Source organism: Myotis yumanensis, unplaced genomic scaffold (assembly GCF_028538775.1).
Source record: "Myotis yumanensis isolate MYYU_CA2020_CCGP unplaced genomic scaffold, mMyoYum1.0.hap1 SCAF_13, whole genome shotgun sequence".
NCBI lineage: Eukaryota > Metazoa > Chordata > Mammalia > Chiroptera > Vespertilionidae > Myotis > Myotis yumanensis.
In genome coordinates, this window is record NW_027223764.1 from 22,087,957 (window position 1) to 22,647,377 (window position 559,421).

The following is a 559,421-nucleotide window of genomic DNA, read 5'->3' on the forward strand; positions in this document are numbered from 1 at the left end:
TTCATAAATCTTATTTATCCTTTCAAAGAACCAGCTCTTGGTTTTATTGATCTTTTGTATTTTTTTCCCTCTGTGTCATTTATTTCCGCTCTGATCTTTATTATTTCATTCCTTCTACTTATTCTGGGTTTTTCTTGTTGTTCTCTTTAAGTTGTAGTGTTAGATAACTTATTACCAGTCTTTCTTGTTTTTTGAGGTATGCCTTTTAGTACTATGAACTTCCATCTCAGGACTGCTTTCACTGTGTCCCATAGATTTTGGATTGTTGTGTTTTCATTATCATTTGTTTCCAGGATGTTTTTTTATTTCTTCTTTGTTCTCTTTGGTAACCCATTCATTGTTTAATAGCATGCTATTAGCCTCCATATATTTGTTTTTGAGCATTTTTATTGTAGCTGATTTCTAATTTCATGCCATCATGGTCTGAGAATATGCTTGATATGATTTCAATCTTCTTAAATTTGTAAAGACTTAGCGTGCATCCTAACATGTGGTCTCTCTTTGAAAATGTCCCATGTGCCCTTGAGAAGAATGTATATTCTGTAGCTTTGGGGTGGAATGTTCTGAAGATGTCAATTAGTTCCAGAAAAGAGAATTTTGAATTTACTTTCCATTCTTCAAGGACTTCTAAACGGAACTTAAAATCAATAGCTGGCTTACTGATGCCTATATCTTCAAATTTTATCTGCTAATCGACAAAAAACATTAGCAGTGATAATCTTATAGAGAGTTAAATTATAATAAATTATAAAATGATAACCTTATTATAGAAGAAATTATTAATCAAATATTTTTACATACCTGAAAATGTTTCTGACCTGGTTCATTTGTCATTCCATAAATGATAAAGGGTAAATTATTATAAACAAAATATTGGATAAAATTGAAGATGTAGATGAAAACTTCATTTGCTCTATTGAAAACGTCATGTGGAAGAAAGGAAAAATTTTAACTCACACTTTTACCTTCTTACAGCAATTCAACTTTCTCTGTTAGAAAACTTGCTCCAACAGGTAAACCCAATCTTCTCTTAAAGGATACTGCTAATTTACAATTCTTGCAGTGAAAGCTTTTTCTAAAAGATAAGGTAATTGAGACTTGCTATTTTTGTTTCAGAGGACCTGAAGGTCCATAGTGAAAGCCTGAGAATTAAACTCAAGTAGTTCATTCAGCCTTTTCTTGCTTAGCATTTAGAAATCTCTGGGTTCTGCAAATTAATCCAACAGTGCGTTTATCATTATGGTGATCCCTCAAATAAAAATTCCTAAAGCCGATTTTACTATCTTATGTTTGTGTAAATTTAGTACTGTATGCAATCACCTTGATTACTTCAGTCACATGCCATTTGGTTTCAGGAATGTTTGTAGAATAAAATTATGGGGAAATCTCTAGAGTACGAAATGGTCACAAAATCCATATTCTGGTATAGAGTAGTATTTCTTTGGTTAATTATGAGCTAACTAGAAAATTGTTTTTCCTTTAGTTTTCCCCCAGCTGCTGTTGTAAGTCTTTCCAAATGTATTAATCCACTTTCCTTCCTCAGAACTGAATTCAGTCCAAAATCCAATTTATCTTAGTTTATCTACTGTCACATAGCATGATGAATCCTTTCTGAACTCCCTAATGTGGAAGGAAAAATTATGACTCACTTTTACCTTCTTAAAGCAATTCAACTTTCTGTGTTAGAAAACTCGCTCCAACAGGTAAACCCAATCTTATCTTCAAGGATACTGCTGATTTACAATTAGCAGTGTCTCTGAAATCATGCTCCTCTGTGACCACCTCGAGCACTTTGAATTCGTAATTTTTGTTCATTACATCCCATTCTGCAAGTTCATCTTCCTGCCTGCCCTAAAGTGAGAGGCTGGGGCGAGCCCTCATCTACCCTCCACCAATCCTAGCAAGGTGCTCAGCACATAGTAGGCACTCAGTAGTAAAACGGTCCAGGATTTGATGCTATTCAAGCACTGCCATCGGATGGACAGGCTCTGGAGACTACAAGTCCCAGAGGCCCGTGCGGGGCTGGCCCTGGTTACCTGGATGCCCCCCGCTGTTTTTCCCGTAGTTCAGGACTCCAACCAGGCAAAATCCTGGAGAGCCCGACCGAGAAGGGTTGAGGGGCTTTGAGCCGCAGTACGACCTTCACCTGGACAGACAGTGGACTTCTACTTCGTCTGGGTGGCGCGGGCAGAACGGGGCGTTTACCGCACACTAGAAGGCACCAACCACCCCGCACCGCTCCAGACGGGCACACCGAACGCCCGCCGCCCGTTTCGCGCTCACGCCCCGCGGCGGCCAAGGAGCATGCGCGCTACGGCGTGCCGGGGTGCGCTGCCCCGAGCGTGCGCCTCAGGAAATCTGTGCGCGACGTCCGTTCCCACGCTGCCTGACTGTGTGGCTCGCATTGGAGCGCCCGCGTCTGTTACTCCGGCCCTCGCCTCCACGGTAACGCGAGCGGAGGGAGCTCTGATCACCCGCCACCTGGATGGGTGCCCCAGTGGCGACAGCTGCCCCGGGGGAAAGGCCTGAGAGCGGTGTGGCCGGGGTCGTGGGAGCCCCGCACCTCTGGCGTCGAGGTGAAGGATAGCTCCGGCGACGGGTGAGTACCGGCCGCTGCGGGCCCGCAGCCTCCAGAGGAGCGGGCATTCCCGGGGGAGGACGCTCCCCAGCCCGCCGTCGAAGAGCGGCCCTTCGCGCCGTGGAGGTGCGCTCGGGAGCCGCGGGCGGGCGGGCGGGGGCGCGGAGGGGCCGGCGGCGCGGTGACGGCGCGGGGCACCCACGCACCTGCCGTCTGTCTCCCGCCGCCTCTGCCTGCCGAGGCGCAGTTCTTTGATTTCAGGTACGTTGCGTGTGGCATCCCCAAGAGCGCCCTAGATATTCGGGGGCCCCTTTTTCTTCCTGGAGTTTGCTGTTAGTGTAGCCAATTTAACACGTTCCAAGTCTTTAAAAGATGGAATGCCAGACCCGCTCACTCGTGTCAGGACATCTTCGCTTTACCAACAAACCACTTACATTTGTTTTTCTTGTCCGTAAGCTTTTCTTATGCTGTATTCTAAGGACAAATGAAACTAGTGTTTTATTAGATGTTTTACAGGTTGAAAGAGTTTATATATATATATATATATATATATTACTGATTTTTTACAGAGAGGAAGGGAGAGGGATAGAGTTAGAAACATCGATGAGAAAGAAACATGGATCAGCTGCTTCCTGCACACCCCAAACTTGGGATGTGCCTGCAACCAAGGTACATGCCCTTGACCGGAATCGAACCCTGGACCCTTGAGTCCGCAGGCTGACGCTCCATCCACTGAGCCAAACCGGTTACGGCAAGAATTCTTTTTAATCAAATAATTTTGGAAATGCAAACTGCTGCCACCATGAACATCAGCTTATTAAAAGCCCTTAGCATTCCTGAAGTAGAAATTTATTCAGTTTTATTTAACCAGCCATTTCCTCACCTTGAGCACAGAATTCTGTTTCCCCCACAGAATGAGCATTAACATGATATAAGATACTATTTGGCAAATTCCAAACTATTTGGCAAATATTGAACTAAGTAATCTCTATGATCCCTTCAAAATCTCAAATACTATGACTCTAATAATTTGTGTTTATTCTGCCAGTATATCTAAAACCAAATCAAGGCTATCGGATGGTACTACAATTTCTTCTATGACTTACACACATGTGCTCACACATATACAAATGTATGTACATTTATGTATAGACATACAAATATACATACACTTATGTATATACTAGAATTTATTCTATAACTCACACACGTATATATATATACATATATATGTATTTTTATAAGCTGATAGAGACAATTTAAAAATTATCTTGAAACCTTTTCTCTCTACACTAAAAATGTTTTGCACTCTCTCTTAGCATTTTTCTCTGTAAACTAATCTCAGAATACAAAAACTGTATTAAATCACAAGGAATAATTAGTTTTCTTCTTCTTAAAAATTCAAATATTATGTAACTATTAGTAGCCCTGTGCACGAATCCCTGCGCCAGTAGCTCGCAGCTACCCTCCTGTAGCTCTCCGCCCGCTGCCCCCGCCCCCTCCTCATAGCTTGCTACCCTGCCCCCTCCTGTAGCTCTCTGCCTCCCGCTTGTAGCTCACTGCCCCACTCTCCTGCTGATCCGTGATCCAGTTGTTACGTGGTCGATAATGACCATTTGCATATTACATCTTTGTTATATAGGACTATCCTATATCATAAAAGCATAGTATGCAAATTGTCCCCTCGACTGGGAGTTGTCCGGGAGTTCAATCAGGTGGCAGGGCTGGCCAGGGGAAGGGAGGCAGGCCTTAGCCAGCAGCCGGCAGCCTTTAGGGACCCTACCAGTGCACGAATTTTGTGCACTGGGCCTCTAGTTTCCTATAAAATGAGATTATCTATTGTGCACTAATTTAATACAAGTTAGACATTAATGGGCTGTTCTTCTACTCTGTTGTTCTTCCAGCCTTAATTCTTACCTCAAAATATGCAGCATTTTGCTACCTGAATAATTCTGATTTTTCTCTTCTCCTGGAGAAGTAATGCCCTCTTCCTTTTCACTTACCCACTACTGACAGGCCTAAGAAGGGACCGTAGCACACAAAAAATAGAGTTGTTTCTAGACACTAGTGAATATTTACATTAAAAACCTGCCAGAATTATCTCACAAATGTTTATTTTAGTAGAGCTTTATTAAAAGAAAGGTTTTAGCCCTGCCGATGTGGCTCAGTGATTAAGTGTCAACCCATGGACCAGATGGTCACAGTACGATTTCCAGTTAAGACACATGCCTGGGTTGTGGGCTCAATCCCTAGTAGGGGGTATACAGGAGGTAGCTGATCAATGATTCTCTCTCATCATTGATGTTTCTCTCCCTCTCTCCTCCCTTCCTCTCTGAGATCAATAAAAAAATATATTTTTAAAAAGCAGCCTTAAAAAAGAGAGGTTTAGGTTTAAACATATAAAAAGCAAAACTTACAATTTAAAATAGGTGATTCATTAGCCTTCTTCAGCTTCTCAGTGTCAAGTATTCTAAGAGATTGTCTACAAGTAACATAACTCATTGATTTACTGCTACACTAAAATTATTCTGCTATTCTCTTTAACTTCATAATCTAAAAGGAATAAGCAAATATAGCTGCTGTGGTCCTAATTCTCCCAGCAGGAGGAAGATGGCCCTGTAAGATATATTCTACCTCCTTTCATACAAGGTGCATCCTTCTGTACAATTAAGTACCTTACACCTGTTTACTTTTACCATGTTGCATAATACAATAATCCTGCCCACCTTCGCCATTTGACAGTTGGTAAAAGAGTACATTTATTTCTTCTTTTGCACAGTGCCCTCCATAAAGTTTAAATCCTTTTCTATCTGTGATTATAATTGTAAACACTGTTTCTGCAAGATTTGCAAAATGATGATAATTGAAATTCTGTAATAGGTGTGTATTCTATTCTACTTTTGTTTACATTTGAAAATTTTAATAATAAAAAAGTTAAAAGTAACTTGTTTCTGTTATATTATTAGACTGGTCTGTCCAGAAAATAGTTGAAGAATACATCCTTCAAATGGATTTAACTGCAGGAGACAGAGCAAATTCTTCACAGGGACTTTAATCTACATGTGTATTCCAACAAGATGATTCAGTTGACTACTATAGAGGTAAAAATTCAAGAACTATGGAACAACACAAAATAGCATATTTTTAAGCTACTGATTCCAATTATGGTATGCCTATAGGTTGCAAAGCTGATGAGAAAGAGAACATTATGAAAAGACTACAATTGGTGCTGAGTAGTTTACTTTAAAAACTGCTCACCATTTATCTATATCTGCCCTTTTTCGTTGTTACTTGTCAAAAATTATCCTATATAATAAAAGGCTAATATGCAAATCGACCGAACAGCAGAACGACCAGTCGCTATGTTGTGCACTGACCACCAGGGGGCAGATGCTCAATCCAGGAGCTGCCCCCTGGTGGTCAGTGCGTTCCCACAGCCAACCTCCTGCAGCCGGCCAACCTCCCGCGGTCCCTCCCCCCGGCCGGCCTGCCCTGATCACTGGCCAGGCCGAGGGACCCCACCTGTACATTAATTCGTGCACTGGGCCTCTAGTTTCGTAATAAAAAAAATAAGTTGTATGTCAAAGGGCAACTTGTGTTACTACAAATCAGTCATTTACATCTTCCATTTTTTTAGTACGAGTATTTATAAGGAAACTGGCAATATGGAGTACATATAATTGTTGCTTTTTAAAACTGGAAATCTATTTGATTTATTGAGACTCTGTTTTTAGTTACATATGCTAATGGTTGCATTTCTAGTTGCAAACTTCGTAAAAAAAATAATTTTCTATAATTCATTTTTATTTTACACATAATTATGTACATAGAAGCAGGAGTTGGAACTTCCACCTGGCTAGTTAAACTATAAAATCATAGTGTCTTGAAACCTATCAGAACTAAATTCCTGAAAGTCACTAGCCCTTTCACCCCTGGTAGAGTAACAGAAGGAGGAAAAAAATCCATCGAAATAATAAGAAACCAGCTGAAGTTTTAAAGAATTTTTAAAGGTTGCACATGAGTTTGCATTATGGATCACCTACCAGCTCTTTCCCATAGGCTTCTACCAAGAACACCAGGGTAGTACATAGAAGGCTAGGGGCTGGGCAGAAAAGCTGGGAGAAATCCCTCTGAGGCACACCAGGTTTCCACTGATTGTGAAGCAGTTGGTTCCCCAAAGGCAGAGGACAGGGGAGACAGAAATCTCAGGAGGTACAGAAAACTGACAAAGCAGCACTGAGGCTTGTGTAAGGGAAGGAGTAAGGTTTGTAAGTAGCATTTGAGCTGGCCCACTGTGGAATGGTCTGCCGAAAGAAGCACAGCAGTCAGGGAGTATATTACCACTTACCTGAGAGCCATGGAATGATAAAATAGTGGAGATCTTTAATACCCGAAGATCCCTGGACAGCAGTACTGGCATTACCTGGCAGTTAGAAATGTAGACCTCAGCCTCACCCTAGACCTACTGAACCATTTTTTAGTTAAAATAAAATGCTTTTTATTTCAACAAGATCCCTGGGTCACACATTAAATTTTGATGTGTGACCCTTTAATGTGCATTCTAATCCTTAAAATTCTACTTTAATATGTATAATCAAATGCTGAGTGGTTAGCTATACAGAAACAAAATGCATGGTCCAAGAAGGAAGATGCAATGTGGGTAATCAAAGAAGGCTTCATTGAGGAATCAGGAGTTGAGCTGGTCTTTAAAAGCTGGAGGAAGAGGATAGACCTATCAAGAGATAACATAAATAAGGATACTGAAGCAGAAATAGTGGTATGGACCAGCCCCCTAGCAGTGGACAGGGAGATTAACCAGGACTGTTACCGGGTTCTTCCTAAAATGCCCCTGAGCCCAACTGTTCGAAATGAAATGGGCCATATATCTTGCCCAAAGAGTATAACCCAGATCCTGAGTAGAAGGGTCTCAGTGTTCTACAGATAAGGATGTGGAAGCAAAGGGAAGCAGCAATTTATTCTAACTTGGAGATTTAGAGAAGGCTTCACTGAGGGAAGGAGCATTTGAACTGAGCTTTGAAGGTAGAGTGGGACAAAGGTATTCCAAGTTGAACAAATAACACCTGAACAGTGTCAGTGTCAGATGAAGAATCAGGCGTGGATCAAAAGACACAAATGTCTATTGGAGCATTTAACCTTATTTTGTAGGCAACGGAAAACCAACAACAGTTTTAGTTGGGGAGCAATGTGATTAGGCCTGCTTTTTATAAAGATTAATCTGGCAGTAATAGATTGGCAACAAGACCACCATTCCTGGTATCAGGTCTTTACTGAGGTGATAATAATAAGATTGGAAAGGCGAGTCAAAATGAAAAATGTTGCCAAGGCAAAGTGGGCAGTTATTACTGATGAAGTTGATTCTGATCTTCGTTACTTGAGATAGTTGTGGTATTAATCGTGATAAAATGCAGGAGGAGGGACAGGTTTAGGAGGAAAAGTAGAGTTCCGTTTAGCTCATCCTAAATACATTCTATTTCCTCCTTAGCTCCCAAGACTTTCCCCCCCTCTCTTCATAAATTATAAGGAGTTATGTTGTTCTTAGGTGACTGTATAGCACTTGTCATGTTCACTGGTGAGCTTTGCTATTCAACATACACACAAAAGGGGCATAAAAACAAAAAGTCAACTCAAGTGCTGATGATGCCATCATCGTATCATCAATTTAAATTTAGAAATTTATTTGAAATAGAGAAATGCAAAAGGTATAGCAATGCTTTTATCACATGTAGTCTTACGTGCCACTTTTCTAAAGAAAAGGCTTGTGAAGAAACCCCTTTCCCCGTTATTTAAAAATCCATTATACCTGTGATACTACTATCATGTGCAAATAAAAACTTGGGTACTTAACTACACTTGATCGTAAACATATAAAATTAGGACAATAAATAGATGCATGGTCTTTCAGAAAATCTACGATTTTAGAATATGAGGCTAATTGGGGAACTTCCAGAGCACCCTGATTAAGGCTGTGAAAGGGAGTTGCAGCTTGATGACGTCTTGGAAATAATGACATGTTTTTAAAAGAATATTCCTTAGAAAGGTAAGTAGATTAATTTACAGAAAACACACTTTATGTTTTAGTTGATGAGACACTTTGGTAGATTGGAAACCTAGGCCCAGTGCTTCACTCCTTTTCTGTGTTTGAATCAATCATATCCTTTGCCATATAACTTGGCCATTCTTCCCAGTGTTTTTCCAACTTGCTAATGTTGTGCTTGGTCATATGACTTATTCAGATCAATAGAATGTGGGTGGAAGTGATGGGCCATCCTGGCCAAGGTTTTAAGAGGTATTGTAGGTTTCCTCTCACTCTCTTGTACCTCTGCCATTCAGCATGAGAACATGGCTCAGGAAGACACCAGGCAAGAAGACTGAGGCACATGCAGCAGGCCTGAAGCAGAGCTACCCAGTTGACTTGCAGACCCGTGAACAAGAAAATCAACATTTACTATGGTAAGCCACTGAAACTTTGAGTTTGTTGTCATTTTAATAGATACATTTTTTAATTGATTTCAGAGATGAAGGGGGAGAGAGAGAGAAACATCAGTGTTAAGAGAGAATCATTGATTTCTGCTTCCTGCATACCCCACACTGGGGGTCAAGCCCACAACCCAGGTATGTGCCCTGGTCGAGAATCGAACTGTGACCTCCTGGCTCATAGGTCGATGCTCAACCACTGAGCACATTGGCTGGGCTGTTATTACTAATTTTAAAACTAAAACTAACAAACTGAAACATATGGTTAATGAGCACAGCTAACTAGGAGCAACTGTCATGTTCTAACAAGATAGCAATGATTAGAATCTGAATCAGACAGGGATCTGACCAGTTTGGATGAAATTCAGCTCATCTTTTAAACTGACAATAAAGGAGAATATATTTTAATAGTGATTTTACTATTTTATGGTAAACTTTGCTCTGTGAGCTATTATCTCTATTTTAATATTCAATGTACACTTGACTATAAAATAGGAGCATCCAAATTACTTATATTATCGTTTTATTGTTGAATCCAGATTGAATTTTCCAAAGGTCAGGCATGTTGATCTGAATAATAGACATCTCTCCCTTCACAAAAAAGGCAACAAAACCTGAGGAATAAAGTGAAATGTGGGGCTAGAATCTTAAAAGCTTGTTTAAGAATAATGTTAATCTTCATATATAATAATAAGAGCAAGAAGGTTATAGCATCTGTAGCTGTCTTTAAAAAAAATCCCCCCTCAAAAAAAATCTCCCCCCTCAAGAGAAAGAAGAAGGATTATTATACGTGTCCTTTTGGCTTTGAATGTATTTTTATACCTGTGCTGTCCAATATGGTAGCCATGAGTCACATGTGCCTGAGCACTTGAAATATAGTTAATCTTAATTAAGATGTAGAGTAAGTACAATTATACACAACAGACTTCAAAAGCTTAATATGAAAAAAATAAACATCTCATTAATTTTATATTAACTACATGTCGAAATGCTAATATTTTGGATATAGTAGTCACTTTATTAAACCATCCATAGTCACTCAGTTTGATTGTACCATATTTTTCTTACAGAGGTCTTGACTGATACAACATTAAAATGAAGTATACCTTATTAAGGTGAAACTTTTATAATTCATTCTCTCTCTCTCTCTCTCTCTCTCTCACACACACACACACACACACGCACACGCACACCTAATTAACTTCAATTCTTTTGTCTACAGAAGTAACCACTTCAGATTTTTCCCCCAGTGGGTTCATAAAAATAAAAAGTTTCCCACCTTCTAAAGGAATGGGGTCACCAGAATCAAGTATGGGTGAAAGTCTAAGAAGGAATGGCAATCATTTATAACCAGTAGGTAATACAATATTAAAATTTTGATATAATCTATTTTTCTTGGCCTTCCTCATTCAGAATGGCTAGAAGCAGATTCCTAGATCTGCCTCAAAATCCTCTGTCTCTACTACAGATGAGGTTGTGTCTGCTAATCATGATTTGATACTTATAATAAGTGGAGTTTGGCTCCCAAATACCTTTAAGATTTTTTTATTTTTTATTTTTTGGATCCAGGCAATAAGACAGAAATGGAATAAGAAAAGATTTAGGTGTTTACAGAAGGAAACTTGTGAGTTCTAATTCCAACTTGCTAAGGGGTAAGGTTTAGAAAAGAAAAAGCAATAAACTTGGGGCAGAGATATGAGTTGGCTCTGCCATATACTAGTTTATATGCCCTTTGTTTGTAAAATAGAAATAATACTTAACACCTCGTGGGGGTTTTTAGGACCAGAATAGGTAATGTGCCTGAAAGTGCTTTGTATATGTAGACATAAGGAAGAAAGGAGCTGCTACTGGCTCTTATTTTTATGACCTTTTATTTTCATTATTATCATCAATTACTATTTATTTGATTCTGAACTGCTGTGCAGTGAGCAAGCAGTATAATTAAGCCAGGAGTATGGGAATCATTGATAAGCATCATACGTCACATATGTTACCATGCAAAGTACGTGAAAAGTACATGAACAGAGTATCAGTGTTGCCATGAGCGCCTTTGTGGGCTTAAAGCAATATTAAATCCCAAATCCATCAGGAAACAGGTCTTCTGTGTACTTCCCTTTCTACCATGCCTATAAGCCCTGTACTCATGCAGAGAGTTAAGCACATGCTTTGAAGTTATGAGAGTGTCTAGTAGTATATACGGGAGAGAAAATAATGATAAAGTGCATGCCAGACTTTGCCTCAATCATTTGAGCAAGTTACGTAGCATCTCTGAGTCTCACTTGCTGTTTCTATGAAGTGGAATGGTAGTACCTACCTTCAAATTTTTGTGAAGATTAAATGAGAAAATTAATGTAATGCGCCTGGACACAGAGCATAGTACATAACAAATGCTCAATAAATACTAGCTATAACAATATAGTTACTACTACTAGAAAGAGGTTAAACATGCCCTAATTTGACTTCTTATTCCTGATCAAGGTACAACACTTATATTCAGCTGGATACTGTAAAAAAATGACTTGATTACTCAAGAGATGTAGGGATATTTGGCTTCTAGTTTGTGGGAGAGCTTTTCCTCCCCCCTCCCTGCGTCCCCCTCTCCTCACCAAACCCACCCCACATCAGCTCAGTAGTCACTCCTGGGGCAAGTTCAGAGTAGCACTTCACCACCCCATCCGGCTCAAAAAGTAACTCTCACCAATCCTTAAAGAAAGGAGGCACAGGGTCTCTTCATATTTCTGTGACAAGGTCCATAGCTGCTGCTTCTCTCACAAAATATAACATGGAATAAGTAAATACAACTCCTACTTGTATGACAGAAGTGGCATCGACACTTACTGGTTCCTGGCACATTTTGATGTGTAAATACTGTGACAGCAAAAAGGCAGGTCACGCTGCACTAATGCAGCTCTCTCGCTAAAGTAAACACTGGGACAACAGATATGGCATGGCTTTAAACTCAATAGCATCTTTGTGGTGCAGTTGACTAGTATATTTGCCTATTAACTGAAAGGTTGGGCTTTGACCTACCCAGGAATGGTCTTGTCTCCAGCCAATTTTTTGGTGATGAAAATATTCTGGAATTAGACAGTGGAGATGATTGCACAACATTGTAAATACAGTGCTGCTGAATTGTACCTGTTAAAATGGTGAATTACGTGTATTTTACTACAGTAAAAACAAAACTCCAGGGTGCATTTCTCAACCCTCCATTGTAACTATATTTTCCTTCCTGACATGTATACATCCACCATGTAGTATATGTCCTGGTATCTGAATGCCTATATGTACATCAGCTTTTTAAAAATCTCTGGTCTGGATGTTTCATTCTGTAGCATTTTGGCATCACCCAAGAATATGTGATTCATCCACATCCCTGTTTTGGATTGGATTGAATATTAACTGCACAAGCACATAAATTCCCTTACAAGACTCTTTGGTCCTAGGATATACTTGCCTAGTCTGGAAAATTCTCCCATGCAAAGGGCAGACTGGGAATGGGATGTGTGTCTGCCCTCTCCAAAGGCATTGTATGGCTTTCTTAATAAATGCAAAATGAGAGTAAAAGGGTCTGTAAGATTGCAGTGAGATTCTTCTTTTAGCCAGCACAAATTCTCAGCACAGGATTCAGGACTCTCTCCTTCTGGATAAAATGAATATTATTCTTTTCTAAAGCAATGATCATGAAAGATGGCAGGTTTTTAGACCTACACGAACACAGGACACATAAAAGAAAAGGGAGAAGGTTTGGGAAAGACTCACAAAAGAGACAATGTCCATCAGGAAGTTCTTGAGGCAGAAGGTGGTGAATACTTTCCAAGGAAAGACTTCAGCAAAGCCAGAGAGGCTTCATACAGGTCAAAACTGGCCTTGGTGAGCAAGGAAGGGTGACCTTGGACACCACTGCAGAGGAAAGTGCTCCCTGGACAAGTTTTTTTTCCCTCATTCCAGCCAGCAGATTTTCAGCTGCTCCTGCTATACCCTGTCTTTCTGGAAATATGAAGGCTTGTGAAAGATGATCAAGCCTATGAAAACCGCTGCGACCAGGATCAGGGAGAAGAGGACCATGAGGGAGACATAAGTGGAATGGGAGAGAGGTGTGGACACCGGCTGCTCAGCTGGGATCATGTTGGTCAGGTTCAGCATGTAGCCCAAAGTCCATCCCACGTCAGTTTGCCGGATCTGCGAACAGTGAGGAAAATCTGTTGTTTCTGGTCTGAGGATTTAATGAGCTTTCACACACATACCTCCCCCCCCCCCCCCCCCCCCACACACACACCCATCCATAACACTGAGCCACCAGAAAGTGGAGAAGCACTACATTCAGCTCTCTACAGGGATTACTTCTACGTTCTACACTGAGAATTTGGTTGTGGGGCAAATGAAGCAGGGGCAAGTGATTAAGAAGGAGAGTTTGGAGCCTCACTACTGTATTCCCAAAATTTAGAGAGGATCTTGGTGACAGACTGCCCACTTCTCCTGCAGAACTTAAATAGAAGAACATAAATAGGTCTTTGGAGATTTGCATTCCTTATTTGTTGTTTGTGTGAATGTCAAGGGTCAAGGGTGACGAAGGGAGGGAGGTAGGAGGTGACAGAAATCAGACAAAGGTAAGAGAATAATGCTGGTCCCTGGCCTTTTACATCTATGTCAGGACCAGGAATCTCATCCATATAAACCAGGACTTCTTTATGATTCAAGTAGGGGAAATTGGGGAATAATCCCAGCAAGACAGTATTGCTTTATGGAAGTTGGAAGACTGCATATACATGAGAAAGGATTCTTATTAAATGATAAAACATGCTCTGATCCTGCCATGTTCCTGGAAATAATTTCCAGTTGCCTCAAAACTTATTGGAATAACCTGGCTGGCAAGACTTAGTGGTTGAGCATCAACCTATGAACCAGGAGGTCACAGTTGATTCCAGGTCAGGGCATATGCCTGGGTTGTGGGCTCGATCCCCAGTGTGGGGCATTCTGTAGGCAGCCGATCAATGATTCTCTATCATTGATATTTCTATCAATCTCTTCCTCTCCCTTCCTCTCTGAAATCAATAAAAATATATTTTTTAAATACTTACTGGAATATAGGTAGTCTATGAATAATAAATAATTTTGGAAATTTTTTAAAAATATATTTTATTGATTTTTTTTATAGAGAATTAGAAACATCTATGAGAGAGAAACATCGATCAGCTGCCTCCTGCACACCCCCTACTGGAATCGAACCTGGGACCCTTCAGTCTGCAGGCTGATGCTCTATCCACTGAGCCAAACCGGTCAGGGCTGGAAATGTTTTTATTACATGAGTTGTGAATGGTCATAGTAGAAAAGTTAGAAAGTATGTATAATCCTAAAAAGAAAAGATAAACCAGTATACTTCACCACTCAGAAATTGCTGCTATTATCATTTTGTGACATAGTCCTCTCTGTGAGGTTTTTTTCTTATCCAAAAAAAATGGAATTAAATTGTATGTAGAATCATTCACTTAACAATACCTTGTAAAATCATCCTATGTCTCAAGGAATTTCTATAACATTATCACTGGCGTGAATTGCCTTATATGTTAATTTTTACTTTATCCATTACTTATAAATCCTAAAAATGGAGTAATTGGATAAATTAAGGTGCATATTTAGGGCTCTTAGTACATCCTGCCAATAGTCTCCCCAAACGTTGTGCCAATTTACATTCCAGCCAGGACCATGTGGAAATGCTTCTGTCTCCTAAGCTCTTATCAGTAATGGGAATTAATAATTTGTAAAAAGCCCACTTCCCTTTATAAGGGACAGGAACCTTATCTGACTGTGTATGTCAAGGAAGGTTCCAGAGTTAGTTATCACCTGGGGTTTAGGAGCATTGGCTTATTCACTGGAGTTCAGAGAATATAAATCACTTGTAAATTTGACATAGACACGTCCCTGTCTGATAGAATGAAAGGAAGACTGGGATATTAAAACAGGGAAAGATTTGTGTTCAAATAAGCAAGGTCAGTCTTGGCAAGAGTGGAGTAGCCTCAAGGCTATGGTCTTCTGATTCAATGTTTTGTTTTACTTGAAATCATCATCCTATATAATAACAGCCTAGGTGGCATCACGTGATGGCCGCCGTGACGTCGTCACAAGATGGCCACTACAAGATGGCAGTTGGGGGTGATCGGGCCAGCAGGGGCGGGCAGCTGGGGGCGACCAGGCCTGCAGGGCAGCGCAGCTGGGGTCAACCAGGCTGGCAGGGGAGGGCAGTTGGGGGCAAGATCAGGCCTGCAGGGGAGGGCAGTTAGGGGCAACCAGGCCAGCAGGGAAGGGCAGTTGGGGGCAAGATCAGGCCAGCAGGGGAGCAGTTAGGCATCAATCAGGCCAATGGGAGAGGTTAGGAGGCTATCAGGCAGGCAGGCAGGCAGGCAGGCAAGCAAGCGGTTAGGAGCCAGCAGTCCCGGATTGTGAGAGGGATGTCCGATTGTTGGTTTAGTCAGACATCCCCCAAGGGGTTCCAGATTGGAGAGGGTGCAGGCTGGGCTGAGGGACAACTCAGCGCCTCTACCTCCTCCCCCCCTCCCCCCCCGTGCACAAACTTCGTGCACCGGGCCTTTAGTATTTAATAAGGGGGTAGATTGTTTTTGCCATTATTGGGTATGGGCATAAAATATAGAGAAATACTGTTCTTGAAATTTTTTCAAGTGAATTGCCCATGAGTCATGCAGCAAATGTAAATGATTCTCTGCCTGGATACCTGCAGGTGGCGCTATGATAAAGCACAGCAGTGAGGTTACTTTTTTTTTTTCTCCCCCCCTTAAAGCTCATGCTGAGTTTGGCTTCTAAGCAAAGACCTCCCATTCACAGCTACTCATCCCCTTATTCACAGTGAGTTTTCAGATTGTTCATCTTTGAAGCTACACTCAACAAAGCCCCGGAGGGTTTGGCACAAAATGCCAGCTTGGGTTAGAAGTGAAGTGGTAGAACAGGACATCAGGCAAAAACTTAAATTAGGTTGACTCCCACCTCTTTCAAGCCCACAGCTGCTTCAGTCACAACCCAATCTCATCACCCAACCCCAACCCACCAAGTACCCAGATTACCTCCTCCATGAAATGAATATCCTTCCAGGAATCAGATGTGAAATGATAGCCTCCAAAAAGGAGAGTGATAACATAGGTTCCGGAAAAGCAGTATTCACTCAGGTACTTCTCCTTCACATCACGAAACTGTGTCTTCAGCTGTAAGTGAAGTGAAAAATATATCATATTTGTACAACAGGCACTTCTCCACTTCGTTTTCAGTTGATCTAGAGAGAGGAGAGCCCCAGCTCATGCAGACCTGCAAGTTGGCCTCTGCAGAGGGTTTGGAAATGGTGCTGCACTCCTTCAGTGGGTGCAGGGGTTTATAGTTCAGAGTCTGTTTAGGGAACTTTTCCTCTAAGATTCTATGCGATAGTAATAAGAAGTCCAGGAAAGAAGTCGTTTCTGTTTAGTAGGCCAGAAATACTTTCATCCCTCGTAAAACTTGCGTTGCACCACTAGATTAGCATGTTAGAGGTGTGAAAATTCTTGCATAAAAGAAATCCATTAATCTTCATTTACTCAGAGTTTTCTATGTGCTCTTAACCAGTCGGATTCAGAGCCTCTATACGCATCTTAAGGAAATAGTGTCACAAAAAGCCACCCAGTTTAATCTCTGGACTAGTAGCATCAGCATCCCCTAGGACAGTGGTTCTCAACCTTCCTAATGCTTTAATACAGTTCCTCATGTTGTGGTGACCCCCGCTTTTGCTCAGATTTCTCTCCCCTCACAAGGAACGTCCTATCTCTAAACACTAACTGGTAGCTGGAGTCTGTCTCTCACTTGGCTAGTGCCAGCCCTCAATCCCTGGAAAACTAATTCCACACCTAATTCCACGCCTGCTTTGTCCTGCTCTGATGGAATTCTTCAAATGACCCAGCTTGGAACCTTCCTTTTTATTACAGTCCTTGAAATTACTCTTTCATCAACTCCTATGCATATGACATTCTCCTGAGACCTTGGTGTGATATCCGTTGACTTCGCCTTTCCAGGTCCCTACCCCTTTCTGTCTGCACTTTGCTTTTTCTTTGTCAAAAGACCTCTTCTCCCATTAGATGTAGTCTTGGCAGGCCTGTCAAACAACCCCTATGGGATACAGAATCCCACAAATCCACTGTTGCAACCTCAGAGGCTCTTAAAGGCTTGCTCGTCCCTTGGGGGAATGCTATTTTGGCCTAATTTCTCTGAATTCTTCAACACTTCTATCTCCTTCTTCCTTCTAGGGCAGCAGTTCTCAACCTGTGGGTCGCGACCCCTTTGGGGGTCGAATGACCCTTTCACAGGGGTCGCCTAAGACCATCGGAAAACACATATATAATTACATATTGTTTTTGTGATTAATCACTATGCTTTAATTATGTTCAATTTGTAACAATGAAATTGGGGGTCACCACAACATGAAGAACTTTATTAAAGTGTCGCAGCATTAGGAAGGTTGAGAAACACTGTTCTAGGGACTATACATTGGCTATGCAGTCTAACTTGCTGAGGACTAATTACGATACAAGCTAACAATATAGAAGCCAAAGTCATCTACCTAGTTCATCAATCCAGAATTGATCATGTTATTGTTTTTTTCAGTTACAGTTGACATAAAATATATTAGTTTCAGGTGTACAACATAGCGATTACACATTTATGTAACTTACAAAGTGATCACCCCAGTAAGTCTAGTTCTCACCTGACACCATACGTAATTATTTTAATATCATTGACTATTTACCTGTGCTGTACTTTACATTAAGACAGTTTGTATTTCTTCATTCCATCACCTTTTACACCCCAGAATTGATAATGTTAACGCTTGTGGATTCAATACTATGTGCTCTCCAAATAGGGCGATGGTTCGCCCTCCTTTACATTTTATTTCCCCTGCCAAAGTAAGGACAGGCAGTACGGTTATAGTATTATAAAGCAGCACCTTTCAGCACATAATATATGCTTAACAATTGTCTGCCGAAGGTGTCTAGAAGGACATTCCCAAACTAAAGTCAGACTGGGGTATCAGTCCTTCCTCATGTTGAAGTTAGCAGGAAAAGAAGAAAAGAGTTACCCCGTAACAGAATATTTCACACACACACACACACACACACACACACACACACACACACACTGCTTTCCACACCAATGGACAATGCGTTTAGAAAAAATACTGGGTCATAACACCCATCTCAACATTCTAGGCTCTGTGTGAGGGTCTGGGTCTCACTCACCTGCAACTCCACCCCCATCCACCCTGTATTCCCACATCCCTCCCCACCAAATGTTTCAGAATTTCTCACAAATGCAGGTTTTCCTGACCTTGCTTCCACGGCCAGCCTCTGAGCAATTCCTCATGTGACTTAATTGAGTAGACCTGCAGGTCTGCTTACTATAAAGTTCTCAACCAAATGTAAATGTAATCTGAGGAAATAAAAAGTGGGTGAGCCTGGCCGGCATGGCTCAGTGGTTGAGCATCAACCTATGAACCAGGAGATTACAGTTTAATTTCCGGTCAGGGCACATGTCCTGGTTGTGGGCTCGATCCCCCAGTGTGTGTGCAGGAGGCAGCCGATCAATAATTCTCTCTCATCATTGATGTTTCTATCTCTCTCTCTCCCTTCCTCTCTGAAATCAGTAACATATTTTTAAAAAATAAAGTGGATGAGAGTAAGGAGAGAAATCTGACAGAGCTTTCCTTTGGAACATGAAGTAATTTTTTTTTCAAAGTGCAGCCTAAATTTACTTTCTTGGCAGCCTGATGTCTAATTTCCACAACTTCAAGGTCTTCCTCCACAGATCATCACCAACTGCAAAATGCCTCCCCTAACTGTTTTGTAAGGTGTTGGGGCATATTTGAGCAGGTCTTTTGAAAAGCCCTGATTACCCTTTCTTTAACTCAGACAAAATACCTAAGGAGAATTCCAAACCTCCAGGCTCTTGCACAACCTTCCTTCCCCCTTTGTCAGTGCAGATGGGAACAGCATCCATTTTTAGTTAATTACATTTTTTCAGAATGAAATCATGCACTTTTGCAACTGTGTTAGCTTAAAACAGCCGCTGTTTTGCACTACTCCTAGATGATGTCTTTTTTAAAATCAGAGTAGACCCCATAGCTCTCTTCTTCCTGGAAACTTTCATCAAATAGTGCCAAATCTTGAATGACTCAGTGCCTCAGACAAGAAAAAGTTTGTGCTTTCAAATTTATGAGTAGGAGATATCAGGGCCTAGGCAGTGGTGTCTGTGGCAGGTTCTGTGAATTGCCCATCTTTCTTGCTAATACAACTCTGATTTGGGTGTTTGGATAGGGGAGTGGGTGACAACATGCCCAGGTCCAGGAAGCAGCTCAGTGATGGATCTAAGACTCTAAACCAGTCATAAAATCCTGCACCCTGCTTTCCCAGCCAGTCTTGGCCAATGAGAGATATTAGAGAAACTGTTAAGGAGCCTCTGGGATAGATTTTGCTTCCTATGAAAAGGAACAGACATATCTGGCTCTACCCTTCTTCTGACCTTGAACATAGCTGCAATCCCTGAAGCTAGATCTTGTGTCCATCAGAAAATAGACATAGCCCTGGCCAGTGTTTTTGGTGGTTAGAGTATCAGCCCGAGCACCAAAGGGTCTCAGATTCGATTGATGATCAAGGGCACATACTAGGGTTGCAGGTTCAAGCCCACCCCCTTCGGGGCATGTGCTGGAGGCGACCATTCGATGTGTCTCTCTCACATTAATGTTTCTCGCTTTCCACCTCCCCCCTCCCTTCGACTCTTTCTCTAAAAATCAATGGAAAAAATATCCTCAGGTAAGGAATAACAGAGAGAGAGAGAGAGAGAGAGAGAGAGAGAGGAAATGAAAAGAGACATAACAACAGAACTGAAGAATGGCTGAGATAGAGTCAAACTGCTGACCCCATGCCAGCAGCTGCCTACCACCAGACCTCACTTTAGGTGAGAAAAATAAGACCTTGTTTTAAGCCACTGAATGCCAAGTTATCAAGAAATGCTGATGAACTCACTTCTGAATGCACCATTTGGACTTCCCTAACATGTTTGCTGTATTGTGGTCAAATTAGCACGACTTAAAGGGCAGACTCACATCCTCCTTGTTGTCAAGGACACAGAACAATGGTAACAAATGCTATTTCTAGTTACTTACATCTTTCCAAGGCCGAGAGCAGAACTCTTCCATCCTGTCAGTTATATCTTCCAGAGAGAGGTGTTCCTCTGATGTGAGATTTAAAAAATTCATCACATAGTAATAAGCTGAAAATGCCTGCAAGAGAAAAATGCAGTTTTGCAATGTCCAGGACAGAGGGACGCTGAGTCCCTTTCCAGAAGGCCATACCCTTAATGAAGGTGCCTAGAAATCTTTGCTGAGTCAATTCACAGGGTTTTTGATATTTTAGACCCTAATAAAGGGGTCACTTTGCTGCTGGCATGCGTTTCTGAGCCAGCTGGTAGCTAATTTTCTCTAATTTTAATGGGAGAGTCAGGGAGAAAGAAATATGGGGGAAAGAGGAGATAAGAAAAAAGAGGGAGAGGTTACAAAAATCCCATCTTCAAAAAACTATTTTATATGATTTTTCAAATAAATAAAAACTGGAAAATTCTATATAAGGGTATTAAGTCTTATCTCTGAATGGCAATTATAAGGTGTTTTTGTATTGCTTCCTTTAAATAGTCAATCTTTAACAAATATTTATTGCAGATTTATCATGAGTTAGGTACCCCTGAAAAGTTTATAAATCTTAATAAAGATTTATAAATCTTAAAAGTTTATAAATCTTTATAAATCATTATCATAAATGAGAACTATAGAAAAAGTTAAAAGTTGAAATTAGTGAAAAAGGAGACATTTGATTAAAATAACCTAAATTTTATCACTTAGAGACAATTAGTATTAAATGTGATATAGGAAAAAATATTTTACCTCCATCCTAATACATACATCTAATTTTTATCATACTTTATACCACCCTATAACTTCTCTTTGTACCCTTTTAATATAGTATGTATTTAAAGAGGAAAAACTAATTGAGCAGAGCTTCTAGATGAGGCATCTGAAACCTTAACTCTGGTATTTTTTCCCTTTCCCTGAAGGATGCCAGTGTTTAGGAGAAATCATTTTGGAGGTCGTAAGAGCATGTCATTTGCTTATGTATGCCAGGCCCTGGGCCGAGTCACAGAGTCCACTGTGCATATTGAAGAGGAGTAAAAAGGTTTCCCATTGCTAGCAGTATTTGGATTAGAGAGTATATTTTGCCTTCTGTAAAATTACTAAAGTAGAAGTGACTATAGAAAAAAAATGTGATTCTCAAACAAGCCAAGTGCATTCCTGTGTAATTTTCATGGGCAGAGATACAGGTGGGCAAAGAACAGGCTGTTGGTGGGTAAAGGACAGGAGTTAGCAGGGACCCCCATGGGGGCTCAGTTCTGACTCAGAGAATAGGAAAATTGTCCTCTATCAGACAGGTTCATGCCAGCTTTTTAACAATGGCATTTTTAAAAAATATTCTATATATAAAACATATCTAATTTTAAAACATGAATGTAAGTGTATTTGTCCTTTTTAATAAATTATTTTCATTGATATTTTTGTTTGATTTGCTCCTCCATTTCTTTTTTTTTTAAATAGATTTATTGGTCCATTACTTTAATTGAGGTAAAGAAACCTTGGAAATTTACAGGCTAACAGTTTATCAAGCAATACAAATTCTTTTGTTTACCTCAAAATGTAATACTAATCCCCATAGTAAACAATGGACAGAATTTTTTATACACAGACATATGAAAAAAAAGTGGACAAAAACCTCGTGCCAACATCAAAAATGCAACAAAAGGTCTTTTTTTCTTTTTACAATCTCTGGATTCCACAACGGGGAAAAAAGGTGACATTCTTTTTAAAATTTGGTGGCTTCATGACACAAAGACTTTGATCTGTAAATCATTTTCTCATCAGCGCACATTCTTGAACACATTTTTTTTTATTCGCAGCTTTTGATTTGCCTTAATGGCAGCATGGAGAGAGAACACATTTACACAGAGGACTTGATCAACACCTCAGAAGGTGGTTTTTTCCTTTAAAAAATTTCAATGTAAAGAATGACTTCTAAACATAAGAAATACGGTCCATAATTTGGACATGATCTAAGCAAAAGGTTGTTTTTGTTTTGTCTTTTTCAAGTTAAAATACAAGTTAGAAAGTCTGCTGGCAGTTTATGTCAGGTGTACATCGTTTCCCCATGCATTCCCAACTCATAGACCTCGAGGGAGCAGGCACACAGAAGTACAGGGGACAGGGCATCTGCTGGCTGGACCCGAACCTCAGGGTGAGCAGGTGAATGGAGTGGACTGTTCAGGGCTGCTGGCTTGTTATTCAGTGAAGGCCCAGCTGACACAGGCACCATTTCAACATACTGAGTCACATTTTTGTTTACAATCTACTTTCATCGCTCCATTTCCACACCGAGGAAAAAGTATCCTCCCTTCTTCTTTCCAGTGTGTGGCTGAAGGGCTGGCCTGGGACGGTGAACCAGCCTGTCAAACAGGGGTGTTGACAGCTGTTGCCTGCTCTCACCTGGCCTGCAGGGAGCCAGATTCCTCCCCAGTGAGAGCAGAGCACGTTCAATACAGTCACTGGTTTTCATCGAAAAAGCCCTGGTAAAATTGACTAAATTATGTGAGTCAACACAATATGTTTTCTGTTTTTGGCATTTCAACCTGTGGAGAATTTCTTCCTGAAATGTGCTGGTCTGGGGTCCCCACAGTATCTTTTAAAAAGCTGCTCTGCCGAATCAGGGTAAACCTTTAATATTGTCATAATCTATACAGTTCTTTGTATCTATGTGATTTGTCGATGCTGATGCTATTTATCCTCTACAATCAAAAGTGTGCCAACAGGCACTAAGTTAATCTCTCACACTCTAAAACAAAAAAGGTCCTGTGGTCCCCGTGTTTCCTTACATTATCAAAAACATCATTTGGCAATAGCAATACTTAGCTTTCTCCTCCCAAAAGGCAGTCCTAATTATGAACCCTACTTTCTTATTTGTTTCTTTAAGAGGACTGAGGACTAGGTTAGACCTCTTGTATTTAAGCTGAACAACTGATTACATTTCTAGAAACTCTTTTTTTAAATCCAGGATCTAAAAAACACCCATTAAAGAATAAGGCATTTTACCAGATGTTGACAAATTCTCAAAAAGTAGAGTCAGGCTTTTCACAGTCTGTGGCATTTTAAAAAGTCTGGATTTGTTTATTTTCAAGTGCTAAGTACACAGAATGTTTATGTATGAGACACAGAATCTTACTGGTTTGTTAAAGTTATTTTTTCAAAGCCCTTATTTACAGGCTATCTATAGTAGTAGAAACTACCTGGATAATGCATTTTTCTGCCACACAGAAGGGATCAGGCAGCCGTACCCAGAAAGCATTTCAAATACATACGATTAAGAAAGAACAGTCAAATCCCCTATAACAGAGTCCCTTCCCACCTTTTCTAGTGCAGCCAGCCCTGCGCATGCTCTTATCTGTGCAGCTATGGGGAGACCAGATATCGCTCAAACAAAAAGCTAACCACCTACTGGGTAGATTGATCAAATACCGAGTTTCTGGTTTAGTCACTGAATTTAAAAAAAAACCATAAGGAAGAGGACAACTCCACACACCCAGCTCAATCTGTCTGGTCCAAATTTACTGATAAATGCCACCTGCCATCCAAAATAGAGAAAACATTCTCCTCCATTTCTAGTTCCAACAGAAGTCCACATTAAATGTATTACTAGGTTTTAATTCTTTTTTATGTTATTGTAAATGGGATTTGCTAATTTACTTTTCAAATAGTTCATTGTTAATGCATAGGAGTGCAACTGATCTTTGTATGTTGATGTTATGTCCTACAATTTCAGTGAATTCATTTAGTAGATTTTTGTGTGTGAAGTCTTTAGGGATTTCTTTATATAAGATCAGGTCATCTGCAAACAGAGACAGTTTTCTCCCTTTCTGATGTAGATGCCTTTTATTTCTTCTTCTTGTCTAATTGCTCTAGGGAGGACTTCCAGAAAATATTAAATAGAAGTGGTAAGAATGAGCATCCTTGCCTTGTTTCTGATCTTAAAGGAAAGTCTTTCCATTTTCACCACTGAGTATAATGTTAGCTGTGCATTTTTCATATATGGCTTTTATTGTGTTGAGGTCATTTCTTTCCATTCCTAGTTTATTGTGAGTTTTTACCATAAAAGAATATTAAATTTCACCAAATGCTTTTTTCCACTTCTATTGAGATGATGTGATGTGGCATATCACATTAATTGATTTTGTATGTTGAACCATTGTTGCATCCCATGGACAAATCCCACTTAGTCAGGTATATTGTCCATTTAATGTGCTGTTGCATTCAGTTTGCTAGTTTTTTGTGGAGAATTTTAGTTATTCAAACATTTCCACATATTTGTGAGTTTTATAATTTCCTTCTGCTGTTGGTTCCAAGTTTCACCCCACTGTGGTAAGAGAAGATACCTGGTATGATTTCTGTCCTCTTAAATTGGTTGACTTGTTTTGATATCTGTCTTAGAGAATGTTCCATGTGCACTTGAGAAAAATGTAGATTCCACTGCTGTTGGGTGGAATGGTCTGTATTTTTGTCTGTTAGATCCATTTGGCCTCCCTGAAGTGTTGTTCAAGTATGCTGTTCCTTTGTGGATTTTCTGGATAGTACTTCAATCCATTATTGAAAGTAAAGTACTAAAGCCTCCTACTATTATTGTATTGTTGTTTATCCCATCAGTTCTGTCAATGTTTTCTTTAAATATTCAAGTGCTTTGATTTGGGATACATATATATTTATAATTGTTGTATCTTCCTGGTGAATTGACCTTTTATCATTATATAAGTCCTTGGTCTCGTGACAATTTTTGACTTAAAGTCTATTTTGTCTGGTAAGTATAGCCACCTTTGCTTTCTTTTGGTTGCCATTTGCATGGAATATTTTTTCCTTTCCCTTCACTTTTGGCCTATGTGTGTCCTTAAATCTAAAGTGAGTTTCTTGTAGGTAGCATATAGTTGGATCTTACAGACAGCGTAGAGTTGAATCTTTAAACTCCCTATATAGTTTTAGTTTCTTTATAATTAGCATTAATCTTTATAATAGATATTTCCTTACATTATTACATTTCAAAAGACTTTCTGAAATTAGTCCTAGAGCTCATCTACCATTAAGAAATTCTCTTGCTTTTGCTAAGATGTGATATTTACTTTTTGAATAAGTAAAAATTATTTTTAAAACATGAACAAACAGAAAATTTTTATAGGTGAATTTAGCAAAATACTGAGCCTTCACTGCAATACATAGTGATCAAATCAGCAGGGCCTCCCAGTCCATACCACTCCCTACCCCCAAAGCTCTGCATGTCATGCATTTCTGTTCAATTTAATTGAGTTAGTTTCAGTACAGCAGTCTATCCTCTCTCAATTCTATTTTTTGTTTTTGTGATATCAATTATCCACCCTCCTCCCTGCTTCCTCAACTTTGGAGAATCTCTCAAGGAGCCCTTTTCCCACTCTGACATGGCTTCTGAAACTCTGCTGATCAACATCACCAGTAACCTCTTAACTGCCAAAAACAATTGTCATTTTTTTTATTCTACCTCTTCCTTGACTTTTGGCTGCATATCATTCATTTATTCATTCATTCTTCTTTCTTTCTTTCACCAAATATTTACCGAGTATCCTGTTCTGAGCAGTGATCAAAACAGGTGAAAATCCTGCCCTCTAGTGGAAAGCAGCAGAACTCCAACAAATAACATAGTATTTGATGGATGGTGGTGACAAGTGCCACAAAAATAAAGCCTTTTGTTACATGCCCCATATATATAGAGCCTCTTTGGGCAGATTAGAGAAGCCCACAGAGTAGGCATAGGTCATTTATAATTTCTTCCAGACCTGATGCAATCTATTTCAGTCATTTTTATCATGAGAACTGTTGCCTGGTAATTCCACCTTTATCAGGTTTCCAGGGAAACACATCCAGAAAGTTAACCTAAAGCCAAATTTGTCCATAAAGGAAAAAAAGGGGTTTCTTAAATCATTTTCCAAAGGTCAAATAAAAAACATATCGGGGAAAAATATTAAATGAAGCATTGTAGATACAGAAAGAACAGGCATTACAGTCTAGTCTCAAGATTCTTCCCCAAACTAACCAATTGACGTATACTCCTACCCCCATTCTAACTTGCTTCTCTAACTTGTATTAACAGATATTAGATTGTATCTGCCTGGCAGGACGCATTTTAGAGGCAGAAGTGGCATCAATTGCAGGGTGTTTTGTCTCTGGCATATGTATCTGTGTTTGCTTTCCATACTTCCAAATAAACTTGACCTCTGACACTTGTGTGGCATTCACTCCCAGACATTGCTCTGCTTGGGCTCATAGTTCTACTTTACTCTCTAGTTTTTATGTACTTTTTGTTTTAGGTTAAAGGCTCTAATGTGGAGTTCATAGGTCCACCTCCAGGGATCATGGTGTCTTTTAAATTGAATGCAAAGATTTCAGCATTTCTACTTAGAAGACCCTTAGCTTTCATCGCATTCTTCAAAGAGTCTTGTGATCCCTTAAAGCAAGCATGTCAAACTTGCAGCCCCAGGCCACATGTGGCCCACAACAAATTTTCATTAACAATTACTCATTTATTTCAGCCCTTTGTATTCAGCATGTCTCTATTGAACTAAACCTACATTTCTATGAAAAGGGCCCTTGGCTGTCCCCAGCATTCCCAGCCACCTTCCTCCCTTTTGTGGTACCCTCCTTTCTCTTCTAGTAGTTGGATCCAAGGCAGGGGCCGTGGCCTAAAAAAAAGCCAACATGAGCAGCCAGTGCCAGCTCAGCTATAGGGCATCCAGGTAAGGTTCTGGTTTGTTTTAAATTTGGGTTTGGACCAGCTTATAACCAAGTTTTACTCTATCAGTCATTGTCCTGTCATGTATTTCCCTCAGGAAACTTGAGGAGAGGGGAAGCTGTGGTCTGGGCCATGGTTAAAGTAAGCGCAGGTTACCTTGCCCATTGTCATTTTCCCAGAGTTCAAATAGTTCACCAGTGGCAAAGCCAGGATTAACCCCGGGTGTGGTTACTATAGGGCCTGTGCTCTTTCTTTCTTTCTTTTTTTATATATATTTTATTGATTTTTATTTTTTTACAGAGAGGAAGGGAAAGGGATAGAGAGTTAGAAACACCGATGAGAGAGAAATATCTATCAGCTGCCTCCTGCACACTCCCTACTGGGGATGTGCTCGCAACCAAGGCACATGCCCTTGACCGGAATCGAACCTGGGACCCTTGAATCCGCAGGCCGACACTCTCTCCACTGAGCTAAACCGGTTAGGGCGGGCCTGTGCTCTTTCCAAGGAGCTCTTTCTGTGACATTGGGCTGGGCCAAGAGACCTTGGGAGAAATTCTCCTACTGGGGGCCTAGAGGAGAATTAAACCTCTCTCCTCGTGTGCTGATCTGTTTTCTGAAAAAGGGAGAAAAGGTGTAAAAGCAGATAAAAGCTCTTCTTTGAGTGTTATCTTAAGTATGTGTGAGATAATGCCTGTATAGTGCTTAGTCAGTAATTGGCACCCCACTGATGGCAGCTAATTCTGCAATATACTGAACTACTATACTGTGATTACAGTAATTCTTGGACTCCAGGAACAAAATATGAGATTGGAGTAATGAGTAGATCAAGAAGCATCTCTTCTGCCTCTGCTCAAATATGTGACCTTATTTTGAAGTGATTAAGAAAAAAAGGAATTTCGAGTTGGGATTCAAATAGTCCCCCAAGTCTTCAAAATGTAATGAAAATGAGTATCTTCAGTATTTCCTTGGGGTTTTCTGAGTTTCTACTTCCTAAATGTCTTTATAGAGCATGGGTTGGGAACCATTTTTCTGCCAAGGGCCATTTGGATATTTATAATATCATTCATGGGACATACAAAATTATCAACTTAAAAATTAGCCTGCTGTGTTTGGTTAAATATTTAATTAACTCACCCCTAATGCCTTGACAGGGCCAGACCAAATGATGTTCCCCACCCTAAACGACCATGGTAACCCATTCCCCTTTATCATAGATGGGTTTAGAGGTGTGAATTTGACTAAATTCTGGCCAGTGACATCCGTAAAGATTTTTGTTGGCATTTCTGCAAAACAAGATGTATGCAAGAGAAACTTCCTTCTTTCCTTCTTTGGCTTTGCTTGTGAAGACAATGCTGAGAGCAGTAGCTGCCATCCTAACTTCACTAGAAGGTCATGGAAAAGCTGATCCTGAGTCATCAAATTATCAAGCCAAAGAACTAATCCTGAGTTTTCTACCTCAAGGCTTATATCATGTGAGAGAAAAATAAATCCTATTATTTAAACTCTTTATAGTCACATATTCTATAACTTGCAGCCAAAATCATCCCAACCAATATACCTTTATCATTTCACAACTTACCCCAAATTGTCCTTGAATTTGTGGCAAGAAAATTTTATCGAAGGCACAGTGGGAGTAAGGGCAGTCACTATTATTGAAGAGTCTAAAGACACTTTCCTGGCATTGCTGATAGTTTCCAGTGCCTTGGATTTTCAACTGAAGGAATGGAAGAGTCGTCTTATATGTCTTGGTGCAGGGGCTGTTGGTAAGGTCACTTATGTTCATTACCCTGCTGTACCCACGGTTGAAACACGGGTCATTGATGGTTCCATTTGAAACCTGAATGGAAAAAATCATTTGAAGGGGTCATGTGCAAAGTTTTGGGTACAAAAGCACCAGTCTGACTTCATTAATGTGTAAGAATTGTACAATATCCCAGCACTCGGCATTGGCTTCAGTATGCCTCTGTCTGGCTTTTTCAGTCTTGGGAATAGTCAGATTTGTATCACAGGCACCAGAAGTAGCATCAAATGTAAATAAACTTTTTCTATTCATAGAAAGCAAATATAATTCAAGCTGGGCCCAGAAATGCCATTGATTTGGAATGTTCCTCAGTTCTAATCACATAGGTCAGAAACAGATTTACTCTCTGGAGGTGCCTGAGTCCACATCAGATCAACAGCAAAAAAAGAGGGGCTTCAAAGACATAGCTCAGACTGCAGCAGTATCGAAGCAGTCCAGTCAGTGTTTAGGAATGAGGGAAAACCACATAGACTCAAAATTCTGAGCCTAGATAGTTCTCCAGGAATTGGCCTATGTCCCCGCCCCCACCTCCAAGCAAAAAAAAATAAATAAGAAGCTCCAAGACCTGGAAGTGCCTCAGATTATTTGTCAGGAGAATCAAAATGGGTCTTTAACCCACAACCCAATATGTTCAAGAGAATAAAGGGGACTGCTGTGGATCAGAGGCTTCTGGAGCCTTGGTGCTCAGTAGTCATCTCTCAGCCCCTGTTCCTGTGGAAGTCATCTTATGGATAGTGCTTCTGAGAGCCAGAGAGCAGGCTTTGGAGGAGAACAGAGAACTGTTGTCCTTTCAGTGGAGACAGGGAACAGCTGGATGTGACATCCTTGTTCTGTGTTTGTTTATCAGGGTGTGCCTGGTACTCGCATAACTGCAAGTATGTTTAACTTTCTTGCCTTCAAAATGCAGAAAGCGTCTGGGGACAAGATATGAAGTGTTGATCCATTAACTTTGTGTTTTCCCTGAAGCATTTTTTTCTCCTCCTCTCCAGGTTGTTTCTAACAACCCTGTTTTCTGCAATTTGTAGGAAATAGAGATTAAAAAATGGGAAAGAGGTTATAAACTGCTCACACCCTCCCCTACTACAATGCCCTAGCATGTAATTTTTATTGTCAACCCCACAGGGCTGAGAAATTATTTCCCAAGAAAGGATCTGAGTCGTGTCCTTGGAGATTGTGCAGTAAACAAATATAGGAGGTGATGTCTGGAGGGAATGATTCTTACGGGTCTACCAGATGTACTTAGAAAAGGTTTGGAAAGTACAGTAACCAACTTCAAATCAATCACTGAAGTAGAAGAGAAAACAACAGGATGTGAGGGCTGGCAGCCCAGATGTGGAAAAGTCAGGTCTGGATTCAGTTATACTTGCCTGAGTGTCCTTGATTAGTTTCTTCAAGAGCGCTTGATCCTTCCCGTAGCACAAGAAGCTGTGTGTGTACACATTGTAGTCCTTGCCATACAGACGAAAGTACAGAGCATTCTCTGGAGACTCAATTGTCTGGTTTCCGGGCACAAAAGTGATTTGTGTAGAGGCTCCCCCAAGGTCCAAAGCTCCATACGTTTCCTGACTATTGCTTTCATTTCCCAACGGGTAGAGCCATCTCAGTTTCTGAAGGAGAGTACAGTTACCAGTGGTAGAAATCTCTGGACCCCTCCCCCCCTTTTACACATTATTTCTCGGACTCAAGAACTTCCTAATGTGAAGGACCAGGGGCATAAGGGTGACACAAAGCCCCCTGGAGGTTCCTGAATCCACATCAGATCAACAGCAAGAAAAGAGGGGTTTCAAAGACATAGCTCAGACTGCAGTAGTATCGGAGCAGTACAGTCAGTATTTAGGAACGAGGGATTTGGGGCTAGAAAGACTCAAATTCAAATCCTCACATATTTGCTCATTAGCCATGTAACCTTGAGCAGAATTATTACCCTTCTCTAGGCCTCTATTTGGGGCTCTAAAATGAGAGAATACCTCATATGGTTGTTCTGAAGATTAAATCATTCAGTACATGAAAGTGATTAGTATAGCATAAGACACATAGCAGTAGGCAAATATTAGCTATTCTTTTTAATGATAGACTTTTATGTCTCTCTCTGAAGTGAAGTTATGGCTTCCTTATTCTCCAATAGTAAAAGTTCTTCTAAGAGAATTATATCTCTAGTGACCCTTGTAAATGTGGGGGTAAATTAGTTTGTCCAGTTCATCCATCATTCACTCTGGCAGGCAATCCAAGTATTGCTTGAGAGAGCGATGGCATTGGCCCCCAGGGAGCCACTCCATGGGTGCTGTAAGATAATCACCTTCGTGAATTTCCCCATCAGGTAGTTGATAGTAATCCAGCCATAGGCACCTTCCTCTTTTCCAGAGATGATTCTGGCACCCTGGAAGTCAAAGGGGAGGCTTCTGAGGCTCTCTGTCACCTCCTCCAGGACATCGTCTGCCAAGTTTTCATTTTCAAGTCTATGCAAAGGAAGAGCTGAGGTTACCTGTTTTGTTTTTAATAACTGCAACTTCCCATCTCAGCCACAGCTTCCAGTCAGTTCTCCCAGGAAGTGAATGATCACTCACTGGAATAAACAGGGAGATGGAAATACCAACACATGGCTGCCTGAGGGGCCTCCTTTGGGGGAAGCAGAACTATCTTTTAGCCCCTCTCTCCAAATCCAAATCCTTCCAATCACTGAATAGGTTCATCTTCCTAAAATACCACTTTTGTTGTTTCCTGGCTCCAAAAAATTATCAAAGTAATTTTAATTATTGTGGTGGTGGTAGCTTGGTATTATTTGATCACCACTCGTAGAACTAAAGTGTGCCACAGTTAGCCATCACTGGTGGCTCCTAGCTGGTCACATACCCAGTTCCTGCTTGAGGTTCTTAATTAGACTGTAGTAAACACCAAGTGGCAAATGTCCTGGGACAGACACCCAACCCCCATTGGTGCCAGACTGGGGCGGGGGGAGGGGGAACCTTCCTCATATTGTGTGTCAGTTCTTGGGTCTGTTTGAGACCTTGAGACCTAAAGGAGGAATCTTCTAAGATTGTCATAATGAAGATGGAATGCAGTTGCTTCCAAGATGTAGATTACTCAACATTGAGAGCCTCTGGGTCAGAGGATGCTGCCTTCCAGCTGGCATTAGACTCCTGTAATCTCTCACCTGTGTGACTTCCGTACCCAACTAACTGGCTCCTTTATCCCTAGTTTTCTTCCCTCCAGCCCACCTTCTATGCCAGTGGCACCAGTTTTGTGACATCACTTAATGACTTCCCATTATCTCTCAAATAAACTCCAAACTCCCTAGCCTGCCTTACAAGGCACTATGTGATCTGGACCCTGCCTTTTCAGAATCCTGACTCTACCATTTACCAGGTATGACTCTCGGTAACTTACTTAACATTTGTAAGTCACAGCTTCCTTATCTGGTTAATAATCGTATATAATAAAACCCTAACATGCAAATCGACCGAACAACAGAATGACCGGTCGCTATGACATGCACATTCAATGCAGGAGCTGCCCCTGGTGGTCAGTGCGCTCCCACAGGGGGAGGGCCGCTCAGCCAGAAGCCAGGCTCGCTGCTCCTTAGCACTGCCTCGGAGGCGGGAGTCTCTCCTGCCTCTGCAGCAGTTGGACATCTCCCGAGGGGTCCCAGACTGCGAGAGGGCGTAGGCTGGGCTGAGGGACCCACCCCCCCAGTGCACGAATGTCGTGCACCAAGCCTCTAATAGTTAATAATACCTCTTCATAGAGATATTATCATTGAAATGCAGTAATAAGAACATGGGCTCAACAAACACAAGCTGCTAATATTGTCACTACTACTACTACTATTATTTTGCTGTCTGCGCCATATCGTCTATCCATTTATAGTCTTCTGAACACGTCCTGGTCTCTCATATATGCCTGCCTTTGCACATCTATTAGGATACAAGCTCCAGGAAGCCGGGGACTCTGTCCTCTTCACTGTATCCCCAGAACTTAGAACAGTGCGTGACACACAATAGGTGCCAAATAAACATAGATTATGCAATACATGATGTCTGCTCTGCCTGTGGTGCCCTTACCCCACCCTCCAACTTGTCCTTCACGATTCAGCTCACATGTCCCCTCCTCTGGTAAATCCTCCTGCCCCACTCCCATTCTGGGCGGGTAAAGTGTGCTTATGTAGTAGCTCTGAGGAGCCTTCTATTAAAAAAAACTGATCTCCCTGTATTGAAACTCTGATCTCCTTGAGGGCTGAAGTTACCTACTTCCATATCCTGGGACATAGTAGGCAGTAATTACATGCTGCATTAATGAATAAATGAACAAATAATGCACACAAATACTAAGTGATGACCATAAAGATGTGCTAGTTGTGATTATTTGTGTCTTGGGACACCTGCAACTCTCCTTGGTCTTCCCCCTCCCAGAGATTGAATGGCTAAATCTGTAGCCCCAAATCCCAGAGTATATAGGCTCAATCTTTTTCTCTCTGGGCCCTTACCCCCTTGAATTTCCTGTGGGGAGAAGGGCAAGAGGGATTTTTTTAAAAAATGTACTTAAACTCTCAAAGTTACACATACTAAGAGTTTGGGAGTTTTGCCCATTCGCTGAGATTCAGGATATTTAGAATTGTGGGTGTTGGGGAAGTATGGCACTCTCCCATAACTTAAAAGGCCCCTTGCACTGCCAAACCTAACTCCCAACTGCTCCTGGTCCCTACGTGTGGCTATACCTGAGCAACCGCATGCCTGCTGTAGCTCCCAGGTAGACAGGTGTCTGTTGGTGCCGGGCCACTGGAATCATTTCCTTGGCTTTTTGCATGCAGTCAAGCAGATAAGTGCTTAACTCACTTACTTTATTAGCAAATTTTGAGATTCCAGGACCTAGGAAAAGATATAGAAGCAGATGACAATATATTTTTTAAGTATAAAACACACCTTGACAGTATTACAGCAAAACACTGGTGTTTCCTGATAATTCAGTCAAACAATTTCTTGATGTGATATATACTAGTATTAGTTTGCTCTACGGGTAACTCTGAACCAACTTAGCCCTGGTAGGGACTTGTTTTCAGACCTCAGGCTGGGCCTGTCTGCTGTTCAATAATTTTGCCACTGGGTGGCGCAACTTTCACATTCAATTGCATAACCTTCCTTACGGGTTCAGATTCTAATGGGAATCTTAGGAGATAGCTACTTTATATAGCCACATTTTCATGTTTCTTCCACAAAATTGTAATTAGCAACACTAATTCTAGGAGATCTAAAAGGATAATGATGACACTTAAAACAGAAATTAAAATAAGCACCAGTCACATTGGCTTTTACTGAGAAGATAGGAACTGCTACTAATTAGCTATGGAATCTAGTTAAAATAAACAGGAATAGCATCTATGTTTCCTTAGTGATTTTTCCACTCTGATTCCAGCCTCCCTAGTAATACTGTTTTCCCCGTTGTAGAGCAAAACTAATTGTTGCTATGGAGAGGATGAGAGCCAAGATCCTGTAAGCTTTTGAAGTGAGCAATTTCAGTTCACTTTAAGATAACATCCACACTGTCATGGATTTGGTTTAAAGATAAGTATCCAGATATGTTATCCATATCTAATTCACAGGTTTATAAAAAGTCTGGTTACTTAGCCATCATCAGAAAATCAGCTCTAAATTATCATCTATTGTTTTAATTCAAAAAGTCTGGTCTTCAAGAATGGGTGGGACCCAGCATCTGTGCTTTAACAAACCCAACAAGGTGGTTCAAATTTGAGAGCCACTGGTTGAGACATGGGTTTGAAGTTGGGAGGATCTCCATTTGAATCCCAGTTCCATCACTTACTAGCTCAAGCAACCTTAAACACATGGCACAACATTGCGCAACCTCAGTGCCCTCGTTTTAAAAATGGGAATAAAAATACATGCCTCACAGGAAGATCATGAAGATGAAATAATATTTTTAGTACTTATGTTGGTGCGTGGCACACAGAAGTGTCTTGTTGATGGGAGGGACTATTGCTCAGGTATTTTTTTGAAATTAAATCTTTTTTGTTGGAAATATTACATATGTCTCCTTTTCTCCCCCCCCCCCCCCCCCCGCCCCCATTGAACCCTTCTAGTCGGTCTCTACCCCCCAGCCCTGCCCCTATTGTCTGTATCTATGGTTTATGCATATATGCATACAAGTTCTTTAGTTGATCTCTTCCCACCCCACCCCCCATCCTCCTCCCCTCCCCCTTCCCTCTGAGATCCGCAGTTCTATGCTTCTATGTCTCTGGATCTATTATGTTTATCAGTTTATTGTTCATTAGATTCCAAATATGAGTGAGATCATGTGGTACTTGTCTTTACTCAGTTATTTGTTAAGTCTGTTTATGCATCAAGGACTCAATCATTAAGGATTGATTTCAGTATTATGTTAATGATAATGAAATAACAGCAGCAGCTCCCCTGTACTCTTCACTGGACTTGCTTTTTTTCGAGTACTCCACTGACACATGCATCTCGTGTCCCACAGTCCCCCCTCCCCTTTTTCTTCATCTTACCTTGCACCATGCACCCTCCTATCTGACTCACCACCCCTGTGTCATTCTCCTTTTCTGCTGGCCACATATAGATGTACACAGTCGTATGAGAAGAGCCTGCATCCAGCACAACCCCATACTGAGGGCAAAACAAACAAACAACTTGTCAGCATTACATTGTGCTTCTCCATATTCAGCTTGCAACAGAAAAAAAGACCAAGACAGGAATTTTCAAAAACATGCGGAGAAAGTATTTTAATTCAAGAGGAACACGGAGTAGGGGGTGTTGCCTGGAATTGTCCTGGTCACAAGATCTACCAGAACTCCAATCACTACAGCACAGTGGCTGTCACGACTGGCCGCACATTAGACTGCCCAGGTCTTACCCAGGGCGGGGCCTGAGCATCAGTGTTGTTTAGAAGCTTCTCGGGCTATTCTCATGAGCAGCCAGGATTCCGAACCATATACTGAAGTGGTGAGACAATATGCAGGGAATAGAAAGCCATTGGTTTAATAGTTCCCAAACTTGTATGCATAGCAAAATTATTAGAATCACCTGGGGAGCTCCAAAGGCTACTGCTGCCTGTGTTCCACTGCCCAATCATGTACTTTAATTGGTCTGGTACGTGATCTGGGCTTTGGAAGAGAGACATGGAAGATACTACATTTGCTTGCTTTTTATTACAAATATATCCAGAAATTGGAATTGGATTGGAATCACAATAAAAAAGTTAAGCTCCTTATTCAGAGAAATATAGGAACAAGGGCTAGACAGTAGTTTTCAGATTGGTACCCCCTTTTAAGCATTTTTATGAAAGAGAACTTTTATAGCAAAGTATGCAAATCTTAGCCGAGCATCCCAATGAATGTTTGTATGTGCACATCTATGTAAATCAGCACCAAGGTGCCCCCTCAGTCAGTTTCCCCCATGGGGAACCACCGTCTTGACTTCTGTCACCATGGATGAGTTTTGCCTGTTTTCTGAGCTGCAGTAAATGGAGGACATAGTATGCCTCTTCTCAGTCTAACTGTTCACACTACATTGTCTCTAAGATGCATTCAAACTGTATCAGTAGTTTGTCCCTTTTCATTACTGTAGAGCAGGGGTCCTCAAACTTTTTAAACAGTTCACTGTTTCTCAGACCGTTGGAGGGCCAGACTATAGTTTAAAAAGAAACTAGTCAGCTGCTAAGCAACAGGCAGCAGTGGCAAAAACACCAGCGGGCCGGATAAATGTTTTTGGTGGGCCGGATAAATGTTTTCGGCGGGCCGCATGTGGCCCACGGGCCGTAGTTTGAGGACCCCTGCTGTAGAGTGTTTAATATACTGTGTTTTCCCGCACTCTGCTGTTCACGGACATTTGGGTTGTTTCCAGGTTGGGACTATTGGGAATAAAGCTGCCAGGAGCGATCTTGTACATTTCATTTTGTGGACATGAGCTCTCATTTCTCTGGAGTGTTTACCCAGGAGTAGACGGAGGAATGCCCGTCTTGATCAATGAATATTCACCTTTGGTTACATCCCTGGGTTTAGTCAGGAAAAAAAATGCCATCATTGAATAATAATGTCTGCCATAGGCTTGTGAGGGGCACATGTACTTTTCACTTATCATCTCTATACTGGAGAGAAAAATGGAGGAAAGTAAATGGGGAAAGAAACAGGATATGCTTCTAAAGTGTGAGCCAACTACTCTCATCACATGCTGCTCCTTTAAGACGTGGACCTCCAAGTGTGGTCTACCATTTGATGATGCTTAATTCAGTGTTCTCCCTCCCAGGAGTACACCCACGCCTTTCTTCCCTCTCAAGGGGAAGAAAGCTTGCATCTCCTAAACTCTAATGGTTTCCACGAAACTTACAACCAGGGGAACAATGGGGCAGCTCATCCGGGGCTAACCCCTAACTATCTACAACAGCGGTTCTCAACCTGTGGGTCGAGACCCCTTTGGAGGTCGAACGACCCTTTCACAGGGATCGCCTAAGACCATTGGAAAACATATATATAATTACATACTGTTTTTGTGATTCATCACTATGCTTTAATTATGTTCAATTTGTAACAATGAAATTGGGGGTCACCACAACAAGAACTGTATTAAAGGGTCGCGGCATTAGGAAGGTTGAGAACCACTGATCTACGAGGCCCCCTTTTCTCTGACTCTCCAGTGAGCTGACAGCAGCCCCGCCTTGGCTCACTTCTTTCCCATAACCTTTCTAGAGAGCCAAAGCAGCCCGCCTAGGCTCTCCTGCTGCTGCTTCTCTCCTAAGCCTTTCCTGGTCTCACTGTCCCCAACTTTAATAAACGTCCTCTAAAATTCACCTGGACTTGTGTTGTGAAATCTTTCCTGCACAAAGTCGAGAACCACACACTACCAGCCGGCCCGAGGCAAAACCCTCTCTGGTCCCTTTTTTTCTGGTAACATTAATTCTGTGGAGTCCTAAGTAAAAGTCATGCTGAGAATGGGATTATGACAGTTGCAAACTACCTTGTAGTATCTCAATTTCCCTTTCTCTTTCAAATTCCGTGTGCTTGATGTCATTCTTTCAAGGTTATAAATATATAAATAAAGGGTTTCATAGGAAGTTCTTTAAATATTAAGGTTGGCCATTTTTGTTCTCTATAAGTGCATATTTCCTTGTGCTTGCCAGTTAGCCCAAAATCTCTGAGGTATCCAGGTGACAAAAAAAAAAAAGCTTAATTCAGTAGTACACATACACACACACACACACACACACACACACCACATGCTAAGAACCTAAGAACTTCCAGGGAGAAAAAAAAGACAATAAAGAGGATTTGAGAGACCTCCATAGACCACTGGGAATAGCTAATAGCAGAGTCTATTGAGGTGTCAAGTTTTATTCTATTTAACCCCAGACCCAGGGGTATCATCTCTATGAGTGTGAGGATCCTGACCACCATGACCTCCATAGTGCCCTCTGCCTTGTTCCACATAGTGGAGGGTTCCCTGTGGTGAGGAGCATTGTGCCCTTATAAAGAGAGGGCTTGTGTCGTACTTGCTCGGGGCATGGCAAGGAAAGCAAGCTGGATAGGCTCCTCTGCAGCTAGGCTTGCAGCATGAGGAAACCAAGAACTGGCCTTTGTGGGCTGAGAGGGCTCTGACCGAGCTGTCTGGGGCCTTCGGATCCGTGAGAAACCTCCTGGGGAGGAGAAAGAGGACCAGGGGTTACCCAGGACAAAATTATGTTGTTCCACGGCAGGGTCCCTGAGTTCTTCCTGCCAGAAAATGTTCCAACCACAACAGCATATGATAAAAGTTAGCGAGGCAGCAGCAGCAAGCAGCCTTTATCTGGAATCAGGACGTTCTGTCTGACTTTGTTGGCATGAAAGTCACTCTTCCAGTAGAACAAAGGAACCAGCCTGCTTCTATCGGGTTGTTTCTCCAAGGCCTTACACAGTGCGTGTGGTTGAGAAATGAAAGCTTTTACCCCATTTCGTTGGGCAAGTGTTTGAGAAGAGGGTAGAGCATACTTTTCAACGCAGGAATTAAGGACATTTTACCTTGTGTCTACAACAGACTGGAATGCTAACCAGTTGAACTGTGCCAAATATTTTTGTTTTCCAAAATGGTTTGCAGAATGAAAAACTGACATTATTTGCTGCTTGTGGGGTCGATAAAGCTTGATTGACAGTTCTCAGTTTAAACATTTCAGAAGTTTGCCTCATTGTTACAAAACTATCAGCATAGCCACTCATTTTTCACACTTGGTCCATTTAAAAGCTATATCTAATCTCATTTTATAGACTAGAAACTGTGTCCAGAGCTATTCAAGGACTTGCCTAACAGATACTGATCATTAATGCCTTAACAGACCCAGTTAGCCACCATATTTTGTCCTTCCACCACTGCAGCATTTTCCAATGCCACCACTGCAGCATTTTGCAATGCCAGACCCTCTCAGATTAGATTCTACCCTCCTAGTCCATGTCTCAGAATACCTGTAGTTTTCCTCTAAAGACAGAACTTACAACAATGTGTATTCACATATTTATGTGGCTATTTGATTCATGTTGTCTTCCCTACCAGACTGAAAGCTACATTAAGGCAGGTCTGTTTTACTTACCATGGTATATACAGCATCTACCATAGTATATTCTATATGTGGGGCACAAAGAAGGAATTCAACAGACAATTGTTGAATCAAATGAATGATTGAGAGGGGTTATAACTATATGGCTCCTAAACTTCTTCAGTCCTAAAAGAACTTAATTCACAGTCTAACAAAAAATAGTGCCATTAAGGTTGAATTCCACTATCACCACCACTCCCCAAAAAACCCACAAGCCAGCCCCTGCCAGGTGGCTCAGTTGGTTGAAGCAATGTCCCGTTCACCAAAAAGGTTTTGGGCTCAATTCTCCGTCAGGGTACATACTTAGGTTGATGCTTCAATTCCCAATTGGGGTGCATAGGAGAAGCAACCAATCCATGTTTCTCTTTCACCTAGATATTCCTCTCTCTTTCTCTCTCTCTCTCTCTCTCTCTCTCTCTCTCTCTCTCTCTCGTCATTTAAAGATATCCTCAGGTGAGGACTAAAAAAAGAAAAGAAAAACATAAGCCAGGTAACACAGACAAGAATGTGATAACTTGTCTTGGTCCCTTCAGACATAATTGGTTCTTCGGAAAAGTTCCTGTAGCTATAACAGTTATTTCAGAAACCTCATCAGTCTGTCTCAGTGAGTCTTTTTGAATAAACAAAGCTTATCCTTTTGAATGTGACTCTAGTACTCTATAAACAAATCAGGTCTCCATTAGCTACAGCAATGTTGGCAGGGCCTATAAACAATTGCAAACCATTTTCTTCCTTTCTTTTTTCTTTAACTAGAGCTACTAGATCTTCTATACAAACTACAATTTTATTGTTTTTATTTTTTTATCTTCACTTGAGAATATGTTTTTATAGATGAGAGAGAGGGAGAGAGAGAGAAACACTGATGTGAGAGAGAAACATGGATCAGTTGCCTCCCGTACGAACCACAACCTAGATAGGTGCTCTGACTGGGAATCCAATCCACAACCTTTTGGAGTACGGAATGATGCTCCAACCAACTGAGCCACCCAGCCAGGGCTTTTTAATTTTTTTATTGTAGTAAAATACACAGACCATAAAATTTACCATTTTAAGTGTACAAATGTGCACTTCTGTGGAATTAAGTACATTCATATTGTTGGGAAACCATCTCCACCACCCATCTCCAGGTGTTGTTTTTCAAATGAGACATTAACATCCAGGGGAGTAAAAGTAATATAGATATTCTCCAAGAGTATTTGAGATTGAAAATTAGAGCAAATCCTTCTAAAGTTTCAAAAAAAAGATAAAATCACAAATGTTCATTAAGAATAGTACTTTAGCCCTAGCTGATTTGTTTCAGTGGATAGAACATTGGCCCTCAGATTGAAGGCTCATGGGTTCAAATCTGGTCAAGGACACTCGGTTGCGATGTCTCTCTCACGTTGATCTTTCTCTCTCTCTTTCTCTCCCCTTCCCTCCCTCCTTCTACTCTCTCTAAAAAAAATACTAAAAAAATCAATGGAAAAATATCCTTGGTTGAGCATTAACAACAACAAAAAGAATAGTACTTTAATTCCTTGTTAAAAAAAAAAAGGCAGATGCGTAGGGTCAGGCCACTACACGTTAGCAGCAGTTGACCATTCTGGGGATGCTGGCTCAGTGACCATAACACACTCGGAGTTAAGGGCCTTGCCTAGCACTCATCTCCCTCCAAGCAGTGTTATAGCTGCTCTCTGCTAAAAGCTTCTGAAGTGCTGGGCACTCTGATAAGTGAGTCACTGGTACCATTTCTCACAGCCATTCTCAAAGTGGGTGCTGTCTCTGTTTTACACACAGGAAACTGAGGTATAGAGAGAGGAATGTACTTGCCCAAAGTCTCATAGCTAGAAAGCAGCAAATCTGGGACTGAGATCAAAGCCATCTGGTCCCTGAGCCGGCATTCCATAGAAGTGAGCAGCTTGTAATGAAGGCATGTGGTTTGGTATTGGGTCAGCCTGGTGCCCTTGAGAGAACCCTGTGGGGCTCTGTGTGTGCCAGAATATGGACTGCTAGTGCTACAAGGAATGTCTGGCACTCGCTAACTGCCAGGGTTCAGTGATGAGCAGGCACTTAAGGAAGTGGTGAGCCAAGCAGACCTCAAAGCTGCCTCCCCCACCCTCTCCCAGGTTCCCCAGGACAAAAGCTCTCCCTCAGGGGACACTTGGTGCAGCTAAGGATTCTTCTTTAAAGCCTGTGTTTTTTTAAAGTGGTCACTGCTAGCTACAGGACAGTGGTTCCCATATTTTAATGGCATGAGAAGGCCCAAGGTGCCTGCTAAAGAATAGTCTTAAGTGTCAATTCCCAGACCCTGCAACCTGGAGGTCGGAACTAAGGAGGCTCTGGGGTGTGAATGGGGAAACAGGATCTTTAGAGGATCTCGAGGCAGAGGCCTGCCTCCCACACTGACAAACCCTGCTACCAGATTGGCCCTTCACAGGTTCTTCACATCCAAGGAGGGAGCTGGTTTACCTGTTCACGCTATTCATAGAGCCAGCAAACTTTTATGAGGCAACCACCCAAGTCAGATGCTGTATTGGTTGCAATTGGACATTTATTTTGTGATTATTTGATTAATGATTATCTCCTCCATTAGACTGTAAGTTCCATGAGGTTAGGGCTTTGCCAGTCTTGCTCACTGCCAAATCCCAGGGCCTAAAATAGAGTAGTCAATGACTATTTGTTGAATGAATAAATGAATGGATGGATGAATGAAATGAATAATAAAATACATGCGAAGACAAATGTTTTGTCTTGTCCTCAGTATACTAACCCTAAGTTGTTGGAAATGTAAATACATCACAACATTAAAGAGTTCTTGTGTTTTGCCAGAAGTAGCCCAGGCATGAGGCCACACCTGCCCAGCAAAGCTGACCAAAACTAGGTTAGGCAAGAGGATATATATAATGAGGATAATCTTTAACCTATTTAGTATTATTGTTTTTCTTTTATTTTTTATTTTTAAAAATACTTTTATTTATTTTTATTGATTTCATATATATAAAATGAAGGTAATCTTTCATTCTTCACAGTGCTTCTGGAAAGAAGAAATTAAACTGAGTTTGGAAATGATTCACAAACTGCAAAGCACTATATCACTGGGGTTTAGGAGGTATTCCTTTACTATTCAACCCTAAATGAGAGAATTCCTCAGGATTAGGTCCTTGCCCTCTTCTTTTTCTCCCTTTTTACCCACTTCCTGTGATCTCATCCATTTCTAAGGCTTCAATACATCAATGATCTCAGAGACATAGCTTTTGTCTAGACCTGTGCTGTCCAATAAGGTAGCCACTTGCCACATGTGATTATTGAGCACCTGAAGTGTGACTAGCCTGAAGTGAGATATGCTCTAAGTGAAAAATCATAGTGGAATTTAAGAGAGTATGGAAAAAAAGAGCGTAAAATATATCATTAATTTTTTACTGTGATGAAATGTTGAAATAATAATACCGGGGTGGGCAAACGTAGGTTTACAGTTGTTTGTATGGAAAAAGACATGCAGGCTATGATTGTTACAATAGTTTTATTAACTCAAAAGAATTTCACAATGGCAGAGTGCACTTAGGTACAATCTCGTTAATGCTCAAAGGGCCAGCCTTCATTATTTATACATTGTTCTATCTACTTGCTATTATTCTCAAGCACACTTCTGCACAGTTCTTACCTACTTTGCCCACGCCTGTATTTTGGATATATTGAGTTACATAAAATACAGTTGAAAGGAATTAGCTTGACACACAGGCAGGGGCAGACACAACCGTTTAAGAAGCCTAATCACAGAAACCAACCAAGCAGAAATAACAAAATGTTTTTGGATTCAAAGCAGGAGACATGTGAAACTAGGTAGGGTTTGCAAGAATAAGGTGAACTGATGGTTAGAAACAGGGGAAGTTCAGGTGCATGCTGGGCAAGAACATTGAGGGAGTCAGGCAGGTGACAACATCTTTATCCAACACATGACCCATTCTTGCTCTCCAACCAACTTCTGGATAAAGAGCAGGCTTGTGGCAAACATATACCCCCTGGACTACAAGGCTTCACAGGCAGCCCATTACTGGGCCCCTTCCCCATTTGGGGAGTCTGAATCTGCCTGTAATAAATTTTCCACACTTTTGCTTAAATCTTCTGGTCCTTGGAGCTCATTCTTTGGCGTCGTGAGACACAACCCTGGGGAAAAAACCTCAGTTCACTGTTCCAGTTATCAAAGTACTAACAATTTCATCTCCTCTACTTTTAAAAAATGTGACTCCTAGGAAAATTAAAATATGGCTTATAATATTTCTGTTGAGCAGGCAGGTCTCTTCTCTGAGATCCAGAGCTGAATATTCAACTGCTTCTTTGACATTTCTGCTTGCATATTCAATACCTCAAAAACAATTCTTCAAAAATGTAACTCAAAACCTTTGCCTTTTCCCAAACTACTATAATAACTTTTTACCTAATCTCCTGCATCTGCTCTTATCCCTCCTCCCCCTAATTCACTACAGTCAGAGTGATCTTTTCAAAACACAAATCTGATCATGTCATTGACTTCCCATTGGTTTAGTATTAAAACTAAAAACCTTAACCTGACTTGCAACGCCCTGCGACCACCACCTCCCTCACCATCTTTATCCAACACATGACCCATTCTTGCTCTCCAACCAACTTCCAGTATGTATCCAGCTATTTCCTGCTGTGGGATTCTTGCACTTGCTTTCCTTCTGCCTAGAATGCTCTTTACCCATTTCTTTCCCAGCTAACTTCTAATCATACTTCAGATATTATTATTAATGTCATTTTTTTTCAAGGAAGACTTCCCTGGTCCCCAAAACTTGCATTTGGTGGCACTCATCACAATAGTAACTAATAATTTGTGTCATCTATTAAATGTGTTTCCTTCCCCAGATGATAAACTCAGTCATAGCTATATTGGCTTCCCAGTTGTGTACCCCAGTGCCTGACATAGATATTTAAATCTATACTAATAAAAGAGTAATATGCTAATTAGACCAGGAGACCTTCCGGACAAAACCATGGTGGCAGGGCCAAGGCAGAGGCAGTTAGGGGCAATCAGGCCGGCAGGGGAGAGCAGTTAGGGGGATCAGGCCAGCAGGGGAGGGCAGTGGGGGCTATCAGCCAGGCAGGCAGAGAAGTTAGGGGCGATCAGGCAGGCAGGCAGAGGGGTTAGGGACAATCAGGCAGGCAGGCAGGCAGGCAGGCAGGCAGAGGCAGTTAGAAGCAATCAGGCAGGCAGGCAAGTGAGCAGTTAGGACCCAGATTTCGAGAGGGATGTCTGACTGCCGGTTTAGGCCCTAAACCAGCAGTTGGACATCCCCCAAGGGGTCCCCAATTGGAAAGGGTGCAGGCTGGCCTGAGGGAACTCCCCCCCCCCACCACCCTACGCAAGAATTTCACGCACCGGGCCACTAGTACTTAAATAATGATTATTGGTATATAAATTTATGAATAAAGAGATGCTAAATGAGGTATGGTCATAAAGAGATGGTGTGTTTTAAAACAAATGTACCAGATACAAATACCTAAATGTGTTATTTTTAATTCATCATTTTTGGAAGGAAATACATTTATTAAAAAAAAACCTACTCAAAACAATTTAGTACCTCATGATATTTGGTTTTAAATTACAAACAACGCAGAAAAAGTCTCATTAATTATTCCTGATTTTAAACATGTTTTATCATTCACCCTCTTCATCAAACTTAACTTTGAATGATTTCAGAGATACTATCAGAGAGTGTGTTCTAAAGCAGCAATGTTCAGTGGAACTTTCTGCAGTGATGGGAATGTTCTGTGTCTGAGTTGTACGTTCATTAGCCACCAGCCACATGAGGCTGTTGAGCACTAGAAATGTGGCTAATGCAAATGAAAAAAATTTTTTATTTGGTTTGATTTTCATTAACTTGGATTGAAAGAGCTGCATGTGGCTTGTGACTATTAAATTCAACAGCATACATAGCTTAAAGCAATCACCAAAGACAAGTTCCTAAAATATTTTTGCCCTCAATATATGCCAGGAACCTTATTAGAATTACTTTATAACCTCAACAAATGGCTAGTTTGCATATATAAAATGATCTTTAACCAGTGATATTGCTATACAGATTCACCTCAGATGCCAGTGTCAGTTTGTCGAATACTTATACCTTTTATTTAAAGAATGCCAAAGATCTTACTCCATTTTGCCAGGCCAACACAACACCATGAATCACAACAGACTTTAAGATGACCACTGAGAAGGAGAGAAGGTCATCCAAGACAAGTATTCATTAGGAACACAGAGCTCAAGTCTGTCATGGACTTTGCCTCCTTGGCGGTCCCCCGCTCCAGTGATGCAATAAAGAATATGTAAAAAGGTCAAACCAAGAAGGCAATCATGTACTTTTGGAACTGGTAAACAACAGAACTGAGATGTCATGAGGCTTCAACTGTGAGTGAAGTTTTGCCAAAAGAACCGACATCACACAACATTAAAAGGCAAGAGATCATTGCCAATGAGATAGTATCAGCTTTCCGTGCTGACAAAGGAGCTGCTGTGCACAGTCCCAGTTGAGTTGAATTTGTATGGCAAACAGATGCCAATGTAACATGCAGGCCTCTGCTGTACAGCAAGTGATTTGGGTGGGTGGCAAAAGTTTCAGCAGCCTGGCATATGCATCCACATGCCAGGCTCACAATGTAATATCTTCAAATACAAGAAAACATACTTCTGCACATGTAGTCCAGGGCCTCTATGATCAAGTTAACTTCTGAATATGTTACCACCCACATGCATATATGTGCTCATCGGGATAGTCTGGGTATATCCTTGTAGATTATTTACGGTAATTTCAATTAAAGATTAAAATGGTGTATTTACAACATAAATTTAAATTTACCACATGCTTTCTAATTAATGGACTAAATAAAATATTAGCCATATTACAAGTTAATTGTGAGATAGTCATGTCTTTGAAATTTTACTTTGATGAGTTTGAAAGGAAGGAGAAATAAATTACAGCAGAGTTAATGACCCTAATTATTTTTAATGATATTAACTAACTCTTCAAATGTAGATACATTTTCACAAGAACTCTATCCAAGAATTCATTTATAATTACTCTAGCTGATACTTGTTTCTCTGGGGTTTTTTAAACTGATTTTGCTGTGTTCTTTGATATTTTGAAGATGAAGACCAAGTGTTCCCGACAATCTTTGACTTCCAAAGTGCTTTATACAGAGCTTTCCAATTATTTTGGTGACAATGATAATAATGGAGTAAGAAGAACAAAGAGTACAGTGTTGTGACATATCCACAATGAAACAATGAGTAAGAAGTAGACATAGCACTAGATAGTAGAATATCAGCACAGTATAACACAGATATGAGTATGGTGATGAAGTCTTTGTTTCTATTATTTATTTAATTTGCTGAACAATCATAAAGACAGTTATCTTCCCATGGTTAATTGCTTTGAGTCATTCCTTCTTCCAGAATAAGCATCATTTCCATTTTACTTCCCTAATCCAAAAGATTGTAACTTACTCCTGGGCTGCCAGAACTTCAACTCCTGTATGTTCTCATTTGCTATGATCTCCTTTTTCACTCTTCCCAGACCCCCTCATAAACACACACACACACACACACACACACAGATTTGAGTTACCTTAACATTTTGTGTCGATGATTGGTTCTGGGTCAGCCCCACAGTGATCAAAGCAATCACAGCCATGAGACAGGAGAAGCCAAGGATGATAACTATATTTCTGGAACAAAATCTCTTCAGACTAGACTCTAAAACCAAAAGCAGAACAGAAAATATCAAAAAGAAATCAACAAACATCAATTTTCTGTATGGTCTAGTGCTAGCTAGCCTGTGACATCAAAGATAGATAAAAGGATCTTTATATATGAGGCACTTGCAAAGTATTTGGATAATAATACTTTGTAATGTGATGAGAGCCAAGACTAAGTCAGTGGCTGTCATAAGGAAAATGGGCAGTTAGGTCTCTAATTAGGTAGGGAATGAGGAGAGGGAAGAATCCCAAGTTGGCAGTTTGTTTAGTAGGTAATGTAAGTCTATCAAGGTACAAGTAACAAATAACAAAAAGCAAGGATAGCCCTCCTCATTTTTAAAATCTACCACCAAATGTTTAAGATGTAAAAAAGTATTCAGAATACATCATCAAAGTCTCACAACTCCATGACATTACCTGGCTTGACACACCCTTTGCATTTCAACCACATTTACATATTAACTGGTAATAGTGTAGAGGCCGTGGGACTTTGATTACTCAACAAGGCAGATGTGGTGGGTTTCAGGTTCAAACAAAATTTTGCTCAGCAGATCTAATGTGACTCACTAGATTGAAATAGTTTCCAATTTCTAACAGGTCACACTCGGACTAAGTTTGGCTTGTTGTACAGAGAAAGAAACAGCAAACATGGACAAGCACTGGCAAATAAACAGTGTGGTGCTATGGTCCTTCCTGTGTTTACACAGCCCAGGGATGGGACAGACACTGAAGCTCAGAGAACTGGTCCTAATTTTGCCTTGCCATTCCCTCAATTCCCAGAGCCCAAGTCTCCACACCATCTCTGCCATCTCCCTTCCTCTCTATCAGAGAGCTCTTCTTGGTGGCATATTTAAATTGTTCTCACACTCAGGCTTTAAGGTCCTGTCTCAGGTGCTTCATTCTAGCTGCCTTAGGCCCACCCTCTTCTAGGTGCTATCTACCTCCCTGTTCCAGTCACCCCACCTCTTCTACAATAGCCCTTTCTGGTATCTCCCACCCTTTCTAATTACCTTGCATTTCAAAATCCATCCTTCCTGTAAATGAAATTGCCAGAGCACTTCCTGCTCAAGAATCTTAGGGTAGCTTCCTACTGCCAGGTGAAAGCCACACTGGTCTACCTAGACCTCTCAGCCCTTCTGAAATTTAAGCTCTTCCCATCTCAGCATTCCAATAAACAGATTTTTGTGCCCAAGATCATAATGCTTAACATTATGACCACTGGAATGTATGTTCTCTGAGTGCAGGGACTTTTTTTTTCTGGCTTATTTATTGCTGCATTTCCAGTTGAATGAATAAATGAATTTTGGATTCTGACTTTTCCTGAGAAATTTCTTGAGATTTCCTTCCCTTGGTATTCAGTTCCCCTCTTTCTCTACCAATTCTTTTTCTTTGTCTCCTTCAAATTCAAGCTCAACAGGAGGCTGTGTTCCCCTCCATATGCTTCAGAGCTCGGTTGTTCTGATAGGCCTCTCTTCATGTGCTTCCTCTAATGGGCTGACCCATTTCAGTTTGGGAGTACTATAGTTGTTGTTGGGGAGGGGCTGTGCTTCATTCATTCTTTAAACTAGTCATTCAACGATTACTTATTGAATGTATAATACTATGCACTAGACCTGCCCTTGGCTATGAGCTACAGCAGTGAACAAAACAGATAAATGACCCCATCCTTATGGTAGTATATTCTAGTTTGGAAGAAAAGACAATGAACAAGATAAAGAAGTATCTATAATAATAATAATAATAATAAAAGGGTAATATGCTAATTAGACCAGATGTCATCTGGATGTCCTTCCTGACAAAGCTGGGGCCCAGCACCCGGGACTGCGGCTGGCCCAGGGGAAGCTGGCCCAGGTCCCGGGTGCCTGCAGGGCACCTGGAGGGAGGAAGCCCGGGTCCCAGGTGCTGGAGGAAAGCCAGTGCCAGCAGCCCAGGGAAAGGAAGGCCTACTCTTGAACGAATTTTCGTGCATCGGGCCTCTAGTGTTACATAATTATAACTGCTAAGGAAGGAAAGAAAAGGAAGAGTAAAGAGGAAGGTTAAGGTGATTAGAAAAGGCCCCTCTGAAATGGTGATATTGAGTATTCTATATAATAAAAGTGTAATATGCAAATCGACTGAACAGCAGAATGACCAGTTGCTATGATGCATACTGACCACCAGGGGGAAGATGCTCAACGCAGGAGCTGCCCCCTGGTGGCCAGTGCGCTCCCATAGGGGGAGCGCCTCTCAGCCACAAGCTGGGCTGACGCCTGGTGAATGCAGTGGCCCACCTCCTCGACAGTGCTAAGGATGTCCGACTGACGGCTTAGGCCCACTCCCTGCGGGGAGTTAGCCTAAGCTGTCAGCTGGACATGCCCCCAAGGGCTCCCAGACTGTGAAAGGGCCTCTCCCAAGTGCACAAATGTTGTGCACTGGGCCTCTAGTTGAGTATAAGGAGAATGTATGCATACCTCTAGGCAACTAAAGGTATTTAAGGCAACCAAAAATGCATGTGCAAAGGCCCTGAGATGGGACAGTGCCTGACCAGGAGGCCAGTATGGCTGAGAGAGTGATGAAGGGGAGAATAAGATATGGTGGAGGGGGAGGGGGCGGGGGCGGGGTAAAAGGTTGCCTTGCTTTGTAGGGCCTTGTAGGTTCCAGTGAGAGCTTTCACTTACCTAATGTGATCTTATTTCTAGTCAATTGTATAATCTACACTCAGCATACCATGGGGGCCTTTCAAGTCCTTGGAGAGGGAGGATGTGGCCTTTAAGACAGCACACCTCTTGTGAGGAAGTACTGAGGCTACCCCAATGAGGTAAGGTCATGGGACAACCACACAGCCAAAAGAGGGCATGGCTCTGTTGGAGTGAAGCTTGTGCCAAGACCAGGTCTGGGAAGACTTATCAAAAAGGAGTAAACACCATCACATGAGAGGTCTTCTCTATTCCTTCTGGTCTTTGTAGCTCAGGACTAAAGAATATTGGCTGAGAGAGCATCATCATGAGGGATTGCCGAGCCAGTAGTCCCCAGCACCCATTAGCAGAAAGCCAAACTCCACAGACTTTTGAGAGGTGGCTCAAGTGAAAGCAAAGTCCAGACCAGCTCACCTTCACTCAGTCTCTCTAAACCTCCATTTTTTCCTGTGAAAAAATGTGCCAGCAGCCCAGGGGAAGGAAGGCCTACTCTTGCACGAGTCAGAAGAGTACCTATAGTAGTACCTGTTGCTAGGTAAGATTCAATGAGCTAACAATACTTAACAGCCTACACTTAGAGCTTTCACTATATTCCAGATTCTGCTCTTAGCACTTGCAATATAGCAACTGATTTAACCCTCACTACAATCCTATGAGGTGAATGTGTTATATCATCCATATCAGTTTCCTAGGACTGTCACAACAAATTACCACAAACTTGGTGACTTAAAACAACAGAAATTTATTCTCTCACTATGTGGAGGCCACAAGTCCAGAATCAGGGTATCAACAGAGCCAAAGGTTCTGGAGAAGATTTCTTTCTTGCCTGTTCCAGCTTCTGCTGGCTCCTGGGGTTCCTTGACTTGTGGCTACAATACTTCAAACTCTGCCTCCATTTGTATATGGCCTTTTCCCTCCCTTTTCACTTAGCAGGATATCAGTCATTCAGTGGATTTAGGGCCCACCTTAAATCCAGAATGATTTCATCTTAAGATCCTTAATTACATTTGCAATCACATTACTTCTAAATAAAGTCATAATTACAGTTACTGTTGTCATCATCATTATTGTCACTTTACAAACGAGGAAATTGAGTTACAGAAAAGTTAAGTAACTTGCCCATCATTACAATGATGTAAATGTTGGGATCAAGAATTAAACACAGGCATCCTGGCCCAGAGGCTAGGCTTTTCACCACTGCCCTACCCTATTCCATATGACTGGAGCTTAGTACAGTGCCTGGTATATAATACTAGTGCTGTATGTGGGAGGCAGTCTTATCATCCAGAAATGAAAAGGGACTGACTTTGATGACTGGAATGGAGGGGCTATATGGACTGTTGTCTCTGATGACACCAGACAATGTTGCACCTTTTAAAATACACCATCTCTAAGCCTCCAAATTAATTAAATAAATAAATAAAATAAAACAAAATAGTCTTTGGTCCCTAATAGTAAGAAGCTTACAGCTAAATGCCAGATGCTGAGATTGTGATTCTCAGGGGGAGGTTGACTTGCTCAAAGTCATAATTCTTGCAAAGGGGAGTATAAGGATTTGATCTTAGTCTCTTCACTCCACTCCACTGCTTCAAAGCCCTGCATTGGAGACATGTAGAAATAACTCGGGTTCATTCCTTCTCAGTTGACCCAATGCAAAAGAACTCACCCAAATGGAAATGGAAAGATCTTAGTCTACTTCACACACACTCTCCCCACCCCATTTTTTCCCAACTAACAAATTGAGAGTCAAGTTTGAAGATAAAACAGTTAAATTTGGTTGGATTTTTTTCTTGCCTTTTTTTAAATCAAGAAAGTCAGTACACTGTCAATAAATACACAGTTGCTAAAAATGAACTTCATTTGATGATGACCAGTTGCTTAAAGGACAAAAGGCAAAGAAGACTGAAGGAAAACAAGATGGACAGGCAGGAAAGACAGAGAATAAGAGCAGAAGAAAGATGTGTATTGAGGAGAATGAAAAGAGAGGTAGAGAGACAGGTAATTGAGTAAATAACTCATGTCCTGTTCCATTGATTTTTTTGAACCACAGACTTCAGAGGAAGTTATTTGTTTATTTATGATCTCTTAGTTCTATTCTTTATAACGTTAATTAGCTAGCTATTCTCAGGTCACAGCTATCTTTCCCAAGAAAGGGGGTGCATTTATCTTAAACAAGCCTGACTGATCCTGGGTGGGTGCCTTAGAGGTTCAGCTTTGGTTGGGAAGAGCCCATGTAGTGACACACAGGCAGTGGAGACCTGAGTTGGGAGGTGGAGGAAAAGCTCTTCCTGCCAATCAGATTCTGCCACCCCATGCTCCCCACGCCACAGTTCTTCTTGCTGTGGGTTGTGCTCTTCTCAGATTAGCAGTAAGTGACTTTGCACTTGGTGTGCCTGACTCCAAAAATGTTAATGACTGCAAAAATCAAATGCCAACATGGGCTCTGTAGGCGGGAAATAAGGAAGCAAAAGGGTCCACTTCCCCCGCTAGCCTCCTCACTTCCTCCCACCAAACTGTCTACCTCCTCACCCACACCCACACCCCTCTGGCCTCTCCTAAATTCTTTTGCCCATAGATTGCATGGAGCACAATAGGTCTTTGTGGACATTGTGGAATCCCATATTCAAATATAGGAGGAGGGCTGTTTCCCTCTAAGTGATATCACTGAGACTGCAGACAGGAATTCCCTGTGTCCCAGCCAACAAGCACAACAATCTCATGTATTGATGGTCTCTGCAGTAAGCACATTGCTTCCACTAAATGATGCCTCTTCCACATCTGAAACTGAAGAATTATGCCCTGGGGACTCTACACTTTCTCAAAGCAGCTGCGTTTCTCAGCAAGCCTTGGTTGTAACCAATGAGAAAGACTGAGGAAATCTGTACTGGCCACACATCACTAGCGTGGGGCTTATGGTGGGGGTGAGGTGAACTAACCCACCCAGGTTGCCTAGACTTACAGCCCCCTGTGTTCTATACCTTACATTCATAAATTCTCTCATTTCTACCTGCTCATTTTTGTACCCATGAGGTACAAAAGTCAGAAGCAACATAAAAATATTTCTGCAACAAAATATGCCATAAACAAAGTAAAATATGACATAATGGGAAAAGGTTTATAACAACCATGAAATAGTTGGTTTTCTTAATGTATATAGTCATTTAAAATCATTAAGAAAATGATCAACCCATATAATAGAAAAATGGGCAAAGACAATTCAAAAAAATAAACATATATTCTCAATATAGTAAATATATTCTAATTACCCTTAATTAAAGAAATGTAAATGGAAAAATAATGAGATACCTTTATTACTTAACAGAATAGCAAATTTTAAAAGTTTGATTAAACTCAACCCAAATGCCCATCAACTAGTAAATGTACAGAAATTGTAATATAGCCATACAATGGAATTATACTCAACAATGAAAAGGACATAAACTGATAAATGCAACAACATGGATGAATCTCAAAAGCACTATGCTAAGTTAAAGAAATCAGACTCAAAATACTATGTACTGTATGATTTCATTTATATGATACTCTGGAAAAGGCAAAACTAAGGACAAAAAGTTAAAACAGTGTGCAAAGGTGCAGAGACAGAGAATCAACTACGAAGGTCCAAGGGAAGTTTTTGAGATGACAGAATACTCTTGATTGCAGTGGTGGTTAAATTTCTATATACATTTATTAAAATTCATATAACTGTATACCTGAAAGGGTGAATTTTACTGAAAATCCAGTAAAGAAATTGTATATATCAACAAGGATGTGGAGAAACAGGCACGTCTTACATGTTGGTGGGACTATTTATAATAGCAAGACTAAAAATTACTAATGGTCCATTAATTGAGGTCTGACTGTATAAATTCTAGCACAGCTATACATAATACTATGCAGGCAAGGAAAAGATTGAGATCCATGAATGTTGATGCAAACTGTTTTCAAACATTTTATTTCTTAAGAACAATATACAGAATAATGTGTGCAGTGTGTTCCCATTGGGTAAAGGCATAGACATGTCTGGACGGTTATAGATTCACTAGGAGGACCCACAGGACTCAGCACGTAGTCATACTTGCGGCTAAGATTCATTATAGTGAAAGAATATTAAGTGAGATCAGCAAAGAGGAAAGAAATGTACAGGACGGAGTCTGGGGGAAACCAGATAGATGCAAGTTTCCAATGGTCTCCCCCCAGGAGAGAATATAGGACACATTTAATCCCCCCAACAATGAATGTGATAACACATGTGAAATGTGGTCTCTCAGGGAGGCACACAGAGACCCAGTTGCCAGGGCTTCCTTTGGGGGCCAGTCACATAGGCACCTCCCATCCAGCATATATCAATATTCCAAACTCCCAAGAGGAAAGCAGGTGCCCAGCACAAATAGTTCAGGCACAGCAAGCCAACCTCTTCAGCTCTCCAGAATGGTCAGAACCCTTCTGATATCCTAGTCCCCAACACTAGCCATGGGCCAACCCTGCAAGCAGGTCCCCCAAGGATAGCAGTCCCAAGCCTGCATGTTCATTCCCTTCTGCACTGAACAATTCTTAAAATATTCTACCAAACGCCCTTTTTTACGTCCTCACTCCTTTCCCCTCCCTCTCTCTTCTTTCTCTGGCCCTCCCCTATCTTCTTTCCTTCCTTAATTCTCTAAGCAATTTGAAATTCTTAAAGAAATTCCTGATACTCCAAAGACTTTGAGTTGAAGAGGTTTCAAGTTAGGAGTAAATGCCAAAGATGGTAGGAGCCTGGAAGATGGGCACTGGGTGAATGGGAAGTTTGTGCACTGGTGGTTTGAAGTTGACTTCGCCGATTTTCTGCCCACTTTATTACCTTACTAGCCACTCAGCAACCTGTTTAGTCTAAGCAGCCGTCTCTGCGTCCCCATTCATTCATTCTTTCCAGATCAATGTCATCTCTTTTGTATACTTTGAGGTAGAATGGTCAGGTCTCACTTGGTCAGGCTTTGAGTAGATTTACAGCTTTATCTTGAGGGAGTTTTGGCACCTCCTCTTAGGCACCTCTGCTGTTACATATTAATACAAGAGGGAACACTCTCTGCATAAGATATGATCAATTTTCTAAAAGTCCATGGTGATTTTGTCACAGATCATTTGGTATCTAGGCAGCTGCTCTCTTCAACCATCAACAGAGTATTAGCACTTTAGATACTAATGTGAAAACTCAATCTTAAATTGATTAATATCTAGTTCTTATCAAGGGTATGACAGATAGAACTGATATTTGGAAGGGGCAATCCAAGAATCCCCTAGTTTTTTTTTTAAAGCATATTTTCTGTACTCATTTAGTAAGGTGGAAGGTAGCGGGGTTAGAGAAAGATCCCTGGACCTTGGAGAAAGGAGTGTTCTCCTTGAGCAAAACTTGTAAGACCAACACATGACAGATGAAAGCAGCTCCTACCAAAACTGCCCACACTTTAAAAAGTATGTTCAATCTTTTGACCCAAGTATTTCCTTAAATCCAGAATACAACTAAGAAAGAAAGTGGTGTCCTTCTCAATTTTGTATCCTGAATGAGGAAACAATGTGTACATATGGTGAATGGGGTCATCTGCATGGAGTGAAAAGGCAACTAAAAGAATTGGTCAATGTGGTGTGTTTCCTGCAAGGTCTGGTGCCCATGACTCAAGTATTTCCTTTCCCAGAAAGTTCTTTCTCCACAGGGATGAAAGATGACCCTCCTAAAATAATCAGACTAACTGCCCCCACTATTACTTACTGTTTGCCAAGCTATTTTGCCATGATTTTTCTACAGAGTAAAACAATGAGCTGATCATTGTTAAACAGCAAGTGGGGACTATGCCTTCTATACCCATCTTTGCATGTTTGGTTTCATAGGATTCTTTCTTTTTATTCCACAAAGTGAAATAGATTCTTTCCCTATAAGACACAGGCTGCTTATAAAATACAGGTGCAATGCAGAGACCACAGGAGCCACATGTACAGCATAGTCTGTGCACTTCTTGTTCACAGGCAGGTGGTCTGCTTTCTCATTGGCTCAGACTCACTAAGGTAGGAGAGGTACAGCGAGACACGAAAGCTGACTTGGAGGACCAAAGCAGACAAGAAAGATTCCATATTTTTCTTCTTTGGAATTACAATAATGTTCTTAATGGAAGGAAAAGTGTATTTATTCACCTCAGCAAAAGCCTAGGATACCCAACAAAAGGAAGCATATATTATGGTACTTGGAAATGATGGCTAAAATATTTAAAATTCTTCCTAGAAATTCCCGCAAACCCAAAGACTCTGGGGAGCACATGATTTGAAGAGGAAATTTTTACTCCATCTTCTGGGAAAGTGTCATTGCCTACAATTGACCTATGAGGATGACACATTGATAGACCCCTCTTTAGGGACATGGCAAGATAACTTGAATTACAAAGATACTATTGGGCCTACCCACCACCTATTCTCTCAGGACTAAGCAGGGGAAAAGGCTACTTCCTCTCTTCTTTGAGCTTTATATGGTGCTGGTATGTTTATGCCACTTTTCTTACTTCTGCTCTCTCCCTCAGCATCCCCAGTGAGCTGCACCAGTTCTTATGATTTGATTTCCTTTAACTTGTTGTTTTTTTGTCCCTTGCACTCTGTGCATCCCTAAACTCCACCTCCCCACAGCCCACTCACTCTTTGGTCCACTATACCTGGCTTCTGCCCCACCATTTCCCTAAGCCACTTACACAAATATCCAATGGACACTTTTCAGTATTTACACTTCCTGTAAAATTTGACACTGTTAACTTACTATAAAAACTCTCTCCTGCCCCTCTCAGTGTTGCTCAGTAGTTAGAGTGCCGGCCTGCACACTGAAGGGTCCCAGGTTCGATTCCGGTCAGGAGCACGTACCTGGTTTGCAGGTTCACTCCCCACCCCAAGTTGGGCGCATGCGGAAGACAACCAGTGGATGTGTCTCCCTCACATTGATGTTTCTCTCTCTCCTTTACTCTCCCTCCCTCCCTTTCTTCCTTCCACTCTCTCTGAAAAGCAATGGACAAAATATTCTCAGGTGAAGATTAACCAAAATAATAAAAAAATAAAAACTCTCCTTCCTTGGCTCCCATGACACTGGGCTCTTCTAGTAGTCCTCCTACTTCTCTGACCTCTACTTTGCTGGCTCCTCTTTCTCCTCATACCCTGTAAATAGGGATGTACCACAGAGCTTCATCTTGGAACTTTGGCTCATCTCACTTCATGTACAACTGAATGGTAATGACTCCCTCATCCTTATGAGGATGATTCCCTAATCCACTATAGCAATGACCCCCTGATGTGTACCTCCAGTCCAAGACTCTCTTGACTAAGTCACCCATTGGACATCTGTTTTGGTTTCTACAGCCAAACTCAGCATGTCTAAAACTTGATGTTCTTTCTCCAATTTTTCTGCATAATCTTCTCAGTGAAGGTCACTACCATGCGTCCATTTCCCTAGACCAGTGGTGGGCAACCTCCAGCACGCATGCCAAACATGGCACGCCAGTAACTTTTGCTGGCACGCGAAACCCTCTCAGAAAAAAAAAGATTATTCAGTGCATTAAAGATTTGTCCGTGAGCAGGAAAACAGTTAAGGATAGGATACTTAAGTTGGTGAGTAATACTGCTGAACAATTAACAAAAGATTTGTCTTCATGTCAATTTTTTTCTATTTGTACTGATGAAAGTACAGACATTACATCGTCATCTAGGCTGGCCATTTTTTCTCGACTTTGTAAAGGTGATGAAATATGTGAAGAGATGGTTGCCCTTCTAACTTTACCTGAGTGTATTACCAGGGCTGAAATACGTAAAGCAGTTATGAACGAATTCTCTTCTCGACAAATTGACATTTGAAAAGTAGTGTCCATCACCACTGATGGTGCTCCTTGCATAACCAGTGAGAAGGCAGGTTTTGTAAATCTGTTTGCGAAAGAAGTTGGTCATACACTGATAGGTTTTCATTGCATCATACATGAGGAGACTTTATGTGCAAAAGCTGGCCTGAAGGAACTGCAGGAAGTGATGCAAACAGTTACCAAAGTTGTTAACTACATTTCTGCTTGGGCTTTAAATAAAAGACAATTTCAAGTTTTACTGAATGAGGTAGAATCTGTGTATAAAGGACTGAAAATGTACAACAATGTTCGATGGCTTAGCCGAGGTTTGGTTCTGAAACGATTTGTTGAATGCTTAAACGAGATAACGCTCTTCTTGAATAACCAACATGTTTCTTACCAAGAATTGTCTGACCCCATGTGGGTTTCTAAACTGATGTTCTTTGCAGACTTTTGTGAACATTTGAATGACTTAAATGTTAAATTACAAGGAACTGGCAAGACACTTGATGTTATGTCTGGTTACATAAAGGCTTTTGAAAAGAAACTGGAAGTCTTTAAGAGGGTGTGGATGGTGAGAGATTTAGATATTTCCCAAACCTCAAGAGGCACATCAAAGACCTCCAAAAAGATGACAGAACAGACTGTCAGAGCCTTCAAAAACTGTTTTTAAACATCATCGAGTCAACTATTGAGCAGTTCTTCTCAAGATTTGCGAAATTCAGAGAACTGGAAGAGACACAAAATTCATGAGGTTTCCAGACAGCATGAAACTGGAGGAACTAAACTTACAAATGTTTTTATGGATAGACATGGCTGACTTTGAAATGCAGTTGATTGAATTTCAGAGTAGCTCAATTTGGAAGCAGAAATTTATTGACCTTAGAGTTGACTTGGAAAACATTGAAAAAAAGCGATTAGAGACAGGAGTACCAGAGAGAAGTGTCGAAAACAAACTATTGAGGACTTGGAATGCCATTCCAGAAAATTTTTTCTGTTTAAAAAACTTTGCAACAGCATTACTCTCCATGTTTTCATCCACATACGCTTGTGAATCTTTGTTCTCAGTGATGAATTTTGTTAAGTCTCATAATAGGAGTAGCCTGACAGATGAAAGTAGTAGCTCATGTATATCTCTCAAGGTCACGAAATATAAACCTGATGTAAAATCTCTGTCATCAGTGATGCAACAGCAAAAGCCCCACTGATAATATCAAACGGAGTCATAAAGTTTTCTGTCGGACTATCAGTGTACATGTATACATTAAAAAATAAATGTATTTTTCATCATCATATACTGTGTTTTTGTTGCTCGAATGAATTTTATTATTTCTTCAAGGTTCTTCACATATGTACACCTTAAATCAAGTAGGCATAACATGTTCTCAAAAAACTAGGGTTGGCACACAGAAGAATTTTGAGTCAGAGATTTTGCTGGTTTTGGCACGCACTCACAAAAAGGTTGCCCACCCCTGCCCTAGACTCCTTCTTCCTCCAAACAAACTCTAAGTTTGTTGATTCTACCCACTAAGTATCTCTCAAATCCATTTTTTCACTCTTTATTTCTTGGCTGGACTCCTACAACAACTTCTGTAGAGGCCTGCCCACAGCTAGGCTCTCCCCCTTCCAATCCATCCTCAATTCTGAAGCTAACATGACCAATATAACAAAAAAGACCTGATTATGCAACCTACCAGTGTCAACTTCTTCAGTGAGTCCATGTGTCTCAAAATTAAAGTCAAACTCTGTAACACCAATTTTAAGGTTATGTCCCCACACAATTCAGGTAAGTTCAAGATATTAGTCTCTAAATTGGTCCTTCTTTTTCACATCATTATGCCTTGTTCAATGTTCCTGTTTCTTCTGCTTAAAACACCCTTCTTTCCTCTATTCTTTATCTAGCTAACTCCAACTTGAGGAAATTGAGGCTGAGAGTCATCAACTTATGTGTCACCACTTCCAGAAGTCTTCCTGAAAGTCTCTTGCTCCTCTTCTAATGATGAATTAAATAATCTATGCATCTGTCTCAGCACCCCTCCCACAATACTACAATAGCCTTTCATCAGTGTCAGTCTCTTAGAGGAGAACACCTTGAGAACAGAGTGTACCTTTTAGATCTCCAGAAACCATCAAAGGGTCTGTCCTATGTCAGTATTCCCTATGTCAGTTGAATAAATGAATGGATAAGATTGATTTGAATTTTTAGTACACAATGGTTTCCATCAGGAAAAGGGGGGTGGATTTATTTGATTGTTATAAATGTGTTTTAACTTCTCAACTCCATGGTTCTATTTTTAGTGAGCTGCCAGGCAACCTCAACTTCAGTTTGCATGTGTTGTAGGAAGCAAGAGGACAGATGTTTGGGCAGTAAATCCCAAACCTGGATCCCAGAGCTTAGTCATAAACTCCATGGAATATTTTCTCACTGAATTACCAAAAATAATAGACTCAAATGATATTTTGCAATAGAAGGAACCACACATTTAGTCCTTTCTAAGCAAGCATGGTTAACTCTGCAATTGTTTCGAAGAATAAGTCACTCTGATTAAATAGAGGCAAAACATTGGGTAATAATGCATCTCCTTATTTATGACTGTAATACCTAATAGGATGGCATCGAAACTCTGCCTTTTACTAGCTGTGTGACTTGGGCAAGTTACTTAACCTTTCTAAATCTTCATTTTCTAGACAAATTATGTCACTTACTTTGGGAAACTGATGTGACGACAGAGTGAGCTCTGTATGAAAGTGATTAGAGTGATCCCAACCAGCCCCATAGCCACAGTTACTACTGTCCTTATGTGGAAAATACTCTAATTTATATTTAATACAGACTTATGTGTTCTTGACCTTTCAGCTGCACCCTCAACCTTTTAGCTTTGATAATTCATAGACACCTCAAACCTATTCTGCCCAAACAGAATTCATGTTTTCCCCCTTCTCCCCACACCTGTTCCTCCTATAGCTTTCCATATCTCAGTATCTAGAGCTCAGTGAACATCTCTATTAGTCATCCAGTTGTTACACCAAAAACAATGTCATCTTCCTCCATTCCCTCCTCACCCTGGCCCTTCATATCCAGGCAGCCCACTCATTCAGCAAATGTTACTGAGACCTTGCATCCAGTCCTGAGAGTCTATTTCCCAAAGATTCTGATGCCCACCCTCAGCACACTGCCCCCTTCTTGGTCCAACCACCACCATCTCCCACAGCACAGCCCTAACTGGTCTCCCTGCATCCACTCTTGCCTCTTTTTAAAGTTTTTACATGATCACATCACCCGCTAGTTTCTTAAAATATTTCATAGCCCCCCATTACTTTAGAATAAGACCAAAGCCCTTCATGTAAATGATAGGCTCTACATGTTCTGTCCCTCCTGGGTTTCTAGCCTCTTATTCACCATTCCCTCACTCTTTTCACATTTCATAACTTTTTTCACTTTTTTGGTATCTGTGATTCTTTACCATATAACTCCAAGAGAATAAAATTGTAGGGGAGCCTCTTTTCAACCCCAATTCACCATTCCTCCCTTGCCACAGGGTCCTAGAACAATTTTTCACTCTGCCTGAAATACTCTTCTCCCACTTCCTTTGCTTAGCTATTTTCTACTCAGCCTTCAGATTTCAGCTAAAAAGTCACTTCCTCAAGGATGCCTCAGAGACCCCGTGCCATGAATCCCATACTAGCTGCACTCCTCATATCACTCTAAACTCATTCTTCATATCACTCATTCTTCATACCACTAAAACCATTGTAATTAATTATCTACATGTTTAAGTGTGCCACCACACCAGTCATTCTCAATTTTGGCTGCACATAGATTCACTGGAGAACTTTGTGGAAAATACCAACTCCAGAGTCCCACCCCAGACTAATTAAATCTGAATCACTGAGGTGGAGCCTCCTCCTTGCTATTTTTTAATGGTTTCCTGATGCATCTAATGTGCAACCAAGGTTGAGAACCACTGGTTCAGCAGGCAAGGACCATGTCTGTTTATCCACATCTTTATTCCTAGTGCCAAGCACACAGCAGTGCGAGCTCTCAGTAGTCACTCAATAAATGGTAACTGTAGTTACGACTATTGTTGTTGTTATTGTTATGGTCAATTTGCTATGTTTAAGATCATAACTTTTTTCACATTTCTGGCAGCTGTTATTCCAAGAAAATAAAATTGTAACAACCAAATCATCTTCTTAAAATTCAGCAAGTTTCTATTTTTCTGTCCACATAGAGCTTCAATTAAGGACTTTGCCAGAATCCACTAGACATAATGTTTCCACAAGCCACATCTCCTAGGTGGAACAAAATACAGCATATTAAGAAATTCAGTTCTTATCATGCAGTTTCTTTTTATGTAGTTATATATCAGTGATCATAGTGCCTTTCTAATTTTATAATGACATGAGTCAATTAGATTGACCACTGTCTGCTCATTTGGATTCTATTTGACTTTACTTTTCTCTATTATAGATTTTTCTCCCCTATAACTGGACCTATTTTATATTTTACTAAGCAAAGGTCAACCCCACTCCCCATTCTGGCTTAGTGGTTAAGACGGAAGTTTCTTTGGCTTGTAGTTTCCTTGTTCAGAGAACCTTCTAAAAATGTAGTTTCTATAATCCAGTTTTCAACCATAAACTTGTTCAGAATCACCTGCAAGGCTTGTTAAAATAAAAACTGCTGGGCCCCAACCTCAGAGTTTCTGATTCAGTCTGTCTGGGGTGAGGCCAGAGAATTTGCATTTCTACCAAGTTGCCAGTTAATGCTGCTGCTGCTGGTGGTCCACAGACCACACTTTGAAAACCACTGTTTTAACTCATAATTTACTAGCTACACCCTAGTTAATGACTGATAATTTTTTTAAAAAATAGAGAAGAGCAGTTGTGAGGCCTTTTAGGGGTACAATGGGTGAAGACTTGCCAGTTTATTCTTTACATTTAAAGCACGACCATCAGCTCTTCTCACAGGATTTCGGAGGGGTTTTCTATGTGTAATTTTTGTAAACAAGTCAACACATCCCACCCATAACTCTCTCTTTTTATGAGAAAGAGATTATGAAGGTATGTGGGGCCAGCACACCTCCCATCAGTTCCTAATGGGCAATTCCCTCAGCCACCTTTGTTCAGGACCCTGTAGTCAGCTAGCTTCTTGAATTCACCTTCAGGATTGTTTAACACAAGGGTGGGAGGAGGACTAAAATAGCAGCCATGGAATTTCTACGAAGTTCTTCAAAGAAATAAGCTTCAAAATCACTTTGGAGGTTTCAGTAAGATTGGGAGGAAGGGGTAGGATAAGGAATTCCAAGTCACCCCAAAGGAAGTTACTGAGCCCAACGCCAGCACCCTGGCAAGTTGCCAGGCAGGCAAGCAAGCCACTATCCCAGAAATAAACAGCCAGTGAACAGAATTTAACCTTTGCAGTTGCTCACATGCCAATGTGATGCATTCAGATGCATACACAACACATCCTCACTCTGCAAGGGGAGCAACTGGAATAACAAAGGTTTCCTGTGCTGCCTCATTTAGGAGCTTGTGAGGCACTCAGGGTGACCAACTGTCCCCATTTGTCCAGGACCATCCTAGTTTTAGCATTTTCTTCAGATCCCCATCTTCTTCAATTGCCCTCTCTCCTGTACCATTCCCACTCAACCTCATTGCTACCTTCTTTGCAACTACCAGGTATACAAGATGCACTTCTCCAAGTTGCACTCTCTCCTGGTGTGGTAGGCAGACAGACATGAGCAGAGCAAGGAGATAGGCCAGAGACAGGTCACCAGGGCAGAAAGCTATGGGTGCCTAGCAACGGGCAAAACTGGGAAAACAAGGACCTCCCCCCAGGGTGACCTTTCCTCCTCTAGCATATCACTGGTCATGCCGTCTAGACTCCTTGACCTTTCCTTCCTAGAGTTAACATCTAGGCCTCAGTTGTATTTCAGCTCCAGGCCCAGAAAAGCAGCAAAACCCGAAGGTGATGCCAGGATTAGATACATTGACTGTATCTAATATGACCCCCATAACATGACCCCCTGCTCTGGTGCCAACCAATCAGTAGAGAAGGACCCTGGAAGGACAAACCTGGAAATCTGATGAATATTCTATTGAGATCCTCCTCTGGGACCTCCCCTAAAATCTCCACTCTTAAAAGCCCTTGGGACAGGACCCTGGGCGCTCTCGCTCCTGCCCCCACCCCCCGCATGGTACCTTTATCTTCCTCTCTCCTAAGCTGCAAGAGCCCTTCTTTTGGCTCTGTAACTTGTTTTCTGAGCTCATTTCTTCTACTGCTCACTTCTACCTCTGTGACTTTCTAAAGTTTTAGTCTTGACTCTTTCCTAGCCAGAACTCAAGTACCACGGTTGCTGAACCAAGATCCAGTCTAGATATAGCTTTTTCAGATGAAAAAAATCTCAAAGTTGAAAGGATTCTTAGAGTTCACACACTCCAAGGTTCCAAGTCCTGATTGCATGGGACAATCACTTGGGGCTTTTTCCAGCCCTGTCCAGGGCTTGCATTAAAACCTCTGGGGACAGGGCCCAGGCACTGGTCATTTTTAAAGCAGTCAGGTGATTCTACTGTATAGCCAAACTTTCGAACCTCTTCCAAGTTGCCAATCCTACAAAATTCTTAGGTATTTAACTTATGCAGGAAACTGTTCTAATGGGGACAAAAGAGCATGTCCATGTAGTCGGGGCCATTGCCAAACATCTGTAATTGCTAAGAACCTCTTATCTTGGCCCAAGATTTTATTTCATTCCAACTTCCACTCATTGATCCAAGCTCTAAGCTATGAAGCAAAACAGAGTATTTTTACTTCTTCAATAAATTTTTTTTTTCAAATTCTCAAAGATAGCCAGTATGTAAATCCCATCCTCAAGTTTCCTTTTTTTGAGGCTAAGTAACCCAACTCCATTACCATTCTTTACATAACAAGATTGCCAGACCTCATGTCTCTCTAATTACCCTCCACTTCATGCCCTGTTTGTTAATATCCCTCTCAAACACACTGCTCTAAACTGAGGATAATACAGATACAGTGCAGATATTACATCTTTGATCTGGAAACTTAACTTTAATTGGCACCACCTAATATGTCTAGTTATTTTAGGTACTCATATTGAGATTTGTGGTCAGGTAGAACCTAGAGATATTTTTCACATGAACTACCTCCAAGTCAGGATTCTCACCCCATGTGTATCATTTAAATGTCAACCTCATGGTCCCAGCCCATCTTTCCAGCTTGATGGTAATTGATTCTTGTATGTAATACATTGTATGCTCACTGAAAAACTATATATGGTTGGCAGATTTGCTAAACATGCTTTCGATGTCTTCATCCAAATCACTGATAAAATGTGCCTTACAAGACTGGGAAAGGGACAGAATCTTATGGTATCTTCCCCTAATAACCTATCTTCAAGGTGAATTTCAAACCATTTGTCAACATGATACAGCCGTGATTTGTGCTAATACCAATGCTCTTGATTGATTCTTATCCAGTCCATATTTCTCCAAGTCATCTTTAAGCATATCATGAAAGACTTTGTGATACATTTTCTCATGTTGAAGTACTTATAAGTAAGATGATAAAATATCTGTGATTTACTTTAAAATATTCCAATACCAACAAAAAAACACTTGGTAGAGGGGAAAGTTATAGAGGAAACAAAAATCTCAGGATATTGCTAATTATTGAAGATGGGAAGTGGGTATATAAAAGTTTATTATATTATTCTCTTGTTTTTGTTTGAAATTTTCTGTAACTAAAATTTTGAGAACCTCTTGCTATAAAATAAAATGCACTTTGAGAAACTGGCAGAATTTATTAACTCTAGCACCCTCCTACACATCTTCTAAATTGGGATAACTTGATATGCCCTGGTTTAGCAAATCCAGGCCAGTTTCAAGTGATGCTAACCATTTTTCATATTTACTTCAAGATTTTGCCGAGAACCAATTTCATGTGGAGTTTCCTGAATCTGTCCTTTCCATATCTTATGATTTAGGTGAATAACTCTGAGAGTTTACAGAACATCATCTTTGTAAAGTTCTTTAAAGTCATTTAGAAAAGTTAGGGGCTCTCAATAACCTCCCACGACTTCTTCATGATGCATATTTTTGAATTGATCGAGCTACATTTTTCTAGATTGAAGCAAATAGAAGTTCAGAGGTTCCAATTTATTTGCATAATCCATTACATTGTGCTTCCCTCTTCCTGGTTCATGTTTTAGCACTGAACCGTGTAACCAAAATAACATTTTTTTGTTATCTTTAGCATTTTTTCCTGCATGCTTCATCTCCAAGTGTCTAAACATTCTTCTCAATTACTTGCCATCTTTTTTCTCTATTGTACACATCCTTAGGGAAAACTTTTTATTTCATAAAAGTCATGGTCATCATAGAAATTTTTACAAAATAAAGAAATATATAAAAGAAAATTAAACTTACCCAGGATTTCTGAGCTTCTTATCAAAGTCCCTCTGATCAAATCAATGTTTTAAATGTCTTTCCCTTTTCTTACCAATTAAGATACTTACAATTACATAATATTTCTCATTTTGTTATTTCATTTTTAGACTTATCTTTTTGAGCCATATTCTTTAGCAAATCTGAGTATGAGATCTCACCTATCATCTTTCTGATTTTTTTTTTTTAATCTGCCTGCTTAAAAAATGAGGCCATGTGCCTGGTTGCCTTACATTTTCCTCCTTCAGGACTATTAATGCCTAAATGAACTACCTTCTTAACCACAACTTTCTTTTGAATCAGAATTAAATCAAGGAAGAAGGGTACTAATCTCTTCATCTAATTTGTGTAAACTATCTGCAAGGGCCTGGTTAGGTGGTTTAGTTGGAGTGTCATCCTATGCACCAAAAGGTTGCAAGTTCCATCCCCAGTTGGGCGTGTACAGGAGGCAGTTGATCAATGTTTCTCTCTCACATTGGTGTTTCTCTCTCTCTCCTCCCCCCCTTCTTCTCTCTCTAATATCAATTTTTTAAAAAAACAAACAAATATATCCTTAGGTGAGGGTTAAAGAAAGAAAAGTATCTTCAAGGAAAATCAGAAATTTTTTACATGCTCTATTTTGGGAAAATTAGGTTTCCATTATATATCTAGATAAAGAACAGTGTTCCAGAATTTCATAATTGAATGGGGCTGGAGTAGGGGATAATGGAGGAAAGTGTTGCCAACATCTATTGAAGCTTTCTTTGCATTTAATATTCTTAAAGGTCCTGTAAGTTACGTACTGTTTTAATCCCTGTTTTACAGATAAGGAAAATGCACATGAGATAGGTTAAGCAAGTTCACCAAGAACAAGGTGGTAGAATGTCTTCAAAATACTAATATAATTTGCATATCCAGTGTGCAAAACCCTCCATTAGTTGCAGCATTCCATTGATAGTCTATTTGGCTCCTGTCCTTGCTTTGTAATTTGTAATAGAAACACTGGAGTAGTTTATCCTATACTCATACAACAATGTCCTTTTCACTCTCCTCTCTTAGTATTATTACCCAAAGCCCTGCATGGAGCTGCCAATCTTATGCTTCTGTATATTTAAACAGACAAACAATATCTTTAACATTCCCTCCCTGTCTTAAAACATCCATGTCTTTGAATAAGAAAGACTTCATTGCCCTTGATCAGTTAGGAGGCCCATCATTCTAAGCCTTTTGTGACATATGGAGCCTTCAGTTTATGTAGAGTAGAAATAGCATATCAATTTCAATACGTTAAACTTTGATTTGAAAAAAAATGAAGATGGTCAAAATAAAGCTTAAAATACTAAACTGATCAAATTTCCCTAAAAGTTGTATCAATGAATCACATATGTACTCTCCTTTTTTCTTTCTCAGTTCTTTTCCTGGAAATTAATAGTTTGTTATGCTTCACATTGGATTATTCACCTAAATGGAAAAACCAAAGCAAAACAAAAGCTAGAGGTTACTAGATCTGGGATCTTGAGTAAGTCACATTCTCAGCCTTTGTTTCCTCAGCTGTAAAATGAGGATTAATGGTAATACCTACTTGACAGGGTTGTTAAGAGGATTAAATTTAATTGAATAATGTATAAGAAGCTGCCATGTGAACTATAAATTCATTTGATTATGATGCTTATGACACTGATGATTATAGTTCATAAGGGCATGACTTCATTTATAACCAATAAATGTGCAATACCCAAGTAACCAGCTTTTTATATCTGTAAATGGTGTTGAAAAGTTTTAAATTTCCCAAATTTCCAGGATTCCTTTTTTCCTCATGATAGGAAAGTCTAGGGTGGCCCAGCCAGTGTGCCTCAGTGGTTAAGTGTTTACCTATGAACCAAGAGGTCACAGTTCAATTCCCAGTCAGGGCACACGCCCAGATTGTGAGCTTAATCCCCAGCAGGCGCCATGCAGGAGGCAGCCGATCAGTGATTCTCTCTCATCATTGATGTTCCTGTCTCTCCCTCTCCCTTCCTCTCTGAAATAAATAAAAATATATTTTTAGAAAAAGAAAAGAAATTCTAGGGTGGATGAGAAGATTCTTGTCACTTCAGCATTTGCCAGCGTTTGCTGCTGATAATGGGTACTGGGGAGCCAGAATCTAGGACTAAGCTTGGCTGGGTGGAGTCTGGTCCTGAGTTGCCCTCTTCCTTGGAGAGCAACATCAGCCTCAAGTTCTAGCGTCAGGGTTCACTTTCTCAGGCAAAAAAGTGGGATGCAGTCAGGAGGCAGGGGAAACGCATACCTTCTCCCTCCCCTGCTGGTCCTGCCCCTTCCTCAGGCTTGCCTTGCAGGATCCTTTTTAAGGCAATATAGAAATCCTTGGGCTCAACGTACCTTCTATCCTCCACTGCTTCTCACTACTAATTCCCAATTTGAGGGAGTTAAAGAAGAAATACCTCTGGTGGCCTTAAAAATGAAAAGGAGTTGTGTGGTCCTTCACACCTTCGAGTGAATTGTTAAGATGGACTGTTTGCCAAAGCCTGGCTGTGACAAAGCTAAACAGAGGAGTGTGGAGGCAGTATAGGAAGGGAAGGGACAACCCACTCCTTGGGATGCTTGGGGAGCAAAGGGCTGTAAGGCAACAGGGCAGGAGGACAGAGTCGGGAGGACAGAGTCACAACACTGAAGACATCATTAATCCATCTGCACTTGAGGAAACAGAAAGTTGAGTAATGTGCTCATGGTCACACAGAAAATGCAGAGTGGGAGTTGAACACAAACCTGTCTGAACGTGGGAATTCTATACTCTTAATTAAATGACACTCATTTAATTCTTCTCTCTTCTATCCCTTCCACCCCCAACCTAGCCCCCTGCCCACTTCCTTCAGCCAAGTGTGGCCAGTTTACATAGCCATCTTCTGAGAAAAGTTGCTGTAGGTGGTTTCTGCCTCATAAGTTGGGTTTGTGGCTGGCCTTCATGTCCTGTGACCTTATGATCTTGGCCACAATAGATTGTTCCAGCAACTGCTAGTTGAACCAAAACCTGGGCTGGACCTGCTTTACCTCATTTAATCCTCACAACAAAGCTGCAAAGTAAGTGCTAATATTAATCCCATTATAGAGATAGGAAAACTGACACTCAGAGAAGTTACCTGTGTGAGGTTGTACAGCTAGTGAGAGGCAGAACCAGATTGGAAGGTTGGTTTATCCAAACACTTGAATACTCTGCTCTACCTCTTTTTGGGGGAAGTCAAGAGGCCCTCTTGAATGCAGTCTGTGATGGCAGAGGGGAATTGTCCTGCCACTGCAGCAGGAGACGCAGAGTACAAAGTCAGAGAAGAGCTGAGTTTTTACAATAGAACAGTGATCAGATAGGTGACTTCCACAGTGGCTGTCCAGGCATTGACTTGACACTATGCCCTCATCAAAGGGGCTCCCTCTCCAGCTGATATGCAGCAGTAGAGCCTGTTACCTGTGTTTCCTGCCTTTTCCACGTGGGCCTGTCAACCCTTATCATCTCAGGTAGCCAAACCCAGTCCTTGTCATCTGTGCCTCACACATATACACTCCCTTAGGCTTAAACTCCCTGCAACACACCCCATCACGATCTTGGCCTCACGGAATGGAGTGGCAAGAACCTTGAAGCCTTACAAATCCTGATGCTTGAATCCCAGCCTCCAGCTTTACTTCCTTCCCCAGCAAGTAACTCTCTCCCCTCCTTCATTGTCTGCCAGCACAGAGAACTAGGGGTGCTTTCCAGCAGGCCCTGAGTGTTCAAGGGTATACACCCAATGTTTCCTGGGGGAACAGCATGTCAGATGCCGTGTGCAACACAGAAGGCCATACAAGTATTGACCTCCAGAACTTCTACTTTCCAGGTCCATTAAGGACTCAGGGTGGCTGGGGAACAAAGCGAGAATCTCCTCCAGGCTTCTAAACCTGGAGTGTGGCCTAATCTTAACTCCTGCAGTTAGCACCAATCTCTGCACCAAACATCAGGGCTCATAGGAGGCCACACTTCTCTGAGGTTGACCAGAGCAAAGAGCTGCTGGTGAGAGTCTGCCTAAATGCTAGCAACAAGCCACAGAGACATTTTTAGTGCTCCCATAAAGTCTGTGTATTCCAAGGAACTTGTATTCGTGAGAGCTGGTGCTTTATCTTTAGATGTCACACAGGATGGGCTATCCCAAGAAAGATCCAGGAATACAAAAAGCTGGATTTCCTGGCTTCAGTGCCTCCGCCCTTTGATACCTCTATCTTATGGCTAATCTGGCAAGTGATCAAATTGCTACCCTGATCTTTACTACAAGAACAACAAAAAGCTGGACAAGAAATTCACATGGTTATAGAAAGCAGCCCACCATATTCCTCCCTCAGGAGGACAGGATACAGAAATAAAAAACAAAAAGAAAACATTTTACTAGGAACTTGTATTTTACATAGATCTTCTACCTCGCTCCACCCTTTGCAGGACTCCTACTGTTCTATTACTGAGTCACCAAATTTTTTCTCTCCAAATTTGCCCTTCCTTACCATAATCAGTAATATCTAGAAGCTGAGTTCCCAAGGCAACCACAAATATTTGTTATTCTTTCTGCCATGTGACTTACCCTAAAAGCAAGCTCAGATATTTTTCCTACCGTCAAAATGCCAAGAAGAATATAAATGGATATTGGTTTTTTATGCATACTTGTGAAATAGAGAAAGTATAATGCTACTTGAACAAAATTTCTAGGAATACTGTGAAAGTCCTAAAATAAAAAATAATATAAAAATGGTGGTGTTAGATTATTACATCTTTAAAATGGAACAAGCAAAGGAAGGCTCTGGGAGAATGGACTGAAACAAGCTGATACATAGGCTCACATGCACTCTAACTATAGAATTTGTTTTCTTTTTTTAGAAAGAGGGTAGCAAAGAGAAGAGTAAAATTTGCTCTGAGGTCTAGTCAAGATTAGACTTTTTTTTTTGAAATGCCTCCTTGATGTGCCAGCCAAGGACCCCGAGAGACCTCCATTTGAAGCTGACAGTACTTGAAACCAATTAACAAACAAGATTTGCTTTCTGTTCTCATGTGACTCTGGGTTGGATGACCTTTCAGAAATCCTGGATAAAGTCTCCATTTAAGGCTCCAACACTGTAATGACCCCACTACACAAATCAATGTGAATTACGGAGCTTCCAAACTAAACAGGGGCTAGCAAATGGCAGTGTTACAATAGCAGTAGTGATGCTTATAAAACTTTACATTTTGATAGTTTCAAAAGTAGTTTGCAAACACATCTATGTCCACTCTCTTTTTTGATTCTTAGAGAAACTCCCTAGGACCATAAGGATACATATATACACGTGTACACATATACACAATCCCATTTTGCAGGTGTGTGAAAGCTGAGGCTAAAGGGAACTTGCCCAATCTGTATGTGGTTGGGTGTACTATTCAACCAAGGCTTCCACTTCCAGCTCCATGTCTTCTTATCTTAGATGTTCTCTGTGTCTTCACCTTACCATCCCCACTATCATCCAAGAATCTTGAAACCAATAGGATTTGTGACACAGAGGACCAGGAGTTTAAAAGGCAGCCTTAGAGCTTTTAGAAAATCAATTCAGAAATAGATAAAATAATGGCAAGACTGCCCGGGTCGGGTAGCTCAGTAGGTTAGAGTATCATCCAATATGCCAAGGTTTCAGGTTCTATCCCTAGTCAGGGCACATACAAGAATCAACGAATGAATGCATAAATAAGTAGAGCAACAAATTGGTGTTTCTCCCCCTACCTACCCCCCTCTCTCTGGAATCAATCAATAAATAAAAAACTTAAAAATATAATGGCAGGGAGTGAGGGCATGAGCAGGGGTGGAGGAGTGGGGGAGACAATGGGGGGATAAGGACACATCTGTAATACCTTAATCAATAAAGAAAAAATATATATATAATAGCAAGACTGGCAAAAAAAAAAAAAAGCCACAGGAAGAACTGAGATGAACTAATACAACAAGATAGAGTCACTAAGGCAACAAAGAAAACAGAATACTCTCTCTCTTCCTCCTTCACATCTTTCCTGCTCATGACTGTACTTCCCCAAATGGCCCTATAATAACCCCTCTTCCAATATTGGACAGTCTTTCAAATTATTTGGCTAAACTTCCTGATTGACTAGGAGCAAGTTTCGAATTTTCTCTTGGAACTATCATATTAGTACCAGTCACATTCGTGTCACTACCTCCTTTGACACATGTTTCTTATTTGACATGTTCTCTGGATCTTTCCCCATTCTGGACATACCCACCCAGTTTGTCAAAATCTCACTTCCAATGTAATGCAGAAGGAAAATGTACCACCCATCAGGTGATTTTCAGTTTTTCATTCAATAAATTAACCAAAAAATAAATATGTACTGAATCATGAAGGACCTTTTTGGGGTAATGAAAATGCTGTATATCTTGATGGGGACGAAGGGTTGTTTTAGGGGTAAATGAAATAGCGAAAGTCTAGCACTTAGCACAGGGCCTTTATGGATCCCTGCAAACCAGTGCCTTCATAGCATTACCTCTACAGTATTATCTTCAGTTCAGAGGAGTGTTTTTTGAGAGAGACAATAACAAACTGGAGGGCGGAAGGTCTAAAGAAGAGAAGGAAGCTCCTACTCACAGAACTTCCATCAGCAAACATGTCCTCCTCTTTTAGCCCCTGTCCAGCTTTGCCCTGCCCTGTCTCACAAGTAACAACTTCACTTAATTTCTGGGGTATATTAGATCTCTTCATCCCCGTAGGAGAGCATCAGAAAACCCAGGATTGCTCCCATGTGGGGGCAAGTGTTCTAGAAGGAATTTTTTTTTAAAGATTTACTTTCATTTTAGAGGGAGAGAGAGGGGAAACATCAATGTGAGAGTGAAACATTGATCAGCTGATTCCTTTACACCCCCTACTGGGGATCTAGCCCGAAACCCAGGCATGTGCCCCGACCAGGAATGGAACCTGTAACCCTTCAGTTCATGGGTGATGTTTAACCAACTGAGCCACTCTGGCTGGGCCTGGAAGGAATTTAACCCACGCTTTGGGAGGATCTGGGCAAACCTCCTTAGCTAAATCCATCCCAGAGTGTGTAACAATCTGTCTGGCTACCCAGGTCCTGGTCCTCTATTCATTTCCACCCTAGCACTAGAGCCTGATGAAAAATGTGGAGCAAATTGGTAGGGGGCTGACTCCCTCTACTGGTTTCAATCTACTCCTTTCACATAGGATCTGGTCTGTTTCCGGTGTCTTCCTGGTGCTCATTCAGACAAATCTCCCTGTCCAATAATTTGGTCAGAGACCAAGAATGTACTCCCCAGATGCCCCTGCAGCTGGACACACACCTTAGATCAAAGCCTTTGAATACAGCCATGGCCTGGATCAAATATGAGTTTATTCCTTTCCTTTGGCTGCGATGATCTACCCTTTTACTCTCTCCCATCTGCAGAGAGCTTCAGGCACATCTCATGTCTACAGATGTTCCATTTAGAACACTGACAGTGGGGAAGGAAAAAATTACAAAGAGCAGACATATGAGCTCAGAAAACAAGGCAGCCTATTGAGGATTTAGTGTAGAAGCTAACAGACAAAAACTTTAATAGTCATTGTTGTCTTATAGTTTCATTCATTCATTATGTATTCATTATGTATTCATTATATATTCATACTTGTACTGATATGGATCACAGATTGCCTGGAGTGTGCTTGGTACTGGATATATAAATATGAATAAGACTTAATCAGAATGTCAGTGTCATCACCTTGACCTAGCAAGTGAAAGTTTTTATGTCTGGTATGCTCTGTTAAAGAAAAGAGGAAGATGCAGCACATATAGTAGATCATATGTATACATTGTTCTATGCCATTTCATATAAGGGACTTGAGCATCCTTGGATTTTCATATCCACAGGGGGGTCCTGGAACCAATCCCTTGCAGATATTGAGGGACAAGTTAAGTTCTGAGGGAGTCAAAAGTTACACGTGGATTTTTTACTTCGTGGGCAATCAGTGCCCCTCCCCCCCGTATTGCTCAAGAGTCAACTGTATAAGATAATTACAATCAACACTATCAGCTATAATTACCACAGAATGTAATGCATGAGCTTCATTTCTATAAGCTTGAGTCTGGCATTTCTAGGTCTGCCCTCCAATTATATGGCCTTGGCCTCACTTCCTCACCTCTAATGGGAATATCAGTGTTTCCCTGCTCATAAGATTGTTGTAAAGGTTAAATGAGGTAATGTATACAAAGTATTTAATATGGTGCCTGGAAAACCCCATTTACATTGTTTTTCTTTTCAAATATTTATATATGGTTTTTTTAATGCACATTACATTAACAAGATTATTCCATTTTTCAATATCACCTCCATGCCTGTTTCTGGGGTTATACAACTGCAATTGGTCTTGAAAAGGAGATTAAAAGTAAAAGTAGCCGACCAGTGTTGCTTAGTGGTTGACCATCAACCTATGAACCAGGAGGTCATGGTTAGATTCCAGGGTCAAGGCACATTCCCAGGTTGCAAGCTCGAGCCTCAGTGGGGGACGTGCAGGAGGCAGTTGATCAATGATTCTCTCTCATCATTGATGTTTTTATCTCTCTCTCCCTTCCTCTCTCTGAAATCAATAAAAATATTTTTTAAGTAAAAGTAGTAACCAACAAAGACAACATACCCGTAACCCTAATTAAAAAGGAAATAAGTAGAAGTAAGTAGCCCCAGTCCTGGAAATTAAAATTTGTGAGAAACTTAGTAAAACTACTACCTATTAGGAAAGATGTTAGAGCTCATGAAACTTCCTGGATTAAAACTAAACTAATCACAGGACACATTAATAAAATGACAGCATCCCATTCAGGCTCAGTCTTCAGAGCACATCTGGTCTCTGTATTAAGTTATAGACACCACACATAAAGTGAAACCTTGACAGCCAGGAGCTGATTCTAAGCATTCCAAAATGTTAAATACTAGTAAGTAGAGCCTGACAAAAGAATAAACTGCAGCAGGAGAACCTAGGCCTCTTCAGGCTGGGGAATGGCAGACATGGAAGAGTCATGACAATATCTTTTTGAGCGTCTGTGGGACTAGTTTATGGCGGGGATTTAGATTTGGTCCATCTCTATGGCCCAGAGGGCAGAACTAGTAGTGCTAATGGCAGAGGGAAGATGTAGGGAAGGAGATATAACTCAATTAAACATTAAAAAGATCCGATCTATCTAATGTAGTAAGACATTGGTCTCTGAGAGTTAGGGGAGGTAAAGTATAGGAGGGTAAGAGACTTTAAGGACTCAACAGAAAATCCAACTTGGTCAAGAAGCTGGACTATGGATTTGGCTGGTACATGATACATTTTCAGGCACTGAAAATGTAAGAAAAATAAAACATGGTATATCCTCTAAAATCCATTAACTCTAAAATTAGGAAAATAATAATACTGACCTGGCAGTATTGTGTGAAGATCATAATATGTGAAAAAGTCTTTCACATGAAAGACAGAGAGGAAAACAACAGCAACAACAACAAAACAGAGGAAACTTCCATTACTATTTTTAGAAAGATGAGAAAATATTGCATCTATGAGACCAAGAGAATCTACAGTTTTGTTTAAAGAGATCATCAGAAAATAAAAACAAGTGTTTAGATATTTAAACTATAATATCTGAAATAAATTTTAACAAATGAGTTGGTTCCTAGAAAGTAGAGAGAAAACAATTTTTAATTAGAATTTTAATGCAAGAGGGACAACATCTGACTAATAGGCCTTCCAGAAAGAGAAGACAGAGAAAACGGGGAGGGGAAATTATCAAAGAAACCATATGAGAAAATTTCTCAGAAATGAAAGATCTAGGTTGCCAGATGGAAGGAACTGAATACTCAACACAACAGATGAAAATAAACACACACCAAAGTACATCAGCATTAATTTTTAGTGCATAATGAATAAAGAAAAAATCCTAAATGCTTCCTAGAAACATTTACAGTGGGAGAAACAAATGACAAAAAAGTAATTAAAGCAAGAATAACATTGGACTTTAAAATTCTAAAAGACATAAAGGCCTCTTCATTTTTACTCTAGTGCACCTTTTCTCAGGAAGTTACTACAGGATGTGTTCCACCCAAATGAGGTAGTGAACCTAGAAAGAGGAAGAGATGTTATACAAACTGAGAATCAACACAGAAGAAAGATAAAGGAAGCTCGGGAAGACAACTATGCAACAAACCAGAAAAGCAGCCAGAACAGGACAACAGATTTAGAAAGGAGGTTTTAAAAAATAAGATAAGCACTGCCCGGTGTTGCTCAATGGTTAGGGTGTTGGCCAGCACACTGAAGGGTTGTGGGTTCGATTCCCAGTCAGGGGTACATACCTGGGTTGCAGGTTCAATCTCCAGCCCTGGCTGGGGTTTGTGTGGGAGGCAGCCAATCAATGTGTCTCTCTCACATCAGTGTTTCTCTCTCTCTCTCTCTCTCTCTCTCTCTCTCTCTCTCCCCCACCCCTCTCTTTTTCCCCCTCTGCCTCTCACCCTTTCCCCTCCTTCCACTCTCTCTAAAAATCAATAGAAAAATATCCATTAACAAACAAACAAAACAAAACAAAAGGATTAACAAACAAACAAAAAGTAATAGAAAAGAAGGATAATAAAGAAAAGATTGCCCTGGCCGGTTTGGCTCAGTGGATAGAGCGTCGGCCTGCGGACTTAAGGGTCCCAGGTTCGATTCCGGTCAAGGGCATGTACCTTGGTTGCGGGCACGCCCCCAGTGGGGAGTGTGCCGGAGGCTGATCGATGTTTCTCTCATAGATGTTTCTAACTCTCTATCCCTCTCCCTTCCTCTCTGTGAAAAATCAATAAAATATATTTAAAAAAAAAAAAAAGAAAAGATTGCTGACTATACAAGAAATTATATTGAAGGATTTATAAAAATAATTACTAATAGAAACATGGAAAACTAAGCAGATGAAGAAATGAGGCCTTATTAATAATGCCAGTAAAAATAAAAAGTCATACAGGAAAGGAAATCTAAGGTACAAACAATACTTACCTAGACATGATAAGGTAAACCCTAGATATTGATTTAACTGAAAATTGTGATATCACTATATAGAGATGGAATGGAGAGGGCAACCCCTGGGGAAATAATGTAAGAAAGCAAAGTACTCAGCACAACAATATGAAAGCAACAAGTAATATCTAAATTAGCAGTGTAAGCACGAATACCAGAAGAAATCCTAAAAAGATGAAAAGTGGCTACTCCAGAGAATAGGACTTAAGGGTAGACACAGGTAGAAAGTAATGGGACAGGTGAAGGCTGTTCTTTATTATGACTTATTCAACTTGACTTTTAATTACAGAGCAAAATTAGGTTTACAGTTGTTTGTATGGAAAATAAAACAATAATTAATAAATATAAGAATAAACTCGCTTACTCACAACTATAAACCGACTTTTGCCCTGACCTGTATATGCATGTATCACTTTGGTAAAAATTAATATTAGTATTTTTTTAAAAAAGATTCTGCCAGTCCATCAATTTAAAAAATCAGGAGCCACTGAACTAAGTCATTATCAAGGTCTGTTCTGCTTTGAGACTGTTGTTTGATTTCATGCCCCCTAATGGAGCTGTTGTCATTGATGGAAAACTTCATTTACAAAGCAGACAGAGGAAAATCGCTGCCAATCTTAATAAGTTGATATCCCAAGAGTTTAATCGTTTTCAGGGTTGTAAACACATTCTTTTTTTAATCCAAGATAATTTCCTCATTCCAGTTTCATTCTTATTTTCACCCACTTTTATTATTTCAAATTCAGGTGTATTTCCTTTTGTGAGGAATTAATTTTTTTCTAGGCTATTCATATCTCATTTTTAGATATTCTGTTACAGGATTGGCTCTCAGAAAGCAAGGAGACATCTTATATTTTTAGATTTGTGAGAATTAACACCCAAATTTTATTTGAAAGTTTAAAATAAAGCTAACAGGTAATTTACTGTGTTTCACATATTTATTCTAAACGTGCTTAATTTTTTACTAGTCAATTAGTATTGTTGAAAGGAGGTGCTTTCCATTTAACATTAAAATATTTCCATGACAGCCCTGGTTGATGAGGTCTTCCCATGTATCCAAAGGTCACTAGTTCGATTCCTGGTCAGAGCATATGGGAGGGAGAGAGCATTCGGGGTACGTACAGGAGGCAACCACTCAATGCTTCTCTCTCACATTGATGTTTCTCTCTCTCCCTCTCGCTTCCTCTTTCTCTCTAAAATTAATAAAAAACATATTTTTAAAAATATTTCCATGACAAAGTTTTCTATATAAAACTAATTTTTTTGTGTGATTACAAAACTATTATATGCTCACTATTAAAAATTTGGAAAAATACATTAAAGCATGAAAGAGGAAAAATAGCCCTTGCTGGTTTGGCTCAATGGGTAGAGCGTTGGTCTGCAGACTGAAGGGTCCCAGGTTCTATTCCAGCCAAAGGCACATGCCTGGGCTGCGGGCTTGATCCCCAGTAAGGGGTGTGCAGGAGGCAGCCGATCAATGATTCTCTCTCATCATTGATGTTTCTCTCTCTCCCTTTCCCTTCCTCTCTAAGATCAATAAAATATATTTTTTTAAAAGAGGAAAAATAAAATGCACTCTCATTTAATTACCCATAAAGTATTTTTAGTATTTCACTGTATATCCTGCTAGTCTTCCTCCTGTGCATATTTAATATCTACATTTATTAACTTTTTTTTTACAAAATGGGTCTTGGTTATTCAACATCATAATTTGTTTTTCTCTTAACAATGCTTATTTTCTTGTTATTGGAAACTCTTTTACATCACTTGATCATTGTTTCATGTATGGACATATATTGCTTTAGGTTATTTCCAGTTGTTCACTATTACAAAAAATGCTCTAATAAATATCCTGTGGGTACATCTATACATGCATCCAGGCTGCTCTACCTAGGTTCTCAAAGATGTGCTGGGTCAGAATGTGGACTTTTTAAATAATAATAATATTCAAATTTCCCTCTAGGAAAGTTCACTCATTGCACTCTCACCAATAATTTGGGAATATTAATTTCCTCCATCTTTTCCACAACAAAGGCCTCCTTAAGATGAGCCAGGATTTTTTGTTTGTTTTTAAATATATTTTTATTGATTTTGGAGAGGAAGAAAGAGGGAGAGAGAGAGATAAAAACATCAATAAGAGAGAATTATCGATCAACTGCCTCCTGCACCCCCTCCAATGGGGATCAAGCTCACAACCTGGGCACATGCCCTGATCAGGAATCGAACTGTGACCTCCTGCTTCACAGGTCGATGCTCAACCACTGAGCAACACCAGCTGGGTAAGGTCTGCTGTTTTGGCATGTGGATTATTTTGAGCTGAAGGCTGTCAAGACCCTATAGGCTCATGGGAAACTTTTACCTCTCCCTTAAAGAATTTAGATTAGGGGCCTTTCCCATAATAAGAGTCATTTACCAGAAATAACTTCTTGTGACCTACCTATAGTGCAAGGCAAACATATAATTACTGAATATCTGCTCTTCTTATCATCCTGAGAATGATCTTCCTCCCCTCTGAAGCCTAACATGCCTTGTCTCATCCTTAGCTCAGAATGCCATATATACCTCATTTTACTTTTCTGTTTCTGCACCTCTCATGTATGTGGGGTCTCTGGTTCTCTCATGTATGTGGGGTTCCCAAATGTTTGTATGTAATTTAATTTAATTATTTTCTCTTGTTAGTCTCTCTCATGTTGATTTAGTTATAAGACCAGCCAGAAGAAACTAGAAGGGTGGAGAAAAGTTCCTTCATTCCCCACCACCTCACACAGCCTGGTTGGATGGGTTGGGGTGAGTCAAAGTGAACTACAGCTAAGGTATGATGGGGAGTCAATCACTGGAGTCCACTGAGAGATGGCCTTCCTATAGAGAAGTACTACTGTGAGGTAGGGTTTTTGGAGCGAAAATACATAACCAGAAAGGTTAAAAAGAAGTTAAGGAAACCTCAGAAATGCTTCAAGTGTATGAGGGAATGTCCAAGGGGTGGTAGCGCTTGGCTAACACTGGCAACATTTATAGCCCAAAAGGGGAAAAGTATCTGAGGAATACCATCTTCTCTCATGAAAAAAAAATGTCTATCTCTAATTGTTCAAATTATGCCCACGGATGAATTACAGAACCAGCCCAGCATGAGTGGGAGCCACAGAGTTTGCAGGAAAAAATTATATGTCATCAAGGTCCAAGGAGTCCTATGAGACATCAATAGCAAGAGAGTTAAATGAAACAGGAAGCACATTATCAAGAAAAAGGGTCTTTTAAAAGGCAGAGGAGTTGTACTCCAAAACTCACTCAGCCACGGACCGGCTGGGCAAGTTGGGCACACTCCTTCCCAACTCGAGACTTCAGTGTTTCTGTCGCTCACATACCTACTGTAATTTAGAGAGCAATTTGGAAATTCTACTTTTAGGAACTTGTCCTAAAGAAATCTTCAAAGACATGCACTGATATCAATCCACAAGCAGTTATTTATAACAGTCAAATATTTGGAAATTTCCCATATGTTCCACAAAAGGAAATAGTTAAATATTGGTATATGTTCAAATGATGCAATACTCTCTGCAGCAATTAAAAATTATGTGGTTAAAGCCATCCGATTGTCATGACAAATTATAAAGTAAAATAGAAGATTACAATCAGTATGCATAACGTAGCCCAAAATTTTTAGAAAATAAATAATAATAAATAATAAAAAGTAGGAGAGAGGAGGATAAGAGAATAACTGGGAAGTTCTATGACAAAGGGTTATGATAATAAACTTACAGAGAAGTTTTATTTTCTTATTTGCTCTTTATATACTCTAAATTTTCTATAATAAAATTGTATTATTTACGTAATTTTAAAAGATAGCAATCATAATTAATTTTATTTTAGTGAAGAGATTTGAGAAGACTCAAGTTTCTTCCAGCATTAACATTCAGTGAGTCTTTTTGAAATGCCCAATGCAGATCTACCTGGACCACCTTTAAATAGTGATTTCCTACTCCTGCTCGACTCTAGATTCCCTTAAGTGTAAAGTCTTCCAAATCATTGGGTTTTGCAAACAGATATACCCTCTGAAACCATAAGGCAAGTTTGGGGCCTGGAGTTTGGGCTGTCTTCAAACATGGAGCTCACTGGGAAAGACACATTTGTGAAAGATGCACTTCCTGGCCCTAGGGCCTCTTGCTTTTCTTTCGCAGAAAATGTTTGCAATGTAGATGGTCTTTCAGCAGCAGGCTACACACCTTCCCATAAAAGTTTCCATTCCTAAAACATTTCACAGATAGCTTATGATAGAGGCTGTAAAAAGGATACACAGGACAGAAATAGGCTATTTCTAGCTGACATGAACATTGCTGTATTGTCTGCCAGGAATCCATTTCCCCTTCTGGTACTACGACTCTGAATTTCCTTTGAGGAACCATGCCTCCCTCACACTAAATCATGTTCTTCAGATGTCACTTATTTCTCCTTGGTTCAGGGAGACAGGAGGGGGACGGAAAGTGGGGAGGGGGGGGGAGCAATAGGATTAACTCCAGTGAGAATTTTGCTCCCAGCATGCCACCAAAAGTGCACTTATCAAGATCACCATCAACCTCCACTGTGCTAAATTCGCTGGTCAGTTTGCAGTTTCACCTGATATGACCCATGAGTAGCATTAGACTCAGTTGACCACTTCCTCTTCATGTAATTCTCTTTAGTTGGTTCCCAGTTTACACCATACTATCCTGGTTTACAACCCCACAGCCCAACTCCCCAACCCCTTCTCTCTGTCGTCTTGGATGGTTGCTCCTCTTGTCCTCAGACTTCAAGGCTCAGTACTTGAAACTTCTTTTCTATGTACACTCATTCCTTTGGTGATCTCATCCAGTTTCATTACATTGAAATCCAGCCTCACTGAGTTTAAGCACCACCTGATGACCAAAATTTAACTCCAGACTTATATATTCATCTGCTCAATTCAAAATTTCCATGTCAAATAGGCATTTCTTATCAAATAGGCATCTCAAACTTAAAACATCCAAACTGAGATCCTAATCTTCCTATTCAAACCTGTTCCTCCTACAGTCTTTCCATCTCAGCTCAATGCAACTCTACTGTTCAGTTTCTTGTAAGGCCCAAACCTTGGAGTCAGTTTCCTTTTCCCTTTGTGTCCCAGCCAGATTCTATCAGAAAATACCATCAGCTCTGTCTTCAGAATAGATCCAAAATCCAATCACTTCTCACTGCTTCTGCTACAATCATCTCTCACCTGCATTACTGAGGTTCTCTCCCAACTGGTCTCTCCCCTTCTGCCCTTGCCCCCTTTCGGTTTATCCTTTATATGCAGCCAGCATGTTCCTATTAAAATGCAAATTGGATCAAATCACTCCTGGGCTCAAAACCCACAGTGGTTTCCTATTCCACCATCTAGAAATGCAAAGGCTAACCAGTGGTCTGCAAGGCACTAGAAGATCTGTTTAGACCAAAACCATCTCTCAGCTCTCACTTCCTTGCTCTCTCCAACCCAGCAACATGGCTTCCCTGCTATTTCTTAAACATCTCATTTCTCTTCAGGACTTTTGACTTGCTTGCCTGGAATGTACTTCCTGGAGACAGTCACATCTTCACCTCTTTAAGGTCTTCCTTCAAAATCACCTTATAGCCCTAGTGGGTTTGGCTCAGTGAATGGAGCGTCGGCCTGCGGACTGAAGGGTCCTAGGTTGATTCCGGTCAAGGGCACTTGCCCGGGTTGTGGGCTTGATATGTAGTACAGGGTGTGCAGGAGGCAGCCAATCAATGATTCTCTCTCATCATTGATGTTTCCATCTCTTTCTCCCTCTCCCTTCTCTCTGAAATCAATAAAAATATTTTTTTTAAATCACCTTCTATTTTACCATCCTTTCTAAAATTGTAATCTCCCAACATTTCTTATTCCCCCTTCCCTGCTTTAATTTTCTCCTTAGTACTTATCATCACATAATATGCCATACATTTTACTTTTATTTTTTGGCTTATTGTCTGTATCCCTTCCACCTAGACCAGGGGTGGGCAAACTTTTTGACTCGAGGGCCACAATGGGTTCTTAAACTGGACTGGAGGGCCAGAACAAAAGCATGGATGGAGTGTTTGTGTGAACTAATATAAATTCAAAGTAAACATCATTACATAAAAGGGTACGGTCTTTTTTTTTTTAGTTTTATTCATTTCAAACAGGCCGGATCCGGCCCGCGGGCCGTAGTTTGCCCACGGCTGACCTAGAATATAAGCCCTATGAGGTTACAGATTTTGTTTTGTTTCCTGCTGTATACTCAGTGCCTAGAAAAGGGCTTGACACATAATCTTTGCTCAACAAATATTTGTTGAATGATGAGTACATCTCCTTTTTGCTGGCTCTTATCTATCAAACATAAGCAAGTTCACTCTAGCCTTAACATTCTTCCCTTGATCTGACTCATCCCACAAGTCAGCTCTCTTCTTCCCTCCACCAACTCACTGCTCCTACTTTCTTAACGTCTGCTCTTTAACCTCTTTATATGGCTAAATAAATCTGTTTTCACCAAGGACACTATAAGCTCCAAATTTTCAAACACAATCACCATACAGTATTTATCCCACTTTAAAATGTACCTTTAGAGTTTTTGGGAGTTCTTTTGTGGGTGGGGGGATAAAGAAACTGTGGGTAAGAAACATTATAAAATGCATCTCAATTCCCAAGCACATTAATTACACTGTGGGGTAGGGGTAGACTGCAGGAGGAAGTATGCTCAAAGAGGAGGAGAAAATTCTCATTTTCTGTCTTGCCTATTCTACAACTCTGGAACTTCTTTTTTTTTTTTTTTTTAATATATTTTATTGATTTTTTACAGAGAGGAAGGGAGAGAGATAGAGAGTTAGAAACATCGATCAGCCGCCTCCTGCACATCCCCCATGGGGATGCGCCCGCAACCCAGGCACATGCCCCCGACCGGAATTGAACCTGGGACCCTTCAGTCCGCAGGCAGACGCTCTATCCACTGAGCCAAACCGGTTTCAGCAACTCTGGAACTTCTTGATACTTTTCTCAAAATACCCTTTCCCTTGGCTACAAGGTTCAGACTCTCTCCTTGGCTTTCTTGAGCAACTACCTTTCTAGCACTCTTTCTGAATCTCTTTTCTGAAGTTCTTTCTCTTCCCATCCTTTTATTAATATTGGTATTTCCGTAGGTCCAATTCTTCATCCTCTTTGTTTTCATTTTCTATACTTCCCAGGTGACTTATCCATGCCCATACTTTTAACCACTGACTCCATGCTCCAACTCCAGCTCCCATTATCTCTCAATTTCCACCAGACCTCTCCAAGCTCTAGACCCAAATTTCTAGCAACCAACAGAGTATCTCTACCTTGATGTCTTCTTATAAATATTCAGGTTGAGCATGTGCTAGGATGAACTTATCTCCCTCCGCCCCTGCCAAATCTACACCCCTCCCCCATTCCCAGCCTTATATATAAACATTTATTGACCCAGTCATCCAAATCTAAACTTGAAAATGTCTTGACATCTTTCTCTCTTTCCCTCCCAACATACCACCTAACCCTCTACCTCGGGAATATTGTCTAAATCCAGTCCCTCCCATCCGTCCCCCATTTAATGCCTTAGGTGCAGGTCTCCATCATCTCTCACCTACTAGACTATTGCAGGAGCCCAATACTTGTCTCCCCGCCCCCCCCCCCCCCCCCCCCATTGCTCATTAACTACTTGGTTCATTCCCTCTAATACCAGATTCATAAAACCAAATCTTAGGACCACTGAGTATAATGATAACATAAAAGAAAATACTTTGCCACACCCTCCCACATTCTTGTGAAAATTTACATCTGTATCTTAAAAGAAATGTTTTTTTTCCCTCCAAATAAAATGCATTAGAATTAAGAAATGGTATTAATGGCCAGTATCGCCTCTTCTGAGACACAGCAGCATGACCAGGACCAAGTAGAGGACTTAGTTGGCCCTTCCAGCACCCATTAGCTTGGGAACAACAAAGGTGCACTATGGGAGAAGAGCAGCAGAGCAGGACGGGAACTCTTTGGGAAACCCTGGGCTTGCTGTTTTGTCTTTCTTTGTTTTGTTTGTTTGGGTGTTGGTTGTTGCATCTGTGTAGAACTGGCAGCCATGTGTCCAGTTGGTGGTTGCCTCTGTGTGGAACTGGCAGCCATGTGTCCACCATGAGTATAAAGAGACTTGACAAGTGATCTCCAACAAAAGGCATTGCTTGGGCAAGGCACTAAATGAAACAGGAGTTCACTTCCCAGTTCAACAGAGTTTGGCTCTCAGTGGGAAAGGGGCAAAAGCAAGAAAATGGGCCCAGAGAAGGTTCCTTCCTGAACATCTTTATGTCTCTGCACAACAAGACTGACAGAATTCTGACAGTCCTAGCCTCTCTGTCCTCCGAAGCATTGAAACATGGCTATATGGTGACAGGACTTTCGTTTTCTTTCTTGGATCTGAATGAGCTTTTTTGGCTAGAAGACTATCTTCTCACACATAGAAGGGGAATCTAGCATTTGGTGATTGCATTCTTCCAGGATGCAAACAGAATCTGAGGGAGCCAAGGTTAGAAGATGCATTCCAACCCTCTCTAATACTGGATAGTAATGAATGTCCCCAAATTCTTCCTTAAGTCTTGTTAGAATAAGATGAAAATTCATATGTTCATTTGCACACACACAAAAGGAATTTCTTTTTTTTTTTTTCAGGATAAGGGGTTAGATTAGATAAATTTTGCAATAGAGTAGGAAGAACAAGAGGAAAAGCTTTCCTCCAAAATAGATATGATGTAGGAAAGAATGGGAAATCTTCCTTTGTTTATTTTTTAGTTAGACACAAGAGGATACTGCTGTGAGAACAGAGCAAACTAAGATTAAAAGATTTCATGGAAACCAAAAACATTGTAACTGAATGAAAGTTTATATTGGAGATAATTAAGGAAAACTGAATCAGTGATGTAGAGTACAATCTTGGGAAAATATTCTCAGAATACAAAGAAAAGTAAATGAAGGAAAAGAAGGAAGGAGGAAGGAAGGAAGGAAGGAAGGAAGGAAGGAAGGAAGGAAGGAAGGAAGAAGAAAGAGAGAGAGGGAAGGAGGGAGGGAGGGAGGGAGGGAGGAAGGAAGAAGAAAGAAAGATAGTTAGTTTTAAAGATAAGAAATCCAAATAATAGGTTCCTAAAAAGGAAAAACAAAGCAGAAACATTGATCAAAGTTATGACAAGAGAAATCTTTCTTGCTCCTAAAAAGTCCCGAATTTAGAAATCAAGCAGGTTTACCATATTCGAGGCAAAATTTATGAAAGGAAGTCCATGCTGAGTTATGCTATTGTGAAGAGTATAAACATCAGGAATAGAGAACAGAAAAAGACATGCAGGTTGAAAGCTAATTGTCCTCGGAAATTATAAAGCTATATTCTCTATTATGAAATAAAATTAATTAAAATTAATGGTTTAAACAAAATAACAATCACTTGGAACTTTAAGAAGTATTATCCTGGATTAAAGAGACAATAAAAATGCACTATTAGCCTGGCCGATGTGGCTCAGTGGTTGAGCGTTGACCTGTGAACCAGGAGGTCCCCAGTGTAGGGCTTGCAAGAGGCAGCTGATCCATGATTCTCTCTTCTCATTGATGTTTTTATCTCTCTCTCCCTCTCCCTTCCTCTCTGAAATCAATAAAAACATATTTTTTAAAAATGCAATATTAAACTACTTTGAAAGCTACAACACCACATATAAAAATGTAATGGCTCTATTCTTAACTATATGTTTCTGTATAAAAACACTCAGAGAAGATTCAGAAAAGCAATTATGGCCAAAAAACGTGAATGTCTTTATTTTATGAAGAGCTCACATAAATTAATTTAAAAACATAAAATCCAAATAAATAATAAACAAGCAAGGGATATAAAGTGACATAAAAGAAGCAGCACATTATGTGGAAAATGTCAAATTTACTGGTAATTAAAGAAATACAAAATAAAACAACATCAAGGTAGATAAGATTGTTTAAAAAACAAGAACAAAAATTCCAAAACTGTCAGAAATTCAGCAAAACAGGTCCTGCTTATGGGAACATGAAGGATCTACTCTTAGGGATAGTAGTAACTTGGCAATAGTAATCAGGAACTTTAAGAAACATTTACAAATTTTAATTCAGTAATTCTACTTTTGGGACTCTGTCCTCAGCATGCAAGCCTGTATATGGAACAACGCCATGCACAAAGATGTTTACTGGAAAAGGCAACAACCTAAACGTTCAACAACAGGGGAATCTTTTCTTTTTATTATTTTTGTTAATCCTCACCAGAGGATATTTTTCCATTGATTTTTTTTTTTCTTAGACAGAATGGTAGGGAGCGGGGAGAGACAGAGAGAAACATCGATGTGAGAGAGACAAATTGATTGGTTGCCTCCAGCACAGCCCCTGGTTGGGGCTGTGATGGAGCCTGCAACCGAGGTACGTGCCTTTCATCAAAATGGAACCCAGGACTCTTCAATCCGCAGGCTGAAGCTCTATCCACTAAGCAACTGGCTAGGGCAACAGGGGGATATTAAATGAATGCTGTAACTATAAAAATTATGCTAACAAAGACTATGCTGTAAGATGGAAAGGACTTGTGCTTCCCTGTTACACTGAAAGCCAGGCTTTTCAATTGTACATATATGCAGCCTAATGATCACAATGCCATCTCATAAATTTTCAAGGTTTTAGTCAAGTAAATGCTGAAAGAGAGAACAACCCAGCATAGTAAAAGGACTTGCAAGGAAATACACCAAAGTATTATCACGAGTGATTTTTTTCTTCTCTCCCCTAATTTATATTTTCTTTAATGGACATGTGCCATATTACTTACATCCTCACAGACATGAAGGAATTGTCTACATTCTTCCTATGAATCAAAAGGAAACAACACCCTCTCAGACATGAAGGAATTGTCCACATTCTTCCTATGAATCAAAAGGAAATACCTCTGTATGTAGGGTGTGTGCTGCCATTGTTCCTGGGTCTCCAACGTCATTTTTATATCCTAACACAAAAACTGCAGGATGAAAACATGCTACGCAAATTCTCCCCTGTCTTCTTTTCTCCAACTTATTTTTTCCTCATAATTCCTTCAATTTTCCAAACCTAAAGAAATTCCCTCAGTCCTCTCTCCCCTCCTTTGTACCTGGGACATTTCCCACTTTACTTCTGCAACGTGGAGACAATGCCCAGCCACGCTGCTCCCAGTCTCGGAGCCCTGGGTCCCTGCTGCCCCAGGTCCCTGGCCCTCCAAGCACCCAGCAAAGGGCTCTGGAGGCAGCACTGCTCCAGTGCTGTTCAAGTCGGAGGAGGGAATGAAAGCAGCTTAGGAAACTCGGAGCCTTGGACAAAGAGGGGAGATGTTTGAGAAAACCAACACAGGGCCTTCTTTGTGTAATAATTTGTGCGAAAAAGATTCAGACTTGTTTCCCGTATGGCAAATTAGGGGCCTCAACTTCCTGTTCTGGGCATATATTGACTGAACAAACAAACAAATGAACAAACGAATGAATTAGGCTTCCCATTATCCTGCAAGGACATAGCTGATCAGAGACTCCAAGTGATGGCTAGGAGAGGGATTGGTCATTTGGTACCAAAATAAGCCCTGAGGTTAAGGCATGCAATGACCCTATAACATAGCTAGTCAAAGTGTGGCCTAAGGAAAGACAGCATGACCATCACTTGAGTTTGTTAGAATGCAGAATCTCCGGCCCCACCCCAGAGCTACTGGATCAGAATCTGCATTTTGACAAGATTCCCAATGATACACGTGTTAAAGTTTGAGAAACACTGCCTCAGAGCATTCACACACATTGACCAAGACCAAGCGAGTGCCTCTACCTTTCGGCACTTCCATCAAACCATCAAGAGGCTAGATCAGTGGTCGGCAAACTGCGGCCCCTTGAGTGTGGCTCTTCCACAAAATACCACATGCGGGTGCGATTGAAACTTCGTGGCCACACTCAAGGGGCCAAAGGCTAGATGATGATTTCTCACCACTAGGGCTGCCCTCAATTTTGCCCTTGCTCCTGAGAAGATACTCTTAAAATGCAGTGTAGCCAAGTAAAAGCAAGACCCACAACTGGCATTTCTAAAAACTGTTTACTGAATGTGTCTAATGACCATGCAAGATAGGATAAGGAAATAATTTAATATGCAGCAGCTAATTGCTCTGTAAAGGGTTAGTGGATTACATGTCTGATAATCCACTAACCCTTTATAGCTGGGACTACACTTTGGACTTCTGCCTTCAAATCTCCAGGCCAGACATGTAAATAGGTTCCCTGCTCAGAACTTGGAAAAGGTGGAAGAGCTTTTTAGTCTTAAATCTGGGCTGTGGTTTCAGTAAAGGAGAGAGAAAAGATCTGTAAGCATTGCTTGGACTAGGAAGGGGCTTGTTGGCGGCACCAGACTCTACTCAGCTTTCTAGAGCAGTGGTTCTCAACCTGTGGGTCGCGACCCCTTTGGGGGTCAAACGACCCTTTCACAGGGGTCACCTAAGACCATCGGAAAACACATATATAATTACATATTGTTTTGTGATTAATCACTATGCTTTAATTATGTTCAATTTGTAACAATGAAAATACATCCTGCATATCAGATATTTACATTATGATTCATAACAGTAGCAAAATTACAGTTATGAAGTAGCAACGAAAATAATTTTATGGTTGGGGGTCACCACAACCTGAGGAACTGTATTAAAGGGTCGCGGCATTAGGAAGGTTGAGAACCACTGCTCTAGAACCACTGAAGTATCCCATCCTTTGAGAAGTTTTCTCAGAAATCATCACTCCCTATTGTGTTTCTGGTGGCATTTTCTTTAGACTTGTATTACAGCTCTTAGGGAGGTAGGAGAACTTAATGCACTAGGAACCCAGGCTTTGCAGCCTAACAATATAGGTCTAAATTCCCCCACTGCCTATTATTAGCTGTGTGACCTAGGCCACATAACTTCCCTTCACAGCTGTGAGATGCAGAAACCTATAATCATAGGTATATTCTGAAGATTACATGAAACAATGCATAAAATAATTACAGTGCCTGGCATATAGTAAATACTAAATCAATGTCCGCTATTATTACTAGCACTTCATAAAGTCTGGATTCAATTAGAGTTGTTTGTATATATGTCTGTCTTTCCCACTAGATTGTAAGCAAACTGTTTATATCCCACACATCTGGCACAGGGACTTACAAATGGTAGACACAATAATATTTGTCAAATTGGTTTGAAGGTATGCCAGGGAGAAGAAAGCGAGGGTGCTAGAAGCAATTGTAATGTACTTCATGATTTTACCCAGTGCCAACCTTTATAGTGTTTGTTTTCTTCTAATACAGTGGTTCTCAACCTTCCTAATGCCGTGACCCTTTAATACAGTTCCTCATGTTGTGGTGACCCCCAACCATAAAATTATTTTCGTTGCTACTTCATAACTGTAATTTTGCTACTGTTATGAATCGTAATGTAAATATCTGATATGCAGGACGTATTTTCACTGTTACAAATTGAACATAATTAAAGCATAGTGATTAATCACAAAAACAATATGTAATTATATATGTGTTTTCCGATGGTCTTAGGCGACCCCTGTGAAAGGGTCGTTTGACCCCCAAAGGGGTCGAGACCCACAGGTTGAGAACTGCTGTTCTAATACCAGAGTCCATTGTCTCAGACTGTGCTATAAAAGACTGAGGCTGGGGAGACATTATTTCTGGAACCATATATTCTGTTCAGAGAGACTGAGGTTGTGCTATGAGGCATCTGAAATCTCCAGTTGTCCCCTGGCTGAGGGGTATTGGGGACTGCAGTTCAGCCAGAGCTAGACTGGCCAAACTGGGCACCCTGGCATGGGGCTGCATCAGCTTGGACTATCACCCACCTGGTAGGGATGCATTTTGTTTTTCAGTGTATTCACTTAGCAGTGGTTCTCAACCTGTGGGTCACGACCCCTTTGGCGGTCGAACGACCCTTTCACAGGGGTCGCCTAAGGCCATCCTGCATATCAGATATTTACATTACAATTCATAACAGTAGCAACATTACAGTTATGAAGTAGCAACGAAAATAATTTTATGGTTGGGTCACAACATGAGGAACTGTATTTAAAGGGCCCGAAGGTTGAGAACCACTGATTAGAGGGACGTCTTTACAGATTGCACAAGAACTGTATGTACCAGCGGGAGCTCTATAGCAAACTCAAAGGTCCCCTTTTAAACCAGCCTCCTGACTCTTGGATGAACATCAACTAAAAGAATACTAAGTTTATAAATATTTATTGAGTGCCCATTGTGTGCTAAACATTGTTCCAGACCCTGAAGATCCAACGGTAAATTAAAAAATTATAGTTGGGGGACAGGGAAGGCAATTCAGAGGGCAGGATTGTAAACAAGTATGACAAACCACCATAGGCATTGAGTGGTAAGGTGTTGTAGAAACATCCAAGAAAAAGCCAAGTCTAACAACCAAGACGAGGCTTGAAGGAGGGATTGCGACAGCTAACATTTATTGAGGATGTACTTATATGCATAAGGCCCTATTCTGAGAACCTTGTGTGAATCCCTCATTTAGTCCTTACAACAACTCTATTACGTAGATACTATATTATCTTCATTTTATAGATGAGGAAACTGAGGCACGCAGTCAGTAAATGATGGAGCTGGGGTTCAAACCCAGGCAGCATGGCTCCACGCTAAACGGGAAGAAGAGAGACAGACAGGCCTTAGAGGCCGAGATAAGCTCCTTGCAACAGTCTGGGAGGGAGGAACCAAGCAAGGTCTTTTGGGGAACTGAAAGCGGCTGGGGGTGGGGAAGAAGGCTTGCTCTGCAGCTTAGAAACCAGAGGCAGGGGATTTCTGGTCTAGTCTAGTTGTATGATTCCTGTCACCTAACCCATCCGGGCCTCGGTCTCTCTTTTCTGTGAAAGGCAATATGACAATAACTGGGCTCTACCACAGAGAAGGGCCATGAGTACCAAATGAGAAAAAAAAATATGTGAACTTGACAGGAAAGCACAAATTCCTCCTCAGCCTTGCAATTTCACAGTAGCATTGCCCCAGTAGCTTCAAGGATTTGCAAACCTGGAATCAAGTGTCCGGGCAGTAGCACAGCGAGAGCGGTGGGAGTAGAGCAACAGCATAGGGAATAGAAAGGCCCACGGATGCTGTGTCCATTGCCTGCATCCACACTCACCATTTACTGTGAGATCCCAAGGCAAGCTCCTCTCCTACTACCTCAACTCCATCAGCCATAAAATGGGGATGGTAACGTACCACTCATTCCATACATTGATGTGAGTCATAAGTAACACATGTAACATGCTTAGCACAGCTCCCAGCACAGACTTAGTAAATGTTAACAGCTATCGTTATTAACCTTATTAAGAAATCTGTTGCTCATTTCATTCCTCCGCATTCTATGAGATAAAAACGCGTGGAGTTATTAGAAACTAGAGATAATGAAGAAGGTTTGCAACCCTACACACTCACATGTCTGCAGAGATTCCTCCTGGCTCCCACGGACTGGCAAGCAGCTAGCTTTCCGTCCTGGCAGAAAATGCCCAAAAGAGGTAAAAGACAAGAGACTGCACACCATTTGTGCAAAGCCGGCTGCTCTTGTAGTTTTTAGACAAAATCTAAATATAGTCAGTCAAATACGCCTTGCTTTTTCAAGATAAAACTGTTCTTCAGCCCTCCATCCCCTCTCTGCACTGCCTCCCCCCATACACACACACACACACACACACACACACACACACACTCCCACACTCCTTCCAAGCTTTCAGTCTTTTGCAAAAAGCTTACTCCGGGGTCCTGTTGTGACAGCTTCTAGCCACATTAACTTCTCTAACTCCCTGCAGAGAAGCCTTTGCTAATTTCACAACAGGAAAGCACGCAGGAAATTAGAGAACAAAACAAATCTGCAACTGAGCCCAGCATCTTCAAGCAAATACGCTGAGGTCCCGACCGAAGCAAGATGCCTCTGGACTATAAATGAGGCAGCTGCCTCTTAAACTGCAAGGGGACGGAAGAAGTCATTTACCTCTAAAAAAAACCACCCAGATCTGAATACAAATGAATAATGAATATTCATGAGCCCCTTCAGCTGCCTCAAGAGCCACCCTTGACTGCAACCACCGGGCTCGCTTCTTAAAGTTTCCCAAAGTTCTTTCTCTGCCTCCTCTCAGAGGAGAGGGTGGGAAAGTTCATTTAGGGCTCTGTGCCTCTTGCTCTTTCAAGTACTTGCTTTTGGTCTGGGCTTTGGGTTTGTTTGTTTTTCTCCTCTTTTTTTTTTTTTGTCCTTAAGGATTCGGATCAAATCAATTTTGCTCTTACCCTTTACATCTTCCATAACTGGCAGCTTTTGTGTTCTTCCTCTTTGCTCTTTTTTTTTTTCCGCCTCTGCTTGCTGTGGTCGGTCACAGTGAGAGAGGTACTCAAGGAACAGAGATATAACAGACCCTCCGGCTCGTGGGAGGGGCTAAACTTGCCGGCCCGTTTAGGAAGGAACCTCTAACTCTGTTTCATTGACTGGAAACAACAGATTGGCCTTGGCGGAGGAGTCCAGCTGCTCATTTCCGTAGTTACCAGAAGGCTTCCCAGGGTTGTAACTTTCTGTGTTCGTATTCAAATATTTCTCTCCCGCTCTTTCCTTCTCTCATTGTTACAGAAACCCATTCTCCCCCTTTGGAAAAAAAAAAAAAATGTACCTTGGCTGCAAGCAAAAATGCTCTTTACTTATTGTAATTTCGAAGCCAGATAACAAGAAACTTGTTACCTTGGTACCCACTGGGAAAACTGGGAGGCAAGGACAGTTCTTCCCGCCCCAGGAGGCTGATCACTCCTGGTCCCGGACGAGCAATCCTTTTACAAGGCTTATTAGACCCGAAGAGCAAAGGATCTTCCAAGCGACGCATCAGCCAGTGGCAGGAGAAGTGTTACTGGGCGGAAGGCCGGTGCGACGGCGCCGGAGGCTGCTCGCTGGGAACAGCTCTCTAGCTGTACTGACGCAAGTTGTACACCTTTTTCCAGACGACTTCCGCCTCTTAACGTCTTCTGAGCAGAAATTGCTACACTTGGGCTTTGTCAAGATGACCCAAATACAGATAAGAGGCTGGCCAAAAGGTTTAAAAACTGTGTATACGAAGTTATTTTGAAATCAGGACAAGAGCTAATCCTCTGAGAGGAAGGGAAGTCCTCAAGCCCCAAGGTTGCCTGGGCAGCTTCTCCCTCCAAGAGGCTGTCAGGAACCTTAGCATTTTAGGTTTGAAAGAAACTTCAGCCATCTAGTCTAACCAAGGTCAGCGATGTGGAAAAGTTAAGCCACATGTGTTCACAAAAATAAAGAGCAGGTAGGTGCTCCCAGCATCTAATACAGTTTCTCCCGAAGAGTAGGCTCTCATTAAATATTTGATGAGTGAGTGAATGAATGAACGAATAGCAGCAAAGCAGGAATGTAGATCTGGTTCCTGATTCCTAGTTCATGCTTTTTCTACATTGCTTCTCCAGCATGAGAACTTTTGTCTGAAGCCAATTATACCATAAGGTGTTTTCTTTACCTAAGCCAGTAAACTTGTGACTATTGAAGATTGTATTTGACTCTATACAGAACATGCATTCTTAGCTGTACAGTCACCCGCCACTTAATGATGGAGATACGTTCTGAGAAATGCAAGGTTAGGCGATTACGTCCTTGTGCAAAAATAGAGTGCAGCTACACACGTCTAGATGAGATAGCCTCTACACACCTAGGCCAGTGGTCGGCAAACTCATTAGTCAACACAGCCAAATATCAACAGTTACAACGATTGAAATTTCTTTTGAGAGCCAAATTTTTTAAACTTAAACTATATAGGTAGGTACATTGTTATTAACTTAATTAGGGTACTCCTAAGCTGGCCTTTGCTAAAAACGTCCTCAATCTGATTGAGGTACATTCACTGAGGTCGACCCCTTCCAGCTCTCCCATCCTCAACTCTTGCATGAATCGGGGGCGCCTCCCCCGCGCTGTGTATCCCACTGCCCACCTGCGCCCCGACACCCCCTCACTTCTTCTAACACAACTTCTTCAAAATAGACTCGCCCAGGCCGAAAACCGACTTCTGCGCATGGGCCACGAAGTTTCAATCACACTGTAGTATGCGCCCGCATGTGGTATTTTGTGGAAGAGCCACACTCAAGGGGCCAAAGAGTCGCATGTGGCTCGCGAGCCGCGGTTTGCCGATCACTGACCTAGGCTATATGGTATAACCTACTGCTCCTAGGCACAAGCCTGTACAGCATGTTACTGTACTAAGCAGCAAAGATTAAATCAAGCACAGGAGAAAATAATGCAATCAAGAGACTGTAAACCAAGATGCATGAGGCTGCCGTTGGTATAACACAACATACTGCTTTACAGCAAACTTTTTATTCAAGTAGAAAGAGTACACTCTGAAATACCAACAAAAAAGTATAGTATAGTGAACACATAAATCAGCATAGTTGTTTACTATCATTATTAAGTATTATGCACTGTACATAATTGCACATGCTATGCTTGTATACTTGGCAGTGCAGTAGGTTTGTTTATACAAGTATCACCACAAACACTTAGTAATGTATTGTGTTATGATGTTTCCATGGTTATGACATCACTAGGCGATAGGAATTTTTTTTACCTTCATATACTAGTATGTGGTCTGTTATTAACCCAAAGCATTGTTATTTGGTACATGGCTGTACTTTCAATCACTTTTATTTTTTAATAAAGGCTGGGCTGATTTTTTAGTTTAGGCATCTCTGTTGTTACCTTGCACCACACCTGTCCTATTGTATATGCTCAATAAATGTTTGATGCCTTTATCTGGGCTTGTACAACAAGACTCTTTGTCTTACTAAAATGGTTCATAATTACAGGATGTTGCATTCATAATAACAACTAATTATAGTAATTGGGGGAAAAAAGGAATGTCTCTTCCAAAGCCAATTAGACTCCATCTCTAATAAAGAACATTTCATATTTGTCCTATTATGGTAAAACTGTTTTTTAGTAATATAATGGGGTATAAGGGAAAACCAGCAATTTTATAATGGGTTTATAACTGTCTTGGCATCATTGTTTTGGAGACAATCTTGAAAAAGAGCATGTCCACATCTTGTGACCAACAGACTGGAGAACAGACCATCAAAGCTAGAAGGAGAAGAGAATGATCAAAGGGAAGATCCAGAGTGAGTGAGAGGTTAGGTGAAAGAAAGGCAGAGCACGTCAAGTCTGAGGCAACCGTTCTCTATGTCAAACAAAATTAAAATTCCAAAGCTGCTCTCATGTTCTACTTGGACACTGCATCATTGATTAAAGGTTACTTTGACAATTGACTCAATGTCTTTCAATTTCATCATAGAGAAACTATCAAGTAAAGTGCTCAACTTCTGGTTAGGCCGGGGAGATAAAATCTCATTATAATAATTAGCACTTCATAAAAAGGAAAAAGTCATCAGAGTTGAATATATAGTAATGAAAGCATAGTTTTAGCCCCCAACTCATCTTATGTGACCCTTTTGACATTTATTGCTTTTATAGTAGCATGCTTTGTGCTACAATTTAATCACAGTGTCTGGTCTTCACACCCTCCTCAGCATCATGAAAACATGATAGTTAAGTAATATGACTTTTCATTTATCCAAGAATAATTACAAGAGAGATAGGGGTTTTGTGCATCTTTTTAAAGGCCCAAGACTTTATCTTAAAAGACAAATTCTAAATTTAAACAAAAAATTATAATCATTTGTAATAGGAAGTAAAATATAAAAACTGCACTCACAGAGATAAAGGGGTGAAGATAGTCATCCTATTTTAATGATGAAATGGTCTTAGATAATTCTTAGAATGTTTAAAGTTTTATTTTTTCTGTACCTTCATTCTTTCTGACTCTGCTGCCTAGATGATCTTTCTAAAGTGCACACCTGATAATGTCATTCCCAGGCTTAAAAAATTCTAGTCTCCTTATCATCCCTAAAATAAAATTCAGATTCCTATCATGTAATATGTAAGGTCTCTCTCTGCCTCTCTAGCCTCATTTCCTGCCTTAGGTCCCTGCAGCCTAAAAACAAATTATAATTCCCAAACCATAGTCCTTTCATGACTCTGCATTTATACAAGTTTTTCTTCTGTTCAGAATGCTCTTTCCCCTCTTGTTCTTTTGGTCCTCCTACATATCCTTCATGAGTCAGGTTATCTAGTCCTCTGTGAAGCTCTGCCTGGCCCCTCTTCAGTCCTTCCTCCCCCTCTCCACAAACATGGCACCAACCCACAGAAGAGATGCCAGTCATGTTACCATGATATGTTACAATTTCATTTATGCCTCAGACCATAAAACATAGTCACATTTGAATTCTCTATCCTCACAATCCAAGTACAATTCTTCTAGCAAATTCTTTGGTTTCTATCTTCAAAATATATGCAGAATCTGACCTGTTCTCATTTCCTCCACTGCTCCCAAGCCACACCATCTCTCACCTGGTTTATTGTGATGCCTTTCTTCCAGACTCTGCTCTTAGCCCTGTTCAGTCCATCTCAACCCAGATCCCATAGTGACTCAACTAAAACAAAACAAAAGATCATATAATTTCTCTGCTCAAAACCCTCCAATGGCTTCCATTTCACTCCAAACAAAACTACAGTCCTTCCAACTGGCCTGTTCCCCTTCACTCTCAGACTTTCTTTCCTACTACTTTCCTCTCCTTGCTTCCTCTGTTCCAGCCTCAGAGTCTTTGTACCAGCTGTTCCTTCTGCCTGGAATGCTGTTCTCCCAAATATCCACACGGCTCATTTTATCATTCCCTCTATAGGTCTTATCTTTACCTTCTACCCCAGCTCAAGATTGTGATCTCTAAATGCTATTTTCCACTAAAACAAACCAAGACTCTTTGGGGGAAATGGCCGATTTCAAGTCGGGCACAGGAAGTGTAAAAGATGAGACTAGAATATGTTGTCATGCCAGAAGCAAGGACACTGTCTAAAACCCCCAGGGTTGTGTCAAAAGGACTCAGAGACAACTAACCAAAATAGCAAAAATTTGAGCAGCAATTAGAAATAACAACTGAAATGGGTTGAAACACATCAGACAGGTTGACACCAACTGTCCATCAAAATGCTATAAATAAACCATTGTTCACCTTTGAAACCAACTTATTATTCTGAAAACAAGTAAATAAAAGGGGGAAGTATCAACACCCAACATGCCTTTGTCACACAAAATGTACCAGAAGACAACTAAATCGTTGATGAAGGTAAGTTTCCTTAAAATATTCCAAATAATGAACGAATAAAACTAGTAGCATTAGGGTATCACCATTGTACAAACACCTAACCAAGTAATGAAGCTAAGTGATAATCAGTGACTGCTAGTCTCTGCTCTGGTCCGTTCTGTGCCAGTCTGCTCTGGGCTGGCACTGCTCTGCTCATGAGAGATATCTTTGGCGGTTCAGCTCCACCTGGGAAAATTTGATTTTCAGTGGAAAGGGAAAGTGCGCTCCCAAAGCCAGAGGGGAGCTGACATATAGACAAAAGTGCCAGCCCCTGATCCCTGATTGGTCCAAATGGAGCGGCTCTGATTGGTCAGTGAAAAAGCTGATGGATATAGCTGTGCAGCTCGAATGGGGAAAGTCTCAGTCCTATTGGTTGAAATAGGATTCCAGGAACTCATTTATAAGGGCTGGATCAGATAATAGAAATGCAGTGCAGGCAGGCAGCTCAGTGCTGACAGGCTGTTCAGTGCAGGCTTCTGCCTACAGTGCAGTTTGCATGAGAGGGCCCTGTGAAGAAAAGGCTGCTAAGCTCTGTTTTGTTTTGTTTTTAAAATTGAGCGCACTTAGCCACCAAGAGTCCTTCTTAATAGGTATCTTCTTTCTCGGGGTCCACACTTTCAACAGACATCCTTGCTCATAGCTGGCACTCAACAGGTGTGAGTTCCTTTCCTCTTCACATGCATATATGCTAGATCTGTGTTCAGATTAAACAATACATTGTCTTCTCTTCTTGTGTCTCTTATTCCCCCCCCCCCCCCGCCCCCAACCCAGATATCTTACATTTATTTTTTCAGAAGTAACCCAGTGCACCTGAGGGAAATGAGCAGAAGTCCCTTCTTGGCCACAGCACAAGACCTCTCCACCCGCTTCCCTAAATTTAAAGTGATCTTACATATTCAACAGCAATTGTGGAACTGGAGCCATATTGAGAGGGGGTGGGGAGTGAAGAATGACCTGGGGTCCCCCATGTCTTTGTCTTTCCAGGATAAGCCAGTGGCCTTGGTAGTCAGAGAGGAATGCCCTGAACTCCAAGGCAGGGGGAGACCTTAAATGTTGCAGAATGGCCCCCTCTTCCACAAGGGGAAATGTGTGACCAAGCAGTGGCAACAGAAGAAAGCAGGCCTAGAGCATATAACATGGCAACATCAAGCAGAGCAGACACTTAATAAGGAGTTTGCAAGATTGAAATGAAGGTCCTAAACAACAGGTAAATGTCTAACCTGATCCCAGTACTTAGTGAAGTCTGTGCTGTGTAGGCATTACTTTAGTTTACATCACTATTTCACAATTTACACATAACCACTCTTACTTGAGCTACAACTACTGCCTCTTTCCCTGCATGAAATCTCTTGCATTTTCTGTTGAAGCATTCTCTTTACCTTCATCCTACTACTCCACCCAAGTGCTCTGATTCCTCTAAAGGCCTCAAAGTCTGCAGAGATAATGAGTGAAATGCCACTTCTTTAAGAATGAGAAAATGTAATTCTACTTCAAGAGGCATGCCCCAAATCCATGAATTGCAGGTATGATAACTAATAACAGCTGTAATTCTTTAAGGTCAAAGATGTTTATTTCCAATAGACTAATCGCTATCTATAGAAGTCCAATCACTTTATAAAAGTTCCTAAACTTAAAAAAAAAATTTTATGTTAATCTTCACCTGAGGATATTTTTTCCATTGATTTTTCAGAAAGAGTGTAAGGGAGGAAGTAGGGGGGAGAGAAACATTGATGTGAGAGACACATCGATTGGTTGCCTCCCACATGTGCCCCAACCGGGGTCAGGGATCAAATCTGCAGCCCAGGTATGGGCCCTCGGCCAAGGATAGAACCTGCAACCCTTTGGTACATGGGCTGATACTCTAACCACTGAGCTGCCGGCCAGGGCTTAAAATATTTTTTAATTTAAATAAAGACAGTAACAGATCAGTGGTTGTCAAAGATTCATTGGGATGGGGGAAGTGTGGACTAGGTGAAGCACAGAGGGTTTTTTAGGGTGGTGACATTATTCAGTATGATACTGTAATGGTGAATGCATAACTGCATTTGTCAAATTTATAGAACTCTAGAAGACAAAGAATGAACTTTAATGTATACAAATTTTTTAAAAAATCATTCAGGGTGTTAAGGGATCCCAAAATGGAATGTAGATTTTGACAAAAGAATCCAACTATATTACAAATGTTATGAAACAACCGCACTGAAGCTGGTAGGGGAAAAGTGATGACCTAAGGCGAGGTTTGTAAGACTAAAGGCAAAAGGAATTGTACAAAACCACATTCCTTTACTTGATAAAGTTGTTTCCCGTGGGAATAAAGGTTCGTAATTCTGAGAGCACAATACATGTATACTGGAATCGAACAATTAAGTAAAGGATGACATAGGAGTTAGGGTTCTCACTGTTGGAGCGAAAGGTTTCAGATAAGTAAGGGGAGGTAGCCAGAAAGATCCAGGTAGTGATGGATTAGAGCTGGAGGCATCATTATGAGCTCTAGTTTAATATGCAGATTGATAAATAGAGCAATATTTATAGTTGTGTGTATACAAGGTTTAGGATATTTGTTTCCTTGCTCTAAGCCTTAAAAACAGTGAATGAGCATACATAGCCCCCAGAACTTTGTGTTCTAAAGTCACTCCCCAATAAAGGGAACCAGATTTCCCTGGAGAAATGGCTGATTCTAGGATTGGGACAGGAAATATACAAGGTGAGCCTGGAGCATCATGTAGTGCCAGAAAATAAGGAAGTAATCAAAAAACACCGCAGCAATGAGGAGTATTAAGTTGACACAGGAGCCAACTGTATGAGCTCCCAATAGCCCAAACTGGAACACTTCGAACGACAAAATAGTATTCACTTATAACCCAACATATAAAAGATATATACATGAATATATGCTGAAATAAATTGTTGAACATATAAATACTAGAGGCCCAGTGCACAAAAATTTGTGCACTCGTAGGGAGTCCCTCAGCCCGGCCTGTGCCCTCTCGCAGTCTGGGACCCCTCGGGGGATGTCCACTTGCCAGCAGGGAGCAGGCCTAAGCTGCAGTCGGACATCCTTAGCGCTGCTGAGGAGGCAGGAGAGGCTCCCACCACCACTGCTGTACTGGCAGCCATCAGCCTGGCTTGTGGCTGAGCAGAGCTCCCCCTGTGGGAGCGCACTGACCACCAGGGGGCAGCTCCTGCATTGAGCATCTGCCCCCTGGTGGTCAGTGTGTGTCATAGTGACCAGTCATTCCCTGTCGTTCTGCTGTTAGGGTCAGTTTGCATATTACCCTTTTATTATATAGGATAGAGGCCTGGTACATGGGTGGGGGCTCGCTGGTTGGCCCTGAAGGGTGTCCCGGATCAAGGTGGGGGTCCTGCTGGGGTGCCTGGCCAGCCTGGGTGAGGGGCTGAGGGCCGTTTTCAGGCTGGCCACACCCCCTTCAGGTTGGGGGGTCCTGCTGGGGTGCCTGGCCAGCCTGGGTGAGGGGCTGATGGCTGTTTGCAGGCTGGCCAAGCCCCCCAACAGGGACCCTCACCCCATAAGGGTGTGGCAAGCCTGGGTGAGGGGCTGATGGCTGTTTGCATGCTGGCCAAAGCTCCTTCAGGGTGGGGGTCCCTACTGGGGTGGCTGGCCAGCCTGGGTGAGGGGCTGAGGGCCGTTTTCAGGCTGGCCACACCCCCTTCAGGGTGGGGGTTCCTGTTGGGGTGCCTGTCCAGTCTAGATGAAGGGCTGATGGCTGTTTGCAGGCTGGCCAAGCCCCCCAGCGGGGCCCTTCACTCCATGAGGGTGTGGCCATCCTGGGTGAGGGGCTGATGGCTGTTTGCAGGCTGGCCACGGCGCCCAGCCACCCAAGCTCCCAGTGGAGGCTGGCTGGAAGCAGGTATCTGGGATTTATTTATCTTCTATAATTGAAACTTTGTTGCCTTGAGCAGAGGCCACAACCGGCCAGGGCAGGCGGGAAGCTTGGCTTCCTCCATCGCCGGGGCAACCAAACCTCCTGCTTGCTCCAGCTCCATGGCTGCCTCTGCCACCTTGGTTGGGTTAATTTGCATATAGTCGCTCTGATTGGCTGGTGGGCGTGGCTTGGGGCGTAGCAGAGGTGCGGTCAATTTGCATGTTTCTCTTTTATTATATTAGAAGTGAGAGAATAAATAAAGCTCCTGTTCAGAAGAATTATAAATATGTTATGTAGATACTTTGCCCTCTAGAAGGTGGAACATAACACTCCTTAAGTGTGGGCTGCATGTATCAGCTACCTTTCAAAGACTGGAGTATGGGAAGGGCGAAAGTAAAAGTGATTTTACAGTGGCAAAACCCGACAAACACTATCTCAGCCAGGTGACCAAGATCAATGTCAACAGTGATAAGTCATGTTGTAATACATATCATCAGTATATGTAATGAAACACTTCACCTCTGTGGTCCTCCTCCAAAAATATCTGTAACCCCAATATAATCATGAGAAAGACATCAGACAAATGCCAACTGAGGGTCATTCTACAAATACCTTACCAGTATTTCTCAAAATTGTCAAAATCATCAAAACCAAGGAAAGTCTGAGAAAATGTCATAGCCAAGAGGACATGAGGATTTTTTTTAAAAAGAAAGAGGATATGAGAATTTAATGTAATGTGGAATCCTGGATGGTATTCTGGAACAGAAAAGCAACATTGGGTAAAAACTAGGGAAATTGGAATAAAGTATGGGCGGGCGTTAATTAATAATAATGTATCAATATTGGTTCATAGATTACAACAAATGTACCACTGTAATTTAAATTGCTAATAATAAGGGTAATTGGGTATGGAGCATATGAGAACTTTCTGTCCTACTTCACAACTTTTCTGTAAATCAAAATCTATTCTAAAATAAAAAGTTTATATTTTTAAATGTTAAGTTACACATTGTATAGGAGTTTAAATGCAGCTGTTGTACCAAAAGCCCTTGCTGAAGCACATCTTTATTAAAGTAACTGCTAAATGGACATGGTTTTGCAAAAGCATTTGTTACACATGATTTCTTGTTTAAACAGAATCCATTGTATTTACATCCAGCAAAGCAAAGTTAACTCGGGCTGTGTGCCAAGACAGGGAAATGGCCTTGTTATATAGACCCAGTGTGATAATGGTGGTATTCAAATCTTTCTGTCCATGACACATAATATTCCCATTGGTCTAAAAGGGGGGAAAAGGCCTCTACGTTGATTCTCCACTGGCTCAAAAAGTTTCCAAATAACTGTCTCTGGGGAGAAGTCAGAAACTCTGGGGCCAGGGTTGGGCAGGAAGGAGTTAGTGACTGCTGGTTCCAGAACTTGAAAAAAAAATAATAAAAGGAAGGAAAGTGCCTACGCTTCTCCAGAAGGCCACCCTAACATGGGAACATTGCCAGAGAACTTGAAGTAGCTCTGAGAAGGAGAAAAGTTGGAGCTGAGAAAAGTTTACCACACTTAACCGACCCTCGGTGTCCGGGACTGTACTTGCTAAGCAGAATACCACCCAAAGGGTGTCCATTCCTGTCTTCTAACTCCAGACATTGCTGGTCCTAGGAAGCAGGGGAAATTTTTTAAAGAACACATGGCCTCCAGAATCTTATGTTCAAGGCCTTAACAGCATGAGGGCACACAGCCAGTTTTTTAAGACAATAATAGCCGACAATACCAGGCCAGTCTATAGCAAAAAGCTCGAGAGTTACTGTTAACGCCTCTGCCTCTGGAGATCAACAGGGGTGCACCACCCTGGAGGCAATGCTAACTGAGGTCAGGCACTCTGCTCCCCCTTACATTAGGCCCTTCATCCACTGAGGCCAGCAGAGTCTGAAGAAACAGGAGAGCAGGAAAAGATAACAGTGATTCTCAGGCTTTTGAGATTATTGCTTAGCCTAGGTGGTTCTCCCAGCTCATCCTTCAAGGTCTAGTTCAAACTTTAAATATTTAGTCTTCCAGCTAACCCTCCCTCCTCCAAGTTCTGAGAGCATAATTCTCGTCTCATAAGTGCCAAGTGAAGTGGCCCTTGCTTAATGCCATTCTTGGCTTGTTTCCTTTCATATATAATGTTTAATATATACAATCTAGAGTCTGACTTCATACTCTAGAGTCTAACTACAAATTCTTTTTCCCCCCTCCCCACCTACATCTTCCCATATTTCAGAGCACTTAATCCAGTCTTTTGCATAAGTTCTTAATAAATAGCTGACCTTGATTCGTTACACTAATTTCTCTCAACTATCCGTAAGAAAAATTAAATGTAAATCAGGTATTTTCCCCATCTTACCCTTCTGGCTAACCATTCAACATAGCCAGGAGGTCGTCATCATTAAGCTCAGCCTACTTATGGTAAGACTTGGTTTGAGGTGGTTATGCATTTCCTTGACCAAATTTGCCTTTCATGAGTCACACAGGACTTTTTGGTTCCCAGTTAGTCAACCACTGCATCCAGTTTGGGTGCAGGGAGATGATGGTACCTAAGCCTCCGGACAGTAGCAAAATCATCTGCCTAGCATCACGGAGAGGGTATCCTATTGCATTTTGCCAGCCTGGGAAAAGATCAAAATTCAAAATTCAAAGTGTAATTTCTTCTAAATGTGTATCGCTTTTGCACCATTGTAAGTCAGGGGCTGTCTGCACACAGTTGGATATTATAGCATTGTTTTTAGTGTCAAAAACAAAACAAAGTCAGGAAGATACCTGGAATGGTTAACAAAATTATATTGATCAGGGGAGTAAGAGAGCTGCAGTTAATAGTTTGCCCTTATCAGTCACTGGCTCAGGGCTGGAGGGTGGGACATAAATGCTTAGGTGCCTCTAGGCCCCCTTGGCACAAGCAAAGCATATTCCAGCATCCTGAGGGCTCACTCAGAGACACAGGGAAGGCTATGGGGCGGGCTGCACCGGAGCTGGTGTTCTCAGAAACACTGAAGAGGTCTCAGGGTGTGTGAGGGCAACACTGACAAGCCTGCTACCAGTGGTCTTGGGATTAGTATAAATCAGAGATGGCGAACCTATGACACTCGTGTCAAAGGTGACACGCAAACTCATTTTTTTGGTTGATTTTTCTTTGTTAAATGGCATTTAAATATATAAAATAAATATCAAAAATATAAGTCTTTGTTTTACTATGGTTGCAAATATCAAAAAATTTCTATGTTTGACACGGCACCAGAGTTAAGTTAGGGTTTTTCAAAATGCTAACATACTGAGCTCAAAAGGTTCGCCATCACTGGTATAAATCATGGCAATTTTTAAACAAAAACTTACGCACCTCACGCATGTGCATGAAAAGGACATGCGCAAGGAATGGAGGGTGGAAATGGATGAGGAGAGGCAAAGGCATTTTTCTTGATTTTTATTTATACATTTTTATATTATTTCCACTAAATATTAAAAATTGTCATAAAAACTGTAGGGGGGGGGGAATTAGCTAGAATCTTTTAATACATGGATCATTCCCAAGTAAAATTCTTTCTCAGAATGTGAATTAGTCACACAAATCTCTCCCAACTCTGAGGTTCTTCTGACCTAGTTCGAAGTACGAGATAAACCCTATTGTTTTTAAAATAATCGCTTGTCATTTAACAGGCGACCTTCATTTTTTAAAAAGTTTAGGTTTGCTGAATTATAATATTTAAATGCTTTAAAAAGCCAACCAGGAGTCTAAAATTAAATTAGAATTCACCTGCATTAAGAACCTTTACAAATAATTCATCTGAGTTGGCAACCAGATAAAAAGATGATCTTCCACGCAACACTAAGCATGCTCGCACCATGACAGACACAGCATCACTGACAGTTCTGCTTGGAAACAGACGGATTTCTTTTGACACTGACTGCAAGGCACATTCTGAATTTCAAAACATTACAAATCTGTTTTTACCAAGTGTTTTAGAATCAAGGATATACAGACTATACATAGAAAAAGTCTCTAAGCCTACCCCCTCGCCTGTTCGCCATAATTTCTTCCAGGAAAAACAGAAATTGCACAGAGGTCTGTGCTCTGAAGCCTCCGGGATGACAGCGAGAGCCGCCGGTGGAGACGTGTCTGTGGGAGGGAGAGCTGGGGAGCAGAGGGATCCGCACCGCGTGCCATCGCGTGCTGTTGTGCCTCGCAGACTGCGTGTGGTTTGCGACCCAGAGGATGAGCAACATGCAACGACAGGATGTGCACAAGCGTGCCATCCGACCAGGGGAAGGTACAGAGAGTTATCTGAAAATACTCCATTAATACTCCACTAATGTAAATATTCACCACATGTACAATTACTTGTTACTGCACTTTGTGTTATGAAATAGGAGCAAGCTAGAAGAGAACCGATGAGGAAATAAGTCCCCCCTTCTCTGTTTAACTGCCCTCTAGTTCCTTCTGCCTAGTAGGAAAGGCTTTGTGAAAAAGAATCTACAGGCTCCCAAACAGCAGGTAATATGCCATGGTTTATCACAGCCTCCCATAGAAGCCTCCCGTAGAGTCATATTTTGCTTTTTATCTCTGTTATTGATGCACAGAGCAGATCCATTCTTAAGCCACCACATTTAGGAGTCCACGATTTGTTATCTTTGTTTTTTTTACATCAGCTTCACTCCATCTCAGCTCCTCTGAGCTGGCAAGAAAGTCCATCACAATCATTCCTGGAGTCCCCGTATCTCCCTGGTTTACACCAGAATCCGGGAGACGTGCGAGGGTCATAAAATAGGGAAAGGACTTCTAAGCTCTCACCTACTTAGATCCCCTCTGATATTTTCACTGCCCAGATTTGAAATGTGACAGGCTTTCTGTTCCAGTGTTACGGAAGGAGGAGCTAAGTACAATGCCAGGAGTGGAGCCTCTCTGGGGCACCATACAGCCATCCTCTCTGAAATATTACCAACCAGGACAGGACCACCGAACAAGAGCGGGTCCCCCACCACCCATGGCTCACCAACGTCCATCCCCTCCTCCGTGCTGCAGATTTCCCACGCCCTCTCCTGGCCCTCAAAAGCACCCCTTTTATTCCTTCCCTGTTTACCCTATTGCTTCAGGGTACATTCCATAATTTCAACAGTAAGCCAGGGTAGGACTGGGAACGCATAATAACTAACATCTTAACAAAAGTATCCAGCCAATTGCTCTGGTATTATTCCTTCCCATCCCAAATTTCCCTTCAATCCTCACCCCACCCTCCATCACTGTGAGACTTGGAGTTCTGGGAAGAAGGGACTGTTTATTACTCATTTCACATCCTCTAAAATACCTAACGTGGGGATTTTCGACCACTGCACTCATGAAATCAAATCGCTCCCAGCAGCCCTTCCAAATTTTTATTGACGTGTAAAAAGAAATTTGATTTTTGCTACAAATTAGTATAAATATTGTGACAGCAATGCCTGAGCTGTAAAATGAAGCACATCAGATACTGGGCGTGGAGCAGCTTTGCTGTAACTAAGGCGTGTGAGGTTAGCATGTCATCAGGTCGGCACGACGGAGAAACTGCAAGAACTCTGCCTCCAAGAAGAGCACAGCCAGGGCAGAACCAGCTCTCCTCGAACAGCAGCCATCCTGAAGAGCAGACCGCAGAGAGCCCTGATGCTTTTATTGACCCAGTGATGGCAATTGCCGTGTCCTTGTCACTGGCCTGATTAGTGTTGCTTTCAGTCATTTGATCATCTCACAATGTGTCTCCAAAACATCCTAGAATCTGAAGTGTGTTTCTGTGGCAGAGACTGCTAGATGTTCACTTCTCTTGTTCTCATTTTCTTCCTCTCCAAGAGATATCCATTGTTTGGCCACCCAGCATAAAGACTACATTGCCCAGCCTGCCTTGCAACTGCGCGTGGAGGGGATGGTGAATCACTAGGGGACTAGCAACCATGGGTATCCAGGACTATGCCTGGTGCCTGGCCCGAAGGGGCAAGGAGAGGAAGGAAGTGGTTCCTGGAAACCACAGAGTAAGCCCTGGCTAAAGGAGACAGCCTCCTGACAAGAACTGTGGCTTCTGTATTGGGTTGGGGTATGTCAGAAATAGACCTTAAAACTAAGATTTCAGCACAAGTAGTTTATTTAGCAAGCAATCCCAGGAGGCACTGTAAGAGGGCAGGTAAATGAGAGGGGGCAGGAAGGAGGCCCAGGCAGGATGCCATTGCTCAACAGACCACCATTGAGTGCTATCGGGCTCAGTCTGGATAGGGACCTCTGGGAGATGGTCACGTTCGGAGTTGTCCCAACCTAGGGGAAAGGAAGTAGGATTATTTATCCACTAGTTTCCAAGTATTACTGGTTCAGGGCTGCACCTTGAAGATATCAACTGTCCAGCATTTCTGGCCTGCCCTGGGCATGGGCTGGGCATACTTTCATGACCAGAAAAAGGCCTCATACAGAGAGTGGCAGGTGTTTATAAGGAGTGGTGAGCACTGATGGTATATGGCGGGGGCCACAGAGTCTGTTACACCTTCAGTTAAGATGTATAGCTACTGCCATCTGGAAAGGAACTGAGAACTAAATACCCAACCTCTCCCTTCACCCACTCTCCAATTCCTGCTGCATCAAACCAGAAGCCCATTGATGCCGTTCACTCTGCACTCCCTCCCAGGACACAGAGCAGGGTGGAGGAGGTAAACAGTGGATCTGTGGACCAGCGTGCCCAGTACATCTGCCTCCCACTGTCTCTAAATTTCTTTGTTTAAAATCTCAGGCAGCACTAGCACTATTTGACTCTAAAAGTATTATAATACATTTTTTATATGTTCATTAAAACCAGAGAAAGTTGTGACTGGAAAAGACCTTGAAAAGCTCTGTGAGTCCAGCAATAGAAAGAACACTACCTAAGCGAGAGGAGACTTAAGTTCTAGTTCTGGCTCTAATAACTAAGAAGGATGCCACTTTGGGTCGGTCACTTAGCAATTCATGCTGTCTCTTCATCCTATGATAGGACAAGATGCTGTTGACCTAACAAAACTTTTGTGAAAAATGCTCTGTAATTACAAAGGTGTTTATAATTACAAATGTGAGGTGTTAGTATCCCTTCCCTGTTTCAGACAGATGAGAAGCAATGCCATGGTTAACCACATTAAGGAAGAAAACGTCACTATTTTGTTTCATTGTGTTTTTTCAATTAGTAAAACATTTTCATAGTTATCTTTCACCACAAATTTTTTTTATTAAATGAGACAGAATATAAATAAATAATATGTGTTTACATACAGGCATTTTCTTACCACTAATCCCCCACCCAAATGATCTACATTCAATTAATTATACATCAGTTTCTAATAAATAGTCATAGTCTTTTTTTTCCTAGTGTCAACTGAGCACAAAGAGTCAGGAGACTTTGACTAGAAATAAATGGCAAAGATTTATTCAGGGGTCTTAGGGTTTGCAAACCAGAAACAACAACTAGGCAATTCCCAGAGTGTTCTGAAGAGGAAAGAAAAGCTAAGAGTTCTTACAGTAAACGTACATTCTTGAGAAGACTCAGTCCTGCATTCTTAGCCTCTAGACTGGTCTGAGATAGTGATCTTCCAGATGTCCCGTGGTCTGGACAATGGCTGTCAGATGGCCTGGGTGATGGATATCAGATAGTCTAGTCATGTGAACAGTCTTCCCTAACTTCTTTAGAAGGTTATCTATAGGATTTATATATCTCCAGGTACTGATGCATAGCTGAAAAGTTCAAAAGTTTAAGTCCTTGAGCTAGTTAAAGTAAAATAAAGTCTATTCCTCATGCTTCAGCCCATTTAGTCTGAACCAGTTTTGTCAGCTTGACTATACAGACTCCCTTTTAAATCAGCTTAGCTGTACTGACTCCATCTTGTTTTCTTCACTCATTCTCACTAGTTATTTTTGACAGTGTGCTTTTACTCTTTAACCACTTCCTCTTTTATCTTCATGTACCTCAACATTTCTGATAGTCTAGTAATTATGCCCAAGATCAAAATTCATTCTCTTTTCACTTCCCTTTAATGTGGAATATGAATGATGGAGGCACTGTTAGTTTATAATAAGAAATACTAGGCAGACATCTTTATGTACATTCACCAAATCCATGGAAATAATATAATTATTGTTGCTTTTTTATAATCCTCACCCAAGGACATATTTTCATTGATTTGAGAGAGAGGGGAAGGGGAGAGAGAGAGAGAGAGAGAGAGAGACAGACAGACAGACAGACAGACATGGATGTGAGAGGGAAACATCAATCAGTTGCCTCCTGTATAAACCCTGACCGAGGATTGAACCTGCAACCTGGGTATGTGCCCTGACCAGGAATCAAACCCGTGACCCTTCGGTGCACAGGATGACATTCCAACCAACTGAGCCACACTGGCCAGGACTATAATTATTGCTTCTAAATGAAAATTTCAGAATTTCTGCCTTGTTACAAATCAGGATATCACTAACCCAGAGAAATTTATGAAACAAAGGCAACATTTCCTTTATGGCTGTCACACTGTTACTGCCTTAAGATCCCAACCAGTGTAATCACGCATTTGGCAATTTTTCAAAAAGAATTTTTGGGGAAGGGAGTTTGTTTGTTTTTCAATGCACCACCACCAGGAAAACAAGCCTGTGTCAGCTCTTACCCACACAACAAGGTAGAGCAAGGTGAAGACAGAGTCATTAAGGAAACAAAATAAGACATTTTTAAGGGAACATAAAGATGTCATTCTTACTGCTGGCTCTATTGTTTCAAGTGTTTGCGGTGGGTGGGAGCAGGATGATTTATAAGTGTAAGGAAGGAAAAGGCTTTGCCCTTTTCCTTAAAGCAAGTCTACTCTATTTTAATTAGCTTTCTGGTTGACATCAGGAAAGCTGTAACACTCCATTATCACACCACCTTGAGGAAACAGATACTGCCCTCCTGAACTTCAGTAAGAAGCATAACAGATATAGCAGCTCAGGACTGACCACTCCAGGAAAGAAAAACCTTAGTGACCTAAGGCAGTCTACAGATTCAATGCAATCCCTATTAAAATACCAGCAGCATATTTCACAGAGCTATACTCAATTTAATTTTTACAGAATGCTTATGTGAATACTCTGATGTTTACACAACGGTCACTACAAATGTGAAAATTCTAGATTGGTTTGGGTTTTTGCATCACACTACTAGGAGTAATCAAATAAATAGGTAATACTATTTTGGTGCTATTTTAGGGCACTAAGAGAGCCCCAGTCAAAATTAAAACACCTCTACCACCTGCTTGTAAATATCTTAGATTTCTTTAACTGTGGACAAATTATTTTACTCCACAATTAGTTGTAAATAGCCACGGGAAAAGTAACAATAATGGGTACAATTTCTAGGTTTAAAAAAGAAGAAAATGCCTACACCTAAATGAATTCTAAATATTGATATGATTATGAATATTGATCTGACCAATAAATAGTGAGAGAGGAGGCGGGGAGAATATTTCCACAAAGAAAGGGTGTTAATTATAATAAAACTTATGATTATGAAGTATGAATTGCATACAAGTTATATGGAGGAAATTCTTAGACAACTTGAAAAGAGGAGGTAGACCAGTGATGGCGAACCTTTTGAGCTCGGCGTGTCAGCATTTTGAAAAACCCTAACTTAACTCTGGTGCCGTGTCACATATAGAAATATTTTGATATTTGCAACCATAGTAAAACAAACTTATATTTTTGATATTTATTTTATATATTTAAATGCCATTTAACAAAGAAAAATCAACCAAAAAAATGAGTTCGCGTGTCACCTCTGACAGGTGTCATAGGTTCGCCATCACTGGGATAGAGACATTGAGGTCACCTCCAGACTGAATCCTGATCACCATTCTCAGGTATGGAGAAGAAATTTCTACAGAATAAATCAAATGAAGGCCTTATGTTTTGGAGGTTGTCTAGGCTTGTTAATAGAAGAGTTTCTCTTGATTAAACGAGTCCTTTTCCCCACTCAAATAAATAAAAGAATTCCGTGTACCTAAACCATGGCTCAAATCAAAAGGTCAGGAACTCTGTGAGTACCAAGTGTGATGTTAGGTTAGAGCACCATGCTTTGCCCAAACAAACCCCATAACTTGACTGGCCTCCTTGGACTAAGCGCTATTTGGGACAAATTGGCAGCCTGTCAACTTCCGAACCTGAGCTAGGGCATAATTGACTATGGAACCCCATTGTTGAAGGAGCTTCATGTTCTTGGATGCCCCTTGGATTATAAATTCTGAATTAGAGCTAAAGTGAGTGTGACCAAAGTCTGAAAGTCCATGCTCCCTGAGAAGTGGCACCGCCTTCAAACCCACTCAATGGGCCCCTGCCCTAGTCCTGCTAGAGGGATCCTTAAACCAGAAAGCCACAAAGGATGAATTTGATAACAACCACAGGGGCACCTCTGCTCCCAGGACCCAATGCTCAGTGATGGCACTGGGCAGCTCACAATCCTACCCGTCTGCTACTGTGATTCACACCAGCAAGTCCCAGAGAAGCGCTCTGCCACTTCTCTTGCCGTGTCCAGGACAGAAAAGCTGACTGTGTCCAAATGAAGAATCGAGGACCGTGGCACTGCTGATATCAGAAATGGACATTACTTCAAAGTATGAGGAGGGTTTGAGCTGGAGAAATAATTGGGCAAGAAAAAATTAGCTCATTATCCCTTCCCTCGCAAACACCATGACTAGAACAGATTTTTGAATAGTAAAATATTTGCCAATAGAGCATAGTGTTCATTTTCTTGAACTCTTTATATCCACTATCCACGATTTAGCACAGCTTTTACCACAGCTGTACATGGCAACTAAGGGAAAATTTGCAATATTAAACAATGCTATCCTAAACGTGCATGTATGTAAGTCTAGATATAATACATATGAAACACAACACCTATTCGTCACATTAGTAACATAGTTATGAAGTTTTTGGTGTTTAGAAATATTTAATAAGGCTGAATTAAATTTCAAAAAACAGAATTAAAAATTTCAATTGTATTTAAACAAATTTAAATTTTTATATTTATTAATTATCACTTATGTTTTGCCTTTGAATTGAGCAGATAATTTTGATTATATTAGAAGAAAAATAATTCCTTGAAGACACTGAATATTTTACACATTTACATTTACTTTAACTGATATATTTTGTATTAAAAGGTATTCATATTTTACATGCTTTTGTGGAAGTTTTAAAAATTGGCCTCAAATTTTTTTTGACATATCTCCCATTGAGAGGTGGGGGGTCCATATACTCTCTGGGTGGGCTTGTAACTGCTTCAACCAATAGAGTACAATGGAGGTGACGCTATATGGCTTTTAAGACTAGATCCAAAAAGGCCGTGCAGCTTCTGCCTGTCCACCAGCACACTTATTCCTTGCTGCCATTTTAAAAGTCCACTGTCCTGGGGCTGCCATACTGTGAGGAAGCCTAAGTCGTAGGAGGCATTCCAGTTAATAGTCCCAACTCAGCCTAACCTTCAAGTATTCCCAGTCCAGGCACCAGACATGTGAGTGAGGAAACCTACAGATGATTTGAGCCAGTGCAGTCTCCTCCAGCTATCCAAGTCTTGCCAGCTGAGACCCCAGGCCTCACGAACCAGAGCTAAGTCCTCTCTGCTGTATCCTGTCCAACTTCCTGACCCAGAGAATCCATAATGATAATAAAATAGTTGTCATTTCATGTCATGAAATTCTGGGGTGGTTTGTTACACACCAGTAGATAACTAGCACGCTTTGAATAAAGTTACATTTTATTTTTTTAACTTAGATCACTGAGAATGATTATTAATTAAACTAGAAAATATAAAAGCGGAGAGAAGAAAAAAAGATTGAGACAAAAGTAGAGAGACTTCTAGTTAAGGCAGCATGCAGGAGTTGACAATTCTACTCAATAATAAAATGAATGTAGAATGTACTTCCACTTTGAGGAAGATGGAGTAGATATGTTTTTCCATATTCCCATCAGTAAGTATAACTAAAAACCTTGGACACTATATATATTAAAAAATAAGAAGAACCTAAAAAGTGGAGAGAGGAAGGAAGACTGGCTAGTGACCTTGGGACCCCAAAATGACACAGAGCAGTGCGTTCCCTGGGTTTTCTTTTTGCCTCATAAATCCCAGACTTGGAGAAAGCTGGCCACCACCTCCGCCAGCAACAAGCAGTGCCACTACCTCTGGTGTCAACAGAGGCCAAGTGAGGAAATGGACTTCTATTGCCCCCTGGAGGTTATGGGGCAGCACCCTCCTTCCACTGCCAGAGTAGGATCTTTATACTCAAGAGTCTCATAACAGAATACCTCAAAGGTATAGGTTTATACCAATAACCAGGAATATCACAAACTGAATTTTTAAAAAGACGATAGATGCCAACACAGAGATTCTAGTTTAATTCCAGCTTAAATTCTAATTTAATTTCTAATAGAAATTCTAGCTTAAATGTGTAAATATATTTAAAGTAATCGTGTGAATTGGTCTTTGGGAGTTCTAATTATTATGTAAGTATGGGTAACCCACTAAAATATGTTATGATTTAAATAGCTAGTGTCTTTTATGAAATAATTTCTTTTGTATCTGAAAGAAGTCCATAGGTAGGAAGTGCTGGGCAAGCATGAGGTTTCCATGGTTGTCACTATCCAGGTTTCTTCCATTGTGCTGCTTACCTTTGATTAGCGTCTCTTTTCATGTTCAAAAATGACTGCTCCAGCTCCAGCCATCTCACTAAAAATGTAAGCAGCAGGATGGAAGGAAAAAAGGGAACAGCCTGAATTTCTCAAGAGATTTCCCCAAAGCCCTATCAATTTTCATTGGTCAAGACTACATGTATAATCCCAACTAGCTGCAAAGGATGCTGGCAAATGTCATCTTTTGGCTACATTGTATTCAGTTAAGAAGTAAGGTTCTGTTTACTTGAGAGAAAAGGGAGAATGGGCCTGTGGTAAGCAACTAGCAGTCTCTGCCACAAAGTGAAATTTACACAGACTCAGACTGGAGAAAAGATGGAACCACAGTTTCCAAAGGATGAAATGAAGAAAAGCAAAACAAAAAGCAACAACAAAAATAGATACCCACTCTTACATTAAGGAAAAAGATAACATTATAAATTCACAAATGAGTTTCAGTTTAGGAATGGTAGGTAGTGTATTGTTAGTACAGTGCTTGCTATTAATACTAATAACTAAAAAACTACAAATAGCCAAAGAAAAAGTTTTAATACAGATTTCAAAGTGAAAACATATTTCCCTCTATAATGTATTCTTTGTTTATTAATCTAATAAGCAAAGACATTCTCTCACAGCTACTAAACTTTCATTTATTTTATTTACTTGGATAATTGCTTGTGAACCACTGTTTAACTTACATAGTTATTTTAATCATGGTTATTACAAAGATTAATGATGGTTTAAAAATGCTTCCTGGAGAGGGAGTAGGAGGAGGGAGGTGGAAATGGTTATGAAAAGATAATAGGAGTGATCTTTGTGGCAATGGAACTGTTCTGTATCTTTACTATGGTGGTGGGTGCATGAAAATGTGCATGTGATAAAATTGCATAGAACTAAATACACACATACACGCATGCACAAGAGTCAAACTGGGAAAATCAGAAGATGGATGAATTGTATCAATGCCAATACTCTGGTTGAGTGTACTGTAGTTTTGCAAAGTGTTATCTTTAAACAGACACAGTGGTACCTCAATCAATAACTCATACAATTGTCCAAGGGCCCTACTGATACAAATAGCTTCTTACTGTGTGCTTAGAACATTCTTAAGATTGTATTAAGCCTCTGTTATGCAACTTTTATTTGTCCACCTTCAATTCAATCCCATCTACCCTCTATATTTCAAGGATTCTCATAATGTCTAGTCCACTGAGAGCACCCCTTCGTGTTTTTCAATATCAAGGTATGTGCATGGATGTCCATGAGTGTGTGTATCCATCTACCCTTTCTGTAATTTTTAGAGATTTAGGAAAGAGGGGAGGAGTGAGGAGAGTATAGAATTTGCTCTCCATCTGCCATGTTGATCCAATCTCTTGGCTAAATTTCTAAGCACACATTGAACTTTTCAGTACCAAACACAGACAGCTGCTAGTGTCATATGATCTAATTTGGAAACCTCTGCTTCTGAGGTGATGTCATATTAAGCTATTTCAATTGAAGGCATGGTCCCCAAGTTAAAACTGGCATCTGCATGACACATGTGAATAGATTTAATTCTCCTTCCTCAAAATTATCTTTCAGATTTAAATATTAGACCCCAAAAGAATGTCCAGTTCTATATTACAAAGATTCCTACAAGCATATAACAGCAACAATAAACCAGTGCCACTACCTCTGGTGTCAACAGAGGCCAACTGACATTTTTTTCCAACTATAACAAAGAGAAAAAAAATAATTATTCCAAAAAATTTGTAAAGTGCTGAAATTCAAGAATAAGAAAAAGCAACACAGATCCTGAAATGTAATTTCCCTACACTCAACCCTGAAATTACTTCAACCAACAGATTCTTTTGCCAATTTTAATAAATTTAGGAATAATCTACCATTGATTGAGAATTACGGTGTAAATTCCAAACTTTGAAATCTAACATACTCTGATTAGACATGTCTATTGGCTGCCTCCTGCACACCCCCTACCTGGGATCAAGCCCTTGATCTGGAATCGAACCAGCAACCTTTGGTGCACAGATGACGCCCAACCAACTGAGCCACACTGGCGAGGGCTTTTACAAAATATTTAATGAACATATGCCTGAGGCACTGCTCTAGGCATGTGACACAACAGTGAACTAAACAGACAAAACTTCCTGTTTTGTGGACCTCATATTCTAGTAATTACATATATTTTTGGATACGCTGAACGTGGCCTCTTCCTACAGAAATTACTATCAAAATAGATAAATGTTTTATACCCAAACTCAAATATAGAAAATCTCCTTAGCATCACCCAATCATATAAAAATATGTTTGATAACATTTATAACACAGAGATACATTTAGCTACTGACTTCAAAACATTAGAATATCAATATCTTGTCAGAGAATATGAACAAGATCAGTTATCCTAAAATTTATCTGCCTAAAGTGGTTCACTTGGAAAAGGAGGCATTATTGCTAGATTTTAGCTAAGTGTACTAGATAACTCTTACCAGGCCTTAATCTATATCAGAAAACCAAGGCACGGAAATGATCCAGATGTAAGAACTGGGCAGACTGAGGAAAACACTGGGTCTAGCTGGAGCAAGATTTTCATCATCGACAGTTGTACTATCCAGCATGGTAGCTACTAGTCACATGCAGTTATTCAACTTAGAATGAAAATTTTTAAATTCAGCTCTGCAGTCACGGTAGCCACATTTCAGGTACGCAGAAGCCACACAGAGCCTGTGGTTGTTGCTATGTTGAAAGTGCAGGTACAGAACATTTCCAACATTGCAGGGAGTTCCATCGGCAGTGCTGCTCTAGAAAAGCAGAAGAGCACACATTTCCCAAAGAGGGCCACAGAAAGTAGCGGTTTGTAATAGCAAAAAAATAAAAATAAGTTTTCTTCTCCATCCCGTGGCTATTTCCATCCCCGAATCTTATTTTCTCTTCACCCCCTAGAAAATGCCTCCTTTCCTTACTCCTCTATCTGCTCACATTTTTCCCCACTCCATTTTTTCAACCCCCTTCTATATTTTCTTGTAGTAACAAACATGCCGTCCACATTTAATGATTTCACACATTTATTGAGGTTGATATGTTTTAGTAATTTCTCAGTGTTAAAATGTAAGAAGCTGAATCTTTCTAATATATTCTCTCCCCCCGCCCCCCAATACAAAATTTAGATGAGACTCTTTTTTTTAAGGTATGTATCTTTGCTGTATTTTCCTTCGTGGAATTATCCTTGCTTAGAATCCGGGTGGAAAAGATACGCAATTCTAGTTCCAGACTCTGGGGTTTCCCTCCATCAAAGGAAGGGCTCAGGCATCTGGGCCGCGAAGCCCGCTCGGCCCCTGCGGCACTGGTCCTTCCGCTGAACCTCTACTGCCACCTAGCGGAGGGCGGGGCGAGGGCGCCTGCGCCAGTTTGGCGGTTGCCAAGCGACGGGGGCGGGGCCCGGCCTAAGGAGGAGGACGCACACTAAACGATGCCCAAAGAGCTGTAACAACGCCGCTTTCTATTGGCTGAAGAGATCTCAGCCACCACCATGAGCCAATGAGCAGAGGCAAACAGATGACGTCAGACGCTCTGCGACTTCCCCTCAGCCCCCTCCGTCCCCTAGCGACGCGTCTGGCGACCGCCGAAACCAAACGCACTGCAAACACTCGGGGATCTCAGCGGCCCCATGTACACCTCGCCGCTCGCGCTCCTGAAGGTGTTCTTCCTGCTGGTCCCCGAGGGCGTCCGTCCTCAGCCCTCTTCCTCCCCGCCAGGGCCGGGGCCCACCTCCTCGGGGCCAGGGTCGCAGGGCGGGACCCTTGAACCCTCTTCGGAGGGGACTGAAACTCCGCGGGCTGGGCCTGGGACCTCCTCGGTGTTCCCTACGCTGGGGACCCCTTCAGCGCCTGGAGATGGGGCCTTGGACCTCTTCCCAGGTGAGGGGAGGGGAAGTGAGGGGAACTACAGGCTTAGATCTAACATTCTGTGAACAAAGTGAATTGCTACCAAGTGAGGTTGGGGGCTGCCAGAAGAGGGGAATTCGAATGCACTTGGAAGAATTCAGGGCTCCTCATCCCTTTCGCTCTACTTTATGTTGCACCTTCGTAGTCTTACCGATCTGTGTCTGCGACTTGACTCCTGGAACCTGCGATATAAATTGCTGCTGCGACAGAGACTGCTCTCTTCTCCATCCGAGGACAGTTTTCTCCTTCTGCCTTCCGGGAAGCGTGAGGTGAGCTGACCCGTGCAGGGTGAGCCCTAGAGGGGATGGGGGCCCTGGAATGGGTAATAGTTGGAAGTAGGGAGAGAGATCCTTGCTGCCTGCCTCCCTCATTTACACCGTGAGTGGGATTGCCCTGGTGTTCCCAGAAGTGACTTTGCTCTTCGGTATCTTTAGAGCCGGGCCGTCCCATAGACTGGGACCTTCGTGTTGTCCGGTGGCTGCCCAAAGAGCCGTTCTTTGGCATCTGACTGACATCTATGGGGCAACCTTGTTTGGAGCTAGCCCTGTGCTTCTAAATGTACCTTCTCCATCCTGTGTCTTCGCAGGTCTTCAAGTTGGGTTTGTGTGGACAACTCCCTTATCTTCAGGAGTAATTCCCCATTTCCGTCAAGAGTTTTCGTGGATGTAAATGGAATTAAGCAGTTTTGTGTCCATGTGAACAGCTGTGAGTAGAAGCGTGTTGGTTCTTATTGCCTTCCATTCGTTGAAAGCTGGTTTTGTCTCTGTCCTTTTCTTTGTTTTGTGTTTAAACTTTTTTTTTCCTTTGAGAATTTCTATCATCCTCTTCTCCACCTGCCCCCTCTCTCTTTCTCTTATTTGGACATTTGCAGGTTTTTAATGCCCTATTGGCTATGGGTCAGAAAACCCATACAGAACTTTAATTTTAATCATCTCTGTTGGCCCAGATAATGCCAGGTAGATTCTGTTCCCCTACTTGATACAATCTCCATGAAGGCTCTCACTGAATCTCCAGCAAGCGATACATAGGAGGCACCAAATAGTACATGAATGACTGTCTTTGAAAAATGACCTATATACCAACCTTGTTTTTATTTTATGAAGCAACAATGTAGGAGAAAGAGCATTAGAGTCGGATCTCAGCTTTGCCATTTACTTACCAGCTGCTCAGACTTGGGCAAATCCCTTGGCATTTCCAGTCTCATTTCTTCAGTTGCGAAATAAGCAATAATAATAATACTAACCCTGGATCTAAAAGTGCTCTGTTAACGTTAGAGTGCAATAGCAATGAGAGGTGGTTGTTGTTATTAAGGTTTTTAAATAGACTTGGACATTTGCTGATGATAGCTATAACACATTAGCTGCGGCCCCATCCTTTCTAAATCTCCCACTGCCTTCTAGTCCCAGCCTTACTGCTCCAGAGCTATTGCAATAGCATCCAACTGGCCTTCCTTGTTTTTGATCTCCCCTCCTGTCTCCTATACCACCCTGCTACTGCTCTGCACCGGTAGTTTTGAACTTTCTTTCCCCAACAACACCTGAGAGTCATTTCCTTGGAAACTATAGGATACTTAGGATTGTTCCGTTTATATAAACATTGTGTCTCCCGAGGTAAATTATCAGCTTCTAGAAAGGATGGATTGTATACCCAGAAGTGGGGTTGCTGGGTCATGTGGTAACTCTATTATTAATTTTTTGAGGAACCTCCATACTGTTTTCCATTGTGTTGGCTATATTCTTATCTCTGATACTAATACTAAAACAATAATTCATTTAACAGATTACAAATAAATTGGAAGGTGATAGAAATCAGAATTGTTAACTCAAGATGGAGTATTGATTGGGAACCTTCTGGGAAAATGTTTTATAACTTAATCTGAGTAGTAGTAATAACATTATGTAGATTTGTAAAAATTCTTTTGTTTTTAAATATATTTTATTGATATTTTACAGAGAGGAAGGGAGAGGGATAGAGAGTTAGAAGCATCGATGAGAGAGAAACATCGATCAGCTGCCTCCTGGACACTCCCCACTGGGGATGTGCCCGCAACCAAGGTACAGACCCTTGGCCGGAATTGAACCTGGGACCTTTTAGTCCTCAGGCCGACGCTCTATCCACTGAGCCAAACCGGTTAGGGCTGTAAAAATTCTTGTGAGTTACACTTAAGATTACTGCGTTTGTATACTTAAGCTTACTGTGTATATATTATGCCTCAATAAAAATATTAGTTACTTGGCATGCAAGCCATTTAAAAATAAATATTTTGCTTTTATCTAAAACCCTTTTATTTCTAAACACATTTTAGCAAAATTAAACTACTTCCAGAAGCCCCAAAAAGTGAATGCATCCAACTTCCAGACCCCGGCTATAGAGTTTGGAGGCAACTCATTCAATTCAACATTCCAGACGCCGTCGCCAGCACCTTTTTACAGGGTGAGCCTGGGGAAGAGGATGGGATTGTTGGGTTTGATGTTTCCCTCATAACCAACAATTGACTGGTATCTTTGAGGTCCCCCGCTGCAGTTAGGTAAACTGCTGTCAGTTCTTTTGGAGAGCGGTGTTGTCCACATGAACAAGCTGAATTAATTTTTGTTTCTGCTTTTTCAGTTTCTGGTGGACTTCTGTCCACTTTCATGGTGAATAAGTTTCTGCTATGCTTTGTTCAGGCTGGGGACCCCATTTTGACTCACTTCTCAGAGTGGTCTGCAGTAAGCTCGCTGAGGCAGCCTGCAGGAGTTGGAGCTGGGGGAGTCTGTATCGAGAGCAATCCTGCAGGTGAGTCAGAGCAGAAGTGCCAACCTTTTTCTTCAAGTTAGAATAGGCTTTCTCATTTACCACCCCCTTAATTCTTTGTGCGTTAAGGTTTCTTGGAGAGTAAAAGTACAACCTGTGTCCGTTTCTTCAAGAATCTGGCAAACAGCTGCACCTTGGATCCAGCCCTCAATGCTGTCTCTTACTACAACTTCACAGTCTTGAAGGTGGGTATCCCTTCTCTCCCACTGTCAGCACTATGGGTTTAAAATCAACATGCTGCCCACGGCTGGGTTGTGGGCAAAGCACTAACTTGAAAATCAGAATGCCCAATAGCTACATAAAAGGCAGAGGGCCTGGAAGTCCTGTTGTCTGAAGAAAGATGAAAGAATTAAGGCTACATAGCCATGATTAGAGATTTTCTTTCTTTTTCTTCTTTTTTTTAAAAATAATATATATTTTATTGATTTTTTACAGAGAGGAAGGGAGAGGGATAGAGAGTTAGAAACATCAATGAGAGAGAAACATTGATCAGCTGCCTCCTGCACACCCCCTACTGGGGACGTGCTTGCAACCAAGGCACATGCCCTTGACCGGAATCGAACCTGGGACCCTTCAGTCCGTAGGCCGATGCTCTATCCACTGAGCCAAACCGGTTAGGGCCATGATTAGAGATTTTCAACCTCCTGGCTAATGGGATTGGCTAGGGAGGGGGAGAAGGGTGACATCTCACTATTTCATCAAAACTTCAGTAGAGCTCAGAGTAGATGGGCATCACAGTCCATCCAACCTCCCTTCTGCTTTCTCCTGGCATTTTAGTGGAAAGAAGAGTCAGGTAGAAGAGAGGAAGCAAATGATTCTAATATGTCTATTTATGCCCCCCACCCCCCAATGTGAAAATGCAAGCTCCTGGAGATTTCCTCTAAGATGTCTGCATACTCATTTTCTTGCTTTTCTCTCATTCTAGGTGCCAAGAGGCATGACTGATCTGCAGAATATGAAGGTAAGATGCTGCTCATCAGGAAAAAGTAAAGTGAATATTTGGTCCCTTTGCATCTGAGGCAAATTTTAGTCTTGATTATAATGGTGAAAGAAAATGCATTTGTGATGTATCAAAATGTTAAGTGTGAGTCTAAAACAATGTTTTCCATGTGTTCTATACGATTAATAAGTATATGAATTAAAAATTCAAAAGGTTGTTAGATAAGTTTGGGAAATATTAACACTATATTTAGGGTGGACTTCTTGGAGTCTTTAATAGGCTTAAGGGCCCTCGTAATCCCTAAGAGGCAGGTATCAAATACATATTTCTAAAACTTAATTGACCATGGAACCTTTATGTTATATCTCAGAATCAGCGTTCTGAGAAATATGTTTTGAGATGTGCTGGCTTAGAATGACAGTGACTTGAACTTAAGTTGTAGTCTGGCAGCGGAAGGAGAAAGAAAGTTGATGGTCAAAATGAAAAATACTCATTTTAGCTGACATATAGCTAGAAGAGAAAATGCTGCTTTCAATTTTAGTTGATTTGCTTCTTTCCCTTGCTAGTTCCAGGTTCCTGTAACACCCGTCTCACAGGCTGGTTCTCCTCTGTTGGCTGGAAACACTTGTCAGAATGCTGTTTCCCAGGTAGGGATGGGGACCTCAGGTTCTGGATTGATGAATGTTGTTCGCTACTACTGAGGTGCCTCATCTTCAGTACCACACCGACCTCACAGGAAGTTTTGTGCACTACCTGGAAATTAACATGTCAAGAATTGAGCCCATCCCCTTCCTCCCTACCATGTTTCAGCCGTTTCCACTGCTACCGTCCTCCAGTATTGCGTGTCGTGAACATTAAGAGTATTTCTAACTCCTCTGTTGATATACAGTCTCTTAGGGTTCTTACTGACCATGTTTTCTTCTGTTAGTGAAGTCAGTATCATCTGAAGATCTGAAATAGACTAATCAACTTTTCCTTTGTTCTCTCTCTTCTAATCAACCTACAGAAGTAAAAATTATCTTAAAGTGTAACTTTAAAGACTATGTTCAGAAATCTAAGGATCAATTGCTTATAATTTCCATCTCCAGCTGCTATTTCTCCTCATCCTCAGACATAGGACAGCCAAGTAAACCAGGTTTCCATCCACCTAACCTGTGCTTCTCTCACCTTCCTCTGCACACAATCAAAACTTATTTTTCTTCCCTTTCAAATCTTAAAACTCCCCTCTCCCATGGACCTTTTAAGAGCTCTATCCAGTCTCTTTTCTCGTGTGTTTTTAAGACTACTTGTTTATTCTCCCTCATTTGGCTATATTTTTAATTGAGATATAATTAACATTTAATATTGAATTCGTTTTAGATGTACAATATGATTTGATATATGTAACGGGGTGGGCAAAAGTAGGTTTACAGTTGTGAGTTAACGACCATCACCACACAGTTACACATTTTTTTCTTGCAATGAGAACTTTCAAGATCTACTCTTTTATCAACTTTCAGATATACAGATTTGTTCATAGTAGTCACCATGCTGTGCCCTCATTCATTTATAATAAAACCCTTTAAGACAGAAAATTTAAATTACACATAATTGGCCCACTAAATAATCTTTATTATAATCAATTCTACTTTTGTATTGCAGGTCATCTATGAGATAGAGACCAATGGGACTTTCGGAATCCAGAAGGTCTCTGTCAGTTTTGGACAAACCAACCTGACTGTTGAGCCAGGCGCTTCCTTACAGCAGCAATTCATCATTCGCTTCAGGGTAAGGGCCCTTCTCCTATAGGGGACAGAGGGGGAAGGAATACAGTTCCTCTGTGTCTGTAACACGTGTGAAGTAGAGTGAGAATATGAAGGCCTACTTCAGTCTGTCAGTTGAGGCATTTCTTTTTGTAGTGTGCGGACTTCCTGAATACATTTCTGTGCATTCAGTAGATACTTTTTTCACTTTTTATATTTCTGTATTATTTGAGCTTACATGCTTATAATGAGTATGAATTTTTGTCTATGTGTATTTATGAACGTTGTCAAAAATGTAAATGGCATTCAGTGTTTTAATCGTTCCCCACTTAACCTAAGTTTCCAATCTTGATCACCACCTTTGGCTTTCTTCTGCTGCTACATTTTCCAACCTTGCCGAGTCCAGTTTTTTTTCTCAGCTCTGCCTCCAAGTGATCAACCAAGTCTCGTTTCTCCGAGTTCATCTCTGGAAAATCTATAGTTAATTAAAATATATTTATGAATTACATTTAAATTCTTCTCCTTTCAGCCAGGCTGAACATAGACCTAAATTGATAGTAATTTTTTAAAAACAGGGTTAATAATCTTTGCTTGTAACCCTTAGTAGCAGTGCCATACAGTGAATTTATATAGTAAATTTCAATATTCAGATCACTCAGGATTTACTTCAGGGGATAAAAATGGAAGTCATTGGAATAGAAATTTTTGCAAAATCCTACAGTGTGGAAGGAGGCCCCCAGTGCAGCTAACTTCCTGCATTGCCTTAAGGAAGGGTGTGAAGAAAGCAGTGGAAGGTGTGCGAGCATGCTTTCCTCCATAAGTGACTTTCTTTTACTCTTTCTGCAGGCCTTTCAGAGCACAGCCACTCCCCTTCCTGGTCCTAGAAGTGGGAATCCTGGCTACATTGCTGGGAAGCCACTCTTGGCTCTAACCGGTGACATCAGTCACTCTGTATCCTTTCTGGGGCTGAGTGCCTGTTGCAGACTAATGAGAAGAGCTGCAGCTGCTGATCTTTTGGATTTCCCAATTCTGCAGTGCCCCATTTTTTAGGTATCCAGGACTTCCTTTACCAAGCCATTAATTCAGTGTATTCTCAAATGGTGATACAACCAAAGGCTTTAAAACATCTTAGACTGGCTGAAGGTGAAGATCGTGACTGATTTTATTTAATGAGGTATTTATATGCTGGTGTGTGCTTAACCATTTTTGGAAAAACACTATCTCTGGGTGCCTTTTAATTCCTAGAAGAAGAAAACAAATTGCAACTTGAACGATACCATGATATTAATAAAATGTAAGTAGTGTTAAGGAAACAATAAGGGCGTACATTTTCCAGTCTGCCTACTTTTCTTCTGTTATGACCTCCTTGACCATCACTTTCTAACTCAGGTGACCCTCTTGCAGAGCCAGGGTGATGGAACTTGCTCTGTCAGGAGACACAAAGTACAATTTGGGGTGAATGCAATGTCTGGATGCAAACTCAGGTAATTCATTGCTCCCCCATCATTTCCCACAATTTTGTCTCTATTTAGGGATTATGTTGATATGGTAACTTCTATATTTTGAACGAGAGTTCAGAGATTGCTAGTTAGGAGTAGTCTTAGAATCTAAATGATATTCATAATGCTAAGAGTTTTCTGACAGTCCTCTATACCTACCGAAGACTTTTTCCCTCCAATTCATTTTATACTATTATCCTATACAATAACAGGCTAATATGCAAATCGACCGAACAGCAGAACAACCGGTCGCTATGACACACACTGACCACCATGGGGCAGACACTCAACACAGGAGGTGCCCCCTGGTGGTCAATGCGTTCCCACAGGGGGAGCGCCCTCAGCCAGAAGCCGGGCTTATTGCTGGTGAGGGCTCCCAGACTGCAAGAGGGCGCAGGCCGGGCTGAGGGACCCCCCCCACCAAGTACATGAATTTCGTGCACCGGACCTCTAGTTTCTAATATTTGGATTAATATGCTAATATGGTTACATTATTAAGTTAGCATTGGACTGCAGCTTCCATGATGTTTAATTTCAGGCTGAAAAAGGTGGACTGCAACCACCTGCAGCAAGAGATGTACCAGACTCTTCACGGGAGGCCCAGACCAGAACATGTTGCCATCTTTGGTAACGCTGACCCAGCTCAGAAGGCAGAGTGGACCCCGATCCTCAGCAGGAACTGCAGTGTTTCAGTAAGGAGAGAAATACCTGTCTGACTGGGACTCGCATCCCCATTTTGTTGAAATTAAAACCAGCCCTATTTCCTTAAATAATGTGGTTATCATCCTATATAATAAAAGGCTAATATGCAAATTGTCCCCTCGACCAGAAGTTCAACCGGGAGTTCGACCAGGAGATGGGGCTGGTTGGACAACCGCCCACAGCCCCTCCCCCTGGCCGGCCCCATCCCCTGATCGCCCCCCCACCCACCCTGATTGGGGATGGGCTGGCCAGCCAACCTCTCACATCTCTTACCCCCAGCCAGCCGGCTTGATTGAGGCGGGCTGGCCAGACCACACAGTGCACGCATTCGTGCACCAAGCCTCTAGTCCTATATAATAAAAGGCTAATATGCAAATTGACCGAATAGTAAAACAACCAGTCTCTATGATGCGCACTGACCACCAGGGGGCAGACGCTCAACGCAGGAGCTGCCCCCTGGTGGTCAGTGAGCTCCCACAGTGGGAGCGCTGCTCAGCCAGAAGCCAGGCTCACAGCTGGTGAGCACAGCAGCGGTAGTGGGAACCTCTCCTGCCTCCACGTCAGCACTAAGGATGTCCGACTGATGGCTTAGGCCCGCTCCCTCCGGGCCTGAGCCATCAGTCAGACATTCCCCGAGCACTTCCAGACTGCGAGAGGGCACACCTGGGCTGAGGGGATACCTCCCCGCCCCCAGTGCATGAATTTCGTGCACCTGGCCTCTAGTCTATATATATAAAAGCCTAAGCGACTGTTACAACCAGTCGCTATGATGTGCACTGACCACCAGGGGGCAGCTGCTCAACGCAGGAGCTGCCCCCTGGTGGTCAGTGCGCTCCCACAGCCAGTCTCCTATGGCCAGCCAACCTCCCACGGTCCCTCCCCTGAGTCGACTGGCCCGATTGGGACTGGGCAAGACAGCCCCAATTGGCCTCAATTGCCGACCAGGCCAAGGGACCCCACCTGTGCATGAATTTGTGCACCGGGCTTCTAGTAAGAATATAAGAAATCATGCCCATTTGATGTCATTGCTTCAGGTTAGGTTTATATTTAACTTACTTCCTGAGAGAAAAATTTGAAGGTAGAAAATCTAGAGATTGCTCTGTGGTTCAAAATCAAACTTACTGCCCTAGCCAGTTTGGTTCAGTGGATAGAGTGTCAGCCTGCGAACTGAAGGGTCCCAGGTTCGATTCTGGTCAAGGGCACATGCCCAGGTTGTGGGCTCGATCCTCAGGGTGGGACGTGCAGGAGGCAGCTGATTATTGATTCTCTCTCATCATTGATGTTTCTATCTCTCTCTCCCTCTCCTTTCCTCTCTGAAATCAATAAAAATATTTGAAAAAATCAACCTTCCTCATTGTAAGAGAAAAATATATTACATATATATTTCAAATATTCTTGCATTCCTGAATATTTGATCAGCACAGATTCTTTCTTTGAGGTTGAAATTATCTTCTTTCTGTTATAAAATTTATATTTTTACATTTAATAACAACACATTACCAAGTCAGAAATTTAATTTATTAAATTAAAAGTAAAAACCTCAACACCTCCTGCCCCTGAATTCACCTCGTCCAGCTGTTGTTTTTACTTTTTCAGGTGGCCCACTAGATGAGTTCTCTTGACTGCAGTCTGACTGAAATAAGGAAATTTGCTGTGTTCTTCTATTTTCTTCCTCTTTTGCCTACCCCTTACCTCCTCACTTTAGGTTGCTGTACCTTTAATTTTCCTTTTATTTAAAAATGTAAATTATTTGTTTTTCTGTATAAGTAATACATACACTGGCTTGAAAATTTCAAAAAGTACAGATGAACCATAATTTATTTTACCAGTTTTATGAATGGACATTCAGGTGTTTTTCGAGTTTTGATATTATATACAATGCGGCATTTTATAACCTCATTCAGGTTACCACATCATACATGTGAGAATAAACCTATATGTTAAATCCTAGAAGTAAGAATTTCTAGATCAAAGGGTATAGGCATTTAAAATTTTAATAACTACTGCCAATTCATTCTCTATACAGGTTATATCAATTTGTAGTCCCTCCATCCATCCATGAGACTGCTTGTTACCCCAAACTTACATCACTACTGTGTTTTTGAATCTTTTAAGCTTCGCTCTTCTAAGTGAAAATAGCATTCCAGTGTAGTTTTATTTTTCTCTATGAATAAGGTTGAGTATTTTGACATATGGTTGGACAATTTATGTTTTCTTCACTGTGATCTATATATATCACTTGCCCATTTTTATTGAATTATTGGTCTTATGACTTACAGGAAATCTTTGCATATTTGAGAAATGGTTTTTTTTTTCTGTGATTTGATTTGCAGAATTTTTTTTTTCTGAGTTTGTCATTTGTCTTTTGACTTTGTTGATGGTGTTTTTTGCCATGCAGAAGTTGACTTTTATGTTGTGAAACTTATCAGTCCTTTTTCTATTTTACCTTGGCGTTTTAGTTCAGACTTTGAAAGACCTTTCCCCTTAGAGATTATTTTTAAATAATGTTTTTCCCTTTCTCAGCACTATTCTGACTTTAATCCTTATATACTTCTTTCCTTTTGCAGAGATTTGGGGGATAAGTAAACACATGTATTGATCCAGCCTTTAGGCAACTGAAGTCAAATTGAGTTCTCTTAAACTTCAAAGCCATGCTGAGGGAGTATGGATTGTGGATGCTACCCGGCTGAATACAGGAAGGGGTTGGATTGAGATTCTAGTGGAACTGAACTACTCTTTGTTATTCTTAAATTTACATGTTAAAATCACATTTCCAAAGAGCATTTGACAACATGGGAAAATGTTCCAAATGTAAAATAAATGAAAAGAAAAATGTTTAAAAGTATTTGGAACAAACTTATGAAAAAATATTCAACATCATTAGCCATTAGAAAATTGCAAAACCATGATGAGATACCGCTTCACACCCACTCGGATATCTATAATTAAAAAGATGGATAACAGGTGTTGGCAAGGATGAGGAGATATTGGAACCCTCAGACATTGTTGGTGGGACTGCAAAATGGTGCAGCCACTTAAAAACCAGTTTGACTGTTACTTAATAAACATAAGCATGGCCTGTCTTCTCCTGCTCCCAGTTTATACACGTTATTGCCTATATCTGAGCCTTACTATAAAGAAGTATGAAGCTAGAAAATCACAAAGCATATTTGAGGATAGTTTGTATCTGCTAAGTTATAGTAATCTACTGATTAAAGTACTCACTTCCATCAATCCTTCCTGCATGTTAGAATTAATCCTCCAAGAGTCAGTCAACTTGTTAGACTTCATAATCACTGAAATGCCTTCTTCCTTAACTTTTCACTGCTCCTGTGTTCAATCCTTTGCTTCAGGCAAGTGTCTGCTCAAGGCCAGTGCCTCGTACATGCCAGGCACATAGGAGACACTCAGTAACTATGATTCACATGAATCAATGATGCCCCTCCATGGCATCACGTGCTGTTCTAGTTGTATACCTCGTTATATGCCATCTCTCTACCTGAATTCTCCTTTAATCGCCATTTCTTGGTCAGATATTACTCATCCCAGTTCCATCCTCAACCAGAAATGGCTGTTTCTTCTTCTGGCATTCCACAATACTGACTGCGCACCACTCACTGATCACTTCTTTTTTATTATTTTTCTAATCCTCACCTGAGGACATGCTTGGCGAGATGGGGAGGGGCATCAATTGGTTGCCTTCCATACGTGTCCTGACCAGGAATTGAACCAGAAACCTTTCAGTGCAGGGGACGATGTTCCAACCAACTGTGTCAGTCCCACTGGGCATACTGAGCACTTCTTATAGCCATTGTAAATGGGCTTTCATTTTATAATCTCTATATTAGTAATTTCCATTTTAGAATTTTAATTTTCCTACGATCAAGGACAGTAAACAGGGTCTATGTGAACTTAGAAGCCACATTGCTTTCTCTGTTAATGTAGACTGTGTAAGAAATAATGGCTACTCAGTGCATGGTGATGGATTATAAGTGGCCATCAGAAATTCAAGCAGATGCTTCTTTACCCTCTGCAGGCTACAGGTTGCACTTCTTGCTGTATCATACCAGTGTCCCTGGAGATCCAGGTATTGTGGGCATATATAGGCCTCCAGTCCAACCCACAAGCTCATGTGTCGGGAGCACGATTCCTGTACCAGTGTCAGTCCATAAAGGTAAGTCATGGCTCATAAAGGACCACTAATCTTCGCAAAGCCTAGACTGTCTTATCAGCCATTTGATGACTATATAATTTTTGATGACTATATAATTTTGACTTCTGAGAAACAGTTTATGCTACCAGCTAATGCTTGGTTACAGTGAGCTGACACAATTTACTTTCAAGTAGATCCCTCCCAGCCTGGTTACTGATTTTTTAATATCCCGAATCTAGACTATAGTGTAGGTTAGTTTCTTTTAAATTATCATACCACTATTACTATATTGGTTGATTCAACCACAGAAAATATTTTCCATAACTATATATTCAATGTGACAGTCACACACTTTAGTCCAGTGGTTCTCAACCTTCCTAATGCCGCGATCCTTTAATACAGCTCCTCATGTTGTGGTGACACCCAACCATAAAATTATTTTCGTTGCTACTTCATAACTGTAATTTTGCTACTGTTATGAATTGTAATGTAAATATCTGATATGCAGGATGTATTTTCATTGTTACAAATTGAACATAATTAAAGCATAGTGATTAATCACAAAAACAATATGTAATTATATATGTGTTTTCCGATGGTCTTAGGTGACCCCTGTGAAAGGGTCGTTCGACCCCCAAAGGGGTCGCGACCCACAGGTTGAGAACCGCTGCTTTAGTCTCTGAGCCTTTTGCTCTGAGAGATGTCTGAGATTTTACTGCCTATGTTTTAGGATTGTTATGGTTTCGCAACTTACAAAGTCTTTTATCTGTATTTATTCTTGTGTATAGTGTAAGTTGGTGGTCTAGTTGCATATACAACTGTCAAAACGCATTACACTGAACATTTGAGATGTGTACATTTTATTGTATATAAATTATACTTCAATAAAAAAGTTAAAATGAAACAAAAAGACAAAAAAAAAGCCACTGACTAGGGGTTAATATTTGCAATACACGTACCTGGCAAAGTCCTTGTATGTAGAATAAAGAACTCTTGCAACTCAATAATGAGTTACAAACCTGAGTCAAAGAGGAATGTGTCCTAGTTCATAGTCTGAAATATGTAGCTACAAAACGTAAAGAGGTGGTATCCACAGCTTTTTCTCTGATAATGAGTTTTTATTTGAAATGATTGGACATGCAGTTTACATATAATGGTTTAAAAATTGAGATTATAAAAATGTAATATAGTAATATATATATATATATATATATATACACACACACACACACACACACAAATGATGTACTTTTTATTATCAAAGCCAAACAAAACCTAATGCAAACTTTTCATGTTGTTAAAAAGTAAATCTTATTTGGGGTAAATGGAATTTGCTGCATATAAACTAAATTGAAGAAAAAAAATCCCCTAAAATCTCACAAAATGTTAAAACAGAATTGTCGGTAGCAATTTCTGAAGTAAATATCATAAAATATTGTAGGTTAAGGTAAAAATAAAATAAGTCAACCATATATGACAACTGAATCCCTACTAAAAGAAATGAGCTGACTTGGCTATGTGCCTTTTGTTGTCTTGATAAAAGAATTTAGGTAACTAGACTTTGAGAGAGGTTGTTTTTTTCTTTGGTTTCATTTTTTGTTTTTATTTTTTCACTGTTCTTGCTGCTCATGCTAAACAGTGAATTTTCAAATTTTGCTTATACATAATTTTTTCAATGTAAATAGAAAAAATTTAGACTTTAAAATTCAAATATAACACACTGACTGAACTTACCTCAGAAATCTTGCTCTTTAGGAGGACTAAGAAAACAGAGATACACTCAAAATAAGTTATTCTCATTGCATTATGTGGAAATACAGGACTAAAACAATTTTGTATTATATTCTCAAGTGTGTTTGAGACCAGCTTGTTTTTATGTATGAATAAACTTGGGTTCTTACACAGATGCTACTGAAAAAGAAAAAGAGTAAGCTATTAAGACCTAAAGCTCTGGGATCATGAGTGAGACGGACTGATGTGTGGCCTTGAGGTAGCGTTGCGCACTAGGCTTGTTTACACCAGCATTACCACAGATGCGAGAGTAATTTGTTGTGCTATGACTTTATAAGTGCCACGTCACTGGACACTAGGAATTTTTCAGCTCCATTATAACCTAAAGGGACCACCATCATATACATGGTTGTCATTGACCAAAACATTGTGGAACTGCCAGATGTACGTATCTTTGTCTTTTTGTGGAACTACTAATTTTCTTCAGAAAAAGGCCCTCCCTACTGAACGGTATAGTTGTAAGACCATCAGTCAACATTTTGGAACTAGATGAGGAAAGGCATTTTATTATACAGAGTAATTTCCTTATTTTTAGTTCTGTGCCTCACTCAGTCCTTCTTTACGCCCAACATCTCTAAACCCAGAATTTCTCTGATTTGAATTGTCCAGTCTCTTCTCGAGGTGGGGAAGGGGTTGTTGCTTGTTTGCATTGAGGGAGTCCCATTCAGTGACCATGTTCTGTCCCTACCGCCCTGTTATCTCCTGTTACTGAGTCTTTCAGGTCTACAAAGACTTGCTTGCTCTAGTCTCTGGAGGCTTTTAGGTTCAGCCTTCTTTCCCTTTGCGAGCCTGATAAGGTGGAGCTGCTAAGCACATCACAGCAGTTTTGCCATCTGGCCTCTCTGATATCAGGCAGTTCCCCAGTTGGGGGAAGCTAGAGTCAGTCTTTAGGTAGGTATAACTGTTCACAGTTCTGGTGTCATGGACTGTTGCTGACAAATTCATTTCCTGTGTCTCATAGAAAATTACATAGGACCAATGTGAGAAAAAGGTATATCTTGCTTAGAGCAATTTGGTTTGGGTCTTTCTGCAGGGAAAGTTATAATAAGTCAAGTAGAGGGCTATTTAAACTGGTACCGAGTGCAGACCTGTCATGCACTTTCTTCCTGCAGGATCCCCAGGTGACGGAAATGTCTTTGACAACTACTGTGACCTTTGTGGACATTACCCAGAAGCCAGAGCCTCCACGGGGCCAACCCAGAACCGACTGGAAATTGCCGTTCGACTTCTTCTTTCCTTTCAAAGTGGCCTTCAGCAAAGGAGCAAACTCTCAGAAAGGCTCAGTCTCTCCCGTCCTTATCCCGTGTCTCTTACTCCTTCAAATTCTCAGCCTAAAGACTAAGTAACAAAAGGAGAGGAATCGGATTTTAATTTTCCCTATGGGAAGTCCTACGGCAGCCTACTTGTGTTGGCTAATGACCAGAGAGCCTTTAGGAGAAGAGTGGACCTAACTGAAGAGTGGACCTAGCCTTTGTACAGGAGAGAAGAGATTTTAGAAAAGCAATAAAAATATCTTGTTCATCCTAGCTCTCTGCTTAGAACTTGAACATGCTTCGGTAATGTCAGTTGCAAAGATCTGCTCCAAAAATTGAGTATATAACCTACAGAATACCAGCTACACATCAAGTTCTGTACTCCTCAAGCAGGAAAGAGTGCAATGAGCCCTTCCTCCAGCCCTTCAGTGTCTGATGCCTGACTAAAGGTTTGCAAACCTTCATCCATCTGCTCACAGGCACAGCTGGGCTCAACATCAAAAGGAGCATGCTCCTGCCACCCCCCACGTGAACTTGGGAATAGCTGCCCTCTGGACTTGAAAGAAGCTGACTTTTCAGAATAGAAAACTACTGGCTATGTATTTTATCTGGCTCCTCCCTACTCCTTTGGGCCAGTCTTCCCAGGCAAGCAATTATTTCTACAGTTTCCAAAATGAATGTAGAATCCCAGCCCCCTTTCCTACTAGCAAATGACCCTACTACATGTGTTTTCTCCTTTCCTTCACTGTGGTGGAGAAGTAAAACTGATTGGGAGCTCAATTGCATGAATCCCAGCGGCACACACAAGTTAACTGACGTGGTCTGCCTCGTGATTATTTTTCTACATATATGAGGGGTAAAAAAACAACAACACAAACTTCGCCTTTTCACACAGTTCCCCAAGACCCTCCCCTCTGGCATCTATCAGTCTGTTCTCGGTATCTATGAGTCTGTTTCTATTCTCTTTGTTCATTTATATTGCTCTTTAGATTCCACGTATAAGTGAAATCATATGGTATTTATCTTCCTCTGACTAACTTATCTCACTTAGCATAGCCCTTCAGGTCCATCTATGCTGTCACTAATGTAAGATTTCATTCTTTTTAAGGCCAAGTAATAATTCCATTGTATAAATGTACCACCACTTTACACACTCCTCTATGGAAAGGCACTTGGGTTGCTTCCATAGCTTGGTTATTGTAAATAACATTGCAATGAACATAGGGATGCATATATTCTTTCAAATGAGTGTTTTGGGTTTCTTTGGGTATACCCAGAAGTGGAATTACTGGGTCATAAGGCAATTCCATTTTTAATTTTTTTTGAGGAACTTCCATACTGTTTTCCATGGTGGCTGCACCAATCTGCATTCCCACCAACAGTGCACAAGGATTCCCTTTTCTCCACATCCTCACCATCAGACATATATAGATCAATGAACAAATAAAGAACGCCCAGAAATAAACTCACACTATATGATCAATTAATATTTGACAAATGAGGCAAGAACATACAAGGGGATAAAGATGGTCTATTCAATAGATGGTGCTGGGAAAATTGAACAGATACATGCAAAAAAAAAAAATGAAACTAGACAATCTTCTTACACCATATACAAAAATGAACTAAAATGGATTTAAAGACCTAAATGTAAGACTCGAAACCATAAAAATCCTAGAAGAAAACATGGTCAGTTAAATCTTGGACATTTCTCTTAGTAATATTTTTTTCTGATATATCTCTTCAGGCAAGGAAAACAAAAAATAAACAAATGGGACTACATCAAAATAAAAAGGTTTCGCACAGCAAAGTAAACCATCAACAAAATGAAAAGACAATACATTAAAGGGAGAGCATATTCACCAATGAGATGTGATAAGGGGTTAATATCCAAAATTTATAAAAAACTCACAACACCAAAAAACCACACAATCCAATTTAAAAATGGGCAAAGGACCTAAGTGGACATTTCTCTACAGAGGACATATAGATGGCCAACAGACATGAAAAGGTGCTTAACATCACCAATCATCAGAGGAATGCAAATTAAAACCACAATGAGATATCACCTTGCACCTGTCAGATGGCTATCATCAATAAATCAACAACATAAAGCAATCACATAATCTTTGGGAATGTTTCATTAAAATGCTGATTCCTGGGCCCTGGCCTTGGAGATTGTAATTCACTGGTGGAAAGTGGGGGCTCTAAGAATCTGTATTTATCCAAAGCTTTCCTGGTGCTTCTGATGTATATAGCCTGGTTTGTGAAACTACAACGTGACGTTGCATAGTGTGTGGAAACTGGTTCATTAAAGGTTTGTCCTATCATCGCCAACTCACATAATACATCTACCAACCTAGCCTACTTCCTTGTCTCTAAGAATTCCCATCATTCAGTGCTCAGCTTAGTGTTCACATAACCTGTGTGCCCCCCGCGCCCCCCCCTCCGCCCCGCCCCGCTCTCCCTGCCACCACTGATTTCACCAGAAATGGAGTTCTGGACCGGTTAGGCCAGTAAGATTTTCTCTCCAGGAATTTGGAACTGGGACCAAGTCCAGAAGTCAGTCAGGAATAGGCACTAAGAATATTTTAGGGTTGAGGAAGCCATTCTCCACCAAATATTCACTAATGAAGAGTCTATCTTCAAAGGAGGAAAAAGAAGCAAATGGCCGAAGCCGGTTTGGCTCAGTGGATAGAGCTGCTGACTGGGGGGTCCCGGGTTCGATTCCAGTCAGGGGCATGTACCTGGGTTGCGGGCACATCCCCAGTGGGAGGTGTGCAGGAGGCAGCTGATAGGTGTTTCTCTCTCATCGATGTTTCTGGCTATCTCTCTCCCTTCCTCCCTGTAAAAAATCAATAAAATATATTAAAAAAAAAAAAAAGAAGCAGATGTGCAGAGAAATGTAAATAAGAGACTGAGAGATGGGGACAGTCTTAGTTCCTAACTTCCAGTTCCTTGTACCCACCTATTATGAAATCCACTTTACCTCCTGCTCGTAGAGACTATAAATCCTCCTTCAGTAAATTGCCTTGTTTGAATAAGATTCTATTATTAACAACTAAAGAAGCTAAGACTTAAATAACTTAAACCTAGTACTTTATAGCATGTAAAGAGGCAGGTCTCAGTCCTGCATTCTTATAGTCCAACTAGAGCAGGGGTGGGCAAACTTTTTGACTCGAGGGCCACAATGGGTTCTTAAACTGGACCGGAGGGCCGGAACAAAAGCATGGATGGAGTGTTTGTGTGAACTAATATAAATTCAAAGTAAACATCATTACATAAAAGGGTACGGTCTTTTTTTTTTTTTTTTAGTTTTATTCATTTCAAATGGGCCGGATCCGGCCCGCGGGCCGTAGTTTGCCCACGGCTGAACTAGAGGCATGATGTACGAAATTCGTGCAAGGGTAGGCCTCCGCAGCCGGCTGCCTCACGGCCCCGCCCCCTGATCCCCACCCTCCACCAGCACCCGCCTTGGCCTGGCATTGCCCCCGTCTGCTGTCCACACTCCTCCTGGGCCTCCCTCTTTGGGGTGATCGTGGAGCCCCCCGATTGATCGCCCCACTGGCTGGTGGCCTGGGCCTCCCTCTGCAGGACAATCATGGGATGATGGCTGGGCCCCTGACCAGTCACGTCCCACCCGCCTTGGCTGGCCTGGTGCCAGTGGGTGTCATAGCATGGTCATCAGGACGGGTTGTTTGGCTGTTCAGTTGATTTGCATACTATGCTTTTATTATTATAGATTCTAAACAGTCCACTTCCTACACGACTCTTTAGTCTTGTCCAGCCCTATTACCATTTGCTGAGACAAAAGTTTAATCCCTCCAATAAAAAAAGAATCACTTTTGTCCTGACTGGTATTGCTCAGTGGTTAGAGTGTCAGCCTGCACACCAAGGGGTCGCAGGTTCGATTCCTGGTCAAGGGCATGTAGTTGAGTTGCAGGTTCAATCCCCGGCCCTAGCTGCGGTGCATGGAGGCAACCAATTGATGTGTCTTTCTCACTCTCCCACTCTCTCTAAAAATCAATGGGGAAAAATCCTCAGGTGAGGATTAACCAAAAACAAAAAACAAATCACTTTTTAATAAAAATCACATGCAGGAAAGATACCATGACTGAACCATTTCCTAGCTAATAATTCTGGTATTTGATTTTTCCCATTCATAGTCACATGGCGCACTCCTCTCTCTACTGGAGTAGAATATTAATAGTAAAATAATAGTGAAAATAAGATAACAGTACTAAATGAAATGGAAAAATGCACAATGCTTAAAGATTTTCATATTTGATCCTCTTAACAACCCGTTAGCCAAGTCTATAGAATAGATAAGGACAGTGTTATTAGCCCGTTTCTTATTTGAGGAAACTAAGCCTAACGAAATTAAATTCATTTATAAAATGTAGATTGAGTGTCTATTATGTGCCAAGAATATACTTTCATGCTCTCAGGAGCTTAAATTCTAGCAGGGAAGGCAGACAAGCAGTCACCATAAGGTGACATGTGGGTTAAGGACACATTAAGGACAGGACTTCCTGAGTGGAGAAGCTTCTGTCCCTAATGGCTTTAGCTATACTCACAGTTGCCTTGTTTGTTCTAAGTTCATGATGAGACTCTTAAAAGAAAAGGGGAGGTACTGAGTGAAACTACTGGAGGGCAGTTTCATTTCTTTTGTATCCCTCACCCTACTTCAAACCCAACATGCTCAAAACAACACCTGTTCTCATCCTTCACCCAAAAGAATGGCTCCTCTCATGTTTCCTAACCCAGTGTACTGCAGCACCACCGAATTTGCAGGGACCCCTCCTCTCCTCTCACCCTCCCATTTTCAGTAGTAAGTGCTATAAGCTCTTCCTTTATGCTCCATGTCCCCTGCCGGAGCCTTATTTGCAGCCATCATTTCTTGGGCCTTTGCAATAGGCTAACATCCAATCTCCCTAGTTACTGATTTCTTACACAAAATCTCATTATGCCATAACAGTACTTTAAAAGTCATGGTCCTCTACCGTTGAAGAGAATAGAATTCAAGCTCTTTAGCATGACTCAGAAATCTTTTCCCAAGGTGGCAAACACCATTCCTGCCTTGTCTCACATGCAGGGTATGTCTCATGCCTCTGCACATTCCATCCTCTTCCTGGTAGGATCCTGCTCCCTCTTCTAGATGAACTGCTTGCTTCTTGTCCCTCAAAGCACACTTCCAAGGTCTACTCTCTTGTTAAAGTGTGGCCTGCGTGCCTGGGAACCCCTTCCTCTAGAGAAGCGGTTCTCAACCTGTGGGTCACAACCCCTTTGGGGGTCGAACGACCCTTTCACAGGGTTCGCCTAAGACCATCGGAAAACACATATATAATTACATATTGTTTTTGTGATTAATCACTATGCTTTAATTATGTTCAATTTGTAACAATGAAAACACATCCTGCATATCAGATATTTACATTACGATTCATAACAGTAGCAAAATTACAGTTATGAAGTAGCAACGAAAATAATTTTATGGTTGGGGGTCACTACAACATGAGGAGCTGTATTGAAGGGTCGCGGCATTAGGAAGGTTGAGAACCACTGCTCTAGAGTGAATCACACTCTTACAGTCATCGCTCAGTGCCTGTCTCTCCCAGAGGCTGTGAACCCACCTGGGAGGGGACAGTGTCGTTCTCCCCTCCCAGGAAACGCCTAACACGGAAAGGAGCCAATGCGCCATGAATGCGGGAATGAACAAGCAGGCTCAGCAATGTCCTCAGGGACAACTACAGAGGGGCAAGAGGGCTTCCCTGTGACCGAGCTCCACGCAAGTGCTGCCTCCCCCCTCCCCTCCGCTGGGCCCAGCGCCCTGTCCGCGCCCTGCGGGAATGCGCCCTCTGAGCCATGCACAGGAAGTAGAGAGGCCCAGAGTCTGAGCTCTCATTTTAAGGGTGGATCCTCATTCGCCTTTGAAATAGCTCCAGTTGCCTAGGATGAAATACAACTATTTAAGGGCAATATCCTCACCAATGCCCTTGCCCAGTGGTCGGCAAACTCATTCGTCAACAGAGCCAAATATCAACAGTACAACGATTGAAATTTCTTTTAAGAGCCAAATTTTTTAAACTTAAACTATATAGGTAGGTACATTGTTATTAACTTAATTAGGGTACTCCTAAGGCTTAGGAAGAACCACAATCAAGGGGCCAAAGAGCCGCATGTGGCTCGCGAGCCGCAGTTTGCCGACCACGGCCCTTGCCGAACAAGAGTTGGGCTGGGACCCTCGGGAAAACCCCCAGACGATTAGGGGGCAAGTCATTGTATCTCGGTGCCCAAATTTCTCCCATTTCAACAGCAAAAGTTTGCCGGGGCTGTGGGCTCTGCATGTGTGCACAGATTCCGCCGACGTTCGAGGTGTGGGCCCCGCGCGCCGGAAACACCCGGAAAGAGTTACCCAGCAGCTGGGGTACCACGGCATCTTCCCGCCTCCCGGGAAGGCCCCCTGGCGGCCCTCCTCCCGGGACCGGGACGTTCGGCCGAGACCGCCAGCCCCGCCCCCCGCCGGCCGCCCCGGGCTCGGTGGGCGGGGCCCGCCACGTGGAGCGCGGCCGATTCTCAGAAGGCGCCTACGCCGCGGGCGCAGCGCAGCCCCGGGCCGGCCCCGCGCCCCACGCCGACAGCGGAGGCCGCGCGGCCTGGCCCTACGCCTACGCCGCTGACGTCACGTCATCTTGCGGGACGTGGACGGAAGAAAAAGGAGAGTCTGCCGGCGCCAGCATCGGCCCCGCGTGGACTGCGGGCGGGGCGGCGGGGCCGGGCGCGCGGCGGCGAGGCAGGTACGCGGCGGGCGGCGGGCGGCGGGGACCGCAGGGATGGCGGGGCGCCTGCGCCGCTGCGGGGCTGATGCGCCGGGGCGGGGAAGGTGTGCGTGCTCGGCCGCGGGCGGCGTGGGGGCTGCGGGCGCGCCGCCCTAGCAGGAGCCCGGTGGCCCGGGCCCACGAGTGGGCGTGGGCTCGCGCTGAGGGTTGGCGGCGGGCCGGGCCGGGCCGGGCCGCCCAGGGGTGCACGCGGCCCCGGCGCGGTCCATATGGCGGGGCGCGGAGGCTCTGGGGTCTGCGGGGACCTAGGGTACCCGGCCCTCCTGGCCCCCCACATGGAGGAACTGGTCCAGGCAGATGCTTGAAGGCTCGGCGGGCCCCTTCCGGTCCAGGGCACCTGCCTCGGCGTCGGGTTACGCTGGGTTGTAACTGGCCACACGCTGACCTCAGGGGCCTGTGGGTGCAGGTCCCCGTGGCCCGCCCGGCCTTCGCGGTCCTCCCTGAAAGCCAGGCCCCCCTCCATCGGCCCACCACCGCCTTTGGCAGGATGCATGCAGGATGGCATGTGGTCTGTGATTGGTCCTGGGCTGTCAGGGAGCACCCAGACCTTCCCACTCCCCTCCCCCGACCCCCCGTTATCCCCGCTCTCTAAGGCGGTGACATTTGTCTTAAGTGAACCATATACCGAGCCTGTATTTCGGGGTGAAGTCTGCTAGGACTAAAGTTCAGTTCTCCGTCCAAGTCAATAAGATGAGGGCTTTCTGTTTAGAACCGATGAAAAGGTACTTGAGAAATGTCCTGGGTCAAAACATGGAAACGCTTCTCAGCTGATGACGTTGAGTCTAGACACACGCAGACACACATACCCTTTGCTCCCAGGAATCAACCATCTGCTTGTTAAGCGCATAATAAACCGGCAGGTGAACCATCCATTGCAGTGAGGAAGGGGTCAGTCAGAGGCTGTGTGGTGCAGGGGAGAGGCCAGGAGGGTGGTTTCCAGGTCAGCCTTCATCCTAATAACTTAGTGACCTTAAACATGCAGAGCTTTCAGTTACTCCTAGATAAGAGAGGGCTAAACAGTCAATAAGTGTAATTGTGACTGTATCCATCAGAGAGTATTTATAGAATGACTTGTGCCTGTGATAGGTCCTGAAAGAAATAAAGAAATGGTTGTAAGATACCATTAGTGCCTAAAAGACAGGAGGAGGAAAGCTGATATTTATTGGCCATCTGTTGTACCCAGGCATTCCATGCATTGTCTCATTTAATTCTCACAATAATTGTATGAGGTCCTTACTGTTACTGTCCCTGATTTTCAGAAGAAACCGAGGCATAGAAGGATCAAGTAATCCTCTAAAAGGCACACAGCCAGCAAGTACAGAGCTTGAACCCAAATCTCTCAGACTTCACAGCCCACGTTCCCATCCTATTTACCATACTGTCAGTTTATAATCTTGCTGGGAAACGCAACAGTAACACAGGAACCAATTAAAAGGTAACCTGTAGGATGATACCCAACTTTGAATGCTAAAGTTGCTGGAGAAGGTTCATGAAGGAGATGGAACTGGAATTTTAATGTCACTACTTGATTATTTTACCTTTTGGCTCATCTATGAGTATTTTGAGAATTCATATGGAAATAATTGTTTAGCAACAATTACTGAAGGAATTTACACAAGAAGCAAACAGACCATAGGCTCATATCATGCTTCATTATTATGCAAATAATCTTCTTTTGGGATCTTCTCTTCCAGATTGTCACAAACACAGAAGGCAATAAAGACAGCACTTAGCACTTTCTGTGCCTATTAGATGCCATATCTTTGACAACAGATGTACCCTGTCAATCTCTTTTCTCCCCTTTATGTGCCTTTGTGCAGTATAAATTGAAGAACAGTACACCCCACTCCTTATTTCTCTTCACCCTGGGCCTAAATGCTAGTCTTTGAGGCACATTTAAGAGGATAGGAATATGTCCACCAATCCATAGAGCAAAAGTTGAAAGAAGACCCAGCTAGCGAAGAAGGGCAGTATTTTTCTTATCTTGTAAAAGCAGCAATGAACCAGCTACAATAATAAATGGTTTATTCTTTGTCTATGTATAGGAAGGAGCTCCCTACCGTTTTGTGAAACAAATTATTCTTTGGCTAAAGCCTCAAGTAGGATCTTGGGTGGGAAAATGCCCACAACCACCATGTTCTTAACTTGAGGTTTCTAGCTAGGTTCTCATCCTCTTTGAGATGTGCCCACAGTCATTTAAAATGCCAGCCACTTGCGGACATTACCACTCCCTCCCATGGAGGTAAGAATGTGCTTTAGTTTCCTGTGGATGGCAGGCAGAAACGTGGCAGCATCCTCTGGCCTTTCCTCCCTCTTCTGGTGTCAGCAGGAATCAAGCTGACATGTCACGTATGTGGTTTTCAGAGGTCTGTTGAGGGTAATAGCAGAAGGTGGAGGTGGCTCTTGGATATTGGATCTGGTTGGTTTTTTTAATTTTATTTTATTGATTGATTTTGGAGAGAGAGAAACATTTGTTGTTCCACTCATTGATGCATTCATTGGTTGCTTTTTATTTGTGTCATTACCAGAGATTGAACCCCCTGCCTTGGCGTATCAGGACAATGCTCTAACCAGCTGAGCTACCCAGCCCGGGCTGTTGGATCTGTTTTTAATCTGTTGGAGACTCCCCAGTGGTATAGGAATTGTAGTGAAGATAAACACTATACCTTAAAGACTTTTTTGTCACTCAAAATATTCATAATCTTTAATTGCCATTTACTTACACAAAAACTAAGGCAGTCTAGGACGGGAAAGGTTGAGTTGGAGTTTGGGATGTAACCATTTGTGTTTTTCTCTCTTTTATACACTCTACAGAGAAGGTAGGAGTTTCCTTAATTCAGAGGAGTTTGAAGCAGGAGGGTCAAGTTTTTATTCTGAGTGTGGGGAAGAAGAGGAAAAGGAAATTAATTGTCTAGTGTTTTTCATTATTCAATTTTTTAAAAATGCATTCTGCAGGCACTTTGATCAGTGACCACATCGCAACATGTTGAGTCAAGTCTGCCGCTCTGGCTTCCAGCCCTTCAACAAGCGTCTCCTGCCCTGGGCTCAATCCACAGCTCTCTCCAGATCTCGTATGTACCATAGGAGACTTAGAAATATGTGGGGAGTTTGGTCGGCCTGTGTTTCAAACAAGTTTTTAAAGGAGGGAAAAAATATGAAATGGTGGAATTGGACAAAGACAGTAAGCAGGGAAGCAGCCTACTGGTGAAGTGTTCTAAGTGTTTGTATCAAGAAAGGGAAACTTTGGGACATAATAGATAGTTTTATGGAATAGAATATGGTGATAGTTTCTTGAATATATACTTACCTCCAAAGTTATCCAGTTGTTTACATTAATTGTGTACAACATTTTGTATGTCAAATAAATAAATAATTCAAAATGAAAATGAAAATGTAGTCCTGGTTCAATTGGTTGAGCATCATCCCATGCACCAAGAGGTCACTGGTTCCATTCCCGATCAAGGCACATGCCCTGGTTGCAGGCTTGATCCCCAGAAAGGGGCAGCCAATTGATGTTTCTCTCTCATTGATGTTTCTCTCTCATCGATGTTTCTCTCTTCCCCTCTCCTTTTCTCTCTCTAAAATCAATAAAAACATATTTTTAAAAATTTGTTTAAATAAAGTGTTACCTATATTCATTCTCCCTAGATTTTTTACAGGCTATTTTTGTTCATTACTTTTTTTGTAATTAAGTATTTTTAATTTTAAGATAATTATAGATTCATTTGCAGTTATAAGAATTAATACTGAGACATTCCTTATGTCCTTTACCCATTTCTCCCAATATCTCAGCCAGGATATTGCCATTGATAGAGTCAAGATACAGGATCCTTCAGGTTTCTCCTTTCAAGCCATCCCCCTCCTCCCTATCTCTAACCCCTGGCAAATCCTACTGTGTTCTCCGTTTTTACAGTTTTGTCATTTCAAAATGTTATACAAATGAAATCATACAGTATGTGACCAGTGGTGGTGGCTTTTTTTTTTTTTAACTCAGCAAAATTCTCTAGAGACTCATTCAATTTGTGTGTGTAAACTGGTTCCTTTTTATTATTGAATCGTATTTCATTCACCCATTGAAGAGCAGCTGGTTGTTTCCATTGTTTGACTATTATGAATAAGGCCACTATGAACATTTAAGTACAGGATTTTGTGTGAACGTAGTTTTCATTTGTCTGAGATAAATGCCCAAGCGTTCAACTGCTGGGTCATATGGTAGTTAGTTTTATGAGAAACTGCCAAACTGTTTTTGTAGAGTGGCTATACCTTTTTATATTCACACCAGCAATGTATGAGTGATCCACTTTCTCTTCATCTGCACCAAACTTTGATGATGTTTTATTTTATCGATTCTGATAGGTGTGTAGTGATATCTCATTGCGGTTTTAATTTGCTTTTCCCTAAATGGCTAATGATGTTGAACATTTTTTCATGTGCTTACTTGCCATTTGTATATTCTCTTCAGTGAAATGTCATTTGCTCATTTTTAATTGAATTGTTTAGTTTTTTACTGATACTAGTCCTTGGTCAGATATGTGGTTGGGAAATATTTGCTCCTAGTTTGTAGTTTGTTATTTCATTCTCTTAACAGGAAAGTTTTTTTGTTTATTTATGCTTTTTTGTGTTTGGGATTTAAAAAAATTTTTTTTGATAGGTCCAATTTGTGAGTTTTTACTTTTATAGATTGTACTTTTGGGGTCACGTCTAAGAGCTCTTTGAATAGCCCTAGATTTTCTTTGCTTTTTTCCTGGAAGTTTTATAGTTTTACATTTAAGTCCATGATCACTTTGAGTTAATTTTTATGTAAGGTGTGGGGGTTAGTTGTTGCAAGGTTCATTTTTTGGCCTATGGATGTGTAGTTGTTGCAGCACCATTTGTTCAAAGGCCGTTTATGATATTTTGAATTGGCTATCCCCTTGATAACACCTAAATCTTATCAACAGTCTGGCTCCAAACCTTACTGCAGAGGACGTGCTTATCAACTAATCAAGCTTATTATCTGGAAAAATCTCTGTTTCCCAGGAATGTGAAGAAGAGGTCAGGGTCTGGACATAGGCTCCCTGGGTTTGAAAACTAATTCTGCTACTTGCTTTGTAAATAACTTACTGACAGCAGCTGTGGGTCACTAATTTTATGGGTTGGCATGTTGGTCTGGGCTCAGCTGCACAGTGGTTCTGAGTCTGTGTTAGTTTTCACATTGGCTCAGGGCTGATTGTTGAGGGTGGGGGTGGGGGTGAGGGTGAGGGCTCTGCTGGGATGATAGATCATCTCTCTTCCATATGGTCTCTCATCCTCCAGCAGGCTATCCATGGCTTCTTCACATCATGGTTGGGGACAGAGCAAGTCATAGGGCCAGCTCAGATTCAAGGGGTGGGAAAGTAGCTTCCACCTGTTGGTGAGAGAAGCTTCAAGTATTGAGGCCATTTTTGCAATCTGGTAATGTTGGTGAGTTACTCAACTTCTCTGGGCCTCGGTTCCCTTAACTAACTCATAATACCTAAGCCATGAGTATTAAATTATGAGAATTCAGTAAGATGACAATGATGATGATGATGACAACGACAACGATAGCTAACACTTTTTTATAATAACAGCTAATACTTGAGTTTTTATTTTGTGCCAGTTCCTTAGTGAATTAACTCTTTCCTTCCCTCACAACTTTATGCCATAGGTAAAGGTTACAGCAAGTAAGGGGAAGGTTGAGATCCCAATCCAGGCAGTCTGGCTCCAGAGTCTACACTTGACCTTTTATATATCCTCTCCCTATAAAGGTGTATGAATAGTTAACACAGCTCTTGGTATATATTAAGTATTCACTTCAGTATTTTTATTGGTGATATTGTTTATTCTCAGTAGCCTCATTCACAGAAGGAGGCACTTTCTGATCTTGTCCCTAGATTTATTTTTCTATTTTTGTATCCAGATTTTTCTGGGGGCCTGGAGCCCTGTGTTCACTGACCATGATAAGCAGAAGAGAACTAAAGAAATTAGAAGGGCAAAGTGAGAAAGCATATACATACAAACACAGAGGGAAGCCAGGGAGGGAGAAAGAAATGATGTCAGAGTTCCTTCTTATTCAGGCCTGGGACACAGCCTCATTGATTGCAGAGCATAAGGGCTCTGATGCTGAAAAGGTCAAGGGCTTATCCTCCCTTGGAGTATGATCCATGGCACTTTTGAGGAATACGGACAACCTTACTCCCCCACCCGCAACCCCCAGCACGTACACCTCAGTAGCCCCTCAGACTTACTTGGAAGCGGTGGCTATTCTCTGGGACTTAAAGCCTAAAGGTTCCTTAGAAGATGGGAAGAGATTACCCATCCAGAAGCCTTAGATTTTTCCAAAGTAATCAAGGCCTTCCCAGTCTTCAGTATGGACCCTAAAGAGTATAATACACTGCAGAACATAAAAGAATGCCACCAAGAAAGGTAGGGTCAACCTGGGAGGTGAGAGTATTGTTAAACAGGAAACCCAAAAGCCCTGGGTTCCATAGAACTATCCTTGGTGATCTAGCCCACTGGATGTGACTGAACTTTTATGTGCTTGAAGCCTTGTGTGGCCTCTTGAACCTTGTCAGCCCTGATCTGCTGTGACCCAGTTGCCAGCAGCCAGAGCGACCCTTGACTGCCTGGCACCGAGCCGAGCCACCCTCTGCTGGGGGTGCATCAGGTGTCTCATTCATGCTAACCTGGCCTGACTGATTCTGATTGGTTTCTGTCATCTGATCACCTGAACTGACATGTATGCTGCTACTTGTGTCTCTGAGGTGCCCTCTCAGGCTGCTTCACCCATGTCAGCACACTTCCAGGACAGGACACGCCCTGTGGTGACAGGAGAGAAAGATAGCCAGCAGGCCTGGTCTGAGAGCTGTCAAAGGGTTCATGATACCTGGGTGTACTAGTAACTTGGAGCTCTGCAGCCACTGATGATCCCAGGTCCAAATCCCAGGGGAGTAAGTCTCTCCCTCTACCACCTCTCTCTCTGTCAGGTCAACTGTTAAGCTTAGACTTAGGTGTATATATTGCTTAGGATAGGTAATATCCTTGAAGACTGAGCCAGGCTACCTATATTGATGAACCTAATGAAGAAAGGGAGCTCTCCAGGGAACTTAGCCCCAACAGCAAACAGTCCTTTGGTCTCTGGGATCTCCCAGCAGGAGGAGACAACCCACCTGTTAGCAAGGGTGCCAAGCACCAGGGGTGTCCCCGATGATGGACTTACTGAGCAGCTTTCTGCCAGCAACTGGACTGCAAGCCCGTTCTGAAAGGAGACCATGTTACCTTTCTGGTATCTCCAGCAGGCTTGAAACATAGTCACTTTAAAAAGTGATTAAGAGAGGGAAGGTTTATGTGTGAAGGAGGCAGAGAGGGAGGAGAACACAACGATCTTCTGGTCCACAAGATCTGCCTGCTGTCCCCACCATTGTTACAGCCCAGAGAAGAGGCTAGAAGCTGGATTACAGTTAGAGTTAGTGGTGCATGGTCAGGAGAGAGAGGCAGTGGGTCTAGGGAAATTCTGAGGAAATCTGTAAATATAAATGGAGGTAATAATGTTTGACTCAAGTGGAAGAAGTTATGCTATAATGGTATAATTATAGAATGATCCAAAAGGTGACTTAAATTGATTACTTTTAGTAACTCATTAATGCCTGTAATGACACAGAGAGAGCTCTTGGTGTGGTGAGGGGATGCCTAAAGTTTAGTCTGCTGAGAGCCTGTGTGGCCTGAAGCCCATATTGTCTTGCTTCTTCCAATCTGGAATCCCACCAAGCGAAAGTCCATTCGTGGTGAGTGAGACCACCTGTCAACAACTAGCGTCCACAGCCAGCTTCTCTTCCCTGTGCAGGCCTCACCTGCCCTCTGCCTGTGCCCTCATTCTCCTCTGTGTTCGGTACAGTTAGGTCAGGGGCGGGTAACAGAAAACCCAAAACAGCAATGGCTCAACCAGGATAGAAATCTATTTCTCTCTCTTTCCCTTGAGAGAAGCCTGGGGTCCTAAAAGAAGGGAGGCAGTCCAGGGCTCCCAGGGAGTACGTGAAATCATCAGGCTTCCACGCTCCTTTTGCTTCGCAGTTCTGCCGTCGTTTCTTACGGTCCGCAGTGGATGTTTGAGCTACAGCTTCCATACCCACGTTCCAAGCAGCAGGATGGACAAAGGGAAGAAGGAAGCACTGTTCCTTTTCCTTTTTTTTTTTTTTCACATTTTTTTATTCACCTTTAATGTAATTCCAGTCAAAAAGGCATCAGTGGGCAACATAACATTGGGTAAGAAGGAGAGGAGACGCTAAGAGGCAGAATGGTTCTGTGTGTAGAGAGTAATTGGAGGGCTCTGAGCGTTGCACCTTGACTTATCTGGGAACAAATAATAGCCATGAATTGGCCCAAGTAGATGTGGCTGTTGGCAGTCTGAAACCAGGCAGCGTTGGTTCAGATCTCACGCAGGAAGCTCTTTTCTTTTTAAGGAAATTCCTTGAAGTCCCACATAACATTTTCATACGTATCGTGTTACCCAGAACTTAGTCACATGCCATGTCGAGGTGAGCAAGAAAGTCTGGGAACTGCAGTCTTTTGACAGGTGGCAGTGCACCCTGCTAGAACAGGAAACCTCCCAATTTGTGAGAGAGGGCAAACGGGTAGTTGGTAAGTAGCTTGTTGTTTTGTTTTGCCTCCTTAGAAATCTTACACAGTTTTCTGTATAAGGAATCAGTAAGGGTTGCTTAGGGGCAAATGTCCCAAGGGATAGAAACAAAATGCCTGACTCCGACATTACTCTTCCTGGATTCATGCTGCCTTGTCAGAGAGAGACTTTGTAGCTAGATTAGTTATAATTTTTTATTATTCCTACTAATTACGTTGTTCTTAATGCCTTTGCTAATCAGACTCACTCTCTTTTTATAGTGGTGTGGCTTTTAAAGCACATATACTGTATTTTTATTTTGAAAGCAATGCATTTTTACTGCATAAATTTGGAAAACATAGGAATAAAGAAGAAAATTAAATCACTCATAATCCATGAGATAAAATATTAATGTTTTGATTTATTTTCTGCGTCTTTTTTTCTGTGCATTTAGAGATGTCTAGGAAACATACCATGAGCATTTTCTTGTGTTACTAAAAATCCTAAAAATGCTCATTAATCCATCTGCCCTTATTTTGGACACTTACCTGCTGATTTTTCCTATTATAAATAACACCTCTCTGAGTAGTTTCTTAGAATAAATTTCTGAATGTGGAATTGCTGGATGAAAAAATGCAAACATTTTATTTTATTTTTTTTAGAGAAGAAGAGTGTGGGGAAAGAGAGAGAGAGAAACATCAATGTGAGAGTGAAACATCAATCAGCTGCCTCTCGCATACCCCCTACTTAGGATTGAGCCTGCCACCTGGGCAGGTGCCCTGACCAGGAGTCAAACCTGCAACCTTTCAGTTCGCAGGACGATACCCAACCAACTGAGCCACACCAGCCAGAGCAAAGATTTGTGAACGTTTTTAAGGTTTTTGATGTATTTTGCCAACACATCTTCAGGAGAGATCGTTTTGTTTGAACTCTTCACCAGTAGTGTTTGAGTGTACCTGTGACCTGTGTAGTGGGTGCACGCTAGATATGACTTCTGATATACTGGTTTTACTTGTTTAAGACTGATAAAACTATTTTTTGATGGCTGAACTGGTTAATGCCGTGCATATATCTTCTTAATGAGACAGTATATTGTGTTTTTCTTTTCCTTTTTTTTTTCTTCTTTTTTTCATTCAACTTTGGGGGCTACAGATCCTGTCCAGCCTTCAACCATCAGAAATGTCCGTTCTTGGAGCAACATCCCATTTATCACTGTACCCCTCAGTCGCGCACATGGCAAGTCTTTTGCCCACCGCAGTGAGCTGAAGCATGCCAAGAGAATCGTGGTGAAACTCGGAAGCGCCGTGGTGACCCGAGGGGATGAATGTGGCCTGGCACTGGGACGCCTGGCATCTATTGTTGAGCAGGTAATTGCCAAGATGGAAGATTCTACTGACCCAAAATAAAATGGGGTTTTTAAGCTGTCAGTTCAGGTTTATCAGCTTGTACAAATAATCTTGATTTGAGTGGAATAGATTTAACCCAATCTAAAAACTCCCTTTCCCACTGAAGGTGCCAGTGGGAGACAGCATCCTAGGGTAAGCAAAGGGGATGTTAAGGAGTAGAGCTGATTCTGCAGTTCATCTCTCAGGCTTCTTAGTGACAAGGAGCATACATGTCAGTGATTCTCAGTCCTGCTGCACATTAAAATTCTCTGAGGACCTGGAGGTGCCTGGGCTGCACACTCAGTCATTTAATACTAAAGGCCTGGTGCGCGGATTTGTGCACCAGTGGGGTCCCTTGGCCTGGCCTGCGGGGATTGGGCCAAAACTGGCTCTCCAACATGCCCCAAGGGATCCCGGAGTGTGAGAGGGCACAGGCCAGGCTGAGGGACCCCACTGGTGCACAATCGGGACCGGGGAGGGAAGTTTCCCAGGTGACTCTAATATATAGTTAGGGTTGAGAACTCAGGGGGATGGATGTGTGTAAATATTGAACTTTTTCCGGTTTTGCTGGGCTTTTTCTTTTTCAGTTAGGCCAATAATCTTGAAATAAATGGGAGCTATCATTGCAAAGGTTTTCCAAGGCCAGATATTTAAAAAGGACTCACCAGACTCCACAGAGAATACCAATGTAAGGCTTTCATTTAAGGCAATACAGGCAGCGAGAGAGAGAGTGCAAGTAAACAGTGGGGGTCTGAGAGACAATCCCTTTTTTCATGCCCCCCAGGGACCTTACATGGATACAGGGACAACATTTAGACTCCAGATTGAATCACAGGATATCTGTGTAAGCAATATTGGCTTTAAAAGGGCTCAAAGCAGAAGTTTCCGGTGGGGATTTAATGCTCCACTGGTCATGCAATCAAGCCAGGCTGACCACAGATTATCAGTAAAGAAACTGACCTTGGGGGTTGACAGTAGGAATTTTGGACTTTAAACGTGTCACAAATCCCACTACCCTTATCTTTGCCAAGAGCAAGGATCAGCAAACTTTTTCTGTAAAGGGCAGATAGTAAATGTTTTATGCTTTGTAGGCCATGTCTGTGTCTTCTCAGTTCTGCTGTTGTAGCACGAAAGCCACCTTAGACGATATGTAAATGAATGAGCATGGCTGGTTCCAGTAAAGATTTGTTTATAAAAACTGGTGCAGGACAGATTTGACCTGTAGGCCCTAGTTTGTCAGTGCCTGACCAAAGTCAAAAGCAGACACCAGGCATCCTGGAGCTGAAGCAAGAGCTTTTCCATTCTGGCTGTAACACACCTCGATCCTATATAACCATGTTTTCAGTTTTTAATAACTTTACTGAGGAGCTGGTATTAGGAAACTGCTAACCTGAAATTTAATGGCATCTTCTTATATTTTCTCTACTGAGCAACGATCAAATCTGCCTCCCAGATTGAGTCCATAAAATCAATTCAGCTTAACAAGTATTTGTGTAAGGGCTACATTTTGAGGGGCTTGGGGAGCCAGGACTGGGACTCCCGAAACAATTAGGTGATTGTTGAAGACAGTAAGTATTCAAATGAGTAGGCCCAAATGACAGTCACTGATGGGTCCAGAGATGGGAAAGTCAAATGACAGTGTGGTTATTCTTGGGGCTTCCTAGGAGAGCTGGGACTCAGCCTGGGCCTTTACAACTGGCTGGATTTGCACCAACAGAGGGGAACTGTTCCATGCTGCTGAGTGCACCATGTGGTGGTGCCCCCGGAGTTGTGCACAGTGTGAGTGGCGCCCCCCAGAGTTGTGCACAGTGTGAGTGGTGGCCCCCGGAGTTGTGCACCGTGTGAGTGGCGCCCCCCGGAGTTGTGCACCGTGTGAGTGGCGCCCCCCGGAGTTGTGCACCGTGTGAGTGGCGCCCCCCGGAGTTGTGCGGAAGAAGAGGCTCTGCAGGTGGATCCCACATCGGGGACAGGGAGCGGGGAGCTTGTGAGCAGTGGCAGTGATCTCTTCAGGAAGAATGGGAAGTGGAGCATTCCGTCAGGCAGAGCTTTGGCAAGGTAGAGGAATTGGGGTCCAATCTCAAGCAGTTTGGAGATTTTGAGCAAAAGAGAAAGTTGTTGAAAACAGTGGGGAGAACTTGGTAATGATTTCTTAGGTCACCAGCTCCCCTTCTAGAAACATGCAGGGACCTAACGGAAGGGCTTTCTGGATCAGGGCAGTGCTAATATGTCTTATCCTAAGCACCTGATCACGTTCGCTGGACGCAGGAGCCAACTTGGCTTCCACTGGCCAAAGATGCAGAGATAATCACTGCAACAAATTTAAACACATGAAGTATGTTTAATCCATGAATTCATAATGATACTTTAAAATGACTCATTGGTCATCTTTGGAGGATACTAGAGGACCTACTCACTACTTTAGAAACTGGTAAATAAAGGAAAAGAGACACACATCTGTCCTGCCTTTCATAAACTGCACCTCAAGGTGACCAAACACTTCATGAAGGAAAACCTCCCTTATGGACGTGTTTAGCCTCTGAATGAAGAAAAAATGAAAAAATTTGAATGTCAGCCATTTGAAGCCCTAATAATGAAGAGAGATCTTAGTGCCGATCATAAGTAGTAGCTAAATCACAAAAAGAAAGATAACCAGGAATTATGTATCCCCTTGATGGACACCATGACCTAGAAATTCTTGACAAAACAAATCAAGCCTCCATACCTAGTAGCAGTTTATAGGAATATAAAATACAGCATTAAACTTACACCACAGGCCCTGGCCAATGTGGGTCAGTGGTTGAGTATTCACCTATGAACCAGGATGTCACAGTTCGATTCCCCATCAGAGCACATCCAGGTTGCAGGCTCAATCCCCAGTAGGGGGCATGCAGGAGTCAGCCAATCAATAATTCTCTTTCATCATTGATGTTTCTATCTCTTTCTCCCTCTCTGAAATAAACAAAAAACATATTTAAAAACAAACTTACACCACAGGGACACAAGCTTTAGGAAAATTTAGGCTGGGAAACCCTGAGAGGACAAGCAACCTCAATTCTTTAACAAAAAGTAGCAAGGGGGGAGGGAATTCTGGAGGATGCACCTGTGGATTAAAAGAGATGTAAGAGACATTTCAGTTCATTGCAGTATATGAGCTTAATTTACATCTCAGTTTGAGCAAGCTGAAAAAAATGAAGAATTGTGAACACTGACTTGATATTAATGAATTATTTACTAGTAAATGTTTTAGATGATGGTGGTTTTATGGAGATTATATATATATATATATATATCTCATGTCCCCAAAAAATGTATACACTAACAGCTGGTAACTCAATTGATGTTTCTTTCTTTCTTTTTTTAAATATATTTTATTGTTTTTTTACAGAGAGGAAGGGAGAGGGATAGAGAGTTAGAAACATTGATCAGCTGCCTCCTGCACGCCTCCTACTGGGGATGTGCCCACAACCAAGGTACATGCCCTTGACCAGAATCGAACCTGGGACCCTTCAGTCCGCAGGCTGATGCTCTATCCACTGAGCCAAACCAGTTAGGTCTCAATTGATGTTTCTTTCTTTTCAGATTTAACCCATTGGAATATATAATTATTCAAAGTGTGTATACATATTTAGGGACACCCTGTATGTTCCCTGTCTTTTAGCAATTACTGCTAGAATATTTACAGATGAAATCGTATGTCTGGGGCCTTGGGATTTGTATTGAAATAATGGTGGAGCTATACAAGGAGTATTGGAAAGTGAGATATTGGCCATGAGAGATAGTTGTTGACGAGGGATGATAATACTGTTCTTACCACTTTGGTTAAGTATGAGACTTTCTGTGGTAAAACATTATTTTTTAAAATAACTTTGTGAGTTCCTGAACCAGGTTAAAGGGTTCAAGCATCAGGAATAATGGACGGGTTAGGAATATTGACTGTATTTGCATCTTGACTCTTTGGTTCTTTCATGTGGATCTGTCCAAGGTAGGGAAAAAAGTGACTGGGTCCTGGGCAGACAGAGCCGAACAGGGTGCACATCTGTCTCTGGTCCAGCCAAAGGTGACTGTATCAGACATACCCCCTTAGGATTTGAATTCATCCGCTAAGTTTATGTTGCAATTTCAGCTCCAAACTTTTCTTCTGGCTTTTTTTGCCTGTAACAACTAGGCCTTCTGCAGACACCAAACTTCAACAGACACCATCAAGCCCCGGAGATGCCAAGCCTGGCTACACACCAGAACCCCTTATTAAAAACTTCTGATTTCTGTCTGCCACCTGCTTGCGAGATTTCAGTTAGCATGTAGGGATCTATATTTTTACCAAACGACTTGGGTGATTCTTCCCAGGGCCAGCCCAGCGCTGGTCCATAAACCAGCATTTGGGATCCACTCAGTTGTCCATCCTACCTGCATTTCTTGTAAAGAGAGGAAAGAGATGTTACAAGTGACTCGTGGTGCCCTTTTCTTCCTCACTGTCAGGTGTCAGTGCTACAGAATCAAGGCCGAGAGATGATGCTGGTAACTAGTGGAGCCGTAGCTTTCGGCAAGCAACGCTTGCGCCATGAGATCCTTCTGTCTCAGAGCGTGCGGCAGGCCCTGCACTCGGGGCAGAACCAGCTGAAGGAGATGGTGAGTGCTGCTTCCCACCCCTTGGAATGGGCCCTCAGTCCTCCTTCCCTCTCTCTCAACTACACCTTGTCTGTTGGTATGTTCCAGGCAATTCCTGTCTTAGAAGCCCGAGCCTGTGCAGCTGCGGGACAGAGTGGACTGATGGCCTTGTATGAAGCCATGTTTACCCAGTACAGCATCTGTGCTGCCCAGGTGAGAGGCTGGCCTTTCCAAGGGGGCATGGGACCCGTGAGGGTGATTCCCTTGGAACAAGAAGATCATGACCAGGGCTGTGGAGCCAGACCACCAGGAGACAGTCTGGGCTTCAGCACTTGCTAGCTGGGAGATCTGGAGAAAGTCTTTCAGTCTAACCTTTTTGTGCCTTGTCTCTTCCTCTGAAAAATGAGGATAATATCAGTGCCTATGCCCGAGGGTTTTTGGATGGGCTTAATGAGAGAATACTACATGAAAAGCATTTAATGCAGTGTTTAATAATTGTTAGCTCTGGTTGTTGTACTAGTACCTCTCAGGGCTGCAGCTGCTAATTCTTCTGAAGATAGATATCTTTATTTCATTGGCTTGCTTCACCTGGTAGTGGTTGCCTTAGATACCTGCTAAGTAAGCATTGAAGGCAAAAGGAATGTTGGTGATTTGTTAGGTTTTTATTCATTCAGCAAATATTTTGGGGGTACCTATGATGTACCAAGGAATCTGTTAAGTCAGCCATGGTTCCAGTCCCCATGGAATTTAGAAATTTTTAGTGATTACCTCTGAATGTTCTAGAACCTTCTTCCTAACTTATTTCTTTTTTACCTAAATTTCCAGAATTTTAAAAAATTGTATTTTTCATCAACTAAACAACTACACACTGAATAGAAAAATCTAAATATCACAAAACAACTGAAGATAACCTAACTCCCAAGGTTATTCTTTTCAGACGCCCTTGCTGCCCCTGATCACTTACACGGGGTATTTTACACAAGTGATGATATATGTGCATCTTTCACTTCCCATTGCTTTGTGTCCCCCTCATTTTCACAGTTGTTATTCTGTGATGTTCTGGAATTATACTAGCGTGTCTTTGAAAAAGTGAGCTGAAACAGAAGGTGTGGACTTGTCCACCTGTTTCCTGTGGCTGGAGACCCTACTCTCTGTCATCTTAGCTTTTGTATTTTTTTTTTCTGTTAGCATAAATACAGTGAAAATCTCAATTTCTGTCACCATTTATTATCAGTTCTTCTCTGCTACAATCTAATGACAGTTTAAGTCTTTAATTTTTTTAAAATGCCTGGAGCCAAATGAGGAAACTTACGTCCAGGAACTATGTTTTTTTGTTTTGTTTTTAAATATATTTTATTGATTTTTCACAGAGAGGGAGAGGAATAGAGAGTTAGAAATATCAATGAGAGAGAAACATCGATCAGCTGCCTCCTGCACACCTCCTACTGGGGATGTGCCTGCAACCAAGGTACATGCCCTTGACTGGAACTGAACCTGGGACCCTTCAGTCCGCAGGCTGACGCTCCATCCACTGAGCCAAACCAGTTAGGGCCAGGAACTATGTTTTTGTTTTGTTTTGCTTTTTTCCAGGTTTGATTTTTTTTTTTAAGTGTTTTGGTTGTTGGTGTTTTGTGGTTTTTTAAATATATTTTTATTGATTGCAGAGAGGAAGAGAGAGAGAGAAACATCAATGACGAGAGAAACATTGATCAGCTTCTCCCTGCATGCCCCCTACTGGGGATCGAGACCGCAACCCAGGCATGTGTCCTGACTGAGAATTGAACTGGAACCTCCTGGTTCATAGGTTGACACTCAACCACTGAGCCACGCTGGCCAGGCAGTTGTTAGTTTTTTAATATGTTTTTATTGCTGTTAGAGAAGAAGGGAGAGGGAGAGGGAGATAGAAGCATCAGTGAGAGAGAAACTTCCATCAGCTGCCTCCTGTATGCCCCCTACTGGGGATCATGCCCGCAACTGGACATTTGCCCTGACCAGGAATCAAACCAGCAACCTCTTGGTGCATGGGTCAACCACCACTGAGCCACACTGGTCAGGCTTTCTTTTTTTTTTTTTTTAATGAAAGTTACATTAAAAGTCAGTGCACAGTAACCATCATTTCCATTAACGATGTGGAAGAAAGAGCTGTGCCCCTTCCACTTTACAGCAAGCATCCGCCCTGGGCCCCTCTCTTTGCCTTCCCCACTGTCTTATCTACCAGTCTTTGCCCTTTGTACCTTATCCTGTGGTTCCTTGTTTTCTTTACTAATCTCGTTTTGAAGACCATTTTCAGGGGCTGTGGAAATCTCCAGTAAGTTATCAGGTTAAAGACTTAAAACAAGTAAAGCAGCTTATTTTTCCTTCATAGACGTGACACTGATTTGCATGGTAACAGGTTGTCCTCCAGGCACATACTTTTCTCCCCTGGGCTCTTGTCTCCTATCTCTTGCTTGTTCAATTGTTTGAGCAATAGGTATTTTCACTGGACCTTTATACCTTCTGCTCACCTCTCCTCCATACATGTGTTTACTTTTATTGTTTGACCTTTCACCACCAGGACTAGAATCCATTGTTTGCTTTTGACTCAGTCCTGTTTTCTATAGGACTAAGCTTTTCTGAAGAGGAGTTCATGATCTATCCTTACAAAAACAGGCCCTATTCCATCTTACCCAAACCCTCACCATTTTTATTCTCCATCCCAGCAGCTGGCACAGGGCCTGGCATTCCAGAGGTACTCAATAAATATTTCATGGAATGAGTGAGTGAATTACTTCCCTTAGACATTACCATTTTGTCTTCTTCACTCACATTTTGTATGTTATTCAGGCTGCTGTTACCTTAGTTACCATTGCCCAATCCCAGTTCAGGGCTCAGCCTTTCCCACTGTTTCAGTCCCTTCCTCCTTGACCACCTGCCTCCAACCTTCCTGCTTCAGCCTGCCTTTCACCACAAGAGCCCCCTTCCTTAACCGTCAGAGGGTTTTTGGTGAAACATTTTTTCATGAGCTTCAGGGTTTGTTGCCATTTAGTTTCTTGACATCATCCCCCTTTACCTCTCTACCCTGCTAAACCCTGCCAAAAACTTGGATTCAGGCCGGGAAGCAGAGCTGACCACCAGCTCTCCACTCTGCCCATCCCCTCCCCTGAGCGAAGTGACATGTAGCCCTTCTTTCAGTGTGTGACTAGAGGGTCACCTCCGTACACCTCTCAGATTAGCCCACATGCTCTCACACAGTCTTCATAAACTCCAGTAGTGGTCGGCCGCAGAGCGAGAACAGTGATGACACAGCCCTATTTCCTTTTATCTCAGACACTTCCCAGCAGGGAAAACCATTCATTCATTCGCTCGCCAAATGTTTCTGTGCCTGAATCAGATGCTAGGATACAAAGGTATTTTAGAAGTTAATGACATTCATTACTTTCCCCCAAAGCCCTCCAAAGTAGATACGTTAATTTTTCTTAATTTTGTAAATGGATGAGATTTGGTAGTGCTCTGAGAATTGAAGTACTTTTACAAGAAGTCCTGAACATCATTAAATCTTCCAAGTCATTCTAACTTTTCCCTCATATCTAGAATAATTGGGTAGGCATCCAAAGATGTGTGTTCCATTCCAATCTGTGTAGGATCGCAGAATCCTAATGTTTAACTTCTCCAGTTTTAGATTTTTGTAAGCGATACCTAGGAATTTCATCATTTTTCTCCCCCGTGTTTTTGATCTATTTAAACCTTTTAGATTTTGGTGACCAATTTGGATTTCCACGATGAACAGAAGCGCCGGAACCTCAATGGGACACTTCATGAGCTCCTCCGAATGAACATCGTCCCCATTGTCAACACGAATGACGCTGTTGTCCCCCCAGCTGAGCCCAATAGTGATCTCCAGGGGGTAAATGTGGGTAAAATGCTCCAAAGGGTCGAGCATGCCAGAGACACTAACGCCACGAGGTGCTGCATGTACTAACACCGCAAGTCTGACCCTAACGAGGTGGAAACTGGGAGCGAGTGGTGTCCTGACCAGTGGGGCCCAAGCTCTCCTGGAGTCAGAGGGTTTCCTTCAACGGGTTAGGTGTGATCGTGATTGAAGATGCTGCCGTGAGCATGGCTTGTGTATGTCAATGGATAGAAAGGTGCATGTTTGGGAAGGGGGGTGGCCAGAGAATGGTGTTTTGCAGACAGAGGGGCTTGCAGAGCCTGGCTGAGTGCTTCTGTGAACTTCCTTTTGAACTGTGTCGTTCACTCACGACTTTTCACCTGCATTCCAGGTTATTAGTGTCAAAGATAATGACAGCTTGGCTGCCCGGCTGGCTGTGGAAATGAAAACTGACCTCTTGATTGTTCTTTCAGATGTGGAAGGTACAAAGTAACGCCTTTTCCTTTTATCCAGCCTTTGTTGTAAATACGACATGTGTGAGCATGAGTTTCCCTCTTTCTTTGAATCCTTCTGATCTTTTTTTCTATGGGACATAATTTTCTGAGCCATGTGGTCTGACGAAGGGTTTTTTATGGCTCAGAAGAAGGTGGGGAATCTGGGAAGTGCAGTTTAAATGCTGAAAGATTGTCATTTTCCAGCACCTCATTTTGTTTTTTATAACAGCTTTATGGAGAATTAATTCACAGACCATACCATTCACCTATTTAAAGTTTACATTCCAGTGATTTTTAGTGTCTTCATACAGTTTTTCAACCCTCACCACAATTTTAGAACATTTTTATCCCCACCACAAGAATCCCATCCCCATCAGCAGTCACTGTTCACTTCCCCATTGACTCTCCAGCCCCATGCAGCCCTCAGTCTACATGGTCTCTATTGATTTGCCTATTCTGGACATTTTATATAAATGGAACCATACACTAATGCTGCTTTGAACCTTCATGTACAAGTGTTAGTGTGGATGTGTTTTTTATTTTACTGAGGAGCAGAATTGTTGGATCATAAGGTGTAACTCTTTGGAAGAAGTGCCAGACTGTTTTTCAAACCATGTATATACCATTTAGCCATGCAAACCATTTCCAGAATGGTACAAAAGGCGCCCTTTTACAGTCCCACTCACAATAGACAGGGCTCTTGTTTCTCCACATCCACAACACTTACCTCTTGTCATCTGCCTTTTTTATTATAGCCGTCCTAGTGGGTGTGGAGTGGTACATCATCTTACTTTTTATCACTTTCAGTTTTTAATGTAATTCATAAGACATATTGTTTTAAATTGGAGCCACTGCAGAAAATCCAGGCTGTGTGGCCACCTTGGCTTATGTATTACTCCCTTTCTCCCTCCTCAGGGAGGGGCCCCTTGTGGCTCCAGTTGACTCTCCATTCACTCTTCCACTTTGCTGAGTTGTACCCATTTACATTTTGACCCATAAAGAACATGATAGCTGTGTCAAAATAGGCCAAATCTACAGAATCCTCAAAGTCTCCCATTGCATTCCTTGGAGGTCTGAAAAGCCTATTGAGTACCCAGCCCACCCCCCAGGCAGGATAACCTGTGCCAAGGACATGGCCCATATCTGACGCTGGCAAACATTCACTTATTAAGCTGGTTATAAAATATGCAAGGTGCATCCTGGAGCTGTTCCTCAGTGGGGTGGACTTCTGGAACCCCCCATTCTCCTTCCTGGGTAGAGCTGATGGAACAGAATCCTTCTGGAGGGGTTAAGTACAGAGTGGTTGGCAGTGCCCGGGAGGCCTCTCTTGGACTTCCATTAAAACAGTATGATTAACCCTTGTCTACTTTTTAGGCCTCTTTGACAGCCCCCCAGGGTCAGATGATGCAAAGCTCATTGACACATTTTATCCGGGAGATCAGCAGTCTGTGACATTTGGCACCAAGTCCAGAGTGGGAATGGGTGGCATGGAAGCCAAGGTAAAAATCTGGTGCCTTTACCGCCTGTAACAGTTGTAGAGCCAAAATACCATTTTTACTTTTGTAATTCTTTATGGGCTAATGGTGCACATGCTAGGCACATACACAATTACGCATGCACATATCTAAATATAGGCTTAATGCATATTGTGTACCTGTATTTAGTCACGTTTGTGTATGCATTCTCTTTTATTAATATTATATAGAGTGAGTGTTCATATTGTAAACTCCTTAAGGACAAGGTCTGTATAGTTTTCATAATTCATAAATCCTCTAATGTTATCAGCTCAAATATTTTTTGTTGACATCTTGCAAAAGTTCTTCTCTCCCATTAATTTTTCTAAGAAGTTATGCCCTTAAGGTACAGCCTCATATGTAGCAATGGTAGAGATGAGGACAAAAGCCCCATTTACAAAAGCTAAAAGTACTCAGCTTCAGACTTGGCCAAACACCTGACGGGACACTGAGTTGAGGTTCAGTACGTCAGATGTGGACATGGGGAGTCCCAGTGTAGAGTCTTGGAGAGAGGACACGTTGAGCACGAAGGGCAGACTGGCTCACTTTTAGGCAGCACATGCTACGCTTGGATTGGAAAGAGTGATGGGCTGGGTGTGTTTTCGGAGCTTCTTAAATTGTATTCTTAAATTGTTCCGTATCACATTGCATTTTAAATCTTTTGCAAATTTAAAGTGCAGGTGACAAGACCCTACAAAGATCTGAGTCTCATCTTTGGGTCTAACCTCTCCTTTAGGTGAAAGCGGCCCTCTGGGCTTTGCAGGGTGGCACTTCGGTGGTTATTGCCAATGGAACCCACCCAAAAGTGTCTGGGCATGTCATCACAGACATCGTAGAGGGAAAGAAAGTTGGCACCTTCTTTTCCGAAGTGAAGCCTGCAGGTAAGTATTCTTCATGGAGTCCTGTGGTCGATGGCAGCTAGTGACACCCTGACTTAGATGGGACCAAAGGCCGAGCTGTCATTCTGGGAACAGAGATCACAAAATTTACGTGCCGATATTAGGAAATGTGGTGTTTTGAACACTATTTGCAAAACAATTTTGCTTTGCTTTTGTAAAATTTATCTAACCTTCCTACTTAGGCCTCCTAATTCTCTCTAAAATCACTAAGTTAAAGAATATAAGAAATCATTTTATCAACAAACATTGTGGTAGGCCTCAGCTGGATGCCAGATGCAAACATGAGAGATGCCTAAGATATAGCTTGTGCTCTCATGTGTTCGCATAGATAGACCTGCATCACAATCTACAGTCAGACATGTAGACTCGTTAGGAAATGTCAGCCGAAGTGGAATTGAACTGTGGAGACATGAGTTACATTGTCTACCCCAGAAGTGCAGACAAGTTTCTTGTGTTTATGCCCGAGTTAATCTGGTCTGTCCTTTTGCCATTTTACTGGTCAGAGTGATCTCTGTATGTGCAACAAGCATAGCAAGATACCAAGTGCAAGATCCGTGCATGTGAGGAACCTATGCATGTGCTGAGATAGTGACAGGGAACTGTGCTGACCGTGATCTGATATTTGCAATTGTGCTTGCAGGCCCTACTGTTGAGCAACAGGGAGAAATGGCTCGATCAGGAGGAAGGATGTTGGCCACTTTGGAACCAGAGCAGGTAATAACCAACCTAGCTGATAGTTCTGTTGTTTTCAGAGTGAATCATGCTGAGGTTTAGTACACAGTCAAGCCTGCTATCTCCTCCTTTGTTTCTCGTGTCCCCCAGAGTTATCTGGGTTTAGTAGCAAGGCCTGGCATGGTCAGAAGAGTAGATTTAAAGGAGCAGGCATGCTTTCTTCTTGGATAATGTTTGCTTGTTTAATTTTCACCTTTTTTCTAGAGAGCAGAGATTATCCATCATCTGGCTGATCTGTTGACGGACCATCGTGATGAGATCCTGTCAGCCAACAAGAAAGACTTGGAGGAGGCAGAGGGTAAATAACCTGGCAATGTGGAGTCAGTTTTAAGGAGGGTTTTGTTTAAGTCTTACATCATACTCTACCTAAAGTCAATATCCTTATAGAAGAAGTTGTATATTCTGTATCCTATTTATTGAGGGTTGATGGTTAATGTTCATTGGGCTCTTTCAAACTATACACACTACCCCCACCCCCTTTCCAAGATATTCCAGCACAACCCCCATAGGAGCTTTTTCCATTCCCTGTATGGCTATTATGGCAATTTCAAGACAAAAAAAAAAGAAAAGATTGAAGACCTGACCATTTTAGACATTCAGCTCACAGTTGCTAACAGTTGCTAACATTTCTTGATAATTTTCTGTGTTGCCAGGCATTGTGCTAAGGGCATAACAGACAGAATCTCATGTACCCTGACCAGGAATTTAACCGCGACCTCCTGGTTCATAGGTCGATGCTCTACCACTGAGCCACACCAGCTGGGCCAACAGGATCTCATTTTACTTTACAATATAGCGCTGTGAGGTAGCTACTATGTATTATCCCGATTTTACAGAGGAGAAAAATGAAGCAGTTTTCACATGCCTGAAACCATGGCCAGTGACAGATCTGGATTTAAACCCAAATGGACTGTGTCTGTAAAATAGTTGTAGAATAGTTTATGCAGCCTGTGATGAAAGACAGCTCATCTCCTAGTGTGCGGTCTGCCCAGGGTTAGCAACAGGCCCCGACAGAAATGCCCTCAAGGTGCTAATGGTAGAGGAGTGAGAGGGCTGACAACTAAATATATAGAGCCAGATAGGCCCTCACTCTGTCTCGGCCCTTTCCTAGTTCTCTGTCTTTGGTACCCCAAAATAATGGGGATTGGTTTTAATGGGGCTTTTTATTTTATTTTCTCTTGAATAAATGTTCCTTAAATTAAACATCCATGTTAGTTTTATGCTCTTCAAAGAAACCTAGCAAGGCTCATCAACATTATTCCCATTCCTTAACACATGTTTGAGTCATTGCTTTGGAACTTCCTGTAGAATTTACATCTGGTTTTTTGAATTTTTGTAGTATTGGCAAGTCATAAAATAAATTCTCAGAAATGGAAATCTTTGATGACATCCTATCCATTAATTTAAAGTAAAAGAATTAAGACCCACAGAGGTTAGAGCTGTTTTTCAAAAATCACATGACTCGTGGTTAGCATCCCAGTTATCTCTGGAAATTCGTGACAACACACAGTAGCTCGAGAACAGTCCTGGGTAGCCATGAGCATGGTAATCCCCTTTCACTCGGAAAGCCCATTGCAGGAAATTTATCCCAAGAAAATACTTCAAGAGGAGAAAACAGCTCTGTATGTCACCATTCTTAGTGCAGGATTATTTGTCACACTGAAAACTGGAAACAACCTGAGTGTCTAATAACGTCAGTGTAGTTAATTGCATTAACCTGTATCAACTCAGTGAAATATTTAGTAGTCATTAAATAATTTTTGCAACATGGAAAATGTACATGCATTGTAAGGTGAAAAACTAGAGTGTAACATTTAACATGCACTATAATTAAAACTTGATTTTTAGTACATGGGAAAATGTGAAGAAAATTAATCCATATATAATTAAATGATATTGATATTATTTGGTAGAATGATGGTTTAATTTTTCTTTCTTAATATAAGGTTGGTTCCTCCCCTCCAAAAAAGAAATTTTTATTATCTAGCTGGCTGCGGCTATTAAAAAGAAAGGGAAATTTTTCATAATCTCATGTCATCATTAACCACAGTGATGATTTGTGATGTGTGATTCCATATGGTTTTTCTGAATATATATTCATGCATATATTTGAACATGTGTATGTATAGAGAATCACTCCATGCATACCATTGTATTTAAATTTAAAGAAAATTTTATATGTGAACTTATAATTCTATTTAAGTTTTTATTTTAAAAGAAATCATCTTCATTGCTTCTAATAATTTCTTATAAAAGATTAAAATAATTCAGAAACATAGACAGCAATCATCACTGTTCTTGATGGCTTCCAGACTTAGAAACATGTCATGTTTGATCAATAGGATCCTACCATACATACTGTTTTGTAGTTTTCCTTTTTCACAAACTGTATTCTTCATATCATATCATATAGCTATTGATGTTAACTGCATGGTAGCCCACTGCCTGATTTTATAGGTAGAACCCAGTTTCCCACTAATATAAAAATGCTGTGATAAGTATCCTCATTACATGCAAGTTCACTCCTGCAGATGACAAGTTTCTGGAGCCGAACTTGCACAAAAGGTGTAGGTTTACATGCCTTTATATGGCAAACTATTACCCCCCAGAAAAGCTGTATAAATGGCATGTCCTTGTTTTCCCTTAATTCCATGTCTGTTCAAAGACAGCGCCACACGTCCAGTAGGACAGTTGCTGCTGCCCAGGTCTCCTCCTTTATCATCATGCATTTTACACCCCCAGGGAGACTTGCACCTCCTCTGCTGAAACGATTGAGCCTCTCCACGTCTAAGTTGAACAGCCTGGCCATCGGTCTGCGGCAGATTGCAGCCTCCTCCCAGGACAGCGTGGGGCGCGTTTTGCGCCGGATCCGAGTTGCCAAAAACTTGGAACTAGAACAAGTGACTGTCCCAATCGGAGTCCTACTGGTCATCTTCGAGTCTCGCCCCGACTGTCTACCCCAGGTATGTGACTAATGCCGAGATAAATCTCCCAAAGATTCTTCTTCTTCTTCTTTTTTTTTTTTTAAGAACGTTTTATCTCCCCCCCACCCCACCCCCAAAAATTAACATTTTAAAAATATATATTTTTACTGATTTCAGAGAGGAAGGGAGAGGAAAAGAGAAGTAGAAACATCAGTGATGAGAGAGAATCATAGATTGGCTGCCTCCTGCACACTCCCCACTGGGGATCGAGCCCACAACCTGGGCATATGCCCTTGGTCAGAATTGAACCTGGGACCCTTCAATCTGCAGGCCAACGCTCTATCCACTGAGTCAAACCGACTAGGGCCAAAAAAATAATTTTTGAGACTTTATGCTTAGGTTGTTCTTGAGGTAATTTATGTTACTGGCTTTACCAATAATTCTAAAGTAAGTATTTATATGTACATTTTACAGTTGAAGAAACTGAAGTTTATAGGAGGTAATACTATTGTGAAACTTATTCATGTGGATCTGGGCCTTAACCCCAGATTAATCTCCCTGACCACAGGAGCCCCTTCCAAGTTTGTTAGCTCACTAGGCACTTTGTTCCCTCACCCCAGAGTCCCTGCTAGCCTCCTGCAGGTCCTTCATCTCATAGTTGGCTTTGCCCATGCGAAAAAGGGCCCTTTATTATCAGTGTCTCAGATGGCTTCCTGAAGGTACATCTTAGAAAAAGAATGTCTAGTAATGATGTAAACTATAATATAATCCTCTTTCAGGAATCTGACATATCACAGGCTCATGTTGAGAAACCATGTATTAAAGAGCTTGCCAAGCAGCCATGTTCTTGTTGCCCTAAACTTTCTCCCAGAAATCTGAGAACATCCCCCACTGGACTGTCTAGTACGGTACCAGCTCTTTCTTTGGACAAGCCGCGAAGTCTCAGCGAGAAAGTCTGTTTAAAAACAAACAAGCAGCACTCTTTACTCCATGGCATCAGTGACCGTGGGAGTCCAGCGTGCTCTGTGGAGGATTCTCCCTGAGGACCTAAAACCAGCCTGTTCACCACCCAGCCCCTTCTGACCTGTCTCCGCAGTGCCCCAGGGAGAACTGCACAGCCCCCTCTGCTGGTGGAAACGAGTCCTAGTCTCTGTGCAGCCGTGTCCATGAAGTCTCCCTGCTCCCTTTTAGCCACACTAGCTGACACTTCACATGGTAAAGGTTTCCTCTTTGGCCCACTAACGTTCCTCGCTTGGATAGCATCACAGAATCCTGAATCCTAAAAGTTATATGCAGAATCCAGTGGGTTTGTGCATTTATCTGGAGAACGTACATAACTTTTTTAAGGGCTTCATGAGCAACAAAAAACAAAGATTAAGAGCCACTGATCTGGAGGTGAACAGTTTCAGGCACACAGAGTTTTTAGGAAAGTGTCTTTCGCTACTTAAAAAATACCCAGGTAGGTTCTCCTTTACCCCAGAGCACTCAGAAAGTTAAGCTCCAGGCCTCGGGTGACCAGGTCAGTGACTGATCCTCCTCCCAGATGGCCCGCTTCTTCCTTCCCAGACAGGCTGTGCTCTGTTCCCAGCATCTCCGCCAGAGCTGGCGGGAGCCTGGTCCTCTCCAGGTTCTCAGCACCAGGCGTTCAGAGCTCTCAGCACCGTGACAGGGCCAGAGTGAGATGTGGCCAGCAGTGCTGCCCACCCTCTGCTCAGCAGGTGGAGCAAGCACCTGGGTCAGGAGGCAGCTGAGCACCTTGTCCTCCACTGTGGCCACCTTAGGGAGAGGCCGTGTGACCCTGGCCTCTTAACTTAGGATACTTTGCTGGTGGTGCTAAGGAAGACTCAGAGCTTAGTTTCTAAGATCTGGGTGGTTTGGTTCCAGTCAGGGTCTCCTATCCCCAAGATTATACAGGATAGGCCTTATGAAGTGATTGACACTGTGCTCGGCACAGAAGAAGTGCTCAGTGCATGCTCACGTTGCTGTCACTGTTACTGCTTTTCCCTTTGGTTCACTGCTCTCCCCTTTGATCTGCAGGTGGCAGCCTTGGCTATTGCAAGTGGTAATGGCTTGTTACTCAAAGGGGGGAAGGAGGCTGCACACAGCAACCGGATTCTTCATGTCCTGACTCAGGAGGCTCTCTCGATCCATGGAGTCAAGGAGGCCGTACAGCTGGTAGGTCCCTGAGAATGAGCCATGTCGGGTTCAAAGGAGCCAGGTCAGGTCTTTGGGTATTTGAAGCAAAACTTAGGCCATGTGAGTCTGAGCCACTTCCATGGGCGGGCTTAATTGAAGTGGCAGCAGGTCCAGGCCTTCGGAAGGCTACTCTCACATAACTGTGTCCCGGCACTATTGACTTCATAAGAATGCCTATTACCCTTCATTGTTTAGGTCACAGGGCAACAGGAATACCAGCATTGGAGTGTGAGCCTGGGTTCTGCACACTGGCAGAGGCATTTAGGCCAAGTCAGATGAGATCAGTTTTTATGAAAGTTTGTCATAAACCATCATGGGAGCATGTAAATATTAGGTCATGCTGTTACATTATTATTGTTGTTGTTGTTGTTTTAACCATTGTCTTATACTCCTCAATTGTCAAGTAGAATTTCTGAACTAGATAGTAAGAGCTGCAATTTATTGAACACCTGCTATGGGCAAGGCACTTTCTTGTCTCTCACTTAATCCTCTCAACGACCCTATGAGAAAAATTTCATCGATTTTAGGCCCATTTTATAGATGGAAAAAAATGGGCACAGAGGTTAAGTAAGTCACACGGTCTGTAGTAGTTTAGATTTGGGCTTAGGCTGGCTCAGACCCTTCGCTGTTCCATCGAGGCTACTCGCTCCCACATTGCAGGGTTCTTTGGGCTGCTGGGTGAGGGCCTTTAAAATGGCTGCATCACATGCTCACTGATGAGAGTCTGGGTTTTTCTCATGGCAACATAGTGGTGGATCCAAATCCCAGCTCTGCCACCTCCTCACTTAATTCAGAGGCGTCTGCCTCCCTCCTTCCTATTGATGTACAACATATATGCAGTAAGTATACAGATCTTATGTGATTTTGTCCCTATGTACATGCACATATATAACCACCAGCCATATCAAAATACAAGACATTTCCAATACCCCAGAGGCTCCCAGGTGCCCTTGCCTGTCAGTATGCCCCTCACCACCAGACTGCTCTTTTACTTCTTTCACGTTCAATTTCTTTTGCCTGTTCTTGAACTTCATATAAATGGAATCACACAATGCACTCTTTTACATTGTATTTCTTTTCTTCATTATGATGCCCATGAGCTTCGTCCACGTTGTTGCACCTAGCAGTAGCTTCTCTGTCACTATCGTGTAGTATTCCATTTACATGCATATACTAGTTTGTCCTTTCTTCTGTTGACAAACATTTGGGTTGTTTCCAGCTTTGGATTATGCAGATTAAAGTTGCTGTGAGCATTTTCGTAAACGTATATTTGTATTTCTCTTATAAGTAACGTGACCATATAGGGGACAATGAAAAACAAGAAGATAAAAAGATACCCACAATGTCAGTGTCCTAACATAAGCACTTTCGTTAGCCCAGCCAGCATCCCAGGGTTGAGGTTGTCAGCAGAAGCCATGAAGAACCATGACTCCCTAGCAAGACCCAACTTGTCACTAAGGCTGTGGTTAGAGAATCACCAGGGCAGCCACTTCGTCTTTTGATCCTCATCACATGGCATAATCTATGCCTCCTCTAATTCCAGAGGTGGCACTTTTACCTCTCCTGGCATTTAAAATGTTATCGGCCCAGTGTATGGCTGGTTGTGTCCTAGCCCCCTCTTCCCTACTAGATTCTGAGCTGCTGGAGGCAGGGACCGGGTCCTGCCTGTGGTCATGCCCAGCAAAGCACTTAGTATGCAGAGTTTGGTGAGCATTTGCTGGATAGCGTTGATTCCCATGATCAGGGACTAGTCTTATTTTGGAACAAGTTTTCACAGTGCCTGATTAGTGCTCAGGAGGTGCAGACATGTGACTGTAATGGGGATATTTCATGGGTTAGAAGATACTCTCTTTATCTTTTTATTCTCTGTCTCTTCAGGTGAATACCAGAGAAGAAGTGGAAGATCTTTGCCGACTAGACAAAATGATAGATCTGATCATTCCACGCGGCTCTTCCCAGCTGGTCAGAGATATCCAGAAAGCCGCCAAGGGGATCCCGGTGATGGGGCACAGTGAAGGGATCTGCCACATGTATGTGGATTCAGAGGCCAGTGTCGACAAAGCCTCCAGACTGGGTGAGCTGGACAGGGTCCCCTGTTCTACAGGCAAAATATTTGTCAGGTCCTCTGTGGTGCTGGATCGTGTTAATAGAAACAACTCTTTATTCTCTTTCTTTAGTCAGAGACTCTAAATGTGAATATCCAGCTGCCTGTAACGCTTTGGAGACTCTGTTGATCCACCGAGACCTGCTGAGAACACCCCTGTTTGACCAGATCATTGATATGCTGCGAGTGGAACAGGTAAGACAAGCTCGCAGGATCGCACCACTTCCTGCCTCCCACGTGGAGACTGAGCCTGTGGGACTGGACCAGGAGCATCCCCACACCTATTTTGACACAGCTATATGTTCTTTATTTTATTAAAGTTATAAAGAACCAATACCAGTAAGTTTCCAACATAGACGTATGCTCCATCTACATTCCTATTCCTAGATGCTCCCCAGACAAAAATGGACAGCCTAGGTTTTTTGTCAGCTGTATCGGATGTCCTGGCAGAGTTCTGTGCAGCAGCCGGGAGAAGGACTGCTGGCCTTGGTCGCTTTGACCTGCAGCACATGTTTCTTCCCTTCCATCCTTTCCTGGAAAAGAGGCTCCAGTCAGCTATCAGTATGGCATGGGCCCAGTGAGAACCTGAGAGCATTGTGGGAAAATGAGAGTGCACCCCTCAAATTAAAAGGGAGTCAGGGCACATGCTCACTGCTGGGCCTCACTCTACACTAGTGGCCTCTGCTGTTGATCCCGGGAGAGGTGTGAGCTTGCTTTCTCTCATGGGTTTCTGTTGTTGCCCTTGGACTTTCTCTTTTCCAGGTGAAAATTCATGCAGGCCCCAAGTTCGCTTCCTATCTGACCTTCAGCCCCTCGGAAGTGAAGTCCCTCCGAACTGAGTACGGGGACCTGGAGCTGTGCATTGAGGTGGTGGACAGCGTCCAGGAGGCCATCGACCACATCCACAAGTACGGCAGCTCCCACACGGACGTCATCGTCACGGAGAACGGTCAGTGCCAGATGCTGCAGCGGAGGCTCTTGCTCTCTCTGCCTTTGTCTCCACAGTGGTTCTCCTCTCGGTGCCTCCTGGCCTGCAGGAAACGGAACTGAGCAAACTGATGATAACGCTGGCTGTCGGTTGCATTGGCTGCTTTGCTGAGTGCTCTCACATCTGCTACCTCATTCTATAGTGACAGTAGTCCCGTGGGAGGAGGCGGGAAAGAGACTATTAGCTCCACTCCTGCATCAGAGGCGCTACCATTTAATCCACACAACAGTCATTCTAAGTTATTGGAATAAACCCATTTTACAGCTGAGGAAACCAAGGTTCAGGAGAGTAAGGGCAGAACCAGTGCCATAGTCATTCATTCACTCTACAGATATGTATTGCAGGACATGCCTAGGTTTCAGGCCCAGTGATTAAGGAAGCCGGTATGGCCCCCTCAGGGAATTTACAGTTCACTTATTGGGGAATCACAACAGCACTAATAGTAACAGCTAACACTTACAGAGCACCTGTGTGCCAGACTGCGGTGAGTGCTTTGTGGAGGTCAGTTCATCTTATTCTCTCCACACACTGTAAGCTAGGTCACTGTCAGTCCCCATTTTACTTCGGCACAGAGAGGTTCAGAAACCTGCCCAAGGTCACCTAGCTCTAGTGGGTGTGAACTTGGACTTCAGACTTAAACACTCTGGGTCCAGAGCCTCTAAATAAATAGTGTAGACAGGCCATGGCAGCAGCGAGGGTATCTCTGCAGTGGGAGCTCCCAAGCAGCTACGCTTTCCACAGCAGTGACTGATGAAGCCGGTCTGCCTTCTTCCTCTTTGGTTTTTCACAAATCCGTGTTTAACACTCGGGGAAGCCCCGTGGTGCCTGGACCCTGCCCGGTCAGTTCCAGGTGAGGGGCTGGAAGCAGGGTGTTCTCTGTGGGTCATCCTAACTCAGTTTCTTCTCTTCCCGCTGCAGAGAAAACTGCAGAGTTCTTCCTGCAGCACGTTGACAGTGCCTGTGTGTTCTGGAATGCCAGCACCCGCTTCTCCGATGGCTACCGCTTCGGGCTGGGTAAGGACTCTGGTCATGGGAGAAAGGACCACTGTTGTCCAAGGAGCTGGTGAGGGTGGAGGAGACAGCTCGCCTCTGTGGTCACATGCTTGGTCAAGAGAAGAGAGAGTTGTGGGAGGGTGGATATGTGAGAGAAAATAGTAGCTGATAAAGTCCTATGCTCTGGGTGTTTCACATATTAAGAAGGTAGGTACTTGGATGTTCTTTTTCATAGATGGGGAAACTGAGGTTCAAGGTGAAGTAACTTGTACAGAGTCATGCAGCTGGCATTCAAACCCAGACTTGTGCAGCCCAAAGCCCCGGTTGCTCCCACCGCAGTGCAGGCAGACCACAGCCTGTCTCCATACACCGGTGGTAGCAGGTGTCTGTGCCAGGCCCGTTGAGAGCACTGTGATGGCAGGCTTCCTTTACGGAGACACAGCCAGGTTGCCTCAGAGCTAGGAGTTCCCCATGAGGACAGGACTGAGAAGGTGTTCGTGCCTATGCTGGGCTTACATGTCAGCATCGAAAACAGACAGGTAAGCCCAGGGGTGTAAGGTTTACTTCTAAAGCAGCCTGAAATAAAAGCTTCTGAAAGACACCCTTATCCCCTTCCATCTTTCACCAAAGCATGGCTCAGTGGTTGAACATTGATCTATGAACCAGGAGGTCATGGTTCGATTCCCGGTCAAGGCACATACCCGAGTTGCAAGCTCGATCCCCAATGGCGGGGGGGAGGGGGGGTCCTGCAGGAGGCAGCCGATCAATGATTCTTTCTCATTGTTGATGGTTCTCTCTCTCACTCTCTGAAAACAATAAAAATATATTAAAAATAATAATAATAATAAAATCTCCATCCCCAGTAGTTAGGGCTTTTTCAGACCATCTCTGGTGTTCGGGGTGCCATTAAACAAAGTTCCAATAAGGCAGGTAAACTAATCTGAGAAATAGTTTCAGCACTTAAAGCATTGCAATCCCGCTGAACTTCTGAATAGATGATCTGCCTAAAGAAATAGTTCTCACTGGATTGTTAAAGGTTATTAAAGGGAATTTTACTCAGTTATTCTTAGTCATTAGACACTTTATTTTTAGTTCCCTGTCTCTATTGTGTTGTGGTTTTGATTTAATATCACATCACTTGCACTGAATTTTGTATTCCATGGTCTTGAAGAAGAAATAGCGCATACGTTTAAGGGCTGAGGAGCCCAGCTTGGAAGCGAAAGTCAAGATGCAGGGAGAGCAAGAGATCCTCCATCGTCTTTCTGTCCCCAGCTCAGAGCAGAAGCTCAGGCTCTGGTTGAGTCAAATGCATTAGTAACACTGGCAGATAATACTTTTTGAGCATTTACTGTATCCCCAGCACTGTGTAAAGTGCATCATATGCAGTGTCTCCCTTAGCTCTCCATAATGGATCTATTATTTTACTCATTTTTTAATGACAAAAATCAAAGCATGAAAGGTGATCAAGGCAACACGCCCAGAGTCACATGGTCTCTACATTATTTAACAGAATTTGAATGTGGTGCTCACAGGCTCCTTGCCAACTACTACCCCAAGCTCATCCCCACTCGGGTCTCCTCGCTCCTCTCTGCAGCACCCTGTACCTGCCCCTCCCCGGCTGGCTCCTCATTGTTCAGGTTTCAGCAGAAACGCAGCTTCTCAGGGAGGCGCTCGCTCCCTGCCCACCCTGCCCAGTGTGGCCCCCACCGGCCCGCACAGTCTGTCACAGCATCCTTCACCCATCACACATGAGTTCTTGGCTGCCTTGTCCACAAGAACGTAAGCTCCACAAAAACAGGACTGTACCAGTTATTCACCACCTTATCCCCAGGGCCAGTACGTGCTCGGTACAGTTGTGATGGACAGGGGATCCTGCCTCCCCCGTGGGAGGTGCAGAACACTGAGCCAGACCCAGGAAGACTGATGCCCATGTCTGAGCCAGGAGCGAGTGGGGTGGGAGATGAGCAACACCCTTCCATGTATTCAGTTTAGTGCTAAGAATTCTGGGGGATCCTGAGAACATACCCTTTTCTAGGATTTGAAGAATATTTAGGGAGATGAAACCTCCATACTGAACATTGTCATATAACTCAGAAAATGCCCCAGTGCCAAATTATGGTGCACAGTCCAGACACTGAACAGGTAGAGAGAGCACTTCTGGTAAAGCACAAGAGAGCCCACACGCCGGGTTTCATGAGAAGAAGGAGGCTCGGCATGATGTACAGCGACCAGAGAACACGTGGGGACAGAAGCTCAAGCCGGCCGGGAGGATGGGCAGGTGTGGGCAGCGGGGCGGGCAAGGGGCTGGTGAGCAGACAGGAAGCCGAGGCGAGAAACGCCACAGCCTCATCCGTGCTTCTTTGCAGGAGCTGAAGTGGGAATCAGTACCTCACGAATCCACGCTCGGGGACCAGTAGGACTTGAGGGACTGCTTACTACTAAGTGGCTGCTGCGAGGGCAGGACCACGTGGTCTCGGATTTCTCCGAGCATGGAACTTTAAAATACCTTCACGAGAACCTCCCTGTTCCTCAGAGCAACACCAGCTGAGAGCCGCAGAGGAGAGCGGGTGTTCCGAGAGGTCCTCGCCACTGAGCTCGCTTCGGGACCTCGGGCTGAGCCGGTCGCAGCTCCCGCTCCTGAAGGCCTTCCTGCTGTGGGCTCATTTTGGCAGCGTTGGTCTTGACTAATGACTTGCAATCCAGCTCACCGTTTTCTTTTCCTCTTTTTGAGTTAGAAAATAATTATTATGGATAGGGACTTTCTTAATTGCTCTAAATAGGGACTTTGCTTTGCATGGTCCAGTTTTCTTCAGTGATAGAAACACAGGTCTGGTCTCCAATGTAAGAAGCAATGGAAAAATTATGGCCGCTTCTCCCCTTTTTATTGCCTCAGTGAGGTAAAGTCTCCCTTGGCGTTTGATTGGTACCAGAGCCAGCCATACCTAATACATGTTTCCACATTTCTTTCACACTCATAGTCATCTTCGAAAAGGAAAGGTCTGGCACTTAGACGAGGGGCACCATTCTCATCAAAAACAATCACCAAAATGGGCCAAATCAGCTCCACTGGGAGGTTGATCTTTTGTATTTATTTGTGGAGTAACCATAAGCATTCCGGACGCTCGCAGCCTCTCCAGGTCCAGGAGATTGGCAGTACTTGTGATGCAGTTGGAACCTGGAGCTCAGACAGGAGGTGTGGGTGTCAGGGTGAAGTATCTGACGATTATGCTTGAAATTTTTATACGAATTTTTGTCATCCTATCTTTTCCCTCCCAAATAAAATTAGAGGATTATTTTAATACTTTGGATTCTTCCCCCTTTTTGAGAAATAAAGTTCTTATGAAAAGCCTGTGTGCCGGGTTAACATTTTCTCCCTCATTGGCGATTCCCCTCTCCCTCCCTTCCCCTGTCTGGCAGCCCTCACAGCCTTGCTTTTACACATTGTCTCCCCTGGAAGCTGGTTGGGAGACAGCGGGCCCCTCTGCCTCAACAGTGCCAGTGCAAGCAGCCAGGCAGGTGCCAGGGAGGACTAGACTAGAGGCGGGAGAGGAAAATGCCAGGACTTTATGGACTAAAAGCACGGCGATGGTCTGAAGTCGGGGGGTGTACGACACGAGCATGCCACCATTGTGCCGGGTCTGCACAGTGTCCACCTGGATGACCAGAGCCCCAGCTGACCCCCTCACCTCAGGGTCACCTGTTACATTGGCAGCTCTCACCCCTCACCTTCCTCCCGGCTCCTGTTCTTGGGGTCCCTGGTGTCAGAGCTGAACGACTTCTGGTCTCATGGAGGCCATCACTTACATGCTGCTGCTGCTTATCCTCGGAGGATGTTTTATGAATTATGGTGTCATGTGGATCATGTTCCCAGGCTGGCTCTAAACTGCCTCTCATCCGGACCCTGACGGGCTGGCAAAGTTACCTTGCCTGCGGTCCTCTGAGTGGGGAATTCTGGCATAGCTTGCCTGAAAAAGCAACCAAATCCTGCCTAGAACTGCATGGCGAATACCACCGTCAGCGCACAGCCAAACAACAAATGTCCCTGGCGTCTAGAATAGCAAGTGACCCAAAGAGGCCCTCGGGGAAGACACCAAGGAGCCAGGCCTGGATCTGGGTCCCAAGCAAGAGGACAGGAATGAGGAAGTGGCGGGCAGGGGACTGTGCAAGCAAGAGTCCGGGTGTGGGGGCAGAACACAAGTGAATACTCCAATTTGGGCCAGAAGTTCACGTGGGTAAACAGGAAGGTATTACTTCCAAATGGCTGACGGTATCATCTTGACTGGAGCTACTCTTCTTAGGGCAAGAAATGGGGTGGGGTTTGGTCCGGCAAACACAGCTGCAGGCTATATTGCAACAGGCGTTGTCTGCTCTGGCCCCCGTATCTTAGGGAACCATCTCTGCATTGGCAGTAATTCGGCTCAGTCTGTGTGATTCAGGGGAGGGATGCTGATGTCCCGGTACCCGACTATTTTTAGTGGTAGTCTTGTGACTTGGGTCTGAGAAGTCTGTTTCCCTGTAACAGCGATTGCTTCAGGGCCGGGCATGTGATTTAAACTTGGACACACAGCGTACTGGTGGAATTGAATTTTTACTGCGGTTATTAGAAAAAACTCTCTGGAGTTATAAACTCTAATTCTCAAGGACTAAAGCCGATAATATCCATCCTTCCACATAGAGAGATTGTGTAAGAAGTATTCACACAGAGGAAAGGGACCCACGGGACGGAGAGAGACTGGGCACCTGGTTCCATCTGTGCCTGAAACCACCCCTGGACTCCATTCAGTAACTTCCCTTTTTTGCTTAAGCTAGTTTGAGTTGGATTTCTATCCCTTTCACCTTCGAATACTTGGGATGATGTACTGAGTTCAAATGTCTGCTCTCTCACTTAAACAAGTGACTTTGGGCAAAGTCGCCTGACTTCTGTGAGCCTGTTTCCTTGTAGGAATATTGACACCTCCTACCACATAGGTAGTAATTTAAATACTTGGCACAGCACGGGTACATAGCAAGCACCCAATAAACCAGAGAAGGTCACTGTGGCTTTCAGGTGCCCAACTGTGTGCTTGACTCTGCACTTCACAAGAAACCAGAAGTTTCTTCTGTTCCTCATGAGGCAGTTTTCAGGAGCCGGATTTTCCCATGCCAGCTCCATCTAGTCACTAGAAGACCAGCCTTGCCCTCCACACAAGCAGGGAGGAACAGAGCGCCGAGTTTCATTAAACATTTAAGACCTGGAGTATGTGGGTGGCTGTTGCTGAGAAGGGCATGAGCAGTAACAACCCTATTTTGGGTCTGAGATAGAGAAAGGGGACTGTTTCTGGAAACATTTATTCAGGCGGCATGGGATAAAAAAATTTTATTGCCCTAGCCGGGTTTGATCCTGGTCCAGGGTACGTACCTCAGTTGCAGGCCCCTATCCCTATCCCTAGTTGGAGCGTATGTAGGAGGCACCTAATCGATGTGTCTCTCTCACATTGATGTTTCTCTCTGTGTGTCTCTCCCCCTCTTACTCTCTAAAAACCAATGGAAAAATATCCTCGGGTGAGGATTAACACCACCAACAACAAATTTATTATCCTCCTACCTTCAGCATGTGATAGTGGTATTCCAACCATCAGGATAGCATCCTAGACAGCAGCAAGGAGAAATAACTGTGAGCAAAATAGTATTGCCAGCTGCCCCTTCTAAGTGACTTTCCAGGAAGGCCCAACCAATGGTTTGGCCAGAATTGGCTGTGGCCACCCCTGCCTATAAGGGATCTGGGCATATTGCAGCTCCAAGAAGTAGGAGTCTATTGGTAGGGGAGGATGGACAGAAGGAAAATTATCCTAATTAATTCATGGAGCTGGAAGTGGGACCGATTAGCTTAAACATGGCTGTTGGGGATGGAACTGTTTGTAGCCACATGGACCATTCTAGTTGCAAGGGGAGCTGGGAAATACACTGAGTGGCCAGATTATTATGACCACCTGACATTTGTAGGCAACTCAGCCGTACACTGCATCGTATGAGATATGGAAGCCGAAGGCCTGTTCGAACACCTTTGCTGTCTGCAGTTACCAAGATAAAACGTCTCCAATTCGCACAGGAACACAAGGATTGGACAATCGAGCATTGGAAAAAAGTCATGTGGTCCCATGAATCATGTTTCCAGTTGTATCATGCAGATGGCAGAGTGAGAATTTGGCGGGAACAGCATGAAAGCATGCACCCCTCATGCATAAGTACAACCCTTCAAGCTGGTGGGGGCAGTGTTATGGTTTGGGGCATGTTTTCCTGGCATGATTTGGGCCCTTTAATTTGTGTGGAATAGCACAACATACCTAAGTATCGTTGCTGATCAAGTTCATCCTATCATGTTGATGGCGTATCACAGTGGTCGGCAAACTCATTAGTCAACAGAGCCAAATATCAACAGTACAACGATTGAAACCTCTTTGGAGAGCCAGATTTTTTAAACTTAAACTATATAGGTAGGTACATTGTTATTAACTTAATTAGGGTACTCCTAAGCTAGCCTTTGCTAAAAACCTCCTCCATCTCCCTCCTCCTCTCCCTCCTCCTCTCCCTCCTCCTCTCCCTCCTCCTCTCCCTCCTCCTCTCCCTCCTCCTTCTCTCCCTCCTCCTCTCCCTCCTCCTCTCCCTCCTCCTCTCCAAAAAGCTCCTCCTCTCACTCCCGCCTGCTCCAGCTCCAAAAGCCTGCTCTGCTGCGGCTCAAAACTCTCTCTCTCATCCTTGGCTGGAATCGAACCGCTGGCTCTTCAATCCACAGGCCAATGCTCTATCCACTGAGCCAAACCAATCTGCGCTCTTCTCTCGCTCTCTCTTTTATTTTTTTTTTTTTTAGGGCATAAGGTAGAGGGTTTTAAAGCCGTATCAAACCGAGGGATAAAGAACTCTACTTCTCTACTTGGACACAGAGCAGTCCAAGGAAGACCCCAGAGGCTTAAAATAGTGTACAACCATAAAATCAAAGAAAGGATGGAAGGAGATGAGGTTGGAGACAGGGGTCCCAGGCTGTCCTCACATGGAAGTCATTACAAAGCCTCTCTTTCCCACACTCCCTCTTCACTCTCTTTCTCCCTTTACCAGGTTCACCTATTTGCTTTAAAATAACCCCTCAATTGAAAATTGAAAACAATTCAGACCTTACTCAGGATCTTCACCTTTATCCTGAGAACAATAGGAAACCATTTGGCAGACTTAATTAAATGAGTGGTCAGAGCAGGTTTTCTTTTTAAGTTTATTCTCGTTGCTGCATTGAGAATGGTCTGAGAAGGAATGGACAAGAAAGATTTGGACAGAGCAGTCAGGTGGTGATAGCTAAGAGAGATCATGGTGAACTGAAGTGGTGGTAGCAATAAGATAGAAGGAGTATTGGACAGGTGTGCAAAGTATTTGTAAGGTAGAATTCATAGGTCTTGCTGATGGGTTGAATGATCTTTTACCCTCTCTGCACCCACCCCCTTGGGCATTTAACTTTGAAGTGTCCTCTGCCTCTGTCTCTGGACTTGACCATGTGCCTGGCTTTGGGTAATAGAATGAAGCAGAAGTGCAAGTACAGTGCTTCTAAGTCTACAACTCGAGAGGCCTTGCTCTTTCTTGTGTTTCTGTCATCTCCATGAGGACATTCCTGAGGTAGCCTACTGGCATGGAACAGATGCGTGGCAGAGACTTGAAGTGCCCAGTCAGCCCAGTTGAGACTTGTCTAGGTCAGTGGTCGGCAAACTCATTAGTCAACAGAGCCAAATATCAACAGTACAGCAATTGAAATTTCTTTTGAGAGCCAAATTTTTTAAACTTAAACTATATAGGTAGGTACATTGTTATTAACTTAATTAGGGTACTCCTAAGGCTTAGGAAGAGCCACACTCAAGGGGCCAAAGAGCCGCATGTGGCTCGCGAGCCGCAGTTTGCCGACCACAGGCGTATCCCAATGGAGATGGCTTCTTCCAACAAGACAATGCACCATGCTACGGTGCTCGTATTGTGCAGGAGTGGTTTCAAGAACATGAGGGAGACTTTACCTTGCTTAGGGGGCCCCCACAATCACCAGATCTCAATCCAATTGAGCATTTGTGGGACAAAGTTAAAAGAGCCATCAGGCAGCTAGTTCCACAACCATCAAATCTCACAGAACTGGACAGTGATATTCATCAGGCATGGTGTCAGATTCCTCGCATCACCTTTCAACATCTCGTGGAGTCAATGCCAAGAAGAATCGCTGCAGTATTGAAGGCAAAAGGTGGCCCAACAAAGTACTGATGGGGTGGTCATAATAATCTTGCCACTCAGTGTATATTTGTAGCTGGGCACATTCCTGTCCTAACAATAACCAGGATCCTCTTTATAAGGAAGAAAAAAGGATAAATATTGGGTAAGCTGCTGGCACTACTTGCCACAATTACCCATAAGGCCTTGTGGATTTTCTTGGAAGGTTCTTTTGTTTTCTTGAGCTCATTGATGGGTTTTGTAATTCAGGTTTTGTGGTAGGATGGGAATGCTAAATTGCTCTGTAAAAGATGAAGGAAAGGCTAAATTCTTGGGCAATTCTGGAGAGCAGAGAGTGGGTTGTAGACCTGCCCTAGACAGAAGGTACATACAGACCAAGCATCAGCAGGAAATTAGGCTCGAGAAAGCTAAATCACCAAAGTATAAGAAAAGCATCTGTTTTTAAACTGATGACTCGATGGGAGTAATTCTCTTGGAAGTACTTGCATTTTAGAAAAGGAAACTTGTTATTCCAAAGAATTTAGTGTGAGTGACATAGTGGGAAGAGCATGCATTTGGGAGTCATACTGACTGCACTGCCAAAGAGAAATTATGTGAACTTAGCAGACATACTTTTACTAAAATAAGTCTCAATTTCCTTACTGGGAAAAAGTAGAGGGCTAACACCTACCTATCAGGAGAGAACCAGGTAACAGAGTAGACACGTAGCCCATGAAAGAAGCTCCACCAATATTAGCACAGTTAGCAGTAGGGACACAGCTGTCATATCTGTTTTTCTATTCCCCACTGAGCACAGCTAGCAGCAATGCATGTAGGTGCTAACTGATCAACAATTTTTTATTGAGGTGTAATTGACACATAACATTATATTAGTGTCAGGTGTGTGACATAACTATTTGATATTTCTATATATTGTAAAATGATCATCATAAGTCTAGTTCATATCTGTCACCATATATAGTTACACATTTTTTTCTTGTGATGAAAACTTTTAAGGTCTACTCTCTTAGCAACTTTCAAATATCCAATACAGGATTATTAACTCTAGTCACCATGCTGTACATTACATCCTCATGACTTACTTATTTTAGAACTGGAAGTTTGAACCATTTCACTCCCTTCATCCATTTGACCTCCCACACCCTTCTCTGGCAACCACCAATCTGTTCTCTGTGTCTGAACTTGGTTTGGTGTGTGTGTGTGTGTGTGTGTGTGTGTGTGTGTGAAGATTCCACATAGAAGAGAGATTCTATTTGTCTGACTTGTGTCCTTTTCCTTACCATAATGTCCTCAATGTTCATTCATGTTGTCTCAACTAGCAGTATTTTCTTTTTTTTTATGGCTGAATAATATTCCAGTATATATGTACTAGAGGCCCGGTGCACCAAATTTGTGCACTTGGGGGAGTCCCTCAGCCCGGCCTGCACCCTCTTGCAGTCCTGGAGCCCTTGAGGGATGTCCAGCTGACCGTTTAGCACTGGCTAACACTGCCGTGAAGGCGGGAGAGGCTCCTGCCACCAACGCTGCGCTCGCCAGCTGTGAGCCCGGCTTCTGGCTGAGCAGTGCTCCCCCTGTGGGAGCGCACTGACCACCAGGGGGCAGCTCCTGCGTTGAGCATCTGGCTCCTGGTCATCAGTGTGCATCATAGTGACTAGTCGTTCTGCTGTTCGGTCGATTTGCATCTTAGCCTTTTTTATATAAGATAGGATATGCCACATTTTTTTTATTCATTCCTCTATTGATAGACACTTAGATTGTTCCCATAGCATGGCTAGTGATTACCTATCGAAATAGATGACTTGGGGCAGAATTAGGGAGGTGGAGGGGGCCTTTCTGAGAGCCCTGAACCATTAGGGACATTGGAGTGAGGGTGGCAAACTAAAATGACATTTGTTAAATTTTGAAACTGTGTGGGGCAAGAGACCAAAGAGCCTAGGCTTCTAAGAATAGAACTGAATCTTCCACAGGCTTTCAGGGTTGAGAAGACTGGCAGGCTGTCAGTCAATACCTTTGCTGACCCCGACTTATTTCTAAAAAACTGAGGAGTGTCACCATTCTCTCCTAGTTGTGCTCGTGAACCTGTCCCTGGAGTGTCCTGGAGTGGGCGGTAGGTTACACGTTACAGTTACAATGTCTTTTCTGCTAGTGCTTCTGGCAAAACTCAGTGAATAACCTTATAATCACTCTTATCTTATAATCCTTTTAGTGAGAATGAGATTTAAAACTTCATTCACTACTCAGTGAGCACTTATGTGCTATGTGCTGGAAATAAGAGACATTTCCCCTACCCAGTGGTTCAAGCTTGTCTGAGAATGCTGCCCTACCCTCAGAGAGTACTTCTTAATTCCAACTGTTTATCCCTCCTTTTACCCCAATTCCTAGGACAAACCCTTTGGACAAAACAGATAGATCTGCTCCAGGCTGGAAGGGAGGAGAGTTCACTACCACCTCGGAAGAAAAGCAACTCTCTTTATTTCATCTTGCCCTAAGATTCCTCCAACACTAGGGGGCAGTCTGGCCCCACAGACCTAAGGAGGTCACCCCTCCCTCAAGTCCTGGTGCCTGCAACCCCGCACCACCACCACCACCACCACCACCATCTGACCACCACCCCGCCATGCTCACTAGAGGAGTGCTGGCCAGTAAAATAACTCAGAGACCCACTCACCTAGAGGCAAGGACACGGGCTTTTGGGGGATGAGAGACAGAGCAGGGGTTGGAACTTGGTTCCGCCCCCTACTTGCTGTTTGACCTGGGGAAAGTCTTAAGTTATCTGAACTTTGATAATGCTTATCTATAAATGGGCTTTGTGAGATTCTAGGTAAAGCACTGGGCACGATATCCGGCATGTGGTAAACCTTCAATAACTGTTTGCTGTTATCATTGATTCTGTTCTAAGGAGTTGCTTTCTCTGAGTTCTGGATATTACTCTTTTATTTAAAGTCCAAACATCCATTTCTAGAAAATCAGGTGGAGACACTGTTAAGAGATATCTACAGCCCTAACCGGTTTGGCTCAGTGGATAGAGCGTCGGCCTGCGGACTGAAGGGTCCCAGGTTCGATTCCAGTCAAGGGCATGTACCTTGGTTGCAAGCACGTCCCCAGTAGGGGGTGTGCAGGAGGCAGCTGATCAATGTTTCTCTCTCGTCGATGTTTCTAACTCTCTGTCACTCTCTGTAAAAAATCAATAAAATATGTATTTTTTAAAAAAGAGAGAGATATCTACAGTGTACCAGGCGCTATGATAAAAGCCTTATGCCACAACAATGCGAGTGAGGGCATTGCTATCCCTCTTTGACCGGTGCAGAAAGTGAGGATCAGAGAGGGTGAGTAAGTTGCCTAAGGCCACACAGTTGGAAGTGGTAGGACTTGGATTAGAACCCAGAAACTGGGTGTCAACTCTCTGAACCACCACAACAGGCTGTAGCAGCAGCGTTTTCCCAGAAGCTTCTTGTATGTTAATCCAAGGCAAGTTGTAAGGAAGGCTGCAGAAGGAGTTGCCATAGCTACTAACTGGACCCCTTTGCGAGTAATCAGATCCTCAGTCTGCTCCAGTTTTGCAAGAGGAGATGCTTGTCTGGAAACTCTCCTCAACACCTGCCCCTGGAGGGAGCCGGCCGCACCTGAATTATTTAGAGAGTCTCTGACACTTGATATAATGAGCAGGTGTGGATGCCTCTCCAACTTTGCCCGACATGCCTTTACTTACCCCCCTCCCCTCCCCCTTGTTGCCTATGAGAAAAGGGAGGCATAGCTGTCTCCACGTTGTGTGTCTACCTCCTCCTCCATCCTCCCTCCTGAAAATTATTTGTTGGAAATGGGCTGTTTTTTCTGCAAATTTCAAATAATGTTGATTTGAGTTTAAATGGGTGGTATAAACAGGACCCTAACTAGTGAGCGGATAGCTTGTCTTTTTCTATTGATACACAGTTCCTTTTCCTCTATCCTAAACGTACACAAATAAAACCCAAAGACTGAATTTTTACAAATGAAAAAAACAACAGGTATAAGAATATTCATAGTTTAGATTTCAACTATGTAAAAGGAAAGAACTGTATTTAGAGAAATGGAAGGGAATATGAATACAGAGGTGTCACATGACCTATAATTGTTAGGCCATCATAGCATATGGAATAGCACGATAGCAGTTATATGCAAATTCTGTGATTAGGGTCATGAGCTTTCTAGGATCCGCTCCCCGCTCATGCACCCTCACCTGATGCTTATATACACCCCTCTCCTTGATGATCCACCCATCCATCTCTCCCTTTCTCTCACTTCCTGTTCAGGGGCCAGTGCTGTGGGCTCGCTGTGCAGGGGGGACTTGTCCTGGGAGAGAAGAATTGCTTCCAGGTCTGTTCCTCATCCTCTCCATCTGGTCTGTGAATGTATTGTTATCAGCATCCTTTGTGGCACCCTGATTAGATTTTAATGTGAAATCAAATTGAATCCTAATTAATAATATTTGAATTATATATCTCTTTATAGTGTACTATTTGAAAACAATGAGCCATTAAAAATCAAAGAGTATTGACATGGGGTAGAAGCTCACCAAAAAATGTTGAATAGAAAAAAGCTAGACTATGAAAGAAGTATGCTTGACATTTCCCAATGATATTCCATATATATTTGGTTAGAAAAAAGATTGGAAGGAAATGTATCAAAGTATCATGAGTGATTCTTACTGAGAAGGGAGACTGTTAGTGAGTTTTGTCATTATATTCCTCTAAGTTTTCCAAACTGTTCTACTACTTGAATTATTTTTAGACTATTTTTCTTATTTTCGAAGCTACTAATCTTTATTCCTCTGGGAAATTCTTGGTACAATGGTGAAAATAAAATGTGTGATAACAATCTTTGAAATCAAAAGAGAGGCTTATTTTTCCATCCCATCCCCCTTTGCAGCCTGCCTTTTGCAGACAAGAAACCAAGGCGCAGGGGCTAAGTCCAGACAGGAGCCCACGCCTCTGCCTGTTTGGGCATTGTGGCCTCAGAGGAGAGACTGGGCTAGCAGCTGCAGGGAGCCCCTAGCCTGAGCCCTGTCTGCTGCTGAGCTGGCTTCACCCACTTTGCAGGAGAACTTCAGAAAACCAGAGGGGCATCTGCTCGGGGTACTTCACCAAACTCTGGTTTCCTTTCTCTTACTCGCAAATAAGGCTACATCGCTGACTGTGTTTCCAGATTCTGTTTCAATGCAGACAATTAGATGGTAAATAATTCAAGAGAACGGAAACTGGCAAAGTGGTGTGTGATGTCCAAATAGCTATCTTGTTTACCCTCTGGTGTAAACTTCAGGCTCGCCTGCAAGTCGGGAGCCCAGGAGTGGGTAAAACGTGCAAACACAGGCATTTCCCTGTTTGCATTCCTTCCCACCTGTGAGCATTGTCCGGCGTGAGGTTGGTTCCCCAGTTTGATTCAAGTGAGACAGCGTGGCTTTGGCAGTCGGATGTGATGACTTCTCAGGCAAGTCTGAAGTTCCTCCCACAGGGCTGAATGTCCAGAATCCAGAAGCATCCACCTCTCTTCGGGGTGAGGACTCGTGATCCAAAGTGGAGGTCTCAGCAGTATCACCGTCCTTCCCCTCCCTCTTCCTTCTGTGCCAGGAGGGAGCTGCCTCTCACCGGGCCCTTCTAAGCTTGCCCATCATTCAGGAAGCAGTCTTATTTAAGGCTCGTTGAGTTACAGGTAACATAAGCCACCTCCACTTTGCTTAAGAAGAAAAGGATAATGTATAATACGGACACAAGGTATCTCAGAAAGCCCAAGGCCAAAAAAAATAAGAGAGAGAGAGAGAGAGAGAGAGAGAGAGAAAGGGAGGGAGGGAAGGAAGGAAGGAAGGAAAGGAAGGAAGGAAGGAAGGAAGGAAGGAAGGAAGGAAGGAAGGGAGGGAGGGAGTCACCCAGCCGCTCAGGAGACAGGAACTAGCTCAGGCAAAAAAGGGTCATTAATTTGTGTGGCTCAGGTAAGCAAACCACAGTGAGTACCAAGGACAGGAAGCAGGCCGACAGCATCTAGCCCCCGGAAGCTCCTCATGTGGGAGGGCTTCATTTCCTGCTGCTGGAGACTGGCTTCTTCCATGAGCATGGGACATCACCAGTGAACCTCCAACCTATTCTCAGAGCTTTGTCCCACCTCCCAAATATTAAAAGGTTCTTGGCTCCAAGTTCTAGTGCAGGAGGACTCTGGTTGGTCCACTTGGGCTGCCTGTCTCCTTGCTGCATATAATGAGATAAAGAGGAGGGCCTTGACGTGATTGGGCTCATTCAGCCATATATCATCCATGTGTCCTGGCATTTCAGGTCCTATCTGCATGACCATACTGTGGTTAAATCTTTTTTAAAAATATGTTTTTTTCTGATCTTTAGAGAGAGAGAAAGTGAGAGGGGTAGAAAGATAGACACATGCCCCCTACTGAGGATCGAGCTCACAACCCGGGCATGTGAATCAAACCAGTGACCTCTTGGTTCATGGATTGATGGTCAACCATGGACCCACACCGGCCGGGCTGTGGTTAAATCTTGAAATAATTTCATAGGACTTCTTCTGGATAGGATGGGGTATGTAGCAACAATCCAGTGTTCCTGCTGAAACAACTAGAAACATTGGGTAAATTATAAAATCATATTTTTAAAGACATTGGATTGATGTGGCAGCAATGAGGACTAATGAACTAGAATTCTGGATAGGAGAGAGTCCTTTATAAGTGAGCTGATAATCTCTGATAATTTTCTTCCCTGGGGGTGTTTGCCCAATCTAGGTGCGGGCCTAGGATAGATAGAGCTTGGTCTGGGCATAAGGTCTTCACTCGAACAAAAAGAGACCAGTAGGGCCTTGATGATCAACGTGATCTACAGGAGTGTAACATTGGAATCTACGGGACTCTAGGCACATGGTCCATTTTCCCCAGGGACGTTTGCTGAATTCTGGGGTAGAGCAGGAGAGGCTGGGCCACAGGTGTCTAATAGCAGAGGGACATTTCCCACAGACTCGTAGTACATAGGAAACAAAATCCTGTTGCAGGGAGGAGGGCTGCATCAAACATAAGATGCATATCCCCTTCAGGACATTTCTAAATTTTGAAACTGTGTGGGGCAAGAGACCAAAGAGCCGAAGCTCCTAAGAACAGAACTGAATCTTCCACAGGCTTTCAGGGCTGAGAAGACCTGGCAGGCTGTCAGTCAAAAGACTGAGTGGGCTCCCCCAAGGAACAAGATGACTCAAAGCTGGACTGGGACTATTAAAACTGCACTCCAGCCCCGACGCAGCTGAATCCCTGGCCAGATTGAGGTGATCGGTCCCTCACCCCATTTGCTAACAGGAGCAAAAGAGAAGCATCACTGGAGAAAAATAACATCATGTACAACCCCTGTGGTTATTTCATACAGCTATAAGATATTGCAAAGAGCAGAAAAATATGACTAATAATTCAGAGAAAAAGCAGACAATGGAAGCAGACCCACGAATGATTCTGATAATTGAGCTACTAGACAAGGACTTTATAATAGGGATTATACATGTTAAAGAAAATATGTTTTCACAATATATGAAAAGATAAAGAATTTCAACAAAGAATTGAAATCTATAAAAAAAAGACTGAACGGTGAAGTCTGCCTCTTCTTACTTCAAACACTGACTTGGGATGTCTGAGCCAGAAGGACCGCACTGCCCTGGCATTTGCCAAAGTGCCAGTATTGCCCCATGTGTCATAAGTCTGAATGCTTAAAGCTATACATGAAGGCACAGTCACCTCTGCCCCATGCTCCCACCCAAGCCTTTCTCTTCCCCTATAGCCTACTTGGAGACCTGGAAGCTAAAGAAACCAGGTTCTCAGGTCATTCCTGCCATCTGGACGCCCAGTCACATGAAGCAGGGATATGCTGGGGCTGGGCAGAGCCGAAGCTGGCCTCAGGCCCGGGACTCCTGGGTGGTGACTGGTAGTGACTTGGTGCACCCAAACCCAGGATAGGGAGTAACCCAGTCAACTCCCCTAGAGGTAGGGTGTCAGGTTACCCTCCCCTATACCTGACTTTTCCGTCCTAGGTGCCTCTCGAAACTGCACCACCCCAGCTGAGGAGCAGGGAGTGGGGATGGGGATGGGCGGGAAGGTAGTTATCGGGAAATCTGTCTGTCTAGACGCCCATTTGGGTTGATATGAGAGGCCAACTTTAAACCGAAGCAGGCACTCTTTTCCGGACTTCCCAGGGCAGAAGTGATTATTGTCGCCCATTCCCCACACACCCACCCCATTCAGTGGCAGTCTCAGGCCTCACCCTCTGGCCTGAGGGGATCAGTTGGTCCCACACACATCCCCTCCCTCCTTGCCTTGGTCAGTCACCCACCTTTCAGAAAGTTTTCCTGTGAGACCCCCAAAGAGGAAAAAGCACGTTGTGTCCCTGTGTTGATAGGGGAAGCCCAGGACAGGGCTCCTGTTTCCCGGGTCTGAGGTTAGTGCTAACAAGGACCTTAGACATTATCTCAGACGCTGAGTCCCCGGAGAGTAAGAGCCTGTCACAAGCTTCCAGGAATAAGGCGAGCATGTGCTGGGCTGTACGGTACAGCATGGTGACTGCAGTTGCTAGTCCTGTCTCATGTGTTTGAAAGTTGCTAAGTGTAAACCTTAAAAGTTCTCAACATAAGAAAACAATTGTAACTATGCAAGGTGATGGGTATTAACTAGACTTACTGTGGTAATTATTTTGCAGTATAGACATGTATCAAATCATTATGTTACACACCTTAAACTAATGCAATTTTATATGTCACTTATATCTTAATAAGACTGGAAAGAAAAAAAGAAAGTAGGAACCTCAAACACCACTGGAGTGGGGCCACAATGTCCCTACAATCCCAGTGGCCAGTGATAGAATAATTAATAAGGATTATTAGTTCACTGAACTCAAATTCCTTGCATACATTGAAACCCAGGAGTCTGTAATAGCACTTTCTAAACCCTCCTTTGTCATCTGTTGAAGGATGCTGGGGAACAGCCTATTATTTTGAAACTGGAAAGAAACAGCATTGAGCTGTGTGTCAGGGCAGGGATGACCAAGTTGCTGAGGGGAGGGGGTTCTTTAGAGAAATGTGTCAGCGAATAAATGAAGAGATGGAGCTAAGAAATGAAGTTAGCATATCAACATTTTTGCAACTTGTAATGAAATCATGGATCTAGGCAATGGTCATCAATGGTTGCTAACATTAAAAAAATAAACATTAAAGGGCACTATATGCCTTCTGATGTAAATACAGAAAAATACCTATGAAGCATTCTTAAAAATTCAAAAAGGACCTAAGCCTGATCAAGCCTCTTGACATAACTACCATTTTGTAGGAAATACAAAGTTCATGTATTTCCTTTGAAATACTGTGGAGAGGCAACCAGCGATATACCAACTGTGGGAAACGCTGGGACAAGAAACCAACTCCCTTCAACAAGCAAATCACAGAGGTGTGTGTGTGGGGTGGGGAGGGGGGGGGGGGTTACAGAAAACAACATACATATCACCCAATTGCAATATGGACACAATTAGGGAAATTTGAACACTGAATTGACATGATATTTTAAAAAGTAATGTTCATTTTTCAGGTGTGATGATATTCTATGTGTAAAATACCCATCTTTCAGGGTGACACATTGGAATATTGGTGGGTGAAATTATATGATGTATGGGAATTGCTTCAAAATAATCTGAGAGGAGGTGTAGTGGTCAGGGGGTGGGACTGGATGATGGGCACATGGAAGCTTAGGCTGTGTTCTCTCGGCATCTGTGTGTGTTTGAACCATAAAGAGAACTTGGGGAGGTGCCATGCTGGGTGCTAAGGTCTCTTGGACGAGGCAGGCACCATCCCTCCTGCAGAGTGTCCTACATACAAACAGGTTCCCAAACTCTTAGCGCGGAGCCCTCTCTTATTATTCTTTTTCCTAGCAAGCTCCATCTTTGAATGATTCTGCTCACTAAATAAATGCATTTATTATGTCATAATTTAAAAGCACTATCCCTTTGAAGTGGTTTGAAACATCTAGACATTTCTTCTTTTGTGAGCCTTAAAGGAGGTCTTGTCTTAGAATCCCAAAGTCATCCAACTGTTTATGTTTACAGGGGTGGAAACTGAGGCAGACAGGGAGACTGCCAGGGTCACCTGTGGGCGGAGGTGGGACTGGAGCATTGTTCTCCTAACCCTAAGGCCCCTGCTTTCGCCCAGTACACCACCATCCGGTGAGCGTGGGAGGTGTTCTGGGACTGCGTGTATAATCTGGTTTACCGTACTAGACACAATCGCTTCGTAAGCCTATCATCTTCTCTTTTTAAGACTGAGCTATGCCAGTTCCTCCAACTTTTCTTCCTAGATTTTGTTTACTTGCCACCTCTGAGACTGTCCCAAAGCCACCTGACACATTACTGTTATGAGTTGGCTCAACGAGATAGACCACCGACTCAGAATTTAAATTTGAAAGCCTTTTATTAACCTGGCCAGCTGACCACAGCCCGTACCTTCCCCCTCTGGGAAGCCTCGCGGCATGTGGCAAAGAGCAAGTGTGCATTATGATTTTTATAGCAAAACAGTGTTACCTTAGAAGCTCACAGAAAGTTCATAAGCACAACGGGGGGTAAACAGAGTCACACCTTGACTGGTCTAAGACAATCTAGCAATTTTTCTTTCATGGTTCCTAACCCTGCAACCCCCCTCCATACATCAGTCCCTCCTCCCAGCACATACACAATCCTCATATCCTGGCAACACAATCCTTCTCCATACGTCAGTCCCCCCTCCCAGCACATTCTGTAACATTCTGTAATCCTTCCATTGCGCAGTTCCTCACCCTAGCACAATTACCAGTTTGTTTAAATTTCCCCCGATGACAGGTTGCTTAGCACTTATTTTCCTCACCCATCTTAAGCATGAAATTAAGTAAAGAAGTGAAGCAAGTCAACTCTTGGTTTTCCAGGGGTATGTTGGCCAATTTCCCATCAATCATGGTAGAAACAAAACCAAAACCCCCAAAGCCACCATGCATAGCAGGGGTAGAATGCCAATAGATAGATGCCACACTGGGTAATCTTGATGTTCCTTCCTTTCACCAGGCCCACAGTATGAGCAAGTTCGTCTATTGAGAAATATCTATGCATGAGTGTTTAGTACTTTATGTTGGATGCTTGTCACAAACACTTTCACAGAGATTTCCCAGTGTGAAAGTGCCCCCCAGCGATGTTTCCATTGCAACTTCTCCTCCATCAAAAAAGAACTTCCTGTCAAAATGGCAGACCGCGTCTCCCCCCAAGCCTTCTGTCTGGCTGAGCAAGGAACCAACCTCGCTGCCAATGTTCTCACATGCAAGATTGGAATCTTTAAAAGCCCTTTTGGATGGTACTGTGGTCAGCTCTTGTCTCTGTTGGGAATTATTCGGTTTCCTTCCTGAATTTCCATCAGGGGGAAAACGAGGCTTGATCTGCCCACAGCAAGAACAAGTGGCTTTCACAGCAGCTGATTGGAATGGGAAACTGGGATCAGATCCACCTCCAAAAAGCTTTCACGTGAAAAGGGATGAGGTTTCAATTATCTGCTCCAATTCAAGAATCTCCAAATGCTTCTTGAAAATCCAGAATTGTTTACTTAAATCAATAAAAGCAGAAAAAGAACTATAACTAGAGCCAAGTTTTGCATTGCTACCCTCAAGGGCCCAGTGGAGTCTTTGACTCACGAGAGCAGAGTCTGAGGAGTAACTGTTAGTGCCATGGCCGTGCCTTGGGACAGGAAGCTCCATCGTCCCCCAGCCTGCATGCTTGGCCTCAATTCTTTCTTCTGATATTCCCAGGCTACCTCCCCAGCCAACCTTCTTATCACCCTGCTTCCCTGATTTTCAGTGCTCTGCTTCCAACCTAGAAACACAAGCCAAATAACCACAACTACATATTATATAAGCTTAGCAAACCAGACATAGAAGAGAATTCCCCGCATTGGATAAAGACTATATAGCACAAAACCTAGGTGGTGGTGGTGGTGGGGGGGGGGGGGGGGGGGGGAATCATAATTAATGGCAAAATATTAGAAGCATTTCCATTAAAGTCAGGAACAAGAGAGACAACTATCCCTGTAGTGTACGAATGCGATGGGCTAGAAAGGGAATGAGAAGCTTCCATATAGGTGAGAGAGAAAGAGAGCTTCCTGTTTCTCCTCTGTCCTTACTGCTAATGGCTCCACTTCCCACCTTGATTTTTACCACTCAGTCTGTGGCAAGGAGCAGATGGGAATGGTCTGAGCTTAAGATGCCTATGTGGCAACTACCAATTTTACTGTTGCCCGGTTGATCATTTCCTTTTAGCTATCTGCAGCCAAGGCAGGAGGCAGAATAGGAGAATAGGAAATGAAAAGAACACACAAAACTTAACTGGTTAGAGTTGCGTGATATAAAGAAAGATGGTGGCAGGAGGAACAGAAAGAAAGAATTAAGTGAGCAAGAAGGACAAGTGAAAGAGAAAGGGTAGACATGTGGCTGAGTAGCCAGGAGTAGGTTGGAGAGCAGAATCCTGACATGGAGAGTGATGATGAGAAAATGCGAAGAAATAATAGCCAGGAGAACATCTGGTACAGAACCTGGAAGCTTATCATGCCTGGAGGAGCGTGGAGGTGTCCGTGATGGAACTGGGTTAGCAGGAAGCTTTGAGTGGGAAGAAGTCGTTGTGGGAGCGTGGAGATCTCAGGTCAGAGGTAGAATTTGGGGAAGCTCCCAGTCCTCAAAGATGTGCCAGGCACTCGGCTAAGTGCTTTACACTCATCGTCTTATTTAATTTAACCCTTACACCAACTCTATCATGTAGGTGCTCTTATCCCCCCCTCTCCCCCCCGCTTCTATAAACAAAGATATTAAGTATTTTGCCTGAGATCAGTCATTTAAGAGTAAGTGGAGCTGGGATTCAACCTGGGTCTGCTGACTCCAGAGCCCTGGCTGGTATCTCTGCAGCTTCACGCCTCCAAATCCTTATCTGGCTTGACCCAGTTTACCTTCCAAGGTTGGGTGTATTCAGGGTGCTGTGGGAGGGATCGCTATGCATTCTTTGTGTGGGTAGGTCAAAAGGATTTTTTTTGGGCTAGTGAAATTATGGATGCCAGTGGCTCTAAAATCCCTGTCAAATGAGGAACTTTTGGAGGAGCTGGGGCTGCGGAGTCTGGAGGAGAGAAGGATGGGACATTGGACATCTGACATGGAAAAGGTGGCCATCTCCTGAGCTGGTCCAGAGGGGAGGGTGGTTGGTGTGACCCAGAAGCTGATTACAGCTCAGCCTGGGGTCAGACTTGCAGGTAAGGCTTTCTGAGAGTGGGATGGCCTGTAGAAGCTCCCCATTGCTGAAGGCGTCCAAACCAAGGTGCCGCCGTCCATTTACCTATTCATACTCACTTTTGTGGCGAACCCACAATGTGCCATCTCTACGCCAGGCATTGGGGTACAAAAGGCAGCAAGACAAACGTGCTCACTCCTTTCCTGGAAATTTCATTTTCGTGGGGAAAACAGACAAACAAATGGAGAGACAATTATATAAACCACTTATAGGTCATGGTGTGTGCTATGAGGGAGCTGAGGTAGGACAGAAGGGAGGAAACTGGCGTGGACCTTGCCGTGCTCCATCAAGGGTCCCTGTTGGGATTTCCGTGTGTCAGTCCCCCAGCTTCTGTGCACTTGCCTTATAAGGACCAACTCCGGCAACTTCGTTCCAAGGACGCACAGCCCTTGGGCCACTGGAGCAGGAGCTCTTTGCCCCAAGCACAGAGGGCGCCTCCTAACCCCCTGAGCCAGGACTTAGCTGGCGGAGTGGGAGTGTGAAAGCCCAGCCCTTCGTCTTTAGGAGGGACAAGTCTGGATGCAGGCTGGGCCTCTAGGCTTCTTCCTTGCTTGGTGACTCCTGATTCCCTGCATGACTCCCCTCATTCACTATGGGTTTCTCTTGGGGGCACTTTTTATTTTATTTTTTAATATATTTTTATTTATTTCAGAGAGCAAGGGAGAGGGATAGAAAGATAGAAACATCAACAGTGAGAGAGAATCATTGATAGGCTGCCTCCTACACGCCTCCTCCTGGGGATTGAGCCCACAAACCAGGCTTGTGCCCTTGACCAGAATCGAACCTGGGACCCTTCAGGCTGATGCTCTATCCACTGAGCCAAACCAGCTAGGGCTCTTGGGGGCACTTTTTAGATAAAACACTTGCTCATGAATCTGCTTGTCTCAGGGTCTGCTTCTGGGGAACTCAACCTAAGATGGGGAGAGAGTCATGCTCTGATTTACCTTTTTAAAAGGTACCCTGGTTCCTGTGAAGAACAGGCTACAGGATGGAAGCATGGAATAAGGAGACCAGTGAGGGGCCAGTAGTCTAGGTAAGGGATGAAGGAGGGGGCAATGGCGATAGCAGGAAGAGCAGAGATTTAAGGTCTGTTTTGAAGATGGAACTGACCAGGTTTGCTTGGACATGACTGAAGGAAAGAAAGGAATCCAGAATGTCTCCTAGATTAGATAAGTACACGTCGGGCTATTATGGATAGAAGTCCCCTCATTGGGTGGGAGGTGACTTCAAAGGCCATGTGCCCATTTGAAAATCCACCTGCAATGGCTGGATTTAGCAACCAAACAAAAGACAGGCGCTAGAGATGGCTACACAGGAGAACAAACATAAAAACACGGGAATGTACATAGTCTGGCAGGTGGCTTGCAGAAATCATTAAAGTAGCCCACGTTCCTTTGGAGTTACTGGGTAGTGTGTTTCTATTTCCTGCTCCTATAGCTCCCCACCCACTTGAATCCAGGCCATGCCTGGTGTTGTGAAACGTGCTGGGCCTTTCTCTAGGAGGAAAGTGGTGGCGTGAGAATCATGCTGACCTTCTTGGCTTGACTATCTCATGTTCTTGCTGACTGTTCACCTTTCTTTTTTTTAAAAAAAACATATGTTCAGCTGTTGTTGTTGTCAACATGTACTGAGTACTAACTAAGTGCTAGGCATACACACACACACATGTCCCCAAAACATGTATCATACTTTAACAGCTGATAGATCAATTGGTGTTTCTTTCTTTTCAACCAGACTTAGGTTTGAACAGAGGAAATTCATCCTAAAATGCTACTGGAAGTTTGAAAATGCAGTTGAAGTACAAACACTGCCTTTATAATTATTCAAAGTGTGTATACATTTTGGGGACAATATATATTTAACCTTCACGACAACTCTTTGAGGTGGTGTTCTTTCATTCCCCTTCGGAACTGAAGCCATCATGGTTTAGCCACTTGTTCAAAGTCAGGTAGCCTGAGAGTGGCTGAGCTGGGATTTGAACCGGAAGTCCCATACCAGACCCCAAGTTCTCCACCGGTATGATTAAACTGACTGGAGATAAGACAATGTTCCCAGGACAGCCTGAGCATTTCCTCTGCCTAGACAAAACTCCAGGCACTCATGGCCTTGAGCCCTGGGGCAGTGGGCAGGTTCTCACGGTCTCTCGACAGACACGCCCACTGCCCTATGTTCCCACCCACTCCCAGCGTCCCAGTTCTTCAGGGCACCCATCTAGCTCTGCTCTACAAAACAGGGCTCCAGGATCTCTTTCTTGGATTCCTAGTGAACAATCCAAGCTCTTGAAGAAGGCAGGCCCCTTTGTGGTTATGGAATTTCCGTAGGACCCCGAGGACACTTGATTAGGGCACATCAGATGCATTGCATCCATGTTCCCCAAAAGGAAAGTAGGTAACTGAACTCCTACATTGACTGTAGGGAACTCACAGTTAATGTCTAGCATGTTGTCCAGGTGACACGTACCTAGAAGCCTGGATGTTCCCAATTCGCTGGAGACGTCAAGGGCCTTTTTAAATTTAAGAGGAGCTCCCCAAGGCCAGAAAAAATGCCCGCCACAGGTGAAAACAGCCTGAATGTCCAATAGTACTTAATTATTAGTTACCTCACTAACACAACATTCCACATCACAAAACATTCTTGAAGGTGTTAAAAGAAAGAAATTTTGAATCACACTGGTTTCATAATATATTGTTTATAAAGTGAAAAAAGGTGGCAATATTTTACACACTATGACACCAGCTATATGAAGAAAAAAGATACAATGTATGCATAGCTAATAATGACTATATCAAAATAGTGAAATTAATTAATAGTGAAAAAATAATTTACTCTGAAGCCTATCTGCAAAGGCTACATACTGTGTGATTCCAACTATATGACATTCGGAAAAAGGCAAAACTCGGGAGCAGTTAAAAGATCCGTGCTTGCCAGGGGCTTGGGTGGAGGGAGGGAGGGAGGGAGGCCGATGTGAGGAACGAGTAGGTGGAGCACAGGTGATTTTTAGGGCAGTAAAACTATGTAATGATGGATGCATGTCATTATACAATGGTCTAAACCTACGGATGTACAGCACAGTGAGTGAACCCTAATGTAAACTATGGACTTTAGTTAATAATAGTGTATCAATATTGGCTCACTTGTAATAAATGTACCACACTATAGCAAGATGTTAATGATAGGCGAAACTGTGTGTGTGTGTGTGTGTGTGTGTGTGTGTGTGTAAGGAGAGGGTGGTGAGAAAATATATGAGAACTCTGTACTTTCCTACTCAACTTTTTGGCAAACCTAAAACTGCTCTAAAAATGAAGTTTATTAATTTAAAAAATGATAATCTATATTTCAAACATGCAGAAAAATGCAGAGAATATGAACACATATTGATTCACCACATAAATTTACCTTAAGAGATTGCCATATTTGTTTTAGATCACTTTTTAAAGAACAATATATAAAAACCAATATCTTTATACCTCCCTAAATTTTGACCTCTTTCCTCCCTCCCCAGAGAAAATTCCTTCTATCCATTTTTCTATCTTTTTACACGTCTGATGACATTAACAGTATGTAATATTGTTTTTGACCTTTTACTTCTTAAAAATTGAATTATATTTCTGACTCTGCACATTACCTTTTTTTTACTCTTATATTAAGAATTAGTATTTCTTGATACATTGCAGCTCTTGTTTATTCATTTCAAATGTGGTATAGTTTTCCATATGCATATACCACAATAGAACATTTTAAAGTAATATTTTAGACTATATCTGTATGACATAAGGAAGTACTCCTAATGTTAAATGAGAAAAACAAGATATAAAATGTTATGTATAGCATGACATTAAAAATATATACATACGCACAAAATACTGTAATGTCAAATACAACAAAGTTAAGGAGTGTCACTTTGGGGGGAGACAGTTCATATTTACTTATTTCTTTGTCAGTTAAAGTTAACATACAGTATTATATTAGTTTCAGGTGTACAACATAGTGATGAAATATTTATATGACTTACAAAATGACCACCCTGATAAGCCTAGTGTGAAACATAGTTATTACAATATAATTGACTACATTCCCTATGCTGTGCTTTATACCCCTGTGACTGTCTTTACTGTTTGTTGTTGTGTTTTTAGAGCGTGAAGTGAGAGCGAGTTTATTAGTGAAGCAGTGAGACAGAAAGTGGCTACTCCACACACAGCAGTGGCTACTCCACGTGACTGTTCTTATAACTGGCAACACCTACTTCTTAATCCCTTCATCTTTTTTTATCCATGCCCCCACCCACCTCCTACCTGGCAATCATCAGTTTGTTCTCTGTATCTAGGAGTTCGTTTCTGTTTTGTTTGTTCATTTATTTTGTTTTTTAGATTCCACATATAAGTGAAATCACATGGTATTTCTCTTTCTCTGTCTGACTTATTTCGCTTAGCATAATACCCTCTAAAAAGGCTATTTTTGGATTGTGGGATTATGAATAATTTTCCATATTTCCTGAACCTTGTACAGTGAATAAGTATTGATTTTCTAATTTTTTAAAAAGTAAGACTAAAAGCATGCAGTGTGACTGAAACAGGAGTTTGAACTGTATATCCCACAAAATTATTAACTCCCTCCCTGCTCTGTTGGCAGAGCCCCTGGCGAAGCTGCCATCAGCCCTGCCTGTGTCACCCAGCCACCCCTCAGGGGCAGCAGCTGGCCCTGCAGCTCGCTGTCCCCACAGCCGTACCTTCCTGGTCTCTGCGGCACATTTGGTTGTTGGTTTTTGATGCCTGATATCCGCAACGCCATTACGGGATTGGCTATAATTATGCCTGCCGTGGTATTATAGGACTGAATATAAATATACTTGCTACATGTGAGGAGAGTTTATTTCTGTTCACAGTTTACCATCTGGCTGCAGTACACCCGTTCCTCACTGAGAGGGTGAAGAGCACTGTCCCCGCTAGAGGTGAAACAGGAGTCAGATCGGAGGCTTTAAATAAGCAACTTCTGCACAGTCCTCTCAGCACCTGTGATGGGGCCACCCGGCCAGGAATCCCAGGAGAGAGGCAGCAGCCTGGAGCAGCTTTGTATCAGGTCTGGATTGTTCTTTCCCTGCCCCGAGCATGGAAGGAAGCTCAGCCAGGCCAGCCCAGACCTTCCTAAGTCATAGTACCCCTGTGAAGCCCCTCTCCTTGCAGAGGTACCTGTGTCACCACCTTTTGCCTCAACTTCCCTCTCCAGCCCAAGTCCTACATGTCCACCCACCTGCTAGGTCATTCCATCGGCCTGTGCTACAGTCACATCAACAATATCCAGAATTATTTCTTAGGTGCCCAGACAAGGTATTTATTCTGACTTCTCTATTTCTCATAATGGTACTATCATGATCCTGTCATCTAGGGGATCATATTTTTTGTTGTGTTTTTTTAATATCTCTTCATTGATTTCAGAGAGAAGGGAGAGGGAGAGGGAGAGAGAGCGAGCGAGAGAGAAACATATGATGAGAGAGAATTATTGATGGGCTGCCTCCTACATGCCCCTTACCGGGAACCAAGCCTGAAACCTGGGCATGCGCCCTGACCAGGAATTGAACTGTGACCTCTTGGTTCATAGGTTGATGCTCAACCACTGAGCCAGACCAGCTGGGCTACATGGTCTTGTTTTATTAAAAAAATCCTGCATGGTGAGAAATTTGGCAAAATGTAAATAGAATTTAATAGAGATGATGAAAAAAAATTTTGCTTATCAATAGTTTCTAATTTTTTCACAATGATTAAATTTTACTATTAGAATATTTAAGAGAAAATAAACTGAGTGGCACAAAAATGATAGGATATTAAAAACATCACTATTTTATGTTATACATGTGAGTTAATGACATAATACTTTTGTGACTTGCCATCTTGAAAGTTCACCATTACGTTCCTTGCTAATTACATCACCTGTTACAGAGGGTGGTTTAGAAACACAGAGGTTAGTGTTTACTTATCAAACGGAAAGGCCTCACTTCTCACAAATGGTGGCTGCCCAGGCCTCTGCGTTACAGCCAACAAATCTTGGCTTTTTTCTTTCTTTTTTTTTTTTAACCAGCCTCTGGACACATGAAACCCTGGGTGAGGGCGTTCTCCTGGCCTGGCCTACGAAGCTTAGACCAGAATTGCCACAGAACCATCGACACAATAGAATGTGATGTCGTGGGCATCCCAGGAGGAAATAACGCTAGATTGAAATGCATTTTTGCATCATTGATTTTCTCTGCTGATTGAGCCCTGTGTATCTCATTTGGCAGATCCGCTGCAAAGTGCATGAACTATTTGTGCCTCAGTAGTTGCCAATAGATGGATTTTGCTAGGATTGCGAATTGGCCATCTTGAACTGCAGCCTGCAGAAGCCACCTCTGGCTCAGCCTCCGGGTCACAACAACAGCCACCCCAGCCGCTGCCACCAGAAACAGAGACTGGAGAGCTGTTCTCAGGCCTCAGAGACAACAGGGCCTTAAATCTTTTCTGCAACCAGGCAGGATAAAATATGGCCTTGCGAGAAAGCAAACAAGGGTCTCTCCTGCTCTTTCCTTTCTCTCTCATGTATCCTCCGTGATATGTTCTTCCTCTTTCCCTCAAATCTCTCCCTCTCTCCCTTTTTCTCTCTTCCTGTCATCTTGGCCCCTTCTTCAAAAGCAAAAAAATAAGGATAACAGTTACAAAAAGAAAACATAAAATAAAGACTAGTTTATAAAACAGTGAATGGTGAACTACTTGCAATAAAATGATCAGAGAGAAAAGCAAAATGTAAAACTAACCATGTAACATGGCGTTGCTTTTTAAAAGTATACAGAGAAGAAAGATGAAAAGGAGGAAAGCAAGCCAAGTGGGAATAGTGGTAGCTTTGGGCAATAGGAATATAGATGATTTTCATTTTTTTTCCTTTTAAATGTTTTTGCATTTCAAAATTATCTAAAATGATTAGTAGCATACTTATCCTCAGGAAGTTTTTATAAAAATAAATACAGTAATAATACACCCATAAACAACTAAAGCAGCCTTTGCTTTTCATTCAGCAAGGTGTATTGGCCTCTGCCATTTAAAATAACAGGAACCTGACACAGACAATAGGGTGGTGGAGGGGTGGGGGCGAGCTGGAGGGGGTGGTGGGGGTCGGGGGGAACGGGGACATATGTAATACTTTCAACAATCAAGATTTTAAAAAAAATAAATAAAAAAGCAGAAACCTAACTCAAGCCAGTCTGGCAGGTCCTCAAAAAGTTAAACTTAGAGTTACACATACCATATGACTTAGCAATTCCACTACTAGGTATATACCCAAGAGAACTGAAAACATATGTCCACATAAAACCTTGTACATGAATGTTTATAGCAGCATTATTCATAATAACCAAAAGTGGAAACACCCCAAATGAATACGAACTGAAGGGATCAACAGATTGTGGTAATACATACAGTGAAATGTTATTTAGTCATAAAAAGAATGCAATAGTGATACATACCACAACAAAGATGAACCTTGAAAACAGTATGCTAAGTAAAAGACCTAAAAGGCTGTATATGGTATGATTCCACTGATATGAGATGCCCAGAATAGGCAAATTTATAAAGACAGAAAGTATATTAGTGGTTGCCAGGCACTGGCAGGAGAGGAAGATAGGGGCTGACTGCCAATAGATATAGGGTTTGTGTGTGTGTGTGTGTGTTTGTTTGTTTTTTATGGTGATGAAAATGTTCTGGAATTAATTTCTAGTGATGGTTGCACAATCTTGTGAATATACTAAAAACCACTGGGTTGGACACTTTAAAAGAGTGACTATTCTGGCATGTGAAATATATCTCAATTTTTTAAAAACAGTGTGTCTATCACACTGTCTTGTCGTTGCCTCTATGTTTATTGGTCTCTCCCCCTAGATTGTGAGCCTCTAAGGTCCCGTCCTTGTTCCCTGGTTCTCCAGCTCTGGGTAGAGGACCTGAACAGAGCAGGTACATGAAGCCGGTTAACTCAGTGACTAGAGAGTCGCCTCCCCAAAGCCGAGGGCCCCCTGGCTGGCTCTGCTCCCACCCTCATGAACCATCTGGCTGCTGGCAGCCCTAGTCCAGGTATAGAACCGCAGAGTGGAGCAGCCTACAGTTTGAATACCAATGGGTGGAATCACATTGTTTTAGACCATCGAGCCCTGTCCAGGTCACAGTGAGTTGAACAAAGGGGCTGCGACGGACCCTTCAGGGGTCCTTACTTTCCTCCTGTTGGAGGGTTCACCATGAATAAGCCTCCTTCTTTGCAGGTGGCAAGCTGGGCTGCAGCAAGTTCCAGAAACCTGGTTCTAACATGCGGTCTGGTTCTGCTCTATTTCTAATCACGGTCAAATGAAAAAGTCCTTGGTTCCCCTGGCCTAAGGGAGGAGATAGGTAACTGTCTACTTCTCTTTTTGTACAAAGTCCAGTTGCCCTCACTCCCTCGGCTGTGGGACACGACTCTCAGTTTATCTCCTTCTTACAGAAGAGCCAGATAAATAGGTAGGCTGTGCAAGCTCTGCTTAGGTCACCAGTTTGAAAAGGGCTCCAACCTCCCCAGAAATAGGACTTTCCCAGACCTCCTGTCACCGAGAGCCACGTGTGCCCGGCTGAGTGGCTTGGTGCAGCCAGTGGGGGAAGCAGGCAGTGAGATCCCTCAGGAGACGGCACAGTGGCCAGGGATGGGCATGAAACTGCCATTCATAGAAATGGGCCAAAGTAAGCGAAGCTTTAGGAGACAGGGCAGGACCGACTTGCTGAAGTAATGGAGAAGGGGCCGTCACTGATAGGCATTCCTGCCGCCTTCCTCCTGCCCTCTCCCCACACTGCGCTGGGCATCTCCTCCGGGTAAATGCTGGCAAACTGTGATGAACTGTCCCAGGGCACCCATGTGACTCCACTTGGCCCTGTGTAATGAGTTTCCTCAGTGAACTCTTCCAGTCACCTCTGACAAGCTTCCAGAATGTCAGTGACTCCCTTAATGCCATTGTTGTTGACTTTTTTTAAACCTTGATAAGGTTACATTCGTTTGGTGAGGCTAAGTTGCCCCATTTCTGAAGTTTTATTTTTTCTTCTTCAGGCCATTTAATGATCTCTCTTCCTCTCTTGCCATCTCCCTGCACCCCTCCCTTTTCTTCACCACCCTCTTTTTCCTCCCCTCTCTCTGCTTATTCCTTCTTCCTGGCTTTTTTCGCTAACCTTAAAAATGTTTTTTTTTTTTTTTTTTCAGGTTAACACTTCATTAACTAAGTTACTTCAGAATAAAGTAAACTCAACATATTCTCACCGATGAATCCTCTGCCCGCAGCTGCCTTCAGACGCTCCCCAAACCCCTGACCTAGGGCAGGCCATTCTATTAATACAGTAGAAGTGGATAGACTGTCCTGTACTTCTGATTTCTCACAGAGGTTTACCCAGGTCAACATTTTAAATGTCTTATTTTGACTACTTCACAGCATAAAACAATCTCAAAGTCAAACCTTACACACGTGGTCAAATACAATGCAATTGTATAGAACTGGGATTCTATTATGTACACATGTTTTTTGTGTTTTTTTTTTGTTTTTTGTTTTTTTTTAATATATTTTATTGATTTTTTACAGAGAGGAAGGGAGAGAGATAGAGAGTTAGAAACATCGATGGGAGAGAAACATCGATCAGCTGCCTCCTGCACACCTCCTACTGGGGATGTGCCCGCAACCCAGGTACATGCCCTTGACCGGAATCGAACCTGGGACCTTTCAGTCCGCAGGCCGACGCTCTATCCACTGAGCCCAACCGGTTTCGGCGATGTACACATGTTTTTATCCAACTAACAACACAAGACACGTCGGAGCAAGTGTTTCTAGACTGATAAACAGAGGCCTGTGACTAGACTTTTGGGGTTATAGATTGATGTTCATTTTGGCCCTGCTTCCCAAGCATAGCGATCCCCACGACCCCTCTCATTTCTGCCTGGCCCTGTACATTTCTCCTGACCAACCTCTACCCATCTCACCAAAGTTCCCCAAAGCAGCACCCCCAGCATTGACCTCCAAAGAATATAGAATTCTTGGATCTGGCATTCCACGATGTTCAAATTAGTTTTTTAAAAATATATATATTTTTATGATTTTAGATAGGAGGGAGAGGGCAAGAAACATCAATGTGAGAGAGAAACATTGATCCAGCTGCCTCCTATACCCATCCTGACCAGAAATTGAACCTGGGCATGAGCCCTGACCAGGAATTGAACTGGTGACCTTTTGGTGCAAAGGATGAGCCACACTGGCCAGGGTTCAAATCAGTTCTGTGCCTTCAGTAACCTACACAGCGAAAGGGATAGATTCGCTTTTTCTCCTGCTCCCTCTTCTAATTCCTCACACTCATGGCCTACTTCCTCCTGCCTGTTTAAGATCCTGGCTTGTGTGCTCCACTCTCTTGCCTGATATTTTTATTTCTCTCCAGCAGCAGAAGGACTGCTGGGAATAATCTGATGCACATGAAGAGAAAATGAGGATTTACTAATAAGATTAAATTAAATTTAAGCAGACTTTTATCAGTGTGTGAAGCACAGTGCTAAGCACTGTTTGAGATGAGCAGACACAAGCCAGGACCTCATGGAATTTACAATCTGGAGAGAGGATGAGGAATAAGACTACCCATATATACCTGAGTTCCTGCCAAATAGGGTAAAGTCCATAAGAAAGGAATAAATGAAAGCAGGGGTGCTCAGGGAGCCAGGACCATGTGATATAAGTGAATGGTTGGGATGGAGAGCGGAAAGTCCTGAGCTTTACTCCAGGCTCAGTCACTGATAAACTGATAAGGCCTTAGTGTTTCTCCTTCCCAGGACAGGCCCTCATAATGTACAGGGCCCAGTGCAAAATGAAAACGCAGGGCCCCTTATTAAAAAATGAAGCATTTCAGGATGGTGAGAGCAGAGCATGGGACCCTTCTCAGCACAGGTTGCACATTCAGGGGCCTGGTCTTCCAGGGGCCTCTGCTAAGTCAGGGGTTACCTTTGGGAGGCAAGGAGCCCAGTGTCACCAGTGCCCAGCACAGGCCTGCTACTCAGAGGAATCAGTGAATGACTGGAAATAAGAATGAATTAACATGATTACCTCTGATGATTTCTTGGGTTGCTTTCACTGTTAAAATGTTATTAGACCATGATTCTGAATAATTTCTGGAGAAGACATTTTAGATGAATCTTAAAGGATAGGATTTTTCTTTCTGTTTTCCCCTCTTCCCTTCCTTCCTGTATTTTTCCATTTAGTTCACACTCTAATGATAATGTTAGGCTTTACAGTGAGAAACGCAACAGTCACACAGACTGGGACCAGCAGAGGAGTTCACAGTTGAGGGATGACTTGAAGACTTTGGCCTCATTTAAGATTCTTGAGGCAATTTCCCACGTACATCAGATGTCCACGGGTAGAGTCTGGTTTTTCATTTTAAAATACAGAGGAGCAAAAGATACTCATAATCCCATTAGAACTATTAGACATAGTTCCAATGGGATTGCAGTATAAAACTAGTTTTCAACCTACTTTTTCATTCTATAATATATTACAAGCATCTTTATGTGTTAATAAGTGTCACTATACTCCTTTGTTATGGCTGTTGGTATTGTGTCATATGGTTGTATCATAATTTTCTTATCCAATCCACTCAATTGGATATTTGAGGAGTTTTTTTTTTTGTTTTGTTTTCCTATTCTAAATGGTGTTGCTCTGGCCCTGGATGGGTAGCTCAGCTGGTTAGAGCGCTGTCCCGATAGGCCAAGGTTTCAGGTTTGATCCCTGGTCAGGGCACATACAAGAATCAACAAATGAATGCATAAGTAAGTGGAACAACAAATCAGTGTTTCTTCTCTCTCTCTCTCTCTCTCTCTCTCTCTCTCATCAGTCAATAAATAAAAAGTTTTAAATGGTGTTGCCCTGCATTTTCTAGGTAGGCAGCTTACTTAGCTTCTCTACCTGTTATTTTCCTCCTGTGTGGATAACCTCAAGATAATTATAGTATTCCTCCTGGGCTTGTTGTGTTGTGTCAGTGAGTTAATGCAGGTAACACTCTTAGGACGAGTACAGAAGAGTGCATAGCAGACTAGACATGCTCAATAAAAGCCTTTTTATTACTTTACAGGCCCAGAAGGAACTGTCTTGCCTGTGTCATGGAGTAAGTTAGTAAGGGAGCCTGGGAAGCCTGATTCCTAGTCTAGTGTTCTTTGCAAAGCAGCCGGATGAGGTGCAAGTGGAGAGAGGCCTGGGCTGGGGTTCCCTAGATGGAGCAGTTTTCTGGGGGTGTCTTGTCTCCTCAGCTGCAGAGTAAGCCCCCCGGTGGCGAGGGCTCTTCTAAAATTCTATTTTTCACACAGAAGAGGACAGCAGGTGCTCAGCGAAGGCTTGACCCTGTTCCTTGACATCTAAGAATGTTAGCAGATGTGTTTCCCATCACCCCGTGCAGTCATCAAGTTCGGTCTATACTTTGCCACATGCAGCCTGTGAACTGGGCATGTGCCCTGGCTGGAGATTGCCAAGGGCAGCTGACCAAAGTCCGTTCTGTTCAGCCCAAGGAGGACTGGGGTGTCCAGGGATGTGGGAAGCTAAGACTGGAGGGAGCAAGTTCCAGGCCAGCTCTTCGTTGGCCCTGTGACCTTGGACAAGCAGGACTGGAGGTCAGGATGGTACGGTACAGTGGTTAGCTCGGAACTCAATCTAGTAAAGTATTCTTTTCTCCTTGCACATTACCCTGTTTTATTTTGTTCACTCTACTTTTCACATTGCAGGTGATCTTGTTTATTTATTCACTTATTTGTCTCCCTCACTAAAAAGTGGGCTTTATGAGGGGAGGGGCCTTGCCCGCTGGTTTTTCTGCAGTGACCCAAGGGCCCAGCACATGCCTGCCATGCAGCCCCTGAATAAATGGGTTGCATGAATGAACACTCAGAGCCGGAGTTCAAATCCTGATTGCACCGCTTTCTGTATGACCTTGAGCAAGCCATTTAAACCACACCTCCGTTTTCCTGCTTGAAAAATAGGGAATAATAACAGTGCCTCTCTTATAAGGCTATGAGGATCAATGAGAAAATATGGAGGAAGCATTAAGTACACTGGCTGGTACAGAGTATAATAATGAGAGTAGCAAACATTTATGCATCTTGACAGCCAGACACTGGCTTAAACGCTTTACATCGGTTAACTATACTCATCTTCACTACATCCTATTATTATACCATTTTACAGGTGAGCAAACTGGGGCACAGATGTTAAGTAACATATGAACTCAGGACATGATAGCTGTTATTTTTATGTCCAAGGTTCCATCCCAGCTTCCCGTGGGCGATCCCTCTGAAGGGCCAGAGGGCGCGCCGCGCTAGCCTCCCGCCTTGCCCGCTGCGGCCCGACTGAAAGGATAACTGGGCCCGCGCGCGCTTTATCTGCCTGAGATCCTCGGGCCCGCGCGCGGGGCTGACAATGCCGCGGGGCGGGGCGGCGGGGCACTTCCTCGCCTCCCATTGGCGCACACGCCCCTTCCTGTCACCACTGAGCCAGGCCCCGCCCCCTGGCCCCGCCCGCTGCCCGAGCGCAGCCGGAGTGGACGGTTCCAGACGCATGCTAATGAGGGGGCGGCCGCCGCAGCCCATTGGCCCGCCGCGGAGTGTCGGTGAAGTCAGCGCCGAGTCCCAGAAAAACAGAGCGGGGCCAACTGCAGCGTGTAGTGCGAGCGGGACAGGACGCGCGCTGCCCGCCCGCCCGCCCGGCGACCCTCAAGGTAAGCCCGCGCCCGCTGCCCGCCCGCCCGCGCTCACCCGGTCCGCTGCGCCGGCGCCGGGGGCGTGCGCCAGCCCGGCCCCCGCGGGCGGCGCCTTTGTTCCGCGCTCGGAGGAGGCGCGTTTAAAGGGCCAGCTGTTGGAAGGACTTGGGGACCCCCTCCCCCAGAGCATCCCCCGTAGTCACAGGAAAACCATGGCCCCCCATGGCCGAACCCTCCTTCCTGCCAGTCTTTCAAGGAAAGTTCCCCAGGGTGCGGGGGTTCTGGGAGATCCCAGGGTTTTTTTTGAGGGTCGGGGGTACGTGCGATCATGGCCTCGGTGGGGAAGAACGCCCGCCAGCTTCAGGCTGGCCGCAGTATGGGCGGCGGAGGAGACATCAAAGCGCGGGTGGGTCCGCGGTGTAAAGTGAAACTGCCGCAGCCGGGGGCCGGACGGAGGAGCGCAGGATGGAGGCATCTCGGGTGTTTCATTCATCAGCATCCCTCTGGAGGAGAGGGCGGCGGGAGGGGCCAAGGACGAGCGGTCTGGCCTAGGACCCGCCTGAGTGAGCGGGTCCATGTGTGTGTCCGCGTCTGGGGACGACGTGCCTCCCATCCGCCCGTGCTCCATCCCCCAGAGTGACTGCCAGCTCGTCACCGAGATGCACAGAAAGCGACTCCTTTCTCCGAATTCCCCGGTCATCCCCGGCTCTCCCCTGGCTGCTTTACGACGTGGCTTCCTTGATCAGCGGTAGCTCCGTTCAAGATAGAGGAGGAAAGAGGCTTGAAGTCATTATGTTCCTTTCATGGGGGAAGGCTCTGTCGAATTCTGCACCCCCCTGCATCCGCTGTCGTAAGATGGCTTTGAAATCCACCAGTGCATGCTTTCTCCAGGCGGACAGAATTTATCGCGCGGTTACACCGCTACATGAAAGCAGGAGGGATCCCACTGAGAGCGGCTCGCTTTATCCAGACCCTGGGTCTTCCCGGCACGTTCTGGCGAGCCTTTGGATTTTTGTTTTAAACTGAGCGCTGGGATGCTCCTGTTGTCATAGGGCAGACTTGCTGAAATTGGCCGCATTGATTTCACCATCAATAGGAGGGAGTTCATTTAGAGGTATCATGGAACTATCTGGCCTGCCAGGCATCTGACATCACACCCCTTTTTCCTCTCATAAGTGAAGGCCAGGGATGGCTTGTCAGTATCCACTCCCCTCCTTGTTTGTTTGTTTGTTTGTTCGTTCCAGCTCCTCTAGATTCAGTTTTGTGTTTTTGACTTGGTGGTGATACAAGAGAAGGGGGTCAATTAAAAGAGGGGTGGGCAGCCAATGTGGACAGGAACCTCAATGACAGAAAACACATACTGGACATTTTCGGACTCCGGATCTACAGCCCTTAAGAGACGTAGGTGAGATAGGTGGCTATCTAAGAGGTGAAGGGTGTGTGTGAGGGAGGGGTGGAGGAAGAGGATGCTGCCAGCAATTTTCTGCCCCACCCTCTTGATGCTCCTTAAATAGCTCCTTGCCAGCCACGCTCTGATGTCTCAGGCTCATTCCCCCACCCCCAGGGAGGAGTTGGTCTGTTAGTTGGGCACTATTAGAGTTGATGGTTGGTTAGTCAAGGGTTAGTTCTCCAGGATTGCTGGGAGCTCATTTCTCAGCTGTAGGGCCCTGAGTTGAACTAGCAGCTCTGGTGACTTCCCGCAGAGTATTAGCAACTGAAAAGAAATGCTTTCTACCCCACAGGGAAGAGAGAAGGGAGGGTATTGTCATTTTCCATTGGACACCCACCCCCTGTTGGCCCTCTCCTCCTCTGACCTGCTTTTCACAATTCTAGTTGGAGAGTTGCTGTGAACTTCTCTGAAGGGGTTGGGGATATTGGGGCGTGAGGAAGGAGTTATGGGAAAGGCCGAGCAGATAGATGCTCCTTACTGGCAAAACAAAGAACTGTTCAGCTCTCTCCTCACTTCCCCTCTCCAAAATAGAGTTCAGTATAGATAGCAGGATCTGGGGTTTTCTTTGCAGAGAATGAATGGGCAGGGTTCAGGAAAGCAAGCTTCAATTAGGCAGCGTTAGTAAATCCTCTGGTCATCGGATTTCGTTCTAGACCCTTCCCTGGACATGGGAGTGGATTTGCTGTAGAGGGTACTCACTGGTAATTTAGGATTTATTCTGTCTCCGTGAAAAGGGAAGTGGATGGTCTCAAAAAGCTTTGGTGGAGGAGTTTTGGAACAGAGGCAGGACATTTAGCTTTGATCCTAGCCACCAGCCTGCTCTGGGCTTTGGGCTAATAGTGGCTTTCGCTCTCTGGGCCTTGGACAAGTGGAGGGCTTTGGAGCAGACTGTTTTCCGGGGTTCCCGACAGAATTACTATTCTTAGATTCAAAAGTACAATTTGTGGTGGCATTTTCAGATTTTTTTTTCTTCTGTTTGCTAAACTGATGTTAAACCCACAGTATTGCTGAATGGCATGAATGAAGCGTTTCAAGACTCAAGCTTCTGTTGGATTCAGACTCACCTTTTTCTTGATTAGTGTGATTCTTGAGGTTTTATTGTATGTAAATAATTGAGAGCTAGAACTGCCCAGAGGACGAGGCACAGACCCTCAGAGTGGGTGGCTGGCTGGGCAGATGAGGGTGGGATGGTAGAATGCTGAGGGAAGGGAGTTGCTATAATTCATTCTCTTTCTCTGTATGCTTAACTCATAGGTTAACTTATGGTTATACAGGTGACTTTTAGATATTTAGAACATGAGAGTTGGAAGAGACCTCTGTGATTGCCAGGTTCAACCTCCCTCACTGAGTAATTTGAAGGATTGGAAGGTTTGGTGATTTGTCTGATGTCATATGGCTATAGACTCTAGGTCTTGCGTTCTAAATGTATCTCTGAAGCCCCCTCCTCTGACAAGTGATGGGATAAAGTGAGGAGGACATAGGGGCTGAAGACTGGAGAAGTTGGAGAAACTGACTGGGGAGGAGGTTGAGGGCAGGTCAGGTGGGGAAGGGGAAACCAGACATCAAGCTTGGAGGAGAAAGGGATGGAGCTGGAAGTGGGGAGAGGGGCTCTATCAGCTGTGAAATAGCAGATTTCTGCAGCCCTGACAGTGAAGTTAAGTACGAGAGTCTTGGCCTAGATAAGGGGTAGGGTGGGTGGCCTCAGAGTCCAGCCTGGGGCTGGGACTAACTTGGAGTCTCCTTGGGAGCGCTCCTGTTGACCCTCCGATTCAGGGCCAGCTGAGGCCTTCGGAGCCTCTGGGCTCACTGAACTGGAACATGTGGAAGTCAGGTGTGCTGATGGTGATGCTGGAGAGTGCTGAGGTCGGACCAGTTCTGCTGAAGTCCCAGGTTTTTTTTGTGTTGTTTTTTTTAATGCTGAAAATGAAAAAAGTTTTCCATCGAACTTCTTTTCAACTCAAGCAGCATTTTCTCCTCTGCCTTTCATTGCACGTTTTTTGAGGTAGTGTTTCATGTACCCCTTTTCAGAGGAGATACTTGGAAATGACTGACTGACTGAATTGTAGCTCATTTGGGGGGAGCTAAGTCTCAGAATGTTTCAGTGATCAATTAAAGAGCTGTGAACAGTTGTTACCCAGATCAGTAACCATTCAAAGGCATAGTAGGTGATAATACTTGGAAGTCCATAGCCCAAACCGACAGCTGACCATGAACAGTATAATTCACTTTGGCTAACTCTGGAGGCCTAGGGAGTGTCTCTGTGGATTTCAGTTCCTTCTTGTTGTGTATGGTTAGGCATGTGTCTGTCCCTCTGTCTCACTATCTTCCCATCCTTTTCCCACATCTTCCTCTTCTGTACATTTCTCTTTCTCTCCTGTTGTATCTTTCTCTTTGCAACTCCTCCCCATCCTTTCTTTACTGTCAATGATGTCGCTTTGTAGTGTATTTTAATGTATTTATTGTGTCATTAAGATTTCATCTTCTCTTTTCTTAATTTGAAATCAGCTGAGTTCACTCATTTTGAATGTGTGTATATGTGCTTTACACACGAAACAAATAAACCAAACCCAGTTGAATTGCTTTTTACTTCTGTGTGGTCTTCCATTGATCCCCCATCCTCCCTCTTCTGTGGTCAGTAGTGGCTCTTTATAGAAAAAAAAAAATTCCCAACTCACTGTCATGTGGCTATTGTTATAACAAAAAACAGCTATAACAATGGAAAAAGTTTCCACCCTAGTATTGTGGACACAAGGGACACCCTTTCCCAAGAGATATGCCCTATTTCTTGACTTCCTGCCCTGGAAGCCTATCTGCAATGTATTCTCTAACAGACGCCTGCACTGTAAGGGGCTGGGGGTGGTGGTGGTGGAGCTGGGCTCTTGGTGGATCTGGTGATGCGTACAGTGGGGGAGGGGAGCAGGCTTATGGCCAAGAGAGTACTCTTCAGTCCTTGGAAGTGTCTCTGGATCCTTTAGTGTCCCTCCGAGAAGTTCAGTGCAGTGTTTTTTCTTTGTTTCCCCAGGCTGAGCTAACCTACCCTGCAGGAGCAGCACCCAGGCCCCTTTGGAAAAGAATAAGTTGCTTCCCAACTTTCTGATTCTTGTTGGTTAGGACCCAAAGGGCATCTTGTGGTGACACAGGGAGGGTAGGCAGCCACCGACCGGTTGCTGGCGTGAAGTCCCAGCTGCTTTGATGGATGCATGCTTTAGCCATTTAAACTTTTCTTCTGACTCTGATTAATTACCCAGAAGATTGAGTCTTGGTGCTCATGGTCAGGAGGAAGTTGAGTGTGTAAAGTGAGCCTCCCAAGCAAGAAATCCCCTTGAAGTCTCCAGTTTTTTATGTTAAAAAGTCACATGAGTTTTGTGTTCTATAATATGTGCTGGTTTTAGTATAAAAGCATTTAAAATGCTTTACTGTTGAGTACAATTGATGGCCCAGGAAAATGTGTTTCTCTTGGGGCTTTACCTGTCCATGTCCCCGCTAAATATTCATAGCAGACTCTACTCCATCCAGAAAAGCCAGCTGTGGGGCAGGTGTCCCATCTGGTGGTGTTGAGAACTGCCCCTCCAGCCTTTTCCATTGGTTCTGGCAGGCCCAGTGAGGCCCCAGTCCTTCAGAACTCTTCCATGTCCCCAGAGACCAGGTCCTCCCCATACCAGGACTTGCCCCCTCACCAGAAGACCTTCTCTTTTATCTGGCTGACTCCTCCTTCCCTTTTTAGACTCCCCTGACATCTGAAAGAAGATTTTCTTCCCAAGTGTGCTTTTTAGCAACAGCTGGTTCCCTGTTGGTCTTCTCCACCAGATTGTGAGATCTGGCAAGAGAGAATCTGCATTTCATCTTTTTAAATTAAAGATGTATATATGCATATACAGTTAAAAGTCAAATAATACCTCAAGGCTTATAAGAAGGCTGTGTCCCCTCATCCTGGTGATCCACTTCCCAGGGTCAGTCACCAAACACGATTTTCTATTACTGAAGTGACAAATTACCACCAACATAGTGGCTTAAAACAACAGAAATTTATATTACAGTTTTGTATGTTAAAAGTCCGAAAAAGGGTCTCACTGGGTTAAGATCCAGGTGGTAGCCTGGCTGCATCCCCTCAGGGGAAGAATCTTGCTTCTTCCAGCTTCTAGAAATCACCTGCATTCCTTGGCTCATGCCCCCTTCCTCCATCTTCCCAGACCCCAATGGCCAGGTGAGTCCTCCTATTGCATCACTCTGTCCTTCTAACAGTCACATCTTCTGATTCCCTCCTTCTTCCTCCCTCTTCCACTTTTAAGGACCCTGTGATTACTTCAGGCTCACCTGGATAATATAGGGTAGTCTCCCTATTTTAAGATCAGTTAATTAGCACCTTTAATTCTATTTGCAATTTTAATTCCCCTTTGCCACGTAACATGTTTATAGGTTCAGGGATTAGGACATAAACATCTTTGAGGGGCAATTATTCAGCCTACCACAGTCATTTCCAACTTTCTTAGTCATTTATCCTTATATTACTATCATTGGTATTATACTATAATACTAGAGGCCCGATGCACGAAATTCGTGCACTCGGCGGGGGGGCGGGGGGGACCCTCAGCCTGGCCTGCGCCCTCTCACAGTCTGGGAGCCCCATGATTGATCGTCCTATAGAGGGAGGTCTCGCTCATCAGCTGCAGCGCCACCGGCCAGGTAGCCTGGGCCTTCCTCTTTGAGGCATCAATTGTGGAGATTGCCCAGCAGAGGGAGGCCCTGCCCACCCACTGCAGTGCTGCCGGCTGGGTAGCCTGGGCCTTCCTCTTTGGGGCAATTGATCGTGGAAGACCCCCCACACCCCCTCCCCCAATTGATTGCCTTGCAGAGGGTGGCCTGGGCCTCCTCTACGGGGGCAATCATGGGGTGATGGTGGGGCCCCCGGACCAATTGCTTTGCACCCACCTTGGCTGGCTTGGCGCCAGTGCGTGTCATAGTGTGGTCTTCTGGACTGACGGTCATCCGGAAGGGTGTTCTGCTGTTCAGTTGTTCGGTCAATTTGCATATTACACTTTTATTATTATAGATATTATTTGTAACTTATCTGCTTATAATACTGGTTCCTGGTTGTTCATTTAAATGTTATTTCTTCATGTCCTACTTTGGACTAAACCAGTGGTTCTCAACCTTGGCTGCACATTAGAATCACCTGGGAAGCTTTTTAAAATCCTGATTTCTGGGCCCCATCCTCCGGAAATTCTGTTTCTTTGTTATGGGGTGGGGCCACAACATTAGTAACAAAGAAAAAGAATTTCCAGAGGATGAGGCCCAGAAATCAGGATTTTAAAAAGCTTCCCAGGTGATTCTAATGTGCAGCCAAGGTTGAGAACCACTGGTCTAGACAGAGGAACCCTTATTGCCCTCTTCTCCCCTCCCTTCCTCCCATACCGGTACTTCCCTCCTCCCTGTCTTCCCATTAAGGTTACATCACAGTTTCTATGCTCTTTTGAACTAAAAATTCACATCCTTCAGTTTTTGGAAATTTTCTTTGACAGTTTCCTTTTCTCCATTTTCTGTGTTTTGTCTCTGGAACTCACATTAGTTGGACTTACTGGGGATTGAGTTAGTAGTTTTAAAATCTTTGATTTTTTGTTTTGTTTTCCATTTAATTTTGTTTCACCTGTTGAGAGTTATCTTCAGCTTTATCCTTAATTAACCCTTTTGAATTTCTTATGCTTTTATGATTTTGCATGAGACATACTTGCATATATTACTTTCTAGAATTCCCTATTTTCTGAATGCTCACTTTTCTTTTTTTCTAAATACATCCATTCTTGTTTCATGGGTGCAATAAGTTCACTTGCAATGGGTTTTTGTTTGTTGGTTGGTTTTGGGCATTTTTCTGCGGTTCCCCACCTTGTCTTTGTTCCCCAAATCCCTTTTTCTGCTTGTTTTGGTTACTGTATTTCCCACTGGAGCCGTCCTTCCTTGTATGCTGATCACTGAGTTGTCCATTTGTACTTTAAGAGTGGACCCCAAAATGCTGGTAGGGCATCTGTGGGACAAGGAAGGGGTTGTTGGGTGATCCCTTTTTTCTGCTGGGGGCACCTAGATGTCAATGCCTATAGATCCTTTCTCTGGGTATGTTGGTGTTTTTTTTTTTTTGGAGAGGAGTTTGCATTCTGGGAGACTTGGTGGGGAAGGAGGCTGGGTGTATGGACTTTCACTCAATGCATCTACTTTCTGAAAGTTTCCCCCCTTTCTGCCTACATCCCCCAGTTGTGTGTCCTTCCCTTAACTGTGTCTGAATTTAGAGCGTCTAGTGCAGCCGTGGGCAAACTATGGCCCTCGGCCGGATCCGGCCTGTTTGAAATGAATAAAACTAAAAAAAAAAAAAAAAAAAAAAGACCGTACCCTTTTATGTAATGATGTTTACTTTGAATTTATATTAGTTCACACAAACACTCCATCCATGCTTTTGTTCCGGCCCTCCGGTCCAGTTTAAGAACCCATTGTGGCCCTCGAGTCAAAAAGTTTGCCCACCCCTGGTCTAGTGTAATTTGCCTAACCAGGAACTCCACCTTCTGCTGGCTAAGGAAGGAGAGTCACCAGATTGAGCAGATTGCAAGGACTCTGGGGTCTGGTTGCTCTTTGCACCAACTTTTAGCAGCTGTCCTCTTTTTTATCAACTCCTGCTTCTCACAGTCCTTGGCGCCTTCTCCTGTTTCTGTGGCATAAGTTGCCACTTGTTTAGAGGTTTCCTCCCGTTTGCACTTAGCAGAGCAGATGAAGCAGAAACCTAAATCAGCTACTGCATGGTGGTCAGCTCTCTGCCTTCCAGAGTTCTGTTGACATTTCTTGCCTGCTGTTGTCTCCTTTTCATTAAACAAAAGAACAGGCCTTGCTTTTAGTGGGGTTTTAGCAGAAATAAATATGGCTGTTCAACCCTCTGATTTGACCAGAAGTTTGTTTCATCTCTTCATTCAAGCCTCTAACTGGTGCCTGACATATAGTATTCCCAAGAAATGTTTGCCGAATAATTGAATGCATGTTTCTAAGATGGTATGCATACGATAGTCATCAAATTTTAAGAGTCCCAAACACACAATCTTACAAAAGTAAATCCATGTTTCATTCTGAGGTAGACATAATAACAGGCAGATCTTGCCACTCTCTGTGCTATCCCATGAGAAGCACGGGGAGACAGTGTATAGATTGTTGAGCTGGTGAGTGACAAGGCCCAGGTACTATCTTCAGCCCCATCACTAACTACTTGGGTCACCTTGAGAAGCCACTTGTCCTGTCTGCATCTTGGTTTCTTCCGCCTTAAAATGAGCTGTTGGTCATGATTTGATTCAGGGCCTTGGCTGGGTAGCTCAGTTGGTTAGAGTGTCCTCCCATACGCCAAGATTGTGGGTTTGATCCCTGGTCAGGGCACATGTAAGAATCAACGAATGAATGCATAAATATATGGAACAACAAATTGATGTTTCTTTCTTTCTCCCTCCCCTCTTTCTCTCAAATCAATCAATCAATAAATATAAAAAGATTTGATTCTGTTTACTGCACTGAGTGCCTACTATGTGCAAGGCATGGTATATACGTGTTACAGCATATGTCGCTGAATTGACTGCTTGGCTTATACGTTTCTCCTGACTGTAGTTCAGTGCCTTGCACAGAGTAAGGGCTCTGTAAATGTGACCTCTCACTCTTTCTGGACTGTGGGCTCCTTGTGAGGACCACATTGTAGTAATCTCTGTATCTCCTGTGTCTGCCACGGTTCTTGGTGCATAGGAGGTGTATGTTAGGTTTCTCCACTTAGAAAGGGTACATCAAGGAAGTATGAAAACATGAGTTGCTCTGTCAGAATCCCCAGACCCTAATCGAAGAATGAGGCCTCGCTCTCTGGGAGTTCAGCTGCGCACTCCCTGGCTCTCCTACAGAGCCCAGGGTCCAATGGTTGATCTCAAAGTCGGCAGAGATAGCAGTTCTGGTCTATAGCCTGGACAGTAGAGGATTATTTCTCCCAAACAGATTGTAGTTACGTATTTAATCGGCCTCACATTGTTATGAGTTAAGATCAGATTCATATTGACTAGGAGAATGAATGACAGATATAATCCTGCATTTATAGTGTTTAAAAATGTTTAAGTGCTTTTTCATAACTTATTTTGGTTTTCTCAAACCTGTTAGCTAATGTGCTCGAACCACTAAGTAGACTACTACGGGGTCTATGCTGGGAATACAGTGAAGACCAAGGAGAAACGGTACCTGCCCTCCTGGGATCTATAGACTAGAGCTGAGTTTTCCAATATGGTACCACTAGCCACATGTGGCCATTTAAGTTTAAATTAATTAAAATGAAACACAACTTAAATTCACCTTCTCAGTCACACTGGCCACATTTCAAGTGCCCGATAGCCACATGAGACTCGCGGCTGCCATATGGCAGCACAGGCCTAGAATGTTCCCATCATCTCAGGAAGTTCTCTGGGGCAGTGCTGGCCTACAGAGCTAAGAAACTGTGTTCCTGGATCAGGCATCAGTGATGAGCTGTGTTTCACAGTTGAGGCAACTGAGGCACAGAAACGCCATTTGTTTTAGGTCATGTGGCTGGCTGGGCCTGACGTGGGAGCAGATCTCTTGTCTTGGAGTTTGGCTGTTCTCTCCCTGAAGTGAGCTAGGGGCGGAGGGTGACTAAGAGTGTGGTCTCTGCACTCGGGCTGCCTGGGCTCGCACCCTGGCTCTGCTGCTTCCTGGGGCAGTTCCTGCTCTGTGCTTCAGTTGCCTCACCTATGAAATGGAGACAATAATAGGACCTGCCTCATAGGATTGTGGAGAGGATCACATAATCCAATAAAGGCAAGTCTTTAGAACGAGCCTCACACATGGAAGTCACTCAGTGGTGCTGGTTGCTATATTGAGAATGAGAAGTTATTGGCAGAGTCTAGGAGGCATTTTCAAACAGGAGACTGTGAAAGGGGAAAAGAACATAGGCAGGTGAGGCTGTGCTTATAGAACAAACTGACCACCTGGAGAGGACGTATAGCTGAATGTTTCTAAGCCAGGGGCTGCTCCGGTCATGTGAGCTGATGTAAAAATGCCAGCATGTTCACCAGACCCTCTGAGTCCCTGTACTGGTCACTGGTACTCTACACAAGGATCCTTTTGATGTCACCTTCCTCCTAGTCTGCCTCTGCCCACAGCCCTTCCTCCTGTCCCCAAACGACCTTCTCCCCTCTCTGTACCTCCACGTTGGAGGGACGTGGTCACAGACATTTACCATCATTCCTGTGAGCAAGGGATTTGCCAAAGGAGTGCGGAAGACGAAAGGGCCAGAAGCCCAGGTGGTTTAGCAGTTGGACCCTGGCCTTTTCTTCGAGGTTTCTGTTGTGTGGTGATTTGCATTTCCATCATCACTCAGTCTTGTAAGCAGGTCCGTTTCATGTATCAAGGTGTCCTAGAGGTGCCCCATTTTGTTGGATGAAGAGAAGGAGAGCTCTAGCCCGAGGGATGGAGGGTGCTCATGTGATAGGTGAATCCCTCACATGTGGTTCTTCAATTTAAGGAGTGCTCAATAGCCACAGTTTCATTTCATTCATTAAGCAAATATCGGTGAACAGCGTAGCCATGGGTACTGCCCTCCTGGAGTTTATTTCTTCATTAGCACCAAGAGGGCTAGACTCTTTCTTATCTTCCCCAGCAGGCATTCAACAGCTTGTTTCAGGTTTTGAAGTAGGAAGGTTTCAGTATGACAAAGTGTGTGTGTGAGGGAGGGGCGGTGAGGGCACGCTAGATACATAACCCATGTGGTACTTGCCTTGCCCAAGTGAGGCACACAGGGCATCTAGTACAGAGAGGCCAGTGACGGGCCAGGAATGACCTGCGAGGAGACTGTTCCTGACAACCTGGATACAAGTACTGCCTGACCACCAACACCAGTGATCAGTACTGAGTGCTTGTACCTGGCTCTGCCACCTCATTCCGGTTTGGGTGAGGTTTGAGCTCATAGCAGCTGTTAGCAGGAATGGGCACTTAGATCCAGAATCACCCTCTGCCTGCTTGTCAATGTGAAAACTCATTACTCGTTTATATAATGCCTTACGCATCGATTATTAACATTAGCTTGCAGGCCGACTGTTAAACTTGGATTCCTAGTATGAAGGGTCACTAGGACATACCTTGTGAAATCCAAACAGTTCCTGTTACTGCCTGGAATTTGTGTGGGACCTGGTGTCTGTGCACACAAGCGGTTTCCTTAACTGACCTGTGAATAGATGATTCGTTGGCAGATTGCTTCTCCACGTAGTGTTTGTCTTTCGTCAGGGCAGAGCTAGTGTTGGGTGACCATTGTCTGTGAGCACAGCATGATGGACAGGGGTTGTATTTGCTTGTAACAAACTGACAGGAAAGTGGGAGCATTTTTGTGGACATTGATGTTAGGGGTTCTTTCCAAGATGGCTGTAACGTACATGCACCGCTGACTCTTCTGTGCTTGGGTTTCTCTTTATAGACAGTGCACACAGGAGGCCGGTGGTAGGCGACTGGGCGGGACCTAGAAGCCAGGGATGAGGTAAGAGAGGCCGGAACTGAGCTGGGAGATCTGAGCCGCTGCCCCAGTGGCCCGGGCAGTGGGCTTGAGATCCGGCCAGGGATCTGGATGGAGAAGCCAAGGCAAAGTAGGAACTGGGCTGCTGTAAGCAGGACAAAATGAGTAAGGCTCTGGAGAAAGCAAAATCCCAACAGGGTCAGAAAATAGAGTCGCTGGAGAAAGCCGGGGCTCAGGAGTGCTGAGGCCTAAGCAGGGTTTGGCGGTGGCTGCCGAAAATCAGGCTGCCCGGCCCACGAGCCTGGGCCAGGCAGACTGAGGCCTTTTAGGACTATTTTGCTTGCTTTGTGGGGCCTTTATGCTGGACATGGTACGTGAGTGAGCCAGCACTGGCAGGTGTGAGGGGGCGAGGCCCCCCAGGAACTGGGAAATGTTAGTCATGCCTGAGCACTGACAGAAGATACAGCTCCTCCTCGAGACAGCTGCCGCGGGAGGAGGCCCCGCCGCCCGCCAGCCTGCATTGCGATCTGTGGTCCTGGTCTTGTCTTTAATTATTCAAGTCGTGGGCTATTTAAATACTCACCTAAAGCATCACTGTAAACACTTTTCCCTTCCGGGGTCAGAGGGGCTCCGGTAGAGGAGAGTTTTGCGGCTGTGGTTCTAGATTGCCCAGGTCACTCCCTTAAGGAACAGGCACCTGGCAACCAGGAAACCCGGAGGATGCCCTTGATGGTGGGTGTGCACCTCCACACTGTCTTTCAGGTTGGCATTTTATTTGTGAAGGTAGGGAAGGAAGAAGCCGTGCTGTTACATGACGTGAAATATTTAACACGCTCTTTAAAAAATTAAACTGCCCAGGAGCCTTTGATTGGTGGTGCCCATGGCAACATGCATGTTTCCAGAGGTGTCTTCCTGGGGCTTTTGGGCTCCTCAGGAGTGGGGGTCCTGTCCCTGGGAGGACTGGGCAGAGGCAGGGCTGAGTGACCCCTTCAGAGGTACGAAGCTGGGGGTGGCCTTGGTAAGGGGAGAGGAGTAAATGGGAAGAGGAGCTTGCGCCATCCTTTGGGGGCTTGTTCACGCATTCATTTTGTTGGCCTCTGTGAGTCCTGGCACCTATGCCTCTCCGTCCGGCCTCAGGACTTATTCCCATTCCTTAGCCTGCAGCGCGCTTTCCTCCCTTCACCTGGTTAGTGCTGCTCATCCTTCAGATTCACCTGAAGCAGCGGAGCGGGGCAGCCTGCCCTGGCCCTTTGGAGCAGGATAAACCCTCCTGCGTGAGGCTCTCATGAGCGTTCCTCACAGCACCCATCTCAGCTGCTCTGTCCCACTTGGTTAGAAAATCATTGTTTTTGCCCAGCTCATCAGTCAGTAGGATGGATCCATGATGACAGTGGCCAGGCTGTTTCTCTTCACCATTCTATCCCCAAAGCGGGCAAGTGCCTGGCCCACAGTAACTATTGTCTGTATTGTCTATCTGCGGTGTAAGTTAGTTCATTTAGTAAGTTTTGGGTTCTGCACCAGAATCTGGGAATACAAAGAGAATAAACCTCCCTTGTTGTCCTCTCGTTGTTTGTAAACCAGAGCAGTGGGTGAGCTCTCAAGATACCCATTGAGGGAAGGAATAAAACTTACCAGTTAAAGTTCCATTTATTCTTTAACTCAGGTATAGAACAATGTTGCTTTCCTACTTATAAAACAGAGTTGTTAACTTATTGAGTATGCTCAATGCTATTTTACTAATAGAAAAGTGAGACCAAAAAGTTTAGTGACCACTGGTCTGAAGGGAGAGGTAGGCACATGAAAAGGTTTTTGTGTCAAAATGTTCTAAAGCTCTAAGTAAGGGCAAGTACAAGGTACAGTGGGGGCCATGCATGCAAAGGCAGGGAAGCTGGAACTGGACCGGAAGAGAGCATTTCTGATAGAGGGCAGAGGGACCACACATGCAAAGGCAGGGAAGGCTTAGTGCATTGGGAGAGGGCATAGATTTCATTTTATTAAAAATAATATATATATATATATATATATATATATTTAATTGATTTCAGAGAGGAAGGGGGAGAGAGATAGAAACATCAATGATGAGAGAGAATCATTGATTGGCTACCTCTTGTACACCTACTGAGGATCAAGCTTGCAACCCAGGCATGTGCCTTGCCCTAGAATTGAACCAGGACCTCCTGGTTCATAGATTGATGCATAACCACTGAGCTACACATGTGGGCTAGGGCATATATTTTAATAAGGCTGGAGTATAAGGCAGAAGGAAGGCCTGCTAGAAGCCCCTCTGGTACTGGGAGGGATTGAGATTTGGAATACCAAGATGGATGAGCCTGGGCCCTTGTCTGCAGGATGGACATGGTGCAAATGTGCCGTAGGAGAGCGAGTACCTGGAATTCAGAAAATGATGGATATTTTTGGTTAGGAGGGATCAGGCCTGGTCATGATTTTAAAAAATCTACCAGGCCTCAGGTCATTCAGCCCCCTCTCCTCATGTAGAAGGGGGAGGGGAGAGGCCTGGTGATTGACTGTAAGCTCTTTCAGGCCCATCTCAGGGTTAGGCTTCTCCATGAAGTTCTCCTTCATCTGTTCGCACCCGGTGAGATTTTTACTGTAATGCCATTTAGACCCCTCCATGGACTATATTTTCTGGATCACAAAACTACATGAACAAGAAAATGGAGTACGGTGTATGTAAATATGCATGTTTGATGTATTTATTTAGCCTGTGTAATCATATATACGCCTTTCTTTTCTTTTTTGTTTTTAAGTCCCAGGGCTTGAAGTAATTATGTAATTAGAATCCACATAGACTATGGCTAGATAAGGTGTAATTAAAGAGGAAAGCCTAATTTTGGAAGATGATAAGAGGTCATTTGACTCAGTCTGGGCCCAAATCCAATCTTGGAAGAACAGTAAGAGGTCATTTGGATGTACAGAGCTTGAGGCCACCCAAGAGCCCAAACTGGTCTGAGAATTGGACAGATTCTGTTTCAGTTCACTGTGAAAGCTATTCATTGAGCAGTTATTGGTATAGGGTGTTGTGGGAGGCCCGGCCATGAGTAAAGAAAAGGTCTGGGTCTCGGAGGACACCGGGGGACATTGGCGTGAGAACAACTAGGAGGTCCCAGGGTGTAGAAGTGAAGACTCCAAGGGCTGGAGGGTGGGGGGTGGGGGAGGGGGGGGTGGGGAAGGATTCACAGAGTGGGTAGCCTTTAATAAATGCCTTGAACGGTAAGGAGCATTTCAAAAGCAAGGATAAGAACTTTCTGGCATATTAGAGGCACTCAGATAATATTTGTGGAAAGAATGCCAGGCTGAGTTTGGAAGTGGAAGGAACATGGCCAAGTTGTTGGTGGCTATTGCCGTTTGGTGAGGGTAGAGCTCATACAGCTCTGGTGGTACGGTGACAGCAGAGGCCAGGAGGGCTTAGGCACCAGGCTGAGGCAGTGGTAACTGAGAGGAGTCAGGGATTGCTGTGGGCCGTAGAGGTCAGGGGAGGTGTCCTTGTGGAGGCGGCCTTGGACAGAGCCTGGTAGGACCCGTTGGATATGGGAGAGGTGAGAAGGTAAGACTTGCCCAAGGAGGGGAGTGATGGGCAAGTCTCCCTCTAGAGAGGGAGCCGAGAGATGATCATCCAGGAGAGAGGGGAGAGGGCACAGAGGGGAGCAGGCCGATGCTCTGTCCACTGAGCCAAACCAGGTAGGACTCTCTGCAGTTTTTATTTTTATCACTGAGGGGTTACTGGTCTTGGTGATACGAAGAGGAGAAAAATAAGGCAAGGGAAGAGGTGGAGGTGACTGCAAGCTTCCTAGCCTGGGAGGATGGTGACACCTGAGACAAGAGGGGGCCAGCTGGTGGGAAAGAGGGTGTGGGCAGAGGCTTGATGTGTCTGGAGCCTGGAGACTACTCTCTATCCCCAGCCCTGCCCCTGACCTAGCGGGGAGACCTTGGGCCAATTTCTTTATCTCCCAAGCTCTGTTTTTTTTAAAAATATATTTTATTGATTTTTTACAGAGAGGAAGGGAGAGAGATAGAGAGTTGGAAACATCGATGAGAGAGAAACATCGATCAGCTGCCTCCTGCACATCTCCTACTGGGGATGTGCCCGAAACCCAGGTACATGCCCTTGACCGGAATGGAACCTGGGACCTTTCAGTCCGCAGGCTGACGCTCTATCCACTGAGCCAAAACGGTTTCGCCAGCTCTGTTTTTTTTTTTTTACCAGGAGGCCCCTCTGCCTTATGGCTCAAGTTCATCTCACACAGAGGAGTCGTTCGTCCTGGGGCTCGGGCAGGGGGAAGGGTCTGGGCTGGAGAATTGTGAGGGCGTTGCATGGAGGTGAGAGAAGAAACCGCCCAGTCCTCTTCCTTGTTTTCCTGGAGTGTGGCCGAGGTCAGTGCTCCATTCTGGGGCGGCACAGGGCTGGGTAGTCAATCTTCCTGAATTCACTGAAGGGAGATTGTCAGGGCAGGGAACTGGTCATTAGTGAACCCCTTACCTTCCTGCTCTCCCCTGCCCCACCCCCACTCTCCAAGCCTGTCTTTGGGAAACTTATGGCTTTGGACTTTTAGAAATAGTGTCTTGCAGAGAAGACTTCCTGGCAGAGGAGGGCTTGGGCAGAGCTTGAGAAAGGACTGGAGGAAGGCTTTCCAGAGGAGATTGACGGGGAGTTAGGTTACAGAATTTAAAATAGTCCAGACAGAAGGCATATGCTTTTTGAATACCTTGTGTGTGTACCAGCTCTGTACCAGCTTTCATGATCTTTGTTTCATAATCTTTCCATCATGTCTGCTCTCTATTATCCCATCTTACAGAAAAGGCAACAGGATTAGAGAGAGGAGCTAATTTGTCCAAGGTCTCAGGGCAGCAAATACCCATTTCTACATTCTGCAAGTACTATATTCTACTGACTTTTGGGGGAACCCAGGGAAAAAATAGAATGATTTGTCTTTATGATCCTCATTCCCAGTTAAGCACTTACTTGAAATGTGGTCCAACTGCCACCCATACAGCAGCGTTCCAGGACAGTGCAGCATCTCAGAGACCGATGGAGCACTTGGAGCTCAGCGGCCCCCTTTTACAGATTAGGAAACTGAGGCTCAGAAAGGAGGAGGGAGGGATATGCCAAGGTGAGGGGCAGAATGGGAATGAGAGCTGGACGAGTCTGGAGACTTTGAGATTTTTGGCTCTTTAAGGCCTCCCTGTGGAAAAGTTTGTTTATAGATGACAATGGAAACCTTTGTCAGGAGAGCTGGTCTGGGGAGGGTTGGATCTGAAAGGTCCTCTGTGTGTGTGTGTGTGTGTGTTTGTGTGTGTGTGCGTGCGCTTTCTCTTTCCTTCACTATAACCTTAGATGCCTTTGAACCAGCAGGAAGGATTCCTTCAGACCAAAGGTTAAGACCAAAGGCATTTAACAGGTGGAAAGGGCATAGGAAGGAGGGGGAAGATCAGAAGCCACAGAAATAGAAGACTTAAACTCTAGGCTTGGCTAAATGGAATGTTCCAGGCCTGCAAATAATCTCTGACATTTATTGAATACTCATTGTGCCAGTCAGTCTTTATGTCATTTTATGTAACTGCCATGACTTCCCCTTGAGGTGTAGGGGCTGTTTTGCTGTTCCCATTTTACAGGTGAAGGAACTGAGGCTCAAAGAGGCTGAGTGACCTACCTAAAGCCACAGAGTTAGTAAGACATAGAGCCAGGACTCCAACCTCACTTCCTAAGCTTTTTGGAGGACTGGGAGCTCCAGGTGTCTTCGGTAGTCGTTCTTGGCCACAGGCAATTTTACCCCTAGGGCACATTTGACAATGTGTGGAGACATCTTTGATTGTCACAGTTTTGGGGATGCTACTGGCATCTGGTGGGTAGAGATGCCAGTAGCATCCCCTAAACGTCTTACAATGCACAGGACAGCCCACAACCAAGAGGTGCCCCATGCCAAAAGTCTATGTGCTGAGGTTGGGAAACCCTGCCCTCTGGGGACCTGGTTATATTTTTACCTCGGCGTGTGCAGGGCTAGTGCAAGGGCATCTGGAAAGCCCATCTCAGGAACTTGAGTTGTTCCTTTAGCTCCAGAGACTTACCGGTATGTTGTATGTTAATGAATGTTTGCAGTGTGGGCTCCCCACAGACTGATTCTGAGCGGCCAGGGTGGTGGTAGTGGTGGTTGGAGGCCGGGAAGGCGTGTCAGGCCAGGGTTGCTCAGGGCTGCAGACAAGCTGGGCAGGTGACAGGTCTGCGGGGTCCTGTCCAGGCTGCTGAGAATTGACTTGATTGTTTCTCTGTGTTTGACTGAGATAAGGACTCAGATCCAGTTAATCGTCTATTTTTTTCTTCTGTAAATGCCTCTATGAAATGATTGCTATGACTAGGCACCATGGAAAGGCCTGAGAAAGGGGTACGCGTGTTACGGATGTACTTGGATTCAGCTATGCTGCTGGCCAAGCGCCTTTGCTGCTGGTTACTGTTTAACTCTAGTCTGCCCCATGCCACTTAGGGCAGAAAGACAAACAAATTTGGGAAAGTCCCAGGACTTGGCCTTCACTTGAGCTTCTGTGAGCAGCTGTATCTGAGCATTGCGGTGGTTGAATAGGTCAGATCGAGTAGCCCCGTGGCCTGCAGGGCGCTGCTGGGGCAGACCTAGGAAGGAATTGCTTTACCACCTCTGCTGTTGCTGCAGGCCCCTCTTCCAGGTCAGACACGGGAAAGGAGTGTCTGCGCCCTTCTCTCGTGTGGAGTACATCACCAGGTAAGATTTTAAGCCTTAGTAGTAGGCTTCCTTTTGTCATCCTGTAGCTTTCCCTTCCAAATTTTCTACCACGGTGCCTTTCGAAACCCTGTTGGCCTCGTGGGAACAATCACCCACTTCCTGTCCATCACCTGGGCCCCACCCCGAGACCTTCTTCTCGAAGCTCTCTAGCCACTCCAACTTCAGGGTCACCTCCCTCCTCCAGACACCTCTGCCCAGTGACTCCTTTGGTCCTTTATCTAGTTGTTAGGTTCTCAGTGTCACCTTCTGACCTCTGCAGTGGCTCAGTCAGTAACCGACTGTGTGCTCTTGGGCGAGTGAGTCACTTAACCTGGGAGAAGCAACACAGTGTTGCATCAGGTGACTTTAGTGCCCGTCCAGCACCAGTGTCGGATGAGAGTCACAGCTGTAGAACCTGGCCAGTGGGAATTCATGCTTCCCTTTGATCCCATACAGATTCATGAGAGCTCAGAACTGGTGTAAGGAAACTATTTTCAGATTAAATAAGTAAACTTTTTCATATTAATTCTTTACTCAATAAATGTTTGTTGAGTGCCTGCTATATCCAAGGGTGTGTGATGGGTTCAGCAGGGCTGGAAGATGGGTGTCTTGGGCTTTGCCTTCAAGGAGCTCAGAGCCTTGTGGGTTGGGGGTGAGGTGTCTGTACAAAACCACCACAGGGTAGACTCTGTAGCCTATCACCCTGTGCCCATCCTTGGTACCAGCTGTCACAATTGTGTACACACACACACACACACGGATTAAAGTTCCTTAGAGGTGGACTTTTTTCAGTCTTCTTCATTATGTGCCTAACATAATGAGCAGTCAGTAAAGATTTGTTAAATGAATGCAATAAAGACTGGTACCATTTGACTTGGGATTTGAAGGCAACATAGGAGTTAGACCTGCATAGATGGAGAAGAGGTACATTACAGACTGGCCAGGGATGGGGAAGGACAGAGGCAGGAGGAGGAAATGGCATGAGCATGCACAGGGGTAGTGAAGCCTGAGGCATGCAGGATAACGGCCAGACAATTGGGGTTGGATCATGTGGTATGGTCAGGATGCAAAAAGTGTGGAAGGTAGGCTGGGCCAGATGGTAGAGTGTCTTGAATTCAAGCTTATACTAAAGGGACTGGATTTGTCCTACTGTAGAATGACCTCACATTCCAGTTTCTCAGGGTGATTATGAATAGCGCTCCTTTCACTCTCAAGTGTCCCTATTTGGGTGATCAGTTATATGATTCTGCACCCCTGAAGGCTGTGTGGAGCCCTGAGGGTTCATAATGGGACATGGTCAGGCTGACCTCTGGGAGGCTGAGATGAGACATTCTCCAGTCCCCGTGTTTCAGGCCTGAGCCCGAGGAGCGGTAGTGTGAAGGGAGGAGATGGTTACAAAGGAGACTAAAGGCCAAAGTGCCAGCAACATCTTTAAGAGGCTCCAGAGCAGCTCTTCCAAAGAAAGACCCGTCCTAAAGCTCGGGCATCCTGGAGACAAGTTTTTCTAACTTGAGTTATGACTGATGAGAAAAAGAATACATGTGTGTATTTTCTGAGCAATTAAAAGTCAGAGGAGCTTCTCCCAGTCTCTGAAACGTCCTGGTGAAACACCCTGGCATTCACTCTCCTAAACCCCAGCATTGTTCCCTGGAATTTAAAATAGGTTATGAATGTGCCTGATGTCAGGAGAGATAAATCTGTGAGGAGGACTGTAGTCAATACATTTCCTTTTTAAGAAGAAACAATATAAAGAGCTTGATTCAGCCCGGAATCAATCTCACTTTGTTGCCATGATTGTGTAAAACCTGAACTGCTTTCTGTCTGTCACACTGTTTATATCCCCGACGTTCCCCATCTCAGCGGCCGCGCGGAGTCCAAGCCTTTTTAGGCCATGCATGCGCTCCTCTCGCGGCTGTTTCCTTGTGCGCTGCAGAAGGGTTGTGCTGTGAGCGGTGACTTCACTGACTATCTAGGGGTGCTCTTCAGGGTGGCTGTTCAGTAGTGCTCCAAAGGAACTTTTTTTTTGGTCCAAGAGAGTTGGAAGGCTAAATTCTTGGGCTTTTTTTCTTCCTATTAAAAAGATAGTTACATTTTCAAATAGTTGATACAGATGGTTCAGAAATCAAAACACTATAAAAATCTATGCATGGAAAATTTTCATTGTCACCCCTGATGTCTACTTCACTCCCTCCCCCAACCTGGAACCCATTAGGTGGGCTGAACATACATTCCAGTGTGCCCATGACAGTCCTAGTTTATGTTCTTTGTGCCCGTGGGTGATCAGTAACACCCTCTCCCATTCTCAAAAGTGTCCCTAATTAGGTGATAAGTGATACATTCCCCTACAGATTGATAATCACTTTTATTAATTTTTTGTATATTCCTCTAATATTTCTATATGCAGACACACACATAAAGTGAGGGGTGACTGACATTGCCTTTGCCATTTCACAGCAGGTCCTGGAAGACCATACCCGTAGAAATGGAATGTCCTCGTCCTGCTAAGCTCTCCGGCTAGCAGTGTTTGTAGACTGTCAGGCAGTGTCTTTTCCTTGGTTTATCAGTTTAATTGCTATTTAGGAGTGGCCTCTGTTTACATAGGGAGAAACAAAAGGCTGTGGGAAATGAAGCCAGTTTCCTTCACTTAGGAAAGCCAGTTCAGTAGTAAACTCATCCAGGAAGAACTTAGTAAGCACCAGCTTTCTGCCTAAGATGGTACTAGGCAGGTTGGATGAAGTGGGCAAGTGCTTCAAGATCCAACTCAGATGCTCAGCCTTCATGAAGACATCCCTGATTCCATGGCCACAATTCTTAGCATCCCTGTCCACCCACTGCCCATTCATCCAACCACTATCCATTTCATCAGCCAGCATTCCTGGTGCTTCCTTCCATTCACTGAGTACAACCGGCGTTCCACAGGGGCTAGGACCTGTGCTAGAGACATGGCGATGGACAAGATGAGCTCCTGCTGTAGGAGACAGAGACGCGAGTGAACGGGCGATGATTTATCTAGGCAACTGTATCCTGCAAAGGCCTCTCTAAATCAGTGCCTGCCCCTCCCTTCAGTGCTAAGTGGTCTCTGTCCCCCCTCCATCCATTACCATGGCCATGGTAAGAAACCTCCTAACTCTGACTGATGTTGAAAAGAAAGAGCTATGTGAAGGGGAGCCCCAAGTCCCACCCTTCGATGTTCTTCGTTTCTCCCTTGGAAGGAGGGGTGTGGGTATTTGACATTTCAAACCCAGTGATTTCAGGAATCAGCCTGGTGGCTCAGCCAGCTCCTTCTTTTATCTTCTAATAAATACAGCTTCCCTTGCAGTTTCCTGGTGCCGCAGAGGGTGATTGGTCCAGGATAAGAAATAGCCAGGCCAGGAAAATGACCTTTTAATAAAGTTGAAAGGGCCACTGGGAGAGCCGGGATGGCCAGATGTATGGCTGTGAGCCACTCCGGCCTGTGCCATGTCACCGAAAGAGGCCCAGGTATGACTCCGGCTGTAGCTGCTGAGGAAGGGAGTAGTCGGGTTGCAATGGAAGAGGGTTCTGGCTGAATGTTAGCAGATGTTTTTCTGCAACTGTGCAGAGCAGCCTTTTGTGGGAAGAGGTGAGATTTGTTTGACAGCCACACTCCCCTCAGTTCCCCTCATCTGTTCTTCCTGCAGTAGCTTTTCGCAGGAAATAGGCAGATGGATGGTGTTTCTCTGGAAAGTCCATTTTGGACCAGTGCTTAGAGTGTCGACTGTGTGCCTGGCCCCACTGGGTATCTCTCCCTTCCATTAAAGCAGTGGTTCTGAAACTGTGGGGAGCCCCACAGTCAGTTAAAAATGCATATTACTCCCTAGTGGGACCCAGTAATCTGTATTTTTAACGTGTTCTGTAGGTTCTATCCAGTTATTTTAACCTACAAGGAACAAACTCCAACTCAGATTGGCTGACAGGGAACATCACTGTCTCTCAGACAACTCCATGACCCTCCATTATGTGGGCTGCAGTGTGAATTGTGTCCCCTGAGGTTGTGCAGTGGGGCGGTTCTGAACCCTGAGATAGGCCAGGCTTCAGGATTGATGGTTTCAGTGGCTTCGTGATGTCAACAAGTCCCCAGGTTCTTCCCACCTCTGCCATCTTGGTGATAGCCTCGTCTGCAGCCTGGGAATAAGATGACTGGCATTTCCAAGCATCTCAGACACACTACCATCCAGAGGAGGAAGGGGGACGGAGATTGATTTCTGGCTGAGGCATATCCATGATGCCTCCTTGGCCGGAGCTGGGTCACATGCCCACCCCTGAGCCAATCACTGAAGGTGCTTTACTTTGGGAGCTGTCTGGGGAAGGGGTGGGCACCCTAGCAAAGTGGAGGCTCTGTTAGGAGGAAGGAAGGAAGGAAAGAAGGAAGGGGACTGGGAGCTGGGAAGGCAACCATGGCCCCAGTGCACAGGTGGTTTGCAGACCACACGCCAAGGTACACTGCGTCACGTCGTCCCGAGCAGTGGTAAGGTTATCTCTGTTGTGCAGATGAGGAAATGACACTCACTGAGCTTCAGGGACTTGTCTTAGATAACACACCCGGAGGTTGTGCGGGTTGGGAGTGAGGGAACGGTGTTTGTGAGGCCTTTTAGCCCTGGGAGAGCAATCCTCCCTTTCTCCCCTTCCTAAGGTCTCCAGGCAGCCCCTTCATTTCTGATTTCTCCTCCACAACTGTGGTTATTCATGACAGCAGGCCTTCCTGAGTGTTTCCTAGGGAAAGGCTTCTCCAGGCATAAGAAAAAAAGATATATTTTGCCAGCCCCACCTCCACATAGGCTGTGCCCAAAAGCAGTTGAAATAATGATATCAGCTCAAATTTTGGGGGGGCTACCCACTTCAGCCCCTGTGCTAGTACAGTGCAGACATTATCTCTAATCCTGGCAACAACCTCTGAAGTTAGGTCTTAGTATTGGTGTGGTGTTTGTGTGTGTGTGTGTGTGTGTGTGTGTGTGTGTTTAACATAGTACTTTAAAAAATATTTTTATTGATTTCAGAGCGGAAAAGGGGAGAGAGATAGAAACATCAGCAATAAGAGAGAATTATTGATTGGCTGCCTCCTGCACGCCCCCCACTGGGGATCGAGCCTGCAACTGGGGCATGTGCCCTGACTCAGAATTGAACCATGACCTCCTGGTTCACAGATCAACGCTCAACTACTGAGGCACGCCGGCTGGGCTTACTGTTCGTATTTTATGGATGGGGAAGTTGGGGCCCAGGAAGGTGAAGCTGGCAGTGGGGGAGCCAGGCTGGCTGACTGCCTGACTCAGATCGTGCCGCTTCCCTACCCCACGTGGGGGCTTATCAGCAGCTGCCAGCCTTCTTACGCCCCCAAGGACGGTTCTCAGGGAAGAGGGTTTTAGTGTCAAAAGAGTTCCAAAGGAGCTGAATGTTTCCTATGGGAATAATTCTCGGGGCACTAGGAAAAAAATATCCTGAGCATAATAAACACAAGAAAGAAACAGGAAATCTGGTTTGTTATATGGCAGTAAAATGTGAATAGGAAGAACTCTCAACAAAGCCTGAAGGTTTGTTGGATTTGAAAGTGGAAGGCCATGGTTGAGAGGGGAGGAAAGGCGCTCTGGGTTCGGGAGACAATCGGTAAATGGTAGACTGTGCGGCTGCAGTGAGGAGTGAGTGCTGGGCGGAGAGTCTGAACACCTCGCTATTCCCCAGTTCTGCCTTTGAGACACATAAAATGCAGCTCCGTGGGCCGAGGGAGCAGAGAGGTAAAGGGTGGAGTAAGCCATGTCAGCTCTACAGGGCTTTGCAAAGGTGACGGCGTGTCAGGGGGAAGCTCCAGAGTTGACACTTTAGTTTTAAACGCAGTGCAGCTCTACCTGGTTGTGAGCTGTTCGTTGCCTCGAGTGCAGGGGCACGTCAGAGCCAGTGGAGGGCAGATGTCTGGCTCCCGCCTCATCTCAAGGAGAAATCAGCTTTGCCTGAAAAGCCCCTTTTTAGCTCTGGACATTTGGAGTTCCTACTTGGCTGATTGCCTGGCCTGTTCCTCGGGGAGTATTGTCCACAGATGCTCAGGGGAGATAACCACATTGCAAAGTACAGAACTTGGCTGCTCTGGGGAGGATCTTGGGGACTCAGGAAGCTCTGGATACCTGGGAGGTGGGAGCTGGAGATGTGTGTTGATGGTGGACCACAGGGGTTTGTGTGTGTGTGTGCACGCGTGCGCGCGCGTGCACGCAGGGGGCATCCACAGGTGAGGCCCTTTCCAGCTGTAGACAACACACCCCTGATCACAGTGACTTTGGAGAGAGACTTTATGAACAGAGGAAATAATAGGGAATTTCCCCCCAGTGAAGTACATCTGCAACTTTAGAGTTTTGAGTCTGTAGAAAGATATTTAAAATAAGTTTCTCCTTTCCATCCTTCCTACACCACCCCCCATCCTCCCATTTATCAAAAATTTCTTGAGCCATTTTTGCATGGCAAGCTGAGCTTGGTACTGAGGTTTCAAAGACCAAAATCATTACCTTCAAGGAGGAGTCTTGTAGGTAAACAGAACCATTATAAAGCTGTGTGATAAGTGCTAACAGGTATGTACAGGGTTCTCTGGGAGAGGGAGGAGGGAACACTTGATTGCGTGTGGTGGGGGAGGGGTAGTTATTTCTCAGAGAGGGTGACACCTGAGCTGGGGCTGGAAGGCTGGGAGAGAAATGGGCCAGGTGGACCAGCCTCTTGGAAGGGATTCCAGGCAGAGGGCGGTAATAGCTTTCATCTGACAATACGAAAAGTTCATGGATGCCTGCTGTGTGCTGGCGGTGATGCAGGGATGGATGGGACTCCTGCCTGCAGGTGCTCACAGTCAGCGGTGAATAGGAAATGACCGTGGAGGTGACAGTATGATTGGAGTGTGGACAGAGTCCTGTGGAAACATAGGGGCCCTGCTTAACTTAGGTATTGGCATTTGCTATTCAGTCTTCCACTCAGGAAGGTTCTTTCTTTTCTTTTTAATTTTTAAAAATATGTTTTATTGATTTTTTACAGAGAGGAAGGGAGAGGGATAGAGAGTTAGAAACATCGATGAGAGAGAGAGACATCGATCAGCTGCCTCCTGCACACTCGCTACTGGGGATGTGCCCGAAACCAAGGTACATGCCCTTGACCGGAATGGAACCTGGGACCCTTGAGTCCACAGGCTGACGCTCTGTCCACTGAGCCAAACCGGTTAGGGCTGGAAGGTTCTTTCTTGCAGATGTTTGCATTGGTGAGAGGCTCTGTTTAAGAAGTTAGCTTGCTGCCTGCTGCCCTTGGCGTTGGCCATGCCCTTCAACAATTTGGATTATACTCTGACATTTGTTTATACTTTGATTTCTTCTTCCTGGGCTTAGGAAGTTGGACTTGGGCAAGGCATTTCACCTCTCTGGATTTTATTTTTCTCACTTATGAAATAAAAGGGCTGTTGGACCAGGTCATTGTTTCTCAAACAGCAGTCTAGGGACCACCTACTTTAGAATGGTATGGTGCTCCGCCAGGGTGGCTCAGTGATTAAGCATCTACCTATGAACCAGGAGGTCATGGTTCGATTTCCAGTCAGGGCACATGCCTGGTTGCAGGGTCAATCCCCAGGAGAGGGTGTGCAGGAAGCAGCCATCAATAATTCTGTCATCATTGATGTTTCTATCTCTCTCTCCTTCTCCCTTCCTCTCTGAAATCAATAAAAAATATATATATAAAAAAAAGAATGCCATGGTGTGCGGAAGTCCTTGTGCGGTAGCTCCGCCTCATTCACACACCAGATGCTTGGGAGTGGGGCCTGGGAGTCTGCATTAACAGGCACTCCAGGTGATTCCTAGACACCTTAGAGTCTTGTCACACCTGGACTACATTATTTCAGCCTAATCCTTTCAGCTCTGAACTCCTCAGCCATAGATAGGTGCACAGGAACTGGAAAAACAAAACGTTAGTTTCCTGATGTTTTCCCCTTGCAATGGCGCCTGCAGCACGCTGCTCCTGGTCGAGGTGTCCCGACTCTGGGCAGCTATGCTTGTGAGCTGTTCACAGGCGGGTTTGAGATCCCTTAAGGAAGAAAAGCCTTGCCGCCAGGCACCTGAATGTGGCTGTCAGAATCTGTTTAGGAGCTGAATCGTTACAACAAACACCCGTCTCAGCTTTGCAGCTCTGGCTCTGCAGTGTTTGACTGGCTTCCCTGGCCCCGGCCCTTCTCACTGACCTCCTGCATTCTGACGAGGTCATTTGCCTTGTCGAACTGAAGCCAAGGTTTCATCTTCTCTTTCACAAACGGCATCTCCACTCCGGTTCCCCTCAGATCATCTTTGTGAGGTTACTAAGGGAGGCTCACACTGTTTCAATAGCTGCTGCATGTGTTCTCATTTTTTGAAGGTCTGAAAACAGTTTTTAATGCTCAAGTTAGTAATTGGCTTTATAGGGCTTTATAGCTGCCTGGGAGTTGCTCCAGTTTATTGTCCTTTCCCCTCAGAAATCTCCTGGTGGCCCCTAAGACTCCACAGAGCCAGTGATGTGGAGAAGCTGTTTCCTAAGAACCTCTCTCAGCTGGACCCCTTCATACCATTCAGGTCCCAGGTGAGGGCATTCTTGCCCGTTATAAAGATGAAACCTTGCACCTAGTATCTAAGATCATAAGAATTGAGAATACTCCTCTGGTTTTGGTTCACTTATGGTTCTGTTAGTCTGTGTTGTGGTTTCCTTGATGGAAATCAATCTGTAAACACAGAATTCTACACTAGTAAACTCTGATGAACCCTTGGATATTACTCAGGTGGGAGAAAGAAGGCAGGGCTGGGCGTGATCCTTGCCTCTGTTTCCCAATCCTCCATCTATAGTGGGTGCCCAACATGTGGCTATTGGGAGCATGGATTAAAAAAAGAGAGATAGGCTGGTAATTAAACTGGTAAAGGCCTGGCATTCAGAAATCTGATCAGTGTGAATTTGACTTTGCCCTTGGTTCTTCCTTAAGTTTAATATTCATGGAAATATCCGTTGGATGCAGGGTTAGTTGCAGTGCAGAATGATAGAGAGGAGAAAGGACAGATGTTGTGTGCATTTCAAGTACTTTGCTACATCTGTTAGTTGGTCATTATGTGCAAGTCCTTTTGTTAGAGAATCCCCAGAGCTTGATTAGCAAACCCCTTCATTTTGTGTCCAGGGAAACTGAGGCATGGGAGTGAAGTAATGAGTCTAAGTTTACATACTGAAGCTATTGGCAGACCAGTTGACTAATCATCCAAGAAGGATTTATGGAGTACTTCCTGTCTGCCGGAATACACGTGAATTAAAATGTATCTTTGTAAATGCTGTTAGAAGGGGTGGAGGTCACCTTGGAGTGCATAGTTGCTTTGTGACATTTCTGTCACTTGGCTGTCACTTGGCTGTTTGGCTTTTGCTGGTGTCTCTCCAAGGACAGGGAGCTCACTATTTACTGAGGCACTTCATGTTATTTTTGAATGTTTCTAATTATTAGAATTCTTTAATATGAGGTACAATCAACCTGTCTTATAATTTTCTTCTTCAGGACCCATGTCTCACTATATTTATACCATGATTCATTCGTTCATTCAAGCATATGTGTTGAGTACCAACTATGTTTTAGGTTCAGGAGGAATAAGAGAAAACAAGATAGACAAGGTTCCTGCCTCCTGGAACTTAGAGCCTGGGGTTTGTGCACTGGAAGGAACATTGAACTGGATGTCAGAAAACCTGAGTGCAAGCCAAAGAAAATTACTAAAATAGAAAGAAATAAAAAAGAAATGAAGGTTTTGTACCACTTGCACACTGTATGAACTTGGCTAAGACACTTGATTATCTGTTTTCACTTCATTTTCTAGAGGACATTATCTCAATTAGACTTTTCAAAGCAGTGAAAGTTCATTGGGAGTGATGTACCTTATAAAATGTTAATTGCTGTATATTACTAAGAGTAGTACTAGCTCTTGTTTCCAGAGCAGAGTTCTCAAAGTGTGGTCCCCAGGTCAGCAGCATCACCTGGGAACGTGCTAGAAATGTGAATTCCCCAGCACCACCCAGAGGTGCTGACTCAGGAACTCATGGGTGAGGCCTGGACACGGTTTGCCCAGGGCTCCAGGTGACTGATGCCTTCCCTGCTTGGAGAACTGTGCCGTGTGTAGACTACAGCAAGAGTTCTCAGTCATGGCTGCACATTGGAGTCACTGGAGAGGGGGGCTTTTAAACCTGTGCCTGCTGTGCCCTGACAAGGCCGATGAGAATCTGAGGTGGGGTCTGTGCAGAAGCCTCCCAGGCCATTCTGTGCAGCCAGGGCTGGAGGGACCCAGGGTTGTGACAGTGAGGAGCTCATATGGTGGAGTTACCCAGTTTGGGTTGAGTCCCGGCTCTGCCCCTTATCAGCTCAGTGGAATTTGGCTGGAGGACTCTGGCTTTAGAGTCCTTATCTGCATAATGAAGATAAAAATGCCCATCCCTCAGGGTTGTCATAACAGTGAAGTGGGATATGTGTGCAAATCTCTGAGGATGTGTCCAGCACGTGGTGAATGAAGTAGGACTGAACATACTGGTGGTAGCTGTAGGTATTTGAAGCTGATGGTGCTCATCTCTTCTCTCAGCCCTCTTTTTTCCCCACCCTAAGCCCCTTTACCTCTTTAAATAATTTCCAGTCCCCTCTTTTGGGAAACTCCATGACTTTCTTTAAAAACCAAGGTCTTGCCCAACTGGTGTGGCTTAGTGGTTGAGCATCGGCCTATGAACCGGGAGGTCAGGGTACATGTCCGGGTTGCAGGATTGATCCCCAGTGGGAGGTGTGTGGGAGGCAGCGAACTGATGATTCTCTCTCATCATTGATGTTTCTATCTCTCTCTCCCTCTCCCTTCTTCTCTGAAATCAATATAAATATATCTAAAAAAACAAACAAAAAGCCAACATCCATCAAAATTACAAATGCATTTGCTTGTAATTCCAGTTCTTGGACTTTGTCCTACAGATATACCTCCACAGGTGAGAAATGATGTATGTTTATTCCTTACAACATTGCTTGTAGGAGCAAAAGACTGGAGTAACCTCAGTGCTCATCAGTCTAGCATCTCCCTGCAGTCGGCCCCTGTGCGGCCACGGGAAAGAACGAGGCTGCTCTTCTAGTACTGTTGTGGGCCTCTAGGATCTATTTCTCATATGAAAAAAGTACAGTGTGGAACTGCATATGTGATGTGCTACCATTTGAGCAAAAAGAGGAGAGGACCACATGTTTATTTGACTGTATATACATATAGAACCTGTGTAAGGGCACAAAAGAAATGGGTCATATTGTTTGCCTTTGAGGAGGAGACTGGGTGGAATAGGAACTTTTCACTATAAACCACTGGGTGCTTTTTAAATAAACCCATTTAAGAAATTTACTTAAAAAAACTGTGGTGTCCTGAGCTGAATCCTCCACTTGTGGCCCGACCGCTGTGAGGTGCAGTGGGAGTATTACCGTTTTTCTGGGATTTGGACACCGTCCTACTTTTGATGCCATTGAAGATTGCATTACTCTTGGCCTGTAGGCTCCGATGAACCTGTGGTCAATGACAGTACCCAGCTCTGTTTCCCGTGAATGGCAGCCAGGGCAGGTCTGATGGACTCGAGGAAGTTTAGAACTGCCCCCAGCCTGGACTTGCACAACCAGCTTTGTGTTTGGCCCAGAATTAGGTTGTCGGGAGCATTTGCATCCTGATTCTGTCATCTATAGTATTAGCTCCTCTTCCCAGTCTGGTGCCGCCTGGGGGTTTGATGAGCCTGACTCCTGTGTCTCTCTTCAGTCAAGTCATTGTTAAGACCATTGGACAGGTTGTGGTGAAGAATTGAACCTTTCTCTACCTTGTCATCAAGCCATCAATGACATCAGTGTGCGCAGATGTTTAATGTGCGCCTGCTATGTGCCAGGCATGTGCTGGTGCTGAGGGTACATGGAGGAATGAGACAACCTTCCTGCCTGAAAAAGGATGATTGTCTGGTATAGGGGTGGGAGAACTTTTCTCTAAAGGGCCAGATAGGAAATAGTTTTAGCTTTGTGGGTTGATCTCTGTTGTAAATACCCAACTCTGCCCTGGTAATGCCAACATAGCCATGGACATGTAAATAAATGGCATGGTTCTTCCAGTGAAATGTAACAAAAACAGTTGGGGGGCTAGATGTGGCCTGTGGGCCATAGGGTGCTGACCCCAGGTCTAGAAGGAAGACAGACTAGGAGCTCAGTCAGGTTTAATACGTGCCGAGAGGGATATGTACAAAGTATAGTTGTGGCCCACAGGAGGCAGTGATGTACATTCTGTGTGGGTAGTCGTTCAACGGGCCAGATAGTTGTACGCTAGTACAGGCTGACTCTGTGTCACTAATTTAACTCAGGGAATCACTGGAGATTTTTTTAGTTGCTTTGCTGAAATCCAGATGCCTTTTCTCTCTCACATGCCACCTGGTCTGCCAACTTGGTAATCACAGCAAGAAACAACTGGTTGCTTTTTGCCATGACTTGGTCATCGTGTACCCACATTGCTTTTTCCCAATGTTCCCATTCTTTTCCAAATGTCCCCCAAACCATTTGTTTTATAATTTTGCCAGGATTTGTTGTTATCAGGGCTTTTTTATTTGGAGATGTCAGGGTTGCCCACTTTCCTACTTTAAAACGGGGACCTGTCTCATGCTGTCAGACCCCCTTCCTCCTTTATGTGATTTTGAAGTTGATCAATCACAGTTCTAAGAAATGTTCATAGTCAGTTAAATATGCGTGAAAGAATTATATGTTGTCTAAAGAAAATTTGGAACCACATCAAAAGTCGAAGGAATGCTAAAACAAACCAGTCATGGTGCGCCACTCCAACTTGGCCACTGTTAACATTTTGGTGTCGTTTCTGCCAACTATGTGAAAAATAATCTAAGTTTACAGTCGGACGGCTTTGGAAGGACTGAGGTCTATAAGGGGAGCGTGATGTTTAGGCGCATCAGTAAAGTTTCAAAGGAGCATGATTCAGAGGATAGTGGACGCAGAGAGGACGAAAGAGTGCGTTTCACCTGGGCAAGGGGATGGCTGGGAAAGGCTGCATAGAGCAGGTGACCCTTGATAAAGCAGAAGTAGTTGTTGGAGGAACAGGAAACGGAGTTGTATGTAAGCTACAGTCACAACCTTGCTAAATGTACATGAAAAAATCTGCAAGGAAATGTCCCCAAATAATACCGTGGTAGAATTATTGGTGAATGTGGTTTTATTTTCTCTGGTTTTTCAAATGGAACTATATTTCCTCTTGTTAGTATTTTTCTTAACATCACACACATGTGCCCCGGTTGGTCTGCAGTAACTCAGGGTTGCAGAGCTTGGCTGCAGGTTTGCTGCAGAGCCGGGAGCTCGGAGCCAGACCGGCAGTGCCCATGCACCCCTGGCATTGCCATCAGTGGTATCTGAGGACAAAGTAGAGAAGCTAATAATCCTCTGATAGCCCCGATCCCTGGGAGTCATCTGGTGTTATCTGTGAAATCTGAAAGTTCTAGACAAATCTTGGATGTAACTTGAATAAACAGTACAGATTGCTTCTTTGCAAGCCAGCCTGATCAGGCCAGACCTTGCTTCTCTGGCCTGCAGTCTTTTACATAGCGCGAGCCACTTGCAAATGTTCAAGTGCAGAACTTGAGATAATGCTTTGGGAGGACAGTGACATTATTGGGTGCATGGAGAAAATATTTACATACAGATTCTTCCCTTCCCTCACTTAAATAATGAAAAACAAACACGTATTTACTGCCACCATTCCCCCTGATATTTCTGGTACACAAATTTCTCACCCCAACATTCATTTTCACCGCCATGCCCGTACACAGGATGGAGGGGCACTAGCATTGGGAAGGGTCTTGCCCCATGTGCTGCAGGCAGTGAGTCCTGTCTGACTCTCCACCACCAGGAGAGAAGAGTTGTTGGGCTGCCCCGAGTTCAGATTTTGTCTTTGCTTCTTACTTGCTGTATAACTGCAGGTAAGGTCTTTGAGCTCAGCTTTCCCCCTCTGTTAAATTGGGATGATAAAATTGACCTCACAATTGTAAGGATTGAACCAGGTGATGTACGGAAGCCCGGACCCATGAGCAGGTGCTCAGTACATCATTGTGGCTGTCCCTCATTGTTACTACTGGACTGACAGTGCCAGCCTGATACATCGGCTCATGTGTGTCTCACATGTGGTTGTGCAGAGAGAACTCTGGCCTTGCATTCATTATTGGTACTTTGCACCCATGATTCTTTTTTTAAAATTGATTTCCGAGAGGGAGAGAGAGAGAGAAACATCAATGGTGAGAGAGAATCATTGATCACCTACCTGCCTCCTGCAAGCCCCTGATGGGGGATCGAGCCAGCAACCTGGGCATATGCCCTGACCTCCTGGGGCATATGGTCGACACTCAACTGCTGGTCATGCCGTTCAGGCACACCCATGATTCTGAAGATTGATGTGAAGTTGGTGGAGTTTGGGTCATTGGGGAAATTTCATTTCAGAGATTGTTTTTCACAGAAGACTTTCTACAAGATCCCCGAAGGGCAGGCTTTATGAAATGTCAGGTCCTGTGTACAGTTGCATTGTGTTGATAAAGGCTATGTTAGGAAACATGCATATGTTAAAGTAAGGGTTCAAGAAATGTGTTGACTAGAAAAGGGGAATACTTAGCAACAGGGAAGAAGAAAAGAGAAAGAAGGAGGTCCCACTGGGTTGGGTTTGAGACTGTGTGAAAGCTTTCTCACCCTTCCTGTCTCTAACCTGTAACCACCCTGGGACCTGGCTCTGAGCTTTATGAGGGCCTGGAAAATTTGTCTTCTTGAAGGTAGTGATGTGATTTCCTCCCGTTTTCAGGACAGCCCCAGTTTTCACTTTCCTATGACTCTGAGGTCCTGCTGAATTCCAGATCAGTCTTACTGGTGACCAGAAACAAGATAACATTAGGGAGGAAGTTCTGTCCTCAATCAGAAGGACCTGAAGGGTTGGAAGATTGGCTCAGCAGCCACCAGAGAAAGGATGATGAAAAAGTTAATCAGTCTACATTTGTCTGCCTCTTAAGATGAAAAAGTCATCTCTAAATTAGGGCTGACATATTCCTGATGTGGAGCACGAAGCTCTCTCTGTATGCTGTTCACCTCTGCCTGCTGTTAACTACCAGCTGAATCTGAAGGCATGGCGTTACCTTCGGTCCTCTTTCTCCGTTCCTAACCTGTCACAGCTGTTTGGGAGCTGGGAGGACAAGGGGTCAGGCAAAAGGGGGACCTGAGCTCTGAGGTCTAGCACATAGTAGGTGCTTAATAAACACTCTTTATCTCAGCATCCAGTGCAGGACCCTCGGTCGTAATTACATCAGATTCAGGGCATAGAAAGAACTGGAACCATCTTTTGTGTTTGTGTCTTTTTAATATCAGAACAGTTGGGTAGGTGGCATTCAAATTAATAATAGACACCACTTTAAATATCTTTTTGTAGAAATGTTCATTTTTAACACATCTTACAGGGTGAAAATCTATTGATCTCCGTTATCTGCCTATTACTCTTTCCCCCAATTTGTAGAACCGTAGCTTTACGTCTATTAGATTAGATCTGTCCTCAGTCTTACTATACTCTCTTAAGCCTTCCAGTATTTATTGCAAAATCCTGATAGTTTTTCATGCCCTTTCACGCAAGCACAATGCATCTGTTATTTTTTAAAAACTTAAAAGTTTCTATTTGATAAATGTATATTTTATCATTTAATTTGAAAGGATTTGTTTGCCTAAGTATATTCTAGAAGTCAGAAATGTCTTCAAACCTTGTATCTGGTATCTGACTTGGTGGTGGGTCCATTCGACTTTTGCCTGTTTGCTTTTCTTATTTTGTAGGAGATTGGGTGCTGACGTAGTACAGTTGGTTTGCTAGGGTTGTTATGTCTTTGATGTTTGATGTTTAGGGTGGAATCGCAGACCTCCCTCTTGAACAGTAGTAGGGCTGGGGGAGCAAGACCAAGGCTACTGAGGCTGGGTCAGGTGGGGCAACTTGACATTGGCTTCCTCTTTAACACCATTCGCTTCTCTGTATTTTTCTTTTTCTTCTTTTCTTTTTGCTCTATTTCCCTTGTTTCTTTCCACTTTCCTACCCCTATTTGTTGCTAGACTTAGTGTATCTGGGCTTGTGGTAAAGAAGGGGATGTTTCCTTCTCTACTCCCTCTTCTCCTCATAGTTTAGGCTTTATTTTACTGAACATTTTGCAAAATATCTTTGGCCACTTCCCCTATGCCTTGCCATGCATGTAAAAGTCAGTATGGGTTTTACAAAGAGGGTGATAGCTCAGGGGTCAGCAACCTTCCCGAAAGTGGAGGTCAACTCTTTGTGACTCCTATTTTGGGGCTGGGGTGACTGTGTTCACTCTTGGCGGGACTGGCAGGAGGCGGTCACTTTCATGGGGGGCGGGGGGTGGCAACGCAGGCCCAAGTGCTGCTGAGGCCTGGCCAGCCGGGCTCCTGGCTACTGCTGTGCCATTGCTGACTCTGTGGTTTGGCCAGTGAGTTTTGGCTTCTGAATTGTCCTTGTATTGGCCATGTAGTCTGTGCTGTTCCATAGCCTTTTCATCATAGGAGTGATAGATACAACGTGAACATTTTTGACCTTGTAAGGCTTTGCAGAAGAGGCTGTAAATTCCAAATTGCTCTGTACAGCAGTGCAGAGACCGACTCTAGGGAGAGACTGTTTCTGGGACAGTGGCCCTGACCTCTGAAGGCCATTCCTGCAGTTGGTCTTGGGTATATGTTTTTTTAGTTTTTTATTATTTTTATATATTTTTAGTGATTTCAGAAAGGAAGGGAGAGAGAGCTAGAAACATCAGTGAAGAGAGAGAACCATTGATTGGCTGCCTCCTGCATGCCCCCTACTGGGGATCGCACCTGCAACCCGGGCATGTGCCCTTGACCGGAATCGAACCAGGGACCCCTCAGTCCACAGACTGACGCTCCATCCACTGAGCCAAAACAGCCAGGACAGTTTTGGGTATATGTTAAACCCTCCCAGAGGGAGCTGGTGCTGCATAGGAGACTGCTGGTGGGCATGAGCCCAAGGGAAACTTGGAGGGAGACAGCTGCTTTTTCACAGCATATGATCTTCTTTCAATTTCCTGCAGCAGGAAGGGAGGTTCACCTTAATTAAATGTATGGTAAACAGCCTCATTTCCCTTGTTGCTTATCCTTGGTTCATTCCAAGCCTTTTTCAGAGGGTTTGGTAGAAAAGTCAGTGGCCTCTGTTCCTTTTTTTTCTATCAGAAAGCTCAGTCTCTGGTAGTCCTCCACTCAAGGTGAGGGAGAGCTGAGCAGCCTATAATGGAGTCCAGGTGAGGACCAGGCTGATGTGATTTTTAAAATATATATATTTTTATTGATTTCAGAGAGGAAGGGAGAGAGAGAGAGAGAAACATCAATAATGAGACAGAATCATTGATTGGCTGCTTCCTGCATACCTCCTCCTGTGCCCACAACCCGGGCATGTGCCCTGACCAGGAATCAAACTGTGACCTCCTGGTTCATAGGTCTATGCTCAACTACTGAGCCACACTGGCCGGCCAGATATGATTTAATGGTAGGTTTGACTGGCAGGTGATTTCATGTGCTGAGCAGCACTGGATCTTCTCTCTTAACGGTCATCTGGTCCACCCTTCTACATTACTGGGGGAGAAGTCTTCCTGGGCCCAGGGAAGTAAACATGACTTACCCTGGGTCCCATAGTAGTGGAAGAACCTGGACTAGAATCCTCTCACCACTGCATTGGCTCATCAAGACCTGTGCATCTTCAGCCTGAAGAAACTTATACCCTATGGGGAGAGGTAGTTTAATATGGCCAAGAGCACACATACTGTGCAATCTGACTAATTTGGATTCCAGTTCTGGCTCTGCTTACAAATGTGATCATCAGTGTGTTCCTGATTTCCTGAGCCTCTGTCTTCTCATCTGTAGAATGGGAAACATACTCACCTCATTGGGTTTTGAGGATTGTCTCAGACTGTTCCTTGATATACATAGACACTCAGTAAAGTGCAGGGTGAGCAGCATTTCCCACACCTTGCTTCAGAGTTCCAGCTGGGGTGGCGCTGGAGTTTTCCCTCCTCTTTAACTGACAGTGAGGCAGGGAGAACTGCCTGGACTCCTGCACCCTCATCACTTCATCCCGCACATGCCCTGTGAGCAGACTGAGGCCTTGGGGATGGGCAACCTTTGGAAGAGGATGCCTGTAGGTTTAATAATCAGCCTTTATTGGCTGAGTGATAAAGCTGAGGCAGATTGATTTTCCTGGGGCAGAAGGAGTTGTAAGCTTGTCTAGGCTATCCTGAGTCATAGACCTCCAACTTATGAGTTATCTACACATACACACAGCCAGCTGCACACAACCTCTTCTTCCCATTACTCATCCCTGCCCAGCTGTCCTGGTATGACTCATTCTCCAAATATTTGCATGCCTACTGTGTTCCAGACACAGGGCAAAGTACCAGGGAAAGATATTGGTGAGCAGAAAGAGACCTGGGTCTTGACTCCATGGAGCTAATGGGGTTGTGAACATAGACTTTAAAGATATAAGAGTTAATTATATAATCATTGTAAGGCTATGAGTAGGAAGTACTTGGGGCCATTGGAGCGTATACTAAAGAGATCTGACCCAGTCTTGGAGGACAAGGAAGATTGCCCCCAAAATTGAGCTGAGAGCTAAAAGGAGGCAAATGGGCAGGGGAACGGGTGACCTGACCTTTTGTGCTGCCCGCGAAGTCTGCCATCCTCCCTCTTTTTCATTGGTCTTTTAGGAGGTAGTTGATCCTTCTACAGTTAATCCTCTTATCATTTCAAATGTTTGCATTTAAAAAATTTTGTTAATGTTTTTTTTAAATTGATTTCAGAGAGAGGAAGGGAGAGGGAGAGAGGGATAGAAACATCAATGATGAGAGAGAATCATTTATCGGCTGCCTCCTCGATACCCCCTAGTGGGGATTGAGCCTGCAACCTGGGCATGTGCCCTGACTGGGAATGGAACTGTGACCCCCTCTGGTGCATGGGTTGATGCTCAACCATTGAGCCACACTGCCAGGCTGTTTGCTTTTTCTAATTGCATTGTTTTCATGGCAAAAATATAGTAGGACGACTGTTTTAGGAGTTAAACAACATAAATTGCAACTATTTGTTGAATGTCTGCTGTGTGGCAGGCACTATACGTACATTGTCATTTAATCCTCTCAAGGTATTATACTTTACAGATGAAAAAACTGAGGGTCTGAAAGAAGTGACTTGTGCTTTCTCTCATGTTGGTTAATGATGGGAAAGCTGGGATTTGAACTTTTGGTCTCACAGTCAAAGCTACCCGTGCCCTTCTGCCTCCCCCTCTTACAGAGGGACTTGAGGTGGCTTGATCTGGGGATCCACCCACCAGCTCCATGTTGTGGCCGTGGGAAAATGCAGCCTGAGTTCCAGCCCTCAGACTTACACATGCACTTTTGGCACATGGCCTTCTTATCAGTTGAGGATGGCTGTCTGTGTCAGTTCAGCATGAAGTCTAAGTGAATCTGTCTTGCAGTGGTTTTAAAATTGCTTTTTCAGTTCAAATCCAGAATTATTGGAGGATGCTCTTAGAAATAGTCATTTGAGGTGAGTAACAATGGGCCAGATAAAAATGTTAGTTTCTGCTGCCAACAGTATCCCCTTGGGCTGCGGGGAAAGAAATTGGTGTGGGCTGATAACTCATTTACTCAAAGTCTCAGTGACTTATCTATGGTTTGTCAATGAGTGGGTTCTGGATGGGGGTAATGTGTCAGTCACTTCATTCCTCTGAGCCTCAATCTCTTTACCTACAGAATCACTCACCATTGCTATGAGATTCCAGTGAGTTATTGGACCTTCGGATTAGAAGAGGGTATCCCTAAGGTAATACATTCAAAGTCTTTTATAAGCCTATGTAAATAGATACCATTTTTTTGTTGTTTTATCATTATGGTTCATATTATTAATAGTGTTAACACACTGGTTCTCAAACTTTCGCTGCATCTGAATGACTTAGAGAGCTCGTTAAGCCACAGATTGCTGGGCCTCTCATGCAGAATTTGATTCAGTAGCTTTAGAGTGGGGCCAGAGAATTTGCATTTCTAATAACCTACATGATACTGATGCTGTTGGGCTGGTGACCACACTTTGAGAACTGGCATACACCACTTAGATCTGGAGCCGCTTAGCCTGCTACTGCCTCAGGCCTAGAGAGTGACAGGTGAACCTACTGACCCTTGGAGGAGTGTAGATGCCAGTTCAGGGCCATGTTGTAGCCAGACAGAGCTAATGGGCATTGGCCACTCTGGGTCAGTGGCTGTGATGTCCGATGTGGGGTGGAGCGGCGTCACCATCTCCTTAGTTCCATTAGGATTTGGGTTGGTCTCTGCTGGTCACCAGGCCTGTGGTGTGTGGGAAGAAGGTACCACTTGCAGGGTGCTTTGGGCCAAACTTGGACAGTCCCATCCACACTGGTGAACTCTTCCATTCTTCAGCCTGGCCCAGATCCACCGAAACTCAAGCCCTCTTTTGTTCCTGGAAAGAAATCACCTTCTTTCTTTTGATCTTCCAAGGTTGCAGTGGAGGCAAGGTTTCCCTGTGCGGCTAAGTGGCTCATCATCATATTTTCTTTCTCACCCTAAGAGATTTCCCACTAATTGCTCCAGCCATGCCCTCCACCACATGTGTGGTTCCCACTTAATTTTCTTTCTTAACTGAGACACCCAGCCTTTTTTTTAATTACCTCCATTTTGGAAGAGGACAGGCTGGAGCAAGCTAGCAGCACTTTTTATACTTTCGGGGTCATATTGAGTGGCTTGTTAAAAACGCAGATTCCCTGGCCACACCCTCAAAAATTTTGACTTCTCAGGTCTGGAAAGATTCCAGGGATGTTGATGCAGGGATCTGAGAACCACACTTAGGGAGAAAATTAAAGAGAACTTGACTTGCTTTTCAGTCTGCCAACATGTGGTGGGTATTTTTACTCCAGAAGCTCCTCTTGGACATCTGTCCTTAGCGTTTACCACCTTCGAGTCTGTAATCCATGCCAGAGACACAAAGCTGTGGGCTGGAAGAGGAGGGGTTTGTTAATGGTTGCTTTCTTGGTCCAACAGATGGCCTGGCCATTGATTTCTCTGAGAAGAAAGCATCAGGCTTTGCATTATGATCACTAAGGAGGTCTTTTATCATATTCTGCTTACACAAACTTTCCTCCTGCCCCAGGGTCCAGTGCAAAGTCTGGGTGACCTTTGTAGCCCTCACTAGATTCAGTCTCACAACTTCTTGTGACTGATGATGGGTTAAAAAAAATTTATTCCCCTTTTGCTTTATATGGCTGTCTGATTAGCTTTCACTGGGCTGATTTTTTTTTGAATCCTCACCTGAGGATATGTTTAGAGGGAGGAAAGGAGAGAGGGAGAGAGGAGGAGAGGAAGAGGGAGAGGGAGAGAGAGAGATGAGAGAAATACAGTGATCAGTTGCTTCCTGTACATGCCCTGACCGGGGACTGAACCTGCAACCTTTTGGTGTATGGGACGACGCTCTAACCAACTGAGCCACCTGGCCAGGGCTCACTGAGGGCTGATTTTTATCGCTGAAATTACGTTGCAAGCATCATGGAAGTTATGATGTCTACATGGTGTGCTGGACATGCAGGCAGGAAATCACTAGTAGGCTAGTTAGATTCACCATGATGCTTTTGGGCTGGCTACAGCTTGATCCCTGCACAGATCTCAAAGCCATGGCAATAAGGGTCTAAATTGGCTTGTTCTTCACAGTGTCATTTTTAGTACAGACCCTGGAGGATGACCATCATCAAACAGTACTTCTGAGGAGGGAGCCCTAGGCATGTCTGAGCCCTATCTGAAGCCCAAGTTTTAACCAAAATAGACCAGCCTCAGGAAGGGAGCTGGTCAAACAACTATTCTGCAGCATCACTGCTTGGCAGAGACTGCTGGCTACGGCAGAGTTAGCTGGGCATCAGCCATGGCAGTGGATTACTCATAAGCCTAGTTGAGTATGTGTATGAGGTTGTGTGTGAGAGAGAAAAGGCCCTTGCTTCAAACAGCATTCTTCCTGTGTCTCCCGAAGATATATTTGTCCCTTTAAATGTTTCTTTTTTTTCTACATAATAGTCAGTATTTGAGATTGTGGGGAAAAAAGAAATCAGGAAACAACTCAAGAATCCAGTTTTTCAAAAGGGCCTGGGCAGACGCTCAGCATTTTGTAAATGGCCCTTTCTAGACTGGGCCCTTTCTGTGGTGACACACCAGATCCCTCCGGTAAGGTGGCCGGTTGTTTTGCCCATTCTTCGCTCTCAGTCTAAAGTAACTTCTTAGTTCATTCTAGTCCTTTTAAATTTTTGTGACATACTGCAATTGGATAGCTAAGTTTAAAGCAAGAACGTGGAATCAGTCAGTACAGCCACAGACCCAGAGACGGTTAGAGCTGCGAGAGTCCTTCCCAGGTGATCCTAGCTGGGCCACGGAGATCATGCAGCTGCTGGGGGCCAGGGTCCTAAGCCCAAGTCCCGTGTGTGAATTTAATATTCCTCTCCCTGCCCTGCCATTGCAGAGAGCCTGGTTCCCTTCTGCTCTTCCACTTGGCCAAACTGAGGTGTGGTCAGTGGAAAAGGGCTTCCAGAACTGAGGTTGATGGAACCATTTCAGTTCAAGGAGGCTGATGAGGAAAGGGGTGTTGTTCAGATTGCATTTTAAAATGGGTTGGGAATAACACTGGCTGTGAAAACATTATCAAAAATCTGCAAAATCAACACTCATTCTTCCTGGTAAACATGAAAGCTCAGCAGCTGCAGCTCCCTCACACGTGTTTGGCCAACTGCTGTTCAGGACATTGTGCCTCCCTTGGTGGCGTCTGGGAGCCGATTGAAGCCAGGATTGGCATTCCAGCTCTTTGCTGGGTGGGACAGGGCATATCAATGATCTTAAAAGCTGCCCCGGTTCAGGTCTTTGTTGAACTTAAACGGGAGCATATGCCCTTCCCTCTGGGGTACGTGGACCCTTTGATGGCTCTGTGTCGCTGGTCAGGCTTTGCAGAGTCAAGACCCAGTGCAGGCAGAAGAGCTGATCTTATTTATCAAAGGTGATTTGTGGGGGATTTCATTTATCAAAGGTGATTTGTGGGGGATTTCTTTTCCATTGGGATCCTCACCCTCTTAATCATCTCATAACCTCTGTTATACAAGAGAATTCTGTTTATTTCAGAGAATGAGCCCACACACAGGTTTGAAGCAAGTCCAAAAGGAACATTTGCCACTGTATAAAAACTTGACTCATCTTCTGCTCTTTGATGAGAACTGGTCCTTCTGTTTGCCCCTCCACCCCACCTCCCCCAGTTGCCGACATCATTTGTAGAAAATGGACTATTTAGGAACGTCATGGTTTATTTCTCAGAACTGGAACTGTTGCCTGATTTTCTTGAGGAGATCCTTGGGAAAAGCAGAACTGCCTCATTTGTGCTTCCATTTCTCTTTCTTTTTTTCTTGCTTTCTTAATTTCATGTGTCCTCACAAGGAGATGACTTGGGAACAGTTATCAAGAAGAATGCAGGGGTAGTTAAGAACGAGTATAAGTTCCTGAAGTACGAGCCTGTCATTGGATCATATTCCTTTTTTGACATGGACTCAGGGATGTGCAGCAGATGCAGTACCATGTGTGCCGACCTCAGGCATCTAACGGGAAGGATCCCTCCAGGAGCCTATGGCTAAAATGGGCAGTGAGGGCTGGGTGATGAGGCGATAGGTAGATTCCCTGCCGGCTGGATTGCTGGATCAGGTGTGCGAGCTCTACGTGGGAGGCCTCCTGTGGCAGACCTAGGATTGTGTCTGGTCAGTACTTTTTATCAGGCACTTGGAGCTGTAGAAGGCAGCCGTGTGAAGTGTGCACATCTCTGAGGGCTGGGAGATAGCACTTACACTTCAAAGAGTAATCAGGACCCAGAAAGCTCTTCTAAGATGTGCCCAGCATCTGGGTTACAGAAAAATTTTGTGTGTGTAGGATGGGGGTGACCTGATTTTAAAAGAAGCTCTTGTGGAAAAAGACTCGGGCATTTTAGATGTTGAGAGAAAGAGGTAGGTCCTTCTTAGAGGAATGGAGAGGAGGTGGTTCTTAAGCTGGGTACCCTGATCGTTTTAGGTTTGCCTTCTGGACCTCCTCACTTCCCCTCTACCCCAAGGGGTGATGCTGGGCTGGGTGCCCCAGGAGCAGAGAAGTGGCTTTGACATTAGTCCTCCTCCTTGGCTTCCCCTCTGGGGAACCACCCCCCTTGCCCATTCAAGGCCTCTTCCATGTCTACATTGGCGTTTCCAGGCAGGAGTCAGAGCTCTTCTTATTCAGAGGGTTTCCTAGTTAGGCCTTGGGCCCTGAGGCTGTAGCTGCCTTTGTGTTTGTGTGTGTGTGCGCGTGCGTTTGTGTGTTTTTAAAAATCAATGGGCTTTAGAAAATGCATAAATAGAATGCTTTGTATTCCTGTTTTAAACTTAAAAATAATTATATTCTGCAAATGCAAAAAGTAATAAATGTATGACTTCGGTTCCATATTGCATCAGGTTGAAGGTGGCAGGGAGAAGGTATAGGCGTGGGAGAGAGGAATGAAACAAGATATTGGGGTGGAGGGGGAAGCAAAGACAGTGACAAGTTGGGGGCGGGGAGAAGAAGCACAGAGGAATTGCCCAGGAAGAACCTAACAAGGCACACAGAGTCAGAAAACAACACACTTTGAGGTGAAACCAATTGGCAGTAAAGCCTTCATCCCATTGCTGTAATTTTATGTCTAGGAATTCTGAGAAAATCACAGAATCACTATGCAAAAAGCGTTTATCTTTTCTTTGTAAATGCACCATGAAGTCAGAATATGACAACCCAATATGCCTCGCCCTATGGAATGAAATCTTGATATCTACTTATGGTATAAGAAGCAAAGGCCCAATTTATTTAATACTCTTCAAAATAAAATAGCCCTTCCCCCTCAAAATAAAACAAAAACCTTACGGTCATTGGATAAGTCCAAAGAGTTAAAGAACATTCTCAGTGTTTTTATCAATATTCATATACATATGCACATATATAAAAAGAAACTACCTCCAGTGATTATCTCTGGATGGTGATTTTTATAGCTATTATCCCCCCCCCTTTTTTTGAGAGGGTGTTATTTTCTAATTTTTAAAAAAACAGTGAATGGTATTACTTTAATCAGAAAAAGTTACTAAAAAATAACACTCTGGTTGAAAAATATGGAGAAACAACTTTGGAATACTATCAGTTGTCTAGAATATTATTTATTTTTTATATCTTAAGTTGGAAAATATATTCATCCAAGGTATCCTGGCCCATTTTCTCTTTTTTCTTCTTGTTTTTAAATTTTGTAGTGTTATTCACAGTTACACATGCATAGTTCTTCAGCACCACAATCTCCTGCCCCCTCATCTCTATCCCAACTCCCCAGTGGCAGTCATTTAAAAATATTAGCTAATTCTCTTGGTATTTACTTCCACATTTTTCAATAACTTGTATGTTTTGCTACTTTTGGGCATTATCTGTTGAATCCTTACCATGTAAGGTGAGAATTTAGTTCTCCTCTTCTCCTCCTCTTCCATGTACTACCTCTCTTTGTTTTTGAAGGAAGAAAAATCCTGTCTTGCTTCTCTAAAAGTCATGACATATATTATCCTAGAGGACAAGGTTTCCTTACATGGAGTAACATGCGCATCCTTTGGCCTTTTGTGAAGCCAACACAATTTTTAAGGTCTGTCCAAAATTCTAAGTTCTAGGTTTGAGTTGGGCCACATGTTATTTTTAGCTTAAAGGTCCAACCAAAACAAGGGTCCATCGGAATCTGGACTGACCCAGGGCATATCCTGGATGATGTTTTTTGGCACGATCAATTTATTTTGTTACCCTTTGCTTTTATCATAAAAGTAGAGTGTAGAGAAAATATGGCATCCTAGTTTATTATGGCCATGGTCTGCTGGACTTGGCTATCCTGGGGGTCCAAGAAGGCATGGGCCTTGAACTCTCAGTTCCAGGGCACTCTCAAGGAGACAGCTTCTGTTTATGTTTGACTGGTCATGTCCAGGGTTTGTGGGGCAGTGGCAGAGATGCCTGTGTCCTGAGGCCCCAGGGGGATTTGTATGAAGTTCTAAAAGTGCCATCTTTCCCAGAAAAGCTGCTGCAGTTCACTCTCAGAGTGGGGCATGTGGACTCTACTCCGAGTCTCGGAGTTTCCCAGAGCCACCCACAAACACCTCTGAATTCTTTGTCCAAATCTAGAGGCCATTCCTCTGGGCTTCTCTGTTTCCTCCAAGCTCATGAGCGACTCCCACTCCTGACTTTTGCCTCTATTTATGGCACTTCTGAGTTCTGAAAAAGTCTTCCCTGGAACTCACACCAGTGATGTTAGCCTCTTTCTCATCAATGAAGAATGAGGGAAGGCAACAGAGCAATGTCTCGTGACTTCTACTGTAGGAAATGAAGACTCTGACTCTTAAAGTTGTAAGCCACGTGGTTTGTACAACTCTGCTTGCATATCTCCAGTAGTGAGGGGCTCGCTCTCTCAAGGAGCCACCCTTTCCACTGTTGGGGAGCTACTCTCAGGAAAGTTCTTTCCTACTGAACTGACATCCTTGTCTGGGATTTCTATCCACTAAACAGATAAGGGCTTTGAAGGTACAATTTGTTGAAACTAGTCAACAAAAATGACCCTTCCTGTTACTCTGGCATAAATGGTATTGAAAATGGTTTTAAGAGGCAACCATAAAAGATGCTGGTAGAAACTCATGTTTTCTAAGCACCAAGTGTATTGCCAGAGAGGTTCAGTTTTGTTTTTCTTTTTCATTTTGATTTTGATTTATTTGAGTCTGATAGAACGGTATCAGTGACATGAAGAATAATTATAGTACCTTTTGAAATTCTATCCTGGAACCCTACCAGGAACTGACCCAGATTTGTGCCAAGGAACACATCATTGGTTTGGGGCTTTTTAAAATGTGTTTTAAAAAATGCTCGTTTGAAATGCTAGGCTTTTTGTTACTTAAAGAGCATTGTTTTAGTGGGTGGAGTTCTTTTTTGATCTTCTAAGTTTAAACTTCTTAGATCCGGGTGACCATAGTGACCATCCTGGATGGTGAGTTGAAGCGGCCTCTTAGAGGCAAGACCTGCATGTGTGTGTGTGTGTGTGTGTGTGTGTGTGTGTGTGTATGTGTGGGTGTGCGCACTTCTCTCCTTTTTGTCAACCAGTTTTAAGCTTTTTTGGATTTTTGCTGCTTTTTCTAATTCTTCTGATCTGGCATCTTGGGAAAATTGTGTGATGTGATTCTTGCCATAAAAATGAATTGCCGCCCTAACCAGTTTGGCTCAGTGGATAGAGCGTCGGCCTGCGGACTCAAGGGTCCCAGGTTCAATTCCGGTCAAGGGCATGTACCTTGGTTGCGGGCATATCCCCAGTGGGGAGTGTGCAGGAGGCAGCTGATTGATGTTTCTCTTTCATCGATGTTTCTGACTCTCTATCCCTCTTCCTTCCTCTCTGTAAAAAATCAATAAAATATATTTTTTTTAAAAATGAATTGCCTTAAAAAAGAAAGAAACTGGCAGCACTAAATGAACATGTTAACGTTGGTGGTTGGATTACTGTGTTTGCTTTGAGACTTCATTTGTTTCCCCAGCTTTCTACGATGAACATATATTACTTTTATATTAGAGAAAATTACTTGGAAAAAAGCATGGTTGCTTTCAAACTCATTCCTGGTCTGCCAAGAAGGTAACCAGGTGACTTCAGGAGGAATAACAGACTGGAACCTGGGGATGTTGGGAGCCAGAGCTGCCCTGGGAGCGGTTGTCCCAGTCTTTTTACCATCAAAGGTGCTTCTCTTTTGTCTTTATACTTATTTCTCTTCTAAATGTCCTTGCTTTGAAAGATTTCATCTAACCCAACATCGTGCTTATTAAGTAGTAATTCTTTCATTGTTGATCAATCAAAGATAGACTAACTGCCTATTGAAGGATTACCCAGATTTCCTTGTGGAGTTGATGCTATTCCAGCTAAGAGGAAAGATGTGTGATGCTCCAGTCGGCCTTTCTGTTAGGCACTTGTCTGTGCTGCCTTCAGTGCTACCACAATGGAACTGTCTGCGCTGAAGACTCAAGGTTGGGTTTCTGCAGTTAGAACTCTTCTGTGTTTTGAGCCCAGGACTTTGTATTCTCTTTAGGACTGATATTTCCCCCCACAAATTCCTTGATTTTGTTTTTAATGTAACAACATCTTAAAACCCCAAACCAATAATACAATAAAGCTTCATGACTGTGCTGACCTTTGCCTCATCCCTCAACATCAGCATAATCCTCATAATGGTTATAGTAGTTGGCATCAGTTGAATGTGCTTTACAGATTTACCACCAGATACTATGTTAAATGTCTACCCAGATCTCAGTTGATCCTCTTAACTCCTTTGTAAAGCAAGTGCTGTTAATGAGCCCCCCTTTTACTGATGGAAAAACTGAGGTTGAGACTTTTATCCAAGGTCAAAGGCCACAGAGCAGCGAAGTTAAGATTTAAATTGTTTTTCATCTCTTGGATCTTTCATACCCTTTCTCTTTCATACCTTTCCTCCTAATCAGCTCTTTCTAGACAGGACCTCAGCTTCAGGTCTTTTTCATATCCCAGCACTTCACCTTTCTGTGTGTCTGGAGTGAATTGACTCTCTTTTCTCAGTTCCTCAGCAGGAGGTCCAGGAAAGGTGGCCAGACACCGGGAATGAAGGCCCCGGGCCAAGAGCTCCTCCTCCTGCACCCTGACAGACAGGATGGGCAGGCTCATTCCCGAGCGTGTGGGAACTGGAGTTGGGATTTGGTCCTCTCTTTTCTAATTTCCCACTTAGATTGGGGCTTTATGGGGTCAAAGGAGACATTTCCCAGCCACAGAAATGACTGCTCAGTGCCTCCAGTTCTTTTTCTTGTGCCCTCTCAAAGTAGGAGGCATAGAAAGCCTCAAATCCCTTTCTTCTGGAAAGGTGAGGAAGCTAGTGGAGGTACCTCTCTTCCCACGGAATGACCTTAGTTCCATTCTGAGCATGTAGAACAGGGGTTCTTAATTTTTATTGGGTCATTGACCCCTTTGAGAATCTGATGAAAGCTTTGGACTCTTTCCCAGAAAAATCATAGTGATTATAACCAACATTTATTTAGTAGGCATTGTGCTAAGCACTTAATGTATTATCTCTTTTAATCCTCACCGTAACCCTTTGAGGTGTATGGACTGTTGTTATCTCTCTTCTACAGACGAGGAAACTGAGGCATTGAGATGTTAAATGGCTTGCCTGTGGATAACACATTTAGAAAGTGGTTGAGGGTCTTTGCATATGACTTCAGTTGAACCTCATGATCTAAAGTATCTCAGTTCTAGAGTACAAGCCACCACCTACACTGCTTAAAGAGGGAAATTTGTATGTGTAATAGGGTAGCAGGTGGATACCAACCCCCACAACTGGTGATCAACTGCTAGTCAAGGTGGTGGAGGAAGGAAAGGCTGCTCTTGGCTCCCCTTTGCAGAATCCTATTGGATCAGTTCTGCGACTCTGCATGGGGTTTCTGAGTGTCCAAGCTTTGCATGGATCCCACGCAGTTATCTAATTGGCATTTAACGGTAGGTAGGGAGTCAGACAATCTGGGCTTCTCTTAGTTCTGCCCCCCTTAGCTGTGTGACTCAGGGAGTCATTCACTCTCTGAGCCTGTCTGCTCATCTGCAAACCTTGGTGGATGACTCTGGGTGCCATTAGGATGGGGTGGGAGGGTCCTCACCACTGTGTGAGGAAGGCACTGCTCTTAATGTGCTTCAGTGCAGCTCATAAGCAAATGGCCTGTTCTTAGTACATTGTACACATTGTTCTGTTATTAAGATCAGTGGGCCCAGAAACTGACCTGTGACCACTCACCATGCTTGTCAACTGCAGCTTTGGAAGATACAGTGAGAATATTCATAGAGCAACAATCAGTGATCATAATACATCAGATTTTGTAATAGCTTGTACCCTCCTCCTGACTCTGCCTTTCTGTTCCCCACCTGTTTGTCCATGACCCTCACAGCAGGTGTCCTTATCATAGAGCCATGGGATATGTCAGTACTGGAAAGGAATGGAAATAGGCTCAGAGAGGTGTAGGAACTTGACCAAGATCACACAGCTAATCCATGGCAGAGCCAGAACTTTGTGGCTGTCCCTTATCGCTCCTCTTAATGCCTTTCACAACCAGATGCAACTCTTCATCAGTTTATACCTTATCCCTTCTATTTGCTGAGTCATTCTCTCCATACCTTCTCCCTCTTCCTCCTCACTGCCTCCCACACTGCCTCAGTGTGTGGTGAACGAAGGAACAAAGCCATTTGTATAAGCAAAGCCATTTCAGAAGTTCTTTCTAGTGCTAGGCCCACAGTTCATACATTCAGATGGTTGTAACTTCTCCAGGTGTCAGGATGAATCTCTGCTGTAGACAGAGACCCTCCTGGGAAATACCCTTCTCCATACACTGCTGTCTTCCCATTACAGTAGTGATAGGTACACCCAGCCAATGTATTACCAGAAGTTTGTGGAAGCCAAGGTGGTATGGTTCATTACTGGCTGTGTGGGGTTCTCTCTCCAGCAGAAGTCAAACTTGGATGTAAAGAGCATCTTTTCTGGGGCTGGGTCCGGTGTTCAGAGTGGTGATATTGAGCACTGCTGGGCACTAGCTTAGCACTCACTACTCCTTGCCACTGTGAATGTCCATGGACCTTCTCTCTGCTGAAGAGAGTCCCATTGTCTATTACTCACTCAGCTTTCCCACTTATCTTACCTTCTAAGGAAAATTTCCCCCTTTTAACTCAGTTCCTGGGCATTTTTTCATATAGAGTCAGGGCAATGAGTAGAGGCTGAGTTGGGGGACCAGGGGTTGGGGATCGTCTGTGTGTGTGTGTGTGTGTGTCAGTGTGTGTGTGTGTGTAAGGAGGGGCTCTATTTACACTGAAAAGGCCCAGTACTTGTGAGAGAAGATGGATTGGTGGCTAAAGGAAGGAGATGGAAAAACCTCGAGCTGGGGTTTGGGACAGTGGGGGAGTGGCGGGGGCGGAGAGTAGAGGAGAGTTTCTAGAACAGCTGCTGTCTATGTATGGGATATCATTTGTAGACAAGGAAGAAGGACTTTAAAGATAATTTCCTATGCATTAAGGACTTAATTCTCTCCCATTGGGTTTCAACAAGATCACTCACATTTTGAATTATTTCTTATATGTGGGCTGGATCGTTTGCTTGAGTGGCTACCTGGAGACCCAGTGATGTTCACGTTACTGGTGTATTCTGTCAGGAGACAGGCTGAGTGTGGGGCGGAAGAATGTGAGAAGCAGACTCTGGAGGTGGTTGATTGGGGAAGATGCACTGTGATGGGGGGCCCAGGGCTGACGTGCCAGAGCCAGCGTGTAGGTTGTGTTACTACACTCTGGACAAACCCCAGATCATTTTCCTGCATTAAAAATGAAGAACGATGTCAGAGTTCTCAGATTAGTGCTTATTCACTTTGTTACCCTATTTCCAAAAATAATCTGAGGCAGTTCTAGCGGGCAGTTCTACCTGTAGCGATTCATTCACATTGTGTTTTTTCCCCAAAAAGAGCAGATTTGTCCTAAGAAGAAGGAAAAGGTTGATTTTCTTGGCCATATTTTACTGAAATATTGCGGAAGGATATTTAATTTTTCCTCCAAGAAATTTTCCTTTCGTACCGTTTTGAGATGGAGTTAGCTTAGCACAGAGAGGGATTAGGAGCAGTGACTGTTCGGTTTAAATAAGGAAAATGCTTTTTTTCTGCCAGTGGGCCCCCTGGGGTTGATTGATCTGTGTGCTCTATCTGTCCAGTAAAACCTTTTCCGCTGGCAGAAGGCCCCAGAACAGAGGCGCCGGAACTTGCAGGTCTGTGCATGGAAGTCCTGGCCCTTTGTGGGCTCCTAGGAGAGAGGAGAGACACTTCTGCAGAAGAGCCCGAAAGGTTCACCTGGCCTCCGAGGAGTTCAGGCCAGAGTTGGTGCTTTTGGATACCAGGCAAGGGCAGAAAGAATACCTGTCCTGGTATTCTTAGTCCAGCTGTGTTCTTAGTCCATTTGCCAAGCTATTGGGCATTTTTTAATTGTCCATCGTTTTTGATCCTCTTAAGGACCTTGTGTGAGGGCAGGAAGTGTCAGCTGCCTTCTGGTGTAGCAGGAAAGCAGCCCTCTGCTGGGGAAGGTCTTGATTAGGTTCTGGCCTCTCCAGGGGCCACACCTGCCTTGTTTCAGTCCAGAGGCAGCCCTGACAGTATGGGTCACAGTTCCTGAGTGTTTCTCAGAGGGACTCCTACGATGGCTCCACGATTCTTATGAGTAGTGTGCATACTGGATCCTTTTACCCTCTGGATGGAAAGCCACTTGTGTCATCTGCAGTCGCTATGCAGACTGGGCGTTGCGGTTAGTAAATGGGATGCCAGGAGATCCTGGATTCAGATTTTGTGACCTTAAGGATGCCAAGGGACATGTGCAGGTGTTGAGTACCAGCTGTAGGAAGATGCCGTGCCCAGTGCTTCTAGTTACTTTTTTATGTCCTCTCACCCTCCGTTATCATGCTCAGATGCAGGGGAGGAAATGGACACCAGGGAGGTCGATAACTTGCTCAGGGTCATGCAGGTGGTAGATGGAGATCAGGCTTGGCCAAGTTCTCATTTTTCCCTTTATGATTATAACCCCCATGCTAGAATGTGTCTCCTCCGTCATGGCTGTGCAATAGATACACGATGTCACCCATGTATGGCATTTACGATTTTCTAGTAGTCACATTAAAAGGTAAAAGGAAACGAGTGAAATGATTTTTAAATATGTATTTTTTTTAACCCAGTGTATCCAAACCATCATTTAAATATGTAATCAGTATTAAGAATTATCGGTGAGATAGTTCACATTCTTTTATTTCCACACCAGAATTTTCAAAACCAGTGCGTGTTACCATCACAGTACGTCGCAGGTCATCCTGGCCACATTTCAAGGGCTCAGTGGCCACGCGTGGCTAGTGGCTATCCAGCAAGATAGTACAGCTCCAGGATCTGACCCAAGAGGCCCATCCTGCAGGTTGCCAAGGATAGCTAGGGGTCACCATTTTTTAGATGAATGGTTTCCAAACGCCATGGGATGAATCAGTCTGTGCTGGGCAGTCTGTGTGAGTGTCACCTGAGGAGGAGGGTATTAAAATTCCTCCATCAGCCTGGAGCCCCAGGTGATTTTTCTGCATAGCCTGATTGGAAACAACTGCACTAAAAACATTCACGGGGCAATTTCCCTGGGTTCTCTGATTCTGCCCGCCCCCTTGTCTGGGCACTTGCATTCCAAGCACGTTCTGTGGGGGTGGAGGTGGGGTGTGATGGGAAAGGTGGGGGAATGCGAGCCCTGGGGGCCTCTTTCCTCTCCTGCACATAGAACTGCAGTTTCTATGCAAACAAGAAATCCTGTGTATTTACCTGGATGTGATCATGCATAAGGGGTGGAACCTGCCCTTTTGGTGGCTTCGAGCAGGATCCCGTGCTCCCAGTAACGGAGAGACCAAAGAACCAACATTTTCACGGGAGAATGGGATACTGTTTTCTTTTCCAGTGGTTTGGTTTTAAAATGTGGTTGGTGACTTAGAGTAAGAATTTGTTCCTAAAGAGTTGTCGTTCTGGGTTCTAAACCTCAAAGTCAGGCAGGTGGTGCAAGATGGAGGGTGGGAGATTGCAAATCAAACTCTTAGGAATGCTCTTCACTTTCATAAAAATGTGGCTGTCTCCCCTTTTTGGGGGAAATACAAATTCTTTGGCTTTTTAAAAAAGAATCAAACATTCTAATTTAGAGCTTTGCAGGCAGAGAGCCTAGCAAATGCAAAGGCCCTTGAGGGAAGGAGCGCAGGGGCTGCTCAGGGAAAGGGAGGGAACCACCAGCTCTGGGAGGAAGAAAGTATGAAGTCACTGTGAATCATTTAAAGTAGGCGTGCTTTTATTTTTTAAAGGGGAGCTAAAAATCATTTTCCTATTTTTTAACTAATTTTATCCTACTTTATGAACTCCCATGTCATTCAGCAAACTTGGAAACATTCATTCTCCCTCCTACTGAATTTGTGGAGTGGGTGGGAGAACTTTAAAAAGCTCCTCCAAACCCACTTTCCGCTGCCAAGGGGTGTGAAGGGTGGACAGCTGGGCAGTGTGACCAGAAGCGAGAGATGCTTGAGCCACCTTGGCATTGAGCACCTTGGAAGCTTCAACATCGTTCAAGTCCTGAGGATGTGGCGCTGGGCATGGCCCCAATGAGATTGCTTCTGGAAAATAGGGAAGTGTTCTTCAAGGTCAAAAAAATAGTTTATTTTGCATATACTAGAAGGTTATCTTTAAAAAATGCAGTGTGATTTAAGAAAAAAACAACAACATTGCACAAAAGAAATAAAAAGATAATTATTCTGATTTGTTTCCTTCCTGAGTTGGTTAGCCTCAGGATCAGTTGGGGATTTTCTCCAATTCTACACTAGCTTTCTAAGCAGAGTCCTTCATAAAGTTCACTAAATTAGTGGACTAATTAATGGCTGCTTAGATTTCAGAGGCTGGTGGCAAGACTAAGGAGTTGAGGAATGGGTTGGCTCGATCATCTTTTGGCTGGGAGACATGAAATTTGAGGTATATTCTTCAAACAACTTGGAAGTTTTGAAGGAAGTGTATTGGGATACAGTGATTAGCCAATCAAACAAAAGACCCCTTAAAACATCAAAAACAACAAAAAGGCAAGCAGGAGTAGGTGCTTTGTGCCATGAAGGAGTGGTGCATGGTCTGTGAGGATATTTAACTAGGGAGGCCCCCATTGGTCCAGAGCTGGTAGGAACAAAGGTGCCTAAGGTGACTTCACTGCCTCTTGTATTGTCCTTTATTCTTGGGATGGGGTAGAGATGAGGATATAGATGAGGTAGGTAGGTAATGGTTCAAGGTAGTTGGTAGGGCCTGGAGCAACTCTTGTGATTTCTTTTGGATGATTGAATGAGAGAGAGAGGTCTTGTTTTAGGCAAGTTTATAATGGTTCTGTAGGGAATAATGGGTCTTCTAAAAGTTGAGGACCACCAGAAGTGGTCAGTTAGTATCCTGAGCTTTTCCTAGACCTCCTGCCCACCCATGCTTTTCCAAATTTGCATTATGACTCAAGTGAAGAACCCTCAAGTTGAAGGGGACTCTCATCCTAGTGAAGGACATTGTGCATTGTTGCTGGGCCTTGCCGTTAGGAAGGCTGACCTTGGTCAGCCACTGGTTTCTCTGGCACTGGGCTGTCTGAAGTTTGCCCGGTAGCATCCGGTGATGTCAGGGAAGGGATCTCTTTAGGCTGGTCCATTCAAGGAACCAGCTTACTCCGATCTGTCATCTTCGTGGTCCACAGCATTTACTTTGCCATTTTTGGCTTGAGATTGCTCAGGTTGTTACTTGACCACAAAGTGGAAATCTGGGAAGAGAAGTGCTCAGCTGGCTTGGCGGGTTTCCAGGCACTGCATTGATCTGCAGTGTCCTACTCTGTGGGCAGGAAGGACCTGCTCTGAGTGCTGTGTGCCTTAGAGCTGTTCCTCGAAGGCCACCTTGATGACTGAGTGCTCCCAGACCCTCTGTTCTGCCAGGGTGAGCCTGCACAGGTGTATGAGGGCTCAGTCTGTGCTGAGTCTGGACAACTCCAGTAGTTTATCTGGAGCATTGGCATTGGGTACAGGAGGCCGCCTTCACTTACCTAGTTTGCATCCTGGCTGCTGGCATTTTATGTATTTTTATTTACTTAAAATAAAAAGGAGTTACTAGTAGGTGATGGTTGTCATAATGTGATGTAGGGAATGGATAAATGTACTAAGAATGTTTAACTCCCTCAAAGCCTGGACCCTTGAATACTGCCTCGGGGATGCTGAATTAATGAGCTTAAGGAGTGAAAGGTACTCTTTTCCAAATGGGTATCAGAGTCTGGGCACCAGAATCACCTGAATAATTCTTGGGTCTTCAAATCAGAGATGCTGATTTGATGGGTTTGGGACCCAGGACATTTTTTTTTAGAGACAAGAGCTTGTCAGTTAGAGATCTAGGGAAGCTCTTCTCACTTTTCAAGTGAATTCTGCCTGCTTGTTTCCTTGTCCTGGCCTTGAACACTGAGCTCTGACCATGGCCATGTAGTTGGTCTTCACTCCTATTTATACCCCTTTCCAAAAGCTTGTCTTTGGGGGATGCTATCCCCCCTCTCAATACCCCTCGCTTTGCCTCAGCCTAGGTCAGGAGTGATGCCTCCTCTCTCTAATCCAGTGATAGCGAACCTATGACACGCGTGTCAGAGGTGACACGTGAACTCATTTTTTTGGTTGATTTTTCTTTGTTAAATGGCATTGAAATATATAAAATAAATATCAAAAATATAAATCTTTGTTTTACTATGGTTGCAAATATAAAAAAATTTCTAAATGTGACATGGCACCAGAGTTAAGTTAGGGTTTTTCAAAATGCTGACACGCCGAGCTCAAAAGGTTGCCAATCACTGCTCTAATCCATGAAGAACAGGACAACTCCTCCTGGGACACATTCTCATAAAACCTCCTGCTTGAGGCTTGACTGCATAGTAGATTCTGGCCCTGGAAACACAGGCCCTGGGCTGGAGACAGGACCATGTTGTGACTGGCACAGGGGACGTCAGTGTTGACTGTCTTCTCAAGGACCTTGTTTCTTCGGCCCTGCAGACCCTGGGATAGCACTGGTTGCATTGCCGTGGAGCGGGTACACTCTTCATAAGGGCCCCTGTCTAGATAAATTTCCAAGAGTGCACATGCAGGGCTGCACATCGAGTCTCAGCAGATGTGGGGCACATGGCATAAGGCAGGGCTTTTTCAAAAGATATATAGATATAGATATAGATATAGATATAGATATAGATATAGATATAGATAGATATTGATATCTATATCTATATATATAGATATATATATATATTATGGATTTCAGAGAGGAAGGGAAAGGGAGAGAGAGAGAGAAACATCAATGATGAGAATCATTGGCTGCTTCTTGCATGGCCCCTACTGGGAATCGAGCCTGAAACCCTGACATGTGCCCTGACCAGGAATTGAACCGTGACCTCCTGGTTCATAGGTCGACGCTCAACCACTGAGCAACATTGGCCAGGCAAGGCAGGGTTTTTTAAGACCTCTGAGGTCATGTGAGATTTGGACTAGGCCTCATTGGAGGGGCTGCTGTCGTCCTTGCTTTTGCCCATGTTGTCCTATGACCTATAATTCTCACCTTTCCCTCAGTTTGCCGCCTGCCTGCTCCACTCCCATCCCTGCTTAGGGCTTCCTCAGGCCTCTGTCCATGCAGGGAAGCGTCTGTTCATCTCAGCTGCACTGGAAGCCCCTGCCCAGTGCTCCCATAACACGGTGCCTGCGCAGGTCTTTACAGTTACCCATTGTTTTCAAATTCTTTCCGAGTGTCTGTGCCCGTCTTTTACCCAGACAGAGCAACTTAAGGGCAAGGACTGGGGCCTGTTCATCTTTGTATCTCAGTCACCTTGCACACTGCCTGGCGTGTAACAGGCTCAGTAAATACCTGCTGAGTGAATGAATCAATACATCCGTTGAGGGATGATATAAATAACTCCCACCAAGGGCTTCTAGTTGTGAACATCATTCACTTATTACAGTGCTAGTACCTTGCACGTAAGCTTATTTATAGCCTTGTAAAGGGGAATTTTTCTAGCATAAAGAATATATTTTAGACAGTTTCGGACATTAACTGAACACTTTTGAAGTAGTAGATGCATTGTATTTGTGATAATTATTTTTGTACTTAAAGCAGCAAAATTATTGAAATTTTCACATTCAGAAACAAACAAACCTTTAGGGAACCTGATAGCATTTACTCTTATTTAATTAATTAATTAATTATTTTTTACAAATGAAGGTATGGAGAGCATTTTAGTACAAAGTGGATACTTCTAATGTATTTCCTTGAATTTAGTATTAGCTTTGAGACACACACACGCATGCACACACACAGATCTCTCTCTCTCTCTCTCTCTCTCTCTCTCTCTCTCTCTCCCTCCCCTCTATCTATCTATCTATTATCTGTCTATATAATATTTATTTTTTTGGCTTCATAATATAAGACTGCTATGCAATGGGGCATAGTGAAAGTTTGTGGATTGGCAGTCAAGAGACCTAGATTCTAGAATTGGCTCTACCCTTAACCGGGGCAGTGGGCAAGTCAGTTTCCTGCTTTCCATTATAAAATGGGAGTGGTGGTACTTGTTCAGGGATTTCGAATGTGTACAGGAGTGAGCTTACTAACTTAAGTTGCTATATGTGCTCTACCATTCATTTTCCTCTTGGAACTCACAGCCCCCTTTTCTTCTGTTTTCCCACTTTTCTTAAAATCATAGGTAGAGAGAATTATTTCTGTACCACAAGAAAAACAGTAATGCAAGGGCAGTGATATTACAATTCCAGCTCTTCTCTGTGTTGAGACACTAGGGAGTGATGGGGACTGTGGCATTGGGATAACCAAGCTTGCCTATGAAGGGCAGCTACTACTTAGCATCAGCTGATCATGTTCAGACACGAATATGAGCCCATTTTGAGATCCTCTGATTATTTTTTTTTTTAAGAGAAGCCAGAGGTCTTGGTTCCAGAAGTCCGGGTTTTATGATGTCTCTGACTTTTTAGCTTGGCTTGCATTTTCTAAACATACCCTGTAATTCAGTGTAATGCCAGTACAGGCTATATGTGACCCACTGGGCTTTCACTTTGTGCTTCCATTGTACATGCTCTCTAGTGCTTCTTTCTGCACAAGATCCAGTGATTGTAAAGGGGACCATTTCAGCTGGTGAACTGAAAGAATGGGAAGGGAGTGGGCTGGGAGAGGAGGGGAGGGGGAGCTTTGAGTCTAACAGGGTGCCCTGGTATTTGGGTGGCCTCTTTGGAGGGAGGCCACAGGTGCCTGATTCATACCAGATGATCTGTATGTTTGTCATTGCAGGACGCAGCATTTGTCGGAAGAGTCTGTGAAACCCTCTCTCTACCCAGAGCTCCAGGACCAATGCATCTTTCCATCGCCCTAAACCACTGGTGAATGTATGTGTGTTTTTCTTCTGCAGTGAAGGGAAATATTTTTAGTGGGCGATAGGATGTGATTTTCAGGGAACAACACTGTCCTTTCTATTATGGAAGGAAAGGAGGGCTGGACCTCAGCATATCTGGGTTCTGGTACCTACTGGGTTCTGCCACTTTTACTGTGGGATGTTAGGTGAATTGTTGGACCTCTCTGGGCTCCAGACAGAAATGAATCCTGCCTTGCTAAAAGAGATTGTCTCAGTGAGAACACTTCCAAGTGAATAAAATGCTTGGCAAATATAAGGTAATCCTATTTGGCAGGGCAATTCTAAGCTAACAAATAAAACATGAATACATGATGAAAATGTGAATTGTAAATACCTATTTTCTGAGACTTACAGACTTTCAAAGATTTGCATTTCTTTTCTTTTTTCTTTCTACCACAGTAGCTGCTGTGTTTTTTTAAAAAAAGACAAATTAATTACATTTCAGTATTACCTTTATTTTTATTTGCAATCAGATAATTTCACAGTTTACAAATGAAAAGGGGGCTGTGAGTTTCCTTTTTGGAAAGAAACTGATTTACTCATTACAACAGTAAACGTTTTGCCTCTGTGCAGTTGAAAGACGTGAAGATATGTGCTTAGCAATAGTGTGTTCCAAAGCTGAGGGGAGGCTGCTTTGAGGCCCGCCGGCTAGCTGATGTGGAAGGTCTTGTGTGAGCTGTGGAGGAGCCAGGAGGCAGGTTGACCTGTGCTATGTGATTCCAGACACTCTCTTTTGGGGAAAGCTGGCTTGTCTGATGCTGACTGCCTGGTCAGCTCCCTCCATGTGGACCAGGTGCTCTTGTGTCCCTGTGAGACAAACCCCAGTGGCACGACCATCTGGGGAGCTTGCAGGGTGCTGGGCGCTGGAGCAGGAAGGAAGGGCAGGCCATTGGGACAGGCGGGCCTGGGGTTAGTGACCCATCTCAGACTTGAAAAGCTGATTGTCCAGATTACTGTGTCTAAAGGGACACGGTGGACATTCTGGGCCCCGTTTAACTGGAGTCCCATCTGGTAGGCAGGAAGGCTCTGGGATGGGAGTCCCCAGGGGAGCAGATGGCCTCGGGTGGGACACTTTACCCATTCAGCAAACATGTGTTAATGCCCTCTCTGTGCCAAGGCACCGCTCTGGGCACTGGAGACAGACTGTGTGCATGTTTCCCTGGGGCTTAAATCTGAGAGAGGGTGACAAACAAGAATGTGAGCTCCACTGGGGCAGAAGTCTGCTCATTTCATTCACCGCTGTATCTCTAGCTCTGAGAAGAGCACCTTGCTCTTGATGGGTGCTCACTAAATATTGTTTTATGAATTAAATAACTCAATAGGTAATATCATGCCGGGTAGTAATAAGTGATGTAAAAAAGAAGACAAAGTGAGTGGCTGGATGGGGCTATTTTTGAAAGACTGGTCTGAAAAGGCTTGTGTGGGGTGGTGGCAGGGAGAAAGAGGAGGAGAGATTTTGTGCAGAAATCTGAATGGAGTGAAGGGATCTGGGGAGGAGTGTTTAGGCAGAGGGAATAGCAAGCTAAAAGAGAGGCTTTTGATGATGGTGGATCTCAGCATGATAGAGGACCAGGAAGGCAGCCAGTTTGGTTGGCCTTGAGCTGCGGGGTAGTTACAGGAAGGGAGAGTGGTATGGAATGAGATCAGTGGTAGGTGGGAGCCAGATCTTGTAGGCTATGATAAGGAGTTTGGATTTTCCTCTAAACGTGATTGGATACCACTGGAGATGTTTGAGTAATCTAGAGATGTGATCCTTTTTGTGCTTCACAATGATTTTTCTGGGTCCTGAGAGAAGAATAGACTTAGGGGGCAAGAGTAGAATCAGTGTAGCCTCCAGGAGGCCCTTCTAGTGGTCCAGGCATGGCTTAGATTGGTGTGGTGGTTCTAGAATGATGTGAAGTGGTGAAGGTCAGGATATATTGAAGGGAGAGCCTGCTGGATTGGGTGTGGGTGTGAGCAAGAGGAGTCAAGGATGAGTTGGTGTTTTAGGGAAGATGGTGTTGCTGTTTATTGAGATGGGGAACAAAGAGGGAGGTTTAAGGGGACCCTAAGAGTTTTGTTTGGGATATATTACATTTAAGATGTTCACCTGATACCCTTGTAAAGATCTAGAATTGCCTGGGGCTGGAAATGGTACCTCTGAGAATCATCCAAATGCAGATGATATTTAAAGTGAAGAGACTGGAGGAGATCACCCAGGGAGAGAACAGAGTGATAGGTAAGATGTGAACAGAAAAGAGGGAAGGCAAAGCGTGCATTTTCCACATAAAATCTCTACTAAGAAGTTAATGAAGGCACATGCTAATGAATATATGATTTTATGTAATGCAAATATAAATAATTTAAATAAGATAACATGATATGAGTAATAACAAAGCCACTTCTTATATAAAAATATTGGAAATACTGTGACTCCCCTAAAGCAAGAAAATTAATTTTAGTTCAGACATACAGAGAATAGGTTGGTGGTTGCCAGAGGTGGGCGGTAGGGGGGTAGGGAATGGGCAAAATGGGTGAGTCAAAATGTATAATCTTCCAGTTCTATATAATAAAAGGCTAATATTGCAAATTATCCCCTCCACCAGGAGTTCAGCCTGGAGTTTGACCAGGGGGCAGGGCCGGCCAGCTAATAGCCTGCAGCCCCTCCCCCTGGCTGACCCCCCCCCCCCCCCCGATCGACCCCCCTCCCCAGTTGGGGGCAAGGCTGGCTGGCCAACCACCCTCCAGTTGGCTGGGCCCAATCAGCCCCAATCTGGGCGGGCCAGCTGGATCCCACCAGTGCATGAATTCGTGCACCTGGCCTCTAGTTATAAAATAAGCAAGTCCTAAGAAAGTAATGTACAGCATAGCCACTATATTTAATAATATTGTATTGCATATTTGAAAGTTCCTAAGAGAATAGTCTTAAAAGTTCTCATCACAAGAAAAAAAAATTTTGGAAAAAAAGAAAGAAGAAAGAAAGAAAGAAAGAAAGGAAATTCTGCAACTATGTATGGTGATGGATGCTATCTAGACTTATTGTGGTGATCACTTCACAGTATATATTAATATCAAATCATTATGGTGAACACCTAAAACTAATACAATGTTGAATGAAAGTCATACCTCAAAAATATATAAAATGAAAGAATATTCGTTTTAGAATTACATAAAATTTAAATCTGGTTAGCTAAGTGAATTAAAAACTGCATTTATGCAGTTGGCACAAGGCTGTGCCTTTGGCTGGCAAGCAGAAAGATCCAGCATCCTTTGCCAGTAGCTTGTAAACTACACTGTTCTCTATGTGTGCACTGGGGCTTTACAAGCTATTTTGATGACTATTAAGTTTAATTCACTGTTAGTGTTTCAGATTTTTTTCATCCTATAATCATATCATCCAAAAGTTCATTAAATGAAGGTGCACTGAAAAATCAGTCACTTTGCAATAAAAGTTAGATGTGATAACATTTCATGAAGGCAGTCAAACAGGCACCATGATTTGCAGTACCTCAGTTTAGGACAGTGATGGCGAACCTTTTGAGCTCGGCGTGTCAGCATTTTGAAAAACCCTAACTTAACTCTGGTGCCGTGTCACATATAGAAATTTTTTGATATTTGCAACCATCGTAAAACAAAGACTTATATTTTTGATATTTATTTAAATGCCATTTAACAAAGAAAAATCAACCAAAGAAATGAGTTTGCGTGTCACCTCTGACACGCGTGTCATAGGTTCGCCATCACTGGTTTAGGAAGTAATTAGGATGTCTTTGAAATGATAAAGAATATATGCTACAAGATGAAGAGCAGCAAAAATATACTCTGATGCTTGTACTAGATCTATATGTTTCCAGTACCACCCAGAGCCCTCTACTGCCATTGACTGAGGAGAAAATCAGTTCTGAATCCCACACATTCTCAACTATTTGTGGGCTTCTGGCATAAAACACAGCTGTTACATACTGGTTTTATCCATTTTCCGGACAAACTGCCCTGCTGAGCTTTCTGCATAGTCTCATTGGGCTCCTTAGTTTTTCCAGTTTGAGGTGCATTTCTTTAGTCTTGTTCTCTCCTGCCCCCATGGACAGTGTGGTCCCCTTCCCACAGTTACCAGCTCAAGGCCTGCCAGCCTCCTCTCTCTTGACTTGAGCTTGGATCCCATCTCTTTCTTGCCTGCCCTGGTGAGCTCCCCAAGTTTAGCTCTCTCTCCAGGCTTTTTGTTTAAAATGTTGGGAAACATTTTCACTTTTTGCCCAGGCCTGGTCTTCTCAGGCCTTTCTCAGGAATGACAGAAGAATAGGACTTAGTGCAGTACTGAGGGCAGAGAGATACTGCAGCATTCTGCCCTGTGCTGTTGCAAATCACTTGGGAAATGGACAGCCCTAACGTGCTTTTACATGCATTTCAAGACCCTCCTATTTCAGTGAAATATTCTCAATGGGACTTCTTTAGCATCTAATCTCTGAAAAGCAGCATTGATTGTACAGTGTTCTGTATCTGTAACCAGCCATTTACGGCAAAATGAAGGTTTCCGTGAAGTGATATTCATGACTATTGTCATCAACCCTGTTGGTTTTCATTTGTCTTCTGATCCCACAGAATGGAACCTAAATAAGATTAAAAAAGAAATGAAACTTACAGACAGTCATGTTGGGGAGATTTCTCCTCCCTGTTTACTTCTTCAGTAAGTGATTTTAGGAATAAAAGGATGGCACTTTCTTGGGCCCCTAGAGACTTAGAGTGGTGGACCATTTAAAAAATGGTGGTGTCTTCCTTAAGTTAAAAGCAGAACAGTGCTGCCCAGCCAGGTAGCTCAGTTGGTCAGAGGGTCATTCAATGCACCAAGGTTGTGGGTTGGATCCCTGGGCCGGGCACATATAAGAAGCAACCAATAAATGTAGAAATAAGCGGAACAACAAATCGATGTTTCTCTCTCTCTCTCTCAAATCAGTCAATAATTTTTTTTTTTTTTAAAGTAGAACGATGCTTCAGTGCTTGTGTGCATGTAGATCAAGCATGTCAAACTCGCGGGCCTCGGCTGTAGCCCATGAGCCGTGAGTTTGACATGCTTGATGTAGACCATCTCAGGATGAGGTGCTGGAGATGAGTAGCCTTGTGGGGACGGCAGTGATGTAAGAAGGAGACTTATTTTTCACTATGTAGCCATTTATACTTCTAAATTTTTTGTGTCACGTTTATGTATTAGCTTTAAAAAGCATAACAGTATCCCTTTTAGGCTTAATCCACGATCTACAAATATTTAGAGTTCCTTCACTGCTTGGTTTTCTGAGTGCTTTTGCTCGACGTGTGTTTTGATTGAGGTGATTGCCTGTTCACTGTCCACTACCTTTGCTTGTTTGAGGCTTTGTGTTCATAAGCAACTTGAGACTAGCATCTTAAAAGTTGAGTTTCAAATTTTTGCATACCAGGCCAGTTTCTTTCCTCTTTCCTTCCCTTCTTTCAAAAAGGATTTAAGCTGTTTCTAGCCAATATTTTTAAAATATGTTTTTTATTGATTTCAGAGAGAGAGGGAGAGGGAGAAGGAGATAGAAACATCAATGGTGAGAGAGAATCATTGATTGGCTGTCTCCTGCACACCCCCTACTGGGGATTAAGCCCACAACCCAGCCTGTGCCCTGACTGGGAATCGAAGCGTGAACTCCTGATTCATAGGTCAATGGTCAACCACTGAGCCGTGTCAGCTGGGCTAGCCAATATGTTATTCAGCTGTTTTAGACAAATATGGATTTGAAATGAGTTAAAATTGCCATGAGCTGAGCCACAAATTCTGGCCTTTTCAACTGGACAGCTCTCTGCCGCCTTCCTGAGCAAAGGCTTAGTGCATTGGAGAACAGGATAGGGCTTTGGGAATCTATTGTTTTTGATAGTTTCTGACTCCAAAGTTCAGTCAAATTTAATTAAGAATGTCCAGTACTGTAGGAAAATGCTCGAAATGGAATTTGCATAAATTGCCACCTTTCTGAAAGGGGAGGCTAGGATTCAGTGTCTCGGACCCATGCTGCTGCTCACCCATTGCTGTTCAGAGGTTGTGCTGTTGGGGCAGCTTCTGCAGGGGTCATTGTCTGGAAGGACTTCTCTGGGCTGCCATATTGGGTTGTTATTGTGTCCTACAAAGACACGAGACCCATTTCGTGTAGCAGTGACATTTTTTAGGTGTCGATGCTTCTCCAGGAGAGTCACACATTTGATTTTGTACTTTTTCAACCAACAGGAAAGTTGTATCACAGTTACTGGCCATGTGTAAAGCCAAGATATTTTCTCCTTTTCCATCTAGTGACCACAAATAGAGTGAAATACTAGTACATCTTTTGTCTTTCCTTTCGCCCCATGGTTTGGGGAGGTAAACATTAGCTTGTACTTGGGGTTGTCACTAAAACAAGGAGACCAACCTCATCTCCAGTGATTACTGAATGTCGTGGGATGAAATCGTTGATTGCTCCACTAATTAGAAAAGGCACCATATGATACCTACTTCACAGCAGTGCCCTCATCCTGCAGTCTCCTTATCAACGCGGAGATGACTTACTGTGTTTTCCTCACTCAGAAAGGATCTTCTCTGGCCTGCTGATTACGGCAGTGATTAAATAAAAAATGGTTCCTGCAGAGGTATGCTTTAAAAATCGACTGCACTATTTGTGCTTGAGCTTGTGCAATTGAACTTCCACTGTTGCAATCAGACCTGAGGTCCAGTGCACGAATTTGTGCACCTTGAAAGGAACTGTGGGCCGAGAGGCTGCAGTGGGCACAGGGGCAGGTCTCAGCCCATCCTCTGCACCCTTGCCCAGCCCCTCCCACTGTGGCCCCTGGTCCCCTCTCTGTTGCCAGTCCCTCTCCCACCGCTGCTGCTCCCATGTGCTGATGTCACTGGCCTCGCTCGCATCTGCTGACGGCATGGAGCGATTGGGGCCAGCATCAGCAGCAGGTGTGAGCAGGGACGGTGCTGTCAGTGGGTGTGAGCAGCAGCTGCTGCCCTGATCACCTTTTAGGAACAGGGGGAGGTGGAGAAGCCCTCAGGGGCGATTGGGGCCAGCAGGTGCCGCTCACACCCGCTGATGGCACCGGCTGTGGGTGCGAGCAGGGCCGGCAGCGGGTGCAAGCGATGACTCTGGTGCTGGCAGTGGGTGTGAGTGCTGGGCAGGACCGCGGCACACGGGAGCAAAGAATTTTCAGTAACCATTAGAGGCTCACTCCGATGACTGGGACCAGCGCCCTGCCTTGGTCTGGCGCCCCCGCTCACCTGCTCCACCATTCCGCCACGGTCGACGCCCACCATGTTCCACGCATGCCCCCTGGTGGTCAGCGCATGCCAGAGCTACTGGTTGTTTAGTTGTTCCTCCGTTCGGTCTATTTTCGTATTAGGGTTTTATATATATAGATAGGTATTGGTTCATTGGTCCTTAAGCTTTTGGAGAAGAGGGGTCAAGAATTTCTCTAAGACACATACACAATTTGCATATATAATAATGTTTCACTTTCAGGAGGTGACACTTCCCAGCTAGTTATCAAGCCTTCTAACTTAGGCACACAAACCATTAGCATACCATAGTAATAGTGATTGTGTTTGGATGGCTCTGAGGGGCAGTTACCTGCTCTAGAATGGCATTTCTTTTCTTTTTTTTTAAATACATTTTTATTGATTTCAGGGAAGAAGGGAGAGGGAGAGAGAGATGGAAATATCAATGATGAGAGAGAATCATTGACTTGCTGCCCCTTGCATGCCCCCAACTGGGGATGGAGCCTGCAACCCAGGCACGTGCCCTTGACCAGAATCAAACCCGGGAGCTTTCAGTCCACAAGCCGACGCTCTAGCCACTGAGCCAAACCAGCTAAGGCTGGCATTTCTTTTTTTTAGATATTATTTTTATTGATTTCAGAGAATAAAGGAGAGGGAGAAAGAGATAGAAACATCAATGATGAGAGAGACTCGTTGATCACTGCCTCCTGCATGCCCTTCACTGGGGATCAAGCCCACTACCTGGGCATGTGCCCTGACTGGGAATTGAACTGTGACCTCCTAGTTCATCAGTCGACACTCAACCACTGAGCCACACTGGCAGGTTAGAATGGCATTTTTATTCAACGGAGAAAATTTAGGGAAGATAGCTATGTTCAAGGCAGCCTAATTTCGATGAAATTTGCAACTTCCAGAATTATCCCAGCATAAACTCAAAACTTGGAAACACTCTTGTATGAATTGCTATTTTTATTTTTTAAAAAAGAAATGGAGATACCTGTAACCTTTTTGCTTTCTAACAGCTAATTTCATTTTTTTTCTCAAGTTCATTCATTCCCCCTTCACCCTTTCCCTGGCCAAGAGAAAGATTGTTATAGGAGAATATAGGTTTTTTTAAAAAGGATATAGAGACCAGCCTTCATTTTCCAACAAAATTTGTATTTCTATATGTGCATTTGTTCTCTGAGTTAATCACATTTGTAGCATTCTGTGCTTTGTGACAGTTTGCAAACTAGATGTCCACAAAACACCAGTGTTTTAAAAGTTTTTGAAGTGGCCAGCATTGTAAAGGTCAGGAAATTCCACATAGTTTGATTTCTAGCTTCACTTGACAGTTAGACAATCTAGCAGTATGGGCCATATTCTTACATGAAACAGTGTGGGCTAGAGTGGAACCAGCAGTTGTCTCTGCATGTGGGGGCATGCGAGCCCCCATTTGCTGCAGTCCCCACACCACCCTTACCTGTTTGACCTTCTCAGACATTTTTTTTATAACCCCTCACTTAGAGTTTCAGTTTAAAATTTTATATTGAAAAATCAAGGGATCTTGAGGTTCAGCAAAACAACATTTTGGTATCCTCCTTTTCAAATAATAGAAACTACATTTTAAATAATAGGGAGAAAAATAGTTGGAGCAATGGAGTTGTGAAACCAATGTTTTCCTCCTTAAAAAAGATTTGTGCATTTTTAAGCAAGAGGGGAAGGAAAGAAAGCAATAATATAATTTTTGTATTCTTTAAAAATACCAAATTATTATATTAGGTTTGAAATGTATCATGTACTCGGTGTAATGTAGTTTACTCATAAAATTACCATGTTGGGAACATTTATACAAATCTACTAATTACATTTCCTTTTAAATATTTCCAGCATTTTTTTTCTTTCAAATAGAACTGAACTACTGAACTTGAAGTAGCTGCCCATTCCTTAGTTTGTTTCCCTTTTTACAGTAAGGAGACAAAAATGTAAAATTAGACAACAGAAGTCACCATTTTAGGGAGAGAAAGTCATTAGTTTTTTGGAACCTGGTGCCTTCCAAAGCACCCAGTAGATCACAGGAAAGGAACTTCACATAAACAAGACAAAATCAACAAACCAGCCCAACACTTCAATAGCATGTGAATTGAAGCCCTTTTTATGAGCTATTGTGATCAGCAGTTTCTGTTTCTCCTGATAATGCCTTTTTCCTCCTAAAATCATTATTGTAAACTTCTGGAAACTAAATGCTAGCCAGGATGGAGACAGCACCTTGATCTTTCTTCATTTTTAGCTTCTTGCTTTTAGGGTGAGAGCTCATGATAGACGCTTGGTATGCTGGGCAGGCCATGAGGAGGCTGGAATTTTCACCCTGGCCACCTGCCCGGCGCTGACTTGCCACCTACCCTAGGACAACCTAGGGTGGTTTGTTTCTTATATAAAAGGAGATTATGTTTGGGTTTCCCGCACACTAACAATCTAGCATTCTCTGTTCTGTCCCATGCTGCACCCCGTGCTGGGCGTGCGCTCTGGGAAGTGGAGTGCTGGCTGCGGAACACGGAGGAACTGCGTATAATGAGTTTTGTGCTCACAGCACTGGGAGAGAACTCCGGTGCTCTGCTTAGTAGATGGCACAGAGGTGGACCAGGCAGACGGGTTTGTATGTTCTTGGCATTCATCCTATAGACTATTTCTGAAGCCTGTGTTTCCAGGTTTATAAGCTGACCCATGTTCACTGGTTGACTACCCTAACACTTGAATTTTATAATTTTATTTTCCTTTATTTTTAAAAAATTCTTATTTTGACTTATTAAGTTATCTCTTTTATTTTCTCATTATAATTGACATTCAATATTAGTTTCAGGTGTACAGCAAGCATAGTGGTTAGACATTTATGTAATTTATGCAGTGATCCCCCCTGTTTTTCCTCTTTTTCTTTTTGGTAGATCTAACACCAGTTGCATACCATCTCTTGACTATTGTGAGTCAAAATTGTTTACCAGAACAGAAAATAAATGGCAGACAGAGTCTTTAGTAAAGTAAACAGACATGTTGTAGAATATGCCCAACACAGGCTGGTGCCATGGGGGCTGCTGAGGGTGTTTCACATGGGGGCTGTGTCAGCAACTGGCTGAGTGCGCGATGTGCTGCTTTTCATTGGCTGAGAGCCTATAACGGCACTTAGAGCACGGAAAAATACACGCGGTATAATATGTATGCAATGTATATTAAACTGAGTATGTACTTTATATTAAGTATATTGTGTTTGTTTTAGGAATTTTATTTCAGAAATAAATGGCACTAAAATGATTCAGTGCTCCTTGGGTTGGCATTAAATGGGCCGCGTGTGTGGGGGCAGAGCAGGGACCAGAGCCCCCAGGCTCGTGAAGACCTTGCCATTGTGTTACAGAAAGGATCTTCTGGGCAGAATGCTAGGCTGCATTCTTGGTTCACGTACCTGAAGACACTGTGTGTTTTGCATCTCTTTAGATTGCCTCTTCAACATCAGATTCCTTTACTCATTTATTCAGCCAACAGTTATTGAATTGCTAATAATATTTGCATGCGTAGCACATCCATATACCTTAGCCCATTTCAGTGCTCGTTGCATAGCCCTGTCAGGTGCATGGGCAGCAGCCTGCATTGGTTGATGACTGTGGTTTCTGATTTTCACTTTATTTTGTACTGTGAGCAGAGGTACCCACAGCTTGGCCTGCCTGGCTATTTAGGAAGGCACTTGGGACAAGTGGGCAGAAGGGTTGCTATGGGAGCTGTGCTTGGACAGTCAAGCCCAGGAACAGAGGTGGGAATCATCTACTGAGCATGAGTGGGGTGTTTGGGATGCGGTTGCAGCTCTGAGAAAGGTGGAAACTATTTGGAGCAGCTGCCAGGGGTTGGGCAGTAGGGGCTGAGCAAGCACTGAAAGCAAGGCCAGCTGAGTGCCTGGGAAGAAGCCACAATGCACAGCAGGTGTGGCCTGCTGCCTGATCAGGGACAAAGGAGAGGCTGGGGGCAGGGGTTGGGTGGTTGGTTGGTGGTTGACCTGGTGTTGGCATATACCAACCCTAAGAATGTTGCTGTACAGGGAGATGTTAAGGTGAGCAGCAGAGAAAGTGGGGGGCCAGTGAGTGCTGGGCAGTAATAGCTCTTCTTAGCATGGCTTATAAGACCCTTTATTTCAGAACTGCTCCCACCATGCATGCGCCATTGGGCCATTCCTGTGTCCTTCGTACGTATTACTCTTTCACCCTTTCCTTTGGCTTGATTACCTCCTACTTCAGGTGCCGGCCTGGGCATCATTCCTGGGAAGCTGTTCTTGATTGATTGCCTTCTTCCTCATTCTCTGCTGGGTCAGCTGACCTTGCACCTTGTCCACGTGTCTTCCCCTCTGTACTCTAGAAGCTTTCTACGGGCTGCGGCTGTATGTAGATCAGAAGGTTCCTTGAGTGCAAGACTGTTCTAGTTAGTACATAGCAGAGCACCTGACATGCAGAAAGTGTTCAGCAAATGCTTGCTGAATGGAGGCATAGCTGCCTTGCTGCAGTATTAGTAGTACAACAGAATGTTAGAACTGGAAGAAAATGACAACATCAGCTCATCCAACTTATTTTAAAGTTCACACAGATCTGAATCTCAGAGAGGCTGAGTGCCTGATCTGATGTCACACAGCTTGCTTGAGGCAGAGCCAGGATTCAAGTTCACCTCTTCCGATCCAAATGCCACGTTCTTTCCACTCGACCACAGCAGTCTCCAAATGTGCCTGTGATGACGTCTAAGTGTGTGAAGATGCAGGCCTCTGCCTCCGCTTAGCTCCTGCTTATAGCCTCTGCCGCTATTCAGAGCCGTCTGTTATCTCATTTTTCTGGCGGAAAGGAAAACAGTGTCCTGACAACCCGAGGAGCTTTTCCTCTCTCGGTGCCAGGTTTACAACAGCCCTTACCTCACTGCTTCCCCTTCCCTTTCCGGGTTTGTCCTAGTTTATCTCTGGTTGGGGTGAGCATCAGCAACTGTTTCTAAGTAAACAGAGGAACCCCTGGTTCCGGTTTGTGGTTTAAACATTTAGTGATTTTTGCCTTAGCCTGTCCCCCTTCTGGCTGCTATCACTGCTTCTCTGGTCTCCAAACGGCCTTGGGGGAGCACGTGTTAAAGGCTGGTAGTTTCCTTGTTGGAGCAAGAGCACTGAAAAAGGGAAGCCTGAGGAGAGAGAAAGCGGACACTAGTCTGAACCATTTTGTATCAGTAAAAAAAAAGGTCAGTCTGTAGGTTTCCAGACCCGTCCGTGGAGAATGGGACACAAGGGAGAATGTCTAGAAATGCTTGCTTGCATATTTTCTGCCATCAAACCTTGCCTGAGCTTTTGGACAATATTTGATGTTCAGAGTGCTCTAGGGTTAAAGTCTCAGCGTGACAGGGCGGGGTGTGGCTCGATCCCTTACTGCCTGTTCATGGATGACGCAGTTTTGTGAGGTTGGTTCCAGCTCACTGCAGATCATCTGTGCTCTCTCCCCATCACCCTTGGTCCAAAGTATCTCACACTCAGTTCCAGGAGGTTCACTCACTGAGCTCTGGGGGTGGGGGAGACTGGTTTAAACCTTTGGGCTCCTCTGTTAACTAACAAAACAGTCCATGGCAAAAATGCCCATTTGGGAAAAAGTACTGTGGAGACCGGGGTCTTTCTTATTTATTGATTTAGAACAGGGTCTTTCAGTCCTTCATTACGTTAGGGAGCTCTGCAATACTGCTGCCCTTTAGTACTTTCATATTCCCCTCCCTTTTTAAAAAAATATATTTTATTGAATTTTTACAGAGAGGAAGGGAAAGGGAGAGAGATAGAGAGTTACAAACATCGATTCAGCTGCCTCCTGCACACTCCCTACTGGAGATGTGCCTGCAACCAAGGTACATGCTCTTGACTGTAATCGAACCTGGAACCCTTCAGTCCGCAGGCCAATGCTCTATCCACTGAGCCAAACCGGTCAGTGCTCCCTCCCATTTTTTATTAAAAAAATTAAGAATTAGAAATTCTAGTTCAGAAATCCTGTCGCTTGGAACAAACCCAGTGTCTTTGGTCTTAGGGGTTTCTGAAGCCACTCTGGACATTTTGGGCTCTCAGCCACATGGAGCCTGTTTCTGAATCTCCCTGGGCTGGTCTTGAGTTCCAGGTATTGAGCTGGAAGGACATCAGCCAAGGGTCTGGACTGCGCCAGGAAGTCTTTTGATTTGCTATATTCTCTGGTTGGCATCGACTCATTTCCTTCAGGGACGTCCCCTTCCTTGGAAAAAAATATCTCCAAAGATGCTCGTCTGACTGATGAGCTAAGAAGGCATTCCAGCCAGGCGTTTCCATTCAGGGATCTTGGCTTGTTACTCACAGGTCACTGGGTGAGAAGGATGTCACCACATTTAAGATGCTCCTGACACCCACTCCTCCCTGCCCCATCCCTGCTGGCAGTGGGGCTTTGCTGGTTAGTTTTGAGAGTGACAGTCTTGAGACAAACAGCTCTGGCTGTAGCAGGTATGGAGCAGAAGGTGTTTCTAAGGTGTCAGCCGTCACTGCTGGCTTGTGACCTAAACATGTATTCTAAGAGGGGGCCTTTCTTCAGCCCCAACCCCAAGCTCTCCTCCAGGTGTGTGTGTAATTTTTCTGCGTGGTGCCATCAACGAGCATTAGAAGAGATTCTACTGGCATCCCAGAGTTGTGTTGGGATCCCCTCCAGAAGTTCTCTCAGGATCATTGCAAGGACCCTAATACAACCAAGACTTAACTACTCTTTTCAGTAACCGCATCTAGCTCTTAGTTCATGTGGAATATGTGGTTTCCCCCAGAAATATGTAGACTTCGCATGTACCCAACTTACATTTAGTCTTGTTAGATTTGATTCATCCTATGTCCTATGAAGAACTTTTAAAATCCAGCTTTTGTCATCAAGCAGATGTATCCCTCATCTGTGTCACCTCTAGACACAAGACCAGAATGTACCAGGACAGGGCTAAATCTACGTGCCTGCGGTCTGATGCTTCAGTCATCTATATATAAATCCATCTAATTGCTCATGTTTCTTTCGTCATATTCACAAGAATATCATGGGACTCTGTTAAAGGCTGGCTCAAGTGAAATTACAGTCATCTGAACTATTGGTCTAATCTAAGTTTAAAAAAGGAATTCGTTACCTTGGCCGATGTGGCTCATTTGGTCTAGTGAACCGAAAGGTTGCTGGTTCAGTTCCCAGCCAAGGCACATGTTTGGGTTATAGGCTCAATCCCTGGTGGGGGGCATGCATGCAGGAAGCAGCTGATTGATATATCTGTCTCTCTCCTTTTCCCTTCCCCTCTCTCTCAATAAAAACAAAATATAAAAATAAAGGAATTGGTTAATTTAGTACTTATTCGTAGTGCACCTGTGTCTGTTCTTGGCGGTCACCACCTTTTCTTTTCTTAGGTATTGAATAGATATTTGATACCCCAGGCTAGAATTTTTCTGGACATTGATGCCAGGCTTTTTGGTGTGTACATCTAGATCAGTGGTTCTCAACCTTCCTAATGCCTGACCCTTTAATACAGTTCCTCATGTTGTGGTGACCCCCAATTTCATTGTTACAAATTGAACATAATTAAAGCATAGTGATTAATCACAAAAACAATATGTAATTATATATGTGTTTTCCGATGGTCTTAGGCGACCCCTGTGAAAGGGTCGTTCGACCCCCAAAGGGGTCTCGACCCACAGGTTGAGAACCGCTGATCTAGAACTTCCCTCCTCATCCTTCAACATAGTTACTTTCTGGAGGATTACCGACACTCGCATCTTGGCTGTCTGTGTATAGATTCATTTAAGCCTGAAAACCTGACTTGACTTAGGAGCTGTGGCTCTGCTTCTGGCTCCACACCTGTCTTCTGCTTCGTCATCTCTTCCAGAGTTGCCTTTTCCAGTATGAAAGTGCTCGCAGATGGAGGAGGTAGAAACAGCACGGCGAGGAGCCATTTCTCTGGTCTCTGCAGCTGTAACATTACACCTCTGCCCCAAGCAGGTCTATTACTTCTTTGCTTCCCTTCTTGCTCTGATTGTAGCTTTAAAAACAACAAAACCCACTCACCCCAATGCTTATTCAAATTGCTGATATTTTCACTCATCCCAGACTTTTTAGCCTTTTGGACTTGCTTCTGACTGATAACTTCCACTGACATCTGTTTAGCTTTGACTGTTTCTCCTCCCGTGGCCCAGACATGCCACTAGGCAGCGGTTCTCAACCTGTGGGTCGCAACCCCTTTGGCGGTCAAACGACCCTTTCACAGGGGTCGCCTAAGACCATCCTGCATATCAGATATTTACATTACGATTCATAACAGTAGCAACATTACAGTTATGAAGTAGCAACGAAAATAATTTTATGGTTGGGTCACAACATGAGGAACTGTATTTAAAGGGCCAGAAGGTTGAGAACCACTGCACTAGAGCATCTCATGCTAGGAGTGCTTTGCTGCTACTTACAGCACTTTCCCGGCTCTCCTGGCTCCAGTCCTCACAACCCTTTTGGGACCACAGGATTTTTCAATGAGCTCGGAAACCTCTACTCTGGTTGCCCGTCCGAGAACTTCACTTCTCACCATCGACTTCTCTAATTTTAAGTTGTGACAGGCTCTCCAGGCTGCCTGGCGTAAGCATGCAGGACCAAGTTAGTGACTCAGGACAAGATTCAGCCCTGCCAACTGCTCATAACTTATTCCCACCCCGACTTCCCGGGAGATCATCAGAGCTCCCACCCAGGGCAGGGCTGGGCTAGGTCCGCCAGTACCTCCGCCAGGGTTGAATTCTCAGCCTGGGCCTCTCCCTGAGCTGAGGCACAAAACCAAGGTCGCCCAGCCCAGGGTCAGAACCAAAAGAAGGAAACAGGGCAGGGATGGGCCAGCGGAGAGAATGGGCTGCCTGAGCTGGAGCTGGACATCTGGGGAACAGAGAAGAGGGCGAGGTTGGAGTCTTGCTTGTGACGGCTGTGAGGACTGCATAAGCCGGGGCCCAGGCAGCGGGGTTCTGCTTTTCTGCAAGAAGAGATGGGTGTGGGCAGAGGGCCTTCTCGAAGAGTTGCCCATACTGTTTGGGGATGAGTAAGTCAGAGAGCAGCTCTGTCCTGGCACCTGGAAGTGCCTTGCATTTCCTCATTTCAGTCTTGCCATTCCTATAAAGAAAAGCTTCTTAACTTCATTATTACAGATTTAGGATCCTTAGGACTCGGGCTGGGTTGAAATTTATCTCTTTGTTGTCTATAGACAAGGATTTACTAAGAAAAATCTCAGTGAGGGATGTTGATTTAGGGAAAGATTTTTAAAGGGCCCACTTTAGGAATGTGCATTTGCATATAAACAATGAAAGTGCTAATTAAAATGATTCTCACATAGTCATTTCAGCAGCGAGGGGACTGCTGCTTGGCAACCCTTGTAGAATGGAAGTGAGTACTTGGAAATAATAAAATATTGCGTCTTCCATTTGTCTAACCAACTAAGACATGCTGAGCACCTATTTGCAAGGCACTGTGTGAGAACCAGGGGGTGGGGGTGAAAGGTCAAGAGTATAAAACCTAATACTCCCGGGACATGAGACTGCCATGAAAGTCCAGGGAGAAGTGGGGTCAGATGGTCATCCTGAGACGTTGAAAGTTACTAGGAATGAACAAAGTACCTAACATATGCTACCTATTCAGATAGACCACACCTGTTCACATTGTTTTAAAAACCATGTTAGCATTCTGTCTGCCCCGTGGGGCTTTTTCAAACCCTTCAAACCAAGCAGCCTAATTCCCCTTTGGAACTATATCCTGACATTTAAAATATTTCAGTCCTTGAGATCCACATCAGATCCACATCAGATCCTCATCAGATCCTAACCAGAACCTAGCCAGAGAACATGGCAAAAGATCCTGGACAGAACCTGGCTACAGAACTTCACTGGAGAACCTAGACAGAACATGGCAAAAGAACCTGGATAGAACCTGGCTAAAGAACCTGGTGACTGAACCCGGCTGGAGAACCTGACCAGAACTTCGCTGGAGATCCTGGAGGGAGAACCTCGCTATGCTGATGAACTGAAACCAGTTTCCATGTCATTCATTCTTCGCCGACTCCGTCCACACCTTTGGGGATCCCTGGACCCGTTGGGGTTGGACCCCAACATTTTATTAATAGGTTTGGGGCTCTCTGACCCAGCTTCAGCTTTTTAAAAGAGAATTTTTGCCTGAGAAAGGACAGCCATTAATATGCACAAGCCACTGCGCACAGCTTGGGGGGGGGTTGTAAATTGGGTGGAGTGGGGTCTCAGGAAATCACCAGGGGTGGAGCAAACAGAAATGGCTGTCAGCCTTACACCGGGGAGGTTCCAGCACGGGAACAATGACCACTTCAAGCACCTCTGTCTGGAAGAAAACCACCCCCGCATTCCTGCCCTGATGCCGTACAGTCCAGTTTCTCCCCGTATGTGTCTGGGTCTCCTAGAGCAGTGATGGCGAACCTATGACACGCATGTCAGAGGTGACACACGAACTCATTTTTTTGGTTGATTTTTCTTTGTTAAATGGCATTTAAATATATAAAATAAATATCAAAAATATAAGACTTTGTTTTACTATGGTTGCAAATATCAAAAAATTTCTATATGTGACACGGCACCAGAGTTAAGTTAGGGTTTTTCAAAATGCTGACACGCCGAGCTCAAAAGGTTCGCCATCACTGCCCTAGAGCCTCGCCCGGCACTGGAGCTCAGAGGAAGTGGGAGCTTGTAAATTCAGTTGTGGTGCCAGCCTTTTAAGAGGAGCAGCTGGGTCTCCAGCAACCTGTGTGTCACTCAGCCCCAATCCGCATTGGTTTTTACAGTCCTAATTCTTACTGCCCTTAGGGCAGCCGTGGGCAAACTACGGCCGGATCTGGCCTGTTTGAAATGAATAAAACTAAAAAAAAAAAAAGACCGTAAAAAAAAAAAAAAAAAAATATTTCAGTCCTTGTCATCCTTATTGGCATCCGTTATCCCGGGGCACCTGCTGTGTGCAGGGCTCCAGATGCCCAGGGGGAGCGTGGGAGGGGCTGACTTAGCCTTGAAGCGATAGGAGAGTCTTTCTACTCTGAGGGAGCACCACCACCTCCTTAGCTTTTTAAAAAGTGGTGTTTTAGAGCACAGTTGGTGCAGAGTAAATATTTGTGGATCGGCGTTTATTCACTACGTGGTTAAGTGTACAGGGTCTGGAGTCACATGGACTGGGTTTCAAACCCTGGCTCTGTGCCATATGCTTCCTTTATGATCTTATCTGGGCTGTGACAACCTCTGAGCCTCATCCTCCTCGCTTGTGGCATTGGGTTTAATAGGAGAGTATTCATAATAATAACGATGATGCTGATGCTAGGCTGCATGGTATATTGTATAGCTGCACGTACTCTGGAGTTGGACCACGGAAGTTTTTTTAAAAAGATATCTTTTTATTGATTTCAGAGAGGAAGGGAGAGGGAGAAAGAGAGAAACATCAGTGATGAGAGAGAATCATTGATCAGCTGACTCCTGCATGCCCCCCTACTGGGGATAGAGCTCACAACCCGGGCATGTGCCCTGACCAGGAATCAAATTGTGACCTCCTGGTTCATAGGTCTGTGCTCAACCACTGAGCCACGCCGGCCGTGTGGTGCCAGACTGCCAAAGTTCAGTCCCACTTCCTAGTTATGTAACATTGACAAACTTATTGAGCCTCTCTGGGCCTTAGATTTTTATCCATGAAACAGGGATAAAAATAGTACTTACATTGTAGAGTTGTTAAAGTAAGAATTGCACAGTACCTCATGCCTGGCGTACAGTGTTATAATGTTCGCTAAAGTTTAAAAACCATAAAACCATTGTTAATTATTTCATTTTGATTCTTATAGAATTCCTGTGAGGTTAGATGGGTAAGTATTACTCCCCATCCCCTATTTTGTTGTTGTTATTGTATTGGAGTATAAAAATGAGATTCTGATGTGTTAAAATGGTTTGCTGAAGGGAAGCTGGCTGGCAAGTATTAAAACGGGGACCGTTTCCTAAGGTCGCCAGTTTACACCTCTTCCAGATTCCAACTGCCAGGGTATTTGCTGTAAGAGAAGGCATAGGTGGCCTGTACACATTTATCAAGGCCACGTGAGCATGAGTGAAAATCTTCAGGCTTCGACAGAGTAAATCTGGAGGCAAATAAATTTGAGGCAAGTGAATAGTGGGCCTCCTTCTTCTGCCCCCACACCCTCACTCAAATGTGCTACGACCCCCTGGCCTAATGCTAACGGTACTCTCTCGGAGGTAGCGCATTGAGCTTGTACCCTCCCACTGGAACTCTTCCAGAGGTGGACAGTTTACCCTCTTTCAGGTGCCAATTGCCTTAGGTAGTGTCGCCTGCTCCCTGGCTGCACTCCCTTTGGAGACCACAAGATTCTACTGTATGCATGTACCTGATTTCAGAACACCTCAAAGCAGCTGTTTCACTCGGGTCTAAATAGGCATCCTGCCCCTCCTTGGCCTTTATATTTGGTGTTGAAATTCTTCATCGCTTGTGAGGAACTTAATTATGAAAGCATTGTATTGGGGACTGGGAAAATAGCCTAACAACACTTCCATGTGCCAAACCTCTTGTCACTTAGGCAGGTGTCTTTAGATTAGAATGTTTTGTGTTTATACTATCAGCAATAAAAAAAATATTACAAATAAAATGTTTTGTGTTTGTTCACAAACATGGGCACTTCTTGAAAATGCTGCAACATAAGGGGTTAAAATGTAAGTATCACCCTATAGGAGCAGTGAAAGGTGCTTTAGTACTTAAGTCCTATTTTTGAGCGCTGGAATTCAATTCCTTCCTGTTGCCAGCTGAACCTGGGGCTGATGTATTACATGAAAATATATTCCTATCTTCAATCGGGGACAACAGGACATTCTGTCCTCCAAATTTCAGTGTTTGAATTGGGTGTTGCAGGAAACTTGGCACCCTGTCTTTCTTTTCAAAATAATAAACAGAGATGATGTCGCCTCAGGTTTCATCTGATAGGGCTTAGATGCTATTGCCTCATAAAGGCTGATTCATAGACAAATGGGGACTAATTATAGTAACTCAAAAATAATGTCCCCGTTTAAATTTGGCAAGGCAAGATGCCTTGCATGTTTTGTAGGACATGAGAGATTCCGTTTCTTTAGTGGCATGAAGGTGACATACCCATTTCTATTTTAGCCCCACAGTGGTTGTGCTGGGTCATTACCTGCCATCGTGGCTTTATTTTTTAAGGGATTTCTCGTGCTCTGTCCTGCACACTCATGCACAGACACTGAAACACCTCGTACAGCCATCTACACAGGGATTTATTTCCTGCTGTCTGTCTACTGCATTTTTTAAGAAACAAGAGTCTGAGTTTAAGAAAGTGGATGGCATTATGTTTTTCTTCTCTTTTTTTAGTTCTAAGCCTTTCAGAATCTCTATTATGAAAAATTGCAGGAAATTAACTTTTCTCTCTGAAGTGAATAGAGAATTGTCAGAGAGAGACTGTTCTGATCTCTTCGACTCCACTTGCCCTGAATTAGGTTAGAAAGCAAATCATTGATTTTCTTCAAATAGTTTTTGATTTTAAATTTGTTTCAAATAAATAGGTGATATGTGACCATGTTCAGTATTCAAAAATGAGAGAAATGTTTGTAGTGAAAGTAAATCTTCCATCTCTCCCGTATCCCCGTGCCTGGTTCTCTCTTCGAAGCAACTCTGGGCACCAGTTCCTTGTAGCTGTTCTGGAGGTTTTCTCCAAGTTTATAAATATGTGTGTCTCTGTGTTTTCCTCACACAAATGACATCATGCTCTTCACAGTGTTTTACACTTGGCATTTCTATTTAACCACAGTCTTAGAAGTCAGTCCATCTCACATTTCAAGCTACCTCACAATCTCTCATAGTTTTGTTATTTTCATTGAGTAGATGTGTCATAACACACAAACAGTCGCCATGGGTGGTATTTATTTAGGCTGTTCTAATCTTTTGCCCCTGAAATCACGATATAATGGTAATCTTGTACAGCTGCCAAAGCATTGGCGCTCCATCTCCGTGGGTATGAGAGTGGGCTTTGGAGCCCAAGGGCCTGGGTTTAAAACTCAGTTTCTCCATGTTTTCCTACACAAATGGCAACATGCTCTTCTGTTGAACTCTCTGGTCTTGGCCATTACTTAATCCCTGTGCCTCGGTTTCCTCTTTTCTGAGAGAGTATTCATCTCATAGGCGGTATGCGATGATTAAACACACTAAAGCTTAAAGACCAGTGCCGGGCATGTAGACAGATCTGTATGTATTTATTAGTATTATCATATTATGTGATGTGGAAATGCCTGGATCCTAAGATGTTCCTACTTCTGAATGTTTCTGAACCACTCTGAGTGGCTTTTAGGAGCCACAACACAGTTTTTGAGCCTGTGGACTATCTCCTAAATTTACTGAAATGCCATGTTCGTCCTCCCTTCCCCCACTTCCTTGTAGCTTTTGTGTAACATCCTGGAGGAGAAAAAGCTAGATTTCAGGCCATTATATGCATGTGTCCAAACCCCTACAAAGGCCAAAATGTATTGCCCCCTGGTGATAATTTTTAATAAATAGTCCAGATCCCCACACCCCCATACTTAACTAATTTTGAACTTTATGATACTTAAATATTTTACATTTTGGCAAATACATAGCTCGTGTGTGTGTGTGTGTGTGTGTGTGTGTCAAATTTAATGATTTCACCATGTTTTAAATTGCAAATTAAGTCTTTGGAAAAGACTGGAGAGTGTACTTACCCTGATTTAGTTGACTTTGATGGTGGAAGTTTACAGGATCTCATGTCACTTGTAAGTCTGATAGCATCAAAGACCACCACTTTCAGATTCAGACAAACCAGAGCTAAAAATCCCCATGTTGGTGTTGCTAGCTGTTTGACCTGGAGCAAGTCACTTACGCTTCCAGGGTGTTGGTTCCCCATCTGTAAAGGGAGACATTGATCTAGCCCATAGGACTTTGTGAGGATGACAGGAGAGGGTATGTGAAGGACCCAGCAGTGTATGGCACAGAGCAGGTGCTTTCAAACCATCTAATGGTTCCTCTCCTGCGCCCGCTTCCTCCAGCCACACCACAGGCCCTTGGGAGTAACCACCTCCACCTTAAACTCAACTCCTCTGCTCTTCCTCTGCACTCTTCGAGTTTGCCTTATGATGTCACCCGTGCTTTTTCTCTGCCTTGACTGGGAGGGCTGTGTATGTCTCAGTTGTCACTTGCATCCTACCTTATGTTAACCCAATGTCAGATGTTCAGTGAATACCAGCAATGGAGTGAGTGAGAAACAGGCTTGCTGTTTTCCTACCCCAGGGAGGTCATTACCGTTTCTTTGAAAAGCAGTAGCTAGCAACAGTATCGCAAGATTGGATCGGGAGTCACAGGGAGTATGGTAGCCCCTGAAGTGATCACAGAGAATGGTATTTTCATTCTTGGTTATTCCTTTGAGGAAATTTGCTATAGCCAACTCGTGGAAATTATTTTCCCAGATTTTTTTTGAGGGGAAGGGTGGGGTGGAAGGAATGTCTAGAAACTGTTCCATTTCATCAAAGCTCCAGGCACCTGCAGGAGGACTGCTTGCTGTCTTCCTCCACCCCACCCCACACACACACTTCCCAAGGAAAGCAGGAACCATTTGGCTTATAGACTCAGTGGCCAGCTTTGCTTGGCCCTTGGTTTGTGTCTTGTGGGTGGGCTGCTGGGCACCCAGGCAGAGAGGGTGAGCAGGGAAGTCAAGTACAGAGGGAAAGGGAGTGGGAAGACCTCTGCCAGATCCTCCAAATCACTTATTTGGAGGGGAGCACCTCTATTTTGCATTAAGTGTTTTGCTGTGAATTTTTGAAATAGCAGTCACACCCATATTCAAATGTAGGAACCCGAGTGTTCTCCAAAGACATGCAGTCCAGTTCCCTTCTAGCTACAAAAGGCTGGGATTCTACAAATAAATATTTGGATAATAGGAACCATTGTTGTCACTTGGAATGCTCCTCCCAATTCTTCTCTTTTTTACTCAAACCTTCCTGTCCTTTAAGATTCAGCTCAAGTTCACTGTCCAGGTTGTGTAGGTCATTGACTCTGGGCCATTTGACTGGCTGTTAGTTACTGGTAGATACAGCTGTGTGTGTGTGTTGAACTGTTAGTTATTAACCCTGTTGTGATGTAGGCGTTTCCCTGTGTTTATGCCTTGGCTTGCCACTAGGTCTTGACTCTGTAGGCCGAGGCCTGTCCACTCCTGGACCATTGCAGATGGGTGTGGCACACTGGTTCTCAAGTGTGCTTCCTGGCTTACTCGAAGCATCACCTTAGATCTGGCTAGAAATGCAAACCTAGCCCACTGCAGCTTAGCAAGCACTCCTGATGATTCTGCTGCAGATGAAGTTTAGCAACCTCTGGTGTAGTGAGAAGAGGGCCTTGGGGGTCTGCGAGGCTTGGTTTGAAGCCAGCTCTGCCATTTACTGACTTGTAGGAAAGTGAATTTTTCTCTTTCTTCTCTCCCCATCCAGGGGTATTTGGTAGAACTCTGTTCTGCAGGATGTTAATGGGTGCCTAAAGGTGGGATAGGTAAGGGGTTCTGTAGCGAAAAAGTTAGTGAATGTGGTTTCAGTGAGTTTTGACAGGATTCTGTATGGCAACACTTCTCTGATACCCCAGGATGTCATTGAGGGTCACTGAGAATCACCATGGAAAGATGTTGCAGACTTGTTAGCTTCTAGAACATCTTTTCTGCCGCTTACCTGCTAACTTTGGTGGCAGCAGTGTTTTGTGGAGCGCACTTTGGAAGATGCTGGCCCAGGAGATCTGTAAGGGTACTTTGAACCTTGAGATTTTATGACCTGTAAATCAGTGAGAGATGCAGAAACCTCACAAACAGGGAAAGTCAGTCACGATGCCAAAATTTATCATCTGGGTAAACCAGACTTACAGCGCAACTTGAACACTGAGACGACATGGAAGTAAAGTACAGTGTCATATTTTCCTTAGCTAGGAAGTTTTTCTTAGGTAGAAAACCATATATTAGGGGAGAGGTGGAGAAGACAAGTTTAGGAAAATGACATTTACTGAGAGTCTTGGAATCCTGGCAGGAAGCATATGGCATATTCAAATCAGGTAATTTAAGAGATTTAAATAAAGGAACTATTTCTAAAAGGTGTAGGCAGAGTTCAGGAAAAGCAACAATGGTTGATGCAGGACTTGAATTCCTCTATGTGCGCAGGTTTTATATGTATCCCATTCACTCCTCATAGTAACCCCAAAGGTAGGTGGTGTTGCTTCACACTTTGCAGAAGAGGAAAGTGAAGATCAACGAGGCAAAGCAAGTGACCCGTAGAGAGGAGCAGGGCATGGGGCAGGAGTCAAAGGGCTTGTCAGACTCACAGCCCCATGCTGTCCCTGCACGTTTCATGGGGAGGAACATCTTGTCTTCCTTCTGTCTTTCCCCATGTGATGAGGCTCAGAACACTGCTCTCCACAAGCTCGTGTTGAGCTAGAAACATTGCTCTGAGCAACCAGGAGAAAGCCCCTTAGGGAAATATATAAATTAACAATAAAAGTATGTAGATTATGTCCAGAGCATTGACCCATGAACCAAGAGGTCACTGGTTCAAGTCCCGGTCAGGGCATATGCCAGGGTTGCGGGGTTGATCCCCAGTAGGGGGCAAGCAGGAGGCAGCTGATTGATGTGTGTCTCTCTCATTGATGTTTCTATGTCTCTATCCCTCTCCCTTCCTCTCTCTAAAAATCAATAAAAAATATTTTAAAAAGTATGTAGGTTATATATTATGGGGAAGAGACAGATGGTAAACATGTAGCTTCCATGTCTAGATGGGTTGGGGCTGTGGAAATCTGTCATCCATCCTTTTTGGGAATTAGTCTTATCCTAAAAAATGCTTTTGGCAGATGTGGGAGCCATTTGAAGGGCATGAATGGGCACTCAGCTTGTCGGGGCTGGGGGAGGTAGAGGGACATTTTCAGACATATGGCCCAGCTTGGGAAGGCTTGGCTGTGGGAGTAGAATGAAGGGGTGCTGTATTCATAGGTGCTGTAGCCAAATGGAAATGGGGCTGGTGGTGGGAGGTGGGCGGCAGCGGGGAAAGAAAGAGGCCATGGCGGGATCCAAGGTGCCTCTGACTCTGGTTTTTATATTGGGGCCCACTGGTCAGTGAAGTCTCTTTCCCCTAACATTTTTGTTAGGAGATGGCCAAGGCTGACTTTCCTAAGAGCTGACTTTGCTTTTCTCGGGAAGTTTCAGAGTATGTGAATGCTTCATTTCTCTCAGGCCCTCAGAAAATGTGAAAGTCTCGTTTCTGAGGAGGCTCCTTTTTCCATGTCATCTTGAATTCGGGTTAGCTTTTAGTGTTCAACTAGCATATATATATATCTCATGGTTAAGTCCTCTTTATTCCAGAAAACAAAAACACTTCTCAAATACTGTGCACAAGACCTGCCTTTGAAAACATCTGGTAAAAATAACACGTGGCTTGGAAAACTGATTCTCAGCTGCGACCCCTGCCTCTTTCTTAGCAGGGAGTCGCTGGAGTAAACCTTTATTTCCTGTTGCTTCCACACAGCACTCCTTTACGGAAATATTTCCAATGTTTCTTTAGGCAGCAGGGAACCTTGAAGGGCAAGCTGAGTGCTGAGGCCCCAGACAGGGACAGAGATGCCTTCTTTGCCCAGTAGGGCCTCGGGCGTGTGGAGAGCGGCTGGGCCCCAGAGCTCTGAAGCCGCGCCAGGTCCCTGCCCCAAACTGCTAAAAACAACTCCCCCCAGGCGCGCGCACGGCCCCAACCTGCCACACCTCCAGCTCCCCTTACAGCGAGATCTTTTAAAATAGTCTGAAATGTCAGACATGTTTTCTTTTTTGCACAACATGCCTCAGACATCTCATAAATTATTCTGCAGTAAGCCTGTCATAGCCATGCTCAGAAAATGAAGAGTCCTAGTCCAGGGAGTAGTTGCTAACTAAGGCAACTGTCCGCCCCCAACCCTCCTGCTTTTGGCCCCCACCCCCACCCTGAACTCATTGAAGAAAATCGCTGTGAAATGGAGCGAGTTTTCCTCAAGTCGTGTTTGAGGCTGTCTTCAATGGCCGAGGTCTTATGTTCCCTCAGAATGCTATGTTAGTTTGAACGTGATTTTTCAGAATTTGACTATTTTTGACTTTAAAAAGGCCATTTGATATGGTTCAATCTGGTAATAATATGGAAAGTATAGGAGTTTGAATTCAGTGTTTTCTGACTTCAAAATATATCTGAAAAATTATTTTTTGGTGTCTTAGTTTTCTTAAGAAATCTGTGATAATCCACCTTTTTTGCCGTTGCTTCTTCTCATGGAAATGGGTAATGGTTCTGGTTATAGAATTTGCGCTGCTGCCCCGAGCTATGTCTGCTGTCACATTGGCTCCACTTGAGACTGTTACAAAACCATGCCACATGTACAACTGTAGACATGCCCAGTTGTAGCTCATGTGTATATGCCTTTGGGGGAAGCCTGCGGCTTCCGTTTAGGGGTTTTTAATTTGTTGTGTCTTATGGTTTTTACCTATGATGCTTACTGACTTGATTTATTCAGTTACTAGTTTCTGAAAAAGTGATATTTGGGAGGAACTTCAAGTTATTTATTGGTGCAAAGAGGAAATTTGAATTTGGGGCTGTCCTAGTAGTCTGGGATATGTGGTACAATATAGATGCCTGGCCACTGATGCCCAAAACAACGTTCTCTAGATGTCTGTTGGCCCATCGAAAGATAAACCACATTAAGGATGCTAGTTTATTTCACTTCATGATATTTCTCATTCTTAGTCTTTTCAGGTTGCTACAGCATAATTCCACAGACTGGGTGGCTTATAAACAATGAAAATGTATTTTTCATAGTTCTGGAGGCCAGGAAGCTCAAGGTCAAAGCACCAGCATGATGGTGTTCCATGAGGACCTTCTTCTAGGTTGCAGACTTCTTGTTCTACTCTCACATGGCAGAAGGGGTGGGGTCTCTCTGGGGCCTCTTTTATGAAGGTGCTAATCCCATTCGTGAGGGCTTTGCCCTCATGACCTAATCACCTCCCAAAGGCCCCAACTTCTAAGACCATCACCTTGGGTGTTGTGTTTTCAGCGTATGAATTTTGGGAGACACAAACATTCAGACCATAGCAACCAGGATATTTCATTATTTGTATATGGAAAGTTAGAATCTAGAAGAATTTTTCCTACTGAGGTATATTTCTTAGTATCATATACTTTTTATATAAAGTCAAATCAACAAAATATTTATTGCCTATTTACTACATCCAAGGCATTGTATGAAAATTCCAGTGAGAGTATTTGCAGAAAATAGAGACTTTTGCCCTCCTTGAAATATGACACTCTCCTTATGATTTGTTCTCTAGAAAAGTAGACAATTAGGCATGTCTTGACTCAAGGCAGCATCCTTGCGGGGAAACAGCACTGGACTGGGAGTTAAAAGTCCGGTTTCATCCCTGTCCAGGTCACAAGCTCACTCTGACATTGTGGGCAGGCTTCAACGTTCCCACCTGGACTGGTTTTTCATCTGTACAGATAGGTGTGAAACTAGATTATTTCCAAGGTCTTCATAACAAAATAAACCCGACAATGATTTGTATTGAATACTTTCCACTATGTAAGGTACTGAGATCCAAGTAAGTGTAAGAGAGTCTCTTGCTTCTGGAAGTTTCTAAAGATCCCTCATAGTTAGATAAACCAACCACCAGCCAACGAAAACATTTTCTGACCATGCTGCACGAGCAGATCACTGTCAAGAGCAGAGAGAATGCCACAATGAGTGGAGTGCTCGGCACCCCCTTTAGAGAATTTTCCCTGGTTTACAGAAGAGTGAACGATACAGGAGCTGTCACATAAGTAGGACAAAGGGTGGACTAGACAGCGAGTGCCCCGAGTCCTGAGCAACGGCTGTCATTTATTAAGCACTTGCACCATGCCTGTCTTTGTGCCAGGTGCTTACCTATACTATCCCACATGGGAGGAATGCTGTGATGAGGAAACTTGCCCAAGGTCGCACAGCTAGTAAGTGGAGGAACTGATAACTGATATTGAGCCTGTATTCTCGATCACCATGCCTCTGAGGGAGAAGTGAGGGCATGGGTAGAGAGAGGCAGTAGACCTCTCATTAAAGGGAAGCATGGAATTGTCAAGGGTTAGTGATGGAGGGAGAAGGGGTCATTCATGATCATGAGCCACCTACACTGACCCATTTCTTACGGTGCTCTCACCTTGATTCCCTGTCACTGCCTTGCTGGACACTGGGGAATACTGCCTGTCTGTGAAGACTGTAGCCCAAGCTTGGCCAGAAAACTCCCTCCAGCTCCCCTCCAGCTCTCCTACCGGTGCTAAAAAGAGCCGCGTGTTTACTGGAACGTGGAATATCTTTGCTACTTGAGTTGGCAAGAGTCACGTCAAGGGAGTAGACAGCTGGACGCAATTACTTGGGAGTGGAGGTTGACCCCAAAAGCATAACTATGAAAAGGTTTAAACATTTTTTTTCAAATTTTCCAAAACTTAATTTTACTTTTAACTAATATTTCCCCTTTAATGTCTCCCCTTGAACTAAAACTTTCTACACTTGGAATTTGTGCTGTGAAAGGCTCCAAGTGAACAATGTGACGTTCTTAACTAGCTCTCAGTTCCTTTCCTGGACCAGAGCGGCCCCTCGTATCTGCTCATAGGCCTCGGTCTGAGCTCCTGTTCACTGTCACTCTCAGCAGCCAGCGGTGGACATTGTCCAGGCATCACGTGGCATTAAAACAAAACAAAAACAGAAACCCATTATCTTGCTTTTAAGCAGGTCTTGGATTGTAAGTCCCTCAAGGGCAATAAGTGTTCATCTCTGGAGCTAGCACTGAGCACAGCGTGTGGCACCAAGCAGACTTCACAAAGGCTGAGTCAACTGTGGAATGATCTCTTGAGTACATTTTCTTAATAACTGTGAAGATGAGTGCAATGGAAAGGGTGTTTTAAAAATGAGCATGAGGGTGATGCACTGTACGACACATCTTTGTAATGAGGTAGTAGTTAAGAGCCTGGGATTTAAGGTCAGATCTGGTTTATGTCACAGTTCCACCACGTACTGGTCACGTGACCCTGGAGAAGCCATGGGACCATTGCCTCTCTAAATTGGCAGCAACAGTACATACAGCATAAGCTTATTGGGATTAAATGATATTATATATAACATGCTAAGCATAGTGCCTGGGGAGCTCTTGATAATAACAGTAGTTGTATTTTATTTATTGTCGGAGGGGAGGGGGGAAGAAATCAGGTTTGGCTACCTTTCAAAAGAAATGAGTAGAACTTGAGTATGTGTCCCTCCTCCCCTCCAAATTAAAAAAGTTTACATGGTGAAGAGCAGTACAGTTGGAATACTTTGTAGTTACCTGAGTCAGATACAAGCTCAACCAGGGAAGGAGTGCTGTTTGTGGAAGTTTGGTCCCACAGATTAAGAGGTGGTTAAGGTGGTGACATCATGGGTCTCTTTATTTAATTTTCAGGTGTTTAGTCCTGTGCGTATATTTCTTTCGTACTTTAAAACATGTTTTAAAAAATAAAACCTAGTAAGTCTAAAAACTACACTCTTGAAATGACATGTCAGAGGGATTGTTTTAAAAAAGAGTTTAATGCTTGAACAGCAACCACTTTTGAGTTTGGGGGATTTTAATTGCCTTTGCAATTTCTTTGGGTAAGAAAGTATTGTCTGTTGCTGAATAATTAATAAGACTCTATTTAGTGGAAACACCTTGAGAAGTTAAGAGTGATAAAAAACGAAAACTTTCCCCTTACTAATATGGTAAAGTAAAGTGCTAATGGACTGTTAGAAATGAAAGCCTGTGTTATTAAAAAATAAATCTTTGTACTTTAGATGACATCAACAAAAGAGTCAAAATATATTCCTTGTTTAAGGGTATAGTCACTATGGATTGTGCTGTGAAATAGCCCTTATTGTAGGGTACGGTTGGGTTCTTTGTGTTGGAACCTGTGGCAGACTGTGTGCAGATGGACAGCAGTCATGTCTGGCAGGCCCTGCAAGTGGGATTACATTTGCACATTGTTTTATTCATTGTGAACATTTTGCAGAGAAGAGAAAAAAACAGGAAAAACCATCTCCCTGCTTAAATGAAATTCTGACACTATCAGTGCAAAATTATAAATTATATTTAAAGCAATGCAACAAATTCATGATCATTTCCAGCTTTGTGTAAAGTGTTGTTCTGCAGCTCTGGCCGGTTGGCTTAGTTGGGTGGAGCAGGAGGCAACTGATCAATGTTTCTCTCTCACATCAATGTTTTTCTCTCTCTTTCTGCCTTCCTTCCTCCCTCCCTTCCTCAGTTAATATATCTGAGAGCAGAACTTGTCAAAGATTTAGTTGTTATCTGAATTGAAAATATTTGTAAACCCAGAGAATTCAAACTTATGATGAAAATTGAAGTATAAGTTAAAAACTCAGTTGCAGGGCACATGTGAGAATACGTTTTAAAATGCTTGTGCTCTTTTCTAAATTCTGAAACTCAACAGCATTGACTAGAAATAGCATAGCAAGAAGTACTTTAAGATGCTTTCTCAGTATCCACAGCAAGAAAACTTACATTGATTAGTAAGTCATTTGTGAATTTATAACACAGTAACTTGGGAAGAAATTATTAAATTTGGAGGGAAAGGGATGAAAAGATGTTACCCCATGTCAAGGGTTAAAACCAATATTTAATTCAATAAATATACCGTATTTGGAGATAAAAGTAAGGACAATAGCTGGCACTCCATAATAAGATAATGATGGTTTTATTAGGACCTTTTAACCACATAGTAACACAAAGCAGCATTCTTGGCTTTTGAAATTAGGGCCAAAGAGGAGCCTGTGTCTCACCGTACTCTGTATTATAGATATAGTTGCAAGGAAACAAATCAGAACACAAGAAAGACAAGCACTTGGATTATCTCAAAATTTCTTTGACTTTAAAAATGATTTCACATAACATTACATTTAAATATAATGTCATTCATTTGTGTAGATTTCAGGGATAGAAGAAATGAATGAAATAAGATTTAAATAAAACTTTTAAATTTCTGTTTAGCAAAGAAATTTATGTTTCTATCAATATAATTTTAATAATTCTTGTAAAGAGTTGACCTTTATTTTTTCCAGTTGAAATATTGTTTGGACTGGGAAACACTGGTCTATTCTTCATCCACATGGTTTTACTGGTCTTTGGGGACTCCTGCCCCTCCGCCTTATCTTCCTCCATCTGCTCTCTCTCCTGAGGGCAGAGGGGCCCAGGGAACTGGAATGTGGACCCAACATAACACATCCTATAGAGAACCACAGTTTATTTCCAGCCAGAAGCAGAGCAACACTCTAAGGAGGTTTCTGTATCTTCCGTACAATTAATTGCCTGAAATATCCCTTCAAGTGCTGTGATCTATGAGCTTGAGTGACCCAGGCACTCCATTTATTTTCTTTGCTAGGAATTTCCAGAGCCATGGCTGGGTCACCCTCCGCCTTTCCCGGCAGCTGGTTTCACTCTGAATTTAATGAGGGAGCAGAGTTGAGTGGCCTGGGAAGGGTTTCCCCATCTGGCACCCCATTGGAAGAACTCGGCTGCTTGTCTGTGTTCAATGAGTAAATGCGGATTGCTGGGTGACTCCAAGAAAGGGCCTTCCCAGCTAGTCCTCATCTGGTCAGAGTCAGGGCACATTCCTGAGCCCCCCTTCTCTTCCGTGTAAAATCTTACATGTAAGCACAAAGTACTTACATACAAGTACTTCGGTGTAACCGGCAGTGAAGTAGGAACGTGAGTATTTTAAATCACACATACATGTACCTTAGAGTCACTGGGATTTTTTGTTCCTGTTCACTGGTGGACTTGCCCGGGTAGCAGAACCTGCTGGCAAACTGCATAGTCATCCTGGGTTTCCTGCTACCCAAGGCCCCACTGCACCTGATTTTCTGCATTAAATTGCCAGTTAGGTTTTAGAGCTGTGATATTAGCAGATGAGATTTTGAAATGCTTCATCACCATGCTGAGAGTTCAACTGTCTTTAATTTCTGTTTTTAGAGTGTTAAACTCATGTTTTAGGTTTTTCTCCCTCATAATCTCATGTATTTACTTAGACTTTACATTTTTACAGGAGAAAACCTTATTTATTTTTGCACCTTTATTATTAAACAGATATGAAGAAAGTCTATAATTACATGCTTCTTAAACTGCATGTCCTCCAGAAATGTAATATATTCAGCAAACTCCACGAACACCAAAGCTTCCTTTAAGAAGACTGGGAACCCACCCAAGAGTTCTAAATTTAAATATTTATGAAGGATTTTTGTAGCATACTTAAATGACAGGGGAGATTGCTGTATGGGACTTTTATTCTCTTTCCCCATCTCTGTAGTCTTATCCCTGTTAGAATTTTTGAAGCCTTGAGTTCCAGATATGTAAGATGTAGCCATAAATTTAAATAGTGAGAAGACCCACTATTCAATGCCTCATATTTAGTGAACTTTCATTGCATGAATTAATGAGTTCAGAAGCACCAAAGGGCAGTGATGGTGGACTGGCCTTAAATTAATGATTTATTTTTAAAAAAGGAGGAAGCCATTTATTCCCCAACTTTGTACTCATATGTAAGATTTTAGACCTTAGTTTTAGAGACATTTGGACTTACTATAAATGTTATGAGAATTCAGTTTTAATTTCTTGCATTTTTTTAATAGAAGGAAGAGACTGTCACAACAAAATTTTAAAAAGCAATTTAGAATAATATTGTCCTTGTGACTTACAAACTCACACCATCACGAACGCCTGTTCAGGGAGCTTAGCTTCTAGAAAGCACAGCAGGACCACGGGTGCAGTCGGCGTACCATCTATTGCCGACTTGGCTTGCCCCCCTTGTCCTGTCGGAAGGGCTTGGCAGGGTGCGGTTCTTTCTGTTTCAGGGAGAATGTATGCCTGGATTTTGCATTTTCTCATCTCAATGTCAGGACTTCAAGGCTGATAACATTTAGAAATTGTGGCCCTTTCCAGCCCTGAAATTCTATGATGCTCTGAGCCCTTTGGTCACATGAAACCTTCATAAAGACATATTGCATTTCTTTTTCTTTCTTCTCTCTCTCTCTCTCTCTCTCCCCCCCCCCCCATCCCCCTCTCTCCTCTCTCTCTCTCTCTCTTTCTCTCTCTCTCTCTCTCTCTTCCTCTCTCTCTCTCTCTCTCTCTCTCTCTCCCCCCCCCTCCTTCCCTCCCCCCCCCCCCCCCTTTCTCTCTCTCTCTCTCTTTCCTTCCAACCTGTTTTGCAGACAGCCAAGGGCACTGCTGTTCTGTAACCTGCAGAGTTCTGTGCACATGCGGTGCTGGGTGAGGTCATTGCAAGTTTTGTGCTTTCTCTGCCCAAGGCAAAAAGCCTTCATTCCCGGCAGCGCCCTGCCTCCCCCAACAAAATCCTAGTAAACTGTTGTTATAGTAAAACAGTGACTAATTAGAGCCTCTTATTAACCAGGATTTCCACCTGCCTCCAACTCTCCTCATTTTTGGAATTAGAACCAGACAAATGGGAAATAAACCAATTATGTCAGTACATGGCTGTTTATTGAGCTCTTACTGTGTGCTACCTGGGTAAATGCTCCGCCCATTATTCCTCCCAGCAGGGAAGTCGGTGCTGTTTTAATCCCTGTTTCCCACATGGGGGTTCACAGTGGTAGCGTCACTGCCTAAACAACTAGAACTCTTTGCTGATGGAGTTGGGTGTGAGAGATTTAATATTCTCTTAATCAGGACCTCAATGTCATTATCCTATCCCCCCTCTTCCTACAATAACTTTAATTGAATACATAGTTCTTTTCTTCCAGTGTCTTATGTTGTATTTCTGTGAATTGGGAAGACAGGGTCATTTTATGTGGAGAACTGTTCTCTTTAACAACAGTTTGAAAATTATCTTAAACATCCCTGATTCTGTCATCTTTTATTCTATTTTAGTGGTTGCTATTGTAGTGTCTCTAGTTAGTAAGCTTCTTTGAGTTCTAAAGGATTTTTGACACCTTCTATTTTCTGATAATTTTATGTTGTCAGCCACCCAAGGCAATTGGACAGAAAAAAGATTCACTATGGGCAAAAGTGGCAGAACGAGATTTCAGCAGTAAGCTCAGAAAATCAAATTCTCTCTGAGCAGCAATTTTTGCTACAAATAAGCAAGACAAGACAAATGCAGAAATTGTCAGGTGTGGTTGCTGTAATCAAGGCCTCGGTGGAGCTTTTCACAGCCAAATGGGCAAAACAAGTTTGCTGGGCGCTGCTTTCCTGGGTAGAGAAGAGTGCATGTGGTTGAAATAAATTTTTTAGCAGGTGGGGTTGGGGAATGGGGGGTAGGGGGTTCTGATAAAAATCACTGGGCATCAATGCCCCCTCTGTTGGCCTGGCCTCAGCTCACATGCTTGCCCTGCCCCAGTGCCCCCACCTCTGTAGTTCATCCTGCATGCCTCAGTCAGATGTATCTTGAATCAGGAACCTTCTGAAGAACTTACTTTGGGTTTTCTGGCCTGACAGAGGCAAGCACAGTGCCTTTGCCTGTGTTCAAAGCCATCTTGTGGCCTGTGCACATGATCTAGCCAACGTTACCTCCGTGTACTCTTTAATACAACTTCTTCCCACCAATGGAACTGGACTTGGGTCTCTTCTTTGCTGTGTACCAAGCACTACCTGGAAATCTCCTTGACAACTGCAGTTGAACAGCTGGTTAATAGCCAAAGACACGGGGAGGAGAACCAACATGGCGGCATAGGTAAACACCGGAGACTGCTGCCGCAAACAACCACTTCAAAAATACAACTAAAAGACGGAACAGACATCACCCAGAACCATAGGAATGCTGGCTGAGGAGAGACTCTTCAACTAGAAGGAAAAAGAACAGCAAACCGAGGCTCAGAGGCGGTGCAGTGTGGAAAATACAAAGGTACCGAGGTGCGCACGCAAAGTGGGCTGGTGGCTGAGGGTGCGGTTGTCGTTTTCAGTCGGGAGGGAGTCTCAGACTCTGGGCTCCAGATCCGGGCGAGTCTCTAGGGACTCAGACTCAGACGGGAGAAGCGGGATTGTCCGGCGTCAGTTGGAATCTGAGGGCAGCCCTCTCTCCAAGGTTTGCAGTGGCGGCCGGGGTTCTGAGAAGCAGAGCCTCTGGGAACGGGACTGAGAGCAGGCATAACTGCTCCCTCCGCCCACCCTGTTGATCCCACCCCGCCCAAGCCCTGCACAGAGCCATTTGCTGGATCCCCTCAGGCAAAGGCTAGATTAGCACCTCCCCAGAGGACAGAAGTTTTCCACACAGCTGATTCTCACAGCCAGTCAGCCTGGTGGTCAAATCCCTCAGTATTAACTAAAAAAATCAAGGCTTAACTAGAACAAGACTGCGCACAAAGACCACAAGGGGGTGCACCAAGAAAGCATAAAAAATTCGGAGACAAAGAAACATGACAGAAATGGAGGATATGGAGCTAAAAAACGCAATTTTGAGGGCTTGCAATAAACTTGTGGAGAGCCTCACAAAAACTAATGAGACCCTCGATGCTACGATAAAGAAACTAGAAATTAAGCATACACGGACTGAAATAAAGAATATTATACCCAATAGCAGACCAGAGGAGCGCAAGAATCAAGCCAAAGATTTGAAATTCGAAGAAGCAAAAAACACCCAACCGGAAAAGCAAAATGAAAAAAGAATCCGAAAATACGAAGATAGTGTAAGGAGCCTCTGGGACAGCTTCAAGCGCACTAATATCAGAATTATTGGGGTGCCAGAAGATGAGAGACAGCAAGATATTGAAAACCTATTTGAAGAAATAATGGCAGAAAACTTCCCCCACCTGGTGAAAGAAATGGACTTACAGGTCCAAGAAGCGCAGAGAACCCCAAACAAAAGGAATCCAAAGAGGACCACACGAAGACACATCATCATTAAAATGCCAAGAGCAAAAGACAAAGAGAGAATCTTAAAAGCAGCAAGAGAAAGAGACTCAATTACCTACAAGGGAATACCCATACAACTGTCAGCTGATTTCTCAACAGAAACTTTGCAGGCCAGAAGGGAATGGCAAGAAATATTCAAAGTGCTGAATACCAAGAACCTACAACCAAGAGTACTTTATCCAGCAAAGCTATCATTCAGAATTGAAGGTCAGATAAAGAGCTTCACAGATAAGGAAAAGCTAAAGGAGTTCATCACCACTAAACCAGTATTATACGAAATGCTGAAAGGTATCCTTTAAGAAGAGGAAGAAGAAAAAGGTAAAGATACAAATTGTGAACAACAAACATGCATCTATCAACAAGTGAATCTAAGAATCAAGTGAATAAATAATCTGATGTACAGAATGAACTGGAGATTATAATGAATCAGGGACATAGAAAGGGAATGGACAGACTATTCTTGCGGGGGAAAGGGGAATGGGAGATGCGGGAAGAGACTGGACAAAAATCGTGCACCTATGGATGAACATAGTGGGTGGGGAGTGAGGGCGGAGGGTGGGGCGGGAACTGGGAGGAGGGGAGTTATGGGGGGGAAAAAAAAGAGGAACAAATGTAATCTGAACAATAAAGATTTAATTAAAAAAAAAATAGCCAAAGACACGGAAGATAGTAAGTTCTAGATGTAAATCAAGTGACACCTAGCTAGTAATGTCCATGAGAGTTAACTATTTGGAGCAAGAGTGGACACATTTCTTTGCTTCTTATGGGAAGTTGAGGGGATTGTGCTATTGAGGAAAGACAGGCCATGTAACTTCAGGAGAGAGAGGAAGTAGGTATAGTAAGCTCTTGAAAGGAGAGCCGGGGCTATAGTTGAAAAAAACATCTGCAGCTACTCAGAGGAACCAGCTGAGGATGAAAAGGTTTTGAGCCTCAGACACTTTTGCTGCTGTGGATCACGCTGAAAGCAGCTACGGTTTATTGAGCACTTTCTAACACTGTGATGGGCATTTGATGTGCTTGACCTTGGTTGATAATTTGGATTGTTCCATTACCACAGCTGGATAAAAATGTCCCCTAAAATTACTCATGTCTCCTTTTTGGGCCTGTCTATTCCCAGCCTTCAGGCAGGGACTGTTTTGTGCCTCCTTGTGTGAGGGAGGCTCAGTGGAAAGAACGCAGGGCTGGGAGCCAGCGCCGGGGTCTGTATCTCAGTTTTCCTGCCGGCTCCTGCAAGACTCTTCAGTGAGTCTTTTAGGAAATGAAGAGATGGTTAATCTGTGTTCTATGCATGAGCACAGGGCCTTGCACAGAATGCTGCCCCATAGGAATGGTTTGGTTTCTCGAGAACTGACCCTAAAGAGATAGCAACTCTGAAGTGTCGCGCGCTCTCTCTCTCTCTCTCTCTCTCTCTCTCTCGGTAAAACACACATAACATAACATTAAACATCTTAACTATTTTTTAAGCACACAGCTCAGTGATATTAAGTATATTCGCATTGTTGTGCAACCACCACGACCATCCACCTCCTTAACTCTTCTCATCTTGCAAAACGGAAACTCTATATCCATTCAACAATAACTCCCCATTCTCCCCCTGCCCCCAGCTCCTGGCAACCAGTCTACTTTCTGGCTCTGAGTTTGACTCTATCGCTACCGCATATAAGTGGAATCATATACTCTTTAACTTATTTCCCGGAGCATAATGTCCTCAAGGTTCATCCTGATGCCATTATTGAGTGTCCTTCATTGCCTGACTTTTCGTAGGAAGACGGGGCCAGAGATGGATGTCTTGGTTCTTAGATGCCACTTCAGTGGGTAAAGCCTGGGTTTTGTACAGGTAAATGCTGGCAATGTCAGTCTCACAATAAGACACACAGTGGTTATATTCGTCAGTCTGTTAAAGCAGTAAACAAAAATATTAGGACTAGACCAGCACCTTCTTAGCTAGAATACTTTCCTTTTATAATACAGCAATTTACAGTGTTTCATGTGTTTTTAAATCTAACATTAGAAACACCTTATTAATTTAGGTATTATTAATTCCCTTCATTAAAATAAACTCTGAGGCTGAGGAATTACGGGATTTCCCAATTTGCACAGCCCTGGCAAAAATAGAACTGTGTATCCTACATATAAAGAGTTGGAGAAGGGGCTCAGGGCTCGGGCAGAGCTTGGATTCAAACCCAGTTCTTTTCACCCTGTTTTGTTCGTTTGTTTTTTCAGAGCCACTACGCACATACTCCAACTATTAGCATGATATATTTTTCTCCTCCATTTATTTTTCATCATATGTGTCATTATAGTTAAAGTGGGTTTCTTACAGATAACATACAGCTGGGTCTTGTTTTTTGATTCATCCTGACAATGTCTTTTAATTGATGCATTTAGACCATCAGTGTTCAAAGTGATTATTGATATAGTTGGCTACACATAGAGCAAGTGTGTGTTTATGTATATAAAGGCATACATATAAAGTTTTTATTTATTAGTATATAAATGTATAATTGATGCCGACCTATTTCCATCGTCTGGTCTGAGAGACAAGTAGATTTATTTTTAAAAATACATTTTTATTGAATGTTTGCTATGAGCTTGGCACTATATTGAATATTTTAGTGGTTTTAGCTTACTTTGAAGAAAACCTGTTTCAGAAATTTGCACTGTATCCTCAAATTTTGGATGCAGCCTTTTTACCTGATATATTAAAAAATTGCCTAAAATCAGTGCAAGATCCAATGACGAGAGTAGAGAAAGGATGGCTAATGTACTATAACTCGCGGAGTGGTGGAGCTGGGGTCTTGTGTGTATTACAGCCAGGCCTCCCCAGGGGCCTGGGCTCAGGGATTATTGGTTCTGGGCCTGTCTGTGTGTGTTCCACCCCAGTTATTAAATACATGCCACCAAGAAGAGAGGCCTCCTTAGAAAAGATAATGTTTTCAGTGTTTCATGTTGGCTTTTTGCGAGGCTAGTACACTTTCAGTAAAACTTCAAAACTTCTTAAAGAAAACAAGCAATTCCTGAATAAGCCAGTATTATGAACTGAGGTATTTAAGTCCTTTTACTGAATGGAACTTCTGTTCCCTCATTCCTGAGCATGGTATGGGCCTGCACTGCAGATGTCTGTATGATACATGATGTGGTAAAACATTAGCCTTAGGAATTTTGTGGTTAAAAGTTGAACTGTGGTCTGTCTGCGAGAGTGGACACCTCTCCTGCCATATCAAACCTACCCTTCTTTCCCGCTCTCAAGCTCTAACAGACCCCTTTTCAGATTTTTTACCAGCCGCACACAGTAACATCTCAGTCTCCTTTGCTTATACTGCCTATGGCCCAGTGTTAACTCTCCTGAGAATTCAGAATGCTTCCACTCATGCTTTCTCCACAGGTAGACACTGTGTGGTGGCTGCTTCAGAAGGAAGACATCACCTCTCCCAGGGCTTGCCTTTAATAGTTTGAGGTTATGTGTTTACAATTTAAACAGAGCTAAAATGATTTGCTTTTATCTGATGAATTTGGGAATCTGCCCTGGTTTGAATTATCTAGATTGTCTAAGTGGAAGTTCCAAATGTCCTGGATGCTGCAATTAGACAGCTTTGTTTGGGCTCTGTAGACACAGCCATATTTGGGAAACACAAATGGGCCAGTTTTTGTATTTAAGACTTTCTGGGTTAACAATGCATGTTTAAGAAACTTGTGTGCCCAGAGTTGTACATATAAAGAGTTTGGGAAGGAGCTCAGGGCTCTGGAATGCCATGAAGCTGGGTTAGGAGCAGGGAATTGGCAGTTAGTGGGCCTAGGGAGCCATGGGGTCCTGTGTGTTGTCACCTGGCAGCCTCTGCTGACTATTTTAAGACAAAACCTTTTGGTGCGATTTGCTTCTTTAGGAAATCTGGCTGAACATTCTCGTCGTTTTATTGCCCCCTGTCCTCATAAGACACTGCATGGGAGTAGTTTGGCTTCATTAAACAAAAGCAATCACTGGCGATCCATGCTGGAATTCCACATTTGGGGTATTGGCCATTAGTTCTGTGGGAGATTGCACCACGCGGGCCGCCATGTTCTAATGGACAAGGTTGTTAGTGGCATTTTTAAGCTTGTCTCCTAGAATTCTCTCTCGAAAGTTCTAAAGATTACACAATTGGTTATCAAATGCTAGGTATGAAATTACCTTTCAATAAAAAAGAAATGTATTATAACTACCTTATAAAAGGACCTGAGCTCAGGGTTATTGATTCTGGGCCTGTCTGTGTCTGTTCCACACAGTTTGGAAAATATGAATGAAATAAAGTTACCAGTAATTCCATGTTACCGTCTTATTACTAGAATTTGAGCATATTTCCTTTCAAATATATGCATATGTGTTGTTTCTTACATAATTATAATCACAAATGTCATACAGATCTACACCCTGCTTTATTCCCCTAATCTTATGATAAGAAGTCTTTTCCCATGTTGCATGGTCCATATAGCCATTATTTTCAGAACTATTCAACAGCACACACAGGGGGGTGGGGGCTGGCCATGTAATGGGTCTAATTCGCTGTCACTCAATTCTAGAGTGTTACTAGGTTTTCACGATTATTAATAAAGCTGTGGCAAGCTTCTCTGACTGCGTAGCTTTACTGTCATGTGGTTCTTTTTCAGGCTCGATGCCCCTAATGCAGAAAGGGTCAGAGGAGCACAGCTCCTGATGCCGTGTGCTGCAAACAGCTCCAGCGGCACTGCTGTAAGGAACAGGCCAGCGTCTCTGCATTTGTCCACATTGAGTATTAATGTTTTTAAATTTGTAGACTAATTTAAGAAGTGGAAAAATGGTTAGTCATTATTTGAATCTTTTTTGGTTTTAATTAATCAGGTTAAGTGAACATTTTCTCATAGATCTGTTTGTTGCTTGCATTTTTTCTTTTGAGAATGATTTCTTCATGCCTTTTAAATTTTTTTCTTGTTAATAAGTATGAATACACTGTAAAGTAAGAATATTAAACCTCTGTTAATATATAAATAATAAATGATTACAGGCTATCTCCTAAATTGTCTGAAGTGCAAATAATACTGCATTCATAAGACTTGAAACTATTTTGGGCTGTATTTTGGTTGTTGGCAATTTTCTTTCTTTTAAATATATATTTTTTTATTTTAGAGAGGAAGGGAGAGATAGAAACATCAATGATGAGAGAGAATCATTGATTGGTTGCCTTCCACACACTCATGGGGATCGAGCCTGCCACCCAGGCATGTGCCCTGACCAGGAATCGAACCATGACCTCCTGGTTCATAGGTTGACACTCAACCACTGAGCCATACCAGCAGGCCATTGGCAATTTTCTTGGTAGAATCAACTTTGTATGCTGATTTAAAGGCTCCATTTAGGTATAAAAGGTAAAAAATACTTGCAAATGTATTGGTAGTTAACTTTCTAGCCCAGTGGTCACCAGCCTTTTGGACCTCACGGACCACCAGTGGTCCGTGGACCACTGGTTGGCGACCGCTGTTCTAGCCCCTCTCCACATGGACCTGGGATGAGAGTGTGACGGTTTAGTGAGACTTGGGCATGGGATTTCTGAATCCTGTGATTATAAATAGGTCTTATTAAAATGAGTTTCTTATCACCGTGAATTTTAATGGAGATTTAAAAACAAAACTAAATCAAAATAAAAACCTTTACTATTGTGGGGCAAATGAATCTGGCTACTGGGTATGGCCTTAAAGTTTGGGGAGGTGAGAGAAAGGGCATTAGTGGAAGTAACAAGGAGATCAAAGACTCAGAAATGGGAAATCTTGTCATTGTTCAGTAGGAATGACAAATGTGGAATATATGGAGTTTAGAGCTTATTGAGTGTATGGGGGAAATGAGATGGAAAAGTAATTGGAACCTCACCTTACAGAGTTTTGTGGTACATTACAAAGTTTGGACTTGATGTTTTAGACTAGTGTTTCCCAAAGTGTGACATTTGAGGTGATTTTAGAAGGTATGTCATTGAACATTTAAAAATGTTAGTGTTTATTCATTCCTTGATTCTATTTCCCATGCAGAATTCATTCCTTTTCTTTCTGTGCTCCTGTAACACGTAGGTCAGATTGCTAGCAGATGGGATACCCATCGTGTTATGTTTCAATGGGATATGTCTGTCTCCCTATAACTGTGATAGCCTCAAAGTCAACAGCTGTGTCTGATTCATGTTGGTGTCCTCTAGGCCAAACACTATCCTAGATGCATAGTAGCTGCTAAAGAAATGCTGTTTGGCCTGGCTAGTGTGGCTCACAGCCCAGCCGGTGGGGCTCAGCAGTTGAGCGTCAACCCAGAAACCAAGAGGTTGCTGGTTTGATTCCCAGTCAGGCCACATCCCTGGGTTGTGGACACTATCCCCAGTAGGAGGCGTGCAGGAGGCAGCTGATCAATGATATTCCTCTCTCATCAGTGTTTCCATCTCTCTATCCCTCTCTCTTCCTTTCTCTAACAAATCAATAAAAACATTTAAAAAAAAAAGAAATGCTATTTGAATGGTACCATTGGATCTGTGATTTAGATACATTATTTTTCCCTAGGAGTTTCACCACCTTTTTTCCTTTTGCCCAGTATTGCCCCGCCAACCCCTCTGAGCTCGTAGGGGTCCAGTAGATGTTTCTTCCCCATTGAAATCTGATCCAGGACCTCTTTCACTGCTGAAGGCAGAATGTGGGAGTACTGGACTCTAAAGGTGATTCTGAACCTTATTAGGCTATTGTAATGGTCTAGGAATGAGGTGATGGAATAGAATGGTGAACATGTGGATGGAAAAGCAGAGGTGGCTGGGATGAGTCATGAAGATGGAAGAGATGACAAGACTAGGCAACTTACTCACTTCGGATGGAGGGGGTGGCAAAGGAAAGCGGAGAAACTAGTGCACTCAGACACATGCGAGGGACAGGTATTCTCTCCACCAATATTAGTTGGGTGCTGACCCTGTGCTGGATGCGTTACTAGATGTTAGGATAGAGGTAAGCAACACACTGTCCTGCCTGCAGGTGCTCACTGTCTGGTAGGTTTTGTGTATGAGGCCTGATTGGAGCAGCAGAGACTGGGAGGGAAGGTGGGGAGAGGTGGGTGATGGCCTTGGTTGGTCCTAGTAGTTTATCATCAGAACTTTGCATTGTTTGGTGAGTTATGGGGCAATATCAAAAGGGGAACATGACACTGTCCAGTCCATCAGCTGTGGAGGGCTGATTCTCATCTGGAATTCAGATTCTGTTGCCAGGTGGTCAAAGGTGGCCTGAGGAAGTTAGAGGAGGGATAAGAAAGTGGGCTTAATAGGAGGAGTATAAAGCAAGACAAAGGGAAACTTTTTCTGAATCTGTTTTTGTATCTAAATAACAAGGGGAAGATTATTTTTCTGGTTTATAAACTTCTTTGTAGCCACAGAACCCATTTATCCAAGGAAAACTCAGGAAGTATAAATGAATGAAATCGGTAAAAAGACAGCTGCCCTGGTTGAAGTGAAAGGTGGGAAGTGGGTGAGCGGGCGCCTGAGCTGTGGCCTGAGGAGGCTCGTGGAACCTCCTGATATGAATGGAAAACCATGAAAATGGGCTATGTAACCTGCATGGATCCTCTGGTTCTAATATTCCAGATGAAATCCTCAGGGAGCAAGTATGTCCTTGGAAAGGAATGATGACCACCAACTCAGGGCCCTCTAGCTCTTAAACTCCTAGAACAGCGGTTCTCAACCTGTGGGTCGTGACCCCTTTGGGGGTTGAACGACCCTTTCACAGGGGTCGCCTAAGACCATCGGAAAACACATATATAATTACTTATAGTTTTTGTGATTAATCACTATGCTTTAATTATGTTCAATTTGTAACAATGAAAATACATCCTGCATATCAGATATTTACATTACGATTCATAACAGTAGCAAAATTACAGTTATGAAGTAGCAACAAAAATAATTTTATGGTTGGAGGTCACCACAACATGAGGAACTGTATTAAAGGGTCGCGGCATTAGGAAGGTTGAGAACCACTGTGCTAGAAGAACCACAGAGGCTCCTTTCTAGAGGAAGGATACTCATGGCCCAAGGTACTCATGTTCCCCTTTTGATATTGCCCCATAACTCACCAAACAATGCAAAGTTCTGATGATAAACTACTCATGGCCCACAGTGACACTTAGAAATCAGGACCAGAGAGCGTGTGTGGGAGGAGGAAGGAGTTAACTGTCCTCAGTTCGGTGGAAAGGTCAGCGAGGCCCTGATCAGTGCGGAATTCATTGGGCTTGGCCGTGTGTGCACTGGAAACCTTTCTGAAGGCCATTTCAGATAATTGGTTAGAACGGAAACTGTGCTGGAGGGACTCCAGGAGGAAATGGGAGGACGTGGGGGGTGGCCTTTCTGGTGTGTTTGCCTATTGCTCCCTCTCCAGAAGCATCGATCTTTTCACAGAAAGATTGTGTTTGTTGTGTTCTGAGCCCCCAACTGTGCTATGGGATTCCAGACTGAAGTTAATGTCAAGGTCGAGTTTATCCTAACTTCCTCCCCATGCAAAGAAGTGTTAATAACACAGTATTTTATCCTTTCTGGCTTTCTGAGGAGTCTCTGCACCCTCTCCAATAACGTAGAGAGTGCATTTGGAGAGAAATTACATTAATAGAGATTGTGAAGAGGATGAGGTATTGAAAAACTGAAGAAGCGTGGCTTTGCTGGTGGACCAGCAGAGTTTAAAGCAGCAAGGCTCTGTGAGCTGTCCCTATGCTTTTCAAGCCTTTGGAAGTAGCAACAAATATATCAAGTCCCAGATTATATTTCAAAGCTAGAGTTTAACCGGAGTTCGGTCAGGGAGCCAGCTTCCTTTTAAGCAGCTGCAGTGGAGTTAAGGAGGGTCTGGTTATCTTGAAGATAAGACTCCAAAGTAGGTTCTGAAGGCTAAATAGAGACAAGGGCAAAGTTCATGATTGAGCACCCACTGTATCCTTGCTCCTGAGGATGACATCGGGTCTCCATTCCTGTAACTTACAGTCCTGTGTTTGTGTGTGTGTGGGCAGGGGGACGGGGGGGAGGGGAGACTCGTGGAGGCAAAATACCGCAGTGCATAGGAGAAGCTGGAGCATGCTGTGTGGAGAGGTCAACCAAAGGCTCATTGTCTTCCACAAACTTTTGCTGGACCTTGAACTCACTCTTACTGCAAACTCAATTCCTCCCTAGTCACATATCCCTGAACCACCCATATAAGGACCTTCTTTCCTTCCCCAACAAAAACCCATATTTAGTTATTGGATCCTATTTCAGCTGGAAGCAGGAGTATACGGTAACTTTTGCTTTTCAGTAATTATTCACTCTGTGTCATCTCAGAATTATAGGGTCGTGGAGTGAGGGAGGGACCATCCAGAACTGTTAATTATCCAGACGCATTCTTAACAAGTCTGGCTACTTCACATCTTGTTCTTCTGGTGGAATGCTTGTGTGGATGCTGCGATGCTTTGACCAAGTATGGTAGGTCCCATGGCCCAAGGAGTGGGATGGTGGCTGGACCCTCACTGGCCCACTCAAGCTGTGATACTGTGTAGGTTCCTGCAATCCATTGGGGGAATAGCTGTCCGGTTTTGTCACTAGTTGGCACTGGTCATCTTTTTGGCTTTCACCCCTTGGAGGGGACACATGGGAGAAATTCCAAAGAGGTGCCATCATGTTCACAACCAAATCAGCTCTCTACAGCTTAGTTTTAAAACAAATATTAAATGTCACAGGGTTTTTATGTAAAGTAAACTCTCACATTCTACATATAATTGTAATAGCCTGTACTATCTATAATAATAAAGGCACAATATGCTAATTAGACCAGTTGTCCTTTCGGACGAAGCCAGGGCTGCGAGGGCCGAGCCCCTTGCATGAATTTTGTGCATCAAGCCTCTAGTGTCTAAATAAACAGCCAGGACTGGATTATGACTTTCAAAAAGCTCTTGGCGTTCTTCTGGTCAGGCTCAATTTGTGCAGCTTCCGGATGCATCTTCGCTGACAAAACCATTTGCTGAGCCACGTGGGATTCGGGTCTGGCTGGTCTTATTGCAGAGGGATGAAGGTTCTCCTCTCCCAGCGAAACCTTAGGGATGCCTTCCTCCTCCTCATCTTTCTTGGTCAAGGTTTTTGGGTTGCAAACGACCAGAAACCACCTCTGGTCAACTCCCACTGGAAAGGGATTTATTGGCAAGATCTCAAGTAGTTCTGAGTTTATGGGAGGCTGGGGAATGGCACTCAGAACAGGGCAGGAATTCAAGGAGGCTGAGTTGGCTGGAATGAGAGCCAACATCGGGCTCTGGAATAGTCTGGATAGGGTGTCACTGCTGTTGCCACCCCTGGCGAGGACTGGGCCCTGGGCGCCATCCTTGGCACAGCTGCCACTGCCATTCTTGCTAAAGTTTTTATTTTAAACAGCTCACTGCGTCTTTTGTGTCACCTGCTGCAGATTCAATCAATCACCAAGTGACAACAGCAGAACCTACTCCCCCAAAACTCTTTGTGTGCAGAGCTGGTACTCACCTATGCATCGTCATCGACACCTACTGTCATACTAGTTCTTAAAATATCAAAATAGTGTCCTACCTACCAGCCTGGGCCCATTCTCTTCCAGCTTCTTACAATCCAGCCATTGCATGGTTAGCTCCTGGCACAGGGAGGGGCGTCCCAGAGCCTGCCTTAGCTGGTGTCTGCTGTGGTGGTGGACGTTGTGGCAAAGTGATGGATAGTATTTTGGATATTTGCCCTGACCGTGGGTACTTAAGATTAGTCTGTAAGTAAGAGGGGCTGACACTCAGAAATCACCAGAATCTATATTAAGAAATATAAAACGCGCAAAGGGCTACCCACATATGACAGTGATCACTCATCGTGTGTGAGACGAGGCATCCGTTGTGTTTGGTTCATAGAATGTTTCCATTCATCTCCTCCCCTGTCTAAGAATGCTGTTGTGCTATGTACTTATTTACAAAATTAAGATGAATTAAACTAAATAATATGGAGGGAATTGGTAAATGAATTATAGCATGTTAATACTATGAAATATTATATAGCCACTAAAATGATGGACTTAATGACTGTAGAAGTTCAGGAAATGTTCATGAAATATTTAATTTAAAAGTTAGAACACAAAACTGCCCAGAAATATGGTTACAACTTTGTAAGCGCTATTTATACAAATAAATGAAGGTAGGAAGGACTGTAAAGGAATAAAAGTTCTTTTCTGTTAAGATAGCTCTGTGGCCAAAACCAGTTTGGCTCAGTGGATAGAGCGTCAGCCTGTGGACTGAAAGGTCCCAGGTTCGATTCCGGTCAAGGGCATGTACCTGGGTTGCGGGCACGTCCCCAGTGGGAGATGTGCAGGAGGCAGCTGATCGATATTTCGCTCTCATCGATGTTTCTAACTCTCTAGCTCTCTCCCTTCCTCTCTGTAAAAAATCAATAAAATATATTTTTTTAAAAAAAGAAGATAGCTCTGTGGTTGAATAATACCATTTCTTAAATAATGCTTTAAAAACTAAATAAATAAAACCTTAACATAAAAATTTGATTACCAAAATAAAGTTTTACATGAAAATGTTTGGATGCTATCACCACAGCCCTTTCGGTCCTGGGAAGCAAATTGATGTATTATCAACCAGGGTTGGAAACCACTGGGACATTCAGAACACAGGTTGTGCTCCTTGACTGAGAGAACCACCTCTTAGAGAATGATCTAAGGGGGCTGTTGAAGGTCATGGGTCGTCTCAAGTGTATTGACAGTGACAGAGGCAAAGTTCATGTTGATTTGGGCTGCACAGGACTTGGAGTGATTTGCTTGTTGCCTTGAGCATTCTTACTCAGTCAATTCCAAGGACAGCAAGGCAGCCACCTAGAAAGGAAACAGGTGCCCATGTTAGAAAGGAAACTAAAGTATGTCTCTTTGTGCAGAGCCTCAGACCATTCCTTGACCTTCTTTCTACAGAATGATCCAATAAAAATTCCAGCAGGTTTTTGTTTTTGTTTTTGGTAAAAGTTGAAAGATGATTCTACACTTTATATGAAAATGCAAAGGACCTAGAAAAGCCAAAACGATTTTGAAAAAGAACGAAGTTAGAAGACTCATGCTACCTGATTTCAACACTTACTATAAAGCTACAGTAATCAAGGCAGTGAGTTATTGCATAAAGACAGATCCGTGGGACAGAATGAAGTCTAGAAATAGGCCTACATATATGTGACCAAACGCTAAATTGTGTTATGCAGAGCAAGAAAAGCTATATAGAAGATTACATGCATTATGATACCATTTACATGAAGTTCTAGGAAAGAAGAAACTAGTGACATTACTGGTGATGAGACCATACTAACTGAGAGGGTTATTCATTTGAGTGTCAGTGGTGAGTGCAGTGCCTAAGAGCCTGGGCTTTCAATTCAGGCTGTCTGGGTTCCAGTAGCAACTCTTTGTTCACCTCTCTGCACCTCGGTTTCCTCATCTGTATGAACCAACACAGTGTTAGTGCTTGCCTTGTAGGGTCATTGTGAGGATCAAGTGAATTAACATAATTAAAGCATCTTGAACATTTCCCTGTGCCTTATCAGCCATACTTATTGCTGCTGCTCTTGTTGTTGTTGTTATTAACCTCCAATAATATTGTGATTCATCTTTCTCCTAAAACTTGGTTCTTTCCAAACTTCTCTCTCTCCGTGACCCATGTGCACTCATGTAACTCTAGGGTTTTATTCGAATACTAGAGGCCTGGTTCACGGCCCAAATGTTGCTGTGAGCCCGGCTTCTGGCTGAGTGGCCCTCCCCCTGTGGGAGTGCCCTGACCACCAGCGGGCAGCTCCTGCATTGAGTATCTGCCTCCTGGTGGTCAATGCGCATCATAGTGACTGGTTGAGCCACCGTTTGGTCGATTTGCATATCAGGGTTTTATTATAGAGGATCAGAGCTGGACTCTTCCTGGCATAGTATTGAAATCAAGTACGGGCAACAAAACTGTGGCCAAGGTGGTTGAGTGACGTGCCCGCGGTCATGTTAGTACGTAGCAGACCAGAAGCTTGGCCACGTTGACTCCTGGTTCAGCTCTGTTTTATCAAGGATGTATGTGTTGTTTTTTCCTTTTCAATGTGAGCCACAGGGACTTATCTGGAACCTGCCATTCATTGGTTTCATTGTGTGGTTTTGTTTTTCTGCAGAGCAAGTGCCGAGCCCCAGTTGCAAAAGACTTGTCCTGTCACCACCATGAGCTCTGGTAAGTCATTTAAAACCCTTTTCTTCTCGACAAATCCACAAAACTGGGCAGTTTACCCAGATTTCTTACTTACTCTGAAGGTTCCAACTACATTTCATTTTTTATTTTTGAAACCTGGGTAAGTGCCAGAGCTTTGTCATAAATTGTCATTATCACTATCATCACATGCATTGTTGAGGATTTATTCTCTACCACGTGACAGGAACTATGCTATACACTTTACATGCATGTGTCCTCATCTTTGTAATAGCTTCCTTTCTCTCTATTTTTAACAACTTTATGGAGGTATAATTGGCATACAGTAAACTGTGGATCTAAGTATACAATTTGATAAATTTTGACATGTATACACCTCAGTGGCATTTCTTAATCCCAGTGAGTGCAGCAAAAAGAAACCAATGGACTATAATTGCCCCTGGGTGCAAGCTAATCTAACACTTACTTCATCCAGGCTGACAGAGTGGTGTGCTCCCCTTTTGCTGTGCATGTGGTAGTAAAAATCAAGACCTACACAAATGACCAGTTTTGAGTATATTGCATTTAGAGCTGGGGTGGAAAGCATGGGCTAGGGAAGACAGGGAATGGAACAAGCCCCTGCTCATTGTGCAGCCAAGAGTTTGAGGCAGAGAAGTTTCCATTTGGAGATTAAGACCTGTCTGCCTCGGCCACTGGGCCCGCCTCGGCCACTGAGCCCACCTCGGCCACTGGGCCCGCCTCAGCCACTGAGCCCGTCTGGAGCCTCCCATGACCTGTAGACTGTGGGGGTGAGGGGGATGACCAAAGGGCTAGCTTATTCAAGGGTGTCCCAATCCTGAGTTATTTCCAGCATGTTCCGGAAATCTCAGAGGATGAGAAACAAGTCTTTCCATGTATTTACATACAGTGCCTTTTTAGCCAGGTCCTAAACTGGGCGGACAGTGTGTGCTTAGGACTGAGGAGGGCTCTGGGTGGGATAGCTCAGGGCCACAACTTGGCTTCCTCAGGTACCACTGTGTGACCTTGGGCCTGTGGTGGACCCTTCTCTGCATTCTCCTCCGTAAAACAGACATCCTAGAAGCACCAATCCATTGGGATTGTGTGAGGATTAAGTGAGGCCTTGCTCCCTAAGTACTGAGTACCTGGCGCCAGGCTTGGCTGGTCTTCCGTCCATGGGTTCCCAGCTCCAATGTCCTCCTGGGGGGGGGGGGGGGGCGGGGGGAGGGACTGGCCCCTGATGCCTTCGGTGCTCTTGTTACGCATAAGATGCTGCACACCTTTTCCCTCCAAGGGGCTCAGGTACTGCCAGCAGCTCCTGCTTTGTAACGCTTTTTCGTTTTTGTTATCATTTTTTTAAACTTTGGTTCTGCAGCCTAAAGAGTTTTTGTTCTTCTAATATCAAAATTAGCCCAAACTGGCATTGCTACCTACTCCTGGCAAAATAAGGGCAGAGGAAGTAGGAAGGGAGGGCCGGGCTGGAGGGCAAGGGTGTGGAAGTGCCTGTGTGAGGTCTCCCTACTTCTCCCTCTCGGGTGGTGCTAGAAGGAGGCTTTCACAGCCAGAGTCCAAAAAGTCTGGACCCTCTGACCTGGCAACTCCACTCTTGGGAATTTCCGTCTTAATTCCAAGAAAACAAAAACACCATCCACATAAAGGTGGGGTCTCTCTAGGTTCATGCTGTGTGTTTACATGGAGGATTAATATGCCGCTATTAAAAATGATCATTAGGAAGAAAGCAGTTCTGTGGGAAACACTTGTTTTAACCTCTGGTGGACAGAGCAGCATGAAAGCAGCTTTTACCTTCTCTCCTGGTCCAGACAACACACAGTTCTCCAAATTCTCCCATGACACCCAACGGGGCCCATCTCCAGGCCTGAGCAGCCCCCATGTCCCCAGCACCTCCCACCGGGTGGGACTCAACAAATGTTGGGGAGACCTCATCCCTAGCCTCATGCTTCTTTCTTTCTCCAGAATGTGACGTTGGCGCTTCTAAAGCCGTGGTGAACGGGTTGGCACCAGGCAGCAATGGGCAGGACAAAGGTAAGGCTTTTAAAGGGAAGCCCAGCTTGGTACTGGGAAGCGTTTCTAGGAGCAGGATGTTGGGGCGGGACCACCTGCCCAGTGGGAATAGTCATGGTCCAATCAGGCCCTTTACTGGAGACCTGTTTCCCACACTGAGTTTCTGAAACCGTGAGCACGATCTTGTATCTCAGGAGTCTGAGGCTGCTGCTTCCCACTGTGAGGTGACTTATTAAAAACTGTCTCTTGCTCACAGGGTGTTTCAAATAACAGATCAAATATACAGACCAAGGTGTACCTCCTGCCTGCTGCATATGGCATTTATCAGCCTGCAGTTTTCCTCACTGGCATTTCACCTTCATAGCCCTGACCCTGAGGCAGGAGCCTTAATTGCTGAAATAAATGATTTCAGTGGCATTCATTTCATGCACATCCTCTCATATTTTCAGTTTTTAAAAATTTTAGGATGAAAGATTTAAGTGCGAAATGAGTGATGGATAAGATGACCTTTGAGGTCCCATTTGCCCTGTCATCTCTCATCCCGAATGTCTCGATGTGGCTGCCCAGGTAGCAGGCAGCGGGGCTTCCCGTGGCTCTTCTGCAGCCAGGGGTGGGTTGGAGTGATAAGGTACAGACATCTCAGGAGGTCCTTTGTCCTCATGGGTGTGACTAGAAAGCACAGGCATTGCATGATCTGCAGTATTTATTCCTGCTTCAGATTCTGGGTGCCAGTGGTTCTCGCCATGCTCACCCCACTAAATTTTAGGGTATCAAGAGGGAGGGCAGAAGTCCTATCATTGGGCATTTAAGTAACTTCAGAGAGTTTGATGTGTTTGGCTTTTGTAATTTTAGGCTGGTTTAGCCAAGTATTCCTTTTTCGACAAGGCCAAATGCAAAGTCAGAAGGAAGAGCCAGAGAGGGAAGGCATAGAGAGCGGAGGGGTGGGGAGTGGGGTGGTGGTTTGGGGCGCTTTCTCTGGCAAGAGGTGTCCTGCTGCCAGCCTGTTCTTGCCTCCCTGCTGGCCGCCCTCCTGTACTCAGGGTGTGGGGCCGTGTTCTCAGGGTCCTGGACGATCAGGTGGAATTGCACCAGGAGATGTTGAAGGGTGGTGCCTGTGGAGTGGCTCCAGGGGAGGGTTCAGTCCTCCAGTGAGGAGCATGGAGAGGATGGGCTATGATGCTTAAAGAGCCTGTGGTGCCAGCAACACCGTCCCTGTGAATTCACTTAAGGAAGAGGCTCCAGGGGTGCGGGGGGAGGGCGGCAGATGGAGGTGGTTTTCGCTCCCTCTTCAGTAAAAATCACCTTTGGTTGGGAAGAGGAGGCAGATGCAACCATAGGTCATCCTGGTGGCCCGAGGAGGTCCCTGAACCCAGTGCCGGGACAGTGAACTCTAGCCTCAGCCTCTCTCCTTGAGTGAAGCTGGGTGACTCTGAGCGGCTCTCTGAGCCTCTGGCTTCTTCCTCTGAAAATGGTAACATAACAGAAGTCTCCCACCAGCCAGTCTCCCAGCTGGTCTTCGAGAGCAGCGAATAAATAGGATTACTGCGAAAGCGTCTTTGTACCTTCACACGTGCAGCCCTTGCCGTGCCCCACGAGTTCTCCCGGTCTGAAAGCTCAGCCGGTGTCAGATCCCGGGCTGCGCACTTAGGTGCTGCCCTGAGTCTTGAATATGCACTTGGACACTTGGCAACCTCTTGCCCGAGAAAGGGTGGGTTGAAGCAAGACCATCTGCTGTCTGACAGATGGGGGTTCTGATGTGCTTGGGGACAGAGGGCTATACTTGTCAGAGGAGGCACAGGACCCCAGAAGGTACGATTCTGTGGAAGCAGTTGTGATGGCTGAAGGAACCAGGCAACTCACAGACTGGTCCCTTTCTTCCTCCACTCACCTGGGGCTGGAGCCATAGCTCTCCTTCTCGGAGCACACCCACCCACAACCCAGCACAGACACCCCAGCATTCTCTCAGGGGCCCCTTGGACCCTGATTCTCTCCCCTTCCTCTGTTTGCCAGGCCATCTGCATCTCTAAATCTTGGCAAGTTCCTGGTGTGGCAGGAGGTACAGAGACACTGACCAACTGCACGCGGGCACCGGTAGGAGGGAGGGTTCTGCCGTCTTGGCACAGAACTCTAAAGAGAGAAAGCAGGTTATTTCAAATCACTGCATCTACTGCTCTTTCTAGTGTTCTTTTCATGTGGGCGACTTCCTCCTATTGTCCCTGCCGAGTCCCTCAACTGCCTGAGTGTTTCCCAATGTCCTTCCTGGAGGCACCATTTACCCTTTTGTGTTTGCAGCAACCACCGACCCCTCACGCGCACGCTCTATTTCTGCTGTTAAAATAATTCCTGTGAAGACAGTGAAAAGCTCTCCAGGCCTAGTACTCCCTCCAGGTACCTCTCCTTGGGTTGGTTTCTTCTTTTAATTGTTAGCAGATCATGCATGGTGTTTCTTCTTTCCTTCTAACAAAGACTGGAGGCTTAATCCTTGCATGCTTAGGAGCCATTCCCTCTCACTTCCTCGGTTGGTTTCCTTTCTTCGTTTTTGTGTGTGTTTGTGTGTGTTTGTGTGTGTGTGTGTGTGTGTGTGTGTGTGTTTCTGTGAGCCAGCCAGTCTGGAGACAAACTGACAGCTACCTGTGCCCCTTCCCCTCTTTAGGAGAAGGGTCACCCAGAGGCTAAGCATTTACTCTGTGCAGGTCTGAGGTACATAGACTTCTTAGGCTCTCCCTAGAGGTTTCCAGCTCCCGGTACTTTATTTAGAACTCCAGTCTCCCGGAGAATTCAGTGGCCGCACAGGGACCCTCTGAATTGGGCTGAACTTGGAAAAGAGGCTTCGCTTCTCTCCGCCTGGCACAGGCCTGGGAATGAGGTGGATGTCTGAGCCCCAATCCTGTCCACTGCCCACCTTAAACTTGACCTCATCATCCCAGGCTTGACGATTTTAGGTCAGCGATCCCAGCTGTGCTGTGGAATTCAGTTCAGCTCGGGCCGCACAGAAAGAAGCGTGAGCACGTGCGCCTGCTAGGGCTGTGCTCTGCGTTGGCGGCGCCTCCCGGGCCGACTCTCGGGAGGGTGAGCAGCCAGCTCTTTTGAAGCCTGTTTTGAAACCCTTCTCAGTGCGATTCTGAAAGATGACCCGGGCCTGTTATTAGGCCATTGTCATCTGCGGAGAGGTCGCGACCCAGTGACGGCTCGGCTGGGTGCCGCGCACACTGTTCAGGGAAGGCTTTAGCATTCCTGGTCCTTTCCTTTGGTGTGAATTTTCTTCATTAAGTTGGAATGCGAGGCTCTCTCACCCCTGGTCTTTCTGCCCAGGCAGCAGATCCTGTCTCATCTTTTCAGGGTCCTGACTTGCTGATGCAGGTTTTCTTTTCCTTTTCCCACCAGAGAAGTGATTCTCTGCAGAAAACCACTGAATTCCTGATGTGCCTAGAGCTTTTCTAAGACGGATGGTCTGGAAACTTGAGAAATCTGTCATAAACTCTGTGCCTTACTAATTGGTCAGACATCTGCTCACCAACCTACACTTCATTTAACAAAAGAAATAAACCTGCTTTCATTTTGAAAAGTCTTCAGCTGATATTGTAACTCATACATATACTCCATTTCCCCGTAACCTCATGATGGGTGGTAAACCTCTGAAAATGGGGTTCATTCCTCTCCACTACCCACAAATTAATTTTCATTGACCATAAGATTGTGTGGCTGTGCCCAGGTTCATCTCATCCCCCAGCTGTAACAAGTTGCTTGCTGACTGTTGCTTAATCCTCTAGGAGCTGTGCATTCAGTCCTCCCTTTTGGATCTTTCCTTTTCAGACATGGATCCTACAAAAGTCTGCACTGGGAAGGGAGCCGTGACTCTCCGGGCCTCATCCTCCTACAGGGACACCCCAAGCAGTAGCCCTGTGAGCCCTCAGGAAAGCCCACAATACGAAAGCAAACCAGGTGAGCCACCCCTGCGACTGGGGGCAGGTATTCAAGTCACGTGGGAAGGGCACAGATTCATCAGCTGCTTCCTGATTCTCCCAGGGGCCCCTGGGTCACTCAGCTTTTTGTCCCATCTGCGATACATGGTGATCAATGCCCTGAACTGACAGGGCCCTCTTGCTTCTGGCAGAGGCGCAGCAGCAACCACCACTTTATTTTAGCTTTTGACTGGACAGGTGGGCAGACACCCTATCTCAGAGCTGCGGTCTCTGCTGACTGCACTGGTGAGGACAGAGAGGCTTGGAGGCCGGGGCGGGGGCGGGGGGGGAGGGGTGGGCGGGGGCAGTGGAGAGATGGGCTAGTGGTTAGGTGTCTCTGAGGGCTTGGCTGTGCCTGGCCAGGCAGGGCTGGGGCTGAGAGGAAGCCAGAGGGCACTGAGAAGTGCAGGCAGCTGACCGACCTGGCTCCCAGGAGAGCAGAGGTGGGGCAGGGGTCAGGCTTGGCGGGGGTGACCTGGCAGCTCAGGGAGCAGGACCAAAAGAGCAGGTCTCAGACCAGTGCAGACTAGGGGCTACAGAGACGAAGAAGCCCGTATGAAGCCCAGCTCCCCACACGACCCACCACTCGGGAAGCCTGGGTGTCTAGGTTTAGACCTGGGACTTCGGGACCTGGTAGATTTTGTTCAGGCCCTTCACCTGTTGGCTGTGCGAGTCCGGGATATAGTTAGTCTCTCACGGCTGGTAATCTCATCTGCACTGCCTCCCGCATCCTTGTGAGGATGCAAGTGCGGGAGGTGTTTTGCACCACACCTGGTGGCATGGAATGGGCTGCATTTGTTGCAGCAGGAGAGCCAGACATGGGCCCCTCATCCACTACCTTGGTAGTGCTTTCCTACCTTGGATAAGTCACACCTTTGAACACATGTGAAACCTGAGGGACTTGGGCAAGATGGCTTACAAGCCATTCTCGTTCTAAATGCTCGGTAACCTTGGGAAGACCTGGTTATTTTGGCTGCTTTGGAGAGAGCTCTCCACAACCCAAGGGTCCTGGGAGTTGGGAAACGCTGACATTGAGGTTCCACAGGCACCGTCAGGATCGGGTGGGACGGCCCTCTCCACTCTGTGGACAGTGGGCGGTCCTCACACTTGCGTTGCATCAGAATCACCTGGATAAAAATACAGGTTCCTGGGCCCGCGTCAGAGCTTTAGAATTCCTGATTCCCCCCTGAAGGGCTGGGGTGCCGACCCAGGTTCTGCATTTCTGACGTCCCCAGGTCAGGCTGATGCTGCTGTCCGAGGACCCCAGTTGAGAGCTACTATAGGGGATGGGAGTTTCTCAAAGGAAGGAAATGAAGGGAGAAAAGGAATTGGGGTGATGACAACCCCCTTGGGACCGGAGAGGAAAGGAAGGGGGGCATGAAAACTCTTTGGCACAGTGGGGAGCAGTGTGTGGTGATAGAAGGGAATTAGACAAGATGGGGGTGGTCAGCGCCCAGCATCCTGGGAACTGGCTTTCTTTCTGTCCCATCCACCGGGAGCAGGTGCCAAGGCAGATGTCTGAGGGCGAGGCCAGGCTGGAGTGTGAGCTTCTTCTCCCTTGACTAAGGGAAAACGTGAGTGGCCTTTAGCACTAAAACTCAAAAGTAGCTTCATGGCCCTCGATTCCTGAATTTACACCTGACTCTTGCCCCACTGCTGTTTGCCATTCTCGTCTCCAGGAAAGGTGGGGCCAGGAAGTGAAGGCAAAATAATTTCTTCCTAAAACAAGTCTAATCCAGCCTCTTCAGGCCTAATTGGGAAAATCCATCTCCCAAGCTAGAGGACTTTAGGGGAAGAGAGAATCCCAAGTGATGGTTAAAGAGAAAAATCCTCCTCCTGACCAATGAAACACTGGTCACCACCTGGTCCTTTCTCTGGTGGTGAATGAGAGGTGAATGGAAGGAGGAGCCTTGAGCTCCCCCTGGTGGTTATAGTGTGGCACTATCAGAATGCAAATGCTACTCTTTTTTTTAAAATTGATTTTAGAGAAAGAGGGGTAGGGGAGTGGGGAGAGAGAGAGAGATCGATTTGTTGTTCCGCTTATTTATGCATTCATTAGTTGATTCTTATATGTACCTTGGCAGGGAATCAAACCCTCAACCTTCGCATATCAGGATGACACTTGAGCCAACTGAGCTACCCACCCAGGGCCACACTGTCAGTAGGCTTTCACTACAGGACTGTGCAGTTATTTGAGTCACTTTAGGAAACTCTGTCTAGTTCCCAAATAATTCTATGTCTTATAAATTTATAACAGCTAATTTGGGTGATAAAAGATCATGTTTTAAAATGCAAAAACTCTGAAGAATTAGGGGATAGCTATCAGTCATTCACACTTCACAGTAAATTAATCTTAGTAGATTATTTTCATCCTCATAAATTGAGATCACTGAATCCAAATTATTCATTCAGCCATTCACTTAGCATCATCTCTGTGTCAGACACTAAGCGAGTCGCTGGGAATTGTGATGAGAAGGGGGGAGAAGGGAGGAAAAGGGAGAATAATTCTGGGTGCATTCGGTGAGGACAGAAGGCAGTTTGTTGTAATAGGAGAGCCAGGTGTGGGCCCCTAATCCACTACCTGCTTTCTGACCGTGGTTAAGTCACACATTTTAAGCACATCTGAAGTATGAGGGCCTGGGTGACATGGTTTCCAAGCCATTCTAGTCCCAAAATGCTCTGTGGCCTGACAAGTTTGGAAACTGACCTGACACAAACTGATTTCCATTCACTGGACAAATTCAAGATTGTGTACTAGAGCAGTTTGAGTGGGAAGGAATAAGCTTGCTTTAAGTAGGGGGGGGCGGGAGCCCCGTACTGGTTAAGAGCTGGAACGAGTTAATACTGGGGGTGAGGTTAAAAGGATGTGACTCTAGAGATAGGACCTTCAGGAGTGGGGATCTTGTCGCTGTACTCTGCTGCTCATGGACCAGCGTCCTGGCTCCCTCGTCCTCCTCTCATCCCTGCCTACTCCCTCCCTCTGAGCCTCTGGATGACAACTTGTTGGCCCACACCAGTCTGAAGTCCTGTCCTGGGCCTGGGGGGCCCTGGGCCTGGACCTGCCTCATGAAAACAGTCTTGAACAATATTTGCAGGTAGCCATGCCCAGCCTGGACTGGAAGCCCTACCAAGTGTGCGGTAATGAGTGGCTCTTGCCAAGGATTGGGCATGCTTTCTACTCCCAATGTCTTCACAGAGAACTAATGTCAGATAGTGTCCAGCTCCCTCCCTGATCACTAGGCCAGTATCTGTCCCCCGGCTGCTCTGTCTACCCCTCCCCCCACCTTGCTACCTGCCTTTGCCACCATCTTCCATTCCTACAGGTCTCCCAAGTTGCTGATCATTGGCCTAGACTGGAAGCTCCAGCCTCCCACACTGCCCAGCACCTGCATCTGATTTCTTTCCCTACATGAGCCTTTGACACCCACATTTCAGAGATACCCCCTATTTCCAGTCCTTGCTCCAACTCTCTCATGCTGGGCTTGTCCTTGAATCATAGAGCTGTCCGAGGCTCAGCTCTGCCACTTACTGTCTTTGTGATATGGGCAAATCACTCAGCCTTAGAGAGCTTCAGTTTCTCATTTACAAAATAGGAATGATCGTAATAGAGTTGTTGGGATTCAATGAGCTCTTTCATATCAACACTTAACACAGTGCCAGGCATGTAACCATTCTAATTACTGCAGACAGGAGGCCCTTCAAAGAGGTTCAGTAATTTCAGTTAGAGGCCATGAGGGCCTGGGCCTGGCGTGGTGGCAGCAGGAATGAAGAGCAGGGGCCAAGGGTGAGTGGATTTGGAAGAGTGAAAGGGCAGGGCTCAGTGAGGTGTGTGTAAGGAGCACGGAGGGGTAAAGCTCAGTGCGGACAGGAGAATAACCGGCACTCGTGGAAATGGTGGATTTATGCAGGAAGGTGAAGGGCTGTTGAATTCCTTTGTTAGACATCTTGAATTTTTTTGGCAAGGAAAGAACTTCTAGGAGAAAATTTGGAGTCGAAGTATGGATTCGGGAGCCACCTGATCACATGAACATGGGGAGGTGGACATGCTGGGGATCAGGGACAAATGGAGCCTTTGGGGTTCCCCAGTTCAAACCCACAGTCCAGACTCCTGCTCTCAAGTGGTAGCTTGACTCTGGGTCCCTGACCATGGCTTCCCAACCAACATCCTAATCTCAGAACGTGGGCCTTGGTTTTTGAATCAGAACCACTAAGGTTACTGAGTTAGGCATTACCTTATCCCTGCTTCCTGATGCCATTGCCTGGCAGTCTCAGTGTTGGCCCTGTGGTTCAGAGTGACCCCACCACATCCCAGGTCAGGGCGTTTTTACTCAAAAGGAGACGGGGAGCCTGAACTGGTGATGGGTGTGATAGGCTTCCTGTCTGGTGTAGTCTGAAGACCATCAGTCCCTGCATTTTGACTCACAAGCCAAAAGCCAGGTCAGATCTTACATGTTGCTCATTCTATGCCAGTTGGCTCCACTCCTGCCTGGTTCTTGAGAAACAAGTCAGCTTTGGACATGAAGATTCTTGGACCTGCAATCAGCTCATTTCCTCTAGTTTGAGCCTCGCATTTGCTCTCCAGAAATGGCAGGAGCAGAAAGGTGTCATGAGAAAATTAACATTGAAGCAGTTAAAGGCACTTCCTGCCCTTGTTACTGCAGAGTCCTTTTTATGAGCACATGTGTGAGAATCAGGGCCGAGAGATGGCGGGAAATTCCCCAAAAGAGAACACCCTCTCTCTGACACCAACTCCAAGTTCAGGGGATTCCTAAAACCATCCTCAGAAGGACTCAAAGAGCTCATTGAAAGCTGTTGTGCTCATGGTTATGGTTTATTTCAGATTAAAATTAACCAGGAGAAGCACAGAGTTTCCCATGTCCTCTCCTGTGGAGTCAGGACGTGCAGTTCCTGGCCTTGAGGTGTACACTATGCTCAGATATTCCAACCAGGAAGTGCACCTGAGCCACGTGTCCACAGAGTTGTTGGTTTTTTAGAAATATATTTTTATTAATTTCAGAGAGGAAGGGAGAGGGAGAGAGAGAAAGAAACATCAATGATCAGAGAGAATCATTAAACGACTGCCTCCTGCATGCCCCCTACTGAGGACCAAGCCTGCAACCCAGGCATGTGCCCTGACCCAGCATGGAACCATGACCTCCTGGTTCATAGGCTGACGCTCAGCCACAGAGCCACACTGGCTGGGCATGTCCAGAGTTTTTGTTGAGACTTCCTTACATAGGCTTTCCCACTGCCCATGTGCTGATACCCTCAATCACATTATTGGTGTGGCACACAGACACTCCTATCAGGATGACCTTCCGGGGGTTTAGAGAATAACTCCCAGAAGTCAAGGGCAGAGCCAGATGTTTTTGAGTAAGGTTAAGTTCTTTACCACATAACATGAGTAAAAAATAAACATAAAGAGCTTAAAACACTCGTAGAGCCACTTTAACACATCTCATCTGTTAGACACTCTACAGAATGTATCAATTCTCTCAGAGAAAGTTATCCTAAGCTTCCAAGAAGAACTGATCAGTAAAACAATGTAGAACAGATCAAAATGAAATTAGCACAGAAAGAGTTCAAAAAAATGGGGCTGTGGTCTCAGGCCAGAAAAGATTGTCTGTGAAAGACATATGGAGGAAGAGATAAGGCAAAATAAATATTACTTCCTTCTTGTGGGAAGGCTCGGGTCTCTTCCGAGCTGTAGAGCCTACCTAGGACCCAGCTTTCCAACATTTATTGAAGGAAGCATTCTGATAGTCTCCTCACATCAAAGTTAATAGCTGATGGTTATGTGTATAAGATTTCACATGCTATACTCGGGCACATAATGGTCATACTACCACCAGCCTTCAAGGTTCAGAAGACTGGGTAACGGATGAAGGGTGACGAAACTGCAGAAACACAGCTGTCCTATAAAGGATGAGAGGGGAGGACTGCTCAGAGAGGTCCTGGGACCCACAGGGAAAGGAGAACTGTTTTAATGACTTGGAATTAGAAGAAAAAGTGGGTTGAGCCCCAAGAATATTATGTTCTTGACACTATTTATCAAATAGCAGATGTTAGCAACTCTAATTTACCTCTATGTCTGGGCAGATTTTTTTCCCTTATGTTTTGGATTCCTACTTTACTGAGCTCATACTTATGCCAGACATTTCCCTTTGATCCTCATGACTCAAAAGTGGTAGATAATGTCTCTTTCACAAATGAGGCTAAGTCATTTGCTGCGGGATGTGCAGTTAGCGAGATAGTCAGGACTCAAACCTGGCAGTCTGGTGCCGTCACGGGAGTCCCTTTATGATGCCCAGACCTTCGGCGGCACAGACTCTTCTCACGACATAATGTTTGCCAGTGTCACTGAGTAGAACCAACCCAACTGAGAACCAAAGAAGGTGCAAAATAAGGTGCCCTAAATCCATGCAGAAAGCGCACATCCTTTAAGGAAAAGCCCCTCACTCAGAGCCTATTGATATTTTAGTTAGTGTATTTGTAAATCTAATAAACTTGATAGAATGATTGACAAAGGTAGACTAGAAATAATGTAGAAAGGAGGGTGGGACAGTAGAAGTGACAGGTGCCAGGGAGTAGGGAGAGTCATTGTCACAGTGTGTCACCTGGTGTTTCAGGATCTGTTTGATGTGAGGGCCAGGGTTCTGGATGGATGCAACAGAGAGGGTTGAAAATGATCACGTTGAGGCTACTTCACATACCTGACCTCTGGAGCTCCAGCAACCCTGCGAGTAAGGATTTTGGTTTATAGATGACGAGAGTGAAGTTTCGAGTGATTGACAGCTTGCCCTTGGTCACACAAGCTAATACATTGCAATAATGTGAATAAAATTCAAGTCCTGTAAATTTCCCAACTTCTATGGTTGGGAAGAGAAGACAAATACCTGTGATTTGTCCATAAGGGAGGGGCAGAAATGCAACAGACAACCTACTAAAGGAATATACAACTGAAATCTGTAAAAACTCTGACCAGATTGGGGGGGGGGGGGGGAGATAAACAAACAAAAATAGATATAGTTAGTTTTCCAGAACCAGGATGTTTTTAAGTATTCCTTATATCAGTGGTTCTCAAAGTGTAGGTTATGGACCATCAGCCTTGGCCTCCCTTGGGAACATGTTAAAAATGCAGATTTTTGGACTGACCTCCCATCATGAGTCAGAGGCTCTGGGGGGCAGAGCACAGCAGTCTGTCCTCTGTGATTCTGATGCAGCTCTGACACCTTGTGGCTCCCACACCTCCCTGAAATGTAGGCTCTGCTTTGCGGCCCATGTGGGGTTGCTGACTATCCTACGGATGGTGGGCGGAGCGCCATACTTCATTCCGGAGACCGGGGCTGACTGCTTTGTCGTCGCCTGGCTGTGTGACTTTGGGCAAGTCAGTTGGCCTTTCTATTTCCTCGTCCATGAAGTAAAGCCTCGTGTGCACTAAAATACTAAATAGGAGCAAAAGTGACTGACAGTGTCTGGCAGAAAAATGTTCAATAAATGTGTGTAAATCTCAACTTGACGTCTGGAAAGCCCATCTCTAGTCCTTGAGGGACACGCTGAAATGGAGCCTCGGGCTGGGAGAACTGCTGTGTTGTTCCCTCTTGTCTCTGTACAGAGTCAGACAAGAGCAGGCGCCCAGGGAGAAGGAAGCTGAGGGATTGGCTAGATCAGGGGTTGGCAAATATACCCATGGGCCAGATGTGGCCGTGCCTATTTCTGTACAGCCTGTGAACTACGAATGATTTTTCTATTTTTAAACAGTTGAAAGGCCGAGGCCGGTTTGGCTCAGTGGATGGAGCGTCGGCCTGCGGACTGAGGGGTCCCGGGTTCGATTCCGGTCAGGGGCATGTGCCTGGGTTGCGGGCGCGTCCCCAGTGGGGGATGTGCGGGAGGCAGCTGGTCGATGTTTCTCTCTCATCGATGTTTCTGGCTCTCTGTCTCTCTCCCTTCCTCTCTGTGAAAAAATCAATAAAATATATTTAAAAAAAAAAAAAAAAACAGTTGAAAGAAAATCAAAAGAGTATTATATGCCGCTTGGAAATTACATGAAATTCAAATCTGTGTCCGTAAATAAAGGTGTATTAGAATGTGGCCACACTGGCTCATATGCATATCACCCATGTCTGCTCTTGTTTTGCAACAGAAGAGTTGAGTAGTCGTCACTGAGACCATATGGCCCGCCGAGCCTAAAACATTTCCTGTGTGGCCTGTTACAGAAAAAGCTTGCCGACCACTGGGCTAGATGGAGGATAGCGAAGAGAGGCGAGAGATGGTGCAGAAGATGATTAGAGTAGACATTTACTGAGCTCTGCCAGGTGTGGGCTAAGCATTTCTCATGCATTGTATCATTTAATTCTTAAAACAACCCTTATGAAGCAGGCATATCATTATCCCCATTCTTCAGATGGAGAAACTGAGGCTTATCACTTGCCCAGGGACACAGAGCCCACAGGTGATAGAGTCAAGATTTGAATTGAGGTCCAGCTGCCTTTCCAGCCGAGCTCATGACCATTGTGCCCTGTTGCCCCATGGCGTTAAGTGGGTCAAGTTAGGAGAGGTTTAGGGCAGTGATGGTGAACCTATGACACGCGAACTCATTTTTTTGGTTGATATTTCTTTGTTAAATGACATTTAAATATATAAAATAAATATCAAAAATATAAGTCTTTGTTTTACTATGGTTGCAAATATCAAAAAATTTCTATATGTAACACGGCACCAGAGTTAAGTTAGGTTTTTTCAAAATGCTGACACGCTGAGCTCAAAAGGTTCGCCATCACTGGTTTAGGGTCTCAGATGTGCTGGGCAGTGACTGGGAGGGCAGGATAGTAGCCGGCTGGAGGGAGACAAGGGTGCCTTGTAGTGCAGTGAAAACTCAGAAAGGGTGATTAGATTTTAAATGTTTATGTGGCTCATTTAACAGAAAGAAGAAAAGCAGTGGGGAGAAAAGAAGCCCTTACCACAGCAGATACCTCTGGGCTGAAATCATGTTGTCCCCAAGCCTAGCACCAGCAGCCACGGGAAAAGTGCTCATCTACTCTCCCTCTCTGGGGTCTGCTCATTAGTCCCCTGCTAATGAGGAGGGGGCACTCTGTGCCCACATCAGGCGTGAAGGAGGGGATGAGATTTAGTGAGGAGGGACTGGACAGTGGAGTTCTGTTGCCTTTCAGTCTGTAAAATAAGAATGTCAAGGAACAATTGTTTCTTCATTGCTGTGAATGTGAGCCTTGTGTTTGCAAAGGTCAGCGCCTGTGAGCACATCGTGGCTTAGAGTGGGTTCCTATGGTAATTAGGCCGCTGGGACTGAGGGCATTCTGTGTCCGGCGGCCGGGCGCTGGACTTGCGCCTTTCTGTCGGGCGCATGCTTGTTTCCTGCAAATGTAACCATTTCTGTCCCCCCCTCCCTTTTTCTTGTTTTCATCCTTTCTGCACCACACACAGTGCTGGAGTCAGAGAATCCCCCAGCAGGTATGTGTCCCTTGATTCTTCTGTCCTGCCTTCCACCCGGGACCCTTCAATTAGAGGGAGCCCGGAGCGTTCCCTGCGAGTGAGGGTGTTGTTTTCTCTTCCATCGCAGATGAGTGGCGGCTTTCTTCCAGTGCTGATGCCAATGGAAACGCCCAGCCCTCTTCACTTGCTGCCAAGGGCTACAGAAGCGTGCACCCCAACCTTCCTTCCGACAAGCCCCAGGTAGGCATGTGCCCAGGGCAGGGTGGGCACCAGTGAGCGGTACCTGTTCCTAAGTCGTTTAGCTTCAGGTCGTACTGCCAGCTTGCTCCGCTGGGGAATGGGCTGGCTCAGAGTTGTGCTGTTGGCCACTCTGGAGAAACTCATGCACCAGCCGTAGGGAGAGTTGGGGTTGAGGGGAGCAGAGGCGTAGAACCAGGTTGGTCTGCACCAGGGGATTAGAAATAGAGGCCCGATGTGTTATAATAGTAATGTGTGTTTAGGAATGTTCTGGAACAGGGAAGCCATTTGGCCTTGGATGTGGGGGAAAGTTCTGAGCCTGTTTGTTAAAAACTCTTTAGAGTGTAATATTCAAGACACGAGTGCACTCTTGTGTTTATTCCGGTAACCAGCTGCAGGTGGGGCTGTAAGAGTTCCAGCAACTCTTCTCTTCTCAGCCTAAGATGGGGAGCTGTGGCCAGACCTCACGCCCTGGCCCAGGAGCAGCAGCTAGAAGACAAAATGGGAGCACCTGTAGTTTAAACCTGTCACCCTGCCCCCAGGTGTACAACTGGGAGTAGAGATCATTTTGCTTCAGTCCCTTGTCCTAGATTGTTTTCCTGATGGCCCTCCCCTCCCTGTGGCTACTTTGCTATTTTAAGGAAAGGAATGGACCCTGTTTTAATCCAGGCAATCTGTGAGGGGCGTCTTTACAGAGAGGAGCCGCATCCATGGAACGGAGCAGCTCTTTCTTTTAAAGGAAGCTGTGCTGTGCAAAATATATTGCAGAAATGTGCTCCTCAGGGGGTCCTTTCCCTGTGCCTGCCTCTGTCAGGGTGCCTTCTCCCAGGACCCACCAGACCCGGGAATTCTGCATTTCCTTCCTGGCTCCCACACGCCTTCTCCAGCGATCCTCTGGTTCCTGTTCCCGAGGACTGGCCCCTGAAAAGAAACCGAGTCGGAGATAACATCCTCCTTCCTCTCTGTAGACCCGCCTCCCAGCTTTAGAGCTGGTCACTTAATGGTCTACCTTGTGTGCCAAGCAGCACCACCAAGCCTTCCCCCACCATGGCCGCCTCTCCGGGACATGGCCCGGTGCATCCAGGGCTACTGGTTAGAACCAGGAGCTGCTAATGCGCCTCGAAGTCTTCATCAGACACAGACCTGGGTTGCCCAGTAGGTGGCGTGCCCTAGTTCTGCCTTTCTACCACCTTCCTGGCGGGTAAGCGTGCTGCCTGCGTCCGACAGGCTTCCTTCTTCAGAATGGGTACAGGCAGCTCGGCCCCGGTTAGGAAACAGCGCTGACCCACGCCAGGCAAACGTACAAGCACGCCTCTTCCCCTCGGTGACTTAGCTCAAGGAGAGCTCACTGATCCCTTTTGGCTTCTTAAGCAGCTCTTCAAAAGAGATGATTTTTAAAGCATGTGAACTGAACAATCACTTTAAACACATGAGTTTACCGCAGCTTTATTGGGCACTTGTGTTCAGATCACTGTTAAATATTGCCCTCGAGGAGTTTGTAAGCCTCATAATATAAGTGTGAACATCCTGTAATATCGCCTGTGAATAGCATATTTTCTTACCTGTCACTATCCGAGATGTTGCTTTTTTAAAAGGGAGCCTGGTAAATCGCTGCTATAGCAGTTGAATCCTGTATGTTCAGAGTTAAGTTGCCCATCCAGATGTCAAGAACCTTTAGGTCATGCCTTACCTCTTGCATTTGTTGGCTGAATACAACTTGTCTGTAGAGCCATTGCCAAAGCTGCAAGTATTCACTGGCCCAGAACAGCCAGGTAGCTGGGGGCTCTCATATCCCTACAGACCTAGCATCTCCTCAGAAGGACTGGATTGGGGTCCAGAAGCTTCAGGGGGAGCCTGTCCCTGATGTTCCCACAGGCTTCCTTTCCTCCTGCCAGCCTGGACCTGCTGCCCTGCTGCCCTTGCTCCCAGTGACAGGAGCCAGGGCTGCCCCTCTCCCTGACAGCATCGTGTTGGTGTCCCCAGTGGGAGTGGGGATTGGTAGTTTCCGGAACGATATGAACTAGGAGCCGCTCAGATTCTTCCAAGCAGCCCCGTCTTTTCATTGCCTCACCTTCTGCTAAGAGAAATGAGATCTCATTAGTAGCCTGCTGGGGAGGATGCAGACTGCCAGTGTGGTTCCTACCACGTTTACAATGAAGCAGTGCCTTCCATGTAAAGGAACTGTGTCTACCCCCCTCCTTCTTTGGGGCTAAAAGCAGCCCCAGGACAGGAAGGCCTCTGGCTCTGAGTGCGTGGTCAGCACTCTGGGGAGGCGTCCTCGCCCCCGGGTCAAGGCCCTGGGAGGGCTCGCTTCTGATGTAATGCAGCTGCGGCACCGTATATGGCCAGAGCCAAATCCAGTTAAAACCTCATTGCAATTGATTTCTATCTTTGGACAAGAAGGAATCACATGTGGGACACTCCAGCTCAAAGTAAAAGTAAATCTGAGCCTAATTCAAAATTGTCTTTTACTTACTTCCCTGACCCCATGATCACCTTACCCCCACGGTCCCTGGGATGCGTGTCAGTTCAAGCACTTTGTTTCTAGAGAGCATCGTTTAGTCCATAAACACACCCCAGCCTCCAGCCTGCGCTCACCAGGACCAGGTGAGCACGTCCGGAAGGCTTTGCTTCTGGTTACTACTGAACAGGGGCTGCTCCTTTTGTCTTTTTGGCCAGTATTTAGCTGCCACATGGCCGCATTCCACCGGCACTGTCATGGGCAGCCTGTGGAAGGCTAGGCATCAAGTCAGCCCAAGATACCCAAGGAGGCTCTGCTCCATCCAGGTTATTTGAAAACCGAGTTTGTTAAGGGATAGGTCATCTACCGCTTCTGGCTTGATATTCTAATCCAAGCTCATAGAACGTTTTTATTTCTCACCGATTACCCTTGCTAATATTCCTTTACCCCTTGCCACCTGCACTCCACAAAGAAATAAAAATAAAAAGCAACCTCAAAATAGACTGATACCCGTGTATCTTCCCAGTTTTGGGTCACAACCCAGATACTGACCACACTCTAATGATCTCACCTGTGCCATTTGGAGGACGGTTATCTTTAAAGACGGGGGCCAGTGAAGGGCATCTAGGTGTCTAGGCTTGGGCTGCGGGAGCAAAACACCGTAGTTGTGTGGCTTAAACAACATACACTTATTTCTCACAGTTCTGGAGGCTGCGAGGTCCAAGGTACTGGCCTATTTGGTTCCTGGTTTGGGCTCTCTTCCTGGCTCGTAGATGACTGCCTTCTCACTATGTCCTCACATGGTGGAGGGAGAGAAAGAGAGGGAGGGGGAGGGGGAGGGGGGAGAGGGAGGGAGGGAGAGAGAGAGAGAGAGAGAGAGAACGAACGAGCGAGCTCTGGTCACTTCCTTTTCTTATAAGGACACTAATCCACATCATGGGGGCCCACCCTCATGACCTTATCTAATCCTAAGTGCCTCCTAAAGGCCCACCTTTAAAAGTTATTACTTAGGGTTAGGGGCTCAGCACATGAATTTGGGGGGACACAGACATTCAGCCATTCAACACTAGGAAAATAAACTGCGCATCTTATGGTCTAATTCCCAGGTGAGCCACAGGTTGACAGATGGCTCTCACTGACATGAAGATCAATCTGGAGATTTACCCCATTTCCTGCCCTTCTGCTCCACTGAGCCCCAAGGAGGAGTCATGTGGAGGGAGAGGGAGTGAGATGTGACCTGCAGCTTTCTAGCTCTGAAGCCAGGAGCCCTGGGGCTGATCACATCCCGCCAGAATGCACTGCCTCCTAGTGGGCTGGGAGGGAATGGCTGGACTTTGATAAATCAGGTACAGCCCAATCTGGTAGGCGAATCGGGTGCTTCATTGTCTGATCCCTTTGTTCCATGTACGTCAAAAATTGGAGATTACGTGCTTTTCAGCCCACGCCTGTCTTCCTTCTAATAATTAGTTCCATCGACTTGTTTCCTGCGAGGAGAGAGCACATGTGGGTGCTAAGCCCTTAGCGCTCTCTTCTTGGGGAGCTGTAGTTTGTTCTGCTATGGAAGTGAGTGCTAGAGCTCAGGGATTCCGTTAGACCTCTGTCTCCTGGAAGCACAAATAAGGATGGCTCTTCCCAGTCTCCGTTTCCTGAGGGAAAAGCATGAAAGACCCTTGAGGGTTTCAGTGAACTTAAACTTTTAAAGGCAAAAGCATGAAGAGGAGAATCTTTGAGGAGAGGAGGTGTAGTAATTGGAGGCCTGGGGCTTCTTCCCCTGGCTTAGCCCCTGGGCACCCTTCTTCAGTCAGGAGGTCTAAGAGTGCAGGTCAGCCAAGGATCGGTGTCAACATAGGCTCAGCGCGGGGCTCTGCTGGCTGAGCTCCCTCCTGCGGGTGAGGGGTCGGGCCTGCCCCTCCAGGTGAGTGAGTCGGTCCTCGGCTTGACCCGGAGAGAGATGTAGACTCCATGAGAGTCTACGCTGAGGATTTGCTTAAAAACTTGTCTAGATTTGTTTTTTTCTTCAGATCATGTTATGCTGCTGTTTCTAATGGTCGTCCTTCTTTCCATTTCCCCTCCTCTCTCTCTTTTCTCTGTCTTAATATTGTGTCTTGAAAATCATACTAAAGGTTCTCTCTCCCCCACGCCCTCCTCTCCCTAAAGTGGGCCACTTTGCATGGCAGCCCCCCGCCCTCCACGGTGCCTCCAAGGACTCGCTGTACCGGAGCTCACCAAAGCCTTACGCCCCACCCGGCACCCCCAGCCAGCAGAGCCCCTCACCACCCCAGCCTGTCTCTGTCCCCCTGGCAGCCAGATCAGCTCCCAAAGGTGTGGTGTGTCCTGGGCCCTCGCTTCCAGGTTCCACGTCCCCCAGTGCTTCATCCCAACCCCAGCGCCACTGTGCAGCCACCAGGACAGTTTATAGTGGGAATGTGAGCTCTAACCCACGTCATAAGGCAGTTGGGGATAAAAAGGTCAGCAGCTTATATGTACCTTGTTTAGCCAGTAACATTTGCCCGGTGGCATCGGAAAGCTGCTCTCGTGTTGCACGTGACCCAGCCCAAGGCACTCGAGCACTGGCTCCCAGCATTGTCTCCTGCTCAGCGGGCACGGGAAGGCCACGCTCTGCTCCTCCTCACTCTTCCAAGCTATTCTTTGACCCCCGTAAAGATGCTGGTAACCGTGGCGAGAGTCCTTCCCTGGGGACTCGGCCTTCGTTCCCAGATGCAGTGGGACCACCTGTGCTAGGCCCCCAGGTTACCTCTGATCCCGAAAACCGGAGGAGAAAAGAACCTTACCTTTTGCAGCCGTGTTATCCAGCCAAGGCAAGGAACTAGGAATGTTTGTGTGTCTGCTCCGTCTCTTTGGAACTCATGTGAGAGCTCGTTTGTGTTCCGGGCTGCCCTCCCCTCCCTGTCCTCGTTAATACTGCTGCAGCTTGAATCCCGAATTCTCTAAACATCTCAGCACAGTCCTTTCTGTCTCCCTGTCTGTCTTTCCTGTGAATATGTAAGTACGCCAGAGCGTGGAATACGTAGCCAGATAATTCGGTGGGACACGGCGTTTATGTTTTATAACAAGTGCCAAAGAAATTGTATTTACTCCCAAGCTTTCAGGCTCCGCAAGCGGCTCTGGGGGTTAAACACAGCTTGCCTGCCTGTTCTCTCTCTTTCTCTCTCCTAAAGTGTTAAAAGGATTCAAAAATAGATGGATGGAAAGTAAAGTTGGATGGGGTTCCCTCTGTGTCATAGAGTGTCAGGAGGCCAGCTGGCTAGCACCGACTGTCTCATGCACCCTGAGCAAAGGGCACCGATTAAATAGTTCTCAGAGTACATCATTGCATGTCCACGCTCAACTGTTTAAATATGGAATTCCTTCTCCCCTGCTGCCGTCCCCCTTTGCGTAACGACCCCTTATTTCCTACAGGACGCCACTTCCTCCAGCCCAGCCCAGCCTGAGGTCATAGTTGTCCCTCTCTACCTGGTTAATACTGACAGAGGGCAAGAAGGCACTGCCAGACCTCCAGCACCTCGGGGGCCACTGGGCCCCCCAGTCCCGGCGGCCGCCCCTGCCAGCTCACCTCTGACCTTCCCGACTCTAGATGATTTCATTCCCCCTCATCTGCAGAGGCGGCCCCACCACAGCCCGCCAGCCAGCGCTCCGGGCCCCCACCCCCCCGTTAGCCAGACACCACCATCCTTCTCACCACCGCCTCCGCTGGTCCCCCCAGTCCCGGAGGGCCTGCACAGCGTCTCGGAGCCTGACCTCACGGGAGCTGTTTCAAGTACCGTAAGCTTGCTGGGGTCCCTTCCTCGTGGCTTTCCTGAATGTCTGCCCTGGCAGTAAAAGCCCTTCTCACTGGAGCACTAAGTTCCGAGGGAGTGCTTACTGCCTGTGCTTGCGTGATGGCTGGAGCCGGGTCTGCTGTCCCGAGTGCATGCCTCCGTGTGTCCCGGGCTCTCGCGGCTGCTCACGGTCTCCCTCCCTCTTCCTCGCTGTCCTGTTCGGAATGTACATCTTCCTGAAGGAACTTGGTTCTTCGCTGAGAAAACAGCCTCTGTGGCCTTGCCTCTGGCTAGGTGTGCTCGCCACAGGCAGGCAGGTGTACTGTTGAGAGCTGAGGAAAGCTACGAATCAGGTGGAAAAACCAACAGCCGTTTCTCCACCAGGAGCAGGGGAGGAAGAGAGTCACTCTTGTGTGGATTTAGCAAAGTAAACAAACTCTTGTCCACAGCCATGGCAGAGACTAGGTTAAAAAAAAAAAGAGTTGAATATGATTGAGCAAATGGGTATAAAAGCCTTGTATGAATGTTAGGACTATTTCCTCAACAGGCAGATAATTGCTGGGGACCCTGAGTAGTGGCTCCCAAGGCCTTTGTGGCAAAACAGCGCCTCACTGGTCATGAAGTTAAAGGGCCCATCCTGTGAGGGACAGGCCCCCAACCCACGGGGGAAAGCCCAAGAGAAAGACTTCATTGAATCCCCACCGTGTTCTGGGCATTCTTCTCAATTCTCTACGAACAAGGCACATCCCCTGCTCTTAGAGAGTTCATCTGAGCTGTGTTCTCAAGCTCAGAGTACGTGGCTCATTGAGCGGCAGGAAAATGCATTTAAATAGTCCTCTCCAGGTTATACTCCTGGAGATTTTAATCAAGTGGGTCTGGGGAGGGATCTAGGGCTCAAACTATGTGGTAATGTGCATCCTGGGGGATTCTGATGCTGAGGGTGCATGGGCCACATTTTGAGTTGTAGGGCCATGCAATTGGCTGATGGGACTAATGTTCACTGGCATCCCTTGTATGCCTCCAAATCAGGCTCAAGTGGCTCATTAAACTGAAGCGATTCATGCAGTTTCATCAAGCAGGAGGGAAACTTTTCGGGGAGGGAGGCTTTTAAGAGAAATTACAGTGAGATATCAGATACAATGCTGGGACCCTTCTCAAAACTCTAGATGCAGCACAATGGGTTAGGTCAGGACGCTGTCAAACGTGGCCCGGGGGCTTGGTGTCCTAGTTTGACCCCTACAGCTCAGCCCAGGTGGAGGAAAATGCTAAATTGTTCCCTGCTGCACTCACCTTACCTTAGCTCAACTTACAGGTGAATTTAGCAGCTGCCCTTGTTTTGGAGAACACAGGTGCTCTTCCCTTTGGCATAGAATGTGTCTCTAGAGCAGCGTTTTCAGTGTGCTCACATGCATGGTGAGCAGTTCGGTTGAGGAGCTCTAGGTGTTCATGTTGAGTTTGTTCAGGTAGACCAGGACAGGTGAGTTGGGACAGTGTCCTCAGCTTCTCAAGCCCCACTGACGGATAGACTTCCCAGGAGACTTCAGTTGGCCTGATAACTCCTAGTTTGGCCCAGGTAATGAAGTAGAAGGTGAAAAGGGCAACTGTTGGGTTCCTCCCCTGAATGAGGATCGTCAAGCAGAGCAGATCCCCGTGGATGGCGGCCAAGCCACCATTGACACCTGCTCCATCTGCAGCCATTCGCGTTAATTAGTCCAGGTTCTGAATCTAGTCAATAACCAGACTTGTGCCACAGAGTGAAGTTTATAAAATGGGTAATGCTCACATGCTCCTTCCAGGCCTCATGGGCAGTATGCACACTTCAGAAAGCTGTGTGCCCGACTCTCGTGTTTTTTGGCTGCATTAGGGCAGTTTTCATGGATATGTCATTTATTTGTGTTATATCACCTTGGAAGTAAATAGGATGGTGTAATTGTTTTCCCACTTTATAAATGAAAAATTAAGACGAGGCACTTTTGTACAAGACCATATTGTGCCTCAAGTCTTGGGGGGAAGTTTCATTCACTAACCTGAGCTGCCACTCATAAGTAGCAGCTGTGACATTGGGGCGCTTTCAGAAGTGGACTGACCAAGCCAGTGGGTTCCAGGAAGCCGCCCCTACTGTGTGTTGGGAGCTGTCCGGGGTCCTGACACTCACATCCTCTCCTGAACTTTTTGTTCTTTTGAACACAAGTTGTTCAGAAGCACCTTTGTTGGTAGGTGGCTGCTGTCATTCATGTGGCATTTTACTACTGAGCCCCTGCTGTCTGCAGGGCATTGTGCTAGGGTAGGGGATGGAAGGAAGAGGACGGGGCCGTGTCTCTAGTCCTGCAGGTACTTACAGAGCCATGCTCTCTGATGGAGCATACGAATTGCTTTTATGCCATACTGTTTTCTAGACAGTAACAAAGTCTTTTTCTTCAAACCCTTTAAGAATGATATTCTGGCTTTAGGGTCTGTAAATTCTAAAATAGAAACATTGCTAAATGTATAGGGGTGATAGAGGAAACTGTTTACATGTCCTTGCTACATTTCGAAGTCTTATTTTTCCTGTCTTTAAAAAGACTGCCCTTACTCCCATCGTGCAAATTGTAATGGGAGGAATAATAATTTTATTGGTATTTCTGGCTGAGACCTTCAGGTTTTTAAAAGTCAGGATTTTCACAAGTCTTCAGAGATCTTTGTTAGTCGATATTGGAGTGAAAAAGCGCCGCTGTAGGACAGGATAATATCTGAATCTCAGCAGCAAGTGCTAGCAAGGTGTTCAGTGATGTGGATGACAAGAATAGCTTTCCAAGAGTACCAGTACTTAACCCTTTCTACTCTTACACCTATGGCTTCTTATCTCACATCGTCTCATGTTTCTGTAAACAGTGTACTAAACTTTCCTGATTTTTCCCTATTAAACCAGCTCTCGTGCTCGGACCGCATTTGGAATTGCATGAGTTTTGCATGTTTTTTTCTACTTTGATTTGAATTTGCTTTTTCAGTAACTGGATTGATCCACGTTTCTTACCAGGTGAAAATAATGAATAATGTTGCTGCGACTTCCAGTAACATTATCTTCCCTCTCGCCCCTTACTAATACCAGCGAAGAGAATAAGCATTCCAGATTAAGCTTCTAACTGGAATCAATGACGTTTCATTGATTACATTTCTTTTTCTAATTAAGGTCCTTGTACAGCCTTGATTTTCTTTTTAAAAAGCATTAGCTCTAGGTTTTGTGTACTGACAGTTATGTTTGTCCTTTTTCAGGATTCAAGCCCTCTGCTAAATGAAGTTTCTTCATCTCGTGTTAGAACTGATTCCCAAACCTTTGCACCCGTCAGCAAGCCATCCTCTGCCTACCCCTCCACGACCATTGTCAATCCCACTATTGTGCTCTTGCAACACAACCGAGGTAAGGGAGCTTCACTGCTCACCTCTCCCTCCGCTCACTGTTCCGTGACCCCGGGACAGTAAGTCTGCCTTACCACGCAAATTTTCACAAATCTCATTCATCTCCGAGGACATTGGCCCCAGTTTCCTCCCATGCCCCACCAAGTAGATCGTAGCGGACAGACCTCTGATTTGGGGTGTCGTCTGGTATCAGAATAAGTAAGCTTCTGCAGTGTGTGTTCCACACCTTGGGTGTTCACAGTGTCTTCAGAGGGTGGCACCAAAAAGAAAAAGAGGCAGAAAGGGGAAGTCTGGGCCCCTTCATTCCTCATCGTGAGAATTCTCATCACAGCTTTGCTTGGAAACTCTAGGTGCAGTGATCCCTCTTTTCAGAAGTGCCCTGAATCATTTAGCTCTGACATCATGAGTTCTCTAGAAAGAGACATCTTGAGCACCAAACTGTAAAAAAACCTAGGGATGGAATATTTTCTAAAATGTCAAACATGTTTTTCTGCCTCTAACACAGAGGCTACTGAACCTCTCAGTGTCTCACCAGCCTCCATTCTTGCCAGCAGTCGGCACACTGGGCCACCTTTCAGCACCCCCTGTGGGGACTGCTTGGCCCCAGGCAGCTCGGCCCGGGGGTTCGTGTGTGCTTCCTGCAGTTCCTCAGGCAGGTTCTTCCCCTTCTTTGCAAGGCATTGTGGGGAAACAGAAGTGCTTTGAGGTGATAATTCATATGTTGACCCTCTGCTTTGATATTCCAGAAGATGTTTCTAAAGCCAAATGTTTCGGTTTTGGAATTCAGTAGAGGGATGGGCTTCCCGGTCCCCACAGGTCTTTGTACTGTGAAATGTAAACTTTTCTAGCTTTCTGGGTGTTTCTAGTGAGGTTTTATTATTTTATTCAGAGCTCAAAGCTCGGTACCAAACCTTCCTTTCCTGACTCCCTGCTTGCCTACTTCATAGTTTCCCTCCCCTCCGCCTCTCTCTCTGCCTTAACTTGGATGAGAATGAGAGGCTGAAATCTATTTTTAATTGTTCTCCATATTAAATGGAGTTTTCTGTTTCCTGCTTCTAACTTAAAAAACAGATGAATGAAACATTTTCTCTCACTGAAAATCTTCCCACTCCAATCTTAGTTATTTTAGTAATTTTATTTTTTTCACTCTGTGTGGCTCCCATATTAATTTTCACCCATGAATCTGTGTTCTTCAAAAAATAAAAGTGCTCCCACCCCCCCACACACACACACTAAATTATGTAAGAGCCCATTCTCCTCTCGGCAGCGGCTTTTCCTGCCCAGAAAGTGTCCGCAATGCAAGACAAAGTGAAATTTTGGTTCTCTATGAACTTCTTTATGACTCATCTTTTTAAAAAATCCAGTCAAATAGAAGCAAGTGAGTTCCCAGAAGGAAAAGCAGTTTCTCTAAAAATGGGATTTATTCCCAAGGCAACTTGGGTTTTGGGAAATGCCAAGTGTAATGTCAGTTACTTCTGCCAAGTCCTCTGACACCGAGTGAGACATCTTTGGGCACAGACATGCCCGTTCTTCCTTTTTGTTCCTCTCCTGAACAAACGGATTCTTCTTATTTGCCCAGATGTCGTTGGTTCTAAATTTCTCTTTTGTCCAAGCCCTGCCCCTGGGTTTAAAATCAGAGTTGTGCAGCCTGCAACACACATCCTTCAGAAAAGGATACAAGTATATTTGTGTTTTGTTTTGTTTTTTAATGAAAAGTCGCTTCCTATAAAGAGCAAACCATATGTCCCCAAGGAGGTGCGGCAGGAAGAGACCAGGAGAATGGAAGCGCCTCACTGGCCGCGCCTCGCTGGACTGCTCGTCAGTGGGGTGTAGGTCAAGCATTTTTGGCTTTGCTTTGGAATTGACCCAGCCTGGCAGCTCTGCTTTGCATCATAGATAATACCCGTAAAAAGTTTCTTAACTATTGCAAAGTCTCCTGAGGGAATGATAACTTTACTCCACTTCGGGAATTCTAGTTTAGTCATCCTAAGAAAGGTTCCCTTTTTTCCTGCCTAGACTGGCCCTGGGGATGGTGTGATAATAGCCCCCTCTCTCGCAGCCAGCTCCCTTCGCTGCAAGCAGATGGAGGGCACTGCAGTCTGGCCTGGCTCAGAAGGTCATGCACCACACAGCCCTTGCTCCTCTCCTGAGACTTCGCTTTACATGTGTCTGAGGGCAGATTGCTTATGATCAGTCTGGTAGGAGGACTGGAATCAGAAAACTCCCAGGACTGAAAGAGATGCATGGGTTCTGTAGCTCCAAGCTTCTCAGTGTTTTGTTTTGTTTTTAAGTTTTAAAAAATGTTGATTTGAGAGAGAGAGAGAGACATCGATTTGATGTTCCATTTATTTATGCATTCATTGGTTGATCCTTGTATGTGCCCTGACCAGGGATCAAACCCACAACCTCCTCGTATCGGAACAATGCTCTAACCAACTGAGCTCCCGGCCAGGGCAAAGCTCCTCGGTCTTGATTGTGCCTAGACTCTGGGGGGACGGGGCCTTCTTGATCTGCAGATGCAGATGCAGATTCAGGAGCTCTGAAGCAGGGCTGAGGGTCTGCATTTTGCAGCAGCTCGCAGGGCATGTTGGTGCTGCTGGTCCATGGACCACACTGGAGATCAAGAGCTCTTTGGTCCCCAGACTTCCGTCAAATGAATCCGTCTGGGGACCACCCTAGGGTTGCTAATTTCTAACTTTGCTAAATAACACCCCTGAAAGACAATTGCTGTTATTTTCATCGCATGTCATTCCAAGAAAGAAGGGCCTTTCACACTTGAGAGGTGGGAACAACATAGTGTTTTAAGCGGGATGACTTGGCTTTTGCCTGCTGGGGAAGAGCCTGCCCCTGGCTTGGAGACCAGAGTTCAGGATCCATGGACCCCGTGAGCGCTTTGATTTAACAGATGAGGAAATGGAGGTGACGACTGGTCAGTGTGGCTGGCAGCGCGGTGCTTCGAGCTCTGCTGGCCTCTGTTGTCCAGCCGAGTGAGTGAGCCTCGTCCACGGGCCCGAGGTGGAAAGGGCTGCTTCCACCAGCTGCGGGCTCTCTTTACTTCTTGCCCACGCTGATTCTGCGGGGAGGGTGGGGATGCAGCCACGGGGGATAATGGCAGCACCCATGGCTGGCAGGCGTTCTGTGTTTATCTATGTGGCTGCTTTATATTTAGCAGCTGTGGAAGGTAGAGGTCATTTTTGTCCGTATGCCGTTCCAAGTCCACACAGGACTCTCCAAACGAGAGGTTGACTCCTTCCTCACGAGTGCCCAGGAGGGTGAGAACCCATAGACCTCAGTGTTAAGGAAAGGGACCTGGTGATTAGAGTTGGAAAGATCCTTGGACTAGAGATAAGGAGATTCCAGGTTTTAGACCAGTTCTGGTTTTCAGTGTCTTCTTGAGTAGTTTGTGCCCCTCATTGAAGGTGTCTCAACCACCCTGACCTACCTGCTAGGGTTGTTGCAAAGATTAAAAGCATTAACCTGTGGGAAAGCTCTAAAGACAATGCCTGGCATCTGCAAGCGCTCAGGAGGTGGTAGCTGCTGTGGTTACGATTACAATGACTTCTCCTCAGAAGGTACCAAGACTGGGTTGTTCAAAGTCCTGCTCCCTTGAAACCAGTGGAGGTGGGAGGGTCTCCTTCCGTGACCAGATTATCCTGAGATACGATGTAAACACCCAGAACAACGGTGATAGTGCCTGAGTCCTGGTGCAGACCCAGGGGCAGGGGAATGAGATACCACACTTGGATGACAGGGCCGCGTCAACACCCTGCTTTCACTGGTTGCACAGTGTTTTAGCATCTAAACCCAGAGGACAGTGAGGACACAGATACTGGGATCCTAACAAGTTGTGCCCGGATGTCTCGGTTCCACCACGTCTTTGTAAATCTCACACTGTGTGTTTTTTCTTTTATCACAGAACAGCAGAAACGACTCAGTAGCCTGTCAGGTAGGTGAGAAATATTTATTTACACAATAGCACCTGTCCGTGTTAAAGCTGGTTTCCGGTCACCACCTGATGTTCCGTCAGCACAGTCTTATGAGCTCTCCTGGTGTGTGTGTGTGTGTGGCGGGGGGGGGACGACGACGACTCTCTTTGATCCTGGCTGGCCAGATGATGATACCAGGTATGGTTCATGCTTCGCTGCAGCTTGGAGGCTGGGCGGGGGGCTGACCAGACAAGTGACCCAAACTAATAGACGTGTCCTGATGGGTAAGAACAGGATATTCCGAACAAACATGTTGGCGGAAATTGTGGGGAAACCCATTTCCGTGGCTTCTGTAGTCACCCTGCTTTGAATCCTGGTTCTGTCACTTACTAAACAACGAATCAGTTTCTCACCTGTCAGATGTTCTGCTTATAAACAGCTCTGCCGAGCCTTGGCATTCACTAAGTGCATGATGGGTGAGAGTCACTGTTTTCAGTAGGTGCCGCCCTTGACTTACTTGTCATTTGACTGAGTGTCTACTTTGTGTCGAGCACTGAGTAGGTTCTGAAGCCATGACAGGGAGGTGTGCTGTCCTCACAGCTTGTGTGATGGCTGTAACCTTGTGTTGGTCATGGCCCCATCTGGGGATCTGTGAAGGCGGTAGATTCATTATCTAGAAGCCATGTGTGTGAAAACGCACGCCTGTGGGCGTTTGCAGATAGTCTTGAACTCTGGGGTTACAAGTCCCTGATTTGGTAGATAGCAAAAGCCACCGCTTTCTGAGCCGCTGCTCCCTGATTCCTGTGTTGCTTCGTCCCACTGCTGTCCTTGGGCTTCGTGGAAAGCCCGGGTGGGCAGGACATGGGGTTCTCACACCCTCTCAGCTTTATCAGGACTTGGCTGTGGAGCCAGGACAGGCTGTGGTTGAGCATAAGGTGCCCTTCGCTGCCCCCTCCTCAAGGTGCCACTCTGTGGCCCCAGCCCAGGTTGCTGAGAGCAGGGTGGCTCGGGGTGGGGGAAGGGAAGGTAGCCCCTGTGGGCTCCTTCCTGCCTCTGGGAGATTGAAAGGAGCAGTGGAATAGATTTTTAAAAGGCACCCAAACACAAGTTAGACCCAGAGTTTGGTCCTGGCTCGTCTCTCTTATGGCTGTTTGTCCTCGGGTAAGTGACTTCGCCTCTCTGAGCCAGTTTCCTCATGTGGGAAGTGGGGTGACAGTCCTTGCCTCTGCAGGATTGTGTGTGCCACGGGAGGCTTTGGGGTATTCTCTGCACACTGCAAAGTGCTATATAAATGCCAGGGCTTGTCTACCATGCCACCAGGCCCGAGCTACTTCCCGGCTTTGAAAGAAGCCTCGTGCTCTGTCCTCTTTGGGTTTGGGGACAGATCCACTCGTGGGGTTCAGAGAGTGGCACATCCCTAGCTCACTAAATGTTAGTTTTGGTTTAAAAAGAAGCACCATTGTGTTCAGAGCTCCCAGCGGACGGGGCGGCAGGCCTGGTACTCCACCCTGTGCCTGGAGTAAGTGAGGCTCTGCCATCTCACCTGCGGGGATGGCACTTGGCCAGCCCCCCTTGGGGGCTTCTTGCTCAGTGAGGTTCACCTGTGGGAAAGAGCCCCTGGGGCTCATGGTCCCTGGGTGGACAGACAGGAGAAAGGGCTAGGACAGAGGGGAGCTTCCCCAAGAGAAGTGTCAGCAGGCTGTAACCTCAGTCACAAAGCTTTCCCACCCCCGCAAAGAGAGAGGCCCGGTCTCAGGTTGCTGGCACCATTGTTTACTTAGTGCCCATTCCAGGATCTTGCTTTTGAAAGCACAGTATGAAATTGGAAGGAACTGCTCCAGAGCGGGAGGCGTAGGCAGCTGCCTAGTGAGACGTAGCAGAAGCCCTCACTGCAACCCGCACGTCACCTGGGTGACAGTGAAGTGTCACTTTGGGTTTTCACTCTGTAAAGAAACAGTTGTCCTTCAGAGGCTGCAGTTCCGCCCTCTGTATATTGAAATCCACTCAATCATGAATCACATGATCACAAGCTTCTAAAAAACGATAATTCAGGGCTAATTTTTGTAGATCAAAAGGACTCTGGCAGCTTTGGAACAAATCCATGGATGGTCAGCCTGGGTTTTACAATGAAGTGATTGCTGTTAGAGCCACCTGCCATAAAAAAATTTTTTTAAATTCCCTGGACCCCAAAACCATGAGAATGGCATAGATGCGATCTTCTTCTAAAGAAATAACACTGAAGAGTGAGGAGTATGAGACCTCCAAACACAAGCGAGACAGAGCTTGAAATCTTTATTTTTTAAAAATTTTAATTGATATTTAGAGGGAGAGAGGAAGGGAGAGGGAGAGAGAAACATAGATGTGAGTGAAACATTGATTGGCTGCCTCCTGCACATCCCCTACCGGGGATCAAGCCCAACACCTGGGCATGTGCCCTGACTAGGAATCAAACCAGCAACCTCCTGGTTTATGGGACGAGCCCAGCCAACTGAGCCAGGGCCAGAGCTCGAAATCTTGATCCCACTTAGGAAGGCCTTTCCGGGAGGAGGAGAATGCTCAGCTGAACGGTAGACTCTGGTAACTTGAAATCCCCTGACATGTCCCATGCTTCCTGCCAAGTCCCTGGCCTCCTGTTGGAATTTCCTGGGAGTAATAGAACCCATTCTATGAAACAGTCTGGTCTTGACATCCTTTAAAGCTCGTGGTGATGACACCGGGATCAGGTTTTCTGAAGGGCTCCCTGAACCGAGTCTCCCACAGAACGTTTAGAAAATGTCCTATGGCCCTGGCTGGTTTGGCTCAGTGGATAGAGCGTTGGCCTGTGGACTGAAGGGTCCCCCGTGTTCAATTCCAGTCAAGGGCACATGCCCAGGTTGCGGGCTGGATCCCCAGTTGGCGGCATGCAGGAGGCAGCCAGTCAATGATTCTCTCTCATCATTAATGTTTCTATCTCTCTCTCCCTCTCCTCTCCCATCCTCTCTGAAATCAATAAAAATATATTTTTTTAAAAAAAAGAAAGAAATCGTCCTATGACCACAGAATAAACCCGCATTTCGGACATTAGTGTGACATCCAGGCAGAGCCACTCCATGGAGCGGACTGTGAAAGTCACAAACCCTGAGGGTGCCCACGAATGTGTTGCCCCTCCCCGCAGCCTCCCCTCCACACACGACAGCTCCATCTTCAGCACAACGTTGCCTGCAACCTCGGGTTCCTCCAGCTAGCACTCGAACCTTTTCCTTTCTCAAAGATGAGAACCTCCTCCTCAAGCAGTGAACAGATGCCTGTTGAGCATTTATTCATCTCCAGGGCACATCTCCGTCCCCGCAGCCTCACCGCAGGCTTCATCGTAGGCCTGTAGACTCCCCTGGCTTGGACCTTCTGCCCCCGAATCCTGTGACCTCTCTGGTTGGCATAATTCTTCCATGCCCACCTCCCTACTTACTGCCCCACTTCCTGCTTATATATTCATTTCTTTTCCTGTGATCTGGCATCTACCCCCACTGCCCTCCCAAAATTACTCCCTCAGAGCAATCCTGTGACTCTTCGTTTGCCTAATCTAATGCCTCCTCCTCTGCTTCAATTTCTGTTTTGAGGTTTTTTTAATTTATTTTTTGACGTATTTAACCACCCACTTCTTGGCATTGTCTTCTGGTTTCACTGGCACCTCACTGTGCCTGTGGTTCATCTCCTACCCCTCTGGCGACTCCTGCATCTTCTGGGGAGCCCAAGACTGCGACAGTCCTTGGTGCATGCGTTCAGCCCTTGACTCTCTCGTTTACCTCCTCCACTGAGCTCTTCCAGCTCCTTGACATCAGCCATCACTTTCATGCTGATGGCTCCAAAATTGCACTCCTGCTGGGGCCTCTCACCTGGGCTCCGCTCCCACATTTCTTCTAGGGGTTCTAGGGCATTTCTTCATGAACATCTCACTGTCACCTCTAAGTTACCGTGTCTAAATGGAAGAGGCCATCTCTCCCTGCCTTCCCCAGCCCTGTTCCCTTTCCTTTGCATGGGAATGCATAGCACCTGGCAGGGACTTAGTAAATGCCTTCCCATAACTAAGTGACATGGAATAATAGGTTAAACAGAGCAATTTTATAATCTGTAGACCGCACATGGAACGTTTATTAGCTCTTTGTAACTTCCAATCCTGAATCAAATTTAAACTATTCTAATGTGCATTAAGCAATGTAGAGCTTTCTGAGCATTTTGGCATGAGTTATCTTGTTAGGTCCTCTCGTAGCGTCTCTGTGAGCTTGCTAGTGGAAGGATTAGCCCCATTTTGGGATGAGAAAACAGGGGCACGGAAAAGTTCATTGACTTCCCCAAGATGAAACAAGGACTTTTAAGGAATGAATGGCCACCTCTTGATGGTTTTACCTGCTCCCTGACAGTCAGAGCCACTCGATGTCTGCAGCCTTTGGTGTATACCTCTGCAAATTTTTTAAAGGGCCAGATGGTAAATGTTTTAGGCTTCGCAGGCCATATGGTTTCTGTCACAGTTACTCAACTTTGCCATTTTAGCTTGAAAGCAGCCATAAATAATTCGTAAATGAATGGGTGTGGCTGTACTCCAATAAAAGTTTATTTACAAAAACAGGTGGCCAGGCCTGGTTTGCTGACCCTTGCTCTACATGAAACTCGTTCCAATTGAGAATTAGCAAGCACACTTCTCCCAGCTGGATTGTTTTGAGAGGGTGGTTTTTTTTGGAGGGTGGGGAGGTTTGCTTTGGAGCCACCAGAAGAACTTCAGCTAACGGTTGTTTTTCACTTCCAGATCCTGTGTCAGAAAGAAGAGTGGGAGAACGGGACTTGGCAACAACCCAGGAAAAACCCACCTCTCCTGGCCGGTCCACTGACAAAAAGGCCAAGGATGACAGCAGGCGGGTGGCTAAGAGCACTCAGGACCTGAGCGATGTGTCCATGGATGAAGTGGGCATCCCACTCCGGGTACGAGTCCCAACTAAGTCCTTTCTGGGCCTCCTCTCAGCCAGGGACAAGTGTACACCCCTGCGTGCATGTGGGCCCCACCGTGGGTTGCAGAGGCCTCGTGAGGAGGGTCCTCACCACTGTCCACTGTCTGAGCCCACTGAGGGCGCAGAGCCTCAGAGCGCTGTGCTCCAGCCTCCGAGCCCACCTTGGTCCTGGGCTCCGCGTGCAGCAGCTTTCCCCAAAGAGGTGCCGTGAGTCTCGTGAGAAAAGGGATTTCATGGTTGAATGAACTTGAAGAAAAGCTTCGTGGAACAAGGGCAGGGAGATTTCTCTGCAGCAGAACTGAGAGGCGTTGAGATGTGTGTGTTGAAGAGGAGAATGTTGCCGGCAGTTTCCCAGTCTCCCCACCCATGGACACGTTATTTACTGATCCATGGAGCAGACTCGGAAATTGTTAGTCCAGGGTTAGAGAGCGCAGGGGAGAGTGAGGCTCAGGGTCCCTGTTCATGGGTTCTGGGCGCAGTTCCCCTGATGGAAGCAAGCCCATCACCCAGCCTGAGAGGGAAACTAAGGCAACCACAGAATGGCTCAGCCTGCCGAGGCCTCAGAACAGAGTGGTCTTGGGGTAGCCTGCCCAGCCCACACCCCGGTACAGGCATGCCAGCCTCCTGCAGGCCCTCAGGGATTCCAAGGAAGCCCGACTTTTGAAACTGGATTAGGGTGAATTCCATTCCTCTCCGTGTGCGCAACAGTACACGGACTGCCATGTGCTTCTTGGTGATTCCCTTGAGCTAGTGTATAGGATTATGTGCCCGTTGGAGAAGGCTGATAGAACAGCAGTAGCTCAGCCTCCAAAGAAATGTTGTCCAGTCCTATATAAGAATAGTTGTATAACAATAATGAGAATTATTACTAGTAGTGATCACAGCCACCATTTGCCAAGTACATTATCTCATTTAAACATCATTCACTTTACAAGGTGGCTAATAATATTGTTCCCATTTTATAGATGAGGCGGCCCTTCCACTCCTCGGTTTGGACACTTTGATTCATTTTTCCTCATCTGTAAAGTGGGAATGAAACTATCTGGTCTAACCACCTATCTGTCCCTGTTCTTGTTTATTTTTATCTTAAAAAATAAATAAACAAACATGAGCCCAGCTGTGTGAATAGGATGACCGCCTAGCATTGGCTGCTATAATGGATTACATTTTATCAAGTGCATTCTGAATCTGGCCCCATGCGAGGTGACTTAGACACACGTCTACAGAATAACCTGGGATGGACAGGCAAGGCCTGATAAGCGAATGTTCTTTGTCTCGTGTATGTTTCTAGGATGTTTTACTTTAGTTTAGTCATCAATGTATGGAAAGAGATTCTCTGTAAAAATGAAGTTTTAAAAAGTTCTATAAAAATGGACACCTTTTGAAGTGTATCTTCGTCCACTGTTGTCAAAATCTGTGTCCTGTGGGCCAAATGTTACTCTGCAGATTCAGGTCTGAATCTCTTGGTTTGTCTGTTCTTTCTGAAAAGTCTTGCATTTAAAAAAAAAAAAGATTTAAGTGTAGGATCACAGGATGTATAGAATTACGTGAGTTTGGACTTGAGATGTTGTAATTGTAGAAGTTCTGAAATGTACCAAGATTTCCGTTTCATGTTACTCTTTGCCTTTCTCTTTCTCCAGAACACCGAGAGATCCAAAGACTGGTACAAGACCATGTTTAAGCAGATCCACAAGCTAAACAGAGGTACTGGTTTGCTCTTGTAGAAGCTCTGCTGTGCTCCCATGCTGACTGTTGTGGTGAGGGCATAAACCCCCTTTGCTAGGATGCCAGGACTGGCCCTGCGGCTTGACCTCATTAAGCGCCAGCCTGCCTGAGCCCAGCAGCCACCTCCAGAGCCAATGTGGGGAGGGAGCACTTGGGTGCCTGCCTCACATGGGGGATTGAGGTCAGCTTAGAAGTCCTGCCCAGATGTTGTGGGATGCTACAGGCCCCGCTTCCTGTGCTCTGGCATCTGCCTGCCTGGGATGCGAGCAGCTCCAACTTCCACCTGCTTCCAGCTTTAAGGGCACCTCCCCATGTCAGCCCATGACTGCCTTGTAGGAGAGCAGGTTGAGAAAGCACTGAACCGGGAGTTAAAAACTGTTCTGACCTGGAGTCAGTTCCCCAGGACTCATCTGATCTTGGACCAATCACCTACCTCTCTCTGTCTGTCCTGCTTCCCTTCCTCCAAGGGATGTTGCAAATTCTGCCTATGAACAGCACGCCTTCTCCCCCTGTAAGGTGGTGTTAATATGAAAAATAATCTTCCCCATCTGGAGCCAGCCGTTGGCAGGTAGCCCTGAGTCAGTCAAGAGCTGACAGTCCAAAGCCCGTTCACGCTGGAAGAGAAGCGCTTCCAAGTCGGGCCCGCTGGGTGGTAGCAGGTTCTCCGCATGGTGGGGGAGCCCCAGGCCAGTGCTCGGGCAGGTCATAACCCTCCAGCTCCCATCGCCTCTGCCGCCAGTCAGCTGATGGGCAGGGATGCAGCTGCACCATGGGAAGGTACCACACCTCCCGCAGGCAGAGCATCCTGTCCGTCCGTGTGGCCAAATCCAGTCTGGCTGCCTGGCACGGATGACACACGCAGGCAAAGAAAAAGCATCCAGTCAGTGTTGGCCTAAGCCACAAATAACCAATCTCTGATTAGCTGTGGATGCCAGTGAAGGTCACTGTTAATTACCCCTGCAGTGTTCAGAGGTGCCCCTCTTCAAACTCTCTAAATATTGAGATGCTCATGTTCTGTGTTTCGGAGCCAAGAGTAAGTCCACTGTAGTTGGGTGGATGAGCTCCATCAGGATGGCGAAGTTAACGGCCAGGTCTCTCTGATTGGATAGTGCCAGTTCCTCTGGTAACTTCCTGAGGCTGATGTCCCTTTCCTCCAGCAAGCTGTGTCTCACCTTTAGCCTTCAGCCCCAGCTCTGGCAGCCCCGATGTGGGCATACAGGCACACATGTGAAAAATATGTGATTCTGCCTCACCAGCAGTGTGGGCCTCTCATATGTTACAGCTGTTAACTGCTCAACTACAGGTCCCGAACAAAACTGTCTGCCTTCATGGTAGGCAGAGGTATGGAAAAATGAAAACCTCAGTTGTTTGCCTTGACTCTAATGTCCACAGCACAAGGTTTGATTTATTTTACAAAACATTTTATGATAGTGTTTTCATTACATACTATTTATTAGCAAACTTTAATATTCTTTGCCTATAAAAGGTAAAAACTTGACGCTTTGTGTTAAATGCCTCTTGCTTTCTGAAGCCTATATGTACGTAATTATTTGTCAAAGAAAAGAAATGATATTGTCTCTTTAGGTGTGTCTCAGTACTTCAGGCAAAAGGACTGGATTTTTAAACGCAGTGTGAATTTCTCTCATATCACTAGTGAAGCTTATGTTCCAGAATTCAAGGAGCCTAAATTGTGTGTGGATTCCTATTCGTTCATTCTCTCCATTTGTATCTTCCTCTATTCTCTCTCCCAAACCTGCTCCTCTGCCTAGACACTCCTGAAGAAAACCCTTATTTCCCTACGTACAAATTCCCTGAACTTCCTGAAATCCAGCACAATTCTGAAGGTACCATAAACTTAGACAGTGTATCTGTTGTGCTAGCCTTAAATTAATTCTTATAGTTCCATTATAGGAATGAGACTTGGCTTTTAGATTTTATTTTTATAGTCGTTTTTGGTTGGCAAAAATTTTATTTCACTCATTTGCATGATGTACTATATTAAAATGACTAAGACCTCGCTAATACATTAACCTGTTTTAGGTGTGATGCCCACAGGCTTTAATAACACTGAACAGGTAATCAGTCATTTGAAAGCATCAGTGGGGGATTGGTTAGTTCCTCCACCTCATGGTGGATCGTTTCAAAATCCACTGCTTCTCTCTGCTACAGAAGACAGTACTTACACTCCTACCTACCAGTTTCCTGCATCTACTCCTAGTCCTAAATCTGAAGGTAATTAAAGGAAAATCATGTGCCTCTCTCTATACCGGTGCTGTTCCTTTCTCTTACCCTAGTTTTTTTTCTGGTGGCTAAGGGCTGTCTCCCAATCATTTGCTTCCTCCGACCTTGTGTTGTGTGGTGTTGTCTTGCTCCTTGCTGACTGTGTGATGGGAGTCTGTCCAGATGGTGTTTTAATCCTATTTCCTTGGAATCTACATGATGAATGGGGTAGCCAGTGTGGCTTAGTTATGATGCTGTGAGCATGTGGAGCTCTGGGAAAAGCTGCCATACCCAGCCACCCAGGGCTTTATGCTTGGGGTGGTCACAGGGTATTGTGGGTGGCTGGGCATTGACTCAGGAAGGCTGAGTCTTATGGCTGGTGGGCAGGAGGTAGATGTGCCATCTGTTAACAGAAAAGTTACCCAGTTCCTGTATGTGCAACTAACTCCATCACTAGGACCCTCTTGTCATGGACCCTCAGGGTGTAGCTGCTTGGTAGGGAATTCCCGAAGAGGTATCCAGGTATGAGATTCAGTCATGGCAGGAAATGATATTTCTTGAAAATAAAGGCTTTGGCCAAGCTATGAAATATTTCATGAAAGAGCTGGCTTAGAAATTTGGACATGCTGGGGAGGATAGTCACACTTACACCTAGAGATAGTCTTTTCTAGGGCAAAAAGTCTAGGTGTCAAAGAAGGTTCTAATAGGCAAGTTCAGGGCAACATCCTGGGAATTATTCTAGTCCCGGGGTTGTCTGATCTTTGGGGAAGTGACCCGGAAAGAGGAGAGAGCATGGGACGTGCAGGAGGAAGTCTCCCTCAGTGCTCTTCCAGATGCTCTGACCTTCATTCAGGCAGGGTTGAGCCCTTGCATGTGCCATTCCCTGTCCTGGGGACTGAGGTTAGTGCCATGAATAAGATAAGTCCTCTGTTCTCAAAAGTCCACATCTGGCAGAGAATCAGGCAAGGCCACTCCATCGTACTCTGAGCAACGTGGTGGCATCTGCAAAAGCGTGTGTCCAAAAGGCCACAGCAGGTCCTCAGTGCATACCTGGTGAGTGTTGATGAGTGAAGGCTTTGGACCATGGAGTCAGAGTTGTCTTCTAGGGTGAGCCACCACCTCAGTTCTTCTCTGCTCTAATTAGGTCAGCAAACCTTCCCACAGCCCTTCTCACCATAGGTAAAGTCATCCATTGAGTCATTCACCAAACTTTTACTGATCAGTTAATATATATGAGATGACACACTGGGATGTAAATACAGCTTTAGTTAAAAGACCATATTCCCACCCTAGCCAGTTTGGCTCAGTGGATAGAGCATCGACCTTTGGACTGAAGGGTCCTGGGTTCGATTTGGGTCAAGGGCACGTACCTCAATTTCAGGTTCCTCCCCAGCCTGGGCCCTGGTCAGGGTGTGTGCAGAAGGCAACCAATCAATGTGTTTCTCTCACATCAATATTTCTCTCTGTCTTTCCCTCTCTCTTCCTCTCTCTCTAAAAATCAATGGAAAAATATCCTCAGGTGAGGATTCAAAAATTAAAAATTAAAAAATAAATAAAAGGCCCTATTCCCTCTTGGGTCTCCTTGTTTTTCTATGATAATCTTTGGTTTTCAACCATTTCATGCCTCGGGCCTATTTTGAATGAAAAGAAAAGTCTACCATACCAAAGCAGATGTAAAAATTAAAAGCTGATGATTGAATTTTAATCTTTGACCACCTCACTGCCAACAAGAGTCTACTTGGTGTGAGATAACCTAGTCTTTTTATCTTGGGGCACCGAGTCTAGCCAAAAACACTGCTTATGAAACAATTGACTGAGGAGAAGGGGATTTTTTCAGGATAGTTTTGACTTTTTTATTTTGGCTTTATTTGGGCCTGGGAGCCCAACCCACTCAATAAGGTAGGGTTCACATCTGTAGTAAGTGCACGCCGTGCCTGAAGGCATATTGTCCCGTAGCCATGGGCAGAGGAGGGGCACCTGGAGAATCCTGTGGAAGGAGCAGTGACGCCCATTGAAAATTGCTGTAGGCCTGGCACAGGCAGTGCCAGCAGCTGCCACAGTCAGCCTGGCTGTTGGTCTGAAGACAGGGTTTCAGGCTTCACACCCAGAGCTGCCACGTCACCCACTGCCACACCTAGCAACCCTGGCCAACGGTGACGTCTGCCTCTGGTACACATCAAGTCAGGCCCACGGGGGAACTAGGGTTATTCTGCCTAAAGCCTTAAACAATAAGGGATGACATGACAACTCTTCATCTATAATTTAGGAAGCAGAAATCCTCACCTAAGAATATTTTTTCCATTGGTTGTTTTTGTTTTGTTTTTGTTTTTCAGAAAGAGGGGAGGGGGAAGGAGGGATAGAGACAGAAACATCATTGGTTGCCTCCTGCATGTGCCCCGACCAGGGCCAGGGATTAAGCTGGAACCTTTCATTCCTTGAGCCGATGCTCTATCCCAGGGGTCCTCAAACTACAGCCCGCGGGCCACATGCAAATACAAATATTGTATTTGTTCCCGTTTTGTTTTTTACTTCAAAATAAGATATGTGCAGTGTGCATAGGAATTTGTTCATAGTTTTTTTTTAAACTGTAGTCTGGCCCTCCAACGGTCTGAGGGACAGTGAACTGGCTCCCTGTTTAAAAAATTTGAGGACCCCTGCTCTATCCACAGAGCCAAACCGGCTAGAGCCAGACCTTATTATTTTTTATTTTCAAAGACCAAAAAGGAAAAAATTTATAATACCCAATATGATTAAACTTGAACACAAATTTCTAAGAAAGTCTTCTTCCCTGGAGATCTTTTAAAAATAGGGTAGATTTCATCTCTTGCCCACGCTCCTGTCTAGATGACAGATTCCTCCACGGTAGAGCACAGATGCATTCAATTAGATGAGGGCTTTTTACAAGTGAGTGAAACATTTGACTCAATCACTTTTGAAAATCGTTTTTTTAATTTTAATTTTTGTAACTAGTAAGAGATTCTCTGGCTTGTGGCTTGTGCCGTGAGCCCAGCAGGTCCTCCTCAGCCTGTCCTTGGTGCAGCTCCAGCCCTGCGCCTGCACACCCTTCTCAACATGGGGAAGATTTATGCCGTTCAGAGAAAGGTGTTAAAGACAGATTAGCACCTCACAGAGGCTCTACCCCTAGTTTTTAATGAGCAATAAAAAATAGACAGCTTGACTGAGAGATGTGAGCCCTCATTCCAGAGTTTATACCCTGGGGAGGAGAGACTGTTGCTGCTGGTTTTTTGTTTTGTTTAATCCAGAATTTGAAACTTGCAATAAACCTATCAAAACCTGGCCTACAGCTGTCGCCGCTGTCTAGATTCTGGTTGTTTATACAGTATAAAAAAGACATTTCCAAGCGTCTCAAAGCTGGTTCTCCTGAATAGTAAAGGACCACATGAAAGTTTGTTTATGCTGGCTGAGCAACCTTTTTTTTCCCCTCACTACGGTGCAAAAGTAAACTTCTGGCCAGACTTTCAGAAGATAAGTAGGATTAGCATGTCTTAATCAATGAGGTTTAAAATATCCTTTTAAAGAAACCTGTAAATTCCAACAAGGAGCAGCCCCTTCTAATTGCTTTGTAATCTTGGAGAGCGCTGTATGGGACAGGAGCAATGTGATGTTTGCCAGTCCTTGTTTCATGAGGCAGTTGGGAAGAATGGGGCTAGGAAGTTTGGGGAGAGTAGAATGAATTCAGGAGACTTATTTCCTGTCACTTTACTACATTCCCTGGTCCTTAGGAAGCTAATAGAAAATAATAATTTACCCGAAGTCCTTTGGGAATAACTTTCAAAGAAGGCTAAGCAAATGAGTTTTACTTTCTTTAAGAAAACAAACAAACAAACAGACTTTCATTTCACTCCCTTCCTCCCCATCATTCCGTCCTCTCTGACCCAGAGCGACTTGCCTGGGAATTACACTCCATTCTCTCTCTCAAAAGCAAATGCCCTTTCCTTGCCTCTGAGATACCAGCAAGTCAAAAGATTGTGGGGGTGGGGAGCAGGGATGTTGATGGAGCCCAGCATCGCCCCACCCTCCACTGCACCCAGACCCTGGAGGGGCTGCCAGAAGGAGTCTTCAGACATCCTGCCCAGGGTTTCCTGCTAAAGCGGGAGCGAGAGGAACAAGCTGTGGAGAAACCGCTTCCGAAACGCCTCTTCCCCTCCTCCTCCCTTCTGCTCTAGGAAATAGCAGGGTGGTGGCCAGCACCCCAGCAGCTCACAATCAGAATCCTATTAATAATTAATAGTAATAGTAGCATAGCCACTGCGATGACTGTGCCTCACTGTCCTCTGTGGAGCCCCTACCAAATACCAGGCTCCGTGCTGAGTGCATCACCGTCGTCATGTCATTTCATCTTCCCAGCAACCTCAGGAGGTACGGCCTCATTCTACCAATAGAGGGTGTGAGGCTCAGAAAGATTAAGTAATTTGTGCAAGATCACACAGTAAGTGGCAGCGCCAGGATTCAAACCCAGGTCTCGGGGGCCCAGCAAACATGGACTTTTATGCACTCTGTTCTGCTGCTCTGCAGCTTCCCGTTCCTCTCCGGCTGAGCTCTGTGTTCTTGGTTGGCCCCCTTGCCCAAGGGCTCTCTGATGCCTGATTCCAGGCGTCGGGCCTGCCCTGCTTCTGAGTCAGTCTTGTTTCCCAGGCTGAGCCGGTGTCTCCCGGGACGGTGCCTGGGAGTACGAAGTCAGGGAAGCTCCCTGATACCCGGCCAGGACTGAGAACCACTGGGATGGAGGAATGCCACCCTTTCCACCCTCCAGAAGAGGAAGACACTCGCTAGTGCAATTTGAGGGATTTGGATATAGAATTAGAGTGGGGAATACAGATTCAAAAATTCTGTGGGTGAAAATAGAAGATATTTTCAATTGATGCCTCCAAATAAGCAGTAAAACCTCGTGGTCCATGGCCTGAGAGGACCCCCTTGTCCATGTCAGGATGAAGAGCTACCACATCAGCCAGGGGTGATGTCCCCTTGCTATCCGAGGCCTCTGCCACCGCTGTCAGGCGAATCGTGGCCACTGCCACCTCCTGGCGAAGTGACTTAAGACACCATCCCCAAGACATCCCCAGGTCACGGTGACACATCGTGTCCTACGGGTCTGTCGCCTTGAGCTTTTCCCTCAATTCTCGATGAGGATGTACTAAGGCAAGGATTTAGGAGGCTGATTTTCCCAGTCACATCTATATTTGAGTTAAAATAATCCCCTGCTGGCCTTACAGGATTTCTAAGAATAGCCTTATTTTGCTTGAGTTCAAGCAAATCCTTCTATTGTGAAGATGCCTGGCCAGGATCCGTGCCTCCTGCCCCAAACTCGAGCTAGTACTGCCCAGAGGAGGGGCTGAGCCTCTCCCCGCGGTCACCTTTGCTCTCCTAGCTAGAGCTGCCCGAGGCCTCCGCCTACAAGCACGGGAGCCTTTGATGGCCGCAAGCTGGTGAGACAGTGGCGGACTCCCTTCCCACCTTCAAGGGCCAGGAATGCCCAGGAGATGAGGTGGTGAGTCTTTCCCCAGCTTTCTCTCCTTTCCTGTTCCCCCTCCTTCAGATTCTACTTTTCCCCCGAATTTGTCTTCTATAGCTACTCTACACCCTGTATTGATCTTTGTTCATCCCTTAAAATTTGATTGCCTTTAACGGGGACCTGGGCAGCTTGAGGAATCTTCCCCCAAGCTCCCTGGGCTACTGACCAACTTGCCCCGTTTCCTATCTTGTAAATTCTTCCTCTTCACTCCACCCAGACTAAGTCCCTCTTCTTCTTTGAATCTTTTTGTTGGAGGTGTGTGTCCTCTCTTGTGACCCATTTATCCTCTTTCTTCCTAAGTGTGTGGGTTGAAGTAGGAGAAAGAATTAATTTGAGCAGTGGAAAAAGACTGTTAAAACAAGCTGTTGATATTGAGAAATAATTTGAACTTTTCAAGGTCTAAGAAATGCATAAAATTGAAACTTAATTGATATAGGCAAGTGATTATGCAAATACTGCTTTTGGCCCATCCCATTTTGGTCAATTACATAATTTTTATAGAACAATCGTTCTCAACTAGCACTTTTTCCAGTGTCTTTAAGATTGTCATTAATTCTCCAAGAAAGTCTTTTTTTAGAAGTTCATTTTTAAAGTCACTGTGGTTGAAAAGGCAATTATGTGCCTCCTGGCAGTGTAAGGGAGTCGCTGTTCCCAGATGCGGCTGCAGGACAGGCTGCCAGAGCCCAGAGCGGAGTCGCTGGTGTGTGGACATCAGAGCCCAGCAGGGTCCGTGGACCCTGGAGTGAGCTGTCCACCCCGTGAATCCCCTCAGTGTTAGAGCTTCCTGGAAGTGGCTGGCACAGGAAGTTCTGAGCGTTGCTGCCAAGGTTTGATGTTTGCAGCTTTGAGGGGCACAGTCAGCATGTGGCTCCACCACGAGCGAGAATCACAGGATCCTGGCTCAGCTCGGCCCACTATGGCATCGTTTTAAAAACCCTGGAGAGCCCGAGCCGGTGTTGCTCAGTGGTTCGAGTGTCGGCCTGTACACCCAAGGTTCCTGGGTTCAATTCCCAGTCAGGGGCACGTCCTGAGGTAACCAGTTGATGTGTCTCTCTCACATTCATCTCTCTCTCTCTCTCTCTCTCTCTCTCTCCCCCCTCCCCCTTCTTCCCTTCTACTCTCTGAAAAGCAATGGGAAAAATAGCCTCAGGTGAGGGTTAACAAAACAAAAAAAGACCCTAAAGAAAGAGTAAAGGCAGGATTTCAGACACTGACAATGTCCATGTTCTTGGACAATTTGCGAAATGTTTTATTTAATGTATCTGGACTGTAGTTTAACTCTCTCTCTGTCTCTCCATCTCTCTGTGTCTCTATGGGTCTCTGTCTCTCTCCCTGTCTCTCTCTCTCTCTCTCTCTCTCTCTACCTCTTTGTCTCTCTCTGTCTCTTTTTGGCTAACCCTAGTATATAGACATACAGACAGGTAACCAGTTTTCCCATTCACTGCCATTCTGAACTTCACACCCCTCTACCCCAGTGTGGACTTAGCCTGCCAGGGCTGGAGAGCGAGAAGCAGCAAGCGGGAGATGTAGCAACAGTGACTCGGTTTTGCCCGTGTCCCTGGAGACCAGCAGGAGGAAAACTGAAGAGTGGTGGGGTAACGCAGCAAACTTGCCTAAGTGTCACCAGGGAGGGGACGATGCAGAAAAACAGAGCAAAGGCCTCAAGGGCTGGGAGGCAGGCCAGGACGCAGGGCAGGACTGAGTCGCAGAACAACACTCTCCCTTGTCTCTTGCATGATATAAATTATAAAGGAATAGCCACAGTTTCCCCCGGGACTGGGCAGCTAGGGAGGGCGAACTCAGAACAAGGCACCCATCCCTATCTCAGGGCTTAGAGGCGGCCCAGGGAAGTGGAGTCAGAAAGACGTGCTCTGTCTCTTACTGCGAGGCTCCAGGCACATTTCCTGACCTCCCTGGGCCTTAATGTCCTTGTCTGTATGTGAGATATTTATGTATTTCCTATTGCAGAGATTAAGTGAGATGATACTAGTACATTACTGGCTGTTATTAGGCACTTAATAATGGGAGCTGCTATTATTTTTACTCATAAGCACGGGTAAAATTTTCTTCCATTCGTTTTGCAAGACTAACATAAAAATTTAAAGAATAGATTATATGTACCCTGGATATTCAGATGAATTAGTACAACTTCAGTTTGCCCTCTTAGAGGTTTGATGAACTGAAATCCACATGCCAGACTTGGATCCCATGACCACTGGGTGGGCGAGGTTTCTTTCCCCACCGGCACCAAATAAGAAATAGCTTCAAGAACATCATTCATTCATTTTCTCTGTTGCCCTCACCCCCATCTTTCCTACTTCTGCTTTTCAAAATACATAAATTGTTTAACACTCCAAGCTATTCCTTTCATCTTATAAGAACTATTTCTCATTTGCTGTTAACAAATCTTCTAGCCCTGGCTGGATAGCTCTATTGCATTGTCCCATACACCAAAAGGTTGCAGGTTCAAGTCCCAGTCAGGACACATACCTAGGTTGTGGGTTCAATCCCCAGTTAAGCTGCATGTGGGAGTAATCTCTCTCCCTCTCTCTCTCTCTCTCTTTCTCTCTCTCTCTCCCTCCCCCTCCTTCTCTCCCTCCCCCCCTTTCCCTCTCCCTTCCTTCTCTCTTTCCCTTTTCCTCCCTTCCTCTCTTTCCCTCTCTCCCTCCCTCTAAACATATCCTCAGGTGAGGACTAGAAAAAAAATTAGAAAAAGAATCTTCTAGAAATCCACATTAGAAAGCTCTAGAGAGAAAATATTTTTAAAGATCTCAGGGTTTTAAATTTTTTTTCTTTGAATCTTTAACTGCCTTTTTCTTCCCCATTTGCTTCTTACCTCAAGAACAGGTAATAGGAATTAACCCTCACGTTACCAGTTACAGAAAGGCTGTAATTCTCCACGGTTCAGAGAGATGCAGAGTTTTGAGCTAAAATGCTAGACTGGATTTTAAGCACTGTGTACATTGGTTCCCAACTAGGCTAATTTTTTTCATTTGACAGGCATGATTTTTCCAGTCAAATGCCTCCAATCAAAGTTGATTTTTAGTTTTCTTTGACATCATAGCATTTTATCAGTACAGTAATCAGAAGTTCTGTTTAAAACAAAATTCTTCAAAATATATATTTCCAGATGCCACTTTATCTCTTCTGGCCTGTTCTCAAAAGTTAACGACACTCACCCGCTCAGTTTATAGCAGGGAAAGGCTTGGCTGTGTTGATAGAAGGCACCTTAAGCCCTGTTCAACTTTGATGTTGACTAATCCTAGACTTAACACAGAGAGAGGGACGGGGAAGGAGGTGGGGGAAATAACTTGGTACCTGATGGCTTTTCTTTATTTGCGGGGGCGGGGGCGGCAGGGAAGACCTGGGACAGATAAAAATGGGGAGAGGGAAAGGGAGTAAGAAGGGGGCGAAGAGAGGCTGCCTTTGCAGAATACTTGACTCACAATAACAGCTGTTTTAGCTTTATTTACATTGCACAAAATAGTATGGCCTCTACTACTCTGAGACAAAATGATTTTTATAGTGACAAAGACTTGATTAACACTTAGTCATTAACATGTACTAGATTCTTTGACTTGTCTTTTCTGGTTAGTTCATGTGTTTTGTAAACTTGCTAAGATTTGAAGGGAGGGTATTGGGTCTCAGTCCACATTCACGAATCCTGAGTTTGGGTTAGCGAGACCTTAGAAAATGGGAAAGGCCGACTGTTTCAACTCTTTGGAGGGGTCATCGCGGGGATAGTGACCAAATACCTGACATTCTCAGGACACTCCCAGTTGTGAAATCTGTCCCTGTAAGTGCGCCTCTAGTCTCAGTGTTAGTGCAGTGCAGCCACTTGCACGAGGGTTCAGATCTTATCTCGGTTCCCAAGTCTGAGAGCCCAGTGCCCAGCTTCTTTAGGGCCGTGTCGTACCCTCGGAGGGCATCTCGCACTACAGAAACCCCTGGGAGTCTCACTTATTCCAGAGCCACAGTATAGACACTCGCCCCAAGCAGCGCCTTTGCGGAGCAAACCGCATAACCGCACCTGCCATGGGTGTGTTACATCCCAAGGAAAAAAAGTGCCTTGAGGAACCAGGTCGGGGTGGAATCAAAATACAATTATGGGGGTTTTCTCCAACTATTCTTTTAGCTGCAGAGTCTGCTTGCTAAATGATACTGTATAGGGAACCTTAGCATATAAAACAGGTCACAGCTGAGGTGGGGAGCTAGAAAACACACCTCTTCCCCGACAACGCCACCCAGGAGCAGGCCTGGGGGACTCCGAGGACCTTGCAGACTAGACCAGAGACTCGGGGTGAGCATCCAGGGAGGTATCTCAGCCCCTGCTCCCAGCTCAGCCAGGCGGGGCCCCTGTTCCAGCTCTGCTTGTGGAAACTCTCCCTGAGGCCCTTTGGCTACTTGTCCCCATGCTTTTCTTGGTGTCAGACAGTGGTCATCTCCCAGGCCAACGTGACTGTACCTTCCGGCCTGCAGGTTCTGTTTGGGTGGGTGGCTCTGCAAACCTGGCTCCTCTCGCTTAGCTCCTTCCCCTCCCGTGGGCCCCTGGTGTGGCTGGAAGGCAGTGCAGGCCGGCGGGAGTGGGCACAGGGCGCTCGTTCTCCTGCCTCAGCTGGATTTCTCCTGATTGCATTTTGTTTTGTTCACCAGATGATGATTCAGATCTGTATTCTCCTCGATACTCCTTTTCTGAAGACAGTAAGTGACAGAATTTCCTGAGCATGGGGAGGAAGAGGGAGCATTGGATAAGGGGAAGCCTCTTCCTAGTTCCTGCTTTCACCAGTTTTAAGTCTTTTGTACCCACTTTTCTTCCCCAGCAAAATCTCCCCTTTCTGTGCCTCGCTCAAAAAGTGAGATGAGCTACATTGACGGTGAGAAGGTAGTTAAGCGGTCAGCCACCCTTCCCCTCCCGGCCCGCTCTTCCTCACTGAAGTCAAGCCCAGAAAGGTAAGTGCTCCTTCTCCCCGATCCACTGTGACTTCAGGCTGCCACGCAGTGTGGCAGCCAGGTCCCACCTCTCGCTGCTGGGCAGCAGCCGTGGGGCCAGGAGTCGGGCAGACCTGACCTGGAGACCCTCTCTGTCCTGTGTTAGCAGCGACCTTTTCTTTCAGAGTTCATGTTCTTCTCTATAAATGGGGACACATTTTACATTTGTCAGGGGTGTTGCAAGGACAAGACAAGGTAGTGCGTATAACATTTCTCAGTGCCTGGCCAAGTATGGGCTTAATTCACGTTGGCTATAACTCATCACTTTTTACCTTCTCACAGGAGAAACCTTAGCTGTAAGCTTTGTCATGTGTTTTTATACTCTCTGGGTTTACTGATGGAGCCCGTAGCGGAGAATATAATTTTAACATGAAGTTACACTTTTTAATATCAGTTTATTTGCACAGCACATATTATTGAGACATGGGCATGGATTGGCTGTAATGATGATGTTAGTCATGTCTTGACACCCGCACGGAATGACCCAGTATTCTTTCCTTGGGTTCCGATGCCCATGGAGCAACCCTCTTATGCCATCTGGACTGGTGTCCCACGCATCTCCCACTGCTTCTCAACACAAAAGAGGCTCTTGCCAAAATGAATTATTTTTCCTGAAAAACACACTTAGTTTCACACCTTCATACCTTTTCCATCTTCGTAGACAACTGAATAGCTGTTTTGAAGTCCCACACATGCACAAGTGGCCTCTGCCTCAGGAGTTTGAAAATGAATTTGAAAGGAAGGTTGGGTCTGCCTATAAGTTCTTTGCAACAGCATTCATCAAACCGGGTGCGTTCTGTGTGCAGACGGGACCACGTGCTGTGGGGGAATATAAGCATATATAAATCATCATCCCTGCCTTGCAGCAAAAACTAAATATAATCACAGTGCAAAGGCAGTCATGTGCGGGCATAAAAACTCTGCAAACAATTTTCAGGGATTCATCTCCTCTGAAACCCACCACTGGATCCGGTCGAATTTGTGTGCCAAAGGCTGCAATTTGGATGATTACTGGGGTGAAGTGTGGAATAGGAAACAGCACAGTTATAATAGCAAATAACATTTACTGAGTGGTTACTGTGGACCTGGTGATTTACATGCACTGTCTCATTTAATCCTTGCAACAACCCCATTTTTCAGATGAGGAAGCTAAGGTAGCAATAGGTAAAGTGTGTCGCCTGGATCACCAGCGAGCAAGTACTGTCACAGGGATTGGAAACACAGCTGACTGGCTCCAGGACCTGCATTCTCTCTCCTTGTACAAGCATGAGTGAGAAGTGCAGGCGTGTTTGGGGGATGATAAGCTCAGAAGAGCAGAGCAAGCTTTGTGCTTCCCTCCCTGCCTCCCTCTCTTCTCTGCTTCCTGGTACCTGGTTCCTGGTACCTTAGGCCTTTTGTGAAGCAAACCCAGAGCTTTAACTGGTGGTTTTGAGAAGGGAACCAGCACAACTAAATGCTTTGCACTGAGTCCGATTTTATGCTTTGGATTTAAAAATTCCTTGATTAGACTACAGTCAGCCAATGTCAGAACGTATTGGATGCCAATTTTCATGAAAACAGCTCTAATAGGATTTTCTTTCTACAGAAACGACTGGGAACCCCCAGATAAGAAAGTGGATACAAGGAAATACCGTGCAGAGCCCAAAAGCATATACGAGTATCAGCCGGGCAGGTCTTCCGTTCTGAACAACGAAAAGATGGTAATGTGAATACTAAAGTCCCTTTGTCTCACCCCATTGTGTTCTTTGATCCGGATGCATTGTGCACTTGCATCCCCTTCTTTCTTCCTCATTGAGATAGACTTGCTTTGTTTAGAAGACAATGAAAAAATGAAGTATTTTTATCCTTTTCATTTTTGCAGGTGTTCGTAACATAAGTCCTGAGAGTCTGCTTTGAAAGAAGCTCGTCTTGTGGCTTTCTGGCGCTTTTTGTGCATGGTTCTAACTAATTTAGAATTTTCTATTAACATAAAGATTGGTTTTGCTGCTGTCTTTTTTTAAACATCTAACCATTGATTTGGCAGGCTTATTACTAACTGGACTAAGTTCGTGGTGTGTTTTTTTAAGTGCCTCTATTTAAACATGCATAAATTTTGTAGAAGATACTACTAGTACATCACTAAAAGCTAAGTAATTAATACGATGTTGTGATTTGAGGGGAAAAGCCCCAGGCTGTTAAAACATGTGTTTTAGGTCTTCCTTTTCCGACATGTGCAGTATCGAGGACGAATTTCATTGTCAGTCTGATTTATGGTTCACATCTCTTCTAAGTGGGGAAGTGGCCTGTGGGGCAGAGCAGACCACCCTGGAAAAGCGGCCTCTTCTGTGAAACGGGGAAGGATTTGTACAAACCCATCAGTTTCCTACCTGCCCATCACACTTCCTTTTATCCATCCTTCCTTTGAAAAGCTGGTTCAGAATTCTGATCATGGTTAACGGGATTTTCCAAAGCTCTGTGCCACCGCAGCCTCCGCTGGGCCCGCAGGATGGAGCTGTCATGCTGGGAACGGGATTCTATTAAAATGCTGTTAGCACACTGAGCACAGAGCAAGTAACCCCTGAGGTGTGGGGGTGCCTTCTTCTCCCTCTGCCTCTCCCGTGCCACGTGTTTTTCAGGAGCGATTGACTTCACTTCGACGAAGATAAAAGTTTGACATCTTTGAAAGCACAGAGGGATCAGTAATTTTAATTAGGATAAAGCAGCCTGCAGACATGCTCCCGATTGTCATTCCTCAGCATTTTCTGTGCACTGCAGCTATTTTAAGCAAAAAGTTCAGAGAGGAGCGGAGAATGTTGCCTGTGGCTCCACCCTTCACTGGAGGCTCTCTCGTGTTAGAAGATGATAACCTCATTAGGCAACCTTCCCCACAGGTGTTCCAGGAGAGAAAGTCGTGCTCTGGGTGTATTTCTGACACTGGAATAACAAGTCAGAACACGCCGTCACATATCAGCACATGTGAACGACCTCAGAGTCTGTGTAGGCCTTTGGGTGCGTTGTTTTGGCAGTATTACTATTTACAGATGGTCACTTCTCTCGAAGCCTTGCCCCTAAAATTTCTTCTTTGTTTTCCCCTCCTCTCCTTAGTTCCTAATAATTTGACCACCCATTCAGAACTAGGAATAAAATAACATAGTTTTGTTGCGTTCCTTGATACTACCGTGGTTACAAATATCTTCCATGTGTTTACAAACCCAGTGAAGTAACACATAGTAGCCCATAGGCGCCCTCTTTGGGGACCTGCCCTGATCACACGCATGGATCGCAGAGCACCATCTGTGTTCCTACCCAGAAGCCCCTGTGCTGTGCCCAGACCAAGGCCCATCCTGTCGTGGGACGTAGCTCCAGAGGGCCCATCACATTGCATCCTCGAGCTTCCACTCTTAGCGCTCTTCCTCCAGAGACTTCGTTTCAGAGAGAAATTTCAGTCAAACCTCATCTTTGAGCCACTCTTCACGGTAGTCAAGTTAGTTCTTTATGTTTGATTTCTTTCTCACCTATCTTTGAACAGGAAAGTTGAAACGTTGGTTTCAGTGTGTGAGTCTTGCCTTTTGACATCCCGCATCAGGTTTGCCAGAATTTGAAGACAAAACTCCCACCCCCAGCTCACACACACACACACACACACACACACACACACATTAACTGTGGATGAGCGTACTAACTAGCGACAGGTGTAGAATCTAAATTTGTTTTCAGGAATACACAATTCCTTTTTGGGAATGGAGGGGAGAGTAGGGGAACCATGCTTTTGTTTCCAATTTGAGGTACTCGTGTCTGCTTAAGCCTGGCGATTTAAGTTGTGACTTCATTGGCACACCTATCTGATGTTTGCAGGAAGGGTTGAATGGCAGACTGTAAAGGCTGCCTTAGAGCTCATCTTTGTCCCTGGAGCAAATGCCAACCACCCAGAGAAATAAAACACTATACCACCTTCAGAAACCCCACCAGGAGACACACAGATTTGATGAGCTACTCAGCTACTTGGCAAAATCGCATGAAGTTCTTCATAACTGCTCGGCCTGTCTTACCGTAGTGTGAATCCACCTCCTCCTCTTCTGGCCTTGGGATTGGAGATATTGGTCAGTCCCTGCTTGGTCAGGAATAGCCGTTTCAGGCTTTGTCCCTTTTACTTTCCTCCCAGCCCCTTACAGGACTTTGACTCAATTCAACAAGTACAGAGAGAATAACTTTTATATGCCAAGCCCTGGGTTAGATGTTGGGGGAGGAGTGGGAAGGAGAGACACTAGCGTAGTCATTTCACAACTTATATTTGCAAGTGTACAATGAGGGGGTTTTCTCAATTTGGTTTCCTCCCAGTTCAGGGTCACTTTGAGTTCCTCCCTGGCTTTTCAGGTCTGTCACTTAGCCCCGTTTTAGTATCATCTGCAAACTGAGTGGGCCCACCCCCTTCTCGTGGGGAGTGTGAGAAGTGCAATGTGGCTAAAGAGCACCCAGACTTGGAAGACCGAGTTCTGAGTTCATGTTTCGGAGCAGGTCCTTTAACCTTTCTGAACCTCGGTGTTTTCATCTGCAACCAGAAGTATTATCTGGCCTGAACTGAGGTCATGAGTGAGAGGATTGAGGGCAAGAATCTGGACAAAAGAACCCTGAACATTATGAAGTGCTGTGCCAATGAACGTACCGCATTCAGATTACTATTTAATTAAAAGTTGAAGCTGGTCTCTGGCTCCTATTCAAGCAACAAAACTGTCCTTGAGGAGAATCAGGCATTTTCCTGGCAAGGCACCCGCCCTTTCCAAGGGTCTTGCCAGCCGAGAGCCCTGGCATTGTGGAGCCTGCCCTGCCTGCCGTCCCGGGATCCTGCTGTGCGTCCGGAAGGATCTGTGCTGTTTGTCCGTCCCACCACCGATGGACAGCTGAGTTACGCATGGCCCAGTCAGACGCAGACGGCAGCTGAGTTACGCATGGCCCAGTCCAACGCAGACGGCAGCACTGTGTGTGTTACCGCTCACTTCCTGGACAGCTCGAGGGACCGAGGCTGCTGCCTGGGCCAAGCTGCTCGACATACCTCCTGACTCAGTCCTTGGCACAGTGTGAATCTCAGCCGTGGGACACTTTGCTAACAGCCTTCAGCGATAAAATGGGTTAATTCTTTCAGGACCAAGTACCAAAGCATCCAGGCAGTTTCCTGAAAGAGTTGGTACATTTTATTTTTTAAAAAAAGCCTAACCTATTCCCAGAGAGCAGCTTATAAATAGTCTCTAAAAATAATAAACATGAAATAGGTTTCATGAAACCCCATCATATAAGGACCTAGGATGTCCCAATGCCTTAACTGTTTCTCTTGAAGAGTATGGGTACCGGGCCTCATCTCCCTGAAGAGACACAGAATCCATTCTTTTACATGGTTACAGAGCCCACTGAGGAGGAGCACCGCGTCTCCTTCAAGATTTAAGCCCAAGTCCCTAAAGACGGTGGGGGAGGTTTTAAGCTGGACATTTCCCTCTGGTTTCAATTAACGTATAGTCAGTGAATTTCAGTTAAAGGAACGTTCTCTGTCATATCTTCCTCAATTTAAAACAAATGTAGGGAAAGAAATTACAGTGACAGTTCTTCTGATGGAAATAAATATTTTTATTATACTTGCAAAAAAAAATAAAACAAACATAGGAATAATAGAAAGGTTCTTCTAAGGATCTGAGGAGAGGAGATGGGTGAAGGTCACTGAGGCGTGTGCAGCATCCCTACAAGCTGCAAAGGCCTGAACGTTAAGAGAACCGCGTCCGGGGGAGCTGCTTGGGAGCAGGCGCACTGAGGAGTCCACAGCCCGCAGCCCCTCCTCCTGTGCTGGGGCCCGAGGGAGCATTGCTTACAAACCATTTTCCACCTCCGTGGGAAATGTACATTTCATATTTCATACCGTTACCAGAAAGTCCCCCCCCCTCTTGTGACTATCAAGGCTTTTTGAAACATAGACATGTATGAATTTAATTAAGCCATGAGCCTCTAACACTTTTGTCTGCTGTGAACATATCTCCAGTTTATTAAGGGGAAACATGATTTGCTTTCCAGGCATTCATTTTTAACTAATTATTGCCAGAAACACACGTTATTCCACAGCAAGGTACTAGGACTTTATAAATACTTGATTAAATATGAAATCCCCTGGGGTCCATTATCACTCTTTGTGAACTACCTCTGAGAATTCTATAAAATGGGAAATCTAACTTATTTTTGTAACATAACCCAGAAGTTTTTCCCTCCCCTGTTCTGCTCTCTGTCGTGTTCAGCTTTTCCCTCCCTTTAATTTTCCCAGCTCTTTAACATTTACTTGTTAGAACATAAAGTATATTCTATCTGTATCCATCCCCTCGGGAGCTTGTTTAAGATGTTTTTTCACTCGTGTCCTCTGTTGTTACTTATATCATCTTTCACTTTACTGTGTAAGGGACATGGTTTCTCACCTACTCATGTGCCATTAAAGATGCAGTATTAACAAATTGGCTTGGATAAAAGTGTCAAAATTTGCGTTTATTTTGAAAACCTTAAGGCAGCCTTGCAAATAAGTACTAAAACTGTACTAGCCCGTAAAAATCGTTTGCTCTACTCACCTGGCGTAAGTGGCTAAATGTTTGGTGTGCTCACCAGGTTATTTGCTCATAACTAATAGTTCTTGGGGAAGAGGAGATGAGGTCCTTCTTTTCTCCCACAATATGGAAATACTGCTATCCCCGCATTCGTATTTGTGGGGGGCAGCAGTGTGTGCAGAGTTCCCCGTCCACACTCCATCCTCCTGCCTTGGGACTGAGCGTGATGCGCCCACTGCTCCCTTGCTCGGGGGCCCTGTTTCTATAAACACGTCCTCCCCCATCTGTTTTAGCTCCGTGATGTTGCCAGTGTCCGTGGAAACGGGTGATTGCTGCTATTGAATGCAGTTCTGTATATATCTGGAAACCACTGCATCTCTACTGGCCTGTTCCTATGTAATCTTTGCATAATGTTATCCTTCTCTCTCTTCCATTTCCCTGTCACCAACCCCTATAGAGTCGGGATATAAGCCCAGAAGAGATAGATTTAAAGAATGAACCTTGGTATAAATTCTTTTCGGAATTGGAGTTTGGGAAACCGGTAAGTTTAATAGCTTCAGTGGTTATAGACATTTTTAAAAATCATGCTGTTGCTGCATTGTCGCTGCTAAGGAATCAGATCTGTTTGTAAGGACTTCGGGGAGCGGGGAGCCCCGTGTCGGTTGTCCTGGTGGGATTGTCTGGTCTCACTACCATCTGTAAGCTTTCCGTTGCTTTACTTCACCAAGAAAGGACAGTGAGCTCCGGATTTATTGCCAGAAAATCCCGAGAGACACAACTAGATCCTAGCTTGTCTCAGTCCCTCCCACCACTAGCAACGAATGCCACGTGCCTGTGGATGACATTAAATTGGCCGTCAGTTCAGTTCCGTGGCCAAAGTCCTTGTGGCATACTGAAGATAAGCAGGACAGTGCACCACAGGTGAGCAGACCAGCATGGCCACTGCCTCGGATAGAGCTTCTAAAAGCACCTGTGCAAGGGGAGTGTTGAAGCCGGCCAGAAAGGGTCTATGCAGATGTGATCCACGATTACAACCCTATGTCGGGTAACTTTTAGGGAATGAGCTCTATGAGTTAGGATAACATTTCCCAAAATTTGAAATGAGAGTTAGGAATTCTAGCAAGTTTAGTGTTGAGCCTAATAATATTCCACAGCTTCCCCTATGTGTCTGAGTTGGCTTTGGTACCAAAGGATTTGGGGTACTTAAAGGAAGGTTTCTTAGCCCTGTACTCGGAGGAGTACCCACCAGAAGGGAGAAGGGAGCTCATTTTTCCACCGGAGATGACTGGAAACTGACTTTAAAACTCCAGTTACTTTAAATGTTCACCACTGCAACTGCAAAAAGCATTTACAAGTGGGGGGTTAAGCGCATAAACATAAAATATTTCATTAGATCAGTGGTTCTCAACCTTGGCTGCACATTAGAATCACCTGGGAATCTTTTTAAAATCCTGATTTCTGGGCCTCATCCTCCAGAAATTCTGTTTCTTTGTTATGGGGTGAGGCCACAACATTAGTAACAAAGAAACAGAATTTCCGGAGGATGAGGCCCAGAAATCAGGATTTTAAAAAGATTCCCAGGTGATTCTAATGTGCAGCCAAGGTTGAGAACCACTGCATTAGATGTTCATGTGAGACTTAAGCATTGCCTCCAGTATTTGAGTCACCGTGGTTTGGAATGATGGTTTTATCTGCAGACAGGAATTAACTTTATAGTTCAGTAAAATGTTAAATTCCATGGTGTATATTTTTATTAAGATGAAGACAAAGACAAATTAAGCTGGTGCTCTGGGATTTCTCTGTTGATTTAGCGATGCTGAGCTTTGTTTCAAAGTTCCTGCATCTTCTGAGAGGAGCACCTGACTTGCAAACATCCTGCTTGTAGGACCAGACATTCCTCCTGCCTTGTCCCTCCTGGGACGCTGGCTCCTACTAGCAGCTAAGCTGTCCTGGGTGAACAGCGCCACCTAGTGACCAGTGGAGAGGGAAGCGTCTAACCCAGAGTGTGCCCCATCTCCCTTTCCCAAAGCTTTGACGCACACCTCACTTCTCCTTTCTCTCCCTTTTTTCCCTGCTGTCCACCATTCAGACATCAGTGGAGTCTACCCAGGCAGTCTCTTCCACATTCAAATATTTAACAATATTGTAACCCTTTTCTTTTTCTTAAAACCTGCTCAGTTATCTCACAGAAAATCCTTTTGATATACGTAGTTCCTCCCCTCTCCCCAGTGACTGGTATATATAATAATATATATATATATTATGGTATAATAATAATACCATATTTCCATCAGGGAAAACAAAAGCTATTTGCTTTAAATTATGTATAAGCAAAAGTCCATGCCATTGAATTTCGAAGTCCATTCAGGTCCACAAATTTCTAGCTGTCTCCTCATTGGCCAAAATAACTAAAATAGTTTTCTCTTTAATGCTAGCTTTTAGGAAACATGAAATGATTCTAATTAATCATTTGTTTAACCAAAAGTGTCATTGCAAATAATCCTGGTTTTGTCTGCAAGGGACAGTACTTCTGCCCCAGCACACACTAAGCAGCTCTCTGAGAGCTCGGTGAATGACACCGCTTCTGCAGGAAGCTGGTCTGAGTGCCCCCAGCCACACAGATCCTGGGAGCACAGCCCATTCGTATCCTGGGACCTCCTGTCATTCGTGTCCCCAACCTGTTGTTCTAACTGCCTCTTAATTATTTAAAGAAATGCTTTTCCAAAATGTCATTTCTCTCAAGCCACGAGTGTTCCTTACATAGACCTTACAGTCCTTAAAGGGGACTGCTCCTTTTTGTGCAGGTCTCTTAAAGTAATGAAAGGCAAAACTTTTAAAGACTTACCAAAATAACATAATCGCTGTCTATCCGGAGGGAACAGTGTTGAGACCACAGTTCCGATGGTCTGAGGCATTCGAAGGGTGGGCTTCCTATCTAGTTAAACCAAGTTGAATCTCCTGGCAGATTTCTGTTTTAGCAATTTCTGGATGACACTCTCAGCGTTTGGTAAGAAGGGGAGGTGGGGAGAAATATTTTTCTTCTTTTCACGTCTCTCCTACCCCAGTCGCTCTGGGCCATACAAGGGTAAGAGACATAAATGAACGTGGCATAAACCAGGAAAGTTGTTTTTGAAGGTTTTGCCATCATTCAGAAGCAGAATGAAATTAAAACTCCTACCAAAGCGTGTGGGTCATCATTTCTGCTTTTTATTCCACACCCACTCGACCCCCCCCCCCCCCCCCCGAGTGAGGAAAGCCTGCCAGGACTTTGATGCTAGACCTTCATTTACCCTGGACCCCTTCCTTCTTCAGCCCCTTCACTGAAATCCACCAAACACGCTGACACTCAGCAAGAGCTGACTCTAACACCGTTCAGCTCTAACCAGTGCTGTGGAACATCAAGTCGTTCCAGACTCCAGGGGCCATTTGGGGGAACGTTATTGACAACCAATTTAATTTGTAAGCTCTGTCTTATTTTTTGTAGTCAGGACACGTAGGGAGACTGTATGTGACTTTCAAAGGTCCCCTTCCCATCTGAACCATCTGTGAAGTGTGTAAAGCGCTTAAAGAAAAATGATGATTGTTAATAGCACTTACTTTATAAAGTGCAGGGTATATGTCTACAGAGATCGCATTGCTGTCCTGTTGCTGTGGGTAGTAAATGCATCTTGAAATCAGATTACTTTTCGTTTGCAAATGTATTACTAAGAGCCTGGGTGTCAGCTTCACACACACACACACACACCCCCCGTGCCCCCCCCAACTTCTATAGAAATTGATGTGATTTCTATAAGTAAGCTCACGGCAAAATGTCACAATGTAAACCAATTTGAATAAGCTTCCCTAATTGGTTATAATGAATATAATTACAATATTCCAGGAGCTATTAAGTGACAGCAGAGGGGAGGGGGAGCTGTATGAGAAATTTCAAGTCTAAGTGGACAGAACAGACGGTTCACCTGGGGGCAGAGTAGCTGGTAACTTCCAGTGTCCTACGTTCGAACCCCTCCCTCACTAAACGTTACAACAGTTCTCCTGGCAGATTTCTGTTTTAGGAATGTACCCTAATTCTATCGTGAAGAGTTAAAGGAAAAAACAAAAATAGCCTTACAGTCCGCTGTTTAAATGCAAAGTAGAACTCTGTTCTCTAAGGGAGATGGAAGGTATGGCTCTACCACTAGCAGTGTTAATGTCTAAGCAAGCAGGGAACGATGATTAAAATTGCCTAGTCACACCGTGGGAAACTTAACACCCATCTGGTACACTTGCCACAAACCACAGAAAACACATTCAGTGCAATTTACCCTCCACTGGCCAAATCTCCAGATTGCCACTTTGAGGAACAATGAGTTTCACAGTGGAGAAGCCTGCTTCAGAAATGCGGGCTCTCAGTGGCCATCTTTGTTTGAAAACAACAATGGGGAATTTTTAAAGTTTCGATTTTTGTTCAAATTGGTGTTAATGCTTTTTTTTTTCTTTGTGTCTTTTAAGTTTGCAATATTTGGACTCCAACCATGATCTGCTCTTGAGACAGAAACGTAGAAAGGAAGCTCCCAGTTAGCGCCCACGCCCGTGCTTAGCTCCCTGTTGATGAGTCCTCCTGGTGTGCCCCTCTTTGTGTGAGCCGGTCTCCGTGTCTGTCTTTATGCTCATTTCTCCATTTCCTCCTCTGCTTCCCATCAGCCTCCCAAAAAGATATGGGATTATACTCCTGGAGACTGCTCTATCCTTCCTAGAGAGGATAGAAAGGTAATGCGTGCCTCTCCGGGGGCTGTGTGTGTGCTCCTGGCCTGGTTAGTGTGAGTGTGCTGTGGGGTTTTGCTCTTATTTTCTTCAATCACTGTTTTTTTTAACTTGATAACTTTTTTTTTTTTTTTTTTTTTGCTTGGTGATAAATCTATTTAACAAAGTCTCTGAGATATAGACTGCTGTATAGAGGTGTGTGTGCTTTTTAAGCAATGACTTACTCTGACATGTAGTATTTGTCAGTCACCAGACTGAAAAGAGAGACAGTAGGTATTTCCTCCCAGCAGGTGTTGTGGTATTTGTAGTTCTCTGTAGCCAGGAGAAGAGAGTTTTGAAGCTCTGATTACCGTGGGGCTTATATTTTCCATGCCTAACGCTGCATTCTCTGTTCTCGTGGCTTTTGGTAATTTCCAGTGAGCTCTTTGTTTAATCCTGCCATCTCTGCCTTTATTAAAATAGAACCCTAAGAAGATTCACTTTTCAAACTTAACCTTCCATTCTCTCTGCCTGTCGCCTAAACTAAAACCCTCTTTCTCATCTTTTCTTTCTCGTGCCAGACTAACCTAGAAACAGAGCCCACCCTCTGCCGCACAGAGTTAGAGGCAGATGTAGGAAAAACGGAGACGCTTAGTAAAGCAGCCCGTGCAGACCTGGCGCAGGTACTTCTGAGTTTTCCTCCTGCCGTCAGTGCCTGTCCCGGCGCGGTTCTGTCTTCTTGGCTCTGCGGTTTGGGATGTCGCTGAGGAGGGGACTGTCTCGCTGATTATTGTGAAGCTGCATGGCTTTCTGGCTGCGGTTTTCCATTCCCTTCCCCCAACTTCAGTTTTGCTTTGGTTTCTTTGGAGCTTGACATCTTCCTTAAAGGGTGCTTTCCAGGTATCCGTGGGGTGGCTGGTGATGTCCATGCTCCCCCCCTCCGCTGCTGTCAGGGGCGGCCCTCTTCCTTTCCTGCCTTCGCCTTGGAACGCCTTCTCGGGGTTCTCAGGGAGCCGTGTTTTGACAGCTGTCATTTTTGCAGCCTTGGGAGGCACCGGCCTTGGAGATCGTTCTCCAAAGCGTGGCAGCGATTCGAGCGCCGCTTACTAAGTGCAGGCGCTGCCAGAACAGCCCTGCTTGTGGTTTGAAAGGTCAGAAAGTTCTCAATGAAAAAATACACTCCAGGGGCCAGACCGCCGGGCCACAGGCAAGCATTTGAAACTCGGCCTGCACTGGTATTTTTAAGTGGAGCGGTGTCAAAGCTTGGTTTATTAAAGGCTGGGTCAGGAAGAGAGGGAGTCCAAGGTAAGTGGGCCCCCGGCGGAAGGAAAATACCCAGTGTTTGGAGATCTGCTCCTAGGGCTCCTTGGAGAAACAAGAGAGACCCTTGAAGGAAAGGGGATCTTTACATCAAATAGGAGAGGAATGTGGGCACTGCTCGAGGCTGGGAGGGTCCGCAGACCACGGCAGGGAGCGTGGAGGTTGTGAGCGGAGCTAGGAAAGCAAGGAGGGTCAGGCCACCAGCGTGAGTGACGAGGCACCAAAAGTCATGTGAGTGCCAGGGACGTAGCCCAGGGAAGGAGCGGAAGCTGGGGTTACAGCTGCGGCCACTGGGGGACAGGATGGAAACAGACAACGTGGCCCTTGGTCCAGACAGAGGGAGCCGTGGGGACATCAGTACGTCACATAAGAAAGATGGGGAGAAAGTCGGTGCAGAGGTTAGATGAAGGGTTTGGTTTTAGGTCATTTGTTTTGAATGTTGGTTGGGTATCACATAGGGGATATGCAGCTGACAGTTTGAAATGTAAGACTAGGTTCTGTGAGGCGGGCAGAGGCTTACAAAGGCAGTTGCAGTCCCCTGAAGAGAGGTGATGGTTGACGTCCGGGGACAGATGAAGACTCCCACCTGGGGAAGATGAAAGATTGAAGGGAGGATCCCGTTGAAAGGATGGAAGATCCATAAGGACCTGTTGGGATGCTGGTGGCAGCGGGAGAGCAAGGGGAGGTCAGAGAGAGAGCATTCCCGAGACGGAGGAGGAAAGATGAGAAGTGGAGCGGGAGGAGCAGTCTGAGCGTGACCCAGTGCTCCAGAGAGGTCCCCACCCCGACTCTGAGGAAAGGCCAGTGGGTTTGATAATCCAGAGGTTTCTAAAAGCTTTGGAGGCTGCTGAGTGGTGGACGGGAGCTGGAGTCTGTGGAGAGGAACTGGAATCCCCAGGGGTACACACTGATTAAAAATGTGATCATGGGAGGAAGGCGAGGGGCGTGTGCCCAGAGGGCTCAGCAGGTTCGGCAAACACTTTTCCACGTTGGAGACCGGGGCATCGTCCACAGAGGTGGGGAGACCCAGAACGGGGCAGAAGCCAAAGGACAGGCTCAAGGAGGAAGGGTGGGCAGGGAGACCAGCGCAGGCAAAGGGCTGGATGGACGGACGGACGGACGTGCAGGTAAGAGGGCTGCCTTCTCTGAGGAGTAATGGGGAGAGAGAGGGCGGGGACCTCCTGGGGTGGAGGTGCCCTCAGAAATGCCAGGACCAGCAGGCAGAGGGCCAGGTGGCTGAGCCCCTGAGGGAGGTTACCTCCTTCCTGCACAGTCTTTTTTCCTGGTGTTTCCTTTCCTCAAATATCTCTCCTCCAAGTAGTTTGTTTTCCTTGAAATGGTCAGTATTAGAGCTAGGAATATCTTTGAAAGTTAACTTTTTCACTGATTTATTCAACCACCACATTATTTTTAAGAGCCAATATATTGAACCCTTTGCCTGATTCTCTCCAAGATAACAGAAACCCTAAATAAACTACACAGTGTGTTGCTTTTTCTCTGCATGTAGCTCCCGATTGTTTTCCTCCTTTTGCACCGTGGTCTGTAATCTTATAAAGTGTTTCCCACTGAGGCTGAGGTGGCCATTCATAGCTTCTGTAAATCTGCATTTCTCCCCCTTTTTGCACGTCTGAGTCTGCGGGGGCAGACAAACATCTAAACCCACTGTGGTCTTTTAAAATGTGTTTTTGTGCATTCTGCACCTAATGTTTCGGGTGGCCCTCTCTCTGGATGTGGCATCTGGGGCGCATGAAGGAGTCTGCAGGGGGTTGGCAGGGGGTCGGAAGGCCGGGGCATGCTGGGGGAGGGGGTGCTCTGTCAATGCATGTTGGCCAAATGGTGGGCCTGTCCCCCAGAGGGCCCAGGCGGCCATCTCCTGACCCACCCAGGGAGCCTCGATGCCGCCACCGGGAGGTCAAGACCAGAGACAAAGAGGGCCCCTCCCTCCCGGCCCCGAGACCTTTCCAGCCAGGCCCCCCCTCCCAGAGGCCCTGGCTACATTAGGAAGCGAAGGGACAGGGACGCCCCTTGGCTTGAAACATCTGAGTCAAAATATCATGTTCACTTTTCTTTCTTTCTCTTTTTGACATTTGCAGAGCTCAGCAGTCAGCCCCACTCCGGAAATGTCTTCAGAGCCTCCTGGATAGTAAGTTGCCACCTTGTTTCTAGGCTCACTGTATGGAATGTCTAAACGGGAGACGCTTACAATCTAGACCTAAGTGTGTGTTATAGGCAGCAGTCTAGTGGCTTTGAATGATGTACAGTTTGGTGATAAATAGCAATTCGGTTCTGGTCGTCCATTTTTTTCCTTGTTTTCTCCTCTTCCAAATGAATTTTGTGATGATTCATATTAACTTTGATAAGCTTTTCCCTGTGTTGTCATCATTACCTTTAGAACGTGAGCGTATTAGTATGCGTTTAGGATCCAAGTTCACCTCATTGGCTGATTCTTGTGGGGGGAGGTGTGACTTTGTGAGGGGTTGGGGATGGGGTTCCGGTCCTTGGGCTGGACCTGACACTTGGAAAGATGGGGCTGAAAGGGGGCTCACCTGTCTGTTTCTCAGAGATGTGGCTTCATTAGGGTTCTCCCTGGGTGATGGGTGCACAGCTCACTCACTTCATGGCAGCCTTTCCCAAACCTCCTGCACCCTCTCCTCCAAATATCCCAACCCATCCCCAACCCTCCTGCACCCTCTCCTCCAACTCATCCCAACCCATCCCCAACCCTCCTGCACCCTCTCCTCCAACTCATCCCAACCCATCCCCAACCTTCCTGCACCCTCTCCTCCAACTCATCCCAACCCATCCCCAACCTTCCTGCACCCTCTCCCAGACTTTGTCTCAGAACTTGGCCAGGCAGCTGTTTTCCCAGCTGCAAATGGTTCAGTGCTGCCTGCCCCTTGCACACACGGTAAAGTACAAGCATTCGAGCCTGTGTGAGAAGCCCTAGCTGAGCCTATCTATACCCAGTCTCAGGTTAGGACCTCTTAGGACCCCGACTTCTGCTGCTCTGCCTGAACTATGTTACTATGTTTGTATAACTCTAATCTATAATAATAAAAGCGTAATATGCTAATTAGACCGGACAGCCGGACGACCTTCCGGACCACGCTGGGGCTGCGAGGGCCAAGTTCCTTGCACACATTTCGTGCATCGGGCCTCTAGTAAATTGTAAACTCCTTGAGAGCGAGGACTGCATCTCCATCACGCCAGGTGCACCCATAGGTGTGGGAGTTTGTTCTGGTGGAAGCAGCTCATCACCTCATCACCGCTGTGTCTGTATCTTACTCTTCAAAGCATGACCAGAAGGGGAGGCACAGCTATTACCTGTTCCATTTGGGCCGGGCAGATCCACAGTGAGACAAGCTCGCCTGTGCAGACAGAAGCCTGACTTGATCTGAACGCTGAGTTCATGGACATGTGTGACAAACCTATGGTCACTTGGGCATTTTGCAAGAGTGGTTTCATTTGAAAGTCGATTAGCTGTGATTGGAGTGTTTCACTAGAAAATTGGAAAAAACCCTTCATCCTCTTAAGGTAGTGACCAAATCTCTAGCCAGATCTATTCTATTAATATTTCTTCTATAAATGTGTATATTAATGGCTATGATTAACAGACCCCAGAGTCTGAGAAGAAGTTGAAACGATGTATTAGGACAGCAGGTAGGGGGAAAGTTTCCTGTCTGAAAGGACAGCTCTGTCTTGGAGCAGGTCGGTATCGTCTCTTGCACTCACTGTTGGGTTGGTCGTCAGGCCGCCGGTGTGACAGAGAGGAATCCGAGTTCAGCTATATCATCAGGCTGCCCCCGCTCTCCCCCCATCCCCCCACCTTGGGCTCTGAGGCTCACTCTGTTTTAAGGAGATAGTTGAACTATCCCTTCAGCCCAAGGATGACCAGCCCCAGGTCCTCCAGGTCCCAGAAATGAACCCACAGATGGCCTCAAGCTATCTGCAGGTGAAGGGCTGCTTCAAGGCCACAGCTCCCAGCAAACTGGTCCCTCAGGTCACCCTTTGGTCAGTGACAAAGCTTGTCACTTTGGGGGTCCTGACTGCCCAAAGCCTGGTTGGACCAGATCTCTCCCTGCCCTGCCGTTCCCAGGATTGCATAACGTAAGCCTGCTGCCTGGTCTCCCCCTCTGCCCCCTCGCCCCATCCATCTCCCTGAAATGCACAGACAAAAAGCTGTTTCAGGTGGCCAGCTGAGTGAATTCCTTAGCTTCCCTGGACCAAGGCACTATGCTACATAATAAATAGGAGCATAATTGTCCCTTAGTATTTTTGGGGGTAAAACAAAAAAAAAAGGAATGTTAGTAAATAAGAAGGCAAAGTGGGCCCTAGCTACTTTGGCTCAGTGGATAGAGTGTCGGCCTGTGGACTGAAGGGTCCTGGGTTCAATTTCGGTCAAGGGCACATGCCCAGGTTGCGGGCTCGGTCCCCAGAAGGGGGCGTGAAGGAGGCAGCCAATCAGTGATTCTCTCTCATTATTGATGTTTCTATCTCCGTCTCCCTTCCTCTCTGAAATCAATAAAAATATATTTTAAAGAAAGAAAGAAAAGTGGCACATGATTGAAGCAGACTTTAAGAATTAAGAATATTCAGAAAAAGACAGCAGTGCCCAGCCTGTCAGAGTTAGACACACGGCTCTTTTTTTTTTTTTTTTTTTAATATATTTTATTGATTTTTTACAGAGAGAGAGAGAGATAGAGAGCTAGAAACATCGATGAGAGAGAAACATCGATCAGCCGCCTCCTGCATATCTCCCACTGGGGATGTGCCCGCAACCCAGGTGCATGCCCTTGACCGGAATCGATCCCGGGACTCCTCAGTCCGCAGGCTGACGCTCTATCCACTGAGCCAAACCGGCTTCGGCAAACACACGGGTCTTAAATGAAGTGGTGACTTGAACGACTTACTCAGCATTTACTATGTGCCAGGCCCTATGCTTAGCAGCTTCCGTACTTCACCTCAGTTAGTCCTTGCAACATCCCAGGACCAGGCATTATTTTTAATCCGCATTTTACAGGTGAGGAAGCAGGAGTGTAACAGCCACGGCTCTGCAGCTGGCATGTGGTGGAGTTGTTCCTCCTCAGACCAGACTAGCCAGGGCACTGGTGTTGGCAGGCGCTCCCATTGCACCATACTGATAATAAACTAATAGAAAGCATCCTATAACTTACTGTCCTTCAAATGATTGAAAAAAACCATTTAAGCAACTATTTGTAATATTGTGTTAGCAGGATTGAGGGGCCTAATGCAAACTGCCGAAAATTGCTGTCAGACTCTGAGGATTCATGTGCACAAAGCTATTTGATATGTTCGTTTACCCAGCACTCTTATTTATATCATCGGAACAGGTCTCCAAAGACCTCTGTTTTTTTCAGCCTTACCCTAGCTCACGGGAAATATGTGGCAGGGATAGATGAGGTTTGTTTCCGCTTGCTATTCTACCATTTGGAAATTTATCAGAAATTCGGGCTTGGTTTTCTCCCAGTTTGTTCAAATGAATAAGGTTTTTCTGTGTTTGGAATTGATGAGGAGCCAGCTTAAGTGCAGTGCCTGACGCATAGGAAAGTGCACACTAAATGTTTGCTGAATAAATGAAAGCATCTTAACTAACTAAAATCCAACTCAGCACCAAGGCCGGAAACTTGTGGATTGAATCTGGTTCCCTTCACCCGATGGACAGGAATGACCTGCTGAAAGAAACATTGGCAAAGATTTGACTTAACCCAAGGACTGAAGAAAGAGGAATCACAATGGCCCAGGTGCAGGACTCTGTGGTCAGTGGGGAAGTGATGGTGTTGTTTTGAATCCACTTTAATATCTTGGAGAGACTTCAGTTTAGAATTTTATTAATTAAGTTGATTACATATCACAATATTAAAAGAACCTGGGAACAGAGAGGAAAAAATTCACCCATTTTTCTAATATCCTAATACAATCTACCAGTCCTTCCTCTCAAAAAATATATTTTTATAGTTGTGATCACAATGTATGCCAAATTTTGTATTTTATTTCTGTGGAATTACCAGACCTATAAATCAACAGTGTAGCCTACTCTTCATCATTGCTTAGCATTTCAGCATTGGTTAGTTTGAATACAGTCTTTGCCTAACCAAAGAGCTTTACTCTATTTGGCCAGCAGGTGGCACTCAAGCTGCTGCTTTCCTAAGTGGTGATGGTGCGCTAGAAAAAACACCCTTTTCCCTTAATCTAACTTAAGATCAAAACACAAATCATTGCCTGGAGAACTTGATGAAATATTAGAAACTTCCAGGGCTTGAAAATGTATCATAAATCTGTGTGTGTGTAGGCATTTAATTTTATGAAATCATTTATTCCACTAATATTTATTGAACAAAGGTGCTAGACACCAGCCGTGCAAAGGTTAATCAGTTAAACTGCCTCCCTCAAGGGAAAAACCAAGTGTAATGGGAGGCAGACTTGTAAACAACCATCAGAATCCAGTGCGGGGCATGCAGTGATGGGATCAGGAGGGAGGGAACACCTCTGTTTCGTGGAGGAAGAAAGGTACGCTTTACAGAGGAGCTGCAAATAAAAAGTGAATAATAATAATATGCCGAAACCGGTTTGGCTCAGTGGATAGAGCGTCGGCCTGTGGACTGAAAGGTCCCGGGTTCGATTCCGGTCAAGGGCATGCACCTGGGTTGCGGGCACATCCCCAGTAGGAGATGTGCAGGAGGCAGCTGATCGATGTTTCTCTCTCATCAGTATTTCTAACTCTACCTCTCTCCCTTCCTCTCTGTAAAAAAATCAATAAAATATATTTTAAAAAATAATATTATATTACAAATAGAAAAGGTAAATTTTTTTTCATGCTATGAAAGGCTAGAAGATGAACTGCCCTCCCAAATTGTCTAGACGCCCTCTCCCATAGCCAGTTGAAAACTGTTTCTTTTTGTTTCTTCCTGAAAACACTAAATGGTTCTGAACAGTGGATTCCATGAGGCTGGAATTTTTTTGTCTGTTTTGTTCCTTATTGAATCTCTACCTAAGAGACTGATTGACATGTAGTAGGTGTCCAATAAATACTTGTTGAATAAATAAAATGAGCCATGGAATGACATGGTGAGATCTTTTCTAGAAATGTCACTGGCAGTAGTTTGCAGTGACTGGAGGGGAATGGGGTGGAGCCTGGGGGAGTGGTGGTGTGCTGTTTGCACAGGTGTGGGTGAGTGGTGGGAGGTGGGTCCAGGGAGGTAGAGACGGAAGGGATTGATGTGAGCTGTGTCAGGACGGAGTAAGCAAAGCGTGCTGACTCGTGAAGTTTGCAGGGCAAGGAGAGGGAGAAGGGGTTGATTTTCTGGGCTCTCTGGCTTGGGTGATGGGAGGTGGAGGAACAGAGCTGGGTTTGGTTTGGGATGTGTTGGGTTTAAGATGCCTGAGGAACATCTAAGTGGAGCTTCTAGAAGGCAGTTGAGTGTATGTATCTGGAGGTCAAAAGGAATGTCTTTGTAGAAAAGGGATTTGAAGGTGAACTTTTTGGACAGTCTCACCACACCTAATAGTTTTGTAGATGAAGGAAATTGAGGCTGAGAGAAACAGATTGTCTCCCAAGTTTTTAAAGTGAGCGGATTTGCCTCCACTGATCACATTGCCTGTTGGAGTCAGGCTGGAATCCCGAACCGGCCAGTTAGCACATTGGAAACATTCGGTCCTAAAATGATTGCTCTGTTCTCTCACTTTATTCTTCGAGTGAGTTTCTGTCGAATCCCCTTGAAACTCAGCAGCCAGCACTGCCTCTTAGCCAGGGGGTCCGTTCTCGTCACTGCCTCCTGCTGGCCTGCTCTTCCTCAGCCCAAAACTGGCTCCGCCCAGGCTGCAGAGCCGAGCTGCCGAGCCTGGCTTGTTTTGGAGTGGAATTGGTGACTGAGGATACTGTTCTCACCCTCTCTGATCTGTTTGAACACAGCAAAGACCCAACGGTACTGTGACCTTTGACAGAGGCCTTCACCGCTCTGGTCCTCAGTTTCCCCTTTGGTACAATGGACAAATGGTGTCTGTCTTTCCAATGAGGAGGCCTGGGGAAGATAATTCACTTAGAAACACTGTACTGGAGCTTTTAGACATTGTTTTTAAACAAGTTGCAAAAGTGTCACACATCTGGAAAAAGTATGTCGGCTTCGGTATCAGAAAGAAAACAATTGGCCATAGCAAGTCCATCCTGAGAGGTTTCCTGAGGGCTTCAGGCTTGTCGTTCTGGTGGGAAGCAGGAAAAAATGGTGATAATGGGTGGAATAAAGCCAGAAAATGGGGTGGCGTTGGGGGCGGGGTGAGTTCTGACAGCGGGTGAGGTAGGGGAGGGGGAGGTGTGAGGTCCGCAGCTGGTGTCATGGCCGAGAAGTTAGGAGGAACGAGGGGAGATGGGTCGGTCGTTCTGGCTGAGGCCACGGCAGTTTAAGGACAGCGGGGTGGAAGCCACTGTCAGAGTCGCTCTGTGCTGAGGTCTGGTCGCCCCAAACCAGAGCTTTGGAGGTGCTCCTCTCACAAAAGCGACCTCGGTCCCACAGCTGTGTTGGTTGGCAGGCCTGAAGGACGCCTGTCCATGGGTCTGTCTGCAGATGGAATGGACAGAGGAGACACGGGCTTCAGCTGAAGGACAAAATCAGGAACTGCAGCCAAAAAGAGAGTGTGGATGGCGAAAGGGAAGTTTCGAAAAGAGGCACATTTCTTTTCAATTAGGAAGTCCAAAGGGAATGCCAGGTTAGATGACTTGTACTGGTCTAAACCGGCATGGACAGCTTGCTAGTCTCCTGAAGCCCCCCCCCCCACCCCCACCCCCAACTAGAGTGAGTGGCTTTGGTCTGTCAGAACCGGGGACATCTGTGAATGCCCTGCAGGCAGAAGCCAGAGAGCCCAGAGCTGCGTGGGTGGCAGCCCTGTCCCTTGCCCAGCCTCTTCACCTGGGAAAGCCATGCCTTTTTGTCTCCAGGTGGGAGTGGGCCTCCAGGCAGGGCCCCGGCACCAGGAAGGACAGCCAGCCTGAGCCCAGGCCACCGGCCACCTCGATCCTGCAGCCCTTCTCTCTCCACTGCTCCGACGGCCTGAGGTCACTGACGTCAGTAGCTCAGAGCCCCAAGTAAATGTGACATAGTTCTTACACTTGCAGAAGAATTCCTAAGTACGTCGTTTCACAAATCAAACCATATTCTTTGTTGTTATTGTTGTTAATCCGCACCTGGGGATATTTTTCCATTTTTTAAAGAGAATGGAAGGGAGAGGGAAAGACAGAGAGCAACTAAACATTGACTGGTTGCCTCCCGCATGTACCCTAACCAGGGCCAGGGATTGACACCAGAATTGAACCCGGGACCCTCCCCCTCGCTATGGTTCAAAACATATTCTTAATCAGATCACATGGGCCAAATTTGCTTTCAGAAAATGTGACCTTTTATTCATTCAGCAAATACATGCTGAGTGTCCTCATGGGCCCTATAGTCCTGTGGGCTCTTAGAAACCAGGGCATGGCCTGGGGGGAGGCCACCCGGGCTGCTCTGTGGGCTCACTCCGCCGCCTGCCTGTATGTTCTCAGCTGTGAGGGTTGATTCTCTTCCCTTAGATTCCATTTCCGTGGTGTGCGAGCCTGGGCTCGGGGGGGGGGGGGGGGGGGGGGGAGGGGGGGCACTGCCTCCACAGTTGTGGGGAGATGTTCTAGAACAGTGGCTGAGAGCTCCGAAAAAGGGAGGAATGGGGTTGTTTGTGAGGATCAGAGGAATTCTGTTGTGATCGCTGGGGAAAGGGAAGGCAGGGGACAGATGTGGATAAAGCAGATGCAGCCCAATGGACCTGGGCGGGGGGGCGGGCACATCGGTGTTCACTATTACAGCTCCTTAAGCATTTCTATGCACGTGATAATATTCATAATAAAATATTGGGATGAAGCATCCACCGAGCTGTTGACATCTTTAGAGCTGAGAATTCCAGCAAACGGAGCTCAGTAGGACCGAGCAGCAGCCTGGCCAAGGCCTGGGCACGTCTGCGGGGAAGGAGTCCTTCCCTATCTGTGCCTGTGCATCCATCTGTCAGTGTGTCTGCGGGTGAGGACGCAGGACACTGGGCCTCGGGAAGGGGCGGTTCAGTGTGAGTGTTCTTCATCCTTTCTGGGGCCCACCTCATTCCAAAAAGGATTTGTGGGAACTTGCAAAAATACCCAGGACTTCAACAAGATAAAAGTAAGTGAAGGCTATGTCAGTGAGTGAAGGATGTATCGATAGGTGAGCCTCATAACATAGCATCATGTTCTGAGTATGAATCTTGAAAGCAGTGGGTGCAGAGGTGGCTGGCACCGCGAAAGCATGGAGAACCCAGGTTCCCTTTCACTTAGTGGCTGACTGTCCTGGAGCCCCAGCTGGGCCTCCTCTTTTCATGGTTGATTTTAATGCTTCATTGGCCAAAGAAAAATAACCCAGAAATCTAAGTCCAACTTTAAGTTGGACTTAAAGTTGCCAACACTGGTCGGAGGCTCCACTTACGTTATTTTTATACATACATATATTTTATTGATTTCAGGGAGGGAGGGAGGGAGGGAGAGAGAGAGAGAGAGAGAGAGAGAGGCATCAATGATGAGAGAATCATTGATCAGCTGCCTCCTACATGCCTCACACTGGAGATCGAGCCCACAACCCAATGTGCCCTGACTGGGAATCGAACCGTGACGTTCTGGTCCATAGATCGACAGTCAACCACTGAGCCACGCCAGCCGGCCTCCAACTATATTCGTGACTGCCCCATCCTGTGTGCAGCACCTGGGCCACAGCATCTCTTGCCCTGCCCTCCCCACCTCCTAATCTTATCTCCTACCCCCTGCCCCAGCCGTGTTTCTCAGTTATTCTGCGAAAGCACAAATCAGTCATTCAATTAGGGCAGTTCGCTATCTGGACAAGGGGCTCCCGTGGGCCTGCCTTGCCTGTCAAACTCGACCTCTGCGTAGGAATGCTCCTTAGAAAGGGCGGTGCTTGGTTAGAAAGCCGGAAAGTGTGTTTCTTACCCTCAGCTGGAAATGTACCTTTTAGACAAATGTTAAAATACTAACTCCTATTCTTTTTCTCCCCCCTCTTCTCTCTTCCTTTTAAAATTACATTGTTCTTAGTATATATTCTTCCAACTTCCACGCAGTGAAGAGGGAATCCGATGGGGCTCCCGGCGACCTCGGGAGCCTGGAGAATGAGAGGCAGATTTATAAAAGCGTCCTGGAAGGTGGAGACATCCCTCTCCAGGGCCTCAGTGGGCTCAAGCGCCCGTCCAGCTCGGCCTCCACGAAAGGTAACCCCGCGAAGCCTGCAGGCCTCTCGCCTGTCTGCCTCATCGGGTGTCTCTCCCGTCCACACTGTCACCGGGGTGTTGGCAGGGGTGAACCTCCAGCTACTGGAATCACTTTTGTCTTGTGCGGGTCCACTTCCAGGCCTTTGAGCCGTCCTAGTCCCCTCCCCCCGTTTCTCACCGGCCATTTTTCTTTCTGGTATGAATAGTTCTCCTTCCTTTAATCCCCGGCCTTGCTCTCCCTGAAGCATCTCTCTCTCTCTTTTGTTCTGATCCCCTTTTCTTAGAAACTAGCTGAGCTTTAGCCTTTCCTGACTAGCAAGGTGGCCATTTTTTTGTTGCATTTTGCACCTGCTTTGCAGCACAGATTATTTTGCTTCTGGACATCGACTGGAAATTTAAAATAAAAACACCTATGACAAATGAGCATGTTACCTCTCCCTTTTTTTTAGCAGCTTTCAGCTTTAACCTAATGGGTCTGTTTATTTTATTCTGCATGCTTTCCAGTGGATCGTAAAGGTGGGAATGCTCACATGATTTCTTCATCTTCAGTTCATAGCCGAACGGTTAACACTAGCAATGCCTTAGGCCCTGTGTGTAAGCACAAGAAACCCCTGTCTGCTGCAAAAGCCTGCATTTCAGAAATCCTCCCCTCCAAGTTCAAGCCCAGGCTCTCCGCTCCCAGCGCTCTTTTGCAGGAACAGAAGAGTGTCCTGTTGCCATCAGAAAAGGCTCAGAGCTGTGAGAACCTTTGTGTTTCCGTTTCTTTGAACGGTTCCAAGAGAGGGCTCCCCCTCCAGGTGGGTGGGAGCATCGAGAACCTGCTCATGCGCTCCCGGCGGGATTACGACAGCAAGTCGAGCAGCACCCTGAGCCTGCAGGAGTACGGCTCCAGCGCCAGGAGGCCCTGCCCGCTCTCGAGGAAGGCAGGGATGCAGTTCACCATGCTCTACCGGGACATGCACCAGATCAACCGAGCCGGCCTCTTCCTGGGCTCTGCCGCCTCCTCCAGCGTGCGGGACCTCGCCTCCCATTTCGAGAGGAGCAGCCTGGCCCTGGCCAGGGGCGAGCTGGGCCCCAGCCAGGAGGGCTCGGAGCACATCCCCAAGCACACCGTCTCCTCCCGCATCACGGCCTTTGAGCAGCTGATCCAGCGGTCACGGTCCATGCCGTCCCTGGACCTGTCGGGCAGGCTGAGCAAGTCCCCCACACCCGTGCTGTCCCGGAGCGGCCTGACCGCAGCCCGCTCCGCCGAGTCCCTCCTGGAGTCCACCAAGCTCCGGCCCCGGGAGGTGGACGGGATGAACCCCGGGGGGGTCTATGCCTCCCCCACGTGCAGCCGCATGGTGGACTCCCCCTTGGGGTTCAGGGGCCTGGCGCCCTCTGAGCCCCTCTCCACCTGCTCCGACGAGCTTGACCACTGCTCCAACGTCTCCAGTGATAGCAGGGAGGGCAGCGGCGGCAGCGTTCACGGAGACTTCCCCAAACACCGCCTCAACAAGTGCAAGGGCACCTGCCCGGCCTCCTACACCCGCTTCACCACCATCCGCAAGCACGAGCAGCAGGCCTCCCGGCAGCCCGACTGGCGCCCGGACTGCAGAGGGGACCGCAGCGCGCTCCTCAGGAACATCTACCTGATGAGCCCCCTCCCCTTCCGGCTGAAAAAGCCCCTCCAGCACCACCCCAGGCAGCCTGCCCCCGGGGACTTCTCAGGCCCCCCGGCGGGCCGGAAGCCAGACCTCCCCGGTCAGCCCCAGCAGGACGAGCCCCGCGCCGGGGGGAAGCCCTCGGTGCCCAAGCGCCTGTCTTCCCGACACACCATGGCCAGGCTGGGCCGGACCGCAGAGCCCCTTCAGGAGAGACCCGCGGTCCCAGAGGACTGCCCGGGGGCCTTTGATAATGGGAACCCTATGCCGTACTCAGACCACAGCCTGGACAGAAACAACAACCCACCCAGTGAACTGGGACCATCCCACGGAGGTGGCCTTTTGTGTATTTGCCCAGTCTCAGCTCCTGTCTCCACTCTGCTTGCTCTGTCCCCTCCTCCTGTGTGCCCTTGGTGCTCATTTTCTGGTCTGTCCTTTGTTTTCTGTTTGTTTTGCTTGGCAATTAATCATGGCTCGTAGTGGCTGCACTTCTTCAAAAACAAAGCCCCCATGTCATCTAGACTAACCACCAAACTCTGTTTCGAAAGAAAAATTGGCCGTTTAGCTCATCTGAGAAATTGGCTCATTTGAACCCTTGCGCCCCTTGCAGTTTGCACCAACCCCGACTCGCCGTGGTTTTTTGAGAGGCAGCCGCTCTCGGTGGCCTGTGTGTGTGTGTGTACAGTGTGTCCCTGTGAGATCCTGCACGCCTCTGAGCAGGGACACTTGTCCGAGAAGGTCCTCTCTTTTTGCTCACCTTTTGCCTTGTAATGAGTTTTGTATTACACTAGTTCGCAAGTGAATCCAAAACGTGGGGGGAATTCGAGGGTTCTTTCCTTCAGAATTCGATCATTGATCACTGGTCTCTACAACTGTAAAAAATCTGCTATTTAGAATGGATGAAAGGTGAAATCTTTTCCCAGTTTGGTTTCCCACTAAATCTTTGCCTGTTTTAATTCTACTTTGTTCTTTTGAAGATTCAGAATCACCAAGACATTTTATACCAGCTGACTACTTGGAATCCACAGAAGAATTCATCCGAAGGCGTCATGATGATAAAGAAGTAAGTGCCATCTCTAAAATCTCTTGGCTTTGGGCAGAGAAAAATATGAAGGAAGTAAACATCCCAGATATCCGCCAGAGAGATGACGTGGCCTAGCATTTGGAAGCCAAGATTAGCTTTGTCAGAAGTGACTTTTTATATGACATTGGCGCAGTCAGGCCTCTTGCGGTCCACTTTCCCTTAAAGTAGATTTTCTCAAGGCACTGGGCTCTGAACGCCACGCTGCCCCCCAGGAGGTCCAAGAAGAGGTGGCCCACCCTGTATTGCTCTTTGCTCTTTCATCCCTCCGCCAGACCCCGGCCTTATTATCCTCTAGGGAAATCCTCTCACATGTTTCTCCAGTACTGCCATCCCTCTGTTGGCACCAAGCACAGTTCATGTTGGGAAGGGTGCAGTAGGAGGAAGCGGAAACTGGAGAAGAATAATGACCATGATACATACTGTGGTCACTAAAAGGCAACCATTTGATGTTGCCTTTGTACTCAGAAGAAGAGATGCCCCAATAAACGTTGCTAAACTCCCACCAAGAGCTTCAGGCTGAGCCCTTTCCTTGCAGCTGTGGGGGCATGACTGACAGGGCAGGGAAAGCAGTGCGTTCCCTTGGGATGTAGGAGGTGGCCGCTCTGCCTATCCGTTGACGGCCACATCACAGCGTCTGTTATGACGCAGTGTTGGTACGAGGCGTGCTTTCTAGACTTTGTGTGCCCAGGAGAATGGGTCCTGTGGATGAAACAGGCTGCAGTGCCTGTTCCTGTCGTGAGTGAAGAGCTGGAAGAACGGCTGGAGCCTGGCGGCAGGAGGTGGAGGGTGTTCATGTCTACGCAGCTCTTCCTTTCTCTGCAAAGTCTGAAGTCCCTGGTTCTGTTTCATGGTGGTTTCAGGGTTTGGGTGGGTTTTCCTTAAGGATTTCGGGTGAGGCCAACTTTGAGGAGAGCCGGGTGGTGCGACAAAAGACAGAAAAGACATGTTCTCCCCTCTCCGGGCATAACGCAGGCAGTGCTCAGTGAGACACTGGCACGTGTCCATGGGAAGAAAGAAGAGGAAGAATCTGATGTAAAGAGCAGTTTGTAATAACCAGGTGAAACGCTCAGACACCATGAGTGTCATGAGGCCACAGAGCAGATTCGGTTCTCTCACCATCACTGAGCCACAGGAGCGGCCCTGCGGGCCGGAAGCTGTGGTGGAGGAGGGCATTCCAACTCACTGTGTAGACCAAGTCCCCAGCACGGAAGGTTTTGTGATAGAACGCTGCCTGCCCCCCGGGAGGCATATTTCACGTAGTTGGTTTAGCCGTTTGGTATATTCAGAGGTGCATTCAGAAGGTGAGCAGCTCGTTTCCTGAACTGCTCAAAAGCCCTTAAAAACTATGTCTTTCCCCAGGGTATTGGCTGGTGTGGTGAAACTGCGGGGCAGGTGGGTTTATCGAGGTCAGATCCAAGTGCTCCGTTCCCTGTCCACCTTCACTGGCTTCGTGTGACCTGGGCCAGACCACCAGAGGCCTGGCCTCAGCGTCGGTCCCTTCCCACGGCTCCAGGGAAAGCACACTCCCAGCTCATGGGTATCAGTGCTGGCGTGTTTCTAGCAAATGCTTTCTTATCCACATTGATGATGGTGGCATTTCAGGAAATGGTCATGTCAGCCCTGGCAGGGACATTCGTGGTCACCAGTCACCTCCTTGCTCATCCAGGAAGGGACTGGGAGAGGGTGGTGGTTGCCAGGGCCACATCCACGCTGCCTTATACCCGAGGGAGAGCTGGAAACCAGGGCTCCATGTGCTTGCAAAGCACCTCCTTGTCTTTTCTTATTTAATCTTCACAACACCTTACCCGAGCATTGGAAATCCCACGACCTTTGGTGAGTCGTTACTTTATTATTTGTGACCCTGGAAAAATAGGAAAATTGGGCCCACCGTCATTTGGGGCTAGGTGTCACAGGCATTTAATTTCCTTCTGAAAAAAGTCTAATGTTTTATTAAGAACGTAGGAATCGTCAGTTATAATTAATGCTTTTCCTACAAAAAAAAAAGTTAATCCCAAGGATGTATGTTTGGTATGAAATAGGAAAACACATTAAAGTTCTATTCCATAGGGTCATTTCAGTAGGCAATGAGGAAATGCAACATTGTTTAGTTATTTTAAAAGATCTTTCAAAATAGAAATAGATGCCTATTTCCTTAATTTAGGGGAGAATGTTTCTTCTAAACACAAGTACCATCATTCTTAGTTTATCTTCTGTATTTATAGTCTACAAATTAAACTCACTTTCACTTCACCTAATGAAGAAACAGTTATCTTTAAAAGTATAGCAAGAAAGTAACTGATGCTCTGTCAGTCAAACATAGCCTTGGCTGAGGCCTCCCAAAAACTGTGCCCAGAGAAAAGATCGCTGGCCTAGGAGAAGAGGAGCTGTTTGCTGAAATGGCAGCTCCACTCTGTCAAGCATCTTAGAGTAACAGACATAGGAAGCACAAAAATGACCTTGTTGCCCTTGACCCCTCAGAGTAAAAGCCCATAGCAGGTGTAATAAGTCAGATATGGGTAGAGGAGTCAGCCAGCCCTGGTCCCACCGTGGGAACAGCTGTGGGAACGCATCGCTGAAGGACAGCACTTCAGCCTCCTGCCGCCAGCCCAGCATGCGTACGAATGCATGGATACACCTGGGTCACCTGGCCTTGCTGCCGCGTGTAAGGAGGTAGGGGGCTGTAGGCTGAGCCGGGGGCAGGTTGCAGACAGTGTAACTGTGTGGACTTCATCCTTCGCTGTGTCCCAGTGTCCCCTGGTTTCTCCTGTGCAGGGTTGTCTCCTTCCTATGCAGAGTGGCGCCAGGGGGTGGTCATAGCGGAACATGTAGTTGTGGCCATAAAGCCCTTCCAGCATCTAACCCTTAATTTCCTCCTATTGACCTGGCACCTTTTCCTCAGTTGTTTTTGTTGGCAGTTTTCCAATGCCCTGGACCAGATGATTCACTGCCCATTTTATGCAATTTCATGGCAGAAACTTTTAGCGGACCAGCGACGACTTAAGCGCGAGCAAGAAGAGGCCGATATTGCAGCTCGGCGCCACACGGGCGTCATTCCAACGCACCATCAGTTTATCACTAATGAGCGCTTTGGGGACCTCCTCAATATAGACGATACGGCAAAAAGGAAATCTGGGTCAGAGGTCTGTTTTGGTCGCCTCGATCTGCTGCTTGACCCAAAGCCATATTTGCCTCCCCTCAGCATTGCCCGCTGTAGGCCGAATTAGTTCTGTCATCCTGGCTTCCCTAGGCTCGCTTTGGCTCGCTGTGGCTGGCCCGTGGACATGAGTCCCATCATGTCCTGCACTCTGTATGTTCAAGCATGCCTGGCTGCGGGACCGGGATCTGCTGGCACACGCCCTCTGCATGCCTAGAGCATCGGCTGCCTCCATGCGTCCAGTCCTCTACATCCTGCCTTTCATCGTGATACCATGTTGCCTGTGCATTCTGCTTAGAAACCTTAGACCTTAGTCCCTGTGTGTTAGCTTCCGTGTGGACAAGGACAAGGTTCTTCTAAGAGATGGTTGAGTGAAACTTAAGTTACAAAAGTTAGCTAGCAATGCATCTTTTACACCAACCTCGAAACTTTAGTCCCGTTAACATTGAACTATCAGAGCACCATGCTGCCTCTCAGTGGTACAATGAGGTACTCGGATAAAGTGCCCAGCAGTACTGCAGCCTCACTGGCGAATTTTGAAATGAGTTTTGCAGCGGGGTGAGCTCATGGAGGGTGAGAGGCGTTTCATTTGTTCCCTTAATTTTGACATTTCTCAGCCGAGATTATGCAACTTAATATTATAAAACAAACGAAGAAGCACAAAGCTTTGAAGTGATGTTGTTCAGGCCTCGGCCTCCTCCCCCTCCCCTGAGGTCGGCATGTTGAAATCCTGGTGCTGCCAAGGCTGCCTCTTGTGCCAGTTTGTTTTGCCACGTGACCCTCCAGTGGCCCTGCTGAGGTTGGCTCCTTTCGGGGACCTGAGTGTCTGGGGCTTGGGGGTATAGAAATGAGTTACACCCAAAGTATATTCCGTTTTATCATCTTTCAATATAATAGTAGGTTAATACTCATTTTTCTATCTTTTGAGTGACAGAGGTGGCACTCGCTAGTGGTCAAATTGTCTGGGAAGAAGAGATAGAGAAAAGGAGGAGCCAGATTAGAAGACGGGAAACTAGAGAGGGGACAGAGACTCTAACATGATGGGAAAAGGTCATAAGGAAGAGGCAGAAGTTCACAAGGTTGATCAGTTTCAAGGGAAGGATGCCCCGTGGTCCTCTTGTACCAGCTCCTCAAAGCCCTGTTCTGAGGCTGCAACGTGGCTGGTCCTCCTTCCTGGGTGGGCTCGCTCGAGAGTGGTGGGAGAAGGGAACACACCAAAGCACCGAGGCCTGCACACTCACACAGATGACAGCACACGTGCGTGAGAATGCGGCTGGGGTAGAATAACCATGGACAGAGGCAGGCACAGTGCCCAGCCCGCCTTCCTCCCTCCAGAGCAGTGGTTCTCACACCTGAGTTCTCGAATCCCCTAGGGTCATGGTCGGCAAACTGCGGCTCACGAGCCACATGCAGCTCTTTGGCCCCTTGAGTGTGGCTCTTCCTAAGCCTTAGAAGTACCCTAATTAAGTTAATAACAATGTACCTACCTATATAGTTTAAGTTTAAAAATTTTGGCTCTCAAAAGAAATTTCAATCGTTGTACTGTTGATATTTGGCTCTGTTGACTAATGAGTTTGCTGACCACTGCCCTAGGGGCTTGTTAACATACAGGTGGCTGGGCTCCATCCACAAAGTGTCTGATTCTGGCATGGGGCCTGCGAGTGTGCATTTCTAACCAGTTCCCAAGTGACGTTGTGATACCGGTTTAGGGACCACACTTAGAAAATCACTGCCCTCGATGTGGGCCGACAGACATAAGAAAACAGATACCAACAAGTCCCAGGGCACCGGGCTGTGCAGACACACTTCAGACCCATCAGGCAGACCTTGGGTGACCACTGGTTCTGAGCAAGTCCCTGTGGGGAGGCGGGACCCAGACTCAGACTGTGCCCTTGGGAAGCTGGCAGTCCAGCAGAAGAGGCCCCCTCCAAACAGGTGTCTCTGTGGTAGGAACGGGTGTCTCTGCTGTGGTAAGTAGCACAGCGCATGGGAGCCAGAGGATTCAGCCCCACGAAGATTAGGAAGATAGAGAGAGATGCTTGTACAAGCAACGGTGACTCAGGTATTGCGTCCCAACAGATCAATGGAATCAGTATTGCTCAACGTTGAGTGATATATGGGTTTCCTTTAATGAAAAAAAGGAAGTTCAACCCCCAGTTTTGACCTAAGCCAATTGAGGAATTAAACAGTAAATACACACCTGTACAACTTTATTCATTTAACTGTAGGTCATACCACTTTGCGTGAGCTCTGTTGCCACCCCAAGTGTGCAGATGGCGCTGTTTAGTGCAAATATTTACATCACCCAGTTCTAGCGCTAGCTGTCAAGGGTGGCCACCACTTTCATTGCAGTCACTGCTATGTTTGTCCTTACAGTTTTGGTCATTTTCTCTTGTCATTTATCATCAACCCCATATCCGTTCTTTTCTTGTTTGCCCACAGCTGTTCAGTTATGCCCCTTGGTCACAGACACAATGCAGGCATTGAAATTGTGTAGCATTGGTTGTAAGGTCATCCTTCAATTGACCTCTAATATGCATGTCTGTAGATAGAAGGATGGAAGCATCAGCATTAAGATGAAAAATAAAAAATTCCTTTGGAGAATTCATGCCCTTAAGAAGATCCCTCCAAGACCCCAGCTTGAGGAGCCTGGCCACACGGGGCATCTCACTGAGGGATCGGGATCTAGGGTCGCCCATCTCCCCTGAACTTTGACCATGGCCTCTAATACTGAAGAGGAAGTGTGCGGTTTAATTTCCATCACATTGTTCCCCTAGACCAGGTGGTCATGGAGTCAGATCTATATTGGCAGCTACATTGCTCACATGACTTCTCTCCCCTCCTTTTTTTTAATTAGTAAAAATAACTACTTTTAATGGTGGGGAAGACAGATGTGCAAATACATATGGGGGTAAGTAAAGGTGAGCTTTTTGCTCTTTTTGCCAGAATTGGAAATGAAAAAATTCCAGACAGAGAAGGCAGTTTAGCCAAGGTGTGGCAAACAGACTTGCCTGACGGGAAGAGTGTAATAAGAGATAAAGGCCATTAGGTGTGAGGGGGGAGACATTACCCACAGCCTTAACAACACTTAGGAATTGAGATTTGAACTGAGGGCAGTTGAGAACCTCAGCCAACTTCAAAGCAAGGAAGTGATGTGATGGAAGCATTTGAGGAATGTTCTTTGTGCTCCTGAGTGACAGCAGATTAGAGCGGAGAGAAGTGAAGTCAAAGGAAGCTTTGTGCCTGTGAACCAGAGTCAGACCTGAGTGGGGAGGGAGGGAGAGGGAAGCTGGCTGACTTCATGGCAGACGGACAAAGGAGGGGAGACGGGCCAAGGGTGCACCCAGGCCTGGAGTCTGGAAGGAGAGAGCCACCCGATAGGCAGGGAAGCCTTGGAGAAAGCATGAGCGCAGGGCCCACTTCCTCTGGCTTGTGGGTGATCTCGGAGGCCATGAGAAAGGTACGGAGTTGAAGATGACGTGAAAGGTGAATCGGGGTTTCATCCACTTGCAGATGGTAATTTAAGTCAGGCAAACAGAGGAGGTAAGAGTAAGACGGTCACAATTCCCACACAGTAAGACTTCTGGCTAACTCCCTTTTTGTTTTTTATTAGTTTGTTTTGTTTTGCTTTTAATAGCCATGGTCAGCTGTGGGGAACTAGAACGTCAGCTTTGGGACTTTTGTCACCACCTCCTCCCCAAATCTGGCCCTCCTTAGGGAGAGGCTCATGCATGACGTAGCTGACCAAACATCCACCTAGTGTTCTGCTGAGGTCAGACGAGAGGAATCCTGCCCAGATGTGTACCCCAGAATGAACTGGTTAGAGTGCGTCTTTCTGCTTTGCTTTCCGGAAACGCGTGAAAATGTGTCCTTTCCATTGTACATGAATTGTGATTTTAACTTGACATTGTTTCTTGTGTTTAGATGAGACCTGCCAGAGCCAAATTTGACTTTAAAGCTCAGACACTGAAGTAAGTGCCACTGGTCCTATTTGTCTGTCATTTTAACTGCCTCTCTGAAACACAGATGTCCACTTAGAGAGGAGAGCTGGAGAAGTCACAGTGATGAAAACCAGTCGTTTATGGCGCTTGCCGTGTGCTGAGCACTGTTCTGAGTGCTTTGCGCTGTATTATGCTATGGCACAGGTTACGCTGTGGCCCTGTGAGGTCGGTACTGTTATCCCTTTGTATCGATGGGGAAACTGAGGAACTGCAAGGGTAAGGGACTTTCCCAGGCTGGTCAGTGATGGAATCAGGATTCAAATCCCTGCCTCCTCCTCTACAGGGATTCAGTTTGCTTGATGACGTGGGGGCTCCCTCTGACCCAACCTCTCTCTGGAGGGAACCAGAGCCAGTCTCTAGGAAGATAACTTTATCAGTTTCGCTGCTATAACCTGAGAGGTTAAAGGCACAGATGACCAGCATTTCTCCAAGTATGTGTCTCAGAGTGCTCCGTCATAGAAAGGAGCCTGGGACCACCCCACCGTGTCTGTCCCTCCCGCCTGCCCTTGAAGAGAGACTTTGCTGTTGGCACATGTCTGGCTCTAGAAGTCCTTCAATGAAGAAAGAAACCTGATTAGCTTAACTAACCCAAGGCAACCTACATTTAGATGACCAGGAGACCTCTACATCTTCCATAGAATGAAATGGGAGTGCTACCAAAGATGGGGCTCCAAAAGGAACCTGTTCACTTTATGTCTAATTATGGATGAAGGTGGACCAGAGATTTCGCAGGCAGCAGTGGCCAGCAGCCATCCGTTGTCCTGCTGGTGGGAGGCTCCACATCTGATGATGAGGGAGACCTCCCATCCTCAGACACGGAAACTGTGTGTGGAGGCTGCTGGGCCGAGATCTCCAGCACAAACCAGGCCATGACTTCTAGAACCTGGGCGCAAGTCTGGTGCCCTCGGGTATTTGTCATGACACCTCCAGCCCTTTGGCTCAGCAGCTAACAAGAGGCGGTGGCATTATGTCCCAGAAAGAGTATGGGCTTTGGAGTCCTGCCTCTGCCAGTCTTGTCTCTGTGACCATGGCCAAGTCACCAGCCTCTCCCAACTCAAATTTTCTCATCTGTAAAATGGGCATAAAGGTGCCTCTCTTGCAGGGCAACCAAGGTACTACACTTATAAAACATTTTGCATCATGTAACCAGAGAGGGTAACAAAGATTTATAAAATAGGCTTTAGTTTAATCAAGTAGACACCTTCATCCCCCTTTTTTTAATTAAGAAATGTCCATGTAATATTCATTAAGTGGTATTGTATTGATAATAATGCATTTACCACGATTTCATATTTTAAAGTCTTAAAACAATTTTTTTAGAGCAATCCTGTCAAGTAGAACAAATGAGAAATCTGAGGTAAACAGGACCGTCACCACTTCCAACAGTGCGGGCGCTGGAGAGGGCTCCTCCCTCCCGCCTGGCTTTCATCCTGCCCACTGCCGCCAAAACAAGTTCGTGCAGCGTCCCTACAGGCGGCAGTGACAGACCCATAGGCTTGCGTCTTAAACGTCTGCAGTCACTGGGTTCTCTTTTCCCCATAGCATGTTACTCAAAAAAGTTCTTAACAGCGGGGCCCTTACGGCTCCCACCTGCCTGTACAGCTGCAAGTCACTTAGGTGGCAGCGCTGGGCCTGCAGACCCCCAGCACCCGTGGATGTGCCGAGAGTCCTGCTCACCCAGGTGTCCGTGGTCGGGTGTAAAAGGAGGGTGATTTCAGAACATCCCAAGGAGGACTATGGCCAAAATTTGGCCAAACACATTCCTTCTTCCAGAGACAGGTGCCCGGATCCCTTCACAGGCCTCTTTCGGATTAGAGTCCCGTCTACCAATGAGAGACCACAAAGGCTGCCTTGTTCCTTCATCCGGCACAGCGCCGCCTTTGTGTAAGGTTTTCCAGATGTGACCCCATTGTTCAGCCAGCATCTCTCACGTCCATGGGACTTCCCGGCACTGGGCAAAGCAGACACCCCCCTCCAAACTGCAGGCACAGACCTTTCTTTCCTGGCGGTTGGTGTGGCGCAAATGGAAAAGATCTAGGCGTGTGTGCTTTCAAGTCAAGAAAATTTCAAGTTACAATTTTTGTTCTCCTTTTAAGTTCTCGTTTTATGTTATCTTTTTGTTTCTATTTTTTAAGGGAGTCCTGATTAGAGGTTAGCATCATTATTGAGGCAAACAAAGGGATGGATATGGAGAGGTTGGAAAGGGGGCATGAAGAACATTTGAAAATTTACTTTTCTCTCCAAGATCCCTTTATGCTGAAAGGAAATAGCATTTACTGAGTGTTAACTACAAGTCAGGCACTGTGCTGGGTGTTTTATTTGTAGTTTGTTGCTGAATTCTCCAACAACTCTGAGTTAGCTCCTATTTTGATAAAGTATCTCAGAGATAGTATTTCACCCAAGGTTCCAGAGTTAGTAGATGGTATAACTGGCTTTTGAATCCAGATCTGCCTAATTTTAGAGCCTTTCTACTGCACGTTGATGGATGGATGGTGAGATGGATGGAACGATCGAGGATATTGATATTGGAGAAATAATTTGATGATAATTGAAAGCAATGAAGACATGCCTTGGCAGGGCAGAGAAGAGGGTAGAAAAGGCAGTGAAAGTGTCGAGAAGGAAACGTTCGTCATCATTGAATGAACATCATTTAAGACTAATGAGTGCGTTGCTAGGTGTTATGTAAACCGTGAGCATAGCACAGCATTCGCAAAAAGTGCTTGGGGAAACCACAACAAGCTAATAGGCTCCTGAGCACTTTCAAGCGCTGGTCAGTTTGAAAGTTAGCATCCACCCCAGAAAAGCCCAGAAAAGCGCCACAGGTGATGTGACTTCCCGCCTCGGAGGGTTCTCACTTCCAAATACGGAGCCCCACTTGTGTCCTTCGGTCCTTTTGGCCTCAAAGTCTTTTATAAAAATCTACACGTCTTAATCTTACATGCATTGAAACGTCTGCTAAAGTGCATAACCCTCTGTTGACAGGGAGCTTCCTCTGCAAAAGGGAGACATTGTTTACATTTATAAGCAGATCGACCAGAACTGGTACGAAGGCGAGCACCACGGCCGGGTGGGCATCTTCCCGCGCACCTACATCGAGGTACCGCAGCCCCTCTTCCTAGGGAAACGCCGGTCGTGCCCAAAGGGCCACCTGTTCATCGGGAACTTGTGTTTTGTTTCCTCCATTCCTCTCACGTCCCCACTTCTTCCCTTTCACCTCGTTTCCTTTCTCAGCTTCTTCCTCCTGCGGAGAAGGCTCAGCCCAAAAAGTTGACACCGGTGCAGATCTTGGAATACGGAGAAGCTATCGCAAAGTTCAACTTCAATGGGGACACGCAAGTGGAAATGTCCTTCAGGAAGGTGAGCCCTCTCACCCGTGCTTTGGGCCTGTTGGGTGGCCCTGATCTCAGGGCAGGTGGCATTGCAGGGCAGCAACCCCTTAAAGATGTGCCAGTCAAGGGTGCATGAAGGGCAACTGGATAATTTTGAGATAATTTTAAAAATAAACCCTAGGCGAGTGTCAGGGTTTAACTACATTGAGTTCACTGATTACAGACGGCATTTCTGGAATCTTACACACCTTCCACAAACTGTATTCAGTTGGCATTTGTCGAGCACCTAATGATGTGATAGGCGCTGTGTAGGTGACTAGGTTTTACATCACAGGTTCTGGCCTAGTCGAGAAAAGCAAGTCTTGACACCAGGAGAAGTTTGAAAAACTGAAGCCAAAAGTCACAGGTTCTCAGCTGTGCAGCTTTTGGGGAGTTAAATAATTTTTCCGAGCCATCATTTCTTTATATGTAAAACTAGAGGCCCGATGCATGAAATTCGTGCAAGCGGTTCGGCCCTCACAGCTGTGGCGGCTTGCCTTGGCCTTGCAGCCCCGGCTTCGTTTGGAAGGTCTTCCAGAAGACATCCGGAAGGCCATTAGGCCGTCTGGTCTAATTAGCATATTATGCTTTTATCATTATAGATGAAGATAAGTGGCTCTCCTAGAGCTGTTACAAGAGGATTACATGAAACAACGTTTAGCATCTAGTTGGTACTCAGTAAGCAGGAGATGATGCCAGTATTATCATCCATTATTGCCTTCAAGGAGCTGAGCATGCTTATTTTATATTATTATTGATTTTTAGAGGAAGGGAAGGGAGAGAGAGAGAAAGAAACACCCATGTGAGAGTGAAACATCCATTGGCTGCCTCCTGCAGGCTCCCTCCTGGGGAATGAGCCAAACTCGGGGCATGTGCCCTAACCAGGAATCAAAACAAAAACCTTTCGGTTTACAGACAATGCCCAACCAGCTGAGCCACAGTAGCCAGGGTTCTGCTTGCTTATTTTGAACACAGTTAAACTGGCAGAGACATGTTCTTCCCAGGAATTCCAACACTTTACCTGCCAAAATTCTCTGGCTTACTAAAGTTACTAATTTCATTGAGGACTGAGGAAAGTGAGTATTTGCCTCAGATAAAGATGAGCCCCTCATAGAAAAGAAGAAACACTGGAAGCAGCCAGGTGCCACGCATCAGGTGAATGGCAACTAAATCGGCACAGGCATGTGCAGTGGGATAGCCCACAGTGGTCCTTACGCTGCCAACACTGTTAGAAATGTAGAATCATTGTTCTTGAGAAAGAACGAGGCTCACTACATGTTGTTTAGTATAAAAAAAGTAAGTTGGAAAAGGGAAATACAGTGCATACTCAGTTTTTATAAGAAAAATAATATGTGCAAGTCCAATTCACAGAAACAAAATTCAGTCTGGGAAGTACATATATCAAAATGTTAACAGTAGTTACCCGAGTGATAACATTATGGGTAACGATTATTTCTGCTTTCTATTGCTTGTGCTTTAATTTTTCTATAATGACACAGGAAAAAATAAAGTTATAAAAAGGAAGAAAAAAGAGAACCCCTCCCAAAAAGCCTTTGCCTTAGAGAAGAAGTTTGCATATCTGTCCGTTATGCATCCAGTGAGTGAAAACACTCCATTTGCCTGCTAGCTTCGGGGAAATGAGTCTGACCTTCTTTATGGAAATATTTATGGGCCAAGCTCAACCTCCCAGCATCCAGGTAGCTCCACTGCTGGGAGCATCACCATCCCAGTGATAGTAATTCTCTCCAGGTCTAGCAAGGAAGGTTCATGTGAGCAAAGAGTGTGCTAAACCAGCAGGACAGCGAGGGGTGCAGGCAGGGCCTCGGGCTGGGGCATGGTGGGACACGGACCGTGCCTTGCTGTGTCTTACAGGGTGAGAGGATCACGCTGCTCCGACAGGTGGACGAGAACTGGTACGAAGGGAGGATCCCGGGTACGACCCGGCAAGGCATCTTCCCCATCACCTACGTGGACGTGATCAAAAGGCCACTGGTGAAAAACCGGGTGGATTACATCGACCTGCCTTACTCCTCCCCAAGTCGTAGTGCCACCGCAAGCCCACAGGTACCTACGCGTCTCGTCACTGGTTTTCACAGTCGGTGTGACAGCCCCTCGGTGCTGAGGGCACAGCCCCCCGAGGGTGGCTCTTCAGCCTGTGATTGAGAACGGTCCTCAGCAGGGGGGTGTAGACACACCGGGGCCTGTCTTCATGCATACAAATGGCACTTTTCACCCCTTGGTTGGGGAAATATTATCACACCCTTGGTTGGAGAAAAGGGAGAGCTTAAGGAAATTGCTCTGGGGATAAGGTGAGGAGAGGGAGAGAAATCGGAGCCTTTATCAGCTCGTCCAGAACTCTGTGCCGGGAGTACCCAGTGAAGCGGGCGGGGTGCCTCCACTGTTCTTATGTGCCGTGGCCCAGTCGGTCCTTGTCACCTCATTGGTCAAGGTTGGCTGCAGAAGATAAAGACCCAGACTATCCTCTGCAAGCAGAGACCAGGTTTAAAAAGTAACTTCTAGCGCCTCTGTGTACACTGGGCTGAAGGAAGGGGGTTTATCACAAAAAGTTTGCTTTCCTGAACATTCATTACGAGCAAACTGGTTTTAAAACATGAATTATTCCAAATCTCCACTTCCCCAAAGCCAAGAAAAATGAGGACCCTGGGCTCGGGAGAGGCATGTGGGCGACTTCCTGCCAGAGCCCCCCGCCTGCTGCCGCTGTGGGTTGTCGGGAGGAAGGAGAGCCGGCCTGGGACCAGGTGACAGTGGATGGTCCTCTCTCCTCTCCTCCCTGGTCATTTTCTCCTCTCTGACCACCCAGGGCTGACTCAAGAGATGGGTACTCGCAGGTTCTCTGCCCAGCAAGGTCCACCTGCTGTGATCTTGTGGGCACAGGGTGTGAGATTGGTGCAGCACATTCTACTTTATATTACAGGGACTTCAACTCAATGTTTTGCCTGACTGTAGCCAAGGGAGACTATAAAACTGACCACCCTGCTCATTACTCCTCTCTGGAAGGCTCTTTGCCGAGCCCCCTGGAGAGAATAAAAGCCCAAGACAAGGCGGGGGCAATGGCAGGTCACCGTTTTTTCCTCGGTTCTGGGTCAGGGCCTCGGTTGCCCAGGTGTTGGTGGGGCAGGCGGGCAGCTTCCAGTGTGTTCCTTTGGAAGTGACTCTGCAGACCAGGTGGCACAGGTGTAAGTGCCCAGTGGGGCCCCTTTATCTCTCCCCCACTCCACTCACGTCTTCCACCCTCCCCAGCTGCACACGATCACAACCACACACACACACACACACACACACACACACACACGTGCGCACGTCTCAGCTTCTCTCCGAACCTAAGCAGACAGCTTCCTCTGGATACCAGAGTGTCCCGCTCATCTCCATTTCAGCCTCTCCGTGTGTCCCTGTGGTTATTCCTCCTTTCTTCTTTAAGCTGACTCTACCTTGTGCTTCTTCCTTTTGTTTTCCTCTCTCTCCTTTTCTTTTTAAGTTTCCCAGTCACAGCAAGCTCATCCTGCCAGCCCCCTCATCTCTGCCTCACCCCCACCGAGCCCTGTCCCCTGAGATGCAGGCTGTCACCTCGGAGTGGATCTCACTGACGGTGGGGGTCCCAGGCCGGCGGCCTCTGGCCCTGACCCCACCTCTGCCTCCTCTGCCAGAGGCGTCTGTCTATTACACTGACCACCTTGCCTTTTTGACAAGGCCTAGTCCCTCCCTGTCCCTCAGCCTCCCCCATTCGAGCTGGTCGGGTCGTTCCACCCCTCACTCCATTGTCTCCCCACTGGCCCTCCCTGCCCCCCACCGAGCCTACTCCCCGGTGCCTGGTGCCCAGACCTCCCTTCACGTTAACGGAGACAGTGGCAGCCACAGGCCCCCTCCAGGCTTCCCGCAGGGCAGCTTCTCCCAGCCTCTGCTTGGGAGCCCTGATAGAGTCATCTCGGAGCTTAGCAACGCCTTTAGCAGCCAGGGCCCGTGGCGAGAAGAAAGCAGACAGTACGAAAGGAAAGCAGAGCGGGAGGCAGGTGAGAGATGCCTGGGCGGACCCACGATCTCTAAGAAGAGCTGCTTGAAACCTTCAGACGTGGTCAGGTGCCTGAGCACCGAACAGAGACTCTCAGACCTCTGCACCCCCGAGGAGAGCCAGCCCAGCCAGGCCTTGGGCAGCCCTTTCCCGGGAAGGGAGGCTGAGCAGACAGAGCCGCGTAGAGGTGGCGAGCAGGCTGAGCGGAAGGCTGCTCGGAGTGGTGTGCGCCAGGTAGGCCTGCAGCATGACGTGTGTGCCTTGGCGTCTCCGTCGGCAGGTGGGCCAGACGTCTCACCCACGGTCCGCCTGCCGAGGCCGCGTGATGCCAGGGAGACCCACTTGCTTGTCTTGGGAGCAGAAATACCCAGGAGGGAACAGGGGGGTCCTGGATGAAGGTGTCAGGGCTGGGAAGTCGGTGGCAAAAGTCAGGCTCTATTCTGGCCATTTGAGGGGATTCCAAAGACCCCCCTTGGGGCACCTCCTGCGCAAGCCCCTGAGAAGGAGGAAGGCCTTCCCTCCCCCATTCCCGCTGCGGAGATCAGCGCGGCTTGCTCAGACTAACAGCTGGAACACAGGCTTCGGTGTGCTCAGTGTGGTTTGCTCTTGTGCGAGAACTGCTCCATGGTCTGCGTCCTGTCTGTCTGTGGGTGCACAGGCCTTTGTTCACTGCGAACAAGTGCGCTTTGCTTCGGGAGGACCGTTCAGGCCCAGCACCGGCCTCACAGGTTTGGGTCCCTGAATGGGCACGCCCGCTCTTCATGTGACTGTCCCCTCCTCTGTCCGTGTCCGCTACAAAGGTTTCTGAGTGCGGACCAAGGTGGCTGTGGGGTGTTCTGAGCGCTGAGAATTTGGTGTGTGGGGGGGAGATAAACTTGGCAATTCGATCGCGATTCCAATGTGGCGATGCCGTTCAATACCCCAAAGGTCAATGAAGCCAGGTGTGCCTGCCTGCCTACCTCCTGACGTCTCGTGCTTGGGAGTGACTTCCCTTTCTGAGCCTCAGTTCCCCATTTTTAAAATGGACCTGGTAACACCTACCTCAGAGAGAGGTCGGGAGGAAGTCACGTGAGAGAAGTGCTCGCACAGGGGCTGGGGTGGCGCATGGTCAGCATTTTGTAAATGGAAGCGACCATCCCGGGTGACCTGGAGCTGCTTCTGGAACTGAGAACATTCTAGAATGTCTTTACCCAGTGGAATTCTTGACGATGTCGCTCCAAACCATTTGTCGCCTGCTGTGTACGATGCCCACAGGAGACTGCTTGATCTCAGACCGGGTGTCCCCATTTCCCTTTAAAGTTTCATTTTTCACTCAACAAATATTTACTCAAGACCTGTAGACACCAGCCTGCGGGCAGGGGGCAGGGGTCACCCATCCCTGCCCTCGAGGAGCCTGGGTCAGCAGCGCCAGGACTGCAGTGATGGAGGTGCGCTTGGAGCCCACAGAGACAGACCTCAGCTCCAGCCAGCAGTGGGGAGGGGGCCGTGTGCTGCGAGGGCGGTGTGGGACATGTAACCACTCAGGCCGAGCCTCACGCTAGCAGCCATTTAACCTCCCAGCGCGGGCTTCTCCTGTGCCAGGTGGTCCCTCCCTTCGGGGGGGTGGGGGGGCTGTGAAATAAATTAGGGGGGTGGTGCCCGGCACAGGGAAGGCTCCACAAGGTGGATGTTGCTCCAGCTCGGGTGTGGGGCTGAGGGGCACAGCAGCACCTGGGGAGGCCATGCCCGGCAGGCGCTCCTGGGATGTGTGTTCACGGGGAAGAAAAGGGTGCGGCCAGTGAGGGAAAGAATAGTTCGCTGGTGAAGTGGCTGGTGGCACAGAGTTGAATGTCTGACACAGGAACGGTTCTGTAAACATTCCCGGTCAGTCGTGGTGCCCGGAGACCTCGTTATTGTCAGCAGTGAGTCACAGCGACCTGCCTCCAGGCCCAGCACGCACAGGAAGAGCGTGGTGCCAAGCCCTGGGCCGGGCTAGGGGTATACAGCTCCCTTCCTGCTGGAGGGGCGAGAGGAGGAGCTGGCCACACGGGTGCCAGGCTTGATGAAATCGATGTCCCGTTCTCGGTGGGCCTCCAGGCCACCAGTGGACCACTTCCCGTCCCAGCCCTCTCTCCTCTCTTCCATGTGGCGCCCAGGCTGTGGGCCTCGCTCCCTACGAGAGCTAGAGGGTTGTGGGAAAGGGGCTCCTGCCCACACACCTCCCTCCCAGCCCCTTCACTGTCCCTCCTGTGCCTGGGAACAGGACCCCGATACTCGGGAAACGGGGTCCTTCAAAAGAAGCTTCCTGCTCGTGAGGCCCTCTGGGCGACAGAGCTAAAGATGGAAAGGACTTCAGTGACACTGCTCTTTGGTGGCCGTCAGGATGGTGCGAGCTCAGGCTGAGTCACTGTAGATAAATGTGCTCCAGGCCAGTCTGTGTTATCGGGAAAACTGCGGCCACTCCTCTTGCTGGGGGGAGCTGAACCAAGAGTTCACGTGTATCTGACCAGTGAACAGACGGAAATGCCTGAGAGCCTTAAAATCGCAGGTGTTCTGACTGTTACGACCATTTCTCTTCCATCCAAGCATCAAGGATGTTCGAGGCCCCATGCTAAGTGCCGCGAGAGACAGAGGGGAGACCATCAGGGTTCTTCCTGTTGCTCTTGGGAAAGTCTCTCTTAGGCTCCGCGGACCCTGTGCCGGGCTCTTTACACAGCAGGCCAGCCTCGCCTCCCAAAGCCCCCACGCTGTGTGCCTGGGTGACTGCCACCTGCCTACACTTCTCCACTCAGATGTCCTTCCAGAAGCGTTTCCTGGCGTCCTCCCACCCCTGCAAGACGGATTAAATGCTCTGACCTTGTGCTTCCACAGCCCTTTGCACCTCACCTGCAGGGCACGTCTTCAGCTCTATGGCATTTGCCCCTCTGCTTGTCTGTGTCACAGTGAGAGACCAGGACACATGATCAATGGAAGGCGCTCAATGAATACTTGTTGAATGAAAGAAAAGATAAAAGATGACTGACCCCAACTAAAGGAGTGTGTCATCTCCACTGGGGAAATGATATGTCCACAAGTAATTATAATGCAGAGAGGAGGACAGACAGCAGCTCACTCTGAGGGTTCAAGATGCGGAGAGATGATGAGCACCAGGAGGGGAAGGGGCCATCTGGAAAGGCTGCGTAAGAGAAGTGGGGTTTGACCTGGGAGCTCTGTGGGAGGCACACAGCCAGAGGGTGGCGTTCACAGCAAGCACATAGGCCCGCCACAGCCCAGGGGTGGGGATGTGAAAGGGGGTACAGGGAGTGGTGAGTTCCCGGTTGGGGTGACCCGTAGGGTGTCTGCAGGCCGGGAGAGGGGGGTGGTGTGGAGAAGAGGCTGGAGCAGAGCAAGGAGGGGCTCGGTGGTGCCACGATGGGCATTCGTCAGCACAGTGTGGCTAGTCATCTTCCTCCCAGTCACGTGACCCTTGTGACTGGGTTGTCAAACTTCCATTTTTGGTGCTAAGTTCCTGCTTTGCTGCTTTCCTTCCCCTTAGTCACCTGTCCAGTCCTTCCCGCCACCCCCAACTCTGCAGATGTGCGAACACTTGCCTGTGACTTCCCACTCCTTGGTCGCCTCCCAAACTGATGTCACACAGGTCCGTCCCTCGTGTGTGTAGGTGTGTGTTCTCTGAACAGCAGAAGGGGGTGAGCCAAGTCGGGGAGGGGTCTGGGGGAGGCCCGCTGTGCGGACAGGATGCTGGGCTCCAGCTCTCATCAGCCTGCATGTCTTTGGATGAGTCACTTCCCTCCTCTGGCTCCCCAGTCCATTAACAAAACAGTCAGACAAGAACGAGGGTTTTTTCTGTCTTTGCTGGTCTTGACTAGCTAAAAGTCCAATGTGAGTTTCAGTTGAAAGGAAAAGCAAGAACAAATGCAAAGTATGGCATTTATTATGGACTTGCGAACCTTCTCATTTGAAAAGTGAAAGTTTTCCCTTTTATTATTTGAGGGACAGCTTAATTGGACAAAAACATGCATACAAAACGCCCAAGAGTTAAGAATCATCAACCAAGTTCTTGGATTTGAGGGGCATCATTTTGGCCGAGCAAGTTTAGAACAACCAGTCCAGCGAGTGGAGGGGAAGCGCCTCTCGGAAACCTTCATGAGCTTCAGCAGACATTCACTGAGCTTCCCCGACCAGGGCACTGTCTGCTGACGGACGCCCAGCCTTGGTTTCTGAGTTCCTACAATTGGTGAGAGCCTCGTGGAATTTCTGAATTAAAAAGCATCTTTAAAGATCACCTATTTCAGTGACTCCTGACTTCTGGGTTATGGAACCTGTGGGAATCTGAGGTCAGCCAGGGATCCAGGCCAGCATCCAAAGTCCGCGTGAAGTTTCAAGAGAGCTACACTTGAGGCCACCTGGGAGCTCATGGACCCCAGATTAAGAGCCCAAATCGATTGGACTTCCATGATGAGATGAGAAAGCTGAGGTCTGAGGAAAGTGACACATTTTTGTGATGTCAGTTTGGTTCCTAAAGGGAAGGAAGCCAGTCAAACAATAAAATCTGAAGGCGTGACATTTAAAAATAAAAATATTCAGGAAAGCTATGTGTCCTCAAAGCATCTGTCTGAGAAATGCAAGAACAAATCGCTTGGCGGCCTAGAGGAAGGAAAGCTACTCAACTGACGACAGAGTGATGTGCTTTGGTGGCTTGGGAACATCCCTTACCACATGGGAACTAGGTTAGTGCCAGAGAGATAAGAACAAAGACGCAGGCCTGCTTTGGGCACAGACATCAGACCTAGAAGGAAAAGCTTGCAATGCACCTTGTGAGAACCAAAAGGAAATTTAAAATGTTAAGATATCCAACTAAGAATGGGAATCATTTCCCTTTGGCTCCCTCAGGAGGGAAATCTCTAAGTACCGAGGGCATTTAACAATTTACAGGACGTGGAGAGACACTGGACAAAGTTCTTACAAAAATAACCAGCATCTCAGCATCTAAGATGGGGAACTAAGACCCAGCGTTGAAGTGTCTCCCCCTGAAAAATGTTAGGAGAAGTGATAGACAGCAGACCCCCTAACTCCAGAGATCAGGTGTAGTGGAATGCGCAGGACCTGGAGTCCCAGAGACTGGGGTTCAAATCCTGGCTCTTCAAATTCCCAACTCAGACATATTGGGTCTTCATTTTGTAATATGAGGTACCTAGCGACCACTTTGCTGAATTATTATGAGGACTAAATGAGATGTCATGAGACTAAAGCACCTAGCCCCGAGCATGTAATTAGAACCAATAAGTACCTGTTGTGTGATACTGATGTAACAGGGAACAGAACTGTAAGAGGTAATTTACTTTATCCTCCTTACCCCGTTCCACCACAGAGAGGAAGGTGGGGGGAGGAAGAGAAGAACGTAAGTGGTGGTAGAAGCCTTTTACTTTGTGTTGCATAGATCCAGAAGTTAGAAATTCAGATTGACTCTGCCAGTCCCTGCTTCTCCTTATTCTCTCCCTCCTGGAGTACAAAGCCATCATCTTGGAAAGCTTTTGGTTTCTTCATAGTTGAGTGCCATTTGCCGTTACTCCTCGGCTTGTTTTAGGAAGGAAACAGAAGTCCACATTCCAGACTCTGACAGGTGGCTGAGCATGGGAGTGTTGTAATCAGGTTTACATTACAACAGAGCTAGTGTGTAATCTGTGAGGGAATCTGATGGAGATCAGTCTAGGTGGTAAGCAGTTGAACTAATCGGTTGTCACTGGTTTTATATTTAAGCTGGGATCTTTTGCTCAATGAAATCAGGAAAATCAGCGGAGTCAGAGCCGGCGGCAGGGGGGGCGGGGCGGGCAGAGCAGGGGCGCTGTAGGATGGCTCTAGGTTCCCTCATGGAGCCCGAGTCACTCATGGCTTCCTACTCCTCGGGCAGAGTTTGCCCGGGGTGCACCAGGAGCTGCAAACCTTCTGTCTCCATCAGGCACCCTCGCCTCCCACACTGCCAGATCCCCCTCTACATCGGGGGCTACTATCAGAGCCCTCCGTCCAGTCTTCAGTGGGCAATGAGATGAGAAAGCTGAGGTCTGAGCAAAGTGACACACTTTTGTGATGTCAGTTTGGTTCCTAAAGGGCTGTCCCCTTCAGCCCGTTCAGCCCTGCCCAGTGCCAGGTCTCGATCACAGGGTGCTTGCACTCCAGTCATGGAACATTACAGCCAAAGGACATTGATGTAAATCTTGTCCAGTCCTCTGATTTCACTAAGAACTGGAACTCCAAAGAAATTAAGCATTTTGTTCAAATAACAAATTGGTATCAGAGCCTGGCCTGGAAGCCAGATTTCTCACCCCCAGTCCAGTGTCCCTCCGGGAGGCCAGGGTAGGTCAGCAAAATGTGGGTAGGGTGTGAAGAGGCGGAAAGGTATGGGGCCTGAGATGAGGAGAAGAATACCATCTCCGAGGGTCCGGGCAGGCTAGGAGAGCAGGTATCTCTAGGTGGGTCCTGCACATTGAGGTTGAGTTCCTCTATCCTGTCCACACCTCCAGGACTCCCTGCTGTTCTTCAGCCTGCAGACAGTTATTTGGGGCTTCGGGCTTTGGCACACACCGAACGCTGGAAGAAGGTGCTTAGTATCTGCACAGTAGCACCAGGTGTGTTGTGGATCCAGAGGGATGAACAGTCCCAGGGAGCTGGGTTCAGATTTCTGAGGGACTTCCGTGAACTGGAGATGGAAGGGCAGCAGGGCCACAGAGCAAGGACGCTGCAGGGTTGCTCACCGGGAAGAATGAAGCCAGTGCTCCAGCCAAGAGAGATGCTTGGGTGTATGTTTGCGAATAGGAAAGCAAAGCAGTTTCTGAGTCCAAGACTACCACCTGTTTATTGTTGATGAGGGGGGAGGGGAATGAAGCGTGTGTGTGTGTGTTCGTGTGTGTATGTGCGCGCCCGTGTGTGTATGTGTGTTGGGCCAATTGCTGTTTTCTAAACATGTGAAAAACTTCATCGCATCTCCAAGAGTCCAAAACGCACTTAGCATGAGATAATACCCTCTTTATTCTTAACCCCGGATGAGGTCCTGGTGAGAATGTGTGTCTACTTTTAGGCCTGAATAAGGGAAGACTATGAGGACCAGGGATCAGGGCAGCACTGTCGAGTGGGAACATAATGTAATTTTTAATTTTCTGCTAGTAAAATGGAGCTGGTGAAATTAATTTTAATAATTTATTTTATTTAACCCAATATATCAAAGTAAATTCATTTTAACATATAAATAACATAAGAATCACTGAGATATTTTACATTCTTTATTTTGTACTACATTTTTGAAATCCATTGTATATTTTATCCTGGCCAAGTCACATGTGCCTACTGGTGACCATATTGGATGGCATAGGTTTGGAGGAAGAGTCTAAGGAAAGCATTTCCAAGAGGGAGAAATTGAGCCCGGCTGGTGGGCTCATGATTCAGTGTTGATCCATGCACCAGGACGCCACTGGTTCAATTCCTGGTCAGGGCATGTGCCTGGGTTGCAGGCTCGATCCCCAGTGTGGTGTGTACAGGAGGCAGGCGATCAATGTTTCTCTCTCTCCCTTCCTCTCTCTAAAAATCAATAGAAATATATTTTTTTAAAAGGGGGAAGAAATTGAATCTTAATTAATAGGGTAAATGTTTATCTTGCCTTCTCTCTCACTAATAAGATAAATGTTTATCTTGCCTTCTTCCTGCATTTTCCCACAAACGTTAAATAAGGAACCAAATCGTCCCTACCTCTGGGAGATGAGTTAAGTGTGTCCAGATGTTAGTGTGTTTGGATGTGAAGGTTGTGATGATGATTGCCTTCTGGTTTGAATAGGACCTGAGACCAAGGAAGGCGGAGCATCAGTATCCCTTTCAGTACTGGGGACCCTTGAGCTAATGATAGGATGATGCCTATTTGTGCACATCGTACCTTTCACATGATGAACAGGTAATGAGAAGGTACACGCTGGTCTTCTGAAGAGGCTGAGCTGGGTGTGCGCTGGTGCTACCAGCTGCCCGTCATGACTCGAGTGGTTGGCGTACAGGGATCAGACACGGAGGCTCAGCTCTCCGGGGCTTAGCCACCTTGTCAAGTTCTCAGACTTCCCTGAGCCTTAACATTTCATTTTCTGCCCTCCCCTTGTCACCACGTTAGTCCACGAGTCAGATGAGGACTTGGACTTATATGTGCTTTGAAAGCTGCTTTTTAAAAATGCTTTAAAAAGAAAGGGTTTCATAGAATATCAATCCTTCTTTCTGTATCTGATTCACCAAATCTCTTATGTGCCAACTATTTGTGGATGATCGATTCCAGTCACTGCTTTGGGATTAAGTTGATTGAAAGATGCTAAGGACTTCGTAAACTGTGCCGACTACTCTGAGAGACTGTCCGCATTCTCTCTGGTCTGCATTTGACCTGAGGTCATCAGGCCCCAGCTGGAGTTTGGAAATATTTTATTTGTATGAGAACTTTATTTTTGTGAGGTGCGACCCATGTCGGTCTGGCACAGAGAATCTCAGTGTCAGATAGTTGAGAGCCTCTGCAGCCTGTGGACCAGCCGTCTCAGCACACACCCCTGAGGTGCCACTCGGGAGCCTGCCTTTGAACAGGATCCCAGGAGAGACCAGCGTCCATGAAAGCCTGAGAAGCACTACCCCATGTCCCAGCTAGTGATGTCAGCGCAGCCTCAGCTCGGACAGCTGCTGGGGCAGGCCACGCACTCTCATCAGGCAGCCCCTGCTGTCGCTGGACAGACAGCTCTTCCTTTTAGAAAGTTTCCCCTTCGCTCCCCTTGCCTGGAGTTATGCCCCACTCGGGGTGCCCAGAATAAGTTTCATTCTTCCGCTGTGTGAAAGCCGCAGGGTAGGCTACTGCTTCCCTTTCTTACACAGAAGCCTGGACCCAGAGGCTGGTAGGTGATGAGGGGTCTATGCAGGGTCAGCGCCTGTCACCTGCCAGAGCCTGCAGGCCCCGAGACGTTGTAGGAGGAGCTTAAAAAGGCCTCTTCCAGTCCTGCGTCTGCCTTCACTCCTGCCGAGTCCAGGGGGCTGTCTAGGTGATTGCAGTTTGGAGGGGGTTTGGAGAACTTGAAGGGGTTTCCCAAAAGGACAGGAGGGTAGAAGTGGTGCCTGGAATGGATGTGGGTCCTGCAGGGCTTGCCTGGAAGGGCAGGGTCATGTACAGTGGCACCAAGCAGGAGGGGGTGGGGGGTGGCCTGGGAAGAGCAACCCAGCAGCTTTCCCTGTCCCTGGCTGAGCGTCAGCTTTCTGGGTTCTAAAGAAAAGGGGATGGGTAACCCTGCCCTGCCTGTCTCGGGGTTTCTGTGGGACTCTGTGAAGATGCGGTCAGTGAGCACGCTTGGGAATGTGGGACATGGTCCGGGGATGAGAGGGAAGGTCCTCGGGGACAGTCAATGACACCAGGAACCAAGTGTACCGCTAGCTCACGGAGTGGCCTCAGGAGGCCTCACCCTCTCGGGCCTCTCTGGGCCTCTCTGGAACGAGGGAGCTACGCACAGGTGTCCCTGGAGGTGCTGAGGCTCAGGGCTATGATGGTGGGCCGCCTGGAGGAAGTCTCCAAGGATGGCTCTTCAAATATTTATTTAGGGAGACTCCCCAGAGCTTGAGATGGAATCCTTTGTGAGGGAAATGATTTCATACACCCCGCGGTGCGGGCCTGGCCTCTGCTGTGGGAGCCCGCTTCAAAGAGGGGTGCTCGGCCATGACCACCCCTGGGGTACCTGAGCTGATGAGGGATGGTTTCAGCTCCGCTCTGTGAGACGTCTCAACTCCTCAAACACCTAGCTGGAGTGTGTCATGTGCAGATCTTTCCAGAACAGTCTTGTTCCAATACTAAACATCACCAAGGAGCTTTTCAGAAGCGTTACTCGGTTTTTGTGAGTACTGAAGTGTGGCGTGCCTGGTAGTTTTGTGAGCCTGCTTTGCCAGCAGTTGGCCAGGTAACTGATACTGGCTTTGGTCCAGTAGCCCATCCATAGATGCTGGGCAGCTGAGAGCAAGGGGACCAAGTGTGTGGTAACGGAGGGACGTAATGTTCTTTAGACAGCCCTTCCGTGTCTGTCTGCCACTCTGGGACCCTGTGTTGTCCTTCTCACCTCCCTGCAGCCATGTCTCAGCCTCCCATCTCATTGCCTGGATGCTTGCTTCTAACTCTGTACATTGCATTTTCTCCTGTGCACCCACCGTGTTGTCGTGGAGACTCGGTGGCCCTAGGCTACGAGTGTCCGGTGTCATCGAGTGTGATGGTGTGGTACGTGTATTTGCTCACGCTTTTATTTTGAATTCTTTCCAATGTGACATCTGCTAAAATGTCTCCCTTATAATTTGCTTGGTGATCACAGCCTTCTCATCATTCATTGAGCGCAGGACCTGATCTCACAGAATCTGAAAAGAGCTATGTGGTAAGACGCCTGTTGACTAAGACTGTAGCTTTTCTAAAAAGAGTCCTTACTGGCCTCCAGAGTACAGCCGGGAGTACTGCCTGGTTAACTCTCAGCCACTAGTTACAAGGATTATGTGGCCACTGTCGTAGAGAGATGTTAGGCCGCCCCTTCCCCCTCAAAAAAGCAGAGGAATTAGAGATGCCATTTCTCCTCTGCCTCCATATGGGATTAAACCAATGTCTTAGTGCATGATCGGGGATACATACTTGCATTTCTATCCTGAAGTTATTCTGTTTGTAACAGTTACTCACTAATTGCAGGCTTTTATGCTGCTACCTTTTTTTTTAATATTCATACTAAATTCCGAATTCTGTATCTTGCCTGTTTTTCCATGCTTACGCCTGGATCCCTCCTGCACTCCACTACTGGAATATCTATTTTTTTAACCTGGATCTTCAACTCTGTTGTTTTCCTGGACTTATGTGCTTCGTCTGGAATGTTCCATCTCTTCCTCTCTTTCTTTTTTGTTTTTTTGTCCCCATGTTGACTGTTTTATGGGGGTTTCTGGATATCTCGGGGCCACCTCACAGGAAGCAGTTTGCAATGAGATCATAAACATTGCCGAAAAGTCTGTTCATTACTGCAGCACTGTCTCTCATCCCCTTGACTTTCATCACAAGGTACCCCCTTCTGACAATAAATCATCTTTAATCATTTCTCAGCAACCTCAAGCCCAGCAGCGAAGAGTCACCCCAGACAGGAGTCAAGCCTCACAAGATTTGTAAGTACACGGCAAACTTCAGTTCTCTCCTTTTAGCAGACTGTTGGGCTTAGGAAGTGGGTCGTTGACTGGCTGTGGGGCAGCCAGGCGGGGGAATGAGTGAATCACTCCCAGCTTCTCTGAGAATTCCGTGTTTCCCATCAGCCAGTGTGAGAACCGGTGGCAGGTCAATAAGGTCATGACCTACTGGGAGAGAGACAGGTAAAGAATGAACTGCTCTCCAAGGGCAAATGAGAGCTGTGCTGACTGGCTTCCCTCCTAGTGTTGTGGGAATAGAGGAAGGAAATTGATTCTGACGAGAGCTGAGTGAATAGGGTTGAACCATTCATTAAAAACAATATATTGGCTCTGTCTCCTCTTTTAAGCACAGAGGAGTAAACTCCATTCCCAGAGGGAGGGGATTTGGAATAAGCACTGAAAGACAAACTGGACTTGAGGGTTAGAGCAGGGTCTTCCCGGCTAAGGAAACCACATGGGCACGGAGGGCTTGGACAACCTCAGAGGTGCCCACGTGGCTGCAGGGTACAGTTCACGGAGGAGACAAAACTCAAGAAGTAGGTTGGGACCCGTTGCAGAATCCATGATGCGGCTGAAATAAGTTTGGGTTTCATTCTGCAGGCTCTCAGGAGCCACCAGAGGGTTTGAAGGGAGGAGCATATTGCTTCTGTTTTGTTTTCGGGAGGTAACTCTGGTAACGGAGTAGAAGGTGGGTTTCAGAGGCGAGGGACAAAGATGCCGGTCAGGAGATGTTAATCCAGGCAAGGAGTGATGAGGGCCTGAGCCAGGACAGAGTGGGTACACTGTGACCACGGGCACATGCAAGGTCACCCAGGGAGACTCCGGGTAGAGCGAGAAGGGAAAGGAGGGTAGGTCCTGGGAGAACAACTTTTAAGGCAACAGAGGAGCCACAGGAGACTTGGGAGGGGGGTTAGGAGCGATCCCTTGTGCAGATTGGAGCAAGCGTGTTCGGTCAGCAGTGCCTCCTGCTCCAGAGCGGCCAAGGCGGGAGGAAATGTGACGTGTCCTCCAGGTGTTCTGTTCGGCAACTGGAGAAAATCACGGGTGACCTCGGAGACAGCAGTTAGAGAGGGGGAGGCAGACACCTCCTTAGAAAGGGTTGGTAGTCGGTGCCATGGTGGATAAAAGGGCTCTAGACGGAGGGAGTAGCAGACAGAGAGGGGGTATTTTTAGGGTGCAGAGACTTAAGTACATTCGTACCAGAGGAGAAGGGGTTGACAGAGTCAACAGATGTAGGAGAGAACACGGAAGCTAAGGAAATAGCCCAGGGAAGGGAGTTGAACATGACCAGAGGGACCCTTCCTCCCGTGTGGGAACAGAGCAGGAGGGAGGGGGTCCGGAAACTTAAACCTGAACGGGGCAGCGTGAAGGGCCCCCTGCACAGGGAAGCAGAGGAGGTGGGGGACTCCCACCCAACATCAGCGCTGCCCGGGCGACCCAAGCAGCAAGGCTACGGGACTTCCTCCAGCCGCGCTCCGCAGTCTGGGAGTGAGAGCAGGAAGCAGAATCAGGAGTTACTTCCCAGAGCTGAGCCAGTGGAGGTGAAGGGGAGCAGGCGTTCCAAGGAGGCCAGGTTGGGTGGGAGGCAGCAGGCACATACAGAAACAGCAGAATGTGTTCATTTGCCAACTGAAGTCTGTGGCCGCTCTTAATTCCTCGTTAGAGACCCTCTGGCAGGCAGATCCACCTACAAAAGACGGACACATTCAGATAAATGTACACAATGAAATTGCCCCTTTGGTTTTAGCAGAGGAGAATGAGCCTCTTGTTCTAGGCTCTGGCTTCCCTTACCTGGGTCTAGTCTGTCTTGCCCACACACTGGAGATCACAGGCATCTACTGGAAATGGTAGATGTTTGGCTCATGGCAGAGTTTTTCCTGCTACTGTTGTGTTTCAAAATAGTGAGCGAACAGAACTGTGAACTGGTGTGCAGTGCATGCTTCTTAATTATTTGTCAAAGGAATAAGTGAAAAAGGAGCTTTTCCTTGTTGCCAAAGCAGATGCCAGACTTCACCGCATGCCAGCTTTCTCCGAGGTGGCTGTTAGAACAAGCAGAGCAGCACATCCCAAATCGCCTTAGGCCAACTGCCACCTAAATAAAAATCTTAACCCCCAGCTCACTGGGATAGAAAAAAAAGCTTTCAAGAGTTTCAGAAAAGTGACATCCATATTTTAAAACAATGAATGAAATGTCTGTTGGTGGATTAAGAAACTCAAAGTAGTTTTGCTAAATGGTGAGGCAACTGGAATATATTTCATATAAATATGACAATTCTATAATATATGACAATTGTCTTGGGCCATCCAATGTAAATTGCCAGAATATAATATCTATCTCTGGACTTCAGTAACCTCTGACTATTCCCAATAACCTATATAAATTATCCCATGTTAAGAAAAAGCCTTGGTTAAATGTAAAAGGGGAGGGGAACATCTAGACAAAAATCCTCTGTTATGGTAACCAAATGAAACTAAGTAAAAGGATTGGTCATGACTTGCTCAGAAGTTCTCCATCCCTGCCAGTCTTAATTTATTATCAGACTAGAGGCCCAGTGCTCAGATTCATGCACTGGTGGGGTCCCTCGGCCTGGCCTACGCCCTCGGGGGATGTCAGACTGCCAGTTTCTGCCTGAGCCCCGCAGACCAGGCTGAGGGACCCCCCCAGTGCACAAATCCGTGTACCAGGCCTTTAGTGTGCATATAAGATCTTTGGTTAATCTCTTCCTGTCTTTCCCCCCGCGCCCCTTCCCTCTGAGATTCATCAGTCTGTTCAATGTTTCCATGCCTGTGTATTGAGCTTCTGACCCCTGGTGGTCAGTGCACATCATAGCTGCCGGTCGAACAGTCAAACGGTCAGACGGTCGCTTAGGCTTTTATACATATAGATTGATGTTGAATGGATCTCCCCCAATGATAAGTCATTAGAGAAATCGCCAATAAAATACTTTTTCTCTCCACTGGTAAGCAGGAAACACTACCTAAATGTTGATTTAACTGAAATGGCTTTAAAAAGCCCTTATTTAATCCTATCAGTCACTTACTTAATATTCCTTTTTCTCATTGATAGATTTAGCTACCAAGCATTATATAGCTATATACCACAGAACGATGATGAGTTGGAACTCCGAGATGGAGATATTGTTGATGTCATGGAAAAGTGTGACGATGGATGGTTTGTTGGTAAGTGACCTTGTCCCACTTCTCTTACTAGCCATGTTCTGAGGGAACAACTAGGAGTGATGAACCGTGCAAAAGCCATATTCTCCGCAGGGAAGAAGAGCCTTCTCGGTCCCTGAACCACCACGAGTGCTGGGCACAGTTCATGTTTGCTCTCGAGACTGTGTGGCTGGCAGTACTTAGTGTTGGACCTAAAGCTCAAATCTGCCAGCGTCCAATGGAGGGAGGGCACTTGTCAAATTCATTAATTAAGTTCTGTTTGTATTTCTATTGTGCATGTATCTGTTCTACATTTGGAAATTTTATTTTTTAAAACTCTTATGAAACAACGCAAGAAAGTTTGACCGAGCCTAGGTCTCTACCATGAAACTCAAGCGTATGTGCAAACATTTCAAGATCTTATCTACTCCAGCCTTCTAATAATTTTAATCAAAGCAATCTGCTTAATTAAAACAAAGGATTCACCTTTATAAAATGGGGGAATAAGTGAAATTCTATTACAAAGCAGATACTTGCTTGATATACTTTCTTATTGATAGTCTTTCAACAAACAGCCCAAAAGCCAAGAATAATCCTCATCACAGATTCAAAAACTGAGGCCCAAAGAGATTAAGTACCTAGCCCAGTGATGGTGAACCTATGACACGCGTGTCAGAGGTGACACGCGAACTCATTTCTTTGGTTGATTTTTCTTTGTTAAATGGCATTTAAATATATAAAATAAATATAAAAAATATAAGTCTTTGTTTTACTATGGTTGCAGATATCAAAAAATTTCTATATGTGACACGGCACCAGAGTTAAGTTAGGGTTTTTCAAAATGCTGACACGCCGAGCTCAAAAGGTTCACCATCACTGACCTAGCCCAAGGCCACCCAGGCAGCAAATAGTCGGGCCAGTGTTTGAACCCCAGCCCACCTGTCCCCAAGCTTCTGTTCCTTCTTCAGGTATGAGTATGATGTTGGGAGTCACCAGCTCACTCTTTGCCTCAATTTTCCCCTTGTACAATGGCTTTGCCTTTATCTTCTCTCCGAAGACTTTTTCCTGATCTCTCTGCACAAGCTTTACTAAAGCAAAGTGATGCCAGGGCTGGGGAATCGAGAACAGCAAGGTCTCAGCATAAACCGGAAGCCAGAAAGACTTGCAGTGGCCTCACCAGCCTCTTAGAAAGCCACGCATCCTCCCAGGGCCCCCAGTAGCCTGCAGGCTCGCTACCTTGAGTGCTGTGTTCAGAGGGAAACCAGATCTGAGAAGTCAGCAGTACACTGGTGCAGCGATTTTCAGCCGGTGAGCCACAGGAATTTTTAAAACATGCAATTCCTGACTGCTTAGTCAGGGGCACTGACCTCTTTGCCCTTAGATTGTCAAATTTAAAAAATGACAACAGCCAGCACAACGATAGCCACTTGGTGTGAATGATTCAAAATTATACCAATTTTTTTGGCAAATTAGCAAAAAATATATGTTTTTGGTGTGCCACAGAATTTTCGTAATGAGTGCATGTGTGCCATGAGATGAAAAAGGTTGAAAACCGCTGTTCTAATGCAAAGAAGTCCAGTAGAAACATAATACAAGCTATGTACGAAATAAGTAAAATGAAGCCAGTGAAATTAATTTTAATATATTTTATTAAACCCAGTGCATTCAAAATGTTATCATTTGAACATGTAATTGGTATAAAAAACTGTGAGCTACTTTACATTCTTCATTCTGTACTGAGCCTTCCCAGTCCGGTGCTGTTTCCCAGGGCAGCCAGCCAGTTCGAAGCGGCGAGCCTCAGTGCTCAGCAGATGCCTATGGCCACCGCGCGAGAGCCCAGCTCCCGTGCATACGCGCTGCTAACCTCTCCCCTCCCAGAGCAGTTACGGTTTTTACCAGAACCGGGAGTAGGGTGAGGAGCACCAGTTCTCTAACGGGGCATCCCGGCAGCTTGGTAAAGGAAATATTTCAGATTCCTCAATTCCTCAAACACTTCCAAAAGTAACCCAATATTCAGACTTCGAATAAAGTAACCCAGCCAAGCTCCTCCTGGTCCATAAGGCAAGGCGCTCACCAGCTCTCTGCGGCATCTCTGGGCCTTCCCACCTTCTTGACCCGCCCCCCAGAGGGTCAGGTAGTCGCTGTGACACATTCTTTTCTCTGAGACGTTTCGGGCAACAGCTCCAACGCACTGGTAGTGGCTGCTTGAAGGTTGTATTCGACAGGATTCTGAGCCACATCCAGGCCAACTGGGAAAAGGAAGCAGTGCTCAGATTGTGTTGTCTGCTAATGAGAGGGTAATGGTGGCACAGCTTCACACACACACACACACGCACACACACACACACACGCACACACGCACGCACGCACGCACACGCCGCTCTAGAGGGAATCCCAAGGCAGGAACTGGACAGGGATCTGGAGCAGCCCAGGAAGGGCTTTGTTCCCAAACCGTGTGATGTTCCTGGCTCAACGGGAACCCTCCTAAGGTTGGTCACAAAGGCTGGGAGTCCGTGTGGGGCTTAGGCAGGCCTAGGAGAGGAATTTCCTTTTGATGTGTGGTCATATCCATTGGACTTTCAGAAATCCTGCAGTTTAGAAATTGTAAATCCCCAGTGTCTTGTTGTGTTGGAAAGATGTGTCCATTCTTCCAAAAACGGAGATGCATTGGGAAGAGCAGTGGCTGGGGATCAGAGGCTTGGGTTCAGTGTGCCCTGGTGCTTGCTAAGCTGTGGGGCCTCAGCAATGTCACCTGCGCTCTCTGAAAAAAAAGCTCATCTGAACAAAAAGCAGGAGTGTTAAAAACGCCTGCCTCGCTCAGCACCCAGCCCAACGCTGAGCCTGAGTGAGGGAAGGGAAGGGAAGGGAAGGTGCTGTGGAGGCCGCACACGGCACTGTGGGCTGCAGGGTGGCGATCCAGGGCCCTCTGCACTCCTGCAGGCGGGTCTCCTCATTGTCTGTGTGTGTTTTCACAGGTACTTCAAGAAGGACCAGGCAGTTTGGCACTTTTCCAGGCAACTATGTAAAGCCTTTGTATCTGTAAGAAGACTGAAAACCGCAGAGATGATTTTTACCGGAGGATGAAGCATAACCCATGAACTGGTCTCTTTATTTGAAAGTGGAGTCAGTAGGAAAAGTAATACAGTGGATAAAGAACGAAGCAAAAGAGCGGGACAGAGAAGTGTGTTGTGTGTAAAACCCGGGCCTGTCTCAGCTCACCGTGCATCAGACAGGCCCGAACCATACGCTGAGCAGAAAGGAATGAGGCAAATCTGTATTTATTTAGCTGCTTCTGGGAGCCTCTCCAGCCCTCCCCTCTGCTCCCCGTCTGAGGTAATCTGACCTGTGGCCACAGAAATGCCTCCTGCTGCTGCCTCCCTGACCTGCCTAAAGCGGCCCTCAGAGCCCTGGCAGGTCCCCAGCAATTCTCCAAAGGCTCCACACAGACCCCCGCCCCACCCCAGCCACCTGAGCCCGCAGATCCCCCAGCACCATCAGCGCCGCTGGAGAACAGTCTGGGCTGCGAGGTCATCCCTAGACGGTGGTGGAGGCCCCTCGCTGGACCTGCTGAGGTTAGTGGGGAAATGGAGGCGAACCTTCGGCGCCCTGAGCTTGCACACCCAGCCTGCGTCATTGCCACTGCCCCCTGGTGTCAGACAGAAAAGCACGGGTTTGCCCGTGGGAGCAGGTGGCCAGGCAGACAGTGAATGTGCGTGTCCCAATGACTTAGGTCAGGAAGCCCTGTGGCTCCTGAGGTCATATGCCGTGTGCTCCTTTCCCGGATCACTGGCTTCCACAGATGTTCCCTTTCAGGGCACAGTTTCATTGATCAGACGCCGTTGCTAATCTTTCTCTTCTGGATTGTTCTTGGCCAGGACAGTTTGGGATTGATAGGCCTGTTCTCAGGGAGAAAAGGATGGTGATGTTCAGTGATTCATTTAACACACTCTGATAGACACTGGATGCTGGGCACCAGCCAGCAGACTTACCGCATCCCCATAGGAGCTCAAGGGCCACTCAGAATGTAGTCCCCCGGGGCTGTGGGTCCTGGTGCACCCTGGCCAGGCTTCGCTTCAGAGCAGAGGTGCGGATGCAGGGCCAGGTGTGAGGAAGTGATTCTGCTGCGGGGAGGCCCCTGCGATGCCTGGGTGTTCAGTCACAACTCTGTCCGAGTCCAGGATGTTTGTCAGCCCTCTCTGTTAGACCCCTTGGAGAATGAAAGATAGGAATGGCCCGTTCCCTGCCTGCCGGGGACTCAGGTGATTGGGGAGACACACACACACACACACACACACACACACACACACACACAGGAGAGACTGTGAAATGTGCTAAGAAGGGTGTGAGAAAGGAAGAGATGAATTTCCCTGGAGGGATCCTAGAAAGTATTGTATTTCTGTCTCTATTAGCTGACTGTTGAACAACTAGGATGCTGGAAGAACCTTTGCCTGAGGGTACTTTATGACTGAAAATACTTGGCACTGTTTCCAAGTCTTCAGACTCTCACCCTCTCCACAAATACACATCCGGCCACAAGTAGGAGTAACAATTCCGAGTGCCAGAGTGTGTACAGGAGCCCTGGCTCTCTGCCTGTAGCTCAGAAGTGCCCAGTACCATTGTCCGAAGGTCTGAGTCTTTATAAGTAAGCAAAAAGTTTGTCTTCAGTGTCTCTGCCTCCACCTCTGTCTCCACTACTCATCTTAGGATCCCACCGGCTGCCCATCCCCTATCAGACAGCTACAGTGCGGTCACTTCTCTCCCTGTCCTCTTTTCCAATCTTGCTGGCTGACTTCTTCACACTAAAGTGTAAATGACTGATACAGGAATGTGTTACCTCTTCCCAGAGACATTTGTTTTTAACTAGGGCAGAGCAGAGCCTTAATCCCAAGGGGAAAGATTGTAGAACTAATGGTGGGGTGGGGTGGGGTGGGGTGGGGTGGGGTGGGGTGGGCGGAGGAGCCTCCTGGGAAGAAATTCCTTAAATAAGACTCCTAGCTTTGGAAGGTCCCCTCCACCGCCCAGGGCACTGTGATTTGACTCTGAGGGAATGAGTACCAGTGTGTGTGCACGTGCATTTGCCCAGCAGCATTTCACTAGTTTGGAAATGTAATTCTTGTATTGGCTAATGTGTTTCCTCATCTTTCTTAGATGCAAACCATTAATATCATGATCTTACCTAATAGTTTTTTGAGGGGTGCTTCTTGATTCTGTAGGTAATTGTGAACACCTCTTTAAATACAGCTAGAAAATAAAACCAATTTGTAAAGCCACATTTGCATATGATGCCAGCCTCTCGCATTTGTGTATTAACAGAAACCCAGATATGCCTCACCAATTTGCCCGTCTTTAATAAAATCATGTGTTCAAATTTGCATCAAACTTCAGCTTCCTATGTATGACAAGACAAGGAACAAAGGTTTCCAATGCTCTTTTGTCTTCAGACATTTAGTATTATAAAATACCTATTTTTATGCTGAGATGTTTATACAGGTTTATTAATAGCAAGTGCAGCTAACTGGCGGCATGCCTTGCAGACAGTTTTGATATATTAGCCACGCTTCTGGGTAAAGGCAAGCCCCGAACCACTTCTCTTTTGCAGTCTCTCTGGGATCGGTAAAAGAAAAAAACCATATGCTTAGGTGGGACTGTAAATATGTATATTTAACTTTGTATAGCCCATGTACCTACTTTGTATAGAAAAGTAATTTTAAAAATTTCAATTGAAGGGAGGTAAAATAAGGAAGTCATTAAGTTTTTTGCATTTTTATTTAAATGAAGGAATTCCAAATAACTCACTGGCAGATTTTTAGCACAAATACAGCCATTGTAAAGTTAAAACTTTAAATAAAAAGTCATTATTTCTGGGAGAGAAGGTAGTAACTATAATCTCAGTTACAGTTTTTTTGTTTTTGAGGTTGTTTTTGTTTTCTGTTTGGTTTCTCTTTTTTTTTTTTTTTTTTTTTTGGCAGTTCTATTTATCTGAAGTAGTATTAAGTCCTATTGCTGGACTAGATTACTACAAAAAAAAAAAAAAGGTTATATTCTGAAAGAAAAATAACTGACATTATACATAACCAATTAATTTAAAGAGTTGCCATTTACATTACACACCGAGAGCATGTGCTGTGCAGACACAGGTTCTCCTGTTCATTTATTTTTCTTTATTGCAGTGGGTTGATAAATAAAGGTGTTGAATTACTACATTTGCTGTACATATCATTTAATAAACTTTATTCAGAATCACGTGGTATCCAGTTGTTCTTACCTTTCATTGCTTCCTCCTTTTGCCAACCTTCCCAAAGGAGACTTACATTCACTGCTTCAATTTTTCTTCTTCTTTTTCATTCTTTTTCTTTTTTTATTTGTGGGGGGGGGGAGGGGGGAGAGAGGGAGAGAGAGAGAGAGAGAGAAAGAAACATTGAGATGAGAGCCAAATCAATTGGCTGCCTCCTACACACTCCCCACCCAGGGACTGAACCCATAACCCGGACACGTGCCCTGACTGGGAATCGAACTGATGACCTTTTGGTGCACAGGATGGCATACTGGCTAGGGCTCCTTTTTCATTCTTAATTACTTGCCATCTGGCTCCCACCCACTCCATGAAGACACCTCTTCTTACCTTATTCTTTTCTCAGTAAGGTAACTTCATGACCTTCTTTGAATTATCGTTGACCATTTCACCATTCTTTCTATACGTTTTTATTTGTTCTGATTACAAAAATAATGCATATATCTTTAAAAGAAAAGGTAAAACATTATGAAATATGTAAAATGGGTCTTGATTTGCTCCACAAGACAAGGGCACAAGAAATGACACCACACTTGGCTTTTCTAAATCAAATTAAACCTAGAAAGTGAAAGTTCTCCATAATTACAGTTGCCCCCGCAGAGGTCACCAGTGCCAACTGTCCGATGTATGGTCCTCCAAGCTTTCTCCTCTGCACATAGGAAATACCCAAATCTATAAACAAACGCTTTGCATAGTCTTTTATCCCCTTAACAATGGAAGTGGGATAGGTTTCCATAATCCACCAACCCCCTATTGATGATGCAAATGTTTGAAAGTCTCGCCAGCTTTCTACCACAACAAACAATGCTGCATTGAGCACAGTTATTGGCTCAAAGAGCAGGAACATTTCAAATCTGGAGATCCTGCCAAATTGCCTTCCCCAGAAATGCCGATTTATTGTACGGCCAAGACCACGGGAGTATCTGTCTCCCCGCCATAAAACTAGCTCATTACCCGCTTCTAGGAAATGTCCCTTGTTTCGCCTGCCTTTTCTCTGATCGGCCCCTTCTCAGTCCTCTTTCTATCTTCGCTGAGTTCTCAGCCCTCTGTTATTGTCTCTCCACACATGCTCCTTCAGGTCTCAGATCTCTCACAATATAATTTGAGGCCGAAGAGTCCATTGTATGCAGGTTCTTTTCAATGAAGAGTGGTAGAAACCTAACACCAGGGACCATTCTTGAGTGACATCACTGGGAAGGAGGGAGTTGGAGCTAGCCTCCGGCAGGAACGAATCCAGAGACAGAGTTTCTGTTGGTATTTGTCTTATCCTTGGGGTTGCTGGTCTTGTCTGGCTGCACGTTCACCTACTGAATGCAGCACAGGCAGCCTGGCAGCAGCTCCCACCAGTTCTCTGACTCCAGACAAGGCTAAAGGCCTTCCTGTTAAGTTGCTACTTGATGCAGGTAATTTATTGCATGGATTAGCCAAGAAGGTGGTTCAGATTGAGAATATTCAAAAATATTTAAGATGAAACCATAGATGCAAAAGGCCATGATGAGAATATGAATGACTGTGTGACGCTTTAGTTTATGATGTCTGTCCTGGAAGATAAACGACTCTTCCCTTCAACTCAGCCATCAGCAGAAGCAAAATGCTACCTAGATTGAATCTCTCTGGAAAACTTGTTTTCAAGCGAGATCTGACAAACTGATATGAATCTGCAAAAGAGAGGTGGATCTGCGAATCATCTTCCGAGCAGTAGCATAAGTCATGTAGCTAAAATTTTAGAGAGAGCTGGAAGTATCAAGGTCCATGGATCTCAAAGTGTGGTCTGTGGACCCCTTGCAGTCCTCGGACCCTTTCATAAAAATGTTAAGATGCGTGTGGTGCCAGCTTCCAAGAAAGTCTTCAACGATCCTCACCTCCCAGGACTCACAGCCTGGAGTGGTCCCTTCTGCATTCTGTCAGGGTTGGTCTGCATGACGAACAGATTATGACAGAAGAGAGGGTATGTCGCTTCTGAGTCTAGGTCATAGAAGCCATGTGACTTCTGCCTCTTGCTCTTGGGGAGAAACAGTCTCTAAGTTTAGAACTTCTGAGTGCCAGGTACCTTGTTGTGTTAGATAAATGTGCGAATGCCTCCCAAAACAAGAGGTATTCGAAAGAACAGTGGGCTGGGAGTCTGAAGACCTGGTTCGGAAGACCTGGTTCGAAAGACCCGGTTGCAAGACCCGCTACTTGTTAGGTTGTGAGACCTCGGAAGTGCCCGTTGAGCTCTCTGAGCCTGGGTTTCCTCGTCTGGGAGGAGGAGGTGCCTGGACCACAGTGGAGTTCTGTTAGGAAGGAGGAAGAAGTGATGTTTGGAAGGCAACCTGCCAGGCCCACCACAGAGCTCTCCAGTTATTCCAGTGCCTCCTGCACACCAGCACCTTCCATGCATCTTCTCGTTGCTCATGCCAGTCCTGTGAGGTAGGTATTCGTGTCTCCATTTACAGGTAGGAACCTGACTCCAAGGCCAGTTCTTTCCATTGATCACACTCTCCTGTTCCAGGGGACAAAGAGCTGGGGCAAGTCTGCAAGAGTGACTTCATGGAATACCAATAGTGATGACCGCTTGATAAACACCTACTATGTGCTTGAACATGGAAATTTCAATAAAGGATTTCTGTCCCTCCTCAGTCTAATGTCAGAGCTGAGATAGCAGCAGTGGCATAGAAGAAATCTTCATGTACCCCTGCCGATTCCATGTCACCCTATTCTTTACCACTCACAAGCCTCTCTGGTCCGGCCCCCTGCCTGTACTTCCTCACGCCCACACCCGCCCTTTAATGCCTGCACTGCGGCTTCCATATGTAGTGTCATAGATCTGCAGAGCTCCTAGGCCACCGAGGACCTTGTACTCCGTATTTCCTGTGTCAGTTAAGAATAACTTCAACTGCAAGGCACGTGGCCCAACAAGTGACAGCTTATGTGACACAGATGTCTCATTTCACAGAAAAGAAGGCAGGCGCCTGGGTTGGCATTTCTGATTCCCCTGGCCTTTCCTAATTACGAGCTGACTGCTGCCATGGCAACTCCAAGCATCACATCCTCGTACAACTGCCTCTGAAGGCAGGTGGCAGGGAGCAACCCAGGACCTGGCAATACATACTCATCTCTACATCATTTCTGTAATGACTCCATGGTGTTCACGGTGTGCATGCGCCGTGGAATACCCAGCAGCTCTCCTGTTGACAGGATGTTTTCAATATTTTGCAATTATGGACAATTCTCTGATGGACAACCTTTTACATACTCTTAGTACATTAAGTGCCTACTTTTTTTCTAGAATAAATTCCTAGAAGTATTGATGTGGAGAGTCTGACCTTGCCATGTGATTTGCCAATGAGGGGAAAGGCTACTGGGAGTGTGTGTTTCATTTTCTAATTTACACTATAGAGCAGTGGTCCTCAACCTTCTGGCCCTTTAAATACAGCTCCTCATGTTGTGACCCAGCCATAAAATTATTTTCGTTGCTACTTCACAACTGATGTTGCTACTGTTATGAATCGTAATGTAAATATCTGATATGCAGGATGGTCTTAGGCGACCCCTGTGAAAGGGTCATTCGACCACCAAAGGGGTCACGACCCACAGGTTGAGAACCGCTGCTATAGAGTGATCCCCGCCCCCTCCCAACCCCCGTCAAGTTTTTACCCTACAGGTACTGGAGTGTTTATTTCATCTATTAAAATGTTATGTTTCTAAAAATTAAAATAAATTCTAAAAGTGGAATTGTTAGATCAAAGGTTATGATGTATACTTTTTAAAATATATATATTTTTATTGATTTCAGAGAGGAAGGGAGAGGGACAGAGAGAGATAGAAACATCAATGATGAGAGAAATCATTGATCGGCTGCCTCCTGCACACCCCACACTGGGGATCGAGCCTACAACCCAAGCATATGCCCCAACTGAGAATCGAACCGTGATCTCCTGGTTCATAGGTTACCGCTAAACCACTGACTGAGCCACTCCAGCCGGGCATGATGTATACTTTTGACAGATACATAGTGTCACACAACTGTTGACAAGATCTTCAGGTCTTTCTTGGAGGTCACCTTGGATGTGTGCTTTCCTGTCTGTGGCTAAGAATTCATCATCTTAGGTTCGCCCTCAACTGACACCTCTTCCTGAAACTCCTCCCTCTGTGACAAAATGCTTCCCACGCACAAAGTGAGCGTGGAGTTAGAGGTGCCCTCATCATCTTCAGCGTGGGAGTCCAGTTGTAGATGAACGGGGTTAAGTTTGTTGTTGTTGTTTTTTTAGCCTGATCAGTGTGACTCAGTGGTTGAGCATCAATCCATGAACCAGGAGGTTACTGGTTCGATTCCTGGTCAGGGCACATGCCCAGGCTGTGGGCTCAAACCTCAGTAGGGGGCTTACAGGAGGCAGCCGATGGATGATGTTCCTCTCTCATCAATGTTTCTATCCCATCCCTCTCCCTTTCTCTCTTTCTAAAAATCAATAACAAAATTTTTTCAAGTTTCCAAAGAATTCAGTGTGGCTCCTTCACCTAGGGGGCACCAGGAGCCCAGGGGAGGCAGCCTCGGGGGGCGGGGGGGGCGGTGTGCCGAGCAGTTGGTGTGGAACCGGAGGCACTTCTAGAGGCGGTGGGAGAAGCAGGCAGATGAGAGGGGGGCAGCGGGACCCCAGGGGCGAGAGGAGAGCTTTCAGGAGGAGCTGTGTACAGAAACACGCAGGGAGGACGCTAAGCTGCAATCCAGGGGCTTAGAGAGTTCACCCCGAGCAGGCGGGGTCAGGCCTGAAAGAGAGTAAGTAACAACTGTGTCCCATTTACCTAGAAACAATGAAGTCCCTTATGCACAGCAACCTCTCCATGACCCTGCAAAGAAGGCCTGGTCCTGCTTTTCAGTTAAAAGGAAACCTCTCAATCCTGTTCCTCCTCCAGCTACTGCCTCCTTGTCCTCATTCCCTCGGCAGCGAAAGGCCCCAAAAGAGCTGTCTGGGGTCTGGTGGAGGCAGGCAAAGGGGTAGGGAGGGGGATGGGAACATCTGTAACAGTGTCAACGATAAATTTTTCGAAAGAAAAGAAAAAAAAAAAGCTGTCTGTACTTTCGGTCTCCAGTTCCTCTCCTCTGATTCCCTCTTGAGCCCGCTCCATTCAGGATTTGCTCCCAACCCCCAACAAAACCCTTCTCTTCATGACCTTCAGTGACCTTCCCGCCTCCGAATCTTGTGCTATGTCTCAATTCTCAGCTCCCTGGACTTCAGCAGCATTTGACTCACCTGCTCACCCCTCCGTCCGAGAATCACTCTCTTCCCTTGGCTCCCAGGCACCACCCTCACCTGCTTCTCCTGTCCCACGGTTGCTCCTTCTCAGTTGCCCGTAGTGGTTCCTCCTCGTCTCCCAGGCCAACATCTTACAGTTGATGTCCCCAGGCCCCATCCTCGGCCCTCCCCTGTTTTCCTGGTCCCCGGTGCCGCCATCCACTCTCACGTCTTAAAAATCCACTGTATGCTCCTCTCCCGCCTGGCCTCTCCTGTGGGCTCCAGACTCCCAGATGCAGCTGCGGTGCCACATCCCCACGGAAGCTTAAATATGTCCAGAGCTAAACTCCGTAGCGTACCCCAAACCTGCTTCTCCCACAGGCTACCCCGTCTTCATTAATGGCAGTTCCATCCTTACAGCTGCTGTTCAGGCCAGAACACTTGAGTCACCCTGCACACCCCTCCGTACCTCCCTTCCTATCCATCAGCAAATGCTCGACAACACAGCCGGAATCCCGGCCCGCTCCCAGGCTCCTCCGCTCTCCACCTGGGTCCCCGCCAATAATCATCTCTCGCCTGGATTATGACAACAACCCACTCACTGCTCCCTGCCCTGTTCTTGCCGCCTCCTCCATCTGTTTCAACACAGAGAGCAGAGTGTTGAAAACACGAGGCAGATCATGTTAATCCTCTGCCTGGAGCCCTCAGGACCTTCCCTGACTCCTAGCGGTTCTCCAATGCCCCTCCAGGCACTGCCCGGTCAGGCTCTCTGTCAAGTCTCTGACCTCATTGCCTACTCCTCCCTCCCTCGCTGACCCCAGCCCCCCCCCCCCCCCAGCTGCCTTGCCAATGGACATGCCAGGAGTCCCCATCTTTGAACTTGCTATTTCCTCCGCCTGGAATGCTCACTCACCTGGCTCAGGTCTCCATTCAAATCACTTTCCGGGAGAAGTCTTCTTCCCTCACCACTTTTATTTTATTTTTTTAAAATATATTTTTTTGATTTTTTACAGATAGGAAGAGAGAGGGATAGAGAGTTAGAAACATCGATGACAGAGAAACATCGATCAGCTGCCTCCTGCACACCTTCTACTGGGATGTGCCCGCAACCAAGGTACATGCCCTTGACCAGAATGGAACCTGGGACCCTTCAGTCCGCAGGCCGACGCTCTATCCACTGAGCCAAACCGGTCAGGGCCACCGCTTTTATTTTTGACGCTTGCAACCCGGCTTCATTTTTCTCCATAGAACATAACACCGTCTATGGTGCCATATTTTTTTTTCCTTTTTAAGAAACATTTTATAAGTTCAAGATCAGAAAAAAGTTCCAAGAATAAGGACAGTACAAAGAACTTTAGCAGGGCTATCCTTTAACAGATTCAGCTGTGGTTAACATCTTATACCATTTACTTCATTTGTCTTCTCTCTCTCTCTCTCTCTCTCTCTCTCTCTCTCTCTCTCTCTCCCCCTTCTCTTTCACACACTCATATACACAGAACTTTGTTCTGAATGTTTGAGACATAGTTACACGCAGCCCTTTATTTCTTTAAAAAAAATGTTTTCATTGATTTGAGAGAGAAAGGAAAGGAAAGGGGAGAGAGAGACATCGATGTGAGAAACATCAGTCTGCTGCCTCCTGCACGCCCCCCACTGGGTATCGAGCCCGCAGCCCGGGCACGTGCCCTTACTGGGAATCGAACCAGCAAACTTTCGGTGCTTAGGCCAACTGAGCCACACTGGCCAGGGTGCAGCCCTTTATTTCTGAATACCCCAGTGTGCATTTCCTAAAGACAGGGCTATGCCCTTACACAGCCACCATCTAGTTATCAACCAGCACATTTCACACTGACACAAGACTTCAACCTGGCACCTGTATCCTTTTATTCCCTCCAGTAAGGGCGGGTCTGCCGCCACATATATTGCATTTGGGTTGTTGGACTCTTTACTCTCCTTTCATCCGAAACATTTCCACCAACTTTCTCTGTCTTTGATGACATTGCCATTTTAAAGAACATAGTTCCTCGCCCACGCCTTTAATTTATGAGGGGCTTGACTGATGTTTCCCTGTGATTGTGTTCAGGCTGTGCGTTCCCGGCTGGCGTGTTACACAGCAATGCTGTGCCCTTCTCAGGATGCCGTATTTGAGCCGCACATGGCTCTTCTGCCTTCGCTGGTGACATTAACTTCGATCTCCTAGCAAAGTGGTGTTGGATTTTGCCATGTATTGTTACTTTCCCCCCTTTGCATCTAATAAGCCATCTGCAGGAAGGTACTCTAAGACGTCCTGCTCATCAAACTGTCACCCCAGATTTTGTACCCAATGATGATTCTTGTTTGAATTAATCTTTACTATGATAGTTGCAAAATGATGGTTTTCAAACTCTTTTAAAAATATTTTTATCTATTGATTTGAGAGAGAGAAAAACATCAATTTGTTGTTCCACTTATTTATACATCGTTGGTTGATTCTTTCTGTGCCCTGACCGTGGATAAAACCTGCAGCCTTGGTGTATCCAGGTGACGCTCTAACCAGCTGAGCTCCCCAGCCAGGGCGGTTTGCAAACTCTTGCACTCCCTCCACATTTCCTACTTGGCCTTCAGAATTCCACCGTAAGCAGGACCCTCTTCCTTCTGCCCTCCCTCCCTCCCCGTTCTTCCTTGCTTCCTTCATCTATCCATACATCCATCTACTGTGTGAATTTGTTGATCTGTGTGTGTTTTTTCTGGTAAGCTAGACAATTGTAATGCTTAAATTGTTCCAAATTTAGAAGTAGGAGCTCCGTTAAGCAGGCTTCTGTGCCCTTGTAACATGTGCTCACCACCTTTTCAAGCACTTTCTTATTTTCTACATAACCAGCTATTCTGGGCACATCATGCACCTAGCTCACCACAGCCATATAATTTCCTGGAGAAGCACCGTACCTTTCATGGTGTTTAGAAACCAAGATCAGGACACCAGGTGTACGCATTGCTCTGGAGCAGTGGTTCTCAACCTTCTGGCCCTTTAAATACAGTTCCTCATGTTGTGACCGAACCATAAAATTATTTTCGTTGCTACCTCATAACTGTAACGTTGCTACTGTTATGAGTTGTCATGTAAATATCTGATATGCAGGATGGTCTTAGGCGACCCCTGTGAAAGGGTCGTTTGACCGCCAAAGGGGTCGCGACCCACAGGTTGAGAACCGCTGCTCTGGAGTATCATTCTTCCAGGCCCTTTTGGCAGGAAAACATATGCAAGCAAATACACATATACACACATACTTATTTAAATACTAGAGGCCCAATGCACAAAATTCACGCAAGAGTAGGCCTTCATTCCCCTGGCTGCCGGCACCGGCTTCCCTCTGGCACCCAGGACCCGGGCTTCCCTCTGGCACCCAGGACCCAGGCTTCCCTCTGGCACCCAGGACCCAGGCTTCCCTCTGGCACCCAGGACCCGGGCTTCCCTCTGGCATCCAGGACCCGGGCTTCCCTCGCAGCCCTGGCTTTGTCCAGAAGGTCATCCAGAAGGACGTCTGGAAGGACATCCAGTCTAATTAGCATATTAGCTTTTATTAGTATAGATACACACACATACGTAACCATACATACACAAAATAAATAAATTTTACTTACTTATTTTATTGTTTGTCCATTACACTAAAATGTTAGCTCCCTGAGGGAGGACATTTTTGTCTGTTTTGTTTGCTGTTTTGTTAGGTGTTGACTAAAAGAGAAAAAAAGAAACAGCCCCAGTCAGCTAAATGACTCACCAAACCCTCAGGCAGACCTCTCCTTTCACCTGCTTCAAAGACCCCACATAGGAGCTAGCGTCTGGCTAGGATAACAGACGTCATCGTGGTCATTTTCCCACTTCATTTTTGTCTGATCTCTTTCACCTCCAGACTTCGTAGTTCGTAACCACTCTTCCTATGCTCTGGGATTCATAATTCCAGGTGGTCAGTGGGCGGGGGCGGACGTCAGAGGTTCGGTGGCTAGGCCCAGGGGTAGGAGAAGACCCCAGGCCCACAGCACTCAACGGTGATGGCTGAGACCTCTCCTCAGCCTAGAACAGTGGTCGGCAAACTGCGGCCCCCTTGAGTGTGGCTCTTCCACAAAATACCAGGTGCGGGCGCGCACGTACAGTGTGATTGAAACTTCAGGGCCACACTCAAGGGGCCAAAGAGCCGCATGTGGCTCGAGAGCCACAGTTTGCCAACCACTGGCCTAGAATGTAACCTAATGGGAGGAGTCGAGGGGGGCAGGTGGTGATACCTGTCAGCATTGTCATTTCTAGCTGTCCTCCTGCTCTGTTCTCACCCAGCAGCAGCCCTGATGCTACCCAAGGAATGACCACGCGGAAGCAGAATGCTAGAGGTAATAGGAGAGAAGATGAACCCAGAGGGGGTGGGTGCAGACCCAGCAGAGAGGAAGCCACCCTCTAGGAGGCCTGGCGTCATGGAAACTGGCCCTGCCACTCATCTGTCCCCAAGTGCTATAAATAGTTTCAGTATCAGCCATAACCAGACCAGGCCCGAAACTCAGGCCAAGCCCCAGAGGAAATGATTGGGAGGGGATGTCACAGAGAGAGTGCAGGGTGGAATGGGTGGAATGAGGCTGGAGGAAGCCTGTGCCTGTCCCCACTGCACACCCTATCTGATCGCCGGTGCTCAGAGCCCTCCCCACAGAATTCTCCAGCCTGCCTATTGTCCGCTAATGTTATCCCTCAGACCACGTCTCGCCCCTCCTACGGCCTTGTTTTGTTTCTGCTGCCTGTTAAGGCCTTTCTGCCTTCATATTTGCTGATACTTTTGAATCTTATCTCAAATTCCACCTCCTCCAAGGAGGAAGTGCAGAAAGCCATCCACCAAGGGATTTAGTCTAGTGGAGTGGCTGACGCTTGGGCTGCGGGTGTCCCTGCCAGTGGGGCAGGGAGATCTGGCCCTGGGACCTCCGTGAACTGTGGACCTGAGGAGTTTTCTGGGATCCCAGGAACCTCTGAATAACCTCTCGCCGGCCTCTCCCTCTTCTTCACAGAGCCCTCCAGACCCCACAGGTTTCCTCTGCCTTCCCAGCCCAGACCTCGCCTTGTGACTTGGTGACTGAATGACTTTAGGGAAATCCGTTAACCTCTGGGCCTATTGCAGGCTGGGTTCCCTGGTCCCAGAGAGAGTACAGCCTGCAGGATGTTCATTAAGGAGGCCTCTGGCTCACCGCCCGTGGAGGAGGCTGAATTGGACAGAGGGAGAAGGTGAGCTGCCAGGTTGGCCTGACAGCCTCCACCTATTCCACAGGGATCTTGAGAGCCAGAATGACCCATCAGAGTTGTCCCCTATCGGCCAAAGTGGCCATTCCTTTAGCCTGGGGAAGGGCCTGCCCTCAGGCAAGGCTGCTCTCTACAGCAAAGATAGTCCTGCAGGGGCTAAAAGCTAATCTCTGTCTTCCTCTCAGCAGCTGGGACAAGTCCCTCCATGAAGAGGGATCTGGGCCGTGCATTGGTGCCCTGGCTTCCTCCTGTAACAAGGGTTTAAAACACTTCATTGGAATCTTGTTCCAACGACATGCAACAAAATAAGACATGTTCCTGGTACACACTCTGACTCACAGTCACTGCTTAGTAATGAGAACAATGTTTATTGTCTGAGTATTGGGTTAAGGCCTGTTGGGTAATCCTGACCCCAAGCCAACTTTCCTCTCTTGGGGAGGGGGCCAAGGGGTGATTCCATGTGAGCTAGACTCAAATTTAAACTTTTAAAGTTTCTTTTGAAAAACAAAGGTTTTTATTGCTTTTGAGAGAGAGAGGAAGGGAGAGGGATAGAAAGATAAAAACATCGATGAGCCTGGCCGGTGTAGATCAGCGGTTTAGCATCGAGCCAGGAACCAAGAGGCCCCTAGTTCAATTCCCAGTCAGGGCACATGCCCGGTTTTGGCTTAATTCCCTGTGGGGGGCGTGCAGGAGGCAGCTGATCAGTGATGTTTCTCTCTCATCGATGTTTCTATCTCTATCCCTCTCCCTCCCTCTCTCTCTAAAAAAAAATCAATAAAATATATTTTTTTAACAATGAATGAGAGAGAAACATCGTCATCAATGGGCTGCCTCCTGCACGCCCCCTCCGGGGGGATCAAGCTCACAATGGGGGCTTGGTATCGAACCCTGACCTCTTGGTTCCTGGGTTGACGCTCAACTACAGAGCCACACGGGCTGGGCAAAGTTTCTCTAGATGAAGTTACATACAAAGTCACAGAAATACAATAACAAAAATGAAATATGTTCATCCCACGAATTTAAAAGAGGCCTCAGATTAGCAGATTAATTGCATTTTATTAATGTATTCATTATCTTGTGAACAACACTGTCACATTACATTTTGTGTTTCTGTCTTAACTTCTCCAACATAAATGTTTAACATGAATCGCTTTCTCTGGGATCCTATTATGGGATGTCTTCTCAATTCGCAGGCAGGCTTGAGAAATGGGGTGGTCAGGCTTCTGCCTCTGGGAACTCTGTGCCACCTGTCCTGTGGGGGGGGGGGGGGGGGCAGCAGGCAGGCGGGTAACAGCTTCAGCCCTGGGGTTGGCCCCTCAGTTTCTTGTCCACGAGGAACATGGCCTTGGACCCAGCAGCTTGTCTGTCCCCGGCTTTGCCAGCCGCGGGGGAGCCGCAGGCAGGTCAGGTGCACACGTGTCCCTGAGGTCCCCGCGCCCAGGAGCATGCTCTGTGGCCCCGGGAACCTGAAAGGCGCCCAATCCCGAGCGGCCACTTCAGGATTTCCTCTGGGCTGCAGCAGGAAGCGGGAGAAAAGCCAAAGTCAGGGGCCAATTCCCTGCCCGCCCCTGGCACAGCCGAGGGCGCCACCCCCAGCAGTCCAGCCGCCGGCGCTGACCAGCCGCTGCGCGTGGGATCCCAGGAAAGGGCGCGCTGCCTCTGGGGCAGGGTTAGGGGCTGAACGCGACCGGGCTGGCGGGATAGGGCCGGGCGGGGAAGGACGTCTTTGTTCTGCGAACCTCTAAGCTTAGGGTTCATTCTTTTTACGGGGGGGGCGCCGGGGGGGGGGAGCGTGTCGCTCGGCTGTCCTTTGACCAGGGCGCCCCGGGCAGTTGCGCCGTTGGGGACGTGGGAGTCACTGTGCGCCTCTGCCAGGCGGCTTCCCGCTGTCTCTGGCCGCTGGGCAGAGCTGGCCTCAACCCCCAGCGTAGGCGCTGAGCCTGGGAGTCACCTACGCTCCCACCTGGGTCGGGGCCAGAACCGCTCAGCCCCGGAGGAGGGTCCTGGTGGCGATTTCCAGGGATGGGAACTGTGCGGACACCTGGGTGAGTCCAGGACCTGGAGATTAAAAACGACCATAGGCAGAGCCTCGCACAGTCCTGGTCTCGGTCTCCATCCACAGAGTGGCCCTGGAGGTCCTGGCAATGGCACCCTGATGTGGGGTTGCCAGCTCTGCAGAAGCCAGGCTGGGGGAATCCACAGGCAGAGCCTCCCACCCTGCAAAACTGGACTGATAACTGGAAAGACCCACTGTCCACTGGCTCCCTGGACCCCTCCCCTGTCTGGTTCCTGCCCTCCTTGCTTCCGTTTCTCCAGCATTCTGCTGCGTCCCCTCCAACCCCACCCCACCCACCCCACCCCCTTCCAGACATTTGGTGGCGGCTGTTTAGGTCAACAAACTTCTACGGAATTCATTATAATAACAAGGCCACTGAAGTTCAGAGAGGTTGCTTAAGGCCTCCGCAGGAGTCCAGGGTCTGAGGGGACTGAGGGAAAGGGTAAGTGAGAAATGGTGTTTAACACAAGACAGGGTTGCTTGTGTTCCCGCCAGAGCTGTCAGTCCGTCTGGGCCTTTGAGTGCATGCTGTGTGGCCAGTTCAGAGCTCCTCCGGTAGAAGAGCTTAAAAAGATAGAAGATGAGATTCCTACCCCCAGAAAGACTGACCTTTAGTCACCAATCCAAGAAGCTGAGGACATTTTATTTTATTTGTTTTGAAAACTTTATACCATCATTAGAGGAAATTCTTTTTAAAAAATTCCCCAACTCAAACTGATCGTCAAACTGCAGTGGGAAGACCAGGGAGGGTTGGGGGGCAGGAGGGAGGGGGGTAAGAGATCAACCGAAGGACTTGTATGCATGCATATAAGCATAACTAATGGACATAAGACATTGTGGGGTAAGGGAGGGCAGGGGATTGTCAAGGGCGGGGAGGGGGGGAAGGACACATATGTAATACCCTTTGTAATACTTTTAGCAAAAAAATAAAAATTAAAAAAATCATCACAGTAATATGAAATGCAAGGAAATGATAAAAAAATAAGTAAATAAAAAATTAAAAAGTCAAGTCAAATTGGAATATGAATGGCAGATTAAAGAATATCCATGTAAAATTTGCTAAATTTAATAACTATACTATGATTATGCAAGAAAATGTCCCTATTCCTAGGAAATAGTATTAGGGATAAAGGATCATGATGAACAGTTCAGAAAGAAAAATTAAAGTACAGATAGAGACAGCAAAAAGTGTAACGATAGAGAGTACAAATGACAAGCAAAAATAAAAATAAAAATAAAAATTCCCCAATTGCACCTCCAAAACCAAGTTAGCCTTTTGTGCTTTCTCCTAATTTTTAGCAGTAAGAAGACATAGTTTTCATTTCTTGACATAAATTTTACAAATAATAATATTTGGTTTACAAGTCATCTTGTTCCACTTATTTTTACCTATTCTGAAAACACATTTCCCTGTCTCCTCTTAGTCCTCAGGGTCATTATTCTCAGGCTGCATACTATTCCCTCATATGGCCGCAACCATATTTAGCCACTTTTCTGATACTGGTTGATTCCAGTTTCTTTTTATCATTATAAATAACGTGGCTATAAATATCTTTGTACATATAGCTGTTTTTTCTTCTTTTAAATTATATCCTTGGAATCACTGCCCAGAAAGGGGATGTATGGGTCCAAGGGTTGACTGTTTTATAGCTCTTGCTACGTAGATCCAGACTACAACTGAGAACATTTAACAACTAAATGAAGCAACTGAGGACTCACAGCCCTCACAAATGTACTAGTGCCCATGTCTGTAAAGAATATCGTGTAGCCTGACTGGCGTGGCTCAGTGGTTGAGTGTCGACCTATGAACCAGGAGGTTGCGGGCGCCATCCCCAGTGTGGGGTGCACAGGAGGCACCCGATCAATGATTCTCTCTCATCATTGATATTTCTATTTCCCTCTCCCTTCCTTTCTGTTATCAATAAAAATATATATTTTTTAAAAGACTATTGTGTAGACTAAGCACTGTTGGCATCTATGAGTATCAGGTCCACGCTAGCAGGACACACAGGATGAATAAGAGAGGCAGGCCTCCTCCTTGGGAGCACAGAAGCTGTGGCTTTTCAACCTTTTCCTCCTCCTGGGACACAATATACTTCAAACTGCTACACATCTAAGGGCAGACTCAGAATTTGGCGATTCCCCCCGCATTCTGCAGGGACTTGAAACACTAGCATGTTTTCTACTCAGCAGGATCTTAAAGCAGGTGGATTTGGGGCTTCCGTGAAGCAGGTGGCTGGCTGGTTCCTGGTTGTAAGTCCATTCCTTTTTTCTCAGACTCAAAGAATATCAGAATGCAAGGGGGTGGGAGGGATGTATAGATAACATAAATCCACTTTGCTTTCTAAATGTAAGCAAACCCTTTCTAAAAAATAGACATTTGTGCTGTTTTACAATCAGAGAAGTAAGACGATCCTTTCATGTGTAATCTGGTAGGTAGGCCAGGAGACAGAGCCCTGCTTTTATTTTTAAAATATATTTATTATTGATTCCAGAGAGGAAGGGAGAGGGAAAGCGATAGAAACATCAATGATGAGAGAGAATCATTGATTGGCTGCCTTCTGCTTGACCCCCACTGGGGATCGAGTCTACAACCTGGGCATGTGCCCTTGACTGGAATCGAACCTGGGACCCTTCAGTCCGCAGGTCGACGACACTCTATCCACTGAGCCAAAACAGCTAGGGCAGAGCCCTGCTTTTAACAAACACATTCAGTTAAGTTCCTGGACCCAACTGGAATGTAGGATGGGGTGGGGCTCCCCCCACACCAACAAACAATTCTTAGATACCGGCAAGGTGTTCAAGAAATCAACTCAATTTTGACACTATCTACAAGGCTGCGCCCCTCCACACACACACCTCAGAAGCCAGCTTAATCAGGCTCATACCTGTGCTTCTGACCAACTGGCTATAGATTGGAGGTTCCAACACTACCCAGGACACTGAGCAATGTAAAGCTTCAATTATTTATTTCTGAAACTTTCCATTTCATATTTTCTTCCCTGGGGGTGACCATGGGTGATAGATCGGAGGTTCCAACGAACCCCTCCAACTCAGAATGCCAATCACAAGTCCAGGTTGTCCTGCACTTCTGACCGACTGGCTATAAAATCAGAGGTTTCCAAAACTTCCTCCTTGGGTTCAATTAATTTGCTAGAACAGCTCGCAGAACTCTGAGAAATCTGTTACTTGCTACAGTCCTGGTTTATTGTAAAAGGATATGACTTAGGAACAGCCAGATGTTAAGATGCATAGGGTAAGGTTATTGGGTGGGTGGGGAAAGGGGAGGTGCGGAGCTTCTAAGCCACTTCCAAGTGCACCTGGCTCCTTGCATCTCCATGTGTTCACCAACCTGGACGCTCTCAAAAGCAAATTCCCGGAACCCAAGGAGAAGAAGGTTGTGGGAGCCTCTGAGTTAAGGTCAGTCGATTTTTTAAAAAAATATTTTATTGATTTTTCACAGAGAAGAAGGGAGAGGGATAGAGAGTTCGAAACATTGATGAGAGAGAAACATCGATCAGCTGCCTTCTGCACACTCCCTGCTGGGTATGTGCCTGCAACCAAGGTACATGCGAATCAAACCCGGGACCCTTCAGTCCACAGGCCGACACTCTATCCACTGAGCCAAACCGGTTAGGGCAGGTCAGTCGATTTTTATGGAGGCTTTTTATACGAAGGCATGGCTGATTAAATCACCCGCCATCGTGATTGATTCATCTCCCATCCCTCCCTCCTTCCGAAGGCTGGGGTGGGGAGTACGGGATTGAACATTCTAAACCTCTAATCACGTGGTCGACTCTCCTGGCAACCAGCCCCCATCCATAGGTGCTTTCTAAAAGTCATTTCATTCACATAACAAAAGACACTGCTATCTTGCTCAACACGGGAAATTTTGTGGGTTTCTGCAGTTGTGAGCCAGGAATTGTAGGTGAAAACCAAATATTTTTGAGAAATATATTTTAGTCATCTGAATGTGTAAATATTTATGAATTATAAATCTGTATATTGCATACATCGGGCATGTGCTCTGTACCAAGCACAGCACTGGGGCCCTGGGGCAGGATGAATGGGCCAAGAAAACTATGAGGTACCTGGACCCACAAGGGTAAGTGGTCATAATGGCCAATGTATTGCATTCATTAAGGACTGTGTGCCATGCACTATTCTAGACACTGGGATGAACTGATAAAACTGATAAACACCCTACCTCCACGGAACAAATGCTTAGGGGTAGGGTAGGGCAAGTAATAAGTAAAATACAGAGCATGTCAGACGGTGATAAATACAATGGAGGAAGATAAAACAGAGGGAAGGTGTCAGCGTTCTAGAGGAGGTTTAAGTAGGGTGCTCGGAGATGGTGCCATCTGAACAAAGAGGGCGGGGTGAGCATTCCAGACAGGCCCGGAGGCAGGAGCACAGGAGCCCGAGCTGCGGCGGGGGGCAGCTGGAGGAGATGAGGTCAGAGAGGGTGTGGGCCTCCTTGTGGGTGGCCCCGTAAGCATTTTAAGGATTTCGGCTTTACTCAGCGTGAAGCAAGGAACCAGTGGGCAGCGTGAGACACGGAGAAAGCGAGGGTGCGAGGAGGCCAGTGGCAGGCTGGGAACCAGTCCTACGCAACCCAGTGCCCTTTCCTCTTCTTGGCTAGCTCTCGGCCCGCCCAGACAAGAGGTCTGAGCTGTTAAGGTCAGAACCCACAGCGAACTCAAGCCTGGAGGAAGTTTCCTAGGAAGGTTCTGAATTCCAAATACTGTACCACACCGTGCGACGGTCTCATTAGCATTATAAACGCACCCAGACGGGCTTCCCTCGCCAGGGGGGCGCCAGCTGGGTAGCCCCGGGCAAGTCTCTTAACCTCAGGCCACCCTGTTACCTCGGCTGTAAAATGGGGCCAGGTGGCCCGTCTGCTCCGTAGATTCCAGAGATCACTCGATTGCACCTTTTACACGTCATTACCGTCTACAAAAGGCATATGTGTCGGTGGGGCTGCTCTCAGAGGGCTGACTTTGCACAGCACTTCCAATCGTTTTACACAGCGCCAAGCCCGGGTCCGCCGGAGCCTGCTGGCTTCTCACCTAGCGCCCTCGGCGGTGCTGGGGTGGCCCCAAGACCAGACCCCAGGCTCTTTCTCTGACCGAGTCCCTAACTAACCCTCAGCGAGACACTGGGCCACTGGGCGGGGAGGACGCGCGGGGCCGGAGGCCTCACCACCGCCTGGGCGGAGCCGCCCCCGCCCCGCCCGCCCCGCCCCGCGCTCCCCGCCCCGCGCTCCCGGCCCGCGGCGCGCGCACTCGGAGAGCTGCCGGGGAAGCCCAGCGCGCTCGCCGCGTCCTGCAGCGTCTGTCTTCGCGGGTCGCCGCTCGCCTTCCCGGTGCCATGACCACCGAGCAAATAGTTCTCCAGGGCCCGGGCCCATGGGGCTTCCGCCTCGTGGGGGGCAAGGACTTCGAGCAGCCTCTCGCCATTTCCCGGGTAAGAGCAGCCTGGGGCGCGCGGGGAGCGGGGCGCGCAGCGGCTGGGGAGCGGCGGGACCCGGGGGAGACCTGGGAGGCCGGGGCCCGGTGGGCGCTGTCGGAGACGGCGGTTTCGGGAGCCGGGGACGGAGCTGGGGCTGCGGGCGCATCCAGGTGCGCCGGGAGCCCCGCGCATTGAGCGCTTCCCGCGCGCCTCGGGCCCGCCGCTCCTTCCCAGACGCTGCGCTCCGGAGAGCCAGCCGGCCGCCCGCGCGCAGTTCCCGTGTCCGGGAGAAAGAAGGGGCCACTTATCGTTCCTTCGCCTCGGAGGCGCGTCCAGGCGTGTGGACGCGCTTTGTCCGGCGGCGAGAGGAGCAGGGGCCCCGCAGACCCCGCACACTGGGAGCTAACACCTTTCGGGTGTTCAAAGTCTCAGAGTGGCGGAAGGTCGTTTGGAAACGCCCGGACCATCTGTACAGCGAGGTGGGGTGGGTGGGAAGTTTACTGGGGCCAGTGAGATGAACTTTAAACACCTCCCAAACGACTCGTTTCTCAGCCTTTGGACCTGATCCATGGCGAGGTCTCACCTCCCTAACGCCTTTTGGGAAAAAGGCGGAATTTTGGAAACAAAAAAAAAACACCCCCGAATAAACCTTTTTGGACATTCTCCTCCCCCTGCGGGAGTGGCCGTGATCATATTTCTTCCTGGCATTCCCGGATTATCAGCCGATCAGCACTTTTCGAAACCCCGGGAATACTTGAATCAAAGGAATGATTACATTCTTAGAAGGGCCTCATCTCTTTGGAAGGGCCCAGGTTCAGTCAGAGACCTCCAGAACCATCGCCCTCAAATAAAGCAGAAGCCGCGGGAGACCCAGCCTGGGTGTTGGGGCCCAGGCTTTGGTCATGAGTCTGGGCTACATGCAAGCCCGAGGTCCCGCTGAGAGTCATCACATTCGCCGCCTGCTCCTACCAGGCGGCCAATCAACATTTTTGGACCAAATGAATAAAAGGAGCAAAAAGCACTGCCTGGTGTCCTCGCCTTGCCTTCAGGTCTCACCTTCCATTCTTGGGCCCATCTGCTAAAGCTGACCCTAAACTTGCCTCTTCAGCTACCAGAGTATCTTTTTTCTTGGAGGGGAGTGAGAGTGGAGAGAGAAGGGGAAGATTTCTATGGGTCCTTCTGACTTAAGTCCCTGCCACCAGCAGCTGATGGAATACAGTGGGAGGTGCAGGGGGAAAAGAATTGGGGGCTCCTCTTGGCTTCTCTGCCCACACTTCCTTTCAGGTGGGGCTATGGGACTGAGGAGGTTTTCTCTGATTCCTCCTCCCCCCTCCCCCCTCCCAAAAAAGGCAGGTGTCAAGAGTTCTTAGGCCCTATCTCCCCCCCACCTCCCACCTGCTGCCCTGCATGGACTTCTTTGATTGTTAGGGCAGGTACAGGCTGTCTTCCCAAATTCCTCAAGTGCAGAAACTGTGCCTCCTCCTTCTCTGGACCCCCACCCCCAAGCCTGGCACAGAGCTGAACCTGGCCATGCCCAGTAAATCTTTTCAGGCTTATTAGTAAGTGCTCGTCCAGGGAAGGCACATTTAGACTCGCTTACCTCATAGTCCATTTCCCACTCTTTGTGTCTATAATTAACCTGTGAGCCCTCTCCACTTCTGATTTTTGTATATGACATGCAGTCTTTTTTTGAAGGAGTGGAAGATCTCTTGGTGATCTGTTAAAAGGGCAGTTACCGCCTGGCATTTTTAACTGCTTTCAGAAGTTAACGTAGGTGGCACTGTGTAGGAATGACAAAATATGGGTTGGAAAGCAACAGTGTCAATTCATTAGTTTGTACTTTCACGTATTAATGAATTCATTTATTTATTATCACATGTTTAATCAGCACGTTCCAGAAACTGCAAAGCCCTGGGGGGGTCAGAAAAGGGAGGATACAACTCTATTCTCAAGGTGTCCATGGTCTAGTGAAGGAAGCTAATCTTTACCTTGGCAGGTGCTTTAATTGAAAAGCGAAAGTGACTCAGAGGAGGTGACATGCGCATGCTGACAGTGACTTACTTGTTTCCTCATCTCATTATTTCCACATGGAAAAATTGGGGCCTGCTCCTGGGGATGGGAAAGTGGCCTGGTTTCTGCTGCTTCCTCGAGCCGAACCTGGGGTGAGCCTTCTATTGTGGAGGCTGCCTTCCCTAACCCTGCGGTGGAGATAGCCCCGGCCACTGGCTGTGAGTTATGGTGTGCGAGAGTGCTCTGTGAACAGTGAACAATGGTGAGGAGGTGTGAGCACTGAGCTGGAGTTGTACACACCTTCTGGTTGGTAGGTGTGTTATAGTTAGCATCTGGGCAGATGGAGTTTGCTAGTATGGATTTGGATATGTAGACTTTGAGTCTCCACACCAAAGCAAACCATAAAATTAGGCCGGGAGAGGAGGGCCTTTTATTTAGTTTTGTTTGCTTTCTCTTGCATGGATTTTTCTGGTATTGGCTCTAGTCTTTTGTTAAATTGCTAAAGCTTCTGAATATAACTCTAATCCATGTACTTGAAATTGTTTTTTACATATATATAGTTTTTTATTGATTTCAGAGAGAAAGGGAGAGGGAGAGAGAGATAGAAACATCAATGATGAGAATCATTGCTTGGCTGCCTCCTGCACGCCCCCTACTGGGGATCAAGCCCGAAACCCAGGCATGTGCCCTTGACTGGAATAGAACCTGGGACCTTTCAGTCTGCAGGCAAATGCTCTATCCACTGAGCCAAACTGGCTAGGGTGTGTGTGTGTGTGTGTGTGTGTGTGTGTTTTTTAACTTATTTTTTGTGAAATAAAGTCATAAAATATAATTGCATAGCAAACGATTATAAAGTAAATAAATGCCTGTATAGTCACCACCACCCAGGTCAAGAAATAGAACATTGCCAGAGCCCCAGAAGCTCACTACCCATAACCCTATCATGACTTACGCTTATCACCTTGCTTTTCTTTATAGTTTCACCACCCAGATATGCCTCCTGAACACCATAGCTTGATTTTGCCTGTTTTTGAGCAGAATCATGCAGAATACGTTGTGTGTAGCTACGTTTGCTCCTCAGTGTTTTCATCTATGTTATTGTGATGACTTAACATTTCAATCCAGCTTTTCAACTTTAAATGGACATAAATTAGCTTCCTTCCTTTCCCAGTTTCTTAACTTCTACTTTGGACTCCCTGATGATGCACACACTGGCCACTGTCCCCCTGAGGTTTTTTTTCTGCTCCAAATCTACAGTTGTCTATCCCCTTGAGTTTTTGTTTTTCTGTGTCAATTTCCTTTTTTAAAAAAATACATATATTTTTATTGATTTCAGAGAGGAAGGAAGAGAGAGAGTCATTGATCAGCTGCCTCCTTCCGGCCCCACACTGGGGATGGAGCCCCCAGGCCCTACCAGAATCCAACCTTGACCTCCTGGTTCACAGGTCAACGCTCAACCACTGAGCCAGGCAGCTGGGCTCTATGTCAATTTCTTATTTCCTCTAGTTGCTTTCAAGGTTTCAGAGAATCCACACCCAGGTCCAAATTGCTGCTGAGTGTATGTTGACTGTTTTTCTCTCCCAGCAACTGACAAAAGACAGGAAGGGGTGGGGCCAGAGATAGGGGTGCTCTTGTGGGAGGAGCTGCTCATTTTCCTCTTGAGTCCTGGGGAAGCCTTCTCTAAGATAGCCTGTGGGTTTGTGGTGAATTGCTCAATATCCTAAGGGATGCTTAATAATAGATACTCTGTAGCCAGAGGGTCTTTTCTGATTTTTCAAGAGTGTTATATCCAGACTCACTGAGGTTTACATCATGTCATAAAGGTCAGGGCTCATCTGTCAGATTATTGAAAACCTAGAAATGTCCATGAAGGCTCATTAGGTGTTAATGGCCCTTGCTCTGCACTCCCTCATTCTGTGAAATCCATTACTTGAGAAATATTAGCTACTCCAGCTGGTCACAGCTGATCTAAGGAGGTAGGAGGAAGAGGATGGATCAAAGGGAATAGCCTGTAAGTGAATGCTTGAGCCTCCTGGTCTGAAATTTACCAAGCCATGTCATGACCCCTAACCAGAGGCCCCCTCCCCCTCTTTGTGGATATCAAAGGGGCTGGTTTGTCTTTGAGGAGGAGAGGGGGGAGAAGAATGGCCTTAAGGTATTGCAGCCTGGCAGGTGACTGAGAGGAGAGGATCATCTAACCACAGAGGTCACACTGTCCTGCTGGTCAGGACTGGGAAAAGCACCAAGGAATTGCTTTTGTGCTCGGACCAGGCTTGTACTGGCTTCCAGGCCGTGCTCATTCCTTAGGCTGTGCCTTGCCTTGCTCCACGGAAGAGAGGAAAGCTGGTGTTGGCCTTTACAGAGAGGAAGGTCAGGTCCCCGTAGCCTGGGCAATTGGCTAGGACTTAGGTTGTGGGTGGTGGTGATTGCACACGGGGCCCCTGGGGCTTGTTTGGAGACTTTTGAAAGGCTCAGTGACTTCTTGATACATTAAGGTATTCTGTTTTGCTATCTGCTTTTTAATCATGTTCTTACCTAAGAAATGATGGTTCTTTTAGACCGAGAGCAAAAAGTCTCTTTGAACTGCCACGCTTAGTGTTAAGAGCTTCCGTTTGCACTGAGCATGAAATGAAGCTTGATTAAGGCACAAATCCTCTACATGTACCTGAATCTCACTTTATCGCCACATTTCCTTGGAAAATGGTCATAGAGCAATCAACATTTTGACACGTTGGGGTTTTCAGGCCAACCTACATAAAATCATACAGTTTCACTTGGCCCCAGCCATTGGTGGTTCTTAAAGGCCTATGACACTGAGATTCAACTTGAACCCCAAACTTCATTATTCTAGTCTTGTTCCATATAATACTATCTTCATTTATGCTATCTCACCTACTTGTAAAGAGAATTTAAATTGAGTTACAACACCAAATGTATTTACAGTATTTAAAACATAAGAACACACGTAATAAGGTTTATGAACATAGAACAAAAGAGAGATGTGTCCAGACCTTTAAATCAGGTGGTTTCTGAAATTGTGTACGGCGTTTAGCTGTGAGTTTTCTGGCCAAGGCAAAACAGGAATCAGGTTGAGTTATTGACACATCTGGAACGAAATTACTTCTACAATACTCTGTTTGAAAAGAACTTCAAGGATGTTGACCAACATTATAGGGACTGTATTTTATAAAAAAACTCTTTTGGTAAGAGATAGAGAAATACTTTTCTAAATGGATGTTTCTCTCAAGGGCCTTCTGTGCACTTTAACAGGAGTGTAAGCCCTTACAGTTGTTTTTGGAGGAGCTGAGATGTAGTTCTAAGTATTTTTTTTGTTTACCTTGATGAGTTAACATCATTCAGGAAGAGAACTTCGGGGAAAGGATAGTCAACATCCCCCTTGATGTTTCCAAACCTGGTAAACATCAGAATTTCCTGGGAAGCTTTTAAAAAAAGTAGATTTATGGGTCTCACTGTGTAGACCTTCAGTAGATCTAAGGTGGGGTGTGGAGATCTATGTATTTTTTATAACCCCTAGGGGATCTGATGACTAACTTGTTTAGGAACCGTTGCCTCTTCCTTGTAAATATTCGTTTTCCTGACCTATTGGTGAGTTGGGTCAATTTCTAGCCTAATATTTAGATGCCAATTGCAAGGGTCAAGGTTAACCATGTTCTGTGACTATTCAGGAAATTGGCCTATATTCTGTCCACAGGTAAAAGTCAGAGAAAATTCTGAATAGAGACCATTTTTCCCCCTGGGTGGGGGGCTCTGCATCAGAACTGTGTAAACTGTTTGACAAATATCTGGTTAAAACCGCCATTTCTATCAGAAGGACGGCAGTGCAGTTTGTCATCCGGACTGGAACACTGTTTAGAATGAAATGGAAGTGCTTTTGATAATCAAGATGGGAAAGTTGGTCACTGTCCTGTGCAAACCAGGGCATCTTATAATCTTAGTCATAAAATGTTTCTACATGTGATTTTGCTTTATATAACTTTTTATTCCCAATCCTCATCTGAGGATATGTTTTTATTGATTTTAGAGAGAGAGGAAGGAAGGAGACAGAGAGAGATGTGAGAGAGAAACATTGATTGGTTGCCTCCCTTATGCATCCCAACTGGGGATTGAACCTGCAACCCAGGTATGTGCCCTTCCCGAGAATTGAACCTGTGACCTTTTGGTGTACGGGATGATGCTCTAACCAACAGAGCCATCGGCCAGGGCAGCTTTACATAACTTTTTAACTACACCAGTGGTTGGTTACAAACACATTTGCATGAAGGGGTCAGGAGGCAACATAAATGAGTTTTGACTCAAGGATGAGGTAGTAAGAAAATGAAATTAATAGCTTCAAGAATGATGGTACATGGCAACTGGTACGAAGTTTCTGTGTTGAAGGCAGTAGAGCGTAGGGGTGAGGGGCTGGGCTGTGGCTGAATGGAGCGCATATGCCCCATCTAGAGGGTACAAGCTCTGTAGCTGGTGCTGATTGTTGCCATCGGGAATATAGGTCCAGAATGCCTAGGTTTTCTGATTTTTCACAAGAAGCTGAGAATCTAGGGGTTTTGTATGAAATTTACTGACATGTAATTATTAGCAAGTAATTTAAGTTTAAAAAAAAACAAGATTGCAGGCTGGATTCATTTCATGGGCCTCCAGCGAGGGAGTTAAAGGAACCCCATCTAGCTGTCAATGCAACGTGCCATTTTAATGGAGCTGCCTTCTGCAAGGTCCACAGGGGGAAGCCAGCCTCCCAGTGGTTGGTCTGGAGGCTGACTGGTGACCCTGAATGGGTCTGTTTCTTTAACTGCCATCAGGAGAGTATTGTCACTCAGTCACCTTAATCTCAGCAAAACTAAGGCTTGGTGTTGTTTCTTGGCAGTAACTGGGCAGTTGAGTCAAATGCCATGTTTAGATTCCTTTGTTGTTCTCCATTGTTTCCCAGGTAAGGTACAATCTTGTTAGAAGGAAATTAACAGGGCTCTTGCAGTCTGATCTCTTTACATTTCCAGCCTCATCCTCTTCCTCTCCCTTCAGGTCCTGTGTTTCATCCATGCCAGTCCACATGCTGTTCCTATAACTTGGTATGCGTTTTCCCGTCTCCTGCAGTGACTTTGCACCGTTTTAAGCAACATCTCCTCCAGAGAGTCTGCCCTGATTCCACCCTTAGGTTCCCACTGCCTCTTGGCTTGCTTTCAGCACAGCACTCATCAGCTGTTGTACATGCCTATCTTTCTTAGGAGGTTGTGATTGACCCTTTTCCATCTCGATTCCACGGCCTGTGTGGGTACCGGAATCTACAAACAGCAGCTCACGTTTTTAGAGTTTGACAGTGTGCTCTGCCTGAATCATCTCATGTAATCCTCACAACAGCCTTCTGATGTCAGGACTGCTACCCTCCCCATTTCAGAGATGAGAAGAGTGAGGCGCACAAAAGTGACATATCCCGCCCAAGGACACTTAGTTTATAGGTGGCAGAGACAGGACTTGAACCCTGACCATCTGACTTCAGAAGCCACATCTTAATCAACAAGCTACACTGTCTTTCAGAATGTACTTAAGGAATGAATGACTGTCTGATGGAGTGAATGAGTGTTGCACAGGCTTTAAAGATGCAATGAGGAGCTTGCAGTGTAGGGCGGGTGTGCAGGCCTGCCTCTGAGAAGACGTCTGCCGGGCGGGACAGGAGTGAAGAAGACACGAGCGAATTCTGCGGAAAAGAGCAGGTTGGTCACTCGTGGAAATTATTGTGCCTAAAACCCTTTCTTAGGCAGCAAGCGTTGTGTGATTGAGTTGTATGGTCTCTGGGGAAGAAAGCTGGGGAAGGGGTTTTGAGGATGTCCGTTCAGTTAATGGGTCTGTTTCTTTGGAGGAGAGTATAGGATTTCCATTTTAGAAATTGAAGCTGACTCCTCATGCGCTGATTCTGATGGAATTTGATGGTCAGGAGGAAATGAGAAAGACATTGTGGCATACTGGGTTAAGTGGATGGACTCTGGGGCCCACAGCCTGCCACTCCCCAGCTAATAACCTCAGGAAAACCACTTAACCCCTGTACCTCCATTTCCTCATCTGTAATGATGCCGTAATAGTCCCACCTGATAGTATCACAAGGATTGGTGAGTTAACCCTTGACCAAAACTGATGATCATGATGAATAGAGAGTGTAGGAAGGATTGGAGCCCACCAGTCAAGATGGGGACGAACTGGTGCTGGAGATAGGTCTCCCTGAGGCCCTTCCAGTCCGTGTTCTGATTTTTATATTTTATAAGGGATGAGGTTGCCGGGCCCCAGCTCAGCACAGAGCAATTGAGCCGATTGTCCTATGACGGGAAGCACCCAGGCAGCGGCAGGATCTGTGACACTCCAGTACCTTTTGTAGAATGTGATGAGTCCCCTTAATTCTGGATTTCTCTTTCGCTTTGGGCTCGGAGCATCTGCTTGTGGCTTTGTGGTAAAGCAGAAAGGGAGTCTGGTGTCAAGTTCAGCCTCAAGCCGTTAGCTGTGTGAACTTGAGTCAGTCACAGCTTCTGTGGGGCCGTTTCCTCATCTGTCATATTATATGTTGGTCGTGAGGTCATCATTATTAAAATCTCAAAGAGGAAATTGGGTGTGGAAGGGCTTTGTAGAAGGCAAATATACATATTTTTTATTTAAAAAAAATATTTTTATTGATTTCAGAGAGGAAGGGAGAGGGAGATAGAAACACCCATGATGAGAGGATCACTGATTGGCTGCCTCCTACATGCCCCCTACTTGGGACGGAGCCAGCAACCTGGGCATGTGCCCCGACCTGGAATTGAACTGTAATCTCCTGGTTCATAGGTCAGTGCTCAACCCTGGGCCACACTGGCCAGGCGAAGGCAAATCTGTAATTTGTTTAAGTCATTAAAAAAAACACCTCAACAGCTCATAAAAGAATGAATTCATTTTTATTTAATTAATTTCTTAAAATTAATTAATTTTAATTAGGTAATTCAATATATTTAATCTCTTCTTGTTAGCTACATAAATTGATTCTGAAACCTTTCTATTAAATGATACATTGCATTTACATGGTTACTTGTCTATTTCCATTTTAAAAGTTTACATGTAATTTCATCCAAGTCCCATCTGATGATGTTGTCTTGTAACACTCTAAGATTTCCTTTGGCTTCTCATCAGTTTGGCTTTAAGAAGAAGAAAAAAAAAAAAGTAGATGGGAAGATAGATGGCCAGGCCTTGATTACTCAGGCTCAGGGCTCTTGAGACTGGTTCCAGCTTGTCCTGGACCTGTGGGATGTTCTTAGCAGAAATGCCTCTCCCGCAGGACAGTTTGAACCAAATGCTGGAAATTCCAGAGTTCTTAGCCGCTGAGTATCTCAAGAGAAATACTTGAAAATATGTAAAATCAAGAGAAACTTCCTTTTTCATCTTTTCTAACCTTTTCTCCCACTCCCATCATTTTAGTTTTGTGAGTGGTCACGTTCCAGGGTAGCCATGCTGAGAGAAATTCTTATTTGATCCCTTTTTAAAATAGTCACTTTTAAAAAAAATTTCTATATTGATTAAGGTATTAAATATGTGTCTTTATCCCCTCTTTGCCCCCCCTTACCCCCCCACTCATGCCCTCACCCCCCCGGTGTCTGTGTCCATTGGTTAGGCTTATATGCATGCATACAAGTCCTTTGGTTGATCTCTCCCCCTTACCCCCACCCTCCCCTACCTTCCCTCTGAGGTTTGACGGTCTGATCAATGCTTCTCTGTCTCTGGATCTGTTATTGTTCATCAGTTTATGTTGTTCATTATATTCCACAAATGAATGAGATCATGTGATACTTATCTTTCTCTGATAAAATAGTCACATTTTTTAAAGGATAAAATTAAGCATGAATACATCTACACTAATAAAAGAGAAACATGGTAATTGGCGTACGACCGCTACCCTTCCCATTGGCTAATCAGCATATCCTTATGCAAATTAACTGTCAGCCAAGATGGCGGCCAGCAGCCAGGCAGCTTGAAGCGAACATGAGGCTTGCTTGCTCCAGTGACTGCAAACTGCAACGTTCCCCGCCTGACTTGCCGGTCTCTGAGCTACAACTCTAAGAAACTATGTTGCAAAACAAAACCCCAGAAACCAGCTTTCAGCCAGCCGGGATCTCAGAGCTAGAGTTATACATTGTTTCGATTATAGCAGCGGAAGCCTCAGAGCTAGAGCCAGAGCTAAAGCTGGCCCAGAATTAAAAAAAAAGAAAGAAAACAAGGAGTGGTTGGGAGCTTCAGTCAATTGCCAGCCTGAAAGCAGCCCTCAGCTCCTCACCCAGACTGGCCAGGCACCCCAGTGGGGACCCCCACCCTGATCCAGGACACCCTTCAGGGCAAAACAGCCGGCCCCCAGGCCTCTATCCTATATAGTAAAAGGGTAACATGCCTCCCAGCACCGGGATCAGCGGAGTAGCGAGGCTCCTGGCACCGGATCAGCGTGACAGGGGGCAGCGCCCAAACCCCCTGATCACCCTGCGGCTCTGTGTGTGACAGGGGGCGGGGCCACAACCTCCCTATCTGCCCTGCTCTGTTCCTGACAGGGGAAGGCGCCCCAACCCCCTGATCAGCCCTGCTCTGTGCCTAATAGGGGGGAGCTCCCCAACCCCCTGATCGCCCTGCGGCTCTGTGTGTGACAGGGTGCGGCGTCCCAACCCCCTGATCGGCCCTGCTCTGTGTGTGACATGGTAGAGCCATAACCTCCCCATCAGCCCTACCCTGAGTGTGACAGTGGCTGCGCCCCAACCCCCTGATCAGCCCTGCTCTGTGGGTGACAGGGGGCGGCGCCCCAACCCCCCCCCCCCAACAGGCCCTGCTCTGTGTGTGACAAGGTAGAGCCATAACCTCCCCATCGGCCCTGCCCTGAGTGTGACAGTGGCGGCACCCCAACCCCCTGATCTGCCCTGCTCTGTGGGTGACAGGGGGCAGTGCCCTAACTCCCCTATCGGCCCTACTCTGTGAGTGACAGGGGAGAGCTCCTCAACCCCCTGATCGGCTCTGCTCTGTGCATGACAGGGGGCAGTGCCCAACCCCCTGATTGGCCCTGCTCTGTGCGTGACAGGGGGTGGCACCGCTACCTCTCCATCGACCCTGCCTTGAGTGTGACAGGGGGCGGTGCCCCAACCCCCCAATCGGCCCCACCCTGAGCGTGACTGAGGGTGGCATCGCAACCTCCCAATCCGCCCTGCTCTGTGCATGACGGGGCGGCGCCCCAACTCCCCAATCAGCCCTGCTCTGAGCCCGACCAGGGGCTGCACCTAGGGATTGGGCCTGCCCTCCTCCACCCGGGAGCAGGCCTAAGCCAGCAGGTCATTATCTCCTGAGGGGTCCCAGACTGTGAGAGGGCACAGGCCGGGCTGAGCCCCCCCCCCCCCCCCCCCAGTGCACAAATTTTTGTGCACCGGGCCTCTAGTATTAAATAACACTAGATATTCTAGATTCAATCATTCACTGGACAACTATTTATGGAGTACCTACTATGTGCTCGGCATGGTGCTGGGCATGGGGGATACCACAGCGCCAAAGGCAGACAAGATCTGCCCTCACACACCTTCCTGTTTAGTAGGTTCTCAGACATTAAATAAATTAACCCACAAAACAGATTGACAAGCCTAGTGTGACCAGTGCCTGGATGAAGAAGGATGGTGGGCGATTTAACTTAGATTGGAGGTGAGGGAAGGCTTCTGAGAAAGGCTATTGAAGCTGAGGCCTAAAGGGTGAGATGTTCATTAGGCAGAGGCCGTAGCAGGTGCTAAGGTCCCGTGGTGGGAAAGGAACAAGGACCCCTGTAGCTAGACTTAGTAGGGGGATGGCATGAAGTTGGTTAGGAGGGAGGCATGGTCGTTAGGCACCTGGCTGATGCTTTTGGATTTTACCTTTAGCGCCACTAGATTTGGTCATAGAAATGAGTTCGATCAGGCTCCGTTCTCTGGAGGCAGAGTTTGCCAATCTAGAAGCATTGCTAACCCCAAATGAAGTGATGTCTGGGGCCATTTTTTAAACAAGGGGTGTGCTGTTCTTTAGAAAAAACTGAGATATACATGAAGTGATGTCAGATCAGCCTCCTCAGGAGAGGAATTCGTTTTCACTGCCTGTGCTGCTGACTCAGGCTGGTTCCACCACGCCGACCGAAGGAGAGCAGCCACGCCTGCCTGTGCGCATGTCTTTTCCCAGGGGCCAGGGGAGAAAAGGTCTGACCTTGGCCCTCTGGTAGATGGATGATGGGAAAGCCAGAAAGGAAGTTTCGGAGGTCAGGATCTCTGCCCTGGTTTCCACGTCCTGCTACATTCCAGGGGAGTTTTGCCTGGTACAGTCACAGCATGTCTAAGCCAGAAGGGACCTCAAGGATCAAGTCATCCACCCTTCATTTTATGGGGTCGGTGCTAATGAGATGGACCATGACAGCACCAGCCACCTCGGAGGTGCTGGCCTTTTCATTGAGGTGAAATTGGAAACTGGCGGCTGAAATGACTCCAGCTATGGAGGCTTAGGGCTTGAGCCTTGTGTCTTGCTGTGGTGCCTGAAGGGCCTCTTACCTCTCGTTCAGCCTCACAGAGGCGCACGTGTCACAAGATCTTCGTCAGTTGGCTCCCAGGTGTCCAGGGTTCTCTCCAAGGGGAGGCCACGACCTGTGGTCGCTGGGAGTCTGGGTGTGTTGCCATCACTCTGCTGCTGGGGGATGTGGAATTCTCATTAAGAAAAGGATTTTTTAAGAAAATATTTTTATTTATTTTTAGAAAGAGAGGAAGGGAGAGGGAGAACAAAACATGCATCGGCTGCCTCCTGCACACCCCCTACCGGGGATCAAGCCCCAAACCCGGGCATGTGCCCTTGACGGGGAATCAAACTGGCAATCTTTTGGTGTACAGGACAACATCCAACCAACTGAGCCACACTGACCAGGGCTTAAGGAAAGTCTTTTATGTCAAAGTCAAGGAATGACACTGGCCTGGTAGTAATAATTTTAGTATAGAACCTAATAACAAAAAATTACGCTGAGGTTAGTACTATGTCACACTGAGTTTGTATTTCATTCGTGACACTACAGCATCTGTATTTACTTGAAAAATGGTTGGACATCTGTGTGTGAGGCATATTTTTTCAGTTCACATGTACTAGTCAGTAGGCAGATGGATTTTGATGACCCGTTGCAGTAATTGATTCGATCCCCCAAGCATTGGGGGCCCAATAACTTGGAACCATTGGCTTAGAAGCATTGTCCTGCAGTAAAGCAGCCCCCTATAGGGGATGACCCTAAGCATAGCCAACTTCTTGGGTGGGAGGAAATGAACCAGTGTAAATACTAAACCCACTCTACAGATTTAAAAATATTTTTATTGCCTTTTTGTTGTTAATCCTCACCTGAGGTTATTGTTTCATTGATTTTTAGAGAGAGTGGAAGGGAGGGGGAGAGACAGAGAGAAAATCCATGTGAGAGAGAGACATCGATTGGTTGCCTCCCGCACATGCCCTGACCCCAGCTGGGGATCGAGCCTGCAACCGAGGTATGTGCCCCAGACTGGAATCCAACCCAGGACCCTTCACTCTGCAGGCCAATGCTCTATCCACCGAGCCAAACCAGCCAGGGCTATTGCCTTTTTTAATTACAAAAGTAATTCAAGCTCATAGTAAAAACCGGAAACGTTACAGAAATGTATAACTGAACAATTTGGTGTGCAGTGTTCCAATTTGTTTCCGTGCGTAAAAACATTAATTACTAAGGCTTTTATAGACACAGATGTTACTGTACTTAATGTTCTCTAAGTGTGTGTGTTTTTAATGTAATGGGCAATTTATTTTAAGGAAGCAGCAAGGTTCAGTGGTCTGGTTTCAGGCTTTGAGTCCTAGCTCTGCAATAAACGAGTTGGATGACTAGTAGTAATACAGGGTGGGGTAAAAGTAAGTTTGTAATCATATGGAAAATAAGACAGTAATTAATAAATAACAATATAAGAATAAACTGTATGTTTCACGTACTCACAACTGTCAGCCTCCTTTTCCCCACCCTCATAGTAATATGCAAGTTGGGTGACCCCAGGTAAGTCTCAGATCTCTCTAAGCCTCACTTTTTAGGTCTCTAAAATGGGGACTGGTGTTTGTCCTTTCTCACGAGGTTGTTGTAAGGACCCCATGAGATAGTATAGAGAAAAGGACTTTGTGAACCATAATGCATTCCACAAATAGAAAGGTTTGTTACTATCGACACTTACGATTTTAGTCCCTTTCCTCTTTACATGTTTTGTTCCATATCCGTGAATACTTAACCTGGTGATAGCTTACTCAGTGGTTGCTTTGGAGACAAGTAGTAACTAGCTCTTTCCCTTTTTCCAGGTTACTCCCGGAAGCAAGGCTGCTATAGCTAATTTATGTATTGGAGATATAATTACAGCCATCGATGGGGAAAATACCAGCAATATGACGCACTTGGAAGCTCAGAACAAAATCAAGGGCTGTGTAGACAACATGACGCTCACAGTATCCAGGTAAGGCTCAGGGAAACACCCATTCTTTTTGGATCCTCTGGAAGCTGCCTGTGGCAAGGACGGCCTCTCCCATCTCAGAGTCCCTTACACCCCAGCTCAGTCCATGTATCCATAGGCAGGTCAGAAGGTTTGTGGAATTGCTCTAGCCAGTTTGGCTCAGTGGATAGAGCGTTGGCCTGTGGACTGAAGGGTCCCGGGTTTGATTCCGGTCGAGGGCATGTACCTTGGTTGCAGGCTCCTTCCCGGCCCTGGTCAGAGTTCGTGCAGGAGGCAACCAAATCCTTGGGTGAGGATTAAAAAATAATAATTACAAAGGTCTGTGGAATTGGAATTTCAGTTGCTTACTTCCCCTCTAATTGTCATAGTGCTTCTTATATTGTGGGCGTCTTTCTGCATTTTTTTGTTGTTGTTGTTAATCCTCACCTGAGGATGTTATTCCATTGATTTTTAGGGAGAACGTAAGAGAGAGGGAAAGACAGAGAGAAACATGGATGTGAGAGGAACATATCGATTGGTTGCCTCCTGCATGAGCCCAGACCAGGGCCTGTGCTGGGGAGGAGCCTGCAACCAAGGTACGTGCCCTCGACTGGAATCAAACCTGGGACCCTTTGGTCCATAGGCCGATGCTCTATCCACTGGGCCAAACCAGCTAGGGCTCTGCATTTTTACTTGATCCAGTACCGCTTTGAGGAACTAAGATCGTTAACTATTGCCAAGTATAATGAAATGAAAACTTCATGGAAACCATTGAGAATCTGCTCAGGATGTGGCTCCTGCCACACCAGGCCGAGCAGTGGGTACTACACCGGGAGATTACAGTGACAGGGAAAGATAGCAACCCGCCAGGCAGAGTGCTGAGTGTGTGTTCAGGGACACAGCAAGACAGGAGAGCTGACTGTTCTCAGAGGCTGGTGAGTGGAGAGTGCGCACTGGGAGTGGTGATTGGGGTAGAATTCCCGTTCTTTTGTTGAGTCTTGGAAGGAAAAAGCATGATTTCAGAAGCGATTTGATTCAACCTTGATGGCTCCATATTTCCTGTTGGATCAAGTTCCCATTCTTCATTCTGATTTGTTATGTTAACCTGCTCTTTAATGTCTCATTAACCTTGGCTCTTCATCACGAACCCTTTGCTCAGGCTCTCATCTGTGAAAAGGTTTTTGGCTTTCTTCTACCTGCACCACAAGACTGGTGGGAGGACCAAGTGCAGGGCAGGATAGCTAAAATTCTGTACACGTCAGTGCCCTATCCTCATGGGAGGTACACATTTTATGACTTCACCCTTCAAAAGTTCATTTACCCCCTCATTCTCTTTTCCATTTCTCCCTCAGTCCAAATCTTCTCCTTCAAGCCTTAGTTTGACATTCACTCACTTATTTATTAACTAGGGGCCCAGTGCACGAATTTGTGCCCCTTGAAAGGAACTGTGGGCTGCGAGGCTGCAGTGGACACAGGGGTGGGTCTTGGCCCATCCTCCGTGCCCCTGCCCGGCCCCTCCCGCTGCTGCTGCTGCTCCCATGCGCGGATGGTGCCAGCCTTGCTTGCACCCACTGATGGTGCGGAGCGATTGGGGCTGGTGCCAGCAGTGGATGTGAGTGGGGCTGGCGCTGTCACTGGGTGCGAGCAGTGGCTGCTGCCCTGATTGCCCCTCAGGAGCAGGGGGAAGTGGAGAAGCCCTGAGGGACGATCGGGGCTGGCAGCCTCTGCTTGCACCTGCTGACAGCGCCGAGTGATCAGGGCTGGTGCGAGCAGGACCGGCGCCGGCGCCAGCAGCAGGTGCGAGTGCCTGGCAGGACAGTAGTGCACAGGAGCAAAGAATTTTCAGTAACCACCAGAGGCTTGTCCCGATAACAGTGACCGGCACCCCGCCTTGGTCTGGTGCTCCCCCCCCCCACCTGCTCCACCATTCTGCTGCGTCTGATGCCCACCATGGTGGTCAGCACATGTTATAGCAACCAGTTCAGTTCTGCCGATTGGACTATTTGCATATTAGGGTTTTATATATATATAGATAGTTTAATTGATTTTTGACCCATTTACCAACCAATTGAAACAGATTTTACTTCTCTGCTTGAGTAAAATAATTGTACTGTGCTAGGCACTCTGACAGTACAAAGATAAGTAAAATATTCTCTCCCCATAAGAGAGAAAAAAACCTACCCTAATGAAAAATGAGACCAGACTGAGATTGCAATTGGTACAAAGAAATCCTTTGCAAACTCAATAAAGGAGGCATTGCTTTTATTGGGTCCAGACAAGCTTCAGGAATAAGTTGGTTAGCAGGTTGGATCGAGAACACTGTGAGAGAGAAAGGAGATGCTCGTTCTGTTCTGAGCAGAGGTGGGCAGCATGAGGCATGCTCAGGAGCAAGGAGGAGGTCAGTGTGGCTGAGGGACAGTGAGACAGAGGGTAGTGAGGGAGGTCGAGGCTCTCGAAGTCCCAGCAGCTGGAAAGCCCCTCAGGGCTGAGTGTGGGCAGCTATCAGACACGATGTAATCTGACTTGGTGCTTTTGAAAGATCACCCTGGTGGCTAAGTGGAGGGGAAGGCGGGTGGCGGGTGCTGGTTCAGAGCCTAGGAGTCAGGCAGGAGGGCGCATTTTCCCATTCTGCTTTTGGTGTGTATTATTTATTTAGCGTGCATGAAAGAACAGCTTTGTCCATCTCTTGCAGATCTGAACATAAAGTCTGGTCTCCTCTCGTGACAGAGGAAGGGAAACGTCATCCGTACAAGATGAACTTAGCCTCTGAACCGCAAGTAAGTACTTGTCCTCCACTGCCACTCCTCGCACGACCCAGCAAGACGACGCCCGTGCTTTCCTGCCTGGGAGGCCCGGAGATCAGACGGCAGGGAGAGCCCTCCACTGTCCGTGCTGGGTCCTGGCTCCGGTTCAGCTCTTCCCGTAAGGGAACTGCAGGAGGAAAGGGCTGGAAAACCCCAAGGCTGTGACACTGGCCTGGGCTGGAAGCTGGGGGTAGGAAGGCGTTACGGGAAGCGGGTGGAAGCCTTCCTGTGCAGAATGGGGTGGCGGGACCGTGTAAAAGCAAGGAGCTGACTCAACTCACTATGGATGTCAGAGACAAATGAATTATGCCGGGGGTGAAAGTAAGTTTGAGTCTCAAGGCCTGGACGCTAGAGGAGCTAAGGGGAAGGTCTGTAGTAAGCTCTGCTTCTCTCCTGGTTTCCCACTAATTCCCATGATCCTTAGGGTGCAGGTCTCTCTTTTTGTTACAGTGAGACTTGTAGTGAGACCTTAAAATTACTAAAATGAAGTGGTAACTCACAGTGAAAATTGTGGTAGGGAGTTAACGCACAGTGTGAATTTCCTGGGAAAGTAGACTGTCCCACCCAGCTGGCGTGGCTCAGTGGTTGAGCATCGACCTATGAACCAGGAGGCCACGGTTGGATTCCTGGTCAGGGCACATGCCTGGGTTGCGGGCTCGATCCCCAGTGTGGGGCTTGCAGGAAGCGGCTGATCAATGATTCTATTCTCTCTCATCGCTGATGTTTCTCTCTTTCCCTCTCCCTTCCTTTAATCAATAAAAACATATTTAAAAAAAGAAAGTAGACTGTCCTAGGATCCCATATTTATAAATAATTCTCAGTATTTAGAGTATAGGTGATTTATTACTTTCTTAATTACATCTTCTAAATAAGCTACAGTGAATGGGCATTCCTTTTTAAATAAGGGAAAAAACTTAAAGAAGAAAGTTTAGGACAGTAAAATTCCATATACTCAACATATGTTTTTCACAAATATGTATCTATTGGATAAATAATGAATTATTAATGATAAGATCATAAGTAAATTGACAACTGCTTTTAAAAACTTCTTTTAGACTTGTTTGTGATTGTTATCGATTTAATCCCAATTGAAGATTTGAACTTTAATTTTTTTTTTTAATTTGGGGTGCTAATTTTTATGGTGAATTGAGATATAATAAAAAAAGATAATGAAGCCCTAACCGGTTTGGCTCAGTGGATAGAGCTTCGGCCTGCGGACTGAAAGGTCCCAGGTTCGATTCTGATTAAGGGCATGTACCTTGGTTGCAGGCACATCCCCAGTGGGAGGTGTGCAGGAGGCAGCTGATCGATGTTTCTCTCTCATCGATGTTTCTAACTCTCTCTCTCCCTTCCTCTCTGTAAAAAATCAATAAAATATATATATTTAAAAAAAATAAAAAGTAAAGAAAAGAAACACTATTTGATTACAATAATCCCTTAAAAAAAAAAAAGATAATGTAGCTAGCTAGCTTTCATACATGAACCAGGAACTTGGATGAAATTGAACTCCCTGGGTGCATTAGCATGGGTAAATGGAGTAGTTGCATGTAAGCAATATTGTCTCAAAAGGCTTCCATTTAAAATGTCAGAAATCTAATCACAAAACTTCCCCTATTAATATGATAAAAATCATACTTACCAGTCCTCTAAGAGTCACAGTAAGGATCACTTTGCATCTGGGATTTCTAAACGGACAGGAACCTGCTGCTCTGGGCAGCTCCTGTGAGGGCAGCTCATGGCATGGGCTCCGTCTGCGAACTGGCAGTTGTGCAAACTAATTGAAAACACGCCACAGTTCATTCCAGCCGCCCAGGGAGTTCCAGCCACTTCATTAAACTCACTGTAAATGCTACGCTTTAATGTGTTAAATCTCATACATTTTATAAGGCAGAAGGAATGATTTTGTTTTAATTTGGTCTAAAATCCTAGTTTTCACTTAAAGTAATACTTAAATTTCAGTTGTATTTTGGTATGTATGATACTTGAATTTGCATTTTAAACATATAATCTGGTTACCTGTATTCATTTTTAAAATATTTATTTATTTATTTGAGAGAGAGGGAGAGAGAGACATCAGCTTGTTGTTCCACCTACCCATGCATTCATTGGTTGCCTCTTGTAACCTGACCGGGGATGATCCCGCAGCCTTGGGGTATCCGGACGACACGCTAACCAACTGAGCTACCCAGTCAGGGTTGTATTAAATATTTTGAAGGTAGTTCTCATCAGATTAAAAAAATTTTTCAAATACTTTAACTTCTAACTTGAGTATATTTTCCTTCTGATTCTAGTAATTTTTTGTTCATATGAAAAATTTGCCACTTTTCATTTTTTTCATTCTCTACTTCCATTCGTTCTAAAATAGAGGAGTGAGTAGGAGCAGAGTTCACCTATAGTTAAAAGATCTGTTAGTTCATATAAAGCCAGCCAACACCCCAGCTTATCTGAGGTCAGAGCAGTTACACACCTACTTTATATTTCCTCATTATTGAGTTTCCTAGGCAACAGATAAATACAAAGCCCAAACAATTACATCATCCCTTCCAAAAGGCAGGCCCTGAATTAACCGCCTGACTTCTGCAAAGACCAGTATTCACATGGGGTTACAGATACTCCTTTTATATACAAAACAGATATATTCTTGGAAGAGTCACTCTAAAGGAAAAACCAGTTTCCAACCTGCATTTTCTACCGACTTCCATTCGAATGGGAGATGTATTTCTGTTGGGGTTTGGGGTGGGGGGGGGACACTGGTTGCATGTCTCCGTGTGCCAGGCCCTGTGCTTGGCACACTAAGATTTCACACCAAGTCCTTGCGAAAGTGGCTTTATTACTTCATTTTAAAGATGAGAAATGAGCTGAGAAAGAGGTATAACTTGCCCAAAGCTGAACAGGAAGCAACAGGGAAAAACTGAGCTGAGACAGAAAAATAAGGGCTCTTCCCTGGTGCTCAGCATCCTGGGTTGCTCCTCGGGTTGCTGTGGAGATGCTGAGAGGAGGGAGGAGTTGCCCTCCTGGCTACAGCTGTGGTCTCCCCGCAGCGCTGGAGTGCAGCCCCCGTCATGGGCCCAGGTCCCAGGCCTCCCAGGCCTCCCGCCTGCTCGTCTGCTGCCGTTAATGACTACATATTATTTCTTGGATGAGTGGTGCCGTACAATTTACTTAACCATTCTTTGATTAGTGCTAACGTTATTTTTTCAACTAATTATACTTACTTCCCCTTTTGTGAACCATCTGTGTGCAGTTAACTTCGGTTCAATGGGGACAAAGCGAACTCAACGTCATTTATACGGTTAAAACCTCACTGATTCTGACCTGTCGGATAGTGTTGTCTTCTATTTTAAATCAGTGCCCAGGAGATGAAGCTGCTACTTTTCGCCATAACGTTTTCTAAGAAAACGTGAAAGACTTAAAGGTTTAGCAAAAAAAAAGAGAGAAAAAAGGAAGAGCAATAAAGGACAGAAACTCTTTGGGGGTGGGGGGGAGGGCAGCTGCTCCAGGCCTGGGTGTTAAGAAGGAGACCAGGGGGTTCAGGAAGATTTCTGGGGAATCCGGAAAACAGGACCCAGCTGACTTTAGTAGGTTGCACAGTAGAGCGTTCTGTGCCTGGGAGGCAGGGAGACCCAGATCTGGGTAGAAAGCATCTTGCTCACTGAGTCATCAGAAAAGCCGGGATTTTTTAAAAAAAGACATGTTAGTTTTCAAATGTTTGGCTGTTTGTACCGAAGCTCTGAGGCGTAGCTGTAGTAATTACCCATAACTCCTGACAAGCCAGCGTCATGGTGGAGGGCGCTTTCTCAAATGACGGAAGGAGGGGAACGGGCCCAGAAGGAACCAAAGTCTGTTCCTGCAGCTCCCCTGGGCACCGCCCTGGCGACAGGTAGCCCCCAGCCTTGATCTGATCGGCCCTGTCCTTCTCCCACGAGAAACCACGGATTCTGGGGTTTCTCCGGCCCCCTTCTGCGGGAGCGCCCCGGCCATCTCTGCCCCATGTCACCACAGCCCTCTTACCTTGTTTGTCTAACCCTCTCTGTTCTGGGATCTTTATCTCCACCTTTTAGCACCTCTTGCTTTGCACTGGCCTAGAAGTGACTGCCTGTTCTTGTCCTCCTGGTACCTGAGTCCCCCCGGAATGTGCCCTGGAAGGGTGTTTCAGCTTCAGGGCACCCGGGGTGTCCTGCCCAGGGCTCCCCATCAGGAGGTGAGCTTCACTGGCCTCAGGGGAGAGCCAGACGGCGGACCTGGCATGTGAACCTGTCCGCGTGCCCAGCTTGTGAGAATCCTGGCTGTTGCCCATGGCTAGTGGGTACATTGGGGCCCCTCAGCTGAAGTTTGGCGTTGAGCCAGGGCCTTTGGCGCTCATGGAACACCTGTCTCCCTCCCTCGGCCGGCACTGTCCATTGAGAGGGTATGTAGGATGCCCCCGCCTTGATTTCTCCTCTGATCTCCGCCTGCAGGAGGTCCTGCACATAGGAAGTGCCCACAACCGGAGCGCCATGCCCTTCACCGCCTCGCCTGCCTCCGGCTCTGCCCCCAGGGTCATCAAAAACCAGTACAACAACCCCTCCGGCCTCTACTCCTCTGAAAACATCTCCAACTTCAACAGCGCCTTGGAGGCAAAGACGGCAGCAGGTGGACCAGAGACTAACGGCAGAGGGTGAGTGGGCTCCTGAATTTTCCTCTAGGCCAGGCCGGGGCTGGGCAGGCAGGTGGGGGCAGGTTGAGCCACGGGCCCGGGGAGAAAAAGGTTTACTTCAGCACAGTTCATTCTGCCTGCATTCTCCTCATCTCTGTAAAGGAGGTAATACTACCTGCCTCGTAGGGCCGTTGTAAAAATAAGAAGTAACCCGTGAAATGCCAGGTATTGTGTCTGGCGCAGAGTAATCCCTTATTCTCTGAGATCTACGTTATTGTCTTGATATCTCTGGCCACACTCCCTCCTTGGCAACTCCGCTGCTTCCTGAGAAATTCTTCAGTATTTACAGTGGGGCTTTCTGCTGTATTCACCATCCAATCCGAGCAAGGGAGAAGTACGCCATGATGCAAGTTTTGGTTTACCTTTTGGCTGAGTGGCCAGTAGAAATAATAGAAAGACAGGAAGTCTGTGAGGATGTCAACATGTGAGGATACAAAGGTTTGCCCAGGGCCGGGGTGGGCTGCAGGTGTGCAGCGTGGAGCGGTCCCAGGAAGCATCTTGCTCAGGACGGGGGAGGTGTGTCCCTTCCTGTCACTGACCATTGGGCCACAGCTGCCTCTCTGTCTCTGTTCAGCAGAGGGCGCCCAGGGTCTGCTCCATCCCAAACGCTTTGAGGATGAACCCAAACACTGGGAACACCACAGATCGTGGCAAAGAGTGGGTTTGAGGATGGAGAGTGAGAGACGGGACCAGTTTTCTGTGGGTGAAAGGGCGATGGACTCCGTCACCAGTTGCCATGTCAGATACCCAAAGGTGGCAGAGGCGATAAGGACACGCGGGCAGAGCTGTGAGTGCCGACGGGAGCAGAGCAGCCCGAGGCGGCTGGCCCGTGCACACCCCATCCAGAGGGGAACCACTCCTTGGCTCCAGCCTGTCCCCACATGCTGACCTCGGAGCCTCATTTTTGCTGATTAATTGCATTGAAATGGAAGTCTAAATGCCTCTTTTTATCTGAAATTTCCAGATCTTTAATGTTGGTGACAGTCAGAGTTGTTGGAAAATATGTGTGGTCCAGACTTGTCTGATCTCTGAGGATCGAGTGGAATCCGCAGTTCTTGTGTTAGCTCTGAACCCGTCTCGTTGTTCAGTGTCTCCCCAATTCACCTTTAATAAGAACCTGCCCAGCTCTGAGGGTGATTACATCGCAAGTCCGTTGCTTCAAATGCCGGGTAGGAGACGTTAAGGCACAAGAGGTTCCAAGCGACTTCAGTGTTTGGAAAGGGCTGTGTGAGGCCTCTTGAGGGCTCCTTGGCCGTATCACCGTGTAGTTCCCCTTTCTCTGAAGAAGAGCCAGATGCTGTTGGGCAACCGCTGCACGCAGGCCTCCCGTGCCCGGCACCGAGGGCACCGCGAGTTCCTTTCCAGTTTCTTAGTGTCCAGCAGGGGGGCTTGGCTATGTGACTTTGGCTTCACCAGCTGTCCCTGCAGTCATTGCAGTAACCAAGGCAAAATGGCTACTGATGCTTCTTCCCCAGATTCTGATTCCTGCAGGGCCTGCTGGCTTGGGATGATGATGTCCTTCGGGGTGATGGGGGGAGCTTTTGGGGTACCCGAGACAGAGAGCATGCTGGGCCGCCCGGGCTTTCCACGGGCACACACTGAAGGGCGGCTTTCTCTCCAGCAGCTCGGGGGGAGCTGAGTGGTGGAAACACCCTGGCCATGATTGCTCTTCTTTGCTGCCTTGGTGCTGGGGGAGGCTGAGAACGTGACCTTCCGTCACTGCCCCCGAGTGGAATGTTCCCTGCTCTGGAGTCAATAACCCAGGAAATGACACATCCTAATTGAAAGAGCTGCTATGCACGGGGAGGAATATGTGCCTGGGAGGTATTTTTAGTATGGCTCTGGCCGTTACTCCTTCATTAATGTCTCCTTTCTTCCTCTCTCATGCTCCCCGCCTGCTCCCTCCCTCAGTCTGAAACAGTTAGGTCTGAGACTGTTCGGACACTGTGCAAGCCTTCCTTCCAGCCCCTGTCCCCTCCGGTCGAAGACTTGTTGGCTGCAGCAGCCTCTGAGCCTTTATCCAAAGTCACCTTTCAGATTTCCTCGCCAGAGGGGTCCAGGTCCCACTCCGTCCCAGACCCTGAGGATGAATCCAGAAACGAACACCAGGAGCTCACGGCCCAGAAACCCCCCGGACAGGCTGTGCTGCCTGCCTGTGGGGTCTCTGCTTACCGGCCTGTTGCTAGAGTGGCCCCTGTGCACCCCCAGCCAAGGAAGGCGCCCCTTGCTTTTCTCCCCAAGGCTAGCCACCCCGCCACCCCCAACTCCGCCATTTAGTCTGTGAAATCCTGAGGTTCCAGAATTACTGCTTCATACTTGGCATCTGAGGTCATCCCTGACCCCTTGAGGCTGACTCTGAGTTTCTTTGTCCCGTGCACTTCAAAGCGGCCGTGTGTGTGTGTGTGTGTGTGTGTGTATGTGTGTGTGTGTGTGTGTGTGTGTCTGACTTGTAGGATGTCCCAGGGCCATGTCCCCATCAGACAAGAACACAGACGGCATTGTCATTTCCCAGTTTAACTGGGAAGGCAGGCGCGGGGGACCCGCCAGTCCTCCCAGCACACGCGCAGCTGCGTGGGAGGGCCGCTGGATCTGTTCAGTTTAACAGTTATTTAGTGAGCGCCTCCTGTGTACCTGTGGGCGCAGGAAATACTGCTCTGTCCGGCATTCAACTTTCACCTGCCGTCTGACCTCTTTGAACTGAGTTTAGGGGCTCTCGGGTCATTCTGTGATGATTCGGGGCCTAGATTTCATTATCTATGTCAGGGCTGGGGAACGTCCGGCCCGAGAAATCATTTGGTCTGGCCCTGCCAAGGCATGAGGGGTGAGTATCTACACTAATAAAAGAGAAACATGGTAATTGGCGTACGACCGCTACCCTTTTCATTGGCTAATCAGTGAGTATATGCAAATTAACTATCAGCCAAGATGGCGGCCGGCAGCCAGGCAGCTGGAAGCGAACATGAGGCTTGCTTGCTCCAGTGACTACGGACTCCAACGTTCCCCACCTCACTTTCCGGCCTCTCAGTTGCAACTCTAAGCAACTATATACTATGTTGCAAATAAGAAGCTAAACAAAAGCCCAGAAACTGGCTTTCAGTCAGCCTGACTTTAGCAACATTGTATCGATGTTTTCAGCTGCGAGGCCTCAGAGCTAAAGCTGGCCCAGAATAAAAAAAAAAAAAAAGAAAACAAGGAGTGGTTGGAAGCTTCAGTCACTCGCTTCGGGAAAACAGCCCTCAGCCCCTCACCCAGACTGGCCAGGCACCCCAGTGGGGACCCCCACCCTGATCCAGGACACCCTTCAGGGCAAACCAGCCGGATCCCACCCGTGCACCAGGTCTCTATCCTATATAGTAAAAGGGTAATATGCCTCCCGGCACCGGGATCAGCGGATCAGGGAGGCTCCCGGCACTGGGATCAGCATGACGGGGCAGCGCCCAAAACCCCTGATCGCCCTTCGGCTCTGTGTGTGACAGGGGGCGGGGCCACAACCTCCCTATCTGCCCTGCTCTGTGCCCGGTAGGGGGGAGCTCCCCAATCCCCTGATTGGCCCTGCTCTGTGTGTGACAGGGTAGAGCCATAACCTCTCCATCCGCCCTGCCTCCAGTGTGACAGTGGCGGCGCCCCAACCCCCTGATCGGCCCTGCTCTGTGGGTGATAGAGGGTGGCGCCCCAACCCCCCTCCACGGGCCTTGCTCTGTGTGTGACAGGGTAGAGCCATAACCTCCCCATTGGCCCTGCCCTGAATGTGACAGGGTGCAGCGCCCCAACCCCCTGATCCGCCCTGCTCTGTGTGTGACAGGGGGCGGTGCCCCAACTCCCCTATCGGCCCTACTCTGTGAGTGACAGCGGGGAGCTCCTCAACCCCCTGATCAGCCCTGCTCTGTGCGTGACAGGGGGTGGCGCCGCAACCTCCCCATCGACCCTGCCTTGAGTGTGACAGGGGGCGGTGCCCCAACCCCCAATCGGCCCTACCCTGAGCGTGACTGAGGGTGGCATTGCAACCTCCCGATCCGCCCTGCTCTGTGCATGATGGGGCAGTGCCACAACTCCCCAATTGGCCCTGCTCTGAGCCTGCCCTCTGCCACCCGGGAGCAGGCCTAAGCCAGCAGGTCGTTATCTCCCAAGGGGTCCCAGACTTTGAGAGGGCACAGGCCGGGCTGGGAGACACCCCCCCCCCCCCCCCCCCCGCCCCGAGTGCACAAATTTTTGTGCACCGGGCCTCTAGTATGAAATGTTTGACCAAATATAGCAGGCCAATTTTTAAGTCGGTAATTTTGTATGGCTCGAGAATAATGTTATAAATATCCAAATGGCCCTTGGCAGAAAAAAGGTTCCCCACCCTTGATCTATGTGATGGTGCTGGATACTTGCCTAAAGGTACAGGCTGTGTAGATAGCGGGGCCTGGCCTCCAGTTCTAGCTCTGCCTCTTACTAGCGGTGTGGTCGCGGGCAAACCAGAAAGCTTCCCTGAGACTTCGTCCTCTTCCCATGGAGTGCGGGTCATACTGACTATCCCCCGGTTACTGAGAGAACGAAGTGCAATGCGTGAGGAGCGCTCACGTTGGTGCCTGGCCCCTGGCAGGTGCTCAGTTACTACTGATTTATTTCACTGCCCGTGAGGAACTCCACGCCTTCACTCTGGAGCACAGGGGCTTCCCCCAGAAGAGCAGAAGCAAGTAGATGGGTGTCATGGAGAAGTCACGTTTTGCTGTGACTTACGATAAGCTTCTTTCTCTCCCAGCACCGCAGCTTAAGTTCAGCCAGCCAGTGCGTCTAGTCACCGTCCTGTGTATCGGTGGCCCCTTCATGAAGTAATCGGTTGGTTGGGTTCCCATAACCAACACGACGGTCTCAAGATACTACTAGTTCCAAATTGTGTTTTCAGGCAACCCTGCCATATACTCACCAGGCGGATTTCTAAGCAGGTGCAGAGGAAGTAATGAGATGCATTGTTCTATTCAGCTGATAGGAGGGATTATGTTAGGCCTGACTCACTCGGAGTGCGTCAGGAGGCGTGCGTCAGGAGGCGGCTGTTGGCCCCTCCAGCTAAACTGCCCGCAGCCACAGAGACTGGCTTGAGTCTGGGTGTTCCCGCCCCTTCTCCCGGGCCCATAATTACTCCTCTGGTTTCTTATTACAGGCCCAGCATCTAGGCCTTTGAAGACTAAAACTTAGGGCAGTGATGGTGAACCTATGACACTCATTTTTTTGGTTGATTTTTCTCGGTTAAATGGCATTTAAATATATAAAATAACTATCAAAAACATAAGTCTTTGTTTTACTATGGTTGCAAATATCAAAAAATTTCTATGTGTGACACAGCACCAGAGTTAAGTTAGGGTTTTTCAAAATGCTGACACGCCGAGCTCAAAAGGTTCGCCATCACTGCCTTAGGGAGCATTCTGACCCGGCTCCCCTTCTAAACACGAACTGCACTTTTTGTGAACATTGGGTGACCAGGGTATCCCAGACATGAGGATTTATCCGAGTCAGTGTACCTTCTTTACCCGAACCTGCATGAAAATCAGGCACTAACATTTCCAATTAGCACTTTGGGGCATAGTTAGTATTATCTGCACAGCATTTGGGGAAAGGATTCTTAAAATGAATTAAACTTTTTATTATTTTGGCGTAATTCACTTGCAGTTACAGGAGATAATAGCAAGGATCCCTGCACCCTTTACCCAGCTTCCCTCCATGGTAACGTCTTGAAAACTATAGCACAACAAAACTAGAATACGGACATGAATACGGTCAAGACAGAACATGTCCGCCACCTCAAGGATTCCTCAGGCTGCTCGTTCATAGCCACACCTTCCCTCCTATCCCTGCACCCTCCCAACCACCCCGCCTTGGCAACTCACTAATCTGCTCTCCATTTCTACCGTTTTGTTAGCTCGAGAATGTTATACTGATGGAATCATATAGTATGTAACTTTCAGGAATTGGCTTTTTATTACTCAGCATAATTCACTGGAGACTTATTTCATTTCTTGAGATTTTAAAAAATAATTTAAATATATATATTTTTATTGATTTTAGAGAGAAAGGGAGAGGGAGAGAGAGAGAGATACATCAATGATGAGAGAAAGTCATTGATTGATTGGCTGCCTCCTGCACACCCCCTACTAGGTATCGAGCCCACAACCCAGACATGTGCCCTTGACTGGAATAGAATTTGGGACCCTTCAGTCCGAAGGCTGACGCTTTATCTACTGAGCCCAACCAGCTAGGGCTCTTGAGATTTTTGTAATGTATCATTGGTTCCTTTTTTTCTGTTCTGAGGATTTATCTTTTTTTATTGTTTGGTTAAAAACACATAACGTAACATACATCATCTAAACCATTTAAAAAACATGTTTTTATTAGAGAGGAAGGGAGAGGGAGGTAAACATTGATCAGCTGCCTCCTGCATGCCCCCTACTGGGGATTGAGCCTGAAACTCCAGGCACTGTGCCTTGACTGGGAATCGAACTGGGGATCTCTTGGTTCATGGGTCAGTGTTCAACCAGTGAGCAAACACGGGCTGGGCAGTATGGATATTTTATTGGACATTTTAATAACATTAACTTTCCCTATCCATGAACATGGATGTCTTTCCATTTACTTGTATTTTCGCAGTGCGGATCCAGCTCCCAGAGCCAGGCTGTTCCCTGTCCTCCTTGACATTCTGACCTTCACCCCAGCCGCTCCTGTGGCTGGAGCAGGCTGTGTGTCATGCAAGGCTGTACGCTAGGCCTCTGAAATCTTCCTCTGGAAGCCAGCTCAAGGGAGTTTCTTCTTACATTCTAAATACCACTGGCATCCTAAAATGCCTGGCGGTGTCAGCCACCTCCACAGGCTGGGAGTGGCCTGTCTGTGATGTCCCTGGGGAGACAGGCCCTACGGTCAGGGCCTAAAGGAGCAGGAGAAAATATTAAACATTTAGGTAACTAAATGCACCACGTATGAGTCAGCACCAAATATGACTCAGGAAGAAACAAGGGCTAGGAAACACAACTGTAACGTGTAGTTACTCCGAAGAAGTTGAAATTATTAAACTCGTATGTTGGTACTACAATTGGAAGGATTGGGTTTAGAAGAATGTGGTGACTCTTGGCATCCCACCCCTACAAGTTTTCTTTCCTCCTGGTGACTCAGTCATGCATATGATATTTTTGAAACCTTATCACTATGGAATTCTTCCCTTCAATGCTGTTACTATATATAAAAGTGACAGTACTTTTGCCCCCTGCATTTCTAATGTGTATTTTTGTCCTAGAAATATTTTTTAAGATATTGTGAAGTCATTTATGAATATCTCCTAGTCTGATGTCTAAGACTTAGACTTTGTGTCTTAGGATACTATTTCTGAATTAGCTGTATATCAGTGCTTCAAATAAGGTAATGGATATTGGAAGTGCTTTATAAATTGTCAAGCGGTAGGAATATATTACCATTATTTGAGAAAAACTGTAAATTGTTTTCCCTTCTTTAATCCTGGGAATGCTTTGCAGGACTGTTTGCTGGGAGAATATGTGATGACCTTGTGGTTTGGGTTCTGTCGTTTTTAGCGTTCCCTCGGCGGCTTCCAGACATAACAACATACACCCAAGGAGGGGGGAAATTCTCCCTAAGCACATTCCATGGTCTGATCTTGATTTTAAAATAGTCCTACATGTAAGAGAAAAAAGATTCACCAAAAATAATATAATGCATTTATTATAGGGCAAGCTCAGAACTCCAGACCCAAAGAAGGAGTGAGGCATAGAGCTCGAACCTCGGTGCTGATAGGTGGGCCAGAGGAAGACATGGCTCCTGGTTAAAGCTATTCTTCCAAGGTGGCCCTTGGGAGGCTCCCACAGTTCCCTGCGGTGGGAGGGACAGGCAAAGGCAGGGACCATGGCAGCCAGCAGGAGTGACCAGCTGATGAGTCTTTCTTCTTGAATCCTGACCTTGGGTGGCATCAGCAAAGCATGTGTCATTGCTTGAGGGCTTCGTCCTCTATCGTGAGATCCTGATTGTAGTCAAAGGGGTAACCTGGGGTTCCACCGGAGCAGGTGACGCCGCTTCCAGCCGGACACGAGCATCCAGTGCCCCAGGAGGCTGACGGGTAAGGGAGGGAGGGGGGCGGTAACTTGGGGAGAATGGCCCAGGAAACATATACCTCCGTTTTCTTTTTAAAATGGAATGTGAAATAACTACTCCATGGGTAGGAAATGAGTGAGTAGAACATAATCACTGTAATTCATTTGCATGTGTAACCATGGCCTCAGCCCTAAGGACAAGGTGGTTAGATTCGCTGAGAAACGGTTGGCAGCCACGGCCTGCGTCTGCCTGCATCCTTACCTGGGAGACAGCCTGGTGGGCTGGATGGCGTGTGGTTCGTTACTCACAAACTACAGCTGCTCACATACTTGCTGCGTGGATAGATGACACCACCTTCTGGTATTTGCTCCTGGCTCCCTGGGCACATTGTCCCTCTACCCTAGGAGTTGGCAGCTTCTGAAAAAGCATCTGTGGCTGAGCGGCAGGAGGTGATCTGTTTAGAGAGGAAAGCAGAGCCACGTCTTTCAGGGCCTTTCTACGTTGTAGTGAACATTTACTCTACAGGAGATGAATTTGATTAAATTTGTATTTTGTTACTAAAACTACGTATGTGGTCCTAAGTCGGATGGGAACACTTGAGCCACATCTCAACAGTCTGATTCCTGTGTTTAAAATACCAGTGTGGTCCAGAGCTGGTGTGGCGCAGTGGTTGAGTGTCGACCTATGAACCAGGAGGTCACGGTTTGATTCCCCGTCAGGGCACAGGTCTGGGTTGCGGCCTTGATCCCCAGTAAGGGGCGTGTAGGAGGTAGCCAATCGATGATTCTCTCTCATCGTTGATGTTTCTATCTCCCTCTCCCTTCCTCTCCAAATCCAATTTTTAAAAAATTATTTAAAATACCACTGTGGCCTCTGGTCGAACACAAGATGAGGGACAAGTTGCAAGGCAGGTCCGTTGTGCTGCTGTGCGGTGGTGTGGCTTGGGCATGCGGTGGAGGTGGGGGTGGGTGCTGGGAGGCCTGGGATCAGGACAGATGTCAGGTTAAGGGGACTGAGTCCCCCCCTCTTCTAACTCAGAGGCTCCTCCCTGGAACATGGGCCCTGGGGGAAGGAGCCCCCAGCCCCGCCTGTCTCATCTTGTCTGGGGAACCCAGGAAGACAGGGAAGGAGCGGGAGGCAAGGCCGGCTTGCTCAGTCCCTGGGTCTGTGCTGAGGCCTCTGCCCCCTCCTTGCAGCAGAACAGAACTTGACAGTTTACAAAGCCCTGGGGTTTTTCATCCTCAGGGCCAACCCTGTGGGCGGGGCAGGGCAGATGCTGTCGTCCTGTGTTGTGGGCGAGGAGACCAGGAGACCAGAGCCCCTTGCATGAGGAGTATGAGGGTTCAGAGAGGCAGCAGCAGGCTGCTGTCCTTAGGAGTCCGGGCACTGCGATTTCTGCTGGTGAGGGAACACGTGGCCTGTGCTCAGGGACCCGCTGGGGTTTCAGTGGTCAGGTTGCGGTTGACTTTTTCCCGTTGCTAAATTTTCTCTTGGCATAATGTTGTTTATGTAATTTAGAAAGAAGCAAAACATTCCCATTCCATGGGATTAGGCCAACATGTAATTGAGTGACTAAAACTCTTCTGAAAAATAGCTCCTGACGGCATTGAAGCAGCAGCCAGCTCTGGCTCCGGGCACCTCACAGTATCGCAGTATCGGCAGGAGGCCTTCTTCCATCAGCATGGGGCCCACCCACCCTTTGGTTCAGGAGTGTCCTCCCTTGGAAGGGGGTGCCTGGGGAGCTTTTTTTAACTTCTGACGTGTCTTAATGAATTTCCAAACATTCTTTACAGCTTAGAGCATTCTCAGTCTCCAAGCGGACTCGTCATCGACAAAGAATCCGAAGTTTACAAGATGCTTCAGGAGAAACAGGAGTTAAATGAGCCCCCGAAACAGTCCACTTCATTCCTGGTGTTGCAGGAGATCCTGGAATCGGAGGAGAAAGGTAATCAGCTCTGCGGGTGGCCAGCGGCCCAGGGCGAGGGCCAGTCATCCAGTCATTGTGCAAACAAAGGTGACTGCAGGGTGCCTCCCACCCCACCCCACTGTGGAAAGAGCACAGTGTGCTTTGCAAGGCGTGACTTTTAAGATCCTAAAAGCTGGGAGAGGAGAGGAAAAGTGAGGAGAGAGAGAGAGAGAGAGAGAATATGAATGAGCTCCCACCACACCTAGCCCAGCTGTTTCCTGTCGCAGGAGCATTAGGAGTCAGCGTTAGGAGGCTGTCTGCTGCATTGGGAACCCCTGATGAGGGCTCCTGTCATTCAAGAAGGCTCTGGTTGGTGAAGCAGCACTGCATGGTAGACAAGACTTGCACCCGGGACCCGCCCCTTGACCCGCTGTGAGACCTCTAAGCCCTTGCTTCTGCACGAAGGAAACAGCACGTGGTCAGGTGCCAGGTGCAGTCACCGAGGTCCCCACGGGTGTGCAGCAGGATTTGGTGATAACTCCGAAGACTTGCAATGGGTCTTCTCATTTTGAAGTGTACAGTTCAGAGGCATTAAGTACATTCATACTGTGCTGCAGTCACCCCCATTCATCACAGAACTCTACATCTTGCAGAACTGAAACTCTGTGCCTATGAAACACTAACTCCCCCAGTCCCTGGAAACCACCGTTCTGCTTTCTGTTTCCATGACTGTCTCAGGGGTTTCCTATGAATGGAATCAAACCATATTTGTCCTTCTGTGACTGGCTTATTTCACTCAGCATAACGTCCTCAAGGTTCATTCATGTTGTAGCTTGTGTTAGAAGGACCTTGCTTTTCTTTTCATTATTATTACTAGTAGCCCTGCGCACGAATGCTTGCGCCAGTAGGTCGCTGCTGCCCTCCTGTAGCTCTCCGCCCGCTGCCCTGCCCTCCTGTAGTTCCCCCTTCCCCCCCTCATAGCTTGCTGCCCTGCCCCCTCCTGTAGCTCTCTGAAGCCTGCTTGTGCCTCGATGGCCCACCCTCCTGCTGACCCATAATCTGGTCGTGATGCACTTGGTGTTACGCCTCAGGGCGTAACAGCTAATTAGCATATTCCTCTCTTAGTATATAGGATTCTTTTTAAAAAAACATTTTTGTTGATTTCAGAGAGGAAAGGAGAGGGAGAAAGAGATAGAAACAGCATGCCCCCTACTGGGGATGGAGCCCACAACCCGGGCCTGTGCCCTGACCGGGAATTGAACTGTAACCTCCTGGTTCATAGGTTGATGCTCAACCACTGAGACAGGCCAGCTGGGCCAGAAGGTCCTTTCTTTTTAAGGCTGAACAGTATGATACATATATACGATCTCGTGTTTACCCACTTATTTGTCTATTAAAGGAGGCTTTCACCGAGAGAAAATTTGTAAGGAGACGTCATGGGTTGAGAAAACAGTGAAATCACGGAGGTTCTGAGATAAGAAACCTGGACTGGCTCATTGAGTATCGAAGCTCATAATGGCTGATGCCCGGGGTTCCAGGAGAATCCTCAGATGGTCTGGAGTCAGATCGTGGAGGTCACCAGGTGCTATGTTAAGGACCAGGAATTGGATTGTATTAGACCATGGGGAGCCATGCTAAGCAGTGAGATGGATAAAAAGAAAGCTGTGCTCTATTCAACTCATTTTCATTTTTTTCTCCAGAAAGCTTTGATATTCAAGGTTCCCTGAAAGAATGAAAATTTGGAAATGTTGCCCAGAGTGCTAAGGGGGCTGGTATTTTTCCTGTAAGTTGGTTGAGAGGGCGGTAAAATGAACTTGGCGTTTGCAGTGTTGGCTGAATAAGAGAGAAGAAAATCGCATCAGCAGGTGGCGCTGCAGAGCTGAACAAGCTGCAGCCAGGCTGGGTTTATCCAGCTGCTCCATCCAGCTTGTGCCCAGTTTTGAATTGACTTCTTACTGCACAAAGGGAGGTGGATGCTCCACCTAGTAGGAGGCTCTGGTGCCCCTCCCTCCTTCTCTCCTCTAACTTCTTGAGTTAAAGCATGTTGGACTAAGGTAGAGACCATCCTGCATTCGTCATGACATTTCACCTTTCATTCCGAGGTACTTACTGAGCCTCTGTTATTTGCTAAGCCCTACGCTAGGCTCTGTGGAATATTGACAAATATGCAAAACAGGGTTCTAGTGTTCTATTAATTTGCATTCTGGACAGAGGCGTGCATATCGCCAGTGAACATAACAATACAACTAGGCCTCGATGGCCCACCCTCCTGCTTGTGCCTCGATGGCCCACCCTCCTGCTGACCCATAATCTGGTCGTGATGCACTTGGTGTTACGCCTCAGGGCGTAACAGCTAATTAGCATATTCCTCTCTTAGTATATAGGATTCTTTTTAAAAAAACACATCACAGTAGAGAAATAAGTGATATGGAAACACAGCCAGCCAAATATATAGCAATAATGGTAACATTGGGAGCTTACCGTTACTAATAGCTGCCGTGGTGTGGAGCTCTGAAGACGCAATGAACTGGGCTGTGGCCCGGTCAGCACCCAGCAACGGGTGGTTTAGGTGCACGGAGCTGACTTCAGGAAGCTGCTTCCTGTGCTCGGTAGCAGGCGATTTTCCTCCGGCTGCTTGTCGAGCGCTGCTGTAGTGTTTGTTCTGGTGAACTGGATTTTTTCACCCTCTAGATACAGTCTTTTGATGATCAGATAATATTTTCATTGATTTATTCTTTTTAAGGCATTTTTAAGTACCCTTATCGTTGTTTGCATGTATTTAATCAGAATATAATGTGTGTTTTGTGGGCCGACCACGTGCCAGGTACTGTGGGAGGGCTTTATGTGCATTTTAAAATCTTTTTGTGGCACCGTGAAGGAAAAACAAACAAAAGAAAAAGAAATCTGTTTTATAGAAAAGGAAACTGGGAACCAGAGAAATTAAGTAACTCACCCAGGATCGCCGTCAGGTCTGACTCCATTGCCCATGGCCTTGCTGGGACGCACATATAAATGGCTCTGAAAGAGCTGAGGGATGCTTATGCAATCCTGCCCTTCCCGACTAACCCACGTGTGTTCCTCATTTTAGGGGATCCCAACAAACCCTCGGGATTCAGAAGTGTTAAAGCTCCCGTCACCAAAGTGGCTGCATCGATTGGAAATGCCCAGAAGTTGCCCATGTGTGACAAATGCGGCACCGGCATTGTGTGAGTATCTGCCTTCCCCGGGCATTGGGGACCCTACACGTTGAGTAAACCGTGACAGTGAGGAGAGTGCTGAATGTTGCACAGGCTGGGTGTGATGGGAAGGAAAGAAACCCCACCTGGAATACGGAGCAGAGCGGCCAGGTCGGTTCTGTGCCCCGGAGCCAGGTGCCGATTTCCTCGGCAGAGAACCCTCAGGGTACGGACGTACAAAACCAGAAGAAGCCCTGGCTGGTTTGGCTCAGTGGATAGAGCGTTGGCCTGCAGACCGAAGGGTCCCAGGTTCAGTTCTGGTCAAGGGCACATGCCCAGGTTGCAGGCTTGATCCCCAGGAGGGGGCGTGCAGGCAGCAGCTGATCAATGATCATCTTTCATCATTGATGTTTCTATCTCTCTCTCTCTCCCTCTCTGGTCTAATCTGAAATCAATAAAAATATATTTAAAAACAAAACAAAAACAGAAGAAGTGGGGCCACGCTATTGACCTGGGAGAGACTTCTGGAAGGTTTCAAGAGTAAAGTCTCTGGACCCCAGGAATGGGGGCCTGATCTGCCTTTTGATGAGCCTTTTGGGGGAGCCCCTGGCCCTGGTCCACCTTCCTGTGCTTGTCACTAACGGAGCCGCTTCCTCCCTGCCTCCCGCAGCGGCGTGTTCGTGAAGCTGCGGGACCACCACCGCCACCCTGAGTGTTACGTGTGCACCGACTGTGGCACAAACCTGAAGCAGAAGGGCCATTTCTTTGTGGAAGATCAAATCTACTGTGAAAAGCACGCCCGGGAGCGGGTCACCCCACCGGAAGGCTACGACGTGGTCACTGTGTTCCCCAAGTGAGCCAGCAGATCTGCACCGAACACTACTCTCCCACTAGCCCTGTCGCGCCTCGTCCCTGCCCCGCCCTCTCCTCTCTCGGAGGTCCCTGCTCCCTGTGGTTTGATCCCTGCACATAAACGTGGCGTCCCCGCCTGTGCTAACTGGCTCCCACTGCCCTGTGATGCTGCCTTTATAGTGCTCGGAAGAGCGTTTTGTTCCGTGTCCCCTGCCAGCATCCTCTCTTCACCTCAGTTCGTCTCTGCTGCAAACGGACAGCAGCCCAATCGGAAGCAAACCGAACGGACTGTGTCTGCAGTTGGTTTTGTTTTTACTCAATAAATGTATGGACTCTAAGGCAGTATGGTGTCCTTTCTCGCTTGGTCAAGCTTTGACTGGGAGCACTCTTCTTCCATTTCTCGGTTTAGGTAACATCAGTAGTCTTTCAAGATTAAGCCCCAGCACCCCTCCTCTAGACGGGCTTCTCTGATGCCCACCAGGCCTAAGATGGCGCTCGGCTATGCCCCGTACCCAGGGCGCTCCTCTCTGGCACACATCACACAGGACACTAACCACTCGTCTCCTGAAAGGCATGAAGCCCCCTAAGAGCTGACCCTCGGTCTTTTTCAGCTTTGACTGTTCAGTGCTGAGCAGGGAGATTGTCCACAAATGTTTGGTGAATGACCCATGAAGGAATGCTCCGTCACTGTTCAATAGAAATGGGATACAAGCCACGGACGTAATTTAAACTTTCTAGTAGTCACATTGGGAAAAAAGGCAGGTAAAATTAATTTTGATAATATGTCTTTTAGTGCTCTATATCCAAAGTAGTATCATTTCAGCATGTGCCACTAGCTGCTGTACTGGACAACATCGCCTTAACCTTCAGCAAAGACATCTTGGATTTCTGCTTCCCCTCCAGGCACCATGTTCTTCTTCCTTGTTCCCAGGCGTCTACCAAGTCTCTCCTAACTGCCTTGCCCTCGGGCCTCCAGCTCTGCCCTCCTCCGCTAGGACTGCGGTTTTGAAGGCTCCTGTTGATTTCTCCAGCCAAACCTAAGGACCTACTCTTGGTCCTTCCCCATCTCACACACTCAGAGGCACTTCCATGGCTGCTCAACTTGGGCTTTGCTTTGCGTGATCCTGAACTTCCTTGGGCACTTGCTGCTTCTCCTGGCTGCTGGGTCTCTAGTTGTCTCCCTGCCGAAGTCAGGGACGACTCTCAGGTGACGCCTTCCTTTGACCGCGTATAAAGCAACATGACTGAAGCTTCAGGAAATCAAAGCAACAGGCCTTGAAAAGGATTTTCTTCTCCACCTTTATTCTCTATTGACTGTAAGGCTGAGCATTGTTTAAGTTTGACCTGCACGATGCTGCCCTTGGCTGCTGGATTTTTCCCCAGACGTCTGAGCTGTTCCGAGTTTCCCCACATTGAAGGGGTTCAGGAATGTGGGAACAGTGGGGTGATGGCCTAAAGGGGGAGAGGAAAGAGTATTTTTTAGACCCAGAGTTTTTAAAAGGCTATTTGCAAAAATTAAACGTTCTCTTCCCTTGTGGACATACATCTAATTTAGGAGGATAAATTAGAATCCTAATAATCTTTTGCTTTAGGAATAATGATTAGGATCTATTCCGTTTTCCCCATTGCCCTTGGCCTTCACCCCACCTGCACCCCAAGTCACCGCAGGGATGAGATATGTGGGCTCAAACCAAATCAAGCGCTTTCCTCCCACCTCTAGGCTGTGCTCCCTGTGTTCCAGCACCGCCTGACCCTCACCCCAGGCGCTGAACAGGAGCCTCCGATTGCACGTAGGGCAGGGCACCCTTCTCAGACTCCAGGATTTCCTGCAAAAGCAGGAATGAAGTGGACTACAGCGTCTTGTAAACCTCCGATTCTTTGCCTAGGCCAAGGCTGCTGGAGGCTGAGAAGGCTTTAGCTATAAAGAATGTGAGAGCCCTAACCGCTTTGGCTCAGTGGGTAGAAAGTCGGCCCTTGGACTGAAGGGTCCTGGTTTCAATTCTGGTCAAGGGCATGCACCTCAGCTGCAGGCTCGATCCCTGGCCCTGGTCAGTGTGCATGTGGAGGTAACCAATCAATGTGTCTCACTCACATTGATGTTTCTCTCTCTGTCTCCTCCCTTTGCTCTCTAAAAATCAATGGAAAAATGTCCTCAGGTGAGAATTAACAACAAAACACAAAACGAAACAAAAGGACACTGGCCTTGGAGTCAGACCGAACCCACTTACCTGCTGTATACCTCAGCCCAATTCCTGAGTCTCAGGTTCCTACCTGTAAATGGAGACACGGACACCTACCTCACAGGATCATAGAAGGACTTTGTCAAGCCTCTGGACGTGTGATGCTTACATTTTATTACATGTTAATGTGCATGGGACTCCTCTGCAGACTCTGTGATGATGCAGATTCGGATTCAGCATCAGGTCTACGTGAGGCCTGAGGTTCTGCATTTGCATCAAGCTCCCAAGTGATGCCGTGCTTCTGGTCTGTGCATCACATGTTGGAGGCAAGTTTTCTAGAACACCGACTTTGCCACAACTCAGGGGCAGTTAGGCTACAATCTTGCAATTCAGCTGACCAGTAGGGAATATATACCACAATCTATTTTTTAATTCAAGTATAATTATGTACAATAAAATTCATAAGGTTTTTTTTTTAGTTTTGATTATTGTGTCTACCTCAATCAAGATATAGAACATTCCGCCCTGGTCAGTGTGGCTCAGTTGGTTGGGTATTGTCCTCTTGCACCAAAAGGCTATAAATGTATATTTAACCATGACTGCTTATCTTAAAACAAATTCAAATTGGAACCTGGCCAGTGTGGCTCAGTGGTTGTGCATTGACTTATGAACCAGGAGGTTACAGTTCGATTCCCAGTCAGAGCACATGCCTGCTCTATTTCCTGTGTGTGTGGGGGGGGGGAGGCAACTTACCATTGCTTCTCTCTTATCATTAATGCTTCTATCTCTCCCTTTCCCTTCCTCTCTGAAATCAATAAAAATATATTTTAAAAAATTGTAATTGGATGCTGGGTTAAAACTCTGGTGGTAATGATTTAACCCCCACTGCCAGCTCTAACGACTTATATATTGTGTTTTCCCAGGAAGAGCCTGGACTCGACTCACACAATGGCTCTGATTATTGTCTTGCTTTCCAGGTTGTCCCTTCACTTTCTTTTTCCTTCTTTTGGCTCCTTCTTCAGTCTAAATGAGTGAAGGGATAGGGTGAAAGTCAGTTTTAGCCTGACTATCATAATAGTCTTGCTTTACAAGTGCACGCCTCCAAAAGAAACTTTCTCATTCCTTATAAATTTGTTTATAAGATGAAGGAGTTGAGCTGAATTATGGTTGAATTTTAAAACATGCAGACTCACTGCTTTCTGGTCATGGCAGTATCCTAAAATTCCACAAGATGGCGTGCCTTCCCTTATAAAAACAAAACTTTCGGCCTGAAATTCGATTGGGTTTTTTCTTCTTCATTGAAACAAGACCTTTTCTTCCTCCTTCTTTCCTTACCTATACTTGTAGTTTGAAAACAAAACATCATCTTTTACTTTTTTTGAAAATAAAAAAATCAGAATAAATATAAACTTGCTTTGAGTAATTTCTACTCATTTTTTTTAGCTTGTCTTCTAAAGCAATATGGACATTTTCTTTTTGACTTTTAATCTTTCAGATATCTGACCTCATCTTCTCTCTCTCTTTGCTCTTCTCCTAGGACCTACACTCAGGTATTTCATCTTCTCAATATATAAAAGCATCTCCCCTGGTTTTTTTTATTTGGTTGGTTGGTTGGTTTTGTTTGTGTGTGTGTGTGTGTGTTTGAGAGGAAGGGATAGGGAGAGAGAGAAACATCAATGGTGAAAGAGAATCATAGATCGGCTGCCTCCTGCATGCCCCCCACTGGGATCGAGCCCACAACCCGGGCATATGCCCTGACTTGGAATCAAACCGTGATGCTCAACCACTGAGCCCTGCTGGCTGGGCATTGGTGCAGCTCTTGCTGATATAATGGCCAACAGGAATCAGAAACCTGAAGTTAGGAAGGCTCAACGAGAACAAACTATCGAGGCTGCCAAGATAGCCAGAAAGGCTAAGCAAGCAGCTGAGAAGACAGCAGTGGCTGCTACTAAGGCTCCCAAAAAAGCAGCACCTAAGCAAAAGATCGTGAGTCTCTGAGGGTTTCTGCTCCCCGTGTTGGTGGAAAACATTAAGTTGCCAGATCAAATTTTAAATAAAGACCTGCCCGTTAAATAAATAAAATAAATAAATAGCCAGGATGGACCAGTTAATTGAAGTTTGAGGGAAGAGTGATGCTTGGTTTTATACATGTTGACTTCTTGGTGATATAGCGTTCTTTCAGTGGATGTCTCTTTAGAGCTTTTAAAATTAACTTGAATTTGACCTGAAAGACAGAATTATAGTGTATCCTTTATTTCTTAAAAAAATTTTTCACTATTTACCCTGCCCTTTGATCCTACTTTTGATCCCAGAGCTATGCTGCCTCAGATCTGCTCCTATATTTTTCAGAACCATTTTGATTATAAAGATCAGAATTTTGTTAATTTGATGAAGAAATTCATTGAAAATATCAGGATTCAGAGCTTACCATGGATCCAAGCCAGGCCAAGATGACTTCTTCCTAGGCAATCTCTTTTCCAAGTCTGAAATTTATCTCGACCTGGCTATGCCATCTAGTGTTCTTTGTGTTTTTGTTGTTAATCCTCACCTGAGGATATTTTTCCATTGATTTTCAGGGAGAGTGGAAGAGAGAGGGAAAGACAGAAACATCGATGTGAGAGAAACACATTGATTGGTTGACTCCTGCATGAGTCCCCACCAGGGCCTAGGCGGGGAGAAGCCTGCAACCAAGCTACATGCCTTTAACCGGAATCGAACCTGGGACCCTTTGGCCCACAGGCCGACGCTCTATCCACTGAGCCAAACTGGCTAGGGCTGCCTTCTAGTGTTTTAACACTAAACTCCTGCCCAGAGCTTAGAGTCACCCATTCGGGAAGACCCTGGGGATTACTTAGTCCTATTCTTTTATTTTATGGACAAAGAAATTAACTCAGAAAGATGAAGCAAAAAATGTTAAGAGTTTTTAGAAAACAAGAGTCAGAAATGGGGTTATAACTCCAGCCCACTGGCCCTATCCAAAGGCTTTCCCATTCTACTCAAGGCTGGGTTTCTATAAAATATTCTGGGACTTTCAAAGGCCTGCCCATACCAGTAGCAATGGTTGAAATGGTTCCATTTCCATGGGATTACCCTTTAATCAAAACTTTAGACACCCAGTTCTCTCATTGCTTAGCTGGCCTTATCCAGGGAAGCAGGAAGCACCTGCTTGGGCAATAGAGAAGCTTTGGGGGAAGTGATACTGCAGGAATACACTGACTAGGGCTGGGTTTGGATGCTCTAGTAGGCACCTTGGCACCTCCATGTAGCTGGGTTGGAGATGACTGGCTATTCTGCTGTGCACTTTTCATAGTTGGTGGCTAGAGCTGGTGATATGCAAACACTCACCTGCAGGGGCCTGCTGTAGGCTCTATGTGGGGATGGAGTAGATGTAGGCACAGGGAGTAGTGGGTAGGGGGCAAGAGAGGCAGCAAGGGTTAGGCCAACTAAAGACTCACTGGCTGCTTGCCTGCCCTCCCATGGCTGCACACGCTCCCGCCAGGTGTGTACACTGCAGTGGAGACCAGTGATATGGGGGTCAGACTAGGGACATGCAAGGAGCTCCGCTGGAGGGGCCCCCGCTCCATGTGGGTCCCAGCAGTGCGGCTGAGTTGGGTGGGGGTGGGGTGTTAGGCTGGCGTCTTGCATTCACACAGCTGCAGAGGCCTGAGCTGGCTTCTGGTGTGGTTTTCAGATTCCAGGTGGGGTGGGCGCAGAAAATGGGGAGAACCTCTCGCGGCTGGCATCAGTGAATGTGAGTGAATACCCGTGGGGCCAAAGCTGGTGTAATCTGCAGGGCGTTCAAGGTAGCTGTGCTGGCTGTGTTGGTTTTGTCAGTGGTGGAATCTACTGGGTTTGTCTGCTAAGCAGATCGCTGTGAACTGCAATCACTCCCGAGTTGTGGCTCTTAGTAGTGTAAAGTTCGTGACGCAGGAAACAAACAGAATCAAGCCGGTCAGAAGGTCAGAAAGGAAAGGAGAAGGTTTAACCTGCGTTCCCGGGCGAGACCCAGGAGCCCCAAAGGCAGGGCCAGTGAATTCGCGCCAACAGGGAGGGGGGCATTTCTTTTTATACAGGTGTTTGGTGAGGGGCGGGGGGCATGAGTTGAGGACGTTCCCGCTGCAGAGGTCCTCACGGTATTCAGCTGAGGAAGTTCCCCCGTGAGGGTCGGGCATGTTGACCTGTTAGGAATTCCAGGGAGGGTCCATTATCTCCGTCACCATCTGCCTTGCGGTGGCATGCATCCGCTCCTGAGCTTCCCTTCGACCTAACAAGTAGCCCCTGCTTTTCTTCCTTGTTCCCAGCCATCTCTAGGCATCTCAGCTTTGCTGGTCTGGGTGGGCCGACCCTGAAGCAGGACCTTTGGTGCAGTCTCCTGAAAGGATGGAGAAGCTAGCGGCTCACTCCGCTCTTCCTGTCCTGGTGAGGGAACTCTTACCAGCTGGGAGTGCCCTCTTGTGCTGAACACGGATGGCCTGGGGGATAGGATGGTTTTTAACATGCATTCTGCCTGTCCTCTACCTGCCCACAAGTTAGAATCCTGGCCAGCAAGCCCTCAAAGTAGATCCTACACTCAAATATCCCCCTATTTTTTTGTTACAGATTTTTATGGTCACCAAGAAAAGAGACTGTGTGTCTTGGATTAACAGGCCAGTTTCTTTTTGAGCTCTAATTGAGGGTTTCAGGTAAAAACAACAAATAATTGTTTTTTAATAATTGTTTTTAAATGCTGCTCCCTAACCTCCAATGTTCCTACCGTCTGGGGTAAGACAGGTTAACACAAACTCTCACAATCCTGAAGCTAACTCATGTTTACGTATGTAGAGGAGAGTTAAAATTTTAAAAGTAAGTGTTTTCTACACTCAATGTTACGTTTAAAATTTCTTTAGATTTAGGTGATTAGAAAAATCTTATATTTAAGGAAACAAAGACCCTTCAACTAGCAGCTCTGATATTAAACCCACTGTGAGCCATTCTTACATTGCTCTTAAAATAAGGAAGTAAGGAATTTCATTTGATGATTTCTAAGATCTATTCCAGCTCAATTATTCCTACATTTTCTTCCTTCTTGGAAGAGAAAAACGGACAAGCATATGAACCACCAGAAAGGTTGTGTAGACACAGCTGAGATACATGTTTCTCAGGCCAAGGGATAGCTCTGAAGAGAGACAGTGAGAGAGTGACAAAATTTTTCAGAATATATATAAGCTGTTTTAAAATCTGCCCTCCTGCCCAGCTGGTGTGGTTCAGTGGTTGAATGTCAACCTATGAACCAGGAGGTCATAGTTTGATTCCTGGTCAGGGCACATGCCCCAGTTGCAGGCTCAATCCCCAGTGAGGGGCGTGCAGGAGACAGCCAATCAATGATTCTCCCTCATCATTGTTGTTTCTATCTCTCCCTGTACCTTCCTTTCTGAAATCAATAAAAAAAAAAATTTTTTTTTAATCTGCTCTCCTCCAGGACCGGTTGGGCAGCTAATCACTGTATTGCTTTGAAATCAAGTTCTTTGAATCTTTGAACCCTGGCTAACTGAACTTCTAAAGATTACAAAGCAACAAACTTGTCTGAACTCTCACTTTTATTTACCCATGGTGAAATCATTGACTCAGTAATGGTTTAATTTTAAATCAAATATTTAATGCCAAAGTGAGACTGCCAGATACCTAATAATTACTCAACAAATGTTTGTGAAATACAGTTAAATTGAAATAATTTTCAATGCAGAGTTCATAAGTTATAAAACCAGAGCTGGAGTGCTTACTCTGCCTTAGAAGTGGAAATTTGGGTGAATTTCTTCAGTTCTAATTATAATTTTCCTCATCTGTAAAATGAATAAAATTACCTGTCTTGTGGGTTGATTATGAGATTCAAATAATGAGATACTCACAAAAGTGCTTCATAAACTTCACAGAATTCTACAAATAAAAATAATAATAATTTTTTAATTAAAGAAAGCAATTTGTTTTCTTTTAAAATACTTTAAGATTCTAGGCACTTATTTAAAAACTAGTAGCCCTGCGCACGAATCCATGTGCCAGTAGCTTGCTGTCGCCCTCCAGTAGCTCTCAGCCTGCTGCCCTGCCCTCCTGTAGCTCCCCCTGACCCCTTTCACCCCCCCACCCCCCTCATAGTTTGCTGCCCTGCCCCCTCCTGTAGCTCTCCGCTGCCCGCTTATAGCTTGCTGCCCCATCCTCCTGCTGATCGGTGATCCGGTTGTTACCCTGTCGGTCGTTATGCTTCACAGCGTAATGACCATTTGCATATTACATCTTTATTATGTAGGATCTAATAGTGGTTTTACAGAAGACTATTTTTATTTATTATTTTTTAATATATTTTTATTGATTTCAGAGAGATAGAAACATCAATGATAAGAGGGAATCATTGGTTGGCTGCATCCTGCATGCCCCCTATTGGGGATTGAGCTCAAACCCCTGGCATGTTCCCTGACCAGGAATCGAACCATGACCTTCTGGTTCATTGGTCGATGCTCAACCACTGAGCACGCCGGCCGGGCCGGAAGACTGTTTTTAAAGTATGTCTCTTATGGGGTGTAAAGTAGAATTTTAATTTTATTAGATACTGATCTAAATATGTTATGTTCTTGTCTGTGAAATCTAGATACGGTTGTCTTCCCAGACGGAGGTATTTTTGATGTAGTTAGTTCCCCACCCTCCGACTTAAGCTTGAATAACAGGTAACTGCTTGTTAGACTTGCTCCTCTGCCGCTACAGAAGCTGTAGAGGGATGTTCTCTCTCTCAGGACCTCCCTGCTGTGTAGAAGACTACAACATTGGAGTCCTGTGTTGGGTCCACACTCCACCGCTCCTAATATGGGGACTTCTCTCCCCATAGGCTGCTGTTCTATCGGTACTCATTTCTTTTTTCTTTTTGTTTTAAAAAATATTTTTACTGATTTCAGAGAGGAATGGAGAGGGAGAGAGAGATAGAAGCATCAATGATGAAAGAGGATCATTGGTCGGCTGCCTCTTGATACACTTCCTACTGGAGATCAAACCAGAAACCTGGGCATGTGCCTTGACCTGGAATCGAACTGTGACCTGGTTCAGAGCCTGATGCTCAACCACTGAGCCACACCATCTGGTTCATTTCTCCTTTTCTTAAATTATAATTGGCATATGTGATGTGTCAGATGTCCTAGGTTCAAATGCCAGTCCTACCCTTTATTAACTGGGCAGGGCGGTATCTGTGTTGGCTCGGCATCTCCTTTGAGAATAAGTGGTGTCAGAACTCCTGACATATAGTAGGAAAGGGCTCTGCCAAGAGAGTTGGGCTGTCTCTACTCTAAGACTAGCTCCCTATACCGTTCTTTTTCACCCTGCCTCCTCCTCTCTGTCATTAATCCTGGCCTTTCCCTGGATTTTCTGGGAAAATGCACCAAGAGAGTGCTTCTTAGGCCCTGGCCAAGTAACTCAGCTAGTTGGAGCTACTTGGCCATGGCCTAAGAATCAACCAATGAGTGTATAAATAAGTGGAACAACAAATCGAAGTTTCTCTTTCTCTCTGTTTCCTTTCCTTTCTCTCTCTCTCTCTCTTTCTCTCTCTCTCAAATTAATAAATTTTTTAAAATGGGAGTGCTTTTTTCTGCACATATGATGATAAATTTTCATATGAGATATTGTCTTTCATCATTTGTCAAGATTATGCATTTTAGCCCTTTGAAAATGTGTTAGCTTTCAATTTCACTATTAAAATCTGGCCATCTCTGAAGAAGTTAGAGTTATTTTTTAGTTGGAATTTCCAACTAAAACTTAGTTGAAAATCTAGATAGTTCTCTATACTAAGGTGACTGTTTTTTCAAAATTAAATTTGAAAAAGCCAAGATGGCGGCATAGGTTAACGCCGGAGTTTGCTGCCTCGAACAACCACTTCAAAAATACAACTAAAAGACGGAACGGACATCATCCAGAACCACAGGAAGGCTGGCTGAGTGGAAGTTCTACAACTAGGAGGAACCGAAAATCAGAGGAGGCGCAGTACTGAAGTAAAATACTAAGGTGCAGAGTGCGCGAGGCGCGGGCTGGTGGCTGAGGGCGCAGTTGTCTGTTTCAATCCGGAGGGAGCCTCAGACTCTGAGCTCCAGATCTGGGCGAGTCTCTAGGGACCCAGACTCAAACGGGAGAAGCAGGACTGTCTGGCTACGGTCCCTCCGAGGTTTGCAGCGGTTGCTGGGACAGAGAGGCAGAGCCCCTGGGGATGGACTGAGAGCAGCCATAACTGCTCCCTCCTCCGCCCTGTTGATCGCGTGGGACCCGCCCAGCCCAAGCCCTGCGCAGAGCCATTTGCCGGATAGCCTCAGGCAAAGGCTAGATTAGCAACTCCCTAGAGGACACAAGTTCTTCCACTGCAGACACAGCTGATTATCACAGCCAGTCTGCCTGGATGTCAAATCCCTCTAGCATTAACTACAACAATCAAGGCTTAACTACAACAAGACTGCGCAGAAAGACCACTAGGGGGTGTACCAAGAAAGCGTAAAAAATGCGGAGACAAAGAAACAGGACAAAACTATCAAGGGAGGATATTGAGTTCAGAACCACACTTTTGAGGTCTCTCAAGAGGTTTCTAGAGTCTGTCGATAAACTTGATGAGATGTACAGGAAATCTAATGAGACCCTCGATGGTGTGATAAAGGACCATCTAGAAAGTAAGCATAGCCGAAACCGGTTTGGCTCAGTGGATAGAGCGTCGGCCTGCGGACTGAAAGGTCCCAGGTTTGATCCCGGTCAAGGGCATGTACCTGGGTTTCGGGCACATCCCCAGTGGGGGATGTGCAGGAGGCGGCTGATCGATGTTTCTCTCTCATCGATGTTTCTGACTCTCTATCTCTCTCCCTTCCTCTCTGTAAAAAATCAATAAAATATATTAAAGAAAAAAAAAAAAGAAAGTAAGCATATACTGACTGAAATAAAGAATATTATACAGACTCCCAACAGCAGACCAGAGGAGCGCAAGAATCAAGTCAAAGATTTGAAATGCGAAGAAGCAAGAAACACCCAACCAGAAAAGCAAAATGAAAAAGAACCCTAAAATACGAAGATAGTGTAAGGAGCCTCTGGGACAGCTTCAAGCGTACCAACATCAGAATTATAGGGGTACCAGAAGATGAGAGAGAGCAAGATATTGAAAACCTATTTGAAGAAATAATGACAGAAAACTTCCCCCACCTGGTGAAAGAAATAGACTTACAGGTCCAGGAAGCGCAGAGAACCCCAAACAAAAGGAATCCAAAGAGGACCACACCAAGACACATCATAATTAAAATGCCAAGAGCAAAAGACAAAGAGAGAATCTTAAAAGCAGCAAGAGCAAGAAACTCAGTTACCTACAAGGGAATACCCATATGACTGTCAGCTGATTTATCAACAGAAACTTTGCAGACCAGAAGGGAGTGGCAAGAAATATTCAAAGTGATGAATAGCAAGAACCTACAACCAAGATTACTTTATCCAGCAAAGCTATTATTCAGAATGGAAGGTCAGATAAAGAGCTTCACAGATAAGGAAAAGCTAAAGGAGTTCATCACCACCAAACCAGTATTATATGAAATGCTGAAAGGTATCCTTTAAGAAGAGGAAGAAGAGAGAATCGAAGATGGCGGCATAGGTAAACACCGGAGACTGCCGCCGTGGACAACCACTTCAAAAATACAACTAAAAGTCGGAGCGGACATCAACCAGAACCACGGGAAGGCTGGCTGAGGAGAGTCTCTTCAACTAGAAGCAAAAACAACAGCATTCCGACGCTCAGCGGAGGCGCAGTGTGGAAAATTTAAAGGTACGGCGGTGCGGTGGTGAGGGTGCGCGCGCAAAGAGGGCTGGCGGCTGAGGGCGCGATTGTCGTTTTCACTCTGGAGCGAGTCTCAGACTCTGGGCTACAGATCCGGGCGAGTCTCTAGGGACCCAGACTCAAACGGGAGAAGCGGGACTGTCTGGCTATGGCCCCTCCGAGGTTTGCAGCGATTGCTGGGACAGAGAGGCAGAGCCCCTGGGGACGGACTGAGAGCAGCCATAGCTGCTCCCTCCCCCCCGCCCTGTTGAGCCCGCCCCGCCCAAACCCTGCGCAGAGCCATTTGCCGATCGCCTCAGGCAAGGGCTTGACTAGCGCCTCCCCTGAGGACTGAAGTTTTCCCACAGCTGATTTCCACCGCCAGTCGGCCTGGTGGTCAAATCCCTCTAGTGTTAACTACAACAATTAAGGCTTGGCTAGAACAAGACTGCGCACAGAGACCACAAGGGGGTGCACCAAGAAAGCATAAAAGATGTGGAGACAAAAAAACATGACAGAAATGGAGGATATGGAGCTAAGAATCGCAATTTTGAGGGCTTGCCATAAATTTGTGCAGAGCCTCACGAAAACTAATGAGACCCTCGATGCTACGATAAAGAAATTAGAAAGTAAGCATACACGGACTGAAATAAAGAATATTATACCCAATAGCAGACCAGAGGAGCACAAGAATCAAACCAAAGATTCGACAAAAAACACCCAATTGGAAAAGCATAATGAAAAAAGAATCCGAAAGTGTGAAGATAGTGTAAGGAGCCTCTGGGACAGCTTTAAGCGGACTAATATCAGAGTCATTGGAGTGCCAGAAGATGAGAGACAGCAAGATATTGAAAACCTATTTCAAGAAATAATGGCAGAAAACTTCCCCCACCTGGAGAAAGAAATGGACTTACAAGTCCAAGAAGCGCAGAGAACCCCAAACAAAAGGAATCCAAAGAGGACCACACCAAGACACATCATCATTAAAATGCCAAGAGCAAAAGACAAAGAGAAAATCTTAAAAGCAGCAAGAGAAAGAGGCTCAATTACCTACAAGGGAATACCCATACGACTGTCAGCTGATTTCTCAACAGAAACTTTGCAGGCCAGAAGGGAATGGCAAGAAATATTCAAAGTGCTGAATACCAAGAACCTACAACCAAGATTACTTTATCCAGCAAAGCTATCATTCAGAATTGAAGGTCAGATAAAGAGCTTCACAGATAAGGAAAAACTAAAGGAGTTCATCACCGCCAAACCAGTATTATATGAAATGCTGAAAGGTATCCTTTAAGAAGAGGAAGAAGAAGAAAAAGGTAAAGATACAAATTATGAACAACAAATATGCATCTATCAACAAATGAATCTAAGAATCAAGTGAATAAATAACCTGATGTACAGAATGAACTGGTGACTATAATGAATCAGGGACATAGAAAGGGAATGGACTGACTATTCTTGGGGGGGAAAGGGGAATGGGAGATTCGGGAAGAGACTGGACAAAAATCATGCACCTATGGATGAACTCAGTGGGTGGGGAGTGAGGGTGGAGGGTGGGGTGGGAGCTGGAAGGAGGGGAGTTATGGGGGGAAAAAAGAGGAACAAATGTAATAATCTGAACAATAAAGATTTATATAATAAAAAAAAAAAGAAGAGGAAGAAGAAGAAAAAGGTAAAGATACAAATTATGAACAACAAATATGCATCTATCAACAAGTGAATCTAAGAATCAAGTGAATAAATAACCTGATGTACAGAATGAACTGGTGATTATAATAGAATCAGGGACATAGAAAGGGAATGGACTGACTATTCTTCGGGGGAAAAGGGGTGTGGGAGATGCGGGAAGAGACTGGACAAAAATCGTGCACCTATGGATGAGGACAGTGGGTGGGGAGTGAGGGCGGAGGGTGGGGTGGGAGCTGGAAGGAGGGGAGTTATGGGGGGAGAAAAAGAGGAACAAATGTAATAATCTGAACAATAAAGATTTAATAAAAAAAAAAAACTAAATTTATTGGGCCCAGCCTGTGTGGCTCAGTAGTTGAGCGTTGACCCATGAACCAGGAGGTTACGGTTTGATTCCCAATCAGGGCACATGCCTGGGTTGTGGGCTCAATACCCAGTAGGGGACGTGCAGGAAGCAGCCAATTGATAATTCTCTCTCGTTGATGTTTTTGTCTCTCCTTTCCTCTCTAAAAATTTATCGAGATAACATCCTATATAATAAAAGCCTAATATGCAAATTGTCCCCTCGGGCGGTCATTCGACTGGGGGTTCGACCAGGAGACTGGGAGTCTGACCGCTTGCTATGATGTGTGCTGACCACCAGGGGGTGGTGCGGAACACGGCGGGCATCTGCCACGGGGCGCTGGCAGGGAGAAGCAGTGGAGGCACTGCCGGCCCCCATGGGCCCCAAGGAGAATGGGACCACTGCGGGGTGGTGGAGCAGGTGAGTGGGTGGCGCCAGGCCAAGGCGGGTGCGAGCAGGGGCCCAATCGCCCCGTCAATTGCCCCGCAGATGGTGACCAGGGGTGGCCACGGGGGGCGGGGCTGCTGGTTGGCTCCCAGGCACTGAGGGAGCTGGGCAGGGGGCCCCGTGGGCAGGATGGTGGAGCAGGTGAAGGGGCAGTGCCAGGCCAAGGCGCCAGGCAGGGCTGTGGGGCTGCGAGGCTGGGTGTGCGAGCTGGGGCCCGATCTCCACAAGCCAGCCCAAGGGACCCCACCCGTGCACGAATTCGTGCACCAGGCCTCTAGTTGGTTAATAAACATATAAATGTCAGGTGTACAACTTTAAAATAATACAACATCTGTATAGTGTGTGCCCACCACCAAAAATCTAGCCTCCTCCCATCACCCTATATTTGGCCCCCTTTACCTTCCAAGTACTCTTTACCCTTCTGCTAATCACAGCTCTGTTGCGTATCTATGAGGTTTTGTTTGTTTTGTTGTACTCTCTACCAGCAGGCCAAAGGACACTGAAGATAAAACAATATTTACCCCAAAGTTCAGAGATGTAGTGCATGTTGGGAGATGAGTTTGCACTTAGTATTTACAAAATCTTTGGGTTATAAACTTTCAATTGCATTTACACAAAGCGCATCAATGGATCTCTTCACAGTCCTGGCGATTTGTCTTTCTTGTTTGATTCTCCTTTTTCTATGGAACCGAAGCTATGCCCAAGGAAAGCTGCCACCTGGCCCCACTCCTCTCCCAGTCGTTGGAAATATTCTGCAGATAAATATGAAAAACTTCAATGAATCCTTAAGAAAGGTTAAGTATGATTAATTTTCTTCCAGTTGTTTGCAATGAGTAAATAAGACATTCCTATAACTAAGCAAAATATGGTCCCAGACACCATATATTAAAGAAGTGGTTTTAAAGGGAAGTGTCCATTGGACACCCAGATATAATTTTATTTTTTAAATTTAATTAAATTTACTGGGGTAACATTGATTAATAACATTTTACAGTTTCAGGTTTTCATATCTATTAATATATCATCTATATATTGCATTGTGTGCTCATCATCCCAAGTCTAGTCTCCTTCCTTCACCGTATAGCTCACCCTTTTGTCCTCTGTCTCCTCCTCTCAGCCCTCCTTCCCTTTTGGTAACCACCACACTGTTTGTGTCTGTGAGCTGGTTTGTTGGTTTGTTGCTTTCCGCTTTATATTCCACATATGAGTGAAGTCGTATAGTCCTTGTCCTTTTCTGCCAGGCATGATTTTAAGAGGGGTGCAGCTAGATGGTGGCCAGAAGGGCGTGCGATCCACGAGGTGGTTGTTGAAATTGCCACAAGGAGGAATTTCCTGCTCATATTGCGACCTAGGTCCTCTTTGTAGTAATTATTCTAGTGGCAATGAAACTACCTTCAATTTTTAAAAAATCCACTGATTTACAGAGTCACAACACTAACATTTTTCTAAAAGCACACACTGAGGTGGAGTTAAGGAACTAATTAAAGGTTCAGGAACTTCCTCGGTTTCTATTATGTTTGCTCAATGACTGAGTGAATAACTGCTCAACTCTTAACTATTGATGCAGCTGTAGCTCTCTAAATCTTGAAGGGATCCGCTGACATCGGTCTCCCCCGAGACAGCTGGTTACCAGGGCCCTGCCCCTGGCAGCTCCTTCCAGTGTTTTGGGCTGGATTCGAAGGGACTGTTTCGGCACCCCAGCACATCCATTTGTTAACTTACAGCCTTAGGCGAGTTTAAAAAATCTCTCTGAGCTTCAATTTCCGTTTCTTTAAAAGGTGAATAATAATTATTTTGCACAAGTTATTAGTCTAGCATGTATTCAACAAGTTTTGAATGCCTGCTCTGACTAGGCAGTATGTTAGGTACTAGGGATTTCCCCCCCAGTATTATTTTGTATTAGTTCCAGGTGTACAGCAGAATGATTTGACTGTCATACACTTACCAAAGTGTTCCCCCTGATGTTTCCACTACCCTCCTGGCACTACACATAGTTATTGTAATATTATTGACTATATCCCCTATGCTCTATTTTACGTCCCCGTGACGATTTTGTAACTACCAATTTGTACTTCTTAATCCCTTCGCCTCTTTCACCCAGTCTCCCAAACCCTCCCCCTCTAGCAACCACCAGCCGGTCTCTTTGTCTATGAATCTGTTTTAATTTTGTTTGTTTATCTTGTTCTTTAGATTCCACATATAAGTGAAATTATATGGTATTTATCTTTCTCTGACTGACTCAGTTCACTTACTATAACACCCTCTAGGTCCATCCATGCTATCCCAAACAGTAAAATTTTAGTCTTTTTTATGTGTGCTGGGGATTTTCAATGGTGAATAAAAAAAGATCCTAGCGTTATGCAATTTACAATCCAGAGGGTAGGCATGTATTTATGATATAATAATGCAAATAAGTGTATGATTATAAACGATGTAGTACGGATCCTGTAGAAAGAGGCCATGTAGCTTGGAGGACTAAGGGAGGGAGGAGCAGTCAGCAAAGGGTTCTCTGAGGAATTGAATTTGGAGCTGAGCTATAAAGAAAGATTAGGCATTAACCAGACAAGAACCTGATAAAAGTTTGTCCCAGGCTTTTTCGATCTGGAGAACACTTGCTTGTTAGAGTCTGAAAAAGGACCAGTTTAGTTGTAGCCCAGAGAGTAAGTAAAAACGTGGTGTGAGTGATATTGGAGAGGTCAGCAGGGACCAGAGCATGCAGGTCTCACAAGGATTTTAAGAATATTGGTTTTTGGCCTGACCGGCATGGGTCAGTGGTTGAGCGTCAACCTATGAACCAGGAGGTCACGGTTTAATTTCTGGTCAGGGCACATGCCCTGGTTTCAGGCTTGATCCCAAGTGGGGAGCATGCAGGAGGCAGCCTATCAGTGATTCACTCTCATCATTGATGTTTCTCTCTCTCTCTCTCTCTCTCTCTCTCTCTCCCTCTCCCTTCTTCTCTGAAATCAATAAAAATATATTTTAAATAATTTTAAAAAGAATGTTGGTCCTTAGCACAAGAACAATGTGATACCATGAACGTGCTCACAGGACTGTCATGTCACCATTTGCCGTGTGAAAACATCACTCTGGAGAAGGAATTGGAGAAGGAATTGCATATGGAGAATGAATTATAAGGTAGCAGGACTCAAACACTGGACTATTGGAAAGTCCTATATCATTTAATATACTGAATAAGCTGCCATAAGAGAAAGACCCCGATAATGCAATGGCTTAAAGAAGACAAGAGCTTATTTCTGTCTGATGTTGAAATGATTGCGGGTGGGCTGCCTCTCTTCTGTGCGGTCATTCAGAGAACCAGTTTTTCTCCATCTTGTTGACCATCCTGTGCCCCGAGGCTATTGTTTTCATTTTGGTGGTCACAGTGGGGTCAACCCATGAGTAGGGGGAGAAACGGAGAGCATGGGTGACCATTTGTGCAACAGTGTAGGACGGACACACATCACTCCTGCTAACATCAGTTCATGGCAGCCTAGTCACATGGCCACAAGAGGAGCTGGGAAAGGTCTGTAACGAGGCTGCCTTGCCTGGATGTAGTAATGAAACGTAGAGGTCTCTGGTGCTAAAGAGAAGATGTAGAAAACGGATAAGGAGCGACGATGATTTGTCTACACCTGGGGCAACATGAAGAAGCTTCCCTTAAACAGGAGAAACATATCAGTTATAACTATAGGAAGGAAGGAGAAATTTGCAGCAATTGGAGGTTTGGCAGAAAAGAAGAAATAAAATAATATAAATAAAATTTATGACAGAGTCACGTAGTAGAAGCTGAATAAAGGATGACTGTTGGTGGTAATAATATCAGCTGTATTACTAATAATATAATGATAATTCCCATTTAAGCAATGTGAATTCTTATTAAGTTATTGGATCTAGAAATTGAAATCTTTTATAATGAGTGAATGAATATTAAAATGTCTTTGGTAAGATTAAGAACATCTCTCTCATTTATCAACTTTTTTAGTTTTTTGTTTGTTAATCCTCACCTGAGGGTATTTTTTCTATTGCTTTTTAGAGAGAGTGGAGGGAGAGGGAGAGACAGAGAGAGAGTAAAGCATCAATGTGTCTGATTGGTTGCCTCTGCACGCATGGATGAGCCTGCAACCAAGGTACGTTCCCTTGATCAGAATCGAACCTGGGACCCTTCGGTCTGAGGGCCAACACTCTAACCACTGAGCAAAACGGGCTGGAGCTACATTTTCAGTTTTGAGTTCTCACTGTTCTGGTGTCTCCTGTTTGTTTCCCAGCTAGCGGAGGTCTACGGCCCGGTGTTCACTGTGTACGTGGGCACGCAGCCCATGGTGGTGCTGCACGGATACGCCGCCGTGAAGGAAGCCCTGATCGACCGGGGCGAGGAGTTTGCTGGCAGAGGCAGCTTCCCAGTGATAGATTACCTCTCCCGGGGATTAGGTATGCTTCCATGTGGGGAATGTGTGCGGATTTGCAAGTTGCCAAGATTCCAAATGGGCGAAGGAACTGAGAAACGTTAAGCATGTATAGAAATTTATGGGAGTATCATAATTCCAACATTTTCTGTAAAGGACAATTAATCCATATTTAAAATGATGAAGGCGACACGTGTTGCCATAAAACGATAATTTCTTTTTTTTTAAAAATATATTTTATTGATTTTTTTACAGAGAGGAAGGGAGAGAGAGATAGAGTCAGAAACATCGATGAGAGAGAAACATCGATCAGCTGCCTCCTGCACATCTCCTATTGGGGATGTGCCCGCAACCCAGGTACATGCCCTTGACCGGAATCGAACCCGGGACCTTTCAGTCCGCAGGCCGACGCTCTGTCCGCTGAGCCAAACCGGTTTCGGCAAAACGATAATTTCAATGCAAACCAACTCACCACGATGTTCTATTGGTGACTAAGCCCTGCTCATTTTAAGTTATGGCCTGCTAAGAATGAGAAAGAGAGGGAAGAAATTGACTGCGTTATTTTAGTCACCAAATATTTTGCTTTCTGTCCTGGGTCATGGTTGCCGAGAGATTATTTCGGAAAATGTGTATAGTATGCATGGAACCAACATAAGTTTGGGATATTTCCAGCCTTACCTTTAATCTTCTCATCTAAAAAGGATAAGAAATATTTGAGTTCAATAGAATACAAAGCATAAAGCACAAATATGCTCTAAAAAGAAGATTATGGAGAAACACATAGAAAGGGTTGGAATTGATATTAGAAAAAGCTTTTCAATTTAAGTACTTGAACTATCTTCCATTTGTTTTTGGAGCTGGACTTAACACTGCCCGGTCTTCAGGAGGGTCCCTGGGTTCCGGCAAGGAGATAAGGCCTGGATGGGGTTCTTCCCTCCTCCGAATTGTTCTCGAAGATCTTCTTGGACAAGCTTCCTACGAGCGTTATTTTTCCTCCCTGGTCCTGTCTTTACTCTGGAAGTCTAATCTTGACCTTCCTTGGTGTTAAGACACATTTCATGGAAGGTATTTCACAAAGAGAAGGAGAATGTTAACATGCGAAAGACTACGGCTGTGTCCCTTATCTGAGGAATAGATTTTCATGAGCTTCCTTCCAATGCATCAGAGCTGTCTCTCCTTCCAAGAATTGGCTCCATTTTCGCTTACCATGCACAGAAGTTGGCCCTGAACATTTAATCTATTAGTTGGGCTCACCATGATTTGTTAGCTGTGTGATTAAGGCGCAAGCATTTTGCCTCCATGATCTTCAGCCTTCTTATCCGTTAAATGGGGACAAAAACTGGTTCACAGAGTTACTGAGAAGTTTAGAGGAGTTCATGGATGAAGAAGAGTCTAGTAAGATGTCAAGCCAAGAGTCTTGACAGTGAGCGTCTAGGCTGGGGTAAGAGAGAAGGCAGGCGAACAGGGCACAGTGGGAATGTCTGAGGCTGACACCATGATATTTACATTTCTGCTTAAGTGACATTATCATTTTCTGAGATAAAGACTGTCAGCTAGGATTCATGAAAATGGAAGTTATCCTTTTTTATTTATTTTTTTGTCCCGATAGGAGTTGTTTTCAGCAATGGAGAAATATGGAAGCACACGCGGCGTTTCTCCCTCATGGTTTTGCGGAACATGGGAATGGGCAAGAAGACCATTGAAGACAGAATTCAAGAGGAAGCCTTGTGTCTGGTGGAAGCTTTAAAGAAAACCAACGGTGTGTATCTGTGTAATTGACAGGAGCAGCTTGGGTGATGCTATTACAGATAGACTGCAGAGACAGGATGGGCTCAGGTACAGCAGAAGCTCGCTTTTTGCTCATGTACCCGTAGGAAGAGGGGAAGAGGTTGGCTTTTTCAGGCTCTCCGGGTACCAGGTCAATAGGGGCTTTGATAGCTTCACCGTGTGGCTTCCAGTGTCACCCGGGATTCATCCCTCTTTGTGGGAGTGGGAGGAGCAAAGAACAAGGAAAAGAGCCAGCTGTGTTTTGGACGAGCCCGGCATGGCAGCGGTACACAACCCATCTTCTCTTCCATGAGCTGTAACTTCCAGGGCTAACCCACCTCTAAGAACTGGAAATATGGCTGTCTGTGGCCCCGGAAGAAGAGGAGAACTCGGGTTTTGGCAGTCAGCTAGTAGTTTAGCCACAATAACTTGAAAAACTAGGTAATTTCTCTAGTAGCTTCTTGAGAAACTTTGCACGTATTTCATAATATATGTACATCAAGTCGTTATGCTATGCTCGTGAAACATACAGTGCTGAATGTCAATTATATCTCATTGAAACGGAAAATAAAGCACTGGTGGTTCAGGGGTAGAATTTATGGCAAAACCTTGCCGCGCACAGGGCGGCATCACGGCTCATGCAGGAGTGTAGGTGGGAAGGGAGGCTTTCTGGGGAGGGGCGGTGGCTCTTAAGCAGACCCCAGAATGGCCTGACAGAGGAGGGAAAAGACACGGGGGGGGGGGGGGTGTGTGTGTGGGGGGGGGGGGGTGGTTTCTATGGTGGTTAGGGAGTGAGGGGGGTGGGGTTCCCTGTGCCCGCCAGGGCTTGTGTGGTTAAACACCCTGCTTGTGCCAAAGAAGAGAACACCTGAGCTTTAAAAAATCAGTTTGTCCAGATGTGAGCAGAGGAAGAAAAGGTAAGGCTTAAAGCTGTCAGCAGCCCCATACCAAAAAATGGAGTCATATACTTCATTACATATAGAAAGCCTGTTTGCTGTACTGTAACATCGTTTTTCAAATACCGGAATGTAAGTCCAATTTCTCTCATAAATCATCTCTTCTACAAGAAAAGCACACCCGACTTTTTCAGCCGTGTTTTGTGAAGTAAGATTTCAGGTGTCCCCAGTCTCTTGATTTTCTTACTTAGGTTGCTCAGTTTCTTATGAGCATCGTGAAGCATCACACTGAAGGCTAAATCTTACACCTTCAAAGGTGTTTTTGCCATAGAAAGAACGAACTCCTACTATTTGCGACAGCATGGATGACCTAGAGGGTGTCATGCTGAGTGAAGTAAGTCAGTCAGAGAAAGACAAATACCATATGATTCCACTTTTATGTGAAATCTAAAGAACCATGTAAGTGAATAAACGAAAGAGAAACAGGCTCATAGACACCGAGAACAGACGGATGGTTGCCAGAGGGGAGGGAGGTTGGGAGAATGAGTGAGAAAGGTGAAGGGATTGAGAAGTACAGATCAGAAGTTACAAAATAGTCATGGGGATGTACAGTACAGCATAGGGAATATAGTCAATAATATTGTAATAAATAAAATTTAAAAGCTATTTTGAAAAGATCTTGTGAATTACCTCGTGGCTCTTATTTGGCGAATGCTGTCAATAGAAGAATACTTGAGGGAAATTGATAAACTGGACTGGGTTAGACAGTTATGTTTGGGGAAACACAACACATTTTATTTTAGGCGTGCTGCGTTTATGGTGAGGGTGGCACGTCTAGGTAGCTCCTATACTTAAACAACCTTTGGAGTCAACCTTTCTCGGTTATTTTACACGGTCAACTTAAGATGCCTATGAACATTCTGCTCTAACTTCTAACTCCTGTTGTTTTCAGCATCTCCCTGCGACCCTTCTCTCCTCCTGGGCTGCGCTCCCTGCAACGTGATCTGCTCCGTTATCTTCCAGAGCCGCTTTGAGTACAGTGATGAGAAGTTTCTGACCTTGCTACACTATTTTAATGAAAACTTAAGGATTATAAGCACCACTTGGATACAGGTAAAGTCAAGGTTCTCTTTAAATGAGAAATAATTGTCTGACTAATCTGTTGCTTATGCCTACCCCATCCCTTTGCCCTATTTCAAAATGGCTGAAGTGATGTTTAGCAAACTATCATTTGTAAACAATTAGTGAGTTATCAAATCAACTCAGTGTGTTAAAATTAAATTTAAAGCATGAAACATAGCAATAGAAAGAAAAATATTATATTAAACTGCATCAAAGTATAAGGTTTTTTTTTTAGAAACTTTTTTCTATAGATTAAGAGGGTAAGGGTGTAAAATGTATGTATTTCTTGCTATAGGACACTGTCAGAAAATATTAGTAACCTCTGATACATAATCATTAACAACTAAAGTTTTCTGTGGATCAGAAGGTTTTTCAATGTTCTACCTGGGAAGGACCCTGGAGAACAAAGAGTCAACTCCTCATTTTTTGGGACAGGAACTGTCACCCACAGATAGGAAGCGTATTCTCAAAGTAGACTAATGAAGACAAATAATGAACTAGACCTAGAATCCAGACTTCTTGATTCTCTATCGAGTTTGATACAAGCTACCAGCCCGAATAAACTGTTCCAGCGCCCACCAACGGTATTAGGTCATGAAGGTGCCCGTTAAAGCAGAGTCAGTAAACTCCAGGATTGGGAATGGCCAGCTATGTTCTAGTGCAGGATGCACGCCTGATTCTTCTTCACCTACTCAGCAAAGTGTCTGATACACAATAGAGGCCAATAAGAGTTTGGTGAGTAAATTAATGAATTATTCTGTACTCTTTCAGCTCTACAATGCTTTCCCCTATTTAATGCATTATCTCCCAGGAAGTCATAATGAATTCTTTAACAACTTTACTGAACAGAAAAAATTTATTTTGGAGCAAATAAAAGAACACCAGGAATCCTTGGACCTCAATAACCCTCGAGACTTTATTGACTACTTCATGATTAAAATGGAAAAGGTATAAATGACCCTGGTTTGCAACTTCATCTTTTGTGGGTGATGTGGCTCGGATTAGTTCTGATCTTTTCAGTGAAATTGGGATATTAAATCCTAAGCTTCTTCCTAAGGCTGTATTAATTGCTTGTGCAACCTCTTACTTGTGCAAATCATATTGGGTGTCTTAGATAGTCCCAGATTCTCCCTAAAAATGATTTACATGATTAAAGCTGGATCTTTATTTGGAACAGGTTGAAATACACGCACACGTACACATATTCACACACACATACAAACAAGTACACACACATTCAAGATTAATGATAAACAACATATAGCATTCATAAAATAAGTTCCATGAATGCAAGATGTAACATGTGAGGGAACACAGGAATGGATAGGCATCAAGAAAGGCTAACCTTCGGAAAGATATTAGGAAGTCTTCCCAGATGAGGTAGTTTTAGAGGAAACTGGCTCAGATGAACAGATGACAAAATAGGTCTAGATGATCAAGTGTGTGGAGTCCTCGAAGTTACTGAGGAACTATCATGGGTGTAACCACTGGCGACATTGGGAACAGTGATGCTGTTAGGGGGTGAGTGGTTCTGGAGCTCGAATGTGAAATTTAGACAATGAAATAGACAATAAATGCTAGAACTGACAGGGAGTAGCCATGATGACTTGATAAAAATTACGTTTGAAAGAACTGAATGGCTCTCATGGGTGAGAAAGTGAGGAATCAGAAAGGACTTACTGAAAGTTTATAGCTCTGATTTTATTTAAACTGTTTGAAGGAATCCTCACAACTCATCTGACTTTACCTTTAGCTATTACACTCTCTAACGTATGGCTTAATTGGCCAAATAAGCAAATTAAGCAAATAATGATGTTATATGGAGATATGTTATGGTATCTCAAAGGCTCGTTCATTTATCAAGTAATTCTAATACATTATTCTTAGGAAAAGCACAATAAACAGTCTGTGTTTACCATGGACAACTTGATCACTACCATATGGGATATGTTTAGTGCGGGAACGGAGACAACGGCCACCACCCTGAAATATGGACTCCTGCTCCTGCTGAAGCACCCAGAGGTCACAGGTATGCCCTCAGATGTTGGGCAGGATAAAAATTGCAGGTAGAAATGGGCAGGCAATACTGTGACTATCCCATTCCTCATCACGATGTACAAGAAAATTTCCGTCACTAACTTACATTCAAATTAGATTATTACAAAAAGAGAAAAAACTATTTATTTTAAATATATTTTTATTGATTTTTCGAGAGAGAGGAAAGGAGAGGTATAGAGAGATAGAAACATCAATGATGACAGAGACACATTGATTGGCTGCCTACTGGGGATTGAGCCCCCAACCTGGGCATGTGCCCTGACTGGGAATTGAACCATGACCTTCTGGTTCATGGGTCGACTCAACCACTGAGCCACACCGATTGGGTGAGAAAAATCTATTTAAATGGCAGAAGGGCAGAGGTCACTGTCCTCGCGGCACTGGTGGAGTGTCCTCGATTTGTGTCAGACCAGCTCTTCATCTGTTTAAGGGAGACAATAATACTTCCTAACATTCACAGAGTCTTTCCCACAAAGGAAAAGTTAACAAGCATTTGTTTTTAACTAATGAATAGTCTTACTTAAGCTATATATTATTAACAGGATACCCTTTGTAGATAAAGGAAAAATATAATTCATTAACAACTACTTTCAGTAATCTTATCCAATTTCTAAGATTGTAGGCTTGGGAATGAGAAAGACCACATAATACCTAGATGTCCTTAAGAAATATATTGACTTTTCTGGACCTGTTTCTTCATTTTTAAGATACACAAACTAATACCCAACACTTAGTACTGTTTTTGAGAAATTTATAAAGTAATATCATAAATGGTGCAGCATGCCTGTCAAATTCTGCATGCTAAATAAATGTTAAATTACTTCTTGTTCCTATATGCAGAGCCAACTAAACATTTTATTTAGTTGCTCTATTTATTAAGCATTTACCTCACTGGCTAGTGTGGTTCTTACCCCCTTGGAAGTTACAGATTTAATAAAACAAAAGCTTCATACACAGAGATTAAACTACATGGTTTGTAGTGAGCCTTCCAGATCCCAGACCCCTGAGTCTATCAAACAAAAATACACAAAGTAGAGAATCAGAGTTGAGAAATGAATTTCATGGTACAGATGTGTTTTACATGTACATATTTTGAAGTCTCTAATGAGATTCCAATTTGCCAGGAGACTGAAATTCTGTTGATTTTTTTTCCCTCAAGGAGGTAGTAGCCATGTGTACTTTTCCCTTCTCCCCATCTCCCACCACAATGTAACCAAAATTAAGATCATTTTAAGTCTTTTCATCTTACATAAATTCTGATTCCTACCTCGCCAGCTAAAGTCCAGGAAGAGATTGACCGTGTGGTCGGCAGAGAGCGGAGCCCTTGCATGCAGGACAAGAGCCACATGCCCTACACGGATGCCGTGATCCACGAGATCCAGAGATACATTGACCTCGTCCCCAACAACCTGCCCCACCTGGTGAACCAGGACATTAAGTTCAGAGGATACTTTATTCCGAAGGTGAGAGATGTTTCATCTACACGCCTCCATAGGAACCTCAGCTTTCCCCTCTCACTGTGGTTAGAATCACAGGCTGCCTAACTTCCTACGGGCATTGCATGTTCCTGACTCAGGCTCCTAACCCCCTGATGACACGCTCCCTTCCTTCTAGTTCAGCGGTTCTCAACCTGTGGGTCGCGACCCCTTTGGCGGTCGAACGACCCTTTCACAGGGGTCGCGCCTAAGACCATCCTGCATATCAGATATTTACATGACGATTCATAACAGTAGCAACATTACAGTGATGAAGTAGCAACGAAAATAATTTTATGGTTGGGTCACAATATGGGGAACTGTATTTAAAGGGCCGGAAGGTTGAGAACCACTGTTCTAGTTGGTTGACACTATTGTATAAATATAATACTGCTTAGATTCCCACAGGGTTTTCAGGACATTCTGCCTGCCCCTGAGCCCAGTCTGCTGTCCACTTACTGCTTCCCACTGTAGGCTTTATTACTCTGATCACTGAGCCAGTATCCTCCCCTCCCCCTGCCTCCTCAACTATCTGTTTCACTTAGTGATCACAGTTTTCATGAGAAAAAGCAACAATTCAATATTGGAAGAACATAGTAATAGGAGGGTATTCATACCCGTTTTTCATTCTGATTGGGAAATTAAGGGTTTTCAAGAACATGGCCACGCAGGTAGAGTTTTGAGGAGGACCTCATACTTGGTTTCAAAGAGAATGGGCTGAATTTTCAGTGACATCAGCACTTTTAGACAATAGTGCAATTTATGGAGAATGATGCTCTCCAGGGAGTGTCCTTAGTTTCCTGAAAAGCAAGTGCTGATGGCCTTGGGGTCCATGAACTGGCATCATATGATTGAAGACCTAGCCCCGGACCTGAAGTGCATAAATCCTCCTTCTCATGCCTCAATCTCCTCATCTATAAATCAAAAGGAGCAGGCAGGGGACTTTTTTCCAAGCTCCGTAACCTTCTTTATAATCCAGTTTACCTGTTTCTCTTTGTATCAGGGCACAGCCATAGTCACATCCCTGACTTCTCTCCTGCATGATGACAAAGAGTTTCCCGACCCAGATCAGTTTGATCCCGGCCACTTCCTAGATGAAAGTGGCAACTTTAAGAAGAGCAACTACTTCATGCCCTTTTCAGCAGGCAAGCAATCTTCATTTCTTTTTTCTCTATATTCAGGGGTCAAATGAAATGAGGAAGAGCTTTGCATGGAGGCTACACTGGGCTGGACAAATTGTCATTTGCATGAGGCCAGAGGCACCACTCCCAAAGTCCAGGTTATTTCTCTTTGGATTGGAGGCTGCTCACTGAGTTCTGTCCCATAATCCACCACTGAGATTCCTTAGAGCTCCTCCTAGAAGTTCAGTTCCACTAAGACTTTCCTCACCTTCCCTGAGAAGCCAGTTCATTCAATACACTTTACTAGGTCCCTATATGTAGCAGACTCATTTCAGATCCAAGGATTAAATGTGAATAAGAAACAGACACTCTCTCTAAGAAAGAGGAAGCCAAATTAATAGGCAATGAGACCCCAGAGAGGCAAATGGTCTTTGAGGGGCTGTTGTGGGAGCCCAGGGGGCAGGGGCAGAGGGCAGAGTAGTTGGGGGTTAGGAGAAAGTTTCTTGCAGGAAGCATTTGTGTATCTTTCTTTAATTTATCAGGGTCCCGGGGGGAAAATAGGTGGCATACTCAAAAAGGTCAACTAAAGAAAGTTGAACGAAAAGACCGTTTCAGAGGTGAGGGAGGGTTGAGGGAAGTAACGAGGTGCGCGAAGGTACTTAGGGGCGAGCACCAGCAGAAAGACATTCCCATCCAAGGATGGAAGGAATGAGGGAAGGAGGCTGTTACTGGAACCCAAATAGATTTTTTTTTTGTTAATCCTCACCCGAGGATGTTTTTCCATTGATTTTTAGAGAGACTAGAAGAGATGGGGAGAGACAGAGAGAAACATCGATGTGAGAGACACATCGATTGGTTGCCTCTCACATGCGATCAGGGCCGGGGTTTGAGCCTGCAACCCAGGTACATGCCCTTGATCAGAATCAAACCCAGGACCCTTCAGTCCGCAGGCTAATGCTCTATCTACTGAGCAAAACCAGCTAGGGCAAGATCTTTAGCAGATACAGGATGCCTCAACTGGAGATGCATCTGTAGGTGGAAGAAAACAGTCACTGGCTAACCTGTGGCCTGGCAGGGTGGGATTGAGGAAATTAATACTCTGGTGGTTTCAATACCTAGTCCTCTGAGTTTATTCAGAATCCAGAAGGCACTAACTTCAGGGTTTATGCAGTCCATAAAAATTGGCTTCCTCAACACAGAGCAAGCATAAAAGACAAACACACACAGAATGGACTGAGAGATGGGAGAAATAGAGAATATTGAGCACACTCCAATGGAGAAACAGCAGGAAGAGTAGGGGGCGAAGGGTCTTTGCTATAGAAGTCACTGAAACAGAGGCAAAAATTGGAGATTGGCTCCTGATTAGATATCTAAGAAAATCACTTGGTCTCATGGCAGCAAATTATGTGCAATTCCCAGAGATGATCCCAAAGCAAGACTGCTATCCTCCTCCTTATCTTTCTTCCTGTATAATGCACCTGCTAGAGATTTCTATTCGCATCACAGGGCTTTCAGACTCGCTTTGGTCCTGACACTGTGGGTACCATTACAAGATCTGAGGCCTTACCTTAAGAGTGTATGTTCCAGTCTGTGAGACAGGTGAATAATTAGAATTTTGTGTGAAGGGTGCTGTATTAGAAGCATTAGTGAGTGTTGAGGAAAACTGATGAGGGAGTGAATTACATACCCTGAGCAGGTCAAAGAAGTTTGCATAGGATAAACGACCTCTGAGCTGGATCCATTGGATCCAGAAAGATGTGGAGAGTATCAGCTGGCAGAGCAAAGGGGAAGGCTATTCCGTTTGGAGGAATGACTGGAATCTGAGATAACACCTAAGATTGCCAGTCTGTTTGGGAATTAGTGAATGGTAGTGCTTGTGGCTAGTTTGTGATGTTTCTTTTCAGACTTGGCAATGGTAAGCTCTTGAAATTTTTTAAAGCAGGGACATGACAAGGTTAAGATTATCCTTTAGAATCCAATGAGGAGACACAAACCTATTGATGAGTCTTGGGTTGGAGGTAGATGGAAAAGTACAGTGTGTGTCTTATGTTAAGGTGAGTGTGTGTGTGTGTGTGTGTGTGTGTGTGTGTAGAAAGATGTCACTGACAGGTCTCAGCAAAGCCAATCCAACGTGGGTGCACAGGAAAGATCTTTTCATATAGCATGCACACAAGACATGTGCTGAGGAAATGAAGAAAACCAGGTTTCGATGTAGGTAGGAGAAGCCATAGGTTAATTCGGCTTTTATTAATATATTTATTGACTTATTCGTCCCATCTTTTTTAAGCCTCTTTGTGTGCTAACTCAGATATAGAATGGAATGCATATTTAATATATGTGTCATTTTCAGGAAAAAGAGTGTGTGTTGGAGAAGGCCTGGCCCGCATGGAGTTGTTTTTACTACTGACCCACATTTTACAGCATTTCACCTTGAAACCTCTGGTTGATCCGAAGGACATTGACACCAGCCCGGTTGTCAATGGGTTCGGCTCTGTACCTCCCTCCTATGAGCTTTGTTTCGTTCCCGTCTGAGGAAGGGGCAGGTTGCAGAACAAGACTCTCGCCTCATCTGAACGAGCCAGACGCACTCTGTTTGGTGTGTTAGCCGTTATCCACCTCTTTCGTACCAGGAGGAATGACATTCCTGAGCTCTGTCTCTTCTAATTTCCCCATCCTTTAAAAAATAAAACAATAGTCCTAACTGGTTTGGCTCAGTGGATAGAGCATTGGCCTGCGGACCAAAGGGTCCTAGGTTCGATTCCGGTCAAGGGCACGAACCTCGGTTGCAGGCTCCTCCCCGGCCCAGGCCCCGGTCGGGGCTCGTGCAAGAGGCAACCAATCGACATGTTTCTCTCACATCGATGTTTCTCTCTGTCTTTCCCTCTCTCTTCCACTCTCCCTAAAAATCAATCGAGAAATATCCTCAGGTGAGGATTAACAAAACAAAACAAAAGAAATAAAACTATAAAGCCTCTAGTGTGAGACATAAGAGAAAGTCTTTATAACCTTGAACTCTGCAAAAAATTTTCAAAAATGGGCCACAAAAAGTACTAATTATAAGAGATCAATAAATAGGTCTTTAGTTAAATTAGTATTTAAACTCCTACCTATTCATCAAAAGATACCATTTAAGATACTCAAAAGGCAAGGTACAGACTGGGAGAAATATCTCCAATGAATATATCCACAAAAGGACTTATATTCAGATTTCATAAAGAACTAAAAACAACACAAAAACTCCCAAGTATTTTTTAAATGGACAAAATGTTTGAATAGTCACTTCACAGAAGAGGATTTTCATGTGGTCAATAAACATGTGAAAAAGTCCTCAACTTTATTAGTTGTGGGGGGAATAAAAATTAAAACCACACTGAATTACTCGTGTGTACCTACCATCTGCTAACATACATGTTCCAGGTAAGCAAGGATCTTTGTTTTGCTCACTAACAAATATCCACCGCTGGAGTAGTGCCTGGCACATTTTGGCTCAGTAAATATTTGAGAAGATGAATGACTACTTGAATGAATGAAGAATGAATGAGTCAATTGTTTGTGGGAGTGTGAATTCATGCTTTCTCTTTGAAGGTGGATTTGACCATGTCTGTTAAAATGTAAATGCACATACCTGTCTTTCAAGTAATTCCACTTCTTATGCATTTATTTCATGGATATTCTTGAATGTGTCCCTTAATCGCATGGATGTGGATGTTCATTTCATGATTATTCATGATAGATTTGAAAAAAATTAAAGTGCTACTGGAGGTGGTAAGTGCATTGTGGTGCATCGTTACAATAGGTTAAAAACGATCCTCACAGTGATATAACTTTGAAGTATTTATGATGTGGTAGACCCTATTCTCCTATGAAAACAACATACTCAATTCAGTGAAATTGGTACAGTTTAACACACCCCCATTTAACCTATATGGACACTGAGGCACAACCATGTTCACTAACATGTCCAAAATCACAAGGCCAGTAAGTGGTCCAGACTTCCATAAACCAAGTCTAAAGAAACACAATGTCTCTCAGCTGGTCCTTCTCCATCTGGATTCCAGTGCCTGTGTGGGTACCAGAACCCACAAACAATAGCTCATGTTTTTAGCATTTGACAGTGTGCTCTGGCTGAGTCATCTCATCTAATCCTCACAACAGCCTTCTGATGTCAGGACTGCTACCCTCCCCATTTCAGAGATGAGAAGAGTGAGGCACACAAAGGTGACATATCCCGCCCAAGGACACTTGGTTTATAGGTGGCAGAGACAGGACTTGAACCCTGACCATCTGACTTCAGAAGCCACATCGTAATCAACAAGCTACACTGTCTTTCAGAATGTACTTAAGGAATGACTGTGTGATGAGTGAGTGAGGCCAGGGATTGAAATCAGGACAAACCAGGCGCCCCAGCCTCTTCCCAGAACTCACTCCAGGGCAGGAGCTGTGGGGCTGGGATGGAAGTGGGTCCCTTTCCTGAAGTCCAGTGATATGGTGGAGAAGTTAATCCTGGCCATGCTGGAGTCGCTCGCTAAGTCTCACTTTCTCCTGGAGAACAATGTTTCAATCTGGAGAAATTACAAGAAAGCAGTTCATGGAAGTCACCGGAGAGTCCCCCAGATCGGGCGGATCCTGGAGGCGTATAGTGTGCAAGCAGGGTTGCCTGAGGGCAAAGCTGTTCAGCCAAGAACAAGCGCGTAGTAGTTTCGCTTGTGTTCACTTTGCATCTTGACGGTGATAACAGTTTTCAGAAGTTTTATTAAATAGACATCATTTCTGTTGCTCTTGTTCTGTTGTACAGTCTCTAGATACTCTAAGTAGCAAATCTCAATCCCACAGGTTCGTCCACTCTCCTCAAGGCACACATTCTCTGTGAGCAGTTCAGGTACTAGAATCCCTTGGTTTATCAAAACACTCTTCCTTGATCTTCATGTTATCTGTAACCCCGTGGGAAGAGCAAGCAAAAGATGCTTCTGGGCCTTAATATATGTCTGTTGATTAAAATAATAGCTTTGCCCTAGCCAGTTTGGCTCAGTGGATAGAGCCTTAGCCTGCGGATTGAAAGGTCCCAGGTTCGATTCCAGCCAAGGGCACGTGCCTGGGTTGTGGGCTCGATCCCCAGTAGTGGGCGTGCAGGAGGCAGCCGACCAATGATTCTCTCTCATCATTGATGTTTCTATCTCTCCATCATTCTCCCTTCCTCTCTGAAATCAATAAAAAATATTTTTTAAAAATAATAATAGCTTTGAACTGGGTGGTGAGTGGTGAGAGTATGTGGAGGGCCAGAGGCTGGATGCTCTGAGGGCTGGTGCCCTGGCCGTGTGGGGTCCAGGTAGCGGTGAGGCCCCCTCAGCAGTGTAGGTGCACTGGAGGGTGGGCATGCAGATGGGATTCCTCACATGAGCTGCACCTCGACAGGGCTTTCCCTTCTCCCCTCAGAGCTGCCCCTGTTCCCTGGAAGGTTCCGGGGTAAGGAGCTCCCAGGATGATCACAGGTCCGCCCCCCCCCCCCCCCCCCCAGATTCACATGTTCTTCTTGAAGAACCTGTTGCTGTGACTCTCTCTTGTCAGTTCTGACAGACTGTGCTTAAGGAAATGGCCCATTTCACTTAGGTTATTAAATTTGTGGGCATAGAGTTGTCCATAATATTCCTTTATGATCCTTTTAATGTCCATGGCATCAAAGCAATGGCCCTTCTTTTCACTTGGACAACAGTAATTTGTGTCTTCTCTCTTTTCAGGGGGTTCCTTTCTGTATGGGTTTATCAATTCTACTGAACTTTCAAAAACAGCTTTTTTTTCATTAATTTTTTTCTATTGATTTCCTGTTTACACGTGTGTTTTTTTTATTTCTGCTCTGATTTTTATTTTTAGGTTTCTGTGGCTTCCTTTGTATTTACTTCCTCGCTATTACTGATCCCGATCCCAGTGATGAAACTGCTCCTGAACACAATTTTTCTCTCTTTTAAATCCAAACCTCAGGTAACTCTAAGTGACACACAGCCAAGAGAGCTTTTCTGTGTGCGTCCCCTTTGTCCTTCTCTGTGCTTATCCTTAGGAGGACCAGCATGCCTCTTTGTATTACTTTCTTTTTTAATCCTCACCAGAGGATGTTTTTCCATTAGAGACTGGAGGAGAGAGGGAAAGACAGAAATACATCAATTGGTTGCCTCCTGCACGCACCTCGACCAGGGCCTGGGTCAGGGAGGAGCCTGAACCTGGAATCGAACCCGGGACCCTTCAGTCCGCAGGACGATGCTCTATCCACTGAGCCAAACCGGCTAGGGCTACTTTCTTTCATTTTTTTACCTGCCTTATGCACGAAGGAAGGAAAGTCTGAGGACGGGCTCAGCAAATGATGCTTTTTATTGAGAACACGCAGAGGACAATGGCCCTGCCCTGGCGCACAGTAATCAGCTTGCTCTGTTCATATTGGCTACACAGTACCACTCAGCATTATGTTAGCATATGTGTGGCCAGTACAAATGTTTCAGAGTATGGAGAAGAGCAGATCCATTGCCCAGTGAGACTCAGGAAATGCTCCTTTCATGGAGGCTGGATAATCCTGGATCTTGAGAGAAGCGGGTGATGAGGAGAGGAGAGGTCAGAGAAGGGACCCCCAGGACGGGGATGGAGAGGGAAAGAGATGAACGGTGCCCCAGATGAAAGGGAGTTGCTGACAGAAGGTCTGTCCTTCCTCACACAGGAATGAAGCAGAGCTGGTAAGGAGGCGGCACAGAAGCAAAGCCATTCATAACTGGGGTGACATCAAGATCCTTTACATCGACCACAGGTTTCAAGGTAAACTTCTGTAAGATGGTGGTCAGGAATAAAAACAGCTCCATGCGGGCCAGGCCCTCTCCTGCACACATCCGTTTTCCTGAAAATAACACACACAGAGAGAGTAGATAATCCTTGAACACTGACTTCCTGGATGCCAGGAAGAGAATGTGCAGTAATTATTTGATTAATGGTTGGTTGGATGGTTGGATGGATGGATGGCAGGCAGAATGGTTGGATAAGCAGATGGACAAAGGGTGGACATGTATCCTGTCCACCCAACATCTTATCCAGTGGTTGGAAAACTGTGGCTCTTTGGCCCTTGAGTGTGGCTCTTCCACAAAATACCACGTGTGGGCACGCATGTACAGTGCAATTGAAACTTCGTGGCCCATGCGCAGAAGTCGGTATTTTGTGGAAGAGCCACACTCAAAGGGCCAAAGAGCCGCATGTAGCTCGCGAGGAGCAGTTTGTCGACCACTGTCTTATCCTAACAGGTATTCTTTCAACAAATATTTATTGAGAATCAGCACTATACCAAGTATTTCATTAAGTGTTCTTACTTTATAACTTCTCTTTCAGGTTGCTACCAGCCTTTTCCTAGAAACACAAATACATTGGTTGTACTTTCTGTTTGTAGCCTGATGTCTCATGATCATTCTTCACATTCGCATAGCCTTTGTTCCTGCTCTACGTAAACCTACTCTTCATCAATCTCCTACACTCCCTGAAGTTTCCAGTTTTGTACCACACTGTTCTTTTTGGTTGGGATGCATGCACGTCTCTTGTATTTTCAGTACCAAGCTCAGATTTCATTTCTGAACTTGGAAGAACTGAGTCAACTCTCCAAAACCCCAGTGATCTGGCCTAATAACAAGGGTGGGCCATGAGGAGAGAGAGTGTGTGGGCCTGGGGAGAGGTGCTTCTGGCCATGGACCAAGAGCAATTCTACCAGCCCCAGGGTGAGGGCTACGTAAGTTCCAACTGATTCCCAAAAAATATCCTGCCCCATGAAGTACCAACGAAAATAAATTTGTAGCCTAGTCGGTGTGCCTCAGTTGGCTGAGCATCATCCCATGCACCAAGAGGTCGCTGGTTTGATTCCTGGTCAGAGCACATGTCTGGGTTGCAGGTTCCACCCTCATTAGGGTGCGTGCATGAGGCAGCCCACCGATATTTCTCTCCCATTGATGTTTCCATCTCTCCTTCCTTCCTCTCTCTCTTAAAAAAAAATCAAAGAAACATATTTTGAAAAAAAGAGAAGAAAATAAATTTGTATTACCTGCTGAGAAAGCCATGAAGTAGTCACTCTTCTTGAAGTTGCCTCCCTCATCCAGGAAGTGGCCAGGATCAAACTTCTCTGGGTTGGGGAATTCTTTGTCATCTCGCAGCACAGAAGTCAGATTTGTTATAATGGTTGTGCCCTGGAAAGAACAGAAGGTAAAGTGAGTTATGAAGAAGTGGTGGAGCCCTAGCTGGTTTGGCTCAGTTAATAGAGCTTGGGCCTGTGGACTGAAAGGTCCTGGGTTTGATTCAGTCAAGGGCACATGCCTGGGTTGCAGGCTTGATCCCCAGTGGGGGGCGTGCAGAAGGCAGCCAATCAATGATTCTCTCTCATCATTGATGTTTCTATCTCTCTCTCCCTTTCCCTTCCTCTCTGAAACCAATAAAAATGTATTTATATATAAAAAAAAGACTAACTGTTGGCTGTTAAAATTTGAAAAAAAAAAAAAGAAGAAGAAGAAGAAGAAGTTGTGGAGCTGGAAGACAGAGTGCAAGTCCTTTAGTCCAATTTTATGATCTATAGATGAGGAGCCCTAAGTCCTAAGAAGGGCAGTGGCATTGTGAGCCAGAGAGAACAAGTAATAAACAATGAGCAGTGTAAGACCAGTGACAGGGATGTTGCTAAAGTGATTTCCAATAGCATTTGAAGTGCTGAGACATGGGTCCTAGGGTGGCAGGCCTTCTGACTCCATCTGCTCATCACCACGTTTGGACACTGCTATATGTCCCCACCACCTACTTTATTTTATGACTTCAACCTTCACTCATCTCATAGGTGAATTATGGCTTAAAATGGAAGGTTTCGGTGGAACTTGAAATGTCTGGAGTTATCTGTTCATATGGCTTTTATAAACAGACATCTGATCTAATAAAAAATAATCTTTTCTATGGTCATGACAATAAATACAACTGTTAGTCTTATCATTGCCATGTAGATTGTTAGTCTTGATTTAAAAACATAGAAGCAAAGAACAAACTGATGGTTGCCAGAGGGAAGAAGGGGAGGGATGGATAAATAAGGCAAAGAGCAATATAATAATCAATAGTAGTGTGATAGCTTTGCATGGTGACAGATGGTTACTCGACTTAGTGTGGTGAGCACGTAAGATAAATAAATGTTGAATAGTCACAGGGATGTAAAGTACAGCATAAGTAATATAGTTAATAATATAATAACTATATATGGTGTCAGGTGAGTACTAAAATTATCGGGGGGGGGGAACACTTTGTAAAGAATATGATTGTATAACCACTATGCTATACACCTGAAACTAATACAAAATAATATTGAATGTAAACTATAATCCTATATAATAAAACCCTAACATGTAAATTGACTGAAAGGCAGAACGACTGGTCACTATGACACCAACTGACCACCAGGGGGCAGATGCTCAGTGCAGGAGCTGCCCCCTGGTGGTCAGTGCACTCCCACAGGGGGAGCACCATTTAGCCAGAAGCCAGGCTCATGGCTGGTGATCATAGCGGTGGTGGCAGGAGCCTCTCCTGCCTCGGCTGCAGGTGGGCAGTAAGGAGCAAGGGGTCCCGGACTGTGAGAGGGCACAGGCCGGGCTGAGCGAAACCGCCCATCACCACCACCAGTGTATGAATTTTGTGCACCAGGCCTCTAGTTGAAAAATAAAATTCAAAAAATAAATGTTGAGCTCTAGCTGGTTTGGCTCAGTGGATAGAGCATCAGCCCTTGAACTCAAGGGTCCTGGGTTCGAGTTCCATCAAGAGCACGTTGCAGGCTCAATCCCTGGCCCTGGTCAGGGCATTTGTGGGAGGCAACAAGTCAATGTGTCTCTTTCACATTGATATTTCTCTCTCCCCCTCCCTTCCACTCTCTCTAAAAATCAATGGAAAAATATCCTTGGGTGAGGGTTAACAACAAAAAATACTGAATCACTATGTTATACACCTGAAACTAATATAACATTGTATGCCAAGTATAACTTAAAAATTTTTAAATAAATAAAAAAATACAAGGGAGGTTTAATTACAGATTAATCCCAGCCTACAAATACCGAATGTTAAAATTTAAAAAAAAAATCATCATTTTGCAACAATTCATTTTAGGATTATTAATCCAGTCAAGTTTTATCAATTAACATTAAAACTGTTGGGTGAATAATTGGTTGCCTCCCATACTTGCTCACACCGGGTAGCAAATCTGCTAACTCAGTATATGCCCTGATTGGGAATTACAACCTTTTGATGTATGGGACATGCTCCACCCACTTAGCAACCCGGCCAGGGCCCCTTGTATATTTTTAAACAAATAATATATGAAAATTATTCTTTAAGATACGAAAGAAGGTTAGCTCAGTTGGATGGAGTTCCATCCCATACTCCAAAAGATACAAAAGAAGTACAAAAGGCAGTATGTTTCTTTTGTGTTGCTCAAATAGATATTCATAAGAAATAAAGGAAGTGTGACCATTATTTCACACCATCAGTACAAATTTACCTGAATGGATCAATGATCTAAATGTAAGTGCTAAAACTATAAGGTTTTAGAAATAGATAAGGGTCAACCTTTGAGACCCTGTTCTGGCAATATTCTTTAGATAGAACCAAAATAAAGCACAAGTCAACCTCACATCATTGAGAAGTGTTCTGTGACACGGACAAGCAATAAGCCATGCATTTCAAAGACATGACTAAGTGGCCACAAGAAGAGGGAAGACAGTCAAAATAAACCTACATTGGGGCACCTACTTTTTTGAGACCAGCATTACCTTCATATCAGAAATATGACCAGAAAATTTTGAAGAAGAAAAATTGTAGACCAAAAACGTTTTATCAGTATAAATACAGAAGTCCTGAAAAAAATGTAGCAAATCAAGACCAGCTGTGTAGGAACACTGAGTGGGAAAGTGAAGCCAATATGCAACCATACCAATAGATGCAGAAAATTGATATGAAAATATCACATACACATTCAGGACAAAAAATCATGAAAAATAAGAGGGTAAAATTCCCAATCTATCAAGAATATCTATCAAAACATTCTCACTAGTGAGATGTTAAACCTCCACTTTCCTGAAAATTAGAAATAAAGGATGAAACAAGGATATTTAACCCAGATAGCAGGGTGATGTATGTAGAAATTGCAGATTAACCTGGAGACAAATTACCAGCAATGATTTTAAATTTAGCAAGGCTGCTACATATAAGGTCATCAAAACTACAATCAATTATATTTTTATGCACTGAAAAAATGTATTAAGAAAATTAAAGGCCGGCCGCTGTGGCTCAGTGGTTGAGTGTTGACCTATGAACCAGGAGGTCACGGTTCAATTCCCGGTCAGGCCAGGTGCCCTGGTTTCGGACTTGATCCCCAGTGTGGGATGTGCTGGAGGCAGCCAATCAATGGTTCTCTCTCATCATTGATGTTTCTATCTCTCCCTCTTCCTTCTTCTCTGAAATCAATAAAAGTATATTTTTTAAAAAAGGAAAATTAAAGAAAACCCCTCCCAATTGGGAGTGTATACCATACCTATTAATTGAAAGATTCAATGTGTCATGATGTTAAGACTTTCCAAATTGATCTAATGACACCCTGGTAAAAGTCCCAGCAGATTGTTTTGGCAAATTGAAAAACTGATATTAACATTAGTTTGGAAATGTAAGCAGCTAAGATTAGCCAAACAATATTAAAGAAGTAGGACACATTTGCAAGACCTGTACTGTCAGATGTCAGAACCTGTTATACAGGTTGATAGTCTCAACTGGAAATACTAGAGTCCCTCAAGCTGCCACAAGTGTGGTTTCTGCCCCTCTCATCTTGTGTTGGTAGAAGATGAACACCATACTGTGAAAATGGGACCTCCGAGACCTCTGAGGTCAGTGTGGGTGAAACACATCTTACCTTGGGGATGAGGTAGTTTCTGAAGTTAACATCACAGGTCACCGCATGGGGCAGGTTGGTGGGGAGGAGGTTAAGGTATCTCTGGACCTCGTGCACCACGGCATCCGTGTAGGGCATGTGGCCCCTGTCCTGCATGCAGGGGCTCCGCTCTCTGCCAATGACGCGGTCAATCTCTTCCTGGACTTTAGCTGGTAAGACATAAGTAAGACAGATGGAAAACAGGAAAATGCATACCGTATGTACACACCGATTCAGGGATACATGCAGCACTAGGGTGTCTTGATGTCATTGCAAACATCAGTTATATGCCCAGAAATTCACCCAGACACAGAGAAATATTTGCCATGTAGATACATACAGCTCTCCTACAAGCTAGACTTAAGATACAACAATCCATGCCTGTATAAGCATACCTCATCATATAAACAGAAATGGTGAAATGGTCAAGGAATTAAGTCCTTGTACAAAGAAAAATAGGAAATCAAATATAATTTTATATCAAAATAATATGTGGGTTGGAAAGTTAGATGATAATGTATGTTTTGTGTATTTGTATGTTTTGTGCATTTCTATCTCTTTTCCTCTCCCTTCTCTGAAATCAATAAAAGTCTATTTTAAATAAATAATTAATGACTTCTATTTCTTGCCTATTTTTAGACAATATCTGATTTCCTGGTAAGGAAGGTGAGAATTTTCTTCTCCATCCCCACCTCATACAAAATACACACAGACATGCACACAATTCCCTTTATTCTGTTTTCCCCAATATAGTTAGATCACATTTCAACATCATTCTGACTATATATCCTCTCTGGTAAGACGACTATGATTATGTTTCATTTTTGGTACTTTCTTGGACTTAACCATGATTCTTTCATTCAATTCATAATTTTCTCTATCTTCATTTAGAATTTCTCTCTCTCCCTCTCTCCCTCTCTCCCTCTCTCCCTCTCTCCCTCTCTCCCTCTCTCCCTCTCTCCCTCTCTCCCTCTCTCTCCCTCTCCCTCTCTCCCTCTCCCTCTCCCTCTCTCCCTCTCTCCCTCTCTCTCTCCCTCTCCCTCTCCCTCTCCCTCTCCCTCTCCCTCTCCCTCTCCAAAAAGCTTTATTGTTTCATTTGGTCCAATGCATGAAGAGGGCTTCAGGGTGCTTAAAAGAATGGCTAGCAGTTTCGGGGAGAGGCTCATGTAAAAGCCAGACACCAAGGAATGCATAGGGGGCCCCTCAAAGGACTCTGGGCTCCAAAGGCTCCTTCCTAGTCGTGCTGGAGGGTGAGCCTTTCCAAGGATATCGGCCCAGCCTGGGGGCTGGCAGCCTACAGAGGGGAGCCAGGTGTTGCCCATCTTCTTGATGCGCTTCACCTCCTCGCCCAGGAAGTGGTTCTCCCGGAAGTCACAGAGCTGAGGGGCTGTGAGAAGAACCAGGGCCTGCAGCTTCCACAGGGCCTGGCCAGGTTCCTCTCCAAGGCCAGGGCGCCTTCCATGGCCCTGAGTTTCACCCACTCATCTTGGGGAGGCTCAGCACGTCCTGGAGAGAATGCGGCCACCGCGCTGGTTTTGCAACTTTAAGAGCCGCTCAGCGCCCTCGCGCTTCTTCTCCACCAACTCGCGGAAGAAATGGCCCGTGCCCTGGAGAGCCACATGGTCGTGTTCAGAGAGGTAGGTGGGAGCCCTGCAGATGCAGGCCAGGCGGTTGACAGTAGCCTCCCACTCGGTGGAATAATTCTGACAGGTTTGGGAGCTCATGGTTGTTCTGCAAGAAGGAGTTAATGTAGGAAAACACCCGGTGTGTTGGCTGGTCCCGGAGGTGGCTCTGAAGGCGGTGAGGGGATAAGACGCTGGAAGGTGGTCGGAGGCTGGAAGAAGGGGCGTCCCGGGGTCTGTTCCGTCCAAACACTGTTGAAGCAAGAGTCAGGCCCAGCACCGCCGAGGGCACTGTCGATTTAGAATTATGTCTAAATACTGAGGTAGATGCTTCTAACTCCTAATAACAATTTCCTCGTTATTAGGAAACCTAAGATAATCAATCATTTCTCTTTTTTGCTTGGTGTCTCCCCTCACACCTGCTTTATCCACCTACTCATTTTGAAGTGGATATTTCCGAGGCCTGGCATCTAGCAAGCTCCCTGACAATTTCCTTCTCCTTTGAGCCCTCCTGATTTCTTGAGCCCATGGCTTCCTCTGACATGGAAACGGACATTTGGATGAAAACAGGGAAAGGGGGGTGGGGTGTAAAGTTTTTGTCAAACGTACAGGTCTGAGAATATACTCTTATTAATGTACAGTTTGATAGTTACTCTTGAGAATTCTGATGGTGTTCTGAATCCCAGTCCTACACACGACACGACACAGCTGTGATTTTCTTTTTAATCCTCGTGTTCTGAAATTCATGACCCTGTGTCTTGAGTTGGATGCTTTTATTTCATTCACTCTGATACACGTGTCAGGAAATTTTCTATCTGCATGGCAACTATTGAGGTCTTTCCTCCAGGCCTGTTCACTCTCTGGAGTTTTTTAAAAATCTGGCTGCTGAATTTCAGGAAATAGGATGGAGAAAGAAACTAAGAGTCTCTGAATTCTAGAAATAGATTCTTACCTAACGTTTCTTTTTAGCCCTACACCTCACTCTTTCCCTGTCATTTCTCTAGAAAGTAAACCTCCCTCATTGTATTGGGGAAAAGCAGTTACCTGATAAAAGGAGTTGTCAAAGGGAGTTGGGCAGCCCTGACCGGTTTGGCTCAGTGGATAGAGCATCAGCCTGCGGACTCAAGGGTCCCAGGTTTGATTCCGGTCAGGGCATGTACCTTGGTTGTGGGCACATCCCCAGTGGGGAGTGTGCAGGAGGCAGCTGATTGATGTTTCTCTCTTGTTGATGTTTCTAACTCTCTATCCCTCTCCCTTCCTCTCTGTAAAAAGTCAATAAAATGTATATATATTTTTTAAAAAGGGACTTGGGCAGGGAGAGCTACCTTTTCAGCCTGTTTCTGCTTCTGTCTTCTTTGACACTGGTACTTCTAAATACCAAAACTTATACACCCAGCCAGCGTGGCTCAGTGGTTGAACATCGACCTATGAACCAGGAGGTCACGGTTTGATTCCCAGTCATGGCATATGCCTGGGTTGCGGGCTCAACCCCCAGTGTGGGGCGTGCAGGAGGCAGCCGATCAATGATTCTTATCACCGATGTTTCTATCTCTCTCTCCCTCTCCCTTCCTCTCTGAAATCAATAATATATATATATATATATATATATATATACACACACACACACACACATATATATATATATAATCTCAAAACTTATAGGGATGTAGGGACACAGATAAATATTTTAAACTTGATTTTTATTGTTGACACTATTGCAGATGTCCCCAGTCTCCTCACGCCGCCCGCCATCCTCCCCTTACCTTTGCCTGCTTCCATCCAGCTCTAGCTCCTCACTTCCCTCTGGCTATCGCCACACTGTTGTCTGTGTCCATGGGTTATGCGCATATGTTCTTTGGCTAATCCCTTCACCTTTTTCACCCAGACTAACCAAACCCCTCCCCTCTGTCAGCTGTCGGTCTGTTCCATGTATCCATGCCTCTGTTTCTATTTTGTTCGTCAGTTTATTTTGTTCATTAGATTCCACATATACTAGTAAGTGAGATCATTTGGTATTTGTCTTTCACTGACTGGCTTATTGCACCAAAGGACCTGAATAGACACTTCTCCAAAGAGGCCATACAGATGACCAATAGACATGAAATAACGCTCAACATCACTAATCATCAGAGAGATGCAAATTAAAACCAGGTGTCAGCTCACACCTGTCAGAATGGCTATCATCAACAAATTAACAAAGTGTTGGCAAGGATGTGGAAAAAAGGGAACCCTCGTGCACTGCTAGTGGGAATGCAGACTGGTGCAGCCACTGTGGAAAACAGTATGGAGGTTCCTCAAAAAATTGACCTAGCGACCCCACTTCTGGGAATATATCCTAAGAACCACAAAGAACTTTTCCTCCTCATGAAACTTCCTCTTCTGACACTGAGGTTACAATTTCATCCTCTCTACTGAGTTCATTATCTCCCCTCTGTATGCTCTCTGCATTTCAGATATTTGTTGAAGATTTGTTGGCTGTTTCCTGACCTCCTCTTATCCAGCTTTAGAAGACTAATTCTCATTTGTAGTAGGTTGTAAGCATTTTGGTGGGATTTTAACACAGGAAAAAATAATGTATGTTTCTAAACTGCTATGCATAACCATAACTCTATAAAGGTATATTTCTGCCCTAGCCAGTTTGGCTCAGTGGATAGAGCATTGGCCTGCGGACCAAAGGGTCCCACGTTTCATTTCCGTCATGAAGGGCACGAACCTCGGTTGCAGGCTCCTCCCTGACCCACGCCCTGGTCAGGGCTAGTGCAGGAGGCAACCAATTGATGTATTTCTCGCACATCGATATTTCTCTCTGTCTTTTCCTCTCGCTTCCACTCTCTCTAAAAATCAATGGAAAAATATCCTCGGGTGAGGATTTTTTTAAAAAGGTATATTTCTAACATAAAGTGCTTGGAAAAGATCTTGTTTTGGCAACCAACTCCTTTCTGGCAACAGACTTCTGAATAACAAAATTCCTTTATGCAATATCTTAAGCCTGAATAGGACCACATTGCTTGTGAATCTCAATTTTTAGGACACTTTCTAGACTGGAAATGATCTCAGGCAGCCTCACTAAGTAAGTCTCTAGGATTTTCACTTATGCTTCAGTAAGAAGAGTTTCCATTAGGACCCTGCGTTCTCAGAATGAGGGGAGATCTCTGAGGAATATACCCACTGTTTACAGTGAGTAGCCTTTTCATAATAAAACCACTGTGCCAGTGATGGCGAACCTTTTGAGCTCGGCGTGTCAGCATTTTGAAAAACCCTAACTTAACTTTGGTGCCGTGTCACATATAGAAATTTTTTGATATTTGCAACCATAGTAAAACAAAGATTTATATTTTTGATATTTATTTTATATATTTAAATGCCATTGAACAAAGAAAAATCAACCAAAAAAATGAGTTCGTGTGTCACCTCTGACACGCGTGTCATAGGTTCATCATCACTGCACTATGCAGTCCCAGGCCACTCCATGCTGGTGTGTGCCTGCCACACATAACCTCCCAGGAAATACAGACCGTACTTTATTGCTTTGGCTACTGCCCACAGCGTCTTCACTCCTCTCAGACATCAGCCTGTATTTTAGAAAGATGTCCCATTATCCCTTCTTTAAACTTGGAAAAACAAAGCAGGTGAGAGGCATTTTAATGAAACTTCTCTAAGAGAAACAAGATGGAATGACCTTGCCATGTCTTTCCAACGTCTTTTCTGAAATTCACCCCTCCCACCATGCTGGGCGTACCTGAGACCTCTGGGTGCTTGAGCAGGAGCAGGAGAGCATATCTCAGCGTGGTACTCGTCGTCTCTGTCCCAGCTCCAAAGAAATCAGACACGGTGATTGTCAAGTTGTCAATAGTGAACTCCCCGTGCGGATTGTGCTTTTCCTAGGAATAGTTTGATGAAATTATTTGAAAAATTCATTTTCCAGAATTCCAGTTAATCCAAAATAATTCATTTGTTTTAAAGTTAAGCCAACATACAAACTGCAAGGTGCAATTTTAGAAAACAAAACAAAACAGCTCAACAACAGAGATAAGCAAAGGACTTGAATGACATTTATCCGAAGATTAGAAATAGGTAACAGCACATGAAAATATATTCAGTATCACTGGTCATCAAGGAAATGCAAATCAAAGCCACAGGATACTTCATATTCATTAGAACAGCTTTAATAATTGTAAAAATTAGAAAATAAGTATTGGCAACTGTTGAAAAATGGGAACGCTCATACACTGCTGGTGGGAATGTAAATGCTGCAGACACCATGGAAAAGCTTGGCTGTTCCTCAAATGTTAGACATAACATTGCCATAGGTCCCATCAACTCCTCTCCTAGGAATGTACCCAACAAAAATGAAAACAGGTCCATGAAGAAACGTGTATACAAATGTTATAGCATCATTACTCATAAGAGCCAAAGGCAGACACAACACAATGTCCATCAATAGATCATGGATAAATAGTTTTCTGAGTACAGGTCCTTTGCCTCCTTGGTTAAGTTTATTCCTAAGTATCTTAATTTCTTTGTTGCAATGGTAAATGGGATTATTTTTTTAGTTTCTCTTTCTGAGAATTCATTCTTGGTCTATAAAAAAGCCATTGATTTTTGGGTGTTGATTTTGTATCCTGCCACATTGCCAAACTCATTTATTTTATTTATTTTTTCAGGAAGAGCAATTTTAACTTTCTATTAAATATTCTTCCATTATTTTACCCCATATTTTACTGAGTTATAAGAAATAACATTAGCATTAGAAAAACTAAGAAGAAAGATAAATGTGGATAATCACTAAACTAAACATATGAAAAGAAAAATTATAACAGGGTTGGACTTTATAAACTTAAATTAATATGAGATAATTTTTAAACTGTGCATATCAAAGCAAATTTTACTATTAAAATAATTTAACACTGAATTTTCAAGAAGGAAACTAATTAAAAATATTTTTATTTTAAAAAATAGGCCCGTGTTCAGCTACAAAATTTCCCCCCAAGTTCTGATATTTTTTTTATTTAGATTTGGGAAGAAAATGCCATTCTGATGGCACAAAATGCATAAATTTTAATTGTTTTAATTCCAGCACAGAATTTTAATAACTATTAATGGAAAACAGATTAAGGTCATTAAGTGCACAACACTGATTTCTGGCCAGCTTCTGGTATTTTGTTTCTCCCTTAGTTCTCCCAAGGAAAATTTAAATTGAATCTTCAGCAGAATAAATCCTCAAATATACTTCATAAGCAAAATGAGAGCTTTTGTTTACATAGTTTTTGGATTTTGCTGTTTCTAATTTTATTCTGGAACTCAATTTTATCCCAAACCATAATTACCATATGAACATTTTAACACACAGTTGTATGCAATTCAGCAAAGCAGTAGGACACCATCAGGCTCTGTTCACCCAGAGCTTAGGGAAAACAGGATTGGTCACACCCACTTAAAAACAAATCTCATGCTATTTGCCAATGCAGGGTTTCAGTCTAAGTTCTGACAGTGAAATATATGGATATATATTTGTAAATCTCATCTTGATTTTCAAAGGTAGGCACAGGAAGTTCTTCACAGCTTAGCTTTGCCCGGCTGGAGCTGAAGATTTTCTAACTTCATAGCCAGATCCATGTTGCCAGTGATTTTCAATTTACCTTGAAAGAAGGCCGACTGAGGATTCATTTTACCCATCATCAAAGCCATCAAGTCCGAGTCAGCCATTGTGACTGTGCAGTCAGCCTCCTTATCTGAGCTGGGAAGCACTGATCCTTTGCCATTCTTCACATCCACCACCCAAGTGGCTTCTTTACCCCCAGGGCCATCCTTCACCTTGAAGGCCAAAATACTGCCAATTTTCTTCACAAACTGTTCCCCTTATTCTTCAAGCTTCTTTTCAATTTTCTTAAAGACAAGCTTTGCCTTAAATCCTTCAACTGCAGCACTGATTGGAGCAGCCTCAATTTGTTCAGTTCTGGCAGCTTCGAAAAGCCCATCTTGTAGATTGTGACAACTGCAGCTCCTCCATGGCTTAAATTATGCTGCAGAGCCGCCAAATTCATTTATTAAATCTAGTAGTTTTTTGGTGGAGTCTTTAGGGTTTTCTATGTACAATATCATGTCATCTGCAAATAATGAGAGTTTTACTTCCTCCTTTCCCATTTGGATGTCTTTTATTTCTTCTTGTCTGATCACTGTGGCTAGGATTTCCAGTACTATGTTGAACAAGAGGGGTGAAAGTGGACATCCCTGTCTTATTTCTGTTCTTAAGGGAAATGCTTTTAGTTTTTGCCCATTGAGTATTATGTTTGCGGTAGGTTTGTTATATATGGCCTTTAACATGTTGAGATATGCTCCCTCTATTCCCACTTTGCTGAGAGTTTTTATCAAAAATGGGTATTGGATTTTGTCGAATGCTTTTTCTGCATCTATTGATATGATCATGTAATTTTTGTCTTTCAGTTTGTTTATGTGATGTATCACATTTATTGATTAGCAACTATTATACTAGCCTTGCATCCCTGGAATGAATCCCACTTCGTCATGGTGTATGATTTTTTTAATATATTGCTGGACCCGATTTGCTAATATTTTGTTGAGGATTTTAGCATCTATATTCCTCAGGGGTATTGGCCTGTAATTCTTTCTTTGTAATGTCTTTACCTGGTTTTGGAATTAGGATAATGCTGGCCTCATAAAGCTTGGAAGTATTCCTTCCTCTTAGATTTTTTGGAATAGTTTGGGGAGTATAGGTGATAGTTCTTGAATGTTTGGTAAAACTCCCCTGTGAAGCCGTCTAGACCCGGGCTTTTGTTTAGTGGGAGTTTTTTTTTATTACTGCTTCTATTTCATCAGTTGTTATTGGCCTATTCAGGTTTTTTGATTCTTCCTGATTCAATTTTGGGAGATTGTATTTTCTAGGAATTTGTCCATTTCATCCACATTGTCCAGCTTGTTGGCATATAGTTGTTCATATGTGTTTTCTTACAATCCTTTGTATGTCTGTGGTGTCAGTGGTTATTTCTCTGCTTTCGTTTCTGATTTTATTTATTTGGGTCCTCTCTCCTTATTTCTTGATGAGTCTGGCTAATGGTTCATCAATCTTGTTTATCCTTTCAAAGAACCAGCTCTTGGTTTCATTGATTTTTTTTGTATTGTTTTTTTAGTCTCTATGTCATTTATTTCTGCTCTAAACTTTATTATTTCCTTCCTTCTACTTACTCTGGGCTTTTCTTGTTGTTCTCTTTCTAGTTAAGTTGTAAGGTTAAATAGTTTTTTGTTAATTTTTCTTGTCTTTTGAGGTAGGCCTATAATGCTATGAACTTCCCTCTCAGGACTGCTTTTGCTGTGTCCCCACAATGTGGGGTTGTTGTCTGTTCATTTTCATTCCTTTCCTGTAAGTTTTTTTTTTTTCTTTTTTGATCTCGTTGGTAACCCCTTCATTATTTAGTAACATGCTGTTTAGCCTTCATGTTTTTTAATGTTTTGGGGTGTTTTTACATTAGTTGATTTCTAATTTCATTCCACTGTGATCTGAGAAGATCCTTGATATGATTTCAGTCTTCTTGAATTTTTTTGTTTTGTTTTGGGGTTTTTTTTGTTTTTTTTTTGGTTCTAGGACAATTTAATTACTCAAGAAAAAAAGTATACCAAAATAACTTCCAGAGGGAACAAAGTTTAAAATGTAAAAAATAAACACAAAGAACAAGAGAATACAAGTTATTCTTTATCTAATACAGAGGATGAGAAACAAAGAATAACAACAGAAAAGATAGATTATATAACTTACAAATTAGTAAGAAAAACATGACTGTACTAATGGGAAATGAACAAAAAGTTAATTGGACAAAGAAATACAAAATGGTTTGTTAAATATGAAAAACAATTTAGCTTCCCTTGTAAATCAAAGAAAATGTCAATTTAATTTAACTATTAAACACCATTTTCAATACATCAAATTGACAAAGATGAAAAGGCTGGTTCTAGCCCATGCAGGTGCACTGTTATGGATGAGGCAAGTGGGCTCCTGGAGATGTTAAATGAATAAAATAGTAAAAACCTCTCTAGAAAGCAATTTGAAAGTAAGCTTCAAAAGCTTTAAAAATATTCAAATACTTTTCACAATAGATGTAAATCAAAACATTATGTAGTATGCCTTAAACTTATATAGTAATATGTCAATTATTTCTCAATAAAACTGGACAAAGGTTCATGCTTGCCAAATCTGTCCTTTTATATCAAAAAACCTAGTAGCTTTATTAAGCAGACTTCCATTTGTGTCTCTCTTTCTTTAGTTTTACCAACTAGAGTCACCACCATGTTATACATCAGATCCTAATTTGTATCAAGATCATTTGTATTAGATCCTTACTTGTATAAGACCCACTTATATCTCATAACTTGCCAGAACTGTCACAGGGCTACCCTTAGCAGGAACTAGGAACTATTCTTGACTATACACATTATCATCTCCCCCACCATAAGTGGGGTTTTGCTAGACGAAGATGCAGTAGGGGATCTGTTTAATTACAAAATCCTCTGTAGTTATTACTGACTTTTGTGTGTTCTTTTTAACTGAGTCCTGCTGATTTATTTCATCTTCACTTGTCTTTTTCTTTTTTGAGCTTGCTGTTAAACCTGAATATTTTTCATCCGGGGAACGCTTCACTGGTTTTTGATACATGATTCTTCCATCAGCTGAAGCTGGTTCTTCATCTGCTTTGGCAGCCTTTATTTCTGCTTTAATTTTCATGACATCTTCAGCTGACAGGTCTCCCTTTTTTAAAACCACCACTTGGGGCTGTTCATCTTCTTTGTCACTGTGATCACCATCTTCATCTGGGAGCTGAGGCTGGATTCTCTTGGTCTCTACGATGGGCCCTTCCCTGTAGCCGACCTGTTCCTTGAAGCGGGCCAGGAAGGTCGGCTCGGCGGACCGCATGTAAGACACCTGGTTCCGCTTGCTCATGGCCGCTCAGGGGAAACAGCGGCTCTCAGGACTGTCTCGAGATTGCCAGTCTTCTTGAATTTGTAAAGACTTGTTCTGTGTCCTAACATGTGGTCTATCTCTGTAAATGATCCATGTGCACTTAAGAAGAATGTATATTCTGCAGCTTTGGAGTGAAATATACTATAAATGGATCAATTAAATCCATCTGATCCAGTGTGTCCTTTGTAGCCACTATTTCCTTGTTAAGTTTTTGTCTGGAAGATCTATCCAAAGTCAGTGGGGTGTTAAAGTCCCCTACTATGACTGTATTGTTGTCGATCTCTTTCTTAAAGTCCTATAGAAGTTTGGTGTTTTATTTTTAATATGTTTAGGTGCTCCTATATTGGGTGCATATGTGTTTACCAGGGTTATATCCTCTTGTTGGGTCAATCCCTTTAGTATTATGTAGTGACCTTTGTTGTCTCTTGTGATGGCCTTCATTTTATAGTCTATTTTGTTGGATATGAATATAGCTACTCCAGCGTTTTTTTCTTTTCCATTTGCATGGAAAAAAATTTTCCATCCCTTCATTCTCATTCTGTGTGTGTCTTTTGTTCTGAGGTGGGTCTCTTGTAGATAACATATAGTTGGGTCATGTTTTTGTATCCATTCAGCTACCATATGCCTTTTGATTGGAGTATTTAATCGATTTACATTTAGGGTTATTATTGATAGGTACTTATTTATTGCCATTATATTTCTGTATTTCTTTTTTTTTAATAAATCTTTATTGTTCAGATTATTACAGTTGTTCCTCTTTTTCCCCCCATAGCTCCCCTCCACCCAGTTCCCACCCCACCCTCTATCCTTACCCCCTCACTGTCCTCATCTATAGGTGTACGATTTTTATCCAGTCTATTCCCACACCCCCCACACCCTTTTCCCCCCTGAGAATTGTCAGTCCACTCCGTTTCTATGCCCCTGATTCTATTTATAATCACCAGTTCATTCTGTTCATCAGATTATTCACCTGATTTTCAGATTCACTTGTTGATAGATGTGTATTTGTTGTTCATAATTTGTATTTTTACCTTTTTCTTCTTCTTCCTCTTCTTAAAGAATACCTTTCAGCATTTCATATAATACTGGTTTGGTGGTGATGAACTCCTTTAGCTTTTTCTTATCAGTGCAGCTCTTTATCTGACCTTCAATTCTGAATGATAGCTTTGCTGGATAAAGTAATCTTGGTTGTAGGTTCTTGATATTCATCACTTTGAATATTTCTTGCCACTCCCTTCTGGCCTGCAAAGTTTCTGTTGATAAATCAGCTGATAGTCGTATGGGTATTCCCTTGTAGGTAATTGAGTCTCTTTCTCTTTCTGCTTTTAAGATCCTCTTTGTCTTTTGCCCTTGGCATTTTAATTATGCTGTGTCTTGGTGTGGTCCTCTTTGGATTCCTTTTGTTTGGGGTTCTCTGCACTTCCTGGACTTGTGAGTCTATTTTTTTCACCAGGTAGGGGAAGTTTTCTGTCATTATTTCTTGAAATAGGTTTTCAATATCTTGCTCTCTCTCTTCTTCTGGTGCCCCTATAATTCGGATGTTGGGACGCTTGAAGTTGTCCCAGAGGCTCCTTACACTATCTTGCTATTTTTGGATTCTTTTTTCATTTTGCTTTTCCAGTTGGGTGTTTTTTACTTCTTCGTATTTCAAATCTTTGACTTGATTCTTGGGATCCTCTTGTCTTCTGTTGGATCTCTGCATATTATTCTTTTTTTTTTCTTTTTTTTTTTAATATATTTTATTAATCTTTTACAGAGAGGAAGGGCGAGGGATAGAGAGCTAGAAACATCGATGAGAGAGAAACATCGAACAGCTGCCTCCTGCACACTCCCCACCGGGGATGCGCCCGCAACCAAGGCACACGCCCTCGACCAGAATCGAACCTGGGACCCCCGAGTCCGCAGGCCGACGCTCCATCCACTGAGCCAAACCGGCCAGGGCTGCATATTATTCTTTATTTCAGTCAGTGTATGCTTAATTTCTAGTTGGTCCTTTTACATATCCTTGAGGGTCTCACTAAATTTATCGGCGGTTTCTAGAAAATTCTTGAAAAACCTAATAACCGTGGTTTTGAACTCTATATCCAAAAGTTTGCTTTCCTCCATTTCTGTCATTTATGTCCTGTTTCTTTGTCTCTGCATTTTTTATGCTTCCCTGTGTTGATAGAGTGGCTTTCTGTGCTAGGTGTCCTATAGGGCCCAGTGGCTCAGCCTCCCCAATTACCTGGGGTGGACACTCTTGGTGCACCCCTTTGTGGGTTGTGTGCACAGTCTTGTTGTAGTTAAGCCTTGATTGTTGTAGGTATCACTGGGAGGAATTGACCTCCAAGCCAATTGTCTGTGAGAATCAGCTGTGTCTACAGTGGAAGAACTTCTGTGCTGAAGACACCCTTATGGGGCAAGACTTGTTTCAGTGGGGCTTTGGTGCTCACTGAGTCTGCCCCCTGAGTGTGTCCCTTATGGATCTGAGGAGTTGTAATCTGGATGGTCCCACTCTGACCACTGGGTACACAGGCTCTTGGATCTCTTAGGATGTGCTAGTTTAGCCTCTGCCTGAGGCTACCCAGCAGGAGCTAAGGAGAGATCTGCAGTTTCCTCTTCCTTGTTTGGGTTTTGGAGGTGCCCAGATGAGGCCCTGCCGTGAAGCAATGCAAGCTGCTATGGGGCCTTGGGCCTTCTTTTGGATGTTCTGGGTCTTTCTGACCCAGCTGCAGTTTGTTAGGTAATTTTAGATCTCAAAGGGCCAGCCCATTCATATGCAAAAGCCTCTGTGCACAGCTTGGGTAGAGCGGGGTCTCAGGGAATCAACAGGGCAGAGCAAACAGCTATGGCTGATCCTCAGTCCTGTCCTAAGAGGTCCCGGGTTTCAGTGTCCTGGTAATCGCTGCAAGCACCTCTGAGAGAAAGCCGCCCTCGAGTTTCGCTCACTGCCAGACAGTCCAGTTTCTCCCCGTATGAGTCTGGGTCTCCAGAGACTAGCCCGGAACTGGAGTCAGGGCCGTCGGGAGCTTTTGCCTCCCTCCCGATTGCAAAAGACACCGGTGTCCTCCGTTGCCAGCCCCTTTCCGCACGCGCTCGAGCCTCTGTACCTCTGCACTTTACTTCCGCACCTCCTCTGAGTCTCAGTGTGCTTTTCTCTTTCCTTCTAGTTGTAGATTTTCCACTAAGCCAGCCTTCCTGTGGTTCTGGATGATGTCTGTTTTGTCTTTTAGTTGTATTTTTGAAGTGGTTGTGCGAGTCAGCAGTTTCAGGTGTTTACCTATGCTGCCATCTTGGTTTCTCCTATTTCTGTATTTCTTTAGCCTTTTTTTTGGTCCAGGAAGCTCTTTATTTGACCATCTATTTTGAATGATAGCCTTGCTGGACATAGTAATCTTGGTTTCAGATCCTTCCTACCAGTCTCTAGGTGGTCTCCACTTTATGTCGTTGGTTATCAGCGTTCTCTCCAGCTAGTCTCCCATTGATTATTCAGGATATATATATTTTTTTTGGTATTTTAGTTGCAATTCCAGTTTGGTCCTGGGAGCGTGTCTGTGTAGCATCCACTTACTCCACACCATTTTTAATCCAGTCAATTGATTTTGGATGAGGGTGCCAAGGCAATTCATGTGCTAAAAAATAGTCTTTTCAACAAATGGTTCAGGATTCATGCCTACCGACACCAACTTCCAACTTTATTCCTATGCCAATTCATTTATTTTACATTCAATTAAGGCTTGTCTCTTCCATCCACCTATTTCTCACCACAACCTCTACACCTCTACATACACCACTCACCCTTCTGAAATCCTCTCCCCTGTCCTTCACTATAACTATATTAAAATTTATTTTCAACCACTGGATGTGCAGGAAGCCCAGCAAGGTAAAGCCATGCTTTTCCATTCTCTAATACACTGTGGGCAAGGTCATGTCCATGTTCACATCATGGCATGCTATACTGTATTTTCTAATTTGTTTGTAATTGTTTCTGTTTTCACCTCAGGCATCATTCTGTCTCTCCTCAGGTAAATTATTAGTACCTAAAAAGCAGGATTAATGTAGTCCACTTATTTAACAATTCACTGTTCATTTAACAACCTAATAGTATATCTTCCATATTGCTTGGTGTAGATTCATGCATACTATATTTCCTTAAGATGCTTGTCAGAATTACTTGCCTGACCATTGAAATATCTCTGGTAAATACAAAAATATTCAGTGAGCCACAAGATGCACAAGCAATCAAATAACTGAGTGCTTGTTAACACTTTACCTGCTCCATTTTGATCAAGAAATAATCAATCAAGTCCCGAGGATTGTGAATGTCCAGGGATGCTTGATGTTCCTTTGTTTTCTCTGTAACATAACTTCTTATAAAAGCAATATTTTTAAATACTTTGTTTTGACTCCCTGGGAAATAGTCCAGGAGAGCAGGGCAATTGTTGTAGATCTAGAAGAGAAAAGGATAGTTTATCTGATTAAAAAAAAAACACTTAATGAAGACATATACCATATGCTAAGCCCTAGTCAGAAACTGTACTGTAAATATTAATGAAATATGGTCTTTGTTTTGAGGGGGATTTCTATTTTACAAATATGTAACTTTCTACACTGATAGGTGTATTTGAGGGAGAAAGTTCTGACCAGAGGAGCAAAGATGATAATCGCTTCTATATGCATACATCATGCTTATAGTATAAAAACAGGTGCATATCAGTTCTCTCATTTTTTACATCAATTCTTCCCTGAAATCTTGAAATATGGGATGGCATGAAATACCGTGATTCACATTTTGTAGATGACAACAGAGTGGGAGGGAGTTTAGGCAACCTGATACAACGCACAAAACGTAACCTTGCTGTTTCTATTTCTGTCTAGTAGCCTTGGACGAATCAGTATCTTAGAACTAGGAGGGTCCTGGTGATACCATGAAACACAACTCAACATTTTATATATGAAGTAACTGTGCACAGGGCAGTTAAGTGACTTCTTTAAGACCACATCATTATCTTTTAGGCAGAGTACAGAACATGTCAACTCGCACAGGGTAAACTTGTGATGTTTGTGTATGGTTCATACACCATGTAACCAATCATTTTGTCATCCCCCAAACAATTACCTTGTCAGTTAGGATGCCAACTAAAGCATCAAATACTCTTACCCCAGTTAGTGTTCCCTAGCAGCATCTGTGGTCCCAAATATTCTCCCTTCTTGAAGGAGATATTCTCTTCCTCCCTAAATGCATATATTTCTATCAACTAATGTACTGAAGAAGTCGCCAAGTGTTGACTAATGACAAGACCTGTGTGTAATGGAATCCTTTCAAGAGGAACCCAGAAGTCCATTTAGTACTATAGGCATGTTTTCTGGAAGTTATCAAAGTACTTTATGGGAAATTGGGCTTTAGAATTTAGCAGGAATATCCTGGGCAGGGTCAATGGGGTTGAATTCCAGATCTGTATTCTGGGCATTTCTTTTCTGGTCTATCATTAAAGGCCTCAGCCCAATTTCCCAGATGAGCACTTCATGATGCTAGGCTCTGGGAAGGACTGTGGCATTCACCCATTCACTTCACAGCTTGGTACACACAGAGATGTGGACTTCTTGGAGAAAAGAGCATAAAGGGTTCCTCATGAAGAAACAATCTTGGCCTCACCTGAATCCATGGAGAGCTCAGAATCTTGACATTTTCATTAAACCTTTCCATTATGTTTAGAAAAACTTTATCTTTATAATCAAAACGCTTCTGGAAGATAATGGAGCAGATCACATTGCAGGGAGCACAGCCCAGGATAAAAGTGGGATCACAGGGTGATGCTAAAGAATCAGAAACAATTTTAAAACACCATTAGAATATACATATGAAACACTTTGATTATGAAATAACAGGTAAAGGTAATTTTAGAAACTTTAAAGCAATATCTTGCCTATAAATTTCCTAACAGCAAAATATTCAACATGCATGTGGGCACCTCACCAGTAGGGGGTGTGCAGGAGGCAGCTGATCAATGTTTCTCTCTCATTGATGTTTCTAACTTTCTATCCCTCTCCCTTCCTTTCTGTAAAAAATCAATAAAATATATTTAAAAAAATATTCAACATGCATAAAATCAATGCATTACTTTTACCTTAACCTGAGTATATTATTTCAACCTAGCTAATTAAATAAGTTTTCTGAAAAAAAATACTCAATTTATACCCATTGTCTTTATTTGTATTCAAGTACAAATTGTCTTTACTTTTCACCCAAGGTGCCTGTTAATTTGGAAGAAAAAAATAAAGGGAAAAAAAACATTTAAAGAGGCCATTTTTATATATCTCATAATTAAAGTTAGTGCTGAATATCATTTGTCTGCAAAGCCTGTAGAAAATTAAGTGCTGGTATAGAGAAAGAATAGGGACCTCACGATGTTTTATGTATGATGAATAATTGAAAGAATCATCTATAGAAGCAACAGAGGGGGAGCTATAGCGAGGAAGATTGTGGGTGAATTCATATATTTGAAAGAATAAGTGTAAAGAAGCAGCAAGCATCCTTGTTGTATGACAAGAAAAGCTAATATACAGCCCTGACTGGTTTGGCTCAGTGGATAGAGCGTCTGCCTGCGGACTGAAAGGTCCCAGGTTTGATTCCGGTCAAGGGCATGTGCCTTGGTTGCGGGCACATCCCCAGTAGGGGGTGTGCAGGAGGCAGCTGATCAATGTTTCTCTCTCATTGATGTTTCTAACTATCTCTCTCCCTTCCTTTCTGTAAGAAACCAATACAATATATTTTTTTTAAAAAAAGAAAAGCTAATACAAGTGAACAATTATTATAAAATGGATTTTTTGCCTAAAATAAAAATGAAATGAGAATTTTTTATTTCAAACATAAATCCCACATAAGCAAAACAAAAATGGAGTTCTTTTAAATCTTTATTTCAATGTTTAAAAAAATTTCCCTCCCACCTGGCCAGTGTTGCCTAGTGGATTGAGCATTGTCCCATGCATCAAGAGGTCACTAGTTTTGATTCCCAGTCAGGGCACGTGCCGGGGTTATTGGCTCAATCCCCAGTAGGGGGTGTGCAGGAGGCAGCCAATAAATGATTCCCTCACATCAATGCTTCTATCTCTCTCTCCCCCTGTCTTCTTCTCTCTCTAAAATCAATAAAAACATATTTTTAAAAAATTTTCCCTCCTGGAGGATCCAAGATGGTGGCAGAGTAGATAGATGGTACACTCACCTCCACCCAGGACCAAACTGGAATTACAACTAAAATATAGAGCAATCTACCTGAATAACCAACTGAAGACTAGCTGAAGAGAAGTCTTATAACCAAGGATTTACAGAAGAAGCCACATTGAGACTGGTAGGGGGAGTGGAGACATGAAAAGGGCTGGTAGCTGAGATTCTGGAGAGAGATCTCAGCTGCAAAGGTTCCCCCTGAGAAGGGTGGGGTCTCAACTCCAAGCCAGGCTACCCAGCCCAGAGCACAAGAGCTGGGAAGAGGCTCCCATGTAATATCTGGCTGTAAAAATTAGCAGGGATTCTGTCCACCAGGGGGAGATGGAAGTCTGCTAGAGACACAGGTGCCCTCTTAAAGAGCCAATACACAAAATCTCATTCATAACCACTAACCTGGGCTCTGGCAGAGGAAGGGAGGGTGGCATGGACTATAATTCTATGCGGAGAGCCTGCGTTTGTGGCTCTGGGGAGAGAGCCACCAGGAACCCTGTGCTGAGTCATTCTCTAATAACACAGATGCCATCTTTCTTGGGTGGCACATTCCCCTGGGGGAAAGCAATAGCCCCACCCTCTGGATTACCTGTCACCCCACCCTGTGGAGCTTGAGCCCTACTTAGGAGTTAGCTGCCTGATACTGTAATGTATGCTTAATTGCTAAGAGGGTAGATCTCATGTTATGTGCTTTATACCAGCGGTCACCAACTGGTGGTCCGTGAGGTCTGAAAGGTTGGCGACCGTTGCTTTATACTATAAATTTTGTTTAATATGGGGAGGAAATAGTAGGGCATAGAATAAAAGGAAATATCTAGTTAGTGGCTTCTAGGCCAGGCTCTGTTAAATGTTCCAAGGCCCTAGCTGATTTGACTCAGTGGATAGAGAGTAGACCCACAGACTGAAGGGTCCTGGGTTCAATTCTAATCAAGGGCAGGTATCTCAGTTGCAGGCTGCCCAGGTCAGGAACCCCGTGTAAGGCAACGAGTCAACAATGTTTTTTTCTCCCACTCCTTTCCTCTGTCTCAAAACAAGAAAAAAAATCAATTCAAACAATATCCTTGGGTGAGGATTTAAAAAATATGTTCCAGGGCTCTAAGCTTTAAAAAAACTTTTTTTTTCTTTTTAATTCTCATCTGAGCATATGCTTTTACTGAATTTTAAAGAGAGAGGAAGGAAGAGAGAGAGAGAAAAAAACATTGATGTGAGAGAGACACATCGATCAGTTGCCGCTTGTAGGTGCCCCCAACTGGGAAACAAACCTGCAATCTTTTGGTGTATAGGACTGTATTCTAATCAACTGAGCCACCCGGCCAGGGCTAAAACAACTTTTATTTTAACCTGATAGGTAAAGGATAATTTGAAAAGCCTTGGGGATTTCTTTGTCTGTCTGTGATTCACAGGTGAAATATGATTTTTGGTGTTTCCTTTCACATAATATGGAAGAAAGAATTTAAAATAGGTAGCTCTGCTGGCGTGGCTCAGAGGTTTAGCATTGACCTATGCAACAGGAGGTCATGGTTTGATTCCGATCAGGGCACATGCCTAGGCTGCAAGCTCGATCCCCTGGACTGGGTGTGCAGGAGGCAACCAATCAGTGATTCTCTCTTATCTTGACTAAAGTCCTGGTGCACGAATTTGTGCACTAGTGGGGTCCCTCAGCCTGGCCTGCAGGATCGGGCTGAAACTGGCTCTCCAACATCGCACAAGGGGTCCCAGATTGCTAGAGGGCACAGGCCAGGCCGAGGAACCCCACTGGTGCACGATCAGGGCCAGGGAGAGATGCGGGAGGTTGGCCAGCCAGGGAGGAACCATGGGAGTGCTCTAGGGCATGTCCGGCCCGTCTAGCTCAGTCCTGATCGGCCGGACCCCAGCAGCATGTTAACCTACAGGTTGGAGGGTTGGCACCTGGTGGTCAGTGCACGTCATAGTGAGTGGTTGAGCAGCCTTAGCATATCATTAGCATATTATGCTTTAATTGGTTGAACGGCTGACTAGACACATAGCATATTAGGTTTTTATTATATAGGATGCTTCTATCTCTCTCTCTCTTTCCCTTCCTCTCAAAAATCAATAAAAAATATATTTTAAAAAAGAAATAAAACAGGATAATTTGTAAACCAAGCCAAAAATCAGTGTCATTTTGACAAAGCACTTTTCAGATCATTACACCAGCTGTGGAAGGCAGATAATTGCCACATACTTGTCACCAAAGTCCAACAAAGTTGGGGCAAGTTTAGCAAACTGAAAACAGAGCCAAATTCTACTTAGAGAAGACAGGATAAGTTGTACTTGATAATGTTAAACATTTTATAACTTAGCATTTTTTGTATTTTGAAGAATTTTAATGTAGCATGTATTCAAAATACATAAATTAATACAGTGAGTAACAAAAAGTAATTAATGCCAATATGTTTAAAATAGTGCTGTCTCTACAGAGAAATCATAAGTGATGGGAATTGTACAAAGACATGCCTCAGCAATTAATACCATAGATGGCATCATTATTGGCTCGAACCTTGGGACTGGGCCCTTAAAGGCATTCTAAGAGATGTTTGTGAGGCTGACCATGCAAATCTAGGCCAATGAAATGCAAGCACATGCTACTTGTTACATGCTTCATAAGAGTGTGATGAGGTCGAGAGGAGACCAAGATGGCGGCGTAGGTAAACACCGGAGACCACTGCCGCAAACAACCATTTCAAAAATACAACTAAAAGACTGAACGGACATCACCCAGAACCACAGGAAGGCTGGCTGAAGAGAGACTCTACAACTAGAAGGAAAGAGAACAGCAAATCGAGGCTCAGAGGCGGCGCAGTGTGGAAAATACAAAGGTACCGAGGTGCGCGCGCAAAGCGGGCTGGTGGCTGAGGGCGCGGTTGTCGTTTTCGGTCGGGAGTGAGTCTCAGACTCTGGGCTCCAGATCCGGGCGAGTCTCTAGGGACCCAGACTCAAACGGGAGAAGCGGGATTATCCGGCATCAGTTGGAACCTGAGGGCAGCTTTCTCTCCGAGGTTTGCAGCGGCTGCCGGGGTTCTGAGAAGCAGAGCCTCTGGGAACGGGACTGAGCGTGGCCATAACTGCTCCCTCCACCCGCCCTGGTGATCCCGCCCCGCCCAAAGCCTGCGCACAGCCATTTGCCAATCGCCTCAGGCAAAGGCTGGACTAGCACCTCCCCAGAAGGCAGACGTTTTCCACACAGCTGATTTCCACAGCCAGTCGACCTGGGGGTCAAATCCCTCTAGTGTTAACTACAACAATTAAGGCTTGGCTAGAACAAGACTGCGCACAGAGACCACAAGGGGGTGCACCAAGAAAGCATAAAAGATGCGGAGACAAAAAAACATGACAGAAATGGAGGATATGGAGCTAAGAATCGCAATTTTGAGGGCTTGCCATAAATTTGTGCAGAGCCTCACGAAAACTAATGAGACCCTCGATGCTACGATAAAGAAATTAGAAAGTAAGCATACACGGACTGAAATAAAGAATATTATACCCAATAGCAGACCAGAGGAGTACAATAATCAAACCAAAGATTCGACAAAAAACACCCAATTGGAAAAGCAAAATGAAAAAAGAATCCGAAAGTGTGAAGATAGTGTAAGGAGCCTCAGGGACAGTTTTAAGCGGTCTAATATCAGAGTCATTGGAGTCCCAGAAGATGAGAGACAGCAAGATATTGAAAACCTATTTCAAGAAATAATGGCAGAAAACTTCCCCCACCTGGTGAAAGAAATGGACTTACAGGTCCAAGAAGCGCAGAGAACCCCAAACAAAAGGAATCCAAAGAGGACCACACCAAGACACATCATCATTAAAATGCCAAGAGCAAAAGACAAAGAGAAAATCTTAAAAGCAGCAAGAGAAAGAGGCTCAATTACCTACAAGGGAATACCCATACGACTGTCAGCTGATTTCTCAACAGAAACTTTGCAGGCCAGAAGGGAATGGCAAGAAATATTCAAAGTGCTGAATACCAAGAACCTACAACCAAGATTACTTTATCCAGCAAAGCTATCATTCAGAATTGAAGGTCAGATAAAGAGCTTCACAGATAAGGAAAAGCTAAAGGAGTTCATCACCGCCAAACCAGTATTACATGAAATGCTGAAAGGTATCCTTTAAGAAGAGGAAGAAGAAGAAAAAGGTAAAGATACAAATTATGAACAACAAACATGCATCTATCAACAAATGAATCTAAGAATCAAGTGAATAAATAACCTGATGTACAGAATGAACTGGTGATTATAATAGAATCAGGGACATAGAAAGGGAATAGACTGACTATTCTTGGGGGAAAAAGGGGTGTGGGAGATGCGGGAAGTGACTGGACAAAAATCATGCACCTATGGATGAACACAGTGGGTGGGGAGTGAGGGTGGAGGGTGGGGTGGGAGCTGGAAGGAGGGGAGTTATGGGGGGAAAAAAGAGGAACAAATGTAATAATCTGAACAATAAAGATTTAATTTAAAAAAAAAAAAAAATAAAAGTGTAAAAAAAAAAAAAAAAAAAAAAAAAAAAAAAAAAAAGAGTGTGATGAGGTCATTCCCACCACGTCCACTTGACAAGCATCACCTGGTGAAGTGCTCTGGAATAAATAACCCACATTTATGCTATAGCAAAAACATTGTTCCCTGACTTTGTCAAAACATGACTCAAAACTATTCTTTGTACCATGTTCTTGGATTGGTAGAATCAACATCATTAAAATGTCCATACTACCCAAAGCAATCTATAAATTCAACGCACTTCCCATTAAAATACCAACGGCATATTTCATAGACCTAGAACGAACTCTCCAAAAATTCATCTGGAATAAAAAAAGACCCCGAATAGCTGCAGCGATCCTGAGAAAGAAGGACAAAGTAAGTGGGTTCTCAGTACCAGATATCAAGCTGTATTACAAAGCCACTGTTCTCAAAACTGCCTGGTACTGGCACAAGAACAGACATATAGATCAATGGAATAGAATAGAGAACCCAGAAATCGACCCAAACCAATATGCTCAATTAATATTTGACAAAGGAGGCAAGAACATACAATGGAATCAAGACAGTCTCTTCAATAAATGGTGTTGGGAAAATTGGACAGATACATGCAAAAAAATGAAACTAGACCACCAACTTACACCATACACAAGAATAAACTCAAAATGGAAAAAGGACTTAAATGTACAACAGGAAACCATAAAAATACTAGAGGAATCCAAAGGCAACAAAATCTCAGTCATATGCCGAAGCAATTTCTTCACTGATACAGCTTCTAGGGCATTGGGAACTAACGAGAAAATAAACAAATGGGACTACATCCAATAAAAAGCTTCTGCACAGCAAAAGAAACCATCAACAAAACAACAAGAAAGCCCACTGCATGGGAGAACATATTTGCCAATGTTATCACCAATAAGGGTTTAATCTCCAACATTTATAGGGAACTCATACAACTTGACAAAAGGAAGATAATCCAATCAAAAAATGGGCAAAGGACCTAAATAGACACTTTTCAAAAGAGGACATTCAGAAAGCCAAGAGACATATGAAAACATGCTCAAAGTCACTAATCATCCGAGAAATGCAAATCAAAACAACAATGAGGTACCATCTCACACCTGTCAGAATGGCTATCATCAACAAATCAACAAACGACAAGTGCTGGAGAGGATGTGGAGAAAAAGGAACACTCGTGCACTGCTGGTGGGAATGCAGACTGGTGCAGCCACTTATGGAAGACAGTATGGAGTTTCCTCAAAAAACAAAAAATGGAACTCCCATTTGACCCAGTGATCCCACTTCTAGGAATATATCCTAAGAAACCAGAAACACCAATCAGAAAGGATATATGCATCCCTATGTTCATAGCAGCATGATTTACCATAGCTAAGATTTGGAAACAGCCTAAGTGCCCATCAGCAGATGAATGGATTAGAAAACTGTGGTACATCTACACAATGGAATACTATGCTGCTGTAAAAAGGAAGGAGTTCTTACCATTTGCAACAGCATGGATGGAACTGGAGAGCATTATGCTAAGTGAAATAAGCCAGTCAATGAAGGAAAAATACCACATGATCTCACTCATTTATGGATAATAAAGACCATTATAAACTGATGAACAAAAATAGATACAGAGCATCGAACAGACTGTCAAACTACAGCGGGAAGGCCGGGGAGGGTTGGGGGGTAGGGGGGTGGGAGTAAGAGATCAACCGAAGGACTTGAATGCATACATATAAGCATAACCAATGGACACAAGACACTGGGGGGGGGTAGGGGAGGCCAGGGAATGTCAAGTGGGGGTGGGGAGGAGACATATGTAATACTCTTTGTAATTCTTTAAGCAATAAAACAAATTTTAAAAAAAACTATTCTTTGTGATTTCGGATGTGAAAATAGTTAAAGTTTAGAGAAAATAGGAACGAACGACCCTTTGAATCCACACTATGCACAATCAAGGGTGTGCACGCACAAGGAGCACGGACACACAAAACCTCCCTGGCGCTCTGCTTCAGACCCTCACTCCTCCACGGGAGGCTGACACCACACCCATATGAAGGAGTTGATCACCCTGAAATGTTAAGGTCAGAGTTACAGTGCATAGAATCACCCACCATTGGTTTTCCTCAACTCCTCCACCAGGCAGCGGGCTTCCTCTTGAACCCGGTCCTCAATGTTCCTCTTCCCCACGCCCAGATTCCGCAGGGTCATGAGGGAGAAGCGCCGGATCTCCTTCCATCTCTTTCCACTGCTGAAAAGGATTCCTACAAGGAGGGAAAAAGAAATTGGCAGGGAGGTCCCAGACAAGGAGGAGGAAGCTGACCCTTGGCGTCCACACCGATTGGGCCAAGCTTTCTGAAGAGATCTTCAAATTCCTATTTTCCATCCTCCCCATCCCCATTCCACACGCACACGTACCAAACCCTTGGCTAACTTTCTCAAACACTGGGAAACTGCCTCTTCCAGCAAACTCCTCGCCCCGGTCGATCAGGGCTTCCTTGATGGCCTCGTACCCGTGCAGCACCACCGTGGGCTTCATGCCAAAGTACACAGTGAACACTGGGCCGTAGACTTTTGAGAGCTGGCAAGTGGAAAGGAGATTCAAATGTTAGCCAAAGAAGTCACTATTTGACAATACACTGTGCCTGATTCAGAATGATATTATCATCCTGGTTTATGTTTTTATTCGGTGACATGGCCTAGAATATTTCTGAAGTTACTACATAAATATGAGGGTGATTGTTAATAGCTGCCACTTATGTGCCCGGCAACAGCCTGGGTAAATTGTACACGTATTACAATTAATCTTCAAAGCAGCATCGTCAGCGGTTCATTTGCCCCACTTACCAATAAGGAAACGGATGTCAGAGAATTTCAGTGCTTTTTCTGCATCCCCTAACTGCTATGTACAGATTGAAATTTGAGCCTCTGTTTATGAAACCTCGGATCCTTTAGCAATATGTCAATCTCCAATGATCCCACCTGCTCCTTCAGGATCACCCGGGTAGCTCTTGCCATCAGAATTCTGATTCAGTAGCCCTGTGATGAGTCCTGGAATCCTATCCTTAAAAGAAACTCACCCTGGCCCTAACCGGTTTGGCTCAGTGGAATAGAACGTCGGCCTGCGGACTGAAAGGTCCCAGGTTCGATTCCGGTCAAGAGCATGTACCTTGGTTGCAGGCACATCCCCAGTAGGAGGTGTCTAGGAGGCAGCTGATTGATGTTTCTCTCTCATCAATATTTCTAACTCTCTATCCCTCTCCCTTCCTCTCCGTAAAAAATCAATAAAATATATATATATATGTAAAAAAGAAACTCACCCTGGATGATCCTAATGCCCAGCCCAGTTCATGATCCTCTGTATTACTAACACAGAAGGAGGGAGCACCACGGGGGCAGCGCCAGGACATGCGGCAGCTCATGGACAAGCAGTTTCTTCCACCTTCAGCAGTCCGGGCCACGGGCAGCCACAGAGCTGCTGGCTGTGCCCAAAGGATCCTGTTACCAGCAAGCTGGCCCCGATAACTTCTCTCTTTCACTCGCACTATTCCTAATCCCAGTTTTTTCCTTGATATCAGGCATAATTTGCTTCCTTTGAGAAGTACAGTTTTCCTACCTATTCTGAACAAAACATGGTGTTTATATAGTAGACTAGAGGCCCAGTGCTCGAAATTCATGCAAGGGGCTCGGCCCTCACAGCCCCAGCTTTGTCCAGAAGGTCATTCGGCTGTCCGGTCTTTTTAGCATATTATGCTTTTATTATTATAAATGACTTCCTTTTAAAATATATATATTTCTTTATTGATTTCAGAGAGGAAGAGAGAAGAAGAAATAGAAACATCAATGATGAGAGACGCCGTAGCCGATTTTGCTCAGTAGATAGAGCGTTGGCCTGTGGACTGAAGGGTCCCAGGTTCGATTCCAGTCAGGGGCATGTGCCTTGGTTGCGGGCACGTCTTCAGTGGGGAGTGTGCAGGAGGCAGCTGATCGATGTTTCTAACTCTCTCTCTCCCTTCCTCTCTGTAAAAAAATAAAATATATTTTATTTTATTTTATTTTATTTTATTTTATTTTATATTTATTTTATTTTATTTTATTTTATTTTATTATATCCTGCACACCACCCCCCCCCCACCCCACCGGGGATCGAGCCTGTAACCCAGGCATGTGCCCCTGGCCGGAATCAAACTGGGACCCTTCAGTCCGCAGGCCATCGCTCTATCCACTGAGCCAAGCCGGCTAGGGCGATGACTTCCTTTTAAAATTACATTTATTGGGTGACATTGATTAATAAAATTATATAGGTTTCAGGTGTACAGTTCTATATATCATCTGAATATTGCATAGTGTGCCCACCACCCAAAGTCAAATCTTCTTCCAGTGACTTCTTGAATGAAATTTCTAACCAAAAACATCTCTCTTACCATTTATCTTCAGCTAAAAATCGCCATAAATAATGGGGAAACTAAACAGGGCAGCAGCTCTCCCATCTTTTGCTACTTTATTTTTTGATTGTAGCCTACAGAGTCCTAAAGTACCTCACTCATAAAATGCATTAGTGTTTTATTTCACTGTTCTTGTGGGTGAAAAGTCAAAAATAATACTCTACGGGGAGTACTTGCTTTACAATGACATGCTTTAATGATTTTAACACATATTTTAATAACTATTTTATTTAGAAGTAGATGTTAATTTCCTTACCCCTGGCAAGCTGCTGGAAGAACACAAAACGTACTTACATTGCTTAAGGACTTGCTGATGTTCTTCACATCTAGCTGGAGTAAGTTTCCAATAATTGGGAGAGGAGTAGGGCCAGGTGGAAGTTTCCTTCTTCCAGAGCTCTGTATCCACAGGGACAGGAGAAGCAAACAGGAGAGACAGAGCACCAGGAGCACAACCGGGCCCATCGTAGCGCTCTCTTCCTACTGAGTCTACTGGGAGCTTAAACTCCAAATGCTCATAACACTCCCTGCTACTCAGCATGTGCCTCTTTGATTCGAAGGGTGATTAACCAGCTAGATCTAGTTACTTTAATCTTTCTTTCTCCAAGGGACTTTGGTCTGTTGCTCAGTTACAAATCCCCACCCCTGAGATTCTGGTTTAATAAGTTTGGGGTAAAGCCAAGCTACTGTTATTTATTTTTAAACATCCACATGGTTAAGAACCAGTGAAAGTAAATGTTTTGATTAAAAAAAAATTGCTCAACATTCTTGCCCACCCCACGTGGCTCAGTCGATTTGGAGTGTTGTCTGGTACACCAAAAGGTAGTGGGTTCAATTCCCGTTATAACTGGGAAGGTTACGGTTTCCATTCCAGTTGGGGCCCATAGAAGAGGCAACCGATCGATGTTTCTCTTGCATATCGATGTTTCTCCCTCTCTCTCTGTCAAATCAATAAAAACATATCCTCAGGTAAGGATTGTTTAAAAAATTGTTCAATATTCTGGATTCACAGATTATTGACCAGTTGAGAATTCATACCTTAGGGGGCAATTCTTGTATATAAACAAGCCTTTTGAAGACCCATACTAACAGCATAGGGAACGTAACTCATTAAGCTTGAATCCCCAAATTGCATTGCTAGTTAGTTAAGTAAACTTATACACATTTTAACATCAAACTATGCCCCCACCAAAAATAAAAAAACTGAAAAGAGAAATTATTAATTTTTATTTTTCCAATGGAGAAAGGAAAACAGAACAGGACACCCATCTAGTGTCACATAGCTCCTAAGTCACAAAACTGGGATTGGAAATTACATTTTCTAATGCCCATTGTGGTGCCCTATGGCTGCCTCAAGAACAATTTTAGGAAAATAAAACCAAGTCCCCCCCGAACGTTAGTTTCTCTGAGTGTCTACCCCACTGACTGGTCACAAAGTAATAAGACTTCATGTTAAATGGAAGGCCTTATTTGACTCTAAGCATTAAAGGGCCTTAGACTCTCAAGAGAAGAAATGAAAGACAAAGATTCTCCCCTCCCCGTCTCTCCATCACTGCAGGTCACTGCAGAGGTGAAAATGCACAGGTAACGGAAGAACCCACGTCAGAGGATTTAGGGGGAGGCTTCAAAAGCCCATCACCCCCCACCCACCTCCAGACACAGTGTTTTCTGTCACTTTGTTGGCCTGTCATTTCACTTCCATCGCATCTCTTTTGATACACTCAATTACCTTTGCCGAAGGGAAAGTTATGTCCTTTTGAATAAATAGGCGCTGGCCTCGACATTTCAGCACCTTGGCTAAGGACATGACGTCCTGCACTCTTGCTCAGCAGTCAACATTCGGGTCAAGCAAGTTCCCCAGCATTTGCTGAGTGTGTGCTGTGTATGCTCCAGCATTCGTGGCTTACCTTAATCAGTGACTATCAAGTAAACACCAAGTGAGTCAATATTGCAGCAGCTCAGGCTGACTGAGCAGGGTCAGAAAAATTTAGTTTTGAACTTGAGTGAGTTCAGGTGTTGGCAAACCCTCTATCTGGGACTAAGAGCAGCCAGTGTTTGCTTCCTGACTCACACAGCTCTGGACTTTACACGCACCGTGCTACCAAATCTTGGATGAAACAAACTCAGTGGCTCTATTTTCACACAACCACATCCGTCTTTGAGAAATTCCTTTCTTTCTGACACAACCATCACCGTGTACTCCTGCCCCAGCTCTCTAATTGGCCATTTCTCCGGAGAACCCTGGTTCTTAGTGTAAAATGTGGCTTAGAAGCCCTAACTGGTTTGGCTCAGTGGATAGAGCATCGGCCTGCGGACTGGAGGGTCCCAGGTTCGATTCCTGTCAGGGGCATGTGCCTTGGTTGTGGGCACATCCCCAGTGGGGGGTGTGCTGGAGGCAGCTGATTGAGGTTTCTCTCTCTTTGATGTTTCTGATTCTCTATCCCTCTTCCTTCAACTTTGTAAAAAAATCAATAAAATATATTTTTTTTAAAAATGTGGCTTAGAAGCGAAGACCTGTGCACTAGGAGTGCTCACCGCTATGGGGGTCACAGCTACCGGGCTTCTCAGGGAACAGAGATATAATGTGTGTAATGCACGTATGCATTTACTTATTTGATCAATTCCCCTGTGGTACCAAAGTCCTATTCTGCTACCACACCCTCCGCTGGGTGAGGATATTCTCCTTACACCACTTGGGCTACAATAATCACACCAGGCCACCCCTCCTTGTGGATGCCCCCCTTACCCTGCTGAGGCCCAGGTACTCCCTGCCAGACTGCCCCGGGTATGGACACCGTTTTGCCTCTGATACTCCACCCTGGGGCACCCATCTTACTCTGCTCGGCCTCTGCTCCGCAGGTCAAGGTGCCACCCTCATGTGGCCACTCTCGTCAGCACGGGTGGACTTTAACTCCCCAAGCCGGGCAGCTTCTCCCAGTTGTCCTTGTAGGTGCCCACCTCACCTCTGCTGGATTGTGATCCCAGGCCTGACTGCCTGTCCATGAGGGCGCCCTCTTCCCTCTCCTTGGCTCTAAGTCCGATTGCGAGGCAGCCGCATCCTCTGTACCAATGCCCTCCTCTCCCCACTCAAGCTCTGACACCCCAATAAATAAACAACAAATAAGTAAATCTCAACCATAAAAACAAAGAAATTTAAAATGGATATACAATTGATGTTTCTCTCTCATTCAAATTTCTCTCTCTCCCTCTCCCTTCCTCTCTGTCTCTAAGAAAACAATAAAAAATAGATTTAAAAAAAATTTGCCCTGGCCAGTGTGTCTCAGTTGGTTGAGCATTGAGATCACCGGCTCACATTCTGGTCAGGGCACATGCCCAGGTTGTGGGCGCGATTCCCAGTAGGGGAGTGCAGGAGGCAGCCGATCAATGTCTCTCTCTCTCTTTTTCTCTCCCTCCCTTCCTCCTTCTCTCCCTCTCTTCCTCACTCCCTCCCTCTCTCTCGTTTCCTCTCTCTCTACAAATTCAATAAAAATGTATGTAAAATGGACATAAGCCATGAAAGGACAATTCACAAGGAAATAAAAGCACAAGGAGCACATGCAGAAGTGACCAGCACTACCCCAGAGGGACACTAATGAAAAGACTGAGATACCATTCGCACCCGTGAAAAAGACTACATTTTATATTTTTAATTTTTTTTGAATGTTCTTGCTTCTTAGAGATATTTCTCTTTTTTTAAATCTTTATTGTTCAGACTGTTACATTTGTTCCTCTTTTTCCCCCCATAAGCCCCTCCACCCAGTTCCCACCCCACCCTCCTCCCTCACTCCCCACCCACTGTCCTCATCCATAGGTGCACGATTTTTGTCCAGTCTCTTCCCGCATCCCCCTCACCACTTTCCCCCCCAAGAATAGCCAGTCCACTCCCTTTCTATGCCCCTGATTCTATTATAATCACCAGTTAATTCTGTTCATCAGATTATTCACCTGATTTTTAGATTCACTTGTTGATAGATGCGTATTTGTTGTTCATAATTTGTATCTTTACCTTTTTCTTCTTCTTCCTCTTCTTAAAGGATACCTTTCAGCATTTCATATAATACTGGTTTGGTGGTGATGAACTCCATTAGCATTTTCTTATCTGTGAAGCTCTTTATCTGACCTTCAATTAAAAAGACTACATTTTAAAAGACTGAAAACAACAGGAATAGGCAAAGATATGAAGAAGCTATACCTCCCATAGTCTGCAGGGGAGAATGTAAAAAACAATTACACCCACTTTGGAAAGGATAGGTAAACTTGACATCTCTGTGACATTTGGGGACCACGGGATAAGTGGCAGACAGACGACAGAAGCATCTGCCTCCTAGGCTAGTGGGGCCAGCTGGCCTGACCATCCTGGGCAACCCAGGAGGGCAAGTTCTGGGGCTTAGGGTTCAACACCAGTTCCCCCTCTGAGCTTTAGTTTCAACATTTGTGCACAAGGCTCCCAGCTTCCCAGGACAGAGTCCCCTTTCTTGGATTGTGAACTTGGCATGCATGACCCTCAAAACCTCCCAGGAGAGTGGTTTTTCAATTCTGGTTTAAGCTGCACGTGGGGAACATTTGGCAGAATCCACAGAGCTCACTGGACAAGCTCAGGGAAAAGGAAATTAGCCAGCCTGTACTCACTCCATACGATGTTTGTATCAAGCATTCCCGTTTTCAGAGCTCTAGAACATTCTGTGCTAAAATTTCTGATTTTCATTGTTCTCACTTCTTTGTGTTCCTTTAAATTAATAACATTTTTAGCTGTAGTATTGTTTGATTCATTTTCACATGCTTGTCATTAGTGTTCTTAAAGTATTAAATGGTATGAATTGTCTTCATTGAATAATGTTATCTTTTTATCTGACATGTTATTAGTGTATCCACTGAAGTATTTTTAAAGGATTGTGTAATATTGACATTGTTAACTTCTTTGATCCAAAGATTATTGGGGAAGAGTTCAAAATTTCCCAAGCAGTTGGGAAATTTACATCACAATTTGTTTTTAATTATCCTCAAATGGGATTATAGGAAATTATCTCTATTATGCCATAAACTTTTTTTCAAAACATTAGGATCCTTTGTAGTCCAAAATGGTAAATTTTATTTTCCTTTAAATTTATTATTTTTATTTAAATTCTTTATTGTTTAAAGTATTACATGAGTCTCCTTTTGCCCCCATTGACCTCTCCTCGGCCGCCCCCTCCCCCGCCCCCCCCAGCACATGCCCTCACCCCCCAACTGTCTGTGTCCATTGGTTATGCTCATATGCATGCATACAAGTCCTTTGGTTGATCTGTTACCCTCTCACCCTCCGCCTTCCCTCATAGGTTCAAAATGGTGAATTTTAATTCATATTACATGGTCACATGCTATGGTCATTTTTTCATCATTTTAAATTTCATCACTCCTCTATTCTACTTTGACAGGGGTTTTAACCAACCGCTGACTCAGCAGAACACTAAGTGTGAATCTCCAGGAAGAGCAAATGATGGCTTTCTCTCCTTCCTTCACTCATTTATGTATTCCTCCCACAAACATGGGCCCCTAATCCTGACCAGGCCCTGTCCTGGGTTCTGGTCATTCACCCCTATTTAGTGAGCACAGATGTTAAAAGAAGGGGTGTGACCACGCAAGGGGAAAGGGCGGGGGTGGTTCATTCCAGGCTGAGAAAAATGTGCACTGAGTAATTGGTGGGCTTCTGGGACCACAGAGAGCAAAGTATAAGTAGAGAAAAGAAAACGCCAAGGGCAGGGTAAAGGGTGTGTGAGTTATTTAATGCTTTGGTGCTGTCCACACAACCCTCCGTGGCTTGGTCTGCCCAGGTACCTGTCACAGGAGTGATTCTGGGCATCCAGCTGGGAAGTGTAACTTGCGGCAATCACAGAATGAGACACCAAGTCTCACTGTCCCTGGATTTCATAGGAGATGGTGATCTTAGAATTTATCAGGCATTCAGAAGAAGAGGGAAGAGGAGGAGGAGGAGGAAGAGGAGGAGGGGGAGGAGGAAGAGGAGGAGGAGGAGGAGAGGGGGAGGAGGAGGCAGAGGAGGAAGAGGAAGTAGTTGCTTCATCCTGTGGGGAAAAAGGATGCAAATGCAGAAGTGTCTGGTGACCTGGACATGTTCAACCCTATGACAAGGTACATCATGTGCACTGTAGTAAAACATCTGGGAAAAGAAAAGCCTCAATATTCAGACTAAGAACAGTTGATGTCTGTTCCTGAAAAAGAAAAAGATCCAGGCTCTGGAAGATGAAACCAATTCCATCAAAACAAAGCAGAAGAAATTAAAACGATGGTGGGCAACTGGAAAAAGGCTCCGGGTTCCAGTGAGCTCTAGGGCCTGAGTGGAGAGTTCGGTTGTTCCTGCAGAAGGCTGGCTCAAGACCAGAGTCCTGACAGCTTCCCTGGAGGAAGGGGACATGTAATAACCTGGAATCAAAGGATGAAGGGGATGTTGACCCATCAAAAGTACCCAGGAGGACACAGAGGGATGCTCCAAATTCAAATGCAACATAACAAGAAGAATCCATCCCACACCAACATAGCTGGAGAAGAGAAGAAAAAGCCCATCATGATGTCCAGACTGAGGAAGCCTCGATCAAAGGGGCAGAACCCTGACTTGAGGAGGGAGGGAATGAAATGACTGAGCCTTAACAGAAACAAGCACAGCGAGCACAGCAGTTTGGACTTACCGTCCTGGCAGACTGTGACTTGGCAGCAAGAGGCGGGAAGTCCTGATGAACCTTGGAACTGATGAGATGAAGACCCACAGAAAACAATTCAAAAGTCTCAAGGAAAAGCTGGGAAGAACCTTTTCATCACAGAGGCAGGTTTCTGGAACTAAAGCCTTGTAAGAGTTCAGGAAGAGACAGAAGGAAACTTCAGCCCCAGAGAAGAGGTTGCAAAGAAAAACCTAAAAAGGATTAAACTTGAGTTTTTACAAGTAATTTATTCTTTTGCTTTTTTCCAAATTCTTTTTTTTTTAATTCTTCATTGTTGAAAGTTTTACATGTCTCCTATTTTCCCCCATTGACTCCCCCCTGCCTCTTCTGCCCCCCAGCACATGCCCCCACCCTCCTATTGTCTGTGTCCATTGGTCATACTCATATGCATGGATACAAGTCATTTGGTTGATCTCTTACTACACTCCCTCGCTCCCCAACCCTCCCCGCCTTCCCTCTGAGATTTTTCGGTCTGTTTGATGTTTCTATGTCTCGGGATCTATTTTTGTTCATCAGGTTATGTTGTTCATTATATTCTACAAATGAGTGAGTTCATGTGATATTTATCTTTCTCTGACTGGCTTATTCATTTAGCATAATGCTCTCCAGGTCTATCCATGCTGTTGCAAATGGTATGAGTTCTTTCTTCTTCTTTTTTTTTTTTTTTACAGCAGCATAGTATTCCATTGTGTAGATATACCACCGTTTTTTAATCCACTCATCTGCTGATGGGCCATTAGGCTGTTTCCTAATCTTAGCTATTGTAAATTGTGCTGCTATGAACATAGAGGTGCATATATTCTTTCTGATTGGGGTTTCTGATTTCTTGGGATATATTCCTAGAAGTGGGATTATTGGGTCAAATGGGAGTTCCATTTTTAATTTTTTGAGAAAACTCCATACTGTTTCCACAGTGGCTGCACCAGTCTGCATTCCCACCAGCAGAGTACTAGGATTCCCTTTTGAGTTAAATGCTAAGTTTGTTTTCTTTTATCCATTACAATGGGGCCTTGATTTACAAGTTTAATTCATTCCATGATGGAGCTTATAACTCAAATTACTCGTATGTCAAATCACTGTGACGTTCGCTGTGCCAACTAGCGGTGGGGTATCTGAAGCTGGCTTGTAACCCAAAATTTTTTTTTTTAATATGTATTTTATTGATTTTTTACAGAGAGGAAGGGAGAGGGATAGAGAGTTAGAAACGTTGATGGGAGAGAAACATCGATCAGCCGCCTACTGCACACCTCCCACTGGGGATGTGCCCGCAACCAAGGTACATACATGCCCTTGACTGGAATCGAACCTTGGACCTTTCAGTCCGCAGGCCAACGCACTATCCACTGAGCCAAACCGGCTTCGGCTACTGATCATTTTCAATATATCAATGTTTTCTTTTCAGCCTGTTACGACCTATTTCTGTAATATCCTATATGGACTTGCAAAGAAAATGCCCTTGCTAATTATTGGTATAGACTTTATACCTCATGGTTTAAGCTTATCATTTTAGTTTTCATGTATCCGCTTAATTGCCTGTTTGATTCCACACAATGTTAAAATTTCTCATTGCGATTGCCAGTTGTTGTTATGCTTATAATGGTTATATTGCTCTATTGCCATATCCCTTGCTATAAAAATCTTTACCCAGAATTCTATTTTGTCAGATATTAAGCTGCTATCTTTCTTCTGGTTCATACTTGCTGAGCATTTCCTTTTCAATCCTCTTATTTTTCTTTTCCATGACTTCTTGCTTTCAAGTTTATTTCTCTTACTAGAGGCCCAGTGCAGGAATTTGTGCACATTGAATGGAAATTAATTAGAAGGTGGCCGGCAGGGTGGGACAGGGCGAGAGGGGCCAGACATGCCCTGGAGCCAACCTCCTTCGATCCCTCCCCAGTGTCTGTGGAGTGGGGTCCCTCTGGCAGGTGGGGTCCCTCAGCCTGGCCTGCGGGGATCAGGCCAAAATGGGCTATCTGAAATCCCCCTAGGGGTCCCAGAGTGTGAGAGGACGCTCTGCAAAGTTGCTATCGTACAGGGTGTGGAACACAAATGCAAATGTGCAGTAAACCAGATTTGGGGTACGACAGTGCCCCAGCAACAACCTAACTCATGGATAAAGGTGGAATTGCATGGACCCGAGAGGAATTGGGCTCCCTCCTCTCTGGTTTCGGGGTGCATCACCCAAGAACCGCTGCTATCAAGTCACTGCAGCTCGGCAGCTCCTACATCAGTGGTTCTCAACCTTCCTAATGCCGTGACCCTTGAATAGAATTCTTCATGTTGTGGTGACCCCAAACCATAAAATTATTTTCGTTGCTACTTCATAACTGTAATTTTGCTACTGTTATGAATCGTAATGTAAATATCTGATATGCAGGATGTATTTTCATTGTTACAAATGGAACATAATTAAAGTGTAGTGATTAATCACAAAAACAATATGTAATTATATATGTTTTCCTATGGTCTTAGGCGACCCCTGAGAAAGGGTCGTTCGACCCCCAAAGGGGTCGCGACCCACAGGTTGAGAACTGATGTCCTACAATGAGTGTCTGCCACCTAGTGGTCAGTGCATGTCATAGCTACCAGTCGGACAAACAGCATATTAGCCTTTTATATATAGATAAATGTATTACTGGATTTTCAATATAAAATCTTATTTTTAAATTAAAAGTTTTTAATTAGTGAGTTAGCACATAGGCATTTTTTTTCAATTATGGTTGTACTAGAGGCCCGGTGCATGAAATTCGTGCATGGAAAAGGGGGGTGACTCAGCCAGGCCTGCACCCTCTCGAAATCTGGGACCTTTCGGGGGATGTCTGACTGCCGGACATCCCCCTGTGGATCGGACCTAAACTGGCATTTTGACATCCCTCTCACAATCCGGGACCGCTGGCTCCTAATTGCTCGCCTGCCTGCCTGATCACCCCTAACCACTCATCTGCCTACCTGATTGCCCCTAACCACTCACTGGCCTGCCTGATCACCCCTAACTGCTCACTGTGGGTTGGGTCCAGCTGGGGCGAGGGGCCATTCTGGTCTCTGGTTGTTCTGGTAGTTCCGTCATTTCTGTTGCTGGGCTTTTATTATATAGGATTTGAAGAATTCTGCCATTTCATTTCATATTTTTAATTGACTTTAATCTTTTTGAGCTTTATACTTTTCTCCTCGTTATTGACCAAAAATGTGGGTCTACGTTTGGCAAACATTGAGGCCATCTGTGCAGAAGGATATATTTATGTTCTACCATTTGACAACTTGTCTAAATATAACATTTTAGATGAAAGCCATTTTCTTTTCAGATATTACTATTACCCTCTTGAACCTAGTTTTTAAAAGTCTGGTATCAATCTTATTCTTATTCCTTTGTAGGTGATCTCTTCCTCTTTGAAAATTGTTGGACTTCTCTTTACCTTCAGTATTCTTAAAATTCACCATGAGTCTGGTTTGGAGTTTCTTCTTATCTCTCTTTGTGTACTCTTTTGAGCCCTTACATTCTTGGAAGTGTATCTTCATTCTTTATTCAAACATTTTGTTCTGTTTTAATTTTCTCTTTACTCCTGGGACTATTATTCAGATGTTGGTACTTTTACTTCCATCCATCATGTCTCTTCAACTTTAAAAAATATATATCTTATCTCTTTAATCTTGCCTGCTGACTTCTGGAAGTTTTTCAATCTGATTCTACCAATCAAAAGACAGTCCAAGATTACATTGTTGAAATAGATCTAGCAATACATTTACTATGAGACATTACATAAAAAAAAATTTAAAAGATGACACACAAAAGTGGGAATGATGTGCCAGGCAAATGTGAAGTGAAAGAATGCTAACGTAGCAATATTAATAATTGGAAAAATAGAATTCATATGAAAAGTGTTCCTGGGGACATATTACATATTGACAAAAGGAATACATATGTATCTAACAATATAGTTCCAAAACATATAAAGCCCAAGCTAAGATTGTTAAATCTGCAACTGTCATTAGAGATTTTAACATATATTTCTCAGAAAATAATTAAGCAGAGCAAACAGTTGAAAAATAAGCAAATATTTAGATTTTCATAGTATTTATTAAACAGGAACATATTGCAGAGAAATTTATCCTCAACAATCAGAAAATATACATTCTCTTCAAGTACAAATGGAAATACTTACACAACTATGTGCTAGGCCACAAAGAAAGTACCAATATATTCTAAAAAGTTAACATCATGCAAATGATGTTCTCTGGCTATAACGAAATACAGGGAGAAGACAATAATAAAGGCAACTTTAAAAAACTAAATATACAAAGGAACCCCTGGGTGAAAGAGGAAATCATAAAAGTTAGAAAACAGAATTAAATAACGGTGAAAACACTACCTGCCAAAATTTGAGATATAGCTAAAACAGTATTGAGACAAAATTATATCACTAAATACTGTTATAAAACAATAAACACAGAAAAAAAAGCACTGAAGATGTTGCTTGTTTTATTTTTTTCCAGACAGCCTAAGTTTATTTTTAATTTTTATTTATTAAAAAAAATTTTTATTGGCCCTGGCCAGTTTGGCTCAGTGGATAGAGTGTCGGCCTGTGTACTGAAGGGTCCTAGGTTTGATTCTGGTCAAGGGCACATGCCCCTATTGCGGGCTCGATTCCCCAGTGGGGGGTGTGCAGGAGGCAGCCAACCAATGATTCTTGCTCATCATTGATGTTTCTCTCTCTCTCCCCCTCTCCCTTCTTGTAGGGAGCAGCTATAGGGTTAAGCCTTGGACTAACCTGTTGGCAAAGCCACAAACAAGACCCAGCTTAGAGGGCACAGCCCTCTTAGCATAATTAAGCTTGACCTTATGACTCTCCCTAGATCTTATCTGGGTAGCTGATGGGCTGAGGGAGATGGAGCATGTGCTGCCAAAACAAATGAAACTCACAAGAACATTGTAATTATGGTTACCACTACCTTGTTTACCTCTGGCTATAAAATAAAGGCTCAGCTTGCTGTCTGGATCCCTCTCTGTGGCCTTAGCCAGGCACAGCTTATTCTCTTTGTCTTTTCTATATCCCTCGCCACCCTGCACCCCTCTCGGACTAACCGAACCCTTGGCTGTGCTGGCATGGCACACCTTCCTTTCTGAAATCAATAAAACTATATTTAAAAAATCTTTATTGTTGAGAGTATTACATTTATCCCCCTTTTCCCCTACACTGCCCCCCTCCATCCTGTTCCCACCCCAACCTAGGCCTTCACCCCCCACCCCTATCTGTGTCCATAGGTAAGATATTTGGTTAATCCCTTCCAATTCTCCCTCCCCGCTTCCCTCTGAGAGTTGTCAGTCTGTTCCATGCCTCTGATTCTATTTTATTCTCCAATTTATTTTGTTCATTAGATTTCTTTTTTGATTTTTAGATTCAATTGTTGATATGTACTTGCTGCATTTTATTGTTCGTATTTTTATCTTTTCTTCTTAAAGAATACCCTTCAACATTTCATGTAATACTGGTTTGGTGGTGATGAACTCCTTTAGCTTTTTCTTGTTTGTGAAGCTCTTTATCTGACCTTCAGTTCTAAATGATAGCTTTGCTGGGTAATGTTGGTTGTAGATTCTTGATATCCATCACTTTGAATATTTCTTTCTTTATTTTTTCCACTTTGAATATTTCTTGCCACTCCCTTCTGGCCTCCAAAGTTTCTGTTGAGAAATCAGCTGACAGTTGTATGCGTGCTCCCTTGTAGGTAACTACCTGCTTTTCTCTTGCTACTTTTAAGATTCTGTCTTTAGCCCTTGACATTTTAATTATGATGTGTCTTGGTGTGGGCCTCTTTGAGATCCTGTTGTCTGGGACTCTGTGCTTCCTGGACATGTGTTTCTTTCACCAGGTATGGGAAGTTTTCTGTCATTATTTCTTCAAATAGGTTTTCAACATCATGCTCTCTCTCATCTCCTTCTGGCATTCACATAATACAAATGTTGATATGCTTGAAGTTGTCCCAGAGGCTCCTTGCTCTATCTTCCTATTTCTGGATTTTTTCCATTTTGCTCTTCTAATTGGGTGTTTTTTGCTTCCTCGTCCATTTGATTCTTGGACTTCTCAACTTTAATGTTGAATCCCTGTAAATTATGTTAGTGTATGCTTTTTTTCTGACTGGTCCTTTTCCATGTCTTTGACTTTTTCACTAAGATCCTCAGTTAACCTTATAACCAGTGTTTTGAACTCTGTATCCAAAAGTTTGCTTGCTTCCGTTTGTGACATGTTTCTTTGTTTCCCCATCTTGGCTGCTTCCCGGTGTTTGTTTCTACGTATTGGATAGAGCTGCTATGTCTCTTTAAATTGTTTGAGTGGACTTGTGTAGTAGGTGTGCTATAGGCCCAGTGGCTTAGCCTTCCCCGTTAGGAGCTGGGCACACTAGGTGCGCCCCTCTGTGGGCTGTGTACACAATCTTGTAGTTGAGACTTGATTGCTGTTGGTGTCACTGAGAGGAATTGACCTCCAGGCCAATTGGCTGTGAGGCCCAGCTACAACTACAGTGGGAGAGCTGCTGTCAAGAGACATTTCTATGGAGCAGAACTTGCTTCAGTGGGGCTTTGGTGCTGAGTCTGCCCCTTGAGTGTGTCACTTGTGGATGTGTAGAGTTGTAATCTGGTATGGTCTGATGCTGTCCACTGGGTGCACTGGCTCTTGGGTCTCCAGGGAGGTGCAAAGCCAGCCACTGCCTGTGGCCACCTGGCAGGAGCTACAAAGAGATCTGCAGATTCCTCCTATTTGTATCAGGTTAGAAAAGTGCCCAGGTGAGATCCATCTGTAAAGCAAAGCAGGCTGGTGATAGTGCTAGGTCTTGGGCCTTTTATTGATAGGTTTGGGACTCAGAGGAAGTGGGAACTTGTTCAGTTCACGTGCACGCCCTTTAAGAGGAATAGCTGGGTCACCAGCAGCCTCCTTGTCACTGAGCCCCAATCCCTGCTGGTTTTTAAAGCCCATAGTTAAGGAGACTTCTTTCCAGCTCTGGGAGCCTGGTGTAGGATGGGACCCCTTGCTCCTCACAGGCAGCCTTCACAGAGACTATCCCTCTAGATAAAAAATGTAGCACACACATGCCTGGCCAGTGTGGCTCAGTGGTTGAGCATGGACCTATGAACTAGGACAGTGGTCAGCAAACCACGGCTCATGAGTCACATGCGGCTCTTTGGCCCCTTGAGTGTGGCTCTTCCACAAAATACCAGGTGCGGGCGTGCATGTACAGTGCAACTGAAACTTTATGGCATGCGCAGAAGTCGGTATTTTGTGGAAGAGCCACACTCAAGGGGCCAAAGAGCCTCATGTGCCTCGCGAGCCGCAGTTTGCTGAGCCCCACTTTGCCAACCACTGAACTAGGTCACATGCCTGGGTTGCGGGCTTGATCCCCAGTTGGGGCATGCAGGAGGCAGCAAATCTGATTCTCGTTATTGATATTTCTCTCTCTCCCTTAAAATAAAAAAAAGCGGCCCATGTGGGTGCTCTTCCACCTCTCCTACTACCCTGTGCTTTCTTTTTTACTTCTCTAGTTGTAAGACTTCTACTCAGCCAGCTTTCAGGCAGTTCTGATGGTTGTCCTGTATTTTAGTTATAATTTTGTTTGTGGGAGGGGGGCAAGTATAGGTGTTTACCTACACCACCATCTTGGTTCTCTGTAGTTTTACAGGACAAAATTTGTATGCTTAAAATTTTCTTTACTGTTCCTTCACCTTTAAATATTACAG

General features: G+C 44.9%; 7 protein-coding genes, 1 long non-coding RNA gene and 2 pseudogenes across 53 annotated transcripts; 5 read left to right on the plus strand and 5 right to left on the minus strand.

Annotated features, from left to right (window-relative positions):
- Window positions 1-10,070: 10,070 nt before the first annotated feature.
- ENTPD1 (ectonucleoside triphosphate diphosphohydrolase 1) lies at window positions 10,071-93,858 on the minus strand. Of its 4 annotated transcripts, none has more exons than XM_070432611.1 (10): window positions 93,496-93,858; window positions 47,008-47,135; window positions 35,316-35,433; window positions 33,513-33,663; window positions 31,098-31,257; window positions 30,169-30,408; window positions 28,580-28,837; window positions 20,265-20,381; window positions 16,150-16,287; window positions 10,071-13,255 (listed from the first exon to the last, which is right to left on the minus strand). In XM_070432611.1, exons 1-10 carry the CDS (start codon window positions 93,509-93,511, stop codon window positions 13,049-13,051), a joined length of 1,533 nt encoding a protein of 510 aa, XP_070288712.1. In that variant the 5' UTR covers window positions 93,512-93,858; the 3' UTR covers window positions 10,071-13,048. The 4 variants fall into 4 exon arrangements, with proteins under 4 accessions (XP_070288712.1, XP_070288713.1, XP_070288714.1 ...); XM_070432612.1 differs by having other exon boundaries at window positions 92,650-93,858; XM_070432613.1 differs by lacking the exon at window positions 47,008-47,135.
- A 24,671-nt stretch (window positions 93,859-118,529) lies between these two features.
- On the plus strand, window positions 118,530-134,640 carry TCTN3 (tectonic family member 3). Of its 2 annotated transcripts, none has more exons than XM_070432615.1 (14): window positions 118,530-118,928; window positions 119,101-119,224; window positions 119,542-119,660; window positions 121,261-121,388; window positions 121,622-121,730; window positions 121,818-121,933; window positions 122,674-122,709; window positions 123,255-123,335; window positions 124,330-124,455; window positions 125,277-125,381; window positions 125,820-125,914; window positions 126,468-126,621; window positions 130,668-130,805; window positions 133,688-134,640. In XM_070432615.1, the coding sequence occupies exons 1-14, from the start codon at window positions 118,679-118,681 to the stop codon at window positions 133,919-133,921; spliced, it is 1,815 nt and encodes a 604-aa protein (XP_070288716.1). In that variant the 5' UTR covers window positions 118,530-118,678; the 3' UTR covers window positions 133,922-134,640. The 2 variants fall into 2 exon arrangements, with proteins under 2 accessions (XP_070288716.1, XP_070288717.1); XM_070432616.1 differs by having other exon boundaries at window positions 118,531-118,708.
- Window positions 134,641-140,509: 5,869 nt separating this feature from the next.
- Window positions 140,510-202,859, plus strand: ALDH18A1 (aldehyde dehydrogenase 18 family member A1). Of its 3 annotated transcripts, none has more exons than XM_070432620.1 (18): window positions 140,510-140,625; window positions 143,623-143,738; window positions 150,434-150,648; window positions 155,143-155,292; window positions 155,380-155,484; window positions 159,002-159,160; window positions 159,531-159,621; window positions 161,008-161,132; window positions 161,884-162,028; window positions 162,687-162,760; window positions 162,983-163,076; window positions 165,521-165,741; window positions 167,740-167,877; window positions 169,777-169,972; window positions 170,076-170,197; window positions 170,765-170,951; window positions 171,909-172,004; window positions 202,781-202,859. In XM_070432620.1, the coding sequence occupies exons 2-18, from the start codon at window positions 143,651-143,653 to the stop codon at window positions 202,783-202,785; spliced, it is 2,211 nt and encodes a 736-aa protein (XP_070288721.1). In that variant the 5' UTR covers window positions 140,510-140,625; window positions 143,623-143,650; the 3' UTR covers window positions 202,786-202,859. The 3 variants fall into 3 exon arrangements, with proteins under 3 accessions (XP_070288721.1, XP_070288719.1, XP_070288720.1); XM_070432618.1 differs by lacking the exon at window positions 202,781-202,859 and adding an exon at window positions 174,350-175,282; XM_070432619.1 differs by lacking the exon at window positions 202,781-202,859 and adding an exon at window positions 174,350-175,282 and having other exon boundaries at window positions 159,002-159,154.
- A 4,396-nt stretch (window positions 202,860-207,255) lies between these two features.
- On the plus strand, window positions 207,256-425,013 carry SORBS1 (sorbin and SH3 domain containing 1). 40 transcript variants are annotated; one of them, XM_070432621.1, is made up of 35 exons: window positions 207,265-207,306; window positions 245,834-245,903; window positions 265,070-265,164; window positions 314,586-314,641; window positions 316,589-316,657; window positions 318,929-319,024; window positions 320,450-320,578; window positions 330,040-330,066; window positions 330,176-330,288; window positions 336,167-336,529; window positions 339,778-339,922; window positions 343,838-343,867; window positions 348,628-348,800; window positions 350,467-350,530; window positions 352,321-352,395; window positions 352,721-352,783; window positions 362,958-363,005; window positions 363,125-363,254; window positions 364,879-364,993; window positions 370,299-370,382; window positions 374,525-374,590; window positions 375,145-375,246; window positions 377,977-378,026; window positions 386,991-387,163; window positions 389,784-389,869; window positions 392,863-393,030; window positions 396,969-397,015; window positions 400,028-400,142; window positions 400,277-400,402; window positions 402,286-402,477; window positions 403,910-404,674; window positions 414,769-414,828; window positions 415,533-415,591; window positions 418,677-418,789; window positions 421,741-425,013. In XM_070432621.1, exons 4-35 carry the CDS (start codon window positions 314,632-314,634, stop codon window positions 421,806-421,808), a joined length of 3,924 nt encoding a protein of 1,307 aa, XP_070288722.1. In that variant the 5' UTR covers window positions 207,265-207,306; window positions 245,834-245,903; window positions 265,070-265,164; window positions 314,586-314,631; the 3' UTR covers window positions 421,809-425,013. The 40 variants fall into 40 exon arrangements, with proteins under 40 accessions (XP_070288749.1, XP_070288722.1, XP_070288723.1 ...); XM_070432622.1 differs by lacking the exon at window positions 414,769-414,828 and having other exon boundaries at window positions 207,266-207,306; XM_070432623.1 differs by lacking the exon at window positions 352,721-352,783 and having other exon boundaries at window positions 207,266-207,306.
- Window positions 330,648-335,860, minus strand: LOC139021870 (uncharacterized). The gene is made up of 4 exons (XR_011473563.1): window positions 335,539-335,860; window positions 333,318-333,389; window positions 331,122-331,206; window positions 330,648-330,774 (listed from the first exon to the last, which is right to left on the minus strand). It is a non-coding gene; the product is annotated as an uncharacterized lncRNA (long non-coding RNA).
- A 17,850-nt stretch (window positions 425,014-442,863) lies between the features above and the next one.
- Window positions 442,864-479,362, plus strand: PDLIM1 (PDZ and LIM domain 1). The gene is made up of 7 exons (XM_070432665.1): window positions 442,864-443,043; window positions 457,393-457,544; window positions 460,213-460,297; window positions 464,782-464,981; window positions 474,884-475,035; window positions 478,085-478,202; window positions 478,843-479,362. Exons 1-7 carry the CDS (start codon window positions 442,948-442,950, stop codon window positions 479,027-479,029), a joined length of 990 nt encoding a protein of 329 aa, XP_070288766.1. The 5' UTR covers window positions 442,864-442,947; the 3' UTR covers window positions 479,030-479,362.
- A 14,701-nt stretch (window positions 479,363-494,063) lies between these two features.
- Window positions 494,064-509,285, plus strand: LOC139021485 (cytochrome P450 2C21-like). Its single transcript, XM_070431873.1, has 9 exons — window positions 494,064-494,261; window positions 497,733-497,895; window positions 499,480-499,629; window positions 501,486-501,646; window positions 502,427-502,603; window positions 503,543-503,684; window positions 504,989-505,176; window positions 506,192-506,333; window positions 508,660-509,285. Exons 1-9 carry the CDS (start codon window positions 494,094-494,096, stop codon window positions 508,839-508,841), a joined length of 1,473 nt encoding a protein of 490 aa, XP_070287974.1. The 5' UTR covers window positions 494,064-494,093; the 3' UTR covers window positions 508,842-509,285.
- A 3,366-nt stretch (window positions 509,286-512,651) lies between these two features.
- On the minus strand, window positions 512,652-545,543 carry LOC139021872 (cytochrome P450 2C19-like). Its single transcript, XM_070432666.1, has 9 exons — window positions 545,286-545,543; window positions 542,965-543,127; window positions 542,661-542,810; window positions 534,488-534,648; window positions 533,105-533,281; window positions 523,621-523,762; window positions 518,242-518,429; window positions 514,366-514,507; window positions 512,652-513,183 (listed from the first exon to the last, which is right to left on the minus strand). The coding sequence occupies exons 1-9, from the start codon at window positions 545,451-545,453 to the stop codon at window positions 513,002-513,004; spliced, it is 1,473 nt and encodes a 490-aa protein (XP_070288767.1). The 5' UTR covers window positions 545,454-545,543; the 3' UTR covers window positions 512,652-513,001.
- LOC139022126 (sterol carrier protein 2 pseudogene) lies at window positions 525,324-525,925 on the minus strand (annotated as a pseudogene).
- LOC139021873 (uncharacterized protein KIAA1143 homolog pseudogene) lies at window positions 527,577-529,608 on the minus strand (annotated as a pseudogene).
- Window positions 545,544-559,421: the final 13,878 nt, after the last annotated feature.

What these genes read in the sequence shown, in the direction of transcription:
- ENTPD1 (XM_070432611.1), bottom strand. An exon ending in AAATTCAAGGACAATTTGGG is followed by an intron (nt 20,382 to 28,579) that starts GTAAGTTGTGAA and finishes TTTCTCTTGCAG; the next exon opens with GCATTTTCAGCTTATTACTA. An exon ending in GCTCTCGGCCTTGGAAAGAT is followed by an intron (nt 16,288 to 20,264) that starts GTAAGTAACTAG and finishes CTTCACTTACAG; the next exon opens with CTGAAGACACAGTTTCGTGA.
- LOC139021485 (XM_070431873.1), top strand. Translation starts at nt 494,094, where the DNA reads ATGGATCTCTTCACAGTCCTGGCGATTTGTCTTTCTTGTTTGATTCTC. An exon ending in TAAGCACCACTTGGATACAG is followed by an intron (nt 501,647 to 502,426) that starts GTAAAGTCAAGG and finishes GTACTCTTTCAG; the next exon opens with CTCTACAATGCTTTCCCCTA. An exon ending in GAGGATACTTTATTCCGAAG is followed by an intron (nt 505,177 to 506,191) that starts GTGAGAGATGTT and finishes TCTTTGTATCAG; the next exon opens with GGCACAGCCATAGTCACATC.
- TCTN3 (XM_070432615.1), top strand. Translation starts at nt 118,679, where the DNA reads ATGTACACCTCGCCGCTCGCGCTCCTGAAGGTGTTCTTCCTGCTGGTC. An exon ending in AATTCATCATTCGCTTCAGG is followed by an intron (nt 124,456 to 125,276) that starts GTAAGGGCCCTT and finishes CTCTTTCTGCAG; the next exon opens with GCCTTTCAGAGCACAGCCAC. An exon ending in ATGTCTGGATGCAAACTCAG is followed by an intron (nt 125,915 to 126,467) that starts GTAATTCATTGC and finishes GTTTAATTTCAG; the next exon opens with GCTGAAAAAGGTGGACTGCA.
- ALDH18A1 (XM_070432618.1), top strand. Translation starts at nt 143,651, where the DNA reads ATGTTGAGTCAAGTCTGCCGCTCTGGCTTCCAGCCCTTCAACAAGCGT. An exon ending in AGAACCAGCTGAAGGAGATG is followed by an intron (nt 155,293 to 155,379) that starts GTGAGTGCTGCT and finishes GGTATGTTCCAG; the next exon opens with GCAATTCCTGTCTTAGAAGC. An exon ending in CGTCATCGTCACGGAGAACG is followed by an intron (nt 170,952 to 171,908) that starts GTCAGTGCCAGA and finishes TTCCCGCTGCAG; the next exon opens with AGAAAACTGCAGAGTTCTTC.
- LOC139021872 (XM_070432666.1), bottom strand. Translation starts at nt 545,453, where the DNA reads ATGGGCCCGGTTGTGCTCCTGGTGCTCTGTCTCTCCTGTTTGCTTCTC. An exon ending in GGAGTTGAGGAAAACCAATG is followed by an intron (nt 534,649 to 542,660) that starts GTGGGTGATTCT and finishes CTGATTCTTTAG; the next exon opens with CATCACCCTGTGATCCCACT. An exon ending in GAAACTACCTCATCCCCAAG is followed by an intron (nt 514,508 to 518,241) that starts GTAAGATGTGTT and finishes TGTTCTTTCCAG; the next exon opens with GGCACAACCATTATAACAAA.
- SORBS1 (XM_070432648.1), top strand. An exon ending in AAAGGAAATCTGGGTCAGAG is followed by an intron (nt 393,031 to 396,968) that starts GTCTGTTTTGGT and finishes TCTTGTGTTTAG; the next exon opens with ATGAGACCTGCCAGAGCCAA. An exon ending in TGACGATGGATGGTTTGTTG is followed by an intron (nt 418,790 to 421,740) that starts GTAAGTGACCTT and finishes GTGTTTTCACAG; the next exon opens with GTACTTCAAGAAGGACCAGG.
- PDLIM1 (XM_070432665.1), top strand. Translation starts at nt 442,948, where the DNA reads ATGACCACCGAGCAAATAGTTCTCCAGGGCCCGGGCCCATGGGGCTTC. An exon ending in AGCCTCTCGCCATTTCCCGG is followed by an intron (nt 443,044 to 457,392) that starts GTAAGAGCAGCC and finishes CCCTTTTTCCAG; the next exon opens with GTTACTCCCGGAAGCAAGGC. An exon ending in ACTTAGCCTCTGAACCGCAA is followed by an intron (nt 460,298 to 464,781) that starts GTAAGTACTTGT and finishes CTCCGCCTGCAG; the next exon opens with GAGGTCCTGCACATAGGAAG.